Source organism: Oncorhynchus clarkii, chromosome 30 (assembly GCF_045791955.1).
Source record: "Oncorhynchus clarkii lewisi isolate Uvic-CL-2024 chromosome 30, UVic_Ocla_1.0, whole genome shotgun sequence".
Lineage (NCBI taxonomy): Eukaryota > Metazoa > Chordata > Actinopteri > Salmoniformes > Salmonidae > Oncorhynchus > Oncorhynchus clarkii.
Window position 1 is genome coordinate 25,934,595 of NC_092176.1, and position 576,716 is coordinate 26,511,310.

At 43.3% G+C, this 576,716-nt stretch overlaps 4 protein-coding genes and 1 pseudogene across 42 annotated transcripts; 3 read left to right on the forward strand and 2 right to left on the reverse strand.

Annotated features, from left to right (window-relative positions):
- Positions 1–4,797: 4,797 nt before the first annotated feature.
- Positions 4,798–36,722, reverse strand: LOC139389484 (transport and Golgi organization 2 homolog). Of its 5 annotated transcripts, none has more exons than XM_071136313.1 (9): positions 36,576–36,722; positions 35,589–35,719; positions 30,492–30,580; positions 23,621–23,740; positions 20,767–20,884; positions 10,505–10,572; positions 10,137–10,284; positions 6,647–6,751; positions 4,798–6,031 (listed from the first exon to the last, which is right to left on the reverse strand). In XM_071136313.1, exons 2-9 carry the CDS (start codon positions 35,642–35,644, stop codon positions 5,911–5,913), a joined length of 825 nt encoding a protein of 274 aa, XP_070992414.1. In that variant the 5' UTR covers positions 35,645–35,719; positions 36,576–36,722; the 3' UTR covers positions 4,798–5,910. The 5 variants fall into 5 exon arrangements, with proteins under 5 accessions (XP_070992414.1, XP_070992412.1, XP_070992413.1 ...); XM_071136311.1 differs by having other exon boundaries at positions 10,137–10,287; XM_071136312.1 differs by lacking the exon at positions 36,576–36,722 and adding an exon at positions 35,856–35,933 and having other exon boundaries at positions 10,137–10,287.
- A 2,055-nt stretch (positions 36,723–38,777) lies between these two features.
- Positions 38,778–362,323, forward strand: LOC139389480 (ARVCF delta catenin family member b). Of its 34 annotated transcripts, XM_071136304.1 has the most exons (23): positions 38,787–39,398; positions 115,679–115,760; positions 164,146–164,255; positions 176,400–176,669; positions 255,274–255,432; positions 255,838–255,858; positions 257,553–257,711; positions 260,400–261,073; positions 279,339–279,841; positions 296,812–296,995; positions 305,215–305,332; positions 305,560–305,731; positions 309,642–309,659; positions 310,347–310,418; positions 348,999–349,126; positions 353,444–353,594; positions 354,576–354,768; positions 357,627–357,738; positions 357,836–357,923; positions 358,630–358,683; positions 359,252–359,346; positions 360,533–360,645; positions 362,120–362,251. In XM_071136304.1, exons 4-22 carry the CDS (start codon positions 176,445–176,447, stop codon positions 360,632–360,634), a joined length of 3,228 nt encoding a protein of 1,075 aa, XP_070992405.1. In that variant the 5' UTR covers positions 38,787–39,398; positions 115,679–115,760; positions 164,146–164,255; positions 176,400–176,444; the 3' UTR covers positions 360,635–360,645; positions 362,120–362,251. The 34 variants fall into 34 exon arrangements, with proteins under 34 accessions (XP_070992378.1, XP_070992389.1, XP_070992396.1 ...); XM_071136282.1 differs by lacking the exon at positions 257,553–257,711 and having other exon boundaries at positions 357,836–357,986; positions 362,120–362,323; XM_071136273.1 differs by lacking the exon at positions 255,838–255,858 and having other exon boundaries at positions 257,553–257,741; positions 362,120–362,323.
- Positions 362,324–373,870: 11,547 nt separating this feature from the next.
- Positions 373,871–378,404, forward strand: LOC139389596 (thioredoxin reductase 2, mitochondrial-like). Its single transcript, XM_071136436.1, has 6 exons — positions 373,871–374,214; positions 374,709–374,757; positions 374,930–375,132; positions 375,613–375,691; positions 376,960–377,021; positions 377,519–378,404. Exons 1-4 carry the CDS (start codon positions 374,110–374,112, stop codon positions 375,634–375,636), a joined length of 381 nt encoding a protein of 126 aa, XP_070992537.1. The 5' UTR covers positions 373,871–374,109; the 3' UTR covers positions 375,637–375,691; positions 376,960–377,021; positions 377,519–378,404.
- LOC139389518 (thioredoxin reductase 2, mitochondrial-like) lies at positions 375,834–404,282 on the forward strand (annotated as a pseudogene).
- A 49,827-nt stretch (positions 404,283–454,109) lies between these two features.
- LOC139389602 (T-box transcription factor TBX1-like) lies at positions 454,110–465,529 on the reverse strand. Of its 2 annotated transcripts, none has more exons than XM_071136446.1 (8): positions 464,985–465,529; positions 463,203–463,593; positions 458,995–459,096; positions 458,597–458,768; positions 457,948–458,103; positions 456,514–456,581; positions 456,113–456,213; positions 454,110–455,780 (listed from the first exon to the last, which is right to left on the reverse strand). In XM_071136446.1, the coding sequence occupies exons 1-8, from the start codon at positions 465,160–465,162 to the stop codon at positions 455,395–455,397; spliced, it is 1,554 nt and encodes a 517-aa protein (XP_070992547.1). In that variant the 5' UTR covers positions 465,163–465,529; the 3' UTR covers positions 454,110–455,394. The 2 variants fall into 2 exon arrangements, with proteins under 2 accessions (XP_070992547.1, XP_070992548.1); XM_071136447.1 differs by having other exon boundaries at positions 455,180–455,780; positions 463,203–463,542; positions 464,985–465,378.
- Between the last annotated feature and the right edge of the window lie 111,187 nt (positions 465,530–576,716).

Consider the following 576,716-nt stretch of genomic DNA (forward strand, 5'->3'; position numbering starts at 1 on the left):
TGTCTCAAATTTTGAGGGATTATGTAATTGGCATGCTGACTGCAGGAATTTCCACCAGAGCTGTTGCCAGATAATTGAATGTTCTACCATAAACCGCCTCCAACTTTGTTTAGAGAATTTGGCAGTACGTCCAACCGGCCTCACAACCGGAGAACACGAGTATGGCATCTTGTGGGCAAGTGGTTTGCTGATCTCAACATTGTGAACAGAGTGCCCCATGGTAGCGGTGGGGTTATGGTATGGCATAAGCTACAACTACATTTTACCGATGTCAATTTGAATGCACAAAAATACCGTGATGAGATCCTGAGGCCCATTGCAAGGATCTTTTTTTAAGGTACAGTTCCTTCAGAAAGTATTCAGAACCATTGACTTTTTCCACATTTTGTTAGGTTACAGCCTTATTCTAAAATGGATTACATTGCTTTTACACACATTACCCCACAATGGCAGAGCAAAAACAGGTTCTTAGAAATGTTTGCTAATCTTTTAATAATACAAATGAAATATCATTTTTACATAAGTATTCAGACCCTTTACTCTTTATTGAAGCACCTTTGGCAGCGATTACAGCCTCGATTCTTCTTGGGTATGACGCTACAAGGTTGGCACACCTGATTTGGGGAGTTTCTCCCATTATTTTCTGCAGATCCTCTCAAGCTATGTCAGGTTGGATGGGGAGCGTTGCTGCACAGCTATTTTAAGCTTCTATCTCAAGGCCATCAGACCTTGTTAAACAGCCATCACTAGCACATTAGAGGCTGCTGCCTATAGGCATAGACTCGAAATCACTGGCCACTTAAAGGAAAGGAACACTAGTCACTTTAATAATGTTTACATATCTGGCATTACTAATCTCATATGTATATACTGTATTCTATACTATTCTATGGTATCTTAGTCACTTAGTTTTTACATATCTGGCATTACTCATCTCATGTATATACTATATTCTATTCTACGGTATCTTAGTCACTTAATATTTACATACAGTATCTGGCTTGTTTCATCTCATATGTGTATACCGTTTTCTCTACTATTCTACGGTATCTACGGTATCTCATTATTTTAATCTTGCATAACTCATCTCATATGAAAATACTGTATTCTATACTATTCTACTCCATCTTAGTCCATTCCGCTCCAACATCGTTTGTCCATATGTACAGTTGAATCGGAAGTTTACATACACCTTAGCCAAACACATTCAAACTCAGTTTTTCACAATTCCTGACAATTCATCCTAGACAAATTCCCTGTCTTAGGTCAGTTAGGATCACCACTTTATTTTAAGAATGAGAAATGTCAGAATAATAGTAGAGAGAATGATTTATTTCAGCTTTTATTTCTTTCATCACATTCCCAGTGGGTCAGAAGTTTACATACACTCAATTAGTATTTGGTAGCATTGCCGTTAAATGTTTTAACTTGGGTCAAACGTTTCGGGTAGCCTTCCACAAGCTTCCCACAATTAGTTGGGTGAATTTTGGCCCATTCCTCCTGACAGAGCTGGTTTAACGGAGTCAGGTTTGTAGGCCTCCTTGCTCGCACAAGCCTTTTCAGTTCTGCCCACAATTTTTCTATAGGATTGTGATCAGGGCTTTGTGATGGCCACTCCAATGCCTTGACTTTGTTGTCCTTAAGCCATTTTGCCATGACTTTGGAAGTATGCTTGGGGTCATTGTCCCTTTGGAAGACCCATTTGCGACCAAGCTTTAACTTCCTGACTGATGTCTTGAGATGTTGCTTCAATATATCCACATAATTTTTCTACCTCATGATGCCATCTATTTTGTGAAGTGCATCAGTCCCTCCTGCAGCAAAGCACCCCACAACATGATGCCGCCACCCCGTGCTTCACGGTCGGGATGGTGTTCTTCGGCTTGCAAGCCTCCCCCTTTTTCCTCCAAACATAACGATGGTCATTATGGCCAAACAGTTCTATTTCTGTTTCATCAGACCAGAGGACATTTCTCCAAAAAGTACCATCTTTGTCACATGTGCGGCTGCAAACCGTTGTCTGGCTTTTTTATGGCGGATTTTATGGCGGATTTTTATGGCGGATTTTATTCACATTTAAACGTGTTAACTCTCGCAAGGCTGCCGGCCCAGACGGCATCCCTAGCCGCATCCTCAGAGCATGCGCAGACCAGCTGGCTGGTGTGTTTACGGACATATTCAATCAATCCCAATCCTAGTCTGCTGTTCCCACATGCTTCAAGAGGGCCACCATTGTTCCTGTTCCCAAGAAAGCTAAGGTAACTGAGCTAAACGACTTTCGCCCCGTAGCACTCACTTCCGTCATCATGAAGTGCTTTGAGAGACTAGTCAAGGATACCTATGTAAGAATGTTGCTCATCTACTACAGCTCAGCATTTAACACAATAGTACCCTCCAAACTCGTCCTGGACTTTCTGACGGGCCGCCCCCAGGTGGTGAGGGTAGGAAACAACATCTCTACCCCGCTGATCCTCAACACTGGGGCCCCACAATGGTGCATTCTCAGCCCTCTCCTGTACTCCCTGTTCACCCATAACTGCTTGGCCATGCTCGTCTCCAACTCAATCATCAAGTTTGCAGACAACACTACAGTGGTAGGCTTGATTACCAACAACGACAAGATGGCCTACAGGGAAGAGGTGTGGGTCCTCAGAGTGTGGTGTCAGGAAAACAACCTCACACTCAACATCAATAAAACAAAGGAGATGATTGTGGACTTCAGGAAAAAGCAGTGGGAGCTCCCCCCATCCGCATTGACGGGACAGTAGTAGAGAAGGTGGAAAGTTTTAAGTTCCTCGGCATACACATCACGGGCAAACTGAAATGGTCACCCACACAAACAGCGGGGTGAAGAAGGCGCAGCAGCTTCTCTTCAACCTCAGGAGGCTGAAGAAATTTGACTTGTCACCAAAAACACTCACAAACTTTTACGGATGCACAATCGAGAGCATCCTGTCGGGCTGTATCACCGCCTGGTACGGCAACTGCTCCGCCCACAACTGCAAGGCTCTACAGAGGGTAGTGAGGTCTGCACAACGCATCAACGGGGGCAAACTATCTGCCCTACAAGACACCAACACCACCCGATGTCACAGGAAGGCCAAAAAGATAATCAAGGACAACAACCATCCGAGCCACTGCCTGTTCACCCCGCTATCATACAGAAGGTGAGGTCAGTACAGGTGCATCAAAGCGGGGACCAAGAAACTGAAAAACAGCTTCTATCTCAAGGCGATCAGACAGTTAAACAGCCATCACTAAGATTGAGAGGCTGCTGCCAACATACTGACTCAAATCTCTAGCCACTTTAATAATAAAAAATTGAATGTAATAAACATTTCACTAATCACTTCAAACAATGCCACTTTATATAATGTTTACATACCCTACATTACTCATCTCATATGTATATACGGTACACTATACCATCTACTGCATCTTGCATATGCCGTTTGGCCATCGGTCTTCCATATATTTATATGTACATATTCTTATTCATTCCTTACTTGTTGTGAAATTGTTAGATTACTTGTTAGATATTACTGCATGGTCGGAACTAGAAGCACAAGCATTTCGCTACACTAGCATTAACATCTGTTAACCATGTGTAAGTGACCAATAACATTTGATTTGATTTGATACTACTTCACTGTCAGAGCTAGAAGCAAAAGCATTTCGCTACACCTGCAATAACATCTGATAATCACGTGTATGTGACCAATAAAATTAGATTTAATTTGATTCAGGTCTCTCCAGACATGTTAGATCGAGTTCAAGTCCGGGCTCTGGCTGGGCCACTCAAGGACATTCAGAGACTTGTTCGGGAATGTCACTCCTGTGTTGTCTTTGCTGTTGTCCTGTTGGAAGGTGAACCTTCGCCCCAGTCTAAGGTTCTGAGCCATCTGGAGCAGGTTTTCTTCAAGGATCTCTCTGTACTTTGCTCCGTTCATCTTTGCCTCAATCTAGACTAGTCCTTCAGTCCCTGCCGCTGAAAAACATCCCCACAGCATGATGCTGCCACCACCATGCTTCACCGTAGGGATGGTGCCTGGATTTCCTCTGGAGGTGATGCTTGGCATTCAGGCCAAAGAGTTCAATCTTGGTTTCATCAGACCAGAGAATCTTGCTTCTCATGGTCTGAGAGTCTCTGGGTGCCTTTTGGCAAACTCCAAGCGGGCTGTTGTGTGCCTTTTACTGAGGAGTGGCTTCTGTCTGGCCACTCTACCATAAATGCCTGATTGGTTGAGTGCTGCAGAAATGGTTGTCTTTCTGGAAAGTTCTCCCATCTCCACAGAGTAACTCTAGAGCTCTGTCAGAGTGACCATTGGGTTCTTGGTCACCTCCCTGACCAAGGCCCTTCACCCCCGATTGCTTAGTTTGGTCGGGTGGCCAGCTCTAATTAGAGTTTTGGTGGTTCCAAACTTCTTCCATTTAAGAATGATGGAGGCCACTGTGTTCTTGGGGACCTTCAATGCTGCAGACATTTTTTGGTACCCTTTCCTAGATCTGTGCCTTGGCACAATCCTGTCTCGGAGCTCTATGGACAATTCCTTCGACCTCATGACAGCCAACCCCGGGCTAATTGTGTGCCACCCTATGGGACTCCCAATCACAGCCGGATGTGATGCAGCCTGGATTTGAACCAGGGACTGCAGTGACACCTTTTGCACTGAGGTACAGTGCCTTTGACCGCTGCGCCTGACAAGCTTTAATAAGCTTGTGATTGTCTACTAAAACTGGCTGATTAGATATTCTTGAAAGAATACTATACATTTGCAATATAGACTGAGTTTATAATACAGATGAAAAAGTACTTTATTCACAAATGATATCAAGACAACAGTGACATGGTAAACAGGGGTTTCCATACTTCTATGGATACCTGAGGTCAGTTACAAAAAACCACTGGGATCCTCGATGGTACACATCAACACACAAAACTTGAAACGGTCATTACAATTTGTGAGAGTAACGGACTGTTATACATAGAGAAAAAGTGGGTAAGAACCATAGAACACTGAAGGTGTGAGTGACAAAATGAATCCTTTCAGTTATTTCACAGCAAGGCAATCTGTTCTCCTATGCAGTATGTGGAACAAGGCAGAAAATATAAAAAGAAAAACACTGCTTACCATTTTGAAAAAACATTTCAAGTCCTTTCCTCTGTGTTTTACTTGTAACTAGCAAACCTGGGGCACAAAGTCAAAATCCAGTGCAATGATAATTATTATAGTACAAGGCAGGCTGTCGTAATATGCCTTCATAATTATGTCACAGGAAAGTTATAACACCTGAGATGAACATTTAGGAAATCAAACCTGTCATTATTTTTACAGCTTTTTACACAGATAGGTGATGGCTGCTGCTGCTTCTATGAGTGTTACCATTTTACACTCTTGAGATGCAAACCAACTCACCTAGAAGATGGCAGTCTGAGGCACGAAGCCAGAAATTACTTTTCAACCTTTTAGTTCTCGTCTTTCTCAGCAATCGAGTGCTGAGTAAATAGATGCAATGTGAAATGTAAAAAATTTATTTTAGTTTGTTAAATTACATTTGTTCTTTGGCAATAAAACCACTTTTTAAGCACACAATTCAAAATATTTTAATGACAATAGCAAGTTCTTTGATATAATTTAAGATTAAATAACACCCATAATATATGATTTGATAAATTCCCAGATTCATATGTCTAAGCCAAGCTTAAATATATTTCCCAAAGGCAATTACTTGACAAATGCAAATCAAACTCTTTCCAAACAAGTGCCATAATTTCAAGCTCTCCCACCACCATTTTAAATGGAAAAAGGAAAATGTTCATTCCACTACGGTGTAGCCAGAACTTGCTGTGGGAGGATGGATAGGAGGAGGGATGCAGAAAGGCACAGTGTAATTCCCACAAAGCCATCTTCAGTCCTTGAGTTTGAACTGGAAAGAGCTTGTGCTCCATTGGCTGATGTCACAGTTGAGCATGGTGCGCTCTGTGAAGGTCACGTTCCCTGATGAGTCTATGAGGATAATGGTATTGGTCCTGAAAAAGGCAGAAATACACAAAACATCAGATAAATAGGGGGGTGAAACGAGATTAGGGGCGTATGCATGTTAAATACGGGGGAAATGCGTATTGTGATGCTGGGGAAGAGCTCCCTAATCACCTTTCATTATCACACTAGACTGGGGGCCAGGGGCATGCTGGTTATAGATTAGATTATATGCACTAGGAGCTTATGATATATGGTACGTAATTATTATGCAGTAACAGAGCTAAACGGACTGAAACAGAAAGGTACTAACTGGATTTGTCCAATAAGAAAATAATTTGTTGCAAAACGTCTGCCGTTTGCTGGGGTGCACACTAATGAAGACGACCATGGATTTGTCAAATAAGAACCAATTGTTTTCATTTTCCTCGGTGCCCTATGAGTATGTCCCTGCTTTTAAACCCCACAAGCACAGCCCTCACCTATGATGGCAGGCACAGCATGACAAATGGGAGAGCCAATTGGTGGGACTGGGAGCACAGAATTAAATAAGAACACTAGGTTGGACATTGGCGAGGTTTATCACAAAAGACACTCCGGTATTATATTGTATCTCTAGGAGTCTGGCCTAGTTAATTGGTGTCATGGACTGGGAGGACTCTGACCTTGTGCCATAATGCGGGGATCGAACACACACGGAGGACAGGACCCGCAGCATGGGGCTGCTGTAACCTTCACCCTGGCTCTCCTGAGCCGGGTCAGGAGTGTTCCTAAAGAATTAAAACAGAAACCATTCTCACTCAATCCTCCTCAGACTGTCAGAGATTTGGAACAGAAAGGGGCGTACCTTCAGAAAAGACACGGTTCTCAACTTCTCCCTCAAACCTCATGACTTAAGAGTTTTGGATTGGAACCAATTGGAAAAAAGTAACTTAGCCCAACTTCAGTGTTACCAGGTGCATGGAGAAAAACAGAACAGAACGTTTCTACTGAACTGAAAGTTTCAAAAACTACTTATATAATAGGACATACATTTCAGCACTACATAATGCACATTGTGGAACTGATAAACCTATAAGAGAGTAAGGTAGGCATAGTCTGTGGAGAGCAAAAGTTAACTGATTAAAAGTTTTGCAATTAATTCAACATAAAAGCGCAAGATTCCAACAACAGCAGTATACTATTTTCCTAATTACACATTCATGTAATGTGTGCAGGACTACAGTGGGGCAAAAAAGTATTTAGTCAGCCACCAATTGTGCAAGTTCTCCCACTTAAAAGATGAGAGAGGCCTGTAAATGTCATCATAGGTACACTTCAACTATGACAGACAAAATGAGAAAAAAAATCAAAATTACCAGCAACAGTATATGAAAACCTTGTGAAGACTTACAGAAAACGTTTGACCTCTGTCATTGCCAACAAAGGGTATATAAAAAAGTATTTTCCACCATAATTTGCAAATTAATTCATAAAAAATCCTACAATGTGATTTTCTCGATTTTATTTTCTCATTTTGTCTGTCATAGTTGAAATGTACCTATGATGAAAATTACAGGCCTCTCATCTTTTTAAGTGGGAGAACTTGCACAATTGGTGGCTGACTAAATACTTTTTTGCCCCACTGTATATGTTCTCTTAGTCAAGTAGTGTCCACGTTTGATCCCCATGTAGCCATGTTGAATGTCCACCTGTGGTACTTGCAAACCAACAATGAGTAAGCGTATTTATAGCCTTAATAAATATGCAGAAGTGTTACCCTCAGACACATTTACATGTCCTTGTAAGTTACTCCCAAATATCTTACGAGTGACAGTGAGTATGTACAGTACCAGTCAAAGGTTTGGACACACATACTCATTCAAGGGTTTTTCTTTATTTTTACATTGTAGAATAATAGTGAAGACATCAAAACTATGACATAACACATATTGAATCATGTAGTAACCCCCAAAAAAGTGTTAAACAAATCTAAATATATTTTATATTTGTGATTCTTCAAAGTAGCCACACTTTGCCTTGATGACAGCTTTGCACACTCTTGGCATTCTCTCAACCAGCTTCACCTGGAATGCTTTTCCAACAGTCTTGAAGGAGTTGCCACATATGCTGAGCACTTGTTGGCTGCTTTTCCTTCACTCTGCGGTCCAACTCACCCCAAACCATCTTAATTGGGTTGAGGTCGGGGGATGGTGGAGACCAGGTCATCTGATAATGCACTTCATTACTCTCCTTCTTGGTCAAAAAGCCCTTACACAGCCTGGAGGAGTGCTTGGGTCATTGTCCTGTTGAAAAACAAATGATAGTCCCACTAAGCACAAACCAGATGGGATGGAGTATCGCTGCAAAATGCTGTGGTAGCCAAGCTGGTTGAGTGTGCCTTGAGTTCTAAATAAATCACAGACAGTGTCACCAGCAAAGCACCCCCACACCATCACACCTCCTCCTCCATGCTTTACGGTGGGAAACACACATGCAGAGGTCATCTGTTCACCTTCTCTGCGTCTCACAAAGACACGGCGGTTGGAACCAAAAATCTCACATTTGGACTCATCAGACCAAACGACAGATTTCCACCGGTCTAATGTCCATTGCTTGTGTTTCTTGGCCCAAGTCAAGTCTCTTCTTATTAGTGTCTTTTAGTAGTGGTTTCTTTGCAGCAATTTGACCATGATGGCCTGATTCACTCAGTCTCCTCTGAACAGTTGATGTTGAGATGTGTCTGTTACTTGAACTCTATGAAGCATTTATTTGGGGTGAAATCTGAGGCTGGTAACTCTAATGAACTTATCCTCTGCAGAAGAGGGAACTCTGTCTTCCTTTCCTGTGGTGGTCCTCTCGAGTGCCAGTTTCATCAGCGCTTGATGGTTTTTGCGACTGCACTTAAATAAACTTTGAAAGTTTAAAGGTTTCAAAATATCTTAAAGTAATGGACTGTTTCTCTTTGCTTATTTGAAGCAATTATTGCAATAATATGGACTTGGTCTTTTACCAAATAGGGCTATCTTCTGTATTTTTATTTATTTTTTAATTTTACCCCTTTTTCGTGGTATCCAATTGTTTAGTAGCTACTATCTTGTCCCATCGCTACAACTCCCGTACGGGCTCGGGAGAGACGAAGGTTGAAAGTCATGCGTCCTCCGATACACAACCCAACCAAGCCGCACTGCTTCTTAACACAGCGCCATCCAACCCGGAAGCCAGCCGCGCCAATGTGTCGGAGGAAACACCGTGCACCTGGCAACCTTGGTTAGCGCGCTCTGTGCCCGGCCCGCCACAGGAGTCGTTGGTGCGCGATGAGACAAGGATTTCCCTACCGGCCAAACCCTCCCTAACCCGGACGACGCTAGGCCAATTGTGCGTCGCCCCACGGACCTCCCGGTCGCGGCTGGTTATGACAGAGCCTGGGCGCGAACCCAGAGTCTCTGGTAGTACAGCGCCCTTAACCACTGCGCAACCCGGAGGCATCTTCTGTATTTTTTAATTTTTAATTTAATGTTTATTTATCTAAGCAAGTCAGTTAAGAACAAATTCTTATTTACAATGACGGCCTACCCCGGCCAAACCCTAACAACGCTGGTCCAATTGTGATACAGCCTGGAATCAAACCAGGGTCTGTAGTGACGCCTCTAGCACTGAGATACAGTGCCTTAGGCTGTTGCACTACTCAGGAGCCCAAGGTACCACCCCTACCTTGTCACAGCACAACTGATAGGCTCAAATGCAGTAAGAAGGAAAGAAAATCCACAAATGAACGTTTAACAAGACACATCTGCGCAAAGCTGTCATCAAGGCAGCTACTTTGAAGAATCTCAAATATATTTTGATTTGTTGAACACTTTTTTGGTTACGACATGACTCCAAATGTGTAATTTCATAGTTTTGATGTCCACTATTATTCTACAATGTAGAAAACAGTAAAAATAAAGAAAAACCCTTGAATGAGTAGGTGTCCAAACTCTTGACTGGTACTGTAGGTATATGCTTTAATGTAGATTATGCCATGTCACATTGACTGCTTCAAAATGTAAACTGAACTGCACATTGTGCAGGTGTGTGTCTTCATGTGTAGTGTTTTGAGTGTGCATGTATTGATGAAGAATTTACTGTGTTACATTAACTGTATTATTGATAGCGAGTGTCTGGTAAACTCACAGCTCCTCGTTGTTGAGGACGTTGAGCAGGTCCTGGACCAGAACCTCACAGGGCAAGGGTTGGTTCACTACACTGGTGAACAGTCTCTTCCCATGCTGCAGCTTCCTCCATGGGGTCTCCAACAGGGAGTTACTCAAACCATAGATTCCTGCTGGAGCAGACGTTGCATTGCTAGAGAACAGAGATTCCTACAAAACGTGCATGTTATCCCCCAAAACATGCACTCACATACAGAGGCATAGGCTCATAGTCAAAATCCTGCATGCTTGTATGGTGCAATGATATAATAATGTATAATTATACACACACGCACGCACGCACACGCATACATTAATGCAAAAGCAATTCCACATGAAAGAAATGCAGACCTGGATTTAGATGGATGGGTTCGGTGTTGCCTCTGTTTCCATAGTAACACATAGTGTCTTCTTTGGCCCTGCATTGGACACCATGAGAGGAAATTACACATGCAAGTTGGTGACCGATTAAAGTTCCGTTTAATTGTGAGGGTCATCCTTTATACAATTTGCTATTATTTCCTGCTCAGCTTTGCTTAGCAGCGATTAATGGAGCCACTGCATTTGTAAAGGAATTTGAAATGTCAAATAAAAACTAGACAATGGTAAATTGTAGCAATAGATGGCAATCAGATGAGCTGATTTAAAAAAATACAAAAATAAATTAAACAGTAGGCCGTTGCAAATCGTCCTCCAGTCTAACTAGACCTTGAGTCTGTTTACGTCTCTCCTGCCCTAGCTGAAAAAGAGATCCTACTTCTATTTGGAACGCCTCTCCGACATGAAAGTCTTTTCAACTGCAGTACAGGAAAATGAATGAATCACAACCAAAACAAGTGTTGAAAGTGAATTCATTGCCTTGTCAGTTGTTTTTGACAGCCATCAGTAGCATCATGAGTCAAATGTGTAGACTGGTGCAACACTACATCAATATTTAACCTCCAGACTAGAACAAATCCAGATACCTCCTATGGCTCTGATCTGTGGAGTCAGTGGCCAGGGTCAAAAGTTAAATACATCAAAGTCTTAACTGTTTCCTGTTTCCATCCCCGAGTTGCGCTTCTTCTAAAGAGCTTGTTACGGATACAGGTATCCTGTGTCTGTGTGTATCCTGTGTGTGTTTCTTTTCTCTCCTTCTCCCCTCACAGGTGAAAATCATTACTCCCCAATCAGTCAACAATCAACCCATCAATCAGAAGACACACCTCCTCCTGTTTCCTACCCTATCACAGTTCCTTCCCCATGGTTTAAAAACCCCATCATTTGTTTGTTCGGGAGCTCAATCTCTTTGTAATGCCATGTTGGTAGATAGCTGTTCTTTGTAGATTTCAGGAGAGCTCAATCTTTGTAATGCCATGTTGGTAGATAGCTGTTCTATATAGATTTCAGTAGCTCAATCTTTGTAAATGCCATGTTTGTAGATCTCGGTTCTTCACTCGCTCTCTGTGTATTAATTAACCTCTCTTTTGTTTGAGCACCTCCATAGCACTTTGTCATCACCTGTGAGTATTGTTTTGGGTATGGTGTTTGCTGGTGGGAAAAGGGGGAAACCAAGACAAGTCGCCCATGGGCATACACTACCCGTAGGTAAACTTTGTTAACACACACTAGTTAGAACTGGGTGGACCACCCACTGTATTTTTGGTTAGTTAGTTAGCTGTTGTTGAAATAGGCTAGTCTAGCTTAGGGGTGTTTTTGCATATTTGTTTCTTTCCTTGGGTCCAGCTCAGCCCTTTTTCCTGCTCCCCCCCATTACCGTGTGTTTATAAATAAACCCTGAGTTTGACGGTATTATTTCGGTTGTCGTGGTTATTTCGTTCACACGTACTTTGTCACAATTATAATTTACATGAGTTATGTTACGGGTCTCACTACCATCCCCCCCTAGACTGTTGGGCCAAAAGGGATTCGTAACAGAGCTATATACGAGAGAAGATCACTCTCCCGGCATGAGATTGAGACTTGTTTGATAATAACATCTATAAATAGCCACGGACAGAGGGACTGACAAAATCAAATGTCTGACATGAGGGGTTCCGCTGTCTGCTAAATGCTTATCCCTTCCAATTAATTAGAAGGTAATTTGCCTGTCCGAGCTTGTAAATTTGTTTATGCCGCAATAAGCAATTAAGCTGGGAAAAGAGTAGACCTTGCTCCTTTGCAAAGGGTATCTGTTTGTGTTACCATTTCTCATCTGGTGTAAATGTCCTAGGGCAGAGGCATTTTAAAAAGGCCAGTAAGTCAGTGTGCTAGTAAAACGGCTTGTGGGAAAATGATTAAAGCCATTTTAACATTACACCATCTTCAAATCAAACGATAAAGTCTAGCTGATGAAAGCCAAACCAGAATGATATAAAAACTTTTGGCAATGTAACTGCTGGTAACTACAGTAATGACAGAAACCATTTTGTTACATATTATCGTTTTGTAGCTTCCTTCCATGGGTACAATATTTGCAACTTCACTGCCTGTTGACGACTCGGTTTTGATACTCTTCTTCACAAATAACCCCTCTCTTGATATGTATATAAAACTGCAAACCTACAGAGAGGTGGCCAAATGGTGCTTTGGGCTGGGGAGAGAAGGAGATATTTGTGAAGATTACTCTCAGTCCCAACCCAGACAAACACTCACATACTGTTTGGACACATTGAGGTCGAAGCTCAATAGTCTCACCCAAAAGCACAATGGAAAGAAGCATTTCTGATATTCTTGCCAGAGTGTGTGGATATTAAAACCTCATCATTTCTGCTGCATGGAGATTTGAGTTGAGGAAACCATGGGAAGTGGCAGCTAGCACTGGGCAGCGTGAACAAACCAACGGGGAGAGAAAGTTCTCTGTGAAGCTTTAGAAACAGCACTTTGAAGATCTAGCAGGTCAGAATGATAATCCCCATGCAGGATAGTATATGTATTTAAATGGAATGCAGTCCATTATTCTGAAGTGTTTAAGTAATGCCTTATTTTGCTCCTTGCTGCTGTGCCGAGCTTGCTGATGTTTTTGACATTGGTTGAATGGGCATTTATAACCATCAGTGGGGTCGGGGGTGGGAGGTATCTAGGCAAGTCCAAGGTTAAACTATTTCTCTGATGCAGTTTTATGCATTTCATGATGCAAGTTGAGCCACAGGGCTAAACAGCTGACTGTTTGGCCAGCAGCTCTACTCCCAACAGAAAGACAGCAGCTCTAATCCCAACAGCAAGACCACTCATAGCAACATCTGATCTGACCGTCACGTCCTAGTTACTCCGTGAACAGCCATACCTAGTTCCTTTGTGAACAAAGAAAAGCCAGTCAACTTCAGCTGTGTTAAGGAAAGAACCGGGGTCTTTAAAACTTAATGGAATCTCCCAGGTCAACTCAAATTGCCTGTTTATAATCAGAATACCATTACAACATCTTGTTAAATTAGACAAAGTAGCTGAAAGGTGAAGGGATGCAGAGCAGATGCTTTTTGAACACCGCCGATTTCCAAACATGGTCCCAAACATTTCAGAGCCAAAATGAACTATTACTTATTTTAAGGCATCTGGTTTAACACATGGGCACTGAAAAGCCATTCCATGCTCTAGATGCAGAGCTCAGCTAAGTAACTCATTTGTTTTTGCTTTAGCTGAGGATAGGATACTGCCTTTGGGTGAGACTAAGAGAATATGTATTACTGTTACTAAATTAAATGGACCATACACCACGGCAACCATCCGAGAAATGCTGCTGATCTACTAATCTGATCTACTGCTGTTTTCCTTCTTAAAGGAAAAACAAAAAACATGCCAAAAACTACACCAGTTTCAGACCACACTAACAACCCAATTTCTAAAAAGTGTTGGAGAATGTATACTTTAAACGTATGCTGAATTTGGTTGGGTATTAGGCAGGCTCAGGAACGCTGGAATTGCATTGTGGGATGTCATGAGATGACAGTTAATAGTCTGACGGAGTCTTTCCTCCTGAATAAAGGGATAATCTTCTACCACCACAGTCTTGAATGAATAAATATGACGGCTGCTTGGCTGTCAGTGCTATAAAAACAAAGAGTCGCACACTCCATAAATATAACCTTCCAGTATTGGGCATCAATGTGCCTTCTTCAGGGTCAGTGCTAACAACATTAAATTGAGGGCATTTGAGGAAAAAAAGTTGAGAGATGATACACTTGAAATATACATATTTAGTTCCAACAAGGCTCAGTCAGAGAGGAAACAAATGCATGCAAAGTCATCAACTGAATTGAAAGAATGCAAACCCATCGACGGAGCTATGGATTATTAATCAAGGCAATATTGGTTTTTACAAGCAACATAATTAAGGGAAGGCGTAATATAAATCATGCCAATACAGATTTAAAGTTGAGATATTAACATTTTTATTCAGTTGGGTGATAAATATACAAGTATATGCCTTTCCTATTAGTGCATCCCCATGACGATGAGTATAAACATCATACAACAGGAAGAAATAAAGATGATGTTTAAAATGGCCGCCACACATCTTGTCCCACATCGCCATTCACCCCCAAATCATAAATCGTCACGTCATTGGTTAAGGATGGATTAGAAATTCACTGATTGTAATACAGGGCCTCCTCTGTGTGCAAAAGACAAGACGCAACTATCGTTTCAGGAAAAGAGCAGCCACAGACAGACAGTATTTCCTATGGGTTGTCTCTAACCAACACACATCACTGCTGTTTCACTGTGCAGAGTGAATAGCTCTAATAGCTCTATAATGAGCCTTTATTAAAAAGGTCTACAAACAAATACATGACAGTCACAGCAGCTGCCATCCCTTGTCAGTTTTATTATGGCGTTGCGTACCGTGGTGTCCCATCTGTCAGCATCCATACATCTAGTTGTGAGTCTACAGGAGGCTCCATAGGCCCAGGCAGACAGAGGGATGGAGTGATTCAGACCCAGAGCATACATCATCAAATAAACACATATTTCTTGTTGCTCTCTCTCAGCTGACATCTCATCTCATGTGTGTGTGTGTGTGTAAGTGTGTGTACATTTATAGTGGCAGTGATGTCTCCTTTCGTTAAGTCTCTTACCACAAGGGAAGCAGCCAAACATGGACAAAGTGCCTTTGGAAAAAGTCAAGGGGTCTGAATACTTTCCACATTGTTACATTACAACCTTATTCTAAAATGGATTCAATAAAAAAAATTCTCAGGAATCTACACACAAATACGTCATAATGACAGGTTTTAGCAAATTTATTAAAAATTAACAGAAAAACCTTATATACTTAAGTATTCAGACCCTTTGCTATGAGACTTGAAATTGAGCTCAGGTGCATCCTGTTTCCATTGATCATCCTTGAGATGTTTCTACAACTTGACTGGATTCCACCTGTGGTAAATTTAATTGATTGGACATGACTTGAATAGGCACACACCTGTCTATATAAGGTCCCAAAGTTGACAGTGCATGTCAGAGCAAAAACCAAGCCATGAGGTAAAAGGAATTGTCCGAAGAGATCCGAGACAGGATTGTGTCAAGGCACAGATCTGGGGAAGGGTACCAAAAAATGTCTGCAGCATTAAAGCTCCCCAAGAACACAGTGGCCTTCATCATTTTTAAATGGAAGAAGTTTGGAACCACCAAGAGACTCTTCCTGGAATTGGCCACCCAGCCAAACTGAGCAATCAGGGGAGAAGGGCCTTGGTCAGGGAGATGACCAAGAACCCAATGGTCCCTCTGACAGAGCTCTAGAGTTCCTCTGTGGAGATAGGAGAAACCTTCCAGAAGGACAACCATCTCTGCAGCACTCCACCAATCAGGCCTTAGTGGTAGAGTGACCAGAGAGAAGCCACTCCTACGTAAAAGGCACATGACCACCATCTTGGAGTTTGCCAATAGCACCTAAAGACCCTCAGACCATGCAAAACAAGATTCTCTGGTCTGATGAAACCAAGATTGAACTCTTTGGCCTGAATGCCAAGCATCACGCCTGGAGGAAACCAGGCACCATCCCTACGGTGAAGCATGGTGGTGGCAGCACAGGACAATGACCCTAAGGACACAGCCAAGACAACACAGGAGTGGCTTCGGGACAAGCCTCTGAATGTCCTTGAGTGGCCCAGCCAGAGCCCAGACTTGAAAACCGATCTAACATCTCTGGAGAGACTTGAAAATAGCTGCAATGCTCCCCATTCACCTGAGAATGGGAGAAACACCCCAAATACAGGTGTGCCAAATACCCAAGAAGACTCGAGGCTGTAATCACTGCCAAAGGTGTTTCAAAAAAGTACTGAGTAAAGGGTCTGAATAATTGAATCCTACAGACGAAGAACCATTTATGTGACATAAAAATAAGAGATATACATGAAAAATCATTATTGGACACCCTTTTTCTATAGTGAACCGGTTTCACAAGCTTTCGATGCGCTAATTAACAATCGTTTTAAATTTAAAGATAGGCTCTCGTGGAATAACCATTTATGTGCACCACTCAGAATGGACGGACAAGCGCACAACCTTTCTGTTGCTGATGAAAATCGAAGAAATGTGGGAAAGAACCGTATATCAAACAATCAAGCTAGCTAGCTATAGAGTACAGTAACTAACATGTATGTTCTGGGTTGTCTAATTTGTTACTATAGAGAAAACATATTAGCTAAAGTTCGTTGGCATAGCTAGTTACTTTTTCTCCATCCAGCGGATGAATCGACATGGCTACAGTAGCTAGCTAGTTACACTGTATCCTGCAGGGAAGAGCGTGTTCCACAACGTGCAGAAAGGATTGTGGAAAATTGACTGATGAGCGCAAGCATGGTGCAATACAAACTCATTCTGTGTATAGGTTGGGAGTGTGTGAAAGATGGAGGTCCTGATCAAGCAATATCCTGAATGTGCTACAGTATATTAAATTCTGAATTCATCAGTCAATTTGTATTGCAGCATGAGGTGAAACGGAGACGTAAACCTGAGGATACAAAGGAGAACAAACGATGGAAACAAACCTTCAAATGCCATGTACAGCAAGCAGGCCAGAGATTGAATGTGTGCAAGGTCACTTTCATGACTGTGTTCCAGCTAACCAACAGCTGTCTTCAGGCAAGTGAAAATATGAATTAATGTCTATATGAATATCAATTACAAACATATTGTATTCTCTGTACTAGTTTTTAATAACCTGCTAATTGAAATGTAATTGTTTTGGTCAGGTTATTCAGGAAAAGTTAGCTGAGGCAGGTGAGGTTGCAGGGTCTCCAGATCAGGCTACTGAGGCTAGGTCTCCTTTAGAAGATGGAAGAGGGAAGCATAGCAATAGGTAACATCCCATCAACATGCAACATGTTGTTCTAACAATAAAATATCCTAATGCTTGACTGTGAAAGTTGTTTATTGATGTCAGGAACTTAAAATGTTTCTGTTCTAATTTCAGTTGAGGATCCTTGGAATCTTTACACCAGACAGAGCCACAGTCTATTTGAGGGATGGAAATCGTGGCTGATCTCCAAACCAAAACAAGGAGCTACACCTCAACCTCCCTATTTTGCAAGCCACTACCCTAGAGCATATGAGAGTCCTCTGCCCATCAAAAAAAAACAAGTACCAAGATCTGATGACCTGCTTGCCAGCTGCTGCACGCTCTTTTTATGAATCACTGCAGAGTGAATAATTTGTTGTTAAACCAAGCTACATAATTAACCGTTTTTTCTGTGAGTTTATGATCCCCTGAACCTGTATAGTATGTTGAATCTGAATACATTTCAGAAGACATGTTACCCATATTGTAGGAAATTAAATGTATAGTTTGTGTTTTCTATGTGAATCAATTTGTGTATGATTTGAACCAGCACAATATATTGAATTAATTTAATTTTAAGATGTTGTTCCTAGTGTGGAAAATGTTATGTACAATGTGTTCTGTTGATAATTATTTTGTGTGTGGTCATTTGAACCTTTTTTAATCTGAATGAATGAAAAACAAATAAGTCGTCACATACAGTATGTGAGTATTCATTTGATCTTGATTCCCTTTTTTTATTCATTACAATATACACTGTCTCTCTGTCACCACATTTAGCATTAACTCTAAGCAGTTAATACTTATTTACTGCAGTCACCTCAGTACAGAAGGACATGTCTTGCCTTTAGCATGGGTTTAACGCAATTCAAAACTTAATCATAGTGTTAAACACAAAGAGAATGGTTTTCTGAACATTTTGTAATATTGACCTTCGGGACCTGCATTATGGACCTGCATATTGGCACATCACATTGATCCATATTTGATATTTACAAGTTGTGCTTGCTTTGATTGAATTAATTTAATTGTATTCTATTTTGGTAGTTCTATGGTATGTTCACATTGAGGGCTTCATTTTAAATGAGACTAAGATTTCATGACTAAACTTTTAAGAAAAGTCATCAGTGCTAAAGTTGATAGACCACCTTTAAATTAACCTCCATACAAATCAATTAACTACATATTGCATTTAAGTTATTTACATGAAGGGCATCTGTACTTGAAAGTACTTAAAACATCATATCAGGTGTTAAAAAAGGACATCTTACAAGAGTCATGCAAAATGTCACATATACTGTTCTTCCACAAACTGAAATCATCACTGGAGATAAACTGTTCTTCCACAAACTGAGATCATCACTGGAGATAAACTGTTCTTCCACAAACTGATCATCACTGGAGATATACTGTTCTTCCACAAACTGAAATCATCACTGGAGATATACTGTTCTTCCACAAACTGAAATCATCACTGGAGATAAACTGTTCTTCCACAAACTGAAATCATCACTGGAGATAAACTGTTCTTCCACAAACTGAAATCATCACTGGAGATATACTGTTCTTCCACAAACTGAAATCATCACTGGAGATATACTGTTCTTCCACAAACTGAAATCATCACTGGAGATAAACTGTTCTTCCACAAACTGAGATCATCACTGGAGATATACTGTTCTTCCACAAACTGAAATCATCACTGGAGATAAACTGTTCTTCCACAAACTGAAATCATCACTGGAGATATACTGTTCTTCCACAAACTGAAATCATCACTGGAGATAAACTGTTCTTCCACAAACTGAAATCATCACTGGAGTTATACTGTTCTTCCACAAACTGAAATCATCACTGGAGATGTACTGTTCTTCCACATTCTAAAAATTAAAACGGCAATAAAAAAAGTATTTTTTTAAATAACAAAAAAATATAAATTGTTGTTGGAAGATATGGGTATGGTGAATTATTTGTCAACCATAAAACACCTAATGTGGTACACACAATTAATAATATAAAAATAACTGATTATCTTAAAATGGAAAAATTGTCACATATATGGTTCTTCGTCTGTAGGATTCAATTATGTAAATGTGTTATTTCAGTTATTTTGGGTTGAACTTTTTTTTGCTTTGTTATTATGGGGTATTGTGTGTCGATTGATGAGGGGGAAAAAAACAATTGAATACATTTAGAATAAGGCTGTAATCTAACAAAATGGAGAAAGTCAAGGGGTCTGAATACTTCCCGAAAGCACCGTAACTCCTGGTCTTAATGAGGTAATTTGCATTCCTGAATAGCTTTGCTGTTACAACACCACAAAACACGACCTGCTGAGATCTACCTGCTATAATAAGCGCAATGCATTTAGAGAATGGAGAGAAGCTTTCGATGGAGAGAAAATAAAAATATCTGAAAACAACAGAGGAGGGGGATTAAAGGGGAGAGTTGCTCTCATTCCTTGCCGTTCCTGCCCTAGGCCATGTGAGCAGGATATATGACGCAGGACCCCTTGTCTACAGGGAGAACTCTGCATCACCCAGCAGGAAGTGGGAAAAGTTGTTCCTAATCCCCCTGACCTCCAAAATGAGACCTAGAACCCTGTTGCCATGCCAATGGCATGACTATAAATCCCGTTTCATGACAGCTGTCTTAGTTTCAGCAGGTTCCAGTTAGGTTTTTCTCTAGTCTACGACGCAAGTCCATCAAATTAAACCACGCCTGTCTGCTGCAGAGAGTGAGAGAAAACAGAAAGGGAGGGGACAAAGTTAGCTACTTTTAACATTGTCTGGGTTCCCTTTTTCAAAAAATCTCAGAGCTTTTGACTCACAAGTCAGGCTGGTAAAGAAAAAAATGAACATGTGTTCTCTCAGAATTCTAATGATGGTCCCTTCAGCTCAAGGTTTCTTCTGTGTGTGAAGATAGGGAGACTGATAAAACGTTGTGTGTATGTGTGAGAGAGAGAGTGTGAGAGAGTGGGTGGCTATAGCTTATGCCTTTTATTCAGAGAGAACACATGTACAGAGACTTATTATACCCAGTGTCAAATCCACTCCTAGCCCTAGACACGTCATGGAGGTTTGGAAAGGAATAGACAGGTATAAGCAGTTTAGAAATAGCTACACGTTAACGTCTGACAGGCTAGGTGGAAAATCCTCTGAGAACTATGTGCCTTGGGCTAGAGGTCGAATTGCATGTCTTGGCTATACCTTAGGAAATGAAATAATAGAGACAGCATTGTCAATCAGTCCTATAAGGAAGTGGGCATTGATTGGTATGGCCAAACCTCATCGGAAATATTAATCAACCCATCCCATGTTCTCTAGTTTTGATCAGTCTGCACAAACCCTTGACTCACTTGAACTCAGCTGTGAGGAGGTTGAAGCCGTTGTAGAGATGTCTCTCAGATGACACCCTCTTCAGGTAGGAATAGCTGTCCTGGCTATGATCCGTCAGGAAGTTAGACACCAAGAACCCTTCAACACAAAGAATCAACATTATTCTTACTTTTCACACATTCAGAGAGGTTGCAGACCAGTCAGGCAAGCCCAATATCCTTCCTGTTTGGCCCTGTCCGGGGGTGTCCTCGGATGGGGCCACAGTGTCTCCTGACCCCTCCTGTCTCAGCCTCCAGTATTTATGCTGCAGTAGTTTATGTGTCGGGGGGCTAGGGTCAGTTTGTTATATCTGGAGTACTTCTCCTGTCCTATTCGGTGTCCTGTGTGAATCTAAGTGTGCGTTCTCTAATTCTCTCCTTCTCTCTCTCGGAGGACCTGAGCCCTAGGACCATGCCCCAGGACTACCTGACATGATGACTCCTTGCTGTCCCCAGTCCACCTGGCCGTGCTGCTGCTCCAGTTTCAACTGTTCTGCCTTATTATTATTCGACCATGCTGGTCATTTATGAACATTTGAACATCTTGGCCATGTTCTGTTATAATCTCCACCCGGCACAGCCAGAAGAGGACTGGCCATCCCACATATGCTCTCTCTAATTCTCTCTTTCTTTCTCTCTCTCGGAGGACCTGAGCCCTAGGACCATGCCCCAGGAATACCTGACATGATGACTCCTTGCTGTCCCCAGTCCACCTGGCTGTGCTGCTGCTCCAGTTTCAACTGTTCTACCTTTTTATTATTATTCGACCATGCTGGTCATTTATGAACATTTGAACATCTTGACCATGTTCTGTTATAATCTCCACCCGGCACAGCCAGAAGAATACTGGCCACCCCACATAGCCTGGTTCCTCTCTAGGTTTCTTCCTAGGTTTTGGCCTTTCTAGGGAGTTTTTCCTAGCCACCGTGCTTCTTCACCTGCATTGCTTGCTGTTTGGGGTTTTAGGCTGGGTTTCTGTACAGCACTGAGATATCAGCTGATGTACGAAGGGCTATATAAATAAATTTGATTTGATTCAATACCACTACACATAGCAAGAGCAGACTTATCAGTAGGCTGCCTAGTTGGTTTTGTAGCAACACACAGATTTAGTCATACCATCCAAATGAATCTACACAACACTGGTTATTAAGCAAAATGTGATGCAGTTACAAGGAGGACATTCGAGGTAAAATATGTAACATAGGTCTTGGACTGGTTTACATCGGAGATCTGTTTCCATGTTATTTAGCACTGTGGTGCGGTCAGCCTAACGCATCACCAGGGGCATGCTGCCTGTTCTCTATGACATCTACAGCGCTCGGTGTTAAAGGAAGTCCAAGAAGATCATTAAGGACCACAGTCACCCGAGCCATCGACTTTACTCGGCTACTGTCTATTTACGGAGTTGGTACAGGTGCATCAGTGCCAAGACCGAGAGACAAAAAAACTGCTTCTATTACCAGGCCATCACAGTTTTATTAGTGTCTTAACCCTTTTCTCCCCAATTTTGTGGTATCCAATTGGTAGTTACAGTCTTGTCTCATCGCTGCAACTCCAGTACGGACTCGGGAGAGGTGAAGGTTGAGAGCCGTGCGTCCTCCGAAACACAACCCAACTAAGCCACAGCTTCTTGACACAATGACCACTTAACTCAGAAGCCAGCTGCAACAATGTGTCGGAGGAAACACTGTGCACCTGGCGACCGTGTCAGCGTGCACTGCGCCCGGGCGCCACAGGAGTCGCCGGTGAGCGATGGGATAAGGACATCCCTGCTGGCCAAACCCTCCCCTAAGCTGGACGACACTGGGCCAATTGTGCGCTGCCCCATGGGTTTCCCGGTCGCGGCCGGCTGCGACAGGGGCTGGACTCGTACCAAGATCTCTAGTGGCATTGCGGCTAGCCATCACTAGCCGTCTATTAGGTGATGCACACTCACTCACACACCTCATAGTCACAATCCAATGCTGCAGTCCCACGTCACAGAGACATTGAACCACTGGACACTTCCTGTATCACACTGAGTATTTAAATACTGTATTCCCAACATAGCTCATTATAATATCTCTGCTACTGTATCTGTAATTACATAGTTACACTGTTTATACACACCGCAAATGTAATATATACTGGATTCTTGACATAGCTCACTCCGATTATATCTACTGCTGTACATATCTTTTAGAATATCTTGTGTAAATTCTTCTGGTGTAGATACTTATAGATTGCATTTGGATTACTGATACAGTGCTATTTGGGCTGTTAATTGGAGTCGCCCGGACGTTCTTGTTTTTAACTGTACTTCAAAAAAATATATATATTATTTGTGTACTTGTTTAACATTTTACTACATTGTTAGGAGCTAGTAACATAAGCATTTCACTGCACCCACTACAACATCTGCTAAACGGTGTACTCAACCAATAAACGTTTATTTGATTTGTTGTAAGGACAGGCTGCTACCGAAGAGGGGGGAACTGCACTACATCGGTTAAGTGTCAGGAAAACACCTGACATGTGGCCTTAAAGAAAATAAACAAATTAGAAAGCTGCTATTACACAGAGAGGTGTTTCTATCAGGGGGCTGAGCATCTGCAGTGAGGACAGCTGGCTACTGGAGAACACACTGACACTACTTTTCACTTATTGTGGTGCTAATGCTAGTGAATGAATCTTTAAAAAAGGCAGTTGACCATACCAGTTTCACGTTAGCGTCGGCTTTCTAGGAACAAAGCCTTTATTAGGAATGAAATATTAAAACACGACTGTCTGTTAAAGATGCATGCACATATCCAACTGTTCAGAGGATATTATTTTCTTCCTGATTGGTCCTCGCCTCTTCCTTGTGCGTCTGGATTGGGCCTTCCCTCCAGGTAATTGGTCAGTGCGGCCAGCTTGCCCCTCTTGTTGATCCCCAGCCATGACCCGCCTTCCTTCCCCTCCTCCAGGTCTAGCCCTGACAACACACATCACACTCCACATCATCACATACTGTAACTCCCACATTAACCTTCTTCACATTTTAACACCTCCGTGACTGAAAATAGAACAGGTGTAACTGACTAGTGAGATTGAATGCTACAGTGCATTCGGAAAGTATTCAGACTTTTCCCACATTTTGTTATGTTATAGCCTTATTCTAAAATGGATAACCATTTTTTCCCCCCTCACCAATCTCACACACATTATCCCATAATCACCCATTATCCCATTATCCCATCTCACACACATTATCCCATAATGACAAAGCAAAAACTGTTTTTTTGAAATATCACATTTACAGAAGTATTCACACCTTTTACTCAGTACTTTGTTGAAGCACCTTTGGCAGCAGATACAGCCTTGAGTGTTCTTGGGTATGACGCTACAAGCTTGGCACACGTGTATTTGGGGAGTTTCTCACATTCTTCTCTGCAGATCCTCTCAAGCTCTATCAGGTTGAATGGGGAGCAACGCTGCACAGCTATTTTCAGCTCTCTCCAGAGATGTTCGATCGTATTCAAGTCCGGGCCCTGGATGGGCCACTCAAGGACATTCAGTGACTTGTCCTGGAGCCACTCCTGCGTTATCTTGGCTGTGTTCTTAGGGTTGTTGTCCTGTTGGAAGGTAAACCTTCGCCCCAGTCTGAGGTCCTGAGCAGGTTTTCATCAAGGAGCTCTGTACTTTGCTCCGTTCATCTTTCCTTGATCCCAACTAGTCTTCCAGTCCCTGCCACTGAAAAACATCCCCACAACATGATGCTGCCACCACCATACTTCACCGTAGGGATGGTGCCTGGTTTCCTGCAGACGTGACACTTGGCATTCAGACCAAAGGGTTCAATCTTGGTCTCATCAGACCAGAGAATCTTGGTTTATAAAAAATTAAATCAATGTTTTTGCTTTGTCATTATGTAATATTGTGTGTAAGTTTAATCAATTTTAGCATAAGGCAGTAACTTAACAAAATTTAGAAAAAGGGATGGGGTCTGAATACTTTCTGAATGCACTGTGAATCAATAATGGCGATCACGTACTGCTGACAATAATGCTGCAACACTCAAATTAAGCGATTATAGTTTGCTTATAAATCATGTATTAAATCTAGAAAAAGAAAATCAAGGAAAATTTTTTCACCCTCCTCCAAGCCATCACTGATTGCTTAGTTTGACTTCTCTCCGAGTTACAAAAAAATAAATATCAGAAATAGGGAGCGCCAAAAAAAACAACATTCAAACCAGAGGTGATTTTGTACTTAAATGAATTTAAAATCAAGTTAAGGCTGAGGAGTGAGTTTCTGATAAGCAGACAGAAAGAAAGACAGACAGAGGCCTCTGCCTTGCATTCATTATCATTGGAGCCTGGCTGATCATTAGAATGTAGAGCACGGAACTCTGAAAACGCTGAATAGATTACTCATACATTCTATTTGTCTGGACGTGGATTGAGGCGATACCCTTACACAGGGAATAAGTAAATCAGTACAGCGTTAAGAGAAATATGGATTGTCTTACTACAGCCGGTGTGATTTGCTAGACTCTTGCCGTTTTGACCTTGTATTGCACTGTACAAGAACTTGAATAAACTTAGAGAGAGGCAAAGAGCCATACGACACAGGCTGTTAATCTTGACCTAAAATGTCACTTACGACTACAAATCACTTCTCTCACACTGAGATGTGTGTTTCTATGAGAGAGAAGGTAACTAAGGGAAGCATGTGCAGAGGCAGGATGATACACTATACATACAAAAGTATGTGGACAACCATTAAAATGTGTGGATTCGGCTATTTCAGCCACACCCATTGCTGACAGGTGTATAAAACCGAGCACACAACCATGCAATCTCCATAGACAAACATTGGCAAACAATGAACTTACTGAAGAGCTCAGTGACTTTCAACGTGGCACCATCATAAGATGATACCTTTCCAACAACTCAGTTCTGCCCTGCTAGAGCTGGCCCTGTCAAATGTAAGTGCTGTTATTGTGAAATTGAAATGTCTAGGAGCAACAACGGCTCAGCCACAAAGTGGTAGGCCACACAAGCTCGCAGAACGGGACCACCGAGTGCTGAAGTGTGTAAAAATAGTCTGTCCTCGGTTACAATACTCTCCGAGTTCAAAACTGCCTCTGGAAGCAACGTCAGCACAATAACTGTTTATTGAGAGCTTCATGAAATGAGTTTCCATGGCCGAGCAGCCACACACAAGCCTAAGATCACCATGTGCCATGTCAAGCATCGGCTGGAAAGGTGTAAAGCTCGTTGGACTCTGGAAACTCGTTCTCTGGAGTGATGAATCACTTTTCTCCATCTGGCAATCTGACGGACAAATCTGGTTTTAGAAGATGCTAGGAAAACATTACCTGCCCCAAAGCATAGTGACAACTGTAAAGTTTGGTGGAGAAGGAATAATGGTCTGGGGTTGTTTTTCATGGTTTGGGCTAGCCCCCTTAGTTCTAGTGAAGGGAAATCTTAGCACTTCATCATACAATGACATACTAGACGATTCTGTGCTTCCAACTTTGTGGGGAAGGCCCTTTCCTGTTTCAGCATGACAATGCCCCTCTGCACAAAGCGAGGTCCATAGAGAAATGGTTTGTCGAGATCGGTGTGGAAGAACTTGACTGGCCTGCAAAGAGCCCTGATCTCAACCCCATCGAACACCTTTGGGATGAATTGGAACGCCGACTGCGAGGCCTAATTGCCCAACATCAGTGCCCGACCTCACTAATGCTTGTGGCTGAATGGAAGCAAGTCCCCGCAGCAATGTTCCAACATCTAGTGGAAAGCCGACACAGAAGAGTGGAGGCTGTTATAGAAGCAAAGGGGACCAACTCCATATTAATGCCCATGATTTCGGAATTAGACGTTTGACGAGCAGGTGTCCACATTACACTACACATGTAGTGTAAGTCTACACTTCCACATGATCAATATGGGTCCACTGAGACAGCCAGGGAACAGAGGAGAGGTTCTCAGCTATAGAGAAACCCAGCCTTGGCCTGACGCCCCTGGGGATGGGTTGAGAGGGAGCTGGAGTAATCCCAGACTTTACTCATCCCAACTGCCCACTGCACCGAGGCTAAGAAACACTGTCACCACCGATAAATCTGAAATCTGAAAGAGCTGCAAAATCTGGATCCCTACTAATCAGCTGTGTAAGACAATCTGGAACCTCTCCATCTGAAATTATCCACCAAAATGTTGCAACCCCTATTACTAGCCTGTTCAACCTCTCTTCCGTATCATCTGATATCCACAAAGATAGCTGCCGGGGTCATCCCCCTCTTCAAAGGGGGAGACACTCTAGACCCAAACTGTTATAGACCTATATCCATCCTGCTCTGCCTTACTAAAATCTTTGAAAGCCAAGTTAAACAGATCACTGACCATTTTCAATCCCACCGTACCTTCTCCACTTTGCAATCTGGTTTCCGAGCTGGTCATGGGTGCACCTCAGACACACTCAAGGTCCTAAATGATATCATAACCGCCATCGATAAAAGACAGAACTGTGCAGCCATCTTCTTCCACCTGGCCAAGGCTTTCGACCCGGTCAATCACCACAATCTTATCGGCTGACTCAATAGCCTTGGTTTCTCCAATGACTGCCTCGCCTGGTTCACCAACTACTTCTCAGATAGAGTTCAGTGTGTCAAATCGGAGGGCCTGTTGTCCGGACCTCTGGCAGTCTCTATGGGGGTGCCACAGAGTTCAATTCTCGGGCCGACTCTTTTCTCTGTACATCAATGATGTCACACTTGCTGCTGGTGATTCTCTGATCCACCTCTACGCAGACGACACCATTCGGTATACATCTGGCATCTATACATCTTACACAGATTGTTGCACGCAGCCACCCGCCCAACTAGCATCACTACTCTGGACGGTTCTGACTTAGAATATGTGGACAACTATAAATACCTAAGTGTCTGGTTAGACTGTAAACTCTCCTTCCAGACTCAAATTAAGCATCTCCAATCCAAAATTAAATCTAGAATCGGATTCCTATTTTGCAAACAAAGCTTCCTTCACCCATGCTGCCAAACATACCCTCGTAAAACTGACTATCCTACCGATCATTGACTTCGGCGAAGTCATTTACAAAATAGCCTCCAACACTCTACTCAGCAAATTGGATGTAGTCTATCACAGTGCCATCCATTTTGTCACCAAAGCCCCATATACTACCCACCACTGCGACCTGTATGCTCTCGTTGGCTGGCCCTCACTACATATTCCTTGCCAAACCCACTGGCTCCAGGTCATCTACAAGTCTTTGCTAGGTAAAGCTCCGCCTTATCTCAGCTCACTGGTCATCATAGCAACACCCACCCGTAGCACGCGCTCTAGCAGGTATATTTCACTGGTCATCCCCAAAGCCAACACTTCCTTTGGCCACCTTTCCTTACAGTTCTCTGCTGCCAATGACTGGAATGAATTGCAAAAATCACTGAAGCTGGAGTCTTATATCTTCCTCTCTAACTTTAAGCATCAGCTGTCAGAGCAGCTTACCGATCAGTGTACCTGTACACAGCAAATCTGTAAATAGCACACCCAACTACCTCATCCCCATTTTGTTATTTATCCTCTTGCTCTTTTGCACCCCAGTATCTCTACTTGCACATCATCATCTGCACATCTATCACTCCAGTGTTAATGCTAAATTGTAATCATTTCGCTCTATGGCCTATTTATTGCCTTACCTCCCTACTCTTCTACATTTGCACAAACTGTACATAGATTTTTATACTACTGCCTTCCCTCCACACCAGATCATAGCCCTACCGCCATCCCTCCACACCAGATCATAGCCCTACCGCCATCCCTCCACACCAGATCATAGCCCTACCTCCATCCCTCCACACCAGATCATAGCCCTACCGCCTTCCCTCCACACCAGATCATAGCCCTACCGCCATCCCTCCACACCAGATCATAGCACTACCGCCATCCCTCCACACCAGATCATAGCACTACCGCCATCCCTCCACACCAGATCATAGCCCTACCGCCATCCCTCCACACCAGATCATAGCCCTACCGCCATCCCTCCACACCAGATCATAGCCCTACCTCCATCCCTCCACACCAGATCATAGCCCTACCGCCTTCCCTCCACACCAGATCATAGCCCTACCGCCATCCCTCCACACCAGATCATAGCACTACCGCCATCCCTCCACACCAGATCATAGCACTACCGCCATCCCTCCACACCAGATCATAGCCCTACCGCCATCCCTCCACACCAGATCATAGCCCTACCGCCATCCCTCCACACCAGATCATAGCCCTACCGCCTTCCCTCCACACCAGATCATAGCCCTACCGCCTTCCCTCCACACCAGATCATAGCCCTACCGCCTTCCCTCCACACCAGATCATAGCCCTACCGCCATCCCTCCACACCAGATCATAGCCCTACCGCCGTCTCTCCACACCAGATCATAGCCCTACCGCCTTCCCTCCACACCAGATCATAGCCCTACCGCCTTCCCTCCACACCAGATCGATCATAGCCCTACCGCCATCCCTCCACACCAGATCGATCATAGCCCTACTGCCATCCCTCCACACCAGATCGATCATAGCCCTACCGCCATCCTTCCACACCAGATCATAGCCCTACCGCCATCCCTCCACACCAGATCATAGCCCTACCGCCGTCCCTCCACACCAGATCATAGCCCTACCGCCGTCCCTCCACACCAGATCATAGCCCTACCGCCTTCCCTACACACCAGATCATAGCCCTACCGCCATCCCTCCACACCAGATCGATCATAGCCCTACCGCCGTCCCTCCACACCAGATCAAATTACTACCGCCGTCCATCCACACCAGATCAAATTACTACCGCCGTCCATCCACACCAGATCAGAACCCTACCACCATCCCTCCACACTTGATCAGAGCACTATCGATGTCCCTCCACACCAGATCAGAGCACTACCGCCGTCCCTCCACACCAGACCAGAGCCCTACCACCGTCCCTCCACATCAGAGCCCTAACGCCATCCCCCCACACCAGATCAGAGCACTACCACCGTCTCTCCACAACAGATCAGTGCACTACTGCCGTCCCTCCACACCAGATCAGAGCCCTACCACCGTCCCATTTTGAGGACTCAATCCCAAGCCAACATAAAACCTGACCCTTAGGCCCTAATTTCCAAACCAATCCTATACCCTAATCCCTCGCAAACCTCAATTACTCTGCCACGCTAGATTTCTAGAGGAATAAACTCATAGCCTGTTATGACAAATTAAATATTTCACTCAGAAATGTGAAAATACTAGTCTGTTGAGAGGAAATGAAAATAATCACTCAAACAGAAGAAGCAATGCCCATGCTCCATGACAGGACCCTCATTCTAATTATACTTCTTAGTCTTCCACCCTGTTTGTTTATTTAAACAGTTTTAACTCAAGGAGATGTATTTGTTTTCCCAGTCAATTTGCCATAGTAGGGCTATGATCTTAATAAAGAATGGAATGATTCATTGGGACATTCAGTGCATTAAATTCCTCTCAGAATTGGTTTGTTGACATGGGATCCAGTATCTGGCTCATGAAGTCATTCCAGCTGAGCTGAAATGGGTTGTGGTGAAATAAAGGTTCTCAGAGAGAGAGAAAAAAAAGGGTAAACAGAGGGGTCCTCTCCAGAACGATTTCTGTCACCAATGTTTTTCTGTCACGGCAACATCAAGTGCAAATACTTACCGCTGAGGATTTCGCTGTTGCTCACCCAAAAGTCTGCAGCTTTGGTTGGCCTGTTGTAAAACTCATCTCTGTTTGCAGCCAAAATTAGCCTGAGGTGAAAAGAGAAAGAAATAGAGTTACGAGGGAGACCATGGTAGACCACTTAAGGTAATGTTCTTTAACACAATAACCTTGTGGTGTTATCCATCTTGATATATTGATATTCTCCAGGTCTCATGTCCTTAATCGAAGAGACTGAGCCCTGGGACTGTGTGTCTGTGGCCCTAATGGCACCCATATTTCCTATATAGTGCACTACTTTTGACCAGGGCCCATATAAAAGTGATGCATTATGAAGGGAATAGGGTTCCATTTGGGAAGCAGCCTGTGTGCTCTTTTGCCAGGCTGCATTCTGCACACGAGTGAATAAGTGTGAGAGAGAAATGCCATGCCGTGCTGCGTAGCAGACCTAACTGAGCTCCTGACTGAGGTTGCATGTTTCCTGATTGTCTGGGTGTGCACTATTCCCCCCCTTAGGACACAGTAAAGTTCCGCACCCGAGTTCCCCATCAGCTGCAGCAGCAGAAGAAAGCTGCTGTGCTGTCACTATCCAACACCATGGATGCGTCCCAAATGGAACCTTATTCCCTACATAGTGCACTACTTTAGACCAGGGCACATAAGACTATGGTCAGAAGTAGTGCACAACATAGGGAATATAGTGTCATTTGGGATGCTGCCCATACCTCTCCATGTACCTCGATTACCTTACCGCAATAACATTACAACCCCTGCTGACTTTCTCCACCCACCTTGGACTGCTGCAGTGTACATGGATCACTAAGAGATGGGATTTTCCAGGCCCCACACCACTGCAAACGTCACATCAAATCCATATTGCATCAGCGACAAAAAGTCTCTACCTTCAGAGGTCTAAAAGGACCATGTCAGCAAGAGGCTGAGGCTACGGCCAGCGGGCTGAGGCTACGGCCAGCGGGAGATGCTGTATTAGATTGATCCAGTGCAGTGGATGGCTGGATACGGAATAAGGGCTTGAACACACCAATAGCCTTTGCCTGCCAAGGGTACTTGCGAACCAAGTGAAAACATGTAGAATTGCACAAAAATGTCAGCAGTCAACAGTGCACTGAACAATCGGTAGACGAACGGGAGATCCATATTCGGTGTGCTGTGTGTGACCCTTAAAAGTATCCGGCAGTAGAGACTAGGTCCAGAGACTGGACCAACAGTAGCTCATTAAGAGCATGAATTGGCGTATAGCCTTGAATTGATTCCCGATGCCAGTGACATCTGGTGTATTAATCCCCTGGCTATGCTGCAGTCTCCCTGTTTCTGTTGAGGTGGTGGAGCCTGCCAGCAAGCCTTCAACCAGAGCATCTCCAATAGAGAGAAAGATACGAAAGATTGGGGGGGGGGGGTCACACAGCACACATAGGAGAAAGGAATATAAACAATCCAAAACGTGAAATTAAATAACCTAGTGCAGTCTAGTGCTTTAAGTGAAACCTAGGCCTATGTTGAGCTAGCACCACTACAACTTACTGCCATTTTCAGTAGTTATCCAATTACAAATGGGACTTAATTTGCCACTCACCACACTAACAGACTTAATCACTGTTGTTGCTAATGCTGCATTTGACATTCATTTCTGGTGACTTTTTACTACCACTGCACAACTGTCACTTATTTAGCAAGGCAACAGTGCATGACTTAGTGACTTCACATTACTGTTCAGCTATTGTCCCATGAATCACCCGCTAGCCTTGTACGCACGCACACACACACACACACATACACACACGATGGTGAGGTTTTTCCCTCCCCTTTTTGCTGCCCTATATTAGTGTGCTGAGGCAGCAGAAGCTGCCATAGATGTGGATTTGGGCGAGAAGTGGAATTGCACAGTGGGACCTGTGGGTCCTTTGTGAGTGATTTGAGTTTGTACGCACTCTTGAACTAAAGGGTAACTACACACAACAACAAAAATCTAAATTACTTAGATTTTTCCCAGACCTCAAAAGTGGTCTTCTTATGTGGTTTAAGCATAGTTGTGAACAACAAAATTGGATGTTCTATTAAAAAGTGTGAATAAGAGCGAAAACATTTTGACAAAAAAAATTCCATGCTGTGATATTGTTTTGGTTTACAGTAGTGACACTAAACCTGGTATCAAAGTAAACATTCTGTAGTTTATAGAAGTAGCTTATATTGAATGTTGCTGGGCTGTTAAAAACTGTAGGCCATTTCTACCCACACTAACTTCTTGTGCTGGCTCTACGAGACATGTGGGCTCAATTTGTATATACAAAATGTGTGGGCCTATAATATAACATATAGTTGTAACCGTATCTAACCTGAGATAGGCCTAACAGCAATATCCAGTCAGGTATTGCACAAACAGTCAAGTAAAATGGTCAACCTAGAATATTCCATGTAGTCTACAATTTATAATTGCATCCTCTGTTCAAAATTCTGCTGGTACACACTGTTCCCAGATAATGATATGCACTATTGTATTATTGACTGTATGTTTGTTTTTTCCATGTGTAACTCTGTGTTGTTGTTTGTGTCACACTGCTTTGCTTTATCTTGGCCAGGTCACAGTTGTAAATGAGAACTTGTTCTCAACTGGCCTACCTGGTTAAATAAAGTTGAAATAAAAAATAAATAAAACATTTGGTGCATCGCCATTACTCATCATCGCTCATTATCAATTAGACACACAGAACACGCATGTTTGTTTTTTCACACACGTCCCTTTTCGAAGCCAACTACCTGAGACGTATTGGTTGTCATGCCGGTGTCACAGGTCAAATGATGAGGATTAAATAGTTTCACTGAGAGGCATTTATTCGTGGTGCACAGTTACAGAAGAGAGATTAGGCCACTGAACTATGATGACCTCCGCAATAATTGTATCTTGCCAGCGGTTACCAATCCCATTAACCTTGTTCAGAGGCAGGTGGATTTCTTAAAGAACAAATAAAGCAAATTGACCTAATTGTGTCAACCTCTGTACATCAAAGACTCATGATGCAAAAGCTGGTTGCAGTGACACTTGTTCCCCAAGAGTCGATGACACTGGCCCAGAAACAAAGCAAACACTAATGATTTTACACAGGAGAGAGAGCAGAGCATCCATGCTTTATTGGAGACTGTGGGAATCACTAGGAGAGAAACAAGACAATTAACAGGGCCCAGCTATGCGGAGAGTGTGCCATTTTAGAGAATTCTATAATTTGTCACTTATTCCTTACAAAATAAATACTATGTTTGAGACAAGGTCACTGGGAAGGCTAATATTTTGACAAGATACATTCCATTCATGCTGTATTGCAAAGGAAAGTACTAATAATTTGATGGTGAGGCATAATGGGAATTCAGAACACAACATTGTTGGCAGGCAGGGATGTTGGCGGAATTGGGTGTATGGTGAAAAACCACTTACACAAGAGATTTACTTAACATTCTTGTAGTTATTTTGCCATTCCGCTCACTGATAATGTAGGCCTACATGCATTAAATTCAACCACGGTGAGGATGCTAGCTAGGCCTACAGGTTACACATATCCCATGGGTCCAGAGTGAGTCATTGCCCACACACATCCACTGATCGCCTTAGGCTAGTGTAATCTCCCAGAGGCAAAGGCAGAGATAGATCCTGGCCAGGTAGAGAGAGAGTTCCACAGAGCCCAGGGGATTATTACAAGCAGGGCTTTAAATTGCATTGACTGCTCCTCTACCACTGGCGTCTGCCCACAAAGGACCTTCACTGAGAGAAACCAGCAGTGACTGTAGGAAAGGTTAGTGGATGGTACATGGTGTTTCACTGTGCTTTGTTTGGGAGGCTTTGAATTAGCCTGGAACCAAACTGAAATGTTCAGTTTCATTGAAATCGGGAAGTGAAACAGAGCAATTCAGTTTGAATGCTGCCTAGCTTTCCATACTTACAGTGAGAGACAGCACCACAGGTTACCTCAGGTTCTTATCACTGCTTTGGGTGCTTAATTAGATTAGAGTTGCTACACTTCAGCACTAGCCTAACGCATCGTTGAAGGACAAAGGGAATTTTTTATTCACAATTATACTGAACAAAAAATGTAAAACGCAACAAGTTAGAGTTCATATGAGGAAATCAGTCAATTGAAACAAATTAATTGTGCCCTAATGTTTGGAATTCACATGACTGGGAATTTCGATATGCATCTGTTGGTCACAGATAACAAAAACCTTTTATTTATTTTTTATTAAAAATATATATATATATGGGTCTCATCACGGTATTTCTGTGCATTTAAATTCCCATCAATAAAATGTAATTGTGTTCGTTGTCCATAGCTTATGCCTGCCCATACCATAACCCCACCATGGGGCACTCTGTTGACATCAGCAAACCGTTCGCCCACACAATGCCATTCATGTGATCTGCGGTTTTGAGGCCGATTGTACTGCCAAATTCTCTTGAACAACGTTGGAGGTGACTTATGGTAGAGAAATTAACATTCAATTATCTGGCAACAGCTCTGTTGGACATTCCTGCAGACAGCATACCAATTGCACTCTCCCTCAAAACTTGAGAAATCTGTGGCATTGTGTTGTGTGACAAAACTGCACATTTTAGAGTGGTCTTTTATTGTCCCCAGCACAAGGTGCACATGTGTAATAATTATGCTGTTTTATCAGCTTCTTGATATGCCACACTTGTCAGGTGGATGGATTATCTTGGCAAAGGAGAAATGCTCACTAACAGGAATGTAAACACGTTTGTGCACCAAATTTTGGGGAAATAAGCTTTTTGGGTGTAAGAAAATTTTCTGGGAACTTTTATTTTAGTTCATGAAACATGGGACCAACACTTTACATGTTAAGTTTATATTTTTGTTCAGTATGTATCAGAAGATGAGAAGAATGTCCCCTGCGTCAAACGCAATGACGCTTTGATTCCTTTAAGATTCAGATTTGCTCAACATCTGGAAGTGTGCATCTTTTTAAACCATCATCTGAATATAGGCCTCCAGTTGACATAAAATGAGAGCTGTCCAGGCTAGTCTATATGAAAAGTGTGGTAAAGGTACACAGAGGGAGGAGAGGCCTTACCTGTAGGCATTTTTGGATGCAGGTCGAGGGTCAAACTTGAAGAAGATGATACACATGGGGGTGTTAGTGGTTGGGGATGCTCTCTCACACTGGGAACAGTAACTTTCAATGCTTGGACATGTTGGCAAGGGCTAGAATAAATGATAGTCAAGTGAGTAAAGGACTATAGCACACTATAGCATGGCCTAGGTTCAATTTACAAAGGAGACAAACCACATAAATCCTACAGGACTGTACAGGTAGCCACAGCTGTACCAAGCCCCTTACCTTATCCAAGTGGTAGCCTAATCCTGATTGAAATACCTATTCAATACAGGACAGCAATACTGTTGACAAACCCTCGTGTGCCCTCACACCTTACTGTATGTAGCCTGATAGAGAAGTGATTAGGTTAGGCCAAATGATTAGGGGAAAAAAATGTGAGCCATCAGCTGATTCTTAAATGACATTACAAAAGAGGTCAGTACCTGGTGACCACATAACTAAAGTGTGCAGGCGTTTGTTCCAAACCAGCACTACAACAACACACCTGGTTCAACTAATAAAGGGTATTTTTTATGAAGTGACAGAGAGGAGCAGAGCAGACAGCTTGTTGGTGAGTTCTCCTTTCTAGTTTCTAGCCCCCTTTAACAACTACCAGCAAACAACATTCGTTACAATTATTAGAGATCTAACGTTAGTTAGCTAGCTATAGCAATGGTGAACAAAAATACGATTTATGATAACCAGGACAACAAAATGCATATTATAGCCAGCTAGCTAGCTTTATAGTCAGCAACTTTGAACGAGCATAGATTGCAGTTACTTAGCAAACTATTACGTTAGCTAGCTAACCTTAGCTAGATGTCACACGAACAACGACAAAACAGGCAAGTGACAACACTTTGCTACCGGTCTGTTTTGTGACACATTACAAAATAAGTAAGAATATTTTATCATTCCTCTGCCTGGTTACCTAGCTAGCGTTACATTGGGAAAAGTACTCACTATTCCACTTGCTGCTTAAGATCCATTCATTCGGTTGACTAACATTACAACAAAACAAAACAAACCCTTCGTCGTAGTGTGTGCATTTGATTTATCTTGCGGGCAGGCTAGACCGTGACTTTCAGGTCAATTTCATTACACGAATGTGAACTGCGCTCACTCCGTTGATGGTTCCAGAATATCCCAGGCGTAAATCGCGTGCACCCTAACAAAACATAGGCGTAATCGTAACCGTCTAGCAACATACACTATGATTGGCCGATACAAACCCTGAGTGAAGGTTATGGATATTTTTCAGATTTCTCCTTTCACTGTTAGCTACGTTTGACAGTTTATGTAAATGTAATCATTTAAGTTAGTTGATAGAGCATTTCAATGAGTTGCTCTATGTATGTTTTGGTAATGCAAGCGTGACTGGTTAGGAACGAAAGTTTTGGTCACTGTTTCCTGTGGAACCAAAAGTAGTGCGAAACATGTAAAAGGTATAAAACCGCCCCTTCTTAAACCCTATCAGCGTTTGAGAGCGTTGTCTGGAAGATGATGGCTGGTCTGTGCTGCTTTGGGGACAAGCGGTTTGAGAATGCATTTTTGGCGCATGGTTGATTGACTAAGGCTACCGAGAAGATCCCATGTGTTTGGAGAGCCTTTAGGGAACCAAGCAGTTCATTGAAACTTGTGATGGGAAGCCAAGGCTTTCTGACGCGTATGGGGCGTTCACCAAATTGTGTCGAAAAACGGTTAAATTAGTTGGAGCTTTTAACAATGCACATTAGTGACATCTGCTGGTCAGCAATGAAAAGCAGAATTGATGTTATGATACAGTATAATTTTTTCCATAATATTCATCAAATCTTCTTAGATTTTCTGCACAAACTGTCAAACCGTCTTAGGATGACACATTTACAAGTCAGTTAATCAAATTTCTGCCCTGCTAGAGCTGCCCCCAACTAAGTGCTATTATTGTGAAGTGGAAACGTCTAGAAGCAACAACGACTCAGCTGCGAAGTGGTAGGCCACACAAGTTCACAGAGCGGTACTGCCAAGTGGTTGAAGCATGTAGTGTGTATTTTTGTTGTCTGTACACGGTTGCGACACTCACCGAGTTCCAAACTGGAAGCAACGTCAGCACAAGAACTGTTCATCGGAAGCTTCACGAAATGGCCGTGGCCGAGCAACTGCACACAAGCCTAAGATCACCATAAGCAATTCCAAGCGTCAGCTGGGGTATTGTAAAGCTCGCCACCATTGGACCCCTGTTTTTCATGGTTCGGGCTAGGCCCCTTAATTCCAGTGAAGGGAACTCTTAATGCTACAGCATACAATGACATTCTAGATGATTCCGTGCTTCCAACTTTGTTGCAACAGTTTGGGAAAGGCCCTTTCCTGTTTGAGCATGACAATGCACCTGTGCATAAAGTCAGGTCTATACAGAAATGGTTTGTCAAGATTGTTGTGGACGAACTTGAATGGCCTGCACAGAGCCCTGACCTCAACCCCATCAAACACATTTGGGATGAATTGGAACGCAAACTGTGAGCCAGGCCTAATCGCCCAACATCCGTGCCTGACCTCACTAATGCTCTTGTGGCTGTATGGAAGCAAGTCCCTGCAGCAATGTTCCAACATCTAGTGGAAAGCCTTCCCAGAAGAGTGGAGGCTGTTATAGCAGCAAAGGGGGGACCAACTCCCTATTAATGCCCATGATTTTTGGAATGAGATGTTCAACAAGCAGGTGTCCACATACGTTTGGTCACGTAGTGTATTTGAGAGTGGACTTTTATTGTCACCAGCACGAGGTGCACCTGTGTAATGACTGCTGTTAAATTAGCTTCTTGATATCAGGTGGCTGGATTTCCTTGGCAAATGACAAATGCTCATCAACAGGGATGTAAAAAATATGTGCACGGAATTTGAAAAGCCTATTGAAAATGTGTTTTATTTCAGCTCATGAAACATGGGACCAACACTTCACATGTTGCGTTTATATTTAAGGATAACATTACAAATGATATATTCGATCATGTGCAGGTGAGTTCATTTGTTTCAAAGTAGATTGCAAATTGTACGTCGTATGCAAAGATTGACAGCTTTTAATCCAATCAAGTAAGAGATATTATGTCTCTGCTTTAATTGAAAGTAGGTTCACCCAATCAAAATAAATATTTCCTCGAACGCTCCGCGATAGGGGTGGGTCTCTGACAGTTTTGTTGCACTAGCGTTGTTTGTGTACGAGAGGAGTTTGAAACCGTCAGTTGGGGCCACAGATTTGGGTCAGTGACAGGCTTTTTATTTATTTTTTTACAAACATTTGCTGTCAATGTGTATTTGACGCTATTGAAGAATTTGCGACCTCACGGTGATTTTTGTTTTGTTTTTGGAGATGGGACAGACTTAGACTATAAATAGCCTAGTTAAAAATAACTTTCTTTGATTTTACATTGAATGAATCATGGACTTTTTAAAGTAAGGAATAATTTCAACACAGATTACATTTGATTTGTCCCCTCTTAACCCTCCATATAAATGAGCAAATAAAACATTGGCTAAGCCAATCACGGACTACACTGCTATTCTCCGGCACTGTTCGAGAATAACAGTAGCGCTGTCGTTTGCAACAAAAACATTGAAAAGAGGAGAAATCATTATTCGGGTTTGGTCACGTTTTTGAGGTGCAATTCATAAACTAAGAAGAATAGGCTAGGAGTGTGAGGCGATTTATTTAACCAGCGCAAGGAACCATCTGGTGATTGCATCGCCAAGTTTACACTCCTGCGTGCGCGTACGTACTATCCCTAAACTCCAGTGGGAAGGGTGGAGTAGAAGGTAAGAAATGTGCTATAATGTTCCTGGTTATATATATAAAACGTCGAAATTTGATTCAAGATTATCGTTTTCATTTTAGCAGCCGAACAAACATAATCTATTATTCCTACGTAGTCGTACACGATACAATGCTTTGCGATTGTCATGGAGATTGAAGGATGTGTGAGCCAGTGGGGGACTGCTGTGGGGATTTTACGCGGAGTTGTTGTTCATTTATGGAACTCAATTATAGACTGGTAAAAATAATATTTTAATTAAACGAAATTGCATTCGATGAAATAATCATTCCAGCCTATTATCAATTGTAGATTGCGTATCTCATGCCATGTTATGCGTAACGACATATATCAATTGCAATAGAGTCGCCACATAGATTGTAGAATATGATTGGATTGTTTTTGTCCTCTTACATTATAGTTCTGTTTCATAATATGAAAATTCCAAACCCATGTCGTGTGTTTGCTGAATATATACAACAATGGATATGTCGTGCACTGCCTCCTGATTCTGCAGATCTAAGAGCACACAAATGGTCATCGATTGTGTCAAAGGGAACTGCCTCTGTCTGCACGGGGCACCTACAATAGGCTACCTACCTGCAGCATCTTTGCCATACTTCAAAAATAATTATGATCTTTAAATGTAAACCCCAGGCAATGCAGAATACAGTTAAATATTCTGTATAGTAACAAATGTGGTGAATACATTAGAATGTGTTTATTTCCAAGATGTAAAAAATGACTGTAAAGATGTTCTTTTTGACAGGTCACGCCACAGCAATCATTTTCCTCTGTTTTTCCCTGATGCTGAGTGAATGACATGGTTGTCTAGATGTGCTATAGCTTTTGTTTTGCCTTCCGGATTCTCACCTTGTAATATACCCAGTTTGGAAAAGGGGGCATTTGCGAGTTGCTGCTGGAATGATTTGGATGACGGGTACCTTCCGTCTTATGTGGTTTTCCTCTTGAAGCCTGAACACCCTTTATGTGTTGGGGCGGCAGGTAGGTTAGAACGTTGGGCCAGTAACCGAAAGGTTGTTGACTCGAATCCCTTAGCTGACAAGGTAAAACTCTGTTGTTCTACCCCTGAACAAGGCAGTTAACCCACTTGCCGTCATAGTTAAGAACAAATTATTTTTTACAAACTTAGCCTAGTTAAATAAAATACAAATTATGTTCCTACTCTGATAGGCCCAATATAATGAAATTTGTACGTATCGCCATAGGGTCATTTTGATGTGTTAAATTTAGTTGACTTTGTTAAAAATAAGATTGAATGACTTTGTGACTGCCAGGTAGTGACCACTCTGCAGAGCTGAGTCATCCCAATAAATGCCAACCTGCGAAAATAGATTTGGTTGGATGGGATTGACATGTATGAATGAATATAAATAGCTGTTGCAGTCAGTCACAAGGTCATGCGCTGGAGAGCTGCTGCCACAGCTTCTGCCTAGTTGGCAGTTTTTATTCTACGTTAAAATGTAGGAAATCTTCATTTAGATTGATATATGTGCAATAGTACTACTCAGACTGCATGGAAGTAACTTATTTTCTGTTTGTATTTGTCTGTTTGTATTTGTGTGTTGCAAGTTCTTCACATTGAAAGTACTATGCTTGACTTGGACTGAAGTAGGTGGCGTTACTCATTTTCTGTGCTGGTACTGTTTTCTATTTAGGTGCAGGAGCTTCACAATACTTTTTAGCTAATATTCTATAAGAGGTGCAGTAGAACATTTTAAGGTGCGGGTACTCTAAATCAAGCACCTAAAGTACAGGAATCATATGCAACCAACCATGGATGTTATTGGTTCAAGTGTTTTCCTTTTTGAGTGCCGCCTATTTATTTTATAGATAAGCATGTGCTACACTAATCATTTATCTGAAAGGCCACTGTGGCCCTCAGGCCCCATCAGCTAATTGATTAATGTGTTTGTTTGCCATACTTCTAGATTTGAGTGACAATATTATGCAGTGATTTCAGTGCCAACAGAGATTTTAATTCCATAATTTTGAATTTGAAAATGAGGTGACAACCTGTTTTCGCTTTGTGTAGATTGATGAGGAAGCCAAATAATTTGATCCATTTTAGAATAAGTCTGTAAAGGAACACAATTGGGAAAAAGTCAAGGGGTCTGAATAAAAGTTTGGACACCTACTCAATCCAGGGTTTTTCTTAATTTTATACTATTTTCTACATTGTAGAATAGTGACGATTTCAAAACTATGAAATAACACATGTAGTAATCAAAATATCTTATTTGAGATTCTTCAAAGTAGCCACCCTCTGCCTTAATGACAGCTTTGCACACTTTGCATTCTCTCAACCAGCTTCATGAGGCAGCCACCTGGAATGCATTTCAATTAACAGGTGTGCCATGTTAATTTGTGGAATTTCTTTCCTTAATATTTTCAGCCAGTCAGTTGTGTTGTGACAAGGTATGGGTGGTATACAGAAGATGGTCTTAGCTTTCAGGAATGGGGTAATATCTTATAGCCAAAATGGTACAAACGCTAGAGCCAAATTCATAGGAAGAAAATACATTCAACAACCCACATTGGCTTCAAAAAATGCCAGAAGCTTTGTTTTACCACAGAGAGCATCTGTTCTCCTCAACCTTTACCTTTCCTGGCTGGCAAAGTACCAGGATGTTGTCTCTGGTTTTGGAACTGAATTTGATAAGTCAATCTGAATGCATCTGAGAAGTTATAATATATTAAACTTTGATAAGCTTGACATTATAGTTTGTAAACTTGATACACAGAAAAATGTAATATCTACCATATTGAAACTCAATATATAAATATAGAATTTGAATATTCAATTACATTTTAAATTGCATTTTAAAACTGAATATTCATTCAATTCAGTTCCAAATCATGAAATACAAGTTTAATGTATGCATTCAATTATTCAATTTGTGCATTACAAATTAAAAATATTACATTCAAATTCAATATCCTAATACAAATTCTAAATTATGGAAGTCAAATACAATTTATGTTGGCACCGAAAATGCTCCATATGATATCCTAGGGCCTTGGCCACAATGGTTCCTACGTCTGCTAGATCTGACAACACAATGCCTAGGCCCTGTCCAGGAATCTGTCAGTATTCAACTGAGTAGAAAACACAGAACTGACTGCTGCCATTTTCGACCCAAAGATTTTTCATCCCACATATCAATCAATCAAATGTATTTACAAAGCCCTTCTTACATCAGCTGATGCAAGTTCGAATCCCCGAGCTGACAAGGTACAAATCTGTCGTTCTGCCCCTGAACAGGCAGTTAACCCACTGTTCCTAGGCCGTCATTGAAAATAAGAATTTGTTCTTAACTGACTTGCCTAGTAAAATAAAGGTAAAAAAAACCACAAAGTACTGTACAGAAACCCAGTCTAAACCCCCAAACAGCAAGCAATGCAGGTGTAGAAGCACGGTGGCTAGGAAAAACTCTCTAGAAATGCTGGAACCTAGGAAGAAATCTAGAGAGGAACCAGGCTATGAGGCTACATAGATCTACCATAGGACAATTATATTTCACTTTGACAAGGTGATTTTGTGAATATGTACTCCATTATTGCAGCCGTCCATTGTAACTTCCCTGACTCCCTGAATATAGCTTATTTGGATTTCTTTAGGCTTTATGCTGTTCAGTGGGAACAAACATTTGACTTCGAGTCTTTTGGTGTTTTATTTATTGTCATCACTGCATTGTTGGGAAAGAGTTCTCAAGTAAGAATTTTACTGTACTTTTTTACACCTATTGTATCCTGTGCACATGGCGAATAAACTTTGAAACTAGCATTATTATTGTAGTTGTTGTTATACACTATATGGAAGCTAGGTTAAAGTACAGCAGTGAATGTTGAGTGGGAAATGAGTTCTGAGAAAAGCAGTGTTCAGTATTATGCATGTTAGACTAGATAATGCAACCAGCATGACAGAGACCGTGGCCGACAACAGACAGACACGTAATCGTTCATCAGTGATGTAGTTTTAATGGAACGTGTCAAGGTAGATGTGGATAGGAATGAACATAATATATAAGAAATAGTTATTTTTCTCTACAACATGTCGCAGATGCATTTCACTTGACACAATTGATTGGTTGGAACTACAGCTTCAGTTTTTGGACTTGCATCAAGATTGACCTGTAAGCAACCGGTTTTGAAAAATTGCTCAAATGTATAGGATTTTCCAAAATCAAAGTATCACTTGTGTGTGAAATTTACACAAACTTCTATGGTGTTCACATGCTTTCTTTGTCTCCTCTAGGCAGTCTACAGACTTGGCCTTGACCATTCATTCTAGTTTATTTCATCTTCTAGAACAATGAACTGTGGAATGTTAATCAGTCAGGACCTGATTTCACATGTTAATTAAGTGTATGAAGAATGTCAGGCTTTCTCTTTCCTTCAATTGAGGTTGTAGAATTGATTAGAGTGGACTAACAGAGAGACTGAACCATAAGTGCCAACTCCAACCAGTATGTGCTCTTTGAAAAAGAGATTGGCCCTTGTTCAAATTAGTGGATTATGATTTGTTTTATGCAAGATTTGTGTTCAATTTGTGGTCTCTCAATTTATTTAGCCTAAGTTGTACTTGTACAGCGTTATATTCTATGATTGTGGATGCTGTGGTGAATAGCTTATATGAATCCTACTCTGACATGTATGTGTGTTCAAGTATGCAGCAAATGTAGACTAGTCGCGTTAACTCTGCATCATAATTTTGTATGCTTCTGTGGTTATTGCTTAATGTTAAGTGCAGTATTGTAATACATGTCATGCCAAACAGAGACTATGTTTGAGAGGATTCATTGTGGATATTTTTATTAGCTATTAGAATCAGTGAAATGGAAACGATTTGTGCAGTACAATGGAATGCCTCCTGCAACAAGACTAGTGAGTATGTTTTAGCACTTGATGTTATAAGGGGACTGCCCCTCAAGACATTCATCTGTAAAACATGATTAGAAGAAAAGTCACCTAATGCTATGACAGTGGGAGAACAAGTCTAATCTAGCAGCTCATCTACTCTGATGATAATATTGCACAGATCAGTCAAGCTGATACCTTCCAGAGAAATCATGTTGACATTAAATTCCCTCAACTTGCATGAACATTTTCATCAATAAATAAACTAACATCACACTTGGCTGTCTCAGTAGTTTGATGGATTGATCATAGTATCTTATTGGGGAGATTAAACTGTATTAGTCAGTGCACTCAGTACTGTGTGCTACACTGACTTCCTGTGTAGTGAGAGAGGCAGGCCAGGTCAAGAGTGAATGACTCTTTATGGTTCTGGCTGACACCTGCTGGGCTGGGGGACAGAGCTGTGTTTCTTCCCTCTGTGCTGCTTGCTTGGTTTGCTCCTTCCATCCACCCCTGGCGCTGGCCATCGCCTCTCCTCTCCCTCCTGCCAAGGGAAATAACTCTCTAGGTCTTTGTCTGTCTGGCCAGCCCCAACACAGTCCCAGGAATTAAGAAAATTAAGAAGACTATGTATTTTGAAAGATGAGATGTTTGTATTTTTGTTTATCTGGTCAGTTAAGAACAAATTCTTATTAACTATGCCGGCCTACACCGGCCAATTGTGCGCTATGGGACTCCCAATCACAGCTGGTTGTGATACAGCCTGCATTCAAACCAGAGTGTCTGTAGTGACACCTAGCACTGAGATGCAGTGCCTTAGACCGCTGAGCCACTTGGGAGTCCGAATGACAGATTTTGAGGACAATAATAAATACCGCTGTGATGTAATACAAGAAAGCCAAACACCTGTGAGTCAAAATATGCACTTCATATTTCCATATCATAAAACTCATGTCATATACAGTGTCAATGTTTATGATCACTATGTTTGATGTACAGTTACACAATGACATGGCGTTATACCCTGGTTTGTCTTGGACAGAATGAGCATATGTTTGTTGTATTATGAAGGAAATGTGCCGCGGACCACGTCTGAATGCACTCATGACTGAATACACTCATTACGATCTACTTCTCTGAATTGCCTTGTGAAAGCCTAACACTGTAAGATTGTATTTTATAACTTAGCTAGTCATGTTAGCAATAGAACAGCCTTTGAAATTACGCCCACCTGACCCAGATTGCAATTTATAATAGACCGTATTTGAATTTCTTAAACAACAACAGTTATTGTGTAAAGGCTGGGATGCAGGGTTGTGTTCCAAACAAAACAACTACAAGTGTGCTTGCTCTAGTTCCTCAACGCCACAGCTAGGAGATCTAAGAAAGCACCTTATTATTTAAGACTTATATGAGTCATAAAAGTGCATTGACAATTACTTAGGAACTGTGTACACTTTGGAGAGGTATGTGTGGCCACTTGGAAACACCAGTTACACCTAGCACTCAAACCTTTGTCATGTTTTTGTCTTCTGCTGAACCTACCCTAAATTATCATGTCACTGAATGTATCTAGAGTATTTTCAGATTTTGTTGTCAACAAATGCAGCGAAAAGTACAATGAATGTAAAATGCACATCAAATCAACAGCATAATGTTTGGATTCAGTCTTTTCAGGGAAACTGTTGTCCTCACCTTTTAGTCTAATAATTTTCCCATAATCTCTAAACTGTTCCCTTTTAATTTCTACCATCGTTATGCTTTTCATATTTCATCTGTAAGAAACATGTCAATTTAGCCCTATCCATTTTGGCCATTTCCCATGAGTGTAAGGGGTTAAGGTTTTATTAATTGTTAGCTGTCTGGGGTTAAATAGCAGCATACCACCCTGCATCCCACTGCCGGCTTGCTTCTGAAGCTATGAAGCTAAGCAGTGTTGGTCCTGGTCAGTCCCTTGTTGGGAGACCAGATGCTGCTGGAAGTGGTGTTGGAGGGCCAGTAGGAGGTACCCTTTCCTCTGGTCTAAAAACAATCTCTATTCTCCAGGGCAGTGATTGTGTAGGGTGCTGTCTTTTGAATGGGATGTTAAACGGGTGTCCTTGACCCTGGTCACTAAGGATCCCATTTTCAGCCTCATATTTGGGAAAATCGATGCTGTTTGTGAAAATGTCATTTTGTATTTTATTTGACAAATTCCCTCTAGTTAATAAACACAAAGAGAACAAACATCAATATGTCTAGTATTGGGATTTTAAACTAACAAAAAGTAACTTCAGTCTAAAGCAGCCTTGTTAATTTGATCTGGTGTTATTCTTGTATTTCCGTATCCTTGTGATATTGATGGCATGTCCTCAAAAGCTTTCAATCATGTCTTTGCAGTCAGACCCAAGATTACCTCTGGGCCAGAAATTGGTTTTAAACCAGATTTCACAGCATAATTTTATTCTGTGCAGGGACCTGGGTGGTAATGCGTTATCAGAATTCCAGTGGGCCTATTACACTGTGACATGTTGACTGGCTGTTAATCCACCTCCCTTGTCCACCCTACCCCATAGTGCAACCCATGGACACTGCATAAACATAGAGCAATTGTACCGAAATCCCTCTGTGCAACAAGAGAATGTCAATTCCCTGGCTGATCCCCACCCCCTCCCCAATCTGAGGATGATAATGTCTCTCACCAGGAAAGATCAGCAGTGTTATGTAGTGCAGCCTGTCACTGTGCCTTCCCACCTTTACCTGGGGACTTAGGCTAAAATGAACTCTGCAGCTGTCAACTTCAGGCAGCGGCCTGGATTGATATTAAACACATCCCCTATGACCTGCTAGTCAGTGGATTGAAATTGCAGCAGCACACCTTTAGCACAGTCAACCTCTCCGTGCCCATGGTTGTATTCATTAGGGCTCATTGTTGCAACATACAATTAAAATGGATGTAGTCCCTCCATGTATATTACATTTTCTTCCATTTGGTGCTTGATGATTTTGACACAGGAAAGGGAAGTGTTTCCTGTTGTGTTTATGTTGCCGCCTGACCTGAGACAATGACCAAACCGCTAGAGGTTCCTCCCCTCCTCCTCCTGGCCCCTGCTGTATGGAGGATTAACCCTGCTGGGACCTGTCCTGCCTTGATTATGTTCAGGGATAAGAGCTGCTTAATTTTAATCCCTACCGTGCCATCCTGGGTTGCTAAACAGTGGAGCGGTGTGTGTCTGTACGTCCGCCCAGACACCACACTGCACCACAGATGAATTAGGAATGACTCTGTTCTCCTCCCCAGTCCCAACCTGCATGAGATCAGGGAGGTTGCCATGGACAGGTAAAGAGCTAACTAGACTGCCACAACAGTGCCATACAGGGAACCATAGCATTGATGTTGATTTAAATATGAAGTGACAAATGTACCTTTTGTGAAGTAATGAATATAGCAGCTATCCATTAGATTGCATTTTTGTTTATTTTAATGATGTTGATTTGGCTGTGGCCTTCCTTGCTTTTACGCTTGCATCTCCTATTTGGCAGTTTCACTGGAGCTTGAAAGTGTGAAATTAGGTAGGGAAATCATTAAATGGTTCGAGGAGAAAATAACCTTTTCATTTGTTTGTTTGTTTGTTTGGGTGACATCATAAAGAAGTATAAATGAGAGGGGGCCTTCAGAAGTCTGTTTTAATGCTCTGCTCTACCATCTACATCTTCTCTGTGCATGTAGAAAGAGGGGTTGTGGGAAAGGTCTGTCCTAATGAACCCTACTGTTCTGTCTGAGAGTGTTGGCCTGCTGGCCCCGGCCTCTGGAGAGTAGGACCTTGATCTCTGCTTTACCCTGAAGGACATCAACTAGTAAAGACACTCCAAGAGATGCTTCCAAAATAAAATAGGAAAACCGCTGAGCCAAGCTGATCAAACTGGTCAAGCTGGACTACTGAAAGTGGTCTTGCTGGTCTAGAAAGTCTAGCTCTTAGTTTTTTTTGTTGTCATATTGTTGACTTGTCAGCCCCTTCATCTGAAGCCTATACCTCTCTGACTTCCTTTATTCCACTTTTCTAATCATTCTATGATGGCTTTTCTCACACAATGGACTGATGCTATTACCAGGAGAGAAATTCGTTTTGAAAGGGGCTTTTCATTAGCATACACAGGAAGGAAGCTCATGACTATATTGTGGAGCGAGCGCCTCTCTCTCTCTGTCTCTGTCTCTCTCAATCACAGGGGCTGCGCTGCCAGAATGACTGGGGATTAGTGGGAGCTTAGACTGTTTTGAATTTCAGAAACCTAGCACTCCAAAAATGAGTTGGAGAACAATGAGGTTCAGAGACCAAGAACCTGTAAACTCCATCCTCCATTGTGCAGAAATAAGATGACACCTTTTATTTTGGGCAAATGGAAGATGTTCACCCCATGTTTATCCCCTGAAACCTGTAAAATGGCTATTTGAAGAAGAGACACACAGTGATTCAGTTTAGCTTCTCATGGTCAGAAATGGTAGCTTATTGTGAAACTCATTCATCAGTGTGGTTTCCCATAATTCATATAGAAATTCAGCTTATAGATCTGCAACAGTTCCGAATGGGGGATAGCGAGAGAGATCCAGTGTATGGAACTATAGATGATGTGGAGCAGTGACTGGTGTCATAGTCTCTCCTACGCATGTACTGCTGCTGCGTGTGAATGTGTCCCAAATGGCACCATATTCCCTTTTATAGTGCACTACTTTTAACCAGTGCCCATAGTGGAATAGTGCACTATTAAAGGAATTGGGTGCCATTTGGGACGCAAGATGTGTGTCCGTGTCCTCAGTACCTCTGCTCTTCTGTGTCCGTTCAGTAAAGTGACAGCTGATTAATGTGGCAGTCGGGCAGCATCTCCTCATAAAGGAGCCATAGCATGAAGGCAGGAATAAAAAAATCTTCCTCTACTTAAGTGCTGGCAGGAAATATAAAGGGATACTGTCAGGACATGAATGTGGCAGAACAGAGGAGATGCCAGCAGAGGCAACAATCAGGGCTTTATGTGTGGGAGGGAGGGTTTGGTGGAGGGTACTAAGGAGGCTCGTATTGGGGAGGGTTTCGATCAAGTGTTGGACTGAGGGGCCTCGACCAGCTGTGACTGAATGATGGTGAGCGCAAGCTGCCTTTTGCTGTCTGGACCGCCTGTGTTACCAGCCTGTGTAACGGAGTTAAGAACCTACCATAAGTTCACTCCACAGCTAGCTTGAAATGTCGCTGATGGAGCTAGCTCAAACGGTTGGTACATTGTCATGGGTGGCAGTCACGTGTTTTAGAAAAACACAGGTCCTGGGTTTGAGCCTCTGTGTGAATCAGGAGGAAGCGGTACTCACTAAGCAAGCAGCGTGACCCCCGTTCCACCTGTCGTGGAATACTTCTCCAGGAGAAAGGGGAGAAATTACCGGAGAATGGCACATTATGTTGTCCAGTGTAAAAAGAAGGGTGGTTTTCATTGTCTGTGGCTAGATTTTAGACACCGTTAGGTTATTCAAATCTAATTTTATTTGTCACATGCGCCGAATACAACGGGTATACAACAGGTACCTTACAGTGAAATGCTTACCAGCCCTTAACCAACAATGCAGTTTTAAGAAAAATAAGAGTAAAAAATAGATAAGTAAAAAAGAACAAATAATTAAAGAGCAGCAGTAAAATAACAGTAGCGAGGCTATATACAGGGGCTACTGGTACAGAGTCAATGTGCGGGAACACTGGTTAGTCGAGGTAATTGAGGTATGTACGTGGTGGGGGGGGAATGTAAATAGTCTGGGTAGCCATTTGATTAGCTGTTCAGGAGTCTTATGACTTGGGGGTTGAAGCTGTTTAGAAGCCTCTTGGACCTAGACTTGGTGCTCCGGTACAGCTTGCCGTGCGGTAGCAGAGAGAACAGTCTAAGACTAGGGTGGCTGAAGTCTTCGACAATTTTTAGTGCCTTCCTCTGACACCGTCTGGTATGGAGGTCCTGGATGGCAGGAAGCTTGGCCCCAGGGATGTACTGGGCCGTATGCCCAACCTTTTGAGGTTCTTAGGACCCATGCTAAATCTTTTCAGTCTCCTGAGGGGGAATAGGCTTTGTTGTGCCTTCTTCACGACTGTCTTGGGGTGTTTGGACCATGTTAGGTTGTTGCTCCACTACAGCTCCATCGATAAGATTGGGTGTGTGCTAGGTCCTCCTTTTCCTATAGTCCACAATCATCTCCTTTGTCTTGATCAAGTTGAGGGTGAGGTTGTTGTCCTGGCACCACACAGCCAGGTCTCTGACCTCCTTATTATATGCATAGAAGTAATTTAGCTCGTCTGGTAGGCTCGTGTCACTGGGCAGCTTGCGGCCGTGCTTCCCTTTTGTAGTCTGTAATTGTTATTGGGGATATGTCCTCTCTTTCAATGGATTTGCTCTTCATTTGTCTCCTCTTGTCTCCCTTCTCTTTCATTCTCTCTCTTACAATATATTTTTGACAGCACCTCTCCTCTTTCTAAATATCTAATTGAACTGTGTATTATAGAGAACAATATGAATATGTACAGTATATATGAATAGTGTGTAAGAACTATTTTTTTTTGTCTTATGGTGTCTTGATAATATGACTCTTTATGTAATGTAATATGTTATGTTGTTTTCTAGAACTGTTCTGTACTCTGTGAATTATTTAATTGTTTGTGTGGACACCAGAATGAGTTGCTGCTGCATGTGCAACAGCTAATGGGGATCCTAATGGACTAAACTGAACTCCATTTTTTTTGTCTCTTGCTTTTTTTGTTAAGTTACTGTTGAATGTGTTTTGGCGTCTGGCACTCCACTGGAAATCTGTTTTTCTCCATGCCTCCCTATGCTATGGTTGTGATGAAATGCATTGTGGTTACTACAGAGCTATGCAGCATAGAGGGCAGTGCTGCAGTGTCTATGAGCGTCTTTGCCTCAACCATGAAACCGGATATGCTGCACCAGCGCACACACACACACCACCCTGTATAAAAGTAGACCAGCTAAATTAGGCTGTTGGACAATTGGAGCTTAGTCAGCACTGGAATTTACATGTATTAATTAGCCTAAATTGAATGGATGATCATTCTGAAACTAAAAACCCCGACATAAGCCTTTTTTTGGGCCCTACTTTTTCTCAAATTGAATTAAGGCAGTACAATTCAATGCTCACATCCTCACAATTGTTGTGACCTGGCCTCATATCTTTTTCAATTAGTTAGCCTTTGAGGGACTATCTGATAGCTTTTTCAAACATACAATACCCCTTACTGCTCTTTACTGTTTCCAGAATACACACTGTAAATGAAGAGGGATTCGCAGGCAGGCTTTAGCAAGGCTCGTTTTTACATGCTCCCATTTCTGCTGAGGGCAGCGGTTGGGTTAGCAGTAGCACTGCCTCTGGTCTTCAGTAAACAAACTAGAGGCAGGCAGGCCCATGTCAGCAGAGCAGAGCTGCCTGCAACAGCAGTAGAGCAAAAGACTAGAGCAGCCCTGTAACCATGGGACCCCAGCTAGCTACATCGATCTGTAGCAGTGTGCATATATCTATCTGCCACATTCCATTCCTCCACTCCTCTATGTAAATGAGCCATTCCAGTCTCACAGATTAAGCTGTTCTCTCCCCAAAGAAAGAGACAGCCTCCCCAGTTTTAATCAGAACTGATTGTGGTGCAAGCCTGAGTGGGAAAGGAGGCTTTGGTTTGGGGGGGTAGGGGAGGAGGGGAGGGGTGTAGCCATGAAAACCCCCCCCTATGCTCAGTGTAAGCCAGCCGCGCAAACCCAGCAGGACCTCTCCGCCACTGCGGGCCCTGGGGAGGGGAGGGGGAGATGTGGGAGAGAGAGCGAGAAGGGGAAAGGCAGACAGGCATGCAGCGCTGTGCTGGTGTCATAGTGGCTAGGATTGATTTCATCATTCAGAGCATGTGAGTGGGGGGTGGCTCTCCTGGGAAAGGGGCTCCGCTTGATGAGGGAAGAGGCGGGGTGGCAGTAACATCCAAGACCTTCTTGGTGCATCTCTGCTCCGATACACAGTAACAGCCATGGAATCTGGCCATGACAGATATGTACTGTATGGTATTGACAAGATCCGTTCATTCATATGGAGTTCACACAGAGTGCTAGTCTGAGGACATTTAGTCGTTTTTGTGTAGCATTAGTTTTCCCAGACAGACGTTGTTTAATAGCATCATCTGCTTGCTAATTCTCCTTTACCACCATGGCCATGGTCCCATTTCTCTCACTGAGTCACCAACAAACAGATGGTGTCACCACAAATGGAGTATAATACGCTGAATAAATCGAGAAGGAATGTTGTGCCGCTGCCTCAGAGTAGGAATGTGCAAACGCACATTCACACAAATTCACCAAATGTCCCCAAAGAAAGAGTTTAGCTGAAAGGGATTAAATAGTAAGTGACAGATCCCTCAGTTCGTAGCAGCATAGCCCATTACATCTTCCCCCTCCTCTTCTTTTCTCTCCCTTTTCTGGGTGTCAGCCAGCCTCAGAGCTTTTACCATTGCGACCCATGACATTCTGCTGAATAATGTAATGGGGTTCTTTTAAAGGATGGTGTGTGTGTGGGGGGGGGGGGGGGGGGGGACGGTGGAGGATCTGCATTTCCACATGCCCTGGCTCTCAGCATTTCCTCCTCCCACAGAGAACAGCAGCACACCCTGGTCTCTCAACTAGCCATGGAATGTCTGACTGGGCTGGCCCCACCGTGGCATCCAGACCAAGCCTGTCTGTGGGAGGAGTGCCAGTCTGTTTGTGCTATTATGCCAACTACTTGTCATTCATTGTCCTGTTATATTTGGCTTAATACTGACAGCACTGGAGATGGCCCTGAAAGCACAAACAGATCTGAGACCAGGCTAATCCAGGTCCTCTATATCGATAAAGGGCTGAGCTGCACATCACTCCAGGGTTGGGTTTATTAGGCAACAAATTAATTTTAAAAGACTGAAACCAATGAGAAATACTTATTTTCATTTTCCATTTCAAAATGGTTTGCTATGGTGCTCTGTACTGAACACAACTCTGCTTGTCTCATCGCGGAAAGAAAAAAAAAGTCAAGACTAAGTTAGTCTTGTCTCATCGCTTGTTTCATTGCTGCAACTCCTGTACAGACTCGAGAGGTGAAGACTGAGAGCCGTTCGTCCTCCGAAACACAACCCAGCCAAACTGCACTGCTTCTTGACACAGTTCAAACTTAGCCTTCCACCAATGTGTTGGAGGAAACACTGTACACCTGGCAACCACGAGACGAGACGGCCTACAGGGAGGAGGTGAGGGCCCTCGGAGTGTGGTGTCAGGAAAATAACCTCACACTCAACGTCAACAAAACTAAGGAGATGATTGTGGACTTCGGGAAACAGCAGAGGGAGCACCCCCCTATCCACATCGATGGAACAATAGTGGAGAGGGTAGTAAGTTTTAAGTTCCTCGGCATACACATCACAGACAAACTGAATTGGTCCACTCACACAGACAGCATCGTGAAGAAGGCGCAGCAGCGCCTCTTCAACCTCAGGAGGCTGAAGAAATTCGGCTTGTCACCAAAAGCACTCACAAACTTCTACAGATGCACAATCGAGAGCATCCTGGCGGGCTGTATCACCGCCTGGTACGGCAACTGCTCCGCCCACAACCGTAAGGCTCTCCAGAGGGTAGTGAGGTCTGCACAACGCATCACCGGGGGCAAACTACCTGCCCTCCAGGACACCTACACCACCCGATGTTACAGGAAGGCCATAAAGATCATCAAGGACAACAACCACCCGAGCCACTGCCTGTTCACCCCGCTATCATCCAGAAGGCGAGGTCAGTACAGGTGCATCAAAGCTGGGACCGAGAGACTGAAAAACAGCTTCTATCTCAAGGCCATCAGACTGTTAAACAGCCATCACTAACATTGAGTGGCTGCTGCCAACACACTGACTCAACTCCAGCCACTTTAATAATGGGAATTGATGGGAAATGATGTAAAATATATCACTAGCCACTTTAAACAATGCTACCTAATATAATGTTTACATACCCTACATTATTCATCTCATATGTATACGTATATACTGTACTCTGTCATCTACTGCATCCTTGTGTAGTGCATGTATCACTAGCCACTTTAACTGTGCCGCTTTGTTTACATACTCATCTCGTGTATATACTGTACTCGATACCATCTACTGTATCTTGCCTATGCTGCTCTGTACCATCACTCATCCATATATCTTTATGTACATATGCTTTATCCCCTTACACTGTATAAGACAGTAGTTTTGGAAGTGTTAGTTAGTTTACTTGTTGGTTATTACTGCATTGTCGGAACTAGAAGCACAAGCATTTCGCTACACTCGCATTAACATCTGCTAACCATGTGTATGTGACAAATAAAATTTGATTTGATTTTAACCATATCAGCGTGCACTGTGCCCGGGCGCCACAGGAGTTGCTAGTGTGCGATGGAACAAGGACATCCCTGCAGGCCAAACCCTCCCCTAACCTGGACGACACCGTGCGACACTAACCTGTGCACCGCCCCATGGGTCTCCCGGTCGCAGCCAGGTGCGACAGAGCCTGGATTTGAACCAGAACCTCTAGTGGCACAGCTAGCACTGTGATGCAGTGCCTTAGACCACCGTGCCACTCGGGCCGGCCCTCTTTTTCTTTATCTCAGACCTGATGAACAGAACACTACACACTACCCTCAGTACACCAGGAGCATCTGCTATTCAAGGGCATTGGATGCGAAGGCAGTTGTCTCTGCTTTATAGCGTGGTGTATTTGTTTGATAGGACTTTTAATTGCTTTTCATGTTGGCAAGCGATCTGAGATGTGATATTATTTTTCTGTTGTGGTTTGAGATAAAATGCTTATTTTTACTGGCTGCGCGTCCGTCTGAAAGATGCTGTTTTCTGTTCCCCTGTAGATGCCATATTCATTTCAGATATCATTTCCAAAATTGGTAGATAATATAAACGGAGTATGACCTAGTCTGTGGCAGGCCTGGATTTCTCAGCACTTGCTAACTTAATGATCAGATATTGGAAATATTTCAAGAAGTTGTTGATTAATAGCAGTGTGATACAGAGCCAAACTTAATTCAAATTGTTATACTGAGTATTATATACTGATGATGTATTCTGCAAAGGTAGTGGGTGCCTATGTACAGAATGTGGAAGATGGAAGATCAGAGATATTTAGAAAGCACTCCGTGGTGTACAGCAAACGTCCATTTTCTTTTAAAGCTGCACCCTTCTTATTTGAAGTATCTTTCAAAAGATAAACTCCCAAAATAATGAATAATATGTTTGACTTTTGTCCACTAGCTATCAATTAGTCCTCTCTATCTTGGAATGATAATCTTAACTGAAATCTCAATTGCTGACCTTTTTAAAAACCTTGCTAAATCTGAGAGCGTGAAATAAAGGGAAAATCTTGATTTTCATTATAGTACTTGTTCGACCTTGGGGATTGCATTAATTCAAGCTCCCCAGCCATTCTGTAATAATCCTTGCCCATATGCTGCCATCTTGCCAGCCTTGTATGCAACATACTTTTCTATCTACAGCTATTAAACTCTCCTGTGCGTGCTGTTTAATATGCAAAGTGGATCAGAAAATAATTAAAATCCTCGACGTGATACAGCCCTAATTACCTCAATCTAACAGTGGTGACAGGACAGACTAGCAACATATCTCTCTACTGTGGAATATTATTGCTAGATATTACTGCACTGTTGGAGCTTAAAGTATAAGCATTTCGCTGCACCTGCGATAACCTGCAAATCTGTGTATGTGTCCAATAAACTTTGATTTGAATACGATTTCAATAAGTAAGAATGATCAGATGGAATTGGTTGCAAATCATCACTTGTATTTACTGCTAGTGTTCATTGTGGGTCGACTCTTAATCTGTTGTTTTCTCTCTTTCGCTTTTTTTTCCCCTTGCGGCCCAGAAGTGAAGAAAACAACATCCAATTGCATCATTTGATGCAGATTCCAAATGGCGTATCTTCCCCCTGTATCTCTTTCATTCAACGACTCCCATTGGGCTCTTAGTCATTGTGCATTCAGCTGTTAAGAGCACCATATAAATATTCTGAATCTGAGCGGCTCTCTTGCATACAGCGCAAAGTACAGCTAAATAAAAAAAACGATCTCCCTCTTGATTGTGTTGTTTGCTAGAAAAGGCTGTTAGATGGAGGGGCTGGTGATGGTTGTCAGGTGCCAGCCTGCCAGGCAGGCAGAGACTAGGTCTACTACATGTTGTACACGATGCAGTGCTTCTACCAAGGGAGCCTTTTTTGCTGCATTAGGAAGAAAGGACAGACCCAGATCTGCAGAACAGTCAGGCCCATCCCATGTTCCATTAAGAGGCGATGAAAGACACCAGCACCACACCTCCCTACGCCCCCATCCCTCCATCCTAATCTGTTCTCTGGGTCTTAAACCCCTCCATCTCCAACAGCTGCTGAAGACAGGGAGGTATAGAGAGATTCAAATAGCCTCTACACCCCCAAGGAATCCCACATGCCTACATCCCTCCTTCCCCCTGGTCCTCCTAGTGTTTCATTGATCTGCCGTGTCCTCCAGCTAACCCAGTTGAGTTGTGTACCAGTGGGCGACTAGGGGGTTTCTATAGTATACTATACACTTCTATATTTAGTGTTGGGAAAGCTGCTCTGAATATATAGTTTACCAAGCTACCAATTTACTTCACACTGGAAGAAGTTAAGTTACACTAAAGCTACCCTTTGGGATTTTGGCCTTTTTATGTCTCTGTGTCCAGTATGAAGGAAGTTGGAGGTAGTTTTGTGAGTCAATGCTATCTAGTGTTTGCACATTGACTGGAAGTCTGTGGGTATCTGAGCAGATTGTCCATTCAGACAGGCCCAGTGGCGATTTTAGCATGTACAGTGCCTTGCGAAAGTATTCGGCCCCCTTGAACTTTGCGACCTTTTACCACATTTCAGGCTTCAAACATAAAGATATAAAACTGTATTTTTTCGTGAAGAATCAACAACAAGTGGGACACAATCATGAAGTGGAACGACATTTATTGGATATTTCAAACCTTTTTAACAAATCAAAAACTGAAAAATTGGGCGTGCAAAATTATTCAGCCCCTTTACTTTCAGTGCAGCAAACTCTCTCCAGAAGTTCAGTGAGGATCTCTGAATGATCCAATGTTGACCTAAATGACTAATGATGATAAATACAATCCACCTGTGTGTAATCAAGTCTCTGTATAAATGCACCTGCACTGTGATAGTCTCAGAGGTCCGTTAAAAGCGCAGAGAGCATCATGAAGAACAAGGAACACACCAGGCAGGTCCGAGATACTGTTGTGAAGAAGTGTAAAGCCGGATTTGGATACAAAAAGATTTCCCAAGCTTTAAACATCCCAAGGAGCACTGTGCAAGCGATAATATTGAAATGGAAGGAGTATCAGACCACTGCAAATCTACCAAGACCTGGCCGTCCCTCTAAACTTTCAGCTCATACAAGGAGAAGACTGATCAGAGATGCAGCAAAGAGGCCCATGATCACTCTGGATGAACTGCAGATATCTACAGCCGAGGTGGGAGACTCTGTCCATAGGACAACAATCAGTTGTATATTGCACAAATCTGGCCTTTATGGAAGAGTGGCAAGAAGAAAGCCATTTCTTAAAGATATCCATAAAAAGTGTTGTTTAAAGTTTGCCACAAGCCACCTGGGAGACACACCAAACATGTGGAAGAAGGTGCTCTGGTCAGATGAAACCAAAATTTAACTTTTTGTCAACAATGCAAAACGTTATGTTTGGCGTAAAAGCAACACAGCTGAACACACCATCCCCACTGTCAAACATGGTGGTGGCAGCATCATGGTTTGGGCCTGCTTTTCTTCAGCAGGGACAGGGAAGATGGTTAAACTTGATGGGGAGATGGATGGAGCCAAATACAGGACCATTCTGGAAGAAAACCTGATGGAGTCTGCAAAAGACCTGAGACTGGGACAGAGATGTGTCTTCCAACAAGACAATGATCCAAAACATAAAGCAAAATCTACAATGGAATGGTTCAAAAATAAACATATCCAGGTGTTAGAATGGCCAAGTCAAAGTCCAGACCTGAATCCAATCGAGAATCTGTGGAAAGAACTGAAAACTGCTGTTCACAAATGCTCTCCATCCAACCTCACTGAGCTCGAGCTGTTTTGCAAGGAGGAATGAGAAAAAAATTCAGTCTCTCGATGTGCAAAACTGATAGAGACATACCCCAAGCGACTTACAGCTGTAATCGCAGCAAAAGGTGGCGCTACAAAGTATTAACTTAAGGGGGCTGAATAATTTTGCACGCCCAATTTTTCAGTTTTTGATTTGTTAAAAAAGTTTGAAATATCCAATAAATGTCGTTCCACTTCATGATTGTGTCCCACTTGTTGTTGATTCTTCACAAAAAAATACAGTTTTATATCTTTATGTTTGAAGCCTGAAATGTGGCAAAAGGTCGCAAAGTTCAAGGGGGCCGAATACTTTCGCAAGGCACTGTATATCTTGGTGGAGCAAAAACAAAGAAAGTGGGGTGCATGCCAGCAAAGCCACAACACAACACTAAACAATATATTAATTGCACTATAATGGTGACAAGCAGTGCCCATAAACTGTTAGAGCCTACATCAAGCTGTCCCAACAGCAGTCCCAACATCTTACCACTGCTACACCTGGCTATCAGCGGTGCCTTGTCTGGCAGCGAAACAGTTCATTCAGCCTCATTTACTGCCTTTTAAAAAAACATAGCTGATATGGCTGACTTGCTTAAACAAATGTGGTTTCTAATGACAGGGGCGGCAGGGTAGCCTAGTGGTTAGAGCGTTGGACTAGTAACCGGAAGGTTGCGAGTTCAAACCCCCGAGCTGACAAGGTACAAATCTGTCGTTCTGCCCCTGAACAGGCAGTTAACCCACTGTTCCCAGGCCGTCATTGAAAATAAGAATTTGTTCTTAACTGACTTGCCTGGTTAAATAAAGGTAAAATAAAAAAATAAATAAATAAACAATTGAGATGTACAACTTATGGCATAAGGGGACGACAAGCAGATAGGAGTCAATCTCCCTGTACACCAAGTCAGAACCGTAGGATAAATAAAGGGGGCATATAAGCAGACAATGAACGCTCTTACAATATTCAAGGATTTCATTTCTCTAAAACAGGTTATAGGCTACATGTTTACCACCAAGTCAGAACAGTAGGCGACACAACATACACTTAGTATCACTTTCTTAGCTACAGTATACATATCTCCCTTGCATATAACATCATTTATGCAGCAGCATACAATACATTTTTGGACTCACCTTGTGCTGTGCTCACTTGAACAGGAAGGTGGTGTGGTGGTCCTTCGTGGGCAAGTTTTGTCATCAAAGTCTGGCATTCTTTGGATTTATGGTGCTTTCAAAACAACTGGGAACTCTGGAAAAAAAACAAGATCGAATCATGATGACATCATTGATCTTCAGTTCATAGCTCTAGAAAGAGGCCGGATTTACAATTCCGAGTTGGATGATCATTCAAAATTTATTTTCGCAGTCAGAGCTCGTTTATTCCCAACTTCCCAGTTGTCTTGAACTCACTGAAGTCAAGTTTTCGCAGTTCTGAATGAACAGTTGTTTTGTGCGCGCACAAATCATGTTTCATTGACAGCATGGCCAATATTCAGTGTTTATAACTTTAAACTTCGAAAAGAGCCCCTTAATCCCAGATTTGGGACCACACATCCACTTCACTGAATTGCAGGCTAGTGATTGCTTTGCAATGCTTGCAGTTAGCCACTGTCACTGATTCCTTCCAAACCACTCATTGTTGAATTTGCAATTTCCAACTTGTTGTGTAATATTTATGTCCAATGGCCGATGAGCACCGATACGTTTTATCTATAATTTCTCTTCATATGACAAGGATTAAAACGGATTTGCCAGTAGATTGTCGACTTGATTCATGATGATCACTGCTAGCTAAGATTTTGAAAGTCTGATGTTGACATGATCAGTCCAATCAAAGCTGCTGTACATATAACGTGATTTAATGTCATTTTATCTGTGGCCTTTGACCTTGAGCCTTCTTGGATGGGCACTTCTAATGTATCTCTATGGCAGCACCCAAGGGGCTAGAGTTTTCTAGCTCTACCCTTAGACTTCGCGGTGACGTAGTGTCCCCATGAGTGACAGAATACTGAGCCAATGGCTTGCCCCACCACAGAAAGCACTAGCTGGGCTGAAACACCTGCATTTTGTAGCTGCCTTATTCAAGAAAACAAAAAAAAGAGACCATGTCTTTATGTGGCTATATCAACTCAATGATATATATTTTTTTACATAGTTTGCAAACTGATATGTGACACGTATTAATGCCAAAATAACATGCAAAACAGGTAAGCCCCCCAATTTTTTTAATTTGATTTAGTATTAAAAAACAGTTTTTGTTCTGCTCCACCTGCCCTGAATGACGGGTCGCCACTGGACAGGCCAGATACTGTGGCTTTCCTTAGCTGCCAACTCTAATGGTGTTGTATTAGGGAGTGTCTGTGCTTCTAGTTCTGTTTAAGAGGTTGCGGGTAGAGGAGAATCAACTTTTTTCAAAGAGCTTGAAAGACTTCATTTCCTTTGATTGGATAGCAGCAGAGTAGTGCTTAGCGTTGCAAACTATGCTGTTTTTTTTCATATAAAATATCTGCATTGGCTTAATAGTACTTTTATGATATGCAGATATGTATTTCAACCCACCCACACAAGTATATAACTAAAGTGCAGCTTTGGATGGATCTGCTAGACTGGACATAGCCAAATTTGAACCAGTGTGAAATCTGAGTCAGTCGTGGTTGTGAGATGGGTCCTACCTGGGTTAGTGCTATCCGGAATCCTTGAGATGTCCCTACCATAACCACTACCCTTACCCTAACCTTGACCATAACCTAACCTCAACCCTTACCTTTTTACATGTCAACTCCAATGGGATAGGGATGTCCCAAGGATTCCGGATAGCGAGGACCGTTCGACCTGATGGCCAGAATCGGGGGAAAGCCTGCTAATTCTCATTAGGCCTGTGTAATTTATGGCCTGGACACTGCCACACACCTAAATTGAATGAGGGTGGATGTCCCGTGCTTGACCTTGTATTACAAGGGAAACGCAGGGACCTGTTTAAGGGATAGCTCTCTCACTTAGCTCTCTCTCTAGTGCACTCTCTCTTAGCTCTCTATCTCTTAGCTCTCTCTCTAGCTCTCTATCTCTTAGCTCTCTCTCTAGTGCTCTCTCTCTAGTGCTCTCTCACTTAGCTCTCTCTCTCTTAGCTCTCTCACTTAGCTCTCTCTCTAGTGCTCTCTCACTTAGCTCTCTCTCTAGTGCTCTCTCACTTAGCTCTCTCTCGCTTAGCTCTCTCACTTAGCTCTCTCTCTAGTGCTCTCTCACTTAGCTCTCTCTAGTGCTCTCTCACTTAGCTCTCTCTAGTGCTCTCTCACTTAGCTCTCTCTAGTGCTCTCTCACTTAGCTCTCTCTAGTGCTCTCTCACTTAGCTCTCTCTAGTGCTCTCTCACTTAGCTCTCTCTCTAGTGCTCTCTCTCTAGTGCTCTCTCACTTAGCTCTCTCTCTAGTGCTCTCTCACTTAGCTCTCTCTCTCTTAGCTCTCTCACTTAGCTCTCTCTCTAGTGCTCTCTCATTTAGCTCTCTCTCTAGTGCTCTCTCTCTCTCTCGCATCTCTCTCTCGCATCTCTTGGCATACCCTGTCTCTGTCACTTACCTCAGAACCCACAGGCCCACACCCTCCTGCATGTGTAATGCAAACGGCCACTATAGACAAATGCAAATGAATACACCGCACAAAGCACTGTGGAGACAACCCCTGAAGGCCATATCATATTTACACTAATACATTTCGGCATATTGATCATCATATCCTCTGGTAACAGCCTATTTTATTCCTCCCATGGTTGGCAGGTTGTGTATTACATTTGACTTTCCATTGATCCCTTGCTTAGATCTGTTTATGTTCCTCAGAACTGTTTAAGTCAAACCTATTGAAAATGTCATAGTCTGCGCATGGAGAGAGGGCCAGTTGTAAGGCTGCCTTATATTGGCACATCATGGTAATTGAAGCGGAAGAGAGAGAACACTCTGGGCTGCTAGCTGCAGTTAGGGCTGAGAGAGAAGAGAACACTCAGGGCTGCTAGCTGCTGTTATGGCTGAGAGAGAAGAGAACACTCAGGGCTGCTAGCTGCTGTTAGTGCTGAGAGAGAAGAGAACACCCAGGGCTGCTAGCTGCCGTTAGGGCTGAGAGAGAAGAGAACACTCAGGGCTGCGAGCTGCCGTTAGGGCTGAGAGAGAAGAGAACACCCAGGGCTGCTAGCTGCAGTTAGGGCTGAGAGAGAAGAAAACACCCAGGGCTGCTAGCTGCCGTTAGGGCTGAGAGAGAAGAGAACACTCAGGGCTGCGAGCTGCCGTTAGGGCTGAGAGAGAAGAGAACACCCAGGGCTGCTAGCTGCCGTTAGGGCTGAGAGAGAAGAGAACACTCTGGGCTGCTAGCTGCAGTTAGGGCTGAGAGAGAAAAAAACACTCTGGGCTGCTAGATGCAGTTAGGGCTGAGAGAGAAGAAAACACCCAGGGCTGCTAGCTGCCGTTAGGGCTGAGAGAGAAGAGAACACTCAGGGCTGCTAGCTGCAGTTAGGGCTGAGAGAGAAGAGAACACTCTGGGCTGCTAGCTGCAGTTAGGGCTGAGAGAGAAGAGAACACTCTGGGCTGCTAGCTGCAGTTAGGGCTGAGAGAGAAGAGAACACTCAGGGCTGCTAGCTGCCGTTAGGGCTGAGAGAGAAGAGAACACTCAGGGCTGCTAGCTGCAGTTAGGGCTGAGAGAGAAGAGAACACTCTGGGCTGCTAGCTGCAGTTAGGGCTGAGAGAGAAGAGAACACTCTGGGCTGCTAGCTGCAGTTAGGGCTGAGAGAGAAGAGAACACTCTGGGCAGCTAGCTGCAGTTAGGGCTGGCACAATTACCATATAACCCTGTAACCGACGGTTATGGATGAAGACCGTCATGAAAATAATATAACCGTCATAACTGTTTAAATATATATACGGCCTCCCTAGTGGTCTAAGGCAGTGCTAGCTGTGCCACTAGAGATTCTTGGTTCGAGTCCAGGCTCTGTCGCAGCCGGGAGACCCATGGGGCGGCACACAATTGGCCCAGTGTCGTCAGGTTAGGAGAGGTTTTTCCGGCAGGGATGTCCTTGGACCATTGCGCGCTAGCGACTCCTGTGGCGTCCGGGCGTAGTGCACGCTGACACGGTCGCCAGGTGTACGGTGTTTCCTCTGACACATTGGTGTGCCTGGCTTCTGGGTTAAGTGGGCATTGTGTCAAGAAGCAGTGGGACTTGGTTGGGTCATGTTTCTGAGAACTCTCGACCTTCACCTCGACCGTCATGTTTCTGAGGACTCTCGACCTTCACCTCTCCCGAGTCCGTACGGGAGTTGCAGTGATGAGACTAATTGGATAACATGAAATTGTGGAGAAAACGAGGTAAAATATATATATATTTCTACTCTGTAATGTATTGGATGTGCCCCAAACATAATACTTTGTGTCAGAACAAAAAAACAAACAAAAAACAAACAAAAAGTGAATTGCTTTGCCATGTTTTTTGCAGTATTACTTTAGTGCCTCAATGCAAACAGGATGCATGTTTTGTAATATTTGTATTCTGTACAGGCTTCCTTCTTTTCACTCTGTCATTTAGGTTTTAGTATTGGAGTGTAACTACAATGTTGTTGATCCATCCTCAGTTTTCTCCTATCACAGCCGTTAAACTCTGTAACTGTTTTAAAGTCATCATTGGCCTCATGCTGAAATCTGTGAGCGGTTTTCCTCCTATCCGGCAACTGAGTTAGGAAGAACGTGTATTGATACACCACCCAAAGTGTAATTAATAACTTCACCGTGTTCAAAGGGATATTCAATGTCTGCTTTAAAAATATTTGACCCATCTACCAATAGGTGCCCTTCTTTGCGAGTCATTTGAAAACCTCTCTGGCCTTTGTGATTGAGTGTTTAAAATTCACTGCTCTACCTAACAGATAATTGTATGTGTGGGATACAGAGATGAGGTGGTCATTCAAAAATCATGTTGAACACTTATTGCTCACAGAGTGAGTCCATGCAACTTATGTGACTTGTTAAGCAAATCTTTACTCCTGAACTTATGTAGGTTAGACAGAACAAAGAGGATGAATTCTTATTGACTCAAAACATTTCAGATTTTCTTTTTTATTAATTTGACATTTTGGGGTATTGTGTGTATGCCAGTGACAAAAAATGCAGTCTGTAACACAACAAAATATGGAACAAGTCAAGGGGTACTGTATATAATATTTTTATTAAATATAATATTTCAGCTGGGAAGTTGAATGCTTCCAAAGTTTTCAATATAAAAGGCCACTCAACATGGTCAAAAGCCTTTTCGGCATCAACAGCCATTATTGATAAATGTACATATTGTTTTTTAGCATATTGTATTATACTGAAACATGTTCTTGTATTTGTTTGATTAATATGTATCAAGTCTGGTAATACATTTGTCGTTCTGTTGCTTATGAATTCTGTTATTATTTTGTCGTAATTTAGTACATTTATGGGTCTGAAATCTGCAGGAGACCTTCCAGATTTTCCTGGTTTTAATATAACTGAAATAACTGTTTGATACATGGAACTAGGAAGCACTGAATTGAGTGACGTGTGTAGTCATTTGAGTAAATAGGGACGCTACTTTGTCCCAGAATATCAAGTCAAATTCAATGGGAAAGCTGTCCAGCCCTGGTGCTTTTCTCTGCATGAATGTTTTAAGTGTCTGATATTTATTTTTGCTTGATTTCCATTTGTATTTTTACATTTTATTAATCTACTGATAGTTGATTCAGGGTTATTTAGTCCAAGAAGGCTGAAGGATCAGTCCAACTGTTAATTCATTCTGATTTTAATAGAAGATTTAAAAATTTATATTAATAGCGTTGTTGTTTCTAATTAAAGCATGCGTATCCTTTTAAAATTATAACTGGTTTGGTGTTTACCTGTTTTATTTTCCATTTGCATACACTGCTCAAAAAATAAAGGGAACACTAAAATAACACATCCTAGATCTGAATGAATGAAATATTCTTATTAAATTAAAAATACTTTACATAGTTGAATGTGCTGACAACAAAATCACACAAATTATCAATGGAAATCAAATTTAGCCCCCCGTGAGTCTGGATTTGGAGTCGCACTCAAAATTAAAGTGGAAAACCACACTACAAGTCAAAATGAGGCTCAGTAGTGTGTGGCTTCCACGTGCCTGTATGACCTCCCTACAACGCCTGGGCATGCTCCTGATGAGGTGGCGGATGGTCTCCTGAAGGATCTCCTCCCAGACCTGGACTAAAGCATCCGCCAACTCCTGGACAGTCTGTGGTGCAACGTGGCGTTGGTGGATGGAGCGAGACATGATGTCCCAGATGTGCTCAATTGGATTCAGGTCTGGGGAACGGGCGGGCCAGTCCATAGCATCAATGCCTTCCTCTTGCAGGAACTGCTGACACACTCCAGCCACATGAGGTATAGCATTGTCTTGCATTAGGAGGAACCCAGGGCCACCCGCACCAGCATATGGTCTCACAAGGGGTCTGAGGATCTCATCTCGGTACCTAATGGCAGTCAGGCTACCTCTGGCGAGCACATGGGGGGCTGTGCGGCCCCCCAAAGAAATGCCACCCCACACCATGACTGACCCACCGCCAAACCGGTCATGCTGGAGGATGTTGCAGGCAGCAGAACGTTCTCCACGGCGTCTCCAGACTCTGTCACGTCTGTCACGTGCTCAGTGTGAACCTGCTTTCATCTGTGAAGAGCACAGGGCGCCAGTGGCGAATTTGCAAATGCCAAACGTCCTGCACGGTGTTGGGCTGTAAGCACAACCCCCACCTGTGGACGTTGGGCCCTCATACCACCCTCATGGAGTCTGTTTCTGACCATTTGAGCAGACACATGCACATTTTGTGGCCTGCTGGTCATGTTGCAGGGCTCTGGCAGTGCTCCTCCTGCTCCTCTTTGCACAAAGGCAGAGGTAGCGGTCCTGCTGCTGGGTTGTTGCCCTCCTACGGCCTCCTCCACGTCTCCTGATGTACTGGCCTGTCTCCTGGTAGCGCCTCCATACTCTGGACACTACGCTGACAGACACAGCAAACCTTCTTGCCACATCTCGCATTGATGTGCCATCCTGGATGAGCTGCACTACCTGAGCCACTTGTGTGGGTTGTAGACTCCGTCTCATGCTACCACTAGAGTGAAAGCACCGCCAGCATTCAAAAGTGACCAAAACATCAGCCAGGAAGCATAGGAACTGAGAAGTGGTCTGTGGTCACCACCTGCAAAACCACTCCTTTATTTGGGGTGTCTTGCTAATTGCCTATAATTTCCACGTGTTGTCTATTCCATTTGCACAACAGCATGTGAAATGTATTGTCAATCAGTTTTGCTTCCTAAGTGGACAGTTTGATTTCACAGAAGTGTGATTGACTTGGAGTTACATTGTGTTGTTTAAGTGTTCCCTTTATTTTTTTGAGCAGTGTAGTATGCTTCATTTGAGTTTAACCTGTAATGTTTAACCTTGCAAAAATGTTTAAAAACATGTTTCCACTTTGTCATTATGGGTTATAATGTGTAGATGGGTGAGAAGAAAACCATGTTGAATTCAGGCAGTAACACAACAAATTGTAGAATAAGTCAAGGGGTATGAATGCTTTCTGAAGGCACTGTATATATTTTTATATCTGTGTGTGTGGTAAGAACAGCTGGCTGAAGACGGGACAGCCGGACATTCGTGCGGTTGAGTCCTTTCTTGCTGTAACAGACTAGAATACCATGGACTCTACAACTTGATGAAACTGTGTTGCTCCTTGCTGAAACAAGCAAGGTGTTGTAGCAAATTAGTCTTCGGTTGCCTAGGCATGCAGTCAGGACCGGAGGAGAGGAGAAAATGGGGGTGTTTATTTAAAAAATAAAATGCTGTTCCGATGGTTATTACGGCGACCGGAGTCATTTGGCTGGCCAATAACCGTCATCCAAAATTCCATTCCATGACCATAACCTTGGCATCTTTTAGAGGGAGAGAGAGAGAGTTGGATGGATGATGGATTATTCTCTGTCAGCATCAGCTAAACTAACGTCAGTTCCACACAAGTGGTTTGTTTGCAATATTTGGGATGGTCTTTCTACATGTCCATCTCAATAGCTTTTATATTATACCAATTGAAATAGTCTCATTATGGTCTTAAGCCAGGGTGGTATCACAGGCTTCCGTGAGGCTTTACAGTGTCTGTACAGTATCAAACGAGAGAGTGGCCGTTGTCTGTGACATACCACACCTCTTCTGAATGCAGGATGGATTAAGAGTCACATGACTATCTGAGGCCGTGCTGGGTGTTTCAATCTCTTTACCGCCCCTGAGAATATTCATATAGGCAGAACATGTGGGGTTTTACCCATGCAATGTTACCTGCCTGCCAATGTCACTATACACTATCAGTCAGGTAGAGACGGGTATAGAGCACCTGGTGAGGTGTGTGTGTGTCTATTGACCTGTAGCCTATGTGACACTGTGTTTTGTTGTCTCTCTCTGACGTAGTAGAGTTGGCCTACTCTGAGGTATCTAAAAGTCTCCGTCTCCTCCCTATCTCTATTGTACTAATATAAATAATAGGGTGCCATTTGGGACTCAGCCAAGGTTACAGAGTCAAGCTGATGTTGTGATACTTTCATTTTATCCATGCCCCACCTGTTTAATCTGTCCCTGCTGTGTCCCCCTAACAAACAACCCCTCTGTTCAGCTGTGCCTCAAATGGCACCCTATACGGAGCTGTTTGGGACGCAGACTTCCATCCCCTTGCCTGTTGCCTTAGCCCTATTTCTCAGCCTCTCAGCCTTCATTACACTGAGTGCAAAAATAGATTAGTGCTTATTAGGGGGCAGTAAGCTTGTTCCATCTGCTCCTCTCTAAGGGACTCATTAAATGGCTCTCTCTGGCCAACACACTATACAAACTACCTGTTATTATCAAATCACATTTTATTTGTCACATGTGCTGAATACAACAGGTGTAGACCTTACAGTGAAATGCTTACTTACTAAACCTTAACCAACAGTGCAGTTTTAAGAAAAATACCTAAGAAAATAAGAAATAAAAGTAACAAATAATTAAAGAGCAGCAGTAAAATAACAATAGCGAGGCTAAATACAGGGGGTACCGGTACAGAGTCAATGTGCAGGGGCACCGGTTAGTCGAGGTAATATGTACACATACACTGCCGGTCAAAAGCTTTAGAACACCTACTCATTCAAGGGTTTTTCTTCATTTGTACTATTTTCTACATTGTAGAACGATAGTGAAGACATCAAAACGATGAAATAACACATGGAATCATGTAGTAACCAAAAATGTGTTATATAAATCAAAATGTATTTTAGATTTGAGGTTCTTCAAATAGCCATCCTTTGCCTTGATGACAGATGGCAGATGTGTTGTTACCTACCCATACCGCCTGGGGGCGGCCCGCCAGGAAGTCCAGGATCCAGTTGCAGAGGGAGGTGTTTAGTACCAGGGTCCTTAGCTTAGTGATGAGCTTTGATGGCACTATGGTGTTGAACGCTGAGCTGTAGTCGATGAATAGCATTCTCACATAGGTGTTCCTTTTGTCCAGGTGTGAAAGGGCAGTGTGGAGTGCAATAGAGATTGCATCATCTGTGGGGGCAGTATGCAAATTGGAGTGGGTCTAGGGTTTCTGGGATAATGGTGTTGATGTGAGCCATGACCAGCCTTTCAAAGCAGTTCATGGCTACAGACGTGAGTGCTACGGGTCGGTAGTAATTTAGTCAGGTTACCTTAGTGTTCTTGGGCACAGAGACTATGGTGATCTGTTTGAAACACGTTGGTATTATAGACTCAGACAGGGAGAGGGTGAAGATGTCAGTGAAGACACTTGACAGTTGGTCAGCGAGTCCTGGTAATCCGTCTGGCCCTGCGTCCTTGTGAACCTGTTTAAAGGTCTTACTCACATCGGCTCCGGAAAGAGTGATCACACAGTCGTCTGGAACAGCTAATGCTCTCATGCATGTTTCATTGTTGCATTACAGACCTACCTTTTTTAGTTTTATTCCACTTTATAGGAAAATGGCAGGTTACCATTACTTTCTAGCTCGGTCATTCTGAATAGACACCAAGTATACAAAACATTAAGAACACCTGTTCTTTCCATGATATAGACTGGCCAGGTGAATGGAGGTGAAGGCTATGATCCCTTATTGATGTCACTTGTTAAATCCACTTCAATCAGTGTAGTTGAAGTAGAGGAGACAGGTTACAGGATTGTTAAGCCTTGAGATAATTGTGACATGGATTGTGTTGTGTGCCTTTGAACGGGGTATGGTAGTAGGTGCCAGTCGTACTGGTTTGTGTCAAGAACTGCAACGCTACTGGGTTTTTCACGCTCAACAGTTTCCCGTGTGTATCAAGAATGGTTCACCACCCAAAGGACATCCAGTCCACTTGACACAACTGTGGGAAGCATTGGCGTCAACATGGGCCAGCATCACTGTGGGACGCTTTCAACACCTTGTAGAGTCTATGCCCCAACGAATTGAGGCTGTTCTGAGGGCAAAGGAGGGGGGAGGGGTGGTTTGCAACTCAATATTTGGAAGTTGTTCCTAATTTGTTGTATACTCAGTGTATATGGACCATTTGCATTTTGGTGACCAAATGGCAAAACGTGCAACATAAGTTTTTAACTATTGAAATTAGACACCAGGTGAATACAGCTATCCTGGGTGGTAGTGATGTCATGAGGTCATTATGGGAGTAGATGGCGTGAAATTCATTATGTGGATCCGTTTTTTTGTAGTTTGCTCTTATAACAGCCCCCTTATGGACAGTAACAATCCTGGCTGCTGCTTGGTGTTTTGCTCTATATCAGGTTGATAGTAATATAATCAGTCACCCTTATCTGTCTGAGAATTCTCTCTCCTTGTACGCAACACACTACTATTATAGATCCAGTCCAGCCATGTTTTTCAGAGGGTCGGATGGCCTATGCATACATTTTACAAACCGCTTTATAAATCTCTCTATACAAGCCAGCCTGATATAAAGTCTGCTCACTGCTCATGGGCAATCCTCATTTATAGTTTGGATGTGTCCAAATGGCACCATAATTCTTTTGGGTCTTGGTCAAAATCAGTGCACTAAAAAGGGAGCGGTTTAGGACACTTTATTTAGATTCCTTTAAAGGCTCTCTCTCGTGACATAAGGACATTTAAAAGGGCAGCCAATTAGCTATGTATCACAGGCCATTTCCTATGTGAGCCAGAGGAGCTTCTGAGGAAGGATGTTATTGGACTCTGTGATTGAGGTCACTTGGTCCCAATGAAGAGGATGATCTTTGTGTAGTACCATTCACTGTTTATTACTGAGAGTCAGTGGGACTAGCCTATGTGGATTCTGGAAGCAAGGCGGACATGGTAACACTTTCAAGTAGACACACACACATAATCACTTAAGTTAATTTATAATGACTTATGGTACATGTATGGTGCATTATAACAGATAAATAACAAATAACATCTGTATAATATATCACTATGATGCATGGAAAGATCACAAAGTGGATAGGCTGCCTGCTACAGTCAGTGAGACAGGGAAACACTGTGTAATGGTTTTACTTTGAGCATGTCATTTTCCCCCTCTGTTAAAGAAAAAGGGAAATTATCCCAGCAAATTGAGAGAAATGCAGAGAAGTGCAGAGAGAGAATTTTACAGTGACAGAGCTCAGAAATTACGATACGACAGTATTTGAACGCAAGCGTGTCATTTTTACTTTGACTTAATTTGATTTACATTCCTTTGGAAGTCCCAATTTTCCCAAGTAGCCACAGAACTGGAAGTGGAACCACCATGGGGGAGAGATGGACTGTTGGGTCCCGGACCATCCCACTCTCCCACTCACATGACAGAGTCAATCTGGAATCAGGGGAATACTGTGGGTTTTCACCCACTGTAGCAGGGGACAAAATGTTGGACAGACTATATAATAGTAATAGATTTTCCCTCAATTTCATGTTTGGCATACTTGTGTTTTAGGCCACAAAAGGTGTGTGCATATACATGTACAGTGATGCCTTCAGAAAGTATTCACACCCCTTGACTTTTTCCACATTTTGTTGTGTTACAAAGTGGGATTAAAATGGATTTAAATATTTATTTTTTTGTCAGCGATCTGCATGAAATTCTCAAATGAGTCTTTCTGGGTAAGTCTAAGAGCTTTGCACACCTGGATTGTACAATATTTGCCCATTATTCTTTAAAACATTATTCAAGCTCTGTCAAATTGGTTGTGGATCATTGCTAGACAGCCATTTCCAAGTCTTGTCATAGCTCTACAAGCAGATTTAAGTCAAAACTGTAACTATGCCACTCAGGAACATTCAATGTTGTCTTGGTAAGCAACTCCAGTGTATTTGTGTTTTAGGTAATTGTCCTGCGAAAGGGTGAATTTGTCTCCCAGTGTCTGGTGGAAAGCAGACTGATTCCTCTAGGATTTTGTCTGTGCTTAACTCTATTCTGTTAGCTCTAAGTCCTTGCCAATGACAAGCATTGCATTCACCATCATACTTGAAATATGAAGAGTAGATGTTTTTTAAAATATATTTAAATGTTGTACTAACCCATCCACCAGCCCCTCTCTTCGGAGGACACATTGTTTTTATTTTATAGCTCTTCTGCTACATACAGTGCCTTGCGAAAGTATTCGGCCCCCTTGAACTTTGCGACCTTTTGCCACATTTCAGGCTTCAAACATAAAGATATAAAACTGTATTTTTTTGTGAAGAATCAACAACAAGTGGGACACAATCATGAAGTGGAACAACATTTATTGGATATTTCAAACTTTTTTAACAAATCAAAAACTGAAAAATTGGGCGTGCAAAATTATTCAGCCCCCTTAAGTTAATACTTTGTAGCGCCACCTTTTGCTGCGATTACAGCTGTAAGTCGCTTGGGGTATGTCTCTATCAGTTTTGCACATCGAGAGACTGACATTTTTTCCCATTCCTCCTTGCAAAACAGCTCGAGCTCAGTGAGGTTGGATGGAGAGCATTTGTGAACAGCAGTTTTCAGTTATTTCCACAGATTCTCGATTGGATTCAGGTCTGGACTTTGACTTGGCCATTCTAACACCTGGATATGTTTATTTTTGAACCATTCCATTGTAGATTTTGCTTTATGTTTTGGATCATTGTCTTGTTGGAAGACAAATCTCCGTCCCAGTCTCAGGTCTTTTGCAGACTCCATCAGGTTTTCTTCCAGAATGGTCCTGTATTTGGCTCCATCCATCTTCCCATCAATTTTAACCATCTTCCCTGTCCCTGCTGAAGAAAAGCAGGCCCAAACCATGATGCTGCCACCACCATGTTTGACAGTGGGGATAGGGTGTTCATGGTGATGAACTGTGTTGCTTTTACGCCAAACATAACGTTTTGCATTGTTGGTTTCATCTGACCAGAGCACCTTCTTCCACATGTTTGGTGTGTCTCCCAGGTGGCTTATGGCAAACTTTAAACTACACTTTTTATGGATATCTTTAAGAAATGGCTTTCTTCTTGCCACTCTTCCATAAAGGCCAGATTTGTGCAATATACGACTGATTGTTGTCCTATGGACAGAGTCTCCCACCTCAGCTGTAGATCTCTGCAGTTCATCCAGAGTGATCATGGGCCTCTTGGCTGCATCTCTGATCAGTCTTCTCCTTGTATGAGCTGAAAGTTTAGAAGGACGGCCAGGTCTTGGTAGATTTGCAGTGGTCTGATACTCCTTCCATTTCAATATTATCGCTTGCACAGTGCTCCTTGGGATGTTTAAAGCTTGGGAAATCTTTTTGTATCCAAATCCGGCTTTAAACTTCTTCACAACAGTATCTCGGACCTGCCTGGTGTGTTCCTTGTTCTTCATGATGCTCTCTGCGCTTTTAACGGACCTCTGAGACTATCACAGTGCAGGTGCATTTATACGGAGACTTGATTACACACAGGTGGATTGTATTTATCATCATTAGTCATTTAGGTCAACATTGGATCATTCCATTTTTCAGTTTTTGATTTGTTAAAAAAGTTTGAAATATCCAATAAATGTCGTTCCACTTCATGATTGTGTCCCACTTGTTGTTGATTCTTCACAAAAAAATACAGTTTTATATCTTTATGTTTGAAGCTTGAAATGTGGCAAAAGGTCGCAAAGTTCAAGGGGGCCGAATACTTTCGCAAGGCACTGTATGTGCAGATGAGGATGTGCAAGTAGAAATACCGGTGTGCAAAAGAGCAGAAAAACAATATGGGGATGAGATAGGTAGTTGGTTGGATGGGCTATTTACAGATGGGCTGTGTACAGCTGCAGCGGTCGGTAAGCTGCTCTGACAGCTGACGCTTAAAGTTAGTGAGGGAGATATGTCTCCAACTTCAGTCGTTTTTTTCAATTCGTTCCAGTCATTTGCAGCAGAGAACAGGAAGGAAAGGCGGCCAAAGTAAGTGTTGGCTTTGGGGATGACCAGTGAAATATACCTGCTAGAGCCGAGTGCTACGGGTGGGTGTTGCTATGGTGACCAGTGAGCTGAGATAAGGCAGGACGAATATGTAGCGAGGACCAGCCAACGAGAGCATACAAGTCGCAGTGGTGGGTAGTATATGGGGCTTTGGTGACAAAACGGATGGCACTGTGATAGACTGCATCCAATTTGCTGAGTAGAGTGTTGGAGGCTATTTTGTAAATGACATCGCCGAAGTCAAGGATCGGTAGGATAGTCAGTTTTACGAGGGTATGTTTGGCAGCATGAGTGAAGGAGGCTTTGTTGCGTAATAGGAAGCCGATTCTAGATTTAATTTTGGATTGGAGATGCTTAATGTGTTTGCCCCATATATATATATATATATATATATATATACATACATACATACATACATACATACATACATACATACATACATACATACATACATACATACATACATACATACATACATACATACATACATACATACATACATACATACATACATACATACATACATACATACATACATACATACATACATACATACATACATACATACATACATACATACATACATACATACATACATACATACATACATACATACATACATACAGTGGGGCAAAAAAGTATTTAGTCAGCCACCAATTGTGCATGTTCTCCCACTTAAAAAGATGAGAGAGGCCTGTAATTTTCATCATAGGTACACTTCAACTATGACAGACAAATCCAGAAAATCACATTGTAGGATTTTTAATTAATTCATTTGCAAATTATGGTGGAAAATAAGTATTTGGTCACCTATAAACAAGCAAGATTTCTGGCTCTCACAGACCTGTAACTTCTTCTTTAAGAGGCTCCTCTGTCCTCCACTCGTTACCTGTATTAATGGCACCTGTCCACAACCTCAAACAGTCACACTCCAAACTCCACTATGGCCAAGACCAAAGAGCTGTCAAAGGACACCAGAAACAAAATTGAAGACCTGCACCAGGCTGGGAAGACTGAATCTGCAATAGGTAAGCAGCTTGGTTTGAAGAAATCAACTGTGGGAGCAATTATTAGGAAATGGAAGACATACAAGACCACTGATAATCTCCCTCGATCTGGGGCTCCACGCAAGTTCTCACCCCGTGGGGTCAAAATGATCACAAGAACGGTGAGCAAAAATCCCAGAACCACACGGTGGGACCTAGTGAATGACCTGCAGAGAGCTGGGACCAAAGTAACAAAGCCTACCATCAGTAACACACTACGCCGCCAGGGACTCAATCCTGCAGTGCCAGACATGTCCCCCTGCTTAAGCCAGTACATGTCCAGGCCCATCTGAAGTGTGCTAGAGAGCATTTGGAAGATCCAGAAGAAGATTGGGAGAATGTCATATGGTCAGATGAAACCAAAACATAACTTTTTGGTAAAAACTCACCTCGTCGTGTTTGGAGGACAAAGAATGCTGAGTTGCATCCAAAGAACACCATACCTACTGTGAAGCATGGGGGTGGAAACATCATGCTTTGGGGCTGTTTTTCTGCAAAGGGACCAGGATGACTGATCCGTGTAAAGGAAAGAATGAATGGTGCCGTGTACCGTGAGATTTTGAGTGAAAACCTCCTTCCATCAGCAAGGGCATTGAAGAGGAAACGTGGCTGGGTCTTCAAGCATGACAATGATCCCAAACACACCTCCCGGGCAACGAAGGAGTGGCTTCGTAAGAAGCATTTCAAGGTCCTGGAGTGGCCTAGCCAATCTCCAGATCTCAACCCCATAGAAAATCTTTGGAGGGAGTTGAAAGTCTGTATTGCCCAGCAACAGCCCCAAAACATCACTGTTCTAGTGGAGATCTGCATGGAGGAATGGGTCAAAATACCAGCAACAGTGTGTGAAAACCTTGTGAAGACTTACAGAAAACGTTTGACCTCTGTCATTGCCAAAAAAAGGGTATATAACAAAGTATTGAGAAACTTTTGTTATTGACCAAATACTTATTTTCCACCACAATTTGCAAATAAATTCATTAAAAATCCTACAATGGCATTTTCTGGATTTTTTTCCTAATTTTGTCTGTCACATTTGAAGTGTACCTATGATGAAAATTACAGGCCTCTCATCTTTTTAAGTGGGAGAACTTGCACAATTGGTGGCTGACTAAATACTTTTTTGCCCCACTGTGTATATATATAGCATTCTGTTGGTGGCAAGAATTTGGTATAATAATTTAAATTGAAAAGCTCTTGTCAAGTGTTTTTTTTTTGTTTTGTTTTTTCAGTTCATATACCATGGAATCAAACATTTATTTTGTAACCTGTATGCCGCATCTGTCTAATTTTGGTCCTCAAATGAATCTGGTATATTTTTCTATTTATGCCAATCCTATTCAGCTCATTTCTATCTTTAATATATGGCAGACAAACAAGTTCCCTACTTTCTTCCTCTTGGCTCCTTCATTTTTGTGGTAATGCTCCAATCAGTTGGTTGTAACTTTGGATTGAGCAGACAATCCCATATATTTCCGATAGCTGCATATGTGACACAACTCCACTGTTTCTATTCATAATATAATTAATAAATATAATACTTTTTTAAAAATTCCATAAAGATTTTTTTTAATTTTATCAATCAGTATATTTGAGTTTAACTATGATATTTGTTCCAATATTTAAAAATATATATTTTCTGGAGGATAAAATTGAAATTGTAACCACCTTTGTATGGCTAGTTTAAGAAAGGGGCATACTTTAAACAAGTAGTCGGAAATGAGAAGTTGTAATCTGTATGAAGGCAAAAAGGCAATTTTTGAACAAAGGATGAACCTTTCTTAATAATCTATCTAATATTTAATCATTTTAGCCCCCCAAACTCATTCATTATATAAATAGGCACATTTAATGCTGTCTGGCTTAGCATTCCAAATAAAGTGCTTTTTTTTGCTCATATGATTAAAAAAATGAGTCATCTGGAGTATGCAGCGCTATTAGTAAGTAAGTAAACTGTGATAGGACAAAAGAGTTAATCAATGTTATTTTTTTTCCATGGATACACAAGTATTTACTTCTCCATGGTTTCAGAATCTTATCTATTTTTGCACATTTTCTATTGAAATTGGTTGTGGTGGCGCAGTGGTTAAGGGCGCTGTACTGCAGCGCCAGCTGAGCCACCAGAGGACTCTGGGTTCGCGCCCAGGCTCTGTCGTAACCGGCCGCGACCGGGAGGTCTGTGGGGCGACGCAAAATTGGCCTAGCGTCGTCCGGGATAGGGAGGGTTTGGCCGGTAGGGAAATCCTTGTCTCATCGCGCACCAGCGACTCCTGTGGCGGTCCGGGCGTAGTGCGCGCTAACCAATACACATTGGTGCGGCTGGCTTCCGGGTTGGATGGCACTGTGTTAAGAAGCAGTGCGGCTTGGTTGGGTTGTGTATCGGAGGACGCATGATTCTCAACCTTCGTCTCTCCCGAGCCCGTACGGGAGTTGTAGCGATGAGACAAGATAGTAGCTACTAAAACAATTGGATACCACGAAATTGGGGAGAAAAAGGGGTCAAATTAAAAAAATAAATTGGTTGTGGTAAGTTAATTTATATTTTTGGAGATATGAATACCAAGTATGTCTACTTCACCATCCACCCATTGTATTGATAAACTACAAGGTAGTGTAAACATGGTCTTTTAACACTTGTCACACTTTTTACACTTGTCATAATTAGGTTTCAGTCCAGGGAGGCTAGAAAGGTGATCTTCAATGAGACTTGCCGACTTGAGAAAAAGCTTTTGTCATCGGCATACATTGACACTTTTCCTTTGAACCCCTGGATTTCTAACCCCTTGATGTTCTTGTTGCATCTAATTTTAATAGCTAGCATTTCAATGGCCATAATAAATAGATATGGAGACAACGGACACCCTTGTTTTACTCTTAAAAGCTCAATACTTTCTGAGAAGTAACCATTATTTACCATTTTACACCTGGGGTTGCTGTACTTTAACCCATTGTATAAGAGATTCACCGAAGTTAAAGTAATCCAGGCATTTACATATAAATTCTAGTCATACTTTATCAAACGCCTTTTCGAAATTTGCTATGAAGACCAAACCTGGTATATTTTATGTTACATATCTCCAGTATGTTGTCCATGTAAAATACTGTCTGATCAGGATGAACAACATCTAGTAAAACCTTTTTTATTCTATGTGCCATGCATTTTGTCAAGACTTTCACATCACAACATTGAAGTTTAAGAGGCCTCCAGTTTTTTTAATGTGATGTGTTGGATTTTCCCCAAACATAATGCTTTGTATACAGGACAAAACTTCAATATCCTTGCCAAATGTTTTGCAGTATTACTTAAGTGCCTTTATTGCAAACAGGATGCATGTTTTGGAATATTTGTATTCTGTACAGGTTTCCTTCTTTTCACTCTTGTCATTTATGTTAGTATTATGGATTAACTACAGTGTTGTTTATCCATCCTCAGTTATCTCCTATCACAGCCCTTAAACTCTGGAACTGTTTTAAAATCACAAAATCACCCTGGCAACTTAGTTCAGAATGGTACCTGTATCTTTGTAGTGACTTGGTGTAACTGCACCATACTCAAATTATTTTTTTTACCCATCTACCAATCGGTGTCCTTCTTTGCGAACTTGGTTCTTTGATCTTTGTGCTTGAAATTCCTTGCTCGACTGAGGGACCTTACAAATTGTATGCGTGGGTACAGAGATGGGGTAGTCATTTCAAAAGCATGTTAAACAGTATTATGGCACACAGAGTGAGTCCATGCAACTTATTATGTCACATGTGTACTCCTGGACTTATTTAGGCTTGCCATAACAAAAGGATTGAATACTCAGCTTTACATTTTTCATTCATTTGTAAACATAATTCTACTTTGACATTATGTGGTATTGTGTGTAGATAATTTACACAACATCTCATTTTAATTTATTTTAAATTCAGGCTGTAACAGAAAATAATCACCCACAACCAAAATGGGGAAAACAGGCTACCTAAGTATGATTCTCAATCAGAGACAACGATCGACAGCTGCCTCTGAGAACCATACCAGACCAAACACAGAAATACAACAAAGAAAAAAGAACAGACTACCCACCCCAACTCACGCCCTGACCAAACTAACACAAAGACATAATAAAGGAACTAAGGTCAGAACTTGACAAAACCAGACTGAATCCTTTTCTTGTTTTTATTTTATTCATGGATAGCCAGGGGCACGCTCCAACACTCAGACTTAATTTACGAACGAATTATGTGTTTAATGAGTCCTCCAGATAAGAGGCTGTAGGGATGACCAGGGATGTTCTTTTGATAGGTATGTGAATTAGACCATTTTATTGTCCTGCTAAGCATTCAAAATGTAATGAGTAGTTTTGGGTGTCAGGGAAAATGTAAGTACATAATTTTCTTTAAGAATGTAGTGAAGTAAAAGTAGAAGTTGTCAAAAATATAAATAGTAAAGTACAGATACCCCAAAAACGACTTTTTAAATGTATTTTTTTTAAACTTTAGACCACTGTTTTTTATATCAATACTAGTGTAGAGCACTGGCTGATAACCAGGCCTGGGATATAGGCTATTATAGAGAGAAAAAGTAGACCTATTTTTGCTTCAAGTGGGTTACTCTACTCTCCAACCACTGTGGGTGTGAACCCAAATCCCTGTAGTGTAGAGAAGTTGTGGTCAGTGCTTGAAGTGGGCTGAAATCATTTTGTGTGCTGGTACTCTTCATATTTAGGTGCCTGTAGTAGGTACACATCATATTTTTAAGGCTGTGGTTATTAAGCAGCACTGAGGGATTGGACCTTTCACAATGCTTTTTGACAGCTACCACATGCATTGTAATGAAATCGGGGCGGGCTGTTAGGGAGCGCGTAGCACTCTTCAGATCCACACAAGGATGAGCGTCTCTCTGCCTCCGTGCATCAGCCACCTGAGTCATTCAGCAGTTTAATGCTCCGTATCTCCAAGCTGACTTTTTGACCTCGGTGGTCTAGCCTCCCTTTCCTGCATTGTTTTTTTTTTTTCTCCCCAATTTCATGGTATCCAATTGTCTCATCGCTGCAACTCCAGTACGGACTCTCCCGGTCACAGCCGGCTGCGACAGAGCCTGGACTCAAACCCAGAATCTCTAGTGGCACAGCTAGCACTGCGATGCAGTGCCTTAGACCAGTGCTGCGCTTTTGAAATAACACCAGATAGGTTTATTTTTTCATGATGTGCTCCTGTTCAGTCAGACATTTATTTTTTATTTTACATAAGAGTCTTTATGTAGTTATTTAACAACATGGGCAATTTGCTTTATTTTTTCACAATTTATGTTGTCATTTTTGTTCTTCCTCTTAGTGTGTTGGGGCTGTACTTATATAATGTCATCTGTGATGCGTTTGAAGGGAGAATAGGGGAGAAAGGATAGAATAGCCTAGAGGACATCTCTCCTTTCCCTGCCTGCGCTGGGATGGTTTAACTTGGGCTGCCTGGCTCACAGGGTATTCTCACGCAGTGAAAGGCTACATAGAAATCAATACTAGTGATGGCATCAAATTCCAGCTTGTTATTTAACAGAAAGCTCCCTATAAAACAATGATCCATAATCCGCCTCTTCCCCCAGAGCTCTTAATGACGTAATCAGATTGATTAAGTTAAATCTAGAATCGGCTTCCTATTTCGCAACAAAGCTTCCTTCACTCATGCTGCCAAACATACCCTCGTAAAACTGACCATCCTACCAATCCTTGACTTTGGCGATGTCATCTATAAAATAGCCTCCAACACAAACTCGATCTAGTCTATCACAGTGTCATCCGTTTTGTCACCAAAGCCCCATATACTACCCACCACTGCGACCTGTACGCTCTCGTTGGCTGGCCCTCGCTTCATACTCGTCGCCAAACCCACTGGCTACAGGTTATCTACAAGTCTCTGCTAGGTAAAGCCCCGCCCTCTCAGCTCGCTGGTCACCATAGCAGCACCCTCTCGTAGCACACGCTCCAGCAGGTATATCTCACTGGTCACCCCCAAAGCCAATTCCTCTTTTGGTTGCTTTTCCTTCCAGTTCTCTGCTGCCACTGACTGGATCCATAACGAACTGCAAAAAGCACTGAAGCTGGAGATTCCCATCTCCCTCACTAGCTTTAAGAACCAGCTGTCAGAGCAGCTCACAGATCACTGCACCTATTCATAGCCCATCTGTATACAGCCCATCTATCTTCCTCATCCCCATACTGTATTTATTTATTTTGCTCCTTTTGCACCACAGTATCTCTACTTGCACATCCATATTTTGCACATCTACCATTCCAGTGTTTAATTGCCATATTGTAATTACTTCGCCACCATGGCCTATTTATTGCCTTAACTCCCTTATTTGACCTTATTTGCACTCACTGTATATAGACTTATCTTTTTTTCCTACTGTATTATTGACTGTGTTTTGTTCCTTCCATGTGTAACTCTGTGTTGTTGTATGTGTCGAACTGCTATGCTTTACCTTGGCCAGGTCGCAGTTGCAAATGAGAACTTGTTCTCAACTAGATTACCTGGTTAAATAAAGGTGAAATAAAAAATGTAAAACAAATAATAATAACAAATTGAGCAGATTGATAGTTCTATTGGATGGAAGGTTATTTTTGTCCTCTTGTGGTACGGGAGATGTGGATCTCTGGACCTGTGAAGGATCGGCAGTTTGACATACCAGAAAAAAGCACAGTGGATCTGTTTTTTTTTCTTTATTTTCCCCCTCTATTGTCTCCCTCTCCCTCTCTTCTCTCCCACCTCCCTTACTCAACCTTTTGCACCTACCTCTTTCCCTCCCTCTCTTCTCTCCCCACCTCCCTCGCTCAACCTTTTGCACCTACCTCTTTCCCTCCCTCTCTTCTCTCCCCACCTCCCTTACTCAACCTTTTGCACCTACCTCTTTCCCTCCCTCTCCTCTCCCCACCTCCCTTGCTCAACCTTTTGCACCTACCTTGTCTCTTCCTCCCTCTTCCGTCCCTTGCCTAGATTGTTGCCATATACAAAATCAACTTAAGAAGAGCTTAAAAAGCACAATTGTTGCACGAATGTACCTAACCATTAACATCAATGCCTTTCGTAAAATCAAGACACAGGAGTATATGTTTTTAAACCTGCATATTTAGTTAAAAGATATTCATGTTAGCATGCAATATTAACTAGGCAAATTGTGTCACTTCTCTTGCGTTCATTGCGCGCAGATTCAGGGTATATGCAATAGTTTGGGCCGCCTGGCTCGTTGCAAACTAATTCGCCAGAATTTTACATAATTATGACATAACATTGAAGGTTGTACAATGTAACAGCAATATTTAGACTTAGGGATGCGGTTCCGTATTTCACTGAAAGAATAAACGTTTTGTTTTCTAAATGATCGTTTACGGATTTGACTATATGACCTAAGCCTCGTATTTCTGTGTGTTATTATATTATAATTAAGTCTATGAGCAGGCTCGTAAGCATTCATTCAAACAGCACTTTCCTGCGTTTGCAAGCAGCACTACGCAATGCTTCAAGCATTGCACTGTTTATGACTTCATGCCTATCAACTCCCGAAATTAGGCTGGCAATACTAAAGTACCTATTAGAACATCCAATAGTCAAAGGTATATGAAATACAAATGGTATAGAGAGAAATAGTCCTATAATAACTACAACCTAAAACGTCTTACCTGGGAATATTGAAGACTCATGTTAAAAGGAACCACCAGCTTTTATAGAAACGAAAAGGTTGCAAGTTCAAATCCCCAAGCTGACAAGGTACAAATCTGTCGTTCTGCCCCTGAGCAGGCAGATAACCCACTGTTCCTAGGCCGTCATTGAAAATAAGAATTTGTTCTTAACTGACTTGCCTAGTTAAATAAAGTAAAATAAAAATAAAATATGTTCTCATGTTCTGAGCAAGGAACTTCAACGTTAGCTTTCTTACATGGCACATATTGCACTTTTACTTTCTTCTCCAGCACTTTGTTTTTGCATTATTTTAGCCAAATTGAACATGTTTCATTATTTATTTGAGACTAAATTGATTTTATTGATGTAATATATTAAGTTAAAATAAAAGTGTTCATTGTTCCTTCAGTATTGTTGTAATTGTCATTATTACAAATATATATATATATATATATATATATTTTTTAAAAAAGCCTATAACGATTAATCGGTTAATTGTAACAATCGTCCGATTAATCGTTATAGGCTTTTTTTGGTCCTCCAATAATCGTATTGGCGTTGAAAAAAAATCATAATCGGTCGACCTTTACTATATATATGTGGTTGGTATTTGATATTTGTCTTATCCTCTAAATGCTAATATTACCAAGATGACTCCTGCCATTTGAGCTGAATTTGCTGATCATGGGGCTTGAACTCTTCTCCAACCTCCTCATTGAATTTCCAAACATCTCTCTCAAACATCTCTGAACAACAGTTAATACAAATTATATTTGGCTCTCCTAAGTCCCCTACGTCTGGCCTCCAAGAGCGAGACCCTCTCCCTCTTGGAGGCCAGGCCAAGTGGACAAGTGTAAGGGACTTAGGAGAGCCAGAGATACTTTGGATTAACTGTTGGAGCTGGAGTGGAGGCATTTTCATTGTGCTTCACGGTGAAATTTGTAGTTCGATGTGAATCTCTTAAGATCAAATCAAATCAAATTTATTTATATAGCCCTTCGTACATCAGCTGATATCTCAAAGTGCTGTACAGAAACCCAGCCTAAAACCCCAGACAGCAAGCAATGCAGGTGTAGAAGCACGGTGGCTAGGAAAAACTCCCTAGAAAGGCCAAAACCTAGGAAGAAACCTAGAGAGGAACCAGGCTATGTGGGGTGGCCAGTCCTCTTCTGGCTGTGCCGGGTGGAGATTATAACAAAACATGGTCAAGATGTTTAAATGTTCATAAATGACCAGCATGGTCGAATAATAATAAGGCAGAACAGTTGAAACTGGAGCAGCAGCACGGTCAGGTGGACTGGGGACAGCAAGGAGTCATCATGTCAGGTATTCCTGGGGCATGGTCCTAGGGCTCAGGTCCTCCGAGAGAGAGAAAGAGAGAAGGAGAGAATTAGAGAACACACACCTAGATTCACACAGGACACCGAATAGGACAGGAGAAGTACTCCAGATATAACAAACTGACCCTAGCCCCCCGACACATAAACTACTACTGCAGCATAAATACTGGAGGCTGAGACAGTTGAGGATGTACCCTCCAGTCCCTCCTCTTCCTCTATGATGTGGAAAGTTTACTACCCTACCCCCTCCATCCTCAACTTCCTCTCTCCTTCTGACATGAGGGAGACAGTCGTCACGGTAACAGGATATTGATGGGGTGGGGGGGTTGTTGTGTTGCTAGCGGTGACAGACAGGGGGAACATGCAGGCCTGACACCACCTCTGTCAGGTTACCTGAAGAGGCATAATGGGAACAGCGTATTGGCAGGGCCCTATTGTTTAACTCCCAAAGGGAATCATGCTGTTAGAATTTCCTTTCCCACGTACTGTGATTTTAGCATGTAAATCTGGTGGGGCAAACTCAACCAATTTATTTAGATGCATGCCAGCAAAGACACTACATAACACTAAACAATACATTAATTGCACTATAACAGTGACAAACGGTGCCTACAAACTGTAAGTGTTAGGACAGCTTTATGTCGGCCCTATCAGCGGAGCTTTCCTTCAGCACCATGGAGTAAATCCTGACTTCTGCGACACCTGGCTATGAGCGGAGCCTCATCTGGCAACCAAACAGTTTATTCAGCCTCTTTAAAAACCATTGATGATATGGCTGACTTGCTTAAATATTGTTTCTTCAGACTGCTTGTGGATTTGTGTAACTCGATAAGAACCGCATTCTCCTTCAATAATAACGAACGCCGACATGAGTTTAGCCTTTTGAACCATAGACAAATATTATTACATTTATGTTCAGTAAATTCATCATGTTTGTTCTTATCATTAACACTTAGCGCTAAGTATAAGAAAGTGCAAGCAAACGAGCTGTGACGAGGTAGGCATTCGTTACTTTAAGTCACCACAGAGAAAGAAGGCGAGAGAGATGCAGTTAGCCTACCATTTGAAGTATTTTATTAGGCCTATGTGGTCTAAAGAGGAAGGAAAATACAATCATGAGAATCCACTTTTATAGACAATATACCGACGCACAAACAGCGAAATGTGCAAACAAAACAACCCTCACAATATCAACTGGAATTACAGGGTCTATTACAGATATTTTTGTTGGAAAAATTATATTTGAATGGGAAGAGACTGTAACTGGCTAACATGGTTATATACCCAACAGTATTATATTTCTCTTCATGGAGAAAAGCACATGAGCTAATTATGATACACAAAGTAAGAAAAACAATGAAATGCATCATTCCAACATTGCCTAAAATTATTAATAATATACTAATGAGAGACCCGTATAAGAAATATATAAATTGAGATGTATGTATAAACTATGGCATAAGGGAACGATGAACACATAAGAGGCAAGCCAAAATTCTGATGAAGACGTTAATGAGAGCAAGCTAAGACTGACGTAGTCGATATGCCTATTTGTTCAGCACTTTTGAAATAGACAGCGACAGAATTCAGAATATGGGTCGTTATTACAGTATTCTCCCTTTACACCAAGTCAGAACTGTAGGATAAGTAACGGGAGCATATAAGCAGACAATGAAAGCTCTTACAATATTTGATGATGACATTTTTCTAAAACAGGCTATAGGCTACATATGTGCACCACAATGTCAGAACCGTAGACTAAGGGACACAATTCTTAGGGTGAGACACATGGGCTACTAACAGCTTACAACACAACATACACACAATCACGGTGCAACTAGAGAAGATTACCAATGCCTACGCTCTATGCTTTAGCTGGCTGCCCCTCCACCACAGAAAGCACTGAGCTTTTTGGAGCTGCCTTACTCAAGAAAGAGACTGTTTGTATGCGGCTTTATTAACATAGGGTTATTCATTTTTACATTGTTTGCAAACTGATATATAATACCAATTAATGCCAAAATAACATGCAAAACAGCCAATTTCTTTATTACTTAATTGTTTTTGCTAAAAATGTGGGGCTCACCAACCCTAAATAAACGGATCGGCAGTGATTATTATGAGATCTTAATTATTCCCTTTGCATGGTTTATAAACATGATTTCTCTTGCATGATCTCAAGCTTGTTTTTCAGGAGGCAAGCTGTCTTGCGGTAATTCCTCACAACCGTATGTCATGACAGATTTGAAAGAAGTATTTGTACTATTTGATGAGAGAGGCCGGGTATAGCTACGCAGCCCCTCCATCCAGATTCTCCATCCATTCCTCTTCCATGTATAATGATCAGAGCAGGAAATAAGGGGGAATTCCTGAGCTGGAGGAGAGCACTGAGCAGCCTATTTCGTGTCCAAAATGGCACCCTATTCCTTATAGACGGGTTAGATGACAACGTCACGAAAATGCTGCACACGCATCGATGTTTGCATAGCCATTGAAGAGGAGTGGGACAGCATTCCACAGGCCACAATCAACAGCCTGATCAACTCTATGCAAAGGAGATACAGTGCATTTGGAAAGTATTCAGACCTATTCCCTTTTACCACATTTTGGTACGGTACAGCCTTATTCTAAAATGGATTAAATTGGTTTTATTCGGCCCCCAAAGGTTTCTGAGCAAAAAATAAATAAATAAACATTACAATATTGTTGGACACAAAAGACTGGACAAATACCAGGAAATTAGCTCCAAGTTATTTTAATTTAAGAAATCTGTTCCCAGGTATTCCCACACATAATAGAGAGACACAAGATGATATATAAATGTAAGCCAGGTTTGAAATGATTGTTTTATTTAAACATATCTGTTTGGGCTTCTTGCAGTAAATTTTCAGTCTACAAATGATTTGTAATTATGTTCCGGCCCCCGACCATCCGCTTAAGAAAAAATCATCCGGCGGCTGAATCTAGTTGATGATCCCTGGTCTAGAATGTCGTTGTATGCTGAAGCATTAAGATTTCCCTTCACTGGAACTGAGAGGCCTAGCCTGAACCATAAAAAAAACAGCCCCAGAACATTATTCCTTCCTCAACACTTGGTATTGCACATGATGATCTTAGGTTTGTGTGCGGCTGCTCGGCCATGGAAACCCATTTCATGAATTCTCCCGACAAACAGTTCTTGTCCTGACGTTGCTTCCAGAGGCAGTTTGGAACTCGGTAGTGTGTGTTGCAACTGAAGACAGATGATTTTTACGTGCTTCAGTACTCGTCGGTCCCATTCTGTGAGCTTGTGTGGCCTACCACTTTGTGGAGCCAGAGATATGCCCATCCATGTGTGGCCTACCACTAAGTATAATGTGCATTACTTTTAACCCAAGACATATGGGACCTGGTCAAAAGTAGTGCACTATATAGGGAAAAGGGTGACATTTAAGACACAGCCTGTAACTCAATCATCCAGTACCTGGCCTGCCTGCCTGTCAGTCCAATAATCTCCTCTGTCATCTGTCCCAAACACCTGTTCCTGTGTGCAGCATCCCGATAAAGCGAGGCCTGTGTCCCACCCCTCGTGCCCGCTGCACACTGGAAACGACAGGGGTCTGACAAATTAACTTATCCCTCAGGATCTCATTCAGACGGCAGTATGAACCGCTAATCAGAACTCACTCCATGGTCACAGCACGGTCCTCTGGAGGATCCCAGGCAGCAAGCAGACCGGGCAGGCAGGGCAGACCAGGCAGGCAGGCATACTACTGTGGAGGGGAGTGTTGTGTCTTTGGCTATGCCGGATTAAGTGATATGACATGCTATTCTATAAAATCCTTTCTCTGTAATTAATATTACCTGATTGAGCTAATCATGTAAAGGTAATTAACTAGAAAGTCGTGGCACCACAAAATAATATTTATAGAGCTGTTATCTTCTGAATAAACTCTGAAAGACCTAGTAATATTTTACATCAATAGCAGTCAATATTTATCGTCACCTTATTTCAGTCTCATCTGAAAGTTGGAAATTCACGAACCCTGGCTAACAAGTTGAATCAGCAATACAAAATTGGGTTTAATTATTTATTTACTAAATACCTAACTAATCACACAGAATTACATATACACAGAATTAATCATACCTTGATTACAAATTATGTCATAAAGGAAAATGTCCCTAGAGGACAGAACAGATATGACAGCTGGTTACACAAAGAAAAGGGTTTGAGTGAAAGAGCGGGAAGACTGAAGAACAAAAGGAGAAGCGATGTCTCTATCGGGCTGTAGGGCGCTACTTTATTGTAAATACAGAATCTTATGCATTCTAAATTACCGCCCATTTGGAAAATGCAATAAATATTTACTCTGAGCTGCGCTTCAATAGGTTGGTGGTAGATGGAAGGCCGTGTTGCCCAACAGAGTCCTTTGTCCTTTGTAGAGTGTCTCTGGTGGTGAAGTAGTTGTTGTGTGGTAGACGTGATACTCTGTCCATCCTTTCCTAGCCCACGTTTACAGCGGCCGCTGCTAACTCAACGGCTAGGAGGTAACACTTCCGTAGCGAATAAGAGTTCAAACTTCATACCATTCGCAACCAAAGCTCACGCCGAGGTTGGCTTCGTTCTGTAGTTATTATCTGAACCCTTCTTACATCGGATCGTCATCCTAATGTACCCGGAACAGATGGTTACATTTTAGTCAAGGGCTTATATAGTGGAGGGAGAAGGGTGTGTTTTCATAGTTTATAACCCATGTCTCTTCACAGGGGCAGGCCACTGATTGAGCAGAGCCCTAACCTTATGAAAACCCAAATCTCTCATTTGGAAGCTAAAATTACATTTAATCTTTTCACAAATAGTGTTGTATTTAAACATTTGAATTGCACAACAATTCCATGTGAATCTGATAACTATAATGTGTAGACATTCCCAGATACAGTTTAGGTCGTCCTGTCATCAGTCATAATGTCTCAGATGACAACCGAACTGACATCATATTCATTAAGTACCAACGCATATTTTCAACTGGTTCTATTACCGAAATATGGTTCCTTTCCCTCCACTTGTTTGATATTCCCAGACTCTCTATGTTTAACAAAGTATTTTCAAGAGTCCCTCAGTAGAGTCAAGAGAGGGGGAAGGGAGAAAGGTATATATGGGTGGGGGGGTCATAAACCTTACCCACAGACCAACGTCATGATAGGAGGAAAACATGAGAACAGATGTTGGGGAAACTAATGCCATGGTTACGTTACAGAAATATGCAGTGAACTAGGATTTCTAGAACCCTAGTTATATAATGAGTTGGTGTCTATTTAGTTAAGCTTTTAGTTTTTGTGTCTGTTATGGGTTGGCCTCACATAAGATACTTTATGCAATTCTGGCATTCCCATTCAGAATAACTAACTAAGTCTAAACCGCTGTTATTTTGTAAAGTGTGACATTTGTACCGACGTTAGGATCTGGAAGTCGTACACCAAGGCCCACTGGAAAACGATTACTTTGTCTGTGAAATGTGAAAGGGACTTGGTGTATGATTCTGGCTAGTCAGAGAGGTTTGCTTACTCTTTATTTTAATAGGGAGACAGTGGGAGACTGGGAGAAAGTCAGCATGTAAGGAATTCAGGTCCAAAGAATGCACATTGGCTCATGGTCTGAAAGGGAGCCTTAATTCGGCCAGGCGGCCAGGAAATGGCTCGATCTTTAATCTCCACCAACCAAACCACCCATTTTATCCCTGCATGTTGTTTCACCCAGTCTTTATTCCTATGTATACATACTTTAGTTATTGAATTTGGAAAAGAGCATAGCGTATTTAGAGGAAACCAAACACAGTCAGATGTATGTTTGGCCTGAAGTAATGTAGCATAGATCATTATGCTGTAGCGCAGGATACATGGCTTTAATGTGGTTTGTACATTTGTTTTAAGATACGGCCTAAGGCATGTTTAAGGCATGTTTACATTTCTTTTGAGGGCGATTTATAAAATAGCCATGTTGATTCTGCTGTGGTCACGATGCATGTTACTGATCTCTTGTTTTCCACTGCTTTTGTAGCTCTGTTCATTATTCTGAGGAAAATGATCCACTACATTTGCAGTGTTTTATCAGGCTCTTTTATAGTATGTTTGGTTGTGCATCAATGAGAACAGTAGGCATACAGTACTTGCACTGAGACATGGCTGTAGACTCTTAACGTTAGATGCCATGAGAGTCTACAGCCATATCTCAGGGCAAGTAACATATCAGAAATGTGGTTATGACCACTCCTACTACCAGAAATATAGTTATATTATGCCCACTCCTACTACCAGAAATGTACTACTATACTATACTCCTATACTATAAGTGGATATGCGCTAGCTCAACAAGCTTTAGCTGTAAAATATCTGCAAAGATGAATACACCCAAAGATAGACAGACTATAACGCATTGCTCTCATACAGTGTGAAGCTGTGGTGCCTTGTACATGCTGACAGTCGTTATTGGCAGAGCTGAGTACTCTTGTTGTCATGAATGATTCTTTGACCCAGAGACTCTGATCAGGGCTTGACAGGCTAACACTGTGGTCTTCAGACTGGCAAGGAGAAATGTAACCCATAATACTAAATGTACTGTGTTGGGCTGGACTGCGCTAAACTTGACTGGACAACTACACCCAGCGATTAGCAAAGAATCATCAGTGTTTCAAAATACAAAATAGCCTACAGAATTGTATTTTATTTATTTAACTAGCCAAGTCAGTTAAGAACAAATTGTTATTTACAATATGGCCTACCAAAAGACAAAAGGTATCCTGTTTGGATGGGGGCTGGGATTAAAAATATAAATAAATTAAATAAAAATATAGTACAAAACACACATCACGACAAAAGAGACTACAGCACTACAGTTGAAGTCAAAAGTTTACATACATCTCAGCTAAATACTTTTAAACTCAGTTTTTCACAATTCAAGACCCATTTGCAACCAAGCTTTAACTTTAACTCAAGACTGATGTCTTGAGATGTTGCTTCAATATATCCACATAATTTTCCTCCCTCATGATGCCATCTATTTTGTGAAGTGCACCAGTCACTCCTGCAGCAAAGCACCCTCACAACATGATGCTGCTACCCCCGTGCTTCACGGTTGGGATGATGCTCTTCGGTTTGCAAGCCTCCCCCTTTTCCTCCAAACATAACGATGGTCATTATGGCCAAACAGTTATATTTTTGTTTCATCAGACCAGAGGACATTTCTCCAAAAAGTACCATCTTTGTCCCCAAGTGCAGTTGCAAACCGTAGTCTAGATTTTTATGGCGGTTTTGGAGCAGTGGCTTCTTCCTTGCTAAGCAGCCTTTCAGGTTATGTCGATATAGGACTCGTTTTACTGTGGATATAGATACTTTTGTACCTGTTTCCTCCAGCATCTTCACAAGGTCCTTTGCTTTAGTTCTGGGATTGATTTGCACTTTTCGCACCAAAGTATGTTCATCTCCAGGAGACAGAACGCATCTCCTTCCTGAGCGGTATGACGGCTGCATGGTGTTTATACTTGCATACTATTGTTTGTACAGATGAACGTGGTACCTTCAGGTGTTTGGAAATTGCTCCCATGGATGAACCAGACTTGTGGAGGTCTACAATATTTTTTTCTGAGGTCTTGGCTGATTTCTTTTGATTTTCCCATGATATCAAGCGAAGAGGCACTGAGTCAAATGATGTCAATTAGCCTATCAGAAGCTTCTAAAGCCATGACATCATTTTCTGGGATTTTCCAAGCTGTTTGAAGGCACATTGTGATACAGTGAATTATAAATAATCTGTCTGTAAACAATTGTTGGAAAAATGACTTGTGTCATGCACAAAGTAGATGTCCTAACCGACTTGCCAAAATGTTAGTTTGTTAACAATACATTTGTGGAGTCATTTGATGTCTGGCGGACCACTCATAATAACTGGATTTAATTGTGACATTGGGTTGTGTGACTCAGCTGCAGTTCTAGCTGCATTACAGCTGGGTTTTTGGCTCTGCGGTTCCTCTTAGCTGTGTGTGTGTGTGTGTGTGTGTGTGTGTGTGTGTGAGTGTGAGTGAGAGCTTGGTTGTTGTAGCACCCATACTCAGACTCCATGCTACAGTGATTGTAATGCCTGGACAGACATTCACTTGTTGAGAGCTGCTCATTTCATTGATCTTTTCCTCCATGGATGAGGTGTTCAGGACAAGTTGGTGGGGGGCTGGAGGGATCCTCATTCCAGATACCTGATTCCCAGACCTCTAATGGAGGGATTTATTCAGTCTTCATGAGACAAGGGGAATTTGCTCCATCTCTGCTTAGCTCGAAATGCAAAATAGTGCTAATTTACATTTGCTTCCTATTTCGTCTATTTCTCCTGAAAGTAGAGGAAGCCTGTCTAGCGATGCTTATGTCCACACAGCTTGTGGTAATTATGTATTGACCACTGACAGAAATATTCATATTCAACTGTAATTATTGTTCTGTATTGTCTTGCAGGGTTTCATATTCACTGCTGGGAAATTCCTCTCTAATGCTATTTATTTTCCATCTATCCGTTCACTAATACTTGTCTTCCATTTCTTTGAATTGCTTTGTGTTAAACAAACAACGTTTTACATAAACAATGTAATTTCTGTTTGTGGATGGGTAGAGGTTGAAATGTAGGCCAATTGTTTTTTAACATGGCTCTTGGGAGAAACACTGGCATGATGGTTTATATGATTAGGAAGGGAAACATGGTTTAAATGAATGTGTGGATTCCTATCTCAGCGTTCCTCTAGAGCACCGTTATTCATCCTCTCCGGGGGATTCATATATAGCTGACAAAAGGCCAGCCACTCGCTCAGGAAACCGTGTTGTACTGAGAGTGAAATATGAACTGCAGTGTCCTCCAGTCTTTAAATTGCTCAGTGTACACACACACACACACAACTATTTGTTTAGCCCACTGCACAAATCTATTACAATTTCTTTATTTCGTTCTCTCTTGCTTCTTTTTTATTGGTTTAGGTCCACAGCATGTGGGTTTGAGAGCTGAGAATGCAGAAGTATACACTGAAGCCTCTCTGTCTCTCTCTGTCTCTGTCTCTCTGTCTCTGTCTGTCTCTCTCTGTCTCTGTCTCTCTCTGTCTCTGTCTCTCTCTGTCTCTGTCTCTCACTGTCTCTGTCTCTCGCTGTCTCTCTCTCTGTCTCTCTCTCTCTCGCTGTCTCTCTCTCTGTCTCTCTCTCTGTCTCTCTCTCTGTCTCTCTCTCGCTGTCTCTCTCTCTGTCTCTCTCTCTCTCTCTGTCTCTCTCTGTCTCTCTGTCTTGCTGTCTCTCTCTGTCTCTCTCTCTGTGTCTCTCTCTGTGTCTCTCTCTCTCTGTCTCTCTCTCTGTCTCTCTCTCGCTGTCTCTCTCTGTCTCTCGCTGTCTCTCTCTCTCTGTCTCGCTGTCTCTCTGTCTCTCGCTGTCTCTCTGTCTTGCTGTCTCTCTCTGTCTCTCTCTCTGTGTCTCTCTCTGTGTCTCTCTCTCTCTGTCTCTGTGTGTGTGTTGAGCTTGGCACGAGAAGCAATGGATTTTGACAGCAATGGTATCTGGACTACCCTGCAGGGGGATGAGCTTTCTATAAGGGGGAAAAATAAGTTAATGAATTCCAAAAACCCAGCCTTTCATCCCCTCACTGTATAGTGTGAAATTCAGCATAAAAAATGACTGACTCTCCTTTCGTGCTGCAAGACTGAGCAGTTTTTGATGACTGGTCAAGAATGAGGTTTTGCACCATTAGCCAGATAAGCTGGCTAATTAGGGCTGCGCACACACCTGAGCCTAACAACATCCCCCCTCTTGTCCTGCAAGCCTCGATGTCATAGAGAAAAATCCACCTTGCTTTTATGTTGGATTTATTTACACCCATAGAGGGCAGCTGTGCTCTCCCCTCAACTCTGCATCTGTCTGTCTAATGGAGACCAGCAGAGGCAGAACAGACATGTCACCAACAGGGACGGCATATGTTGTCCACTATGGCCTGACATGATAGCAGTCCCAAAGCACATCTCATCTCCTCTGCTCTTTGTAACATCATTCCTGCAGCCATGTGTGAAGAGGCATGGGCGTCCCTAATGATGTTTAGCATCTGTTGCTGATGGAGACCATGGAGGAACCTGTATTGATGTGCATCTCTCTCTCTTCCCCTCTTTCTCTCTCTCTCTTCCCCTCTCTCACACACTTGCTCGCTCTCTCTGACACAGACCACAGCCTCCTAATGGCCTGAGTGGATAAAAGCAGCACTGTACGTGAGGCTGGGCTAACAATGTGGGAAGAGAGACATGTCATTGATTACTTTCCACAATTCCATTTCAGACAGGCTCCTAATTAATCCTAACTCAGTAAATAGCTTCTGGCATTCAGGCTTTCAATGCCGTCTTGGCCCGGCCATCAGATAAACAGTGGCTGATATCGACATTTGAGCGTCTGTCTCTGTGAACGCTGTGGCTTCAGATGGGCTCTCATTTGAAAAACTATTTTGTCTGTGCTTGAGAGCGGGTGGGAGAATTGAGCATTAGAGAGAGAGTTTGTGTGTGAGAGAGAGCGAGAGAGAGCTGGCATCAGATGAATCAGGCTGGGAGCTGACAGCAGGCAGAACACTGACACTCACCAGCCCATAATAAACAAAACACTATTACATTAACACCCAAGGTCCGCAATTAACTGGCCCCAGCATAGGCAGAGGGCTAGCCGTTGCACTGTATACCACGCAGTAAGTCCGCGCTCTCTCTCTCTCGCTCTCTTCAATTCAAATGGGCTATATTGGCATGGGGAAACATATGTTTACATTGCCAAAGCAAGTGAAATAGATAATTTAAATAAAAAATGTACAGTAAACTTTACACTTACAAGTTTCAGAAGAATAGAGACATTTCAAACGTTATATTAATGTACAGTGTCTTAACAATGTGTAAATTGTTGAAGTACGAAAGGGAAAATTAATAAACATAAATATGTTGTATTTACAATGGTGTTTGTGGTTCACTGGTTGCCCTTTTCTAGTGGTGACAGGTCACAAATCTTGCTGTTGTGATGGCACACTGTGGTATTTCACGTAATAGATATGGGAGTTTATCAAATTCAAATTCTTTGCAGGTTTGTGTAATCTAGGGAAATATTTCTCTATGGTCATACATTCGGCAGGAGGTTAAAAAGTGCAGCTCAGTTTGTGGGCAGTGGGCACATTGCCTGTCTATCTCTTTCCTCTCTCTCTCCTTTATCTTGCTCTCTCCTTCCTCTCGCTCTCTCTCTCCTTCCTCTCACTCTTTCTCCTTCCTCTCACTCTTTCTCCTTCCTCTCACTCTCTCTCTCCTTCCTCTCACTCTCTCTCTCCTTCCTCTCTCTCTCTCTCTCCTCTCCCTCCTCTTTCTCTCCAGCTTTTTAATTCCTCACCTGATAACATTATAATTATCTGTTGCCTCTGAAAATGATTGAGTTTGTCAGCACCCATTACATTTATACTGTATCATAAATGAAGTTGTACAGTTCAAAATTCTATCTTTTTTCCCTGGAATAAAAGGAGGCTAAACTTTCCACTGGCTATGGTACAGTGCTTTCAGAAAGTATTCATACCCCCTGACTTCTTCCATATTTGTAATTGTGTAACAGCCTGAATTCAAAATTCTACACACAATATCCCATAATAACAAAGTGAAAACATGTTTTTAGAATTTTTTGCAAATGTACACACCCCTGAGTCAATCCATGTTAGAATCACATTTGGCAGTAATTACAGTTGTGAGTCTCTAAGAGCTTTGCATACCTAAATATTTGCATATTATTTTTTTGTAATTCTTCAAGCTCTGTCAAGTTGTTGATCATTGCTAGACAGCCATTTTCAAGTATTGCTATAGATTTTCAAGACAATTTAAGTCAAAACCACCTCGGGAACATTCACATTTTTTAAATTCTGTACAGGCTTCCTTCTTTTCACTCTGTCATTTAGGTTTTAGTATTGTGGAGTAACTACAATGTCGTTGATCCATCCTCAGTTTTCTCCTATCACAGCCATTAAACTCTGTAACTGTTTTAAAGTCACCATTGGCCTCATGATGAAATCCCTGAATGGTTTCCTTCCTCTCGGGCAACTGAGTTAGGAAGGACGCCTGTATCTTTGTATTGACTGGCTGTATTGATACACTACAATGTCCAAAGTGTAATTAATAATTCACCATGCTCAAAGAGATATGCAATGTCTGCTTTTGAAACTTTTTTTTACCAATATACCAGTAGGTGCCCTTCTTTGTGAGGCATTGGAAAACCTCCCTGGACTTGGTGTTTGAATCTGTGTTTGAACTTTACTGCACAACTGAGGGATCTTACAGATAATTGTATGTGTGGGGTACAGACATGAGCTAGTCATTCCAAAATCATGTTAAACACTGTTATTGCACACAGAGTGAGTCCATGCAACTTATTATGTGACTTGTTAATCAAATCTTTACTCCTGAACTTATTTAGGTTAGACAGAACAAAGGGATTGAATTGTTATTGACTCAAGACATTTCAGCTTTAGTAAATAATTCCAAAAACATAATTCCACTTTGACATTATGGGGTATTGTGTGTAGGCCAGTGACACAACATCTCAATGTAATCAATTTTAAATTCAGGCTGTAACACAACAACATGTGGAAAATGTAAGATAATATAGACACTAGGGAGTGAGACCATGTTCCGTGGACGCTTTGATAAAACGCATCTCCAAAGCATATCACCATGATGGCAAAGAGTCTGCACATGAAGATGTAGAGGAATGATTAACCCTACACCAAGATGGCGTAGCAGTCGAATGTCTGTTTTGCCATGTCTTGTCCCGTCCCATGTATATATTGTTTTCTTTGTATATATTTTGTATATATTTTTTTATATATTTTTTTTATCTCAATTACCACCGATAAATCTACGATAATCGATAATTTCAATAAGCATTTTTCTACGGCTGGCCATGCATTCCACCTGGCTACCCCTACCCCGGCCAACATCTCAGCACCCCCTGCAGCAACTTGCCCAAGCCCTCCCCACTTCTCCTTCACCCAAATCCAGAGAGCTGATATTCTGAAAGAGCTGCAAAATCTGGATCCCTACGAATCAGCTGGGCTAGACTATTTGGACCCTCTCTTTCTGAAATTATCCGCCGCAATTGTTGCAACCCCTATTACTAGCCTATTCAACCTCTCTTTCGTATCGTCTGAGATCCCCAAAGATTGGAAAGCTGCCTCGGTCATCCCCCTCTTCAAAGGAGGAGACACTCTAGACCCAAACTGTTATAGACCTATATCCATCCTGCCCTGCCTTTCTAAAATCTTTGAAAGCCAAATTAACAAACAGATCACCGACCATTTCGAATCCCACTGTACCTTCTCCACAATGCAATCTGGTTTCCGAGCTGGTCATGGGTGCACCTCAGCCACGCTCAAGGTACTAAACGATATCATAACCACCATCAATAAAAGACAGAACTGTGCAGCCGTCTTCATCGACCTGGCCAATGCTTTTAACTATGTCAATCACCGCATTCTTATCGCCTGACTCAATAGCCTTGGTTTCTCAAATGACTGCCTCGCCTGGTTCACCAACTACTTTGCAGACATAGTTCAGTGTGTCAAATCGGAGGGCCTGTTGTCCGGACCTCTGGCAGTCTCTATTGGGGTGCCACAGGGTTCAATTCTCGGGCCGACTCTTTTCTTTGTATATATCAATGATGTTGCTCTTGCTGCTGGTGATTCCCTGATCCACCTCTACACAGATGACACCATTCTGTATACAACTGGCCCTTCTTTGGACACTGTGCTAACAAACCTCCAAATGAGCTTCAACGCCATACAACACTCCTTCCGTGGCCTCCAACTGCTTTTAAATGTTAGTAAAAGTAAGTGCATGCTCTTCAACCGATTGTTGCCTGCACCCACCCGCCCGACTAGCATCACTACTCCGGATGGTTCTGACTTAGAATATGTAGACAACTACAAATACCTAGGTGTCTGGTTAGACTGTAAACTCTCCTTCCAGACTCAAATTAAGAATCTCCAATCCAAAATTAAATCTAGAATCGGCTTCCTATTTCGCAACAAAGCCTCCTTCACTCATGCTGCCAAACATAGCCTCGTAAAACTGACTATCCTACCGATCATTGACTTGGGCGATGTCATTTAGAAAATAGCCTCCAACACTCTACTCGGCAAATTGGATGTAGTCTACTCACAGTGACATCCGTTATGTCGCCAAAGCCCCATATACTACCCACCCCTGCGACCTGTATGCTCTCGTTGGCCTGCCCTCACTACATATTCGTTGCCAAACCCACTGGCTCCAGGTCATCTACAAGTCTTTGCTAGGTAAAGCCCTACCTTATCTCAGCTCACTGGTCAGCATAGCACCGCCAATCCGTAGCACTCGCTCTAGCAGGTATATTTCACTGGTCATCCCCAAAGCCAACACTTCCTTTGACCACCTTTCCTTCCAGTTTTCTGCTGCCATTGACTGGAACGAATTGCAAAAATCACTGAAGCTGGAGTCTTATATCTTCCCCTCTAACTTAAAGCATCAGCTGTCAGAGCAGCTTACCAATCTGTAAATAGCACCCAACTACCTCATCCCCATTTAGTTATTTATCCTCTTGCTCTTTTGCACCCCAGTATCTCTACTTGCACATCATCATCTGCACATCTATCACTCCAGTGTTAATGCTAAATTGTAATTATTTCGCCTCTATGGCCTATTTATTGTCTTACCTCTCTACTATTCTACATTTGCACACACTACATAGATTTTTGTATTGTGTTATTGACTGTATGTTTGTTTATGTGTAACTGTGTTGTTGTTTGTGTTGCACTGCTTTGCTTAATCTTGGCCAGGTCGCAGTTGTGTATGAGAACCTGTTCTCAACTGGCCTACCTGGTTAAAAAAAGGTGAAATAAAAAATGTAAAAACTTAGCTTGTCTGGGTTGGCCATCTATCATCACCAGGGTCACTTCTCTGACTTCTGGCTCGTAGATTTGGCTGTGCTTCACGGACTGCTTTATTCATGTTTACATGCTTGACAAAGGATACTTGTCAATCACAGACAGTGCTACTGTATAGCCATCTATCCATCCATAATACATTGTGGATGCCTCAGGGTAAGGGGAGAAGGAGCAGTGGTGGAGAACACACTCAATTCTCATACTTGAGTGAAAAGTAAAGATATTTTAATAAAAAATTACTCAAGTAAAACTGAAAGTCACCCAGTAAAATACTACTTGAGTAAAAGTCTTAAAGTATTTGGTTTTAAATATACTTAAGTATCAAAAGTAAAAGTATAAACCATTTCAAATTCCTTATATTCAGCAAACCAGACGGTGGATAGCCAGGGGCACACTCCAACACTCAGACATATTTTACAATCGAGGCATTTGTGATTCGTGAGTCTGCCAGATCAGCGACAGTAGGGATGACCAGGGATGTTCTCTTGGATGACCAGGGATGTTCTCTTGGACCATTTTCCTGTCCAAATGTAACAAGTTCTTTTAGATGTCAGGGGAAAAGTACATTATTTTCTTTACACAGAACCCAAACCGGCTGCACCATCGTGCGCCATCGTGCATAAATTAATTTTGTCCCCCTACACCAAACGCGATCACGACACACAGGTTAAATATCAAAACAAACTCTGAACCAATTACATAATTTTGGGAACAGGTTGAACAGCATTAAACATTTATGGAAATTTAGCTAGTTAGCTTGCACTTGCTAACTAATTTGTCCTATAAACATTGAGTTGTTATTTTACCTGAAATGAACAAGGTCCTCTACTCCAACAATTAATCCACACATAAAACGGTCATCCGAATCATTTTTAGCCATCTCTCCTCCTTCCAGGCTTTTTCATCTTTGAACTTATATGTTGATTGGCATCTAAACTTTCATAGTATTACTACACCGACCGGCAACACAGTTCGTCTTTCAATCACCTTTGTGGGTATAACCAATGAGGAGATGGCACGTGTGTACCTGCTTCTATAAACCAATGAAGAGATGGGAGAGGCAGGACTAGCAGCGCAATCTGCGTCAGAAATAGAAAGCCCTTGGCAACGCAGTGCAATAATTGAATAACATAGATTTCTACATTTTATTTTGCAGCGCACGCACGCAGCCTATTAGGAATTTAGTGAAAGTAAAAGTTGGCAAAATTATAAATAGTAACGTACCGATACCCCAAAAAATTACTTAAGTATTAGAGGTCGACAGATTATGATTTTTCAATAACAATACCGATTATTGGAAGACCAAAATAAGCAGAGACCGATTAATCGGCCGATTTTTTTTTTTATATATATATATATATATATATATATATATATATATATATATGTATATATATATATATATATATGTATATGTGGTATATATATGTGGTGTGTGTGTGTGTGTGTGTGTGTGTGTGTGTGTGTATGTATGTATGTATATATATATATATATATATATTAAAAAAATCGGCCGATTAATCGGTCTCAAAATTGAACAAGTTTAAATATTTATTTGAGACTAAATAGATTTTATTGATGTATTATATTAAGTTCAAATAAGTGTTCATTCAGTATTGTTGTAATTGCCATTATTACAAATATATATATATATATATATATATATATAGAAATATATATATATATATATAGAAATATATTTCTATATATATTTCTATATATATATATATATATATATATATATATATATATATATATATATATATATATATATTTGTAATAATGGCAATTGCAACAATACAGAATGAACACTTATTTGAACTTAATATAATACATCAATAAAATCTATTTAGTCTCAAATAAATATTTAAACTTGTTCAATTTCGGTTTAAATAATGCAAAAACAAGGTGTTGGAGAAGAAAGTAAAAGTGCAATATTTGACATGTAAAAAAGCTAACGTTAAAATTCCTTGCTCAGAAACTGAGAACATATGAAAGCTGGTGGTTCCTTTTAACATGAGTCTTCAATATTCCCAGGTAAGAAGTTTTAGGTTGTAGTTATTATAGGAATTATAGGACTATTTCTCTCTATACCATTTGTATTTCATATACCTTTGACTATTGGATGTTCTTATAGGCACTACAGTATTGCCAGCCTAATTTCGGGAGTTGATAGGCTTGAAGTCATAAACAGTGCAATGCTTGAAGCATTGCGTAGTGCTACTGGCAAATGCAGGAAAGTGCTGTTTGAATGAATGCATACGAGCCTACTGCCTACCACTGCTCAGTCAGACTGCTATATCAAATCATAGACTTAATTATAATATAATAACACACAGAAATACGAGCCGTAGGTCATTAATATGGTCAAATCCGGAAACTATCATTTAGAAAACAAAACGTTTATTCTTTCAGTGAAATACGGAACCGTTCCGTATTTTATCTAACGGGTGGCATCTAAATATTGCTGTTACATTGCACAACCTTCAATGCTACGTCATAATTATGTACAATTCTGGCAAATTAATTACTGTCTTTGTTAGGAAGAAATAGTCTTCACAGTTCGCAACGAGCCAAGCAGCCCAAACTGCTGCATATACCCTGACTCTGCTTGCACAGAACAGAAGAAAAGTGACACAATTTCCCTAGTTAAAAGAAATTCATGTTAGCAGGCAATATTAACTAAATATGCAGGTTTAAAAATATATACTTGTGTATTGATTTTAAGAAAAGCATTGATGTTTATGGTTAGGTACACATTGGTGCAACGACAGTGCTTTTTCGCGAATGCGCTTGTTAAATCACCCATTTGGCGAAGTAGGCTGTGATTCAATGATAAATTAACAGGCACCGCATCAATTATATTCAACGCACGACAAGCTAGATAAACTAGTAATATCATCAACCATGTGTAGTTAACTAGTGATTATGTTAAGATGGATTGTTTTTATAAGATAAGTTTAATGCTAGCTAGCACCTTTCCTTGGCTCATTGCTGCACTCGAGTAACAGATAGCCAGCCTGCCATGCAGTCTCCTCATGAAATGCAATGTACTCGGCCATAATCGGTGTCCCAAAATGCAGATTACCGATTGTTATGAAAACGAGAAATCGACCCTAATTAATCGGCCATTCCGATGAATCTGTCGACCTCTAATTATTACTTTACACCACTGAGAAGGAGTAACAATTAAGACTATCATGGATCTGCTATTCCTACTCATAACACAGCACAATTCTACTACCATGACTGACTTCCTGATCTGGAGTGTAATGTATTGCATCTTTGATCATACAGCGCTTTTAACTGGACATTTTGAAATGAGCACACTCCCCCATAATGAGGACTTGATATAGGCATCCTTCCATTGGCTTTGACTATAACGAGTTTGACTGAGGCAAAATAACTAAGGAGACTAGGGGGTGATGCGCTCTGACAGCTTTACAGACAGACACACTTGCTGAAAACTCCCAAATGAGAGAAGACCGGGAGATGTGGAAGTCCATTACCGACAACTCTAACTTCCCCCTCTCTCTGGAAATCACACTTCTGCCGCCTGACTGACGGCGAAACATTAGATTTCAATTTCATGTGGATCTGTGGTTGATACAAAAGGCATACTGAAAGTGACTCGAGCCATATTTATTCCAGGGCAATGGCAGATATTGTGACTTCCCAGTCATAACAGAGAGATGTCTGTCTGTGTAGTGAAGCACAATGAACAGTTATGTCCCTTCTCATTTAGCTTACTACCACACCGCCTTTTGCATCACTCACACTCTGTGTGCATGTAGGCATACTGTAACTTAACACGGCGAGGCTCTCTGTTGGCGTGTGAAAATGGCTGTACGCATTCTTAATGTGCTTTAATTCACAAGACATCACCTTACCTGTACACTTCATAACAGTTATACACCATAGAGTGTAGTACGCTTAAAGACAAAAATACAACATTCACGTTGAGCTGGTTCCCTATCTTTCTCTTCCGTTCCTTTCTTTCATCCCTCTTCTTCCTCTCACTGTCTTGGCATTGTGTTCTTCAACCCAGAACTATCCATTATATCCAACACACTGTGCCAATCACTCTCAAGGCTGAATAAGGCTCCATATTAGCATATCCTTTAGTGAGCACTGCACTCCCTGTCAGTCTGTTCACCCTACTTCAGCACTTCACAAAGATATGATTCTGCCTTTATAGGATTGTTTACCCTGATATAATAGTCTCAGCTATGTGGATCTCCCATTCTGAATGAGGCCATTTGAATGTCATTGCAATGCCTGTGTTTGACCACACTGTGATGTGTCTGTCTGTATCTGCATGGGGGTTCTGTTACTGGATGGGCTCCAGCACTAACAGCCTGTAAATGAGAGTTTAAATGGATGTCAGAGGGCTGATGAGACAGACTGGGGGGGAAAGAGGGAGGGAGGGGGAGTCAAGAGGAGAGGGAGTCAAGAAGAGGGAGTGAGGGGGAGTCAAGAGGAGGGAGGGAGAGCGAGTCGAGAGGAGGGAGAGCGAGTCGAGGAGGGAGGGAGAGCGAGTCGAGAGGAGGGAGGGAGAGCGAGTCGAGAGGAGGGAGGGAGGGAGGGAGGGGCAGTCGAGTAGGGAGGGAGGAGTCGAGAGGAGAGGGGTTAAGAGGAAAGGAGGGAGGGGATGAGGGAGGGATCAAGAGGAGATGAGAGGAGGGAGGGGTCAAGAAGTGGAGACGGGGAGGGGGGAGTCAAGAGGAGAGGAGGGAGGGGAAGGTGAGAGGAGGAACATAAAGGAGAGAGGAGGGACGTGAGAGGAGGGACGTGAGGGGAGAGGAGGGACGTGAGGGGAGAGGAGGGACGTGAGGCGAGAGGAGGGACGTGAGGCGAGAGGAGGGACGTGAGGCAAGAGGAGGGACGTGAGGCGAGAGGAGGGAAGAGGAGGGACGTGAGGCGAGAGGGAGGGAAGAGGAGGGACGTGAGGGAAGAGGAGGGACGTGAGGCGAGAGGAGGGACGTGAGGCGAGAGGAGGGACGTGAGGCGAGAGGAGGGACGTGAGGCGAGAGGAGGGACGTGAGGCGAGAGGAGGGACGTGAGGCGAGAGGGGGGAGGGAGGGAGGGGTCAAGAAGAGCGGGAGGGAGGAGTCAGGAGGACAAGAGAGGAGGGAGGGGAGGGAGGGGGGTCGAGAGGAGGGAGGGGGGTCGAGGGGAGGGAGGGGGGTCGAGGGGAGGGAGGGGGGTCGAGAGGAGGGAGGGGGGTCGAGAGGAGGGAGGGGGGTCGAGAGGAGGGAGGGGGGTCGGGAGGAGGGAGGGGGGTCAAGAGGAGGGAGAGGAGGGAGGGGGGTCAAGAGGAGAGAAGGGAGGGAGGGGTGGTGTTCAAGAGGAGACGGAGGAAAGGGGAGAGGAGGGGCGCGAGGGGAGAGGAGGGGCACGAGGGGAGAGGAGGGGCGCGAGGGGAGAGGAGGGGCGCGGAGGGATGTGAGGGGCGAGGAGAGATGTGAGGGGAGAGGAGGGGCAGGGAGGGATGTGAGGGGCGAGGAGGGATGTGAGGAAGGATGTGAGGGGAGAGGGGAAGGGGCTATGCCTGTTGTCTGAAAAAACCTCTTTGGCACAACTCTGGGAGAATACACAGGATTCATTGTTTGTGTGTCTCTGCTCTAGGAATCAGTGAGTAGGGTTTGGTGTGTGTATTCTTGTGCACGCTCTGGGAAGAAGTGTGTGGGTGAGTTGTGACTGGTTAATCTATTAGCCATTAGAAGAGACTGCTTAACACTTTTGTATTGACTGGAAGTGTCTATGGTCGTGTTTCAACAGGTATCAGAATTGTTTTTCTCATTGTAGGTGTGACATACTGAGCTCAGTAGCTGGTAGAAAACAGCCTGAGTGCAATGGATACCCCTCTCATTCTGCATAGAATAAATTCACAATCATGTTGACTTGCTATGCTTCTCCTCAGGCTTCTCCCGTACCAGATGATTCAATCTTCAATTCTGTCCGGTCACAGAACAGTACATCTGTGTATAATGTATTTCATATCTTGTAAATTATGGATCTATAAGTCCTTATGAATGGACAGTCGATCAAAACTGGAAGTGTTTGAATGTAGACAGACAAGTTTTCATTATAAAAGCATTTCAAAGCCATTGCATCCTATTCAACTACAAAGCTTGATTACCAAATCGGAGAAATGTCAAAAACGTCCAGGTATGTTTCAATTATGAATGGTCTTGCATGTTTGTGTCAGATTGACAGTTTGAAATACAGTTGGGGACTGAGGAGATATTCAAATGCTGAACAATCAAGAGAGGGAGAGTGACTCAGTGCCAGTGCAGTTCCCCTGAGTGTTTTCTTGTTGATTTCTCCTCATTAAAACTCAGTAAGACCTTCCTATCCCCTTAGCATTACACTCAGTACACCGCTCTGACCTCACTTGAACCATGTGCTTCTTAACCTTTATGTAAATATGCTTTTTAGCGAAAGCAGGCTTAATGTGAGCGTTTTATCAGTGTATCACCTGAGGCTCTGTCTGGACTGGCACATTTCTCAGTCAGCACTATACTTACTGCATGACTACTGGGTGACATCATGGCAGTTCCTGTACACTGTCGCTCCCTGTTCCCTATTCCTGTTCCCCTTTGAATTACCTCACCCTTCACTCTCAGTTAATCTCTCCGAGTTCACTGTGCCATGTGGAGGAGCCCAGTGCTGAGGAGAGACATGGGAAAGTTCAGTCACCTTTAGTTCTCTGAAGTCCAACAGTAGTAGTGGCCATGTGGACAGGACTAGAGCAGTTGTCCAAGCAGACATCCAATGGAATGACCATTAACACTGCTTGTCCTGTCACTCAGATTTAAGATTGTCTGAATGTCACAACACAACCCTTACTCCAGTGTCCATCTGGTCCTCTCCTTTACTCTCCTCACCCTCCACCCTCCCCCTTCCCCCTTAACTGACATAATATCTGGCTCAACACCCCTCCTCCATCACAGCAGGTGACTAAACATGTTGCACACATGCAGTATGTTTGAGGCCAAGCCTGTTATGTCTCGCTAACTGCTAGTGAGACTTGGCTGTCTGGGTTATGTCTGCCATACAGTAGTGCTGCTGGGTCTGGGTTATGTCTGCCATACGGTAGTGCTGCTGGGTCTGGGTTATGTCTACCATACGGTAGTGCTGCTGGGTCTGGGTTATGTCTGCCATACGGTAGTGCTGCTGGGTCTGGGTTATGTCTGCCATACGGTAGTGCTGCTGGGTCTGGGTTATGTCTGCCATACGGTAGTGCTGCTGGGTCAGGGTTATGTCTGCCATACAGCCATACTGGAGCTGGGGCCCAGGCTGTGCCACTCTGACCCTTCAAAATGTCTGTGTGGGGCTGTCATTTAGGAGTGCAAGCCAGGGATGGGACTGGGGGAACAAATAGCTTTTTAATTGAGTATAGCCCCAACAAATGCGACCCACACCCCTTCAAATTTGCCATGGCTGCTTTTGTCTTGCCCAGTCCACTCCCATCTCTATTTAATGACCCTGCATTCTGTCTGTCTGAGTGTGTAAAGTGACTGCTTTTACTTGCAATAGAAAAATAATAATTTCACTCATCAAGAAAGGCTTGGCGAACATAAGACATAGGGAACAAAAAGAGAAATGTGTGTGCGTGTTTGCTTGTTGTTCTACACTGGTTAACAGGACTACTATTGAGATTTCCTTCTAACTCATGTGGCCAAAACTGACATAAAGGACCACCAAGTATTTGAAGAGTAGGTTGTTCCTTTGTGTCGAGAAGAGGCAGTGGTTTCAGGGTAGTGAAACCTGAACCTCCCCTGGTCAAGAGTAATGCACTAGGGAATAGGGTGCTATTTGGGATGTTGCCGCTGCCTCGTGGAAACACCCTGTCCCACCATTTTGATTTAGTTTGTTTTTATTTAATCTTTTACAGATGAGCCCAGTAAGTACAAAAATATACACATCAATACAATACAAAACAGAGATGCGAAAGCACAACAAACACCGTAAAAACATCCTCAGTTAACAGTCTGAATTACCCTGGAGCAGTGTTCTCCGATTTGACCCGTGGGTGATTTTATTTGCCCCTCCCCCCAGTTTTCTTTGAAAAAAAACTAATTAAATAACATTTGTGTGGACTTTTCATTGTTGGACATAAGACTGTAAAAAACAGCAGAAAATCAGCTCCAAGTGATTTTAATTTTAAAAATCAGTTTGCAGGTATTCCTACGCATAGTAGAGAGACATGACGGGATCGTATACACGTGTAAAAAAGGTTTGAAATTATTATGTTTTAGTCAACCATTATATCTGTTTGGGATTCTTGCGGTTAATATGCAGTCTACAAATGATTTGTAATTATGTTCTGGCCTCTCGGCCATCCGCTCAAGAAAACATCGGCCCGCGGCTGAATCTAGTTGATGATCCCTACCCTATAGGCACCAAGTAATAAAATGAGCCATTATGGCATCACTTTTCTACATTCAAACACAGGTCATATATATGCCCTGTTCTGTGTTATTACACCATCATTCACCCTCCTATATTCCTTTCATCTATTTTAGGGATATTGTTTTAATACAAATAGCTGATGTTTTTACTAAAGCTAACAGACACCACTGTGCCTTTTCTAATGAGTCAGTCTGATTTGGAGCCCTTTTCTAAGGTGCCAGTCTTCTTCTCTAACTTATCCCCTAGGACCTTTTTAAAAGGAAACTTTTACTCTGTTTGCTTGTTCTGTATGTGAATATCCGTGTTCTGAATATCCCCCACTGTAAAATGACAGCTAAAAGGCTGTTGCATAAAGGATCCTGCAGTGTGTGTGTTTGTGTGTGTGTGTGCGGCATCAGTGAATGACCACCACTACCACTGCTGCCAGTTCACCTTTACAGGCCTCCCAGGAATGGTAAATGTCATCACATTTTAAACAAGGCTTTTTGCTTTTTCGCAGCAAATTACTTTCTGTATATGCACTTTTTACTGCAGCTCCCATTTCATTCATTACTATTTCATTTGACATCAGGGGAGCTATAAAACCAGCAAGTAAATGATTTGGCATAGCCAGATAAAAATAGTCCTTGTTTCCCTCTCTTTGCCATTCATTGGGAGCATTATCTTATCAGCAGACGACAGTAGGATTAAGGCCTGGTGGCAGATGTGCTATCGGAGTGAGAAACTGCCTGGTGTTGTTGGAGAGACGAAAGCGAGGGAGGTGAAGACAGAGAGAGACGAGAGAGAGAGAGAGAGAGACGAAAGACAGAGAGAGGGGAAAGACGGGGAGAGAGAGAGAGAGAGAGAGGGGAGGAAAGACAGAGAGAGGGGAGGAAAGACAGAGAGAGGGGAGGAAAGACGGGGAGAGGGGAGGAAAGACGGGGAGAGGGGAGGAAAGACGGGGAGAGGGGAGGAAAGACGGGGAGAGGGGAGGAAAGACGGGGAGAGGGGAGGAAAGACGGAGAGAGAGAGGGGAGGAAAGACGGAGAGAGAGAGAGGGGAAAGACGGGGAGAGAGAGGGGAGAGAGAGAGGGGAAAGACGGGGAGAGAGAGAGGGGAAAGACGGGGCGAGAGAGAGTGGAAAGACGGGGAGAGGGAAAGGGGAAAGACGGGGAGAGGGAAAGGGGAAAGACTGAGGGAGAGGGAGAGAGAGGGAGAGGGAAAGACAGGGAGAGGGAAAGGGGAAAGACTGAGGGAGAGGGAAAGACAGGGAGAGGGAAAGGGGAAAGACTGAGGGAGAGGGAAAGACAGGGAGAGGGAAAGGGGAAAGACTGGGGGAGAGGGAAAGACAGGGAGAGGGAAAGGGGAGAGGGGAGGAAAGACGGGGAGAGGGGAGGAAAGACGGAGAGAGAGAGAGGGGAAAGACGGGGAGAGAGAGAGGGGAAAGACGGGGAGAGAGCGAGGGAAAAGACGGGGAGAGAGAGGGGGGAAAGACGGGGAGGGAGAGAGGGGAAAGACGGGGAGAGGGAAAGGGGAAAGACTGAGGGAGAGGGAGAGAGCGGGAGAGGGAAAGACAGGGAGAGGGAAAGGGGAAAGACTGAGGGAGAGGGAAAGACAGGGAGAGGGAAATGGGAAAGACTGAGGGAGAGTGAAAGACAGGGAGAGGGAAAGGGGAAAGACTGGGGGAGAGGGAAAGACAGGGAGAGGGAAAGGGGAGAGGGGAGGAAAGACGGGAAGAGGGGAGGAAAGACGGGGAGAGGGGAGGAAAGACGGGGAGAGAGAGAGGGGAAAGACGGGGAGAGAGAGAGGGGAAAGACGGGGAGAGAGAGAGGGGAAAGACGGGGAGAGAGAGAGGGGAAAGACGGGGAGAGAGAGAGGGGAAAGACGGGGAGAGAGAGAGGGGAAAGACGGGGAGAGAGAGAGGGGAAAGACGGGGAGAGAGAAAGGGGAAAGACTGGGAGAGAGAGAGTGGAAAGACGGGGGTAGAGAGAGAGGGGAAAGACGGGGAGAGAGAGAGGGGAAAGACGGGGAGAGGGAAAGACAGGGAGAGGGAAAGGGGAAAGACTGAGGGAGAGGGAAAGACAGGGAGAGGGAAAGGGGAAAGACAGAGAGAGAGGGGGGGAAGACAGAGAGAGAGGGGGGGAAAGACAGAGAGATAGAGAGGGGGGAAAGACAGAGATAGAGAGGGGGGAAGACAGAGAGAGAGGGGGAAAGAGAGAGAGAGGGGGGAAAGAGAGAGAGAGGGGGAGAGAGAGAGGGGGGGAAGACAGAGACAGAGAGGGGGAAAGACAGAGAGAGAGTGGGGGAGAGAGAGAGAGAGGGGAAAGACGGGGAAAGACGGAGAGAGAGGGGAAAGAGAGAGAGAGGGGAGAGAGAGAGAGAGAGAGAGAGAGAGAGAGGGAAAGACGGGGGGAGAGAGAGAGAGAGAGAGAGAGAGAGAGGGGAAAGACTGGGAGAGAGAAAGGGGAAAGACGGGGAGAGGGGAAAGACGGGGAGAGAGAAGAGAGAGAGAGAGAGAGAGAGGGGAAAGACGGGGAGAGAGAGAGAGGGGAAAGACGGAGAGAGAGAGGGGAAAGACGGGGAGAGAGAGGGGAAAGACGGGGAGAGAGGGGAAAGACGGGGAAAGACGGAGAGAGAGGGGAAAGACGGGGAAAGACAGAGAGAGAGGGGAAAGACGGAGAGAGAGGGGAAAGACGGAGAGAGAGGGGAAAGACGGGGAAAGACGGAGAGAGAGGGGAAAGACGGGGAAAGACAGAGAGAGAGGGGAAAGACGGAGAGAGAGGGGAAAGACGGGGAAAGACGGAGAGAGAGGGGAAAGACGGGGAAAGACAGAGAGGGGGGGAAAGACAGAGACAGAGAGAGAGGGGGGGAGAGAGAGAGAGAGGGGGGGACAGACAGATAGAGAGAGGGGAAAGAGAGAGAGAGGGGAAAGAGAGAGAGAGAGGGGAAAGAGAGAGAGAGAGGGGAAAGAGAGAGAGGGGAAAGAGAGAGAGGGGAAAGAGAGAGAGGGGAAAGACGGGAGAGAGAAAGGGGAAAGACAGGGAAAGACAGAGAGAGAGGGGAAAGAGAGAGAGGGTAAAGAGAGAGAGGGGAAAGACGGAGAGAGAGAGGGGAAAGACGGAGAGAGAGAGGGGAAAGACGGAGAGAGAGAGGGGAAAGACGGAGAGAGAGAGGGGAAAGACTGAGAGAGAGAGGGGAAAGACTGAGAGAGAGAGGGGAAAGACTGAGAGAGAGAGGGGAAAGACTGAGAGAGAGAGGGGAAAGACTGAGAGAGGGGAAAGACTGAGAGAGAGAGGGGAAAGACTGAGAGAGAGAGGGGAAAGACTGAGAGAGAGAGGGGAAAGACTGAGAGAGAGAGGGGAAAGACTGAGAGAGAGAGGGGAAAGACTGAGAGAGAGAGGGGAAAGACGGAGAGAGAGAGGGGAAAGACTGAGAGAGAGAGGGGAAAGACTGAGAGAGAGAGGGGAAAGACGGAGAGAGAGAGGGGAAAGACGGAGAGAGAGAGGGGAAAGACGGAGAGAGAGAGGGGAAAGACGGAGAGAGAGAGGGGAAAGACGGGGGAGAGGGAAAGGGGAAAGACAGAGAGGGAGGGGAAAGATGGAGAGAGAGAGGGTAAAGAGAGAGAGGGGAAAGACGGAGAGAGAGGGGAAAGACAGAGAGAGGGAAAGGGGAAAGACTGAGGGAGAGGGAAAGACAGGGAGATGGAAAGGGGAAAGACAGGGAGAGGGAAAGGGGAAAGACAGAGAGGGAGAGGGAAAGACAGAGAGGGAGAGGGAAAGACAGAGAGGGAGAGGGAAAGACGGAGAGGGAAAGACATGGAGAGGGAAAGGGGAAAGACTGAGGGAGAGGGAAAGACAGGGAGAGGGAAAGGGGAAAGACAGAGGGAAAGGGGAAAGACTGAGGGGGAGGGAAAGGGGAAAGACTGAGGGGGAGGGAAAGGGGAAAGATGAGGGGGAGGGAAGACAGAAAGAGGGAAAGGGGAAAGACAGAGCGGGAGAGGGAAAGACAGAGAGGGAAAGGGATAACACAGAGAGAGGGAGAGGGGAAAGTCTGAGGGAGAGGGAGAGGGGAAAGTCTGAGGGAGAGGGAGAGGGGAAAGACGGGGAGAGAGAGGGGAAAGACTGGGAGAGAGAGAGGGGAAAGACTGGGAGAGAGAGAGGGGAAAGATGGGGAGAGAAAGGGAAAGACGGGGAGAGAAAGGGAAAGACGGAGAGAGAGGGGAAAGACGGAGAGAGAGGGGAAAGACGGAGAGAGAGGGGAAAGACGGAGAGAGAGGGGAAAGACGGAGAGAGAGGGGAAATACGGGGAGAGAGGGGAAATACGGGGAGAGAGAGCGGAAAGACGGAGAGAGAGAGGGGAAAGACGGAGAGAGAGAGGGGAAAGACGGTGAGAGAGAGAGGGGAAAGACGGTGAGAGAGAGAGAGGGGAAAGACGGCGGGAGAGAGAGGGGAAAGACGGCGGGAGAGAGAGGGGAAAGACGGCGGGAGAGAGAGGGGAAAGACGGAGAGAGAGGTGAAATACGGGGGGAGAGAGCGGAAAGACGGAGAGAGAGAGGGGAAAGACGGAGAGAGAGAGGGGAAAGACGGTGAGAGAGAGATGGGAAAGACGGTGAGAGAGAGAGGGGAAAGACGGTGAGAGAGAGAGGGGAAAGACGGTGAGAGAGAGAGAGGGGAAAGACGGTGAGAGAGAGAGAGGGGAAAGACGGCGAGAGAGAGAGGGGAAAGACGGGGAGAGAGAGGGGAAAGACGGGGAGAGAGGGGGGAAAGACGGGGAGAGAGAGGGGAAAGACGAAGAGAGAGATGGGGGAAAGACGAAGAGAGATGGGGAAAGAGAGAGGGGGAAAGAGACAGAGGGGAAAGACAGAGAGAGGGGAAAGACAGAGAGGGGAAAGACAGAGAGAGAGAGAGGGGGAAAGACAGAGAGAGAGGGGGGAAAGACAGAGAGAGAGAGGGGAAAGACAGAGAGAGAGAGGGGAAAGACAGAGAGAGAGAGGGGAAAGAGAGGGAGAGAGGGGAAAGACAGAGAGAGAGAGGGGAAAGACAGAGGGAGAGAGGGGAAAGACAGAGAGAGAGAGGGGAAAGACAGAGAGAGAGAGGGGAAAGACAGAGAGAGAGGGGAAAGACAGAGAGAGAGGGGGAAAAACAGAGAGAGAGAGGGGAAAGACAGAGAGAGAGAGGGGAAAGACAGAGAGAGAGAGGGGAAAGAGAGAGAGAGAGGGTAAAGACAGAGAGAGAGGGGGGAAAGACAGAGAGAGAGGGGGGAAAGACAGAGAGAGGGAAAGGGGAAAGACAGAGAGAGGGAAAGGGGAAAGACAGAGAGAGGGAAAGGGGAAAGACAGAGAGAGGGAAAGGGGAAAGACAGAGAGAGGGAAAGGGGAAAGACAGAGAGAGGGAAAGGGGAAAGACGAGAGAGAGGGAAAGGGGAAAGACAGAGAGGGAAAGGGGAAAGACAGAGAGAGGGAAAGGGGAAAGACAGAGAGCGGGAGAGGGAAAGACAGAGAGGGAGAGGGAAAGACGGAGAGGGAAAGACAGGGAGAGGGAAAGGGGAAAGACTGAGGGAGAGGGAAAGACAGGGAGAGGGAAAGGGGAAAGACAGAGGGAAAGGGGAAAGACAGAGGGAAAGGGGAAAGACTGAGGGAGAGGGAAAGGGGAAAGACTGAGGGGGAGGGAAAGGGGAAAGACTGAGGGGGAGGGAAAGACAGAAAGAGGGAAAGGGGAAAGACAGAGAGCGGGAGAGGGAAAGACAGAGAGGGAAAGGGATAACACAGAGAGCGGGAGAGGGAAAGACAGAGAGAGGGAGAGGGGAAAGTCTGAGGGAGAGGGAGAGGGGAAAGACGGGGAGAGAGAGAGGGGAAAGACGGGGAGAGAAAGTGAAAGACGGGGAGAGAAAGGGAAAGACGGGGAGAGAAAGGGAAAGACGGAGAGAGAGGGGAAAGACGGAGAGAGAGGGGAAAGACGGAGAGAGAGGGGGGAAAGACGGAGAGAGAGGGGGGAAAGACGGTGAGAGAGAGAGAGGGGAAAGACGGTGAGAGAGAGAGAGGGGAAAGACGGCGAGAGAGAGAGGGGAAAGACGGGGAGAGAGAGGGGAAAGACGGGGAGAGGGGGGAAAGACGGGGAGAGATGGGGGAAAGACGGGGAGAGATGGGGAAAGACAGAGAGGGGAAAGGCGGGGAAAGACAGAGAGAGGGGAAAGACGGGGAGAGAGAGGGGAAAGACGGGGAGAGGGGGGAAAGACGGGGAGAGATGGGGGAAAGACGAAGAGAGATGGGGAAAGACAGAGAGGGGAAAGGCGGGGAAAGACAGAGAGAGGGGAAAGACAGAGAGAGGGGAAAGACAGAGAGAGAGAGTGGAAAGACAGAGAGAGGGGAAAGACAGAGAGAGAGGGGAAAGACAGAGAGAGAGGGGGGAAAAACAGAGAGAGAGGGGGGAAAGACACAGAGAGAGAGGGGAAAGACAGAGAGAGAGGGGAAAGACAGAGAGAGAGAGGGGAAAGACAGAGGGAGAGAGGGGAAAGACAGAGAGAGAGGGGGAAAGACAGAGAGAGGGGGGGAAAGACAGAGAGAGAGAGGGGAAAGACAGAGAGAGGGAAAGGGGAAAGACAGAGAGAGAGAGGGAAAGGGGAAAGACAGAGAGAGAGAGGGAAAGGGGAAAGACAGAGAGGGAAAGGGGAAAGACAGAGAGAGGGAAAGGGGAAAGACAGAGAGAGGGAAAGGGGAAAGACAGAGTGAGGGAAAGGGGAAAGACAGAGAGCGGGAGAGGGAAAGACAGAGAGGGAAAGGGGAAACACAGAGAGCGGGAGAGGGAAAGACTGAGAGAGGGGGAAAGACGGAGAGAGAGTGGGGAAAGACGGAGAGAGAGAGTGGGGAAAGACGGAGAGAGAGAGTGGGGAAAGACGGAGAGAGAGAGTGGGGAAAGACGGAGAGAGAGAGAGGGGAAAGACGGGGAGAGAGAGAGGGGAAAGACGGGGAGAGAGAGATGGGAAAGACGGGGAGAGCGAGAGAGGGGAAAGACGGGAAGAGAGAGGGAAAGAAGGAGAGAGAGGGGAAAGACAGAGAGAGAGGGGAAAGACGGGGAGAGAGAGGGGCAAGACGGAGAGAGAGGGGCAAGACAGAGAGAGAGATGGGGGAAAGAGAGAGGGGGAAAGAGAGAGAGAGGGGGAAAGACAGAGAGAGGGGGAAAGACGGAGAGAGGGGAAAGACGGAGAGGGGAAAGACGGAGAGGGGAAAGACGGAGAGAGGGGAAAGACGGAGAGAGGGGAAAGACGGAGAGAGGGGAAAGACAGGGAGAGAGGGGAAAGACAGAGAGAGAGGGGCAAGACAGAGAGAGAGATGGGGAAAGAGAGAGGGGGAAAGAGACAGAGGGGAAAGACAGAGAGAGGGGAAAGACAGAGAGGGGAAAGACAGAGAGAGAGAGGGGGGAAAGACAGAGAGAGAGGTGGGAAAGACAGAGAGAGAGAGGGGAAAGACAGAGAGTGGGAAAGGGGAAAGACAGAGACACTAAGGGTGATAATAGAAAAGAGAGGGGGAGATGGCGGGTGTTCAGCTGGAGGTCCTGTCCTCTCACAGTCAGCATCGTTCTGTTCTCTTCCTCTAAACATAGCAGGACAGCAGATCCAACAGTGTTTCCTGTCATATACAATATAGTCTCCATGCACCACTAGCCTCGCTCACAGCCCTAATAGTGCTCTTTTATTGTCCTGCTCAGACTGTGACTCACCACACCACCAGTGTGTGTGTGTGTGTGGAGCCGTGGCTAAGAGGAAGCCCATAGAGAGGGTAAAGGTCACCAGTCTAGTCTCAGATCTACTGGGACTAAGTCTTGGTTGACATTTCACTGTATTGAATGAGATGTCTTTTTTAAAGGTCCGTCTCTTTTAAGGCTAGAGCGTCATTGTCTCTTAGGTGTATGTCTATTACCTACAAGTATATAAAATCCCATATCTTTGATATAAATATCCTCTTTGGTGACTAAGATGGGCCAAAGGTCAACTGGGTTGTTGGAATGAATTAGGCCAGTGTGAAAAGACATGGGAGAACTGCTTTACTGGGTTTAGCAGTCAACCGATCAAACCATGTTTTAGAATCATTTATCTTGGCAAATAATGACCTACTTTAAGTTTCAAGTTTTAATGTCACGTGCACATGTACAGTGAAATGCCTTTCTTGCAAGCTCTAAACCCAACAATGCAGTAATCAAAGAGAAGTTGGGTCAGAGCTTGCAAAGCTCCAGAACGGCACAATGTGTTATTTTGACCATACTATTATATTTCTAGTATGGAAGGTACATTCATTTAGCCAATTTACTGGACCTATCATATCTGATGAAGCGAGCAGCCTAAAAAACATATCTTGTTTTGTCTTGCAGGTGTAGCAGCACAGTTGCAGTGGCCCTCTGATAAATGTCCACCTGCGCTGAAGTTTTTATGGGTCTTTCTCTTCAGCCAAAGGTGAGTCCATCCCCATTTACTAAGTGCCCTGAATTAGGCCTAACCAGTAGATTTATATCACAGGCTGTAGTGTCTGGTCTGATTGCACAGCTGTTCTATGGATGCATCTAAACATGGTACCCTATCCCTGGATAGTGCACTACTTTTGACAGCCCTGATCAAAAGTAGTGCACTACATAGGGAATAGGGCGCTATTTGAGATGCTGCCCATGTCTTAGGGTTTAGCGTGCCCTCTCATTCCCTTTCCAATTATATCTGATGGAAAAACAGACGGGTCTTCTTATACTCTACTGATCTATTAATATAGCGAAGTGAAAGTGTTATAAAAAGTACAGTGTCAATATGATATCCTGATTTAATGAATGTTGTTTTCTTAACATGGATTAACATATAGGATAGATCAGAGTGGAACGGCTTGGAAATGGAACAGCATTTAAAACGCAACAACAATAAATATTTCCCTCACAGAATTAGATTAGCTAAAGTGAATCACCGGTGGGCCAAGATGCATGGGTCTGTGTTAGAGCATACTCTGAAAATCAATAGATATCAAAAATCAATCCACTCGGAACGGTAATTTACAATGATTAAAACATTTCAACCTTACATTCTGAAATATAATAGGGTTGATCAAGCTCCCCTGAATAGCCTTCAACATTTTCAAGCCTGGGTTTAAGTGTGCCTATTCACTAATGAATGCAATGTGGAACAAGCCTTTTCACTTTATCAGGCACCAATGAGCCTGTGCTAATCTGTTAAACAATCATGAGTAAATTCTGTAAAACCATCTAATGTAGGCCGAGGCTAATAACAATCATCACTGACCCAGTAGCAATCAGGACACATCCTTTATCTGCATGTGATGTCCCTGGTCTTTATTATTGTCTGTGACAGTTTGACTTTAGTTGTTGTTGTGGGATTCCTTCTATTTCTCAATGGTGATGTCTCTGGTCTGAATGTAAGTAGAACAGTTCTGTTGCCACCTGACTAACATGTTGCAGCCTTGATGTTGGTTGCCTAGGAGCTCTGCACTAAGCTTGAACCTATTTATTGCAGGGTGCAATACTTTAGCCTATTTCTCGCTCTCGCTCTTCCACAGTCGAGTCTCTTTAGCCGTTGATTTACCGGTACACTGAGTCTAGATGTTGTCAAGTAATTAAAGTGAATCTTGAGTCTGGCTGCTCAAAGTGGTCAGTTGTGGCTTTTTGGCATGGGAGAGGCTATAAGGACACTGCTGACCTCCAAAACAACTAACCAAAATCTTACACTGACCCGTACCTTAACTCTAACCATAACCTAATTTTAACCAAGTCTGAAATGAAATATCGGCTTGCAGGTCAGGATTATAGGCTTTTTCAGCTGGCATGGACTGAATGGCAAAAGTGTATGAATGGTAACCAGAGCTGACTTTGTTTATTCTGACGTATATTTTTGTCAAGTTAGAGATGGAATAGCTGACTGTCCTGGCTGGATCGTTTACACCATACTGATGGAGGGAGGTAGTCCATCACTAGAACAGAATGTCGTATCTCTCCCAGGAGTTATGGCCTAGCACTGGATGAGCATATCAGCATCGGAGCTCGGGGCTTGCTTGGTGCCGGAGGAGAGAGATGTAAAGACTGTTCTGCTCTGCAAGAGATTTTAAAAGTGCTCCTCTCTCCACCTTCACAAATGACAAGATGGCCAGACTCTGACATCTTGTTAATGAGAGTATTGGTCCTCGATCCGAGATACAGACTGTGTCCCAAATGACATCCTGTTCCCTATCAGAGTACCTCTACTATATTATAGTGCACTACTTTTGATGGCCCTCATCAAAAGTAGTGCAATAAATGGGAATAGGGTGCTATTTGCGATGCATCCCATGTCTTAGGGTTTAGCGTGCCCTCATATTACTTTTCCAATTATATCAGATGGAAAAACAGACTGGTTTTCTTATACTCTACTGATCTAAAAATATAGCGAAGTGGAACGAGGAACAATTGGTTCAGTCTGATTTCCACCAGACACTGGGAGACGAATTCACCTTTCAGCAGAACAATTACGGAAAACACAAGGCCAAATATACACTTGGAGTTGCTTACCAAGACCACATGGAATGTGAATGTGGCCTAGTTACAGTTTTGACCTAAATCAGCTTGAAACTCTATGGCAGACTTAAATTCTGTCTAGCAATGATCAACAACTAACTTGACAGAGCTTGAAGAATAAAAAATATATATTGGGCAAATATTGTACAATCCAGAAATCTCTTAGAGACTTACCCAGAAAGACTCACAGCTGTAATCGCTGCCAACGGGGATTTTAACATATATTGATTCAGGGGGTTGAATACTTATCTAATCAAGATACAGTGCCTTGCAGAAGTATTCACCCCCCTTGGAATTGTTCCTATTTTGTTGCATTACAACCTGTAATTTACATTTTTATTTGGATTTCATGTAATGGACATACACAAAATAGTCCAAATTTGTGAAGTGAAATTTAAGTGTCACATGATCTGTCACATGATCTCAGTAGATATACACCTGTTCTGAAAGGCCCCTGAGTCTGCAACACCACTAAGCAAGGAGCACCACCAAGCAAGCAGCACCATGAAGACCAAGGAGCTCTCAAAACAGGTCAGGGACAACGATGTGGAGAGGTACAGATCAGGGTTAGATTATAAAAAAAATCAAAAACTTTTAACATCCCACGGAGCACCATTAAATCCATTATAAAAAAATTGAAAGAATGTGGCAAGAGGGTCGCCTACCAAAACTCACGGACCAGGCAAGGAGGGCATTAATCAGAGGCAACAAAAAGACCAAAGAGAACCCTGAAGGAGCTGCAAAGCTCCACGGTGGAGATTGGAGTATCTGTCCATAGGACCACTAAGCCGTACACTCCACAGAGTTGGGCTTTACGGAAGAGTGGCCAGAAAAAAATCCATTGCTTAAAGAAAGATAAAAGCAAACTTGTTTGGTGTTCGTCAAAAGGCATGTGGGAGACTCCCCAAACAAATGGAAGAAGGTACTCTTGTTAGATGAGACTAAAATTAAGCTTTTTGACCATCAAGGAAAATGCTGTTTGGCGCAAATCCAACACCTCTCATCACCCCGAAATAACCATCCCTGGAGCAGTTTTGCCTTGAAGAATGGGCAAAAATCCCAGTGGCTAGATGTGCCAAGCTTATAGAGACATACCCCAAGAGACTTGCAGCTGTAATTGCTGAAAAAGGTGTCTCTACAAAGTATTGACTTAGGGGGTGAATAGTTATGCACGCTCAAGTTAAAAAAAAAATTGTATTATTTCTTGTTTGTTTCACAAAAAAATATAAGTGGCATCTTTAAAGTGGTAAGCATGTTGTGTAAATCAAATGATACAAACCCCCCAAAAATCCATTTTAATTCCAGGTTGTAAGGCAACAAAATGTGAAAAATTCCAAGGGGGGTGAATACTTTCTCAAGCCACTGTATGTGACCGACCGTCTTGATTCGGTCTTATATAGCAAAATTTGAAATTGTGTTGTTTACATTGGATAAAAGTAGTGACTCAGAGGCCTCCCGGGTGGCGCAGTGGTTAAGGGCGCTGTACTGCAGCGCCAGCTGTGCCATCAGAGTCCTGGGTTCGCGCCCAGGCTCTGTCGTAACCGGCCGCGACCGGGAAGTCCGTGGGGCGACGCACAATTGGCCTAGCGTCGCCCGGGTTAGGGAGGGCTTGGTCGGTAGGGGTGTCCTTGTCTCATCGCGCACCAGCGACTCCTGTGGCGGGCTGGGGGTAAAATTCAAAAAAAAAAAAAAAAAAAAGTAGTGACTCAGGGCTAGAAAATGGTATATCATACACTACATTTGCGGAACAATGGGAAAGTAATTTTTCTTTGAAGATTGATAAACTTGTAACCTCACTTTTGAGAAAATGTCCCTTTTTAATGTTTTGGTACACCTACTGGAGAGCTCTTCTTTGTCTACACCCATTCAGTATCATTCACAACCTCTAAAGCCTTAGCCCCACCCATCTCTTAATTCACATGTGAGGCCATGTACTAAGCAAACAAAGATTTCAGGACTTTAGGCTGGTTTATACTACGGGTGTGTTGGTAAATTTTATCTGGAGTGCCAGAGTGTGCTCAGAGTGCGTTCTGGGTGTTCGTAAACTCAGAGCGTTGTCAGATTGTCCATTCGTAAATTATGAGAGTTTCGCTCGCGGAGCATTCACAACGCACACTGGACGAGGAATAGGTTTGATCTGAGCATTCTGACCTAACAGCAGTCAAACACCCAAGTTAACTGGCTAATGTTGGCTAACTTGCTAGCTACTTCCAGACACAAATGAGAGAACACCTCACTCTGACCATTTTACTATCCCTAGCAGATCTGGTCAGGCTGTTTTTATGTTATCCAGAGCGTTGGTGACTGCAACTGTGCTGCTTGCAGCAATTTAATTGTGCTTTTTTGCCAACGTTTACTGACACGGGCCATATTCAACAGGTGTTGAGAGTTCAGAAATGTGTCAGTTATTCTGCGCTCTGGCACACTCAGACGAGAGCCAGAGCAAATTTACCAGCTACGTCTATTGTCAGTTGTCACAGTGACCTCATGAACATTCTATGAAATGGTTACTTGCATAGTGGAGTCTTTTGTTAGACATGTAGCTAGCTAAACAATTAACCATAATCCCAACTCATAACGTTACTACCCTGCATGAATCTGCAGGTAGCTAACCAACCAGGTTCAACGTTAGCAAGCTAACATTAGGCTATAACTATCAATGCAAATGGCTCTGAGATACAAATAATTTAACTACACGGATCATACACGTAATGTGAGCTAGCGAGCCAGCCAGCTAACGTTAGCTAGCTAGCTAACAGTACACTTTAACTTGAAATGAAAATTACTTTCTGACAAAATTTGAAATGTGTAATATCTGAAAATGTAGCTAGCTAGACTATCTTACCTGTATACGTGGATGGACGCTTCTCTCTCTGTCATGGATGTCATAGTTGCCCGTAGTTTGAAGATGTAATCCGGAGACAGGTGTTTTATACAACAGTCCTCTGTGTGTTCTCTTTTTGACTCTGCCTGCATACAGTGCCTTGCAAAAGTATTCATCCCCCTTGGATTTTTTCCTATTTTGTTGCATTACAACCTGTAATTTTAATGTATTTTTTGGGCAATTTCATGTAATGGACATACACAAAATAGTCCAAATTGGTGAAGTGAAATGAAAAAAACTGCTTGTTTCAAAAAATGATTTAACCTCTAGCGTCGAGCAATCCCGTATCCGGGAGCGTAATCATAGCCTCAAGCTCAATACCATAATGCAACGTTTCCTATTCATGAAAATCGCAAATGAAATGAAATAAATATATTGAAACACAAGCTTAGCCTTTTGTTAACAACACTGTCATCTCAGATTTTCAAAATATGCTTTAACCAAAGCTACACAAGCATTTGTGTAAGAGTATTGATAGCCTAGCATAGCATTAAGCCTAGCATTCAGCAGGCAACGTTTTCACAAAAACAAGAAAAGCATTCAAATAAAATAATTTACCTTTGAAGAACTTCGGATGTTTTCTATGACGAGGCTCTCAGTTAGATAGCAAATGTAAATTTTTTCCAAAAATATTATTTGTGTAAGAGAAATAGCTCTGTTTTGTTCATCACGTTTGGCTAAGAAAAAAAAAACGAAAATGCAGTCACTTACAACGCCAAACTTTTTTCCAAATTAGCTCCATAATATCAACAGAAACATGGCAAACGTTGTTTAGAATCAATCCTCAAGGTGTTTTTCACAATTCTATTCGATGAAAAATCATTCCTGGCAGTCGGTTTCTCATCAGAGGCAAATGGAAAAATACTGCAGCTGGAGATTACGCAATAATTGCGACGGAGGACACCAAGCGACCACCTGGTAAAAGTAGTCTCTTATGGTCAATCGTCCAATGATATGCCTACAAATACGTCACAATGCTGCAGACACCTTGAAGAAAACGTGGAAAAGGTAAGCTGACTCCTAGCTCCTCCACAGGAGGACTGAGTTTTGAATTAGAGTATGATAGCTAAGGAGATGGAGAGAATTCTGCATTTTGATTTCAAATACAGTGGCTTGCGAAATTATTCACCCCCTTCACATTTAAGGAGTCATTGCCATGAGGCGGTTTCAAAAAATGCGGCACTTCCTGATTGTATTTTTATCTGGGTTTTTTCTGTAACATCAGTTCTGTGGCACTCACAGACAATATCTTTGCAGTTTTGGAAACGTCAGAGTGTTTTCTTTCCAAAGCTGTCAATTATATGCATAGTCGAGCATCTTTTCGTGACAAAATATCTTGTTTAAAACGGGAACGTTTTTCATCCAAAAATTAAAAGAGCGCCCCCTATATCGAAGAAGTTAAAATAAAACAAGGAAACGTGGTGCGTGCATATGTATTCACCCCCTTTGCTATGAAGCCCCTAAATAAGATCTGGTGCAACCAATTACCTTCAGAAGTCACATAATTAGTTAAATAAAGTCCACCTGTGTGCAATCTAAGTGTCACATTATCTGTCACATGATCTCAGTAGATGTACACATGTTCTGAAAGGCCCCAGTCTGCAACACCACTAAGCAATGGGTTTGGTGTTCGCCAAAAGGCATGTGGGAGACTCCCCAAACATATGGAAGAAGGTATGGTCAGATGAGACAAAAATTTAGCTTTTTGACCATCAAGGAAAACACTATGTCTTGGGCAAACCCAACACCTCTCATCACCTAGAGAATGCCATCTCCACAGTGAAGCATGGTGGTGGCATCATCATGCTGTGGGATGTTTTTTATCGGCAGGGACTGGGAAACTGGTCGGAATTGAAGGAATGATGCATGGTAATAAATACAGGGACATTCTTGAGGGAAACCTGTTTCATTCTTCAAGAGATTTGAGACTGGGACGGAGGTTCACCTTCCAGCAGGACAATGACCTTAAGCATACTGCTAAAGCAACACTCGAGTGTTTTAAGAGGAAACAGTTAAATGTCTTGGAATGGCTTAGTCAAAGCCCAGACCTCAATCCAATTGAAAATCTGTGGTATGACTTAAATATTGCTGTACACCAGCAGAACCCATCCAAATTGAAGGAGCTGGAGCAGTTTTGCCTTGAAGAATGGGCAAAAATCCCAGTGGCTAGATGTACCAAGCTTATAGAGACATACCCCAAGAAACTTGCAGCTGTAATTGCTGAAAAGGGTGGCTCAAGTTTTCTGTTTTTTTTGTCTTTTCTTGTTTTTTTCACAATAAGAAATATATTGCATCTTCAAAGTGGTAGGCATGTTGTGTAAATCAAATGATACAACCCCCCCAAAAATCTATTTTGATTCCAGGTTGTAAGGCAACTAAATAGGAAAAATGTGAAGGGGGTGAATAATTTCGCAAGCCACTGTATTTGAAATCAAAATGCAGAATTCTCTCCATCTCCTTAGCTATCACACTCTAATTCAAAACTCAGTCCTCCAGAAAGTTGAGAGCAACACTTATGCAGTTCTACTAGGTGATATATTTTTTTTATGTGTTAGAAAGGATTACCTACACATACTGACCAGCTCATGTTATAGACAGAAGCGTGCTACATGGCAGACCAATCAGAACTCCAGCCCACTCGTTATCCCAGCCAATCATGGCTAGTGGGTGGATTGCTCTTTTTGTCTGCGGCTTAACCAACTACGCTCGTAATATAAATGAATTATGCTTGAATGTATTCTTTATTATTGTCTGTGACAGTTTGACTTTAGTTGTTGTTGTGGGATTCCTTCTATTTCTCAATGGTGATGTCTCTGGTCTGAATGTAAGTAGAACAGTTCTGTTGCCACCTGACTAACATGTTGCAGCCTTGATGTTGGTTGCCTAGGAGCTCTGCACTAAGCTTGAACGTATTTATTGCAGGGTGCAATACTTTAGCCTTTTTCTCGCTATCGCTCTTCCACAGTCGAGTCTCTTTAGCCGTTGATTTACCGGTACACTGAGTCTAGATGTTGTCAAGTAATTAAAGTGAATCTTGAGTCTGGCTGCTCAAAGTGGTCAGTTGTGGCTTTTTGGCATGGGAGAGGCTATAAGGACACTGCTGACCTCCAAAACAATTAACCAAAATCTAAAACTGACTCTTTTTTAAATTTGTAACCTTTATTTAAGTAGGCAAGTCAGCTAAGAACAAATTATTATTTACAATGACAGCCTTACCTTAACCCTAACTATTTTAACCAAGTCTGAAATGAAATATCGGCTTGCAGGTCAGGATTATAGGCTTTTTCAGCTGGCATGGACTGAATGGCAAAAGTGTATGAATGGTAACCAGAGAGGACACAGCTGACTTTGTTTATTCTGACGTATATTTTTGTCAAGTTAGAGATGGAATAGCTGACTGTCCTGGCTGGATCGTTTACACCATACTGATGGAGGGAGGTAGTCCATCACTAGAACAGAATGTCGTATCTCTCCCAGGAGTTATGGCCTAGCACTGGATGAGCATATCAGCATCGGGGCTCGGGGCTTGCTTGGTGCCGGAGGAGAGAGATGTAAAGACTGTTCTGCTCTGCAAGAGATTTTAAAAGTGCTCCTCTCTCCACCTTCACAAATGACAAGATGGCCAGACTCTGACATCTTGTTAGTGAGAGTATTGGTCCTCGATCCGAGATACAGACTGTGTCCCAAATGACATCCTGTTCCCTATCAGAGTACCTCTACTATATTATAGTGCACTACTTTTGATGGCCCTCATCAAAAGTAGTGCACTACATATTCTGTGTGCCATTTGAGACACATACTGTAAACCCACCTGCAGTTTGTAACTAGTTTCCTCTCTGCTTCTCTATTCACATCAAGCTGCTACGTAGGTGGAGTTTTTATACTGAATAAAAATAGAAATGCAATATTTTCAAAGGTTCTACTGAGTTACAGTTCATATAAGGAAATCAGTCAGTTGAAATAAACGAATTAGAATTAATCAATGGATTTCACATGACTGGGCAGGGGCGCAGCCATGGGTGGGACTGGGAGGGCATAGGCCCACCCACTGGGGAGCCAGGCCCAGCCAATCATAATGAGTTTTTCCCCCACAAAAGGCCTTTATTAGACACTCATCAGCATTCCCCCTTCTTGGCAAAGGAAAAATGCTCACTAACAGGGATGTAAAATGAATTTGTGCACAACATTTGAGATACGTTTTGTGTGTGTGGAACATTTCTGGGATCTTTTATTTCAGCTCATGAAACATGGGCCCAACACTTTAAATGTTGCTTTTAAATTTTTGTTCAGTATATAATTAATCCCTTCCTCCTCCTGCCACCGTACAGTGCAGTGCGACCTCTGCCCATCTGAGTTCACTCCAAACACAAACATTGTTATTCTGCCATTTGAGCTGTGAATTATCAAGCCTGCGCTGCCACTGACCCCTCACAATGGATTATTTTTCCAGGCTGCTGGGAGGTGTGAACAGCCATTTGTGGTGAGGTATTTTTCAACAGATTGACATTTAAGCAGGGTCAAGGCATAGCCGCTTTGTCAAGTCAATGGTTCCTGGAGAAACACTGCACTGTCTGCACTGCAACTCAACCTGGAGCACTGGGTGACCTTTCTATACACAATACACTTGTTACCTAGCGCTGCATTTTATTTATGGAAGCAGCTGTTAGTCATTGTGAGAGACCTTGTTAAGAGGGGTTCTTTCTTCATATTGTATGTGGCTCCAGGCAGATATGCATAATGTAATCTTACAGGCAGATTTTCTTTCCCTTTATGAATATCCAATATATGCGGGTGACCCTTTTAAGTAGTGCTATGCTCGCTGTTTAAAATACATAAATCTGCCACAGCTCACAGATACTTTTAAATCTCAACCTGAAGATAAGCTTAGGATTTGAGAGTTTGTAATTGGCCCTATGCTAATGATTAAGGGAGTTTTAACTGGTGTAGATAAGGGGTTAGATTTGACGGTCTGCAGTGCATTAGACCTTTAACTTCTAGGCCTATTTTTATTTTATTTAACCTTTATTTAATGAGATGGTTAAGGAACAGTGGGTTAACTGCCTTGTTCAGGGGCAGAATCACAGATTTTTACCTTGTCCGCTCGGGGATTACGATCAAGCCACCCTTCGGTTACTGGCCCAATGCTCTAACCACAAGGCTACATGCCGCCTAACCTTTATGAATAAATTTGAGGTTAGCATATCTCAACTACAGTATGTGCTCACAACCAACTTTGAAAAAAACAATCCAACTTTGTTCAGCGGTCAAATAAACATTTAAAATAAACTTTTGCTAATTTTGGCAGCTGCCATTAAAATGTTTAGAGTACAGTTGATAATGAGGCAGTACCTGCCAGGCAGACATCCAGGCATTGGGATGGAAAGCTCAGCTCTCTCAAGGTCACAGGCCTATAGCCTCAGGTCCTCTCTGCCACCTACAAGTCTCTATTCTGTTCATTTTTGTTTTCATTAAAAGAAAATGAGACCTCTGGCCCACAGCCCAGTGAACCGCAACTGCTTGTTGCAAAAATAATTAAGAATTTATTCTAAATTAATCTCTTTTAAACGTGTAGATATGAAGGCACCCACATTTATTTGGGTGTCATCGTTTGCAGGCTGTTTCCCATAAAACATTAGGGGGTGATTAATGGGGACAATTTCATGAGAGAATTATTGTTACCCCTCTTGGAGTCTCTGAATGATTTATTGTCATGCAGTCCCCAGGATTCAAGGAACTCTTCTAGTATTGTTTATAACTCATTTTGATTTACACGCAATCCGAAATACATGGAGGTTGTTGTTTATCATTTGTGACTTGGAGACCATCTTAGTGGACCTCGGAATAACACTTGAATAAGTTAATGGACAGCGAGTGAGAGGAACTTCTTTATGACTCCCCTTGGCACCCTATTGGAAGCCAGTCATTCAACTATCAAAAGATTGCAAATATCGGTAACACTTTTTAAAATTAATGAGTAAGCATTAATATTAAACTATTTCTAAACTATTAATAAATAAGTATATCATCATGGACAGCGAGTGAGATTAATTTTTCCGTCTTCACTTGGCACCCTGTTTGGAGACCTGTGCCTTTATTGTGGTTGATGACTAGGTCTATCAACGTAGTTACCAAAGTGTTTGTGTGTGAATCCGGATGCTTTCACTTCCACTTAGTTGAGCCAGACACCTGTAACATGTAATTTCCCACAACAACCTACAGAGAGAGATGCTCTTCGAGAGTGAAAATAGATAAGAGACATCTGCAGCATTACCAGTGTGGAAGATTGCCTGTTCCTTAGTGAAGACACAAAGTAGACTGAATATAGAGCCAGACTAGAGCAGGTATTATGGCATGGAGCCAACTGATTTAAATGTGAGTTGACTTCTCTGCCACGCATGCCCTCCATTCCGTCACCCTTCTCCTGTTTAATTAATTATAGATAAATGGTTTGGAAAGCACATTAGGCCTATAGCAGTAGCAGTAGCAGCAGTAGCCAAGTAAAACTAAACTCCACAATGTACTTCACATTAACAGAATTGAGCGGTGACTAGTGTGGGCTGACTCGAGCTTGTGGAATAACATAAAATGGCGTTCTTATCATTTTCAGCACCCAAAGAATAGCATGCAATTACACGGGACAATGTCAGCCCACACTAGTCGCTGCTCAACTCTGTTGATGTGAAGTACATCGTGGAGTTTAGTTTTACTAGGCTACTGTAGCAGCTGAGTTGTGGTTAGTTCCTCAGCTCTCTCCTTTCCCAGCTCATAAACTGTGAAGTCATTAAGTCTCTGCTGCATCAAAGTCAAGGGCGCTGTGTATTTGCTGTGCACTAAACTTGCCACTTTAAATGCCTTCACTCTGTATCACTGGCAGAGCACTGCATTGTAAAGGAGGTATTGAGAGTTTGTAGAGTTCAGTGTCTACCGCCTCATTTCCCCACCTAGTGCATGTGGATTAAGGTATTTGGGGCCATATATTGATCATTGTTGGATAAAGTTGTATGCTGTTTATCTTATAGTTATGTGTGTATTGTGTGTGTATATAAAGGCTATATCTTCCTGGTCTTAATGGTTGTGTCCTTCTAGTGGTTTATGTGGCTGTATTGCGCTGTTACATTATGGACAGTATTCTGTATTGTCCTGCCCCTTGTGGTAGTGTAGAGTGTCTGATTTGTATTGTCCTGCCCCTTGTGGTGGTGTAGTGTCTGTATTGTATTGTCCTGCCCCTTGTGGTGGTGTAGAGTGTCTGTATTGTATTGTCCTGCCCCTTGTGGTGGTGTAGAGTGTCTGTATTGTATTGTCCTGCCCCTTGTGGTGGTGTAGTGTCTGTATTGTATTGTCCTGCCCCTTGTGGTGGTGTAGAGTGTCTGTATTGTATTTTCCTGTCCCTTGTGGTGGTGTAGAGTGTCTGTATTGTATTGTCCTGCCCCTTGTGGTGGTGTAGTGTCTGTATTGTATTGCACTGCCCTTGTGGTGGTGTAGGGTGTCTGTATTGTATTGCACTGCCTTTCTGGTTGGGTAGAGTGTCTGTATTGTATTGTCCTGTCCCTTCTGGTGGTGTAGTGTCTGTATTGTATTGTCCTGTCCCTTCTGGTGGTGTAGTGTCTGTATTGTATTGTCCTGTCCCTTGTGGTGGTGTAGAGTGTCTGTATTGATATTGTCCTGCCCCTTGTGGTGGTGTAGAGTGTCTGTATTGTATTGTCCTGTCCCTTGTGGTGTTGTAGTGTTTGTATTGTATTGTCCTGCCCCTTGTGGTGGTGTAGAGTGTCTGTATTGTCCTGTCCCTTGTGGTGGTGTAGTGTCCGTATTGGTACTGTCCTGTCCCTTGTGGTGGTGTAGAGTGTCTGTGTTGTATTGTCCTGTCCCTTGTGGTTGTGTAGAGTGTCTGTATTGTATTGCACTGCCCTTGTGGTGGTGTAGAGTGTCTGTATTGTATTGTCCTGCCCCTTGTGGTGGTGTAGAGTGTCTGTATTGTATTGCACTGCCCTTGTGGTGGTGTAGAGTGTCTGTATTGTATTGCACTGCCCTTGTGGTGGTGTAGAGTGCCTGTATTGGTATTGTCCTGTCCCTTCTGGTGGTGTAGAGTGTCTGTATTGTCCTGTCCCTTGTGGTGGTGTAGAGTGTCTGTATTGTATTGCACTGCCCTTGTGGTGGTGTAGAGTGTCTGTATTGTATTGCACTGCCCTTGTGGTGGTGTAGAGTGCCTGTATTGGTATTGTCCTGTCCCTTCTGGTGGTGTAGAGTGTCTGTATTGTATTGTCCTCTCCCTTGTGGTTGTGTAGAGTGTCTGTATTGGTACTGTCCTGCCCCTTGTGGTGGTGTAGAGTGTCTGTATTGTATTGTCCTGCCCCTTGTGGTGGTGTAGAGTGCCTGTATTGTATTGTCCTGCCCCTTGTGGTGATGTAGAGTGTTTGTATTGTATTGCACTGCCCTTGTGGTGGTGTAGAGTGTCTGTATTGTATTGTCCTGCCCCTTGTGGTGGTGTAGAGTGTCCTTATTGTATTGTCCTGACTCTTGTGGTGGTGTAGAGTGTCTGTATTGTATTGCACTGCCCTTGTGGTGGTGTAGAGTGTCTGTATTGTATTGTCCTGCCCCTTGTGGTGGTGTAGAGTGTCTGTATTGTATTGCCCTGCCCCTTGTGGTGGTGTAGAGTGTCTGTATTGTATTGTCCTGCCCCTTGTGGTGGTGTAGAGTGTCTGTATTGTATTGTCCTGCCCCTTGTGGTGGTGTAGAGTGTCCTTATTGTATTGTCCTGACTCTTGTGGTGGTGTAGAGTGTCTGTATTGTATTGCCCTGCCCCTTGTGGTGGTGTAGAGTGTCTGTATTGTATTGCCCTGCCCCTTGTGGTGGTGTAGAGTGTCTGTATTGTATTGCCCTGCCCCTTGTGGTGGTGTAGAGTGTCTGTATTGTATTGCACTGCCCCTTGTGGTGGTGTAGAGTGTCTGTATTGTATTGCACTGCCCTTGCGGTCGTGACTTTGGCTGTATTTTTGACTGCTGGTAGGTAGCCTTTAAGTCCATTATGTATCTTGTATTGTAATGATGCTGTGGTGGGGATTGGGATGTAGTATTACATTTTGGGATTCGTGGTGGTGCTGTGAGGGGAGTGTGTGAGCAGCTTGGGGCCTTAGTGTGACTAATCTTGGGGTCTCCTGTGCTATGCGGTCTGTGTGGCTGCATGACTGTTCTTCATGCATCACGCCTCACGCCTCGCTCGCTGATGGGACCACACGCCCAGCGCAGCACAGAGCATCAAGCCCAGCCACTATCATCTAATACTCCCCTAAAGTCATACTGAAGATTTTTCTGGAAATTATAATTATACTGAACAAAAATATAAAGGCAACATGTAAAGTGTTGGTTCCATGTTTCATTAAGCTGAAATAAAAGAGCCCAGAAAAGTTCCATACACACAAAAGTATTTCTCTCAAAATCGCACAAATTTCTCCTATGCCAAGATAATCCATCCACATGACATGTGTGGCATTTAAATAAGCTGATTAAACAGCATGATCTTTACACAGGTGCACCTTGTGCTGCTCTCTAGTAGGGTGGGGGCTGAGGAGTATTTCTGTCTCTAATAAAGGCCTTTTGTGAGGAAAAGTTCATTCTAATTGGCTTGGCCTGGCTCCCCAGTGGGTGGGCCTATGCCCTCCCAGTCCCACCCATGGCTGCGCCCCTGCCTAGTCATGTGAAATCCATAATATTAGGGCCTAATTTATTTATTTCAATTCACAGATTTTCTTATATGAAATGTAACTCAGTAAAATCTTTGAAATTGTTGCATTTATATTTTTTGTGGCTGACTAAAAAGTATTTAGTCAGCCACAAATTGTGCAAATTCTCCCACTTAAAAAGATGAGAGGCCTGTAATTTTCATCATAGGTACACGTCTACTATGACAGACAAAATGAGACAAAAAATCCAGAAAATCACATTGTAGGATTTTTAATGAATTTATTTGCAAATTATGGTGGAAAATAAGTATTTGGTCAATAACAAAAGTTAATCTCAATACTTTGATATATACCCTTTGTTGGCAGTGACAGAGGTCAAACGTTTTCTGTAAGTCTTCACAAGGTTTTCACACACTGTTGCTGGTATTTTGGCCCATTCCTCCATGCAGATATCCTCTAGAGCAGTGATGTTTTGGGGCTGTTGCTGGGCAACACGGACTTTCAACTCCCTCCAAAGATTTTCTATGGGGTTGAGATCTGGAGACTGGCTAGGCCACTCCAGGACCTTGAAATGTTTCTTACTCCTTCATTGCCCGGGCGGTGTGTTTGGGATCATTGTCATGCTGAAAGACCCAGCCACGTTTCATCTTCAATGCCCTTGCTGATGGAAGGAGGTTTTCACTCAAAATCTCACGATACATGGCCCCATTCATTCTTCCCTTTACACGGATCAGTCGTCCTGGTCCCTTTGCAGAAAAACAGCCCCAAAACATGATGTTTCCACCCCCATGCTTCACAGTAGGTATGGTGTTCTTTGGATGCAACTCAGCATTCTTTGTCCTCCAAACACGACGAGTTGAGTTTTTACCAAAAAGTTATATTTTGGTTTCATCTGACCATATGACATTCTCCCAATCTTCTTCTGGATCATCCAAATGCTCTCTAGCAAACTTCAGACGGGCCTGGACATGTACTAGCTTAAGCAGGGGGACACATCTGGCACTGCAGGATTTGAGTCTCTGGCGGTGTAGTGTGTTACTGATGGTAGGCTTTGTTACTTTGTTATGAGCCATCCTCCCCTCACCAGCCTCTTGTGAGGCTTACTCTATGTTTTCTCTATTATGATGATGCGGCGGTTGTATTTGCACAACTTGAAGTTCCATTTGAATGTTCATATTCAAGTTCCTGTATTGAGGAGAGTCTACAGTAGGCCAGCGGTCACCAACCTTTTCCGAGTCAAGATCACTTTGAGTCAAAATGCAAGCAGATATCTACGTGACTTAAACATTTTAAGTATATACACATTAACCAATTAAAAACGGTTCTGTAGCAATGAGGTTTTGGGCAGTGGGCTATACAGTGAGGGGAAAAAGTATTTGATCCCCTGCTGATTTTGTACGTTTGCCCACGGACAAAGAAATTATCCGTCTATAATTTTAATGGTAGGTTTATTTGAACAGTGAGAGACAGAATAACAACAGAAAAAATCCAGAAAAACACATGTCAAAAATGTTATAAATTGATTTGCATCAGAAAGATTTCTGGCTCCCAGGTGTCTTTTAAACAGGTAATGAGCTGAGATTAGGAGCATACTCTTAAAGGGAGTGTATAAAAGACTGTATAAAAGACACCTGTCCACAGAAGCAATCAATCAGATTCCAAACTCTCCACCATGGCCAAGACCAAAGAGCTCTCCTAGAAAGTCTTTCACTAGTCATGTTTTTGAAATCTCACAGTATCAACTTTTCTGTGCATTTGAGACTTCTTTTTACAGTCTATGGTTGAGGAAACTGTGCAGACACGGTGATCTGAGCTATCTGATTGGCCAGCGGTATGTCTATAGGTGCACTTGATTTGCTCTCTGGGCCTGCCGAGTAGGTGGAGTTCTTCCTTCAGACACATGAAATGGTTCAAAATGGGAACACTTTGTCTTCCCGGTGCTAGGGCTGCTGAATCAAGTGCACCTACCACCAACAGTCCGTGATCGACCTGTTGGTGACCACTGGTCTTGGGTAATCTTTAGTCTTACTTACTACTAAGAGTCTTTTAATACAGAGATCCCCACTAGCCTGCTGTCTATCTATGGACATCTGTTTACGACTTCTCTAAAAAGTCTAATTTGTTCCCTAGACTTATTTAAGGTCCTGTGAGACACATATATTTGTATGGATATGTATTGGATAGAATTTTAACCAATTCTATTTTTAATTCTTTTTTTTAATGATTCTAATCATTACAGACCCCTTACACCTAATCACTACTAATAATGCATATCTTGAAAATGCAGAACAAAGACTAAACTTCATTAGTGTGAAAGGAGAAAAATTGAGGATTTATTATCTAGTGTATGTAGTAAACAATACGCTTTGTTCTCCATAAACAGCATTGCAAATATTCTAGTCGCCTCCTCAAATTGTGTCCCGATAGGATTTCGCTCCTACATGTTTTATGTTGCTATTGGTATGCTAATTAATTGGTTGTGTGTGGATGGGGAAAAATAAGATTTTTTATTTACAATCAAACTGATTAAGAGTATTTTCACACAAGCAATTTTGAATTACTACTAATTAAGCTTGTGGTGCATTCAAATAATAATATGTTTGTTGTTGGCTGTGGGTGTTCTGCCCTTCCCTTTCTGATTTGGAATGTTCATTCTAGTCGATTTTCTCAAGATACCAACCAAGTTGCACGGAAAGTTTGCAAAAAAGTGAGAAAGTCATTTGTCAGCCACGCCCTCTATGTCCCAGCTGCCGGGACATGAGCTATTTCAACATTTACCACTCTATTTGTGTATTTCTCACCCCAAATAAAAAGAGGTAACAACTGAAGTCAGGCCAGTAGAAATGTTTAAGTGGCTTAATGCTTCACAAAAGTTTGATTCATGGTTGTATTTTCCTCTTGTTTAGAACCAAAGCATTGTGTTGTAACTGAAGCAGAACAGTGCATTCTCTCATGTGTATTTAACACTGACGTTTGATTTTGTAAATAAATTAAAAAAATATGCCCCCCGCAAAAAAGATATGTCCTGCTCCTTCCCTGACTTTTCCTAAATGTTTGTATTTTACACTACTCATTTGTCACAAACAGAAGGAGAAAAAAAGTCACACATATTGCTAACTTACCCGCCAAGACAATGTGCTGTAGGACGTTGTTACCCAGCCAGGCTCTCTCCTCACTGAATGAAAGACAAATGGACGATAATTGTGCACCTTACTTCACAATCGAATTGAAATTAGCCTAACTGAATGATAAGCAGGGTGAATAGGTTGATTTAATTTAGAAAGACAAAAGTGTAATGTTGAGTTTGTGTTATGCCTATTTACCAACAGCAAATAATTTGACCTCGGGCCTTGCAGGTTCATACTATTCTCTTGTACGTTTTACTTTGTAAAAAGAAGCTGCTATGGGACTGTTTTAATTACTATAACTCTATTACTAATCAAATGTACTGTCAGGGAAACAAAAACATGCTACATGTTGAAATAGGCCTTTAGAATAATGCAAAACATATCCTTGACTGCATCCAAGTTGATGAGCGGGAAACAAACGATGCCAGTCAGCCGGCACGCCCGGCCCCTCGACAGTACACCTGATCTATACCGAAACTCATTTTACACATAATACGTGTGGTTCTAGCTTGTATGGCTCCCTGGGCGAACCACCACCCCCCAACCATTCTGCACTAACTGTCATTTTTATTCAGACATGTGGAACAACACAAATAAATAATCATAACATTTAAAACTATATCAATATAAAAATATATACAAAATAAATATAAAAAATAAGTAACAAAGACTAATAGAAACAAATTTGTCTTGATTTGGCACTCAAGTATCAACACATTACCCATCTCCCAACACTGTCAACCAAGAGTCAAGACGAAACCAATTCACCTTGGTGGTGTGCAGAATTTTTTAAATGTATTCTTAATGATTTCGCACAAATCAGGAAAAAAATGCAACAATATGTCTGTGAAACTACAGTTGAAGTCAGAAGTTTACATACACCTTAGCCAAATACATTTAAACTCAGTTCTTCACAATTCCTGACATTTAATCCTAGTACAAATTCCCTGTCTTAGGTCAGTTAGGATCACCATTTTATTTTAAGAATGTGTTATCCTATAAACAATAATTTGATGAGTGACAATATTAGGCCTATCACTTGTCAAATTGTTTCTATTACATTTACCGTTTTTCAATAGCTTTCATATTTCAAGAGGTTCAGCTCTATTTCCAATTCAACCTTTTTCCAAGAATATCTGTGCTGTACATGCGTTCAGCACATGACCACTCTCACGGCAGCATTGCTCTGGCTACTAAGCAAAAACTGGTAACAAAATAAACTTAAAATAGGCTATTTATTTTTGCAATTCATACATTACAATCGTTTCGGAATATAGCAAATAATTTCAACTGCGCACCTGGCTGGTTATATTATTATTATATTTTTTGTTTCACTTTGTCAAAAGAAGCTGTAACCAGACTTTATTAATTACTATAACTCTATTACTAATCAAATCTACAAACAAAGTTGATTCAATGGATTACACTGTAATGTTTTTAGGCTATAGGCCGACTTTGTAGCATTATACAAAACATATCCTTGAGTCTCTCTGAACAAATAATTTAGATTTTTTTTATACTGTATATTTCCACTAATATTTCTTCATGCAGTTAATCCTTGACACACTATTTATCAAGTGTTGGTTCTTATGTTTGCCTACATTGAGGGTTGACATGCATCTAATGCATATCCTAAGGTATGCCCAGCAACGTACTCTAGCGGTACTTATAGGCGGAAAGGTGGTTCTAGTGTTAAGGAGAACTCTGCCCTTTTCATCTCATAACAACGCCCTTGATTTACTATGTGTGTGCGTGTGCCCTCGTGTGTGTGTGTGTGCACGTGCATGCGTATGTGACTGTGTCTCAGTACATGTGTGTCTGTATGTGCTCGAGAAAGAGAGAGTCCTTTTCCCAGAAGGGTTGGAAAGTGTACAGGAATGTTAATTGGTATGACTGTTAGAGCTGTGACTATAAACGGTCCATGTCGCCCAGCTCTAATGACTGTGCTGCTTTGGAGATAAGACTAGGCAGAGGTTTCAAGCATGCATAAGGGGCTTTTATAAATAGATTGAAGATCAGGATGACCCATTGTTTCCATACCAGTAAAGGAGGACTCCATGACCATCCACAGCCTCTCCACAGTCACACCAAACCAGACCAGTGTCATCGGTGTCGCGTCCCACTGCTCGAATCACAATCCCGGTCTCCTCTATTCCTAACAAATGGATATATTATTTCTCTTCAAATTAAAATATTACTTCTCTTCAAATGGAGATATTACTTCTCTTGAAATGGAGAGACTACTTCTCTTGAAATGGAGATATTACTTCTCTTGAAATGGAGAGACTACTTCTCTTGAAATGGAGAGACTACTTCTCTTGAAATGGAGAGACTACTTCTCTTGAAATGGAGAGACTACTTCTCTTGAAATGGAGAGACTACTTCTCTTGAAATGGAGAGACTACTTCTCTTGAAATGGAGAGACTACTTCTCTTCAAATGGAGATATTACTTCTCTTGAAATGGAGAGACTACTTCTCTTGAAATGGAGAGACTACTTCTCTTGAAATGGAGAGATTATTTTTTTCAAATGGAGATAATACTTCTCTTCAAATGACAATATTGTATAGAGCAAGTGGATTCAACTTTGTTATAAAGGCTTAAAGGCCCAGTGCAGTCAAAACAAGATTTTCTTTAGTTTTTTATATATTATCACACTATGAGGCACTAATGCTGCCTCAGGAAGGTTCTAGAAGTCAAAACTCATTGCAGTTGCGCATCCGGATCTACAGTGCTGATCTGCTCCTATATGTATTATTTTAAAAAAAAGATTTTCTGTTAATAGTTCACTAAAGTTTATTGTGACGTACTGGCCACCCGCTCATCTTCTTTCTCACACTATGAGGTTGGAATAATACTGTGAAATTGTGAAAATGCCCTTTTAAGTGTAAGAACTGTTTGGAAAGATCGCCTGAAATTCCAGCCAGTTTTGGTGGGTTTTGGCGTGCCTGGTGACTTCCCCATGCAATTAATTAGGTAATAGACCAATAAGAAAGTGTTCCAAACCTCTCTGCCAATAGCAGCAAATTTTCAGTTTTCCCCTCCCCACTCAGATCATGCACAGACAGCCCTGCTCTTTGCAAAAAAAACTATTTTGTTGCTTTTTGAACATTTTAATTTAAAACAATCATAGTATGGTACGTAAGGGCTCCTGAGTGGTGCAGCGGTCTAAGGCACTGCATCTCAGTGCTAGAGGTGTCACTACAGACCCTGGTTCAGTTCTAGGCTGTATCACAACCGTCCGTGATTGGGAGTCCCATAGGGTGGCGCAGAATTGGCTCAGCGTCGTCTGGGTTAGGGTTTGACCAGGGTAGGTCGTCATTGTAAATGAGAATTTGTTCTTAACTGACTTGCCTAGTTAAATACAGGTTGAATAAAATAAATGAATTGATTAGTTGTTACCAAGAAATTATCTGATATTGAGTTAAAAACGGCTGCATTGGACCTTTTAAGAAGGAATGTTTTTTTGGAAATTATACAAATGAAGCACCAGGGCCATGCCGCCCTCGGCGAGACCAAAAAATGCACCCCGCAAAACTAGAATAGTCCCAGTAAGCAAAATGATGTGGAAAAGTCATGTAAATACATATTTTCCAGACGTTGAAGTTTAGGTTCTGAATGAAAGGTGAAAATAAATATTTTCCGTACGTAGAAATCAGGTTCATTTTTGGTTCTGAATGAAAGTTGAAAAGATGTCATTTATAGACGTCTATGTTTGGGCCAAATCAAGGCTGGTCCAGACCAAACAAAATCTGAACCAAACATAGACGTCTATGATTGGTTCAGATTTTGTCCGGGTCGGACCAAAAAGCAATGTCCGTGGATGTGGAAATCTAGGACGGTCTAGACTATACCAAACAAAGAATTCCAGAGGGCATCGGTGTCGGTCTGTGCTTACTGAGGTTTACCCTACAAAGATGCCTGACATTTAATGAATGCCCATCTATGTGGTAAGCTTACCGTTTGTAAAACACCAACAAAACGACAGGACCAAAAAACGGCGTCCAAAAGACATCAGCTCGTGCTTACTGGGGTGTAGCCTACTATGTCGGCCACAATGGAATCTTATGAATGCCCATCCATGTAGTAGGCCCACCATTTGTAAAACAGGCCGTTGCAACGATTTTATTAGTCCTGATTCCTGTGACTTATCAGTTTGGCTATTTAAGCGCTGAATATCAGCTACCCAACTTCGTCAGGAGTTATTGTGAGCCTATTTGCAATGTGTTTACACAGCGGGAAATGCAGAAGTTGTTTTGTTAACATGTCAGTGCTTTTGTTATTTGATTGGTTGCCATTTAGGTTAGGCTAATTGATCTGAGAATCGTACATGATGTAAAACGTGTCTATTTATTAAATTGTCATACATTTTATCTCTAGCCTGTAGGCTACAGAATAGGCCACATACTCTACCATATCCATGATGTGCTACATGATTTATGTTAGATAATTTTTTTTGACAAAACGTTGGTGGAGTGCCGCAGCGATGCGTCTCTCCAACAGCACTCTGTGGAGACCCACTGGGAATGTGTGTTTATCACAGTGCGGCATAAGCCACTGGTTGAGAGAATGCCAAGAGTGTGCAAAGCTGTCATCAAGGCAAAGGGTGGCTATTTGAAGAATCTCAAATATGAAATATATTTTGATTTGTTTAACACTTTTTTGGTTACTACATGATTCCATATGTGTTTGTTCATAGTTTTGATGTCTTCATTATTATTCTACAATGTAGAAAATAGTAAAAAATAAAGAAAAAACCTTGAATGAGTAGCTGTTCTAAAACTCTAAGACCGGTACTGTACACTTATCCATTTCTCCTGCAAACGTAACAATTTTGTTCATTATCTATTTCCCTTGCTTTGGCAATGTAAACACGTCTTTTCCATGCCAATAAAAGCCATTGAATTTAATTGAATTGAGAGAGAGTGACACACAAACACAAACAGACCTCACAGAGCTGTCTCATAACCAAATTATGACAAAGCAAAAAGAGAACTATTTGACACACTGGAAAGAATCGACCAAAAAACTGGAATGGACTGAAATTGGAATGCCATTTGACCTTAAACAGAGAGTACACAGTGGCAGAATACCTGACCACTGTGCTGACCCCAAATGAAGAAAATCATAGATTTTTTACAGACCAATGGAGGCTTCTGAGGGGAGGACGTTTCATAATAATGGATGGAATGCAGTCAATGGAATAGTATCAAACACGTGTTTTCCACTTCCTAACCTCCTGCCAAATGTATGACCGCATTGGAGAGACACATTTCCCACAGACCACATTGACCGACAAAGAATTTGAAAACAAATCAGACATTGATAAATTCCCTTATCTGTTACGCAAAATACCGTAGAGGGCAATCACAGCAGCAAGATCTGTGGCCCGTTGCCATGAGAAAAGGGAAAACAGTGAAGAATAAAGAACCTATATTTATCTGTTTATTTATTTTCCTTTTCATACTTCAACTATTTGCACATTGTTACAACACTGTACATAGCCAATAGTATAACATTTGAAATGTCTGTATTCTTAAAAAAAAATTGTGAGTGTAATGTTTACTGTTAATTTTTGATCGTTTTTTCCCCATTTATTTTATCTATTTCACTTGCTTTGGCAATGTTAACATATATTCCCATGCCAATAAAGCTCTTTGAATTGAATTTAATTGAGAGAGAGAGAGAGAGAATTATGCCTCTCTGCGGCGTGCGTCAATAAGCTTTCCCAGACTAGTTTTGGCAAACGGCTTCAGTTGTCATTGTGGAGAGAGAGAGTGTCAGTTCTGTCTGAGGTGTATGGTGGGGTAGTATTGATTTCTGACTACCAGGAAGGCCTGGGATTGTATATACTGCCTTTGTCCCAAATGGCGCCCTATTCAGTCCTTTTGCCTTATGGGCCCTTGTCAAAAGTAGTGCACTATGTAGGGAATATGATTCCATTTAGTACACAGCCACTGTAAGCACCAGGCGAGAAGGGAAGCAGTGGTTTGTTGAGAATGCCAACCGAGAGCAACTCCCAGCAATGAATGGTAGTGGTGTGTAATGTTCAATCTCCTCCATTTCTCTCTTTGTTCTCTGCTGCCAACTGTAACCCGGCAAGCTCTTATACTGTAAACTGTAATTGGTAATACAGTAGTTGACCTGAGATCAGATTTCAACAGGTCACACTGAACTAGTAGTGTTGTTTTTATCAATGCTCTCTACAGAGAGATGTGTTATTAAAGCAGATGGGAAACCAACAGTCTAGGAAATCAAAGAGCACGTTAACATATTACAATTTATTGTAATCTAACAGTGCACAGATTGTTCTGCTTTTCTGCCTTTGCTTTTCTCCATCAACTAACAAGCAGATGACGCAGGTGTGAAGGCCTGTTCAGCACAATGCAATGGGAAAAGAGGAAAAGGATGAAAATATGACCTCACTTCATCAATTAATGTAGTTCATACATTTCATTTCAGATTTTAAGGTCTACACCCACTCAGATCAGACAAACTCAGGGTTTCCAGTCAAGTCTGACCTGGTTGGCTCTTCAGTGGATGACATTCCCCCCCCCCCCCCCCCACTGAGTCACTACGGGTCCCCCAGTGGGCCGACAGGGCCACAGAGAAATCACCCATCGAGGAGAGAGGGGTCCCCGAGCTCTCTGGCTCACAGGTCCATTAATCATTGTCATCTCATTCTACAAAGTGCCTGAGGTGGTGGACTGGTAGACTGCAACCCACTCCTAAAAACACCTCATACTATGTGCCCCATGTCTCAGTCTGTGTCTGTGACATACCAGAACTAATTTCTACTCCTGGAGTTGAGTGCATCAACCTCCAATTGGCCCCTCTCCACCCCTCCACCCCACGACCCTTCCTTGGGCTCAATCTAATTGACATGCCACCTATATCTGCATATAGCTGTATAATGTATAATGTTTCCTGAGTATGGAGGCCTACAGAAGATGTGTAGTGTGAAGAGGGCAGCTTTCCAGCCAGCCAGCTGATTTTGAAGGAGCGGCAGACAGCCCAGACAGAGCTAGATGTTGTTGGGAGGTGATGGAATGGAACTGATCTGCTCCCCCCACTCTAAATGAAATGGCTGGGTCCATCGGCGAATGAAAAGCTCTGTCTCTGCTTGGGAGTGAAGACAGACGAGAGAGGACAGATGAGAGAAGACAGACGAGAGAGGAAGACGGACGCGAGAGGACCGATGTGAGAAAACAGACAGGAGACGAGAGAAGAAGCTTGCAGTCCTCTGCTGCAAGGTTGACCTGTCCCTCTGTTCCCTCCTCTCCCCATTTCCAGAGCCCTTTTCTATTCTCACACTCCACCCTGACTACCCTGGACACACACACACACACACACACACACACACACACACACACACACACACACACACACACCACACAAGACCTCAGGTTGTCTCGGAATAAATGAATAAAAAACACTCCACAAAGTTGTGGAAGTGTTACTGTTACTTCCTCCCTTCATCCAGGGTACGGTGGTACGTAGGGAGGGGATCAATACTTTTCCATTAACCTGTCTCCTCCCTGTGAAGTAATGGGCAGGGGCCCAGCCTGTGGTGGGTGGTGTACTGTGCTGTCGCACGCCACTGACTGCTACTGACAGTGATGGGGAGTCTTTGTGACCAGAGTGCATGAAGGAAAGGCCTCTCTGTCTGTAGACACTGGAGCCAATGGTGTCCCTCTCACGTACACCTCTCTGTATATGCTGGAGCCAATGGTGTCCCTCTTACGTACACCTCACTGTATATGCTGGAGCCAATGGTGTCTCTCTCAGATACACCTCTCTGTATATACTGGAGCCAATGGTGTCTCTCTCAGATACACCTTATGCAGTCATTCACTGAATAGCAGCTATATGGTGTGGAGTGACCTTGTTGTACCAATATATACTTCTATAGTATAGCCTTCTCTCTCTGTCCATAGTGTAACAAATGAATAATGTGTTCCATAGTGTAACAAATTAATCATGTGTCCATGGTGTAACAAACTAATCATGTGTTCCATAGTGTAACAAACTAATCATGTGTTCCATAGTGTAACAAACTAATCATGTGTTCCATAGTGTAACAAACTAATCATGTGCTCCATAGTGTAACAAACTAATCATGTGTTCCATAGTGTAACAAACTAATCATGTGTTCCATAGTGCAACAAATGAATCATGTGTTCCATAGTGCAACAAATGATTAATGTGTTCCATAGTGCAACAAATGAATCATGTGTTCCATAGTGCAACAAATGATTCATGTGTTCCATAGTTGTAACAAATGAATCATGTGTTCCATAGTGCAACAAATGATTCATGTGTTCCATAGTGCAACAAATGAATGATGTGTTACAAATGAATGATGTGTTCCATAGTGCAACAAATGATTCATGTGTTCCATAGTTGTAACAAATGAATAATGTGTTCCATAGCGTAACAAATGAATATTGTGTTCCATAGCGTAACAAATGAATAATGTGTTCCATAGCGTAACAAATGAATAATGTGTTCCATAGTGCAACAAGTTAATGAAGTGTTCCATAGTGTAACAAAGTAATAATGTGTAACAAATGAATGATGTGTTCCATAGTGCAACAAATTAATAATGTGTTCCATAGTGTAACAAATGAATGACGTGTAACAAATGAATGAATGTATTCCATAGTGCAACAAATGAATGTGTTCCATAGTGTAACAAATGAATGACGTGTAACAAATGAATGATTAGTTCCGTAGTGTTACAAATGAATTATGTGTTCCATAGTGTTACAAATGAATGATGTGTTCCATAGTGTTACAAATTAATGATGTGTTCCATAGTGCAACAAATGAATAATGTGTAACAAATTAATGATGTGTTCCATAGTGTAACAAATGAATGCGTTCCATAGTGTAACAAATGAATAATGTGTTCCATAGTGTAACAAATTAATGTTTAGTTCCGTAGTGTTACAAATGAATGATGTGTTCCATAGTGTTACAAATGAATGATGTGTTCCAAAGTGTAACAAATGAATGATGTGTTCCGTAGTGTTACAAATGAATCATGTGTTCCGTAGTGTTACAAATGAATCATGTGTTCCATAGTGTTACAAATGAATGACGTGTAACAAATTAATGATGTGTAACAAATTAATGATGTGTTCCATAGTGTAACAAATGAATGACGTGTAACAAATGAATGATGTGTTCCATAGTGCAACAAATGAATCATGTGTTCCATAGTGTAACAAATTAATGAGGTGTAACAAATGAATGATGTGTTCCATAGTGTTACAAATGAATGACGTGTAACAAATGAATGATGTGTAACAAATTAATGATGTGTTCCATAGTGCAACAAATTAATGACGTGTAACAAATGAATGATGTGTAACAAATTAATGATGTGTTCCATAGTGTAACAAATGAATGACGTGTAACAAATGAATGATGTGTTCCATAGTGCAACAAATGAATCATGTGTAACAAATGATTGATGTGTAACAAAGTAATTGTGTTCCATAGTGTAACAAATGAATGATGTGAAACAAATGAATCATGTGTTCCATAGTGTAACAAATGAATCATGTGTTCCATAGTGTAACAAATGAATCATGTGTTCCATAGTGTAACAAACGAATCATGTGTCCATGGTGTAACAAATTAATCATGTGTTCCATAGCGTAACAAATTAATCATGTGTTCCATAGTGTAACAAACTAATCATGTGTTCCATAGTGTAACAAATCGATTTTGCCAGCATTATACCACCCTGCATCCCACTGCTGGCTTGCCACTGAAGCTAAGCAGGTTTGGTCCTGGATGGGAGACCAGATGCTGCTGAAAGTGGTGTTGGATGGCCAGTAGGAGGTACTTTTTCCACTGGTTTAAAAACAGAAGATTGTAATGCCCCAGTGCAGTGATTGGGGACATTGCCCTGTGCAGGGTGCCGTCTTCTGGATGGGAAGTTAGACTCTCTGTGGTCACTAAAGATCCCATGGCACTTATACTAAGAGTAGGGGTGTTAACCCCGGTGTCCTGGCTAAATTCCCAATCTGGCCTTCATACCATCATGGCCACCTAATCATCCCCAGCTTCCAATTGGCTCATTCATCCCCCCCCCCCCCCTCCCCTGTAACTGTTCCCCAGGTCATTGCTGTAAATGAGAACGTGTTCTCAGCCAATTTACCTGCTAAAATAAGGGTAAAATAAAAAATTATGTCTTCCATAGTGTAACAAATGAATCATGTGGGCTTGTACTGTACAGTACAAAGTGGCCTTGGTGTTAGTTTCAAATGCAAACTAGGGCTATTGTGTTGTCTAACTACTAAACAGGCATGAAACAAATATCTCTTTGATGCTCAAGGTTGTTCCCAAGCATTCATTTGTCCGTGCTTACTCTAGATACGTTGTCTGCTGTACTTTAGAATTATAACTACTAGTGATGGGGGGAGGGAAATTGATACAGTTGCATATCGCTATATTATTTTTGAACGATATTATATAAATATTTTTTTATATATTTTATATAATTATTTCTGTAGTTAGCGTTAGCTAGCGCTAGTCATCCTATGTGTTTGCAGCACTTTTATTTCCATGACTGATCAAAACTGGTTTCCTCATGGCTCTCTCTTGTCTCTCTACCGCAGACATATAGTGAGAAATATCTTTGTAACATCAAATTGAAATAGAATTGCAATACATAGAATGGTGAGAATCACAATACATATTGAATAGGCACCTAAGTATCGTGATGATATCTTATTATGAGGTCCCTGGTCATTTCCAGCCCTAATGATTACCTGTGTTTTCCCCAATGGCTGTAGTCTAGTTAGTGATGCCAAACAAGTCCACTGGTATTGTCTTAGACAATTTTAAAGTGATTGCAGTGTGTTGGACTGGCAATAGTACTTCTAAGTTCAGTGATGCTGTTTGACTTGTCTACCTATGGAGCCTAGCTAGCTACGTATCTCTGAGGCCCCAGACTCACTAGGAGTGGGAGAGAAGGTCTATTTCATCAGACATGCAGGACCATGAAAACAAATTGTACGATGCCAAGATGAAAGCAGCTTTCTGTGAAATGAATACCGTAGGTAACAGTCGGTTCTAGACTTGTACTAGTATAAGATCAAATAATGGCAAATGGTGATAAGGTCATGGCAGCAAGAATGGTTGTGATATGGATAAGCTGTGTGTACATGGCAGTGGAACACACATTTTACACAGTATGGGTGAATTAAATGTTGATTTCTGGCCACAGACTAGAGTAAGTAGGTATATTATATACGGCCAGTAAGATCTGATGAATTGCATATTTAGGACTATCCTGCACTGTAATGCAGGTGATGCAGTTGACAAAAGAAAGAGTCCTCGAGACTTGCCTTGTGTGGAGAGCTGGTGGCAAGGAGAGGAGGTTGGCGTGTGTTATGAGAACAAGGAGGGAACAAGAGGAGAGCCCCAGGGAGAAGCACAGTGGGAGGACACCGCAGGAGCTCGCTGAGAGAAATTAAGCCCATATTAAAAATCTGAGCAGTAATATTCATACTGCCGTATCCTTGGTGCCACTAAGGATGCACCAAAAACAAAGACGCCCCTCTGAACACACCGCAGACAAAAATGTAATCAACGTGACTGGGATGGGAGTTGTAAATGATGTGATGTAGCCCTCGACCCCACTTGACTGGAAGCCACAAATGGCTAATCCTCCCAAAGCAGACGGAAATGTAACCCTACAGCAGTAGTTGTCGCTGTCCCAAATTCTAGAGTTCACCATGATGTCCCAATATTCAGGCTGGGTGACATGTTTGTTTTTAGGCTGTGTAAAGTACTTACAATTTCACAGTTAATATCAGTTAGATGTTGTATTGTGGCAGGAAGTAAAGGGTAGACTTTTTCTGTTGTGAATGTAAACAACCCTCTGTGATCTAAAAACGATCACGTGTCTTAACACAATCCCCTTCACAGCTATGATACAGTGCTATTTGGGTTTTTGTCTACTGGGTCTTAACCAGCTGAAGCACCTTTCACCAGTGGTAATATGGCTGTGGATATTGGAGCAGGAGAATGCACCAGCTGGTACATGAGCTGTACATCATTTAGAAATTAGATCGCTATGTCTTGTCCCTAGTTTGTCTTTAATAATTTTTCCATTACATTCCCCAAATGCTATTCTGCTCCCATTACTGTCTAGACTGGGTTTGATCTGATGCTATTGACTTTATGCCAGGAATCATTTGGCTCATTTACCTTACAAAACAATGCCATTCCAGAAATTACCGTCCTTGCCTTTTTGGTTTCACGTGAGTTTTTATTATTGAATATCATATGAATGAAGCAAGTTGTCAATTTAGCCTTAAAATCATCTAACATTTTTGAGGTCCGTCTTGTAACGAGGGGACTGTTCTCTGGTTGATAAGATAGTCTTTCAAAGGATAGGGTTTTCTCTACAGCAGGCCCATTTTTCTCTCTCTATCTCTCACTCTCTCTCTCTATCTCTCTCCCTCTCTCTCTCTCTCTCACTAGGATTGTTTTTGCAGCAACGTGCACTGCAGCAGAAGACCCTCCCCCTTTCTGATCAATACTGGGCTGTGTGTGTGTGTGTGTGTGTGTGTGTGTGTGTGTGTGTGTGTGTGTGTGTGTGTGTGTGTGTGTGTGTGTGTGTGTGTGTGTGTGTGTGTGTGTGTGTGTGTGTGTATTGGGGAAACATGGCAGGGAATAGCTCTCTGAAAATCCCCTACTGTGGATATGAATCTCTCCTCCAGTGAACAGACTATAAACTGCATTAGTCAGGGCATAGCATCAAGCATGGCGAATCAGTGAATCTTTTTTACAAATCTTTAGTCACCCCTGCATCATCCTTCATTGCTCTTGTTATCTGAGCTCTGTTTTGGGTTTTAGACACACCTATCGGAGTGTTTTCACAGGTGATCAGCTCCTCTTGCTGGTGCACCTGCATTCCTCAATGTCATTGAGACAGATTGTTCCAAACAAGCGTGGGTGATGATTTCAGTTGATGGATGGTGTGCTGGGGCTGGCTGGGTGAATCACATTGTTTCCTGCTCTGGCTCTCTTTCCTCTCTTCCTCCATCTCCAGCTACCTTAACGTAGTTACTCAGACACCATAACAAGTGAGTCTCCAGTGGAGGGAAGGATGGAGAGTGGGGACCATATCAGTCCTCTTGATCACTATGCTTTTTGTGTGTGTGTGTGTGTGTGTGTGTGTGTGTGTGTGTGTGTGTGTGTGTGTGTGTGTGTGTGTGTGTGTGTGTGTGTGTGTGTGTGTGTGTGTTAAAACCAGTGAGAGAGAGAGAAAATGTATGTGCAGGTGTGTGTATCCGTGGTGGCCTCTCCTTGAGGAGGACAGTACCACTTTATCCTGTCAGGGTCTGACCTCACAGGGCGTTGTGTTTTGAGCCGACGAATGCATGTCGTCCATAGAGATCCTGTTATAGGATGTCTATGATGTAGTCTGGCTGTGTGTGTGTGTCCTCTGTGTGAGTCTTCTGTGTGTGTGTCCTCTGTGTGTGTGTGTGTCCTCTGTGTGTGTGTGTGTGTGTGTCTTCTGTGTGTGTGTGTGTGTGTGTGTGTGTATCCCCTGCGTGTGTGTCCTCTGTGTGTGCATGCGTTTAAGTGTGTGTGCGAGTGCGTAAGTGAGCATGTGTTTGGTATTCCCCATGCTGTCCCTGATAAGTCTCTCATCTCTGTCATGGGACTCCACTGACAAGGCTAAGTTATTAATTGGTGTTCCTGAGCAGGCTGCCTGCTCCACCCCACACGCCCGAGCCAAGGGATCGCTGTTAAATCTCCAAGATAGTTCTGAGAATTTCTCCCATCTTTAAATAGCTTAAGAAGTAATTATCATGAAAGATAAGAAGGAGAAATGTGCTCAGTGTTTTATAGACTCACAGAAGATCACAGTCTTTGCTGTAACATTGTATTTCCTGTTTTCAGCTGAGTGTACCCTGGTACATTCTTGCTGTTTTTGACGTTGTTCATCAGTGGCACCTTGTCTTTGTCAGCCCGTGTTAAAACTCTCAGATGGGAGTTTGTTGTTGTGGTGTTGCAACTGAAGTTCCAGGTTTGTTCTGTCAATGTCACAGGGAGGGAGAGTGGTATTTAGAAATCACACACGTCTGCCAAATGGAGATGGCCTCCCTCTCTCCCTCCCTGTGACTCTGATGGTCTCCTCTTCTCCTTTTTTCGGGGCCTGTGGTTTATCAGCTGTGATGTACTTGTCATGTACTGCCTGTTGCGCAATCTCCTGCTTTCCATCAAACTGTGAAACGCCAATCAGAGGACAACAGCATGGGACTACCGCCAACGTTCTGGTACAAAGGCCCTGGGGGTGTTTGCAGCTTCATTACTGTGGTGTTACAGTATTTATTCTTCAATGTAGGTCTATGGTGTCGTTGTATCTCCAGAATAGCTTTTGGAATACCAAATAGTATTATAGACTATTTGAATGAAATCATACACTGAGTGTACGAAACATTAGAACAACCTGCTCTTTCCATGACAGCCTGACCAGATAAATCCAGGTGAAAGCTATGATCCCTTATTGATGTCACTTGTTAAATCCACTTTAATCAGTGTAGATGAAGGGGAGAAAGGTTTTAAGCTTTGAGACAGTTGAGACATGGATTGTGTATGTGTGCCATTCAGAGGGTGAATGGGCAAGACCAAAGATTGAACTGCCTTTGAACAGGGTATGGTAGTAGGAGCCAGGCGCACTGGTTGGTGTCAGGAACTGCAACGCTGCTGGGTTTTCCACACAAGTTTCCCATGTGTATCAAGAATGGTCCACCACCAAAAGGACATCCAGCTAACTTGACACAACTGTGGGAAGCATTGGAGTCAACATAGGCCAGCATCCCCGTGGAACGCTTTCAACACCTTGTAGAGTCCATGCCCTGATGAATTGAGACTCTTCTGAGGTCAAAAGGGGGTGCAACTTAATATTAGGAAGGTGCTCTTAGTGTTTTATACACTCAGTGTATATTGTAGTTGGCATGAAACAGTGAATGATTCTATTGGGAAACAAGGTTTTGATTGTTGCGCTGTCCAGGCTAAGTCCCAAAGCCCTGACAGTGGCTGTAACTTGTACCTATAAAACTTTGGCCATTACTGAGATGCATTGGCAGCCTCAAGCTGGCCCGGACTGTGGGTTCTACTCAATCAAATCTGTAACAGGGAGTTCCTGGGGTAATGTACAGAACAACAACCTTCCCACACCACAAGACAGAATGCTTGAATTGATTTTCAGTTGCAGGCAATTTTTCATAGGAATCAGACATTCATGCATGGCCTCCAAATAGGTGTTTTGTTTTGCTCCCAATAGTTTTGGGATTAGTGATTCTGAAAGCATAAAGCCCTGAGTCTGTTCAGTAAAGGAGAGACATGACAGAATCAGACTGACTCATCAGTCAGTTAGCAGAACTGTCTGTCTGCTTCGCCTCTCCCTATCCAGAGAAGAAGCACAGCGTCTGGAAGAAAAATAATATCCATGAAACATTCATGAGAATCCTGTTACCTCCTCTACATCTTCTCCCTCAACCCTCCGTCCTTCTGCCTTCCTCCTGGTTTTCACTCTGAATGCCCACCTCAATCGGTTTCTGTCAAATTAAGGCATGTGATGGAAACTCCAAGGGCCCAGCGTCTTGGAGTAGGAGTGATGATCTAGGATTAGTTTAGCCTTTTAGATCATAATAAATAAGACAGAAGCTGATCCTAGATCACTACACATACTCAGACGCTTGGTGAATACAGGCCCAGGAGAAAGAATAACACTGACTAAAACTGTATAGGATGAGGTGGTGGTTGGAGTTGTCAACAAAGCAGCATGATATAAATATTATTCCAAGTTTTCAAACTACTGGTAGTTTCTTGGGGAAATAAACACTACTTCACCAAAAGAATGTGGACACTTGCTTCTCGAACACCTTGTTCCAAAATCATGGGCATTAATATGGAGTTGGTCCTCCGTTTGCACCTGTAACACTAGATGTTGGAACATTGTTGCGGGGACTTGCTTACATTTAGCCACGAGCATTAGTGAGGTCGGGCACTAATGTTGGGCAATTAGGCCTGGCTCACAGTCGGCGTTACAATTCATCCCAATGGTATTCGAAGGGATTGAGGTCAGGGTTCTGTGCAGGCCAGTCAAGTTCTTCCACACCGATCTCAATTTCTGTATGGACCTCGCTTTGTGCACGGACACATTGTCATGCTGAAACAGGAAAGGGCCTTCCCCAAACTGTTTCCACAAAGTTGGAAGCATAGCATTGTCTAGAATGTCATTGTATGCTGTAGCGTGTGGCCTAGCCCGAACCTTTAAAAACAGACCCAGGCCATTATTCCTCCTCCACCAAATTTTACAGTTGGCACTGTGCATTTGGGCAGGTAGCGTTCTCCTGGCATCCGCCAAACCCAAATACGTTTGTCGGACTGCCAGATGGTGAAGCGTGATTTGTCACTCCAGAGATGTGGCTGAAATAACCGAATCCACTAATTTGAAGGGATTGTCCATATGCTTTTGTATATATATATATATTGTATTAAGTAATCTGTGCATTTGAATAAAAGCATAAGTACACCTATTTCACTTTTGCATGTCAAAAACCAGATGAACACAGGCGGCCACTACTTCGGACAGATTAGATTATGATATTTAGAATGAGCAGCCAGTTCACGAATCGAACGAGTGCACCAGGGAGAATGCAACAAACATGCATTAAGTGAAAACATTATCTAACTGTCACGACTTCTACCGAAGTCGATGCCTCTCTTTGTTCGGGCGGTGCTCGGCGGTCGACGTCGCCTGTCTTCTAGCCATCGCCGATCCATTTTTCATTTTCCTCTTGTCTTGTTTTCCCACACACCTGGTTCTCATTTCCCTCATTATGTGTTGTGTATTTAACCCTTTGTTCCCCCCATGTCTTTGTGTGGTATTGTTTATTCTGTTTCATGTTGTGCGCACGTTAGTCTGTTGTGCTGGGTTATGTTAACCCGTATTGTTATTTCGTGTTCACGGCACGTGTGCTTTTGGTTCGCCTAAATAAAAGGCTCCGTTTACTACCCAATATCTGTTCTCCTGCACCTGACTCCCTTACAGCCATTTACGCATACCTGACACTAACATAATGTCACAAAGCATGATGCGCTAACCAGTTAACTTTTCATTCTGAAATAACTTCATATTTCCGAGATGGTCAGATATTAGTTTAAATACACTTGAGAGTTGGGAGCTAACTAGCTGGCAAGCTACCAGCTACATGCAGCTATAGATAGCTAGCTGCTTAACAGAGGTAGATAACTGGTTAATTTGACCCAAAAATCGACTTAACTATTTTTCAATGTTTCAAAAAAAGAACTGGGACATTTTCAGCTTCCAGGAATTGTGTACAGATCCCTGCAACATGGGGTCGTGCATTATCATGCTGAAACATGAGGTGATGTCAGCGGATGAATGGCACGACAGTGGACCTCAGCATCTCGTCACGGTATCTCCTTGCATTCAAATTGCCAACAAAAAAAAGCAATTGTCTTTGTTGTCGATCTTATGCCTGCCCATACCATAACCCCACCAGCACTCTATTCAGAACGTTGACACCAGCAAACCGCTTGCCATACAAGGCCATGTCTGCCATCTGCCCAGTACAGTTGAAACCAGGAATAATCCTTGAAAAGCATCGAAGGTGAGTAGATACCCACTGAAGTCGGTTACGATGCCGAACTGCAGTCAGGTCAAGAACCTGTTGAGGTCGACAAGCACGCAGATGAGCTTCCCTGAGATGGTTTCTGCAGACAGTTTGGGCAGAAATTCTTCGGTTGTGCCAACCCACAGTTTCATCAGCTGTCCGGGTCCTGTAGGTGCAGAAGCCTGATGTGGAGGTCCTGGGCTGGCGGGGTTACACGTGGTTTGCGGTTGGGATGGTGCCAAATTCTCTAAAACAACGTTGGAGGCTGCTTATGGTAGCGAAATTAACATTACATTCTCTGGCAACAGCTCTGGTGGACATTCCTGCAGTCAGCATGCTAATTACACGCTCCCTCAAAATTGTGGCATTGTGTTGTGTGACAACTGCACACTACAGTTCCACTAATAAGTTTGGACACACCTACTCATTCCATGGTTTTTCTTTATTTTTACTATTTTCTACATTGTAGAATAATAGTGAAGACATCAAAACTATGAAACAACACATATGGATATCATGTAGTAAAAAAGTATATGTTATATAAATATTGTAGATTCTTCAAAGATGCAAACCCTTTGCCTCCATCATTCTTAAATGGAAGAAGTTTGGAACCATCAAGACTCTTCCTAGAGCTGGCCACCGGCCAACTGAGCAATTGGGGGAGAAGGGCCTTGGTCAGGGAGGTGACCAAGAACCCAATCGTCACTCTGAATAAGCTCCAGATTTCCTCTGTGGAGATGGTTGTCCTTCTGGAAGGTTCTCCCATCTCTAAAGCACTCCACCAACCACTTTATGGTAGAGTGGCCAGACGGAAGCCACTCCTCAGTAAAAGGCACATGACAGCCCACTTGGAGTTTGTCAAAAGGCACCTACAGAACTCTCAGACCATGAGAAACAAGATTCTATGGTCTGATGAAACCAAGATTGTTCTCTTTGGCCTGACTGCCAAGCGTCATATCTGGCAGGATTACAATGGATTAAAACTGCACACTACAGTACAAAAAACCTGTAACCGTAATCCGTAATTGTACCAGCAAAAATAATGTAATCAGATTACCGATACTTTTGAAAATGTAAATAATTACTTGTGGGATTATTTCAAATTTAGAAGGAATGTTTGCATACATTTTTTTCTTCCATGAAACAATTGCCTGTTTTCTTAATTACTTTCCATATTAACATCAGTCGTTAACCAAAAAAGTGATACTTTGATCTTTCCGCCGGTGCACCACACATGGTCACAAAAGAGAATGGTATTGTGCGCCAACGCAGTGCATTTTTTTGGATGGCATTTCAAAGAACAATTTGTGTTCAAAGAAGAAAAGGGAATGAAACAGTTCAATGCAAACTATGTTTGCCCACGGTAAAGCTGCTGTCGACATCCAGAGCCTCGACTTTGAACCTGAAGAAACACTTGCTTAGCTTGCTTAGCTAGCTAGTCTCTAGAGACAGACAGGTTGTCTTCACAATGTTACAAATATTCCGGCATAGGTCTAAGATTTCAGAGCTAGCTAGCCTGTTTAGTTTGCTAATTTGCTTGCCAACTCTCCTACACTATGCAGTATGCTGCTCTCTTAAGGTTGCTCTGTCGGTTGCTAACTAATGTAGTGAGCAAGTTATCGTAGCAAATATGCTATTGTGCTAATTTGTTAACAATTTTACTAATGAAATCTATTTGAACTAAGATAAATAGTTGTTGATAGTTGGGTGAGATTCACTGGGCTACATAGCCTTGCTAGCTAGCTAAATCAAAAGAAGAAAAAAACGTTTTGAAAGCTAGTTGCACTCTGTAACCCAACATAACAAGATGCTCCCTGTCAGGGTTGTTGCTAACTTAATTAGCTAGCTATGGTTTTAGAGTAACATGCTACCCAAATCAATAATGCCACACTGCAGTTTTCCTGTTGTTCAATTGTTTTTCAACCCAAATAAATGCCTACATTATTCAATGTGTGGTTCAAACATCCTGCAGTAAATTATAATAATATTTTTTTGCTTATGTGTTTTACGGGTGAAGTTATCCAATATTAACTGAAAGTAATCCAATTTTGTTGCTGAGTTTAGGTAATCCAAAAGTTACATTACTGATGACAATTTTAGACAGGTAACTAGTATCTGTAACGGATTACATTTAAAAAGTAACCTACCCAACCTTGAATTGTCTGGAGGAAACCTGGCACCATCCCTACGGTGAAGCATGATGGTGGCAGAATCATGCTGTGAGGATGTTTTTCAGTGGCGGGACTGGGAGACTAGTCAGGATCGAGGGAAAGATGAACGGAGCAAAGTACAGAGAGATGCTTGATGAAAACCTGCTCCAGAGTGCTCAGGACCTCAGACTGGGGTGAAGGTTCACCTTCCAACAGGACAAAGACCCTAAGCACACAGCCAAGACAACACAGGAGTGGCTTCGGGAAAAAGTAAAGGGGTCTGAATACTTTCCAAATGCGCTGCATACATACAGTGCATACGGAAAGTATTCTGACCCCTTGACCTTTTCCACATTTTGTTACAGCTTATTCTAAAATAGATTAAATTGTTTTTTCCCCCTCATCAATCTACATACAATACCTCATAATGAAAAGGCAAAAACAGGTTTTTAGAAATATATAATAGCAAATTTATAAAAAATACCACATTTTCAGACCCATTACTCAGTACTTTGTTGACGTCACTTTGGCAACGATTACAGCCTCGAGTCTGCTTGGTTATGACGCTACAAGCTTGGCACGCCTGTATTTGGGGAGTTTCTCCCATTCTTCTCTGCAGATTGTCTCAAGCTCTGTCAGGTTGGATGGGGAGCGTCGCTGCACAGCTATTTTCATGTCTCTCCAGAGATGTTCGATTGGGTTCAAGTCTTGGCTCAGGCTGGGCCACTCAAGGACATTCAGAGACTTGTCCCAAAGCCACTCCTGCGTTGTCTTGGCTGTGTGCTTAGGGTCATTGTCTTGTTGGAGGGTGCCAGGTTTCCTCCAGATGTGACGCTTAACATTTAGGCCAAAGAGTTCAATCTTGGTTTCATCAGACCAGAGAATCTTGTTTCTCATGGTCCGAGAGTCATTTAGGGGCCTTTTTAATCAACTCCAAGCAGGCTGTTATGTGCCTTTTACTGAGGAGTGGCTTCTGTCTGGCAACTTTACCATAAAGCCCCGATTGGTGGAGTGCTGCATAGATTGTTGTCCTTCTGGAAGGTTCTCCCATCTCCACAGAGGAACTCTAGAGCTCTGTCAGTGACCATCGGGCTATTGGTTACCTCCCTGACCAAGGTCCTTCTCCCCCTATTGCTCAGCTCCAGGACGAGTCTTGGTGGTTCCAAACTTCATCCATTTAAGAATGATGGAGGCTACTGTGTTCTTGGGGACCTTCAATGCTGCAGACATTTTTGTGTACCTTTACCCAGATTTGTACCTTGACACAATCCTGTCTCGAAGCTCTACGGACAATTCCTTCGACCTCATGGCTTGGTTTTAGCTCCGACATGGACTGGCAACTGTGGGACCGTTATATAGACAGGTGCCTTTCCAAATCATGTCCAATCAATTGAAATCATTACAGATGGACTCCAATCAAGTTCTAGAAACATCTCAAGGATGATCACTGGAAACAGCATACACTTGAGCTCAATCTTTGAGTCTCATAGCAAAGGGTCTGAATACTTATGTAAATAAGGTATTTCTGTTTTTTATTTTTAATAAATTTGCAACAAATTCTATGGGGTATTGTGTGTAGATGGATGTGGGAAAAAATATATAATTTAATTGATTTTAGAATAAGGCTGTAACGTAACAAAATGTGGAAAAAGTCAAGTGGTCTGAATACACTGTACATACTTATTTTTTTATGGTTGGTTAGCCACTGAATGGAGGACCTATATATGCCTTGAATAAAATAAATACAAGCGATGTGTCAGTTTTAATGAGCTGTGATATAAAGTCAGACAGCATGTATTTTCAGGCTGTATTTTACCAGGTCATGCTTTTTAGAACCTACTGTGCAGCATGGGGTCATTTTAGCTTCGTCCCAAATGACACACTATTTCCTATATACTGTAGTGCATTGGCTCCAGCTATCTGAGAACAATGTCAAATGGATTCTATTAAAGCCTCCATTTCTTTTTGAACTTCTATTTGAATGAGGAATTCCATTATTTCTCCGTGCTCCTGAATTACTCTGACAGAATGAAAACTCCGAACTCAAATAATTGAACGTGAGACTACCTGGATTTATGTCTGGAAATCTCATGATGAGGACTTTATTTTTTTCTATAGAGGGATTGAAAGGAAACCTGCCAGTGCAATGACATGTGACTAGAAGAACGAATCACATAGGCCTACAGTGTGTGGTTAAAAATACATACAGTCAGGGCTGTGAAAAGCACCATGGTTTCCTACGAGCCGTCATCTTGCTTTGTGCTCCGGTAACCAGTGGTTTGCAGAAAATGGCTGTTGATGCCAGTGGAGCTACGTCTCCTCTCCTTTCCGTGGCCAGATCAGGAAATGGTGACTTACCCAGCATTCTATAAATAGATCCTTTCTTAGCGTGAAAGTGGTAGCCAATTACATTGGGCTGAGTTCCTTTTAGTTTGCTGCTGTATGCCCTGGCCCTGGGGTGAAATTCAATCGCTCAACTCCTGTTAAAGGGTTCAATGGTGATTAGTAATTGCTTTCTCAGTAGGCTAGAAAATATTTTATTTTTAAGATGAGAAGGAGAAAGGTGGAGACACACGGGTGTCACACCCTTATCTCTGTTTGAGATGACTCCTCCCCCTTCCCCCGAGGCTAATTAAACAATGACAGGATATGCCATTGTCTGTGTCGTGGTCGCCATAACGACCTTCACCACGCACACACTCTCTGCACATGCAGTAAAATGCCCTATAGCTTTTAGCTTCACTTTCAGGCTCCAGTTCCCTTGACCTCACTTGTTTGTTTCAGTGATTAACTCTGATTAGACTTAAGATTCTCAACAATTAATCTGTTGTTTTCCTCCCTCAGACAGAGCTCATATCTGCTCGCCAATGCTAACAATATGTCCTTCTTAATTAGACTGTAATTGGCGCAAAGCATGTTTAGTGTCGTGTAATGAACTGTAAAACCCATCTCTGAAAACCAACCCTAGACTGAACCCCCCTCATCACCTTTAATGTAATGTTATGACAGCGTGCCAGTACCAGTCCTCTTGGCATCTCTGCACCACCAGGAATAGACCTAGGTTGCATCCCAAATGGCACCCTATTGCCTATTCTTTATATAATGTACTATTTTTGACCAGGGCTGGACAAAAGTAGTGCACTATATAAGGGATAGGGTAGTGTTTGGGACACAGACCTGTAAACGATAATGTCCTCCCAGCAGCGCTTGATCTCCTGGCTGCCGTTGACACATCTCTCTATTTCTCATTCTCACCTGAGATAAAGTCCTGTTTCCCTCCCTCCGTTGTCTTTCTGGATGGATTCAGATGAGAGCAGAGCAGAGCCCTGAACAAGCCTTCCTGGGCTGCAGTACTAGGTGTCACATAATTGAAGAGTACAAGGTTTAGGTTTCCCTGTCATGCACAAATCCCAGTGGGGATCTTTTATTCAAACTGTCAGCGTGTTAAAACTCCCCCTTGCTAAGTTTCTCCATCAGGGAGACTCATCATCCATCTGTTCTAGAAGATAACGAGGAGCTGGGATGAATTCACAACCGGCCTGCTGTGGTCGGACAAGCACGCACGCAGACGGACAGACGGACGCACTCAAATTGTATTTGTCACATGCTTGGTCTTGTTTAGCAGCCTTATGGCTTGGGGCCGGAAGCTGTTCAGGGTCCTTTCGGTTGCAGACTTGGTGCACCGGTACCGCTTGCCGCGCAGTAGCAGAGAGAACAGTTTATGAATTGGGTGGCTGGAGTTTGACAATTTTTTAGCCTTCTCCTGACACCGCTTAGTGTATAGGTCCTGGATGGTAGGGAGCTTTGCCCCAGTGATGTACTGGGCCGTACTCACTACCCTCTGTAGGGCCTTGCGGTGCCTTGCAGTTGCCGTACCAAGTGGTGATGCAGCCAGTCAAGATGCTCATTGGTGCAGCTGTTGAACCTTTTGAGGATCTGAGGGCCCATGCCCCATCTTTTCATCCTCCTGAGGGGGAAGAGGCGGTGTTGTGCCCTCTTTCTCAACTGTGTAGGTGTGTGTGGACTATGTTAATTTCTTAATGATGTGGACACTGAGGCACTTGAAACTCTTGACCTGCTCCACTACAGCCCCATCGATGTGGATGGGGGCGTGCTCGCCCCTCCGTTTCCTGTAGTCCACTATCAGCTCCTTTGTCTAGCTGACATTGAGGGAGAGGTTGTTGTCCTGGCACCAAACTGACGTGTCTCTGACCTCCTCCCTATAGGCTGCCTCATAGCCGTCGGTGATCAGTCCTACCACCGTCATGTCATCAGCAATCTATGATGATGGTGTTGGAGTCATACATTGTTGTGGTTGGAACAGGGAATACAGGAGGGGACTAAGCACACACCCCTGGGGGGCCTACACACACACACACACCACACACACACACACACACACACACACACACACACACACACACACACACACACACACACACACACATTGCAGTCAGTCAGTCTTCCACCATTGCTGTCTAATCAGTGTTTGATCAGACTACCTATGCTGTCTTTGAAGTGTGTGTAATGATGAATGCTGTTCTGAAGACACTGACCTCTTTCCTGGTTTTATACTGTGACTGTTCCGGTCCGTTTCAGGGATAAGTTTCAACCTTTTTTCCTATTTCTGTACAAAATGTGCTCGTCCTCAAAGGAGAACCAAATCCAGAAGCTGGCTGGAGGCAATATTTGGTTCTGGGTTACCGATATTATCCCCAATAGGATGATATCATAAAATCAAGTAATATAACCAAAAGTGGGCCAAGTGTTTGTCCCTTATGGCATTATTGTATAGCTTTTAAGATTTTTCTTCTGAACTATATTTCTTTACAGTGGCACTACCTTTAGAACTAGAGCCTCCAGTGTTCTTGTAGAACTAATTCACCCTAGAACTAGAGCATCCAGGGTTCTTGTAGAACTCATTCACCCTAGAACTAGAGCCTCCAGTGTTCTTGTAGAACTCATTCATCCTAGAACTAGAGCCTCCGTTAACATCTAGAACTCTTTCACCTTAGAAATAGAGCCTCAAGTGTTATCATAATTCTCCCCTGATTAATTCTGTGTGCATGAACCTCTGAGGAGTATTGTGTCAGAGAGGCGAGTTGTGCTGTGGTGTAATCAAGCAGCAATCTCAGACAGAGTGGCTTGGAGTGGAAACATTGATTTATCTCTTTCTGCTACTGGATTGGTGGAAACAACAGGGTGGTAAACTTGCCTCAATGAGACAAGGAAGGAAGGAAGGAAGGATACATCTCTACTTCTGATGTAGCCTCTTCTGTCCTCTAACACTCTGGGCCAAAGATCCCTGTCATGTCAACTTCCTCTTCCTTGCCACAATCCTTCAGAGTTTTGAGAGCTCTGCCTCTTTGTTTTGGTAGGAAATATTTTCTCCGGCGGGGCTTTTTCAATTAGTCTCTCAGTCTCTGTCCACCTCATAGACTAAGTTCTGATGGGCCTGCCTGGCTGCAAGGACGTTTTACCTCTCTCTCTCTAATAATAGCTCTTGGATGAATGCTCGGCATCCTCAAATTGGGGGAATCAGAATGTCATTTTTTTCCGAACCTGACCCAAATCTGACTCATTGACACAGAGGAACATGGGCGGCAGGTAGTCTAGCGGTTAAAAGCGTTGGGCCACAAACCGAAAAGTCGCTGGTTCGAATCCCCGAGCTGACTAGGTGAAAAATATGTAAATGTGCCCTTGAGCAAGACACTTAACCCTAATTGCTCTTTGGATGAGATTGTCTGCTAAATGACTAAAATATAAATATGAAGTGAGCTCATTCAGGGTCCACAAAACCTGTGATGAGGCTTCCTATTCCACTTGGTACAGTACAGGATAATATTAGATGTGGTTCAATTTGCTTGTCAGCATGCTATTCACGCTGGTATGTTTACTCAGCCCACTGTAGAAACATGTTCACTGTTGTATTTAAATAAACATTTAGATGTGTGTGTTTACATAGTTGCCATTTTATTGACATAGATTCTATTTTATATGATGTTTAGGAGGCCTGGTGGTGCAGAGAAGTGGGGTTTCCTTCTCTATTCCTCTAATTGAGCCACTCTTCTCTGAACAGAGGGCTCTGCATCACTGCCTACCTGGTGACTGACACACACACACACACAAACACACACACACACACACACACACACACACACACACACACACACACACACACACACACACACACACAAACACACACACCACTACCTCTCTCCACTCATCCATCACTCTGATACCAGGGAGATGGGGAAGAGGAGGAGGATCAAGCTTGGCCACTCTTACCTGCCAGCTCCCCTCCCAGATAACACTGCATTGCAGAGAAGCGGCTAGATAATAAGCCATCCTCAGACAGGGGATGCATCCCAAATTGCACCCTATTCCATTTATAGTGCAATACTATTGACTAGAGCCACATGGGCCCTGGTCGAAAGGAAGGAATATGGTGCCATTTGTGATGCACACCATTTCAGTCAGCCTGGGCCACATCCCATTCATTATTAATCAGAGAATTACACTGGGGCCTCCTCCAAATGGTGTGGGGTGATGGGACAAGTTGTGATAGAATATGCAAGGCTCTGCATAATGTAGGACTGAAATGGATTGAAAGGCAGTAGTCAGTACAGTATCAGGCACTAATATACATGAGATTTCTTCAGCTAGCTGCAATGCCAGGATGGAGATGTTCGGGGTGACAGAGAAGTCATGGTAGTGGTGTGTCATAAATGGACAGATTCTTGTGTGGCAAAAGGTGTGTTACGTCATTGTGTTAAAAAGACTTGAAAGTCAAGGACAGACAGGGACATTACGTAAAAGAATTGCAGACATGTTAAAATGTTAAATTCACATAATGTTCCAAAGACGTCGGCAGTGGGTTTAGTGCTAACAGGATAGACTGTGAGAAGTATTGATTCTAAATGTAAGGTTCTGTATTTATTTTCTTAGTCAACCTTGTGTTCTGTTTCGTTGTGTTCTTCAACAAAGCCTTGTCTTTCATTTCTGTTCATTGATTTCACCTGTGTTAGTTACATTCCTGGTCTCATCAGCTCCTTATTTAGTTCAGTTCTTTCTGTTTGTGCCTTTGTGAGGTATTGTTAGTTTTGACTCTACTAAGCCTTTTCCTAGCTTGTTTGTGAGAACCAGTTATAGCCTTCAGTCCTAGTTTTGATTCACCTGCCTGTTTGCCTACCTGTGTATGACCATTGCCTGCCTGTGACCACGATTCCTGCCTTCTGCGAAGGCGAAATGAACACCTGCCTCGCTCTGCGTGTGAATCTACACCTTTTTATCCATGAGTATTCATTACAACAAGGGATCTGTATAACATCTGAATCACTTATCTTTGTCTGCGGTTGAGTGGTGAGCAGTGTGATAACTAATGTAACCTGGGCTGGGACTGGAGAGGGTTGAGTGGTGAGCAGTGTGATAACTAATGTAACCTGGGCTGTGACTGGAGAGGGTTGAGTGGTGAGCAGTGTGATAACTAATGTAACCTGGGCTGTGACTGGAGAGGGTTGAGTGGTGAGCAGTGTGATAACTAATGTAACCTGGGCTGTGACTGGAGAGGGTTGAGTGGTGAGCAGTGTGATAACTAATGTAACCTGGGCTGGGACTGGAGAGGGTTGAGTGGTGAGGAGTGTGAGTGGTTGAGTGATGAGCAGTGTGATAACTAATGTAACCTGGGCTGTTGCTGGAGAGGGTTGAGTGATGAGCAGTGTGATAACTAATGTAACCTAGGCTGTGACTGGAGAGGGTTGAGTGGTGAGCAGTGTGATAACTAATGTAACCTGGGCTGTGACTGGAGAGGGTTGAGTGGTGAGCAGTGTGATAACTAATGTAACCTGGGCTGTGACTGGAGAGGGTTGAGTGGTGAGCAGTGTGATAACTAATGTAACCTGGGCTGTGACTGGAGAGGGTTGAGTGGTGAGGAGTGTGATAACTAATGTAACCTGGGCTGTGACTGGAGAGGGTTGAGTGGTGAGGAGTGTGAGTGGTTGAGTGGTGAGCAGTGTGATAACTAATGTAACCTGGGCTGTTGCTGGAGAGGGTTGAGTGGTGAGGAGTATGATAACTAATGTAACCTGGGCTGTGACTGGAGAGGGTTGAGTGGTGAGGAGTGTGAGTGGTTGAGTGGTGAGCAGTGTGATAACTAATGTAACCTGGGCTGTGACTGGAGAGGGTTGAGTGGTGAGCAGTGTGATAACTAATGTAACCTGGGCTGTGACTGGAGAGGGTTGAGTGGTGAGGAGTGTGATAACTAATGTAACCTGGGCTGTGACTGGAGAGGGTTGAGTGGTGAGGAGTGTGAGTGGTTGAGTGGTGAGCAGTGTGATAACTAATGTAACCTGGGCTGTGACTGGAGAGGGTTGAGTGGTGAGCAGTGTGATAACTAATGTAACCTGGGCTGTTGCTGGAGAGGGTTGAGTGGTGAGCAGTGTGATAACTAATGTAACCTGGGCTGTGACTGGAGAGGGTTGAGTGGTGAGCAGTGTGATAACTAATGTAACCTGGGCTGTGACTGGAGAGGGTTGAGTGGTGAGGAGTGTGAGTGGTTGAGTGGTGAGCAGTGTGATAACTAATGTAACCTGGGCTGTTGCTGGAGAGGTTTGAGTGGTGAGCAGTGTGATAACTAATGTAACCTGGGCTGTGACTGGAGAGGGTTGAGTGGTGAGCAGTGTGATAACTAATGTAACCTGGGCTGGGACTGGAGAGAGTTGAGTGGTGAGCAGTGTGAGTGGTTGAGTGGTGAGGAGTGTGAGTGGTTGAGTGGTGAGCAGTGTGAGTGGTTGAGTGGTGAGCAGTGTGAGTGGTTGAGTGGTGAGCAGTGTGATAACTAATGTAACCTGGGCTGGGACTGGAGAGGGTTGAGTGGTGAGGAGTGTGAGTGGTTGAGTGGTGAGAAGTGTGAATGGTTGAGTGGTGAGCAGTGTGAGAGGTTGAGTGGTGAGCAGTGTGAGTGCTTGAGTGGTGAGGAGTGTGAGTGGTGAGGAGTGTGAGTGGTTGAGTGGTGAGGAGTGTGAGTGGTTGAGTGGTGAGCAGTGTGAGTGGTTGAGTGGTGAGCAGTGTGAGTGGTTGAGTGGTGAGCAGTGTGAGTGGTTGAGTGGTGAGCAGTGTGAGTGGTTGAGTGGTCAGGAGTGTGAGTGGTTGAGTGGTGAGCAGTGTGAGTGGTTGAGTGGTGAGCAGTGTGAGTGGTTGAGTGGTGAGCAGTGTGAGTGGTTGAGTGGTGAGCAGTGTGAGTGGTTGAGTGGTGAGAAGTGTGAGTGGTTGAGTGGTGAGCACTTAGCTCACCTTTTGTAGTTTGTCCCAGAAATCCAAGGTGCTCAAAGCGTATCTGTCTTTCGAACCCAGGATTCCCTGGAGAGGCAGGGATATTCTCATCCCAAACCCAACGAGAAATGAAAGGATGGGGGCAGAAAGTCGACTTAGATGTATTTTTTCTGGATTTACCCCAGGTCCCCTCCGATCATAACTTTACCTGCCTGATAGTGTTGGTGGAGCTTATTTGGCCTGGAGTCTAAAAAGCTGATTTTGTAAAATGCTGATTGTTAGAATTGAAATAGAATGTAGCTGTACTGAAGATGTCATGGGTTCAGTCACAGTGGAAACCTCTCTTGCTAACAGCATCAGGGACCAGGTTAGGTTAGGGAGGTAAGGGAGCAGCTGGACTGTCTATCCAACCCTAGCCTAAGGTGTACTCTTCAGGAGCCTTGTATGTTATTTTCCGAGGTAGTCTGGCTCTGGTATCCAAAACAGCCAAATGCTCCATTTCTAAACATTAATCGATTTTCAATTGCAATACGGTTCTAGAAACCTAAAGCCCTTTACTTTCATATCACATCAAAAATAATTTCACAAATGCAAAATACACACTTAACCTGCTTTATCACAGTTACAGGTACACTGTTTTAACCTGCTTTATCACAGTTACAGGTACACTGTTTTAACCTGCTTTATCACAGTTCCAGGTACACTGTTTTAACCTGCTTTATCACAGTTCCAGGTACACTGTTTTAACCTGCTTTATCACAGTTGCAGCTGACAGTATTTTTCAGTGACAACACGTTTCTGGCAGCCATCTTCCGTTACACACAGGTGTTTGGAGCACCCTAGATAGCTAATTAGCACAGGTGGTCACCTCTGTCTTGCGTAAACAAGCGCTGTAAAGTGGAGATATGGCCGTGTGGGAACAATAACCCTAACAAGGTGTGTATCAATTGAACCTTTAACCGCTGATATGTAAGAGAAGGTTCTCATGTTTCCAAAACCTTTTCTGCAATTAGCGCATGTTAATGTTCAGATTGAGCATCGGGGCTCTTAACAAAACTACCCCACACGGACGACGCCTTCGTCCTATGACTCTTATGTGTAATGTAATGGAATTGAGTCATGATCAAGAGCTAATTGAACCCATGCTGGCTGCACCACTGCAGAGGGAAAGTGCTAAGGGATGTCAGGACTTGTCTGATTTCATCACTGCTGAAGCCTTCAAAGACTCTCTCTGCCCAGCAGCAGCAGTGCCCTCCCGTCCTGTCAGGTTATTATATCCACTGCCAGAAAAGACTCCCTAATCTTTCAGACCGGTCGTGACCATTTACCGTACAAATGAGGTTGTGTGGGGGGAGCAGTGTAGAGTGACAGACTGAGGTGTGTGTGTGTATGTGCATGCTCGTGTGTGAACCAGTAGTGGTTGTACGATGTTAAGGCAATATTTTAATGGTGTACTGTTGGTATGGTTGATTATTTAGTTCCCCATGTCCTTGTTTACTCTTCACTGCAGCTGCTGTATGAGGCAGATCTTCCAGCGTGGATCATAGCAACTTGTCAACTTTAACAGAGCTGCCCCAGGTCCACTCCCCAGCCATCTGACAGACCCAACACACATCTAAGGTAGCTACCGCAGCTCCCCCCTCTCTCTCTCTCTCTCTGTGTCTTTTTCTCTCTCTCTCTCTCTCTGTGTCTTTTTCTCTCTCTCTCTCTGTGTGTCTTTTTTTCTCTCTCTCTCTGTCTGTCTGTCTCTCTCTCTCTCTCTCTCTCTCTCTCTCCCCCTTTATCCTTGCCTTTAGTTATTTTCAATTCAATACATCCTTGAGTCTATTACCTAACAGAGGCTCTGAGGAATACTGTGTACCTTTGCTTCTGTATTTGATATGACTACATTTAGTTGTTGCTGCTTCTTGTGATGTTTTCATATCTCTGTAAAGATAATTAAAAGCCTTTCCTTGAGGGGACGTGCTACATTTTCAATAATTCACTGGGTTGTATCTGTAAATGACCTGCCCAAGAACACCTGTCCACTGAAAGGTGTTTTTTTCATCTTCTGTTCCTCACACTGCTTGTGTTTGAAAACAGAGGAGGCCCCATTTGTTCCGGCCCACTTTCGAAAGACCTATTCAACTGTGTGTAATTGAGTGTTTGAAGTAGGTAGTGTGGTTTTAGGTTCTTTAAGTGACAGTAATTGCAATGTGGATATCTAGCACTTCTTTGAAAGATGTGCTCCTTTTTCATCATTCTTTGACAAAGGGATTTTTTCCTCTTTCATCTTTGCCTGTAATTACTGGCATCACGTGTATTCTCTCTAATTGAATATAATGTAACACATATACAAAATCAACTTATTTGATGCCACACTGTAACATCCTGCCTAATATGATAGCTCACTGACAATACTGTGCCGAGGGCAAATCAAATCAAGCTTTATTTCTACAGCACATTTCAGACATGGAATGCAACGCAATGTGCTTCACAGGAAAAACTCTGGAATATTTACTACATAACAAACATAAGAGGTAAAAAGAATTACAAAAAAAACTGAACAACTAAAAACCACCCTAAGGAAATTATTCATACTATATAGGACTGTACTGGTAGGAGGTTTTCCTTTATACACACAAGAGCTAACTGTACCTCCTCCATATGTGGAGAGACTAGAGGAACACGGAGTGCACACTTTCTATGGAAGTATGAGCAAAGAGACATATTTGGGTTGGTACAGTGAGGGAAAAAAGTATTTGATCCTCTGCTGATTTTGTACGTTTGCCCACTGACTGTCAGAGATATGTGTATAGGTGGCAGGGAAGTCAGGCGCAGGAGAGTCAAACGGAGTGTAAAATGGAGTCATTTAATAAATGTCCAAGTAACATGCTTCATAACACTAATAAGAAAAATGAATATAAACAAATATGGGTACGAAGACCCGTCGCGCACCTATACAAAAAACACTACACTGACAATAAACAATCTCTGACAAAGACATGAGGGAAAACAGAGGGTTAAATACACAACAGGTAATGAATGGGATTGAAAACAGGTGTGTGGGAAGACAAGACAAAACCAATGGAAAATGAAAAATGGATCAATGATGGCTAGAAGACCGGTGACGTCGAACGCCGAGTACCGCCCGAACAAGGAGAGGCAACGACTTCGGTAGAAGTCGTGACACTGACAAAGAAATGATCAGTCTATCATTTTAATGGTGGGTTTATTTGAACAGTGAGAGACAGAATAACAACAGAAAAACACATGTCAAAAATGTTATAAATTGATTTGCATTTTAATGAGGGAAATAAGTATTTGACCCCTCTGCAAAACATGACTTAGTACTTGGTGTCAAAACCCTTGTTGGCAATCACAGAGGTCAGATGTTTCTTGTAGTTGGCCACCAGGTTTGCACACATCTCAGGAGGGATTTTGTCCCACTCCTCTTTGCAGATCTTCTCCAAGTCATTAAGGTTTCGAGGCTGACGTTTGGCAACTCGAACCTTCAACTCCCTCCACAGATTTTCTATGGGATTAAGGTCTGGAGACTGGCTAGGCCACTTCAGGACCTTAATGTGCTTCTTCTTGAGCCACTCCTTTGTGGCCCTGGCCGTGTGTTTTGGGTCATTGTCATACTGGAATACCCATTCACGAGCCATTTTCAATGCCCTGGCTGAGGGAAGGAGGTTCTCACCCAAGATTTGACGGTACATGGCCCCGTCGTTCGACCCTTTGATGTGGTGAAGTTGTCCTGTCCCCTTAGCAGAAAAACACCCCCAAAGCGTAAGGTTTCCACCTCCATGTTTGACGGTGGGGATGGCGTTCTTGGGGTCATAGGCAGCATTCCTCCTCCTCCAAACACGGCGAGTTGAGTTGATGCTAAAGAGCTCCATTTTGGTCTCATCTGACCACAACACTTTCACCCAGTTGTCCTCTGAATCATTCAGACGGGCATGTATATGTGCTTTCTTGAGCAGGGGGATCTTGTGGGCGCTGCAGGATTTCAGTCCTTCAAGGCGTAGTGTGTTACCAATTGTTTTCTTGGTGACTATGGTCCCAGCTGCCTTGAGATCATTGACAAGATCCTCCTGTGTAGTTCTGGGCTGATTCCTTATGATCATTGCAACTCGACGAGGTGAGATCTTGCATGGAGCCCCAGGCAGAGGGAGATTGACAGTTATTTTGTTTCTTCCATTTGCGAATAATCGCACCAACTGTTGTCACCTTCTCACCAAGCTGATTGGCAATGGTCTTGTTGCCCATTCCAGCCTTGTGTAGGTCTACAATCTTGTCCCTGACATCCTTGGAGAGCTCTTTGGTCTTGGCCGTAGTGGAGACTTTGGAATCTGATTGATTGCTTCTGTGGACAGGTGTCTTTTATACAGGTAACAAACTGAGATTAGGAGCACAGTCTTAAAGGGAGTGTGCTCCTAATCTCAGCTCGTTACCTGTTTAAAAGACACCTGGGAGCCAGAAATCTTTCTGATGGAGAGGGGGTCAAATACTTATTTCCCTCATTAAAATGCAAATCAATTTATAACATTTTTGACATGTGTTTTTTGGGATTTTCTTGTTGTTATTCTGTCTCTCACTGTTAAAATAAACCTACCATTAAAATTATAGACTGATAATTTCTTTGTCAGTGGGCAAACGTACAAAATCAACAGGGGATCAAATACTTTTTTCCCTCACTGTAAGTCTAAATGTCCATGTGTGACTGCCTGGTACTGAGTTTCCACACAGAGAAGAGCTTCAAAGAAAAGGGTAGAAGAAAATTGGTGGTAAACAAGGGCTTATTCTCTTCTTCATTTTTGAAACTAATCAGCAATGGTTCTCCACGCTCCTCTCTAAGCCTTGCTTATCCTACAGTGGATTAACATTCACTTTAATGTTCGATAGAGGACAGTGAGGATACTGAGGATGGGGTGGGTGACGGTGTGGTTTTGGTTCGATGAAAGAGTAAATCTTCAAAGATGAGCGAGATTACCTGTTCTTTTGTTACCTAGCTATTTAAAACAAGCTGGCAGGCTTGTGTTAGTACCATCACACCTTTGATGCCTTTTAGAATATTAGGTATGTATTAGAAGTGACAATGTGTTCCTGGTAGCTGCTGCTGCTGCTTTATTGCCAGAGCCAATACCTATTCATGTCTAACGCTCTCCTAGCCCTCCTTCATTCTCACTCTGACAGAAAGTTGTGCAACGCAATACTAATAATGAAGCACTCTTCTCTCTCCTCCATCTTCTTTTTCTCTTGAGATGTTTTCCCGTGGACGATGATAATTAAAGACTTCTTCTTTAGTCTGAAATGAAAACATTACCATCCATCCCTGTTATTTTGTCTTCTCATGCTTTCTCAGTTTTCCTTCAGACAAAATGTTGAAGAACTCAACACTCAAGTCATAATGTAAAATTGTCATGTTTGGTATCAAACCACCATGCCATTAAAATGAGTAACGTTTTCTTCTTCATGTTTGGGAATAATTCCAGCAATTTTCGAGCCATTCAACGTACTAAAACACTGTAAGACTCCAAAGTGTTCCTGAAGCCTAAACTGAATTTCTGACATTTTGATTAATCACTACTAGACTGTCAGTCATTCCCACGTAAAGGCTTTGACATTTTGAACAGTCTGAAGAAATATCAGTAAGGTTACGTCCCAAATGGCACCCTATTCCCTGTATAGTGCCCTGCTTTTACCAGAGCCCTATGGGCCCTGGTCAAAAGTAGTGCACTTCAAAGGGAAGAGGGTTCCATTTGGAATGTAGACTAAAGGCCTGGAAATCACTGCTTGTTTAAATCTGAGCGATGCCTCCTTAATGTCTCCAATTTGGCGTCTAATTGTTCAAATGTATTATCCATCAGAGAGCTCAGGTGGGCTGAGGGGCATGCTGGCCCCCAACACACACACACACACACACACACAAACATACACAGGAGCAGGTGTTTTTAAGTAGCTCTTTGTGCCATTGAGACCTCCCTTATCATAAGGGCATCATATGGTTTTAGACAAGGAATTATGCTGCAATTATGGGCACTAGAAGGGAAGAATTGGCAGTCAGAGCTAAAAGTACATAGGTTAGAAATGTCCCTAATCAGGTGAGTGTCTCTGGATGGGGACCGGGCACTGATGGTCTCACTCAATTACCCTCGTCGCCCTCCCCCCATTACCCATACACCCCCCTACACCGATTCCCCTACACCCCCTTCCCACTCAGCCCATCCCACGTCTAGGTTTGGGGGTGCCTTTATAATGTAATAAAAGCCAGGCTCTCTCTTTGTTCCTGGTTGAGTGGGGCTTAATTAATTTGCACTGGAAACGTCTTAATGTAGCATTCAAAGCTCTTTTGGAGGAGGCTAATGAAGCAAACCAATACTAATCCAACCTTGGTTTATGACACTTCAGGAGGTTGGGCTGAGGCTCACAAATCAGTAGCAGGAATTAGCTTAACATGTTCGTCCTATACTCTCAAGGGGGTGTTAGGGAGGATGTGGGTGGCTATAGGTGCATTTGAATGCCCAACGCTGAACACTAAACAGTGAAGGGACTCATAATGATGTATGCTGAATTGACAAGAGCCCTTGTATTGCCTTTACATTTCAGAGTTGTATAGGTCGTGATCAATAAAACGGCACAATACAGTGCAGAGCATTGGATTTGGCTGCTTTGGGGCAGGAAGACCCCCAGCTCAGCCAAAACCATTGACAACTACATACTGTTTTCAAGGGATTGTTAAATACATTTTATAACAATTTGGTTTTAATATCGTCACCTCTTGAAGAGCGTAGTCAGAACTGCACATTTCAGATTATTCCACATTTAGCTCTATCATCAGCTATACAGCATGTAACTGCATACTTTTCATGATCAGTTAACATTAATTGATCTTGTATTTTCAGATACGTGAGGGTATCCTATCCATTTGTCATGTAGCTAGCTAAGCATGTGTCATTTAGCTTGCTTCACCAGAGATTTGGCTTTTGGAAAGAGCTTGACATCGGCAAGTCCTTGTCCAGGTAAAGTTGTCAGTTGGTAAAGCTGTTCACTCATGACTGCACGGCCAGGCACGACAGCAGTGGTAGGCCTGATCACCGACAACGATGAGACAGCCTATAGGGAGGAGGTCAGAGACCTGACCGTGTGGTACAAGGATATAACAACCTCTCCCTCAACGTGATCAAGACAAAAGAGATAATTGTGGACTACAGGAAAAGGAGGACTGAGCACGCCCCCATTCTAATCGACGGGGCTGTAAGGGAGTAGGTTGAGAGCTTCAAGTTCATTGGTGTCCACATCACCATCAAACTATCATGGTCCAAATACACCAAGACAGTTGTGAAGAGGGCACGACAAAGCCTATTCCCCCTCAGGAGACTGAAAAGATTTGTCATGGGTCCTCAGATCCTCAAAAAGTTCTACAGCTGCATCATCGAGAGCAAGAGTTGGTTGCATCATGCATCATGGCCTGGTATGGCAACTGCTCGGCCTCCGACCGCAAGGCACTACAGAGGGTAGTGCGTACAGCCCAGTACATCGCTGGGGCCAAGCTTCCTGCCATTCAGGACCTCTATACAAGGCAGTGTCAGAGGAAGGCCCTAAAAATTGTCAAGCGGTACCAGAGTGCCAAGTCTAGGTCCAAAAGTCTTCTGAACAGCTTCTAATGGCTACCCAGAATATTTGCATTTTAATTTTACGCTGTTGCTACTCTCTGTTTATTATGTATTCATAGTCACTTTAACTCTACCTACTGTACCTGTGCTCTCTGTTTGTCTGTTGCCAGTTCGTCTTGTTTGTTCGAGTCAACCAGCGGTTTGTGTCTCAGCTCCTGCTTTTTCCAGGCAAATCAAACGCTCTGCACCTTATTGTGATGTTTTATTGATAACGACCTACACCTATTCCAAAAGTAAAATGAGGAGATGTCTTATATTGTGTGGTCACAGTCACAATGGTTCCAAAAGACCTGACCAATGTGGTGGTAATGATTTATAGCTGAGTTTTCCTGTGGAGGGGCAGGGGGATCTTTGAAGTGAGGCAGCAACTGACTAGCTGCTGCCTCTCATGTCCCCTCAGAACTACCACCATGCTGGAATTGTGGCCATGTGGCGTGAGAATACATTTATTACCCAGCTATTTTTAGCACCGTGCAGGCCCAAGGGTTTGTGCTGAAACACATTTATACTTGAGTAAAAGCCACACACCAGAATAACTGGGAATCAGGAGTCAGCCTCAGAGCATTCTGTATTCGCTCTGTGGTAGAATAAAATATACACTGAATTTAATATTTTTTTTACACCTCTAGAGCAGTCAAATTTACCACATCTTTTTGTGGAATTAGGTTAATGACATTTAAATGTTTAATTTAGCTTTTAATATTATGAAAATGATTTAACCCGTCTCTCCAATAATATCGTCACCACAAAATGCTTGGCCTCCCAGTGTGTTTTGAGGGCTATTCTACCATGTACTTTAGTGTAGTAAACTGGGGTGGTGGTTATTGGTGGATTGGGTTGAACATGGGTAGACCTTTGTGTGCTCTCCTCACCCGCTTCCCTCAGCCCCAGACTATTAGCAAACATTTTCTGTGGAAACTCTTAGAGGGTCTTCACACTTACTAGACTTTTTGCAAAATACCCTCGGCTACACATGTAATATGCAATGTAAACTTGTCACGTCTCAACCGACAGCGCACGACACTCACCCGACAGTTTCCCCCTTCTAAGCAAGGCAGTGTAAACACAAATGTCTTGTTGACTCACGGTACACATTTTTCTTCTGTTTTTTCCTTTTTACCTGACATTGTAGTAACAGCCTGTTATATTCGGAAATTGTAGTAACAGCCTGTTATATTCGGAAATTGTAGTAACAGCCTGTTACATTCGGAAATTGTAGTAACAGCCTGTTATATTCGGAAATTGTAGTAACAGCCTGTTACAGTGCCTTGCGAAAGTATTCGGCCCCCTTGAACTTTGCAACCTTTTGCCACATTTCAGGCTTCAAACATAAAGATATAAAACTGTATTTTTTTGTGAAGAATCAACAACAAGTGGGACACAATCATGAAGTGGAACGACATTTATTGGATATTTCAAACTTTTTTAACAAATCAAAAACTGAAAAATTGGGCGTGCAAAATTATTCAGCCCCTTTACTTACAGTGCAGCAAACTCTCTCCAGAAGTTCAGTGAGGATCTCTGAATGATACAATGTTGACCTAAATGACTAATGATGATAAATACAATCCACCTGTGTGTAATCAAGTCTCCATATAAATGCACCTGCACTGTGATAGTCTCAGAGGTCCGTCAAAAGCGCAGAGAACATCATGAAGAACAAGGAACACACCAGGCAGGTCCGAGATACTGTTGTGAAGAAGTTTAAAGCCGGATTTGGATACAAAAAGATTTCCCAAGCTTTAAACATCCCAAGGAGCACTGTGCAAGCGATAATATTGAAATGGAAGGGGTATCAGACCACAAATCTACCAAGACCTGGCCGTCCCTCTAAACTTTCAGCTCATACAAGGAGAAGACTGATCAGAGATGCAGCCAAGAGGCCCATGATCACTCTGGATGAACTGCAGAGATCTACAGCTGAGATGGGAGACTCTGTCCATAGGACAACAATCAGTTGTATATTGCACAAATCTGGCCTTTATGGAAGAGTGGCAAGAAGAAAGCCATTTCTTAAAGATATCCATAAAAAGTGTTGTTTAAAGTTTGCCACAAGCCACCTGGGAGACACACCAAACATGTGGAAGAAGGTGCTCTGGTCAGATGAAACCAAAATTGAACTTTTTGGCAACAATGCAAAACGTTATGTTTGGCGTAAAAGCAACACAGCTGAACACACCATCCCCACTGTCAAACATGGTGGTGGCAGCATCATGGTTTGGGCCTGCTTTTCTTCAGCAGGGACAGGGAAGATGGTTAAAATTGATGGGAAGATGGATGGATCCAAATACAGGACCATTCTGGAAGAAAACCTGATGGAGTCTGCAAAAGACCTGAGACTGGGACGGAGATTTGTCTTCCAACAAGACAATGATCCGAAACATAAAGCAAAATCTACAATGGAATGGTTCAAAAATAAACATATCCAGGTGTTAGAATGGCCAAGTCAATGTCCAGACCTGAATCCAATCGAGAATCTGTGGAAAGAACTGAAAACTGCTGTTCACAAATGCTCTCCATCCAACCTCACTGAGCTCGAGCTGTTTTGCAAGGAGGAATGGGAAATAATTTCAGTCTCTCGATGTGCAAAACTGATAGAGACATACCCCAAGCGACTTACAGCTGTAATCGCAGCAAAAGGTGGCGCTACAAAGTATTAACTTAAGGGGGCTGAATAATTTTGCACGCATTTTTCAAATTTTTCAGTTTTTGATTTGTTAAAAGTTTGAAATATCCAATAAATGTCGTTCCACTTCGTGATTGTGTCCCACTTGTTGTTGATTCTTCACAAAAAAATACAGTTTTATATCTTTATGTTTGAAGCCTGAAATGTGGCAAAAGGTCGCAAAGTTCAAGGGGGCCGAATACTTTCGCAAGGCACTGTATATTCGGAAATTGTCGCCCTTTGCAAGTGCTGCGGCTACTGTCTCTGTTTGCTTGGAACGTAATCCACGGAGACTCTATGCCACAAAATTAGTGATAAACTTTACAAAACCGAGTCTCAATTCATGAAATTTGTGACTTGAATCCACACCTCTGACAAATTGTAAATATTACCAACAGAGTGAATGTGAAAATGGTAGGAACAGTGAGTTAACTGCCTTGTTCAGAGGCAGAACGACAGCTTTTTACCTTGTCAGCTCGGGATTTGATCTTGCAACTTTTGAGTTACTAGTCCAACGCTCTAACCACTAGGCTACCTGCCGCCCCGTATTTCATGTATATGTTTTTTATATATTGATAAATGAAAGAAGTGTTATTGAACTCAAAATACAACTCATATATCAGAGAAAACGGTAAAGCCTCGTACGACACCAGCTTTTGTTTTGTACCACCTGCAGTTAAAACATTCCTGTTATAAAGGAGGTCTGGAATGGTCAAAATGGCACAAATATTTCAAAAAACTTCAATTAATGATTTCTCTTTTATGCTTTAAGATACAAATGTCAAATATTTGTCAATAATCCTTCCTCCAAAAGACACTTCTATATGGATAAAATCTTGTGAAAATCCTAAATCATGGGCTTGTTTTAATAGTTTCGTGAAGAATCACCCTATTATAGTATTATCATAGACCACGACAAAATCAAATAAAATAAAATGTATTTATATAGCCCTTCGTACATCAGCTGATATCTCAAAGTGCTGTACAGAAACCCCGCCTACAACCCCAAACAGCAAGCAATGCAGGTGTAGAAGCACGGTGGCTAGGAAAAACTCCCTAGAAAGGCCAAAACCTAGGAAGAAACCTAGAGAGGAACCAGGCTATGTGGGGTGGCCAGTCCTCTTCTGGCTGTGCCGGGTGGGATTATAACAGAACATGGCCAAGATGTTCAAATGTTCATAAATGACCAGCATGGTCAAATAATAATAATCACAGGCAGAACAGTTGAAACTGGAGCAGCAGCACGGCCAGGTGGACTGGGGACAGCAAGGAGTCATCATGTCAGGTAGTCCTGAGGCATGGTCCTAGGGCTCAGGTCCTCCGAGAGAGAGAAAGAAAGAGAGAATTAGAGAGGGCATACTTAAATTCACACAGGACACGGATAGGACAGGAGAAGTACTCCAGATATAACAAACTGACCCGACACATAAACTACTGCAGCATAAATACTGGAGGCTGAGACAGGAGGGGTCAGGAGACACTGTGGCCCCATCCAATGATATCCCCGGACAGGGCCAAACAGGAAGGATATAACCCCACCCACTTTGCCAAAGCACAGCCCCCACACCACTAGAGGGATATCTTCAACCACCAACTTACCATCCTGAGACAAGTATAGCCCACAAAGATCTCCGCCACGGCACAACCCAAGGGGGGGGGGGGGCGCCAACACACTGTTTTGATGATGAAAGCTGTGGAAAAAATATCCAGTAACCCCCCCCCCCTTTGACAGAACTCTTTGAATAGGAATACAGCTTAATACAGCTAGGCTGTGTGTTTGTAGCCATAGCCTCTCATGGCTGTCTGTGTGGAGAGGGAAAACAAACATGAGAAAGGCCTCTCAACCACCAGTACTACCACACCCCTCATCCCAACTCACCACTCCCTGACCCGTCACCAGCATGGAGCTCAACCTCAAATGACGTGGGCTCCTCCACACTGCTTTGCTATGACAGTGTTGTCAGACCAATCTCCATTTTGGATAAATAAATGATGAGCCAGAAACAAACATCAAAGGGGGATTGTGTTCTTCAAAGGGAATGTGGGTCTCTATCTACCTCTCTCTCTCTCTCTCTCTCTGTCTCTCTCGCTGTCTTGCTCTATCTCTCGCTCTGTCTCGCTCTCTGTCTTGTGCTCTCTCTCTGTCTCGCTCTTTCTGTCTCTGTCTGTTTCTCTGTCTCTCTCCTTCTGTCTCTCCGTCTCCGTACCTCTCCCTCTCTCCCTCTGTCTCTCTCCCTCTGTCTCTCCGTCTCCGTATCTCTCCCTCTCCCTCTCTCCCTCTGTCTCTCCGTCTCCGTATCTCTCCCTCTCTCTCTCTCCCTCTGTCTCTCCGTCTCCGTATCTCTCCCTCTCTCTCTCTCCCTCTGTCTCTCCGTCTCCGTATCTCTCCCTCTGTGTCTCTCTCTGTGTCTCTCTCTCTTTCTCTCTCTGTCTGTCTTTCTCTGTTTCTCTACCTCTCGTTCTGGTTACAGACATACATACTCACAAACTGCAGTCCAACCTGCTCAGGATTCTAATCAACACATCTGCATCTCTTGCCAGGCTAACTCTCTCTTTATCTCTTTGTGTGGTTTCAGATGTAACAGTGTCTGTGTTGTTGACTGTGTGGTATGTTTTTGTTGTCCCTCAGTGATCGCTCTTTTTCCCCACTTGATTTTCCGGGCCTTGAAATCAATGCTGTCATTTCTGGTTTAACCCCTGTCTGATCTCATCTTTTATTACCTTCTCTCCTTTTCAAGCTTTTTGTCCTTCCAGCCATCAGGCTCTTCCACTCATTTTACTATTGGTAGAGAGTGGGACTCCTGTTATCTAACTCCTCTGTCTACTAATCTACTAGGTGTGTATTCATAACACCCTGTGTGTATGACTGTAGTTACTTACAATTGTTATTGTGTGATCAACCCCCTTGATGTCATTCCACCATCCGTTATGGATACAAGTGTTTGAAAGTGACGTAGGCTACACACCATTTTGCATCTGCTTCCTGAAGCTCATGATGGGACATCTTGGTTATGTATGCCCGTGGTAATGTACTGTGGATCTCGGTGTGTATGTGCATGTACTGCAAATCAGCATTTGCATTGATAGCAACAGGTGACATGGCGTTTTTGGAGGAAACTCACCTCATCCTGAACCACCACCAAATGTCTATGTAAAAGAGTGTGAGAAACTGTTGTTGGGGTGTAATTGTGTGCAAGGCTCATCCATGTGGAACCTTGTACGTGGAACATATCCTGCTCATATTTCCTGTAGCTGAGGTCTCACGTATTGTTTTCAGTGTTTTTTCCTTCTTCCAATGGGAATCTTCATGTTTAGTAGAATTCAGTTATCAAGCCAGAGTGTCTGTAATGACCTGGTGTCCCTTCCCTCTCTCCACTCCCCCCCCCCCCCCCCCCCCCCCCCCCCCCCCCCCCCTGTTCTCTGACCACTGCCCTACCGAAGCTCAGCTCAGTCCAACCCAACCCCTTTGACTCATACCATTGGGCCATGGAGGATTATGACGTGCGCTCGGCCGCCAGTATCCTGGCCTCGGTGAAAGAGCAGGAGGCACGCTTCGAGCGTCTGACCCGGGCCCTGGAGGAGGAGCGACGCAACGTCTCCCTGCAGCTGGAGCGTTCCAATGTACCCCCCGACAGGTTGGGAGGGACTGGGCCTAGCGCTAACCTGCCACCCAACAGCCAACCCCTGGCCTGGCAGCAGGTGGTGATGCAGGTAAATCAAGCCAGCACGCCCCAATTTCCCACCTGCCTGTCCACCTACCTGCCTGCTTGATCTGACTATCCAGTCCCCCTCCATTTGTGTATTTGACTCATTGCAACATCTCTTTGTCATCATCTCTCATTCTCCTGGGCGTCTGGTGGCTGATCCAACCCCTGTATTATTTCTGATCTGTTGTGCTGCTTGGATGGGGATGTAAACATTACAATGTGGTGGGGTGTGGTGACGCATCCTCTTTAAAGGGGGAGGGTGATATTCCACTCTTTTTATCTCCTCTCACCTACAAACCACCCAATTCAAGCCCGTTTCCTTCCACCCAGTGTTTTTTGATAACGTCAAGTTAGTTTACCATGGCCCGGTGCCCTGGGTGAGCAGAGTTTACGCATTTTAAAACATTCCATTGGACCTTAAGTGAAATCTCCACCCACTTGGGGCATCAGGCCTTGCAGAACTTTACCATTGCCTTATGGGCTTACTGCTAATTGGATTGTGTCTGTTCAGCCAGCTCTGCCCATGACTAAAGGACATTTGGGTCCTGGTTGGTGGCTGGGAGTGGAGCTGTAGTGACTTCTCTGGCTGAGGTTGAAGGACATTTGGGTCCTGGTTGGGGCCTTGGAGTGGAGCTGTAGTGACTTCCCTGGCTGAGGTTGAAGGACATATGGGTCCTGGTTGGGGCCTTGGAGTGGAGCTGTAGTGACTTCCCTGGCTGGGGTTGAAGGACATTTGCGTCCTGGTTGGGGCCTTGGAGTGGAGCTGTAGTGACTTCCCTGGCTGGGGTTGAAGGACATTTGGGTCCTGGTTGGGGCCTTGGAGTGGAGCTGTAGTGACTTCCCTGGCTGGGGTACAAGAAACTTTTGGCTCTTGTTTGGGCATTGCCTGGGAGTGCTTAGAGCTGTTGACTTCTCTGGCTGGGGATGTGTTGAAGGAGATGTGAAGTGAGGCAGACATGATCCGCTGAAATGGCAGTGGTCACCGTCCATTGATTTACAGTACAGAGCAAACTCCTGACTCTTGCGGGTGGGCATTTCCCTGCATGCACTGCTTTTATATTGTTTAACCCAAAATGCTTTTCTTTTTCACAGATTGTGCCAATGTTCATTTCTGTGGCTCGTTGCCTGTTTAGCCACAAAAATGTATAATTTAGTGGCAGTATGTGGCTTCCCAGCTGAGTAAGCCGGCCTTTTCTCCCCCTTGCCTCAGGCTTTGATGAACCAAGTCCCTGACTTGTTGATGCCCTCTCATACTCGTAAATTGTGAATGATTTACCGAGAGCTGCTTAACACGACAGCCAGTGAATTAGCCTGCTCTTTTACAGGAGGATCACTGCGTGGTTATCACTCACAGCTGGCTCACTGTTGTGGCTCCAAGGTGAACGGCAGTGGCCCGTCACCCGTCACCCTGCATCGGGGGGTCAATTGGGCGGAACGGCCCGAAACACACAGGCCACACGCAACGTGGCTGGCTGCACTGTGGAAGGAGCCTACTATTACATAATGAGATTGTTTATGATACAGTACCAGTCAAAAGTTTGGAGACACCTACTCATTCAAGGGTTTTTCTTTATTTTTACTCAGTGCCTCCAGAAAGTATTCATACCCCTTGACTTATTCTACATTTTGTTGTGTTACAGCCTGAATTCAAAATGGATTAAATAGCTTTTTTTCTCTCACCCATCTACAGACAATACCCCATAATGACAAAGTGAAAATATGTTTTTGCAAATTTATTGAAAATCAAATACAGCAATATCTCATTTACATAAGTATTCTCACCCCTGAGTTAATACATGTTTAGAATCACCTTTTGCAGCGATTACAGCTGTGAGTCTTTCTGGGTAAGTATCTAAGAGCTTTGCACATCTGGATTTTACAATATTTGCCCGTTATTCTTTTCATAATTCTTCAAACTAGGCAACCATTTTGACATCTTGCCATAGATTTTCAAGCAGCTTTAAGTCAAAACTGTAATTCAGCCACTCAGGAACATTCACGGTCGTCTTGGTAAGCAACTCCAGTGTAGATTTGGTCTTGCGTTTTAGTTAATTGTCCTGCTGAATGGGGAATTCATCTCCCAGTGTCTGCAGGAAAGCAGACTGATCCCGGTTTTCTCTAGGATTTTGCCTGTGCTTAGCTCCATTCCATTTGTTTTATCATGAAAAACTCCACAGTGCTTAACAATTACAAGCATACCCATAACATGATGCAGCCACCACTATGCTTTAAAATATGGAGAGTGGTACTAAGTAATGTGTTGTATTGGATTGTCCCCAAACATAACACTTTGTATTCAGAACAAAAAGTGAATTGCAGTATTCCTTTAGTGCCTTACTGCAAACAGGATGCATGATTTGGAATATTTGTATGCTCTGTAGGCTTCCTTCTTTTCACTCTGTCATTTAGGTTTTAGTATTGTGGAGTAACTACAATGTTGTTGATCCATCCCCAGTTTTCTCCTATCACAGCCATTAAACTGTGGGGTACAGATGAGGTAGTCATTCAAAAGTTATGTTAAACACTATTATTATCCATGCAACTTACTATGTGACAGTCTGTCACGTGTGCTCCCTTTCCGGCCTCTAGGTCACCAGGCTGCTTGTTAAGGCGCACACCTGTCACCATCGTTATGCGCATTAGCCCAATATGACACTCACCTGGACTCCATCACCTCCTTGATTACCTGTCCTATATATGTCACTCCCCTTGGTTCCTTCCCCAGGCGTCATTGTTTCTGTTTCAGTTTAATGTCTGTGCGTTGTTCATGTTTCTTGTTTTGTATTATGTTGTGTTTTTTCATTAAAACACTCACTCCCTGAACTTGCTTCCTGACCTTCAGCGCACAACGTTACACAGTTTCAATCCTGAACTTATTCAGGTTTGCCATAACAAAGGGTTTGAATACTTATTGAAAAAAACATAATTCAACTTTGACATTATGGGGTATTGTGTGTTTGCCAGTGACAAAAAATATAAATTTAATCAATTTTGAATTCAGGCTGTAACACAACAAAATGTGGAAGAAGTCCAGGTGTGTGAATACGTTCTGAAGGCACTGTACAGTGGGGCAAAAAAGTATTTAGTTGAAGTGTACCTATGATGAAAATTACAGGCCTCTCTCATCTTTTTAAGTGGGAGAACTTGCACAATTGGTGGCTGACTAAATACTTTTTTGCCCCACTCTATATGAGGGATGAGGATGGAGGAACGCACCCGGATCTCTGTTGTATGAAGGATGAAGAAGGCATCCGACTCTCTGTTGTATGAAGAATGAGGAAGGCATCCAACTCTCATTTATATGAAGGATGAGGAAGGCATCCGACTCTCTGTTGTATGAAGGATGAAGAAGGCATCTGGCTCTGTTATATGAAGGATGAGGAAGGCATTTGACTCTCTGTTATATGAAGGATGAGGAAAGCATCCGACTCTCTGTTGTATGAAGAATGAGGAAGGCATCCAACTCTCATTTATATGAAGGATGAGGAAGGCATCCGACTCTCTGTTGTATGAAGGATGAAGAAGGCATCTGGCTCTGTTATATGAAGGATGAGGAAGGCATTTGACTCTCTGTTATATGAAGGATGAGGAAAGCATCTGACTCTCTGTTGTATGAAGGATGAGGAAGGCATCCGACTCTCTGTTATATGAAGGATGAGGAAGGCATCCGACTCTCCTATCCTCTCCTCTCGCAGCCACACGCATGCACATCTCGTACTCTCTCGTCCATGCATGATGGATTATAATGGGCTGAGGATCAGCGGCTCGTAGCTCGGGGGCTCCCAGTCGCCAGCGCAGGGGCAGCCCTCGATGGGCCCTTCTGTTATTAAAAGTTGGGGTCAGCGAGGAGAGGCAGCCAGAGACTGATTAATGGAATCGCAAGTAAATACTTAATGAAAGTGATTAGCTGTTGATTTAGAAAGAACTCTCTTCAACTCCAGAGACTCTATTGCTGGCAGCAGACGCTGTTTCCTGTTCTGCCTTGTTGTCTTGGCTCTCAGGTTTAGTTGTTTCAATGCAAGCCTTTGACAGTGTTCCAAAATCGATCACCAAAATGGTTCATACAATGATGCACTTTTCCCCCTGTTGTTTTGTGTACTAAGAGAGAGCGAGAGAGAGAACCTTGAGTCAACAATGTCCACAGTTGGTTACTGGACTCCACAGAGTAGACAGGGAGGTTTGTGCTGGCTGTCTGATTGGTTGGAGTAAGGTGGAGGAGACCCGTCCTGATCCTGCTGTTGACTGGTGTATTTGAGCATTTTCCAAAGAGCTCCCCTCTCTAATTAATGGATGCTCTGTGGAGGGGAACATCAGCATGGTGGTCAAAACAAGAGAAACAATAAATAATTCACTGCTTTGGAAAAAGCTAGCATCAACATCCCTGATAAGCCGACTGGGTTTAGCTGTTCTCACTACCAACAGAGGGTAATGGAGAATGCACAATAGTATTTTTAATACAGATTGTTTGAACTGTGTTGTCATGGACAAGTGTATGTTTGGTGAATTGTTAATGAAGATGTTCATGTTATCGTCACATGCTGTCACTGTGCACATCAGTAAGGACATGGTTTTTGGAAACACCAGTCTGCTTTTTTCCCAAGACTGTATACTGTATTTCAGATGGGCTTTTTCCCCCTCACTCATTGTGATCAAACACTTACTAAAGTGCTACTAGGGGATTTTTGAACCTTTTTACATTGATGTCTTCTGAAGAATGTCAAGACAATGCAGTCAGACACTGTATATTGTGTTCCTTGATGGAATCATCAACAGGAAACCACTGACACAAAGCATGTCTTTCAATCCTCATTCACTCACATCAAGTGACCAGTGACACACTTAAACCAAGACTGGGCTCCAAACGATACCCTATTCCCTATATAGTGCACTGCTTAAAAAAATGTATCTATATACAGTGGGGCAAAAAAGTATTTAGTCAGTCACCAATTGTGCAAGTTCTCCCACTTAAAAAGATGAGAGATGCCTGTAATGTTCATCATAGGTACACTTCAACTATGACAGACAAAATGAGAAGAAAAGAAATCCAGAAAATCATATTGTAGGATTTTTAATGAATTTATTTGCAAATTATGGTGGAAAATAAGTATTTTGTCAATAACAAAAGTTTATCTCAATACTTTGTTATATACCCTTTGTTGGCAATGACAGAGGTCAAAAGTTTTCTGTAAGTCTTCACAAGGTTTTCACACACTGTTGCTGGTACCCTTCCTGTTTGGCCCTGTCCGGGGGTGTCCTCGGATGGGGCCACAGTGTCTCCTGACCCCTCCTGTCTCAGCCACCAGTATTTATGCTGCAGTAATTTATGTGTCGGGAGGCTAGGGTCAGTTTGTTATATCTGGAGTACTTCTCCTGTCCTATTCGGTGTCCTGTGTGAATTTAAGTGTGCTCTCTCTCATTCTCTCTTTCTTTCTCTCTCTCGGAGGACCTGAGCCCTAGCCATGTTCTGTTATAATCTCCACCCGGCACAGCCAGAAGAGGACTGGCCACCCCACAAAGCCTGGTTCCTCTCTAGGTTTCTTCCTAGGTTTTGGCCTTTCTAGGGAGTTTTTCCTAGCCACCGTGCTTCTACACCTGCATTGCTTACTGTTTTGGGTTTTAGGCTGGGTTTCTGTACAGCACTTTGAGATATCAGCTGATGTACGAAGGGATATATAAATACATTTGATTTGATTTGGTATTTTGGCCCATTCCTCCATGCAGATCTCCTCTAGAGCAGTGATGTTTTGGGGCTGTTGCTGGGCAACACAGACTTTCAACCCCATCCAAAGATTTTCTATAGGGTTGAGATCTGGAGACTGGCTAGGCCACTCCAGGACCTTGAAATGCTTCTTACGAAGCCTCTCCTTCGTTGCCCGGGTGGTGTGTTTGGGATCATTGTCATGCTGAAAGACCCAGCCACATTTAATCTTCAATGCCCTTGGTGATGGAAGGAGGTTTTCACTCAAAAGCTCACAATACATGGCCCCATTCATTCTTTCCTTTACACGGATCAGTCGTCCTGGTCCCTTTGCAGAAAAACAGCCCCAAAGCATGATGATTCCACCCCCATGCTTCACACTAGGTATGGTGTTCTTTAGAAGCAACTCAGCATTCTTTGTCCTCCAAACACGACGAGTTGTTGAGATTTTATAATTGCTCCCCCAGTTGATTTCTTCAAACCAAGCTGCTTACCTATTGCAGATTCAGTCTTCCCAGCCTGGTGCAGGTCTACAATTTTGTTTCTGGTGTCCTTTGACAGCTCTTTGGTCTTGGCCATAGTGGAGTTTGGAGTGTGACTGTTTGAGGTTGTGGACAGGTGTCTTATACTGATAACAAGTTCAAACAGGTGCCATTAATACAGGTAACGAGTGGAGGACAGAGGAGCCTCTTAAAGAAGATGTTACAGGTCTGTGAGAGCCAGACATCTTGCTTGTTTGTAGGTGACCAAATACTTATTTTCCACCATAATTTGCAAATAAATTCATTAAAAATCCTACAATGTGATTTTCTGGATTTTTTTTCTCATTTTGTCTGTCATAGTTGAAGTGTACTTATGATGAAAATGTCAGTTTTTAAGTGGCTGACAAAAAAAAAATATTCATTTTACCCCCTTTTTCTCCCCAATTTTATGGTATCTAATTGTTGTTAGTAATTACTATCTTGTCTCATCGCTACAACTCCCGTATGGGCTCGGGAGAGACGAAGGTCGAAAGCCATGCGTCCTCCGAAACACAACCAAGCCGCACTGCTTCTTAACACAGCGCGCATCCAACCCGGAAGCCAGCCGCAGCAATGTGTCGGAGGAAACACCGTGCACCTGGCTACCATGGTTAGCGCGCACTGCGCCCGGCCCGCCACAGGAGTCGCTGGTGCACGATGAGACAAGGATAAGACAAGGATGAGACAAGGATATCCCTACAAGCCAAACCCTCCCGGACAACGCTAGGCCTATTGTGTGTCGCCCCACGGACCTCACGGTCGCGGCCGGCTGCGACAGAGCCTGGGCGCGAACCCAGAGTCTCTGGTGGCACAGCTAGTGCTGCGCTGCAGTGCCGTAGACCACTGTGCCACCCGGGAGGCAGTACACTACTTTTGACCAGAGCCTCACGGTCGCGGCCGGCTGCGACAGAGCCTGGGCGCGAACACAGAGTCTCTGGTGGCACAGCTAGCGCTGCGATGCAGTGCCGTAGACCACTGTGCCACCCGGGAGGCAGTACACTACTTTTGACCAGAGCCTTATGGTAGTGCACATTGTAGGGAATAGGGTTCCATTTGTGTCCCATCCCAGGTCTGTTTTCTTACTGAGGAGTGAAAGGTCAAGTGGTGAATGGTGGTGGCACTCTATAGAGACTTGTTCTGGTTAGTATTCAGACAGTATAGCCAGTGAGCTAGAGATGGGATGGGGTACACTACCAACTACCCCTGTCCTGTGCAAATGTTGTGAGGTTCCTTTAGAGGAACGGTGCATCCTTTGATTTCAGTGCTGTCTGTGGGTGAGATGTATGGACCTCAGCCTGGCCCCGGGATGGCACTACACCACACTGCTTTCCACACACACACACACACACACACAGGCACGCACGCACACACAGACACACACGCTCGCACCCTCACACCCTCATTGGCCCTGCAACGCCACAATTGACACAAAGGCACAGTGCTATAGCGACGGCAGGCATGCTGGCAGATATATCCCTCACTGGCCTCTCGTAAATCACCTGCAGCCTAACAATGAGCCTCAGTCCACCACTCCTCCTCCTCCTCCCTTCTTCCCCTCCACCCCTCTCTCCCTCTGTTCTCCTCTGTTCTCCTCTGTGTCATTAGGAAAATTTGAGCTTCCCGTAAATGTGTAATCACCTCTCTGTGAAAAGGCGGCGTTGTGGATTTTTTTCTTGCCCGCACTTTGTGTCCAAAATGAACCCTATTCCCTATATAGTGCACTACTTTTGACTGGAGACATATAGGCCCTGGTCAAAGGTAGTGCACTATAAAGGGAATAGGGTGCCATTTGGAAAGCATACACTTGTTCTGTATGTGGCCCCCCTTCCTCTCGGGCTCTTTTCTCTTTCTCTAGCTAGTCTACATAGCTAGACTATATTGTACGGATCTCTGTGTGTAGAAGGACATTCTAATTCCATTGGTTAGAGCAGTGGTTCCCAAACTTTTTATAGTCCCGTACCCCTTCAAACATTCAACCTCCAGCTCCGTAACCCCTCTAGCACCAGGCTCAGCACACTCTCAAATGTTGTTTTTTGCCATCAGTGTAAGCCTGCTACAAACACTCACTATACGATACATTTATTAAACATAGGTGTGAGTTTTTGTCACAACCTGGCTCGTGGGACGAGCTCTTATAGGACCAGGGCACAAATAATAATATAATAATAATCAATATTTTGCTCTTTATTTAGCCATCTTACATATAAAACCTTATTTGTTCATAAAAAAAATTTAATAACTCACCACAGGTTAATGAGAAGGGTGTGCTTGAAAGGATGCATATAACTGCAATGTTGGGTTGTATTGGAGAGAGTCTCAGTCTTAAATCGTTTTCCACACACAGTATGTGCCTGTGTTTAGTTTTCATGCTAGTGAGGGCCGAGAATCCACTCTCACATAGGTACGTGGTTGAAACGGGCATCAGTGTCTTAACAGCGTGATTTGCCAAGGCAAGAAACTCTGAGCGCAGCCCTATCCAGAAATCTAGCAGTGGCTTCTCATTCAATTCAATTTTCACAGAACCACTTGTTGCAATTTGGATGAGGCTCTCTTGTTCAGAAATCGGTAAGTGGACTGGAGGCAGGGCATGAAAGGGATAACGAATCTAGTTGTTTTGTCGTCTGTTTCGGGAAAGTACCTGCGTAATTGCGCACCCAGTTCACTCAGCTGCTTCTCTATATCACATTTGACATTGTCAGTAAGCTTGAGTTCATTTGTACACAATGTCCTTGTTAATGCAGACCGAAATGAGCTCCAACTTCTTAATCAGAGCCTCAGTTTTGTCCCGGTTTCCAGTGGTTTGAAGAAGAGGATGTCTTCCTTAATTGACCCCCCATAAACGTAACGGACGTATACCAGAAGCTGTGCCAGGCCCGCCATCTCTGTTGACTCATCCAGCTGTAACGCATATAATTCACCCCCTTGTACGTGATGCGGTAATTGTTTCAAAACATCTCCTGCCATGTCACTGATTCTTCGTGAAACAGTGTTGTTTGATGAAGTCATTGTCTGTATAGTGTTTTGGGCCTTTTCCCCCAATAATGTCAGGAAGAATTAAGTCCACCACAATAGTATGGGGCTTGCCTGTCCTAGCCATTCGGTAGCTCACCATATAAGACACTTTTAGACCCTCAAACGGATTAAGGAAAGAAATTCCACAAATTAACTTTTAAGGCGGAACACCTGTTAATTGAAATGCATTCCAGGTGACTACCTCATGAAGCTGGTTGAGAAAATGCCAAGAGTGTTCAAAGCTGTCATCAAGGCAACGGGTGGCTATTTGAAGAAGCTCAAATATAAAATATATTTTGATTTGTTTAACACTTTTTTGGTTACTCCATAATTCCATATGTGTTTGTTCATAGTTTTGATGTCTTCACTATTATTCTACAATGTAGAAAATAGTAAAAGTAAAGAAAAACCTTGAATGAGTAGGTGTTCTAAAACTTTTGACCGGTAGTGTACAATGGTGTTTGTTCTTCATTGGTTGCACTTGTGGCAACAGGTCACAAATCTGGTTGCTGTGATGGCACACTGGTATTTCACCCAGTAGATATCGGAGTTTATCAACATTGGGTTTGTTTTCAAATTATTTGTGGATCTGTGTAATCTGAGGGAAATATCTGTCTCTAATATGGTCATACATTTGGCAGGAGGTTAGGAAGTGCAGCTCAGTTTCCACCTCATTTTGTGGGCAGTGTGCACTTAGCCTGTCTTCTCTTGAGAGCCTCTCTCTAGGTGATGGCTTTGTTATGGAAGGTTTGGGAATCGGTTCCTTTTAGGTGGTTGTAGAATTTAACGGCTCTTTTCTAGATTTTGATAATTAGCGGGTATCGGCCTAATTCTGCTCTACATGCATAATTTGGTGTTTTACGTTGTACACGGAGGATGTTTTTGCAGAATTCTGCATGCAGAGTCTTAATTTAGTGTTTGTCCCATTTTGTGAATTCTTGGATGGTGAGCGGACCCCAGACCTCACAACCATGAAGTGCAATGGGTTCTATAACTGATTCAAGTAATTTTAGTAATTGGTATGTCAAATTTTATGTTCCCTTTGATGGCATAGAAGGCACTTCTTGCCTTGTCTCTCAGATCGTTCACAGCTTTGTGGAAGTTACCTGTGGCGCTGATGTTTAGGCCGAGGTATGTATAGTTTTTTATGTGCTCCAGTGTCTAGATGGAATTTGTATTTGTGGTCCTGGCAACTGGACCTTTTTTGGAACACCATTATTTTGCTCTTACTGAGATTTACTGTCAGGACTGTAGGCTGTAGTGCTGTAGGCCCTCCTTGGTTGGTGACAGAAGCACCAGATCATCAGCAAATAGTAGACATTTGACTTCAGATTCTAGTAGGGTAGGCCGGGTTCTGCAGACTGCTCTAATGCCCTTGCCAATTTGTTGATATATATGTTGAAGAGAGTGGGGCTTAAGCTGCATCTCTGTCTCACCCCACGGCCCTTTGGAAAGAAATGTGTGTTTTTTGCCCATTTTAACCGCAAACTTGTTGTTTATGTTCATGGATTTTGTAATGTCGTATGTTTCAATTTGCATAGCAGACCCTCATGCCAAATTGAGTCAAAGTCTTTTTTGAAATCAATAAAGCATGAGAAGACTTTGCCTTTTTTTGGTTTGATTGTTTGTCAATTAGGTTGTGCAGGGTGAATATGTGGTCTGTCGTACGATAATTTGGTAAAAAGCCAATTTGACATTTGCTCAGTACATTGTTTTCACTGAGGAAATGTACAAGTCTGCTGTTAATGATAATGCAGAGGATTTTCCCAAGGTTGCTGTTGACGCATATCCCACTCTCTCTCCTTTACTAGAGCCAGTGCCACTCCAGGAATGTGACCTTCTGCCTCACAGACTAGTTGCGTATTTAACCAAACATGGCCGGACCTTGACCCCCCTCCCCTGATTGGAAGTCTAAATTGAAAACAGTTAGAATGCTTCATGTGCTTTGTATTTTAGAGGTTTTTGGCTGTTCAAAGCCTTGATTTAATTATGCTAATACGTTTCAGGTACTGGTGCGACATTTTTACTACATGAGTTACAAGCATGTAAATGGCACAGCAAACCAGTACCAGAAGTTTTATTCTGACAATATTTTGGGTTCAAGAAGTACACATTTAAGACATGTTGGTGTCTGCCTTGCTTTAAACCTTGAGATTATCCTTTACACCAGTACACATTTGTCAGACAAGCACACCTGATTCAACTTGTCAACATATCACCAGGCCCTGAATGAGTTGTATCATGTATGTTTGCCCAGGACTACAACAAACATGTTCTGTTGGGGGTACTCAAGGACTGAAGTTGGGAACCACTGCTCTTCACTTTATGAACGCTTAGTCTACCAATATGGTCGTGGCTTGGCCAGAGGTGCAGTGAGGGACCCCGGCTCTGCCATCTGCCAACCTGCCAGCAGCACAGAGACTGGCAGTGAGTGGATTCACAGTGACAGCAGCTTATGTGTACCAGGCGCTCTGTAGGTATACCTGTCACATCAGTCATGTAGCCCTGTCATGGTAACCCCATTGCATGCACCATTTCTACCCATCCAGAAGGTCTGGGACTGGGGCTGGTGTGGGTCTGGGTGACAGAGAGCAAGTTATGCACTGCTTTTGGCCAGCAGCAGACCCAGGGCCTCTTGACTTTGCACATGAAGTCATTACAGCAGGGCAGAGTGGCAGAAGTGAGGTCTGGAATGCGGACTGTCTCACACTCTATGTGTCTGAGTGCAGCTTTGGAAATGATTATTGCCAGAGGAGGAATGTGTCAGAGAATAAGAGCTACTACTGTTGTCTTTCTCTCCCAGTGCCTCATTTAACCAGACCTGGGCAGTCTGGGGGCTCCAACACCGACACACACAATCATAGAAAGAAAGGGAGGAGAGAGGGGGGAGGAGTGAGAAACGGTTTGTGAAATTGAGTAGGGAAAAGGGATTTGTTGGGAGGTGTTGATTGCTTTGGCATGTTCAGGGGAATGGTGGACGTTTTACGCTAGTTTGTGTATTTTCTAAAATATTTTTTACATTTTGGTACATAATGCTTCCGCCATCGTTTCCTACAGTGCGTTCGGAAAGTATTCAGCCCCCTTGACTTTTTCTATATTTTGTTAAGTTACAGCCTTTTCCCCCTCATCAATCTATACAATACCCCATAATGACAAATCAAAAACAGGTTTTTAGACATTTTTATTTTTTAAACATTTACATAAATAGTCAGACCCTTTACTCAGTACTTTGTTGAAGTACCTTTGGCAGTGATTTAAGCTTGGCACACCTGTATTTGGGGAGTTTCTCTCATTCTTCTCTGCAGATCCTCTCAATCTCAACGGGACATTAAGAACTGTAATATACTCTGCTTCTCAGAGTCATGGCTGAACAAGGACATAGATAATATACCTCTAGCTGGTTTTTCTATGCATCGGCAGGACAGAACGGCAGAGTCCGGTCGGGGGGTGGTGTGTCTCTTTTATTAACAACAGCTGGTGTGAGCGATCTCTAATATTAAGGAAGTCTTGAGGTTCCGCTCGCCTGAGTTAGAATACCTCATGATAAGCAGACCATACTATTTACCTAGGCCATATTCAGCTGTCTATTTACCACCACAAACAGATGCTAGCAGTAAGACTGCACTCAACGAGCTGGATACGGCCATCAGCAAACAAGACCATGCTCATTGAGGCGTGCTCCTAGTGGCCGGTGATTTTAATGCAAGAAAACTGAAATCTGTTTTTACCTCATCTTTACCAGCATCTAACCTGTGCAACTAGAGGGGGAAAAAAACTCTAGATCGCCTTAAGTCCACACACAAAGACGGTATACAAAGCTCTGCCCCTGCTTACAAGCAAACACTCAATATGGAAGTGGTCCGATGGAGTGGATGCTAAACTACTGTTATGCTAGCACAGACTGGAATACGTTCCGGGATTCATCCCATGGCATTGAGGAGTTTACCACATCAGTCACTGGCTTCATTAATAAGTTAATTGATAACGTTGTCCCCACAGTGACTTTATGTACATATCCCAACTAGAAGCCAAGGATTACAGGCAACATCTGCACTGACCTAAAGGCTAGAGCTGCCACATTCAAGTAGCAGGACACTAATCCGGATGCCAGGACAACAACCTCTCCCTCAGTGTGGGCAAGACAAAGGAGGTTATCGTGATGACAGGAAATGGAGTGCCGACCACGCCCCCATTAACATTGACAGGGCTGTAGTGGAGCGGGTTGAGAACTTCAAGTTCCTCTGCGTCCACATCACTAAGGACCTTTCATGGTCCAAACACACCAACATAGTTGTGAAGAGGGTACGACAATGCCTGCTTCCCCTCAGGAGGCTGAAAATATTTGGCATTGGCCCTCAGATCCTCAAAAGGTTTTACAGCTGCACCATTGATAACATCTTGACTGGCTGCATCATTGCTTGGTATGGCAACTGCTCTGCATCCGACTGCAAGGCGCTACAGAGGGTAGTGCGTACGGCCCAGTATATCACTGGGGTTGAAATCCCATCACTGGGGCCGAGCTTCCTGCAATTTAGGACCTCTATTCCAGGCGGTGTCACAGGAAGACCCTAAAATTTGTCAAAGACTCCAGACACCCAAGTCATAGACTGTTCTCTCTGCTATCACATGGCAAGCGGTACAGGAATGCAAAGTCTGGAACCAAAAGGCACCTCAACAGTTTTTACCCCCAAGTCATAAGAATGCTCAACAGTTAATCAAATGGCTACCTGGACTGTTTACATTGACCCCCATTATGATTTATTTATCGTAATTGTCCCTTGCACTGGGTCATTGCAAACTCACTAGACAAACACTCACACATACTACACTGACACTCCAACACACACACACAGTCTTGTCTAACTAACCTTGTGGGGACACACAATTCAGTCCCATTCAAAATCCTATTTTCCCTAACCCATAACACTAAACCTAACCCTTACCCATAACCCGAAAGCCTAAACTTAATCCTAAACCTAACCCTAGTTCCTAATCCTAAAACGAACTCTCGCTCCTAACCCTAAACCTAATTCTAACCTTAACCCTAAATCCCCTAGAAATATCATTTGACCTTGTGGGGACTAACAAAATGCCCCCAATTGGTCCCCACAAGTATAGTTAAACATATCCACATATGCTCACACACACAAAATACACACAGACATGCATATTGACGCCACACACACACGCATGGTAGCAACACATCATAACACAGCATGGCAGTAACACAACATGACAACAACATGGTAGCAACACAACATGAAAACACAGCATGGCAGTAACACATCATAACACGGCATGGCAGTAACACAACATGACAACAACATGGTAGCAACACAACATGAAAACACAGCATGGCAGTAACACATCAAAACACAGCATGGCAGTAACACAACATGACAACAACATGGTAGCAACACAACATGGAAACAACATGGTAGCAACACAACATGGAAACACAGCATGGCAGTAACACATCATAACACAGCATGGCAGTAACACATCATAACACAGCATGGCAGTAACACATCATAACACAGCATGGCAGTAACACATCATAACACAGCATGGCAGTAACACATCATAACACAGCATGGTAGCAACACATAACACATCATGGCAGTAACACATCATAACACAGCATGGCAGTAACACAACATGACAACAACATGGTAGCAACACAACATGAAAACACATCATGGCAGTAACACATCATAACACAGCATGGCAGTAACACAACATGACAACAACATGGTAGCAACACAACATGAAAACACAGCATGGCAGTAACACATCATAACACAGCATGGCAGTAACACAACATGACAACAACATGGTAGCAACACAACATGAAAACACAGCATGGCAGTAACACATCATAACACAGCATGGCAGTAACACATCATAACACAGCATGGTAGCAACACATAACACAGCATGGCAGTAACACATCATAACACAGCATGGCAGTAACACATAACACAGCATGGCAGTAACACATCATAACACAGCATGGTAGCAACACATAACACAGCATGGCAGTAACACATCATAACACAGCATGGCAGTAACACATCATAACACAGCATGGTAGTAACACATCATAACACAGCATGGCAGTAACACATCATAACACAGCATGGCAGTAACACATCATAACACAGCATGGTAGTAACACATCATAACACAGCATGGTAGCAACACATAACACAGCATGACAGTAACACATCATAACACAGCATGGCAGTAACACATCATAACACAGCATGGCAGTAACACATCATAACACAGCATGGCAGTAACACAACATGACAACAACATGATAGCAACACAACATGACAACAACATGGTAGCAACACAACATGACAACACAGCATGGCAGTAACACATCATAACACAGCATGGCAGTAACACATAACACAGCATGGCAGCAACACAACATGACAACAACATGGTAGCAACACAACATGACAACAACATGGTAGCAACACAACATGACAACACCGCATGGCAGTAACACATCATAACACAGCATGGTAGAAACACATCATGAAAACACAGCATGGCAGTAACACATCATAACATAGCATGGCAGTAACACATCATAACACAGCATGGTAGCAACACAACATGAAAACACAACATGATAGCAACACAACATGGCAGCATCACAACATGGTAGCAGCAGAAAACAGGGTACCAACATCGTTGGGCACATACAACAGCACAAAGGGCAAGAAGGAAGAGACAACAATACATCATGCAAAGCAGCCACAACTGTCAGTAAGAGTGTCCATGATTGAGTCTTTGAATGAAGAGATTGAGATAAACTGTCCAGTTTGAGTGTTTGTTGCAGCTCATTCCAGTCGCTAGCTGCAGCGAACTGAAAAGACGAGAGACCCAGGGATGTGTTTCTTTGGGGACCTTCAACAGAATGTGACTGGCAGAATGGGTGTTGTATGTGGAGGATGAGGGCTGCAGTAGATATCTCAGATAGGGGGGAGTGAGGCCTAAGAGGCTTTTATAAATAAGCAACAACCAGTGGGTCTTGCCACGGGTATACAGAGATGACCAGTTTACAGAGAAGTATAGAGTGCAGTGATGTGTCCTATAGGAGCATTGGTGGCAAATCTGATAGCCAAATGGTAAAGAACATCTAGCCGCTCGAGAGCACCCTCGCCTGCCGATCTATAAATTACGTCTCCAACTCTGCATTGTTGGGAAAAGGCTCTTAGGTAAGCATTACACTGTATAGTCCACAGCTGTTGTATTTGGCACATGTGACCAATAACATTTGATTAAATTTAATTTCTGTAAGTGCCAAAATTATTTTATTCAAGTATTGAGGTGTTTAATTGATGACTTTTAAGGAGGAGTAGCATTCTGAGATGGTATAGGCATGCTACGCCACTTGCCCTTTTCTTAGCCTTCCAATCACTGGCAGGCTTGTATGTTATTATTTCACTGAATAGGGAGAGAAAATTCCCTTTGTTGCACAAATGGAAAGACAACATTATAATCCTCCATATTGCTGAGTTGACATTTTGTTGGAAATAATTGCATACTGTTGAAAGTCATAAGATTCCGCTTTTGCAGGCTCTGCTACTGTTCCAACCTCAATGATAGACCTGCATACATTTACCAGGAGATGGTGTCTCGAAGCTTGTCAACTGATTTAGCTAGTTCCTCTCTCTCTCTTTCGCTCTTTCTCGTTGTCTCGCTGTCTCTCTTTCTGTCACCCTCTCCCTCTCACCACTCTTCTCTTCTCTCTCTCCCGCTCCTCCTCCTCCTTTTCTCACATCTTGAAGAGGGAAGCAGAAAACATGATTTTACCAGATGCAGCTTCATCTGAGGTGTCTGTCAGTGCGAGGCATGTTGCAGTACATTAACCTTTTCTCCATCTGTTCCGAGCCAAATACAAGCAGACAGGCAGACAGGCAAGAAAATGACTAATTGGGTTTGATTACCTGCAATGGATTATTTACAAGTTGTTTTTAACACGCTGCTCGGTGTTGCAGAAAGCCTAGCACCGTGTCATGGGTTATATGAGAGTATTATAAAGGCCATGTTGTCGGTAAATAATTAAGTGTGTAATTTGAAGATCATAAAATGCCGGGGTGCAGACTGCAGTTTTATGTAAAATAGTCTCTCTTGGAGACTAACTCAAGTAGTTGTTTTCCACAGAGAAGTGAACTAATATAATACTATGCACAGCTAGGGAATGCAAACCTCAGCCATTTCCCTTTCTTCTGAGGATTTGGGCCTTTCTTGTGTTAGGTCCTTTTTCCAAAGTGTAGTCAAGCCTTCACAAAGTTGTGTCCTATAAAGAAAGGTCGCCTTGCTTGAGATCCTGTCTGAGTCTTGGCCAAGTACATTTACATGATTAGATTAACATTCTTCCTCACTGTGGGTCACAGTATTATAGCAGTTTTCCCCCCTCATATCAAGTGAAGGAAAGGGGACAAAGCGTTGGTGAGAAAGAGAGGCATAGAGGGGAAGGATGAAGAGGGAGAGAGAGTGTGTAAAAACTTGCAGTGTACGTTGCCCTCCCCTCTTTTAGGGAAGCTTCAATTCAAAGAGCTTTATTGATATGGGAAATATGTTTACATTGCCAAAGCAAGTGAAATAAACTATCAGAAATAAACAGTAAACATTACACTTCAAATGTTATATTATGGCTATGTACAGTGTTACAATGTGCAAAAGGGAAATTAAATCAACATAAATATGGGATGTATTTATAATGGTGTTTATGCTTCATTGGTTGCCCTTTTCTTGTGGCAACGGGTCACAAATCTTGTTGCTGTGATGGCACACTGTGGTATTTCACCTAATCGATATGGGAGTTTGTCAAAATTGGGTTTGTTTTCTAATTCTTTCTAGGTCTATGTAATCTGAGTGAAATATGTGTCTCCAATATGGTCATACATTTGGCAGGAGGTTAGGAAGTGCAGCTCAGTTTCCACCTCATTTTGTGGGCAGTGTGCACATAGCCTGTCTTCTCTTGAGAGCCAGGTCTGCCTACGGCAGTGGCAGTCGGTGTCTTTTAAGATTAGGGAGGATTTTACTTTTTTTTTGAGCATTGCCTTATTTCTATTACAGCATATTGGATGACTGTCATTCATATTTCATTCACCCAGTTCAATGTAACATCAATATGTTTAGGCTACTACATGATACTATAATTAAGGAATAAGACTCCTCGGAGGTTTGTGATATATGGCCAATATACCACGGCTAAGAGCTGTGTCCTAGCACTCCGCGTTGCGTCGTGCCTAAGAACAGCCCTTAGCTGTGATATATTGGCCATATATCACAAACCCCCGAGGAGCCTTATTGCTATTATAAACTGGTTACCAACGTAATTAGAGCAGTAAAGATAAATATTTTGTCATACCCATGGTATACAGTCTGATATACCACAGCTTTCAGCCAATCAGCATTCAGGGATTAAACCACCCAGTTTATAATTTTCCCTATACCCATCATGAAGTTGCTACAACCTAGCCTACGAATGAAAGTTTACAACGTAGATGCACAGGTTGAGAGAAAAATGTGAGTAATCAAGGTGACATACAGTCACACATTCAATACTGCCTTGCAAACTCTTGCCTGCTTCTAGCTGATCTAGGGTGTAATCATTAGTCCAAATAGTTTTTTTACCGTTTGCTTCCGTTTAAAAAATGCTCTTCAACAGAATTTGTGGAATGAATACGCCCATGATCACCCGCAAACACAGTTCACTTTCGTAGCAGCCACATACTGTACGAACAGCATGATGACTTTACTTGTTGTATAATTACTTCTCGCATCTACGCACTCCCCTCCTCTCACCTCTTCGCTTCGCTTGTGGACTTTAGTGCACAACACAACAGATGTCTGTGACCAGACGAAAAAACCTTTCCAAGCCAAACCTCCATAACATAGCCGATAACCGCTACACACAGCCTACATCGTTGTTACAATATTAGCTAACGTTATCGTCAACATAGCTACTAGAGCTAATGTTACAATTATGCAGTACAGTGTACAGCTACCAGTTTAGCAGTTACACCGGTGGGCCCCGATGGCAATAAATTAGTAAAAACCAAAAGCTTACCCTGACTTACCCTGACGGAAGAGTTACACGGTTGGATAGTCATAGCCAGCTGGGTAACATAGCATCCCTCTTTGTTTGATCCGGTTGTTGAAGTAGGCTAAACTAGCTAGCTGCATTCATTAGCAAAGTAAGTGAAAGTGAAAAAAAATACAATGAAATATAGCTCTCTCTCTTGCTTCTTAATTTTTGAAGAAATTAATTTGTTCAAAACTGTTCAACTGTTGTCGTTCTCTCTCTTTATGTCATCTACTCACTGCGTTTTATGCAGTGCCAGCTAGCTGTAGCTTATGCTTTCAGTACTATATTAATTCTCTGATCCTTTGATGGACAACATATCCTCTGGAAGTTGTCATAATTACTGTGTAAGTCTGTGGATGGGGGTGAGAACCATGAGCCTCCAAGGTTTTTTATTTAAGTCAAGTGTACCAAGAGGAGGACGGAAGCTAGCTGTCCTCCGGCTACACCATGGTGCTAACCCAGAGAGTGCTGTTGAGGCTACTGTTGACCTTCATTGTGAAACAGTGTGTTTTAATCAATTATTTGGTGATGTGAATATATTTAGTTTAGTTTTATCTGAAAAGTTTGGTATAGTTTTTATCTATTCACTGAGGAGTATGGTCCTCCCCTTCTTCCTCTGAGGAGCATCCACTGGCCTATGGTGGCCTTTCTCAATAGCAAGGCTATGCTCACTGAGTCTGTACATAGTCAAAGCGTTCCTTAATTTTGGGTCAGTCATAATGGTCAGGTATTCTGCCACTATGCACTCTCTGTTTAGGGCCAAATAGCATTCCAATTTGAGTTTTTTTGTTAATATGTTCCAAGTTGTCAAGTAATTCTCTTTTTGTTTTCTCACAATTTTGTTGGGTCTAATTGTGTTGCTCTCTTTGGGCTCTGTGGGGTCTGTTTGTGAACAGAGCCCCTGGACCAGCTTGCTGAGAGGACTCTTCTCGAGCTTCATCTCCCTGTAGATGATGTCTTTGTTATGGAAGGTTTGGGAATTGCTTCCTTTTAGGTGGTTGTAGAATTGAATGGCTATTTTCTGGATTTTGATAATTAGCGGTATCGTTCTAATTCTGCTCTGCATGCATTATTTAGTGTTTTACATTGTACACAGAGGATGTTTTTGCAAAATTCTGCATGCAGAGGCTCAATTTGGTGTTCTATTTTGTGAATTCGTGGTTGGTAAGAGGACCCCAGACCTCACAACCATAAAGGGCAAAGGGTTCTATAACTGATTCAAGTATTTTTTTGCCAGATCCTAGTTAGGATGTCGAATTTTATGTTCCTTTTGATGGCGTAGAAGGCTCTCAGATTGTTCACAGCTTTGTGGAAGTTCAGGCCGAGTTAGGTACATTTTTTGTGCTCTAGGGCAACGGTGTCTAGATTAACTTTTTATTTGAGGTCCTGGCAACTGGACATTTTTTGGAACTCTCTCTCTCCCCCTTCCTTTGGTATGTTGGTGGGATGGGGTGCGGCCAGAGCTGGGCTCCCTGTACGTGTATGCTTCAGCTGCATCTGTCTGTCAGCCCCCCCTCCCCTGTTAGGGACTTCCTTTGCATAGATGCTGCATGAGGAGGAGAGAGGGAGGGAGAGGGTTGAAGCTGCTATACACTCACAACACAGGGCAACTGCTGCCTGTCTGGGAACTATTCACACACACACCCCTCCTCCTTCCCTCTTTTCTCTTAAATTCAGGGTTTTGTTCCCCTCTCCGGGTAACTTTTGTTGAGAGAGAGAGTGTTTGTGTGTGCTGTTTTGTTTTGCTCCCCTCCTTCACTGGATTCGTACTACCGTCTTTGGTTTGTCCATACGGCTGTAGTCTACTGTCCTGAACATTTCGGTATCTCCACTGAGCAGAAGAGAGAGCAGGCATTTTTGCTCCCTCTCTGAGAGGACTTAAAGTGTGTGAGAGAGCGAGAGAGGGAGAGCTCAAGCGACAGTGTGGGGAAAGGATGGCTGCCTGCCTCTGAGCTGCCTCTGCGCTTACGAAAATAAGGAACTAGAGACAAAAGGGGGAAAAAATTACTTTTCAGAAAGAAGGAAATTGTGTTCCTTTTTTGGAGGAGGTTAAACAAAGGGATTTGAACAATGCCTGCTGAAGTGAAACAGGTTAGTATTGTGATTACCCGATTATCCCGGCTCTTTCCCTCAATCTTCAGTCTCTCTTTTTCCTCCTCCTCCATCTATTTCTCTCTACTTCTCCTGTGTTTCCTTTTTGTATATGCTCATTGTGCTTGATGGTAGAGGGTTAATGATGTTTCATGTTTGCTATGCTTTTCTTGTTGTCCTGGGAGGTCAAATTATACATCAGTGTTTTTGTCAGTTTCCCGCAAAATATCTTGAGTAACTGGAAATATATCCTATTTTTTGCATTCTTGTCCTTCAGGAGGAGTGTGGTGTATGCGTGTGTTTACTAGTCTCTATTGCAGGGGTAGGCAATTACATTCAGCCGCAGGCCGATTTTTGTCAGGGCGAATGGTCAGGGGGCCGGAACATAGTTAAAATAATTTGCACACAGCAAACTGACCACAACTAAGCCTAAAAAGAGACTATTTGAAAATAACAATAATGTCATACCTTGATTACATTGAGACACAATCTTTATTCGTGAGAATACTTAGGAAAAGATTTTGTAAAGTAAGAATTTTGGTGGAGGAATTCCTGGTGATTAGTGACAAAAAGTGTAGGGCTCTTTACTTGCTAGTCCTATATAATTAACTATTTATTTACATTATTTGTAGCCTGTAGTGTACTCTGATAAGAGCATACAGATATCTATAGATGGAATTACTGTCTTGTAAGCGTTCATGGGTATGATAAATGGGTAGTCTATCCACGTTGCCACAGACTGGAAGTCTGTCAGTAACATTCTGATTTCCAGATAATACACATGTCGAGTTCTGTTGATGACCCCAACAGTAGCCCTATATAACATATTGGATCCCATTTAGGGTGACCAGTGGAAGTGATGTGCTGAAAGTTTCTCTGTAACGATTGGTTGTAAGAGTCAGGAAGACCACAATACTGGATTTATAACCTCCCTGTAAGGGCCAATCGAAGCTGTGGTTGCTGGAGGATAACTATTTCAAACTTTTGTTTTTCTCAGGAGCACAGTTAGTCTACCAGAGGAATGTGCTTTTGTTTGTGTGATTTTTACTGTCTTTGTTGTGTGTGTATGTGTGTGTGTGTGTGTGTGTGTGTGTGTGTGTGTGTGTGTGTGTGGTACTGGAAGTGTCTTTCTGCAAAGCATCCTACACTGTGAGAATGCTCTCTTCCTTGCCGAACTTGGCACTGCTCGTATATATATATATATATATATATATATAAAAGGTATATATTAGGATTCAGAGACAACAATCTGGCTTTGAATAAAGTAAACTGCTCATTCTCAGCCCTTCCTCCTCTTCCCTGTCCCCTCTGCAGTATATTGGGATGGATGGGGTGGAGGTTGGACTTAGAAAAGCCTGGCATGTCAACTATTGTTGTTGCTCTGATAATCTGTTTACGGCTGCCCTGAGGATGGATGCTACTTGAAAACTGGTAACAGCTTGGAGCCAAAATAACATCTTTGTATTTTCACCCTTAACTCTCTCTTACTATACTGTGTGTGTGTACGTGTGTGTATTTCCAGTAATCTTACGAGGCCTTACTGCTCAGTGATACCTGAGAGTGTCACCAGCATGTGACCTCTCTAGGGTGCGTTCCCAAAATGTAGTGTGGATGTGCGGAATGCTGCCTGTCCCTGACCTCTGTTGCCGTTGGAGATGCCTTTCATGCTTTAGGGTGCGCTGGCATCGAGACCCGCTTCTGCCGACCTTTTCAACTAGGCGGGAAGTTCCTCAGTGAGAGAACACCTGCTGTGGGGGTGGTTGTCCCTGTCACACCCACACCTTCCCCAGGCCCTAAATGGATTGCCCAGGGGTCAGTGTTGTTGTTGGAGTCTTTCTGTTGTTTTTGTTGTCGTCTTTGAGCGATGTCTGCCTTTTTAAGGGCAAAGGGTTGAAAGGTTTCTGTTACCCCATCTAACCTCCACACCCATCCCTTGGCTTCAGCTGGGATGTACCGAGTGGGGATCTGATATCTCAGGCTATTTCTATACCTCGAGGACATAAAGCACAGATCTGCGGTGGTCTGGTCAGGCTACACATGCTGCAGATCAGAGGGTAGACACAGATCAGAGGCCAGGCAGGGGGAGTAGAGAGTAGAGTACTATATTGCACAGATGTTCCTGTGCCCTGAACCCATCATAAAGCAGCAGCAGTAGGGCAGCTTATGTTCAATGAATCCTAACCCAATGAAGATTACTCCCTCAGCCCTCAATTCTTGCCGACGCCTCGGTCGGTCTGTTAAAGTTAAATTTAAACTTGCCTTATTTTCGATGATCTGCAGACCAACGGGGTGGCTCCCTATTTGCTTATTCAGAATAGCCTGACGCTAGTACAGGTAGACCGCTCACCCTCGTGAAAAAGGGATCATGGGAGATTTCACCGTGAAGAAAAAGGGAAAAGGAAAATATTCCAAAACGCAGATGGTAATCATCTTCCTCTGAAGTCTACAGGTGCAGAATCTGACTGCGTCCCACATTGGGCCCTGGTCAAAAGTAGTGCACTATTGAGGAAATAGGATGCTATTTGGGACACAGTCTCAGACTTTTCCTTTCAACGGCTGAGTAAGGAGAAACCACCTGAATTCAGCCAGAGACTTAGTGTCTGGTGTTAAGTGTGGGCCACTGTCAGTCTGACAGCTTATGGGGGTTTCACATGTATTATTAACTAAGGCTTCCATGCCTCCTCAGACGCTGTTTGATTCCTGGGTGAAATTAACTCATCTAACTCCCACACTCTCTTTCAGGGGAAGGCGATGCATACACCAACCAACCATCCCTGTATTTATTTCCATACCTCATCTCTGTCTGTCTGCTTAGGCTGCCTTTGTGCCTCTGTGGTGGAAGGCAGTGCTTTGAAGAAATGTAGTGTATGAGGAGCGGCATTGTTTGGGACAATCGTACACTAAAATGTCAGTGACCCGAAAGGACAGACGGTGAGTGGCTGGTGGAGATCGGAGATGGTGCTGAAAGGCCATTGCCTGGGGATGTTGTTTGGTCATGAGTGCTGTTCTAATGGGCAGGGGGAGGTAGGGAGGGAGGTGAGGAAGGAACAGGGGGAGGTAGGGAGGTTGGGAGGGAGGTGAGGAAGGAACAGGGGGAGGTAGGGAGGTTGGGAGGGAGGTGAGGGAACAGGGGGGGTAGGGAGGTTGGGAGGGAGGTGAGAAGAGGAGAGAACAGGGGGAGGTAGGGAGGTTTTTAGAGGGAGGTGAGGAGGGAACAGGAGGAGGCAGGGAGGTTTTTAGAGGGAGGTGAGTAAGGAACAGGAGGAGGCAGGGAGGTTTTTAGAGGGAGGTGAGGAGGGAACAGGGGGAGGGAGGGAGGGAGGTTTTTAGAGGGAGGTGAGGAGGGAGCAGGAGGAGGGAGGGAGGTTTTTAGAGGGAGGTGAGGAGGGAACAGGGGAAGGCTTGTGAGGAGGGAATGGGGAGGCTTGTGAGGAGGGAATGGGGAGGAGGGAACAGGGGAAGGCTTGTGAGGAGGGAATGGGGAGGCTTGTGAGGAGGGAATGGGGAGGAGGGAACGGGGAGGCTTGAAGGTGCTGGTGACTCCAGTCCAGATCCTTGGCCGAAAATGGATCCAGCGTTGGGCACACCTCCCATACTACCCATGTTTCCCATTCCGCTCCCACGCGTACTCTTAAAACATGATCCATGTGACATGCCGATGTTTGACATGAAACTTCTCCGCATCCTCTCCAACTCACCCAGCTTACTTTCTCTACTGGGGTTGAGTGGGTGCCAGGCCTGGGTAACCGGAGCTGGGGGTATGGGAATACCCTCCCCTCGCTCGGTGGTATAGGCATATAGAATGAACATCCTGCTGGCCTGGCCATCAGGTATCTGGGGTGTCCTGTGATGTTGCAGGGGGGTTCAGGGGGACATGCCGCGCGCTCCTCTCACCATACCCAGGGGGCCGCCACAGAGAGGCCACGGCTGCTCTCTCATAACCCATTTGGCAGGCTGACAAGGTGACTGATATAGCCTATTCTAGCCAGGCCTGGCCTACTCTCCGTCTCACTCACTCACTCACTCACTCACTCACTCACTCTCCCTCAATTCCCCGGCCACATACAAAAACATATCGCCTCTCTTTGGTTGCGTCTCAAATGGTACCTTATTCCCTACATAGTGCACTACTTTAGACCAGAGTCCTATTGGCCCTGGTCAAAAGTAGTGCATTATATAGTGAATAGGGTACCATTTGGATTGCAGGCTTTTACTGCCTGCCTCTCCCTTCCTGCATCCATCTCCCGCGGCGGCTGCCTAGCTGTCATCATTGGCTGATGGAATTAGAAAGGTGAGCTAGAACACAGGCCTGGAGATGGATGCTTTCGTATCTGTCTCTGTGTTAGGGGAATAAACGGTGTCGAGGAGAAAGACGTGGTGCAATAATGAGATGGTTGCTCTGTGTGTGTGTCTGTGTGTGTGCGTGTGCACACATAAATTCATGTAAAACCCTGCTGCAGACATGCTGCATACAATGTGTTTTGTGGGTTACTGCAACCTCCAATGTCTTGTCAATGGGTGCTGGTGGTGGATAGTATTGTTCCTTTCTCTCTTTGGCTGTAACAGAAATCTTTAAAATGAGGCCGCGCAGAGACTGAGTCAGCTTACACACACACACACACACACACACACACACACACACACAGACCCATTACTGGAGGCAGGTGACGGAGGAGCAGCCATTGTCCCCTGCAGTGCTTATTTACTTAGTGCGTGCCTGCTCTGGGGATAGGGCTTGCCCCGTTTCCGTGGGAATGAGAGTAGTTAGTTCCTCCTCTACTTGCCTCAACACCATAAACACTTCAGGCAGATAAGAATAAACAATCCCAGAGCAGGCAGAGAGAGAGGCCCCATCATAGTCTACCTCTGTCCTGGGAGGTTGACCAGAGCAGGCAGAGAGAGAGGCCCCATCATAGTCTACCTCTGTCCTGGGAGGTTGACCAGAGGATCCCATCAGCTTTCTATAGGCTAGGCCTACTATATTTATTTCTCAACTTTCCTAATATTAAGCACATTGCTTCTCTTTACAACAGGAGTATAGCCTACCTGACTGGCATGAAAATGAACCACGGGAAAAGCGACAGGTGTATGATAATGGCCCATTCTAAATCAAAGTTAGTATTAAGTAAAGACAATTGAGAATAGCCTGATGAGTAAGAATAGTATCACTTGTGAATGAGGCCCAGTGTGTGCAGTCTAAGGCAAGAAACATTACTTTTTTTGCGACTTTTTCCTAATCATGGTTGCATGTATCATGTAGCGTAGCCCATAGGCCTAGATGTTTTGATGAGGTTTGTATCAAAACTAAAGTGACCAATAACTCTGAACGTAACCTATAGGTCTAGGACCCCTGGAACACGGTTAGAGAGCACAGAGCCTATAGGTCTAGGACCCCTGGAACACGGTTAGAGAGCACATAGCCTAAATGTCTAGGACCCCTGGAACACGGTTAGAGAGCACAGAGCCTATAGGTCTAGGACCCCTGGAACACGGTTAGAGAGCACAGAGCCTATAGGTCTAGGACCCCTGGAACACGGTTAGAGAGCACAGAGCCTGCCGAGCCTATAGGTCTAGGAACCCTGGAACACGGTTAGAGAGCACAGAGCCTATAGGTCTAGGAACCCTGGAACACGGTTAGAGAGCACAGAGCCTATAGGTCTAGGACCCTTGGAACACGGTTAGAGAGCACATAGCCTATAGGTCTAGAACCCTTGGAACACGGTTAGAGAGCACATAGCCTATAGGTCTAGGACCCCTGGAACACGGTTAGAGAGCACATAGCCTTTAGGTCTAGGACCCCTGGAACACGGTTAGAGAGCACAGTGCCTATAGGTCTAGGACCACTGGAACACGGTTAGAGAGCACATAGCCTGCCGAGCCTATAGGTCTAGGGCCCCTGGAACACGGTTAGAGAGCACAGAGCCTATAGGTCTAGGAACCCTGGAACACGGTTAGAGAGCACATAGCCTGCCGAGCCTATAGGTCTAGGGCCCCTGGAACACGGTTAGAGAGCACAGAGCCTATAGGTCTAGGAACCCTGGAACACGGTTAGAGAGCACATAGCCTATAGGTCTAGGACCCTTGGAACACGGTTAGAGAGCACAGAGCCTATAGGTCTAGACCCCTGGAACACGGTTAGAGAGCACATAGCCTATAGGTCTAGGACCCCTGGAACACGGTTAGAGAGCACAGTGCCTATAGGTCTAGGACCCCTGGAACACGGTTAGAGAGCACAGAGCCTATAGGTCTAGGACCCCTGGAACACGGTTAGAGAGCACAGAGCCTATAGGTCTAGGACCCCTGGAACACGGTTAGAGAGCACATAGCCTATAGGTCTAGAACCCCTGGAACTCGGTTAGAGAGCACATAGCCTGCAGAGCCTAATGAAACATGTCTTTCATAATGAAACACGTGCTTCTACACCTGCATTGCTTGCTGTTTGGGGTTTAGGCTGGGTTTCTGTACAGCACTTTCAGATATCAGCTGATGTAAGCTGTATAAATAAATGAGATATCAGCTGATGTAAGCTATAAACTATATAAATAAATGTGATTTTATTCTTATAAACTCAGTCATTGCACAATCGTGTGTGAAAACCGAGCTTTGACTGGACACTTTTCAAAAGAGAATATCAGCTGTCTCGGGCTGCTATATTTATTGCTAAAATTAAGCAAATTAATCTGCTTTACTGGCATATTACAATGTTACTGTGGAAAGCGCTTCCTCCATTCGCTATTCGAGTGCAGGGTATGGATGACATTCGCTATTCGAGTGCAGGGTATGGATGACATTCGCTATTCGAGGGCAGGGTATGGATGACATTTGCTATTCGAGTGCAGGGTATGGATGACATTCGCTATTCGAGTGCAGGGTATGGATGACATTCACTATTCGAGTGCAGGGTATGGATGACATTCGCTATTCGAGTGCAGGGTATGGATTACATTCGCTATTCGAGTGCAGGGTATGGATGTCATTCGCTATTCGAGTGCAGGGTATGGATGACATTCGTATTCGAGTGCAGGGTATGGATGACATTCGCTATTTGAGTGCAGGGTATGGATGACATTCGCTATTCGAGTGCAGGGTATGGATGACATTTGCTATTCGAGGGCAGGGTATGGATGACATTCGCTATTCGAGTGCAGGGTATGGATGACATTTTTTGTGGGCGATTGTAAATACAATTCCACTCATATATTAGTAGGCTAAATCGAAAGACCAGATTAAATTGTGAATAGTCTGATGGGTGAGAATATTATCAAGTGCTTGTCAAATTGTGAATGAGAGACTGATGAAGTGTGAGCAGCCTGTAAAGAAACAGAGCTCATGCCTTTCATGCTACTTTTTTCAAATCATCATTAGAGTCGCATCATGCAGCCTTAGAATGTATTAAACATCTAAACATTTAGCCTAACGTTTGTATCGCAACAAAAGTTGCATAAGTAACTCTAAATTGATCATATACAAGGACCAGTTTCAAATGATTACTTTGTTAACCGCTCAACAAAAAATATTCCCTTGGAAATCGTTTGGGAGAAATATATTTTCTATTTTATTCAGCTATGCTCAATTGTATTCGTCTTACTATAAAATAATGCCAAAGAAATTATAAGCAAATGTTGTCTGCAAAATGAACTAGTGTAGCCCACAGCTATATGGCATAGCCAGATTAAGGCCTAACAGGATGACTCAAGAATATGCTATTCTGTTCTTCTGAAATACATTTTTTCATGTCATAATGTTTCTGTAGGCCTGCCTACAATAAATAATGGCTGTATTGTGATGGTGTAGGCTATATTAAATTGATTTATCAGACATTTTAAAATGTAGATGTTCCAAAGGTCTGCATCAGTGGCTTGTAGGCTCTGCGTGGAAGGCTGAAGATACTAAATGTGTTTTGTTAATTAATGGTCAATTACTGTGAGACCAGCAGTTATTTCCATGACAGTTACCAGCTGACAACATGTAATGACCACCACAGCTCTATGCAGAGGCAGCCTATTATAGGATTAGCAAGGAATTGAACGATTGACTTGATGTGTGTTATTTGTCCTAAGGAGCACATTAGCGTTGCCATTGGCCACAGCGATCGATTCAGAGCTTAAGTAGAAGTTAATTTCACCCCTGTTCTGTTCTTCCCTCTGGATGCACTCTGCATGACTAGCCTACTACTTCGTCTACCACCGGATCTGTTAACTGTATGGCCCTTTCAACAGAACTGGAGCTTTTTTGACAGTTATGTATCGGTTCTATAGAACCCCCCCTTACCTCCTTACCCTCCCTCCTGCAGCTGGGGACCTTTGAGAAGGGCTCCGAGGGGGAGGTCAAAGTCCTCATATGGCTCCCTTCAACCAGAAACATGAGGACAAATGCTTAACCTTCTCCCCTCCGGCACCAACAACCACATAGTACCGGTCAAAACATACAGCATGGTCCGGTTTAGACTAGTTCAGAAGTACAGAATTTTGGATCATCTATACCATGCACTTGACAGTGAGTAGTGGGGCGAGGACGGACCATCCATCCATCCTCCATCATCAGGCCATCTGGCTGCTGTCTTCTGGGATGAACACTTTCCTCTGACAGCTCTTTAGCAGGGCTCTATGAGCCTGGCCTTGCACTCCAGATTAGCACAGATCCATGTAGGTGAGTACAGCATCACATAAGAGAGGGCTCTCTTCTCATTTCTCTCACTGTATAAGTAAGTAGTGTTTGGAATGAGAACAATAACATAATATAATCTATACCATTTAGCAGATGCTTTTATCCAAAGCTACTTAGTCATGCGTGCACACATTTTATGTATGGTTGGTCCCAGGAATCTAACCCACTATCCTGGAGTTCAAGCACCATGCTCTACCAACTGAGCTACAAAGAACCACAATAACAATAACAACATTCCTAGCCTGGGCTATTACTCAGTCCCAGTCACTAGCCTGAAAGGGTTTTGTAACGTCCGTCTCTGGCAACAACAGTCAAACTGTCTTGACTGACTCAGTCAATCCTATAGCCTGTTGGTTTGGTAACGTTGGTCTTTGGCCTCCCGTTATGCTGGAAACTGGTTGTTTTTTTGTCATTGCAGATGGAACAGAGAGATAGTTGAGACATGTTGATTGGGTCCAGTGGTTAATTAGAATGCTGTTGGAAACCTCCCTCCCCTTCAGGGCCAGACAAAGAAGCCTGTTACTGGTGGCAGAGGTCCAGAGAGAGGGAGGGAGAGAGGGAGGGAGAGGGAGAGGGAGGGAGAGGGAGAGGGAGGGGGAGAGGGAGGGAGAGGGAGAGGGGGGGGAGGGAGAGGGAGAGGGAGGGGGGGAGGGAGAGGGAGGGGGGGAGGGAGGGAGAGGGAGGGAGAGAGGGAGGGAGAGAGGGAGGGAGAGGGAGGGAGAGGGAGAGGGAGGGGGAGAGGGAGAGGGAGGGGGAGAGGGAGAGGGAGGGGGAGAGGGAGGGGGAGAGGGAGAGGGGGAGGGGGAGGGAGAGGGGGAGGGGGAGGGAGAGGGAGGGAGAGGAGGGAGAGGGAGAGGGAGGGGGGGAGGGAGAGGGAGGGAGAGAGGGAGAGGGAGGGAGATGGAGGGAGAGAGGGAGAGAGGGGGAGAGGGAGGGGGAGAGGGAGGGGGAGAGGGAGAGGGGGAGGGAGAGAGAGAAAGAGAGAGAGAGAGACAGAATTATTGAAGATTTATGATAAAAACATCCTAAAGATTGATTCGAGAGAGAAAACAAGGCAGAGTAACCTGATGGGTCAGTGTGTCCCCAGGCCCCCTCTTCCCTCCCAGCCAGCCACCTCTACCTCTGTCTGCACAAACATATGCTAATGATTGGCAAGAGTTCAGCTTCAGTCAGCCAGGAAAAACTACCTTAGGGAAATAAACATACGGAACCCCTGCATAGACGATGGTTCCTATAGTTCTAACAATAGAGGCATCCAGATTCAGGGCCAGCTGTCATATGTCATTAAGTGAGATGGCACAGCATCGTTATTCATCTGCCCATCTTCTCTTGATATTGGCACGGTCCGTCCCCAGATGACCCCGATGGAACAATGGAGCGATGCGCCAGTCGCACATACCTCATGGGCTCTATTGAGTTGCCTAATGAAGCCAAACTTGCATGCTTTGCTCCATAATGGCTGCCGTGGATGGTTCATGGTTCAGCTAATGTCGCCACCACCTCTTCAGTTCAGCCCCCTTACCCTCCATATTTAATTTGAATCTGTCATGGGCTGTGAAGTGGAGCATGGTGGGTGCCGTTAGTAGGGGTGCTGTCTGTGTGCCAGCCATGTCTGTCTGCTGAAGTGGAGGGATAGACAGAACAGGTGCCAGGGAGAGGTGGAGGTGGCCCCAGCTTGGGTTGGTAGAGAGACTGTGGGAGATGTCGGCCCACTCTTTCATGCAGTGTAGTGGCTGGCTGGCTGGCTGGTAATATGGTTGTTGGGGGACTCAGCCAGGATTCTGTTATGTGTGTCAGTAAGAGCCAAAGTCTTAATGAATCATGGTATGGTTCCGTATTCCACAAAGTAGCTTGATTACTTTAATGTCTCCCAACTGCAATGTTATTGTCTGCACCCAGGCTCAGTCTGTACCCCTTTACTGAGTGGAAGAAAATGTCTATTTGAAGAATGATGCTCCCATTTTATCTGTGCTGAAACAACATCCCTGTGTTGACAAATCACAGCATATATTTTTGTAGCTGCAACTTTGGCTGCCACCGTCACTACAGTCTGAGCCTGTATTTATTTCTCTGGCTGGTGCTGCTCTGGGTTGCCATGGGTTACCAACTGACGTCCTGAGAGGATAGGGAGGCCCTCGGTCCTTTTGACACATTGGCGGGTCAGGGGACGGACAAAAGCTGATTTTCCCTCAAAATGTGGACGTGTAGATGAGATTGCACGCAATATACCCAGCTAAGGTTCTCAAAGTTAAGCAAACAAAGCCTGTTGACACAGACCTCCTTTAGTTTCCCAGATTCTTTCCATCATACTTCAATACAGTTAAGAGATGCTTTAATCCAATAAGACTCCCTCTTCATCCCAGCGAGCCTGTCCCCTCCCTGTCCCTGGGCATCTGGTGACCAGGGGGGATTGTTCCTGTCTGTGAGCTGTGTGGGTGTGTGTGCGCACTCCTCCACTACTGGCTGTGGCCTTAAGGGCCTGCAGGGAGTGTTTGGGGTCACCAAGCAGCCAGCTAACATTCTAGAATTCAGTGTTCTAGAGCTCATTCCTCGGTCTGAACTCCAAGCATTCAAACTCCCCCATCACCTCTCCCTCTGTCACTCCTTTCTTCTTCTCTCTATCAAGTCTCCCTTTCTTTGTCACGCCTTTTCTCTCTCTATCATCTCTCGTCTGCAGCCCCTCACACGCCACATCTCTGAAAGGTCATTGGGAGCTAATTGAGGCTGGTGGTCTCTGGGCCTGGAGTAGGAGGATAGGACACATTTGAATGCCCCTTTGTACATCGTATTAGTGTCATTAACCGTCCAGCCAGGAGTCACAGGAGACTGAAGAAGAGGGATCTCTCTTCTGTCTCTCTCTTTCCTGTTCTCACATCACTCCTGTTAAAGCCTAACAGACTGATAATGGCCTTCCTAGCACTAATGAGGGGCATAGGATACACAGAGTCCTGGCTGGTCTACTCTATAATGACAAGAAGATGTTTTCTCATCACATCTCTGTCTAGAGACATTAAAGAGAGACTTTAATGTCATGTGTGCTCATGTATTCATTTCCCATTCTTTAAATGGGAAATATTGAGCTACTGTGTAGTATGTGCATCTGTGTCTCTCTGTGTGTATATCTATGTCTCTCTGTGTGTGTCTCTATGTGTCTCTGTGTGTTTATCTGTGTCTCTATGTCTCTGTATGTGTGTCTCTCTATGTGTGTCTCTATGTGTGTCTTTATGTGTGTGTCTATGTGTGTGTCTATGTGTGTGTCTCTATGTGTGTGTCTCTATGTGTGTGACTCTCTGTGTGTGTCTCTCTGTGTGTGTCTCTATGTGTGTGACTCTGTGTGTGTCTCTATGTGTGTGACTCTGTGTGTGTATCTCTGTGTGTGTCTCTATGTGTGTCTCTGTGTGTGTCTCTGTGTGTGTCTCTATGTGACTCTCTGTGTGTGTGTCTCTGTGTGTGTCTCTATGTGACTCTCTGTGTGTGTCTCTCTGTGTGTGTCTCTATGTGTGTCTCTATGTGACTCTCTGTGTGTGTCTCTCTGTGTGTGTCTCTCTGTGTGTGTCTCTCTGTGTGTGTCTCTGTGTGTGTGTATCTATGTGTGTCTCTGTGTGTGTCTCTGTGTGTGTCTCTATGTGACTCTCTGTGTGTGTGTGTCTCTGTGTGTGTCTCTATGTTACTCTCTGTGTGTGTCTCTCTGTGTGTGTCTCTATGTGTGTCTCTATGTGACTCTCTGTGTGTGTCTCTGTGTGTGTGTCTCTGTGTGTCTCTATGTGTGTCTCTGTGTGTGTGTCTCTGTGTCTCTATGTGACTCTCTGTGTGTGTCTCTGTGTGTGTCTCTATGGGTGTATCTCTGTGTGTCTCTCTGTGTGTCTCTGTGTGTGTCTCTATGTGTGTGTCTCTGTGTGTGTGTGTCTCTATGTCTCTGTGTGTGTGTCTCTATGTATCTCTGTGTGTGTCTCTATGTCTCTCTGTGTGTGTATCTGTGTGTCTATGTATGTATGTCTCTCTGTGTGTGTCTCTGTGTGTCTATGTATGTGTGTCTCTCTGTGTGTGTCTCTGTCTCTGTGTGTGTGTCTCTATGTGTGTGTCTCTATGTCTCTGTGTGTGTGTGTCTCTATGTCTCTGTGTGTGTGTGTCTCTATGTCTATCTGTGTGTGTCTCTATGTCTCTCTGTGTGTGTCTCTATGTCTCTGTGTGTGTGTGTCTCTGTGTCTCTATGTGTGTGTCTCTGTGTGTCTATGTATGTGTGTCTCTCTGTGTGTGTCTCTATGTCTCTGTGTGTGTGTCTATGTCTCTCTGTGTGTGTCTCTATGTTTCTCTGTGTGTGTCTCTGTGTGTCTATGTATGTATGTCTCTCTGTGTGTGTCTCTGTGTGTCTATGTATATGTGTCTCTCTGTGTGTGTCTCTATGTCTCTGTGTGTGTGTCTATATGTCTCTCTGTGTGTGTCTTTATGTCTCTATGTGTGTGTCTCTGTGTGTGTCTCTATGTCTCTGTGTGTGTGTCTATATGTCTCTCTGTGTGTGTCTCTATGTCTCTATGTGTGTGTCTCTGTGTGTTTATGTATGTGTGTCTCTCTGTGTGTGTCTCTATGTCTCTCTGTGTGTGTCTCTATGTCTCTGTGTGTGTGTCTATATGTCTCTCTGTGTGTGTGTCTATATGTCTCTCTGTGTGTGTCTCTATGTCTCTGTGTGTGTGTCTATATGTCTCTCTGTGTGTGTCTCTATGTGTCTATGTATGTGTATGTTTTTGTTTCTCGTCTGTCACATTTTGTTGTGGACAGTTATTCCCAGACTGTTTTACTCTATCAATGTCCCAAGCACTCTTCACAATAAATCCAAAGTAGAACCACTAGCCAAATGTATTTAGGGTTATTTACACTACTTCTCAAAAGTAGTCAGGAGAATTCCAGAGAAAAGACAGACCAATTTAGAAGGAAAGCTTTCAAAGAAAAGCTATAGTCCGCCCACCATATTGTGGTGTGGAAATGACCTTAATCACAGTGTGCCTATATGTCTGTGGTCAGAACAAGGTACTGGACACCCGTGAGAATGTGCACAGTACCATGGGCACTCGCTCATACAAACACACACATGGACCAGGGCTCCCCAAGCTGCAGTCTGAAATTATAGCTGGGCCTTCGGTGCAATCACAAGCATACAGGCTGCAGGCTCAGAGCCCAGAGCCACACAGCATAGCAGCTCTCTTTCTCTGTGGCTAACATGGCCCCTGTCTTCTTAGGACACACCAGTAAACCTAATTAGCAATGCTACTTCTTCTATTCTCGATTCCACAGCCCCTTTGCCTAGAGTTTGTATTGAGAGGCACTGTACTTGTTGTGAGTGCGCTCACCCCAAGTGTTTTGGAAGGTAACGGATGGAGGGTGTTTAAGGACGGGGTAACCTGCCAATGTGTGTGTGGAGCACATCACAGGGTTTGTCCCAAAGTCAACTTGGGTGTACTGTGTTCAGGTTTGCCTCCTCAGCTTAGAGGGGAGGTGTGGAGATGGAGGGTACTGCAGATGATGCCTCTTCTTTCTTCTGCCCTACAGTACTACGACAGACATCTTCAGGGATAAGCCTGAGAGATGGGATGTAGACAGCCGTGTATTCTAATGTTTCATACAATATGTTAGGTGTGTATAGTATGGAGTGTGTGCATTGTGTAATTTGTGTGCTTGTATGGAACATATGAAATGTGTGTGTGTGTGTGTGTGTGTCGGTACCTGAGTGTGGGTATCTACTAGTGTGTATTAGTGACATCTAGAAGTGGGCGAAGGAGTATGTGTGTTGTAGGGCAGGCTAAGCATGCTGTGTTAGCGGCAGCACTGCAGTACAGAGACAGCTTGTTGTAGATCTGAAGAGGGTCACCTAGCTACAGCTACAGTATAGACTAGCTAGCTCCCATTCTCTCCCTGAGTGGAGAAGCTGCTGTTCCACAGCCTGGGAGGATCCTCCAGAGCAGGGCTTTACCATCAGGATACCTGGCTGGCTGCACACCGACCTGGATAGCCCTACCCTCACCTCCCATGGCATGACACGGTGAGTCTCATGGGTTGGATTTGATATGGCTTATATTGTGACTTTTGATTTCATTCGATATATGGATTTTTGCTTGTGTATCTTCTCTTGCTCTTTACCTTGGAATATGTGTTCCATTACGAAGCAGAGAAGTAAAATGCAATTGGGAAAACAGCTAGGTAGTACATGCAGATCAATCATTTTGTAGTTTTCTTCTTGATCAAGCATATCATAATTTATGATGAAATTGACTTATGAAATGTCTTTGTAGAATGATGGTCTTGTCTGAATGCACAGAGATCACTCACTCATCTCATATCTGGACGGAAAATACACTTTTTTATTGCACGTTTGTTCCATCAAAGAGCTGTGTCTATCTAATGGACAGGCATCCAATGGTTGACTTTCTGGCTGCAATGATATCTTCTGTAGTTGAAATGAGCAGGACAGCCTTGATGATGCAACAATCCTCTGCCTTGTCTCCGAGAGCTTCTGTGGTTCTCTGACAGGAGGTTGCTGTGCTGTGAACGAACACATCTCTCTCATGCCTTTTTCAACTCTGTGAGATCAAACCCTGTTTCTGGGCGTTTTCTGTGTGTGTGTGTCCCGCCTCAGCCTGGCTCTCTGATAGCGGCAGGATGATGCGATACGACAGGCTATGACAACGTAATCCTGGTTTGATACAGGGGAGGTAGTTTTTTGGCCGTTGCTGCCGGATTGTCGTCAACATATATATATTTTTGTAATGGTGTTTCTCACTCCGAGGAGGATAGCTCAGCGTGTTGTAACTGATACCAGTCGTCTATGCTAGAGCTTAGAGCGCAAATAGACCTAAGGTCATGTTTCATGAATGTGGTCACAGCTTTATTTTTAACTCAGAACTGGATAGTGCTCATTCTTCAGGTTCAATTCAGCAACAATATGTTCTTCTGATAAAATAATCCAGGCCTGTCATGCAAGTCTATAGAGAGAATGGGAAACTTGAACAGCGTTTACGTTTGTAGTCTCATACATGAGTCATGTATGATCGGTGTGACGTGCTCCTTCTCTTTACTCAGTCGAATGTCTGGAGGTTTCTGTTGGATGGTTGTGGTAGGAGGATGCCAATGAAAAAGGATTGTAACCCCCTCCAACCAGTGGTAGCTAGTCTCCTCACTCTGTTACAGCACACTGGAATAGGATCCCCCAGTCCTCTATTGCTGTGTGTTTTCATGCTTTAGAACAGGTACTATAAACCTGCTAGCAGTGTGCAGGCAGCAGCCTCTCAGTAATGTGAGAGATGTAAGGACTTTGCAGCCATATGGGGCTTGGAATTTCACTGAAGTGTTCCCTAATCTCCACAGCATGGGAGGAATTTGTAGGCCTTGTTTGTTCGATAGAAGATGGCAGCAAGTGGGTCTTGTTTGGCACACAGTGTTTGCTGCAGATCAGTCGGACGCTGACTGGGAGAATTTGGAGGGGGGAGGACGACTGGAATAGTTTGGAGGAAGATGGCGCTGCAGTGAATAGCAGACGTTTTATGGGCTATTTTGTGTGTTTTTTAAGCTGATTTTAACTTTTTAATAAATCATTTCCTATGACTAAAAACAGCTTCTAGACATCAGAACAGCGATCCGTAATCTCGATTTGGCCGAAGGTTTTTACTTCAACGAGTCGGCAACTATCGACGTTCTGTTTACTCCGGACCAGGCTATAATCCCCGGGGTTAGAAGGAGGAAGCGGCGGCAAAAGCGAGGCAGGCGAGCCGGCATCCTGACGTGACTACGTTGGAGAGCAAATAGACTGCCATTGCCTTCTGTTCTACTGGCAAACTTGATCAGCTCTGTTCAAGACTATCCTATCAACGGGACCGGAAAAACGAATAGAACTAATATAATATCCTACATTTATCAGAGTCGTGGATAAACGAGGACATGGATATACACTGCTCAAAAAAATAAAGGGAACACTTAAGCAACACAATGTAACTCCAAGTCAATCACACTTCTGTGAAATCAAACTGTCCACTTAGGAAGCAACACTGATTGACAATACATTTCACATGCTGTTGTGCAAATGGAATAGACAACAGGTGGAAATTATAGGCAATTAGCAAGACACCCCCAATAAAGGAGTGGTTGTACAGACCACTTCTCAGTTCCTATGCTTCCTGGCTGATGTTTTGGTCACTTTTGAATGCTGACAGTGCTTTCACTCTAGTGGTAGCATGAGACGGAGTCTACAACCCACACAAGTGGCTCAGATAGTGCAGCTCATCCAGGATGGCACATCAATGCAAGCTGTGGCAAGAAGGTTTGCTGTGTCTGTCAGCGTAGTGTCCAGAGCATGGAGGCGCTACCAGGAGACAGGCCAGTACATCAGGAGACGTAGAGGAGGCCGTAGGAGGGCAACAACCCAGCAGCAGGACCGCTGCCTCCGCCTTTGTGCAAGGAGGAGCAGGAGGAGCACTGCCAGAGCCCTGCAAAATGACCTCCAGCAGACTCCAAGAGGGTGGTATGAGGGCCCAACGTCCACAGGTGGGGGTTGTGCTTACAGCCCAACACCGCACAGGACGTTTGGCATTTGCCAGAGAACACCAAGATTGGCAAATTCGCCACTGGCGCCCTGTGCTCTTCACAGATGAAAGCACGTTCACACTGAGTACGTGACAGAGTCTGGAGACGCCGTGGAGAACGTTCTGCTGCCTGCAACATCCTCCAGCATGACCGGTTTGACGGTGGGTCAGTCATGGTGTGGGGTGGCATTTCTTTGGGGGGCCGCACAGCCCTCCATGTGCTCGCCAGAGGTAGCCTGACTGCCAATAGGTACCGAGATGAGATCCTCAGACCCCTTGTGAGACCATATGCTGGTGCGGTTGGCCCTGGGTTCCTCCTAATGCAAGACAACCTCATGTGGCTGGAGTGTGTCAGCAGTTCCTGCAAGAGGAAGGCATTGATGCTATGGACTGGCCCGTCCGTTCCCCAGACCTGAATCCAATTGAGCACATCTGGGACATCATGTCTCGCTCCATCCACCAATGCCACGTTGCACCACAGACTGTTCAGGAGTTGGCGGATGCTTTAGTCCAGGTCTGGGAGGAGATCCCACAGGAGACCATCCGCCACCTCATCAGGAGCATGCCCAGGCGTTGTAGGGAGGTCATACAGGCACGTGGAGGCCACACACACTACTGAGCCTCATTTTGACTTGTTTTAAGAACATTACATCAAAGTTGGATCAGCCTGTAGTGTGGTTTTCCACATCCAGACGTCCATGGGTTGATAAATTTGATTTCCATTGATAATTTTTGTGTGATTTTGTTGTCAGCACATTCAACTATGTAAAGAAAAAAGTATTTAAGAAGAATATTTCTTTCATTCAGATCTAGGATGTGTTATTTTAGTGTTCCCTTTATTTTTTGAGCAGTGTATATACAGTACCTTCAGAAAGTATTCACACTTCTTGACTTTTTCTAAATTTTGTTGTCTTACAAGAAAGTGGGATTAAAATGATTTTAATTGTCATTTTTTTGTCAACGATCTACACAAAATATTCTAAAGTCAAATTGGAAGAACAATTTTAACTGTAAAAAATTCATTAAAAACATAACCCTAATATATCTTGATTAGATAATTATAAAACCCCCTGAGTCAATAAATGTTAGAATCACCTTTGGCAGCGATTACAGGTGTGTCTCTTGCCAAGTGCTCAGTTTGGTCGGACAGCCATCTTTAGGCAGAGTCTGGTTAGTTCCATTTTTGTGCTTTTGGAAACTTCCAATACTCTAGAAATTGTTTTATACCCTTCCCCAGATATATGCCTCATCACAATTCTATCTCAGGGATCTACAGACAGTTCCTTGGACGTCATGCTATAGTTTCTACCCTGACATCCACTGTCAACTGTGAGACCTTCAGGTGCGTTTCTTTCTAAATCATGTCGAAACAATTTAATTTGCAGACTCCAATCAAGTTGTAGTGACATCTCAAGGATAATCAAATAAAATTGATTGCACCTGAGTGTCACGACTTCCGCCGAAGTTGGTCCCTCTACTTGTTCGGGTGGCGTTCGGCTGTCGACGTCACCGGTTTTCTAGCCGCCACCGATCCACTTTTCAGTTTCCATTTGTTTTGTCTTCATTGTACACACCTGGTTTCCATTCCCATAATTATATGTTCCTTATTTTAACCCTCTGTTTCCCCCATGGTTTTGTGCATGTTTGTTCGTTGTAAATTGGTCTGTATTTGTGAGCTTGATTATTTTCCTTCTTGGAATATTTGTTGTTTTGAGTAAAGTTACATGAATTACTCATCTCTGTGTCCTGCGCCTCACCTGCTACACCTAGACGCCTTACACTGAGCTCAATTTGAAGTGTCATAGCAAAGGAGTGTGAATACGTTGATACCTGCTCGTCGAACATCTCATGCCAAAATCATGGGCATTAATATGGAGTTGGTCCCCCTTTGCTGCTACAACAGCCTCCACTTTTCTGGGAAGGCTTTCCACTAGATGTTGGAACATTGCTTCCATTGAGCCACAACAGCATTATTGAGGTCGGGCACTGATGTTGGGTGATTAGGCTCACAGTTGGCATTCCAATTCATCCCAACGCCCAGTTGGCGTTCCAATTCATCCAATTCATTCCAATTCATCCCAATTCATCCCAAATTCATCCCATCGATTGGGTTGAGGTCAGGGCTCTGTGCAGGCCAGTCAAGTTCCTTCAAACTAATCGACTGACCATTTCTGTATGTACCTCGCCTTGTGCATGGGGGCATTGACATGCTGAAACAGGAAAGGGCCTTCCTCAAACTGTTGCCACAAAGTTGCAAGCACAGAATCGTCTAGAATGTCATTGTATGCTGTGGTGTTAAGATTTCACTTCACTAGAACTAAGGGGCCTAGACCAAACCATGAAAAACAGCCCCAGACCATTATTCCTCCTCCACCAAACTTTACAGTTGTCACTATGCATTCGGGCAGGTAGCTTTCTCCTGGCATCCGCCAAACCCAGATACGTCCGTCGGACTGCCAGATGGTGAAGCATGATTCATCACGTCAGAGAACACATTTCCTCTGCTTCAGAGTCCAATGGCGGCAAGCTTTACACCACTCCAGCCGACGCTTGGCATTGCGCATGGTGATCTTAGGCTGCTCGGCCATGGAAATTTGACGAACTGACTTGTTGGAAAGGTGGCATCCTATGACGCTGCCACTTTGAAAGTCACTGAGCTCTTCAGTATAGGCCATTCTACTCCCAATGTCTATGGAGATTGCATGGCTGTGTGCTCAATTTTGTACACCTGTCAGCAACGGGTATGGCTGAAATAGCCGAATCAACTCATTTGAAGGGGTGTTCACATACCTTTGGCCATGTAGTGTATGTAAAGGAGATATTTCTGTATTTCATTTTCAAGACATTTGCAAACATTTTTTCACTTTGTCATTATCGGGTATTGTGAAATATTCTTGAACATTCTTGAAGTATTTGCTATGCTAGACCTAAGGGTTAATAATGTTTTCTCTATATAAACACAGCAAAAAAAGCAACGTCCCTTTTTCAGCACCCTGTCTTTCAAAGATAATTCATAAATATCCAAATAATTTCACAGAACTTCAGTGTAAAGGGTTTAAACACTGTTTCCCATGCTCAATGAACCATAAACAATTAATGAACATGCACCTGTGAAACGGTCGTTAAGACACTAACAGCTTACAGACCATAGGCATATAAGGTCACAGTTATGAAAACTTAGGAAACTAAAGAGGTCTTTCTACTGTCTCTGAAAAACACCAAAAGAAAGATGCCCAGGGTCCCTGCCTATCTGCGTGAACGTGCCTTAGGCATGCTGCAAGGAGGCATGAGGACTGCCAGGGCAATAAATTGCAATGTCCGTGCTGTGAGACGCCTAAGACAGCGTTACAGGGAGACAGGACGGACAGCTGATCGTCCTCGCAGTGACAGACCACGTGTAACAACACCTGCACAGGATCAGTACATCCGAACATCACACCTGCGGGACAGGTACAGGATGGCAACAACAATTGCCTTAGTTACACCAGGAACACACAATCCCTCCATCAGTGCTCAGACTGTCCACAATAGGCTGAGAGAGGCTGGGATGAGGGCTTGTAGGCCTGTTGTAAAGGCTGTTCCTCACCAGACATCACCGGCAACAACGTCGACTATGGGTACAAACCCACCGTCGCTGGACCAGACAAGTCTGGCAAAAAGTGCTCTTCACTGATGAGTTGCGGTTTTGTCTCACCAGGCGTGATAGTCGGATTCACGTTTATCGTCGAAGGAATGAGCGTTACACCGAGACCTGTACTCTGGAGCCGGATCGATTTGGAGTTGGAAAGTTTTTCATTGTCTTGGGGCGGTATGTCACAGCATCATCGGACTGAGCTTGTTGTCATTGCATGCAATCTCAACGCTGTGCGTTACAGGGAAGACATCCTACTCCTTCATGTGGTACCCTTCCTGCAGGCTCATCCTGACATGACCCTCCAGCATGACAATGCCACCAGCCATACTGCTTGTTCTGTACGTGATATCCTGCAAGACAGGAATGTCAGTGTTCTGCCATGTTCAGCGAAGAGATGTCAGGGAACTTGCAAGGGCCTTGGTGGAAGAGTGGGGTAACACCTCACAGCAATAACTGCAGCTGGTGGCCACACCAGATACTGACTGTTACTTTTAATTTGACCCCCCCCCTTTGTTCAGGGACACATTATTCCATTTTTGTTAGTCACATGTCTATGGAACTTGTTCAGTTTATGTCTCAGTTGTTGAATCTTATGTTCATACAAATATTTACACATTTTAAGTTTGCTGAAAATAAACTCAGTTTTTGCTGAGTTTATCAATCTTGTTTTATATTGTTACATGGCATAGCTAGGTCTAAATAGTAAATGCGGGGTCATTGACCCATTATCTTTTTTTCTCCAGGATGGCGTAGAGATTGGGAGTCTTGGGATTTGGCTGCAATCATGCTACATTATTCTTGGATCATAGGCGACTGTGAGACATTCTCCATTTTAGAACATTCCAGTGGCTTTGAAGACCACTTGCATAACCATCCATTTTCTTCTCGTTTTAAATGCAACCGTCATGGTCTCTAAAATAGATATATTTTCATAAGTTGGAGATATTGCCTGGCTCGTTCCTGAGGCTAGTGGACTAATGGTCTCCGTCCCTTGGACTCCACTCCTGTTTTTGTCTCCTAAATTGAGCCCTTCACTGAGGCCCCAGTGGGTTAGACAACAATAGGCTTTATATGAAATATTCCCCATGACTTGCTGGGCCATTCCACTCCCAAGGAGTCGATCTGTCAAGAGTAGTTTAGTGGTAAGATAAAAATCTGCAACGATCGAGAGAAAAAACAACAACAACACTAACCCCAATGATTCCAGGAAATACAAAAACAAGATTGAGTGTTCTCCTGGTATTTACTAGTGCTCATTTTGTTATTTGGATGGTGTCTGGCCGGCATAGCTGTCATCCCAGCTAACCAGTTGCTGGCACGCAATGTTGATGCTCTTGTCCTTCTTTTTTCCAGTCAGACTTTCAGCTTAATGAAATATAGAGAGTATAACTGAAACATGTAACTGAAACAACTGATGGCTCTATGATAGCATTTCTATGTCAGAGGGGTATGGCTTGATTAGCACTAGGTCTGTGCAGTCAGTCAATGTGGGTGTGTGGGTGTGTGGGTGGTTGGTGGTGTTCAGGTGATTGGGACTGGGTCTGGTTGGTTGTTGGTGGGGGGTTGCTGGTGTTCATGTGATTGGGACTGGGCCTGGTGGGTGGTTGGTGGTGTTCAGGTGTTTGGGACTGGGTTTGGTGGGTGGGTGGTGGGGGGTTTCTGGTATTCAGGTGATTGGGACTGGGTCTGGTGGGTGGTTGCTGGGGAGTTGCTGGTGTTTGGGACTGGGTCTGGTGGGTGGTTGGTGGGGGGTTGCTGGTGTTCAGGTGATTGGGACTAGGCCTGGTGGGTGGTTCGTGGTGTTCAGGTGTTTGGGACTGGGTCTGGTGGGTGGGTGGTGGGGGGTTTCTGGTGATTGGGACTGGGTCTGGTGGGTGGGTGGTGGGGGGTTTCTGGTGATTGGGACTGGGTCTGGTGGGTGGTTGGTGGTGTTCAGGTGTTTGGGACTGGGTCTGGTGGGTGGTATTCAGGTGATTGGGACTAGGCCTGGTGGGTGGTTGGTGGTGTTCAGGTGTTTGGGACTGGGTCTGGTGGGTGGGAGGTGGGGGGTTTCTGGTGTTCAGGTGATTGGGACTGGGTCTGGTGGGTGGGTGGTGGTGTTCAGGTGTTTGGGACTGGGTCTGGTGGGTGGGAGGTGGGGGGTTTCTGGTGTTCAGGTGATTGGGACTGGGTCTGGTGGGTGGGTGGTGGTGTTCAGATGTTTGGGACTGGGTCTGGTGGGTGGGTGGTGGGGGGTTTCTGGTGATTGGGACTGGGTCTGGTGGGTGGTTGGTGGTGTTTAGGTGTTTGGGACTGGGTCTGGTGGGTGGTATTCAGGTGGTTGGGACTAGGCCTGGTGGGTGGTTGGTGGTGTTCAGGTGTTTGGGACTGGGTCTGGTGGGTGGGAGGTGGGGGGTTTCTGGTGTTCAGGTGATTGGGACTGGGTCTGGTGGGTGGGTGGTGGTGTTCAGATGTTTGGGACTGGGTCTGGTGGGTGGGTGGTGGTGTTCAGGTGATTGGGACTGGGTCTGGTGGGTGGTGATGTTCAGATGTTTGGGACTGGGTCTGGTGTACTATTCTGGTGGTTAGGGCCGGGTCTGGTGGGTAGGTGGTGTGGGTAGTTGGTTTGGTGTTCAGGTGATTGGTGCCTGTGGGTGAAGAGATGCTCCGAGTAATTGCAGTAAAATCTAGGGAGGGGTGTGTCTCAGAGGGGAGGGGGCATGTGGATAGATTCCTGAAGTTGGCTCTTACCCTGCTGTGGATGCCCTCAGAACAGCCTCAATTCATCTGGGCATGGACTCTACAAGGCCTATGTTGACTCCAGTTGCGTCAAGTTGGCTGGATGTTATATCAATAAGGGATCATAGCTTTCACCTGGTCAGTCTATGTCATGGAAAGTTCATAATATTTGTACACTGTGTTTTTTTTTTAACTAGGCAAGTCATTTAAGAACAAATTCTTATTTACAATGACGGCCCTAGGAACAGTGGGTTAACTACCATGTTCAGGGGCAGAATGATAGATTTTTACCTTGTCAGCTCGGGGACTAGCAACCTTTCGGTTGCTGGCCCAACGCTCTAACCACTAGGCTACCTGCCGTCCCAGTGTCTAGGGAATAGGGTGCCATTTCAGTCACATGCGTGGTCTACCATGATTACAGAGCAGGGGCAGTCACTGGGCCTCCATAATCATATCAGATGGTTTGCCAGTGCAGCCGGGGATTGGCAAGATGGCCGCCACATGGCACTTCTGAGGAACGGTCGGTTGTTCTGCCTCTCCAAAGAGGATTCAGGGAGGTTTTTAGAGGACTCAACTACATATGCTCCTTATGGCTGATGGGGGAGTTTGGGGGGATATCCTATTTCTCCTCTGTCTACTAGCACCCAGTGAATAACCCTAACCCAGTGAATAACCCTAACCCAGGGAATAACCCTAACCCAGTGAATGACCTTAACCCCAAATCAAATCAAATCAAATGTATTTGTCACATACACATGGTTAGCAGATGTTAATGCGAGTGTAGTGAAATGCTTGTGCTTCTAGTTCCGACAATGCAGTAATAACCAACGAGTAATCTAACCTAACAATTCCAAAACTACTACCTTAACAAGTGTAAAGGGATAAGAATATGTACATAAAGATATATAAATGAGTGATGGTACAGAACGGCATAGGCAAGATGCAGTAGATGGTATTGAGTACCCTATATATACATATGAGATGAGTAATGTAGGGTATGTAAACAAAGTGGCATAGTTTAAAGTGGCTAGTGATACATGTATTACATAAAGATGCAGTAGATGATAGAGTACAGTATATACATAGAGATGAATAATGTAGGGTATGTAAACATAATGTAAACATTATATTAAGTAGCATTGTTTAAAGTGGCTAGTGATATATTTTACATCAATTTCCATCAATTCCCATTATTAAAGTGGCTGGAGTTGAGTCAGTTTGATGGCAGCAGCCACTCAATGTTAGTGGTGGCTGTTTAACAGTCTGATGGCCTTAAGATAGAAGCTGTTTTTCATTCTCTCGGTCAAAGCTTTGATGCACCTGTACTGACCTCGCCTTCTGGATGATAGCGGGGTGAACAGGCAGTAGCTCGGGTGGTTGTTGTCCTTGATGATCTTTATGGCCTTCCTGTGGCATCGGGTGGTGTAGGTGTCCTGGAGGGCAGGTAGTTTGCCCCCGGTGATGCGTTGTGCAGACCTCACTACCCTCTGGAGAGCCTTACGGTTGTGGGCGGAGCAGTTGCCGTACCAGGCGGTGATACAGCCCGACAGGATGCTCTCGATTGTGCATCTGTAGAAGTTTGTGAGTGTTTTTGGTGACAAGCCGAATTTCTTCAGCCTCCTGAGGTTGAAGAGGCGCTGCTGCGCCTTCTTCACGATGCTGTCTGTGTGGGTGGACCAATTCAGTTTGTCTGTGATGTGTATGCCGAGGAACTTAAAATGTACTACCCTCTCCACTACTGTCCCATCGATGTGGATAGGGGGGTGCTCCCTCTGCTGTTTCCTGAAGTCCACAATCATCTCCTTAGTTTTGTTGACGTTGAGTGTGAGGTTATTTTCCTGACACCACACTCCGAGGGCCCTCACCTCCTCCCTGTAGGCCGTCTCGTCGTTGTTGGTAATCAAGCCTGCCACTGTAGTGTCGTCCGCAAACTTGATGATTGAGTTGGAGGCGTGCGTGGCCACGCAGTCATGGGTGAACAGGGAGTACAGGAGAGGGCTCAGAACGCACCCTTGTGGGGACCCAGTGTTGAGGATCAGCGGGGTGGAGATGTTGTTACCTAACCTCACCGCCTGGGGGCGGCCCGTCAGGAAGTCCAGTACCCAGTTGCACAGGGCGGGGTCGAGACCCAGGGTCTCGAGCTTGATGACGAGTTTGGAGGGTACTATGGTGTTAAATGCTGAGCTGTAGTCGATGAACAGCATTCTCACATAGGTATTAATCTTGTCCAGATGGGTTAGGGCAGTGTGCAGTGTGGTTGAGATTGCATAGTCTGTGGACCTATTTGGGCGGTAAGCAAATTGGAGTGGGTCTAGGGTGTCAGGTAGGGTGGAGGTGATATGGTCCTTGACTAGTCTCTCAAAGCACTTCATGATGACGGAAGTGAGTGCTATGGGGCGGTAGTCGTTTAGCTCAGTTACCTTAGCTTTCTTGGGAACAATGGTGGCCCTCTTGAAGCATGTGGGAACAGCAGACTGGGATAAGGCTTGATTGAATATGTGTAAACACACCAGCCAGCTGGTCTGCGCATGCTCTGAGGACGCGGCTGGGGATGCCGTCTGGGCCTGCAGCCTTGCGAGGGTTGACACGTTTAAATGTTTTACTCACGTCGGCTGCAGTGAAGGAGAGTCCGCATGTTTTGGTAGCGGGCCGTGTCAGTGGCACTGTATTGTCTTCAAAGTGGGCAAAAAAGTTATTTAGTCTGCCTGGGAGCAAGACATCCTGGTCCGTGACGGGGCTGGTTTTCTTTTTGTAATCCGTGATTGACTGTAGACCCTGCCACATACCTCTTGTGTCTGAGCCGTTGAATTGCGACTCTACTTTAGTGAATAACCATAACACTAACCCAGTGAATAACCTTAACACTAACCCAGTGAATAACCCTAACCCAGTGAATAACCTTAACCCTAACCCAGTGAATAACCCTAACCCAGTGAGTAACCCTAACCCAGTGAGTAACCCTAACCCAGTGAATAACCCTAACCCAGTGAATAACCCTAACCCAGTGAATAACCCTAACCCAGTGAGTAACCCTAACCCAGTGAATAACACTAACCCAGTGAATAACCCTAACCCAGTGAATAACCTTAACCCTAACCCAGTGAATAACCCTAACCCAGTGAGTAACCCTAACCCAGTGAGTAACCCTAACCCAGTGAATAACCCTAACCCAGTGAATAACCCTAACCCAGTGAATAACACTCACCCAGTGAATAACCTTAACCCAGTGAATAACACTAACCCAGTGAATAACCCTAACCCAGTGAATAACCTTAACCCTAACCCAGTGAATAACACTAACCCAGTGAATAACCTTAACCCTAACCCAGTGAATAACCCTAACCCAGTGAATAACCTTAACCCTAACCCAGGGAATAACCCTAACCCAGTGAATAACGACAGATTTGTACCTTGTCAGCTCGGGGATTTGAACTTGCAAGTAACTTTCGGTTACTAGTCCAACACTCTAACCACTAGGCTACCCTGCCGCCCCGGGTAGCCTAGTGTCAAGTGTCAAATGACTGAGGCCATTGAGATTCCTCATTTTCTTGCTGCTCTGCGGGGAACTAGCAGAGTCAGACCGGACCTCTTTATTTATGTCGTTCACATTCCTGCTGCGGTATAAAGGAAGAGGCTACAAGGCTACAATAGGACAGGATGTGTGAGTGTACAACAAGTATTTTCTGTTCTTTGTGTAGTGTGTACAGTAGCTTTTTCCCTCCGTTACATCACTGTGCTTTTCTTACTTCTGCCTTTCTGTGAGAAAAGCTGACTGGGTGCTTTTGGGGGAAATGTCTCTGCTTCTCTCTAGGCCTGTAAAGCGTTCTGTTTCCAAGAAGCCCTTTCTCTTCCGCCTCAATTGTGTGAGTTCTCATATCAGAGCCAACCCTCCAGCACTTGTTATCATGGTAGATGGTGTTATGGTTGGGAAAGCAGTCTGTTTCTCAGGAGAAAGGAGATGGTTGGCATTACAGTAGCGTGTGTGTGTACTAGAGAGTGGGAGTGTGGTCCAGGTCTGATTTGCACACATTGGATTAGTGGTGTTAATTTTGAGCCAAGCTGGCCCCAGTTGAGCGTGATATCTGTGTGCGTATCCTGATCCAGGAGCATTGTAGAGGGGAGGGAGGGGAAGTTATTTTGGGCTCCCCTCTAGTACTGCAGAGCTCATTGCAGAGAGAGGGTGAGAGAAGGAGAACACTGCACACCCCCACCTCTGCCAAATCTCCCCAGAGCAGAGCCAGTCTGGCTGCAGTGCTTGCTCTGCTCCCACACCCTCCACTCTATTTTAAGGCTGGCGATAGTGTACTGCTCCCCCTCAATGGACCCCTGTATCTCCCTGTGTGGCCCAGAGCATGTGTCTCGGCCCCAACGGACGTTTGCACACAAAGAGCTACTCCAGTCTGCCCTGGCAGCTCGTCTAAAGGTGATACTACTGATAACCTCCGTAGATAAGGCAAACACTGAACTCCATTGACTCTTGAAAGTGATCATGTAAGCTTCACACAGACAAGGTCACCAGTTAGGCTACATTTTCTTCAGTTGGTTTCTGTACAGTTGAAAGTGGAGCTGGGCTGTGTATTGTATCCCAAGGGGTTGTGTATTGTAGTCCTTTACACATTTCCCTGACTTCCTGTCTGAATGTAGATTACCAGGCCACTGAAGCCAAGCCCAGGGTGGGGCCTAGGCTGCATTCCAGAGTCAGACACCGGGAAAGCAGAATAGCTCCTCAGCGTTTCCTTCCCATCTAGATACAGGGTTGCATCCCAAATGACACCCTATTTCCTACATAGTGCACTACTTTTGACCAGGGCCCGCACCAAATAGGAAATATGGTGCCATTTGGGAAGCACCCACACAGTAACAGCCCAGATTCTCATTCTCATTTTTCATAATCAAATCGAACTTTATTTGTCACATGCGGTGACTACCTTATCATGAAATGCTTACTTACAAGCCCTTAACCAACAGTGCAGTTCAAGAAAGAGTTAAGAAAATATTTACCAAATAAACTAAAGTAGAAAATAATCAAAAATAACACAATAAAATAACAATAACAAGTCTATATACAGTCTATATACAGGGGGTACCGGTACAGAGTCAATGTGCGGGGGTACAGGTTAGTCGAGGTAATTTGTACATGGACTGTAGGTAGGGGTGAAGTGACTATGCATAGATAATAAACAGCGAGTAGCAGCAGTGAAAAAAAAATGGGGGGGTGTCAATGTAAATAGTCCATTTGATTAATTGTTCATGAGTCTTATTGAAGCTGTTAAGGATCCTTTTGGTCCTAGATTTGGCGCTCTAGTACTGCTTGCCGTGCGGTAGCAGAAAAACAGAATTATTTTTGGTCTTTCCTCTGACACCACCTAGTATATAGGTCCTGGATGGCAAGAAGCTTGGCCCCAGAGATGTACTGGGCTGTACGCACCACCCTCTGTAGGGCCTTACGGTCAGATCCCGAGCAGTTGTAATACCAGGTGGTGATGCAACCTATCAGGATGCTCTTGATGGTGCAGCTGTAGAACATTTTGAGGGGGACCCATGCCAAATCTGGGGACCCATGCCAAATCTGGGGACCCATGCCAAATCTGGGGACCCATGCCAAATCTGGGGACCCATGCCAAATCAAGGGACCCATGCCAAATCCTAATAATGCTGTACAAGCACATTTGCAACACTTTACACACTATAGTACGCTGAGGGAAATGTCTGCCCATAAAGGCACCATTGACATTAATATCTATGGTTGTTTGTTATACTGTAACTCCTGTGTCTATTATATTTAGGATCACCTATCTCATGTTGGGCATACCCTAACAGTACACAGTTCAGATAAGGTGTAGCTGTTCACTAGCTGGGAAGCAGATGTTCAAGGTAGAAAGTACCCATGTTTGGGCCAATTGGATAGTCGTAAGGTTGAGATGAGATTATACTGATTTGGCAGCTGCTTAACGGCGGCAGTCGGTGGCCGTGACAGCCGTTAGTAAGGCCGCCTGTTCCTGGAATTCTGGGTAATTAGCCTCGGCGCACACCGGACGTCTCTGTCTGACGGAGACAACAATAAGCCCTTTAGTGTTTCTCTCTGTCTCTGCTGCCTCGCGGGCGCTAATCACAGAGCTGAGAGCCTGTTTGCATCCTAAATGGTAAGTGCACTACACTTGACCAGGGCCCATTTGGGATGCACATGGAGACTTGTTGGACAGAAAGCAGGCTGCTCTACTACAGAGGTGTATACATTAGGGCACAAAGTAGCAAAAAGTAGTAAAACGTTTTGCAATGGAAAACGAACACGAGCATTTCACATTGGATCCGTTCAGGTAATCTACACATAATCATCATTTGGCGAACTTGCTACTGCCCCTCTCTCTCTCTAGTGCTCCGAGCCTGAGGAGGTAAGCCCTAATGGTTAAAGCAGAGGTACAGTATGAGACTACTATAAAGTGGTGCACTATATAGTAAAAAAGGCACCATTTCAGACACAGCCATAGTATCTGAGACAGAATGGAGAGAGAGACAGAATGGAGCTGGCTGCCTGGTGATGGTCGGTCAGGCCAGTGTGTTAATAAGCTGACTGGAGCCTGGCAGTTATTATTCCTCCTAGCTTGTTGTTGTTATTTTAGGTCAAGTTCCTCTATTGGGGCCTGATGATTCTACATGCCGAAAGGACGAAAGGGTCCGGACAGGGTCAGAGCGATAGCTGAGACGGTGGGAGGCGGAGATGGTTCTAGGGGGGCGGCGGAGGAGGAGTAGAGGAGGGCTCGTCTCCAGATGCAAAGGCCTGCTGCTGGACCGTTGTTGGAGTAGGGAGCTGAAATCTGTGAAATGGAGCGGTCCTAGCTATAGCACAGGGGCTTAACCACTCAGACTCATAGAGAAAAGATAATCCATACTTCATCTGCATAAATGCTGCCTACCACACTCTCCTCCCTCCCCTCCCCACCGCTTCCCTCACCCAGCCAAACCCCAGCCACCTGCAGAGCTACACAACAGACTCGGAGCATGAATAGTGGATGACTTTGAAAATAACATTTTGAGAACTGCATATCCACACCCAGTGGAAAATCTCTTTCATACCCAATGCCCGGGGACCTGGGAGCTCATCTGAGCTGGGGAATAGTCAAAGGCAACCCATATTCATAGCCAGGCAGCTAGGCAGGCAGCTAGGCAGGCACCTCTTTAATCTGGCCCCAGCCAAGTGGATTTACTCTGCATTCATGATATATGCTCACAGCTCGCTTGAGCACATCATATTAAATCATTGTTTTTGATATTTTGAATTTATCTTACAAATGTATGTTTTTAATAAAAATCAGGTTTGTATAAGCCAGGGCTTCAAAGCTGGCATTTATTTTTTAAATGGGGGGGGGGGGGGGTTATTTAGTTCTACATGCAGGAAATCTGATCTGGGTTGTTTAAATATTCATGATGAGCTTTCAGTTTGGAGTGTGATCTTTAAGGACTCTCACACACACACACACACACACACAGAGACCCCTACTGTTGTATTTGTATATCAATGACTAAACTCAGTGTTCAAAGAAGCTAGTAGACCTTCCCTCTCTTTATTAGCCTTTTAGTGAGAGAACCCCTTTGTTGAGTGTCATTAATCTGTAAGTAAAACAATTTAAACAGTAATTACACAATCCTGTCAGAAGAGATCCTATACCAACCCAGCTCCAGTCACGCACAGCTCTACTACTTAGTTATCTCTCACAGTGTAAAGGAATGATACTGCACTAGGCAAACCGCAAATTCCACTATTGTGCCCAATCCTTATTGTGGCTAGCTTCACAACACATAACCCGGTACGGTCGAGCCTCACTAGCCAGATGAAGCTAGATGGCTGCTTATAACGTTAGTTTTGGGCAATAGGGTTAAGTTGCTGACTAGCTACTTATTTTCATGAACTGAAGTTCAATTTCAATAGCTGAACAAGCCCTCTCCTGTACTCCCTGTTCACCTACGACTGCGTGGCCATGCACACCTCCAACTCAATCATTAAGTTTGCAGACGACACTACAGTGGTAGGTTTGATTACCAACAACGACGAGATGGCCTACAGGGAGGAGGCGAGGGTCCTCGGAGTGTGGTGTCAGGAAAATAACCTCACACTCAACGTCAACAAAACTAAGGAGATGATCGTGGACCATAAAGATCATCAAGGACAACAACCACCCGAGCCACTGCCTGTTCAATCCGCTATCATCCAGAAGGCAAGGTCAGTACAGGTGCATCAAAGCAGGGACCGAGAGACTGAAAAACAGCTTCTATCTCAAGACCACTAGACTGTTAAACAGCCACCACTAACATTGAGTGGCTGCTGCCAACATACTGACTCAACTCCAGCCACTTTAATATTGGAAAAATGTATGTAAAAAATGTATGACTAGCCACTTTAAACAATGCCACTTAATATAATGTTTACATACCCTACATTACTCTTCTCATATGTACAGTGCCTTGCGAAAGTAATCGGCCCCCTTGAACTTTGCGACCTTTTGCCACATTTCAGGCTTCAAACATAAAGATATAAAACTGTATTTTTTTGTGAAGAATCAACAACAAGTGGGACACAATCATGAAGTGGAACGACATTTATTGGATATTTCAAACTTTTTTAACAAATCAAAAACTGAAAAATTGGGCGTGCAAAATTATTCAGCCCCTTTACTTTCAGTGCAGAAAACTCTCTCCAGAAGTTCAGTGAGGATCTCTGAATGATCCAATGTTGACCTAAATGACTAATGATGATAAATACAATCCACCTGTGTGTAATCAAGTCTCCATATAAATGCACCTGCACTGTGATAGTCTCAGAGGTCCGTCAAAAGCGCAGAGAGCATCATGAAGAACAAGGAACACACCAGGCAGGTCCGAGATACTGTTGTGAAGAAGTTTAAAGCCGGATTTGGATACAAAAAGATTTCCCAAGCTTTAAACATCCCAAGGAGCACTGTGCAAGCGATAATATTGAAATGGAAGGAGTATCAGACCACTGCAAATCTACCAAGACCTGGCCGTCCCTCTAAACTTTCAGCTCATACAAGGAGAAGACTGATCAGAGATGCAGCCAAGAGGCCCATGATCACTCTGGATGAACTGCAGAGATCTACAGCTGAGGTGGGAGACTCTGTCCATAGGACAACAATCAGTCGTATATTGCACAAATCTGGCCTTTATGGAAGAGTGGCAAGAAGAAAGCCATTTCTTAAAGATATCCATAAAAAGTGTTGTTTAAAGTTTGCCACAAGCCACCTGGGAGACACACCAAACATGTGGAAGAAGGTGCTCTGGTCAGATGAAACCAAAATTGAACTTTTTGGCAACAATGCAAAACGTTATGTTTGGCGTAAAAGCAACACAGCTCATCACCCTGAACACACCATCCCCACTGTCAAACATGGTGGTGGCAGCATCATGGTTTGGGCCTGCTTTTCTTCAGCAGGGACAGGGAAGATGGTTAAAATTGATGGGAAGATGGATGGAGCCAAATACAAGACCATTCTGGAAGAAAAGCTGATGGAGTCTGCAAAAGACCTGAGACTGGGACGGAGATTTGTCTTCCAACAAGACAATGATCCAAAACATAAAGCAAAATCTACAATGGAAGGGTTGAAAAATAAACATATCCAGGTGTTAGAATGGCCAAGTCAAAGTCCAGACCTGAATCCAATCGAGAATCTGTGGAAAGAACTGAAAAGTGCTGTTCACAAATGCTCTCCATCCAACCTCACTGAGCTCGAGCTGTTTTGCAAGGAGGAATGGGAAAAAATTTCAGTCTCTCGATGTGCAAAACTGATAGAGACATACCCCAAGCGACTTACAGCTGTAATCGCAGCAAAAGGTGGCGCTACAAAGTATAAGTGAACAAAGTGAATAATTTTGCACGCCCAATTTTTCAGTTTTTGATTTGTTAAAAAAGTTTGAAATATCCAATAAATGTCGTTCCACTTCATGATTGTGTCCCACTTGTTGTTGATTCTTCACAAAAAAATACAGTTTTATATCTTTATGTTTGAAGCCTGAAATGTGGCAAAAGGTCGCAAAGTTCAAGGGGGCCGATTACTTTCGCAAGGCACTGTACCTTTTGTTGGCAATGACAGAGGTCAAACGTTTTCTGTAAGTCTTCACAAGGTTTTCACACACTGTTGCTGGTATTTTGGCCCATTCCTCCATGCAGATCTCCTCTAGAGCAGTGATGTTTTGGGGCTGTTGCTGGGCAACACGGACTTTCAACTCCCTCCAAAGATTTTCTATGGGGTTGAGATCTGGAAACTGGCTCGGCCACTCCAGGACCTTGAAATGCTTCTTACGAAGCCACTCCTTCGTTGCCGGGACGGTGTGTTTGGGATCATTGTCATGCTGAAAGACCCAGCCATGTTTCATCTTCAATGCCCTTGCTGATGGAAGGAGGTTTTCATTCAAAATCTCAGGATACATGGCCCCATTCATTCTTTCCTTTACACGGATCAGTCGTCCTGGTCCCTTTGCAGAAAAACAGCCCCAGAGCATGTTTCCACCCCCATGCTTCACAGTAGGTATGGTGTTCTTTGGATGCAACTCAGCATTCTTTGTCCTCCAAACACGACGAGTTGAGTTTTTACCAAAAAGTTATATTTTGGTTTCATCTGACCATATGACATTCTCCCAATCTTCTTCTGGATCATCCAAATGCTCTCTAGCAAACTTCAGACGGGCCTGGACATGTACTGGCTTAAGCAGGGGGACACGTCTGTTACTGCAGGATTTGAGTCCCCGGCGGCGTAGTGTGTTACTGATGGTAGGCTTTGTTACTTTGGTCCCAGCTCTCTGCAGGTCATTCACTAGGTCCCCCCGTGTGGTTCAGGGATTTTTGCTCACCGTTCTTGTGATCATTTTGACCCCACGGGGTGAGATCTTGCGTGGAGCCCCAGATCGAGGGAGATTATCAGTGGTCTTGTATGTCTTCCATTTCCTAATAATTGCTCCCACAGTTGATTTCTTCAAACCAAGCTGCTTACCTATTGCAGATTCAGTCTTCCCAGCCTGGTGCAGGTCTACAATTTTGTTTCTGGTGTCCTTTGACAGCTCTTTGGTCTTGGCCATAGTGGAGTTTGGAGTGTGACTGTTTGAGGTTGTGGACAGGTGTCTTTTATACTGATAACAAGTTCAAACAGGTGCCATTAATACAGGTAACGAGTGGAGGACAGAGGAGCCTCTTAAAGAAGAAGTTACAGGTCTGTGAGAGCCAGAAATCTTGCTTGTTTGTAGGTGACCAAATACTTATTTTTCACAATAATTTGCAAATAAATTCATTAAAAATCCTACAATGTGATTTTCTGGATTTTTTCCCCTCATTTTATCTGTCATAGTTGAAGTGTACCTATGATGAAAATTACAGGCCTCTCTCATCTTTTTAAGTGGGACAACTTGCACAATTGGTGGCTGACTAAATACTTTTTTGCCCCACTGTAAGTGTATGTAAATTTCCGACTTCAACTGTACATGTATACTGAGTTGAAGGTTGGCTATCTGACGGAGAGCCCTGGGCCTAGCTTGGTTATAATTCTTGACGCCAAACAACTATATATATACTATATGTGTATGGTGGGGGCTGGGGCTAGGTCTGTCTGTGTGTGTGCTTGATTGTACGGCTGGGTCTTTACGGGGGCTGTTTACACCTAAGCCGTAAAAAGTTGACCAGCGGCCGGCTGCGTCAGTCTGAGATCATATTTGAAAAGCAGCGGCCGTTATCTTGATGTATTGCGTGTCCATTGTGTTATGCCTTGTCTGTGATTGACTGGAGAAATATGGTCGCGTTATGCTGACATCTCTGCGCTTTGTAAAGGAGCATGTCTCTCTGGGGACATTAGATACAGTATCTGTGGAAATAGGGTGGAGGGGGGGTGGCTGTTTTGAGCTCTCCACTGTATCTGCCTGCAAGTATAATGTTTTCATCTCACACAGGGGGTTAGGGGGAGGAGGGGGACCTGTTATGAGATCTCCACTGTATCTGGCTGACTGTCTGTTTCCATCTCACACAGGGGATTGGGGGAATAGGGCTCCTTTCCTCTTTTCCTACCCTCTTGTCTGTAAATTCTATGTATTGAGATATCCCGCTGCAGCCGGACAATGAGCGGAATGCGGGCTTGGCCTCGTAGCATTACTAGCTACCTGGAAGTAGAACATATGTCCCTCTCCATCCCTTCAGAGCTCACACAGACCTCTCTTTCCCCCTCGCTACAGGCCGAAAGTTACGGCATCATCACACCCACAACCCCCCGCCATCCTCCATCTATTCCCTTCTACCGCTAATCTCTGTCTCCAGAGGAGGGTGAATTCCTCCTGTGTCTCTCCACCCAGTCACACCCCGTAGCCAATCAAACAATCCCATCACGAGCAGAAGGCCTGGGCCTGTTGTTTTACTGCTGCTGCCTCCTGTCAGACCACGGCTAGAGTTGGACTTCTTATCTTTCTCCTCTTTTTTACATCTTCTTTCCTCTCCACTCCCCCCATCTCCTCTCTTCTCCTCTCCAATATGTTCTGTGAAATCTGCAGCTTTATAGAAATTATTTATCCTTATGTTGGTTAGCCTGTCTGTGTTTGAGAGAATATGCAGTGAGAACTGTCAATGCTGATTGCATTCCAGAACCAAGTCATGAAGTGTGAGGAATGCTTGTGAAGGGTGACCGTTTTTTCTCAGCCAATGAATGAACATCAGCCCTGCAGACATTAAGGTCATATCAGACGTTGCTATGTGTTGGGTTGAGTTTAGTTTAGTAGTTAGTTATCTAGTTCCATCACAGTGGGGGAAAGTGACTGTGATCTCCTGTTGTGAGGCCACCAGACAGACCTCAGTGTTCCAGATAGGTTTTTAAATAGACTCAACACTTGTTGAAAGTCGGAGGTGGCCCCTGTATCTAGCGGCTAGCCCATCAACACGTCCAGTCAACCAAGTTTTAGCCAGACTCACTCTGTCAGGTCTTTAGCACAAAAGAACAAAAGCATTGGCGAGGATGTGGATGGCAGTGGTGGAGGGGCTTCTGGGAAGCGGTAAGAAAAGGTTTAAAAAAGGGGGGTGGGGTTGGGGAAGGAGAGAGGAGTGATGCAGGGCAGGCCTGTGAAACGAGGAGACCATGCGTGAGATGAGAGGGGAACGGGGGGGAAGAGAGAATGAGAGATTTGGCTCAGGATCACTCACCAGAGGAGGACAGATTAAAGTCCCATCAAGACCGGATGCATCGTCAAGGGCTTTGGTCTTCTCCCCTGTAGTGGCGGGCGTGTGTGTGTGTGTTTGTGTGTGTGTGTGTGTGTGTGTGTGTGTGTGTGTGTTACCTCATGCCATGTGTGTGTATCTCTGAATGTGTATGATAACTCATGTCCCAGTCACTCTACGGGACTGAGTGTGTTTGTCTCCACTCCCAGTTTAGTCAAATCAAATCAAGGTTTGTTTGTCCCTTACACATATTTTCAGGTGTTATAGCAGGCGCAGTGAAATGCTTGTATTACTAGCGCCAACAGTACAGTAGAATGTCTTGTGTAACTAGCTCCAACAGTGTAGTAGAATGTCTTGTGTTACTAGCTCCAACAGTATAGTAGAATGTCTTGTGTTACTAGCTCCAACAGTGTAGTAGAATGTCTTGTGTCACTAGCTCCAACAGGATAGTAGAATGTCTTGTGTTACTAGCTCCAACAGTACAGTAGAATGTCTTGTGTTACTAGCTCCAACAGTGAATTAGAATGTATTGTGTTACAAGCTCCAACAGTGCGGTAGAATGTCTTGTGTTACAAGCTCCAACAGTACAGTAGAATGTCTTGTGTTACAAGCTCCGACAGTGCGGTAGAATGTCTTGTGTTACAAGCTCCGGCAGTGCGGTAGAATGTCTTGTGTTACAAGCTCCAACAGTACAGTAGAATGTATTGTGTTACAAGCTCTAACAGTGCAGTAGAATGTCTTGTGTTACTAGCTCCAACAGTGCGGTAGAATGTCTTGTGTTACTAGCTCCAACAGTGCGGTAGAATGTCTTGTGTTACTAGCTCCAACAGTTTTGTGAAATGCTTGCTGTACTAGCTCCAACAGTGAATTAGAATGTATTGTGTTACAAGCTCCAACAGTGCAGTAGAATGTCTTGTGTTACAAGCTCCAACAGTGCGGTAGAATGTCTTGTGTTACTAGCTCCAACAGTGCGGTAGAATGTCTTGTGTAACTAGCTCCAACAGTTTAGTAGAATGTCTTGTGTTACTAGCTCCAACAGTGCAGTAGAATGTCTTGTGTTACAAGCTCCAACAGTGCGGTAGAATGTCTTGTGTTACTAGCTCCAACAGTGCAGTAGAATGTCTTGTGTTACTAGCTCCTCCAGTTTAGTAGAATGTCTTGTGTTACAAGCTCCAACAGTACAGTAGAATGTCTTGTGTTACTAGCTCCTCCAGTTTAGTAGAATGTCTTGTGTTACTAGCTCCAACAGTGAATTAGAATGTCTTGTGTTACTAGCTCCAACAGTTTAGTAGAATGTCTTGTGTTACTAGCTTCAACAGTTTAGTAGAATGTCTTGTGTTACAAGCTCTAACAGTGCAGTAGAATGTCTTGTGTTACAAGCTCCAACAGTGCAGTACAATGTCTTGTGTTACTAGCTCCAACAGTTTAGTAGAATGTCTTGTGTTACTAGCTCCAACAGTTTAGTAGAATGTATTGTGTTACTAGCTCCAACAGTTTAGTAGAATGTCTTGTGTTACTAGCTCCAACAGTTTAGTAGAATGTCTTGTGTTACTAGCTCCAACAGTTTAGTAGAATGTCTTGTGTTACTAGCTCCAACAGTGAATTAGAATGTCTTGTGTTACTAGCTCCAACAGTAGTGGCGGGCGTGTGTGTGTGTGTTTGTGTGTGTGTGTGTGTGTGTGTGTGTGTGTGTTACCTCATGCCATGTGTGTGTATCTCTGAATGTGTATGATAACTCATGTCCCAGTCACTCTACGGGACTGAGTGTGTTTGTCTCCACTCCCAGTTTAGTCAAATCAAATCAAGGTTTGTTTGTCCCTTACACATATTTTCAGGTGTTATAGCAGGCGCAGTGAAATGCTTGTATTACTAGCGCCAACAGTACAGTAGAATGTCTTGTGTAACTAGCTCCAACAGTGTAGTAGAATGTCTTGTGTTACTAGCTCCAACAGTATAGTAGAATGTCTTGTGTTACTAGCTCCAACAGTGTAGTAGAATGTCTTGTGTCACTAGCTCCAACAGGATAGTAGAATGTCTTGTGTTACTAGCTCCAACAGTACAGTAGAATGTCTTGTGTTACTAGCTCCAACAGTGAATTAGAATGTATTGTGTTACAAGCTCCAACAGTGCGGTAGAATGTCTTGTGTTACAAGCTCCAACAGTACAGTAGAATGTCTTGTGTTACAAGCTCCAACAGTGCGGTAGAATGTCTTGTGTTACAAGCTCCAACAGTACAGTAGAATGTATTGTGTTACAAGCTCTAACAGTGCAGTAGAATGTCTTGTGTTACTAGCTCCAACAGTGCGGTAGAATGTCTTGTGTTACTAGCTCCAACAGTGCGGTAGAATGTCTTGTGTTACTAGCTCCAACAGTTTTGTGAAATGCTTGCTGTACTAGCTCCAACAGTGAATTAGAATGTATTGTGTTACAAGCTCCAACAGTGCAGTAGAATGTCTTGTGTTACAAGCTCCAACAGTGCGGTAGAATGTCTTGTGTTACTAGCTCCAACAGTGCGGTAGAATGTCTTGTGTAACTAGCTCCAACAGTTTAGTAGAATGTCTTGTGTTACTAGCTCCAACAGTGCAGTAGAATGTCTTGTGTTACAAGCTCCAACAGTGCGGTAGAATGTCTTGTGTTACTAGCTCCAACAGTGCAGTAGAATGTCTTGTGTTACTAGCTCCTCCAGTTTAGTAGAATGTCTTGTGTTACAAGCTCCAACAGTACAGTAGAATGTCTTGTGTTACTAGCTCCTCCAGTTTAGTAGAATGTCTTGTGTTACTAGCTCCAACAGTGAATTAGAATGTCTTGTGTTACTAGCTCCAACAGTTTAGTAGAATGTCTTGTGTTACTAGCTCCAACAGTTTAGTAGAATGTCTTGTGTTACAAGCTCTAACAGTGCAGTAGAATGTCTTGTGTTACAAGCTCCAACAGTGCGGTAGAATGTCTTGTGTTACTAGCTCCTCCAGTTTAATAGAATGTCTTGTGTTACTAGCTCCAACAGTGAATTAGAATGTCTTGTGTTACTAGCTCCAACAGTTTAGTAGAATGTCTTGTGTTACTAGCTCCAACAGTTTAGTAGAATGTCTTGTGTTACAGGCTCTAACAGTGCAGTAGAATGTATTGTGTTACAAGCTCTAACAGTGCAGTAGAATGTCTTGTGTTACTAGCTCCAACAGTATAGTAGAATGTCTTGTGTTACTAGCTCCAACAGTGCAGTACAATGTCTTGTGTTACTAGCTCCAACAGTTTAGTAGAATGTCTTGTGTTACTAGCTCCAACAGTTTAGTAGAATGTATTGTGTTACTAGCTCCAACAGTTTAGTAGAATGTCTTGTGTTACTAGCTCCAACAGTTTAGTAGAATGTCTTGTGTTACTAGCTCCAACAGTTTAGTAGAATGTCTTGTGTTACTAGCTCCAACAGTGAATTAGAATGTCTTGTGTTACTAGCTCCAACAGTTTAGTAGAATGTCTTGTGTTACTAGCTCCAACAGTGAATTAGAATGTCTTGTGTTACAAGCTCTAACAGTGCAGTAGAATGTCTTGTGTTACTAGCTCCAACAGTATAGTATAATGTCTTGTGTTACTAGCTCCAACAGTGCAGTAGAATGTCTTGTGTAACTAGCTCCAACAGTACAGTAGAATGTCTTGTGTTACTAGCTCCAACAGTGCAGTAGAATGTCTTGTGTTACAAGCTCTAACAGTGCAGTAGAATGTCTTGTGTTACTAGCTCCAGCAGTATAGTAGAATGTCTTGTGTTACTAGCTCCAACAGTGCAGTAGAATGTCTTGTGTTACTAGCTCCAACAGTTTAGTAGAATGTCTTGTGTTACTAGCTCCAACAGTTTAGTAGAATGTCTTGTGTTACTAGCTCCAACAGTTTAGTATAATGTCTTGTGTTACTAGCTCCAACAGTGAATTAGAGTGTCTTGTGTTACAAGCTCCAACAGTACAGTAGAATGTCTTGTGTTACTAGCTCCAACAGTGCGGTAGAATGTCTTGTGTAACTAGCTCCAACAGTATGGTATAACGTCTTGTATTACTAGATCCAAAAGTGCAGTAGAATGTCTTGTGTTACAAGCTAAAACAGGTCAGTAGAATGTCTTGTGTTACTAGATCCAAAAGTGCAGTAGAATGTCTTGTGTTACTAGATTCAAAAGTGCAGTAGAATGTCTTGTGTTACTAGCTCCAACAGTGCAGTAGAATGTCTTGTGTTACAAGCTCCAACAGTGCAGTAGAATGTCTTGTGTTACAAGCTCCAACAGTACAGTAGAATGTCTTGTGTTACAAGCTCCAACAGTGCGGTAGAATGTCTTGTGTTACAAGCTCCAACAGTACAGTAGAATGTCTTGAGTTACAAGCTCCAACAGTGCGGTAGAATGTATTGTGTTACAAGCTCCAACAGTGCGGTAGAATGTCTTGTGTTACAAGCTCCAACAGTACAGTAGAATGTCTTGTGTTACTAGCTCCAACAGTTTAGTATAATGTCTTTTGTTACTAGCTCCAACAGTGAATTAGAATGTCTTGTGTTACTAGCTCCAACAGTGCAGTAGAATGTCTTGTGTTACAAGCTCTAACAGTGCAGTAGAATGTCTTGTGTTACTAGCTCCAGCAGTATAGTAGAATGTCTTGTGTTACTAGCTCCAACAGTGCAGTAGAATGTCTTGTGTTACTAGCTCCAACAGTTTAGTAGAATGTCTTGTGTTACTAGCTCCAACAGTTTAGTAGAATGTCTTGTGTTACTAGCTCCAACAGTGAATTAGAATGTATTGTGTTACTAGCTCCAACAGTTTAGTAGAATGTCTTGTGTTACTAGCTCCAACAGTGAATTAGAATGTCTTGTGTTACAAGCTCTAACAGTGCAGTAGAATGTCTTGTGTTACTAGCTCCAACAGTATAGTATAATGTCTTGTGTTACTAGCTCCAACAGTGCAGTAGAATGTCTTGTGTAACTAGCTCCAACAGTACAGTAGAATGTCTTGTGTTACTAGCTCCAACAGTGCAGTAGAATGTCTTGTGTTACAAGCTCCAACAGTACAGTAGAATGTCTTGTGTTACAAGCTCCAACAGTGCGTTAGAATGTCTTGTGTTACAAGCTCCAACAGTGCGGTAGAATGTCTTGTGTTACTAGCTCCAACAGTGTAGTAGATTATCTTGTGTTACAAGCTCCATCAGTGTAGTAGAATGTCTTGTGTTACTAGCTCCAACAGTGTAGTAGATTATCTTGTGTTACAAGCTCCAACAGTGTAGTAGATTATCTTGTGTTACAAGCTCCAACAGTGCAATATAATATCTTGTGTTACTAGCTCCAACAGTGCAGTGCAGTAGAATATCTTGTGTTACTAGCTCCAACAGTCCAGTAGAATGTATTGTGTTTCTAGCTCCAACAGTACAGTAGAATGTCTTGTGTTACAAGCTCCAACAGTGCGGTAGAATGTATTGTGTTACAAGCTCCAACAGTGCGGTAGAATGTCTTGTGTTACAAGCTCCAACAGTACAGTAGAATGTCTTGTGTTACAAGCTCCAACAGTGCGTTAGAATGTCTTGTGTTACAAGCTCCAACAGTGCGGTAGAATGTCTTGTGTTACTAGCTCCAACAGTGTAGTAGATTATCTTGTGTTACAAGCTCCATCAGTGTAGTAGAATGTCTTGTGTTACTAGCTCCAACAGTGTAGTAGATTATCTTGTGTTACAAGCTCCAACAGTGCAGTAGAATATCTTGTGTTACTAGCTCCAACAGTGCAGTGCAGTAGAATATCTTGTGTTACTAGCTCCAACAGTCCAGTAGAATGTGTTGTGTTTCTAGCTCCAACAGTACAGTAGAATGGCTTGTGTTACAAGCTCCAACAGTGCGGTAGAATGTCCTGTGTTACAAGCTCCAACAGTGCGGTAGAATGTCTTGTGTTACAAGCTCCAACAGTACAGTAGAATGTCTTGTGTTACAAGCTCCAACAGTGCGTTAGAATGTCTTGTGTTACAAGCTCCAACAGTGCAGTAGAATGTCTTGTGTTACAAGCTCCAACAGTACAGTAGAATGTCTTGTGTTACAAGCTCCAACTGTGCGGTAGAATGTCTTGTGTTACAAGCTCCAACAGTACAGTAGAATGTCTTGTGTTACAAGCTCCAACAGTGCGGTAGAATGTATTGTGTTACAAGCTCCAACAGTGCGGTAGAATGTCTTGTGTTACAAGCTCCAACAGTACAGTAGAATGTCTTGTGTTACAAGCTCCAACAGTGCGTTAGAATGTCTTGTGTTACAAGCTCCAACAGTGCGGTAGAATGTCTTGTGTTACTAGCTCCAACAGTGTAGTAGATTATCTTGTGTTACAAGCTCCATCAGTGTAGTAGAATGTCTTGTGTTACTAGCTCCAACAGTGTAGTAGATTATCTTGTGTTACAAGCTCCAACAGTGTAGTAGATTATCTTGTGTTACAAGCTCCAACAGTGCAGTAGAATATCTTGTGTTACTAGCTCCAACAGTGCAGTGCAGTAGAATATCTTGTGTTACTAGCTCCAACAGTCTAGTAGAATGTATTGTGTTTCTAGCTCCAACAGTACAGTAGAATGTCTTGTGTTACAAGCTCCAACAGTGCGGTAGAATGTCCTGTGTTACAAGCTCCAACAGTGCGGTAGAATGTCTTGTGTTACAAGCTCCAACAGTACAGTAGAATGTCTTGTGTTACAAGCTCCAACAGTGCGGTAGAATGTCTTGTGTTACAAGCTCCAACAGTGCGGTAGAATGTCTTGTGTTACTAGCTCCAACAGTGTAGTAGATTATCTTGTGTTACAAACTCCAACAGTGTAGTAGAATGTATTGTGTTTCTAGCTCCAACAGTACAGTAGAATGTCTTGTGTTACAAGCTCCAACAGTGCGGTAGAATGTCCTGCGTTACAAACTCCAACAGTGTAGTAGATTATCTTGTGTTACAAGCTCCAACAGTGCAGTAGAATATCTTGTGTTACTAGCTCCAACAGTGCAGTGCAGTAGAATATCTTGTGTTACTAGCTCCAACAGTCCAGTAGAATGTATTGTGTTACAAGCTCCAACAGTACAGTAGAATGTCTTGTGTTACAAGCTCCAACTGTGCGGTAGAATGTCTTGTGTTACAAGCTCCAACAGTACAGTAGAATGTCTTGTGTTACAAGCTCCAACAGTGCGGTAGAATGTATTGTGTTACAAGCTCCAACAGTGCGGTAGAATGTCTTGTGTTACAAGCTCCAACAGTACAGTAGAATGTCTTGTGTTACAAGCTCCAACAGTGCGTTAGAATGTCTTGTGTTACAAGCTCCAACAGTGCGGTAGAATGTCTTGTGTTACTAGCTCCAACAGTGTAGTAGATTATCTTGTGTTACAAGCTCCATCAGTATAGTAGAATGTCTTGTGTTACTAGCTCCAACAGTGTAGTAGATTATCTTGTGTTACAAGCTCCAACAGTGTAGTAGATTATCTTGTGTTACAAGCTCCAACAGTGCAGTAGAATATCTTGTGTTACTAGCTCCAACAGTGCAGTGCAGTAGAATATCTTGTGTTACTAGCTCCAACAGTCCAGTAGAATGTATTGTGTTTCTAGCTCCAACAGTACAGTAGAATGTCTTGTGTTACAAGCTCCAACAGTGCGGTAGAATGTCCTGTGTTACAAGCTCCAACAGTGCGGTAGAATGTCTTGTGTTACAAGCTCCAACAGTACAGTAGAATGTCTTGTGTTACAAGCTCCAACAGTGCGGTAGAATGTCTTGTGTTACAAGCTCCAACAGTGCGGTAGAATGTCTTGTGTTACTAGCTCCAACAGTGTAGTAGATTATCTTGTGTTACAAACTCCAACAGTGTAGTAGAATGTATTGTGTTTCTAGCTCCAACAGTACAGTAGAATGTCTTGTGTTACAAGCTCCAACAGTGCGGTAGAATGTCCTGTGTTACAAACTCCAACAGTGTAGTAGATTATCTTGTGTTACAAGCTCCAACAGTGCAGTAGAATATCTTGTGTTACTAGCTCCAACAGTGCAGTGCAGTAGAATATCTTGTGTTACTAGCTCCAACAGTCCAGTAGAATGTATTGTGTTTCTAGCTCCAACAGTTTAGTAGAATGTCTTGTGTTACTAGCTCCAACAGTGAATTAGAATGTCTTGTGTTACAAGCTCTAACAGTGCAGTAGAATGTCTTGTGTTACTAGCTCCAACAGTATAGTATAATGTCTTGTGTTACTAGCTCCAACAGTGCAGTAGAATGTCTTGTGTAACTAGCTCCAACAGTACAGTAGAATGTCTTGTGTTACTAGCTCCAACAGTGCAGTAGAATGTCTTGTGTTACAAGCTCTAACAGTGCAGTAGAATGTCTTGTGTTACTAGCTCCAGCAGTATAGTAGAATGTCTTGTGTTACTAGCTCCAACAGTGCAGTAGAATGTCTTGTGTTACTAGCTCCAACAGTTTAGTAGAATGTCTTGTGTTACTAGCTCCAACAGTTTAGTAGAATGTCTTGTGTTACTAGCTCCAACAGTTTAGTATAATGTCTTGTGTTACTAGCTCCAACAGTGAATTAGAATGTCTTGTGTTACAAGCTCCAACAGTACAGTAGAATGTCTTGTGTTACTAGCTCCAACAGTGCGGTAGAATGTCTTGTGTAACTAGCTCCAACAGTATGGTATAACGTCTTGTATTACTAGATCCAAAAGTGCAGTAGAATGTCTTGTGTTACAAGCTAAAACAGGTCAGTAGAATGTCTTGTGTTACTAGCTCCAACAGTGCAGTAGAATGTCTTGTGTTACTAGATCCAAAAGTGCAGTAGAATGTCTTGTGTTACTAGATCCAAAAGTGCAGTAGAATGTCTTGTGTTACTAGATCCAAAAGTGCAGTAGAATGTCTTGTGTTACAAGCTCCAACAGTGCAGTAGAATATCTTGTGTTACAAGCTCCAACAGTACAGTAGAATGTCTTGTGTTACAAGCTCCAACAGTGCGGTAGAATGTCTTGTGTTACAAGCTCCAACAGTACAGTAGAATGTCTTGTGTTACAAGCTCCAACAGTGCGGTAGAATGTATTGTGTTACAAGCTCCAACAGTGCGGTAGAATGTCTTGTGTTACAAGCTCCAACAGTACAGTAGAATGTCTTGTGTTACAAGCTCCAACAGTGCGGTAGAATGTCTTGTGTTACTAGCTCCAACAGTGTAGTAGATTATCTTGTGTTACAAGCTCCATCAGTGTAGTAGAATGTCTTGTATTACTAGCTCCAACAGTGTAGTAGATTATCTTGTGTTACAAGCTCCAACAGTGCAGTAGAATATCTTGTGTTACTAGCTCCAACAGTGCAGTGCAGTAGAATATCTTGTGTTACTAGCTCCAACAGTCCAGTAGAATGTATTGTGTTTCTAGCTCCAACAGTACAGTAGAATGTCTTGTGTTACAAGCTCCAACAGTGCGGTAGAATGTCCTGTGTTACAAGCTCCAACAGTGCGGTAGAATGTCTTGTGTTACAAGCTCCAACAGTACAGTAGAATGTCTTGTGTTACAAGCTCCAACAGTGCGGTAGAATGTCTTGTGTTACAAGCTCCAACAGTGCGGTAGAATGTCTTGTGTTACAAGCTCTAACAGTGCAGTAGAATGTATTGTGTTACAAGCTCCAACAGTACAGTAGAATGTCTTGTGTTACAAGCTCCAACAGTACAGTAGAATGTCTTGTGTTACAAGCTCCAACAGTACAGTAGAATGTCTTGTGTTACTAGCTCTAACAGTGCAGTAGAATGTATTGTGTTACTAGCTCCAACAGTACAGTAGAATGTCTTGTGTTACTAGCTCCAACAGTGCAGTAGAATGTCTTGTGTTACTAGCTCCAACAGTACAGTAGAATGTCTTGTGTTACAAGCTCCAACAGTGTAGTAGATTATCTTGTGTTACAAACTCCAACAGTGTAGTAGAATGTCTTGTGTTACTAGCTCCAACAGTGTAGTAGATTATCTTGTGTTACTAGCTCCAACAGTCCAGTAGAATGTATTGTGTTTCTAGCTCCAACAGTACAGTAGAATGTCTTGTGTTACTAGCTCCAACAGTCCAGTAGAATGTATTGTGTTTCTAGCTCCAAACGTGCAGTAGAATGTATTGTGTTACTAGCTCCAATAGTGCAGTAGAATACACAAATAATCAAAAATCTAATCAAGAAATCAAGAATTGACAGAACAAGTCCAATTTCCAATCCAGAGTAGATATATTAGTTAGCTTGTGTCAGAATCCAGATATACAAATGTAGTGTGTAGAGACAGTATATCATTTGGAAGGAAAAGTGTATGTACATTAGTAGGTATATTAGGATGAGCTATGTTGAGAAAATGTTATATACATTCACAGTTAGTAACAACAGTACATAAACAGAATTTGAGGTCACCAGTTCAGCAGCGGACCCCTCCTTCACCCCCAGTCCAGCCAACACAGATAAGGTCTCCTATCCCGTTCGTCTGTTTGATCCTTCACTTTCTATAATTTCAGTCAATTACGACCCAGCCGGGCTGCCCCTGCCCTTTCTGTAACTGAGCCGGGGCCTGTTTGCCTGGCTGGGAGGACTTGGCTCTGGAGCCATGCTGTGAAGGCCAGCAGAGCCAGTCTGTTCCCTCTCTCCCCTCAGCCCAGGGAGAGTGGGCTGTGTTGGGCCGCTGCCACACGTTGTCAGCCTGCCTCTCTGACTTCCCTTCCTCCTCCTGTTGACTTCCCCTTCTGCTGCCTACTCTCCAGACCTCCAGGCCATTCCACAAACAGCCCTTGTTATGGCTGGCTTTTTCCATCACATTACTCAGTTTTTTACTGTTTTGTAACGGGCCACTGTCGGGGTAGTGTAATATAATGCATCCGTTCCCTCTAAAACCCTTGTCAGGTGACCCTGTTCGAGACTGGTGGAGGGGTGCCGAGAGGGCAGCCGGTAGAACAGAAGGGCTGATGGGAAATTGGACGACCCAAGGTTACCCAAGCGGTCTTTGCTGGGGGATTAATTGTGTAAGAGCCATGTAATGATTGCTGGCACAGATCCTGACTGAAATCCTGTTACCCACACTGCACTGGGGCAGGGAGGGAGACCTAGGACCTGTGGAGGCAAGGCAACACTCATCACAGGCACCCTGAGTCTGCCAGGAATCAAATGAGTTCTGTATTTAGTGGAAGTACAGTAGCTACTCCAATACTAACCACAGGGCCTCTCATTCTTTCATTAGCTACTTGCAAACGTTTGAATACTTACTACTTCATAATGAGCTGTTACTGCCAGAAATTATTTTCAGATTGTTTGGTTCTGAACAGAACCACTATTTTTCTTGCTCTGTTCCAATGTTCCGACCAGCATAATAAAGTTTGAAACCGATTCGAACACAATAAAAAGTACAGTTTTACATCGTTAATTTCTGTTCCTTTTTTAACCTGTGAAATAAATCCACATAGTTTTTACATTTATCTCATTAAATGAATACAAGCTTCCTATGGAGCAATCCAGAGACGTTAAAGGAAGAAATTCCTCCATAATCTCTGGGGAAGCTAATTGTGTTCATGCTTGATAGGTGGGGAGAGAGCGTGTCAGAGGGGTGGATATGGAGGAGGCTTGGCTTGACGCGCTGGGCATCATGATCATGATGTGCATTATAATGTGTTTGGGATATTGATAGTAGACCTATTATTACTTCACCATATTACAGAATTATATACTAACTTGAGACCTGTGGAGGAGTGGCTAATATGGAGGAGTTTTGATTGTCCGATCATTGGCTCAACCCCCTGGGCCAGAGATCGCTAACAAGCTCTTGTGGAGTGGCACCAGAACTCAAAACACACGCTACCTTTTTGTTGTTAATAAATACAATGTGAAACGTGGGAACTAATAGTATCCTTAACTAGTCTAGAAAAAGCTGTTAGGCAGACACTGGAAGAAGTGACAGAGTGAGTGCTTCACATAGGCGTTTATTATGAGACTGAAAAGAATGCTTGGAACATAAAATATCATTATTAACCGTTTCTCATGCTTTTAAAAGAATGGTTCTCTTCCGGAACACTAGAGAGCAATTTTGTTATTGTTTGTGTTTCTGTTCCTCAATTATTTAGTTATTTTCCGGGTTTCTGTTCTGTTTCTTGAACTGGTTTCAACACCTGGTTACTGTACAGTAGATGTATTGGAGTAAGACTGGAGGAATCCATCTTTGTCTTTTACCTTGGATATTTAGAACAGGGAAGTGTTATACTGAACAGCGGTTTATACAGAAGAACAACTGGAGACTTTTCTCATGGGTGATGCATTTTGTTTCCCAGTGTTTCTCAGTTCTCTTTCTCTTGCAACCCCCAATGCAAGGATTCTGCATGAGTCTTAACACTTCATACATCATTCAGGAGTGAAGATTGACACTGAAGTGCAGAGTTTCAATCCTAGCTACTTGGATCATTGTTCCACTTTTAGTTTCATACTGCAGCATGAAACAGAGGCAGCCCTCCCTTAGCTCCTCAACTATCTCCTAGCAGGGACAGTCCTTATGGCCTATTGAGTTGTGTGATGGATGACTCTGGGATTGATGGAGATAGATAGAGATCGTGGCTGCTGTTAATTGACTGTATCTCTTCATCTCCCTCCTTTGTCCAGGCTCACCTCCTCTCTCCTCTCCTGTTTCATCCAGAACAACACAGACATGTAGACCCTGAGATGGGAGAACTATTGTCTCTATAAGATCTAATTCAGTGAAATATACTGTATACTATCACATTCCAGATCTGTTTTGTTTCTCATTGCTGTTGAATGTACAAAAAGTTAGATTCATTCATTCAGACATTCATAGTCGTATGATGTAGTGTTATGACTCCTCTGTGTTGTTTGACCTTGTGTGTCACTGTGATGCATCCATACATAGTGCACTACTTTTGACCAGAGCCCAATTTGTCCTGGTCAGAAGTAGTGCACTACATAGGGAATAAGGTGCCATTCGGGACCCAGAACATTGTGTGCGTGTTGCAGACTGACTGACTAGCATTCTGTGTGGTAGTGACTCAGACCTGCTAGTTTTCACAGTCCTGTATTAGTTGAGCACAGAGCACAGGGCCGTCTACTAGGAACCTGTGAAGTCTTTAACCCTGACTGTGGGCCTAACCCACACATACGCACACACACACTTAGGGAAAGGTGTTAGGAGGGAGAACACACTACACAGAGAGGAATGCAACAGAAAAACACTGACTAACCTTCATTTCCCGTACCTGGAACCCCACTAAAGCTTTTAATCTAGCACAGGCTGAGAGTGGAAACACTCACACAGGTACACCTAGCTACACGTGCACGCACACGTACCCACACACACCTGGTGTCAGGAGATGTCCTGTGTTGAAGTGTCTCCTACTCTTAGAGATCTCTCTGCCCCATACTGTCAGTCTGATCCCGTCAGACTAGGATGAATAAAGTGTAGGTTTGACTAATCCTCCACCTGCCGCGAGGCCAAATCCCTATCTGTCTGACGCTTCAGTCTCTCCTTTCCTTTCTCTCTCCAAGGTGGTTTAACACCACCAGAGCCTTTCTCAGAAGTTTCTTTCTTTATGGCATCTGCTGACCTAACTATCATTTGGGAATTTGCGGTTGGCACCAAAACTACTTTGTGTTCCTCCCAAGGTCTTCGTGTCAAGGTCTTGTATTTGATTCAGGCAAACTAGACCTTGTGATAAATATGTAGGCTCATGAGGGCTCTTATTGCCTTCGACCTCTGATCTTGTTCCATATCAAATAAAATGTAATTGTCACATGCTTTGTAAACAACAGGTGTGGACTAACAGTGAAATACTTACTTATGGGCCCTTCTCAACAATGCAGAGAACAAAAATGATAATAACACATGGAATACATACATAATGAGTAATGACAACTTGACTATATACAGGGAGTACCAGCACCGAGTCAATGTGCAGGGGTACGAGGTCATTGAGGTAGATATGCACATATAAGTAGGGGTAAAGTGACTAGAATAGATAGATAATGAACAGTAGCAGCAGCAGCAGCGTGAATTTCACAATTTTCCTGTTCTGCTCAGTCAAAAGAGTTTGGTGCAAAGTGTGGTCACTGCAGATAGTCCGGGTAGCTATTCGGTTAACTATTGAGCAGTCTTATGGCTTGGGGGAAGTGGTAGAAAAATTACCCAATTGTCATACTTGAGTAAAAGTATAGCTAACTTAATATAAGGTTACTCAAGTAAAAGTCAAAGTCACCCAGTAAAATACTACTTGAGTAAAAGTTTGAAAGTATTTGGTTTAAATATACTTAAGTATCAAAAGTAAATGTAATTGCTAAAATATACTTGTCAAGAGTACAAGTATAAATAATTTTGAATTTCTTATATTAAGCAAAGCAGACGGCACTATTTTCTTGTTTTAAAAATGTACAGATAACCAGGAGCACACTCCAACACACATTATTTACAAAAGATGCATTTGTGTTTAGTGAGTCCGCCAGACCATAGGCTGTAGGGATGACCACGTGTTCTCTTGATAAGTGTGTGAATTTCACAATTTTCCTGTTCTGCTCAGTACTTTAGGTTGTCAGGGAAAATGTATGGAGTGAAAAGTACAATATTTTCTTTAGGAATGTAGTGATGTAAAAGTTGTCAAAAATATAAATTGTAAAGTAAAGATACCCCAAAAAACTACTTAAGTAGTACTTAAAATTATTTTTAATGAAGTACTTTACACCACTGCTTGGGGTTAGAAGCTGTTCAGGGTCCTGTTGGTTCCAGACTTGTCGTACAGTAGCAGAGAGAACAGTCTATGACTTGGGTGGCTGGAGAATTTGACAATTTTTAGGGCCTCATGTGTAATCTGATGATTTTCAAGTAGACCTTAATATACTGTTTTATTACAAATCTGTATGGGCTTCCGTTCATATGAGGCGCCAGTACTCATTGTGGCACCAGTACATATCACTTGGAGGTGTATGTGTGAGTGTGTATCTGCATATGCGTGCGTGTTCATCCCAATGTTTTAATTATCTGTCTCTGAAAGGTCACCTTTAGATGACAGACTTCCTCCCTTGCCTCCTCCCCATCTCTCCCCCACTCAGATCTGCCTCCCTTCCAGTCCTCTCTCTCTCTCTTTCTCTCTCTCTCTCCTCTCTCTGTCTCTCTCTTTCTCTCTCTCTCTCCTCTCTCTGCCTCTGTCTCTTTCTCTCTCTCTCTCTTTCTCTGTCTTTCTCTCTCTCTTTCTCTCTCTTTCTCCCCAGACAGCTTTTAATCATTTATTTAAGGCCAAGTTCGCTCGCCCCATTCACCTCCATTTTCTTTTTTAACTCGAGATGATAGAGAAAGAGATGGGGGGAGCAAGGGGAAAGGGAGATGGCGGGGAGAGAGAGAGAGGAAGGAAAGAGAGGACGGAGGGAGGGAGAGCGATAGACTTTAGTGGAGTCTGACACAACATTACATTGGGATCAAGCAACCGGTTAATCAGCTGGCGGGCCTCAGACGAGCTCTGCTCTAGCCGCAGCTCGCTTGTCAATCTTTCATTACATAGTCCTGTTTTGATGGCCTTTTCTGGGGTTCAAGGTTGGGCTGTTTAAAGACATCCAGGGAGAGCTGTCCTGTCCGCTGAGTAGCTACCAAGAGTGAGAGTTTACTGTACGTACACGGATGCACACACACACACACAATAATGGAGAGCTGACACACTTCTCTGAGGTAACACACAATTTACACCCACTATTTGACTCTACTGCTGTGACGCCGAGAGGAGAAACTGTGTTTGACTTTGTCCCTGGGTGTATTGATGACCAGAAGGGCCAAGTGCCAGTAGTTACCCCACCTGCACACATACAAACACCGAACAGCCCAGCCCGTGGGATTAGAGGATTACGGAGGAAAAGACTCCCAACATGAAAGTGGATTCTTCTAACTGATCAGCAAGACAGACGGCCAGCAGATCAATCAGGTCTCTGTGAGGCAGAGGGTTATTGCAGCCCCGGCTAGCACGGCCGCTCTGCACAGGCAACAGCTAGCTAACACTGCTTGGCTAATCAATGAAGAACTGCCCACTTGTTAGCACCTTCAAAGATAGACAGAAAACAAACCGTCCCTCTGGCATCATCAACTTCTTGCTTGTCTCACCCAGCCCTCCCTCCACTCTGATCTGCTAAACGCGCCAAAACACGCCACACCACAACTCATCTCTCACTCTTAGTCTCTCGCACCACAACACGCCACACCACAACTCATCTCTCACTTTTAGTCTCTCGCACCTCTCTGATTCAGAGGGGTTGGGTTGAATGCGGAAGACACATTTCAGTTGAATACATTCAGTTGGACAACTGACTAGGTATCTCCCTTTGCCCTTTGCCCTTTCCCCTTTTTTCTCTCTCTCTCTGTACTCCACCCTCTCCCTCTCTCCTTAGCTTAGTGGCACTGCCCAGCATTCACTGTACATCTCTCTCCCGCTCCTTTCTTTACCTTGTTTTGGATTTCAATGATTGCCTGAAAATGGCTTCCTTGCTGTTTTCTACATTACGAGGGTGTACAGGAATTAGTTGAAGTTAGTTTTCTTTAAATATGGAACTAGGGTATTTGTATTTATTAAGGATTCCCACTCTTTATGGGGTCCAAACAAGATTAAGGCAATTACGTCACCCAAACCACTGTATACATTATATATACAAAGGTATGTGGACACCCATTAAAATTAGTGAATTTGGCTATTTCAGGCACACCCATTGCCATGCAATCTCCATAGACAAAAACTGGCTGTAGAATGGCCTTTCAGTGACTTTCAGCGTGGCACCGTCATAGGATGCCACCTTTCCAACAAGTCAGTTTGTCAAATTTCTGCCATGCTAGAGCTGCCCCGGTCAACTGTAAGAGCTGTTATTGTGACAGCGGCTTCGCAACAGCGGCTCAGCCGCGAAGTGATAGGCCTCACAAGCTCACAGTACGGGACCGCTGAAGTAAAATAAATTGTCTGTCCTCAGTTGCTACACTCACTCCCGAGTTCCAAACTGCCTCTGAAAGCAACGTCAGCACAATAACTGTTCATTGGGAGCTTCATGAAATGGGTTTCCGTGCCCGATCAGCCGCACACAAGCCTAAAATCACCATGCATTGAAAGCGTCAGCTGGAGTGGTGTAATCATTGGACTTTGAGCAGTGGAAACGTGTTCTCTGGAGTAATGAATCATGCTTCACCATCTGGCAGCCCTACGGACGAACCTGGGTTTGGCGGATGCCAGGAGAACGCTTCCTGCCCCAATGCAGAGAGCCAACTGTAAAGTTTGGAGGAATAATGGTCTTGGGCTGTTTTTCATGGTTCAGGCTAGGCCCCATAGTTCCAGTGAAGGGAAATCTTAACGCTACAGCATACAATGACATTCTAGACGATTCTGTGCTTCCAACTTTGTTGCAACAGTTTGGGAAAGGCCCTTTCCTGTTTAAGCATGTCAATGCCCCCGTGGACAAAGTGAGGTCCATACAGAAATGGTTTGTCGAAATGGTTTAAACGCCCAACATCAGTGCCCGACCTCACTAATGCTCTTGTGGCTGAATGGAAGCCAGTCACTTCAGCAATGTTCCAGCATCTAGTGGAAAGCCTTCCCAGAAGAGTGGAGGCTGTTATAGCAGCAAAGGGGGGACCAAATCCTTATTAATGCCCATGGTTTTGGAATGAGATGTTTGACGGTCAGGTGTCTACATACTTTTGCTCATGTAGTGTATCTACAGTCGTGGCCAAAAGTTTTGAGAATGACACAAATATTACATTTCACAAAGTCTGCTGCCACAGTTTGTATGATGGCAATTTCCATATACTCCATAATGTTATGAAGAGTGATCAGATGAATTGCAATTCATTGCAAAGTCCCTCTTTGCCATGCAAATGAACTAAAGCCCCCAAAACATTTCCACTGCATTTCAGCCCAGCCACAAAAGGACCAGCTGACATCATGTCAATGATTTTCTCGTTAACACAGGTGTGAGTGTTGACGAGGACAAGGCTGGAGATCACTCTGTCATGCTGACTGAGTTCGAATAACAGACTGGAAGCTTCAAAAGGAGGGTGGTGGTTGGAATCATTGTTCTTCAACCATGGTTACCTGCAAGGAAACACGTCGTCATAATTGCTTTGCACAAAAAGGGCTTCATCAGGCAAGGATATTGCTGCCAGTAAGATTACACCTAAATCAACCATTTATCAGATCATCAAGAACTTCAAGGAGCGCGGTTCAATTGTTGTGAAGAAGGCTTCAGGGCGCCCAAGAAAGTCCAGCAAGCGCCAGGACCGTCTCCTAAAGTTGATTCAGCTGCGGGATCGGGGCACAACCAGTACAGAGCTTGCTCAGGAATGGCAGCAGGCAGGTATAAGTGCATCTGCACACACAGTGAGGCAAAGACTTTGGAGGATGGCCTGGTGTCAAGAAGGGCAGCAAGGAAGCCACTTCTCTCCAGGAAAAACATCAGGGATAGACTGATATTCTGCAAAGTGTACAGGGATTGGACTGCTGAGGACTGGGGTAATGTAATTTTCTCTGATGAATTCCCTTTCTGATTGTTTGGGGCATCATGAAAAAAGCTTGTCCGGAGAAGACAAGGTGAACACTACTATCAGAAATGTGTCATGCCAACAGTAAAGCCCATTCATCTGTGGGGTTGCTCCTCAGCCAAGGGAGTGGGCTCACTCACAATTTTGCCTAAGAACACAGACATGAATAAAGAATGGTACCAACTTCTCCCAACCATCCAGGAACAGTTTGGTGACGAACAATGCCTTTTCCAGCATGATGGAGCACCTTGCCATAATGCAAAAGTGATAAATAAGTGGCTCGGGGAACAAAACATCAATATTTTGGGTCCATGGCCAGGAAACTCCCCAGACCTTAATCCCATTGAGCACTTGTTGTCAATCCTCAAGAGGCGGGTGGACAAACAAAACCCCACAAATTCTGACAAACTCCAAGCATTGATTATGCAAGAATGGGCTGCCATCAGTCAGGATGTGGCCCAGAAGTTAATTGACAGCATGCCAGGGTGGATTGCAGAGGTCTTGAAAAAGAAGGGTCAACATTGCAAATATTGACTCTTTGCATCAACTTCATGTAATTGTCAATAAAAGCCTTTGGCACTTATGAAATGCTTGTAATTATACTTCAGTATTCCATAGTAACATCTGAATATCTGAAAACACTGAAGCAGCAAACTTTGTGGAAATTCATATTTGTGTCATTCTCAAAACTTTTGGCCACGACTGTACAATACAACATTTGTAATACCACAAAACAAAAATATATTTTGTGTGTGTTGAGAGTGTGTGTGTCTCCACAGTCTTCACAAGTTGTTCCATAAGTTGTAGTTGTATCTGTTTTTTAACCTGATTTTACTGCTTGCTTGAGTTACCTGTGGTGGAATAGAGTTCCATGTAGTACTGTGTGTTTCCTACAGTGCACACACACAAACACACACACACACACACACAGATGGTTAGGTAAAGCACCATATTCAGCCCACAAACACACTATTCATGAATAAATGGCTGACTGAAATATGAATAAAATACAATATGCCTGATAGCCATCTAGGCTTTAGTATCCTTGAGAGAGCCTCTGCCTTAACTACCTCTGTGTTATGGCCACTTCCGACCAAATAGATCACTCTGCCACATCATATTCTGATAGTTAGATTTTTTATTTAACACTTATTTTACCAGGTAAGTTGACTGAGAACAAACACATTCTCATTTACAGCAAAGACCTGGGAAATAGTTACAGGGGATGAATGAGCCAATTGTGAACTGGGGATGATTAGGTGGCATGACGGTATGAGGGCCAGACTAGGAATTTAGCCAGGATACCAGGGTTAACACCCCTACGATAAGTGCCATGAGATCTTTAGTGACCACAGAGAGTCAGAACACCCGTTTAACGTCCCAGCCAAAAGACAGCACCCTACAGAGGGTAATGTCCCTAATCACTGCCCTGGGGAATTGAGAGATTTTTTTAAACCAGAGGAAAGAATGCCTCCTACTGGCCCTCCAACACCACTTCTAGGAGCATCTGGTCTCCCATCCAGGGACTGACCAGGACCAACCCTGCTTAGCTTCAGAAGCAAGCCAGTGGGATGCAGGGTGGTATGCAGGGTGGTATGATGATGAGAATATATTGTAACTGCGTATGGAGTGCAGCCTCAGACCTTGTAGGGTGTGTGTGTAAGTTCAGCTGCAGACCACATACAGTAGGGTGTACCCCTGGTGACGGGGTTACATATCCAGTCTCAGCCCTTCTCATCTATCTGTCCCTCTATGTGTACCTCCCAACCTCATTTCAGACTGTGCTGTCAAATAATAAAGCATGCGTAAGGTGGTCAGCACACCAATCTCCTTAAATAAAAGGTTTTGGTGTCCTCTCCTCCGATCCTTAACCATCTCTCCTTGTCTCTCTCTAGGAGCAGAGCCCCAGTAACCAGACGTCTCTGGCCATGATGCAGGAGCCCCAGGAGATGGTGGAGGAGACGGTCACCATCGAGGAGGACCCTGGCACGCCCACCTCCCATGTGTCCGTTGTCACCTCCGACGACGGCACCACACGACGCACAGAAACCAAGGTACTGGGGGAAGCCAAGTTGACACACAGATCACATTAGGTAGTAGGTAACCATGCGCTGAATGAGAAGGAACTCAAGGCTCACACACTAGATTTCAACTTTAATGTGACAAATTGTTTGGGGTGGGTGCAACCCTGTGAAATATATGTAGCAGGTTTCTGCAGTAAAACAGCATGATGGCTGTTTTATGATAACTCTGTTATCATAAAAGTTAAGGTCTGTAAGGCCAAAAGTTAAGATCTGTAAGGCCCGTAATCCTTTAGCGAGATGTGTTTTCTATCCTTTTCCCTAACCCAGATGTTGTCTTATTTCTTGGTGCTCATTCTGTATCAGCTCCTACAGTATTTTGTGTTGCAGGTTCTTTTTTCTTGATTGTCCTCTTGTGTTTTGTTGTTTCTATATAAGGATATGTCAACTAACCTGAAGGTGAGTTGGAACCCCCCCCCCCCCCATCACTTTACTATCAACTCACGTCACCATTTTGTGTATGCCCATGTCAGCCACTCCCTCAACCCTGTCACACAGTCTGTCACTCTTACAGCATCACAGCCACCCCAACGCTGCACAGCTCCAGTACTCCTACCGTTACTGGCCTTCCTAAACACAGCTCACAGCTTTCCCCCTTCAGTCAGCCCTGCTCCACGCTATGCACACTACCTCTCCAGACAGTGTCTCAGTGCAGTGTGGTTACGTCCCGAATGGTACCCTGTTCCCTATATAGTTCACTATAGCCCAGAGCTCTGGACAAAAGTAGTGCACTATATGAGGAGTTGGGTGCCATTTGGGACGCAGCTTGGGACTTGCCCCACATCTCCAGTGAAGCAGAGATGTGTTCTGTTCTGACAGTCTGGTTCCCAAGGGAGGGACCCTACGGAGGGACCAAGGGTAGAGCTGCTGGCACATTAGAGACACTACAGAGTTTGTAATTAAACAGACCAGCTAATCGCTCTGTTTCACTGTGTGTGTGTTGCTATCCTATTTACTGTAGGGGATTGGACACACTCACTCACGCACACACAGCTAATAAAACATAGTCAAGGGCTAGGGCTTGGGGAACGAGAGTCACTGTTTTTAAGGACACTTAATTCCACAGGGACGAGACAGAGGATGCTTTTTGGAAGTTATTTTGAAGGGAAGAAACAGATTCATCTGGATGTAAGCCTTGGAAGAGACTGTTTTGACTGCTTTATAATTGTGGCAAATGTATTGGCAAGGCAGCTTGTGATGGAAGTCTGCACACGTGATGTATCCAGACTCATCTTCACATCTCTCTCATCTTTTCAATTGATGTATTATTGGCTTCCTTTCAACAGGATGCTGAAGCTAGCTACACACTGCATTTCCTTGAATGCCTTCTGAGTATCCCCTCCAAGCACAGCAAGATGAAACACTAGGATTTCACATCACTCTGCTTTTGGAAATGCATGTTTTTTTATGATAAACACATTTGCACACAAGGCAAGCAGCAGTATAGGCAGCAGTATCAGTAGCCAGCCACCACACCTAAACAAACAGACCATAACAAGGCCTGTGAATTGAGTGACGTTTAAAGGCTAACTAAAGCCTAACTTTCTACCCGCTCCAGCTGTAAAGGAGTGAGTCAGTGTGCTGGCTGGTATGTGGAACTAGCTAACTGGTGAGAAGGGAAGGAGCTTCACCACACACACACACACACACACACACACACACACACAAACAAAGGAAAGTGGCTCCACCACGTCCATCCTCCATCTCCCTCCCAACACACTGTGCTTTTCTTTGGACATTCTCCAGCTGCACTCTGGCTGAATGGTGAATGTTGGGTGAAACGCTACCACTGTTCTTTAAAATAGATAAATAAAACAATCAAAAGCAGTGGCATTCCACCCTGTCCTGTGGATGGGAGTTAATGAGGGTTAAGGCAGGCCATATAAACAAATTAAACACAACAGGGAGAAAGGTGTGAAGGGAAAGAACCAAAGCCACTCTGATACAAATTGCCAAAACAATTTGATATGCGATTTTACCCTGTCGTTTTTTGGTGATCTTTTATTCCTATGTTATTGAATCATGTATTTTCAAACAACTGTGATACCCAGTACTACTGATTGACCACCTCGGCCCTCAACACTTTCCCATAGGTGACCAAGGTGATCAAAACCATCACCCGCCGCAGGTACCTGCCAGTGACCGTCACAGAGACCCTGGTGGTGCCAGGAGGTTCCATCACCCCGCAGTCCAAACCCAGCACCCCGGTGCCCACCCCTTCTCCCACCCCCTCCCCATCAGAGACAGACCCAGTAAAGAAAACAAAGGCACCCAAACGTCTGGTTTGTGGCTTGAAGTGAACCCCCAACCCCTCCCACTTGCACCTCCCTGACCCTAAACCTCCCTAAATGCTTACACTAACCCCCAGCTGGTGTGTCAGTTTGAGCTCTGTCTGTCTATAGAAGTTGAATGTGGCAGAGATTGTGAAAGTGTTACAGCACTATAAAGACTGAAAGTGATGCCTGCCCTCCCTTTCTCCTCCCCTTTTAACAGCCTAACAGTTGGTAAACATATGCCCCAGTTTGACTGCAGGCACCTTTCATTACGGCAAGGTAGCACGCTGCCTTCGCCACATGGCCTCAACACACACCAGCATTTAGAGATTCTCTTTTAGCCTGTTTACAGTGATCTAGTTGGGCGCTCTCTGAAGCACCATCCCCAGTCCCAGTAGTGCTTGTTTAGCGTGTTGTGATCTTCCAACAGATCAGAGTTCTGTTTGAAACCTGTCTTGCGTTTTTTCGTGCTGTACCAGCGAAGGCTCTTTAGAAGTCATGTTATTACAAACATGAAGTATATGTCTAGGCTTCTCTCCCTGGCTAAGTTGAAACAAGGCCTTGTTCAAGATGGAAGGAGTTTGGGCCACTGCAGATTTTCAGCTTGTGGTGGATTAGGACCATAACCAGGATTGAAGAACACTGCTGGATAGTTCAGAGTAGTGATCCTCAACCCCAGATCTTAGAGATCATTTCGACACTTCAGCACAGTGTAGCAGGCATGAGGTCATTTTAAGTGAAGAGACCTAGTCCCACCCAGGTCTGTACTCAATTACCATCACCACCTCCATTGAAATGAATGGCAATAAAAGTCCCCTAATCGACCAGCTCAGAAGAGAAGCCAGCCTGTCATTTCAAGGCCAGTGGTGGCCTTGTGCTCAAGCTGTTTCATTAAGTTAAGAACCAGAAAAAGGCTTTATTTTTAACATGAAAGGGATGATTATGTGTGAGTTACATGCAAAGCGAAGGGGGAGCGGCTATGCCAGTGTAGTGTGAAGTAACAAAAGAAGGGTGAGCTTTAGATGTTATGGATGCACCGAAATGATTCACGAAGAAGAAATTAAACTTGACATGACTTAAAGTCGACAGTTTTCTGCCCGTTAGAATTTAAAATAGCTCACAGTTCGAGAAACGGACAGTGTGTGGACAAACTAAAGTCTTTGTGAAAATGGGATGAAGATTACATTTTTAATGAGTGTGAATGTTTAGCATTTATCATTCACATTTTGTTCCCTGCTTCCTCTTTTGAGGAGATATGTTTAATACTTTATTGAGGTTCCTTGTTATTATTTCATGCCGTTGATAAAATTCTGTATATAAATATGACTATAAACCTGGTATATTATAATTACGAGTTCAGCAAAGTGGTTGGATCACAAAATGTAACCAATCAGAAACCAGTCTCTTTCTGTGTTCATGTGAAAAAGCTCATTTCAGTGAAGTACTTGTCTGCCAGTTGAGTGGGAATGAACCATCTCTGTGCATCTTGTCAGGCACAACACAAATTGTATCAGAGTCAGACATAGGGCCCCCTCCAATGACGATTCATTTTCATCAACCTCATTAATTTTGAAGATTAATTTATAGCCGCGGACAAAATAGCCAATTATCGGCACTGCAGAATTCACTGGGCAGCAAATTGGTTTCTGTATCGGTGCTGAACCTTAGGAGGAGGTGAGATGCTGCTAGCCCTCCCTGACTGCCAGACAGTTTCAGCACTCCCAGACAAGTAGGAGTGTGATTTGTTAAGGACAAGGTGTATAGACATATATATATATATATATATATATATATATATATATACAGTTTACTATAAGACCGTCACAGTTACCAGTTATGATTCTTAATTCGTCCCAAACTGCACCTTATTCCCTTGGTAGTGTACTACCAAAGCCCTATGGGCTCTTGTCAAAAGTAGTGTACTGTATAGGGACAGGGTGCCATTTGGGCTGCAGATTCTGACCATGCACCTTAAGTGGAAGTCAAGGTTCTGCGCTCTGCATCCAAGGCTGTTGTCCTACTACTGCACTGAACAGATGCTCTTGGAACTATTATTGGAACGTGTCGCAGAAACTCAACCTTACTTCCAACACAACCTAGCCTCAAGTTTTTCTAAATAGAAATGAATTAAAGGCAATGGTACGACCTTTTCTTGTCACTGAGTTTCCCAATGCATGACTTTGACCTGTTGTTGACAATGCTTGTGGTCTGATCAGTGTGATACTAACAACTTCAGAGGTCACTCATCTCATTCCTCAGCCTCTCTCTCACTGTGTGGCATCGGCATCCCACTTTCCAGTCCGTGTGATTCAACAGGCTACATCGGTGTGCTGTGTCCACGCTGTGTCTCAGTCCTAACCACCTGTCTCTCACTGTGGGTAACCTCGTCCCCAGGCTCAGTTGTTGCCCTATAGAGAGAGCCGTCTGGGGATGAGATTAATCTGTGGTCTCTCTGTCTGGTGGGAAACCTCAACATAGTGTTCAGTACAGTCCTGTCCAGTTGATCAGAATGCTTCAACATTGTTCTCATCAACTGTTGCTCATGGTGTGGCCCATACACACCACACAGACTTCCAGGATTGGGTAGTAATGGATGAACTACTAATGTGATGGGGATTAGGTAATCAGTTGTTATCTCTGTCTTTGTGACCTCGTCTCCTCCTCTAGGTGACTAAGATGGTGAAGACGGTGACCACGCGGACGGTTCGCCAGGTGCCCCTGGGCCCCGACGGCCTGCCCCTGCCTGAGGGCTCGTCCCCGCTGGGCAGCTACACAGACTCCATCGACCGGCGGTACCTGAAGAATGGCGAGCGCTACATCACCACGCCGCAGGCCACCTCCACACTCACACGCTCCTACAACAACTACAACGACTCCTACAGCGACGCACTCCCCCCCGACGCTGGTGGGAGTCAGTACGGTGGGCGCCACTACGGCCTCCATGACGGCTACGGCATTGGAGACGCAACGGACAACTACGGCAGCCTGTCCCGCGGAGTCAACTTCCGGCCACCCCGCTACCCCTACGCTATGGCTAACAGCTATCGGCCAGAGAACAGCTACGGGACCCTACCCATCCGGAAGGATGACTACGGTCACGTGGCCCAGCCCCAGGTCCCCATGGGCAGCAGCAGTGTGGACCTGAACCGGTCGCAGCCAGAACGCTTCCAACCAGAGCCCTACGGACTGGAGGACGACCGCCGCAGCCTGGGCCCCGAGGAGGAGGAGCCCTATGACCTGGAGCCTGACTACTCCACTGCTAGCCGGCGCCAAGGCACGCTGCCAGGCACCAACCGCGGCAGAATCATGAGAGAGCCGCTCCGCGACGGGCCACGCATCAGGTGAGAACGAGAGACGTGACAGAATGCTGTCTGTTTTTAGTTGTCTGAAAATGTATAGATGACCTTTGTTCTGTGAGTGGAAGATAGGATTGGACTGGTTTTGTTTTGGTTTAGGGTGTCTGTAAAGACCTTGAAAACAGGTCTTCATTGTTACTTAAATGTTGAGTAAAGCTTTAACCATTTATAAGATATTAATAAATTGTGTGTTCACCATCTGTTAATCATTACTCCCACATTTACCATTTACTTATTATTAGTTTTCTTTTTGCAGTCCCTGATCTAAAGTGAGCGCTATTTATACATTATAGATACTTTCTAAATGTTTTGAGTGATCAGTGTAATTTCTCACAAAAAGATGGGCATGCTATTGGTAGACTTTCCAGCAGTACCTGGTCGAAGAATAATCACACAACACAGGATGTTTAAGGAAATATAAATGTGTGAATAAATACCTACTAACATTTATAAATGTGGGTGTAATGATTAATAAATGGTGAACACACAATATATAAATTCCTTATAAATGGTTTATTAGGTACCCTTAAAATAAAGTGTGTCATGACTGTCCACGGGAATCCAAATAGGTCAGATCAGGTTTGCAACGAATAACTTCAATCAGACCCAAGAGGGGGAAAGAAAAACCAGTGGGGGTTAACAACTCATGCCCTGTTGTAAATCAAGAAGATTCAGGTCTGCGCTCTCAAGATTCACCAAAGGAATGTACTTACTTTCAACAGACTTTTTCCCGCTAAAACTCTAACATGTTCAAAAGCGAATACTGGAACAATAACACAGAACGTGGGGAATAGTCAGAGGCGATCTATAGAACACTAATGTCATTTTTTTTTTATGTCAATAAAAAATGTATAAAGGAAATACTGTAACTTGGAAAGTATACCCACTACATATGCACTACATATACTATGCGTTGTGCATCTAATATGAACAATTATGAAAGTGTTTTTGTTAAGACTTTGCACATTGAGTAGTTACCACCCGGAGTGAGGTCAGGGAGCATGCCAGCCTGCCGGAACCTCCCCGTTTGAGCAAACTGTATAAATTATGGGTTAAGAAAAAACACATTCGACCAGAAAGACGTGAAGCTGCAGCTCCACATTTAAAGTAGTTTGAAATTTGAATCTCAACACGAGGTGGAGATGATAAACTCCCCTCCCGGACAATCACTGGTACAGCTGGTTAGCTGTCCTAAGTAAAGTATCTTTGAAAGCTAATTTAAGTAGGACCATTCTGTTACTCTGCTAAAACCATTGTATAATGCTACTCTCATTAACGAACTGGGGAACCATCGACACGGCTGGCTAGCCTATCTTCAAAGAAGCATCTTCAAGAGCGAATGTAAGGAAAATCAACTCTGTAGTTCTGTTCAGGACTACACTACATGTCACCGGATACCGGATATCTACAAAGAAGAACAACAGTAGAAGATTTGTCGGAACCATTTTGGACGATCAGAGCCTTACAAGCATGCCGCGAAAAGGCCCAACCCCCTTTCCAAGGCGGCCCTGTTCACCGAGAGATCCACCGTGATCCCAGGCATTTCACATAAAGACATTCAAGATTTCTTACTCAAAGCGGGCGGCGGTTTGTGTGCAAAGTAACAATTAAACATAGTTAGTTAATTAGATAAATAACAGTCTTCAGATTAATGTTAAAGTCATGTCTCGACAAGTGTTACCAGGTGAAGTATATGTAGCCAGGATTAAGACTCGAGCAGGGGGGCGAGTAGCATTTTAGCTGTGAGAGTTGTTGATTGAGTGTAGCTAGCCATGTGTGTCGTCCTCGCTGCAGAAGACACAGGTTCTTTCCTCTGTAGGTGACGCACTAGGAGGATTAGTTCTATGCATGGCTACAGTACAGGCATAGTCTGATACATGACAAGAATAGTTTGCTCAAGATTAGGCAAATTAAGAATACATGTCTTGTTCTTCCAGCATCTGTGAGAAACAACTGTGTGTGTGTACATTTAAAAACATATGTATTTTCTCATATGTACTTTCTCATTGACTCATTGACCTACAGAGAAGGTCTGAAGGGAAGAGAGCTTTTGATTTCCATTTTCATGCAAATGGATGTTGAACGTGTGTTTCTGTCAGAAAGAGACTGATAGAAAGAGGGAGAGAAAGAGAGCGAGAGAGAGAGAGAGAGGCAGTTAGACAGAGAGAGAGAGGCAGTTAGACAGAGAAAGAGAGAGAGAGAGAGGCAGTCAGACAGAGAGAGAGAGAGGCAGTCAGACAGAGAGAGAGGCAGTCAGACAGAGAAAGAGAGAGAGAGAGAGAGAGAGAGAGAGGCAGGCAGTCAGACAGAGAAAGAGAGAGAGAGGCAGTTAGAGAGAGAAAGAGAGACAGAGAAAGAGAGAGGCAGTCAGACAGAGAAAGAGAGAGGCAGTGAGAGAGAGAGAGAGAGAGAGAGAGAGAGAGAGAGAGAGCAGTCAGACAGAGGCAGAAAGAGAGAGGCAGTCAGACAGTGAAAGAGAGAGAGAGGGGCAGTCAGACAAAGAGAGAAAGAGAGCGAGAGGCAGTCAGACAAAGAGAGAAAGAGAGAGAGAGAGAGAGAGAGGCAGTCAGACAAAGAGAGAGAGAGGCAGTTAGAGAGAGAGAGGCAGTCAGACAGACAGAGAAAGAGAGAGGAGAGAGGCAGTCAGACAGAAAGAGAGAGAGAGGCAGTCAGACAGACAGACAGAGAGAGAGTCAGACAGACAGAGAAAGAGAGAGAGAGGCAGTCAGACAGATAAAGAGAGAGAGGGGCAGTCAGACAGACAGACAGACAGACAGACAGACAGACAGACAGAGAAAGAGAGAGAGAGTCAGACAGACAGAGAAAGAGAGAGAGAGAGAGTCAGACAGACAGAGAAAGAGAGAGAGAGGCAGTCAGACAGACAGAGAAAGAAAGAGAGAGAGAGAGAAAGGCAGTCAGACAAAGAGAGAGAGAGGCAGTCAGACAGACAGACAGAGAAAGAGAGAGAGTGGCAGTCAGACAGAGAAAGAGAGAGAGAGGAGAATCATAAAACACGGGACGAGATGTTAAAAACTGTCCATTGTGCCAATAGATGGAATGCACTCGCATGAGATTTGCCGTGATGTTGACAGAGTGGCATGGGAGGTTTATTTCTTAGACTCTGTTAAGATGTCAATTTTGGGACACATCCTCAGTAGTGTGCCTTCGAATCAGTGGGTGTTTCGGCCTTTAATCACTAAACACTCTCATCAAAGGTGGCCAGCTAAAGGGTGATCAAGCCTTAGCTTGTGTCCCATGCCCAATTAAGATGTCCCACGGGACTATGCAAGGCAGGGGCGTCCTCTTCCCTGAGCCAGTCCGACAGCTGACCGCATACCTCATATGCCCTCCTCAAGTTGGAGGGATCTGAATTGGGTTCTCAGGTGGGGGTGGGGGGTCATGAAGTTATAGCCCAGCAAGGGTCCTTCCGTTTAATCCAGATCCACTGGCTGCCTCTTTCAGCTGCTTGAGAAACTGCTCTGACGGTCTGCCGCAGAGCCTGTCCATGGATTCCAAGTTCTTTCAGCAACCTGATGGTGGAAGAAGCCACGAATCCTCTGCATCCCACTTCAACTGGCCAGACTTTTGCATTCCAGCCACGCTGAGTTGCGTCTGCTGCCAACTCTGTGTAACGCAGTTTCTTACGCTCGTAGGCCTCTTCAACAGAGTTTTCCCACGGGACTGTGAGCTCTATGATGTACACAGCCTTTCGTGAAGGGGACCAGAGTACCATGTCTGGCCTAAGGTTGGTAGTAGCAATCTCAGGTGGAAAAATTAGTTGCTGGCCAATATCGACAAGCATCTTCCAGTCCCGGGCCATGGCTAGGTGTCCAGTTTCTGGCTTTGTAGGAGGATACTTGGGCCTTTTCTGTCCCTCCCGGATGAATGTTGTTGTTTTGACAGGATTGCTTGTTTTTGGAGGTAATGAATTGGTTGCACTCCTCTTGGTCTCAAGTGCTGCAGCCAGGCTCTTGAGGACCTGATTGTGCCTCCAGGTGTAACGGCCTTGTGAGAGGCTGGTCTTGCAACCTGTCATTATATGCCTGAGAGTCGCTGGAGCTGGGCAGAGGGGGCAGGTCGAGTCCTCGCCATACCATTGATGTAGATTTTTTGGTGATGGAAGCACATCATAAACAGCTCTTATGATGAAGCTGATGTTGCTTGCCTCCATTTGCCAAAGCTCACTCCAGTTGATCTTTCTCCTCTCCAGGCCTTCCCACCGCGACCTTGTTTAGCAAGAGAGACAGCCTTTGCACTTCTTGCAGTCTCCTCCTGTCTGCGCACCTCCTTGACCACCAGCTTCCTGCGTTCAGATGTTGTTGCCTTATGGAACGTTGGTTTGCTTTCTGCCAGGCCAAAGCCTCCTCTTCCATGCTGGATATTCCCCACAATGTCTTGGTGTCTCAGGGCTGATGTTGCTTGCTGCACAGCCTTGGATGATGTCCATTTCCGTCCAGTTTGTAGGGGAGGTGCAGCCTTGCTAATGGTCTGGTCTTTAGAGTCCTTCAATGTCATCTGAAGTCTTACTTTAGAGCACTTGTACTCCTCCGTTAGACTTGTAAGAGGTAGTTCAAGGACCCCTTTGCCATAGAGGCCGATGTTACTCAAGCATCGTGGGACACCCAGCCATTTCTTCACGTATGAGGTAATGGTTCGCTCCATCTTCTCCACTGTTGTTATTGGGACCTCATAGACGGTGAGTGGCCACATTACCCGGGGGAGAAGTCCAAACTGTAGGCACCAAAGCTTGAGCCTCCCAGGCAGTAGGGTCTTGTTGATGTTCTCAAGACCGTCGGCGATGTCCTGCCTTACTTGCTGCACTTGATCTTTATCAGACACCGTTGGTATCGGGTCATCTCCAATGCAGAACCTCACATCTTTAAGCTGTCCCTTGACTATGGAAATGCTTCGAGATTTGCTTGGCTTGATTTTCATCCGGGCCCACTTGATGTTATCCTGCAGTTTTGCAAGTAGCCGCCTGGTGCATGCTGCAGTGGTGGTCAGTGTAGTCATGTCATGTCCATGTATGCTCGGATAGGTGGGAGACGGAGCCCCTCCTTAGTTCTCTCACCGCCGACCACCCATCTCGATGCCATGATGATGACTTCCATGGCCATAGTGAAGGCCAGAGGAGAAATTGTACAGCCTGCCATTATGCCTACTTCCAAGCGCTGCCATGTTGTTGTGAAGTCAGGTGTTGTGAAACACAATTGCAGGTCTTGGAAATAGGCCTTTACCAGTGTAGTGATGGGTTCTGGTACGTGGAAAAAGTTGAAGGATTCCCAGAGGAGTTCATGGGGAACTGAGCCAAAGGCATTGGCCAGGTCGAGGAAGTCAGACAGAGAAAGAGAGAGAGAGGCAGTCAGACAGAGAAAGAGAGAGAGGCAGTCAGACAGAGAAAGAGAGTGGGATGGAGGGAGAGACAGAGACACAGTTAGAGAGGGAGAGAGGGAAACAGATATTGTTAGACACAGAAAGAGAGACCCTGAGAGAGAGACCATAGAAAAAGGGAATCATATTACATTTTTATTGGTCGCTTACACATATTTTGCAGATATTATTTTTTGCGTGTAGCGAAATGCTTGCATGGAGATGGAGGTAGAGAGAGAGAGTGTTAAATACAGGCTCCAGTGTTGTCCATCTTCTTCCTTGAGCCTCCTCACTGGACTGTCATTAACAGGTCTGTAACCTCCGGCTCCATCTGCCAGAAAACAGACAGTTAGCCTCTGAGACCCCAAAATGGACCCTTGTCTCCTAATAACACCACCGTATCTCCCTTTGTGATTGTGCAGTCCTCCAGGCCACACCAATGTCTACTTTTCCTGTACTCTGTAGCACAAGAAAGAAACTTCAAGCATGCTTGACTTAGGACAGGCACAGGACGAGGAGCAGTGTGTGTTTTAAAGACCTTTTCTTTTTTATCGATGATCTGTGAAAGATGGATTTATTAATTTCTATTGGAAGAGAAATTAAATGTGGGCCTTGAGCCAGTTTTAAGGGAATTGAACTGAGGAGGTTTGTGAGGGAGGAAGATAGGAATCCTATGTGTGTGTGTGTGCGTGCGTGCGTGCTGTTTCTGTGATGTAGATGTTCAAAGGTGATGTAGAGTAGCAGTGTAGCAGCCTCTGACAGTGTCGGGCTGAGTGTCTGGGACATTCCTAATCACACACACAGGCAGCATGGTGATGTGTTGTATTTATGCCTAGGACAGGGAAGTACAAATTGAAGGTGCTTCCCTTTAATCAGAGATTCCGTCTGCATGGAATGCTCACACACACACACACACACACACACACACACACACACACACAGACACAGACACAGACACAGACACAGAAATTGATTCACTCCACTATTGGCTTGAGGAGAAGCGGTTGCTGTGACAGGCAATTACTAATACATACAAGCACACACCTGATTAGGCACTTGACAGGTAGCTAGCTCTCTGATTAATTTCACGAGGCAATACCCTCGTCATTTCTTTGGGAAAAACATAACATGCCATCTTTCCCTGTCTTTCCAACACACACCATCACTGATATCACCTGCTGTGTCACCTATCAAACAAACAGTAACACATCTGTAATACAGTCTCTCTCTCTCTCTGTCTGACTGCCCCTCTCTCTCTGTCTGACTGCCCCTCTCTCTCTTTCTCTCTCTCTCTCTCTCTCTCTCTCTCTCTCTCTCTCTCTCACACACTCATTAGTATGTCTCCGAGAACATAATACAATATCGATGTTGCTGTAATGAATGTGTGAATTAAAGCACTTTAATTACAGCTTATCTTCTAGTCGCTTTGGGAACCGTCAATTAAAAGGAAAATAAAAATTAAGATGTTTAGCGCAAAAATGGTTTCCTGCGCTATCGTCGACCATACATTAGATCAACATGGTGGAGTTCTAGTCATCTATTACAGGGTAGGAGGGACGAACTGGGCCGCCCAAACTTGTAGTCTTTAGTTAGGTGTGTGTGTGTGTGTCCAAATTGAATTCTACAGTATGTGGGTGTTCTGTCCCCCCTCTCACTTGGTGTGTGTGTGTGGGTGTGTTTCCACCCACTCTCTCTTTCTTTCATCCTTTGTGTGTACATGTGTGCTTCTATATGTGTGTGTGTGTGTGTGTGTGTATATGTGTGTATATATATATATATATATATATATATATATATATATATATATATATATATATATATATATATATATATATATATATTTGTGTGTATATATTTGTGTGTGTGTATATGTGTGTGTGTGGTTGTCAGCATGATTAATAGCTGCTTTTGAACTCTGCCAGACAATGGCGATGTCTGGAGCCAATCTCAAATCGCTCATCTCTCCCTGGTGTGACCGGGGCCATGCTGCAACTGCCTGCCCACCTCCCCCTGCCATGGGGCCTCCAGGGGCTTCTGGGTCCCTCCTCCCCATCTACCTTAATGGAGAGGGGACATGTCACATGAGCGAGAGAGAGACCAGTACTCCGCTGAGAGCCTGCCAAGACTAGAAGTGCATAGCTTTTAGCATGAGACAGATATCTTTCTTCTGTCTTATTAGAAGTTTGTCACAAGAAGTTGCCCAATGATGGGGAAACTAAGTTCTGAACAGTGTTTTTCTTCTTCCCCACACGTCATTGAAGTAAGAAACAAACAGATAATGAGAGCATCAGCAGTTAGAATACAACAGGAGCATGTTTCTGATGTTTTGTAGCCATGCCTCTTGTGAATCAGAAATCACTTATTGCTCACATTCATAACTGAACATGACCAATCTGTTGTGTGTATACTGGATAGTCACTGAGCTCATAATCATGTGGAAATGTTCCTCCAAACAGAGATGGACACATTATGTCTCCACTGCTAATCCTTTGAGGTTTGTCTCCTTAGGGATTGGAGAGGGTCAGAGACCACAGGAATAGAGATTTGATCTACATAATTGACAGAAGATGACAGGGAAAGAATAAGACGGATGTCCCTGAAGCCTTTTTCACTGTGCTGGCTGTCACTCCTACACACTCTCTCTCCTTTCTCTCTCTATCGCACTCACTCACTTTAGCAGCTCCATTAACATGAGTGTGAGCTGCTTCTGTAATCATCCTGTGAGCATTATGCCTGACGGCGGTGCCGGCGGTAGCTGTAGCTTTGAGGCGGCAAGGGCCTTTCACATCCTGTGATTAAACCCCACCTATATCAACACAATGGTGCCAATTTAAATGCAAATGCTGACATTCCCATCACTCAGCCCGCACCCCGTTTACCAACCCCGGCATCAGGTGTATCTAAATTAGTTCCAGTTCAACCCCAACTGTACACTGATTCTCAGTGTGTGTAAGAGTGTGACGGTTGATGTATGCGCATGTATCTGATAGCAATGAAGACATCATTTGGTAATGCCCTCTATAACTCTCTGTTTCTGAGGTTTATTCACAGCAGTGTTGATTTGGCTCGTCATCTTCTATTTCTGTTAGCATTTGAATCCCCCAACTGTATTTCTGAATGTGTGGTTAGACCAGACAGGATGTTCACAAAGGAATGCTTGGTACTGTATAACCTCTACTCACTCACAGCCTTTTTCCATCTATCATGCAGCTATGGTTAGCCTGTTTCAACTAGACTGAATGCTTCTCTCAATGGTGAGCACAGGGCTCAGACTGGTTTATCCAGGCTAGCTGAGAGGCTCTCCAGACCAAAACCTCAGTGTAGCAGGCAGGCCTGTTCCAGCCTAGCCTTAATGACTGGGGCTTAATCAGAGCAGAGCTCCTAGCTCTCTAGCTCCTAGCTCTAGGGCTGACGGCAGAGCTTGAGGTTTGTGGTGCTTCACGTTCCAGTCCATCCTCAACCCTCCTGGTTCCTGGAATGGTTCCACTGTACATTCCTTAGACTGGAAGGAACCATTCTGGGAGAAAAAGGAGGTGGTGAAGGTAGACTGGACTATACCATTCCATTGAGATGTCCTCAACCAACACCCTTCAAGGAAGTAGCAGTAAGGTCATTTTTGAAGCTGAAGAAGGAGGCAACTGTTTCAGAAGCTGTCTGATCAAGGCTACCCTTGCAATTAGGCCATGATAACTAAACCTAACCTCGTACCACAAGACCAAAACCACACTAATGCCTTAGAAACATAGACTTTTCTTGGCATTTGGTGTCTTTCAGCTTAGTCTGCTTGTGGCTCACATTTCAATGCAGCTGCTTGTCTCTCCAGACCCTGGTCTTGTGTTTAGCTGCTTGTCTCTCCAGACCCTGGTCTTGTGTTTAGCTGCTTGTCTCTCCAGACCCTGGTCTTGTGTTTAGCTGCTTGTCTCTCCAGACCCTGGTCTTGTGTTTAGCTGCTTGTCTCTCCAGACCCTGGTCTTGAGTTTAGCTGCTTGTCTCTCCAGACCCTGGTCTTGTGTTTAGCTGCTTGACTCTCCAGACCCTGGTCTTGTTTTTAGCTGATTGTCTCTCCAGACCCTGGCCTTGTGTTTAGCTGCTTGTCTCTCCAGACCCTGGTCTTGTGTTTAGCTGTTTAGCTGCTTGTCTCTCCAGACCCTGGTCTTGTGTTTAGCTGCTTGTCTCTCCAGACCCTGGTCTTGTGTTTAGCTGCTTGACTCTCCAGACCCTGGTCTTGTGTTTAGCTGCTTGTCTCTCCAGACCCTGGCCTTGTGTTTAGCTGCTTGTCTCTCCAGACCCTGGTCTTGTGTTTAGCTGCTTGTCTCTCCAGACCCTGGCCTTGTGTTTAGCTGCTTGTCTCTCCAGACCCTGGTCTTGTGTTTAGCTGCTTGTCTCTCCAGACCCTGGTCTTGTGTTTAGGTGCTTGTCTCTCCAGACCCTGGCCTTGTGTTTAGCTGCTTGTCTCTCCAGACCCTGGTCTTGTGTTTAGCTGTTTAGCTGCTTGTCTCTCCAGACCCTGGTCTTGTGTTTAGCTGCTTGTCTCTCCAGACCCTGGCCTTGTGTTTAGCTGCTTGACTCTCCAGACCCTGGTCTTGTGTTTAGCTGCTTGTCTCTCCAGACCCTGGTCTTGAGTTTAGCTGCTTGTCTCTCCAGACCCTGGTCTTGTGTTTAGCTGCTTGACTCTCCAGACCCTGGTCTTGTTTTTAGCTGCTTGTCTCTCCAGACCCTGGCCTTGTGTTTAGCTGCTTGTCTCTCCAGACCCTGGTCTTGTGTTTAGCTGTTTAGCTGCTTGTCTCTCCAGACCCTGGTCTTGTGTTTAGCTGCTTGTCTCTCCAGACCCTGGCCTTGTGTTTAGCTGCTTGACTCTCCAGACCCTGGTCTTGTGTTTAGCTGCTTGTCTCTCCAGACCCTGGCCTTGTGTTTAGCTGCTTGTCTCTCCAGACCCTGGTCTTGTGTTTAGCTGCTTGTCTCTCCAGACCCTGGCCTTGTGTTTAGCTGCTTGTCTCTCCAGACCCTGGTCTTGTGTTTAGCTGCTTGTCTCTCCAGACCCTGGTCTTGTGTTTAGGTGCTTGTCTCTCCAGACCCTGGCCTTGTGTTTAGCTGCTTGTCTCTCCAGACCCTGGTCTTGTGTTTAGCTGTTTAGCTGCTTGTCTCTCCAGACCCTGGTCTTGTGTTTAGCTGCTTGTCTCTCCAGACCCTGGCCTTGTGTTTAGCTGCTTGACTCTCCAGACCCTGGTCTTGTGTTTAGCTGCTTGTCTCTCCAGACCCTGGCCTTGTGTTTAGCTGCTTGTCTCTCCAGACCCTGGTCTTGTGTTTAGCTGCTTGTCTCTCCAGACCCTGGCCTTGTGTTTAGCTGCTTGTCTCTCCAGACCCTGGCCTTGTGTTTAGCTGCTTGTCTCTCCAGACCCTGGCCTTGTGTTTAGCTGCTTGTCTCTCCAGACCCTGGTCTTGTGTTTAGCTGCTTGTCTCTCCAGACCCTGGTCTTGTGTTTAGCTGCTTGTCTCTCCAGACCCTGGCCTTGTGTTTAGCTGCTTGTCTCTCCAGACCCTGGTCTTGTGTTTAGCTGCTTGTCTCTCCAGACCCTGGCCTTGTGTTTAGCTGCTTGTCTCTCCAGACCCTGGTCTTGTGTTTAGCTGCTTGTCTCTCCAGACCCTGGCCTTGTGTTTAGCTGCTTGTCTCTCCAGACCCTGGTCTTGTGTTTAGCTGCTTGTCTCTCCAGACCCTGGTCTTGTGTTTAGCTGCTTGTCTCTCCAGACCCTGGTCTTGTGTTTAGCTGCTTGTCTCTCCAAGACCCTGGTCTTGTGTTTAGCTGCTTGTCTCTCCAGACCCTGGTCTTGTGTTTAGCTGCTTGTCTCTCCAGACCCTGGTCTTGTGTTTAGCTGCTTGTCTCTCCAGACCCTGGTCTTGTGTTTAGCTGCTTGTCTCTCCAGACCCTGGTCTTGTGTTTAGCTGCTTGTCTCTCCAGACCCTGGTCTTGTGTTTAGCTGCTTGTCTCTCCAGACCCTGGTCTTGTGTTTAGCTGCTTGTCTCTCCAGACCCTGGTCTTGTGTTTAGCTGCTTGTCTCTCCAGACCCTGGTCTTGTGTTTAGCTGCTTGTCTCTCCAGACCCTGGTCTTGTGTTTAGCTGCTTGTCTCTCCAGACCATGGTCTTGTGTTTAGCTGCTTGTCTCTCCAGACCCTGGCCTTGTGTTTAGCTGCTTGTCTCTCCAGAACCTGGTATTGTGTTTAGCTGCTTGTCTCTCCAGACCCTGGCCTTGTGTTTAGCTGCTTGTCTCTCCAGACCCTGGTCTTGTCTTCCCTGTGGTGTTGGTTTACTTTATCTTTAATATCAGCTCAATCCCGGCCTACTGAATATATAAGGATTTAAGGATTTAGTGTCTAGTTACATTGCTGCTTGGGTAGGAGCTTTTTCTCCCAGTTCATCATGTATTGATTTCACTGGTGGTAAAATGTAAAACGTGTTGCCATAAAAGCTGATATGCTACCGAGGGGCTCATTTAAACCCACAAAGTAATGTGCCCCAGACACAGCAATACCATGATGAGATTCTCCCCTCGCAACGTGCACTAGGGCAGCCGGGAGAAATTTAAAGGATATAATTAACATAAAAATCATTAAAATTCAAGTAAATGCTGGAGCTAGCTCCATAACCACCAGCACTCAGTTAGGGCTGTCGCCCCTTTTTGTTGCACCGTACATCATAGATGACTGGCCAGTTATGGAAGTATGATAAACAAGCCTCTCTGGGTGGTGGGGTGGAGGGGAGGCTACAGTGGGTGGCGCATAGTGTGCAACACTAATTAGATTCCCCTGTCCCATTTCCTGTCTCTGGCTCTCCTGTTTTCCTGATGAAAAGACGTCAGAGTGGAGAGGAGAGAACAGAGCTAGCGGAATTAAACTTAGTATCATAGTATCGTTCCTACCCCAAACACAGGGAACCCCCTTGGGATAGTTCCATTATGGTGACTTTGTGTGACGATGGTTATTTTCCTCGGTCTGTTACTATCTTACCCTTAAGTGTGTGGAACAAGTAAAATCATTAAGATGTATCTTTTGTTTCTCAAAACACCATGAATACCTATGGATAACAAAGAAAGTCATGTTAACCCCCTCAGTATCTAGATATACCTGGCTACAGCAGTATTTCCCAGCCCTGGTCCTCCAGTACCCCCAACAGTACACATACTTAAAACATGTGTACTGTTGGTGGTACTGGAGCACCAGGATTACAATAAACATGTGTACTGTTGGGGATACTGGAGCACCAGGGTAACAATAAACACGTGTACTGTTGGGGATACTGGAGCACCAGGGGTTACAATAAACATGTGTACTGTTGGGGACACTGAAGCACCAGGGTTACAATAAACATGTGTACTGTTGGTGGTACTGGAGCACCAGGGTTACAATAAACATGTGTACTGTTGGTGGTACTGGAGCACCAGGGTTACAATAAACATGTGTACTGTTGGGGATACTGGAGCACCAGGGTTACAATAAACATGTGTACTGTTGGTGGTACTGGAGCACCAGGGTTACAATAAACATGTGTACTGTTGGTGATACTGGAGCACCAGGGTTACAATAAACATGTGTACTGTTGGGGATACTGGAGCACCAGGATTACAATAAACATGTGTACTGTTGGGGATACTGGAGCACCAGGGTTACAATAAACAGGTGTACTGTTGGGGATACTGGAGCACCAGGGTTACAATAAACATGTGTACTGTTGGGGATACTGGAGCACCAGGATTACAATAAACATGTGTACTGTTGGGGATACTGGAGCACCAGGGTAACAATAAACATGTGTACTGTTGGTGGTACTGGAGCACCAGGGTTACAATAAACATGTGTACTGTTGGGGATACTGGAGCACCAGGGTTACAATAAACATGTGTACTGTTGGGGATAATGGAGCACCAGGGTTACAATAAACATGTGTACTGTTGGGGATACTGGAGCACCAGGGTTACAATAAACAGGTGTACTGTTGGGGATACTGGAGCACCAGGGTTACAATAAACATGTGTACTGTTGGGGATACTGGAGCACCAGGGTTACAATAAACATGTGTACTGTTGGTGGTACTGGAGCACCAGGGTTACAATAAACATGTGTACTGTTGGGGATACTGGAGCACCAGGGTTACAATAAACATGTGTACTGTTGGGGATACTGGAGCACCAGGGTTACAATAAACATGTGTACTGTTGGTGGTACTGGAGCACCAGGGTTACAATAAACAGGTGTACTGTTGGTGGTACTGGAGCACCAGGGTTACAATAAACATGTGTACTGTTGGTGGTACTGGAGCACCAGGGTTACAATAAACATGTGTACTGTTGGTGGTACTGGAGCACCAGGGTTACAATAAACAGGTGTACTGTTGGTGGTACTGGAGCACCAGGGTTGGGAAACATGGCTACAGTATTCTTCAGAACCCTAATGATCTGTCAGTTGTGAGATTGCCTCCTCCTCCACCACTCTGAGATGGAAATGAAGAGTTCCACTTTTTTCCCCCTTCAATGAGTCCTCCTTGAGAATTGATGAGCAGAGAGCATTGTGTTGATCACAGACCAACGAGGGCTAGGGAGGAAGGTTACTGGAGGGGCCTGGAGACAGGGGAGAGACTGGAGGGGATCGTGTGGAATAGGGGGGCTCTCATCTGGGACGTGTAGGCCTACCTCGGGACCCACTTCACTACAGGAGAGCTAACTGCTTAGCACCATCATACTGTATATATAAATGGAATACATCTCCCTTAATGGCTCTGGCACTAAGCTAACCTGGGCCCAGTCCCAGGGAGGCAGCCAGGACAGGCAGGGCATTAGCATAGTCTTTGGTGAGGCAGTGTTGGGTCAGAAACCTCCCTGTGGGTATGGTTGGGTTCTCTCTCTACTGCTGCCTCTCCTCTCCTGGCCACAGGGAGTGTGCAGCTAAACACTGTATGCTGGAAACGCTCAGTTTGTTGTTTTTTACAAAAAAAGATAAATAAATACTGAACTTGTTTTTACATGGATTCCGTGACACGGTTAGCTTCTAACAGCTTGGACTGTTATTTCTTGTCTCGGAATCCCGCTTAACAGACAGGTTGAAGCCTGCTTGACAGAGCCGCTAACCAGCTGCTAGCTAAGCTGCTAGAAATCAAGCTAACGAATTTAGTCCCAGATGAGTTTTGCAATGGAGCCCTTTTTGTCTGGAGAAGTAAATTAATGGTTCCAGCTCTGTAGGAGCTGTATCTACTACTCTTTGTTTCGGGGCAAACTGGATCACTCTGAGTTCCAATACACTATAATCATGATTTGAAAAAAGTTGCATTAAAGGCATGAGCTCTGCTTTGTTTTTTTTGCGCAGGCTGTACACACTTCATCAGTCTCTCATTCACAATTTGACAAGCACTTCATAATGCCGTGAATTTCCTGGCGGCATCACCATTCTGGGGCTGTAATGCCCCCTAAAAAAATCCATGCCTTTTGCGGCCAGTGGCCATTGTGCCCTTGGGCTGAAAATAATCATTATAATTCCCTTCGCCTGGCTGCATGCTCCAAAGCGCCTCTAACTCACATGGCTCTCCGTCACGCGGGTCTTTCTCACAGGCTAGAAGTGAAGACAGACACATCGGGGATGCAACTGTGCGCGTCCTTATCCAATTCCAAGCTGCATATTGTAGATATTGGAAAAACTTTCCATATTTACTTTTCATCAGCTAACAAGATGATTAAGCCAAACGAACAACAAAAGAACTAGCCTATGTCAATCTACCATCCCCGATAGTACAAAGTTGACCTATTCTGTGTGAGAAATAAATATTCCAAACATAGTCTGGGACAGTTGTGGGATGCGATAGATCCCAAATGTATACAACCATTAGCATAAAAAAAAAAATTTTAAGCAATGAGGCTGACAGATCAGAACATTTAGCTTAAAATGTTGATAAACTATTAGGCTATTTCTTCACATTATAAGCACAGCAATACGCACACGGGCAGTAAGCTATAAGCGCAAATGTTCCATTAGCGGGAAAACACCATTCTCAAAGTGCATTTCTATGGCGAAACTTATCTTCTCCAAACTTGAAACGTGCTGCGAATGTATGCCAGTTAGACTCTACACCCCTTGTAAAGCAGATTAATGTGCTTCATTTTAACCTCTCTGATCTCCCCATCCCGGATCCGGTATCAGGAATACAGACTCAAGCTCATTACCATAACGCAACGTTAACTATTCATGAAAATCGCAAATGAAATGAAATAAATATGCCATCTCTCAAGCTTAGCCTTTTGTAAACAACACTGTCATCTCAGATTTTCAAAATATGCTTCTCAACCATAGGAAAACAATAATTTGTGTAAAAGTAGCTAGCTAGCGTAGCATTTAGCGTTAGCATTAGCGTTAGCATCCAGCACGCAACATTTCAACAAAAACATAAAAGCCTTCAAATAAAATCATTTACCTTTGAAGAACTTCTGATGTTTTCAATGAGGATACTCTCAGTTAGATAGCAGATGCTCAGTTTTTCCAAAAAGATTCTTTGTGTATTAGAAATAGCTCCGTTTTATACATCACATTTGGCTACCAAAAAAAAACGAAAATTCAGTCCTCAAAACGCGAACTTTTTTCCAAATTAACTCCATAATATCGACTGAAAACATGGCAAACGTTGTTTAGAATCAATCCTCAAGGTGTTTTTCACATATCTCTTCATTGATATATCGTTCTTGGAAGCATGGTTTCTCCCCTCAATCAAATGGAAAAGTACAAGCAGCTGGCAATTGCGCACCGAATTCCACGCAGGACACCAGGCGGACACTTGGAAAATGTAGTCTCTTATGGTCAATCTTCCAATGATATGCCTACAAATACGTCACAATGCTGCTAAGACCTTGGGGGAACGACAGAAAGTGTAGGCTCATTCCTTGCGCAATCACAGCCATATAAGGAGACAATGGAAAACAGAGCTTCAGAAATTCTGCTAATTTCCTGGTTGACGCATCATCTTGGTTTCGCCTGTAGAATGAGTTCTGGGGCACTTACAGACAATATCTTTGCAGATTCTGAAACTTCAGAGTGTTTTCTTTCAAAAACTGTCAAGAATATGCATAGTCGAGCATCTTTTCGTGACAAAATATCGCGCTTAAAACGGGAACGTTTTTTATCCAAAAATGAAATAGCGCCCCTAGAGATCCAAAAGGTTTTTAAGAAGTTATTTGGCCACTTTAGTTGTGATACAAACTTTAAGACTGGACCTAGCAAGTAGCGCAGCGGCTGTGTCACAACAGGTCGTGACTGGAAGTACCATAGGGAGGCGCACAATTGTCCCTGTGTTGTCCAGGTTAGGGGAGGGTTTGGCCGCGGGGGGCTTTACTTGGCTCATCGTGCTCTAGCAACTCCTTGTGGCGGACCGGGCGCCTGCAGGCTGACTTTGGTCATCAGTTGAACAGTGTTTCCTCCGACACATTGGTTCGGCTGGCTTCCAGGTTAAACGGGCGGATGTTAAGAAGCTCTGTTTGGCGGGTCATGTTTCAGTCCTGGGAAAAAAAATACATGTCATCTATGTACTTAAATAGTGATTGGAGGAAGCTTTTCCCGTGGTTCATTTTCATGCCAGTCAGGTAAGCTATACTCCTGTTGTAAAGAGAAGCAATGTGCTTAATATTAGGAAAGTTGATAAATAAATATAGTAGGCCTAGCCTATAGGAAGCTGATGGGATCCTCCTCTTTTTAATAGAGGCCTCAATTGCACAGCATAAAGAAATGTTGCGCTACTTGAGCTCATGGGCTCTCATTAAGAGATTGATTAGATTTTCGATTACATTCGCATTGATGTCAGAGTGATTAGAGGGACAGATAGTTAGCAAGTTTGGTATGCTACTAATGACCATCAGCAGCATCAGAGCTTAGAGAAGCCTAATTAATGTGACTAAACGGTCACATGGAATTTGACTGCCATCATGACTCGTGACCGCCGGTGTAGTGGTAATGTGATCATCGTAACAACCCTAGCTGAGACTGATTCTTACTAATCTGCTAGAGAACCAGTTCAGATTCAAGTGTAACTTTTGTGTGACTGAAGCCTTTAGTGAGTGGTCTAATGCTTTAATATTTAATCATTTCTGCTCTCCAAATTCGTATTTATTATATAAATAGCCCCATTTAATTTTGTCTGACTTGCTGTTTCAAATTAAATTCTTTATTTCTGAATGTCTGTTTTTCTTTCACTCGCTCCCTCTTTCTTTTTCTCTCTCTCCCTCTTTCAATCGCCTTTCCTCTTCTCCCTGGCTCTTTCTGTCTCTACTATCACTATTTTTCTCTCTCTCCCTCTCCTCCTCCTCGCCCAACACTAACACCAGCTCCCCCATCATTATTAAAAAAGGTAAAAGAGAACATCGCTCTGAGCCGACAGAGACGGTTAATATGGAAGTGGCCCCTGTTTCGCTTATCGATGGGAGCGGCCCTCTGACAGAGCTGTTAATAACAGACCAGCCTGGTTTGTCCCCCATCTCCGTCTTTGTCCTCTTTTCTCCTCTCTCGCTCCTGTCTTTTCACTGCTCCTTCACCCCTGTGTCTATCTCCTTTTCCCCTCCATCAGTCAATCACTCTCACCTCACTTTGCCTTTCTCAACTCTTATCCCCCCTTCTCTTTCTCCTGAAATCCCTCTATTATACAAATCCCAATAAATGCTCTCTCTATCTGTTTTAGTAGTAGTAGAAGTAGTATTGATGGTGTTAACCTTGCAGTCGTAGACTAAATCGTATCCCAATGTCCTGAAAATGTACTGAAAACATACAACTACAACTCCTCACAGAGAGATATGAAATGCTCTGAACTATGTTACATGATCTTTCCTCAAACGTACCCCCCTTTTCCCTCTCTTCATTATAGGGGTTACGAGGATCCCATCGAGGCGGAGATGATTGACGAGCGACACCCCTACATCCATGGCATGTACCCGGCCCCCCTGGCCCAGCCCGAGAGGGGGAGCATGGCCAGCCTGGACCGCCTGGCTGGCCGCCGCTCGCCCTCCATCGACAGCATCCGCAAGGACCCGCGTTGGCGTGACCCCGATCTGCAAGAGGTCATAGCCATGCTGGGCCACCCCATCGACCCGGTCAAGTCTAACGCCGCCGCGTATCTGCAGCACCTGTGCTACGAAAACGACAAGATCAAGAAAGATGTGCGCCAGCTGAAGGGGATCCCGGTGCTGGCAAGCCTGCTGGACCATCCCAAGGCTGAGGTCCACCGCAAGGCCTGCGGAGCCCTGAGAAACATCTCCTACGGCAAGGACCACGACAACAAGGTGGCCATCAAGAACTGTGACGGTATCCCCGCCCTTGTCCGCCTGCTGAGGAAGACCAACGACATGGAGGTCCGCGAGCTCATCACAGGTGAGTTACAGAGACCATAGTGCCTACTGTACATCAAGAATCAACAGAGGTAAGTTACTGTAGACCGATACTATGTACCTACTACAGTATTATACAGTAGGGATGTGACAAGTGGAAAAATGTTTTTAACGTGTAGACTGCCATTTTTTGATTGTTTAAACATTAGTATTTTTTATGATTTCACAATTGAAACCTAACCTTAACCACACTGCCAACCTTATGCCTAAAATTAAGACCAAAAAGATGAAACAAATTTGAGTTTGTGGCTGTGGTAACTAGTGGAAACCCTACCAGACAGCGTTCACCTTACTGCTGTCCTCCACCCACTCAGCAACGATGGTATTAATGCCATTTTAGGTTCTCTGTTGTGTGCCTCTCTTCCGTGTTCTCAGTTGTCAGTACGTCCTTAATGCCCCACTTCTCATCAATGTGATGGCACGTTGCAGTGATGCATGACAGCGTGTTCATAGTCGTCCATAATCATCCTGTTGTTAAAGAGCCACTGAACATGCTGTTTGGCACATTTGTTTTTCTGTTGCTCATTAGAAGAAACTAAAATTCAGTCTTGGAGTTGTGTTTCCTAACCGATTCAGCGTTTGGTTAATGATGTTTGTCCCCCATGAGACACTGTAGACGCAGAAGCCTATTTAATTTTCTCAAAAACCCCAGAATTAATCTGAGATAGGTAAATCGTTTTGACGTTTTTGCTGAGGATGTTTTAGTTGTGCAATTTTACATCTAACTAAGGTGTTTGGTGCAGTATTTCTCAAGTTCAAAAATGCTTGACATATTGTCTTATGTAAACAAAGTCAGAGCTGATTGGCAGGTCTGTCTAATTGTCTGTGCTATTGGATAGAGAGCAATCACAGCAGCTGTTCACCCCAAGTTAGAGGGCAAATGGACATCTTCAAATCAAAACCCAACCTTCATTTACCTGTTGTGATGCACGGAGGTTCTAAATTCTGTTTTAGATCAGACTGACTTTATGACAAATGTTCCTATTTATTTACACTTTGTAGTTTCTGACTCCTATCGATGCCACAAAGGCCATTTTCAGAGTTTGAACTTTGTCCTTACAGAGCAATCATTGTACAATTTCTCCATCAGGGCCTTCACGGTTTTTCGACATGGCGTCTTGTAGTCTGGTTCTAGATATACCATTAGGGTATTGAAGCCGACATCCTCTTCCATTGACAATGGCTGCATTTCAACTGCAATCATTTCTGCAATCAGGTGCTGTGATTTTCTCACTCCGACCTTGCTGCCAACAATGGGGTGTGTGTCACAGTGCGTCTTTCAGCATTGCACCTGTACTGCCACTGTAGCTCAATTCAACCTCACAAGTTTGTATTTGATCACCTTCTCATTTAACTTCTCAAAGTAATGCCATGCAGGACTTCCCTGTCTCACTCTGCCATTTTCCCAACTTTTAACGATGATGACAGGCAGAGCGCTTTACATTCTTGGCAAATAATTTGAAAGATGCATATCTCCTCCTACTTACAGCATTGTAGCGTTAGGTATTTGTTTAATTTAAATGTTTCCTTTATGATGATGATCGGAACCTGTTAATGGTAGTTTTGTAATAACTGCACTGTGATGTACATTTTTTAAATGGTTTTAACGATCCCAATTCTGTTGAAACGTCACACCCGTATTATACAACACTGGTGAGTTCTACAGACCAACACTAGCTACAGTTCTGCAGCTGTAAATAGGTCAACACTAGCTACAGCTCCACAGCTGTAAATAGGTCAAAACTAGCTCCAGCTCCTCGGCTGTAAATAGGCCAACACTAGCTACAGTTCCGCAGCTGTAAATAGGTCAACACTAGCTACAGTTCCGCAGCTGTAAATAGGTCAACACTAGCTACAGCTCCACAGCTGTAAATAGGTCAAAACTAGCTCCAGCTCCTCGGCTGTAAATAGGCCAACACTAGCTACAGTTCCGCAGCTGTAAATAGGTCAACACTAGCTACAGTTCCGCAGCTGTAAATAGGTCAACGCTAGCTACAGCTCCACAGCTGTAAATAGGTCAACACTAGCTACAGCTCCACAGCTGTAAATATGTCAAAACTAGCTCCAGCTCCTCGGCTGTAAATAGGCCAACACTAGCTACAGCTCCTCGGCTGTAAATAGCCCAACACTAGCTACAGCTTCTCAGCTGTAAATAGGTCAACACTAGCTACAGCTCCTCGGCTGTAAATAAGTCAACACTAGCTACAGCTCCTCAGCTGTAAATAAGTCAACACTAGCTACAGCTCCTCAGCTGCAAATAAGTCAACACTAGCTACAGCTCCTCAGCTGTAAATAAGTCAACACTAGCTACATTTGAATGACAAATTAATTGCTTGGGTGTATTCTCTGTTAGGGCATTATGATGTTGTGGGCTGAGGCATTATTGAAGCATGTCCTGCATTCTCTATCTAAGAGACAGAGAGAGAGAGAACTAAGAGAGTGTTGTTGGTAACATGGACTAAACCAGGCTAGTGTTATAGGAATTACGGTTGGGTGGTATCCAGATTTCCATACCGTCATACCGTTTCGGTACCATACCGGGGTATATGGTAAAACCGAATGTGCACACAAGGGACGCTATTGCGAAGATGGAAAAAAGGCAACAGGGATCTTGATCCAGGAGGGAATTCAATGTCTCTGCTGTAACCAAGAGGCTTGATCTTGACATCTAACCACTTAGCTAGCAAATCAAATGCATAGCTGGAGCTCTGAGCTGGATATAACTTATTTTTCTCATCTTAGATTTCTTATAGTTATAATTAGCACCCTCATAGCAAGCACCCTCGCAGCTCCACTATATTGAAAATCATACCGTCGGTATTTCGAAAAACACCCCTGTATATGGTTTAAACAGTATATGGCTCAAGCTCAATAGGAATATGCTGTGTTAAACATTCGCCATGACTTGTTAAATGTCACTGAATGAGGTGTGTCTCTCTCCGGCCACATCACACCACTAATCTCAACAGGATTGGTTTGACCTGACACGCATTCAGCAGGAATGTGGGGAATGGGATCTGAGAGAGGCTTTTTTTGCTTTGGACATGTGAAACTGAGAGGGCAAATAGCAGTTTAGACGTCAGGAGGCAACCTTTAGGAGTGGACGATTTGAACAACACAGTTTTCCCATGGGACTAGCTCAATAATGCTTTGGTAACACTTTGTATGAAGTATATACAGTGCCTTCAGAAAGTTTTCATACCCTTTGACTTTTTCCACATTTTGTTGTGTTAGAGCCTGAATTTAAAATGGATTCAATTGCGATTTTTGGTCACTGGAATACACACAATACCCCATCATGTCAAAGTGGAATTATGTTTTTGAAATGATTACAAATTAATAAAAAATGAAATGCTGAAATGTCTTGAGTCAATAAGTATTCAACCCCTTGGTTATGGCAAACCTAAATAAGTCCATGAGTAAAAATCTGCTTAACATGTCACATAATAAGTTGCATGGACTGTGCAATAATAATGTTTAACATGATTTTTTGAATGACTACCTCTGTTCCTCCACACATACAATTATGTGTTAGGTCCCTCAGTCGAGCTGTCACGCCCTGACCTTAGATATCTCTGTTTTTGTATATATTTTGGTTAGGTCAGGGTGTGACTAGAGTGGGTACTCTAGTTTTTGTATGTCTAGGGTTTTTGTATGTCTAGGGGTTTTTGTATGTCTTTGTTGGCCCGATAAACAGAGACAGATGTTTATCGTTGTCTTTGATTGGGGATCATATTTAGGTAGACATTTTCCTCATTTGTGTTGTGGGATCTTGTCTAAAATGTAGTTGCCTGAGTGCACAACAGTAGCTTCACGTTTCGTTTGGTTGTTGTTTTTGTTCAGTGAGTTTTGGTTTATTAAAATTATGTGGAACTCTACTCACGCTGCGCCTTGGTCTCATAATTACGACGGTTTCCATCCCACGAGCAGTGAATTTCAAACACAGATTCAACCACAAAGACCAGGAAGGTTTTCCAATGCCTCACAAAGAAGGGCAACTATTGGTAGATGGGTAAAAAAAGCAGACATTGAATATCCATTTGAGCATGGTGAAGTTATTCATTACACTTTGGATGGTGTATCAATACACCCAGTCACTACATAGATACAGGCGTCCTTTCTAACTCAGTTGCCGGAGAGGAAGGAAACCGCTCAGGGGTTTCACCATGAGGCCAATGGTGACTTTAAAACAGTTACAGAGTTTAATGGCTGTGATAGGAGAAAACTTAGGATGGATCAACAACATTGTAGTTACTCCACAATACTAACCTAATTGACAGAGTGAAAAGAAGGAAGCTAGTACAGAATAAAAAATATTCCAGAATCCTAGAGGACAACCTGGTTCAGTCTGCTTTCCACCAGACACTGGGAGATGAATTCACCTTTCAGCTAGACAATAACCTAAAACACAAATCTATGCTGGAGTTGCTTACCAAGAGAGTGAATGTTCATGAGTGGTCTAGTTACAGTTTTGATTTAAAATTACTTGAAAATCTATGGCAAGAACTGAAAAGGGTTGTCAAGCAATGATCAACAACCAATTTAACAGCGCTTGAAGAATTTTTTAAATAATAATTGACAAAACAGGTGTGGAAATCTCATAAACTTACCCAGAAATACTCCCTGCCAAAGGTGCTTCTACAAAGTATTGACTCGGTGGTGAACATTTATGTAAATTAGATATTTCTGTATATCATTTTCAATTCATTTGCAAACATTTCTAAAAACATGTTTGCACTTTGTCATTATGGTATTGTGTGTAGATGGGCGAGAGAAAAAAAATATTGAATCAATTTTGAATTCAGGCTGTAACACAACAAAATGTGGTATACGTCAGGGGTATGAGTACTTTCTGAAGGCACTGCACATATGTGTATCATGTACCATGTGCTCTGTAATGCATTATAAAACGCTTATAATGAATTATGTGTTGTGACTAACTATAAGTGGTAATAACATCTTATGGTGCTTTCACAGAAAATGGCAGGATGGAAGGACTGTCTGTGAAGAACAGATGTTGTTTCACTTGTTTTTTCTTGTTGAATATGGAGGAGAAGATGTGTACAGAACATGAAGGTGTAGTGGAATATCTCTATGTAGTCTACTGTATGTATGGTCACTCTGACTGAGAAGTCTGTGTGGGAAGAGGGATGGCTGTGCCCAGATAAACATAACCTCCCACCGCAAGACAGGGGAACAGAGGAAAACCCCTCCCCTATATCTCCCTGTCTTTCTCTTTATCTCTCCACCTCTCTCTCTATTGGTCTATTCTCTTCTCTCTCTTTCTCCCCTGCTCTCTCCTTCTCTTTCCCCTCTCATTCCCTCTTTCCTTCCTTCTCTGTGTCTCTCTCTCTCTCTCTCTCGCTTGCTCTTTCTTTCTCATTTTCTTTCTCTCGCTCTTTCACTCTCTCTCTCTCCTCCCTCTTTCTTTCCATCCCAGGCCTGACCATATGCTTTAGTTGCTAGAGCGAGGCCTCTATGAAAACAGCACCGTCACAATGTGTGATCAGTTTACAGCGTGCCCCATACTGGGCATGTTTTTCTACAATTAAATATAATTGGAGCTTTAAAAATAGACCGTTTTTTATGGTCATCCACATGCTTTTTTTAACGGATTTGTGCTGTCCCCAAAACCAAGGCCAGTTCTGTTCAGGCAGGGAAGGGTTGACGTGGAACTAACCAAACGGTAGTGCTTCCCTTTTCTCTTTTGCCTCCTGAATATAGGCCTGCGCCCTCTAGCAAACACATAACTGAAAAGGTAGATGATCGTGGAGTGCATTTGTCTCATATATTTTCCATTCATAGACAGTAGTGAACAGAGATTTGTGGGCAAACAACTACTAAACAGGTGTTCATTCCTTGTTCTCTACTGTAATCCAACATTCATAGAGCTGCTGAGCACCCTCCCTCTCTCCCAGAAGCTGAGTAGTGGATGTGCTGTGTGTGTGTGTGTGTGTGCATACCTGCGTGCGAGCTCATGCATGCATGCATGTTTGTGTGCATGTATATTTGTATGCGTGTGTGTTTATGTGGCTTGACTCACAGGCTGCTGGCCTGGTGTTGGTGCATCAGTAGTACCTCTCCAGAATGCAGAGAAAGGGGTGTTGTGTTGTAATGTGATCCAGACAGAATAAGCAGCAGGGGAGTGTTTATGGAATAGGTAGCAGGTGAGTGTATAGGTAATAAGCAGCAGGGGAGTGTATATGGAATAGGTAGCAGGGGAGTGTATAGGGAATAGGTAGCAGGGGAGTGTATAGGGAATAAGCAGCAGGGGAGTGTATAGGGAATAAGCAGCAGGGGAGTGTATAGGGAATAAGCAGCAGGGGAGTGTATAGGGAATAAGCAGCAGGGGAGTGTATAGGGAATAGGTAGCAGGGGAGTGTATAGGGAATAGGTAGCAGGGGAGTGTATAGGGAATAGGTAGCAGGGGAGTGTATATGGAATAAGCAGCAGGGGAGTGTATAGGGAATAGGTAGCAGGGGAGTGTATAGGGAATAAGCAGCAGGGGAGTATTAAGGGAATAAGCAGCAGGGGAGTGTATCGGGAATAAGCAGCAGGGGAGTATTAAGGGAATAAGCAGCAGGGGAGTGTATCGGGAATAAGCAGCAGGGGAGTGTATAGGGAATAAGTAGCAGGGGAGTGTATAGGGAATAGGTAGCAGGGGAGTGTATAGGGAATAAGCAGCAGGGGAGTGTATAGGGAATAAGCAGCAGGGGAGTGTATAGGGAATAAGCAGCAGGGGAGTGTATAGGGAATAAGCAGCAGGGGAGTGTATAGGGAATAAGCAGCAGGGGAGTGTATAGGGAATAAGTAGCAGGGGAGTGTATAGGGAATAGGTAGCAGGGGAGTGTATAGGGAATAAGCAGCAGGGGATTGTATAGGGAATAAGCAGCAGGTGAGTGTATAGGGAATAAGCAGCAGGGGAGTGTATAGGGAATAGGTAGCAGGGGAGTGTATAGGGAATAGGTAGCAGGGGAGTGTATAGGGAATAAGCAGCAGGGGAGTGTATAGGGAATAGGTAGCAGGGGAGTGTATAGGGAATAGGTAGCAGGGGAGTGTATAGGGAATAAGCAGCAGGGGAGTGTATAGGGAATAAGCAGAAGGGGAGTGTATAGGGAATAGGTAGTAGGGGAGTGTATAGGGAATAAGCAGCAGGGGAGTATATAGGGAATAGGTAGCAGGGGAGTGTATAGGGAATAGGTAGCAGGGGAGTGTATAGGGAATAGGCAGAAGGGGAGTGTATAGGGAATAGGTAGCAGGGGAGTGTATAGGGAATAGGTAGCAGGGGAGTGTATAGGGAATAAGCAGCAGGGGAGCGTATAGGGAATAGGTAGCAGGGGAGTGTATAGGGAATAGGTAGCAGGCGAGTGTATAGGGAATAAGCAGCAGGGGAGTGTATAGGGAATAAGCAGAAGGGGAGTGTATAGGGAATAGGTAGCAGGGGAGTGTATAGGGAATAGGTAGCAGGGGAGTGTATAGGGAATAAGCAGCAGGGGAGTGTATAGGGAATAGGTAGCAGGGGAGTGTATAGGGAATAGGTAGCAGGGGAGTGTATAGGGAATAAGCAGCAGGGGAGTGTATAGGGAATAAGCAGAAGGGGAGTGTATAGGGAATAGGTAGTAGGGGAGTGTATAGGGAATAAGCAGCAGGGGAGTATATAGGGAATAGGTAGCAGGGGAGTGTATAGGGAATAGGTAGCAGGGGAGTGTATAGGGAATAGGCAGAAGGGGAGTGTATAGGGAATAGGTAGCAGGGGAGTGTATAGGGAATAGGTAGCAGGGGAGTGTATAGGGAATAAGCAGCAGGGGAGCGTATAGGGAATAGGTAGCAGGGGAGTGTATAGGGAATAGGTAGCAGGCGAGTGTATAGGGAATAAGCAGCAGGGGAGTGTATAGGGAATAAGCAGAAGGGGAGTGTATAGGGAATAGGTAGCAGGGGAGTGTATAGGGAATAAGCAGCAGGGGAGTGTATAGGGAATAAGCAGAAGTGGAGTGTATAGGGAATAAGCAGCAGGGGAGTGTATAGGGAATAGGTAGCAGGGGAGTGTATAGGGAATAGGTAGCAGGGGAGTGTATAGGGAATAGGTAGCAGGGGAGTGTATAGGGACTAGGTAGCAGGGGAGTGTATAGGGAATAGGTAGCAGGGGAGTGTATAGGGAATAGGTAGCAGGGACGTGTATAGGGAATAGGTAGCAGGGGCGTGTATAGGGAATAGGTAGCAGGGGAGTGTATAGGGACTAGGTAGCAGGGGAGTGTATAGGGACTAGGTAGCAGGGGAGTGTGTAGGGAATAGGTAGCAGGGGAGTGTATAGGGAATAGGTAGCAGGGGAGTGTATAGGGACTAGGTAGCAGGGGAGTGTATAGGGAATAGGTAGCAGGGGAGTGTATAGCGACTAGGTAGCAGGGGCGTGAGGGCCAGCATTCAGAATGCCACATGAAAGGACCAACCACTGAATGCTGTATAAATGATTCATTTAGCTGCAGTTCTTAATGGAAACACAGAACCCCCCCCACCCCCCACTCCCCACACACACACCACCACCCAATTCCAGACAGGATTTATTTTATACGAGCCCTCTGTGTGATAGGATGGGGAGAGGAGAGAGTGAGGGCACAGGCAGAGACTTGGAGTGGCACTTGAGTTGATTCGTGGCCCAGGAAAGGGTTCAGCTCTTTTTAAAATTGGTGAGGAAAGAGTGGTGTGTGTGTGTGTGTGTGTGTGTGTGTGTGTGTGTGTGTGTGTGTGTGTGTGTGTGTGTGTGTGTGTGTGTGTGTGTGTGTGTGTGTGTGTGGGTCCCTGCAGGATGGCCCTGGGCTGCTTACACAGTGTGTGGTCTGGCGCGGATACACAAACACACACACTGCTGTGGATTGGTGCTGCTTGTGGGCTGGCCACCCTGCTGAGATCTAGGTAGGGGCCAGCTGTTCCATATGGGTCTGTTCCTACTGAACTCTCTAGACACTCATTCACACATTCTCTCTGGACACATCCACGCTCATACACACATTCTCTTTGGACACATCCACACTCATACACACATTCTCACTGGACACATACACACTCATACACACATTCTCACTGGACACATCCACACTCATACACACATTCTCTCTGGACACATCCACACTCATACACACATTCTCTCTAGACACATCCACACTCATACACACATTCTCTCTGGACACAGCCACAGACACACTCAAACACACATTCTCTCTGGACACATCCACAGACACACTCATACACACATTCTCTCTGGACACATCCACACTCATACACACATTCTCTCTGGACACAGCCATAGACACACTCATACACACATTCTCTCTGGACACAGCCACAGACACACTCATACACACATTCTCTATGGACACAGCCACAGACACACTCATACACACATTCTCTCTGGACACAGCCATAGACACACTCATACACACATTCTCTCTGGACACATCCACAGACACACTCATACACACATTCTCTCTGGACACATCCACACTCATACACACATTATCTCTGGACACAGCCACAGACACACTCATACACACATTCTCTCTGGACACAGCCACAGACACACTCATACACACATTCTCTCTGGACACAGCCACAGACACACTCATACACCAGAGTTTCCGTTTAGAAAATGTGGCACCGGACAACATGACAGGGAAGATTTTTATTTACTGGCCATTTCAGAAATGTAGCAGATCCATTTGCATTGGGTGTGTACACCATTAGGGCATAGGTGTCAAACTCATTCCAGGAAGGTCTGAGTGTCTGTGGGTTTTTGTTCCACCCTTGTACTTGATTGATGAATTTAGGTCACTGATTAGTAAGGAACTCCCCTCACCTGGTTGTCTAGGTCTTAATTGAAAGGAAAAAACAAAAACCCGCAGACACATGGTGTAACGATCGTCTTCGGGAGAAAGAGAAGAGGACCAAAGCGCAGCGTGGTAAGTATTCATCATTTTAATTAAAGAAAGCACTGAACACTGAATCAATACAAAAATAACAAAATGAACGAACGAAACGAAACAGTCCTGTCTGGCAACACAAAGACAGAAAATAAACACCCACAAAACCCAGGTGGAAAAAAGCTACCTAAGTATGATTCTCAATCAGAGACAACTAACGACACCTGCCTCTGATTGAGAACCATACTAGGCTGAACACAAAAACCAACATAGAAAAACAAACAGACTGCCCACCCCAACTCACGCCCTGACCATACTAAAACAAAGACAAAACAAAGGAACTAAGGTCAGAACGTGACACATGGCCCTCTGTGGAATGAGGGTGTCCACCCACGGTGCTCATAATGGTGGCGCAGTGGTTAAGGGCGCTGTACTGCAGCCAAGGTTGCCAGGTGTTTCCTCCGACACATTGGTGCGGCTGGCTTCCGGGTTGGATGCGCACTGTGTTAAGAAGCAGTGTGGCTTGGTGGGGTTGTGTATCGGAGGACGCATGACTTTCGAACTCCGTCTCTCCCGAGCCCGTACGGGAGTTGTAGCGATGAGACAAGATAGTAGCTACTGAAACAATTGGATACCACGAAATTGGGGAGAAAAAGGGGTAAAAAAATATATAAAAAATAGATTATGGTAATTCATCTTAACATACCATGCAACTCCTGTAATGAAGCAGCCAATGAAACGTGATTTTCATAGATTTGCCAAAATGCAGTTTGTGGGAAAAAACACACCTGATGTGAGTGGTATATGACAGAAAAGAAAATCTCCATTTGAAACTTAGAAAGAGGGTGAATCTAAAGATGCAACAACTAGGATGGGTTGCTGATATTACTAGGATTGTACTTTTGACTTCTGGACAACAAAAGAAAGTTGATATGAAAACCAACAGAACGGAAGAGAAATGGCATGGAAGTCGGTGTGCGGTGTGCATGCCAAAAGGCCTAGCTGATTATTGAGTTGGGCTGTCAGTGAAAAGCATGTCAAATTTGTATAAAAATAAGGTGTCTTGAGTATAATTAAAAATGCTGAGACAAGGGGTGTGTGGCCAAGATTTGTTCCATTGTGTGAATCGTTTGCCCTTTGGTTGTTTATATCAATTCCCCATTACATATGTCTCCAGTAGTAAATGTACCGTTAATCCCCATAATTTGGTTACATTAATTTATGTTAATGCATTGTATTACTAATTAGGCCTACAGTCATTTACCGTTCTCATTCTCTGAGTGGAAACTTGTTTGCAGAGTCACAACCTGCTACACTTGTGAGAAATACGTTTTGGTGCTCCATGTGAGCAATGAGCATGTGTCTGGTTCCTCTGCCTTGTTAATGTTGAGGGAGCGTGTGCACCTGAGCATAGAAATAGTCTAACTGGCCTGCAGCGCACATTTAGGAGAGTGCCCATTTGGGAATGTCTGATTTCTGATTGACTTAACTCACCACGTCCACCACTAATAAGCTGAGCTTCTCAATCATTCTTTCTTCACCTCACATAGTAAGTCAACAGTCTTTTTTTGAACATCCATTGTGAATTATGGCCTAGTAGTTCCTCACAGCAGGCCTATTTAAAAAAATATTTCCAACAATCTCCCCCTCAATAATCACCAAGCCTCGGTGTGAAAGATAAAAATATCATCATCTGATAATCCCACATATCCAGTGGAAACGTCATAAAATACATGAACACTTTCCCCTTGTGTAAAAACAGCTGTCTGTGGAAACATCTTAAAATACCTGAACACTTTCCCCTTGTGTAAAAACAGCTGTCTGTGGAAACATCATAAAATACCTGAACACTTTCCCCTTGTGTAAAAACAGCTGTCTGTGGAAACATCATAAAATACCTGAACACTTTCCCCTTGTGTAAAAACAGCTGTCTGTGGAAACATCATAAAATACCTGAACACTTTCCCCTTGTGTAAAAACAGCTGTCTGTGGAAACATCATAAAATACCTGAACACTTTCCCCTTGTGTAAAAACAGCTGTCTGTGGAAACATCTTAAAATACCTGAACACTTTCCCCTTGTGTAAAAACAGCTGTCTGTGGAAACATCTTAAAATACCTGAACACTTTCCCCTTGTGTAAAAACAGCTGTCTGTGGAAACGTCATAAAATACCTGAACACTTTCCCCTTGTGTAAAAACAGCTGTCTGTGGAAACATCATAAAATACCTGAACACTTTCCCCTTGTGTAAAAACAGCTGTCTGTGGAAACATCATAAAATACCTGAACACTTTCCCCTTGTGTAAAAACAGCTGTCTGTGGAAACATCATAAAATACCTGAACACTTTCCCCTTGTGTAAAAACAGCTGTCTGTGGAAACATCTTAAAATACCTGAACACTTTCCCCTTGTGTAAAAACAGCTGTCTGTGGAAACATCATAAAATACCTGAACACTTTCCCCTTGTGTAAAAACAGCTGTCTGTGGAAACATCATAAAATACCTGAACACTTTCCCCTTGTGTAAAAACAGCTGTCTGTGGAAACATCATAAAATACCTGAACACTTTCCCCTTGTGTAAAAACAGCTGTCTGTGGAAACATCATAAAATACCTGAACACTTTCCCCTTGTGTAAAAACAGCTGTCTGTGGAAACATCATAAAATACCTGAACACTTTCCCCTTGTGTAAAAACAGCTGTCTGTGGAAACATCATAAAATACCTGAACACTTTCCCCTTGTGTAAAAACAGCTGTCTGTGGAAACATCATAAAATACCTGAACACTTTCCCCTTGTGTAAAAACAGCTGTCTGTGGAAACAGGGCCCAGAATAGGCTAGGTGATACAATATTGCACTTAACTAGCATAGCTCAAATCAAGACAGATAAAAAGCCAATGGTGACAGATAGTCTTACTGGGGTCTGACACATAAAGAAAAATGCAAAATACTTTACAATTGACATGAATTTAAAAACATTAACATGTAGTGTGTGTGCATCTATCAGTTACACACCAAGTAGGTCACATGTCAGTACATACACACAACAAGTAGGTCACATGTCAGTACATACACACAACCAGTAGGTCACATGTCAGTACATACACACAACCAGTAGGTCACATGTCAGTACATACACACAACCAGTAGGTCACATGTCAGTACATACACACAACCAGTAGGTCACATGTCAGTATATACACACAACAAGTAGGTCACATGTCAGTACATACACACAACAAGTAGGTCACTTGGGGGAGAGGTGTTGTGCCTTGAGGTGTTGCTTTATTTATGTGACAGCAGTAGGAGAGTTACAGCCTAGCCCACAGTATGGCTAATATGTATGTGCCTTCCTTCTCCCTCTCTTTCCCTCTCCCTTTCTCTCTCTCTCCCTCTTTCCCTACTCTGTCTCCCTCCCTCCCTCTCCCAGGCTATAATCTGTGATTAATGGCAGGGTGGAGGATGGTGTGTAATGGGCAGCTCTAAGTGAATGGGCCTGTTAGAGCAGCACGGCTGCAGCAGCCAGCGCCCAAGAAATGGGATTAGCCGCCCAGGGTCCTGGGATGGAGACTGGGAGGGAAGCAAACTTAATAAAGGGGGTCCAGCCCTGGTCCACCTCACATCTCCCAGCTCCCCCTGGCCCTCTCCCTGGCCTGGCCTGCCTCTGATTGGCTTTCAGTCCCATCCCTTACCTTGGGATTTGATTAGCGAGAGGGAGGGAGGAGTGTCCATCCACGAGGCAGCAGGTTCTTGGGGACTGGGGAGATGGGGAAAGAAAGTATGATGTGAAAGAACCGGCAGACTTTAGAAATGGCACTGTGTTGGAGGTAATCTGGCCCAGATGAAGTGAGAGAGGGAGCGAGAGAGAGATCCCTACAAACCCTGCTCGCTGCATGACCACTGTCTGTGAAGCATGGAGACTGTCTGTCACTCCCCCAGTCAGCGTTCAGTCATGTATAGACTAACTGTACTGTGACTGTGAGCTATGGCCACTATTTGTGATTTATTAAAGCTACGCCACAAAGAAATGCATTCTCCTCTGCTCACTGTAGGAAGTGAAGGATGTCACTGTCACAAACAGTATTTTATCCTTTAATGGTTGGTTCTGAAGGGCTTGGAATGACAGCCATATCAGCAGGCTGGTCAATGTAATATACAGTAATAATGGGCTGTCATTGGACTGTGGACCCAGGCAGTGTCACAAATATCACCCTATTCCCTATATAGTGCAGTACTTTTGCACAATATAGAGAATAGGGTAGTGCACCTAATGGGGAATAGGGTTCCATTTGGGACGCTGCCTCACTTCGAATTTATTTTGTCAGTGGATGGTTCCGGAAATTAAAGGAGAAAGAAAACCCTGTACCACAGCAGATTATAGGTCCCAGTCTTCTTGGTAAATCTCATATTTCTCAAGACACAGGTTTAATTTGTTTTCCCATTTTTCTGGGATTTGTAAATGTTTACTTCACTTAAGCTTCTCCTAGCATAGCTGCAAAACAAATGCCAAAGTGCATAAAATATACTGAACGGAAATATAAACGCAACGTTTAAAGTGTTGGTCCCATGTTTCATGAGCTGAAATAAAAGATCCCAGAAATGTTCCATATGCACAAAAAGCTTATTTCACTCAAATTACACCAGAGATGTTTTACTCCAGAGCTGTTGCCAGATAATTTAATGTTCATTTCTCTACCTTAAGCCACCTCCAATGTCATTTTAGAGAATTTGGAATTTGCGGCCTCACAGCCGCAGACCACTTGTAACCAAGCCCAGGACCTCCACATCCAACCTCCACATCCGGGGGGGGCTCATTCTGATTGGCTGGGCCTGGCTCCCCAGTGGGTGGGCCTATGCCCTCCCAGGTCCACCCATGGCTGTGCCCCTGCCCAGATGTGAAATAGATTAGGGCCTAATGAAAATATTTCAACTGATTAATTTCCTTACATAAACTGTAACTGAGTAAAATCTTTGAAATTGTTGCATGTTGCGTTTATATTTTTGTTCAGTAAATATTGCCCACAGTATGTCTCTCTCTCTATCTCTCTCTTTTAATTTCATGTAAATAAATGTACAGTAGCAGTTGATTGCATTGTGCCTAATGTTGATGAATGTACTTCCAAAGATTGTGGATTGTTCCAGTAAGGGCTGTAGACTATCGTTGGCTGCTGTTGGCTGCTGTAGACTATCGTTGGCTGCTGTTGGCTGCTGTAGACTATCGTTGGCTGCTGTTGGCTGCTGTAAGCTGCTGTTGGCTGCTGTTGGCTGCTGTAGACTATCGTTGGCTGCTGTTGGCTGCTGTAGACTATCGTTGGCTGCCGTTGGCTGCTGTTGGCTGCTGTTGGCTGCTGTAGACTATCGTTGGCTGCTGTTGGCTGCTGTTGGCTGCTGTAGACTATCGTTGGCTGCTGTTTGCTGCTGTAGACTATTGTTGGCTGCTGTTGGCTTCTGTAGACTATCGTTGGCTGCCGTTGGCTGCTGTTGGCTGCTGTAGACTATCGTTGTCTGCTGTTGGCTGCTGTTGGCTGCTGTAGACTATCGTTGGCTGCTGTTGGCTGCTGTTGGCTGCTGTAGACTATTGTTGGCTGCTGTTGGCTTCTGTAGACTATCGTTGGCTGCCGTTGGCTGCTGTTGGCTGCTGTAGACTATCGTTGTCTGCTGTTGGCTGCTGTTGGCTGCTGTAGACTATCGTTGGCTGCTGTTGGCTGCTGTTGGCTGCTGTAGACTATCGTTGGCTGCTGTTAGCTACTTGTTGACCACCTGCTTGCTGTCACTAATTATCCATGGATACTATAGTTGTTTAAACACTATGCCTGCTAACGTTGACTTCCAGTGGTGGAGGGCTGTTAACTATCATTGGCTACTTTTGGTGTGTTTACCGCTGGTTGTCAGAGCCAATGGGGTGATGCTAATGGGCCAGTGTTGGAGGTAATCAACCCAGCAGCCTCCCAGGCAGCCCAGTCTCCTGTTGTTCATGCATGAGTGCCACAGTAACACGCCACTGACTTTTTTGAGAAAGTCAAATGAACCTCTAGCAATACGACATGGGCTGTTCCCTTAGCGACACAGAGTTCAGTTCTACCTATCAGGCAAGCTATGGTCCATGTTACCAGAGTGCCTCATGGCCTTGCAGTGTTTAGGTAATGGAGTATGGAGGCCATTTTCAGTTGTAAGTACTTTACAGATGTACTTATTGTTGTTGGAGGGAGGTAGTGGTATTCTCAAACCACAAGTTAACCCCTCGAGAGGGACAAAGGTATTTTTAGATGTTATAGTGTGCAGTAAGCATGATCTGACAGCGGAAATATTGACCGTGTGGAAACTGTGTTGCTTGTGTGTGTATAGAAGATTTAGCTAAACGGTATAGCTTCTCGCTGTTATTGTTGTCTGAGTAAGAAATAATCCCAGTGCCGAGGGAACCCATACTTTCTGACCCCAGAATTAACCATTTTCTTACTATTCCTCCCCCACTAGGCCTTGTCCAGGGGATGAGGGAGGAGGGGAACTTCAGTGAAGATAGTCAAAATAAAGACCCTGTGTGTGTAGGGGACTGTATGTGAACTTTGAAGTCATTCTATAATATTTTGTTTTCCACAAACCGAAAGGTCTTGCCCCGATACATCCTTTTGTTATGAAATCCCTACTGATGTTCTCTTTATTGCAATTGTTGCCAGGCTCCATGCCTGCTGTATTTATAAACCTCTCCTCATCGTGTGTGTGTTTCCTCCCCTCCCTCCCTCTCTCTGAGATTACAGAAAACGCAGGCACAATGATTGAATTATAATCAGTGTGAGACACAGCAGTCTATCTCCTCACTGTGTGAGCGAAAACAGGACTTTCACTGTGTTTTGTATGTTACTAGTAACTTGTTTCATTTTGCATGAATGGTTGTTCACTCAGATGTGAAAGTTATCAAAGAATGACAGTTTTTCCTTTCTCCATTTCTCTTTCCTCCACATCCTCTCCCTCCATCCTCTCCTTTCCTCTCTCCCTCTCCCTCTCCAAATCGCCCCCTCCCTCCCCCCTCCTCCACTCCACAGGGACCCTGTGGAACCTGTCTTCCTTTGAGCCTCTGAAGATGGTGATTATAAACCACGGACTGCAGACTTTGACCAACGAGGTCATCATCCCCCACTCAGGCTGGGAGCATGAGCCCAACGAGGACTCCAAACCTCGTGACGCAGAGTGGACCACCGTCTTCAAGAACACATCAGGATGTCTGAGGTAATAGCTTGCTTGAGGCCTACTACACACACACTCTCCTCTTAAAGGTACTTCCACCATAGTGAAGCAGATGAAAGACGGTTAAAGTAACACATCAGCAGGCCCATGGTACAATGCATATGGACTAGCCAGGCCACCACTCTCATTCCAGCACTTCACCTGAAGAGGCTATTCTCTGAATAAGAGAGGGAGTTAAAAGACATTTTCCACCAGTGAATCTGATAATGAACAGATACAAATCGATGTTCTCCTATGCTGCTGTGGCCATTAGCAGTGCTATTAACAGACCCCTGTACAGACAGCCTCAGGTTCCTTAGAGGCCATCCTAGCAACCTGTTGCTTGATTAGGACTTCCAGGGCCACAAGGGCTTATCGCCATGGTTACCTCTCCCATAATGACATTAGCCATTTTAAATCCACGTCCCTTTCTACCTGAGATAAAAGGTTGTGAGGGGTTGGAAGGGGTTGGGTTGGGTCAATTTGGACCGGAATAAATTAGTGTGCAGGTTTATAAGAATTCTCACAGGTTGGTGAGAAAGTCCTGTTTTCCTCCTCAATTTATTCAAGGCTAGATGACATAATGCACAGCATCTAGTAGATAGCAACATTCTCCTCAATGTATTCCTGCTGTGGATTATTGTGTCCATAAACCTTTTCTCAATCGGAACACATTATCAAACTGTTAGAGTTAATCAGGAGACAAAAGTTAGCTAGTCCAGTCTCTAGCTACTGTCACTCAAGACTACTGAAGTGTTAAAACAGGAAGCCAGTGTTTGAGCCTGTGTGAGCCCCCCCCCCCAGACAGGAGATAACAAACAGTGAGTCTGGTCTGGTTGTCTGAGTTAAGCCAATAGTCCTTCAGGAGATAAGGTGGGATTGTTTGTCTAGAGCTGCGTTCTATCCCCACCAGTAAACTAGCCACGGCTGCTGTGTCCAACCTCAACTGGCTCCCGCTGAGGAAGTCTCCAATATGTTGTAACACATGGGACTCCAGGAATTATGCTTGTGGATGGCCTCTCTAGTGCTATGGGGTCCTTTAGTGTTTCTAATAAAGATTTAGAAGCTACAAATTCTTTATATTGGCTATGACTTCTCTACCAGTGTCCATTTTGCCAAGTGGACTTTAAAAAACTTCAGACAACTCACTAGTATTTTTTCCCTCTTTCTCTCATCTCCTGTCGTGACTTGGGCCTTGTATTTTGGCAGTGTGCCACCCTAGTGAAGCACCAAAAGATATCCTCTGTACCAGCTATACTGTATGTTGCCCCAGCCCCATCATGGCCAACCCACAGTCCCTAATCCACTGCAGCTCAGCTCAGCTCAGCAGTCAGTGCAGTCTGTTGGTCAGGATCCAAGTCAACGCTTTCTTCCAACCCCCTGCTGTTTTGATCAAATGTAACCCATTCCAGATTAACCCATTCTTCTGTTTCGGTTCTCTCTCTCTCTCTCTCTCTCTCTCTCTCTCTCTCTCTCTCTCTCTCTCTCTCTCTCTCTCTCTCTTTCTCTACATCTCTCTCTCTCTCTACCTCTCTCTCTACCCCTCTCTCTCTCTCTCTCTACCTCTCTCTCTCTCTACCTCTCTCTACCTGCTGTCGAGTACATCTCCATGGCAACTGTAACCAATGACACTCTCTGTTGCCTAGTAAGCTGGCCAGAGGCAGAAGCAAATTTGTGTGGAGATTTGCTGATGTATGGGATATTGTGTGTACTCATGCCTTGACAGAACTGCACATTTGCTGCTTAGGTCACTATAACCTCTATATGCTTTTAAGCATATTATTTCCTTTTGTGAGGAAGTCTCTTTTGATAAAAGCTTCTGCTAAATGGCCTATAGAGTGGGAATCATAAGTATTCACCCCACTTGGATTTTTTCTCATTTTAGTTGTGGTACAAAGTGGGATTGAAGTAGATTTAATTGTGATTGTTTGTTATTGATCTACACAAAATACGTCATAATGTAAACGTGAAAATACAATTCTACACATTTTTACAAATGTACTAAAATATGGTCATAAGTATTCACCTCCTTTGTTTAAGAAAGCCTAAATTAGTTCAGGAATAAAAGTTTGCTTTAACAAATCACATAATAAGTTACCAGGACTTACTCTGTGTGAAATAATAGGGGTTGACATGATTTTTGAACGACTACCTCTTCATCTGTCCCCTATAAATACAACATCTATTCAAGTATTGAATTTCAATCTCAGATTCAACTACAAAGACCAGGGAACTTTTCGAAAGCCTCAAAAAGGAGGGCAGTGATTGGTAGATCGGTGACAATAACAAATCAGACATTGAATGTCTCTTTAAGGATGGTCAGGTTAATAATTGTGCTGTGGAGGATGTATTCAACCACACAGACACATTGAAGATACAGTCATCCTTCTTAACTGATCTGCAAGGACAGGAAGGAAACTGCTTAGGGATGTCATCATGAGGCCATTGGTAAACAATCCAGTGGCTATGATGGGAGAAAACTGAGGATGGATCAACAACGTTGTAGTGACTCCACAATAATGACCTAAATGACAGAGCAAAAAGAGGAATACAAATATACAGAATAAAAATATTCCGAAACTTACATCCTGTATGCAACTCGGTACTAAAGTAATACTTCAAAAAAACACAGCAAAGGAATACACTTTTTGGCCTAAAAGCAAAGCCTTATGTTTGGGGCAAATCCAACTACACATCACTGAGTAAATACCTCCTTATTTTCAAACATGGTGGTGGCTGCATCATGGTATAGGTATACTTGACATTAGGCAAAGACTGGGGAGTTTTTCAGGATAAAAAGTGATGGAGTTAAGCACATGTAAAACCCTAAAGGAAAATCTGCTTCACCTTTACACCAGACACTGGGAGAGGAATTAACCTTTCAGCAGGAAAACAATAACCTACAACACAAGGCCAAATCTACATTGGAGCTGCTTATCAAGGAGATAGTGAATGTTCCTGAGTGGCCAAGTTACAGTTTTGACTTAAATCTGCTTGAAAATCTATGGCAATAATTGAACATATCTGATTTTTTAAATATTGCACAATTCAAGTGTTACAAAGCTCTTAGAGACTTACCCAGAAAGACTCACAGCTGTAATCACTGCCAAATGTGATTATAACATGTAGTGGGGGAGAATACTTATTTAATCAAGGTGTTTTATTTTGTATTAATCTTAAAAAATATATACTTTTTCTTCCACCTTGACATTAGAGTATTTTGTGTAGATCATTGAAAAAAATGTAATTTGAATCTCTCTCTGAAACACAATAAAACGTGAAGAAATCCAAGGGGGGTGAATACTATATTTATATATATATATATTATGACCTTGTGATGAGGGACATGGTGGTGCCCGAGATCAGGACATTTCATCAGTCTCCACCAGGTAGGCTGTCTCTCTCTGACCCACTCCCAGAGGACAGTCTATTGGGTCAGAGGATAGCATATTGTCCCTTTATGGCCAGTCTATTGTCCCTTTATGGCCACATGTCACCATGACAAACCCCTGGGACCGGGCAGTTTATATACGGGCCACACAATGGACACACAGAATGGACCCTCAGACACACACACTCTCTCACACACCCTCACACACATTCTCTCTCACACACACCCTCACACATACAGATTGACATTGAAACACACACACATGCACAAATTGACACCCACAATAGATGTACTTTCTAGAAAAAGCAACAATAAAATGCCTGCCAATAAAAAACGCATATCCCGCTTTGTATGTCGGCCCAAACATACACCTACTGTAAGCGCACACAAACAACTCTTCCTTCAAATCAATCCCTGTTGGATGCAACTTGGTGGTCGTTATGGGTGGAAGTGATTTATCTGGGCCAAAACGGATGTTTTATGACTTGGGAATAGAGGCCCAGATGGTCTGCGCTGTTTGCTTCTCTACCATAGATTAGTTTTAATTAGGCCAAAGTGTGTAATAGCCCAGGCTCTACCTGAGATAAATGGAGTCTGCCCCAGAGACTGATTGTGTGTGTGTGTGTGTGTGTGTCACTCTGGCAGGGCACAAGGCTTTGACTGCCCCCCTCAACCCCTCCACAGTGGTGGCAGGCATCCTCCTCCAGGACTTGCTGGGTGGTTGGTAATGTGATTATATGGCACAGAAAGGAAACATTCTTAAATGAAGTCCCCAGCGAGCCTGGCAGCTCCTGCTATCTATCCACAACTAAACTCTCTGAAAAGGCCTATACAGAGCCTCGTTGCAGGTTGTATTCACTCAAACTACACTGAACAAAAATATAAACCAACATGTAAAGTGTTCATCCCATGTTTAATGAGCTGAAATAAAAGATCCCAGAAATGTTTCATATGCACAAAAAAACATATTTCTCTCAAACTTTGTGCACAAATTTGTTTACGGCCCTGTTAGTAAGCATTTCTCCTTTGCCAAGATAATCCATCCACCTGACAGGTGTGGCATATGAAGAAGCTGATTAAACAAGACAATCATTACATATGTGCGCATTGTGCTGTGGACAATAAAAGTTGTCTCTAAAATGTGCAGTTTTGTCACACAACACAATGTCACAGATGTCTCAAATTTTGAGGAAGCGTTCATTGGCATACTGACTGCAGGAATGTTCACCAGAACTGTTGCCAGAGAATTTAATATTCATTTCTCTAACACATGCCGCCTCCAAAGTCGTTTTAGAGAAATTTGCAGTACATCCATCCAGCCTCAAAACCAATGTCCACTTGTATGGCGTCGTGTGGGCGAGTGGTTTGCTGACGTCAACGAGTGTGCCATGGTGGTGGTGGGGTGATGGTATGGGCAGGCATAATCTATGGACAACTAACACAACAGCATTTTATTGATGGCAATTTGAATGCATAGAGATACTGTGACAAGATCCTGAGGCCCATTGTCAAGCCATTCATCTGCCGCCATCACCTCATGTTTCAGCATGATAATGCATGGCCCCATGTCGCAAGAATTTGTAGACAATTCCTGGAAGCTGAAAATGTCCCAGTTCTTCCATGGGCTGCATACTTGCCAGACATGTCACCCATTGAGCGCGTTTGGGATGCTCTCGATCGACGTGTACGGCGGCGTTCCAGTTCCCGACAATTTCCAGAAACTTCAGACAGCCATTGAAGAGGAATTAAGATGACGCCGACAGAGATGGCCGCTTCGCTTCGAGTCCTTAGTAAACTATGCAGTATATTGTTTTTTTACATTGTTAGCCCAGAAAATCTTAAGCGTTATTACATACAGCTGGGAAGAACTATTGGATATAAGAGCGACGTCAACTTACTAACTTTACGACCAGGAATACGAGGAATACGACTTTCCCGAAGCGGATCCTTTGTTCGGACCACGACCCAGGACAGTGGATCTAATCCTAGAAGCCGACCCAAAACAACGTTGCCGCAGAAGAGGCAGACGGAGCGGCCTCCTGGTCAGGCTCCGTAGGCGTACACTGCCCACCACTTCTGAGTATACTACTCGCCAATGTCCAGTCTCTTGACAACAAGGTAGACGAAATTAGAGCAAGGGTTGCCTTCCAGAGAGACATCAGAGATTGTGACATTCTCTGTTTCACTGAAACATTACTCTCTCGGGATACGTTGTCGGAGTCGGTTTAGCAAACCAGGGTTCTTCATGCGTCGCGCCGATAGAGATAAAAACCTCTCTGGGAAGAAGAAGGGCGGGGGTGTATGCTTCATGATTAATGACTCATGGTGTAATCCCAACAACATACAGGAACTCAAGTCCTTTTTCTTAGCGGACCTAGAATTCTTTACAATCAAATGCCGGCCATATTATCTCCCAAGAGAATTCTTGTCAGTTATCATCACGGCTGTGTATAAACCCCCTCAAGCAGACACCACGACAGCCCTGAAGGAACTTCACTGAACTCTATGTAAACTGGAAACCATATATCCTGAGGCTGCATTTAATGTAGCTGTGGATTTAAAAAAAGCAAATTTGAGAACAAGTCTACCTAAATTCTATCAGTATCTTTATTGCAGCTTTGCGCAGGCAATACACTCGATCACTGCTACTCTAACTTCTGTGATGCATACAAGGCCCTCCCTCGCCCTCCCTTCGGCAAATCTGACCACGACTCCATCTTGCTCCTACTGTCTTATAGACAGAAACTCAAACAGGATGTACCTGTGACTAAAACCATTCAACGCTGGTCTGACCAATCGGAATCCACGCTTCAAGATTGTTTTGATCACGCAGACTGGGAAATGTTCAGAGCAGCCTCAGCGAATAACATCGATCTATACGCTGATTTGTTAAGTGAGTTTATAAGGAAGTGCATTGGAGATGTTGTACCCACTGTGACTATTAAAACCTACCCTAACCAGAAACCGTGGCTGGATGGCGGCATTCGCGCAAAACTGAAAGTGCGAACCACCGCATTTAACCATGGAAAGAGGACTGGGAATATGGCAGAATATAAACAGTGTAGTTATTCTCTCTGCAAGGCAATCAAACAAGCGAAATGTCGGTATAAGGACAAAGTGGAGTCACAATTCAACGGCTCAGACACAAGACGTATGTGGCAGGGTCTACAGGAAAAAAAAATCAAACCAGCCACGTTACGAACACTGACATCTAGCTTCCAGACAAACTAAACACCTTCTTTGCCCGCTTTGAGGATAATACAGTGCCACCGTCGCAGCCTACTAACAAGGACTGCGCCCCCCTCTCTCCTTCTCCGTGGCTGAGGTATGTAAGACATTTAAACATGTTAACCCTCGCAAGACTGCTGGCACAGACGGCATCCCTAGCCACATCCTCAGAGCATGCACAGACCAGCTGGCTGGTGTGTATAACGACATATTCAATCGCTCCCTATCCCGGTCTGCTAATGGCCACCATTGTTCCTGTACCCAAGAAGGCAACGATAACTGAACTAAATGACTACCGCCACGTAGCACTCACTTCTGACATCATGAAGTTCTTTGAGAGATTAGTCAAGGATCATATCACCTCCACCTTACCTGCCACCCTAGTCCCACTTCAGTTTGCATACCGCCCCAACAGGTCCACAGACGATGCAATCGCCATCACACTGCACACTGCCCTATCCCATCTGGACAATAGGAATACCTATGTAAGAATGCTGTTCATTGACTACAGCTCAGCATTCAACACCATAGTACCCTCCAAGCTCATCATTAAGCATGAGGCCCTGGGTCTCAACCCCGCCCTGTGCAATTGGGTACTGCACTTTCTGACGAGCCGCTTCCAGGTGGTGAAGGTAGGAAACATCTCCACTTCGCTGACCCTCAACACTCGGGCCCCACAAGGGTGGGTGCTCAGCCCCCCCCTGTACTCCCTGTTCACCCATGACTGCGTGAACAGGGAGTATTGTCCACCATAATTTGCAAATAAATTCATAAAAAATCCTACAATGTGATTTTCTGTATTTTTTTCCTCATTTTGTCTGTTATAGTTGAAGTGTACCTATGATGAAAATTACAGGCCTCTCTCATCTTTTTACATGGGAGAACTTGCACAATTGGTGGCTGACTAAATACTTTTTTGCCCCACTGTATATGTACATATTCTCATTCACCCCTTTAGATTTGTGTGTATTAGGTAGTTGTTGGATAATTGTTAGATTACTTGTTAGATATTACTGCACTGTCGGAACTAGAAGCACAAGCATTTCGTAACACTCGCATTAATATCTGATAACGATGTGTATGTGACCAATACAATTGGATTTGATTTGATTTGGATTGGGACAACATTCCACAGGCCACAATCAACAACCTGATCAACCCTATGCGAAGGAGATGTGTTGTGCTGCATGAGTCAAATGGTGGTGACACCAGATACTGACTGGTTTTCTGTTCCATGCCTCTACCCTTTTTTTAAAGGTATCTGTGACCAACAGATGCAAATCTGTATTCCCAGTCATGTGAAATCCATAGATGATGGCCTAATTTATTTATTTTAATGGACTGATTTTATTATATGAACTGTAATTCAGTAAAATATTTGTTGTTGCATGTTGTGTTTATATTTTTGTTCAATTTACATTAGTCTGATTTGGAATGAAGAATCCGCAAGTTCCATTTGCAAGTCTACCTAGCTGTTTATATTCTTGATGCTTTTTAATTAAATGCTTTTGGTCTTTAAAACATGTGGTTGTGTTTTCTGTTTCTCTGACCTGTGTATCTCTGTCTCTTTAACCTCCCTGTCTCTCTGCCTTCTCTACCCCAGGAATGTGAGTTCGGACGGGGCCGAGGCAAGGCGCAGACTAAGGGAGTGTGAGGGGCTTGTGGATGCTCTGCTGCACGCCTTGCAGTCAGCTGTGGGCAAGAAAGACATGGACAACAAGGTGAGCCTCCAAACCGACCGATATTACTGTATCTGCATTGCCAATATGTAATCTGTTCATTGGAGACATTTAATACTGTGGATGCGGATCTCTTAACTGCTGAGTTTTGCTGTTCTCTATCTAATTTCCTAGAAAATAACCAGTCCCTTTCATATCATATTGTTTGATCAATCTGTATATGTTTGAATTGACATTGTCCCTACCTCTACCTCTATCCCGTCCACCAGTCTGTGGAGAACTGTGTGTGTATCATGAGGAACCTGTCTTACCACGTTCACAAAGAGATCCCAGGGGCCGAGAAGTTCACAGACCCGTCCGTTCTTCAGGCCCCGGGCTCTGCGGGCCCTCAGAGGAAGAAGAAGGATGACGCAGGCTGCTTTGGAGGGAAGAAGGCCAAAGGTAAGAGGACAAAACAGAGGGAGACTGACGAGACATAGGCCCAGTCCCAAGACATAGGTCCAGTCCCAAGACATAGGCCCAGTCACAAAATGTAGGCCCAGTCCCAAGACATAGGCCCAGTCACAAAATGTAGGCCCAGTCCCAAAACGTAGGCCCAGCTTTAAAATGTAGGCCCAGTCCAAAAACGTAGACCCAGTCCCAAAACAAGTCTCTTCCATGGACCGCCAGTGATGACTGATCTGTAGGAAGCACCTATTAACAACAATACAGAAATTCTCACTTTTCTCCTTATCTGGCATTCAGTTACAATGGAATCTAAACCTGTATGCTATTTGCAAAATGGGCCATGTCAGTTTGTATAGTTAACTGTATGTACCCAAGCCTATCACACAGTTCTTCAGCTCTTTAGAGCTCTATTTACCTAATTTAGCCCAGAGCTGTTTCTCCCTAGACAGTTACAGTATTTAGTATAGGCTACCTCTGGTCCTAAACAGATACAGTATGTCATTCGTATATTTGCCACCTCTCAATCACTGGCTGACTAATGGCTGAACAACAAGCAGAGCTCCCTCTCCCACAACAAATAATGATGGAAATTAATCACTTAGCCAATGATGTGAGACCCAATTTCATTGACCTTTCACCCCTCAGGGTCCAGAGGGGGACGCCAATGATTTAGAGGCCAAGAAAGCACTGGAGCATGTGTCTAAAAGTGTGTGTGTGTTTACAGATTAATATCATAGATGACAATCTCAAGCGAATTAGCCAGTGGGATTCTATTGTACATAGCAGTTAATGAGGTGTGTTTAGCCTTCGCAGGCCCTGGAGATGTACTTTGAAGGAGAGATAGCCTACATTAAAAAAGCTAAAAACGGCCCTATAAAACCAGCATGAGTGCTGGAAGGGGAGTTGGATCTTTCAGGAGAGCTGTTTAGACAACAGTCTTTCACAGCAATTAGTTACATGATAAACGCTCTAAATTACCCCCCCCGAATTCTGACACTTGCCGTTAGAGCCATTACCATAAATTGACGCTTCAGGCCAACTTATTTAGTGAATGCTAATGGTTGCTTTTTGCATTTCTCTTTTTATTCTTGATTCCTATATTCCTGTGCTGTTATGTGTGGCTGGCTTAGTGCCTTATGTGGCAGTGACTGACCCTCTCTCTCCTCGTTTGTGGAACTACAGTGTAGTGATACACACACGCACATTGGTTTTACTATCCAAGTGGGGACCAAAAAATGTAGTCCCATCCAAAATCCTATTTTTCCTAACCTTAACCCCAAACACCTAACCCTAACTCCTAATCCTAACCCTAACCGTAACCCTAACCCCTAAACCTAAAATACAATTTTTCCTTTTTGGTACTGGCGAAATGTCCCCAAATGTTCCTTGTTTTACTATTCTTCTGAGGACTTTTGGAACACAAATGGATAGTAAAGTTAGAGCCGAGCACACTGACACCACAGCCTCTTTGAACACTGTCCCAAAAGAATACCTGTGGAGTGCTAATGGGATTTACTCTCCGCTTGTCTACTTTTAACCTATATACTTGTTTCTTATATTCCCCCACTCTCTCTCTTGCTCTCTTTCTTTCCCTCTGCCTCTTAGTGCTGAGCGATTAAAACCAGCTAAATGTAATGGAAAATGTAATCTACGTAATCCCCAAATGTAATTATTTGTCATGAGAGGGCCATAAACAATGAGAAGTAATGCGTCTTACTCCAAAAAATGAAAAAATCTCACCTTTCTGGTAATTTCTGGATTTTGTCAGACAGCTCTACAGCTAGCCTAGCTAAATAAGATGACTAAAGACAGAACAGTATGGGGAGTACAGAGATGACGTTGTCTGGTTGTTTGGCTGCTACTGCTTAAACACAGATGAGATGATGACTTTAAGGAATTATAAATAATAAAATAATAAAATAAAAACTAAGTAATATACACAACTGAAATATGATATTATTTCATAGTAATTTCAAATTTTTCTATTGATGGTCCCAATGTGGACCTGACAGAGAAGGGAATATTTTCTATGTTTTGGCAATTGAATGTTCAATATTTTTGGCTGTGGAACTTCCATTAAAAAGCTCAAAAATAAGTGTAATGTCATTATTTCATAACTTATATATGCACCCATCCCGTTAGCGGGATCATATTCGTCAACCACCGCTGAATTGCAGAGCGCCAAATTAAATCACAAAAAATATTTAATTTTCATGAAATCACAAGTGCAATATAGAAAAACACAGCTTAGCTTGTTGTTAACAGCTGGCTTGTCAGATTTCAATAAAGCTTTTTGGCGAAAGCATACCAAGCGTTTATGTAAGAACATCTCTTTCAGTAGGCAAAATATTACAAACGGCTAGCAGCCAAGTAGATTGGTCACGAAAGTCAGAAAAACAATAAATTAAATCGCTTACCTTTGATGATCTTCAGAAGTTTGCACTCACGAGACTCCCAGTTACACAATAAATGTTCCTTTGGTTCCATAAAGATTATTTTTATATCCAAAATACCTCCATTTGGTTGGTGCGTTATGTTCAGGAATCAACAGGCTCGAGCATTCATGACATCGCAGACGAAAATTCAACAAGTTATTTATCCGTTATTTTACCAGGTAAGTTAACTGAGAACACATTCCCATTTGCAGCAACGACCTGGGGAATAGTTACAGGGGAGAGGAGGGGGATGAATGAGCCAATTGTAAACTGGGGATTATTAGGTGACCGTGATGGTTTGATGGACAGATTGGGAATTCAGCCAGGACACCGGGGTTAACACCCCTACTCTTACAATAAGTGCCATGGGATCTTTAATGACCTCAGAGAGTCAGGACACCCGTTTAACGTCCCATCCGAAAGACAGCACCCTACACAGGGCAGTGTACCCAATCACTGTAAGTGACTGGCCCTCCAACACCACTTCCAGCAGCATCTGGTCTCCCATCCAGGGACTGACCAGGACCAACCCTGCTTAGCTTCAGAAGCAAGCCAGTGGTATGCAGGGTGGTATGCTGCTGGCTAATAGTATCCGTAATGTTCGTAGAAACATGTCAAACATTTTTTATAATCAATCCTCAGGTTGTTTTTGCAGTATATAATCGATAATATATCAACCGGGAATGTAGCTTCTTCAGAGAGAGAGAGAGAAAATGGATGCTCCAAGCTGTTGCGCATACAAAACGCTGCTGGCACCCAGCCATACAATGACGCGATGTGATCTTTTTCGCTCATTTTTCAAAATAAAAGCTTGAAACTATGTCTAAAGACTGTTCACACCATGGGGAAGCCATAGGGAAAGGAATCTGGTTTATATCCCTTTAAATGGAGCGAAGGCAGGCTATGGAACATGGAGCTTTCAAAATAGAAGCCATTTCCTGGATAGATTTTCCTTGGGTTTTCGCCTGCAATATCAGTTATGTTATACTCACAGACAATATTCTGACAGTTTTGGAAACTTTAGAGTGTTGTTCTATCCTAATCGGACAATTATATGCATATTCTAGATTCTGGGCCTGAGAAATAGGCAGTTTAATATGGGTACGTTTTTCATCCAAACATCAAAATACTGCCCCCTACACACAAGAGGTTAAAATAATAATTGAAACCGAAATCGTAAACTGTGGTAGTTTTGTAATACTCTAACCGAAACTGAACCATTAATCGCTCAGCACTACTGCCTCTATTTCTCCTTTCCCTCCCTTGATTTCTTTCAAACATACACCCCTCCCCCCTCTCTCTCTCTCTCTCTCTCTCTCTCTCTCTCTCTCAAATTTACAGCCCCAAGTTGACTGAAGTGTTTACTTGTTATTGTCACCTCTAATCCTCACAACCTATTTTATCATTTACTCTTCTCTTCTCCCTGCTTGTGTTTTTGGCATTGCTGCTGCTTCCTTGGCTAACTATAGAGGAATGGTTTAATCAAGGTGAGTGTCCTCATGTCTTGACTCAGCACACCCTCTCATCCCTCCCCTTATAGCTACTGTAGAATTGTAGTTTGGATCTCCTCCAAAAGGTTTGAAGGACTTCACGTGTTCCCCTCTTTATTTGCTGCACCCTTACTGTAGGTCTACCTCTTTCATCATGCCCCCCAACATCATGGTGTTAGTAATCCAAACCTAGCCTAATCTCGGGGGTAGAGGTAGGGGAGAGCCAGGTAAGACGGGTAAGTCTGGGTAGTGAAAAATAACCTGGGCTCTAGTTTTTAGTCCCAGCTTTAGACTGCAGTGCAGTTTCCCCTCAGCCTGCTGGTAAGTTCTGTTTGAAATGTTAAAGGTTGAGTCTCACATAGTGACATAGGCATGTCCCCTCCCTGTTGAGGAAATGGATGGAGAGAGGTTCATTAGCTGGCCCTTCTGTAGTCACCTGGATCCATTACCCTCCCTGCATTATTAAAGGGGATTTCCACCTGCCATCTCTGGGAAGGGCTGCTACTAGACTTGTGTGTGCAGTGATGCATGTTTCTGTGTGCATGTGTCTGTGCATGCATGCGTGTGTGTTCATCTGCGCGTGTGTGTGTGTGGTCCTGCATTGTCTCTAGGACATTGTCAGTGAACTCTGTCAGGTTGTCTCTGAATGTGGCATTTACATATGTTCTCTCTGGCTCTATCCAGCCAGAAAAAACGGCGAGAATGACAAAAACTACGATACGCTGGATCTACCCAAGCGCACAGAACCCACAAAAGGTAGGCTTGTTCTGTCAATGAGGTTTACTTAGTACAACTTCAACCTGTTGATCATTTTCTTGTCACTGAAAGGGAGAACATCCCAAATCCATGACTGCCATTGACTTTCTGTCAAATGTTATTTCAAGAGAAATGACCAAATTAGCCTTGTTTTGACAAAAATGCTACCAAGAAATAAATTGGCTTATCATGGATGGTTTGGTCTGACTGGAAGGATGTCAAGTGTTGCACTTGCTTACTTACACATACTAGAGTGGCGTAGGGTGCCATTTAATTTTTGTTACTTCTTAAATTGCCACCTTGACAGATGACTGCTGCTGATTTGATGTCATTAGCTGGGTTGATATGATAACAACGCCTTTGCTAGCAGAGATCCCAGGCCTTTTGTGAAGCACTCCCAAGCATTTGAGCTGCTTTACATGAGAGTTGAATAGCAGCCAATGTTTCATGTTCTGTAGCCTATGAGTTTCAGGGACACATAGTTACAATGGTGTAAGCAAGTGGGTCACCTTGGCCTGTGAGGTAAAGCAGCTGTGTAGGAAGTGAGTCTCAACAGCCTCTCCAAGTGTCTCTACTCGAACCTGTCGAACCTGGCTAGGATTAACCTAGCCCACTATAGATACAGAACCTGAGAGGACCAACAGACAGGGGACTGTTGCAGTACTCCCCTCCCTTTAGCTGAGCTAGCACAAGAAAGAAAAAAAAAGATTAATCTTCCCAAGTCTTTATATGTCTATAGGCCTACTTTAAGAATAAACTGATACTGATACTGCACTATAGGCTGCACTCACTGGAAGTGCTAGGCATGCTAGGCTAGCTGCAACACAGGCTGCACTCACTGGAAGTGTTAGGCTTGCTATGCTAGCTGCAACACAGGCTGCACTCACTGGAAGTGCTAGGCATGCTAGGCTAGCTGCAACACAGGCTGCACTCACTGGAAGTGTTAGGCTTGCTAGGCTAGCTGCAACACAGGCTGCACTCACTGGAAGTGCTAGGCATGCTAGGCTAGCTGCAACACAGGCTGCGCTCACTGGAAGCGCTAGGCACACTAGGCTAGCTGCAACACTGGCTGCACTCACTAGAAAGTAGCAATGGGCTGGCTGCAATTTGATCAAGTTTCAATGGCACACAATCAGAAATAATCCCCCCTCTTGTCTTGCTTCACTGATACAATGTCTTATCAAAATTGTTTACTTATAACATGAGTCCCTACATGTACTACTTATTTCTAATACACTTGAGGAATGTTATGCCACGATGAAACGGTTTGCTGTACTGCTGTACTGGTCTACCATCTGGAGCTTTTGATACAATAAATATAGGTTGTTTACTGTTGTACTGTTCCTTCTACTGATTTAATGAGTACTTGTCTTGTGTCTCTGTGCAGAAACGTTTCCATCTTCGCCCTTTTCTCCTCGCCTTTCTAAAGAATAAACACCTCAACCAGTTGCTACAGTCAAACAACATTGGCATGCAGCCACCACAACAAATCCCTTTCTGCTCTGCCTTTGTGGGTGTTTGCTTGGGTGTGTTTGTGTGTGTGTGTGCACTCACCTGTGTGTTTCTGTCTGCATATAGCAGTTGAGAGAGATATGTGTGTATGTTGTGGGCTGAGGTATTCACACATCAGTGCCTTCATCATGTCTAATGGCAACCTTTGGTCAATACCACTTCCTGTGTGGCTACAATTAGCCACATTAGCAGGCTAAAGTGGGCCTCTTGTTAAATTAGATTACAATAAATTGCGGTGCTTTACGGAGGTAAGCCGATTCTGCCTCCTTTTTATCACTCTAAAATCAAGTGAGCAGAAGAGCTGTGAGGAGGATAATTAGCATGTTCCATAGGTTGCAGTCACTGGACGCGCTAGGCACCCTAGGCTAGCTGCAACACAAGCTGGACTCACTGGAAGTGCTAGGCATGCTAGGCTAGCTGCACTACAGGCTGCACTCACTGGAAGTGCTAGGCATGCTAGGCTAGCTGCAACACAGGCTGCACTCACTGGAAGTGTTAGGCTTGCTAGGCTAGCTGCAACACAGGCTGCACTCACTGGAAGTGTTAGGCTTGCTAGGCTAGCTGCAACACAGGCTGCGCTCACTGGAAGTGTTAGGCTTGCTAGGCTAGCTGCAACACAGGCTGCACTCACTGGAAGTGCTAGGCACACTAGGCTAGCTGCAACACTGGCTGCGCTCACTGGAAGCGCTAGGCACACTAGGCTAGCTGCAACACTGGCTGCACTCACTAGAAAGTAGCAATGGGCTGGCTGCAATTTGATCAAGTTTCAATGGCACACAATCAGAAATAATCCCCCCTCTTGTCTTGCTTCACTACTGTGATTTCATCTAGGGATATAGTGTTGAGATGATGCGTGTTTGGGAGAGCAGTTGCTATATTTCATGCATGAGGATGAAAACATGATTTTTATTGGTGTTTACCTGTACTACATATACATTATGTAAATGTAGTGTGAAGTAAACGGATTAACATGATGACACAGGTAAAGCTACGGTGGCACTAAGTATGTCAAACTTGGATTATTGCTCAACTGGATTCATCATTTTATAGTAGCTACAGTAGTAGGATGGCAGCTGTAGTCTACCCATGATAATTGAAATAGGATATTACACTCACCTACACTGTTTATTTGTCTATGATAATCCTGTGTACTGTGGATGTACTTTCACTTACAGTGTAAATTCAGTGTATTTCCCCCTTGTTTATTTTAGAGAATGTGGGGATAGGACAACTCTGAAATAACAGGGACAGATTTGTGGGAGATTTCATGTTTATTTCAACCCTGATTTGTTGTCAACATCACTTACCAACATGCAGGAGTCTATAATTACGGTAATACCCAGCGTGAGATATAGGTCTCCAGCAGTGTATTGAAACACAAACTCACTCACACATACACAAACACTAGTAGTGATTGGTCTGCACCCGGACGAGGTCGTGGAGGAAGACGTTATGGACATGAATAATTTCAGGGACATAATTTTGAATTCACTATGAGTTTGTTATTCTGTGTATAACTAATTGTCCCTGCCTGATTGCACTATAAAGAGGTGCTGTTGATAGAACATAGATCATTAAAGGACTTCCAAAGTTCCTGTTATTGCATTATTCATGGTCCCTGAGAGGAGAACAGAGGCACTGGAACAAAGTAATTAAGAACTCTGAAAGAAGAAAGCATTTCATTAGGGAGAGAGAGAGTGTGTCAGCCAGCAAGATGATGGAACACTCACCCCAACGTTAATTGAAACGGCACAACGTTAAACCTTTTGCTTTGAGGAAAGGTCATGTACGGTGTGGGAGTGTGGGAGTGTGCGCGTGCGTGCGTGTCAGAGAGCAGAGGGAAATTGCTTCAAAAGAAAACAGTTTTCTTTTGGTTTGTTTCTTCAGTACCGGATGTGTGGGGAGAGAGAGAGGCAGCAGAGTGGAATGATGCGGTTTTGAAAAAGCAGAAACAGTCTTGAGTCAAGTATTCAACCCCTTTGTTTTGGCAAGCCTAAATAAGTTCAGGAGTAAAAAAAATCAACTCACATAATAAATTGCATACAATAATAGTGTTTAACATAATTTTTTAATTACTTCCTCATCTCTGTACTCTACACATAGAATTACCTGTAAATTCCTGTGAATTTCAACCTCATATTCAACCACAAAGACCAGGGAGGTTTTTGTAATGCCTTGCAAAAAATGGCACCTGTCGGTAAATGCATTTTTTAAAATGTTTAAGCAGACATTGAATATCCCTTTGAGCATGGTGAAGCGATTAATTACACTTTGAAATTGTATTTGTATTTGTATTTATCAGGGATCCCCATTAGATGCCAAGGCAGCAGCTACTCTTCTTGGGGTCCAAACACACCAAAGCACCCACATTACATATAAAACAAAATGTTCAATACTACCATACAACAATATCACAATGTGTGCGTATCTATGTGTCTGCACCTTTGTGTAGTTAATGGTGTATCAATACACCCAGTCACTACAAAGATACACTTCTTCCGAAATACAATTATTTTAGTTTTTGAATTATTTAGCACTAACTTATTTCTTGCCGCCCATTCTGAAACTAGCTGCAGCTTTTTGTTAAGTGCTGTAGTCATTTCAGTCGCTGTGGTAGCTGACGTGTATAGTGTTGAGTCTTCCGAATACATAGACACAGGCTTTGTGGCAAGTCGTTAGTAAAGATTGAAAAAAGTAAGGGACCTAGACAGCTGCCCTGGGGAATTCCTGATTCTACCTGGATTTTGTTGAAGACTCTTCTATTAAAGAAAACCCTCTGTGTTCTGTTAGACAGGTAACTCTTTATCCACAATATATAAGGGGATGTAAAGCCATAACACATCCATTTTTCCAGCAACAGACTATGATCGATAATGTCAAAAGCTGCACTGAAGTCTAACAAAGCCCCCACAATCTTTTTTTCATCAATTTCTCTCAGCCAATCATCATTCATTTGTGTAAGTGGTGTGCTTGTTGAATGTCTTTCCCTATAAGCGTGCTAAAAGTCTGTTGTCAATTTGTTTACTGTAAAATAGCATTGTATCTGGTTAAACACCATTTTTTCCAAAAGTTTACTAAGGGTTGGCTGATTGCCTGATTGGTCGGCAATTTGAGACCATAAAGGGAGCTTTACTATTCTTATTTTATTTTTAAAAAATGTCACCTTTATTTAACCAGGTAGGCCAGTTGAGAAGAAGTTTTCATTTACAACTGCGACCTGGCTGTCACGTTCTGACCTTAGTTCTTTTATTATTCTTCCACCATCGACGACCGTTACAGAATCACCCACCACCAAAGGACCAAGCAGCATGGTAACGGGCAGTAGCAGCAGCAGCAGCGATCTCAGGACTCCTGGACATGGGAGGAGATCCTGGACGGCTGGGGAATATCACCGCTCCAAGGCAGAGCTGGAGGCAGCGAAAGCTGAGAGGCAGCCCCAAATATTTATTGGGAAGGGGGACACAGGGAGCTTGGCTAAGTCATGTAGGAGACCTGAGCCAACTCCCCGTGCTTACCGTGGAGAGAGAGGGACCGGGCAGGCACTGTGTTATGCCGTGAGGCACACGGTGTCCCCGGTGAGCAGGCATAGCCCGGTGCGATACATAGCAGCTCCTCGTATCGGCCGGGCTAGAGTGGGCATCGAGCCAGGTGCCATGAAGCCGGCTCAGCGCATCTGGTCTCCAGTGCGTCTCCTCGGGCCGGGGTACAGGGCACCAGCCTTACGCATGGCGTCCCCAGTTCGCCAGCACAGCCCAGTGCGGGCTAATCCACCTCGCCGCACTGGCTTGGCTACGGGGAGCATTCAACCAGGTAAGGTTGGGCAGGCTCGGTGCTCGAGACCTGCAGTGTGCCTCCACGGTCCGGTCTATCCGGTGCCTCCTGTGTCAGCCCCCCGCACCAGGCTGTCTCTGTCTCCTCCCTGCAGGTGCTCCTGCCTGTCCTGAGCTGCCAGAGTCTCCCGTCTGTCCTGAGCTGCCAGAGTCTCCCGTCTGTCCTGAGCTGCCAGAGTCTCCCGTCTGTCCTGAGCTGCCAGAGTCTCCCGTCTGTCCTGAGCTGCCAGAGTCTCCCGTCTGTCCTGAGCTGCCAGAGTCTCCCGTCTGTCCTGAGCTGCCAGAGTCTCCCGTCTGTCCTGAGCTGCCAGAGTCTCCCGTCTGTCCTGAGCTGCCAGAGTCTCCCGTCTGTCCTGAGCTGCCAGAGTCTCCCGTCTGTCCTGAGCTGCCAGAGTCTCCCGTCTGTCCTGAGCTGCCAGAGTCTCCCGTCTGTCCTGAGCTGCCAGAGTCTCCCGTCTGTCCTGAGCTGCCAGAGTCTCCCGTCTGTCCTGGGCTGCCGGAGTCGCCCGTCTGTCCTGAGCTGCCGGAGTAGCCCGTCAGCCAGGGGCTGCCGGAGTCACCAGTCAGCCAGGAGCTGCCGGAGTCTCCCGCCTGTCCGGTGCTGCCGGAATCTCCCGTCCGTCCGGTGCTGCCGGAATCTCCCGTCCATTCGGGACCCGTGGCTTGGGTCCCCAGTCCGAGGTCGGCGGCCAGGGTCGCCGTGTTAAAGAGGCCACGGAGGCGGGTAAAGAGGCGGAGAAGGACTATGGTGGAGTGGGACCCAAGTACCGCGCCAGAGCTGCCACCGCGGACAGACACCCACCCAGACCCTCCCCTATAGGTTTAGGTTTTGAGGCCCGAGTCCGCACCTTTGGGGGTGGGTACTGTCACGTTCTGACCTTAGTTCTTTTATTATGTCTTTGTTTTAGTATGGTCAGGGCTTGAGTTGGGTGGGTTGTCTATGTTCCTTTTTCTATGTTTTGGGATTTCTGTGTTTGGCCTGGTATGGTTCTCAATCAGAGGCAACTGTTTATCGTTGTCCCTGATTGAGAACCATATTTAGGTATCCTGTTTTCACTTTTGAGTTGTGGGTGATTATTTTGTTATTTCCGTGTTCATTCTAATAAATATGGACACATACCACGCTGCACCTTGGTCCTCACCTTCTTCCACCATCGACGACCGTTACACTGGCATAGATAAAGCAAAGCAGTGCGACACTAACAACAACACAGAGTTACACATGGAACAAACAAACATACAGTCAATAATACAATAGAAAAAGTCTATATACAGTGTGTCAAAATGGCGTAATGAGGTAAGGCAATAAATAGGCCATAGTTGCGAAGTAATTACAATTTAGCAAATTAACACTGGAGTGATAGATGTGCAGATGATGATGTGCAAGTATAAATACTGGTGTGCAAAAGAGCAAAAAAGTAAATAAAACAATATGGGGATGATCTAGGTAGTTGGATGGGTTATTTACAGATGGGCTGTGTACAGCTGCAGCGATCGGTAAGCTGCACAGATAGCTGATGCTTAAAGTTAGTGAGGGAGATATAAGTCTGCAACTTCAGCGATTTTTGCAATTCGTTCCAGTTATTGGCAGCAGAGAACTGGAAGGAAAGGCGGCCAAAGGAGGTGTTGGTTTTGGGGATGACCAGTGAGATGTACCTGCTGGAGCGCATGCTACGGGTGGGTGTTGTTATGGTGACTGAGATAAGATGCAGCTTTACCTAGCAAAGACTTATAGATTACCTGGAGCCAGTGGGTCTGGCAACGAATATGTAGCGAGGGCAAACTGACGAGAGCATACAGGTCGCAGTGGTGGGTGGTATATGGGGCTTTGGTGACAAAACGGATGGCACTGTGATAGACTGCATCCGGTTTCCTGAGTAGAGTGTTGGAGGCTATTTTGTAAATGACATCGCCGAAGTCGAGGATCGGTAGGATAGACAGTTTTACGAGGGTATGTTTGGCAGCGTGAGTGAAGGAGGCTTTGTTGTGAAATAGGAAGCCGATTCTAGATTACAATTTGGATTGGAGATGTTTAATATAAGTCTGGAAGGAGAGTTTACAGTCCAGCCAGACACCTAGGTATTTGTAGTTGTCCATATATTCTAAGTCAGAACCGTCCAGAGTAGTGATAATAGTCGAGCGGGCGGGTGCAGGCAGCGATCGGTTGAAGAGCATGCATTTAGTTTTACTAGCGTTTAAGAGAAGTTGGATGCCGTGGAAGGAGTGTTGTTAACACAGTGTCCAAAGAAGGGCGAGATGTATACAGAATGGTGTTGTCTGCGTAGAGGTGGATCAAGGAATAACCCGCAGCAAGAGCGAAATCGTTGATATATACAGAGAAAAGAGTCGGCCCGAGAATTGAACCCTGTGGTACCCCCATAGAGTCTGCCAGAGGTCCGGACAACAGGCCCTCCGATTTGACACACTGAACTCTATCTGAGAAGTAGTTGGTGAACCAGGCGAGGCAGTCATTTGAGAAACCAAGGCTGTTGAGTCTGCCAATAATAATGCAGTGATTGACAGAGTCGAAAGCCTTGGTCAGGTCGCTGAAGACGGCTGCACAGTACTGTCTTTTATTGATGGCGGTTAGGATATCGTTTATTACCTTGAGCGTGGCTGAGGTGCACCCGGGACCAGCTCGGAAACTGGATTGCACAGCGGAGAAGGTATGCTGGGATTCGAAATGGTCAGTGATCTGTTTGTTAACTTGGCTTTCAAAGACTTTAGAAAGGCAGGGCAGGATGGATATACAGTGCCTTGCGAAAGTATTCGGCCCCCTTGAACTTTGCGACCTTTTGCCACATTTCAGGCTTCAAACATAAAGATATAAAACTGTATTTTTTGTGAAGAATCAACAACAAGTGGGACACAATCATGAAGTGGAACGACATTTATTGGATATTTCAAACTTTTTTAACAAATCAAAAACTGAAAAATTGGGCGTGCAAAATTATTCAGCCCCCTTAAGTTAATACTTTGTAGCGCCACCTTTTTCTGCGATTACAGCTGTAAGTCGCTTGGGGTATGTCTCTATCAGTTTTGCACATCGAGAGACTGAATTTTTTTCCCATTGCTCCTTGCAAAACAGCTCGAGCTCAGTGAGGTTGGATGGAGAGCATTTGTGAACAGCAGTTTTCAGTTCTTTCCACAGATTCTCGATTGGATTCAGGTCTGGACTTTGACTTGGCCATTCTAACACCTGGATATGTTTATTTTTGAACCATTCCATTGTAGATTTTGCTTTATGTTTTGGATCATTGTCTTGTTGGAAGACAAATCTCCGTCCCAGTCTCAGGTCTTTTGCAGACTCCATCAGGTTTTCTTCCAGAATGGTCCTGTATTTGGCTCCATCCATCTTCCCATCAATTTTAACCATCTTCCCTGTCCCTGCTGAAGAAAAGCAGGCCCAAACCATGATGCTGCCACCACCATGTTTGACAGTGGGGATGGTGTGTTCAGCTGTGTTGCTTTTACGCCAAACATAACGTCTTGCATTGTTGCCAAAAAGTTCCATTTTGGTTTCATCTGACCAGAGCACCTTCTTCCACATGTTTGGTGTGTCTCCCAGGTGGCTTGTGGCAAACTTTAAACAACACTTTTTATGGATATCTTTAAGAAATGGCTTTCTTCTTGCCACTCTTCCATAAAGGCCAGATTTGTGCAATATACGACTGATTGTTGTCCTATGGACAGAGTCTCCCACCTCAGCTGTAGATCTCTGCAGTTCATCCAGAGTGATCATGGGCCTCTTGGCTGCATCTCTGATCAGTCTTCTCCTTGTATGAGCTGAAAGTTTAGAGGGACGGCCAGGTCTTGGTAGATTTGCAGTGGTCTGATACTCCTTCCATTTCAATATTATCGCTTGCACAGTGCTCCTTGGGATGTTTAAAGCTTGGGAAATCTTTTTGTATCCAAATCCGTCTTTAAACTTCTTCACAACAGTATCTCGGACCTGCCTGGTGTGTTCCTTGTTCTTCATGATGCTCTCTGCGCTTTTGACGGACCTCTGAGACTATCACAGTGCAGGTGCATTTATACGGAGACTTGATTACACACAGGTGGATTGTATTTATCATCATTAGTCATTTAGGTCAACATTGGATCATTCAGAGATCCTCACTGAACTTCTGGAGAGAGTTTGCTGCACTGAAAGTAAAGGGGCTGAATAATTTTGCACGCCCAATTTTTCAGTTTTTGATTTGTTAAAAAAGTTTGAAATATCCAATAAATGTCGTTCCACTTCATGATTGTGTCCCACTTGTTGTTGATTCTTCAAAAAAAAATACAGTTTTATATCTTTATGTTTGAAGCCTGAAATATGGCAAAAGGTCGCAAAGTTCAAGGGGGCCGAATACTTTCGCAAGGCACTGTAGGTCTGTAACTATTTGAAGAGGGGGATGACTTTGAAGAGGGGGATGACCGCTGCAGGGGGATGACCGCTATACTTTGAAGAGGGAGATGACCGCTGCAGCTTTCCAATATTTAGGAATCTCAGACAATACGAAAGAGAGGTTGAACAGACTGGTAATAGGGGTTGCAACAATGGTGGCAGATAATTGTAGGAAGAGAGGGTCCAGATTGTCTAGCCCAGCTGATTTGTATGGGTCCAGGTTTTGCAGCTCTTTCAGAACATCTGCTATCTGGATTTGGGTGAAGGAGAAGCTGGGGATGGTTGGGCAAGTAGCTGCAGGGCAAGTAGCTGCAGGGGATGTGGAGCAGTTGGCCCGGGGTTGGGGTAGCCAAGAGGAAAGCATGGCCAGCCGTAGAGAATTGCTTACTGAAATTCTCGATTGTAATTTATCGGTGCTGCCAGTTTTTCCTAGCCTCAGTGCAGTGGGCAGCTGGGAGGAGGTGCTCTTTTTCTCCATGGACTTTAGTGTCCCAAAACCTTTTGGAGTTAGAGCTATAGGATGCACATTTCTGTTTGAAAAAGCTAGCCTTTGCTTTCCTAACTGACTGCGTGTATTGGTTCCTGACTTCCCAGAAAAGTTGCATATCGCTGGGTCTATTCGATGCTAGTGCTGTCCGCCACAGGATGTTTTTGTGCTGGTCGAGGGCAGTCAGGTCTGGAGTGAACCAAGGGCTATATCTGTTCTTAGTTCTACATTTTTTGAAAGGGGCATGCTTCTTTAAGATGGTTAGGAAATTACTTTTAAAGAACGACCAGGCATCCTCTACTGACGGGATGAAGTCAATATCCTTCGGGGAATAGGGGAATAACTTTTGATTCCCTCTAGGCTTCTAGTAGGCTTAAATGGAAGATATGGCAAATAGGAGTGGCAATATAGTCTGCTATTATCCATTCAAGTTGTCAGACCCCGGTGGCTTGTCATTGTTGATAGACAACAATACTTTTTTCACCTCTTCCACACTTACTTTTTACGGAATTCCAAATGACAATGCTCGTCTTTCATAATTTGGTCAGATATACTTGGATGTGTAGTGTCAGTGTTTGTTGCTGGCATGTAATGCCTAAATTTGCTAGTCTTGCCAATGAAAAAATATTAGTTGGCAATATCAGTGGGTTTTGTGATGAATGAGCCATCTGATTCAATGAATTATGGTGCTCCAAAGTTTTTTAACTATAATTTTTTAAGTCATGTGTCTTTGTTTCATAGTGTAGTTTATTCTTCTTTTTATTCAGCTTAGTCACATGATGTCTCAATTTGCAGTATGTTTGCCAGTTGTTTGTACAGGCAGACCTATTTGCCATTCCTTTTGCCTCAGCCCTCTCAACCATACCATTTTTTAATTCCTCATCATTCCACTGGGATGATTTAACAGTTTTTACAGTTATTTTCTTAATGGGTACATGCTTATTAGTAACTGGGATAAGCAATTTCATAAATGTGTGTAACGGCTTTCCTCCTGGGAAGGAGAGGCGGACCAAAATGCAGCGTGGTTATAGTTCATGTTTTTAATATAGGAAAACTCAACATGAACATAATACAAAACAATAAACGTGGCAAAACCGAAACAGCCCTATCTGGTGCAACAAACACAAAGACAGGGAACAACCACCCACAAATCCCAACACAAAACAGGCTACCTAAATATGGTTCCCAATCAGAGACAATGACTAACACCTGCCTCTGATTGAGAACCATATCAGTCCCAAACACAGAAACAGACAAACTAGACATCCAACATAGAATGCCCACTCAGATCACACCCTGACCAAACAAAACATAGAAACATACAAAGCAAACTATGGTCAGGGTGTGACAGTACCCCCCCCCCCCCCCCCAAAGGTGGGGACTCCGGCCGCAAAACCTTAACCTATAGGGGAGGGTCTGGGTGGGCGTCTGTCCGCGGTAGCGGCTCTGGCGCGGGATGTGGACCCCACTTCAGTCTTTCTCCACCTCATTGTCCGCCTCCGTGGCATCCTAAACCCGGCGACCCTCCCCGGCCGACCTCGGACTGGGGACCCTAGAAATGGGTCCCGAATGGACGGGAGATTCCGGCAGCGCCGGGGTGAAGGAGGACTCCGGCAGCGCCGGACAGGCGGGAGACTCCGGCAGCGCCGGACAGGCGGGAGACTCCGGCAGCGCCGGACAGGCGGGAGACGCCGGCAGCGCCGGACAGGCGGGAGACTCCGGCAGCGCCGGACAGGCGGGAGACGCCGGCAGCGCCGGACAGGCGGGAGACGCCGGCAGCGCCGGACAGGCGGGAGACGCCGGCAGCGCCGGACAGGCGGGAGACGCCGGCAGCGCCGGACAGGCGGGAGACGCCGGCAGCGCCGGACAGGCGGGAACACCTGTAGGGAGGAGACAGAGAGAGAGCCTGGTGCGTGGGGCTGCCACAGGACCCACCTTGGTTGGTGGGTGTTTCTGTAAGGGATTTCCTCCTCTTCTTCCGAAGAGGAGAGGCGAGAAGGATCGGAGGACCAATATGCGGCGTGGTAAGTGTCCATGGTTCTTTTTAATAAGAAATACTTAACATGAACACGACTGAATTCAAAAACAATAAACGTGCAACGAACGAAACCCAAAACAGTTCCGTGTGGTGAAAAACACAGACACGGAAACAAACACCCGCAAACAAACAGTGAAACCCAGGGTACCTAAGTATGATTCTCAATCAGAGACAACTAATGACACCTGCCTCTGATTGAGAACCATACTAGGCCGAAACATAGAAATCCCCAAATCATAGAAAAACAAACATAGACTGCCCACCCCAACTCACCCCCTGACCATACTAAATAATGACAAAACAAAGGAAATAAAGGTCAGAACGTGACAATGTGTCAATTGCAGCGTCTGGTTGCTCGTAATTACACACCACGGACCAACAAATATTGTTTACATCAACATCGTAGGATTCACAACAAAACATATTGAATGACTTCTTATGCCCTATATTATCCCCAGCCTTTGGAACTTTGGTTTTTCTAGATATGGCTACTACATTGTGATTTCTACATCCTATGGATTTGGATACTGCTTTCAAACAAATTTCTGCAGCATTAGTAAAGATGTGATCAATACATTTTGATGATTTGATTGAACCGGGTTACAGGCACTAGTTACAGTTTGAAGCTTTCTCTTGAGTGGGCAGCTTGATGAAAGCCAGTTAATATTTAAATCACCCAGAAAATATGCCTCTCTATTGATATCACATACATTATCAAGCATTTCAAACCAGAATGGGCTTTAGGTGAGGCATAGGAGCCAGAAGCCATATTACTTCAACAGTATTTAACATGAGATCGTCTCTATGCTTTACAGGAATGTGGTTCTGAATATAAACAGCCACACCTCCCCCTTTGGCATTTCTGTATTTTCTGTAGATCTTATAACCATGTATTGCTACCACTGTATCATCAAAGGTATTGTCTAAGTGAGTTTCAGAGATTGTCAGAATATGAATGGCATCTGTTACTAGCAAATTATTGATTTCTTGAACCTTGTTTCTTAAGTTACATATGTTAACATGGGCTATTTTTAACACTTCTGGGATGCTTGATTGTTTTTCTTGCTTTATTGGGAAGCTTAGCAGAGGTAGGTAGACATGCTCTGGTTATTTATGTTAGTGCAGGGTGAGCTGCACGCAGTGGAATTCCTTCTAAGACACACCACCTCAGTGCTAACAGTATAACTCTGGTTCATAGGCACATGATTACTGCATACAATAGCTGTAGGGTCAGCAGAGGCATTCAGGGCAGTTAAAGGGACATACATTAGGTTACTTACATTGTGTCTTCCAACACCCCTGGGATAATGTACATTTGCTGAAGCATTATGACAACTCAGCGACACAATGTTAGGGATTAAATTAGCTGGACTTGGGCCATTGATAAGTCATTGTCTCAACACAGCCTTATAATGCTGTGAAAAGATCCAGAAACCCAAATGATTTTGGTGGATCCCATCCTCCTTATAATACAAGCCTTGTTTCCAGAAGGTATCAAAATTGGCAATAAATGTTACACCCACAGAGCTGCAATAGTCTCGTAGCCAGTTATGGAGGGCTACAAGTCTGCTGAACAATTCCATGCCATGATTTAGGGAGGGTAGAGGGCCAGAAAATATGGGGTGTTTGTTGGTGTCAAGTAGTGACCCAGTCAGGTCTTTAAAATCCATCTTCAACTGTTCTGAGCTGCCCTTCATAATGTTTGGGGGAAATCCAACACATCACTGAGCACCGCTATTCATATTTTTAAGCATGGTGGTGGCTGCATCATGTTATGGGTATGCTTGTCATCAACAAAGACTACGGATTGTTTCAGGATAAAAATTAATGGAATAGAGCTAAGCAAAAGGTGAAATTCTAGAGGAGAACACTAGAAATGTTCCTAAAAACATGTTTTCACTTTGTCATGTTATATGGTGTATGGTGTATTTTGTGTATGTAGATGGATAGGGAAAACTATATTTAATCTATTTTGAATTCAGGCTGTAACACAACAAAATGTGAAATATCTTAAGGGGTATGAATTCTTTCTGATGGCACTGTGTGTGTATATTTATATATATATATAAAACTTGTTTTTCAACCACTCCACAAATAGTTTTGGCAAGTCGGTTAGGACATTGTGCATGACTTTGTGCATGACACAAGTAATTTTTCTAACAATTGTTTACAGACAGATTATTTCACTTATAATTTACTGTATCACAATTCCAGTGGGTCAGAAGTTTACGTACATTAAGTTGACGGTGCCTTTAAACAACTTGGACAATTCCAGAAAATGATGTTATGGCTTTAGAAGCTTCTGTTAGGCTAATTGACATCATTTGAGTCAATTGGAGGGGTACCTGTGGATGTATTTCAAGGCCTACCTTCAAACTCAATGCCTCTTTGCTTGACTTCATGGGAAAATCAAAAGAAATCAGCCACAAGTCTGGTTCATCCTTGGGAGCAATTTCCAAATGCCTGAAGGTACCACGTTTATCTGTAAAGACAATATTAAGCAAGTATAAACACCATGGGACCACACAGCCATCATACCGCTCAGGAAGGAGGTGTGTTCTGTCTCCAAGAGATGAACGTACTTTGGTGCGAAAAGTGCAAATCAATCCCAGAACAACAGCAAAGGACCTTGTGAAGATGCTGGAGGAAACAGTTACAAAAGTATTTATATCCATAGTAAAACGAGTCCTATATCAACAGGACTTGAAAGGCCGCTCAGCAAGGAAGAATTCACTGCTCCAAAACCACCATAAAAAAGCCAGACTACAGTTTGTAACTGCACTTGGGGACAAAGATATTACGTTTTGGAGAAATGTCATCTGGTCTGATGAAACAAAATAGAACTGTTTGGCCATAATCACCATCATTATGTTTGGAGGAAAAAGGGGGATGCTTGCAAGCCGAAGAACACCATCCCAACCGTGAAGCACGGGGGTGGCAGCATCATGTTGTGGGGATGCTTTGTTGCAGGAGAGACTGGTGCACTTCACAAAATAGATGGCATCATGAGGTAGGAAAATTATGTGGATATATTGAAGCAGCATCTCAAGACATCAGTCAGGAAGTGAAAGTTTAGTCTCAAAATGGGTCTTCCAAATGGACAATGACCCCAAGCAGACTTCTAAAGTTGTGGCAAAATGGCTTAAGGACAACAAAGTCAAGGCATTGGAGTGGCCATCACAAAGCCCTGACCTCAATCCTATAGAAAATGTATGGGCAGAACTGAAAAGGCGTGTGTGAGCAAGGAGGCCTACAATCCTGACTCAGTTACACCTGCTCTGTCAGGAGGAATGGGCCAAAACTCACCCAACTTATTGTGGGAAGCTTGTGGAAGGCTACCCAAAACGTTTGACCCAAGTTAAACAATTTAAAGGCCACCCTTCCAAATACTAATTGAGTGTATGTAGGGGCGGGACTGAGACAGGTAATAGCGGACAAAACATAGTTATGTATAGCACCTCAAGTTAAAAACGTAATATTCAATATCGGCAAGTTAGACTAAATATTAGCACTACACAATCTGGTGGGTGATCATCTTCAATCTGGATAATAACACAAAACAAATCTTAAGACTAGAGAAAAGCAACACCCAAACATGACAGAGAGTTAGACAGGGGAACCGATTTCAAAACGGAAACGTGACTCTTCTATAGACACAGACAATTTAATATTTTCACCACCGGGAATGTTAAAGGTCGAAAGCGATCTGTTAAAATCAATAAATGACAAACTGGGTGTACTTGAATTAGTCAGTAAGGATATAAAAGAGTTGAAACAAACAAGCTAAACGTGACAGTCAATAAGATTGAAACCGAAGTGAATGAAGTTAAAAAGGAGAACACCGTTCTGAGAGAAGCCTTACTTGACATACAGACTAGATCCATGACAGAGAATCTGGTACTTAAAGGTATCCAAGAGAAAGAAGGAGAAGTTCCTGAATCTGAAGTTAGAGAGTTCCTCCTTACAGCGCTGCAGATTCCACGCAAAGCTTTTGACAAAATCCAACTCGAGCGTGTACATCACTTCGGACAGAGAGCAGAGGTATGAACTCCCAATCGTTGCCAAATTTGCTTCATTTATGGATACAATAATGGTTAAAAGCCTGGGTAAAAGTTACAAATAATGGAGTCACGCATGATTCACCGAATGATATTTTGAAAGAGGAAGTAAAGTACTTTAAGAATATGTTTTTGTTTCAGTCTCCTCCATCTCCACTAACTGAAACTAATTGTATGAATTTGTTTCCTAATAATAATGTAAAATTAACATTTGTACAGAAAGACTCATGTGAAGGCCAAATTACAGAAGGGGAACTTCTTAATGCAATTAAAGCCTATAAGTCTGGGAAAACTCCAGGGCTGGATGGCATACCAGTGGAAGTATACAAAACCTTTTTTGGTATACTCAGAGGACCATTAGCATGTTTTAACCACTCCTATATACAGTGGGGAGAACAAGTATTTGATACACTGTTTTTGATAGATTTTGCAGGTTTTCCTACTTACAAAGCATGTAGAGGTCTGTAATCTTTATCATAGGTACACTTCAACTGTGAGAGACGGAATCTAAAACAAAAATCCAGAAAATCACAATGTATGATTTTTAAGTAATTAATTTGCATTTGAGCAGGGGGACCTTGCTCCTATACACATTTTACAGACACCATCTATTTCATAATAGCTATATTTTGTTTTTTTTAGGTCTTGCTTCGGGTATACAAATCTCAAATGAAAGAAATTACCTCACTCCAATACATTTTTATAGAAAGTTAGCAAAAATAGATAAGATCTTGCTACCATGGAAAGGAAAATACCTGTCTATTTGTGGGAAAATAACCCTGATTAACTCTTTAGTCTTATCACAGTTTACCTATTTGCTCATGGTTTTGCCTACACCTACTGACCTGCTTTTTAAATTATATGAACAAAAAATATTACATTTGATTTGGAATGGCAAGCCAGACAAAACTTAAAGGGCTTATTTATATAACGAATATGAATTCGGAGGGCAGAAATTATTAAATATTAAAACATTAGACCTCTCACTAAAGGCATCAGTCATACAAAATATATACTTAAATCCAAACTGGTTTTCTAGTAAATTGGTAGGAATGTTTCATCCAATGTTCAAGAATGGCCTTTTCCCCTTTTTTCAGATACAGAATACCTGCTCACTTTCGGTTGTTTGACAAGGAAATAATCTCCAAAATATATTTATTTTTTAAACAAGCCTTAGAAAGTTGGTTGCAATTTCAGTTTAATCCACCTGAAAAAACAGAACAAATACCACAACAAATATTGTGGTTAAACTCAAATATAGTAATTGATAAACAAAAAGGGGGGAAAAAAAGGTATAATTATAGTGAATGATATCATAAATAGGACTGGTGGAGTTGTCACACATGCAGCTAACACGGACATATAGAAATGTCTGCTCTACCCAAAATTACAACCAATTAATTAAAGCATTACCACAAAAATGGAAGAGGCAAGTAGAAGGGGAAAAAAGTAAGGAACTTGTATGTCGGCCCTGTATTAAAGAACACAAATGGTTAAAGAAAAGTGTGATAAATAAAAACATGTGCCAATTTAATTTAAGGACCAAAGAACTGACAGCTGTGCCATATAAATTGCAAAATAGTTGTGAAGAGATTTTTGATGTACCCATTCCATGGAACATGGTTTAGGAATTGATACGCAAATCAACGCCGGATTCAAAACTTCAAATTTGTAGATTTAAATTACTATACAACATTCTTGCAACCAATAGAATGTTATACAATCTTCCCAGCTCTGCAGATTTTGCTGAGAGGAGGCAGTCAGTAAAGCAGTTATTTTGGTATTGTCCATATGTAGCTCGTTTTTGGTCACAGGTCCAGGAATGGCTGAAGAGTTGCAACATTTGCCGAGAACTAACGCTGCAGATAGCAATACTGGGTGATTTGAAAAGCCATAGTCATTCAATCAATAATATAATAATTATTTTAGCAAAACAAATATTTTTAATTTACAATCTGTAGAAGCTATGAGAATAGAAAGGTTCAGTACTTTTATCAAGCATCACAGCACAGTTGAAAAATATATAGCAAATATAAATCCAAAATGGATGGTGTTAAGAGATAGATGGGAGGGGTTAAATGGAGCTGAAGGGTGGGACTAATAACAGGATAACCAATGTAAAGCGTGCGGGGTCTGTAAAATGTAAATAGGTTCAGAAATGTTGTGAAATAACACAGTTACAAATAGAAATCAAACTGGGTGGACATCAGAAATAGAGAAAGGCCCCCCAAAAAATATATAGCTATTATGAAATAGATTGTGTCTGTAAAATGTGAATAGGATGTGTAGGCTGAATGTTTAAGCCTAGGTGTTGTTGTTCATTAGTTTCCTCCAATCGGGGGAAGGGTGGTAGGGTTTGGGAAATAATAAAGGTATACAGTGCCTTGCGAAAGTATTCGGCCCCCTTGAACTTTGCGACCTTTTGCCACATTTCAGGCTTCAAACATAAAGATATAAAACTGTATTTTTTTGTGAAGAATCAACAACAAGTGGGACACAATCATGAAGTGGAACGACATTTATTGGATATTTCAAAAAAATTTAACAAATCAAAAACGGAAAAATTGGGCGTGCAAAATTATTCAGCCCCCTTAAGTTAATACTTTGTAGCGCCACCTTTTGCTGCGATTACAGCTGTAAGTCGCTTGGGGTATGTTTCTATCAGTTTTGCACATCGAGAGACTGAATTTTTTTCCCATTCCTCCTTGCAAAACAGCTCGAGCTCAGTGAGGTTGGATGGAGAGCATTTGTGAACAGCAGTTTTCAGTTCTTTCCACAGATTCTTGATTGGATTCAGGTCTGGAGGATGGGGGATTGGAAATGATGCAGACAATTACATTGATGGAAGCAACAATCTAAGCAGGTCCACCCCTTTTTTTAAAATAGAGTGTATGTAAAGTTCTTACCCACTGGGAATGTGATGAAAGAAATAAAAGCTGAAATAAATTATTCTCTCTACTATTATTCTGACATTTCACATTCTTAAAATAAAGTGGTTGAAACGGTTGTCTGTGGTGGAAGAAGGTGAGGACCAATGCGCAGCGTGGTAAGTGTTCATATTCTTTAATAGAACTCAGAACACTAAAATACAAAACCAACGAAATGAAACCGAAACAGTTCTGTCTGGTACAGATAGGAAACAGAAAATAATCACCCACAGCTCAAGGGTGAAAACAGGCTGCCTAGGTATGGTTCTCAATCAGGGACAACGATTGACAGCTGCCTCTGATTGAGAACCATACCAGGCCAAACACAGAAATCCCAAATCATAGAAAAAAGAACTTCGACAACCCACCCAACTCACGCCCTGACCATACTAAAACAAAGACATAACAAAAGAACTAAGGTCAGAATGAGACCGTGGTGATCCTAACTGACCTAAGACAGGGAATTTTTACTACGATTAAATGTGTGGAATTGTGGAAAAACTGAGTTTAAATGTATTTGGCCAAGGTGTATGTAAACGTCCAACTTCAACTGTACATATATATATATATATATATACACAGTGGCGTGCGAAAGTATTCACCCCCCTTGGCATTTTTCCTATTTTGTTGCCTTTACAACCTGGAATTAAAATAGATTTTGGGGGGATTTGTATCATTTGATTTACGCAACATGCCTACTACTTTGAAGATGCAAAATATTTTTTATTGTGAAACAACCAATAAATAAGACAAAAAAACTGAAACCTTGAGCATGCATAACTTTGCCCACATAACCCCAACACAAAGTCAATACTTTGTAGAGCCACCTTTTGCAGCAATTACAGCTGCAAGTCTTTTGGGGTATTTCTATCAGCTTGACACATCTAGCCACTGGGATTTTTGCCCATTCTTCAAGGCAAAACTGCTCCAGCCGTTTCAAGTTGAATGGGTTTCGCTGGTGTACAGCAATCTTTAAGTCATACCACAGATGCTCAATTGGCCCTTCCAAGACATTTAAATGTTTCCCCTTAAACCACTCAAATGTTGGTTTAGCAGAATGCTTTGGGTCATTGTCTTGCTGGAAGGTGAACCTCGTCCCAGTCTCAAATCTCTGGAAGACTGGAACAGATTTCCCTCAAGTATTTCCCTGTATTTAGCGCCATCATCATTCCTTCAATTCTGACCAGTTTCCAAGTCCCTGCCGATGAAAAACATCCCCACAGCAGGATCCTGCCACTACCATGCTTCACTGTAGGGGTGTTGTTCTTGGGGTAATGAGAGGTGTTTGGGTTTGCGCCAGACATAGCATTTTCCTTGATAGCCAAAAAGCTCAATTTTAGTCTCATCTGACCAGAGTACCTTCTTCCATATATTATAGTCTCCCACATGCCTTTTGGCGAACACCAAACGTCCCGAAGCCACTCCTGCTTTGTCTTGGCTGTGTCTGAGGTCTTGAGCACTCTGGAGCAGGTTTTCATCAAGGTTTTCTATGGACTTTACTCCGTTCATCTTTCCCTTGACCCTGACTAGTCTCCCATTCCCTGCCGCTGAAAAACATCCCCACTGTAGGATGCTGCCACCACCATGCTTCACTGTAGGGATGCTGCCAGGTTTGCTCCAGACGTGACGTTTGGCATTCAGGCCAAAGACTTCAATCTTGGTTTCATCAGACCAGAGAATGTTGTTTCTCATGGTCTGAGAGTCTTGAGGTGCCTTTTGACAAACTCCAAGCTGTCATGTGCCTTGTACTGAGGAGTGGCATCCATCTGGCCACTCTACCATAAAGGCCTGATTGGTGGAGTGCTGCTGAGATGGTTGTCCTTCTGGAAGGATCTCCCATCTCCACAGAGGAACTCTGGAGCTCTGTCAGAGTGACCATCGGGTTCTTGGTCACTTCCCTGACCAAGGCTCTTCTCCCTCGATTGCTCAGTTTGGCCGGGCGGCCAGCTCTTGGAAGAGACTTGGTGGTTTCAAAACGTATCAAAATGTAGAAAAAGTCAATGGGTCTGAATACTTTCCGAATGCATTGTACATGGGCTACATATAGTAAGATAGAGGGGAGCTGTTTCGCTCACTCGGATGCTTTCTCCAGTGAGATAGTTTCTGCAACTTGCGAATTGAAGGAAAGTTGGCAGGTGCATAGTGCATTGTTCAGATGCTAGATTTTTTTGGGATGACCGTGCAAAAGTAACCTACTTTTTAAAGTGATTTGTTTGACAGTCAGACTGGCCTATGCCTAGAGGGCCTCCAAATCACTAAGTCCGCCCTTGTGCAAGAGAGAGAGGGGAAGCCATAGCATTTCATGGTATGACTCCATAATGCTTTAACGGCTTGATTTACAAGTGCAGCATTTCATTTAAAGGGTTTTAAAATGTCAACAACAACAAGAGTGTTACTATTGTGACATGCTTCTTCACTTTTTCTCCCTATAGTGTCCCGGTTGAGTTATCTATAGTTGTCTAATGAAATTTGACTGTTAGTTCAGAGGCACAGCGTAGACTGTGGATCAGAACTGAATGGAGAATCAGGCTTTAGAGTCATTGTTTGTCTCTCAACTTTACTCATCACAGGTACATTTATCACATTAGCAAGCAGAACCCGAAGTCTGGGAAAGGTTCTGGAGGAGCAGATGCAAAGTAACTGAATGACGGTTTCTGCTGTTTGTTCTGTCATTCTGTTAGCGTCATTCTGTTACCAAATTTTGCATCTGCACTGTTCTTCAAGTTAGTGTTTTTGTAAGAATGTCTGTGGAAATTGCTAAAAGTAGTTGTATGGTTTGTTTAACTTTGCAATCATTGGTTTTTCTTTAATGTACAGTTTAGAGGGAGTAATCTTAGTCTTACCATCATCCTGTTACTGTGGAATTGCCCTCCTGTGGATTCAATGTCAGAGAAGAAGTGTTCTTTTCACCCTGACACAGAAACTTTCCTGAACTCCCTAATCCCTAACAGAAAGTTAACACCTTCTATGTTCCCTTTTTTTACTCCCCAAACTCATCCGTTTTATTTTGTGTAATAAATAGAGATGTGAGTCAGAGCGACATTATTCCAAAACGGGAGGGAAAGTTAGGGCGCATCGACAGCCGCCCCAAGTGAAAGTAGGAAGTCAGTAAATAAGGGCCAGTGCCAAACACCTCCTGTGACCTCACACATGCGCACACACACACCTCAAACTCACAGCAAACATCAGATAAAACATGTATGTCTGACTTTGCCTAGCTGCCAGGAAACACTAGGAGCAGTCCCTCATTCACTGTCATTAGATGGGCCTGCCATGTGAATGTACATTCATGCCACGTAGAATAGAATAACAACATACACTTCTTGACTGTGTACACGTAATAACCCTATAGCCTTCCATAACATCATGCCTAGTGAGATCACTAGCCCAGTCTCTATTCTGGAATGGAATTGTATGCATGGAATGTGATGACTGACTGTTTTGGCTTTGAGTAACCATTCCAGGCCCCATATTCAGTCACAAAGTAGGCTATAGAATTCTCCATGGACATAAATAATCCAATGGAGAAATAAATCCTCTGAACTCAGAAACAATGCAGCACTTAATGCGAAGTGTGTATGTTTGTGTTGTGTGTGTGTGTGTTTCTGTGTGTAGGGGAGCTTAAAGGCCAGCTTTCGAGCCTCTCACCATGCTCTCTTAACTTAAGTGTGCCATTACTGGCAGCTCCCCGGCTATGAGGGAATGAGATTATAAATAAGTTATTCTCTCCGAGGCCAGCTGTTGGGATGCCACCCATCGTGATCCTTGGTCATAACAGAGCATGGCGCTGCCAGCCTGTCAACCGTTGCATGCCAATCACACTCTGCTGGGCTCTGTATCTCATCTCCTACCGCCGCCTCTGAAACAAAAACATCACGGAATGGGCCTACAACCGGCATGGCGTAATCATTTAAATTGTCAACGCCTCGGCTCTCAGCGGACGCCACTGCTCTTGTGAATTCCCCCGCAAGCCATATCATTCAAACAGTTGATGATGAACAGAAATAATGAACATGAAAGGAAAGAATGAAACCAAAAAAAGGGAAGAAAGCCATGTTATTTCAGACCGACAACGTGGGTCAATGCGAATGCACTGAGGGTTCAGATAACCCTAAGGTCTGGGAGGTCCCATGTTGAAATGCTGTTGTTTTGGCTTTGTTAAAATTAACTTGGTGTGCACTAGCTAGCTAGTGTTTGTCAGGTGTGTGTGTGCATATACAGTATGTGTGTGTGTGTCGGTGTGCAGGGTGGGCGCTGTGGAAGTGTGTTAAACCTGATAGCAGATAGCCATCTTTGATTGCACTAGTCTTCCTGTGGTCTGCAATCCTCATGACCACTTCCTCTCTCCCTGCGAGATCCGTAATGAAATGTTTCTCATTTTCTACCAGAGCCGCCTTGTCTCTCTCTAAACAGTGTTTTCAGCTCTGCAGGATTGAGCTGGAGAAAGGAATGGGTGGCGGAATCCCACAATATCTTCACGACTCTCCGGATGATTTAATGTCCCGGCCTACCCTCTAAACCAGAATTGCTGAAGCGATAATTACAGAGGAGAATTAGAAGCAGGAGCGAAGAATGCAAGGAGCTTTATCCCACCAATGGGAGCCTTTGTTTGGCCCCTTTTGAGCCAAAACGGGATGTTTCTGCAAGAGATGCTTTAATCTTATTACAACCAGAGTAATGGCAGAGACACGACATAGCTGTCAGAGGCACTATGGAGGTTTGCACACTGAAGCCCCCCTAGGAATTAAATGTGACATGTTTTAGTAAAAAAAGTATTAAAATTAAATTTGAGTCCTAAAACGTTGTAAACGGGAGCCATGTTGTAAACAGGAGGGAAGTGTCACAAGGCCATGCAAAGTTTCCACTGGCTGTTGGCCAACTAAATACACTCCCTGGGTTTATGCTGAAAGAGTGAAGTCATGTTTGAACTTCTGCTCAACTAAGTACATTCCCAGGGTTTACGTTGAGAAGGTCAAGTCCTGTTTGTACTGCAAATCCATCTATTCATACAAGGTGACAAACCATAGGCCATTACCATAGTGTGTGATATTCACTAGAACAGTCTTCTACAATCTACAGGAAATATATTTTTTCTATACTCTCTCACTAATGTGTTTAGACTATCAGGGATTGAGAGGCAGTCAACCTCCATCCCTATTTCCCCTTTACTGTTTCTCTTTTCATTCTACCCTCAGAGAGCGAGTGCAAAACACACACACACACACACACACACACACACACACACACACACACACACACACACACACACACACACACACACACACACACACACCCCTGTGGTGCGGAGGACAAGGTGTTGTGCCTTTGACCATGAAGGTGGTATTAGGTGTCCATTATTGTGTGCTGTTCATCATGCCGCTCCACAGACACGGAAGATTGCTTGTCCAAATGGAGCCCATAGATTCACAAGGCTGAGGCTGATGGAATATTGTGTGTTTGTGTGTGTGTGCGTGGCTACTATGTTCGCATATGTGTGCAGAGAAAGACTGGGATCTTTCTCTGCACAAATATTCATCATGACACAGTGTATGGTGTGAAGCCTGAAACAGACACAGGCGGGGGAAATCCCTCCATCATCAAATACAGTCACTGTCCTCATCACACACCGATCCCCATCTCTCCCAGCTCCAATCATATCGCCAAGCCTGCATCTGTCCTTGTCCTAGCTACAGAATTCGTGTCAGCCTTTTTCTCCAATCCCGAGTCAGAGCCTCAGTGCCAGCCCCAGTCACATGTCCACATTTGTCCCTGCCCACCTCTGCCTTACATCACGGCCCAGGTACTGACCAAGACAGAATCACACTGGATTAACTGCACCATAATCTATATTGGTCATTATCAAGATTTCTTCTCCCCCAAACATGATACATTTATTTGTCAGCTTAGTCTCCTTGCTCTCATCTGTCTATGATGATACCATTAGCAAGACAGGTGTCTAGTCTCTTAATAGGCTTTGATCTAAAATACACTAGCTCACTTTACAGTCGAGCAGTTGCAATTTCTCTTCTTTGTCTACCTCTGCGCTCTCCCCCTCTCTCTCTCTTTTTCATTGTGTCATCCTCTTCCTTTCTTGAATCCCAATGTAAAAAGAAGCCTCTTGTTTCTCAAATCCTTGTCAGATGCAGTCGCCACGTGTTCGGAATGCCAATTCTCTCGTCCTATTTAACCAAAAGTCTGCATTGCTGACCAGCTGTCTAGTAAGTTTCAATTCATGCGTAGCAGCTTTATAACATCTTTACTTCCTGCTCTGCCTTCCAGGCTTTGTGAAGCGACACAAGACAGCTAATATCAAGCATTTCTCTACACTCGCATTAACATCTGCTAACCATGTGTATGTAACAAATACATTTGATTTGATTATTTTATCTCAGTTCTCTGTGGATGCCTTTCCCTCCATGTCTTTCCTTTGGTATTGGGTGTTCTGCTGGCGTTTCTAACATTTGTGTCTATCTGAGTACGTGATGAGCCTTGGCAAACAGTCGGCACCAGCCATCCAGCCCTCAAGGTGATGCTGCAGAACACCAACCCTCTCGTCTCAGAAACATAACACTGTCTGGGAGACAGGCGTGTTGTTATTAAAAACAACACAAGATACTATCCTTCTCAAAAACCTGGACATTAATTCTAAATCTGCAGTGCCATTTCTATCTGAAGTGTATCACTTACTGAGGAATTATTGCAGGCATTATTCGAGGACTTTGACACACGTTTGACACCCCTCTCTTTCGTTTCTGTTTTAGCTTGTCAATCTCTCAGCTTTCACAAAATAAATACACAGCTTTCCCATCATCCAGATGTCAGTGTGATCCTGTTGCTGTGGCTTCTAAGGAACAGATTTGTTAGTAATGGAGGACATGGTTGCCGTGGCAACCTCAGACCCATGCTATTTCTGTTCCAGTGGATACTCTACTCCTCTCTGTATCCTCTGCCCATTGTTCCCTCTAAGCTGCGGGTGTGAAGCTCCACCGGGACTGCCACGCAGAAGAAATATCAGGGTGCGCAGAGAAGCACGAGATTGAACTTCACTTAGCATTCTAGAGTTTTCCCCATTAGTTAACAATATCAACTTTTACTACTTTTGTTTTGAGATCAAAGGAAGATCTACATAGCGATATGTGCACATTTGTACGTTTGTTCATATCTTTGCTAGTTAATGAGTTATTATCCCAGTTATAGCTAATTTGTAGTTCGCATTGGGGGAGTGATTTGCTTCCTACAAGAGCACAAAACATGAGCGTTTTCTTTTTACATTTTTAAGATAAATAGTCAATAAGCAGAGGGTGGCATAATTTGTCTGATTCTCTGTAATAATGGTATGGGAATAACAATGCATTTTATTTTGTCAAGTTGTATCTTGCATCACACAACATAACATTTTCAGGATAACATTTTCATTCTCATGGAATGTAGGCCTACATTAAACACCACACATTGACTGCTACTGTAGGCTGAACGATAGAACAGTTATTCCCATGTTAAAATGCAGTGGCCACTCCTTAGCCAGTCCTTTTGCCCCATCTCATTCAACCAAAATATTTTGTATGATCTCTTATACACGATTTTAGAACTTTGTCTTTCCTGGATACAGCCACTATATTGTGATCACTGCATCCAACGGGTACGGATACAGCTTTAGAACAAAGTTCTACAGTTTTAGTAAAATTGTGATCGATACATGTGGATGATCTTGTTCCTGTAGTGTTTGTAAATACCCTGGTAGGTTGATTAATAACCTGAACCAGATTACAGGCACTGGTTACAGTAATAAGCTTGCTCTTGAGTGGACAGCTTAATGAAAACAAGTAAATATCCAGGTCCCCGAGAAAGTAGACCTCTCTGTTTACATCACATGCACTATCAAGCATTCCACACATATTATTTAGATACTGACTGTTAGCACTTTGTGGCCTATAGCAACACCCCAGAAGAAAAGGCTTTAGATGTGCGAAGTGAACCTGCAACCACAACACTTCAATAACACTTGACATAAGATCTTCTCTAAGCATTACAGGGATATGGCTCTGAATAAATACAGCAACACCTCCCCCATAAGCATTTCTGTCTCTTCTATAGATGTTATATCCTTGTGTTGCCACTGCTGTATCATCAAAGGAATTATCTAAGCAAGTCTCAGAAATGGCTAATATAAATCAAATCAAATCTAAGTTTATTTGTCACGTGCACCGAATTCAACAGGTTTACTTACAGTGAAATGCTTACTTGCTTACAGGCTCTAACCAATAGTGCAAAAAAGGTATTAGGTGAACAATAGGTAGGTAAAGAAATGAAACAACAGTAAAAACAGGCTATATACAGTAGCGAGGCTATAAAAGTAGCGAGGCTACATACAGACACCGGTTAGTCAGGCTGATTGAGGTAGTATGTACATGCAGATATGGTTAAAGTGACTATGCGTATATGATGAACAGAGAGTAGCAGTAGCATAAAAGAGGGGTTGGCGGGTGGTGGGTGGTGGGACACAATGCAGATAGCCCGGTTAGCCAATGTGCGGGAGCACTAGTTGGTCGGCCCAATTGAGGTAGTATGTACATGAATGTATAGTTAAAGTGACTATGCATATATGAAAAACAGATTGAAAGTAGCAGCAGCGTAAAAAGAGGGGTTGGGGGGATGGGTTGAATTTTATTTGATGTTAGTAAGTTATTATTTTCATGAACCTTATTTCTAAGGGTATATATATTAATTTGGGCTATTTTCAGCCCTTTCCTGGGTAGCTTATCAAAGATGATGTCATATGGAAAAGAGAAAACAAAGCAAGAGAAAAAAATATATATTCAGCAGTTCATTAACACCTAGCGTTGTCCGGGTTAGGGAGGGTTTGGCCGGTAGGGATATCCTTGTCTCATCGCGCACCAGCGACTCCTGTGGCGGGCCGGGCGCAGTGCACGCTAACCAAGGTAGCCAGGTGCACGGTGTTTCCTCCGACACATTGCTGCGGCTGGCTTCCGGGTTGGATGCGCAACTGTGTTAAGAAGCAGTGCGGCTTGGTTGGGTTGTGTTTCAGAGGATGCATGGCTTTCGACCTTCGTCTCTCCTGAGCCCATACGGGAGTTGTAGGGATGAGACAAGATAGTAATTACTAACAATTGGATACCACGAAATTGGGGAGAAAAGGGGGTAAAAAAAGGTACAAGTATCATTAATTTCAATTCCTTATATTAAGCTGACCAGACAGCACAATTTTCTTAATTTACGGATAGCCAGGGGCACACTGCAACACTTAGACATAATTTACAAATGAAGAATTTGTGTTTAGTGAGTCCACCAGATCAGAGGGAGCAGGGATGACCAGGGATGTTCTCTGTTTAGTGAGTCCTCCAGATCATAGGGAGGAGGGATGACCAGGGATGTTCTCTGTTTAGTGAGTCCACCAGATCAGAAGCAGGAGGGATGACCAGGGATGTTCTCTGTTTAGTGAGTCCTCCAGATCATAGGGAGGAGGGATGACCAGGGATGTTCTCTGTTTAGTGAGTCCTCCAGATCATAGGGAGGAGGGATGACCAGGGATGTTCTCTGTTTAGTGAGTCCACCAGATCAGAAGCAGGAGGGATGACCAGGGATGTTCTCTGTTTAGTGAGTCCTCCAGATCATAGGGAGGAGGGATGACCAGGGATGTTCTCTGTTTAGTGAGTCCTCCAGATCATAGGGAGGAGGAATGACCAGGGATGTTCTCTGTTTAGTGAGTCCTCCAGATCATAGGGAGGAGGGATGACCAGGGATGTTCTCTGCTTAGTGAGTCCTCCAGATCATAGGGAGGAGGGATGACCAGGGATGTTCTCTTGATACGTGCTTGAATTGGACCATTTTCCGTTCAAAATGTAACCAGGACTTTTGGTGTCAGGGAAAATGTATGGAGTAAATTGTATATTATTTTCTTCAGGAATGTAGTGAAGTAAAAGTAGTCCAAAATATAAATAATAAAGTAAAGTACAGATACCCCCAAAAACTACTTAAGTACTTTACACCACTGTTAAAATGTTATGTATGGGATGCATTTTCTTCATTGTTTTTGATGGTAGGCCACTCTGGTAGGCCTACATTATGATCAAATAGCCACAGTGGCCTACTTGACCACTGTTAAAACTAACTTAAAGTGGGTATAGCCTCAGGGTTCACAGTAAAAGCGAGCCGGAAGAATTTTCACAGTTCAAGTTTGCGCTCAACAGACCAGAAATTTGCTCAGTGATGAACTTTTTTTTGGAGGGAACATTACCTCTGCCCTCCACCACACGCCTCTTACTCCTTCTGCCTCTCCTACACACCTCCCATCCCTCCTCCGCTTTGTTATCCTCCTCCTTTTCACTCTCTCCTACACACCTCCCATCCCTCCTCCGCTTTATCCTCCTCCTTTTCACTCTCTCCTACACACCTCCCATCCCTCCTCCGCTTTATCCTCCTCCTTTTCACTCTCTCCTACACACCTCCCATCCCTCCTCCGCTTTGTTATCCTCCTCCTTTTCACTCTCTCCTACACACCTCCCATCCCTCCTCCGCTTTATCCTCCTCCTTTTCACTCTCTCCTACACACCTCCCATCCCTCCTCCGCTTTGTTATCCTCCTCCTTTTCACTCTCTCCTACACACCTCCCATCCCTCCTCTGCTTCCTCCTCTTTCTCCTATACATCTCCCTCCCTCGCTTCATCCATCTCTATCTTCCATATCCTCTTCCATCTCTCCCTCTCCCGTTTTCTGTTTGCGACTACATTTTGTGAGCAGCTCAGCTTACCCCCCCTCCCCCCAGCCCCATAAGCCCCCCACTCCCCTCCCTTCCCCCCAACCCAATCTCCAGGATTTGAGCTCTGAGCTCCCCTGTGGCATACAATCTGACACTAAACCTCTATAGGAGCACAGCCAGCCAGCCAGCCAGCCAGCCAACCATCCAGTCAACCAACCAACTAACCAGCCAGTCAACTAACCAGTCAGTCCGCCAACCAGCCAGCCAGCTAGTCCACCAGCCAATCAGCAAGGTCACCAGCCAGCCAGGTCACCAGCCAGCCAGTCATAAAAAACTGTGGTATGGTCTGCATTCTGGGGCCCTTATAGGGAGAAAGATAAAGACAGAGGGAGGAAATGAAGTGCTGAGCCTCCGACCACATGGGCATTGGGATCTGAGCCTTATCTGCAGCCTCCATAACAACATCCAGTTCCCTGCAGGTCCAGATATGCATCTAAATGTGTGTCTGGCCAGGCCAGGCTGCATGCTGACGTATGTAGAGTGGCTAGCGGCTTTCTCTATCAAACCTCCCCTGAGGTCACACATATCAGTCTAATGGCCAGTGTCTGTCTCTCTCTGAGCCCTGGAGAGGATGTAGGTACTCTAAGCTAACTGGCCACTGTGTGGATGGGCTGAAGGTAGGCTCAGAGAAACAGATGAACCCATCCCTATGACGGGTGGTCAGTAGGAGCTCCTCCTGGAGAGAGACGTTGATATTATGTCAGGTCAAGGGCCATAGCTGAAGGATATTATTGTCTTGCGTGACCAAGGTTTCATATAAACAGACATCCTCCTCAACCCATGGCCCAGAAGCCATTAGGAACTATTAGATTTAGGAACATTGGAAACAAAGCCAGAGCACATTGCATTCTAACTGTGATCCAGAAAGGTTGTCGCTGGAAGGCACATCCTCTGGTTAACCACAGACAGCAACCTTTATAACTTGTTGTTGGGTAGCGGTGAAGAACTACTGAGTTATTATTTTCTGTTCAGCTGGAGGATGGTGAAAACAGAAACATGTCCTGTGGATTTGGAAAAGGAAAGGTTTGAAGTGTGTGACAAGCAAACAATGTGGCCCGTTGAGGCGCCCGGCGTCGAGGCATCCATGGGAGACCGGTGACAGACAGTCTCTCTGCTAACGGTAGCTCCGGTCTGGAAGACCTGGAAGACGCCTAATCCTGGGGTGCCACAGCAGGACCTAATTATCCCTTTTGCACAGGAGAAAGGATGTCTGGTGTCTTCTCCTAAAATGGCAGCACCGGATCTGTGATCCAGGATACACATTGAGCCAAGCCAGCCAAACTCTTTCAAGTATCTGTCAGCCTTTTGACAGTGTCTTCCCATTGATGCCCTACCAACACCCAGTGGTGGAATGACAATGATGGAGAGAGACAGGATGAGAGGAACTAGGTACCGGTAGTTTGTTTATGCACCTCTACCCACCACCTCTTCCCTCTCTTTCTGCTCTCTGGGGTATCTTTATGCCCTTAGAGCAGGGGTGACAAACTCATTTTGACCCACGGGCTGCATTCATTCTTCAACGAGGTCCGGGATGCCGCACTGAAAATTGGCTATATTTCCTCACCGTCAAAATGATTAGTGAGCTGGACACAGTCAAGAAACTGTGGAAATGTAGGTCCATTATTATTTCTACACAGTTTTGATTTTGTATAAAAACACAAAATATCTTCTTCTTTTTTCATTACTCAAACCACCTGCGGGCCGGATTGGTATGTTGCGTGCCTTAGAGGATGAGTACTGTAGTTAGCTGTCCATAAAATCGGCTGACCGCCAGTTACCCTCTGGACCCTTTAATGTCACCTTCCAACAAAATGCCACCAACTGTTGTTGTTTGGATATGCTAATGTTTGGTGCCCTTGGTTTGCCAAGCCAATACCCAAAGAGACGCCAATACACAGAGAGAAAGAAAGAGGATAAGCGTTATTCAAAGGCTTGACTTTTGCTCCCTACCTCTCTAGTGAGATGGCTGTTGTTAAAAGTGGCCTTAGCGGCCTGGCTGTGCTTTGTTTGAATTGGTACCAAGGCCAGGGAAAATAAAAATAGAGATGGAGAGAAGGAGAGAGTGAAAGATGTGGAAAGAGCGATGGAAAGAGAGAGCGGTTAAAGAACTGACTCGTATGAACCGACTGAACTGAAAACAGGCATTTATCCAACATTCCAAGCCTTCCATTTTGTTGTTGTTGTTTTCAATTACACTTCCTGATATTTTCTGACAGGTTTGCGGGTCACCTGGGGTCAGCTATTGTCTTTCAAAGCGGCCCTAACAACGTGATGTGATAGCTGCTCTCTCCGTGGCTTTCCCTGTGAAAGCATTCATTATCTATGACACAGACAGCGATATGAAAACCTTAACCATACTTTCTGAGCCACATTGGTCTCATGGGGTTAAACGTGTGCATATGTTTCAGAGCTGGAATGGGGATCCAATGACTTCTGATTTCCCCTGTTCAAACAGTATTATTTATTTAGCTAGTGTTTCATAGACAGAGTGTGAGACCCTCTGCTCCCTCTCTCCCGTTCTCTTAATGACACTGTTAACACCCCATTGACCTGCTGTAAGAACAGTGAAGTGATATAGCAAGCTGTTATTGATTGAAGTGTGTTTTCATGGAGACTACAGATGTTCCTCACTCGATCTGATGGGGTTTTGAGTGGTAATCCTATGGATATGAAGGGAGTAGAGTATTCACTGAGTGTACAAAATTAGGAACACCCTTCTAATATTGAGTTGCAACCCCCTTTGCCCTCAGAACAGCATCAATTTGTTCGGGGCATAGACTCTACAGGGTGTCGAAAGTATTCCACAGGGATGCTGTGCCATGTTGACTCCAATGGTTCCCACAGTTGGGTCAATGGTGTCCTTTGGGTGGTGGACCATTCTTGATACACACAGAAAACTGTTGAGTGTGAAAACCCAGCAGCGTTGCAGTTATTGACACACTCAAACCGCTGTGCCTGGCACCTACTAACATACCCTGTTCAAAGGCACTTACATCTTTTGTCTTGCTCATTCACCCTCAATGGAACACATACTCAATCCATGTCTCAATTGTCTCAAGGCTTTAAAGACCTTCTTTAACCTGTCTTCTACCCTTCATCTACACTGATTGAAGTGGATTTAACAAGTGACATCAACAAGGGATCACTTGGTCAGTATATGGTCAGTCTATGTCATGGAAAGTGCAGGTGTCCTTAATATTTTGTACACTCATTGTATATGATAGAAGCGGGAGGCTTTGGGAGAGGCTCGCCTCGGATTGGGGTTACAATAAGCTCCCCACTTAGTTTTGACTGATGAACAGTGATTTTTTTGACAGAAGAGGGCTAATGTGAGGTGTGTTTGTGTCTGTCTGTGTGTGTTTGTGTCTGTCTGTGTGTGTGTGTGTGTCTGTGTGTGTGTCAGTTAATCTATTATCATTTTACTCTTGTCAAGCCGCAACACCTTCACTTTAATTACAGCCCATAGTGAAGCCACTTGAACCCTAATACTCTAATGGTGAACTGATGAGCCACTCAGGGCCATATGCATCACTCACTCACCTCAACTTTATTTTGTTGTAACCTACTTTGCCTCACACTGAATGCAGCATAAGCCTTCTCTCCTCTCTTCTCTACTCTGTAAGCCTCTAATTGAGCCGCCAGCGTTTGAGAGTTTGTCACCTCTGCGTTTCTGCTTTGGAAAATAACCTGGTGCTCCACCCCTATCAGCTCAATTAGAAGTGAGGTCGGGCCTAAGCGTGTTCCTCAGCTTGCTGGTTTCGATGTCCCGCTCTTTAGGATGTGACTGCAAGGGAGGGAGGCCACAGCAACACACCACTCTTCTGACTGATGTCTACTGGAGAAACATGTAGGCATGGGATTGTACAGGGAATGTACTTTCTAGCCTTGCACCCAGGGGATGGATAATTCTAGCTGTGTGTGTGTGTGTTGGGTGTAGATGGGAGGGGTGTGTGTTGTGTGTTGGGTATAGATGGGAGGGGGGTGTGTGTGTGTTGGGTGTAGATGGGAGGGGGGGTTTGTGTGTTGGGGGTAGATAGTAGGGGTGTGTGGGTGTTGGGTGCAGATAGGAGGGGTGTGTCTGTGTGTGTGTTGGGTGTAGATAGGAGGGGTGTGTGTGTGTTGGGTGTAGATAGGAGGGGTGTGTGTGTGTGTTGGGTGTAGATAGCAGGGGTGTGTGTGTGTTGGGTGTTGGGTGTAGATAGGAGGGGTGTGTTGGGTGTTGGGTGTAGATAGGAGGGGTCTGTGTATGTGTGTTGGGTGTAGATAGGAGGGGTGTGTTGGGTGTAGATAGCAGGGGTGTGTGTGTGTTGGGTGTAGATAGGAGGGGTGTGTGTGTTGGGTGTAGATAGGAGGGGTGTGTGTGTGTGTGTGTTGGGTGTAGATAGGAGGGGTGTGTGTGTTGGGTGTAGATAGGAGGGGTGTGTGTGTGTGTGTGTTGGGTGTAGATAGGAGGGGTGTGTGTGTTGGGTGTAGATAGGAGGGGTGTGTGGGTGTAGATGAGAGAGAGAGAGAGAGAGAGTATTACAGATGTGTTACTGTTTGTACATAAGTCAAAATAAAAATACATTTAAAAAACATGCATGTGGTACAATGTGTGAGTGTAGCTCAAAGCTCCAGCACCATAGGGACATAGAGGTCACGCCACAGCGACAGTTAATTATTCAACATTCATTATAATTCCCTGCTAACAACCTGCCTGGCAGGCAGCTAGCAGGCGATGCTTGCCTGATGACTCAAACTGAATTCTTCCGCTGCTCTATGTTTGCTGCATACGTTTGTGGTGACATCAAAATGATAGTTGTTGTACAAAACAAAGTCATCACCGATTGGATCATCTCAACCAATCAGAGTATCAAAGCCAATGACAAATTTTCAAAATGACGCTTTACACACGTGTGTTCTGGCTTTGGCCCAACCCATCGGTTTCTGGGACCAATCAGACTGTCTAGAATGGATTTACTCAGATCTAGACTCATTGTGCTGTGCTGTGGCATAGCGTTTAGCAGGAGCAAGGAGCTTGGGTAGCCAGGCAAAGGCAACGCTAACTAATGACTGGAAAGTGGTTAATACACTGTACATGTCATGACCATACTATGCTAGTACAGCACCACCCTATAGCCTACTAGCTAGTCTGACATGAAGGTGATCCATGAAGATGCACTGCAAGCCATATAAAAACGCCTCATAAAGATATTAGCATCTCTATGGTGCTAAACCAACCCCTATGATGTGCACTGCCATTTGACTGCAAACCATAGAAATTAACCTTACAGAGATAATATGTCTAATGTGGACATGGGCTCAGAGCTCTGGAACAGTTCTTCATTCACTGGACATGTGCAGATCTTAGAGAGAGCTCTAGGAATTAGTTTAAAGGCCACATGAATGTCCCTCCCTTTTCATTTGCCTCTGAGGGGACAGTACTTGGCCACTTTATCTGAGCCCTTGGCAACTTCCTAACTCTCGGACTGGAAGAGACGAGTCCAAGACCGTGGATTTACAAGAGAGTGGGGAACAGGGAAATGTAGGATTGCAGATTTACAGGTTCTTGCTTATTAAAATGTTGTCCTGGATTTAAAAGTGAACTTGGCACTGGGAGTTTCTGCCTCTGCTGTGAAGCCTCTGAGTCTGATAAATGGCCTTGACTTTGCTGAGTCTGCATTGACTTACTGAATATGCCTGAAATAAGCCAAGTTGTATGGGGAGACGTATTGCTACAGCACTGCGCTGTCTGTGTCTGTTCCACTGTTCTGCTCCCGAGCTGTGGTATGCTGTTTAAGCCCCAGACAAAGGCAATTCAGTTGTTTTGAATCACACATTAGCTGGCCTCTCTTTGATTACTCACACACTGTGACCTCACTCCCTCTGACTCACAGAGCTCCTTATGAAACCTGAATCCCTAACACAAACAAGCATCTTTCTTTATGACTGGCAACCTCCTCTCCATGCACCACAATTGGTTTACATGGATGTGGAGGGATATTGTGGAAGGATTAGGACAGGATCATGGACAGGAAACAGCTCTGTGGAGTGGCTGGATCTGGCAACCCCAGGATGAAGGGACCAAAGTCAGCCATTCCCACATCCATAATTTACTCTTTCTCCAAAATGATGGGTGTGAGCCCCAGATTTAGACGTGAAAATGGTTATTCGAGGTGAAAATGGTTATTCAAGGTTTGTGCATTTCCTGAAGACAGTTAGAGGTCTGCTCACGCCCAGAGCTGGATGTAGTCTAGTCTAGATCTGGCAGAAATAGACAGCTCTGCTCCCTCTCGTCTCCTCCTCTCCAGGGCTTCAGAGTCGTTTGTCTCACTCTAGACTTTCTTCTTTTCTTCTCTCCCTCATTAAGGCGATGGTAAAAGGCCCTTCCAGATATCCAAGTCTGTTTCTTGGCCTCATCCATTGAAGCGAGCAGTACTTTTTTACCTCTTTGTATTACTAAGAATTTCACTGTTCTCTTCATTTCCAACAAAGAATGTATAGAAATCCTCTCCCACCACAGTGTATCAATCATTTACAGTTAATATATGTGGTTTGAAATATACCTCTGGAAATGAACACCTCGGATAACATGGAATGAACCAATGGTTATTTTCTTTCATTTAAGCTCAGTGGAAGTGAATAATTGAGGTGTGTGTGTGTGTGTGTGTGTGTGTGTGTGTGTGTGTGTGTGTGTGTGTGTGTGTGTGTGTGTGTGTGCGCACGTACAGTGTGTTCTGACTGATACTATTATTCAGAGAACAGTGAAGAAAGGAGAGTCTGTTCTGATCCACCACTTTAGACTTTAAAGTGCAGAAGGTTTTTGAGAATATATGAATACAGATGCATTGTAATGATGATGAAATACTTGGTTTTGAGTCCATAGAGCCAAGCCAAGTTGTCTTCCATAGCGAGGGGCTGTTAGTGTGGATGTACTACAGTTTGAGAAGTGCTCCTCCCCTGGGATGTCAAACAGCCTGCGCTGACCTTGGTAGTGGAAAGGAGAGTGGGGTTCGATACTTTCTCTACCTCTCACTGCGCAGCCCGATCCATCTGATAGCTGATAATGTAATTACACAGTTTACCACACAGCTCAAGCCAACCATTGACTGACTGCTACAATGTGTTAAATGGACAGAGAGAAACTTTGCTTTCAGATACTTGATCTTGTTGTATATGTAAAATCAATATCTACTTACATCATGATTCATTCACAAGGCTAATATATATATATATATATGAATATATATGAATCTAGTGTGAGTGATGTATTGTTGTGAGATCGGATCTGAAACTTGGTCTGTGGCAACAGATTATTTATTTGGGTGTAATTTAGTCAAAATTAGAAAAAGACCAGGTTATGTGTTGCAGTATTCACATAATTACAACCAATGGCATATGCTCTCTACAGTTTTCTATAGTTTAAGTCTTCTTAAACTGTGTAAACACAGTCCTAAACTATAATCTGAGGTCAAAGGGACCCGACCATGTCAAAAAGCTCCACGTTACCTTGCCTCAACAACATTGGAGGGGACTCACTCCCTCTACCTTCAGTAGAAGCAGGGCACCATTTTATGACTGAGGTCACTGATCACATTAGCAGAGATTTGTACTTTGATAAAAGCTACATAGTGGCCATTAGGCTATTGGCTCTGTTACTGCTGATGGCTGCTTCATCTGTGACTGAGCTTTTAATACTTTTTGGCCACACTTATACCATACTAACTATCAGTGGTATTAGTAAATACTGTGTTGTACCAGCAGTACTAATACTGTTTTAAAGAATTGCAAAACAATCTATGTAACTTTTATTTAACTAGACAAGTCAGTTAAGAAAAAAATATTATTTACAATGATGGCCTACCCTGGCCAAACCCGTAAAATGTTGTGCACCGCCCTATGGGACTCCCAATCACGGCCAGATGTGATACAGCCTGGAATCGAACCAGGGCATGTAGTGATGCCTCTTGCACTGAGATGCAGTGCCTTAGACCACTGTGCCACTCGGGAGCCATTGGTTATTCCATTGTAGTTATGGAATAATGACTATGTCATTTAAAGGGTTGTCACATGGTTTCTACCAAGCGATAACAATAACTTGGGTAGACTATGCACAGTTGTTTGTTATGTTTATCACGTACTGTTAATGAGATTTACCAGAGTGTGAAAGGGAGAATAATAATTGACAGACACCTAATAGTCTTGCCTGACATAATTATGTGGGAAGATAGCCGACTTCTATTAGTCTTATTATGTGAGCAGTTTCACAGACTGATTGCCTGTCTCTGTATCCGAGCTACATGTCTCTGTTTCTTTTAATTGTGTTCAATAATCTGTCTCTCTGTTGGCTCTCTGTCTCCCTCTGTATCTATCCTAAAAGTGTCTCTTTATCTAACTTCTGCCTCTCCCTCTCTCCCCTTATCTGTCTCTTTCTGTCTACGTATCTAACTTTCATGTCTCTTTCTCTCTCTTTTTCTCTCCATATTTAACTTCTCTGTCTCCGTATCTAACTTCCATGTCCCCCCCCCCCCTCTCTCTCTCTGGCTCTCTGTCTCTCTGTCTCTGTCTCTCTGTCGTTGTAGGTTTTGAGCTGCTGTACCAACCGGAAGTGGTGAGGCTGTACCTGTCTCTGCTAACTGAGAGTCAGAACTACAACACTCTGGAGGCTGCCGCAGGGGCCCTGCAGAACCTCAGCGCCGGACAGTGGACCGTGAGTCTCACACACATAAACACACACAAACTGTGATTATGAGTAATAAGGTCTCTGAACCTCAATAGGCTGGACAAGTCATTTATCCCAAATGGAGCTCTGCACTGTCAGTACAAAAACACTTCCATTTGGTTATAGTAGTGAGTAATCAGAGTGTGATGTTTTTTCCAGCATTTACACAGTCATTACCATCACTAGTGTAAAGTACAGAGGCCTATCATGTTATTCCCTTCAGGAATTATGCTCTTAGTCAGTACTGGCCTATGTTAGGCCTAGAGAGCTTTGTCATTTTAGCTCTATCGTGATTCATTTTTTAACACCTATGTGTCATGCTGTAAACATATCCGTTGCCACGGCATTAATCATCACCAGGCTCCAGCACCATGCTCACACCTTCCTGTTCCTCTCAGCTCAGCTCGTTCACAGAGCTCTCCATCCACAGCGGTGGCAAAACACAACAGACAGGATGTTAGATTGATTTGAAAACATCCAACTTGTATCTCTTGCTGTTAAAATTTGAAACGCTTACACATAACCTGTGATAACATGTACAACATGTGTACCCTACAGTACATGTATACCATTTGTAAACCATGTCACAATTTTCATTTGTACTGTTTTCTATCACTGCACTGGTGATTTTTAATAATTAGGTACAGTGCCTTCAGAAAGTATTCATACCATATTGACTTTTTACACATTTTGTTGTGTTATAGCCTCAATTTAAAATAGATTAAATATAGATTTCACTGGCCTACACACAATACCCGATAATGTCAAAGTGGAATTATGTTTTTGCAAATGTTACTAAGGAATAAAAAATAAAAAGCTGAAATGTCTTGAGTTAATAAGTATTCAACCCTTTTGTTATGGTAAGCCTAAATACGTTCAGTAGTAAAAATTACCTTAACAAGTCACATAATAAGTTGTGTGGACTCTGTGTGCAATAATAGTGTTTAACATGATTTCTGAATGACTACCTCATCTCTGTACCCCCACACATGCAATTATCTGTAAGGCCCCTCAGTCGAGCAGTGAATTTCAAACACAGATTCAACCACAAAGACCACAGAGGTTTTCCAATGCCTTGCAAAGAAGGGCACCAATTGGTAGATGGGTTACTACAAAGATGCAGGTGTCCTTCCTAACTCAGTTGCCAGAGAGGAAGGAAACTGTTCAGGGATTTCACCATTAGGCCAATGGTGACTTTTAAACAGTTACAGAGTTTCATGGCTGTGATAGGAGAAAACTGAGGATGGATCAACAACATTGTAGTTACTCTACAAAACATTAAATGACAGAGTGAAAAGAAGGAAGCCTGTACAGAATAAAAAATATTCCAAAACATGCATCCTGTTTGCAATAAGGCACTAAAGTAATACTGCAAAACATGTGGCAAAGAAGTTAGCAAATCCAACACAACACCTCACTGAGTACCACTCTTCATATTTCCAACCATGTTGGGGACTGCATCATGTTATGGGTATGCTTGTCATCGGCAAGGACTATGGAGGATTTTGGGAGATCAAAAGAAACGGAATAGAGCTAAGCACTGGCAAAATCCTAGAGGAAAACCTGTTTCAGTCTGCTTTTCCACTGGGAGACAAATTCACCTTTCAGCAGGACAATAACCTAAAACACAAGGTCAAATATACACTGGAGTTGCTTACCAAAACTACATTGGGTGTTCCTGAGTGGCCTAGTTACAGTTGACTTAAATTGGCTTGAAAATCTATGGAAACTTGAAAATGGCTGTTTAGCAATGATCAACAACCAACTTTACAGAGCTTGAAGAATTTTAAAAAGAATAATGTGCAAATATTGTACAATCCAGGTGTGCAAAGCTCTTAGAGACTTACCCAGAAAGACACACAGCTGTAATCGCTACCAAAGGTGATTCTAACATGTATTGACTCAGGGGTGTGAATACTGTTATCTATACTGAACAAAAATATAAACTCAACATGCAACAATTTCTAAGATTTTACTGAGTTACAGTTTATAGAAGGAAATTAGGGCCTCATTAATTTATTTCAATAGACTAATCTATGGATTTCACATGACTGGGAATACAGATATGCATCTGTTGGTCACAGATACATTTAGAAAACAGGTAAACCAGTCAGTATCTGGTGTGACCACCATTTGCATCATGAACATGACACATCTCCTTCACATAGAGTTGATCAGGCTGTTGTTTGTGGCCTGTGGAATGTTGTCCCACTCTTCAATGGCTGTGAGAAGTTGCCAGATATTGGCGGGACTGGAACACACTGTTGTACATGTCAATCCAGAGCATCCCAAACATGCTTAATGGGTGATATGTCTGGTGAATATGCAGGCCATGGAAGAACTGGGACATTTTCAGTTTCCAGGAATTGTGTACAGATCCGTGCGACATGGGGCCATGCATTTTCATGCTGAAACATGAGATGATTGCGGTGGATGAATGGCACAACAATGGGACTCAGGATCTCGTCACGATATCTCTGCATTCAAATTGCCATTGATAAAATGCAATCGTGCTCATTGTCCGTAGCTTTTGCCTGCTCATACCATAACCCCACCACCACCATGGGGCACTCTGTTCACAACGTTGACATCAGCAAACCGCAAACACGTCGCCAAACACATGGTCTGCGATTGTGAGGCCGGTTGGACATACTGCCAAATTCTCTAAAACGATGTTGGAAGCGGCTTATGGTAGAAATATTTTCATTTAAATTCTCTGGTAACAGCTCTGGTGGATATTCCTGCAGTCAGCATGCCAATTGCACACTCCCTCAAAACTTGATACATCTGTGGCATTGTGTTGCATATTTTGGAGTGGCCTCTTATTGTCCCCATCACAAGGTGCATCTGTGTAACACAACAAAATGTGGAATAAGTCAAGGGATATGAATGTTTTCTGAAGGCACTGTATATAAAGAGAGAGAATCGCTCCCTCCCTCACAAAAAAATACAGCCTCTATCTCAAGGCAATCAGACTGCTAAACAGCAATCACTAACTCAGAGAGGCTGCTGCCTACATTGAGACCCAATCAATGGCCACTTTAATAAATGGATCACTAGTCACTTTAAACAATGCCATTTTAAATAATGGCACTTTAATAATGTTTACATATCTTACATTACTCATATCATATGTATATACTGTATTTTATACCATCTATTGCACCTTGCCTATGCCGCTCAGCCATCATCCATATATTCATATGTACATATTCTCATTCACCCCTTTAGATTTGTGTGTATTAGGTAGTTGTTGGGAAATTGTTAGATTACTTGTTAGATATTACTGCACTGTCGGAACTAGAAGCACAAGCATTTCGCTACACTCACATTAACATCTGCTAACCATGTGTATGTGACCAATAAAATGTTCTTTTCTTTTCTTTATGTAGTTTGAGCAGATCAAATCACATATTATTGGTCACATACACATATTTAGCAGATGTTATTGTGGGTGTAGCAAATGCTTGTCTTCCTAGCTCTTAACAGTGCAGTAGTATCACAACAATACACACAAAGCTAAAAGTACAATAATGTATTAATATTAGGACGAGCAATGTTGGAGTGGCATTGACTAAATTACAGTGTAATATTATACAGTATATACATATGAAATGAGTAAAGAAGTATGTAAACATTATTAAAGTAACTAGTGTTCCATTATTAAAGTGGCCAGTGATTCCATGTCTGTGTATAGAGAGGGTGATCAGAATGCCTGTCCACACTGGGGCTTGGGGCTGATGCTAACACATCAAACCTCTGCTTAAAGGAGATGGACATAACGTGTTCCCATTCCCAATGAGGATATCTTATCCCCTTCTCCTTGCTGCTCCCTTGCTGTTTAACTACTATGGTACGGTCAGTTTTAGGTTTACTACTGCCACCCAGTGGCCGGGTTCTGGTGTTGCACCAGTTTAATTACATCTCAGGGGGTAACCGTGTTCAGCAAAGGAGCTCTTTCATGTCAAACTTATTGTTTTGTGTTTCAGAAAAAAAAGAGAGGAGCATTCGTTGATGTTTAATCAGTGACAAATTCCATCACATGACAGTCTGTAGCCCTGCTGTGTAATTTTCTTGAACAGTCCAATCTAGATAGCCACTGTTGGCTGTGCTCATGTACAATAATTGAGTGTGGGGTGGGGTGGGGTGGGGTGTGTGTGTGTGTCTGTGTGTGTGTGTGTGTGCGTGCGTGCGTATGTGCGTGCGTGTGTGTGTACATGCGTATGTATGTATTGGCTGGTAGTTTTCTCTCTTCACAGACATTTTATCCTTATCATCCATGTTCCCTCTTCTCTCTGTCCCCAGTGGTCCAACTACATCCGTGCCACAGTGAGGAAGGAGAAGGGTCTTCCCATCCTGGTGGAGCTGCTGCGTTCTGACTCTGACAAGGTGGTCCGAGCCGTGGCCATCGCCCTGCGCAACCTCTCCATCGACCGCCGCAACAAAGACCTGATCGGTACGACCATTGACCGTATGCTGTAAAGAGAGGCTGTGTATTAACTGTGGGCTTGACCACACACTGTTAACACATGGCCTCTTTTTACAGCGTACAAGTACAACAATGGGGTAAAACACTTTGGAATGCTGTGAGATCAGATAGCTGTTACTAACCACGTTTCCATTCTCAGTTTTAATGCAAGTAAAGTCATATAATATTTTTTTAAATCACGACACCTGTGATGGAAACAGGAAGTTTCTGTACAATTTGTGTGTTCGACATGGTAGGATCTTTTTGTGTTGGTAAAATAAATTATTCTTGAAATGGTGGTGGAAATGCCTTTATTTACAAATATTGATATAATAACCAAAGTACATTTGGAGTCCCGCAGCGATATGATGTGTGATCAGAAAGCATGCAGTTTATTAGGTGACAGATTAAATTAAGGATGATGAACTTTACAGGGTTGTGAAAGTGCACGAGCTTGATCCTGCTTTCCAATAAATATCGATAATGCTGGTGACATGATGATTGATGCTTGACTGCCGTTTAAATACTATCAGTAGATAGCGATGGAAACACATTTTTATTCGGTACATGAAAACTTAAGCGAAAAAATAAATTTTGTGTGCACTGTCATCACCACTGACTTTTATCCACAATAATTCCATTTTTTCCGCAAGAAGCACACCACTGGTGGGAAAATGTTTTCTTTATGCAGATTTTTGAATATTTGCATGAAAATCTGTTGCCAATTGGATTGAAACCCAGCTACTGAACAATATGATTGTTGAACCTGTGTATGTCTTTTGCTGAATGATTGCAGATTTGCCAAAGTTTTAATTAGTTGATATCAAACATTTTGTACAATGCTATTATGAATCAAAACACTATGTAGCGCAACAAGATGTAATAAAACCCCCTTTCCTGAATGTTTACACACCTTTTACCTCTATTACCATTTGACGGTGACACTGCTCTCTGATCTCTGCCCTGTAGGGAGCTATGCCATGAGGGACCTGGTGAGTAACCTGCCCAGCGGTCAGCAGCGGCCAGCCAAGAACCTGGAGGAAGACACGGTGGTGGCCATCCTCAACACCATCCACGAGATCGTGACGGACAGCTCTGAGAACGCACGCTCCCTCATCCAGGCCCAGGCCATCGAGAAACTGGTGGCCATCAACAAGACAAGGTATGACCTTTGGCTAGCACAGCTGGCTACAGTGCAGTATAGCAACAGTACAGCACTGTACAGTACAAGGCAGCATATTAGTTCAGCATAGTATAGCACAGCACAATGCTAACGTCTGGCCGCTCATAGGTTCTAGTGTTTCGAATAGATTTGTTTGTCTTTCTTAGAATTTAATGATTGATTGATCTATCTAATCAATGACTCAATCAACAGTAGTTCAGTTCCATAGTAACTATACTATACACATGTGTAGTATGCACATACATACAGTATGTAGGCCTACATGTACATGGTCTCCCTCCCCATGAGAGCAGGTCTCTTACTGCCTCTAATCACCTACCCATTTTAATTGTTTTGACCTTGAGTTCAATTAATAACACAGTGACACATTTATATTCATGATATACACTGCTCAAAAAAATTAAGGGAACACTAAAATAACACATCCTAGATCTGAATGAATGAAATATTCTTATTAAATACTTTTTTCTTTACATAGTTGAATGTGCTGACAACAAAATCACACAAAAATGATCAATGGAAATCAAATTTATCAACCCATGGAGGTCTGGATTTGGAGTGACATTCAAAATTAAAGTGGAAAACCACACTACAGGCTGATCCAACTTTGATGTAATGTCCTTAAAACAAGTCAAAATGAGGCTCAGTAGTGTGTGTGGCCTCCACATGCCTGTATGACCTCCCTACAACGCCTGGACATGCTCCTGATGAGGTGGCGGATGGTCTCCTGAGGGATCTCCTCCCAGACCTGGACTAAAGCATCCGCCAACTCCTGGACAGTCTGTGGTGCAACGTGGCGTTGGTGGATGGAGCGAGACATGATGTCCCAGATGTGCTCAATTGGATTCAGGTCTGGGGAACGGGCGGGCCAGTCCATAGCATCAATGCCTTCCTCTTGCAGGAACTGCTGACACACTCCAGCCACATGAGGTCTAGCATTGTCTTGCATTAGGAGGAACCCAGGGCCAACCGCATCAGCATATGGTCTCACAAGGGGTCTGAGGATCTCATCTCAGTACCTAATGGCAGTCAGGCTACCTCTGGCGAGCACGGAGGGCTGTGCGGCCCCCCAAAGAAATGCCACCCCACACCATGACTGACCCACCGCCAAACCGGTCATGCTGGAGGATGTTGCAGGCAGCAGAACGTTCTCCACGGCGTCTCCAGACTCTGTCACGTCTGTCACATGTGCTCAGTGTGAACCTGCTTTCATCTGTGAAGAGCACAGGGCGCCAGTGGCGAATTTGCCAATCTTGGTGTTCTCTGGCAAATGCCAAACGTCCTGCACGGTGTTGGGCTGTAAGCACAACCCCCACCTGTGGACGTCGGGCCCTCATACTACCACCCTCATGGAGTCTGTTTCTGACCGTTTGAGCAGACACATGCACATTTGTGGCCTGCTGGAGGTCATTTAGCAGGGCTCTGCCAGTGCTCCTCCTGCTCCTCCTTGCACAAAGGTGGAGGTAGCGGTCCTGCTGCTGGGTTGTTGCCCTCCTACGGCCTCCTCCACGTCTCCTGATGTACTGGCCTGTCTCCTGGTAGCGCCTCCATGCTCTGGACACTACGCTGACAGACACAGCAAACCTTCTTGCCACAGCTCGCATTGATATGCCATCCTGGATGAGCTGCACGACCTGAGCCACTTGTGTGGGTTGTAGACTCCGTCTCATGCTACCACTAGAGTGAAAGCACCGCCAGCATTCAAAAGTGTACCAAAACATCAGCCAGGAAGCATAGGAACTGAGAAGTGGTCTGTGGTCACCACCTGCAGAACCACTCCTTTATTGGGGGTGTCTTGCTAATTGCCTATAAATTCCACCTGTTGTCTATTCCATTTGCACAACAGCATGTGAAATTTATTGTCAATCAGTGTTGCTTCCTAAGTGGACAGTTTGATTTCACAGAAGTGTGATTGACTTGGAGTTACATTGTGTTGTTTAAGTGTTCCCTTTATTTTTTTGAGCAGTGTATATTCTGTGGTCTCTCAAGGACCAGGAGTGTCTGGCCTTATAAAATGTAACGACCCTGTCTTTTCATGTCCTCTCTGGCTTGGGAATTAATAATAGAAGGTAATATAAGCTGGATTCCTTGTCACAGTATTTCGATCTGTAGAACACTACTTAGATTGAATAGATAAGCCCTTACCGTGCAGTGTCTGGTTTCCAGGAAACAAACTATAGTGCACTTCACCTGAATAGTAAGTACTATGAATAGGAATCAGGAGCTGTTTTAATGATTTCCCAGTTTCTACTATATTTCACTTTCCTCATATCCCATTGAATTATCTGATCTACTTGATCAAGTCAGCGAGCAGTGATAGCCAGAGAGAAGTTGTTTGGATAGCTGTCTCCTTCTACAACCTATTGATAATTTAAGATTAGTTTCCAGTTGGGATTTGATACCCATACTTTATTTAATACCAAATAAATGTGTTTTCTCTCCACCCGTGAGAATTACTTTGAAGTAATGGAGAACCATCCCATGTAATTAACAGAAGGGCTAAGGAGTAGCTAATGAATTGAATGAAAATAAATGTGTGCGGCCATTGGAGTATGAATTAAAAGCAAGCACCTGGGGCAACCAGTGGGAATAGATGGCTTTGAATGTGAGATTGATTGCATTTGGCCCCAGCCTCCACTAGCTGCTGGCAGCGGTTGGGCCCAATGTTCTGGGCCTGTATTCACAAAGAGTCTCAAAGTAGGAGTGCTAATCTATGATCAGTTTTGCCTTTTCAATTATAATGAATGGACATGGGGACCTGATCCTAGATCAGCACTCCTAATCTGAGATGCTTTGTGAATACCGACCCTGATTCTCTTCCTGTCTACCTTCCTCAGCCAATCACCACGTGAGGACAAAGCCGCCTCCCACGTGCTGCAGACGGTGTGGAGCTACAAGGACCTGAGGAACGCCCTGACCAAGGAAGGATGGAACAAGAGCCACTTCCAGGTAATAGGCTGTGTAGTAGAACACATGCACACACATGCACACACACACACACACACACAATTAGTACAGTCATATGTCTCTACTCTCCCCCCCTCAGCCTACAGCGACCGGCGCCCCTAAAGCAGCCAAGAATGGCAAGCCAGGCTATGACGACACCACTCTGCCCCTGATGGAGAAGAACCAAGGTCAGTCTGTGATGGCAGGCGAGACTGGGGATCCTCCGGGCCTGGCCTACTGTGGTGAACTGAGTGAGGAAACCATAGATATTAATAACTGCTCTATATCTATGGAGCAAACTGTGCTGCTGTTACTGTGTGTCTGTTTCTATCAGAAGCCATGATTAGAACAAGTGTTTAGGGGGATGGTTCTATCTATCTGCGCTTTGCTTTGTCTGTCTCACTCATATCCATTTACCTACTGTTGGAGGGCTGTGCTTGAAACCTTTCGTGCTGCAGTGTTTGGTGATCTTTATGTGTAAGTCGGTTCTTTTTGGGATGGTGTGGTTGGGAGAATGATGCATCATGGGTAGATTTATCTAATCCAATAGTGTGTTCTTGAACGCAAATCCAAGCATGTATATTAGGATATATGCATAGAGGGAGGTACGGAAGCAGCCTAAAACACGAACATCTCATTGACAGAGGAGTCGAGAGCATGACAGTACTTCTCTTGTCATCTTGTTTCTGGTCATGTGACTTTTTTTGCAACCATGCATACACATAAAGTGTAGTTGTCATTCACACCCATTTTCAGCCTGCCTGCATTACTGCTAAAGTGTACCAGCAAACAGTGACCGAGAACCATTGGCCTGAAAGCAGCATTGGCTCGTGATTAAAACAAATTGTGTGTGTGGTGCTCATGATAAAAAAATGGCATATAAATGCTTTTCAGGCACCAAGAAAAATGGAAGTGGTGATATGATACCTATGGACGAGCTTGGTCCAGGTAAGACCGAGTTTGCATGACCTCAATCGCCGACGAGGAACAATAGTAGTCTCAGATGGAATGTTCTTGTCTGTAGGAACTACTCACAGTTCTAGAACCCTAACAACACCATTGCCAACATGGACATTTAAAAAAAAAAGTTTGTAGGACAAACTTTGGCAATATTGGGAATGAGCAAATATATTGTTGTTATGCTCTAACAGTGTACAATGTAGTGCAGTAGTGTTTTACTTATGATGCTGTATGCAAGACCCCTCTCTTAACAAGATGTTGGTATAAGGATGGCCATTAATTCAGTAGTACAGACACAGGAGCAACAGGAGGTGTGGGCAATTCTCTAATGACTGTGTTCAAAACCTGGCAAACTTTAATGTTCTGCTCAGTGCTCCTCTTTTCAATGAAAATGTAAACACAATTGTCTTGTTTCGTCTCTTACTAACGAGTTCTTCCTCCACATCAGATATGCACAGCTCCACTCCTGGAAGGCTGCATGCAGCTTATACATCTGTAGTTTCCATCCATGTATTTAACAGTGCTATATTTCTGTGATCCTCTCTCTCCTCATTAGATGGCTACTCCACCATCGACCAGAGAGACAAAGACTGCAAGTACAAGAGTAGTGGAGACGGGTCAGTGGACCTGTCAGAACGCGAGCCATTAAAGGTACGTCTGGTCTAGACCGACCCATAACAGCTCACACCGCACAGTTACAGCTATGCTGTAGGTGACTAAGGGATCAGGCTATTAAAACACACAAGTCATGATACTCCGTTTCTGTTAAGGTAGCCTGAATCCATCTCTTCCAGTGCCCTTGCCCATTTGTCAATGCCATGCCCTTTTGATTTCTTGAAGAGGAATCTGGATTTTCATGTTCTGCAGCAGCAGTTAATGTTGTTGTCTGTCGAGCCTGGTGCCACTCATCTGGCAGTCCAATTTACTGACAGCTAAGCAGCAGATAATTGAGTGTAAGCTTTGTGATTGTGAAAGTAATTAATCTGGGACTGATTAAAAGAGTCCTGCCCCTCCATCTCCACTTCTCCTCATAGATCGAGAACCAAGGCCTGGTTCACACACTCACTCACACACACAGGCCTGCATCGTAAGTGGCTCAGTATCCATCGCTAGAGAAAACTCAGAGTAAATGAGAGGGAGAGAGAGAGATTGAGGATGAGTTATTCACTGTTGAACCAGGGTGACTTTCATTCCAGTCCTGTGTTTCCCATCACAGGATTATATTCTCACGCTCTGATCGGTCTGTGTGGCGTAAGGACTGAAGGTGGTTTGATAGGTCAAGCATACGAACACAGTTAGAAGTCCTCTTGGTTAATGAAGAGTTACTATGAGTTCAGAATCAGACATCATGATAGTATCAAGAGGTAGAATTGGAAAATAGGTGTTTTGCTGACCTTCTCTGCTTACCATGTGTAGAATGGCAGCTATGCAGACACGTTGCAGCTTGAAGACACAAATGCTTGTCAAGATACAGTATGCTGCAAAACCTCCAGAAGCAAATTAGCCATCAGACAGGACTGGAGATGGCAGATATCTCCTCTCATGTTTATAGCCCCCATCCCTCTCATGTTTTGAATTTACTTCAGCACAGCAACAACTTTCTAGACCTCCAGATGCCTGAAACCAAAATGCAACTCTGCTGTTTGAACTGCTCTCTCCCACTCTGTTTTTGTTTGTTTGCATGTGTCGGTTGGTTTGTTGTTTTTAATCACTTTTTCGGACTCAAAAAACATCTTCCTTTATGCTAAGGAACTAACCCTGGCTTTCCACTCCTCTCTATGGATGATATTTATCGACCTCTTTGTTTTTCTGTTAACCCCTTGTCCCGTTGCTGCAGAATGACACAAATAGGAAACACTATGTCAGGAGTAACAGGCCTGCAGTCAAACTGGTGGATGCTTGTGACGTTAAACCCCAGCCTGTTGACTCCTGGGTCTAAATGCATGCATGGTAGGTCTTACAAATGTTAGTTTTCCACTTTCTGGATTGTTAGTCTCCTTTCTTTGTTAGCTCCACCACCACCACCACCACACTGTTTCTGTTTTAACCCTCACACACGCCACTTCTGTTTGTTTTTTATCTGTGCTTGGACCTGCTTGACCCAGAGTAGTTGGCTTATGACACCAAACTTGAGAAAAGCTGGATGAAATTTCATAATTTTCACAGTTGTGGAGCACCTGCCTGATTCAAACCCATCTGTTGCAAAACAGACAGACTCCCTTGACTATTCCAGATGAAATTATGTTTGTTCTAAATTATGAAAGGTATTAAATCTAGACTTTAGATGGAATACACACACACACACAAACACAATTCCTCCCAGTGTAGCTGTAATGAAAAGCTGTGGGAAGAACATGGTGTATCCTCTCCCTATCAGCAGTAATCAACACACCATTCCCTGGGACAAAGAGCTCCTCCAGATAAATAATGGATGCCTGGATGAACACACACATCAGCTCCTCCTTCTCGGTTATGTCTACAGTCTGTGGTAGGCTAGGATAGGCTAGCTGCTCTGGGTTAGCATCACGAGAGCTCACTATTGGGGATCCTCTCATCACTTGCTCATCTCTTTGCTCCTGTTCCGTCACTAATAACTGAGTGTATCTGCTCTGGGTGAGAAGCTGTGGTAGGTGGCTGATCATCAACAGCTCTATGGAGGCGAAGGGCTATCTTTCTTCCTTGCTGTACGTCTCTTTATTCTCTCATTGCTTCCCCATAACTCTTATTGTCTTAGGTAAGGGATCAACCATACTGCTTTGATAGACTCCTCATGTGGTGCTCTGAAACGCAAACTGAAATATGACAATGATCATCCGTACAGAATGAAGTGCTGAAAACAATTGAGTTTATATAATAACTGTGAAAACAGGTTGTGATCACCACATTATGATCTAGTCAAGTCAAAGCTAACAAAATAACAGATATATTATAACAAAGACATGCTTAGAATGGACAGAGTAATGGACATTGAGTCAATCAGGTAAGATAGAGTAATCATACGAAAGGCCTGCTTCATTTGTGTGTTAATCAAGCTGGCTTTATGCAGTAGCTGCCATTCAAACCTATCAAAGCATTCCTCTCGCTGTCTGTTACATTGGATTTGACATCTGTCAAGCATGTATGAATATAGTGATTTTTGTATTGTGATTTTGATTATGCAATTCCGTTTGGTCATTGTGCCCTCTGACTTACTTTAAAAGCTTGATTATTCAACTGCTTTAAACACCATGCCTGCGTCCAAAGGCACCCTATTCACTTTGAAGTGCACTATTATTGACCAGTGCCCATTTGGCTCCAGTAAAAATAAGCACACTATATAGGGAATAGGGTGCCTTTTGGTACACAAGCCTGCTCTCTTATAGGTTTTCAGCTCTTGACATAACCACCTGTGTCCCCCCTCCCTCCCTGTTCTCCTGTGTTCTAGGCTTAAATAACGACAGCGTAACACCTAAACTAGAGGATCTCCCATGTCATCACTGCCATAACACATGGAACTCATTTTGATGTTGACTCGTCAGCAGATAGACTTTGTAAAAGAAAGAAAAAAGAAACAATCATCCAACAACCAATGTTTCATGCTTTTGAATCAGCAAATGAAATGATATATAAAAAAAGAAAGAAAAGAAAATCTAAAAACGACTACTTGTCATATCTACATTCCCCACTGGATGGACAGGTGTAGGGTACCCTAACAGCAAGGACTCTGACTGGAGCAGCACTGCATGGTGTCAGGATGTAGGTGTAGGGTACCCTAACAGCAAGGACTCTGACTGGAGCAGCACTGCATGGTGTCAGGATGGAAGAGGGGAAGCATTTATTGTCATAGAGATACAAGTATTCTAGAGCTCTATCTCTATGGCAATGTACTGGTGGTGGGGGAGAGAAGGTGATGAGAAGGTGATGTTTGTTGGGAGGAAAGGAAGTGTGTTGGAAAGGAAAGGAGACAGTTTGCTTCTAATAGTATTTTTTTCTATGTTACAATTTAGCCTTTTGTTTAGGTTTTGTTTTTGTTGGTTTGTCTTTTGTCGAGGCACAGTAAATTGTTTTTGTTTAATATAATTTTTATTTTTTTTATTTTGCTGGTCTTTGTTTTTGTTTGGGTTTTCCGGATTGAAGAAGTGTGGACTGGTGTGGTAGATGAAGGTTGGGTTGGTTTGAAGGACTTGATGCTTGAAGGGCACTTAAAGGAACTGTATACCTGCAAGTGTTGATTGGACTTAAGGAAGTGAAATGACGTGCATTTGGTTGGGTTACTTATAGCTGTTGAGCGAAACAAAATTAAAATATATTTTCAGTATCGACACAGACTAGAGATATGTGTTTGCCGACGATATATGAATTGCTTGGTTGGTTGCAGTTTGTCATTGATATGTATTAAAGTTGAAGAGGATATAAGACATTTTGTTTATAAATGGATTGTGTTAATGAAGGAATGGAAAGTACATGCTCCTGGTGTCAAAGGGTAGAATCTAAAAGCATTTGATATTTTTGTTGGTTTATAAATGTATATTAGGGTCAAAGAAAAACTAAAAGAGAACAGAGAAAACAATAGACACGTCTTAGTTGTGTACTCATAATAGGTTGTTTGGGAAGCACATTCATTGGATAAAATATCATGTTTGTAAACAGAAATAACCACATCATTTAAGTGTCAGATCTGTAGTCATGCTGATCACATATTTATATTTTGTACTGTCAAGAGAAAACAAAACAAAACAAGAAGAGCTGTTATTCAGCTTTCTTTTTAAAGGCGAGTTGAACTGATGACCTGGTCTCCAAATCTTTCAAGGAGATTAATAGAGGGAGGGAGGGAGGGAGGGAGGGAGGGAGGGAGGGAGGGAGGGAGGGAGGGAGGGAGGGAGGGATGGTTCAGCAGGGATCACTCAAGAGATAAGACTGAGAGAAAAGAAGGATGGATGGATGGCTGGATACAGCAGCAGGGATAGACAGAAGATGTTAAACAGAAGTGTTACAATTCCCTTCACATTTCACACTGCAATTTATATGAAGTCGCTGAGAACCTGAAAACATGCTTTGATTTCACTAATGCATCTTTAAAGAACTATTTGAAACAAGCATGAAAAAAATGTACAAATGTTTATATTATATTATTTTTAAGTGCCAGTTTTTGTGGTGTAATTGGATATTAGTCATTTATATCCGGAGAGGAGAGCAGTTTTCCTGTGGTTCAAGGCAGAATTTGCATCACGTATGAAGTATACAACATCTGTTTGATTATTATATTTTTTGTGCCCTCTTCTAGGGGCAGTTTAAATGTAGTAGTGCAGATGATTACATCATTGTCTTTTAAAAAGAGACGAGAAGAAAGGCTGAACTACACATGTGGTTAAAGGTTTACTAGTGGTTTTGTGATTGTTTTATCTCCATCTCCAAGTGGACTCTCCACTATGAACCTATTCTGGGACTGGTGAGGGGACCCTCCACTATTGGACAGCTTAACTCATGCATCAGCTATAGGCAAATGGCATGTGCCTGCGTTGAATGCCGAATTTCTTTGTGATGTGACTTTATAAAGCTTGCATATTTTACACAGTGTTTACAAAGACTTATGTGATAAAATAAAAATGTAAAGTACATGTATTAATAAACATTTGATTTCAGAGAAAAGCATTGTAATAATAGCCCCACGTTAACGTCCTCCATGTCCACATACGTCCTCAAAACTGTGTGCTTTTCATTGGATTGTTAATCTTTGACTGTCTATTCCTGACTGCATTTTTTAGTACACAACCAGAGGACCTGGTGTTGTATTTATATACATATGAAATGAGTCCATGGGCTTGTTTGTGGACTGTGCTAACTGTGCTGTGAAAGAAATGCAAGAAAATGGGGTAGAAATTGAATCAATTGAGCAAGACCTACCTGTGTAGATATCACTGATTCAAACTCTTCAAAATAAAGTAACTGTACTGCTCAGTAGCAAATGTGTTTGTAACTATCATGTGCCTTAACATTTTCCATGGTACATAAAGATATCATTGTGTTTTATATAACTCTTTATCCCTCCGCCGTTCCTTCTTCCTCCTCATCCACTTATACCTCTCCTTTTCTCTTCTGTCAGCCTCCCTCCCTACAGTATATCTCTCCCCTTCCCCTTCATTTTACACACTCACACATTCACCCACTCTGTCCTCAGTGTAGACTAGACTGTTGGTGGGTTTTTGCTTTGTATTACATTGTATTATAAACTTTTAAAAGATAGAGACATAAAACATGGTTTGAGTTCATAGAAGAGTACATTAATGCTTTCGTAGCTATCCGAGCGATGCCACAGTGACAGAATGTATTATGTTGATTTTACTAATACCCAGAGGCAAGTGTTACGCTTGTTCAAATAACATAAAAAGTACTGATTTGTAGAGTATCAATTTGGTGTGTTTTCAATAAACCATGCCTGGAAAGAACATGTTGCCTGTGAATTTTGTGTTGATATTCCATTCCAAGAAGACCAAGGATCTATACAGCTTCATGAATTTTTACCTCAAGCCAAAATCCATTCCCAATAAATAATATATTGTAGAAGTTGTCACTAATGTCACATTGTCATATGGTTAAAAGAGACTCATGCTACTGTCGTGTCTTTGGCATCATTAAACTGAAGACTGTTATTTTATCAAATCAAATCAGTAATTATTATTATGTGATTAAACTAATCATGTAACTGTAATTAACTAGGAAGTCGGGGCACCAAGGAAAATATTCAGATTACAAAGTTATAATTTTCCTAATATAACTCTCAAATATTTTAACATCTGATCCATTAGTCTTCTAATTAATTAATTATTCTTTACCTCACGTTAGTCCCATTCCAAACGTCATAAATTGTTGGTTATCTGCACGAACCCAGTCTTCACTATGAATCATCCATACATCAATTGTCTGAATCATTTATTTATTAACTAACTAAATAATCACAGAATTGCTCAAACAAACAAACAAAGTAGATATGGTTACAAGGAAATGATAGGGGATGTGCCCTAGTGGGCTTAACCGGTATAGCGGCGTGGTAGACAAAGGGACTGAGAAGAGCGCGAAAGACAAAATACACTACACAATTGATAATTATAACCGTTGAAATGCTACACCTTTGCACATGAACGCTCACTCATTCTGGAATAATTGCAATAAATATATATATTTACGCTCAGTGTGTCATCGTGATCTCTGTTGGAATCGTCCTTTCTGTTGGAAGTTCATCCGCTGTCCCATGATGCCAGATCAATGTCTGTGCTCATGGGGCGGGCCTATTACTTAGTCAATCTCCAAAGGGAGTTTCCTTCATTAAACAGTTTAAAAATCACATTACATAATTTCACAAATAGTTTAATCTTTGCTCATTCATTTTATACAACAATTAGATGCAAGCCTCACAACTGAGACTCTTGTATAAACAGAGTTATGGTAATGTGGCTGTATTGTCTCTCATGAGTTTCACAAACATTAAACGAAATGAGCCGGTCGTAGCTGGATTCTCCCCCGACCGTGTGCACATTCTCCAAAACATGGACATTGTTCAGTTCTCAAGTTCTATGATGGAGAAGAGGTTCATTTGTTCTCCTGTGAAACCTTCTCTCTCTACACTCTGGCCATGATGAGAGAGACTCCTCTAGGAATGTATTACCTGTGATAACAGAGCCTGGGTGTAGGGGGAAGAGAGAGAGGTGGTGAGAGAGAGAGAGCGGGATATTGCAGAGAAACCCCCATCAAAGAAATTGGTCAGTTGAGAGCTCCAAAGATGAACAGAGGACCAACGTTACAGTAAAGAAAGGAGGGGACAAACGACCGATGACGAACTTGTCAGTCAGTTCCAGGACAGGCTCTTAAGGTTCAGGCACCACCTTTTCAACATCAGATGGCAGTATGCAGCGTACAGGGAGCTGAGGGAAGAGTCTCAAGCACAATGAGTGTTTGATCCATGTTTACTTCAGCGAGAATTACTCCTGCAAATACTCCATGGAAGTCCAGTCGTTTAATTTCGGAGATTCGCATCAGCAGGCGACCCTCCACCCTTGAGTATTTTTTGCAGGAGCACAGCCTTCACCCGTTGCCTTCTGCTCCACCTTCCCATCAAGAAGGCATGACCCGCCAGCAACCTGGGCACACCTTGATCCAGTTTTGGCGATGGTTAAGGAGAGGGACCCAGAAGTTAAACGGCTGCACTTCTTCAGCAACGGGCCAGCAAGCCAGTATAAACAGAAGGGAAACTTCTTCCTCTTTTCGATTGAACCATTCAAGCGAGACTTCCACGACATAAGCTGGAATATATTCGAGGCCAGTCATGGCAAAAGGGCTCCAGATGGTGTTGGCGGGATCCTGAAGAGATCAGCCGACAGCCTGGTGAGCCTAGAAGAAGACATTCCAGATGCTGAGGCACTGTTCAACAAGATGAAGTGTCTTGAATCACCAGTATAGCTCTTCTTTGTCAGCGAGAATGGTGTCAACACAAACGTGCAGGAAATGCTTGAGGTAGGTGTGTGCACGTACACACACACACAGAGAACTGCTTTTTTGCATGTCAATTTTCAAACTGTGAGAAGGAGATCTTGTCTAGTGGCTGTGTGACTAGTGGAGTGTTTTCAAAGTTTTTCTAATCTCAGTATATTGTCTGATCTCTTCTCAGGTAACCCATCTAACTGCAGTAAAAAGGCACAATGAAGATGCATCGAGTGATAAGTGTGTTGCCAGGTCACTTCAAGTACAGAGACATAACATGTCTCTGCCAAAGAGATGCGTGGGACATGGACTGTCCCTGCTTTGAGTTAAAAGAAGCAACTCTAGAAGCTGATGAGGCTCCAAGATCTGTGTGCACCATTGAAAGCATGTGGCGGCCAGGTACGCTAACAACCAGGTAGTGTGCCTGATCCCAGAGCCACAGGCACTTAATAAAATGTCTGTACAAATGAAAAAGTCCACTTGGAGGTACATGGAGTGGAGAAAAGGTGAGAGGGGTGGAGTGGGAAGGGTTTTGGAAGGGATTGAGGTGAAGGAGAGGCGAGAGGGAAGAAGGGGGAGGCACTTTTTAAAGGTTCATGTGTCCTTATACAGTACCAGTCAAAAGTTTGTTAACACCTACTCATTCCAGGGTTTTTCTTTATTTTTACTATTTTCTACATTGTAAAATAGTGAATACATCTAAGCTATGAAATAACACATATGGAATCATGTAGTAACCAAAAAAAGTGTTAAATAAATCAAAATATATTTTATATTTGAGATTCTTCAAAGTAGCCACCCTTTGCCTTTATGACAGTTTGCACACTCTTGGCATTCTCTCAACCAGCTTCATGAGGTAGTCACCTGGAACACATTTCAATTAACAGGTGTGCCATGTGAAAAGTTAATTTGTGGAATTTCTTTCCTTCTTAATGCTTTGAGCCAATCAGTTGTGTTGTGACAAGGTAGGGAGTATACAGAAGATAGCCCTATTTGGTAAAAGACCAAGTCCATATTATAGCAAGAACAGCTCAAATAAGAAAATATAAACGACAGTCCATCATTACTTTAAGACATGAAGGTCAGTCAATCCGGAAAATTTCAAGAACTTTGAACGTTTCTTCAAGTGCAGTAGCAAAAACCATCAAGTGCTTATGATGAAACTGGCTCTCATGAGGACCACCACAGGAAAGGAAGACTCAGAGTTACCTCCGCAGCAGAGGATAAGTTCATTAGAATTACCAGCCTCAGAAATTACAGCCCAAATAAATGCTTCACCGAGTTCAAGTAACAGACACATCTCAACATCAACTGTTCAGAGTAGACCGTGTGAATCAAATCAAATTTTATTTGTCACATACACATGGTTAGCAGATGTTAATGTGAGTGTAGCGAAATGCTTGTGCTTCTAGTTCCGACCATGCAGTAATATCTAACAAGTAATCTAACAACTTTACAACAAATACCTTATACACACAAGTGTAAAGGAATGAATAAGAATATGTACATAAATATACATGGATGAGCGATGACCGAACGACATAGGCAAGATGCAGTAGATGGTATAGAGTACAGTATATACATATGAGATGAGTAATGTAGGGTATGTAAACATTATATAAAGTGGCATTGTTTAAAGTGGCTAGTGATATATTTATTACATCCAATTTTTAATTATTAAAGTGGCTAGAGATGAGTCAGTATGTTGGCAGCAGCCACTCAATGTTAGCGATGGCTGTTTAACAGTCTGATGGCCTTGAGATAGAAGCTGTTTTTCAGTCTCTTGGTCCCAGCTTTGATGCACCTGTACTGACCTTGCCTTCTGGATGATAGCGGGGTGAACAGGCAGTGGCTCGGGTGGTTGCTGTCCTTGATTACCTTTTTGGCCTTCCTGTGACATCGAGTGGTGTAGGTGTCCTGGAGGGCAGTTAGGTTCCCCTGGTGATGCGTTGTGCAGACCTCACTACCCTCTGGAGAGCCTTACGGTTGTGAGCGGAGCAGTTGCTGTACCAGGCGGTGATACAGCCCGACAGGATGCTCTCGATTGTGCATCTGTAAAAGTTTGTGTGTTTTTGGTGACAAGCCAAATTTCTTCAGCCTCCTGAGGTTGAAGATGCGCTGCTGCGCCTTCTTCACCAGGCTGTCTATGTGATTGGACCATTTCAGTTTGTCCGTGATGTGTATGTCGAGGAACTTAAAACTTTCCACCTTCTCCACTACTGTCCTGTCGATGTAGATAGAGGGATGCTCCCTCTGCTATTTCCTGAAGTCCACGATCATCTCCTTTGTTTTGTTGACGTTGAGTGTGAGGTTATTTTCCTGACACCACACTCCGAGGACCCTCACCTCCTCCCTGTAGGCCGTCTCGTTGTTGTTGGTAATCAAGCCTACCACTGTAGTGTCGTCTGCAAACTTGATGATTGAGTTGGAGGTGTGCATGGCCACACAGTCATGGGTGAACAGGGAGTATAGGAGAGGGCTGAGAACGCACCCTTGTGGGGCCCCAGTGTTGAGGATCAGCGGGGTGGAGATGTTGTTTCCTACTCTATCCACCTGGGGGTGACGCGTCAGGAAGTCCATGACAGAGTTACACAGGGCGGGGTCGAGACCCAGGGTCTTGAGCTTAATGACGAGTTTGGAGGGTACTATGGTGTTAAATGCTGAGCTGTAATCGATGAACAGCATTCTACATAGGTATTCCTCTTGGCCAGATGGGTTAGGGCAGTGGGATGGTGATTGCGTCGTCTGTGGACCTATTGGGGCGGTAAGCAAATTGGAGTGGGTCTAGCGTGTCAGGTAGGGTGGAGGTGATATGGTCCTTGACTAGTCTCTCAAAGCACTTCATGATGACGGAAGTGAGTTATACGGGGCGATAGTCATTTAGCTCAGTTACCTTAGCTTTCTTGGGAACAGAAACGATGGTGGCCCTCTTGAAGCATGTGGGAACTGCAGGCTGGGATAAGGATTGATTGAATATGTCCGTAAACACACCAGCCAGCTGGTCTGCGCATGCTCTGAGGATGCGGCTAGGGATGCCGCCTGGGCCGGCAGCCTTGCGAGGGTTAACATGTTTAAATGTTTTACTCATGTTGGCTGCAGTGAAGGAGAGTCCACAGGTTTTGGTAGCGGGCCGTGTTGGTGGCAAAGAAGTTGTTTAGTTTGTCTGGGAGCAAGACATCGTGGTCCCGACAGGGCTGGTTTTCTTTTTGTAGTCCGTGATTGACTATAGACCCTGCCACATACCTACTGTGTCTGAGCCGTTGAATTACGATTCTACTTTGTCTCTATACTGACGCTTAGGTTGTTTGATTGCCTTGCGGCGGGAATAGCTACACTGTTTGTATTCGGTCATGTTTCCCGGTCGACCTTGCCCTGATTTAAAGCCGTGGTGCTTTCCGTTTTGCGCGAATGCTGCCATAAATCCACGGTTTCTGCTTGGGGAAGGTTTTAATAGTCACTGTGGGTACAACATCACCGATGCACTTGCTAATAAACTCGCTCACCGAATCAGCGTATTCATCAATGTTGGTGTCCGACGCTATGCGGAACATATCCCAGTCCACGTGATCGAAGCAATCTAGAAGCTTAGGATCTGATTGGACGGACCAGCTTTGAACAGACCTGAGCACGGGTGTTTCCTGTTTTAGTTTCTGTCTATAGGGTGGGAGCAACAAAATTGAGTCGTGGTCAGATTTTCCGACAGGAGGGCGGGGGAGGGCTTTGTATGCGTTGCGGAAGTTAGAATAACAATGATCCAGGGTTTTGCCCGCCTGGGTCGCGCATTCGATATGCTACAATATGCTACAAGAAATGCAGCCTCAGGATATGTGGTTTCTAGTTTACATAGAGTCCAATTAAGTTATTTCAGGGCCGTCGATGTGTCTGCTTGGAGGGGATATATACGACTGTGATTATAATCGAAGAGAATTCTCTTGGTAGATAATGCGGTCAGCATTTGATTGTAAGGAATTCTAGGTCAGGTGAACAAAAGGACTTGAGTTCCTGTATGTTGTTATGATCACACCACGACTCGTTAATCATAAGGCATACACCCCCGCCCTTCTTCTTACCAGAGAGATGTTTGTTTCTGTCGGCGCGATGCGTGAAGAAATCAGATGGCTGTACCGACTCTTATAATGTATCCCGAATGAGCCATGTTTTCGTGAAACAAAAAACGTTACAATCTCTGATGTCTTTCTGGAAGGCAACCCTTGTTCGGATTTCGTCTGCCTTGTTGTCAAGAGACTGGACATTGGTGAGTAGTGTACTTGTGAGCGGTGCCCGATGTGCCCGTCTACGGAGCCTGACCAGAAGACCGCTCCATCTGCCCCTTCTGCAGTGCCGTTGATTTGGGTCACCGGCTGGGATCCGATCCATTGTCCTGGGTGGTGGACCAAACAGAGGATCCGCTTCGGGAAAGTCGTATTCCTGGTTGTAATGTTGGTGAGTTGACGTTGACCTTATATCCAATAGTTCCTCCCGGCTGTATGTAATAAAACTTAAGATTTCCTGGGGTGACAGTGTAAGAAATAATACATAAAAAAACTAAATACTGCATAGTTTCCTAGGAATGCGAAGAGAGGCGACCATCTCTGTTGGCGCCGACACAAATAAAGAATCAGGCCTTCATGGACGAATTGCTGCAAATAAACCACTACTAAAGGGCACCAATAAGAAGAATAGACTTGCGTGGGTCAAGAAACATGAGCAATGGACATTAGAATGGTGTAAATCTGCCCTTTGGTCGGATGAGTCCAAATCTGAGATTTTTGGTTCTAACCGCAGTGTCTTTATGAGACGCAAAGTAGGTGAAACAATGATCTCCGCATGTGTAGTTCCCACATGAAGCATGGAGGGGGTGTGGGGGTGCTTTGCTGGTTTCACTGTCTGAGATGTATATTTAGAATTCAAGGCAACATTAAGCTGGTGACACTGTCAGTGATTTATTTAGAATTCAAGGCACACTTAACCAGCATGACTACCACAGAATTCTGCAGTGATACACCATCCCATCTGGTTTGGGCTATCATTTGTTTTTCAACGGGACAATGATCCAACACACCTCCAGGCTGTGTAAGGGCTATTTTACCAATAAGGAGAGTGATGGAGTGCTGCATCAGATGACCTGGCCTCCACAATCATCGGACCTCAACCCAATTGAGATGGTTTAGGATGAGTTGGACCGCAGAGTGAAGGAAAAGCAGCCAACAAGTGTTCAGCATATGTGGGAACTCCTTCAAGACTGTTGGAAAAGCATTCCTCGTGAAGCTGGTTGAGAGAATACCAAAAGTGTGCAAAGCTGTCTTCAAGGCAAAGGGGGGCTCCTTTGAAGAATCTAAAAACTATATTACATATATTGATTTGTTTAACACTTTATTTTGGTTACTACAGGATTCCATATGTGTTATTTCATAGTTTTGATGTCTTCACTATTATTCTACAATAAAGAAAAAAAACTTGAATGAGTATGTGTGTCCAAACCTTTGACTGGTACTGTATATATAGTTGCTAATTGCACTACAATTGCTAATTATAATTGTATATACATTGCAATACAATGACATATCACATTTATGTAAATAGGCCTAGTCATTGTATTGTAATTAGAAACAAACATGCATCTATATATACTATGTATATGGTATCCACCCTGTTATGTGCATATGCCTAACAGAGTGTACATTTGGAGGCTAAATTAGCTATAGTGATCTAGATTGAGCTAGCATGACATCAAGATCCTGTGAGTGATCAAGATCCAGCTAGGATAATGGTGAACACTTTAAGTGAATTTTTACTTTTCTGCCTAACATATTTTTTAATTATTACATTTCATAACAGGGTAGCCTAGTGGTTAGAGTGTTGGACTAGTAACCGGAAGGTTGCAAGTTCAAACCCCCGAGCTGACAAGGTACAAATCTGTTGTTCTGCCCCTGAACATGCAGTTAACCCACTGTTCCTAGGCCGTCATTGAAAATAAGAAGTTGTTCTTAACTGACTTGCCTAGTTAAATAAAGGTAAAATAAAAATAAATAAAACATGTTCCCCTAATGTAGCCTAACAGGGTGGACATTTAAGAGTGAAATATACTAACATCATGAAACAGTTACTTAGTTACTAGAATAAATAGTTACTTAGCTGTGCACTGTTTTCCTGCCAAAATAATGATTGACACTTCCTGAACATGATGTCATTGTGGGAAGGGACTGTTTTTAAAAGTGGTATTATTACACACTAACAGGGTGGAAAGTGGAATCAGAGACACACAGAAAAATTATATATTTTTAAAGTGTTGATGACAGATATTTTAAGTAGGACTATAAAATCATGAATAAACATTTTGAATATTTAATGGCTCATATTTATCGTAGAAGTTGATGAATAGCACCTGCCTACATCCACAAAAAACAAAATGCATAAAATTCCCTTTCAGATCCATATCTTTGTGTTTTATGTTAAAGAACACCTAACTTTATATTTTAAGCCTTTTGGAAATCACATTTTACACAATAATTGGTGTTATTTCCTCGGACAAGAAAATGCACCACATAACAGGACGGACCTGGTTCACATGGGCCAGTGGTAGGCAAAGCTGATGGTTGAAAACCGTAGGGAGAAGTCAGAATGGCGCCTGGAGTTTGAGAACTATGTTTGGCCTAGGAGGACAAAAACACATATATCAAGTGTTTTTTACAATATTTTATTTGCAACACTACAACGACATTTATATTTTGACGACGTAGTTTCAGTGAATGTGCTTCCAATGTAAAATGAGGCAGGCAGACTTACAGACACCTATGAAGGGCCTTTAGTAATAACAACATGGCAGCATTCTCTAGAGGCAGACGCCGGTGGAAACGTACCAACTGCATTCATTTATTATTTTTTTTTAATGAGAAACTTGACAGACATGGAGTTTGTTGCCATATTGCTAGCTAGTGACAAAAGGACAGATTATGAGAAATGGATTTCGAATTAATCTCTCAAACAGCGTTTTCTTTTTCTATAGTGGTAACCAATGCCCTGCAAGCTAGCTGTCAGTTTGCCCAGTACCTCGGAATAGTTGAGGTACTTGGCAAGCTGTCCGTGTCAAATATTCCAAATAATGAGTGTCTTTGGTAGAATAACATGCTCTTTTCGAATGCCCTTCATTATGCACTTGTCAGCTTGGTTTCTAGATAAGTAACCTCGTGTACATTCTAAGTAACGTATGTGTTTATGGTGTCAGCATTGACCAATAGAGATCGAATGTCAAGGAATTTGGTTTGTTACAGGGAAATTTGACTGATCTCTTCGTTATTGGAGGTGGGTCTGGCTTGTTCCAAAGATCCCATGATTAAATCATTAGTATTACAAGACGACGTTATTAACTAGTAGGGACTTCACTGTTTGTTCTTGAGGATAGTATACAATCATATGCACCCCAGATGGTTTGTTACCAGGAGGTCTGGCTCTGTGTAAAGGTTTTTATATAGGATAATGTCTAATCTAATGTGTTAATGCAGCGTTACTGACCATGAAGATTGACCAAAACATTCTGTCCTTTGTTTTCATCGGCTCAGGTAGGACAGACCATTGCTGTGTTAGATTATGTGGAGCCTTCAGTTAAAGGTAAGAGAAATGTACTCATACTCATGCTGACTGTACATTCCACCAGAAACAGCTTGACTTGAACTGTTGACTTGTAGCATTGCACCTTGCTTGTCTCGGAGTAAACAAACTATGTTGTGAACAATCTGCATTAATATGGAAGTTTAAAAAATATATCATGCTACCCTTCCAGGTACTAAGTGGGGCATTGGTGGCACGTGTGTGACTATGGGCTGCATTCCCAAGAAGCTCATGCACCAGGCTGCTTTGCTGGGCACAGCTGTGAAAGATGCCCAGAAGTATGGCTGGCAAATCCCCAGGCCCATCTCCCACGACTGGTACATCTCAATAATTGGGGAAAAGATCAGAATTGGGATACCTGTGAAAACACATGCGGTATGTCATAGATTCTGTTGTATAACTTAAACAGGGATTTTACACATGCATACCTGCAGTTTTCAGTAATTTTGTTATGACAACTGCCTCCTTAAGTTTCCGACTTGAGATATTCCCTCTTAGGCCTAGTAGACCTGTTGGTACACAGAGGTTACAGCGCTATGATGAATTGTCCATGATTGCATGCAGTGCTCTGACTGAATGGCTGCAGGGCTAACAGGTGTTGCTCTGCCTCTATGTGCCCACACTCTCACAGCAGATGTTCACATTGTGCAACCGAATCTCATATTTAATAGACGCAGTTTCATAGAAAATGGCTTCACATCTCTCCTCCCAAACTTTGTCTTCACTCTCATATGTAATTGTTTTAGCTAGAAAACTGCTTTAACAGTGTAGCTGTGCAGTACTTAACATTTTTCAGATAAACCCAAGTTCTCCTGTGGTGTTTGCATGGTGTCACCATGTTGTTTTCTTTGACAGGAATGTGAAGTATCTGAACATTAAAGGAAGTCTGGTGGATGAGCACACAGTCAAAGGGTTAACCAGGACAGGAAAATAGGTAATACCACACTACTAGTCAGAAGTTTGGACACACCTACTCATTCAAGGGTTTTTCTTTATTTTTACTTTTTTCTACATTGTAAAATAGTGAAGACATCAAAGCTATGAAATAACACATATGGAATCATGTAGTAACCTTGATGACAGCTTTGCACACTTGGCATTCTCTCAACCAGCTCAAACCAGAAGGCGTATCACTGCAGAATGCTGTGGTAGCCATGCTGGTGACGTGTGCCTTGAATTCTAAATACATCTGTGTCACCAGCAAAGCACCATCACACCTTCTCCATGCTTCACATGGGAACCACACCTGCAGCGATCATCCGTTCACCTACTCTGCGTCTCACAAAGACACGGCAGTTGGAACCAATAATCTCATTTGGACTCATCAGATCAAAGGACAGATTTCCAACTGTCCAACTGCTCGCGTTTGTTGGCCAAAGCAAGTCTATTCTTCTTATTGGTGTCCTTTAGTAGTGGTTTCTTTGCAGCAATTCGACCATGAAGGCCTGATTCACACAGTCTCCTCTGAACAGTTGATGTTGAGATGTGTCTGTTACTTGAACTCTGTGAAGCATTTATTTGGGCTGCAATTTCTGAGGCTGGTAACTCTAATGAACTTATCCTCTGCAGCATAGCTAACTCTTGTTCTTCCTTTCCTGTGGTGGTCCTCATGAGAGACAGTTTCATCATAGCACTTAATGGTTTTTGTGACTGCTCTTGAAGAAACTTTGTCTTTTACCAAATAGGGCTATCTTCTGTATACCACCCCTACCTTGTCACAACACAACTGATTGGCTCAAAGCATTAAGAAGGAAAGAAATTCCACTATTTAACTTTTTAACATGGCACATCTGTTAATTGAAATTAATTCCAGGTGACTACCTCATGAAGCTGGTTGAGAGAATGCCAAGAGTGTGCAAACTGTCATAAAGGCAAAGGGTGGCTATTTTGAAGAATCTCAAATATAAAATATATTTTGATTTATTTAACACTTTTTTGGGTTACTACATGATTCCATATGTGTTATTTCATAGCTTAGATGTCTTCACTATTATTCTACAATATACAAATGGAGAAAAACCCTTGAATGAGTAGGTGTGTCCAAACATTTGACTGGTACTGTATTTCAAACTGGGAGTTAATGACAAAAAATGTAAAAGTTCACTATATTATTATTTTTAATTAAGGAACATAATTTCAACACTGCGGTATTCGTATTTTCCTATTGAAGTCATTATAATTTCTCTCCCCCTTGTCTGGCAGATGACACTGACTGCCAAGGGCATTGTGATTGCAGCTGGAGGGCGGCAAAGTACCCCACACATGTAAGTATTAACCTTTACCTCTCTTTCTACTCCCTCACCTCTAACTCCTCTCTCTCTCTGTACCCCCCTTCTCCCTCTGTATGTGTCCTTGCCCAGTAGACAGGGGGAGATATGTCTCCTTCATTGATCTTCCCAGCTGCTGATAACACCACAGTGGATCTGGAGCTTTTGATGGGATGGTGGTGGACAAAACATGGCTCTCTCTGGGTAAAGGAGGGAGGCTGTCTGGGTCTGCGTCTCAAATGGCACCCTACCTGTTCCCTATTCAATACATAGGGAATAGGGTATCATTTGGGATACACTCTGGGACTGCGGCCTCTCATAGGCCTCCCTCCCTGTGGTGTATCACAGGCTGTGACTTACTGTCTGTTGATAACAGACTAACAAAGAACAAAGCCAACCTTCCCCTCCTAATCGTTTGCCAGAAGCTGTATTGACAATAAGAATCAAACAGTGTTTGTTGTGTTTACCTGTTGTTTCTACTTCCTGTGTTGTAGATCCACGGAGCAATCCAGCACGGCATCACTAGTGATGTTATCTTCTGGCTGAAAGAGTCCCCTGCCAAGACGTGAATGGTACATGTGGTGAAACACAGACACACAAACCATACAATGCTGTGCCATGTACACAGACAACTCTGTCATAATGATCCATCCAGGACACAGCGTATTCTACTATAGGACGTTTTAAATGTTCCTGTCACTCACTCCTCCTGACTCAGATTAGCTGTGCGTGTGTGTGTTCAGCAAAGGTCGGGACACACACACACACACACATCTCCAATCCAGCCATATAAATCCTGTCATCGCCTGTCTAATTGGTCTCTCCACACCATTTCCACTTGGCACAAAATGGAGGTTGAGTGTAATGTTTGTTAGTGTGGATGTAATTTAACCGTACATGGTGCCAACAGTGAAGAGTTATCTTAGTCACCTACTCATTGATAATCCTTGCTATTATAAATATAATCTACAATAGATTTCCGTCATAATTTTTCTATCGCAACAACCTATTTGTTACCCCTCTCCAGTTTAGTCAGGAAAATTGTATTTTTCTTGTCAAACTAGGCTGCTGTTCTAACATTCTACCACTAGAGGGCAATATTAACTCATCTTCACAACAAGCCAGACGGTGGTGGTCTCTGTATGTATGTTTTCCCTGCACTGTCCTTCCCTCTTTCAGCATGTCTCCTAAGCAATTTTCACAAATATTTGCTCACAGCTTTTTATGTAGCTTTCAAGTGAGTGGCCCCAGAAAGAGCGCTTCAATTCAGGAAACCCTTTATGTGACTGGGACTGTTTGGTGTACAACCCGGCTTGTGGGAAGTGACAAAGAGCTCTTATAGGACCAGGGCACAAATAATAATAAATAATTTTGCTCTTTATTTAGCCATCTTGCATATAACTTTATTTGTTCATCGGAAATTGTGACCACGGGTTAATGAGAAGGGTGTGCTTGAAAGGATGCATATAACTGCAATGTTGGGTTGTATTGGAGAGAGTCTGTCTTAAATCGTTTTCCACACACAGTATGTGCCTGTGTTTAGTCTTCATGCTAGTGAGGGCCGAGAATCCACTCTCACATAGGTACGTGGTTGCAAAGGGCTTCAGTGTATTAACAGCGCGATTTGCTAAGGCAGGATACTCTGAGCGCAGCCCAACCCAGAAATCTGGCAGTGGCTTCTGATTTAAATACAATTTTCACAGAACCGTTTGTTGCAATTTGATGACACACTTTTTCAGATATCGGTAAATGGACTGGATGCAGGGCATGAAAGGATAACGAATGCAGTTGTTTGTGTCATCCGTTTCGGGAAAGAAATTGCGCACCAAACTCACTCAGGTGCTTCGCTGTATCACATTTGACATTGTCCGTAAGCTTGAGTTCATTTGCACACAAATGAATGGAAAGACCTGTTCCAACTTCTTAATCATAGCCTCAATTCTGTCTCGCACATTGAAAATAGTTGCAGAGTCCCTGTATTCCTAGATTCAGATCATTCAGGCGAGAAAAACATCACGAGATAGGCTAGTCATGTGAGAAACTCGTCATCATGCAAACAGTCAGACAAGAGAGAATGATGGTCAGTAAAGGAAACTTTAAGCTTGTCTCTCAATAAAAAAATGTGTCAATACTTTGTCCCTTGATAACCAGCGCACTTCTGTATGTTGTAAAAATGTTACATGGTCGCTGCCCATATCATTGCATAGTGCAGAAAATACACAAGAGTTTAGGGGCCTTGCTTTAACAAAGTTAACCATTTTCACTGTAGTGTCCGAAACGTCTCTCAAGCTGTCAGGCATTCCCTTGGGTGCACTGCAGGATCCACCGAGAGGCTCTTGCTGCCAAATACTTATTTTCCACCATCATTTGCAAATAAATTCATAAAAAATCCTACAATGTGATTTTCTGGATTTTTTTTTCTCATTTTGTCTGTCATAGTTGAAGTGTACCTATGATGAAAATTACAGGCCTCTCATCTTTTTAAGTGGGCGAACTTGGTGGCTGACAATACTTTTTTGCCCCACTGTAAGTGAACTCCAAATCAATGTAGTTCTCATCATATTTGTGCCTCTTCGATGGTCCAACGTTCCGGTCTGTTCTGTGCTTTCCCAGGTCAGGGGGAAGTAGCTCTTCGGCTGTATTAGATTCACAACTGTCAGTGTCCATGCTAGCTGGACTAACAACACATGTAGAATTACTGATGGTAGCATTGGATGTGCTCATGGAAGCAGAACAACTTGTGTCGTCGACAGGTGCAGGTGTAGTACTGCTGGTAGTAGCAGTACGATCTGTAGAGCTGGTATGTGTCTCATTGGACGCGGGCCTTAGTTTCTTTTAACCCTTTTGTCAATTTTCGCTCAAACAGAATTTGTAGCAGCTACATACTACAGCTACATTAGTAGAATTCCCGTGAGAGAGTAACAATTAATATGATTGGATGTTCATTATTTGACTAGGCTACCTGTATTTGACATTGTGTTGTTATTTTGCTGAACACTAGATGGTTTAATTTTATTACCGGCAGTGAAACAAGGCTACTCAGGCGAGCAAAAAACACCACCCAAATGTATTGCCCCGTTGGAAAATATAAATGGACTTTATATTATTTAATTTGTTTTGAGAGTGTTTGAAAATGTGAAGCCAAGGGGAAAAAAATAAATATATATTTTTAATGTGAATCACAATTTTATTTGGCGCACCCCCGATGGCATTGCGCGTATCTCAGTTTGGGAATACCTGCTCTAGAGAATAGCTGAGGAAATGAGCCTGGGATGAAAAGATGCAACATCAAAAGGAGACAGTGAGACAATTGTAACACACAATCTTTTCTCTCTGTAGTCACATCCGTGTTAGGGAGTTGAGTCCTCATCCTATATCTTTCTATTTGAATTCAGATAAAGTCCGCTGCCTGTAGAGCTCTCCCCTCTAAGGAACACTTGTGAAAGAGCACTGTTATTGTGGCGAACATAGGAGACACCGAAGGAGAACAGATTGACTTATCTCTTGTCTGGACTGCTGAAGGTTGGCCCAAGGTTGTGAGAGAGCGAGCTTGTGGCAAATTCTTAACTGTCACAGTCAGACATACTCCAACAGTTATTGAAGTGGCTTTGGATCAGGATGTAGCCTATGGAAGCCCTGAGTTTGATTGTGTTATCTTTGTTGTTTGAAAGGCTGCTCCTAGTACTTCCCGTCCTCCAGGGGAGTGGGCAACATTTACTGGGCAGATATCAGTACAGTAAAGTATGTCTTTCCCACTGGAATTTATCCCTCTGTAGTTTTTAGTTACACAATCCCCCGTCTTTCACATCTGGATGCAGTGTTTTTGAGACCCACTTGTGAGTTTGTGCCTCCACCAATGCTTTCAGACACCACCATCCGGATGAGGGATAACAGAACGATCCCAGAGTCTCTCTGAAATACAATATAACCAAGCAGCCAGGGAAAGGAGATGAGAGTGTGGAATCAGCCTAAAGCTCCTGGCCTAATCCCTCCCTAAGCCACCTGACAATGTGCACTAAGTGCAGCTGTGCATTAGGTGGACAGGAGGATCGGGGTACTGACGCTCTTAGCAGTTAGCGCTAGCATGAGTGTGGGGTATGGCTGGGCTTGTGTGTGTGTGCTCCAGGCCCCCTCACCTGCCAGGGCCTGGGCCAGTGTGGAGAGCCATGGATAGGTAGAGGATGGGAAAGCAAGAGAGGCCCTGGCCTCCATGCGGGTGATGGGCGTCACTCAGCGGAGTGATGTGGACTGAGCCATGAACACGGCACACCCCATCCGCAGGGATTAGCCTGAACGCTAGTAGTGAGTGGAGCTCAGGGCTGGATTAGAGGTGTGATTGGCCCACACACGCACATAGAGACTAGCCCTACCAACTCCGCCACCCCTTTTTGAGTAATAGAACCCCCGAAGTTCGAATAGTACTTTCATCACTTTTAAATTCCTCAGATTCAGACTAAACATTTGTGTCCAGTTTCCCTGTTTTGTTTGGCGCAGTAGTATTCAAGATCATTTGAAGGAAAATGTATGAAGTGCATCGTATAGAAAAACACATATACCTGTCCTATATAACTTCCAAGAGATATATTTGAAATGAAAACAGCTAAGATTAATGGTTTTTGTTTTTCAGACTTGTGGTTGGTGCCGGCTGTATCCTTTTGACTGCCGATGCGCTTGGTCATGTGTCACTGGTTACACTGTATATTGTCAGAGTGAGTTGGCCCTAATGTTGAAGGCAAAAGGTGGAGAATTGCAGTTCAACTGATGACCCCTTCTTCCTAGAGTGGGATCACCTGTCTATCAATGCCTCTTATGCTCAGGTTCTCAGTTGTCTATCTCTAGTTAAAGTAGATGTGACAAGGTTCCTCTGAGAGCATTTGTGTAGTGTTCTGTTTTCCTGAACATGGTGCTATGAAGATGTGGCCATGGAGTGTGCTGGCTTCCTGACAGGCATTGGCCTGGACACCACATTCATGATGTGCAGCATCCCCCTCAGGGGGTTCGATCAGGTACTGCACTTATCACAATTTTAAAAATTTCAAAATTGATTTGACACTAATTTAATTAATTTCTTATTTCTCTATACTGTATTGTGTTTATACTGTAACTCAAATGTTTTGTAGCTTTTAAATATATTTCAGAGATCGTAGAATCTCTCACTACTCATTTACAAATTGATATATATTTTTTTGTTTTATTTTATTTAACCTTTTATTTAACTAGGCAAGTCAGTTAACAACAAATTCTTATTTACAATGCCGGCCAAATCCGGGCGACGCTGGGTCAATTGTGCGCCTCCCTATTGGCCTCCCAATCTCGGCCGGTTGTGATACAGCCTGGAATCGAACTAGGGGCTGTAGTGACGCCTCTAGCACTGAGATGCGGTACCTTAGACCGCTGCGCCACTCAGGATTCATTGTGTACTGGTGATATTGGGACTTTTCTTGTACAAGTTAAGTTTGGAATAATAGTTTTCCCAAGTTAAGTGCTGGAAAGGTGACTGACCTGTCAAAAACCTGAATTTCTCCCCTTGTCTTGTGTGTGCTGCAGCAAATGGCAGGGCTGGTGACTGACTACATGGAGGCCTATAGCACCAAGTTCTCCCGGAGGAGTGTCCCCAAGAGACTGGACAAGCTGTCCTCTGGGGCGCTGCAGGTGACTTGGACAGACAAACATACAGTACCAACAGGACACCTTTGACTCTGTGCTGTGGGCCGTAGGTGAGTGTGTCGGGAAAGGAAGAGAATTGTCCCACAAATTACTACAGTAATACCCTAATGTTTGGAATAAATCACTACTATTTTAGTAGTAGCTGCAATCACGTGTGTTGAGTATGCCACATAACATACAATAAGCTTTGCAAAGACGTATTGGTTAAATCACTAGTCCCCCTTCCGTTTCCAGACATTTGTTTTATTGTCATCTACAAAAGAGTGCAGTGTCAGCAGACGGTGTATCAAGCCTAAAAACAAGGTAATAAAGGGTGAATGATGGAGTCACCAGGGGAAGTGTTAATCACCCAGCCGAGTGCTGGGTCCGGGTCCTGGGCCTGGCTGGGGCGGGGGCAGGATGCAACCAGGCACGGGTCACTGCATTCCCTCCTTTGTTCTCTCGCTCTGCTCTGGGCTTTCCTGCCCGTCGTACCAGCCCTGCGGAAACCAGCTTGCCACGCCACCCAACTCTACCTCCTGCAGCATTTGTCACTGCACGGCTGGCCCTGTCTGTCTGCGGCTCTGTACCCACACCAGACCTCTTTCCCTAGTCCTTTTCTCTCTTTATCACACCATGTAATTTCTCTCATTCCGCCAACCAACACAATGGAGGGAACTTCTGCCCGGCAGACGTTTATTTGTGTTGAGATGGTCCCAAAGATGACGCGTTTCCGAAAGCCTGACTACACCCCTCCGCAGTGTGTGACTGTACAGTACCAGCCAGGACAGGCCAGGGCATCTCTCTCTGCCTGTGCATGTGACAGGGAGCATGTGACATGTGGACCAGGATGTGGGTGATCTTTTTGGGAGAGATTACGTTTTTCCCACCCTGGCAGGTTGCAGCTCTCAGAGAGAGGTGGAGGTCAAGGCACAGTGTCCAGTCTGTCGACTGCAGTCAAAATACCAAGACCTTGAGACTCACTGGGATTGGGAAATTGGCAGCAATAATAATATTTGTTATAGAGTTATATTTTGGTGGATGGACATCTTCCTCTGCACTCTCACCCAGTAGGGGGTAAAGCATGACCCAGTAGGGGTAAAGGATGACCCACTGTGTCTACTCTGGGTAGATTACCCACTGTGTCTACGATTAGAGCTATTGGGCCATTAACCAAAAGGTCGCGAGTTTTAATCCTGAGTCGACAAGGTGAAAAATGTTTCCATGTGCACTTGAGCAAGGCACTTAACCCAAATTGCTCCAGGGTTGCTGACGGCAATGGCAGACCATGGCCTTAACCCTAACTGCTCTAGGGTTGCCGACTGTAATGGCAGACCATGGCCTTAACCCTAACTGCTCTAGGGTTGCCAACTGTAATGGCAGACCATGGCCTTAACCCTAACTGCTCTAGGGTTGCCGACTGTAATGGCAGACCATGGCCTTAACCCTAACTGCTCTAGGGTTGCCGACTGTAATGGCAGACCATGGCCTTAACCCTAACTGCTCTAGGGTTGCCGACTGTAATGGCAGACCATGGCCTTAACCCTAACTGCTCTAGGGTTGCCGACTGTAATGGCAGACCATGGCCTTAACCCTAACTGCTCTAGGGTTGCCGACTGTAATGGCAGACCATGGCCTTAACCCTAACTGCTCTAGGGTTGCCAACTGTAATGGCAGACCATGGCCTTAACCCTAACTGCTCTAGGGTTGCCGACTGTAATGGCAGACCATGGCCTTAACCCTAACTGCTCTAGGGTTGCCGACTGTAATGGCAGACCATGGCCTTAACCCTAACTGCTCTAGGGTTGCCGACTGTAATGGCAGACCATGGCCTTAACCCTAACTGCTCTAGGGTTGCCGACTGTAATGGCAGACCATGGCCTTAACCCTAACTGCTCTAGGGTTTCCGACTGTAATGGCAGACCATGGCCTTAACCCTAACTGCTCTAGGGTTGCCGACTGTAATGGCAGACCATGGCCTTAACCCTAACTGCTCTAGGGTTGCCGACTGTAATGGCAGACCATGGCCTTAACCCTAACTGCTCTAGGGTTGCCGACTGTAATGGCAGACCATGGCCTTAACCCTAACTGCTCTAGGGTTGCCGACTGTAATGGCAGACCATGGCCTTAACCCTAACTGCTCTAGGGTTGCCGACTGTAATGGCAGACCATGGCCTTAACCCTAACTGCTCTAGGGTTTCCGACTGTAATGGCAGACCATGGCCTTAACCCTAACTGCTCTAGGGTTGCCGACTGTAATGGCAGACCATGGCCTTAACCCTAACTGCTCTAGGGTTGCCGACTGTAATGGCAGACCATGGCCTTAACCCTAACTGCTCTAGGGTTGCCGACTGTAATGGCAGACCATGGCCGGGCTCCCTTTCTCCGAGGGCGTCCCAGGAAGAGTTGGGATATGCAAAAAACACATTTCCAATAGGAGAAACATAAGCACCCACCCAAATTATGTAATCAAATCAAGCTTTATTTATACAGCACATTTCAGACATGGAATGCAACGCAGTGTGCTTCATAGAAATAAAAGCTGAAATATTTTCTGCACAACAAACATGAGATAAAAAAAACAAAAGAATAACACAAACTGAACAACTAACTATGGAAAAGCAAAGCTAAACAGATGTTTTAAGATCTTTGTTTAAATATGTTCACAGTTTCAGCCCCCCTCAGGTTTTCTGGAAGGCTATTCCAGAGGCTTGGGTTATAATGATTAAAGGCTGCCTCTTGGTCCTAGGCTTTGGGATAGTGAAAAAGACACGTGCTACAGGACCTGAGGGACCTATTGGGTACATGTATTGGGGTGCACATATGTGGATTGATTTAAAAACCAATAGAAAAGTCTTTAAATTAATTCTAAAACTAACAGGCAGCCAGTGGAGAGACCTTAAAACCGGTGTAATGTCTGGTCTTGGTCAGTATGAATGCTGCAGCATTCTGTATGTTTTGCAGTTGACCAATGGCTTTCTTGGGAAGACCAGACAGGAGAGCATTACAGTAGTCAAGCCTGCTTGTAATAAAGCATGGGTAGTCTCTCTGTATGAGCCTGAGAGAGATGCCTGCACCTTGGTAGTGTTGTTTTATCTTTATTGCCCGTCATTTAAAATGTGCAGCCTAGATTTTCTCTGTGCTTTGGCTCCAACAATGAGTACCTCAGTCTTGTCTTGATTTAGCTGGAGGAAGTTGTGAGCCATCCAAGTATTTAAATCACTGATATAGTCTAATAATTGATCAGTGAAGCTAAAATTCTCTGACATGTAAAGCTGTGTATCATCTGCATAGCAGTGAACATCAATGCTCTGCTTTCTGATAACTTTGCCAGAGGGTAACATACATTGCTCCAAAAAATAAAGGGAACACTAAAATAACACATCCTAGATCTGAATTAAATATTCTTATTAAATACTTTTTTCTTTACATAGTTGAATGTGCTGACAACAAAATCACACATTATCAATGGAAATCAAATTGATCAACCCATGGAGGTCTGGATTTGGAGTCACACTCAAAATTAAAGTGGAAAACCACACTACAGGCTGATCCAACTTTGATGTAATGTCCTTAAAACAAGTCAAAATGAGGCTCAGTAGTGTGTGTGGCCTCCACGTGCCTGTATGACCCCCCTACAACGTTTTCGTGCCCACCACAGCACAGAGACAGCCTTAGTTAAAGTGGTAAATTATCTTAGAGCCAACACAGATACAGTGCCTTGCGAAAGTATTCGGCCCCCTTAAACTTTGCGACCTTTTGCCACATTTCAGGCTTCAAACATGAAGATATAAAACTGTATTTTTTTGTGAAGAATCAACAACAAGTGGGACACAATCATGAAGTGGAAAGACATTTATTGAATATTTCAAACTTTTTTAACAAATCAAAAACTGAAAAATTGGGCGTGCAAAATTATTCAGCCCCTTTACTTTCAGTGCAGCAAACTCTCTCCAGAAGTTCAGTGAGGATCTTTGAATGATCCAATGTTGACCTAAATGACTAATGATGATAAATACAATCCACCTGTGTGTAATCAAGTCTCCGTATAAATGCACCTGCACTGTGATAGTCTCAGAGGTCTGTTAAAAGCGCAGAGAGCATCATGAAGAACAAGGAACACACCAGGCAGGTCCGAGATACTGTTGTGAAGAAGTTTAAAGCCGGATTTGGATACAAAAAGATTTCCCAAGCTTTAAACATCCCAAGGAGCACTGTGCAAGCGATAATATTGAAATGGAAGGAGTATCAGACCACTGCAAATCTACCAAGACCTGGCCGTCCCTCTAAACTTTCAGCTCATACAAGGAGAAGACTGATCAGAGATGCAGCCAAGAGGCCCATGATCACTCTGGATGAACTGCAGAGATCTACAGCTGAGGTGGGAGACTCTGTCCATAGGACAACAATCAGTCGTATATTGCACAAATCTGGCCTTTATGGAAGAGTGGCAAGAAAGCCATTTCTTAAAGATATCCATAAAAAGTGTCGGTTAAAGTTTGCCACAAGCCACCTGGGAGACACACCAAACATGTGGAAGAAGGTGCTCTGGTCAGATTAAACCAAAATTAAACTTTTTGACAACAATGCAAAACGTTATGTTTGGCGTAAAAGCAACACACCATCCCCACTGTCAAACATGGTGGTGGCAGCATCATGGTTTGGGCCTGCTTTTCTTCAGCAGGGACAGGGAAGATGGTTAAAATTGATGGGAAGATGGATGGAGCCAAATACAGGACCATTCTGGAAGAACCTGATGGAGTCTGCAAAAGACCTGAGACTGGGACGGAGATTTGTCTTCCAACAAGACAATGATCCAAAACATAAAGCAAAATCTACAATGGAATGGTTCAAAAATAAACATATCCAGGTGTTAGAATGGCCAAGTCAAAGTCCAGACCTGAATCCAATCGAGAATCTGTGGAAAGAACTGAAAACTGCTGTTCAAATGCTCTCCATCCAACCTCACTGAGCTCGAGCTGTTTTGCAAGGAGGAATGGGAAAAAATGTCAGTCTCTCGATGTGCAAAACTGATAGAGACATACCCCAAGCGACTTACAGCTGTAATCGCAGCAAAAGGTGGCGCTACAAAGTATTAACTTAAGGGGGCTGAATAATTTTGCACGCCCAATTTTTCAGTTTTTGATTTGTTAAAAAAGTTTGAAATATCCAATAAATGTTGTTCCACTTCATGATTGTGTCCCACTTGTTGTTGATTCTTCACAAAAAAATACAGTTTTATATCTTTATGTTTGAAGCCTGAAATGTGGCAAAAGGTCGCAAAGTTCAAGGGGGCCGAATACTTTCGCAAGGCACTGTACCAAACAGCTCTCTGTCCTTGTACTCTTAGATTTAAGTGCTGCATTATTGACCATGATTTCCTTATGGACAGACTGAAGAGGTGGGTTGGCTATTAAAGTTATCAACTAAATCATAAGAAGAAGACAGAATAGGTGGTGGAGTATTGTTCATACCCCCATTAAAATCTGTAGCAACTTCAGAGGTAAGATGGTGTTTCTTAATAATTGCGTTCAGTATTACCCTGTGCTATGGGCAACAAGGTAGTAAAAAATACACAGTGGTGATCAGATAAAGTAACAACAATAGAAGATATGTCAATAGGAAGACACTTGGTAATAACCAGGTCCAGGGTATAGCCACGGTTATGGGTGCACCCAGTAACATGTTGGATAAAGTTCATAGAGCTCAAAAGATTCATACATTCAATGGCCTTTGAGTCAGTCTCTTTGTCAACATGAATATAACAATTATTATTATTGGTTCTAAGAGGAATATAACTTTTTTTTTTAAACGTCTGATTACAACCTTACATTACTACCTTACAGTGTAGGCTACAGTCTGTGGGCTTTACCCTGGTGTTCTCATGCTGGTCAGTGAGTACATCCTCTCGTTTGAAGTGTGGCTGTCTGACTGTGGGAGTTATGAGTGGGCCTCTCTCCACTTCCCCAATGTGCCCTTTACGCTACAGGTCAGACTGGGTCTGTGCCCTCCTCAGTGGAGCTATAAAAGACTGTGGGTATGTCATGATTCTCCACCCTTTTCTCAGTGAGCACTTGCATTCTTCCCGTCATGGATTTAACAATGGTGGAAACTAGTGATGCACCAATGACATTTTTAGCCGATATCCGATATTTTCCTTGCCAAAAAAACGATACCGATAACTGATATTTAAAAAGTTTGCGGCCTTAAGCATTCTAGTACAGTTAACACACAAAAACATGGACGCAGCGGTTTAAGCCACTGCATTTCAGTGCAAGAGGCGTCACTACAGTCCCTGGTTCGAATCCAGGCTGAATCACATCCGGCTGTGATTGGGAGTCCCATAGGGCAGCGCACAATTGGCCCCGCGTTGTTAACTGACTTGCCTAGTTAAATAAAGGTTACACACACACACCACACTGACCAAAAAGTTATTTTGTTGGCTTTACGTGTGTCCCCATTACCAGTAAAACCTAATCAAAAACCTATTTCTTTCACTTACTTGCAGTTTCGTTGTTCTTTTGTTCAGTCGTTTCATTCTCAACCATGATTCTCATACTATGGAACGCCGTTTGGGTCTTTGCATGTCAAATTAGCTTGTTGACCAATCAAGACCTGAATATGACTGCACATCACAATAATTTAACGCGTTCATAAAAATGTTTACGTAGTTATTACACATTAATTACACGATCACTCGTATTTCACAACTATTCATCGATACGCATGCTATGGTGCTGGTAAAGTTGTCTCGCGCACCTACAGTGCTTGTCAGAAAAGAAAGCTAGCTAGCTCATGAAATCACACTGGATGTATTCTACTTTAGAATTGCAATGGGGGCATACTTATTTCACTGTACAGCTTTACCAATGGATTGTGGATCAATGACATGGGGTATCAGTTTACTCAGTGACACCCAGACATCATTAGTGTCGTAGCTCTTGTTGCGTGACTCTGAAACAACTGTGAATTGAGCCACTATTGTCAACCTATGTGTATTGAACACTATTCCAGAGAAAAAACAATATTGTGTGGATGTTTTGGAGTCTGATAACTCCGAGGAGGACGTTGGGAAAATATATTGTGGTATTTAGTAGACTGGTACCCCATTTTCATTGACCACCAATCCGTAGGTAAAGCTGTACAGTGCAATATGAATGTCAATACACACAATAGGCTGACTGGGGAGGTGATTTCACAGTCACAGCCTCGCCATAAGAGCTACAGCGCTAATATTTGCCTAAACTCTACAATCGTGTTCTGTGGGTGTCACCGAGTAGACTGATACCCAATTGTATTGCTTTACATTCCAACCTTGTTTAACATTATCTAGTCTAAATATGGCATGATTCCACCAATTGTAACCTCCTGCATCATTGTCAGAGGTACTTTTATTTTGAAGGCAAACCACAAAGTCCACTATTGTGCCTAATCCTTATTGTGCCTAGCATCACAACACATCCCGGTCTGGTCGAGCCTCACTAGCCAGCTGAAGCTAGCTGGCTGCTTATAAAGTTAGCTTTGGGCAACAGGGTTAAGCAGCTGGCTAGCTTATTTATTTTCATGAACTGAAGTTTACCTAGCTAATACTTACTCACAAGGATTCCTAAATTATTGCTAAGATTAATGAAAATGACTGCGGTTTCTACTGGTAATTATTTTCAGGCTGGTTGTATTGGTGCTAGCTAGGTACCAAGTTAAAGCTAGCTAGCTACCCCGGAAGTTGCGGTCGAACAAATTATGCTTTATTACCTACGCTGTATTGTAAACCCATCGTTCGTGGCCGGAGTTTGCAGACTTTTTTGTACAGCTTTGACAGTGCTACTGACAGTAGTGGTGGCACTTGCACTTGCAAATTCAGAACACACAACATTCTATAATAGAACTGTGTTAGCTTATTTAACACGTCAAATAGTGTTTGACATGTATCTTCTTTTACATGCAAAGACCCAAATGGCGTTCCATAGCATGTCGTGAAGCTAATAACAGTGATGCTAATACTGTGTAACTCCGGTAGGGCAACGTGTACCGGTGCTCGACCATATGGCGCAAGCCAACATCACCCACGATAGAGAACTGTTGATTGTCATGGGCAACGAATTCCATTATCTTGGTGTTAATGGTTTTCGCCTTTGAATTGTCTCGCAGAAATGTTGATTGCTCGATTCACACAGCAGACTTTGTGGGCTTGGTTAGGAATGCTGTGTTGCACGTGTAGTGCTAAGTCTTACGTGGCTTCATTACAACATGTACCATAGGTATGCACATCAGCTTTGACATCGGTTTTGCATATCGCCGTTAAACTAGACATCTGGCCGATACCGATGTTGGCATTTTTTAGCTAATATCGTCCGTTTCTGATATGTTCACCAATATATCGTGCATCCCTAGTGGAGACTCCCTTTAACCAATGATTACACTTGCATTGATTCATGCTTTTAAATCAACTGATGGGAAGTGTGCAAGTGCAAACTTTAGGGAAAGGGTGGAGAATCAGGACTCAGACAGTGAGCTTCTGAGGGAGGGATTCGTGGCTGTTGGTGGGACTGCCTGTTCCAGTCCTCTAGCTAGTCCTCTAGCTATAGTTAGGCTACATCCTTCTCCATGAACAGCTTCCACAGCCTGACCTTCATCAGGGCTGCACCTAGGCCAATTGGCCAATAGCACAGATGCGGAAACAGCCTATTTCCTCTAGGTGTACCATGTTACTTTTCTCTCCTACGTATGTCTGTTGTCCCCAACACCTTTTCTTTCTCAAATTTTGAGGGACACAGAAAGAGGTTGAAGACCTGTGTGAGGGTGTCAGGGGTTGGTATATGCCTCCATGGGAACTGAAGTGCCAAGATGTGAAGCCTCGGAGTCTCCCCACACTCTGACAAACAGAAAAGTATATCTGAGGCAAAGTACAGAATCTCATTCAATCATATCTCTTATTCTCATTTTAGGCCTTTGAACATAATGCCTTCTCAGAAACCCCTTTTTCTAGACAAAATAATATATTTCCCAAAAAGTCATTCTTTCTGACTTCCTTCTCTTGATTGATTTGCTAAACCACCATGTACAGTAGTTGGTCTCATTTCAAGTCGTGCCAGAAAGCTTGTGGCTAATTAGCTGGTTGGTCTTGAGATTTCCTCTGTGTGCCACAATAGTCTTTGTTCAGTGTGGTCCTATCAGGCCTGCCTGTCATTGGCTCTCATTGCCCATTATGTGTGGCTCCACACTCACTGAAGGCTCTTATCAGGAGAACCTCTGTTGTTCTGTCTCACCACACAATGGATCAGTGGCGCTCCAACAGTCTCCAATCATAGACAGAGAAACCTAGAAACGCAGGAAATGCCAGACTAGAGTGGCTCTTGTAGTCTAGTCTATACATAGAGAGAGCAGAGTGGACACTAGTCTAGGATAGCCCACCTGACTCCAGTCTCTGTGGTGGTTGGTAGAACTGGGCTGTGATTTGGTAGAACTGTGCTGTGATAGCAAAGTGGGGCTAGACCTCCTAAGAACAACCTTTTTTTTGTAAATACAACTTGCTATAGTGTCTAACTATGCACTGTCTATTAGCCAGGTATGCATGCAGTGTACAATCCCCTGGTATACATTTATATTTGTTTAATACTTTGAGAAAGGCAGCCATGACAGGGAGAGATCCCTGTGTTAGACCTACTCTGTGTAGTTGAACACTGGTGACTGCATGGTCCTGCTTGACTAGCCTAGTGCAGCTCTTCCAGGAAAACAGCTACTATGAGCCTTACTGCCTGGGGGCGGTTGTCCGATAGCATCTATGTGGGTACCTCTGGACACTACCGGGGAGGAGTTGGGGAAGTTATTTTGTTACCCAGGCAGGGAATGAGAAGGTGAGGCAGTGAGGGGGAAGTGGAGGGAGGTAGAGAGAGCCTCGACCGGGGCCCAGCCTGGTGGCAGGGGTGCTTGGTGCTCCCCGTCACCATAGAGACGGACGGCAAGATGGGCGAGCATCGACAGCATCAGTCAACTGTCCTGCAGGAAATGGGAGAAATGACACCCAGGGATCCTCCCTATCCCCCGCCTGCTCATTATGCACTCCCCGCCAAAAGACAAGCCACTCTCCCCCTCTCCTAGCTGTTCATGTGTTTTCTTTTCTAATTCCTGGATAAGATCTCTCTCTCTGTTGGATGAAGAGTAGCAGGACCTGCCTTAAATGTAAACTCACTAGCGTGCCAACTGAATGGTATGTGTTATGAACACTGAGCAGTCAGAGTTTTTCTAAGAATCCAAGATTCTTGTACCCTCCCCTCTTTATCAATGTGTAATGTAATATTAAGTGTCTGACTGTGTTTTCCTCTGCTTGACCATAGGCAGAGCTCCTGAAACCAAATCTCTCAACCTGGAGAAAGTTGGCGTCAAGCTCAGCAAGGAGTCTGGGAAAATAATTGTGGCTGCCGACGAATCCATATCCGTGCCGAACATCTACGCTTTTGTTGATATCGGTGAGGTAGGTGTTGATCACGTCCGTCATCCTAACAGTATACTCACCCAGCCTTACAATGCCAACATGAACCTCTTCCGGAATGTATGGACATCTGAAATAAAACCTACAGTTGCCCAAATAAGCCTACCAAGGTGACACTGTAGGAAAGAAACCTACGGTGTACAAGAAGTTGAAGTGGTACTGTAGTTCACTTTTCAATCCCAAATGAATGCGCTAGATGGGCACCATATCATTTTAGATGTTGCTTGTTTTTAAATTTGAGATTTAGTCATGAAGCTGGATCTAAACAACAGATTTTTGTGCATCTGTAACTTTATTCATTATTCACGATTCATTCAAGATTATCCACATTAATGTAGAAGTGATTAGAAATATATTCCTAAAATAAGTGACTCAACAATGACACAATACATTATTTACCATTAATTTCTATTGGGCACAAAATAATCTGAAACACAACCAAAACAAACAGAAAACGCATCCAACAAGTTTGTAGAGTCACAACCTTGATGTAATCTTTGTGTGCTTGGAGTATGGAACCATGTTTCACTGTCCCAATACTTTTGGCGCTCACTGCAGCTGGATCTACACAACAGAGATCTCCTTTCTAACTACTGTACTGCTGTATCACAATACTCTGTCTACTTGTATTAAATGTCAGTCCTGTCTTTTCATTTGGCCAGCTATGGGTTTCCTAACTAAAACAGGCCTCTCCAGACTGTTAGTTTGACACAGAGAGTCACTTTTAGTCCTGATGCCTGTCATCTTTTCACATACTGGGAGAATTTTTAAAAGGGGGTGGATTGATATTAATTCGATATGTCCAAACGGAGCACCTTTTTGTGTTGATGTTGAAGAGCACTTGGCACTGCCAAGAAACGCATATCTATGACGCAGATCGGGATGGTGTGTAAACACAGGTACTCAAATATCACCACACACATTCAGACAAACTCACGAACACACACGCTCACCTCCAGTGCCAGAGGAGCTGTCTTGGACAACAGGATGTGCAACAGTGGTGGTAATCAAACAGGTTGCTGATGACTTAAGTTATGCTTTCAGAGAGGATTCACCCTGCAGCTTTCTGTGTTGTTAGAGTATTTCAGTGTTTTTCTAGAGGACATTTATCTGGCGTAAATCCAGACCCACAGTTTGCAATTCAAATAGCATCCTATTCCCTATATAGTGCACTACTTTTGACCAGAGCCCTATGGGAATAGAGTGCCATTTGGGACACATCCACAGCGGCAGGTAGCCTAGTGGTTAGAGCGTTGGACTAGTAAACATTTTTAATCGACCATCATTGAGAATAAGAATTTGTTCTTAACTGACTTGGCTGGTTAAATAAATAAAATGTTCTAATCCTTGTCAGTACATTACAGTTCAGTGAGAAGCAGCATGTTTTTAACAATCAGTTAGGTGGAGTGGGGAAGATTCTTGAGCGAATACAAAAGCTATGATTGCTTAGCACATTGAAAAACAATTTAGAAACCTTTAGTCAATGCCATTGTAATGATTGTGTGTTCAAGACTGTACTCTTTTATTCTGAATGCAATTCTGCAAGTTAACAAAACTCCACTTAAAACTTGCGCTATGAATCTGCACTTACCCTGCCTATTCTTACCCTGCCCTGCCTATTCTTACCCTGCTCTGCCTATTCTTACCCTGCTCTGCCTATTCTTACCCTGCTCTGCCTATTCTTACCCTGCTCTGCCTATTCTTACCCTGCTCTGCCTATTCTTACCCTGCTCTGCCTATTCTTACCCTGCTCTGCCTATTCTTACCCTGCTCTGCCTATTCTTACCCTGCTCTGCCTATTCTTGCTCTGCTCTGCCTATTCTTGCTCTGCCTATTCTTGCTCTGCCTATTCTTGCCCTGCCTATTCTTGCCCTGCCTATTCTTGCCCTGCCTATTCTTGCCCCGCCTATTCTTGCCCCGCCTATTCTTGCCCCGCCTATTCTTGCCCCGCCTATTCTTGCCCCGCCTATTCTTGCCCCGCCTATTCTTGCCCCGCCTATTCTTGCCCCGCCTATTTGCTTGTAAATATCCATTGCTATTTATTTTTCATTTATATGTGTTATGTTTTATGAAAAATGAATTGCCTCTGAGGACATTGTTTTCTGAGGCTGCACACCACACACATGCCATAGACACAAACCACACACACACGTACAGTACACACACCATACACACACACACAGTATACACATGCATGCACATACATGCACACACACCATAAACACACACATGCACACACACCATAGACACACAGTACACACACCATACACATACACACAGACAGTACACCTGATCTGTACCTCTCCACAACTTTTTCCCTGGCCTGTTTGGAGAGCTCCTTGGTCTTCATGGTGCCCCTTGCTTGGTGTTGTTGCAGACTCTGGGGCCTTTCAGAACAGGTGTGTGTATATATACTGAGATCATGTGACTGATCATGTGACACTTAGATTGCACACAGGTGGACTTAGTTAACTAATTATGTGACTTCTGAAGGTAATTGGTTGCACCAGATCTTATTTAGGGGCTTCATAGCAAAGGGGGTGAATACATATGCACACACCAATTTTTCTTTTCACTTTACCAATTTGGACTGTTTTGTGTATGTGCATTTCATGAAATCCAACTAAAAATCTATTTAAATTACAGGTTGTAATGCAACAAAATAGGAAAAACACCAAGGGGAATGAATACTTTTGCAATGCACTGTACAGTACACGCCATAGACACACACATACAGTACACAGCATTTTTCCTTTTTCCCCAAACCCTAAACCTTAACTTTAATTGTAACCTTCACCTTAAACCCGAAGTCTAAAATAGCCCTTTTCCTTGTGGGGACCGGCAAAATGTCCCGAATTGTTTGAATGTTCCTTATTTTATTATCCTTGTGAGGACTTCTGGTCCCCACAAGAATAGTAAAATCTAAAACACACACACATCCCATAGGCGCACACACACTACTCCCATGCTTTCCCCCATCTCTCCACAGCTTGTCTGTATGAGACCTTTTGAAGCGTTTGTTTTCAGTTTCTGTGGAGTGTGATTTTAATGCCTAGTTGTTTTCCCTGGATTATGCAGCCTGGTCTGACTCATGGTTTAAATGGTGCACACTGCACGTCTGCACCCTTTTCCAAATGTTAATTCCAAAACTATTCATAATGACAGACATAATGCTTAAATGCCAATTGTTTGGGTTCTTCGTCTCTTTTTCCTTTTTTTTTGTGGTCTTTTGTAGCTTTGTTTTGTGACCACTTTATTGTGCTTATTGTTGATGTTGGAAGATACAGTAGGCGACGTGACAGGCCTGCAATATGGCTCTGCCTATCTATCCTGCTATAATTTTGTTTGTTGTATTTAGGGTTGCAAATGGTTGGAAACTTTTCGGAAATTTTCCATGGTAAGTTAAGCCCTGGAATTTGGGGGAATTTTGCTTCAATTCATCAGAAAAGTTAGCTTATTTTTACCTTTTTTATTTAACTAGGCAAGTCAGTTAAGAACAAATTCTTATTTTCAATGACGGCCTAGGAACAGTGGGTTAACTGCCTGTTCAGGGGCAGAACAACAGATTTGTACTAGGTTACTAGTCCAACGCTCTAACCACTAGGCTACTAGTGAACCTTTTTTTTGTTTTGGATACACATAAGGCAATTCTAGGTATTGTGGCATATTTTGGTTAAACTATCCCCAATTCAATGGAATTGCAACCCTCTGCATGCACAGTGCATTCTTCCATCACATGTGCAGTGCACTCTTCCATCACATGTACAGCTGATTTTCAAGATCTTAAACACTATTGAGATGCTATTGAGCCCACACTACTACACTGTCTGAGCCAAGGACTACATGCTTTCTGGTAAGTTTTGATTACAATACTGGGTGGGGTGAATCTATTTTTATATGACATACATGATTGATACATACACATTCAAAGTGTGTTTAAATCATTTCAAACTTAACCATTTCTGCTAGTTAGTTTTTACTACCAGGTGTGTTCTAGCTTGCTTGAACCTGTTAACTGCGGAGTGTTAATTCACCTGTTTCCATACATGTTTAATTTTAAAACATGTATCTTACAAAGGAGTTGTTTAATCTAACTGCTTAACTATTTATCTGTACATGGAATTGTATTTATGAATTTTTTTAACTATTTTTAAAATTTTCTTTACAGGAAAATGCCACGGGCACTATCAGATGTGTGGAGACATTTCGCTGCAGCTAATGTAGAAGGAAGATCTGTGTACATTTGCAAATACTGTGCCAAATCATATGTGAAGAATGCAGCAAAGATGCAGGATAATCTGGCCAAGTGCATAAAGTTCCCTCAGTGCTCACAAGCAACCTCTGACAAAAGTCCCTCTACTTCTATTCAAGGTGAATATTATGAATCCGACACCTTATCGATAGCAACAGCTCATGGTCCTCCTAGAATCAACGTTTTTTTGGAGGAACGTAGTCAGATAAATGCTGATGAGTGTCTTGCTCGAGCTGTGAATGCAACTGGTTCACCTCTGATGCTCACAGGCAATATGTATTGGAAGAGATTTCTGAATGTTCTTCGCCCAGCATACACCCCTCCAACCTGACATGCTTTATCTTGTAATTTGCTTGATGAAGAGTTCAACAGAGCTCAAGTGAAGGTAAAGCAAATCATAGAGAAAGCAGACTGTGTTGCAATCATCTCTGATGGGTGGTTGAATGTTCGTGGGCAAGGAATAATTAACTACATAATCTCCACCCCTCAACCAGTATTCTACAAGAGCACAGACACACCGGTCCCTACATTGCAGATGAGCTGAAGGCAGTCGTCAATGACCTTGGACCACAGAAGGTATTTGCACTGGTGACAGACCATGCTGCGAACATGAAGGCTGCTTGGTCTAAAGTGGAGGAGTCCTACCCTCACATTACACCCATTGGCTGTGCTGCTCATGCATTGAATCTGCTCCTCAAGGACATCATGGCACTGAAAAAAATGGATACACTCTACAAGAGAGCCAGGAAATGGTTAGGTATATGAGGGGTCATCAAGTTATAGCAGCAATCTACCTCACCAAGCAAAATGAGAAGAATAAGAGCACCACACTGAAGCTGCCCAGCAACACCCGTTAGGGTGGTGTTGTCATCATGTTTTACAGTCTCCTGGAGGGGAAGGAGTCTCTCCAAGCAATAGCCATATCAGTGTGCCGATACGGACAGCCCCATTAAGAGGTTCATCCAGAATGATTTATTTTGGGAGAGAGTGGTAAGCAGCCTGAAACTCCTGAAACCTATAGCAGTAGCCATTGCACAGATTGAGGGAGACAATGCCATCCTGTCTGATGTTCAGACTCTGCTTGCAGATGTAAGAGAAGAAATCCGTACTCCCCTGCCCACTTCACTGTTGCTCCAAGCAGAGGAAACTGCAGATCTGAAATGCATCAAAAAGCGTGAAGACTTCTGCCTGAAGCCCATACACGCCACAGCGTACATGTTGGACCCCAAGTATGCTGGCAAGAGCATCCTGTCTGGTGCAGAGATCAACAAGGCCTATGGTGTCATCACTACCGTGTCTTGCCACCTTGGCCTGGATGAGGGCAAGGTTCTTGGCAGTCTGGCAAAGTACACTTCCAAGCAAGGGCTTTGGGATGGCAATGCAATATGGCAGTCGTGCCAACATATCTCATCAGTCACCTGGTGGAAGGGACTTTGCGGATTTGAGTCTCTTTCCCCTGTTGACTCCCTCATCCTCCAAATCCCACCAACATCAGCCGCCTCAGAGCGCAACTGGTCCTTGTTTGGGAACACACAAACCAAAGTACGCAACAGGCTGACCAATGCAAGGGTTGACATTGGTGGCCGTCCGGGCCAATTTGAGGCTTTTTGAGGCTGACAACGAGCCATCCTCAACAAGGTTGGAAAGTGACTGTGAAGATGAGGCCTCAGTCTGATGTTCAAGAGGTGGACATTGAGGAGGTCCAGGGAGAAGACATGGAAGCCTGAGAGGCAGGCAGTCTAGAAACTAAAGCTTTGGTTATCATTTTACAGATGTATGTTGAAAATGTTTTTGGGAGATGTGATGGATCATTGGGGATCATTCAATATCCCCATTTGTTGTTCAGTGAAATCATCCCATGTGAAGAGTCAGCTCATTTAAAGTTCAATTTGTAACTCATTTTATTTTTTTCTATTGGAAGGATTTCATAATTTGCAATTGTCTACTTATGATAAGGTGAAAGGTTTATGTTTGTCTCCATATGATATAGTAAATATATCCAATACAAAAAACATTTACATTTTAAATGGTATTAATATTTATTTGCATATTTCCGTTAATTCCCATATATTCCCATTAATTCCCACGGAAAGTTTCCACCTCTGAATATTCCCACAAATGTGCAACCCTAGTTGTATCTCTGTCAGTGTCTGTCTGTCAGGCTGCCACCCCACTGGAGCACTGCTCTGTGGGGCTGTCTATCCTCATGGGGCGTGATGTAACAAGACTTTGTGTGCTCTCTGATCGATTGTGTCTGTAGGTTGCCACCACAGTGTTCACCCCTCTGGAGTATGGCTGTGTGGGTCTCTCAGAGGAGGAGGCTGAGAGCAGACATCCATCCATCCAGGACTCCATCGAGGTATAGTAAACCTAATTCTAAACCACTAACATGGTTGCTGGTATTCTATCTTGGCCCATGTTTTGGGTTTTAAGAAGATTTGAGAAAAGGATGGTTTGTTGGGGAAGCTTTCAGTTCTTACAGGATTGTGAATGCAGGTGTTCCTCTGTTTACTACTTTATACATGTATGCAAAGTCGTATGTGTTTCGCTCTGTGTGTGTGCAGTGTGCCAGCTGCTAACACCTGCACCTAGAGAGCCCCAGCTTGATGTAGAGTGATGCGTAGCTCCTGTGTGTGATTGACAGGTGAGCAGAGGGCCTGATTGAGGTGTGTATCAGGTGCTGACAGGCACTGTGTGATCTAAAGCACTGCAGCAGGAGAGGTGCACCATGGGTCCTGACAGCTGCCTGTGTGCATGACCTGGCCTGCGACTTGTGTCGGCATGCACACTGGCTCAATATAAAACACAGCATGAAACCAGGATCTCAAATGTACCTTTTTTTAAACAAGCGAAGAGTTGTGAAAGCATAGTATTGTAATACCATGTTCTAGTGAACGATCTATGATGTAGGGCCTACCTCCTAACACAAGCAAGTATTGTAAAATTATTTTATGGACACAAACTCTAGTTTTACTTCGGTACTTCAATTTTTGACAGTAATTATGTTGTAACGTAACAAGTGATGGCTTAATACCATAAATTAATGATACTAGACTGTGTATCGTTGGTGGACTAATGGACATGATTCTCTCTGTGTCCAGGTGTACCATGCCTTCTACAAGCTTCTGGAGTTTACTGTGGCTGAGAGATGCCAGCATGTGTTACATTAAGGTCAGGACAGCTCTGAGTAGCGTTGCAAAATTCCTCTAACTTTCCCAAAATGTCCAGGGATTCCAAATTACCTGCTTATTCCCTCCTGTTTATAGGAATTTTCCACCAGGATTCTTGGAGATCTGGAAAATCTGTGAATTTTGGGGAAGTTATGTGAATGTTGATACCTTACCTTAGATCATCCATCTGGCACATAATGGGTAGTCTATAGTGTAGTTTAATAGCCTTATTTTTCCTCTGGACTGTAGCCTGGAGGTTTGGTGTAACGTTGTTTCTTTCCCTGCCTCAGGTGGTGTGTGAGCGGGATGGAGGCCAGAGGATTCTGCTAGATGGACTTAGATAGGCACTCAGAATAGATGATAGTGTTCTGTTGTGGCAAGTTTTTAAGAAACTGCTAAAGTGCTTTTTAAAACATATTGGGTCTAATGTAAATGACTTAAACTAACATATGTTGGATCTGTAGATTAATGATTAAGTTAATAATAAATCTACACAAAATGAATGGACATTAGATGTCATGTAAGTTGTAGACAGTAAACAAATGTGACTATATAGGTGACAAGGTGAGCCTTATCATTACAGCAGCAGAGGGATACTAATAAGAGAAACTTAAAGATGGGAGAATGTGTGTTGCTCTCCGGACAGCTATATGAATGAGATGTCTGTCTGTCCAGGTGTGGAGCCACCCTCACTCACCTGACAGAGACCGTAGTGATCCACCCCACCTGTGCCGATGAGCTAACCAAAGTGAACGTCAGCAAGCGCTCAGGGCTGGACGCCACGGTTACCGGCTGCTGAAGTTAAGCACCCCCTTCTCTCAACACACTTGAGCACACGGGAAGGAACCTCTTCATAGAGACAGGGAAAAAGTGACAGTGCTCTCCTAAATTCTACATAACTGTCCATGTAATCCTATAGCTGCTCTCTCGATCAGCCTAAAATGTCTCTCAGTTCTACGGCGTTTCAGGGACAGTATTCATAGTCTCAGACAGAGTAGGACTGCTGATCTAGGATGAGTTTTTCCTTCTAGGTACTATTGAATAAGATTATATAGACAGGGTGGGACCTGATTCAAGATCAGCACTCCTACTATGAGAGTCTTTATGAATACTAAGGCCCAGTTTCTCGTGCCTGATTGTGTCGTATCATTGCAGGGTCCTCCAGGTCATGGCTGTAATGCTATATGCAGGGAAAGCCAGATTTGTGTCAGGTTTGACTTGTGGCCTCATTAACCAGGCAATGGTTATCCAATTTAGCCCCATAATGTAAGTACTCTCCTCTACTCTCTCTCTGAAAGCCATAAGGAGTTCTAGATCCAGGTTAGTGAAACGTCCAGCCACAAGCATCGTCCTTTAAATAAACAGGCTCATAAATCAGGATTAGGGCCCATTCCAGTTTGTTGAAACAGGACTGTATAAGAGAGAGAAAGCTGTGCAACTAATGTTTCTGAAATATATTCTGCAAATATTGTTGTTTCTCCGCCTGTGCTTCCTGTCCATTAGTCTTGAGTGATACATGCGTTGCCTGGGCGACACTGATTGATGTTCTCATGGCCGTCGCCGCTGTGACACCACCCCGTTTCCCATGGACACACACAAACAGTCGGCAGGCCGACTGTCAGTCAGAGAGGTGTTGCGCTGGGCCCAGCCGGGGCCTGGCCAGTGCTGCTGCCCCTCTCCAGCACTCTGCCCCTCTCCCCTCCCCTCTCCCCACTCAACTCCAATGCACAAAGGAATACAGTGGGACTGCAATAACAGCCTCTGTCAGTCTGTGTGTGGGGATACCTTGGCCAGCAGTCTCTGGCAACCCATCCCTCCCTCTATGGGAGTGATGGAGACTGAGGGAACTGCCTGGGCCGGGCCACAGTAGTGGAGGTACCTAACACTACCTAATGGTGGCGGAATTGCCCTTTTTTCTTCCTTGCCGGTCAAGAAATGATAGGTTAGTGAAGTCTGTGTATGAAGAATAAGCCCTCATGCATTCAAGGTCCACATTTTAATCCTCTAATCCATATTTAAGATATCTGTAATTGAATAAATGTGGAGGCCGTGGAGACTTTTGTAGTGCCAACTGATAACATTGTGTATTTACACAGTTCAGCTCAGTCATCACCCTACCCTCTGAGAAGGCCATTTTGTTTATTTCTCTTAAATGACATTATACTGTTTTTTTAATAGTCACATACATTCTGTCGTACTATTCAAGTCTTCAAACAATGTCAAGTACGTCTTTTTACATGAGTCCACTCTTCACCCAATCACCCTTTCCTTAAAGCTTTAAGCACCAGCTGTCAGAGCAGCTCACAGATCACTGCACCTGTACATAGCCCATCTGTAAACAGCCCATCTATCTACCTACCTCATCCCCATACTGTATTTATTTATCTTGCTCCTTTGCACCCCAGTACCTCTACTTGCACATTCATCTTCTGCACATCTACCATTCCAGTGTTTAATTGCTATATTGTAATTACTTTGCCACCATGGCCTATTTATTGCCTTAACTCCCTTATCTTACCTAATTTGCACTCGCTGTATATAGACTTTTATTTCTTTGTTCTAATGTATTATTGACTGTATGTTTTGTTTATTCCATGTGTAACTCTGTGTTGTTGTATGTGTCGAATTGCTACGCTTTATCTTGGCCAGGTCGCAGTTGCAAATGAGAACTTGTTCTCAACTAGCCTACCTGGTTAAATAAAGATGAAATAAATAAATAACCACTGGAAGCATAGAACTATGCAGTACTGGACAAGTCATGCAGTTGAATTGAGTGGAGCAGAGTAGGGAGTGGTGGAGGTGAGGGGTCTAAGAGGAGGGAACTGGGCTGGTTTATTTATGTTTGAAGTCTAATCTGCCTGGCCTGATTAATGATCCTGACGAGGGGAGTGACAGCGCACAGCACGGGCTATGGAGGGAGAGATGGGGAGAGATGGAGGAGAGAAGGGCGCAGCAGCCCTACCAGGTTTATATAGACCTGGGGTTGAGAGCGAAGGATGCAGCCAGGACATGGGGCGAGGTAGAGGAGGTTATGGAGAAGGTGTAGAAGGAGGGGGTATTCCTGTGTGCTCTGTTCAGGGACGGGGTGCTGACTGAAGGACCCTGAACCCCCGCTCGGCAGCAACAGCTTGACTCTATCACCCACAGAACAGCACAAAGTTAGCCCACATGCTCTTAGCTGCAAGGCTGGGGACATGCAAAACACTGACTAACTGTTGTATTTTCCATGGATAGATAAATAAGTTAATGTCTCTGCACTCGGTCTAGAGACTAGGCTGCCTCTGAGCCCAAGGCTACATACAGATAATAATGTATTGTCTGTTTACGTTATTTTCTTATTTCTGACTACTGCTTTTTCTGTGCAAACGCACTATTTTTTTTAAAGTCAATCATATTTGTGGCTGAATTGTTTGGAATGTCTTTATTCGTTGTTGTTGATATACAGACAGTGCCTTGGGTCTTGAATTGGACAACCGCGTCAGCCTTGCAGAACGTAATGCTAAGTTGCTCACTGGGGTCAGGGTTAAACTTTCAGGTCGCCAGCTAATGATGACTTGCACTAAAACCCACAACTGGGGAGGGCATGTCTGATGACACCTGGCGACCAACTTTAGTTACTGTAAATAGAGTAGCCTAATTTACAATGAAGCTCAGTACTGCATTATTTATGTGTAAAGGAAGGAATAAAATATGAGATTGCACTGATGACTCCCATTAAAATAATGATGTCCTCTGTGTGTGCATGGGTGCCTTTGTCTATGCCTGCGTCCGCGTGTGTGAGTGCGTGTATTTTGTCTGGGAGTTGGTCTCACTGGTTGTTAGGTCAGTTCCTTGTCGGAGGCTGTGCAGTGAGTAGCACGTAGGGGTGGTCACACTGACCTCTCCCCAGCTCTGCTGACAGGCTCCTCTGCTATGCAGCCCTGTCACTCAACCCTCTGCATCAACAATGGCACAAATTCCTCTGTTTGTTTGGTTAAGGACAGGGCTCTCACAAACCCAGAAACTCCTTAGGATCCCCAAACAGCTTCACCCCTGAACTGAGGCCCGTGTCAATCTGGAATCTGCCCTCAGACCACTAGCGATTAAAGTTAATTGAGTGGCTCAAGAATAGTGATATTGAACCCATTTTGCAACAGCAAAAGGATTTGTGTTTTTATTTCCCTCAAAAATGGAGCAAACAGATTAAATCTAGCTTGGAAACACACTTAGCATAACATGTCAAGGTGCCGCTCAGGGGTGTTTTCTGTCTTAATCTCGCCCATTAAAAGTTTACACTCTTGACTGTGAGTCAACATTCACTGGGCCATTGTGACTTTAGTCCCTGAGCCCTTACAGCCAGCACAGGGAGAGCAGACACACGCAAAGGGTACAGAGCCCCATGGCCGGGGAGGCAGACATATCTGCCTTGTGTAAACATTCACGCAAATGCTGGAAACAGAAAAGGCTAAACCAGACAAGGATTATCCCACATAAATTAATTGGGGCTGATTATGTCCGAGCTGTAGTGCTGCCAGTGTCTCCCTCAGCTGTCTGACAGTCTAAAATGCCTGGAGGGCTCAGTGATGGAGAGTGGTACCAGGAAGACTTAGAGAAGAAGTAGAAGGAGCCTCTAGTACTCATGGGTAGTCAAGCTGAGCAACTCAAACTGGTCTGTAGCATTCTGCACTGTGCGGTCTGGTCTCCCAAGTTTGAGACCATTTCGCTTTAAGACTCCTAGAAGGAATTGTGGTAAGCTTAACGGTGACTGAAACAACAACTTGAACATGGGTGATGAACAATGACTTGTATGGGTATAAGCACTTGCAATGTAACGAATGTCTATTCCGGTAGCGTTACACAGGGAAGCTATTTGGTAGTCATAAAAATGTTATATATATACATACATACATACATACAAACAGTGGGGGAAAAAGTATTTAGTCAGCCACCAATTGTGCAAGTTCTCCCACTTAAAAAGATGAGAGAGGCCTGTAATTTTCATCATAGGTACACTTCAACTATGACAGACAAAATTATTTTTAAAAATCCAGAAAATCACATTGTAGGATTTTTAATGAATTTATTTGCAAATTATGGTGGAAAATAAGTATTTGGTCACCTACAAACAAGCAAGATTTCTGGCTCTCACAGACCTGTAACTTCTTCTTTAAGAGGCTCCTCTGTCCTCCACTCGTTACCTGTATTAATTGCACCTGTTTGAACTTGTTATCAGTATAAAAAACACCTGTCCATAACCTCAAACAGTCACACTCCAAACTCCGCTATGGCCAAGACCAAAGAGGACACCAGAAACAAAATTGTAGACCTGCACCAGGCTGGGAAGACTGAATCTGCAATAGGTAAGCAGTGTCTCCTGACCCCTCCTGTCTCAGTAGTTTGCTGCTGCAGTAGTTTGTGTCGGGGGGCTAGGGTCAGTTTGTTATATCTGGAGTACTTCTCCTGTCCTATTCGGTGTCCTGTGTGAATCTAAGTGTGCGTTCTCTAATTCTCTCCTCTCTTTCTTTCTCTCTCTCGGAGGACCTGAGCCCTAGGACCATGCCCCAGGACTACCTGACATGATGACTCCTTGCTGTCCCCAGTCCACCTGACCGTGCTGCTGCTCCAGTTTCAACTGTTCTGCCTTATTATTATTCGACCATGCTGGTCATTTATGATCATTTGAACATCTTGGCCTTGTTCTGTTATAATCTCCACCCACAGCCAGAAGAGGACTGGCCACCCCACATAGCCTGGTTCCTCTCTAGGTTTCTTCCTAGGTTTTGGCCTTTCTAGGGAGTTTTTCCTAGCCACCGTGCTTCTACACCTGCATTGCTTGCTGTTTGGGGTTTTAGGCTGGGTTTCTGTACAGCACTTTGAGATATCAGCTGATGTACGAAGGGCTATATAAATTGATTTGATTTGATACAAGACCACTGATAATCTCCCTCGATCTGGTGCTCCATGCAAGATCTCACCCCGTGGGGTCAAAATGATCACAAGAACGGTGAGCAAAAATCCCTGAACCACACGGGGGGACCTAGTGAATGACCTGCAGAGAGCTGGGACCAAAGTAAGAAAGCCTACCATCAGTAACACACTACGCCGCCAGGGACTCAAATCCTGCAGTGCCAGACGTGTCCCCCTACTTAAGCCAGTACATGTCCAGGCCCGTCTGAAGTTTGCTAGAGAGCATTTGGATGATCCAGAAGAAGATTGGGAGAATGTCATATGGTCAGATGAAACCAAAATATAACTTTTTGGTAAAAACTCAACTCATCGTGTTTGGAGGACAAAGAATGCCGAGTTGCATCCAAAGAACACCATACCTACTGTGAAGCATGGGGGTGGAAACATCATGCTTTGGGGCTGTTTTTCTGCAAAGGGACCAGGACGACTGATCCGTGTAAAGGAAAGAATGAATGGGGCCATGTATCGTAAGATTTTGAGTGAAACCCTCCTTCCATCAGCAAGGGCATTGAAGATGAAACGTGGCTGGGTCTTTCAGCATGACAATGATCCCAAACACACCGCCCGGGCAACGAAGGAGTGGCTTCGTAAGAAGCATTTCAAGGTCCTGGAGTGGCCTAGCCAGTCTCCAGATCTCAACCCCATAGAAAATCTTTGGAGGGAGTTGAAAGTCCGTGTTGCCCAGCAACAGCCCCAAAACATCACTGCTCTAGAGGAGATCTGCATGGAGGAATGGGCCAAAATACCAGCAACAGTTTGTGAAAACCTTGTGAAGACTTACAGAAAACATTTGACCTCTGTCATTGCCAACAAAGGGTATATAACAAAGTATTGAGATAAACTTTTGTTATTGACCAAATACTTATTTTCCACCATAATTTGCAAATAAATTCATTAAAAATCCTACAATGTGATTTTCTGGATTTTTTTTCTCATGTCTGTCATAGTTGAAGTGTACCTATGATGAAAATTACAGCCCTCTCATCTTTTTAAGTGGGAGAACTTGCACAGTTGGTGGCTGACTAAATACTTTTTTGCCCCACTGTATATACTGTACCAGTCAAAAGTTTGAACACACCTACTCATTCAAGGGTTCTTCTTTATTGTTACTATTTGTTACATTGTTGAATAATAGTGAAGACATCAAAACTATGAAATAACACATGGAATCATGTAGTAACTAAAAAACTGTTAACAAATCAAAATATTTTATATTTGAGATTCTTCAAAGTAGCCACCCTTTGCCTTGATGACAGCTTGGCACACGCCTGACATTCTCAACCAGCTTCATGAGGTAGTCACCTGGAATGCATTTTAATTAACAGGTTTGTCTTAAGTTAATTTGTGGAATTTCTTTCCATAATGCGTTTCAGCCAATCAGTTGTGTTGTGACAAGGTAAGGTTGCTATACAGAAGATGGGAGAGTTTCCTTTGCTGCGGAGGATAAGTTCATTGGCGTTACCAGCTTCAGAAATTGCAGCCCAAATAAATGCTTCACAGTTCAAGTAACAGACATATCTCGACATCAATTGTTCAGAGGAGACTGCGTGAATCAGGCCTTCATGGTTGAATTGCTGCAAAGAAACTACTACTAAAGGACACCAATAAGAAGAAGAGACTTGCTTGGGCCAAGAAACATAAGCAATGGACATTAGACCGGTGGAGATCTGTCCTTTGGCCTGATGAGTCCAATTTTGAGATTTTTGGTTTCAACCGGTGTGTCTTTGTGAGACGCAGGGTAGATGAATGGATGATCTCTGCATATGTGGTTCCCACCGTGAAGCATGGAGGAGGAGGTGTGGGGGTGCTTTGCTGGTGACACTGGGATTTATTTAGAATTCAAGGCACACTTAACCAGCATGGTTACCACAGCATTCTGCAGCGATACGCCATCCCATCTGGTTTGTGCTTAGTGGGACTATCATTTGTTTTTTAACATGACAATGACCCAAAATAACCCTTCAAGCTATGTAAGGGCTATTTGACCAAGGATTGTGATGGAGTGCTGCATCAGATGACCTGGCCTCCACAATCATCTGACCTCAACCCAATTGAGATGGTTTGGAATGAGTTGGACCGCAGAGTGAAGGAAAAGTAGCCAACAAGTGCTCAGCATATGTGGAAACTCCTTCAAGACTGTTGGAAAAGCATTCCAGGGGAAGCTATTTGAGAGAATGCCAAGAGTGTGCAAAGCTGTCATCAAGGCAAAGGCTATCTAAAATATATTTTGATATTTTTAATACTTTTTTGGTTACTACATGATTCCATTAGTTATTTCATAGTTTTGATGTCTTCACTATTATTCTACAGTGTAGAAAATAGTACAAATAAATAAATAACCCTTGCATGAGTAGTTGTGTCCAAACTTTTGACTGGTACTGTGTATATATCCTGATGGCGGTGATCTCTGTAGGTTCTTCAAGGCCAAGGTTATCAACGGCTGACAGTTTTTAATAAAGTTTGTGACTTAGTCAGCAGTTTCACCACTCCATGACTTGAATCTCAACGCTGTCTGTCTCAACCATTCACAACAACTGACCCGCTGTATTCCTACATTGAGTTACAGTAGGGGGGATTTGCACCCTTTTTGGCAACTGTTATAGTTCTCAATAGAAGGTTAATCCACAAGTCACCCCTCTTTCACCCAGAACCACAGACACCTGTTACAGCCAGATAAAGACATGACTTATAACTGACTCTGAGGTGGAGGGGAAACTGAGTTTGACAGAACACAGTGGAGTCCTGTCCTGATGGTAGTTCTGCTCTGCTCCTCAGTAGAGGTGAAGGGCTGTGAAATGGGCTTATCAACCTCAGATAAGGACAGATACACTCTGGAATGGAACTTTATTCATTACACATGGCTTCTAAAATACATTATCTCCTGAGGGGATGTCTGACAGAGAGAGATGTTTCTTTGTCTAAACTGGTTAACCCCACCGGCCAGCCACCACAATCCTTCATAGGCCACCAACGCCTCTGACCATTTGTAATAATAAGGGCATATGACATAGCATTTTTTGCGGTTTTGACTTCAATAAAATAGAGTAATTATAATCACCTACCAACTATTAAATAATCTAGTCAGGACTGGCCACACAGGAAGCTTCTTTATTACTTTGCCTTGATGAAGTGTGTTAATGAGTTATCTGTGGATTTCCCATGACAAAGGGACATTGTCGATAGTATAGGTAGGCTGTGTGTTTGCGCCAAACCCACAGATCAGCAGGATTGGCCTATTACTTCAGCGGGTCTGCTCTGCTTCCTAACAAATAAACACCTGCACTGGTGTTTGGGGTTAAACAAGGCACGAGCCTAGCACACAATATTGTGAGAGACAGACACTTGCATGCAAATAATTATTTGATATGTTCTAAAGTATTCTATCCCATATTTTTCCCATACTTTTGTAGGTGTGCTCTGTTTACTAAAATATAGCAATGACTAATTAAAATTGTATAATTAATCATTTGAAATGCTATAACACTGTATGGTTATTTTTGTGTATATTCCAAAATATTCATAGACATATGTCAGCATTCATAGATACCTTAAAATCCCAAGTAAGCATCCGGTTTATTATAAGCTCGTTTTAAGCTCCCCACTCAGTGAGGGAAAAGGGAAAGCAGCAGCAGTGTAAACGTCCATATTACAATTTCCTTCCAAATCTATCTCTTCTGCTTGTGTTTGCCCTGGGGCCCTTGTGTTATCAGTCTGACACAGCCATAAATCAAGAACTTATCTCCTCCCGCCATGACACTATTCCCCACTTTACAGCCAAAACATTAGCTGGAGAGTTAGCTTGGAGGAGGGGAGGGGGTGATAGTTTGACTGGCAGAACCAACAGATTGCATTTTCTCTCCTCTGACTGTCCTGTCGCTCCTGTCCATAGACCGAAAGAGACAGAGCTTCAGAGATCGTTATGCAAAGCTGACAGATTGCATGCTGGGATAACCCCGGGGTGCCTGTCGATGGCGGTCCTGATTTATGCCCTCTTTCCTGTTTAGCCAGCTCAAGCTGTCTGGCTGTCTGTCTGTGTGTGGCGAGACCGCCTGCCGGCATATTAAAACTGCACACACACAATGCCATGCACTGGTTGGTTTCTGTTCTGGTGTTCCCCAGTAGTCTTTTATCTCTGGCATTTTGTTTGTCGCAATGATCTGATGAGATGTGTGTGTGTGTGTGTGTGTGTGTGCACGCGTCTGTAACAGTCCCTATAAATAAAGCTGTTGTGAATACCTCGGTACTCCCAAAAATACTGTTTTAGTAATGTAACCCTTTGGCCCTGTGTCATACACTATTACAATTGAGCCCAGTGCCAGAGTATAGGCAGGGTGATCATTATGTGGAGGACTGTACTATTGGCACAGCATCCTGTTGTGTTGAGCTTTCTCTCCTTGAGCGTTGGCCCTGCCACTGCAACTGAATGGGATGGGAAAGTCAAGAGGACGTGGACGCGAACTTGAAGGTAATCATCCTTTCCCTGCTGTGGCTGACTTACAGTAAGAGACCATGAGAACCAGCCAGGGCTGCACCATCCGCATCAGCAGAGGGAGTTTCACAAAGCCCTGTGATAACAACATTAACTTCAGACATCGTGTGCTCCCCCTCTCAACGAGTTCAGGGGAGGATTGCTTAGGGGTGGTGGTGCTTATTGTGACAGTGTATCTGCTATGTTCTGTTATCCTCCCCCAGGGCAGGCTGAGCAGGCCTGGGTCTTCATTAAAAGCGTGTTAGGTTGCCTCCCCCACGGCCCGGCCTCACCCGTCTCACCTCACCCTCCCTGGCCTGCGATCTCTCCGCTCACACCCTGAGCCCACCTCACCTCAGCACTGATGCCCAAAAAAAACAGCAGGACCTGGGAGGACCCATGGATCACCACCTCCCATACACACGTCATATTTCTCTCTCTCACACGCTAGATTTTCTTAAGAAACAAAACTATTGACAATGCTTCAATTTGGCCAATTAACTCCCACTCGTTTTGGTGTTACAACTACCACTGTCACTCATACAGAGGTGTATGCAGGGTATGATAACCTAAGTCATCCTTAAACATTATTAGTCATTGGAATCACCAGGTCGTTGAATGCTAAACTTCAAACATTAGTCTCACAATATAAATTGTGGGAAGACTATGGACAGTCGCACATTGGCCAAATTCTGTTAAAGACTGTCCCTGCCCTGCCCTAGTTCTCAAGATGGTTTGTTTGACTTGACTACATGATGAACAATAACCTCAAATGTACATTAGTTATTATTCCTCTGTGAGTGCAATGAAAGGTAGTGGCTTATAGTGGCAAGTCTTTAAGGAAGTAGACTGTAGATCAGTGGAGGCTAGTGGGAGGAGCTATAGGAGGACGGGCTCATTGTAATGACTGGAAAAGAGTTATTGGAACGGTATCAAACATGGAAACAACTTTTCACTCTATTCCATCTATTCAATTCCAGCCTTTACAATGAGCCTGTCCTCCTATAGCTCCTCCCACCAGCCTCCACTGCTCTATATACATGTGGTCCAATATCTTAACACACCACAGCACCCTGCATTATCCTAATATCTCTACTCCTATTCTTTAGGTATTTCCATCACTGACAACATGATACACCTAACAAAAAGGTGACTTCTCAAGGTTTAGCTGGATATAAAGATTAACTAATTGAGATTATCAGGCATTCCCTGGTAGTTGTAATGGACAGCTTATGCTGTGGTGGTTGTTGAAAAGCCTTGCCAGTTCCCACAGCCATGCAGACGTAGCCCTGGCTGGCTGCAGTTCTGTGAGAATCTGCTCCACTGTCAGTAAGGGATCAGGACTGTCATTAAAGGCTCTGAACCAGAGGAAAGACTGCATGGTGCAGCATGGCAGAGACAGAGATGGAGACACTGTGCACTGCTGCTGGACCACTAAGGGGTTTTGCATTGAGCTGCATATTCCAAATCAAAATACTGTGGTATAGCTCAATTGTCTTGTGCTTGGGTCAGACAGTGTTATTTGAGGGGTTTTCTCCCTCTTCGGGACATTGCTCTCCCCTCTGTTTTGAGACGAGAATGAGGCAGTTAGACAAAAAGAAAATGTACGCTTTGTTTTTAAATGTAGTTTGGACGGCACAATAAATGTTTATTTATTTATATTTAAACCCTTTTATATGCATGTCTCTGCTGTAGGTTTCCATTACTGTATGGTACGTCTCCATGAACTTAAGCTGCAGTCTAGTTTGTTTTTGCACTGGATGGTCGGTGTATCTCCTCTGTGATGAAAGAGAAGACTATGCTGAGTGAGTGTCAGGAAATGGTAGACTGATTCTATTTCTATCTACGGTTTGGCTGCACCATCAGGACCAACCAACAACAGGACCCGACCAGTCTGGCCAACCTAAAGCCTTTCTAATTTGGTGATGAGCTGTAAGATGACCTGCTTGCCCGTGCGGCGAATCGAGGGAGGCAGAGAGAGTGAGTCCAGGGATTTCCTTACCCTTCTCTCTTGGTTGGATGCATAATAATGATCATAGTACTCCCCTTCTTGGAGGCCAGGGCACTGGCACCCAGGTGCACTGGGCTGGCCTTGTCATCCCCACGGGGTAAACCGAGACACTGCCACCAATAATTGATGATGAGCAGGGCATGGCATGGCATTTGACCAGGCCAGTCAGCAGACATGTTCCTGTGGCCTCCACTGAAGGGTCACGATCCTGCCACCTCCATTAGCTGTAATTGGTTTAACTGGATACATCCCCCATTTACCCTCTCTCCTCCTCTTCTTGCTCCCTTCCATCAACCATCTACATGTCCCTCCATCTCATTAGCTATAGGTAGATGAAGTGGTTCTTATTCTTCCACTTCATTTTTTTCTTCTTTTCAGTTGTAGTTGATGTGAAATTATAATACATGATAGTGGGTGGAGAATCCATATTTTCAATCTGCATAAGGACAACATATTTTACGCTGTGCTTGTATAGATCATGTGAGTTCTTCATGACAAATTATTCTGTGGTCCCTAACAGTATTTTTGACCGAACACCTGTGAGCTTGAATTCTTTATTGTTCGGAGTGCAGGGGAATGGCTCAATGTAACCATCACCCAGCCTTAATCCATGGCCCCTGAAGAGGTTTAAAACACTCTGGTTTCATCTAATCTTCTTGCTCAGATCCAGCCGAGCTTGAAACCTCCTCTTTTCCATGATTGGAATGGACAAATAAAGGTCTCTCCCAGCACACTCATGAAAGGACACTGTGTGCTCTATAGATTAGGGGCTTGTGTTTTTTTCTCTTTTTACAATTAGACTGAAAAGGATGAAAAAAATAAAGAGTCTCCTGTTTGCTCAGTATTATACCTGGCCAAAGGTTTTTCAGGTTTTACCCGTCTCTTTTTAAACCTCAGCTTTTAGCAGCATTCACAAATTATTGTAAATACGTGCTCTCCAGAAACAACATATTTACTCAATCTTTGAAGGGACTCTATGTCTAAAACATTTTTGGCGCAAGTCAAATCCAGGTCTCAGATTGAACATTTTCAGAGAATAATTTGATTGCACTATCTTCATTCATCAATAACCTCCTTACATGTTGATTGGCTTTTTAGGAGGCTTCTTATTTTCAAATGCTTTGACTGAATCTGATAGATTGAATGAATGGGCAATTTTGATAGTCCTTATGGTATTCATATACACATGCTGTATGAATTAGGTTAGGTTGTACCATTAATTAATTGAAAACACAGCACACATATCTGAAATCATATATTATGACGTATATTATATTCTGCTATTGTCTATTATAATCTAATGCAGTTTTGATATTGTATTTACGGTAGGCTAATATTTTGAAATTAGAATGATTTTATTTACAGTACTAGCGGAAAAAGTAACTCCGTGAGCACCGTAGAGTTGGTTGCCAACCGCCATAAAAGAAACCACAGAAGAAGTCGTCACTCAGTGGGCTCGGTTCCAGTAAGTCAGTCCATTAACTGCTATAAATTCATGCACTAGTAAGAATGACTCTTGAAAACAAGGGTTCTTCAATTTCAAAGGTGGTTAGTTTTTCTTTCCCCTGATTTGCAAAGGTACATTTGTGACATGTGCTTCTATCACAATTTTCAAAATTGCAATTACATGCACACTGACAATCATGTATCGTTTTTGCTATTGTTAGTATATATCATCACTATTATCTGAACTCATTGGAGAGCTACTGCTTATAGCTAGCTAGCTTGTGCACTTAACTAGCCTGTGTTAGCTGGCCTAACGTCAGCTAGCTAGTTGTTTTTGCATTTTACAATGTTAATTTCTATAACGTTGACAATACAGACCATTGTAGTGTCTTAGCTCGTGGGAAAACCTGACTGGGTTTACGAATGGATCTTGTGTAGCTAAAGGAAAGCTACCTAACTTTGTTTACAGCTCTAGCTATATATCTAGATTCCTGCTTCCTGTTCAAAACATACTAGTAGCAGACTATCACATGGTTTGTGGTACACACAATAAGTGTAAGTAAGAATACTTGTGATACAAGAGTGCAAATGAGCACAGTGATTAAATTTGACTAAATTGAGAGCAAAAAAATGTGATTAATGTCTAGCTTGATTTCTTGGAGAGGGCACATGAGGGGGTTAGCCAGAGGAGTGCAGCAGTGCTGTAGGCTGGTGATGAATAGCTACCAATCCTCTTGTGACCCTATATCCTGAAGTGTTCAGGTAAAACACCTAAAGGAGGAAATTAGGTGATAATACAAACAGATAAAGAGGAAGGTACCTGTTGGCCTTAGTCAGGATCCTCCTAAATCAGAACAACGCAGTGACAAAGTGCTCCGTCAGTGCCTGCCTGCCTAAATGAGGCTTGGATGGCATTAAAATCCCTTATCTACCATGGCCCCGTTCAGCATTCACGCCATTGACAGGAACAATGCCTCCTCTTCCCCCCACTGACTCTGTGAGTGACAGTGGGTGTGGGTGCACTTGTCTGACTTCATCTTCTATCTAGGCTAGCTGGGCTGGGGTGTTATGCTATTCCACCCCAGATACCCCCACTACCAGCCGCTCAGTCACACTAAAGGGTGTGTGTCCCTGCCACTTCCTATGATGTTTATTTAACTGAAATTTTATAATGGACCTGGGTCTCTATTCAGCATGTTGGTTTCCTCTGGAGAATTTTAAGTTAGTGGCGGGGATTGTGGGAGGGTCTTGGAAGAAAGGCTCACTAATGCTTAAAGAGTCAGTGAAATGGAAATGCCCATGGAGAGAATAGGGGGAAACACAAGATAAGACTGTTATGATAAAGAACATAATGACTAATAGCTGAGGTATGATCTCACTGAAGGAGGGATTTCTTACTTGCCATGGAACCGTCCATAGTGCGTTTAGCCAAGTATGTCAAAGCTGTAGTAAAATGTATTGTTGTTGCTTAAAATGTGCTGTACAAGCAGCCTATCCAGAATGCAAGTGTGTGAATGATCTGCAAAGTGCTTGTCATTGTCATAATTTATATCAAATCTCATATTTGTTGATGATTGTAATCAGATCATGGGACTCTGGCCCTGTCTTCTCTGCGTAATGGGTTTTTGTGAGACAGGGTATAGTTTCCATAACAACCTCCCTGTGATCTGTGTGTCACTCTCATATTTATGAATGGCAGAATATGACAGGAGGCTACCCAGGTGGTTAGCTGCATCTCAGCTCGCTACCAACTCCAAAGAGCCAGGGAAGGAATGTGCTCTGAAGCTCCATATCACAACGACACGGCTCCCAATCCAATCCCCCTTTTCATAAGCATGGAGCGCCGCGAAGCAGGGGGCCGCAGATAGTGGCTACGTTTGATCTGAAGGTCGCCAGCCCCTTGCCGGTGTTGAGAGAGACCTGGCTGGAGGAGCTGGCTCTTATTTAATAACATGAAGGGGAAGCGGACTCTCTCTCTCATAATTAGGCCTAATTACCCCGCAGGTGTTGACAGAGGGGCAGAGAAGACACAAACTGCCTTTATCCACAGACTTAGAGTCAGATTACTATAGCTGTCTTATCTGTTACAGGGCCAGTAGGAGCCTCAAGCTTCTCCTGGCCTCGGTGCCTGGCTCCACTGGGGCAGGCAGGCAGCTCTGGTCCGGAGGAGCTCCGGTATATTATTCAGTCAATCTGATTTATTATTCCCTTCCACCCCATCCCACAGATTTAATTAACCGTTTTGTAATTTCCTAGATGTTTCTAATATGGTCTTTTTTTATATAAGAGCTCTGTAATTGTGGGATCCAGCAGCAGGTAGGCTATCAGAAACATTCCTGACCACCGGTTTAATGGTTATCTGTTGTTATTGATCATTTTTGAAATGTAGGGGTATTTCGTTTTATTACAGAGTTCCAAGAAGTATTTTTTACTCAGTGATGGTACTTATAGCATGTAGCATAGTAAAGCGTCGCTGTCTGATGATTTTTTTTTGCCAACTTAAATGTATTGAAGCAGTAATTCCGCTCAATGTACTCTGCACATTTCATGACTTTAGGACTAAACACATCAGCTTGGTGAGACAGTCACACACAGGGACAGCCCTTACTTAGTAGGGGAGTAGCGCTTTGTCTGCTTGGTTGCCTTTCCAGGTTAACGTGAAACAATTGAAGAGCCTCTGAATGGATTTGAGTGACACCTTGTCACAGGACTGTTTATTTGTCTACTGTTGCTGCCTCCCACAGACTCCCACATGTTTGTATTGTTTTTTTGGGGGTGACTTGCTAACAACCCTCTGCCCCAGCAGCTCCATTGATGGGGCAGTCACAGGCAGTGGCTCTGGAAATGCTGACATCACTAAACAGATGATGTGGACTGAGGAAGTAGTGGCTGGGTAGGGATGCAGGCTGGGCAGGCACCCTACTCAGTGATTAAGTGACATTACTCCACTCCCAACTGCACCGGTTTCCTTGTCAATCGCTCAATCACACCCCCATGCACGGCCTGTGTGCTTGATTGACATGCAGGCAGTTGGTCACAGGAGGAATGTTCTATGGCCCAGGCAGTCAGTTTTTGCACAACGAATGCACAGTGCAGTTCCAGACTGGTGGAGCCTCAGCCCAGCTCAGAGACAGCTGCAGGAGTACAATAAGGGTACCTTAATCCACCTGTTATCAGGGTGAGCCTCCCTGTCACATACAGAAACAGCTCAGCTCTGAGCTCTAGCTATGGAATGTAACCTGGGCTTCCCACCTATTCACATTGACAACAACCTCCGGTCTGGCTTACCTAATGGATCTTCACAAACTATTGCTGCCATTTTTCCTTCCCCAATGTAGCACAGTGCTTCATTTTATTAGGTTCTTTATGGTAGAGCCATTGATTGGCCTAATAATATGCATATGATGTAAGATAACCCAGGTTTCTGGTAGCCCAAATCAATGACCGATTCCAGCTTCAGGGACCCTGTTTCTCTGCATGAGCGGAGCCTAGCTGTGGGATACTAGTGGTGGCTCCCTTCTCTGCTTGAGTGGACTCAGTATAATAGTTAGTGTGATAGTGGTGACTGCCTGGCTGAAGCTGTGGTAATGGGATAGTGGTCTGGGCCTGGGGATGACTGTGGTCTTTGTGAGGGGTTAAAGTGAAACCGTGACTGTGGTGCCCTCTTCTTAATTAGGGAGGCTGTCCAGAGGTCCGTCTCTCCGCTTCACAGATTAACATGGACAATTTAACCACTAACCTTCTGAAATGAGCTTCTTCAAAAAACCTGTTTCAGCGTGTGCCGATGTGGAGGGCAAGGGTTAGCCTATAAGAGTAGGGGCTGGGAGGCGGGGCTGGGATGGTGATTATAAATTAAGATGTCTTAAGGAGTAATATAGAGGTCTATTCGTTTAAACAAAATAGGCAAATTCTCATGTTTCCTATTTGTTCTTGGCTCTGGTTTGTTTTATGAAGCCATCACAGAGAATTAGTCATTCTAGTCGTCAACATATCGGTGTGATTTAACATTGACACATAATTTCCTCTGCAATTTTGTGGTTGGGTGGATTTCCCAAGCAGCCCTACCTACAATAAACATAAAAGCCTATGTGCTTCTGCTGCCTTTGGAGATGTGCCTGTTGATCAAAACTTGACTGAAAAGGCTGAATCTCTCTGTGTTTACAGTAATTAAGCTGTCATATGGTGTGATTTATGACGTATTTATAAAGAGCAGCTCTTATCGTGTAGGCTAGGCCTAGAAGGACTGGAGGAAGAGAGATCTCTTCCACTTCTTCACCTAATGCCCGCAGGCCTTTTTTGTAGTTACATTATAGTGAATAGATAGACTTTCTGTCTATTAGGCCTAGATGTTCTCAAATGATTACCATAAAAGAACATACAGTTGAAGTGGGAAGTTTACATACACTTAGGTTGGAGTCATTCAAACTCGTTTTTCAACCACTCCACACATTTTTTGTTAACAAACTATAGTTTTGGCAAGTCTATTAGGACATCTGCTTTGTGCATGACACAAGTTATTTTTCCAACAATTGTTTATAGACAGATTATTTCACTTATAATTCACTCTGTCACAATTCCCGTGGGTCAGAAGTTTATATTCACTAAGCTGACTGTGCCTTTAAAATTCCAGAAAATAATGTCATGGCTTTAGAAGCTTCTGATAGGCTAATTGACATCATTTGAGTCAATTGAAGGTGTACCTGTGGATGTATTTCAAGGCCTACTTTCAAACTCAGTGCCTCTTTGCTTGACATCATGGGAAAATCAAAAGAAATCATCCAAGACTTCAGAAAAATGGACAATGACCCCAAGCATACTTCCAAAGTTGTGGCAAAATGGCTTCAGGACAACAAAGTCAAAGTATTGGAATGGCTATCACAAAGCCCTAACCTCAATCCCATAGAAAATGTGTGGGCAGAACTGAAAAAGCGTGTGCGAGCAAGGAGGCCTAGAAACCTGACTCAGTTACACCAGCTCTGTCAGGAGGAATGGGCCAAAATTCACTAAACTTATTGTGGGAAGCGTGTGGAAGGCTACCCAAAACGTTTGACCCAAGTTAAACAAGGCAATACACTCAATTAGTATTTGGTAGCATGTAAACTTCTGACCCACTGGGAATGTGATGAAATAAACATTCTCTCTACTATTATTCTGACATTTCACATTCTTAAAATAAAGTGGTGATCCTAACTGACCTAAGACATTTTTACTAGGATTAAATATCAGGAATTGTGAAAAACTTAAATAAAATGTATTTGAATAAAGTGTATGTAAACTTCCGACTTAAACTGTATATAGAAGATAGAAGCTCTATATGGTAAAAGACCAAGTCCATATTCTGGCAAGAACAGCTCAAATAAACAAAGAGAAATTACATTCCATCATTACTTTAAGACATGAAGGTCAGTCAATCTGGTAAATTTCAAGAACTTTGAAAGTGCAGTCGCAAAAACCATCAAGCGCTATGATGAAACTGACTCTCATGAGGACCGCCAAAGGAAAGGAAGACCCAGAGTTACCTCCGCAGCAAAGGATAAGTTCATTAGAGTTACCAGCCTCAGAAATTGCAGCCCAAATAAATGCTTCAGAGTTCAAGTAACAGACACATCTCAACATCAACTGGCGTAGGAGACTGCGTGAATTAGGCCTTCATGGTCGAATTGCTGCAAAGAAACCACTACTTAAGGACACCAATAAGAAGAGACTTGTTTGGGCCAAGAAACGCAAGTAATGGACATTAGACCGGTGGAAATCTCTCCTTTGGTCTGATCAGTCCAGATGATCACCGCATGGGTGGTTCCCACCGTGATGCATGGAGGAGGAGGTGTGATGGTGTTATGGTGCTTTGCTGGTGACACTGATTTATTTATAATTCAAGGCACACTTAACCGGCATGGCTACCACATCATTCTGCAGCGATACACCATCTGGTTTGTGCTTAGTGGGACTATAATTTGTTTTTCAACAGGACAATGACCCAACACACCTCCAGGCTGTGTAAGGGCATTTTGACCAAGAAGGAGGGTGATGGAGTGCGATGAGTTGGACCACAGAGTGAAGGAAAAGTAGCCAACCTGTGCCCAGCATATGTGGTAATTCCTTCAAGACTGTTGGAAAAGCCTTTTTCATGAAGCTGCTTGAGAAAATGCCAAGAGTGTGCAAAGCTGTGAACCTGCATATGCAGGGCGAAAATAAACATCCAGCCAGGACGGGTTGTGTCAGCTCTACTCTCCAGACCTCCAGTGCGCCTCCACAGTCCAGTACGTCCTGTGCCTGCTTCCCGCACTTGCCCTGAGGTGCGTGTCACCAGCCCAGTACCACCAGTGCCGGCACCACGCACCGGGCCTCCAGTGCACCTCCAGAGTCCATTACATCCTGTTCCTCCTCCCCGCACTCGCCCTGAGGTGCGTGTCACCAGTCCGGTACCACCAGTGCCGGCACCACGCACCGGGCCTCCAGTGCACCTCCAGAGTCCATTACATCCTGTTCCTCCTCCCCGCACTCGCCCTGAGGTGCGTGTCACCAGTCCGGTACCACCAGTGCCGGCACCACGCACCAGGCCTCCAGTGCGCCTCCAGGGTCCAGTACACCCTGTTCCTGCTCCTCGCACTCGCCCTGAGGTGCGTGTCCCAGCCCGGTAACACCAGTGCCGGCACCATTCACCAGGCCTACAGTGCGCCTCGAGCATCCGGCGACAGTACCCAGTCCCGAGCTTCCGGCGACAGTTTACAGACCGGAACCTTCAACGACAGGCCACAGTCCAGAACCTCCGACAACGGGCCACAGTCCGGAACCTCCGACGACGACAGGCCACAGTCCGGAACCTCCAGTGACGATCCCCAGCCCGGGGTCTCCAGCGACGGTTCTCAGCCCGGGATCTCCAGTTATGATCCACGCAGCAAAGGTTCCCAGCCCGGGGCCTCCGGCGATGATCCACAGTCCAGAGCCTCAGGTGATGAGCCACGGGTCATTGCTACAAAGGCGGAGGGATCAGTTTAAAGAAGGGGGGCGGCATCCAGAACCAGAGCCGCCACCGAAGTTCGATGCCCACCCAGACCCTCCCATATAGGTTTAGGTTTGCGGCCGGGGCTTTGGGAGGGTGGGGGGGTACTGTCACGCCCTGACCTTAGTTATCTTTGTTTTCTTTATTATTTTGGTTAGGTCAGGGTGTGACGAGGGTGGTTTGTTTAGTTTTTGTATTGTCTAGGGGTTTTTGTAAGTCTAGGTGTTTATATGTCTATGGTAGAATGTACGCTTACCACGCTGCGCCTTGGTGTCTCCTCTATACGACGAATGTGACACTCTCCTGTTCTATTGGTTTTCATATGACCTTTCTTTCGTTGTCCAGAAGCCAGAGACAAAATCCTAGTAATTTTAGCAACCCATCCTATTTGTTTGATCTCTGTCACATATGGAACCACTATCAGGTGTTTTCCCGCAAATTGCATTTTGGCAAATGTTTGAAAAATACGTGTTATTGGCTGCTTCATTACATGAGTTGCATGTTCTGTTATGCATTACCATAACCTAACCTAATGTGATTTTTGTCATTCTGAGCACCGTGGGTGGACACCCTAATGGGTTATGTACCCAATGCATATGGGCTCGGTAAATTTCTCAAATGGCCGGTAAATTAAAATCTTCCCGTTCACCCTGGAGCAAAGCATAGTTCTGACATATTAAGCATCAAAGTTTTCAGATTCCAGATCTCAGAAATGTTTTGTAGTGAGTTCTTATTTTCATAACACATTAAGGGATACTTTGGGATTATGGCCCTGTATCCATTTACCCAGAGTCAGAATTTGTGGAAATAATCTATGTCGATTATGAAGGATGTTAGAGGTAGTTTCCCGAGCCACTGCTAACAAGAGTTAGCAACATCCTTCAAACCGCACTCAGAGAAATAACATGGTATCCATGAGTTTATCTGAATCATGGTGAAGTATCCTGAGGTATCCCTTTAACGGTACCTGATGTTCAGAGTATAAAAAAACCATTTGTAAATCGCTATCTGACACTTCCGAATACATAAATGATACAATAACATTATTTTACCAGGATAGTCAGAACACATAATAAAATACATTAAGACAATTTTATTTGTCACATGCGCCGAATACAACTAGTGTATACTTTACCGTGAAATGCTTGCTTACGAGCCCTTCCCATTGAAAAAATAGTAACAATACACAAGAATGGAGTTATGTTCAGTGAGTACCAGATCAATGTGCAGAGGTATGAGGTACACTATATATACAAAAGTATGTTGACACCGCTTCTAATTAGTGGATTTGACTATTTCAGCCACACTCGTTGCTGGCAGGTGTATAAAATCGAGCACACCGCCATGCAATCTCCATAGACAAACACTGGCAGTAGAATGGCCTTAGTAGAATGGCCAAAGTTATACAGTATTAGTAAAAAGTTGATCAATACATGAGGGTGATCTTGTTCCTTTAGTGTTTGTAAATACCCTGGTAGGTTGATTTAATAACCTGAAAAATATTAGAGACACTGGTTAGAGTGAGAAGCTTCCTCTTGAGTGGACAGCTTGATGAAAACCAGTCAATATTCAGGTCCCCAAGAAAGTAGACCTCTCTGTTTGTATCACATACACTATCAAGCATTTCACACACATTATTTAGATACTGACGGTTAACACTTGGTGGCCTATAGCAACACCCCAAAATAATAGGCTTTAGATGAGGCAGGGGAACCTGCAACCACAACACTTCAATAACACTTGACATAAGGTCTTCTCTGAGCATTTACAAGGATAGTGCTCTGAATATATATACAGCAACTCCTCCCCCATAAGCATGATGTTTCCACCCCCATGCTTCACAGTAGGTATGGTGTTCTTTGGATGCAACTCAGCATTCTTTGTCCTCTGACAGCTCTTTGGTCTTGGCCATAGTGGAGTTTGGAGTGTGACTGTTTGAGGTTGTGGACAGGTATCTTTTATACTGATAACAAGTTCAAACAGGTGCCATTAATACAGGTAATGAGTGGAGGACAGAGGAGCCTCTTAAAGAAGAAGTTACAGGTCTGTGAGAGCCAGAAATCTTGCTTGTTTGTAGGTGACCAAATACTTATTTTCCACCATAATTTGCAAATAAATTCATTAAAAATCCTACAATGTGATATTTTTTTTCTCATTTTGTCTGTCATAGTTGAAGTGTACCTATGATGAAAATTACAGGCCTTTCTCATCTTTTTAAGTGGGAGAACTTGCACAATTGGTGGCTGACTAAATACTTTTTTGCCCCACTGTAGTTCAGTTACCATTTATTGGCTATTTAGCAGTCTGGCTATTTAGCAGTCATTGGCTTGTGGGTAGAAACTGTCTCGGTGCCTGTTGGTCCGACACCGTAGCTTGGGTGGCTGGAGGTCCTGGATCTCTATATTAGTTTATCAGACTAATTACTCTCATCACTGAACAATGATGTGACAACATCATTTACTTTAAGATTTCTGACAGTGTTGTTTTTTTGTTTGCGTGCCATTATTGCTGGCTAGACTAGCCTAGACCATATTTAGTGGGAGATGGCAAAGACGTGTTCTGAATGATCCGTCTGTATTTGTTCAAATGGGTTGATGCAGATATAACTTTCTAGTTACAAATGTATTTAACTTAGATTTTTTTAAAGTAAATTTTAACTTCGTTATTGATAACCAGAATAACAAGTTGAATGGTGTGTTGGGTAGTTCCGGCCAAAGGCTTAGTCCATGTGTGGAACCTGACCACCAGGAGAGCTGACAGGGTTCTAGAAGGTCAATCTGGAGCCTCTGTCATCTTGCTCAACACTCTTCACTCCAGAGACACCCTCACCAGGCAACAAACTAACTACCTCTCTGACAATACCAGCCTTCAGGTCTTTTCACTATGTGGACATTGTTGTAAACGCACGCATAACGAACTTCATTCGCCATTGACCATCAGACTAGTTGCAGTCACGCTCGTTACGCACAGCAGTGTTTTGGAAAGTAGTATTTTGGAAGCAGTATTTTGGAAAGTGTTTTTTCAACGATTTTATTGAAGACATCATGGCGAATAAATCAGGAAAAGCGAAGTCCGAATCTAAGTATACAGATTTGCACCAGATTATAGAAGAGATTGATCGAGAAAGTGAGACAGATTTGTTGTTTGAAGAATCTTTGAGTAAACACAGTTATGATTCAAACATTGAGGAGATGTTTCTGCAAGGACAGGACGTAATTCTGGACTGGTAAGTGCTAATGCCATTGTTTGAAATATACATTTGTTTTTGCAAAAATATTGTTTTATTTATTTTATTTTTTGCAATTTGCAATGAAATGTGTGATGAAATGTGTAAATTACACATTGGCTATACATAGTGTGTGTGTTGTTTGTTTGTTTGGGTGTGTGTGTGTGTGTTTTTGTTTGTTTGGGTGTGTGTGTATATATACATATATATATTCCATGTCAGATATATATATTTTCCATTTTTTTTTCAAATAGAATGGAGTAGAACAGCAAACACACACATGGACACTGCGCCTGCTACTCCTCTCCATTTCCATATGAAATAGCCATTGGGTGCTGTTGGGGGGAGGGCAGGCCCACAACAATGGCTGGAGTTGAATGGAACAGCACTTGACCTTAGTGACTGTTCCCTCTGCTCTATACAATACATATCTGTTTATTTTATGTGATGATAAAAGGCTCATACAATACAAATGTTTTTTTTTAATGTTTTCTTTCACAGTGATAGCGACTCTGACTGGGAGCCCCCGGTGCCAAGGTGCCCATCCCCCACTGAAGCGGGTTCATCCAGCTGGACTCCTGCTGTCTCCGGCTCCACACCTACCCCCGCCCGGCCATCTAGAGGTGTGAAGACAGTAACAAAGAAGCGGAGGAAGGGAAGTGTGGAACCTGCTGGCAGAGAGGTAGAGGGGCAATGGCACTCTGTGCTGAAGGAGGATGTGGAGCCATGTCCTCCAATATTCAGACCAAAAAGGCCACCAGGACCTCAGCTCGACATGACATCGAAATACAGCCCCATGCAACTTTTTCAACTGTTTTTCACCCCGGCAGTTGTTGATTCCCTGGTGTGTAATACTAACAAGTATGGGGCTAGGAAGCAAGCAGGAAAGAAAGAAAAAAAGAAAGGCATTGAAGCCCATTTCCATGTCAGACCTTTTCTGCTAGCTTTCACTGGTAATTTACATGGGGCTGGTGAAGTTAAAAACCCTAAAGGATTACTGGAAAACATCCCCACTCTCTCAACTGCCCCCCCCCCCACTGTCATGTCCTCTACAAGGTTTCTAAATATCTCACAGGCGCTTCACATCAGTGACCCAGAAGTTGATGAGTAGAATGACAGGAGGAGAGGCACCGCAAAGTTTGACAGGCTCTGCAAAGTCAAACCTCTCTACCCCAGCATGGTTGAGGCCTGCAAGATCCATTTTCAGCCCGCCCAGAACTTGTCCATAGATGAGAGGATGGTAGCCTCAAAGGCCAGAATTTGCCTAAAACAATACATGCGTAACAAACCAACTAAGTGGGGTTACAAGCTGTTTGTTTTGGCTGATTCTGTGTGTGCGTACACATGCAATTTTTTTGTCTATGAGGGGAAGAACACTTGTGCGACTGGTAAAGGACTTAGCTATGACTCTGTAATGCAGTTATTGGATTTTCAACTGCTGGGGAAGGGCTACAAACTCTTTGTGGACAACTTTTACACAAGCCCTACCCTGTTTGCAGACCTGAGGAAGCTGGAGGTGTGGGCTTGTGGCACCATTAGGACCAACAGAGTGGGCTTTCCGAAGACCAAGATAAATGACATGCCTAAGCGGGCTGAGTGGGGTACCATGCGATGGATCCGTGAAGATGGCCTGCTGTTTGTGAAGTGGATGAACACCAGAGAGGTGGTGATGTGCTCCACTATCCACAAGTCCTTCAGTGGCGATCACGTCGTCAGGCGTGTGAAGGACGCTACTGGGGCATGGACCACCAAAAATGTCCCCATTCCTGCAACCATCAAGGACTACAACAAGAGCATGGGAGGTGTAGACCTATCAGACGCACTGTTAGGGTACTACAATGTTCTCCATACAACAAATAAATGGTACAAGACATTGCTGTGGTGAATTCCTTCATCCTGCAGAAGGAAATGGCGAAAAGCTGTGGACAGACCCCCATCTTACAGCTAGCCTTCAGGGAGCTGCTCATCTGGGAGCTTGCTGGCTATAGCAAAAAGTCCACTGCATCACATTCTGCCCCCTCTACCTCTTCCCGCTCTACCTCTGCCCCCTCTACCTCTGCCCCCTCTACTCCTGCCTCCAATGGTGTTCATATGCCAAAGTTCATTACTGCAGGCATGACTGTGCCTCAGGGTCAAAAGGGCACAGCATGGAGGCGTCGTTGTGTTCTGTGTCGCATAATGTCCCCCATCACCTGCACCACTTGTTCAGTTTGCCTCTGCTTTACAGCAGAAAGAGACTGCTATGGGACATGGCACAGGCAGCAAAATATTGTGTAGAGGACTTCCAAAGGGTCTACCCATGTTTTTTATTTATTTTTAAATTCTAATATTTTTTAAAACATTTTTATAAAAACAATTGTGTTAGAATTGATTTTTGATATATTGTTTATAGTTATTTGCACTGTTGTATATAGTTATAGATCATTTCACCAATTCGGCCACTTGGGTACATTTGGGCAACTTGTGTGGGACACCTGGGTGACTTCATGCTAAATGTCATGTAGCTCACCCATTCCTGAAGTTATCAGTCTGAAACTTTGCAGACCTACAGTTGTTATTCATCAAAATTATCTCCAGCATCCTATCTGACTGTGTGGCTATTCTAGTACATGTGAAAGATGATGCTACAACAATAAAAAGAAATAATAAAATGTATGCTCTTTCTTTCTCTTTTCTTCCACCAGATTTACTGTGTTAAATTCTCCTACATTCAATTAACATTTCCACAAACTTCAGAATGTTTCCATTCAAATGATACCAAGAATATGCATATCCTTGTTTCTGGGGCTGAGCTACAGGCAGTTAGATTTGTCTTCAGGCGGAAATTGAGAACAAGGGATGCAGCATAACAAGTTAACCATACCACGTGGTTAAACTCTTAGACTATCGATCTCACAGAATAAGAGCTACTCTTCGATACTGATTACTAGTCTGCAGCTAGAAATGATTTACCCGTGAATGCGAGGACAGACAACCGCCAAAACATGTATTTTATAACAACGTTGCTGAATGTTACTTTGAACTATCCATTCTAACCACGGCAGAGAGAGAGAGAGAGGGCGGACAAACTCTCCAACAGAGATCACGACGACACACTGAGCGTAAATATATATATTGATTGCAATTATTCCAAAATGAGTGAGTGTTCATGTGCAAAGGATTAGCATTTCAATGGTTATAATTATCAACTTGTAGTGTCTTTTATCTTTCGCGCCCTTCTCAGTCCCTTTGTCTACCAAGCCGCCATGCCGGTTAAGCCCATTAGGGTACATCCCCTATCATTTCCTTGTAACCATATCTACTGTTTGTTTGTTTATGCTTTTCTGTAATTATTTAGTTAGTAAATAAATTATTTAAGACAATTGATGTATGGATGACTCATAGTGAAGACTGGGTTCGTGCAGATAACCAACAATTTACGCTGTTTGGAATGAGACTAACGTGAGGTAAAGAATAATTCATTAATTAGAAGACTAATGGATCAGATATTAAAATATCTGAAAGTTATATTAGAAAAATTATAACTTTGTAATCTGAATATTTTCCTTGGTGCCCCGACTTCCTAGTTAATTACATTTACATGATTAAGTTAGTTTAATCACATAATAATAATTACAGAGAATTTATTTGATACAAATAAGTCTTCAGTTTAATGATGCCAAAGACGACAGATGGGAGTGGGAGAGGGGGGGGAGGGGGTGAGAAATGGAGGGGATGAGAAATGGAGGGGATGGAGAGAGGTGAGGGAGTGGTGAGAGAGGGTGGGAGAGGGAGGGGAGGAGGTGAACGGGAGGAAAGGAGGTGAGAGAGGGAGGGGAGTGGGTGGGAGGGAGGGAGGGGAGGAGATGAGAGAGGGAGGGAGGGGCGAGAGGGAGAGGAAGGGGAGGGGGTAAGAGAGGGAGGGAGGGGGTAAGAGAGGGAGGGAAGGAGATGAGAGGGAGGGAGGGGATAAGAGAGGGAGGGAGGAGGCGAGAGAGGGAGGGGAGTGGGTGGGAGGGGGTAAGAGAGGGAGGGGAGGAGGCATGAGAGGGAGGGGAGTGGGTGGGTGGGAGGGAGGGGTGAGTGAGGGGAGGAGGCGAGATGGAGGGAGGGGAGGAGGCGAGAGAGGGAGGAGGGAGGGGAGTGGGTGGGAGGGGGTGAGGGAGGAGGGAGGGAGGGGAGGAGGCGAGAGAGGGAGGGGAGTGGGTGGGTGGGTGGGAGGGAGGGGTAAGAGAGGGAGGGGAGGAGATGAGGGAGGGGAGTGGGTGGGAGAGAGAGGGAGGGGAGGAGGTGGGAGAGAGAGGGATGGGAGGAGGCGAGAGAGGGAGGGGAGGAGATGAGAGAGGGAGGGGGGGGGGGGATAAGAGAGGGAGATGATGTCCTGGATATTTGCTGTTTGTTCATGAGTTACAGTGCAACTTTTGATAATACACCTGTCAACACATACCAATTTAGGTTCGTGGAAGTGCTGTATTGTGTCACTTTCCTCTCCTCATGACCTGTCTGATAGAAACTTGTGAGTAGGCATGGTTTAGAGTGCATCAGCCAATGACAGACAAATTATTACACATTTCCCATGCCTCCACACACACAGCCACAAAGCATGGTGTAGATCCGAGCCAGAGGGGGATTGAAAGGAAGGAGCAGCACCATCAATTTAGGAGGCAGGTGTGTTTAATGTTTACCCCTCGCTGCCAGCGGATTGCTGCCATTGAAAAAGCATTAATTAATAGAGTGTGTGTTTAATTTATGGGCATAAGTGTGTGTGTGTGTGTGTGCCACACAAGAACACTCCACCTGAGGCACAGCGAGAGAGGCTGCTCCTTAAAGCCCTCTTTGTCTGGCTATTAGCTCAGGGGTAAACATGGCACAGATGTGGCACCCCGAATAAAATACAGATTGCTTCCTTAAACAGATGTTTGTTCTGATTGGCTGGTTAGATGGGATGTGTAATCTGATTGGTCCTTTAAAACAGGATATTTAATCTGATTGGTCTGTTAAACAGGATGTTTATTCTCAGCCTTAATGAGGATGTATCTCTCTCTCTCTCTGGATCAGTCAGAGAGACTGAGTAGTGTGGCCATAGGGAAGTCAGACAGAGAGAGACTGTGAGTAGCTGTAGCTAATAGGGTCTCTCTCTCTCTCACTCGCCCTTTCCCTCATGATATCTAATGTTCTCTCTCACTCTCTCCCTCACACTCTCTTCCTTTTCTCTCCCTCCCTCTTTCTCTCTCTCTGTCTCTCTCCCTCTCTCTCTAATGAGCTTTCATTAGACTGTGTGTATTTTATCAGAGTCAATGCCAGTGTGTCTAGGTCAGGAAAACGACACTTGCGTCAGGAGGTCAGGTCTTATTAGGATTTATTATAGACTGTAGTACAGCTCTGTCTGCCTGATGGATCAGAGCCTAGTAGTAGTTGAAAGTAGTAAGACGTAAGCCCATAAAGTGTAAAGCTGTTATGTCCTCCCATTGTGTTTTACTACATACGTTTTCTTGTAGTTTCCTGTTGTGCACTGAAACGAGGGATTCAAGTTTGAACTTGATTAATGAAAATAAAAGACACAAAAAAAATGACTGGCACCCGGCCTAAAGTTTGCCTTACCTCTGTTCTTCACTGTTGGTTGCAAGAACGATGGCCAGCTGTAGCTTATTTTTTTCTATTTTTTTATTTAACTTTTATTTAACTAGGCAAGTCAGTTAAGAACAAGTTCTTATTTACAATCATGGACTACCCCGGCCAAACCCAGACGATGCTTCGCCGATTGTGCGCCGCCCAAAGGGACTCCCAATCACGGCCGGATGTGATACAGCCTGGAATCAAACCAGGGACTGTAGTGACGCCTCTTGCACTCAGATGCAGTGCCTTAGACCACTGCGCCACTAGGGAGCCTATGATTGGGCGTTGTGTGTGTGACGAGTCTAGGGTGGAGTAGGCATTTATTGCCTAGGTGGGATAGTTAGTTATTTAGTTTTAATCTAATAACCGTTAAAACATTTAGAAATCAGCTTTTCAGTGTTTGACTGTCCCTCTTCCTACAGGTAAAGATAATTGACCTGCCCAGTCAGCTCCCCCATGCCACAAGCCAAGCTGGGAAGGGATATGTGTATCAAGCTATGGCAGGTAACTGGTAGCGAATACACTGTCCTATTCTCCCAGTAGCAAGTCACCGTGTGCATCCCAAAAGGCACACTATCCCCCATATAGTGCTTTACTTTTGACCAGAGCTCTATTGACCCTGGTCAAAAGTAGTGCACTATAAAGGGAATAGGGTGCCATTTGGGACACAATCTAGCTTCCAGCAACCTGTATCTACAGCAAGCTAACAGTACTATCCTCACCTCACTGCATGGCACTGTAATGTTCAGTCTGTTCACTTATGGCCATAAAATTAAAAAGTATTTTCCCTTCCCTTCCTCTCTTTCTTCCTCCTAAATGTATCTATTTTTACTGGTTATAAACAGATTGTTCCAGAGCCCTCGACAAGACACATACATAAAAGATATGTCAACAAATAATTGAGAAGACTCCTCTTGGCGCGATGATTTATTTATGATTTAGCTATACGTTGTCCCGGGCCATTTTTCCAGCGCCTTTTTCGATTCAGGACGTTGAGTCCCAACACTGTAATTACAATGTGTAGAAGGGCTGGGGTTCAACAGAGATATATCAGCCACCCAACCAGCCCTCGCTCTACCCGCCAGCCAGCTGTGCATCACATCTAAAGATCCCTCGCCCTCCTCCTCTGTTTTGTAAATACTGTCAAAAGTTTTATTCCCCCCCCTATTAAAGAGACCTGTAATTATTTTCACAGTTAATTCAGATTTTTTGCTTTGCGGTATTTATGATTTTCTGCTTATGCAAGACGTTTAATGAATTGCTGCTGGTTGTTGACGACAGTTGGTGGTTTGGGTCTGCATGAGGAGTTTAGTGTCAACATGAATCTATGTGTGTGTGTACGTGTGCATGCGTGTATGTTGACCCTGGGCGGTATGGGGTGGATCACCAGACATCAATGCTAATTGTCCCTCTGTTGCCTAATACTGTTTGTTTTCTTTGGTTTCGTAGAGTCGGGTCCTTTTACTCTATCCTTTCATCTTATGTTGGAAGCCAATCCCGTTTCAGGGTTGACTGCCAGAAAACAAAACTATTCATTCTGACACTATTAATTCTGACAAGCACAAGACCCAGGTGATATTAAATAATTCCAGTTTGATCATCTCATCACCAGGCAAGGAATCGTCTTGGAACTGTCACAGAGCTACTCGGAAACTTGCTGCAATGTGTAGATAGTGGAGATAGACGTTAAAGCTTACCCACCAAAGGGAGATGCAGAGGTGGGTTTTAATAAATGTAGGTGTGTGTTAGTATGTGTGCATGCGAGAGAAACTGTATGTGTGTTTGTCTTCGTGGGTGAAGGGGATGATGTGTTAACCAAGTGTTGTGGACTACAGTAGGCTCAGCCACCTCACACATTCTGTCAATCAATCACAAGACTGTCGCCTCGTTATACACATGATCCTTGCTGGTGCAGCCTGCTGTTTCCTCAACCTTTCACACACACCGGGGAGGAAGACACTGAGTCTTCTCTTCTCTTTTTCCCTCTCTCTCACCTTTTCTCTCTCTCCCTCCCTCTCTCTCCATCTCTCTCCTCTCCTCCCTATATCTTGTAACTGAGAGTGAGAGTAGGGATCCTCCATCATACTGACTGAGAACTGAGAACAGATTTATTGCCGGCTTTTAAACGCTCACCGCTGGAAGTTTGGAAAAGGTTAAATGTCATATTAAGTAGCACTTTCTTTTGGTTTAGGCTTCCCCTATTTTAGGTTTTCTCTCTGCGTTTCTTCCCCCTCTCCCCTCCCCAGCCTTCTCTAATGTAAGCATTCAGAACAAGGTCTGGAAGGTAAACAAGCTCAATCTGCAATCTGATTTGCTATGAGGCCGTCAAGTGGTAGAGATGCAGAAGGAGAAAGTGTCTCCATATGTTGTCCGGAGCAGAGAGGAGGGGAGATGTGAGATGTGGGCTCGGGGAGGGATGCCGGTAGACGGTGATGTATGATGTGCAAGGCTTTTAACATGAACAGAGGCTGCGGGCCAGAAGGAAATGTTCCTATACAGTTATCCATCACTCTCAGCTCATCGCCCCAGAGCCATGATGTCATGGCACTCTGCAGAGGGACTGGATGGATGGACGGGAATCGGGATGGGATTGATTCCGTATGTGCTGATGCGGTGTGGTGCCCACCTTTCCTTATCCCTGATCAGTCACTTCACTGTGCCTCTCCCTCTCTCTCCTTCTCCCTCTCTCTCCTCCCTCTCTCTCCTTCTCTCTTTCTTGCTTTCACCCGCTCTCCCTCTCTCTCTCTAAATTCAATTTAATTCAAAGGGCTTTATTGGCATGGGAAACATATGTTAACATTGTCAAAGCAAATGAAATAGATAATAAACAAAAGTGAAATAAACAATCAGAAATAAACAGTTAACATTACACTCACAAAAGTTGCAAAGGAATAAAGACATGTCAAATGTCATATTATGGCTATATACAGTAATAATGTTGATGATGTTGTAATGTAGATAATGTTGTAATGATGTAGAAATAGGTAAAGTACAAAAGGGAAAATAAATACTAATAAACATCAGTTGTTTTTACAATGGTGTTTGCTCTTCACTAGTTGCCCTTTTCTTGTGGCAACAGATCAGAAATCTTGCTGCTGTGATGGCACGCTGTGGTATTTCACCCAATAGATATGGGAGTTTATCAAAATTTGATTTGTTTTCAAATTCTTTGTGGGTCTGTAATCTGAGGGAATTATGTGTCTCTATTATGGTCTCTCTCTCGCTTTCCCCCTCCCTCCCTCCCACCACTGGGTTCGGACATACTGTAGTATGGGCCATGAGTCCTGGGACTGATTGTATGGTGTGCTTATACACATGCCATACAGTAGATCGGTAGAGCATGTGTGACCTGCATCTGTTATTAGAAGAACACATTCAAAATCCCAAGACCTCTTTTTCTGGTCAAGTCTGACCCTCTACTCAGTGAGGCAAAGCTTAAGAGTGCTGAAAGAGGCCAAGCTAGGTCTGTACAGAAGACTAAGAGGTAACAATGGCCGCATCACAAATTGCACCCAATGTATAGTGCACTGACCTGGTCAAAAGTAGTGCACTATAGCACTATATAGGGAATAGGGTGCCATTTGGGACACAGCCTAGGAGATGGGGTTGAATGGGGAATAACAGTCCCACTTTTCTTCTCACTCTCTCTGGCTACACTGTTCAGTGTTCATCTATCTTGCCAGCTGTGCTTTATATTGATGAATCTTTTTTTCAAGCATCAGTCCTACTTCAGCAGAGAGCCCTCTTTTAGAGGGGCAACAGAGGATATAATGAATTAGGTGTCTACCCAGGGTTCCCCGACCTTCGCCCTGTGACATCATCAATCAAGGAGCTCCTACACTTAACGTGAAGTGCAAGGGCTGAGGGGCAGCAGGAGGTAATGCTTAGCAACGGACACAGCCCAGCTAGCAGGCAGGAAAAACGCTGATTTTCACTTGTTTTTATTTGTTTTCATAAATCTCATAATATCGTTCATTAGTGATGTGTTTATAAGGCATACACGGATCTGTCTATAATTCGTTTAAGGCTTGAAAAGGGAAATATTCCGTTAAGTGAGAAGAGGACTTGGGGAGAAGGGAAAAAGTGTCTTCGGCTCTCTGCACCCCTTACACATATGAAAAAGTGTCTTCGGCTCTCTGCACCCCTTACACATATGAAAAAGTGTCTTCGGCTCTCTGCACCCCTTACACATATGAAAAAGTGTCTTCGGCTCTCTGCACCCCTTACACATATGAAAAAGTGTCTTCGGCTCTCTGCACCCCTTACACATATGAAAAAGTGTCTTCGGCTCTCTGCACCCCTTACACATATGAAAAAGTGTCTTCGGCTCTCTGCACCCCTTACACATATGAAAAAGTGTCTTCGGCTCTCTGCACCCCTTACACATATGAAAAAGTGTCTTCGGCTCTCTGCACCCCTTACACATATGAAAAAGTGTCTTCGGCTCTCTGCACCCCTTACACATATGAAAAAGTGTCTTCGGCTCTCTGCACCCCTTACACATATGAAAAAGTGTCTTCGGCTCTCTGCACCCCTTACACATATGAAAAAGTGTCTTCGGCTCTCTGCACCCCTTACACATATGAAAAAGTGTCTTCGGCTCTCTGCACCCCTTACACATATGAAAAAGTGTCTTCGGCTCTCTGCACCCCTTACACATATGAAAAAGTGTCTCTCCTTCTTCAGCCTGGCCTCTATGCAGGGCACACTATCGCTCGGGGCCTGATGGTATGCTCTGCCTCTAGATGTGTTCAAAGAAGAGCACAAACAATACAAGAAGCAGCATAGATGCTATTTGAAGACTCTGTTATGGTTATGGAGATACCCTCCCTCTAAACTTGTTGGGTTGCGATACCTGCCAGCATTCTATTTTTCTTTCCACTTGACTACATAATGATAGGTTGTTGTATCCCTGATTTGCATACATCAGGTGGAGGTGCATAAAGGGGTAGAGCTTGCAGACTGAGGGAGCTGTGCCTTTACTTGCCGAGAAAGATGAATGGTGGGCCTGTGGGAAGGGTAGGAGAGGAGGGGAGGGGAGGATAGAAGGAGAGCAGGGTCGAGGAGCTCTCCTCCTCCCCTGTAAATCTTCTAATATGGAGCCCTCTGCTTTTATCAGCTCACCTTTATGTTTTCATCCACTCAACTGATTTAGGAGTACACCATATTCCTCCGTATAACACCTCTCCTCTTCCCTGTCTCAGGTAATACCGGGGATCCTTCTCAGGCAGCCAGTAAAGGCATAGTAAAAGGATCATGGGGGTGGACTCTTATCTGGGTGTGCACTAGTATACTGTATTATATATACTGACTATACAATACATTCGGAACTTGACAGACTGATCAGGTGAATCCAGCTGAAAGTTATGATCCCTTGTTGATGTCACTTGAATCCTCAAATCCACTTCAATCAGTGTAGATGAGACAATTGAGACATGGATTGTGTATATGTGCCATTCAGAGAGTGAATATTTAAGTGCCTTTGAACAGGCACCCCGGTTTGAGTGTATCAAGAACTGCAACGCTGCTGGGCTTTTCACGCTCAACAGTTTCCCGTGTGTATCGAGAATGGTCCAGCACCCAAAGGACATCCAGCTAACTTGAAACAACTGTGGGAAGCATTGGAGTCAACATGGGCCAGCATCCCTGTGGAACGCTTTCAACACATTGTAGAGTCCATGCCCTGACGAATTGAGGGTGTTCTGAGGGCAAAGGGGGCTGCAACTAAATATTAGGAAGGTGTTCCTAATGTTTTGTGCACTCAGTGTATAGAGAATGTCTGTGAAATCAAATCAAATGTTATTTGTCACATTCTTCGTAAACAACAGGTGTAGACTAACAGTGAAATGCTGACTTACAGGCCTTTCCCAACAATGCAGAGAGAAAGAAAATGAAATAATAACATGAGAAATAATAACATGAGAAATAAATACACTATTAGTAACGATAACTTGGCTATAAACACGAGGTACCAGTACCAAGTCGATGTGCAGGGGTACAAGGTAATTGCGGTAGACATGTCATTTCTCTTCATAAAGTATTCATTCCCCTTGACTTATTCCACATGTTGTGTTACAGCCTGAATTCAAAATGGATTAAATAAATAAAAAATCTCACCTATCTACACACAATACCCCATAATGACAAAGTGTCGGTCTTGGTAAGTAACTCCAGTGTGTATTTGGCCTTGTGTTTTAGGTTATTGTCCTGCTGAAAGATGAATATGTCTCCCAGTGTCTGTTGGAAAGCAGACAGAACCAGGTTTTCCTCTAGGATTTTGACTGTGCTTTATTCCGTTTCTTTTTATCCTAAAATAATTTCAGATGACAAGCGTACCCGTAGCATGATACAGACACCAAGATGCTTGAAAATATTAAGAGTGGTAGTGATGTGTTGTGTTGGATTTTCCCCAAACATAACGCTTTCTATTCAGGACATAAAGTTAATTTCTTTGAGACATTGTTTGCTGTTTTACTTTAGTGCCTTGTTGCAAACAGGATGCATGTTTTAGAATATTTTTATTCTGTACAGGTTTCCTTCTTTTCACTCTGTCATTTAGGTTAGTATTGTGGAATAACTACAATGTTGTTGATCCATCTTCAGTTTTCTCCTATCACAGCCATTAAACTGTTTTAAATTGGCCTCATGGTGAAATCCCCGAGCAGTTTCCTTCCTCTCCGGCAACTTAGTAAGGAGTTCGGAAGGATGCCTGTATCTTTGTGGTGACTGGGTGTAATTAATAACTTCACCATGCTCAAATGGAAATTCAATGTCTGCTTTTTCATTTTTTGACCCATCTATCAACCAGTGCCTTTCTTTGCAGGGCATTGGAAAACCTCTCTGGTCTTTGTGGTTTAATCTCTTTTTGAAATCCACTGCTCGACTGGGGGACCTTACAGATAAATAATTGTATTTGTGGAGTACAGAGATGAGGTAGTCATTACATTTCTGTCCTCCTGAACTTATTTAGGCTTGCCATAACAAAGAGGTTGAATACTTATTGACTCAAGACATTTCAGCTTTTCATTTTTAATTCATTTTCATAGAAAAAATATTCACTGAAAAAAATATACTTTTCTGGGTTATGGTTTATATAAGGAAATCAGTCAATTGAAAGATAACTTTTTAAAAAAGTAGGGGCTTGGATCAGAAAACCAGTCAGTATCTGGTGTGACCACCATTTGCCTCATGCAGCACGACACATCTCCTTCGCATAGAGTTGATCGAAGGCTGTTGATTGTGGCCTGTGGAATCTTGTTCCACTCCACTTCAATGGCTGTACGAAGATGTTGGCGGGAACTACAACATACTGTCATGAACGTCGATCCAGAGCATCCCAAACATGCTCAATGGGTGACATGTCTGGTAAGTATGCAGGCCATGAACTGGGACATTTTCAACATCAAGGAATTGTTTACAGATCCTTGCGACATGGGGCAGTGCATTATCGTGCTGAAACATGAGGTGATGGCGGTGGATTAATGGTACGACAATGGGCCTCAGGATGTCGCCCCCATGGGGCACTCTGTTCACAACATTGACATCAACAAACCGCTCGCCCATACGACGCCATCACTCTGTCTGCCATCTGCCCGGTACAGTTGAACCAGGATTCATCCGTGAAAAGCACACTTCTCCAGTGTGCCAGTGGCCATCGAAGGTGAGCATATGCCCACTGAAGTCAGTTAAGACACCGAACTGCAGTCAGGTCAAGACCCTGGTGAGGGTCTATATGCAGCAGCAGGTCTGATCCTACAGGGAGGGATACAGATGAGGAGTAAAGTGACGAGCACTGTAATAATCTGTCCGCCAGGCCAGTGGGAGAGTAATGGTCCCACAGTGTCAGTGTGCTCTCATACAGATAACCCCTGCGCTTTCTGCACAGCCCTGTGGCTTCTGTAGTAACTTATCTCTCCCTCTCTCTTCCTATTCCCTTTTTCTCCCCCCTCCTTCTCATCTTACTCTTTCTCATATGCGATTTGTCTATTGCTCCTTCTCTTTCTTTCTCTCTCTCTCTCTCTCTCTCTCTCTCTCTCTCTCTCTCTCTCTCTCTGTCTCTCCCTTTCTCTCCCCCCTCTCTCTCCCTTCCTGTCTCTCTCTTGCCTTTCTCCTCACCCCCCCCCCCCCCCCTCCCGCTACCTGGCACTGTGGGACGTATCACAGAGGTCCGTGCTGAGCAATGCAGCTGTCCACCATGAGCCCGTCATGTGTCTGGACTTTGACCCCGCCAGGCAGAGTGCTGTCTCTGGCTCCTCAGAGGAGGGCCTCTCCTCCTGGACGCTTGACGGACAGCACAGACTCCAGGTCAGTGAGGGTGAGCACTCTCCACAGGTTCTCCGCAAATGCTCTTCTCTCTCCCAGACCTGGGTTCAAATAATATTTAAAATCTTTCAAAGACTTTGAGTGTTTTCTCTACCCTGCCTGGAGTTCCAGGTGGGCGGGTTATGCCCTTTTGAGACTTTTCTGTTGGTTACATCACAGCAGGTAAGCTCAATCAATCACATATACAGTATTTCAAATGAGTTTAAATAGTATTTGAACCCAGGTAGGTCTGCTCTCCCCAGGCCCTCCCTGGCTCTCTTCTCTCAGTGGGAAAACATACTATCCAGAGGATGCGTCTCTGCAGGGCTCTGGGTCATAAATCAGCATTGCAGGGCCAGTCTCTGTGCTTGGGTGTCACTGCCACGCACATACAAGCACGCACATACAAGCACGCATACGCACCTTTCTCACATTCATACTCTCTCATACACTCTTTCTCACACACACAAACACACAGACACACGTGTTCTCAGTCCTCAGACCAGAACCGTCCTAATGCTGTAGTCTAGCTGCTTTAGTGACGCTGAAAAAATTAACATCTCATCACTCTTCTGCCATATATTATCTTACGTAACAACCGAGTGCATCTGAGCCGCAACGCCTCATTTGACGCTATGTTTTCTGTTGATTTCATGAGCGAAAGAAACTGCCCAATATTTGACGTCTACTCCATGAATCAGTGTAGAGAGGAACCTGGGACTTGATATACTACACTCCTGTACTGTGGAGGGGTGTTATTCTTTCCAGGCCTTTTTTTACAAATGAATGCTTGAATTAGAAATATTTGCAAACACTCCGTTTTTTTTTGCTGCAAACGCGTCTACAATAACACTAGAAAGGGTTTGATTCAATATACTGAAAATATGAGCTCTGGTTATTCGGTTTATTTTGTAGAAGCGCAAAATATTGATTTAATAAGTCATTCTGAAGAATATTTTAAAAAGCGAGCTGGGGGTAAGGATCCAACCATGGTTTTTAAATGATCCTGAAGTGCAGTGCAGTGTGACACCCAGACAGCCATCTCCACTTCTTCCCACAAAAGTATTTTTGTGTGGACGGCAGTATAGCGAGGCCAAGGGCTGGGGTATCTGCCTTCCGGGTGACTGCTCTGCTTGTTGCTCTGTCTTGCCTGATGAACGACCCGCGAGAGGTAATAAAAATATCAAAAACTTGGAGGACGTTAACCAAACAGAAAACACATATGCAATGAAGTTCACAGTGGGAGGCTACATTAAAGGAGCAGTCGTTCACAGTGGGAGGCTACAATAAAGGAACAGTCATTCACAGTGGGAGGCTACAATAAAGGAACTGTCATTCACAGTGGGAGGCTACAGTAAAGGAGCAGTCGTTCACAGTGGGAGGCTACAATAAAGGAGCAGTCGTTCACAGTGGGAGGCTACAATAAAGGAGCAGTCGTTCACAGTGGGAGGCTACAATAAAGGAACAGTCGTTCACAGTGGGAGGCTACAATAAAGGAACAGTCGTTCACAGTGGGAGGCTACAATAAAGGAACTGTCATTCACAGTGGGAGGCTACAGTAAAGGAGCAGTCGTTCACAGTGGGAGGCTACAATAAAGGAGCAGTCGTTCACAGTGGGAGGCTACAATAAAGGAGCAGTCGTTCACAGTGGGAGGCTACAATAAAGGAACAGTCGTTCACAGTGGGAGGCTACAATAAAGGAACAGTCGTTCACAGTGGGAGGCTACAATAAAGGAACAGTCGTTCACAGTGGGAGGCTACAATAAAGGAACAGTCGTTCACAGTGGGAGGCTACAATAAAGGAGCAGTCGTTCACAGTGGGAGGCTACAATAAAGGAGCAGTCGTTCACAGTGGGAGGCTACATTAAAGGAATAGTCGTTCACAGTGGGAGGCTACAATAAAGGAGCAGTCGTTCACAGTGGGAGGCTACAATAAAGGAGCAGTCGTTCACAGTGGGAGGCTACAATAAAGGAGCAGTCGTTCACAGTGGGAGGCTACAATAAAGACTGAGGGGCTGTAAGCACCATAGGACCCCAGTCCACAAATCATCCCAAACCACCCAGTGCAGTGGAATTACCCCCACACCACCCATTGCAGTGGAATCACTCCACACCTCTTAATGCTGTGGAATCACCCTATACCACCCAATGCAGTTGAATCACCTCCACACCACCCAGCGCAGTGGAATGACCACCACACAACCCAGTGCAGTGGAATCATCCCCACACCACGTAGTGCAGTGGAATCACCCGAACACCACCCAGAGCAGTGGAACCACCCCCACACCACTCAGAACAGTGGAATCACATCGACACCACCCAGTGGAGTGGAATCACCCCCACACAAACAGGGCAGAGGAATCACCCCCACACAAACAGGGCAGTGGAATCACCCCCACTCCACCCATGGCAGTGGGACAGGCCGAGCTGGGGGAGGGAAGGAGTTGACTCTGAGGTGGAGGGGAAACTGAGTTTGACAGAACACAGTGGAGTCCTGTCCTGATATTAGTTCTGCTCAGCTCTTCAGTAGAGGTGAAGGGCTGTGAAATGGGCTTATCAACCTCAGATAAGGACAAAACTTAATTTATTACACATGGCTTCTAGAGGGCCATTATCTTCGGCTGAGCTGAGCTTTGGTAACCTTAATATCTATGACTTAGGAATGAACAATCTTTGAACTTTTTTGTAAGTTGCATATTTGTGAGGATATTGGTACGTGTGTGTTTTGAACAAGTGTCATAGATATGGATTTTGGAGTGAGCCAGAGGTTGTGGCTCACTACTGACAGACACGGAGAGACGGGTTCCTCCAGTCAGATATAGATAGACAGATGGAGAGGCAGAGAGAAGTGGACAGAGAGAGACAGACACAACACAAACACACATACATACACATTACACACACTCATCATTTGCTGCTGCTACTCTGTTCTTCATTTTACTCTTACTATCCTGATGCCTAGTGACTTTACCCTGCCTTCGTGTACATATATACCTCAAATACCTTATACCTCTCAAATACCTCTGCACATTGATCGAGTACTGGTACTGACAGTATATCAAATCAAATTGTATTTGTCACATACGCCAAATACATCTGGTGTAGACCTTACAGTGAAATGTTTACTTACAAGCCCTTAACCAACAATGCCGTTTTAAGAAAGAAAAAAATATATAGGACAAATAATTAAGGAGCAACAATTAAATAACAGTAGCGAGGCTATATTCAGGGGGTTCCGGTACAGAGTCCATGTGCGGGGGCACCGGCTAGTCGAGGTAATTTAGGTCATATGTAGGTGTAGGTAGAGGTAAAGTGATTATGCAATGGATAATAAACAGAGAATAGCAGCAGCTTAAAAATGGGTTGTGGGGTGGGGACAATGCAACTAATCTGGGTAGCCATTTGATTAACTGTTCAAGAGCGTTATGGCTTGGGGGTGGAAGCTGATATAAGAAGCCTTTTTGACCTAGACATGGCGCTCTGGTACCACTTGGGGTACCAGAGAGAACAGTCTATGACTAGGGTGGCTGGAGGTCCTTGGCAATTTTTTGGGCCTTCCTCTGACACCGCCTGGTATAGAGGTCCTGGATGGAAGGAAGCTTGGCCCCAGTGGCATTCCAGGCAGGCTAAAGCAAAATAGTATTTGAACCCAGGTCTGCTCCTGTGTACCAGGAATACTAGTGAGGCCTACATCTATCAGCTGACAGGGAGCATAGGTCAGACCCATGCCTAATATGCAATGGGGGTGATGGACTTACAGTGAGGGAAAAAAAGTATTTGATCCCCTGCTGATTTTGTACTTTTGCCCACTGACAAAGAAATGATCAGTCTATAATTTTAATGGTAGGTTTATTTGAACAGTGAGAGAAAGAATAACAACAAAAAATCCAGAAAAAAGCATGTAAATAATGTTACAAATTGATTTGCATTTTAATGAGGGAAATAAGTATTTGACCCTGTTGTGTCTTTGGCTATGCCGGATTAAGTGATATGACATGCTATTCTATGAAATAATTTCCCCGTAATTAATATTACCTGATTGAGCTAATAATGTAAATGTAATTAACTAGAGAGTCGGGACACCACATAATGATATTTATAGAGCTGTTGTCTTCCGAATAAACTCTTAAAGACCTAGTAATATTTTACATCAATAGCAGTCAATATTAATCGTCACCTTAATTCAGTCTCATCTGAAAGTTGTAAATTCTTGGTTATCTGCACAAACACTGGCTAACAAGTTGAATCAGCAATACAAAATTGTGTTTAATTATTTATTTACTAAATACCTAACTAATCACACAGAATTACACATACACATTATTAAATCATACCTTGATTACAAATTACATCATAAAGGAAAACGTCCCTAGCGGGCTGAACAGATATGACAACTTGTTACACAAAAGAAAAGGGCTAGGTTTGAGTGAAAGAGCGGGAAGACTGAGGAACAAAGGGCGAAGCTGTGCTATCGTAAATACAGAATCTTATGCCTTCTAAATTACCGCCCATTTGGAAAAGGAAAATGCAATTAATTTTTACTCTGAAGTGCGCTTCGGTAGGTTGGTGGTAGATGGAAGACCGTTTTGCCCAACCGAGTCCTTTGTCCTTTGAAGAATGTCTCTGGTAAATTGAAACGTTGTAGTAACGTCGTTGTGTGGTAGACGGGATACTCTGTCGGTTCCTTCCTAACCTGCATTTGCAGCTGCTGTTGCTAACTCAACGGCTGTAGTGAATAAGAGTTCAAAGTTCATACCATTTTCAACCAACGCTCACGCTGATGTTGGCTTCGTTCTGTAGTTATTATCTTAACCATTCTGACATCGGACCGTCGTCCTCACATCCTTGGAACAGAAGGTTATATTGTCGTCAAGGCTTTATATAGGAAGGGAGAGGATGGCGTGTTTGAAAAGTTTTATAGCCCATGTCCCTTCACAGGGGCTGGCCACTGATTGAACAGAGCCCTAACCTTATGGAAACCCAAATCTCACATTTTAGAAGCTAAAATCACATTTCATCCCATCACGAATAATTTCATATTCAAACATTTAAATTGAACAACAATTCCATGTGAATCCGATAACTCTGATGTGTAGACTTTCCACTGTAGAGTTTATGTCATCTTATCATTGATGAGAATGTCTCAGATGACAACCGAACTGACATCATATTCATTAAGTACCACCGCATATTTTCAATTGGTCAGATTACCAGAATATAGTTAATTTCCCTCCACCTTCTGATGTTCCCAGAATCTCTATGTTAACCAAGGGGTTTTGCAAATGTAACATCAGTAGGGTAGAGAGAGGAAAAAGGGGGGAAGAGGTATTTATGACTGTCATAAACCTACCCCCAGGCCAATATCATGACAACCCCCTCTCAATCAGAAAGATTTCTGGCTCCCAGGTGTCTTTTATACAGCTAGCTGAGATTAGGAGCACACTCTTAAAGGGAGTGCTCCTAATCTCAGTTTGTTACCTGTATAAAAGCCACCTGTCCACAGAAGCAATCAATCAATCAGATTCCAAACTCTCCACCATGGCCAAGACCAAAGAGCTTTCCAAGGATGTCAGGGACAAGATTGTAGACCAACGCAAGGCTGGAATGGGCTACAAGACCATTGCCAAGCAGCTTGGTGAGAAGGTGACAACAGTTGGTGTGTTTATTCGCAAATGGAAGAAACACAAATTAACTGTCAATCTCCCTCGGCCTGGGGCTCCATGCAAGATCTCACCTCGTGGAGTTGCAATGATCGTGAGACCGGTGAGGAATCAGCCCAGATCTAAATGAGAGGATCTTGTCAATGATCTCAAGGCAAGTTGGACCATAGTCACCAAGAAAACAATTGGTAACACACTACATCGTGAAGGACTGAAATCCTGCAGCGCCTGCAAGGTCCCCCTGCTCAAGAAATCACATATACAGTGGGGAGAACAAGTATTTGAAACACTGCCGATTTTGCAGGTTTTCCTACTTACAAAGCATGTAGAGGTCTGTAATTTTTTTTATCGTAGGTACACTTCAGCTGTGAGAGACGGAATCTAAAACAAAAATCCAGAAAATCACATTGTATGATTTTTAAGTAATTAATTTGCATTTTATTGCATGACATAAGTATTTGACACATCAGAAAAGCAGAACTTAATATTTGGTACAGAAACCTTTGTTTGCAATTACAGAGATCATACGTTTCCTGTAGTTCTTGACCAGGTTTGCACACACTGCAGCAGGGATTTTGGCCCACTCCTCCATGCAGACCTTCTCCAGATCCTTCAGGTTTAGATTCCGTCTCTCACAGTTGAAGTGTACCTATGATATAAATTACAGACCTCTACATGCTTTGTAAGTGGGAAAACCTGCAACATCGGCAGTGTATCAAATACTTGTTCTCCCCACTGTACATGCCCATCTGAAGTTTTCCAATGAACATCTGAATGATTCAGAGGACAACTGGGTGAAAGTGTTGTGGTCAGATGAGACCAAAATGGAGCTCTTTGGCATCAACTCAACTTGCTGTGTTTGGAGGAGGAGGAATGCTGTCTATGACCCCAAGAACACCATCCCCACCGTCAAACATGGAGGTGGAAACATTATGCTTTGGAGGTGTTTTTCTGCTAAGGAGACAGGACAACTTCACAGCATCAAAGGGACGATGGATGGGGCCATGTACCGTCAAATCTTGGGTGAGAACCTCCTTCCCTCAGCCAGGGCATTGAAAATGGGTCGTGGATGGGTATTCCAGTATGACAATGACCCAAAACACACGGCCAAGGCAACAAAGGAGTGGCTCAAGAAGATGCACATTAAGGTCCTGGAGTGGCCTAGACAGTCTCCAGACCTTAATCCCATAGAAAATCTGTGGAGGGAGTTGAAGGTTCGAGTTGCCAAATGTCAGCCTCGAAATCTTAATGACTTGGAGAAGATCTGCAAAGAGGAGTGGGACAAAATCCCTCCTGAGATGTGTGCAAACCTGGTGGCCAACTACAAGAAACGTCTGACCTCTGTGATTGCCAACAAGGGTTTTGCCACCAAGTACTAAGTCATGTTTTGCAGAGGGGTCAAATACTTATTTCCCTCATTAAAATGCAAAAATATAACATTTTTGACATGCGTTTTCTGGATTTTTTTGTTGTTATTCTGTCTCTCACTGTTCAAATAAACCTACCATTAAAATGATAGATGGATCATTTCTTTGTCAGTGGGCAAACGTACAAAATCAAATACTTTTTTCCCTCACTGTATGGACGGATGACTTGAATCCCTTCTCTCACATTTCATCTGAGGAATGGCCAAACCGTCCAGTGTCAAAAAATATTCTGTTTCGTGTTTTTTTTTAAGGTTTTGAAGGGGCAGGTACATTTGTAGCTCTTACCCGTCTGTCTGTCACGTCCATCTCTTCGCCTGTCTCTGAGACGTGGCCCCTGACACCCTGATAGCCCAGCCAGGTGACAACAGGCTGTAATCTCCTTCACCGACCAACACCCACAGTGTGATTTAGACCTGGGTGGGGTGTCAGAAAAAAAACTTCCCCACACGGAACGGTGTGATGATGGGACGTTTCAATAGATTAACGTGAAACTCAGAGCTCCATGCCAAGAGCTGGTCCTCCTGAGAGAGCTGCGCAGAGGAGCACAGCAGACACACCTTTTGAATGACTGTCTCATCTGTCTGCATTGCCAAGAACAGGATCTCGACGTGTGAGTTATTATAGGACCAGACCCTTTAACCCAGAGAAAGGAAAGGCTGTTGGGACAGCTCAGGTGTAGAAAAGAACAAAGCCAAGCAGGAGGTTGCCCAGTCGTGACTGACTGCTGGGATCAGTGGTATTTAGACAGCAGGCCAGGTGTGTGTGTACGCAAGCCAGGAAGGAATGCTCAAACAGAAAAATGAGGCCAAAAGATTGATTTTCATGATGATGACAATTTTATAGTATAGGGAGGAGAGGAGAGGAGAGGAGGAGGAGAGTAGGGGGTGTAAGGATGGAGGCCCTATTCGAATCCCAGGATTGAGCTAATGGAGTTTATTTCTGACAGAGCTCGGGCTAATGACACTGCTAGAAGATCACTACTCTCACTGGAGGAAGTGCCTGATGTAGGACCAAGGGAGGAAGAGAGGGGTGAGGGAGGAATATGTGAGAGGCAGAGCCATCTAGACTAGAAAAGGTTATGCTAGAGGACAGCCCTACAGCCATTTTCTCTGCAGCATTTCTCAGATTGGAGAAAGTATAGGGGAAATAATTAGGATTACAACCTAACAGCGGATGGACACTTACTTACTTTTTGGACCAGCCATTTAGGACTACTACTTACAACTGACCCCTTAATATAATAAATACGTTTTCCTGACACAAACTATGGGAAGCAAAACAAACAAAAATAGACAGTTTAACCTATCATTATCAGGCCTGTAATAACAACCAGATGGAGAGGAGTTCAGGCATACCAAATTCTTGAGGTAATAATGGGCTTCCATGATCCATCTATCACCCCTCACCCAACCTCACTTTGTTGGATGGTTGGCTTTGTACATGGAGTAGTAAGTCTAGTCAGGCTATACCGTTTTTCACACCGTTGACACCATGACAATAAGTTAGTTAGTATTAGCGTGATCTAAAGTCTAGTGAGAACTTGGATTAATCCTACAAGTTATCAAAGGTTATTTTTATATTTTGTATGCATGCTCTTTGGTTGTGTTTTGATCAATGACATTCCGCTTCTGTAGTCTTTCCCCGTTGCATTCCACTCTATCCACTGGAGTTGGGACTGGGAGTACCTGGCTTATATCTTCCACATGCTGCACTGAACGCCTCTTGATTTTCCCGTACGGAACAGGAGCACGCAGATAAATTCTTGGCCGTCTCGTCCAGCACGAGGCCATTAGTCTCCGAGGACACAGCTTATGAAGTCAATTTTACGCTGTCCAGTTTGATTCCTTCTTCCAGGGCCAGATGTGGACGTCCCATCCAAACACACCAGTGTTACGCTGTGTAGTCGAAGAACTAGGAAGAGCACGTACGTTCCCCCTCTTGGAATGTCAGAGGCAGTAGGCACATAGATAGTGATCTAAGTGCCATCCGTTATAATGTGTCACAATGTTGCCCCTTTACAGAGATTCATTCAGTAAATGGAGCGGAGAGTAATCTGGAGCAGGCAGCCATTACAACTGTGTATTTCTCAGTCTCTTCTGCTGTTGACCAGACCTTTCAATGCACATGCAATTCAACCAGAGGTTCTTAAAGAAACACCATTCATGTTATTTAGAGACTGTAAATTCCTGACCCATTACCTTTAGCAGCCAGCCTACGATGTAATACCCACATTGGAGTACATTGCTGTGCTTTCCTTGTGTTGACCTGTGTGTGTGTGTGTGTGTGTGTGTGTGTGTGTGTGTGTGTGTGTGTGTGTGTGTGTGTGCGTGTGCGTCCGCGTGCGTGCGTGCGTGCGTGCGTGAATAAGACTTTGAGAGTGTATGGTTTATGAATAATTCTTATGGCCGCTCTTCCTTGCCTGCTCTTTTTGTGGCCTTTGCTGTTCAACCCGTAGCCCTGGTGAATCCTGGGATCTCCCAGCTGTGTATCTGGGGGGACAGTAAGATTGCGGCGTCGGCCGTCTGGGACCTCCGTGTCCAGGCGTTTGGCTGGATGAATCTCCGGCCTCTGGCTGTGCTCCAGCACCACCCAGACATGGTGCTCAGCTTGGCCCTTCTCAGACCACCAGGACTTCAAGGACCAAGGCATCAGCACCTGGTCAATAATAAACCAGAGCTCAGATTCAGACATTGGGTGAACCACTGGGCTCTGTGTATTCTGTGGGAACCCCAACTTTGTGACTGACTCTATGTACTGTTTGTCTCATACTACACGCTTAGAAAAAAGGGTTCCAAAGGGGTTATTTTGAGTTCCATGTAGAACCCTCTGTGGAAAGGGTTCTACATGGAACCCAAAAAGTTTCTACATGGAACCAAAAGTGTTCTACCTGGAACTGAAACGGGTTATTCAAATGGTTATCTTATGGGGACAGCCGAATAACCCTTTTTTTCTCTGAGTGTGTGGAGGGAGTCCTCTAAACATGCCAACTGTTTTACAGTTAAGACTCCTTATACTCTCCCCAGTCTGTATCTGAAATAATAATAATTTCATAATTTGGTGGGTGCTTATATTTGTCCTATTTCACACTTGTCCACTTATGTATTAATACCAATGTGTGAATTGGAAATGTTTTTTTTTTGCATATGCCAACTCTCCCTGAGACACCAAAGTGCTGTACATACTACAGGTGGATTGTGTCGATTACTGGGCAGGATCTTCTGGCTCGGAGTGTGAAGACATTTCCGATCATGGCCTTACCTTCCTGGAAATACCACCTCTAGAGATACCACCTCTAGAGATGTCCCCTCTCCAATAGTTTATTTCTACATAGCCAAGATGAATCAGGTCAGGATGAAGTCTTTGTGCTTCCAAACAAAAGCTGTAAATAACTCAAGATGGCGGGTTAGTTCTTCTGCTTTACAATTCATTGAGACTCAACTTGAGGAATTTTAACACCTTATTTTGTCCAATCCAATTGTTTTATTGTGTTTGCTAACCTGGTTTTGCTAGAGCGGACTTGAATTTGAAGGTATAAATCGCACATGAATTGCTGTGTAATCCAGTGTTGTGGTTCTAGCAGTCAAACAGGGTTAACCACAGGACTGGGACAGAGTAGACAAAGCTGTTTGTTAAGTAGAGCCACTGAACAAGTGGCCCTCAACAATAGGGACCTGTCGGGATATGGACTAAAGTTAGAGGTTAGACTTTTATTTTCAGTTTGGTCTTAAATGTCTATCTGTTTCTCTTCTTTGTAAATGTAGTATGTTGCCTATCTATAGGGGAAATTATTGGTGTGTCAAATACATACATTTTTTTTCTAAATATTTGAAAGTAAATGCTATGCTTTTTTCTGTTGTATTTCCTGGTAGGCCTAATAAATATATTTTTTTCTGTACATCCACAAAGCATTATGTATCACTGCACCGTAGAATCTAAACTAGTCCTCCTTGGTCAGGGTAATTGAGAAGCCGCCATACTTGTTGTCAAACGACCAGAGAAAACAGAGAAGTCTTGTTTTTTTACCGGGTTTAAATGGTGTCTAATAATATCCCAGTGAGTCAATGAGCAGCATGGGATCTCACGTGTTACATGGCCGTGCTGCAGACAACGCTAGGACTTCAAATAGACGTTCACACAGACGCTCTGCTTCATAAAGCCCCCTCTCCTGGGATGACCTAGACAGGAGTAGCTCGTCAGACTACAGGAAAAGGTCAGAGAAATCAAAGGCTCCAGACATTCATAATAGCAGCGAGCTATTCCTCTTTTCCAAGTAAGAGGGAAGAGCAACTCGTTCATTACATGAAACTAACTCCCCTGTGGCGTGCTCAGTCCTTGTCGTCCCTCCACTCTGCTCTGACTTCTCTCTCCGTACCTTTGTCTGTGACCTCTACCGCGACTTCTCTCTCCATACCTTTGTCTGTGACCTCTGCCGCGACTTCTTCAATCTCTAATAGCTTCCTACTTCTCCTCTAGACTTTGAACAAACAACAGAAGTGGCATGGGGCGGCTTCCGTCCATTCTCTGATAAATCAAATGCTGCTTCATTGCTGCAGATGTGTGCTGAATGGAGGAGCGACCTACAAGCTAAGGGAGGGAGGAGGGGGCCGTCGTAAATCACCTCATAATAGATTATTTAGGAAGTCAATAAATGGAGAGAGGAGAGGACCCCACAACAGGGCCGACGGCCGGACGCACAATAACACCGTAGAAATGATTTGCACTGACTACCCACACATCCAACCCTTACACTCAAACTTACTTGTACACACACACATACACACACACACACACACACACACTCAGAACTCGTACACACACGGTCAATGCTGCTGTTCTATTATATACTATTGATTCCACTGCCCACTTTATATTTGTAAATCCAGTCCATTATTACGATGCATACTACCTATTCTATCACTTCTTCTACTTGTTATTTTTGACTGAACTATTTTCATTGATATTATCGATTCATGTTCTGCATTGTTGAGGGAGCTAGCACCTTTTATACCTGCTGTAAACTGTGTATGTGACATACATTTAGTTTTTATTTTTATTTTTATTTATTGACCTGTGCCTCACTTATCACTTAGCTGTGTCCATCATGGCCTTAGAGGGCAAGGGTCAGCGGGTCATTGTGACCGGATATTTTCTCTGCTCAGTCAAGAGTCTTGAGCTTAGTTTAGGCCTCTGCTATTACAGCACGGGGCTGAATAGACCTTGGCGGATTAATGGTGGGTTGCATTACTGGGTGTTGATGATGACGGGAGATCAACTGATCTTGAATGTTTATAAAATAGAAAATGAATAGGACTATGATTGTAAGAAAATAGTCATTCTCTGCTTGAGAGTAGGTAAAATGCTACTCTTTGTGGGCCAAGCTGTTTTTATTTCTTGTATGCACACTAATATGAATGTATCACAGATCTCGCTCTCTAGTGATGATGGGGTTTTATATTCACCATAAAATGTCCATCAGTGATGGCAAATGGAACATAAACTGTAGTACCTTCGCTTGCTGAAAAGCTTTGAGAAAATAAATGACTCCAGTAGGTAAACGATTCCAGTAGGTCTACCTTGGCTTATTTTCAATATCTGTCCCCAGATATGCCAAGCTACCTGGGTATGGCAGGAGAAATGTACACAAAGGTAGAACAAACTGAGCAACGCTCTGATGGGCCTGATGCAGATGTATGTCAAACCATGCCTCTGGTTGCATTATCATTCATTATCCCGAGTCTCCTCATACCTCAATCTGTGTGCATAGCTAGGCTATACAGAAATACCACAGAATTTCACTCTTATCAAGTTGTATTTGTCTGTCTGATTGGGGTTAGGCTATTTTCCACATACCCACTCATGATATTAGATAGTGGGGAAACACTGGAAATCGTGTTTACTTGAGCTGAATGTGCAGAAAAATAATGAACATCTATTGCCCTAATTTTAGAAATGTAACATAATAAAAGACAAGCATCAACCATGATGATAACCACTGTGACAAACTTGTATGCATTTTCTTTTTTTTCAAACTAGTTTTAGTTTCTGCTACATTTTGGTATATTTTTCTGTAAAAGAACTGCAAATCATAAACTCAACCCCTAAAACATGAACATTATTGGTGGGCTGCTGTTTTCCATGCAGTATTTAATTACACTTGTTCTACTGTTTGGTTCCTCTGGCAGGCTTACTTTCTGTTGGGTAGTGGCATATTTACAGTGGGGCATGAATATAGGCTACGCGTAAATTAAATGGATATCAATAGAGTGCATTATCAACGATAATATGTATTAGGAGTTGTGCTAATTTCGACCAGAAATGTACTCGCGTAAAATCGTGCATTTGTTGTGCCACGCACAATCTGTCATGCCTGAAGGTCATTTCGGATTTAGTCAGAACTCTCATCTCACGCATATTTTTTTTTTTGAATTGCCTGATATAGCCTACTGCGATCACCGGTCACATAAATATTCATATTGTTGTGAGATTCCTTTGTTGTGTGAAAGAAGCGGTAATTATCCGTCAGTTGGATGACCATGACCCCTGTTCTGTCCTCACCTGGCGGCCCCCAGCGAACACACAGTCGGTGAGTGGCGCAGGTTCGGCGACCACTGGCCCCACATCAAGGCGAAGCGCTGCGAGGATAAACACAGCTGGGTCGACCTAACGGAAGAGTCCTGGGTCTCAGTGTCCTCGGCTTCCTGATGGGCCACTTGTCATTACGCCCAGCCGGGGTTCAGCTCACGCGAAGAGAGACTCAATTCTCCTGACTGCTACGTCCTGTCCAGGTCACACAGGAACAAACCAGGAATATGGGGGTGTAGGGGAATGTGTACTTATGTGTTTTTCAAAAGCAAAAAAACGTTAATGTGTATAATACATATAATAATGTCATTATTGATGGTATTATTGGTCAGATGTTGTAACATTTGTTTCTATATTGAATAACAGTCGGCCTAGGTAAACTTTTCGTGACTTTCTTTGCTTTCAAATTTCTCCATAATCGAACTTTTATCGTTGAATTCATGTAGATCTTTCAATGTAAATGTTATAATTATGTATAGGCCTACTTTACATTATTAGTTATCTAAGAATGTTTTCAAATTATATTATTTTGTAGAAATGTAATGTTAGACATAAAAACTTCGAATCGAAAGTAGCTTATTGTTTTTCCAATGCTCATTTGATAATCAGTTTATCCATGTGTTGAAATGTAGGCTACATCTTAATTTTAAAAGGATGGAAATATGTCGTCCTAGTTCTTCTAACCTATACGGTAAAATGATATCGTCAGTCTTTGGGAAAAAACAATTATTCGCCTCAAAGGAGAGCAGTTCCTAGGAGAAACACATATTCCATGTATTCCTGAATGCCATATGTTCATGCCTCTGTTTTTGGTGTTAGTAGCCTACCCTAAACAGAAATTATACGATCAATTGGTCGCCGGTAAAATGAGTGGAAACATTATTTAACCTTTGATACCTTCACAAGTCATTACAGGCAGGGGTCAACCTCAACCTGCACGCGGGCGTCCTTTTCCTCTACCTTGGGACCCTTCCGCAGCTGCATGCGTTTGAAGAGAAAAATGCAAAGGCCTAATTTAAATGAATAATGACGTTTCCTATTGTATCATGGCATTCTCGACTCCCAGATCCCCAAACAACATGATGTTTTAGCAGGAATTATCCTTGACGTCGAGGCATCCCTCTTAGGACTTCAAATATAGACAGCTCTGCACGGAATGACAATTTCTGTTTTCAGATGTTTACCCTTTTTAGCTAAAAATATCTCACGACTGTCGCATTTAATGTGAGGAGTTATATCCTTTGAGGGGAAATGGTTTTAGTGTTTTCTTCTTGTCTGTGTGGAAGAGATGGGGGGGTCTTTTTCTGGGAAGTCAAGCGGTTGGTTGTATGACCATGGTTATTATAAAGCCGTTCCTGCTCTTGATATTGTAGATGCTTGTAAGGTCATATTTTTGTGGGTGCTTATATTTGTCATATTGGCTATTTCACACATGTACAACACGTTTGTATGCATGTGTGAATTGGAAATGTTTTTTTTTTGCATACCCTGACTACCTGAAACACCCTCATAGAGTGGGATCACAGCCAGGGTCTGCCATTATCAACGGCGATCCTGGAGCAATTAGGGTTAAAGGCAGGATGCCCTGCGTTGGCCGGGAATCGAACCTGGGTCAATAATAAGTTTGAATCCTTAGGGCAGTATTTTGTCTTCTCATAATTTATTTGTTGCAATGGCACAAATTGACTTATATCTTTGTTTAAACCAATTGACAAATATGTCAGCAAAACTATTTTGTTTTATAGCCTACACATTTTTTACAAATATTATTTTGATAATAAAAATATAAAATGTAAAAAATACTAATAGGTTGCTGAAAAACCCCCACCAACAAATAGCATATACACAGGAAAAATAGTTAGATTTTGTTTCAGAAAAATAAATAAGGTTTGATTTAATAGAATGGGATGGATAGAATGTATTGATTGAGTATCAGATGTTGTTGCTATTGGCAGATTATTTACTAGGTTGCTCAATAGCATGCCCAGTTGTAAGGTGGGAAAAAAATCTGTTCATGCTATTCAGTTATTTGCCTACACACACACAATTAATGAGTTTGGCCTTTCCATGTGTGTGTTTACTTTTTTAAGTATGATCCTAGACATCTGCCAAATTACTGTGCAACTATGTGTGTGTTTAGCATGATTCCTCTATGCAACACACCATTTCATAATTCTGTAGTTCCAGGTGAGGATGCTGACATTTGAACTGTAGCATATCAGTGCACAACCTAATGTTTAGACAGGTTCCTAGTCCTCTTTCTCACATATACACTGACTTAACACTATCAACCAATTGGGTAAATGCGGCTTGAGAAAACAGAACAATGCAATCAATGAGGCAAGGTCTTTCCTGGCCCTATGATGGCACACAGGGATTTGAATGGAGAACTGGGAGAAAGATGCTTTATGAATTAAAAGTAAAGAATTTCATATTTATTTTACAGTTACAGAACAGTCATTCCGCTTCTTTATTGACTTTGAATTGTTGCAAGTCAGTGCCATGGTACGTACAATCTTCTCAGGGCGGCATCTCAAGATGGTTCAAAAATATTTTTTTCTTCTAAAAAAAATTAGGTGTTTCAACACCTATCCAATGAGCTCAACATGCAAATGTCTGGTCTATCTATGGAAGCTTGATTGACTATATAACATATGGCTTTTCTGAAAGCAAAAATGACAAAAAGTGCATCCAACACAAAAAAAAGAATCAATTCCAGTCCGAATATAATGTATCATCCATGTTTTAAGAGAAGGCCCTGGTAAGCTGTTTCATCTGTAAACTGGCTCACTGTCTGCGCCGCTCTACCACGCAGGCAAAAAGGTGCCCTCATGTAGAGCTATTGCTGTCAAAGTTCAGAGGTCAAGACAGACCCCTGCTCGGTCTCAGAGGGCCAGTCTGTACTTCCTGCCAAGATACGTTTCCCTTAAATAAATACGGTAGTTTTTGTCTCTCTGAGGGAATGGGGTATCCAGCAACCGGGTGTGCCGCACAACCTCCCAACCTTCTAACCTCCTTGACGTTGCATCAGCCATGAAGACAGAGTTGTGTTGTTGTCCCTTCACTCCTGCGTGTTTCCTTTTCCACAGCACTAGTAGCCGAAGCCCAGGTGTGTGGGCCGTGGCTGCCGGCTACAGCTATACAGTCATTATCTGGGACCGTAGTCATAGTTAGCGGGGGCACTAGTTGTGGAGTACATGTTAGCTGTGGCTGGGTTCATGTGGTGGTGGTACGTGTGTCCTCTGATGCCGGGTAAGGGGTAGGGTGACGGCCGGGTCTTAGCCCCCAGGTAGTGTTCGTAGGATGTGGGGTACTTGTAGGGGTGGTGGTGCAAGGTGTCTTGGGCCAGTGGGTGGCCGTCCGGGATGCGCAGGTCGTGGGGAGGGCTTGGCCGGCCACTGGTGAGGGGGACGGCATGGAGGCCTCCTTGGACGGGGAGGGCAGGGCTGAGGACACGTGACATCAGCTGGTGGGCGGGGTCAGCGTGTATCGGCGTGCCATTGGGGTCCCGGTCGTAGTCCCGCCTATTGTCCTCTAAAGTCAACAACAAACAAAAGCAGACAGTCAGAGATAGGCTGACTGTAATGTAGGCCCATTAGCCAATCATTAGCATAACAAAGGATTTTTTATAGTTGTGCAATCTACATTGTGAAAGGTACATTTACTGTAGGTGATCTCGGTTCAATATTTTATATGGATATTAACTTATGAAAGATAACATTTACTTGTATTTCAGTTATAGCATTGCTAAATTGAGATTAAATGTGTACTTTGTTCTAAAAGATAACAATTCCTGGATTCAATAACTCTCTCAGTGAAAGTAATGAACTATATTCCTCATCTGAGACAAAGGGAGGGCTACAGACCTTTCTCTGAGCCGTTCTGAAGTGGGGGAGAAGACATTGGATTCCTTGTTCTGGCAAAGGCACTCATAATTGGCAGAGAGCCTGGCCTGTGATTCCTGGGCCTGGAGCAGAGAGAATGGATTTAGTTACACTGACTGTACCTACTCTTTTAATGTGTGTCAGAAATACCAATATCTTAACTATGTAATAAGGTAGAGAAGGCAGATAACAGAGCCACAAGACATAACATGAGTAAATTACATTTACATATGTTTGTGTCACATTTGCTGTAAATAGGCCATTACATATTTCTTATTCACTGGTTCCATTCAGACAATTTGATGCACTTTTGTAAAAATGTATCCAGTTCATTGTCATTGATGAATGGAGTAAATTGAGTTTCAAAGTGTGTGTTCTCTCACCAGTCCTCTGGATCACAGTCCCTGAAGCCTTTTGCGAAAGGATTACTGGCGATTTTTAGCTGCGTTATCTACAAGGAAAAGGACAAAGTCAAGTAAACATTCATGTCAAAGTGGAAAGTCCAATAGAACAACACATCATTACGTGACATATACACGATTGTTCCAGGCTTTTGGGTTTAGGCTATGATTAAACACGTGAACGTGTAATATTCATGAAATACATAGTATCCTAGGCCTCATATACTCGACACGAAAAAATAGAGTGGAACGTATCTCTGACTATGGCGAGATAGATCTACTAACTAGTGAGGCTCAAAGCATTTACCGTTACGTTGACTTAAAGAACAACACTATTGCGACCCCTTTCTCTTTTTATCGAAACGTAGCTAATGCCAATATATTATAACCAACATGAAGGTAGGCATTTATCAACAAACAAATGGAAAACGTAGTTTTGATAATTGCCTACAGTTTAACAAGTTTTGTGACCTTGACACTGAAATGAAATGCCAGCTGAACATGTCATTTTTAATAATTGATGAGACCAATAGTTTTGCACATCCGTGAATGAAGTTATGTGGTCATGAATATCCGGAATGAGTTGATCAACAAACTTAAAGCCCCTCGGTGCGCGTTGGAGACCCGTTAGAGACCGAGAGGTCAAACAGATAACACAGAGCAGGAAAGACAGAGGAAAAAAAGAGAGTAACTGGACAGCTGTGCAGGGGCATCAGTGCACCTTTCAGGCGCAAAAATATCATGTAAACGAATTATGTTCAGCTATTTGATACAAGAAAAACATTTGTTTAAAGTACACGGGATCAAAGCAAGAATCAGTTGCTCCATAAAAGGAATGATGCAACGTCAAATAGCTCTTTTTACATTTCTTAAATTTGGTTTACATTTAAAGATGGTTCGTTTAATCCTTAATGTGTTTCACATAAATTTAGATTTTTGGGGGAAAGTTTTTGTATGTATCCTAATTTTGTCATAGTGCATTATAGTCGGGTTTACTAGCAGTAGGCCTACATGGTGTTCATTTGTGCCCTGTTGGAAATATGTAATAGTCCAATCATGCACACATGAATTAAAACATCTAGTATTCGTTTGTCAATCGAATTATTTTTCATGCAAATTATTAGGCTATTACTTACTAGGCTAATACTACGAGTTTTACTTCATTATTATAAATAGAGGCAAACAGGCTGGGTCCACGTATATCGTGCTGTTTAATGCCTTCCGTTTTATAGTTTGCCTTATTCAGTTATACTTTTTAAATAGCACCATGGTGCAAAAACACTGCATAAAGTTCGTGAGTTTGTGAAAACACAAAAACACACTACAACAAGCATCTATTATCATGCTGTGATTTTATCATATAGGCCTAATGTGTGTTATTATATCTGCATAGCATGTAAAGTGAGATATCCTTACCCTGTGGTTCTGATACGCTGTGACCGCCGTGAACCTTGTTTCCTCAAAAACAAAGGTCTTATAATTCTCCTCCGCATACTTCTCACTGTCTTTGCGTGGGTCCACGTAGACGACGTGGAATCTCGGCTGGTATCTGTGCATTGAGTTCAGAATGATCTGCAGCGGGAGCGGGGAAAATGTTAGGCCTAATGGAATAAAACTGACTTATAAAATTAACTCAAAAGCTCAATGGACATTTGTCGATTGCGATGTCTCTAAAAAAAAAGTTTTTCACAATCCCCTGATGGCTAATCAACGCAGGGGTTAGTTAATAAGCACAATTCTCTTGAAAGGCAACACATTTTACGCACTAACCATTTTACGCACGATGAAATTGATCAAATTATTATAATTTTGATTAGAATTATGTAAAAATCTATCAGATCTATTCATCAGGAATGAGTAACCTGGAAAAAACTATAGGTGTAGGGAAATAAATTTGAAAAAAGTAACTCTGTCCGTGGAAACATTTTGGCACACAAGACAAACGAATGTGCAGGTGCTTTATAAATATAAATATTATACTCTCTTTCAAGTCATTTGAAAGCAATGGCAAGCAGTGCAAATACATACTTTTTTTGTAAACTAAGGTCTTCGTTACAATACTTACATGTCCATTGTCATCCAGTAAATTGTTAGTCAGTTTTAGTTTATCGAATGAGACTATCTGCTTCATCCACTGTGCGCCCTTGGCGGGAGAGTCCGGGTGGTAGTGAACTCTCCCGGGAGTAGCAGGGTCAGCTTTACCCGCCACCAGCCAGGAGGAGCTGTGAAAAGCATACCTAAGTCAGGAAGAAAGGAGCAACATTTTATTTGAGGTTTCATAGACCTACATTCTGTTTTTCAATTGAATTCCTTGTCTCGGGCCTATACTTTGAGTTGGATACATGCTCATTGGAACATATGCCATAGCCTATACATTCACTGCAGCGAAAGTAGACTGGCACAAAATATTTTCCAAGAAAAGTATAGATTTGTATCTTGTTCATTTGGTTAAATAAAATGTACCTGTATCGTTTGTCGTCGACTGGTAGGAAATCCATTAGCAGCATGTAGTCTGCCATAGGATCCATTCCAAATATTTTCACTTGAAATGTTGGAAACATTCGCCTGACAGAAGAAAACACATGATACGTTTACATCGGTTTTCTTTGACTTGGCTCTATCATTGTCTATGGGTTCATCTGCAAATGTTTGTCACTGGGGTTTACTTGCGTGGGATTTGGGAGATTGTGGCAAATCCCCGTCAGAAAATAAATTATATGCTGTGATATACTTCGCGATATTATTTTAGATGACACCATTTATCCTTTTTTCCTTTATCAACAGTCGAAAACATTATCTCACCCGCAGCCACAACAATAGTATTGTTATAGGGTATGCATTTTGCATTAGGCCTATATGTTGTTGCTGTAGGTCTCATGTTATAACGCCTTCCAAGGAAGAAGGAGGCCCAGGATTTTCGTTTTTTTGTATGAAGTGATTCAATGCATGAATAAACAATGTTAGAGTATGGTTACATTTTTGCAAATTATGCTGAGCTTTATTTAACACTGTACAGTGGTTTGCGAAAGTATTCACCCCTTTCACATCATAATTTGACTTGCACAGCATGCCTACCACTTTGAAGATGCAACATATTATTCATTGCGACACAAACAAGAAATTAGACAAAAAAAAAACAGAAAACTTGAGCATGCATAACTATTCACCCCCCCACCCCCAAAGCCAATACTTTGTAGAGCCACCTTTTGCAGCAATTACAGCTGCAAGTTTCTTGGGGTATGTCTCTATAAGATAGGCACATCTAGCCACTGGGATTTTTGCCCATTCTTCAAAGAAAAACTGCTCCAGCTCCTTCAAGTTGGATGGGTTCCACTGGTGTACAGCAATCTTTAAGTCATACCACAGATTCTCAATTGGATTGAGGTCTGGGCTTTGACTAAGCCATTCCAAGACATTTAACTGTTTCCCCTTCTACCACTCAAGTGTTGCTTTAGCAGTATGCTTAAGGTCATTGTCCTGCTGGAAGGTGAACCTCCATCCCAGTCTCAAATCTCTGGAACACTGAAACAGGTTTCCCTCAAGAATTTCCCTGTATTTATCGCCATGCATCATTCCTTCAATTCCGACCAGTTTTCCAGTCCCTTCTGATGAAAAACATCCCCAGAGCATGATGCTATCACCACCATGCTTCACTGTGGGGATGGTGTTCTCGGGGTGATGAGAGGTGTTGGGTTTGCCCCAGACACTGTGTTTTCCTTGATGGCCAAAAAGCTACATTTCTGTCTCATCTGACCAGAGTACCTTCTTCCATATGTCTGGGGAGTCTCCCACATGTCTTTTGGCAAACACCAAACCTGTTTGCTTATTTTTTTCTTTAAGCAATGGATTTTTTCTAGACACTCTTCCGTAAAACCCTGCTCTGTGGAATGTGCGGTTTAGTGGTCCTATGGACAGATACTCCAATCTCCGCTGTGGAGCTTACCAGCTCCTTCAGGGTTATCTTTGGTGTCTTTGTTGCCTCTCTGATTAACGCCCTTCTTGACTGATCTGTGAGTTTTGGTGGGCGGCCCTTTCTTTATTTTATTTTTTATTTTACCTTTATTTAAGTAGGCAAGTCAGTTAAGAACAAATTCTTATTTTCAATGACGGCCTAGGAACAGTGGGTTAACTGCCTGTTCAGGGGCAGAACGACAGATTTGTACCTTGTCAGCTCGGGGGTTTGAACTTGCAACCTTCCGGTTACTAGTTCAACGCTCTAACCACTAGTTGTTGTGGTGCCATATTCTTTCCATTTTTTAATAATGGATTCAATGGTGCTCCGTGGGACATTTCTGATATTTTTTATAATCCAACCCTGATCTGTACCTCTCCACAACTTTGTCCCTGACCTGTTTTGAGAGCTCCTTGGTCTTCATGGTGCCGCTTGCATGGTGGTGCCCCTTGCTTGGTGGTGTTGTAGACTCTGGGGCCTTTCAGAACAGGTGTGTATATATATATATACAGTGAGATCATGTGACATATCATGTGATCATACTTAACTAATTATGTGACTACTGAAGGTAATTGGTTGCACCAGATCTTATTTAGGGGCTTCATAGCAAAGGGGTTGAATACATTGAATACGCACCACTTTTCTGTTTTTTTAGTTCCACTTCACCAATTTGGACTATTTTGTGTATGTCCGTTACATGAAATCCCCCCCAAAATCCATTTAAATTACAGGTTGTAATGCAACAAAATAGGAAAAACGCCAAGGGGGGTGAATACTTTTGCAAGTCACTTGCATTTCTCTTCTGCCCTTTGATGAATTCTAATCACACACACACGTTGTTGCATCAAGGGACAATTATTTTCCTTCACCCTATCTTTCATAAATTGGCATACTCTCTCTTTCTCTCTCCCCTCATGCACACACTTGCAGACGGGGTGGGGTGTCTCATATACCTTAAAACGTTTTTATTGTATGTGAAGTAATCCGCCAAACCAGTGAAAGTGATCCTAAAATCCTTGCTCAATTAACGTCAGTGTCTATTCAATGCTGCAGTTGTGGATAGGTGAGGCTAAAGTAGCTTTTAAAGTGCTCTCCCTCAGATCCTGTGTTGCTCAGTGTCTCTGGAATGATAGATGTTGTTCTGCTGTCACCCTACAACACAGAGCAGGTCAACTGAGCATTCGTAAATGCCATCTCTTATGGACCTCAAATCCTAAAATAAATATTGAATAATAAACGCAGTAATTCATAGTATGGCAAGTGGGCCTAAATTGTCCAGTAACAATTGCCTACAACATTGCATAAATAATGCCTATGGTCATATAGCGTTTTTTATATCATGTTTTTTGACTGCTATTCATATTTATGCTATCAAATGCTATCAAATATTGTATTGCTCCGTTGCCTACGAGACAGCATGTAAATATCAAGGTTATATTATGAGAGAAAGAAATAGGCATAGGCCTGTAATTTTACTAATACCTGGATTGTTTACAGTAGCAAGTTATTTTAATGCAAAACTTTATAGCTTTTGAAAAGCGCAAAATGTTGCATTTTGATAGGGTATTAAAAGGAAAGGGGTACATAACCGTAACAATCGAATAAATAGCTATAACTCAAAAGTTGGATATTCGTCAAAATCTTCACGATTGATGTATTGTAACAGGCCAGGTTACTCATTCCTGTCGATTTGGAAATATTTGTTTGTTTTCGCTGCATAACATTTAGAAGTTGTTCATTTGCAGGTTTAGAAGAAGTAACTGCTAAATGCTCACTTTTGTTCATTAAACTGGTAGCATAGCTAGCATACAGAAATCGGTGGTGGTAGTCAGTCGTTTTAACTGTAATACAGTTTATTGGTGATGATGGGGTTGGCATCCATACAAGCATTACTACCTCGAGTTCCATTGACATCTTTACCGCATCTATGCCATTGCCCGAAAAATGAGAATTCTGGAACGTTCTTTATAGCTCTCTATCTGTTTTAACAATCTCATGTATTGTCCCCTACATGCCTTAGTTATGGTGTTATTACTCTGTATAAGATAGGAAAGCACAAGTTTAACCTTTGTGAGGTGGGCCTTTATGTCAAGGAAAGCATGACTCACACAGGGGAAACAGAAGGGCCATACAATTATCCCCTAAAAACGCATGCGTAACTTGTATCAACGCCCTTTCGAATATCGTAATTTTATTCAGTCAGAAATAATAAGCTTTCTCTGCCCACACGTGTAGGCCGTTTTAAATGTTTGCGGTGAAATAGCCTACCCTTCATTGTATCCACTACTCCAAATTAAATACAAATGCTTAATTTCAGAGAATGTTTAACATAAAAACTGCAGGCACAATATTTGATTCGGTTACAGTCTGACTAGAAATGATAATAGGCCTAGTTTTTGAGTAAATATTTTATCTAAATATTACAGTAAAATGAGCTAAGATATGTTTTCAATAGGTCGATAAGCTTGTATATTGCTGCGTAATTTCTATTGCAACATCACACCAACATCAATTTGTAGTTGAGTAAATACACACCAACTTTAAATATCTTCTCCCAACGTATCTCATGATTTAGGCCTACTTTGCGTGTGTAAGCTCTCATGGCATACATTAGAAATAGGAAACTAAATATTTGTTCATAACATGAGCTTATATCTGGAAGCCCAATACAGCCTAACCCAGTGAAGCCTGCATGTCTCATGGTGTAACTTCCACTCACCTTCCAGCCTTAGTAACGATCATCTCCGTTCCCAGATGATTAAATTCATCCCATAAAGCTTTCATCTCCAACTGAACGTTAATGTTGGCCACCTTAGGGTTCTTTTTCACCAGAGACTTGCTGTTTGGTGTGGAACTGGGGGACGACGAGGAACAGTTGGAAGACCCGGTGTCGCTCTGCTGGGCCTGTGCGGGGTTCGACCCCGAGTAGTTGTAGCTGTGTTGAGCGGCCGGGCATGGCTCAAAGTGGGTGTCATGTTGGCTGTAGGGGTCCCCGGGGGACGGAGAGAGATGGTAACTCCCCGGTGCGTTGAGGCTGCTTAGGCTGCTGGTCGTGAAGGCTGCAACATCGCAAAAATGGGACAGCTGCGTCAGCCACGGACTGGATATTGCTGAAATCATTCCAAAAGCTGGATTTTACTATATGCTTTGCACACTGAAAGCAGTTGTAGTCTTGAGTTATTTTTTTCAAAGTCAAACAGCCTTTATAGATTTTCGAATAGTTTTAAAATAGTTTCCGTTTCGTGCGTCTATTAGTATTTTCTGCGTCTATTAATCCTCGCTGTTGCATCCAATGCTGTAATAAACTACAGCCTAAATCCTAAAATGCCAGTTGCCTTTAGTGAATTCGCTCGCAACGTTTCTCTCAAAAAGTTAAATAGCGAGGGAAAAAAAACATTTGGAACTTTTATTTTGCTGCGTCCCTAATTATAATTCCCAATACTGACCAAAAATGTTTTTGTAGAACTATAACCCTGTGCATACAAGTAAATTGTTTTTTCGAGGGATTGTGTTCAAAAGTATTCCAGGCGGCCTCCGCTCTGCTGCGCTACTGCAGTATGCTAGACTGCAATCCAGACTTCTCTCTTATCTCTCTACAGGGCCTCCCCTTCACGATAAAACCGGTTCTTATTTCTATTTAGATAAGGAACTGCAGGTAATGTGCCTTTCCTCGCCTTGGGACGAGACTGATTGACAGTGAAGTGCGCCCCTTTTAATGGGCTTTCCGGCACCCATTTACTTTTGGATAAGGGTATCGCCCACATCGTCCTCCTGTAACAATAGACGGGCTAGCTGGCACAGTGAAGGGACAACTTTTTTACGAGGTAAACAAACACGTATATGCATGAACAAACAAACGCAACATTATTTTGGGGATAATGTATCTTGAATTATTATTATATGCCAAATGGAACTGGGATAAGGGACCCAATTCCACTGTGTTGGACATAGGCCTATTGTCAACTGTTTTTACCATTAATACGCGCTGGTGACCCATGAACCCCCGCCCCTAAATTCTCATTCCTTATTTTCAAAATGTGTTCTAGTTCTCTTCTCTGATGGTAGTAGCTTGTGTAAGAACTGAAATCACTATTTTGACAAGCTTCTGCAGTTCTGTAAAGATATCATTCGCCTATGAACACAGTTTTTTTCCCCCCGAAGTTATGATTAGTTTAAGTTATGAATAACTTCCTATTGTCATATGCATCATATTTTTTCGCGGAATATTCCTATAGTATATACTGGATGTGACTTTTCGGGAATATTTGTATATGAACTTACCTTTACATTGTAGCCTAGTCTAGCATCAACATTGTTTTATTGATAGAGTTACACTAACTCAAACATCTGGATGCTCAATTTTAGTATATTGCCGGAACAAGATCACATCTGTATGCAACATCAACATAAACAACAACAACAACAACAACATGAGATGAGCAACAAACAAACTTGAAGCAAGCAAATATTTACAAGGTTATTGTCAAGACCGCGCTCGTACCTTCCATTTCTCTGGTGACAGTGCTGTAGTGCATTTTAAACGAAGTGTAACAGTTTTGCTTGTCCAGGCCAGTGCGGTGTTTGTCAAATCTTGCGTTTCCTGCTTGCTCCGCAGCTGAAATCAGAGAGGCTATACTGAAAGCATTTGCTTTTGGAGAGAGGGGACCGCTGTCGTCCATAGGCGAGAAATCAGGTCGAGAAATCCGTCTCTCCTCTGCTTCCTTTACGCCCTATTCCAGAAAACAGAAGGCTAGACACAATGCGCAGGAACATACGCTGCAATAGTTTTAAATTTCTCCTCTAACATTCGTTGATATTCAGTGACCTTTTGGCGAAGTAGTTTAGGTAACTCCGCTGTTTTTAAGGCAAAGTATTTCCACTGAATCTTTTTGAACAACAACATTTATAACTTTTCCATTGCACGAATTCAATTGATATGCCCAAACACGTCCACTTGATTCAAAACCTCGTTCATCCGCAGAGAGCTCTTCCCTTCTCCCCCATTCCGCGGCTGGGTGATGTCATAAGAGTTCGCTCGTCTGCCTTGAGGAGAAGCTACCGCAGAGAATGTCAAAAGTGAGAGCTCCACGCCTCCCTTGCAGGGCTCGAAAAAAAAGTGTGCACGCTTTGACTGGATGTTTTATTTGAATAAGATCTGGTCAATCATGTGCCAAATTTGAATACACTTTGGGAAAAAAGTATAACGTCATTGCGGATGTCCGGTTTGAAAGTGCTGCAATTATACAGTAAATTATATTACTGGGTCTTTTGATAGCGCGCGTAATTTCCAAATACCTTGGGCATGGGGCCGTTGTTGTCCTGAGCTTCTTGGTCAAATGAACTAGGCATTGTTGTTGCGTCTATTCTTATGGAGTTTGGATTAATGTATTAATTTATGGTTATTTTGTTCCCATAATTTCCCAATTGTATGTATTGCCTAATTGGTGCAATGGCTGCACCACCCAATACAATATGACCTCACTTAATACCTGAATACTATTGATCTCACGATCAGACATTAGTTAGACATTTGTTTAACTCATATGGAATATAGCGTTTTATTTTTCGTAAACTAAATTATTGTCTAGCCTATTTTTTGCCTGCCAATTGTAATCTCAACGCGTACAGCTATATTCCATCGTATGATAGTTAGTTTGTGGTTGGCTGGACATATTGGGTCTTGTAGTCAGTAAACAAAGTTCAGCGCAAGTGTTGCAGAATAAAGACTGGGGCTACTGCCCTGTGAGCCTGCTATAATGCAAGGAGAGCTGCCTCGTGCGCTTTGCTAGACACTTGACCTTTATCTTGCGTTTACAGTATCTCTTATCAGTTTACCAAGCTTCATAATTAATTAATAGTAACAAAAGTTTTGTTTGGTTGAGTTACTGGATAGCAACCGGGATTGAGTCTAATTTACACTTGGGCTATTGAATAATGCTCTGCTGCAGCGGGCTAATGGGATAATTTAGTGAGCTGCACAGCTGTTGTCTTTGCAGATTAGACCTATTTGTTTTGGATGTTTTCTTAATGCAATCAAACATAAATAAACTACTGTGGTAATCTGTTGTTTTTAAGTGTAGAATTGTACATAATTATTTGGATCATTAATATAATTTAGCCTTTATCTTTAGCCAACAGAATTAACTCATGCAATAACCTTGAAAAGGAACACATTTATTTGACCTTAGCCAGCAATCCCTGATTATTTATCTTTCTTTAATTACTACAGCATCTAAGCAAAGGCCAAATACACGTAAGTCGTATGTTGTTATACAGTAGCATCTTAAAATGCTAAACCAAGTGAGATAGACAAATAGGTCCACATCATTTCTTGATAGGATATAAATCAAGGACATGTATTATCACTTTATTGCCATGTCGTCTATCGGCCTCAGTGTTCACTGTGCTGTTTTGATATTTCATGAAAATGCAAGACTAACATTGTTTTATTATCTTGAAGATTAAGTAATCCACCTAAAGAAAATGGCCATGTATTTCGTTATTTTTTATCAGATGATGCCATTGATACCAGCTCACTTCATCATTGCCATGTCGGAAGCGTCCTTTCTTTGTAAATACTCAGGTGATAACAGACAAAATACAGAACCTGATCAAATAGGAAGACTCTTTAGGAATTCGCTTGAAGGCCTTGGCGCACATGCGGGAGGCGACAGAAAACACGTATTCAACAAGCTTTGCACGAATGAGCTATGAATTAGCAGACACATAACATTTCCTAAATAATGAGAGTAATGGTTTATACTCTCATGAAGTAATGTTTTAAAAAAAATATATATATATACAGTATGTTCATTACTTAATGAATGGACAGCCTAAACATATTATGTTTCCTATTGCGTTTCCTGACATGAGTGTTTTATCTTCACCTATAAATACAATTATACATTTTAGACTAGCCTATAGCTAGGTATACGTTCACGTTGCAAATAAGATAAAATAGCAGTAGCTCAAATAATTGGTGGACATAGGCTATTGCCATATTGGCCATATTCGTAGTAATTTTAACGGCAATATTTCCTGACCATTTGAAGCCCATATCTGACATTTATTTAAAGCGTGGTTAGTTTGGTGGGACACTCCGCAGCGCTGGTAAAGTTACCTGTTATCACTCTCGCTGGCTCCTCACCATGTTCAGTTGCCAAACGTTCTTGGACGTTTCAGATATAAATCCCATGAATAGAGCCGACGTGATTCCTTATTCTACAACAGAGGCATATTTGTTATGCAAAGCATATTCCAAACTGAACGTTCCAAAACGTTGCGTCCTGCTGAACGCGCCCGAGGTGTGTCTGTTGCAACTTTGCATAGTTTACCGTGGTAGGTCTACCTCTGAAGTTTTTAAGGTTCGTTTGCGCGCACTGAGAATCATCCGATCATAGTTACTAGTTTTAATGGTGCCTTTAACCTAGTTTATGCTTTGTCTCGGTTAATGTGTCTAAACATTTAGTAAGCCTTTGTTTGTTAATTTGTGAATGTATTCAAAAGTGGTCATCTTAATAGATGGCCCTGGTTAGTTAGTTTGCATGATTTAGACTGTTAAAATCGTGTTCTCAGCATCCATCGTCAAAAGATACAGATATATACATCAACAATTGTATGTCTTAGGCTACAGGGGCGGGATAGATCAGTTCGCCTGCAAATGATGGAAAACACAATGACTGTTTTTATATTTATTTGTATCTTTTATATTTCAGTTAGGCCTATTTAAATGGACCATAGCAGACAATATTTATCTGTTGTTATTCCGATGTAGTCTATACGCGTTAAGGAGGCCCACTCAAACATTAGCCCAGCAATAATGATGTGGAGGCCTAATTTAGAGTTATTGCCCGATTTAAGGTCAATTGTGTTTATTTTACGCAGTAGCTTAATGTAATTTATTTCGTCCTGCTGTATCTTAGTTAGCCGACTCGTCGATAAATACTCGATAGGTTATTCCCTTATTTGGATGTTGACGCATCCGAAGAGGCCTCGGTGGATCTTGTCCAAATCCGGGACATCATCTCCATCAGTGACGCAGATATTCCGTCTAGATAAGGAGCAGCGAGCGGGGACAGCAGTGCCATTGACCTCCAAATGCAGGAAACCGGGGACAAAGGAAGTGATGTTGAGCCAACGTATTTTACTCATCTCACTGTTTGTAGTTCTCTTGGTTTTTATGTTGTTTCAAGAAGGAATGCCATAGGCCTATTATTGTTCACACGTTTCATATGTAGTCAAGAGTGTAACTATTAACATTTGAAATGCAATTTTGTGATCAATGTTTGATATTCAACATCTTTCATTGTCCTCCGTTTGCGATTGCCCCTTTAGACCTGTGCTTTTGAATATACAGTACCTTAATCCATAGATTACACGTTTTCATTCCTTCGTCTTCTACTTTCTGCCCGACCAATGGCATGTTTTAAACCTAACCCATCAAGCTAGCGATATAGGTAGTGATGTCATTTTCTTATTTTTAAAGAAACGTTTTCGCGTTAGTCTTATACTTCCATAAAGCGGAACACACATTCATTAAGTAGCCTAGGTTAAATGGCCCGAAAACGTCGTGCATAATTCAATGTTTTAGGAGGTAAAGCATGCATCAAGTTTACAGGCGCAATATTTGTAATTATTATTTTTTAAATGTAACCTTTATTTAACTAGGCAAGTCAGAAGAACAAATTCTTATGTACAGTGATGGCCTACGGGGGTCAGTGGGTTAACTGCCTTGTTCAGGGGCAGAACGACAGATGTTTACTTTGTCATGTCGGGGTTTCGATCCAGCAAACTTTCGGTTACTGTGCCAACGCTCTAACCACTAGGCTACCTACCTGTGGCACCAGTGGACACTGGTGGTTTGTTTAACCTTTTATTATTTTATTTTTATCGTGCTCAATCATGTTTTATTAGGAATAATATGCACCTATGCACTTTTTTGAGCACGTGATATTGTGTACTATATAGGCTTTTGAATGATTTGTGTTTTGCATATAGGGCTATATTTCTTTTGAACAGTTCGATTTGGAATATAGCGTACCCTTTTTTTAGACACTTGAAAGATTTATTTTCACTGGGTTACATGTATTTATTTGATCCAGTTCTCCGAACAGATAGCCTATTTGTTGTTCATGAAGTGAATAAACCAGTGTCACACCATGGACGAAAAATCCTTTCAACATGTATTTATCTCTAGTCTTCCTACCTCATCACTTGCTACTATACTTCTCCCATGTACCTTATGTAACATGGTCTAGTGTCCTTTTGTGTATCTTCATAAGATAGGCTATAACTTATGTTGTCTCCAGTAATATGTGTCTACCACTGCGCGTTATGCGTGGCTTGCGCAATGAAATGTGTATAGCAAGCAATATTTCGTTTATCATTTCCTTTTACCCCTAGGAGGGATGTATAAGTCTCTGCAAAAAACAACATTTGTAGCCTGCTGTTGGGTTTTACGTTATTTGTATTAGATGTTAAACAATATACGAGTAGGCCTATAGCCTATAATATTATAATATACATTACAAGTATATTATTGTTGTTGTTTAGAAGTGATTATTATAGCCTGTCTATTCATTCTTATTGCTGTTTGTTGACTTCGTTGTGCATTTTGTTTTTTGGTGAGTCGTGTGTGGTCCGCTACTCTGTGCTAAATATTCTTCTGTTGTGGTAACATGATAAATCGCAAAAACAAGAGCTCCAGCCCATGCCTCATTAAATAACTTGGGACACAGTATCTGTTTAGGCATGCTCTCTGTTATCTTTGTGTGTTATCAAACGTCTAGGTGCGAAGTGGATTTGGCTTAGACACTTCGGCATGCTTGCCTCAGTACAATCATACTCTATTGCATTTTTGGCCTAACTGGTCCGTGTCTGTAAAAAAATAATTTACAAAATCTCTAACACACCCACGCGTAAGCCTTTTAGTGGTTGCTTTTTAGGATCGTGTTCTATAGAAATAAATTAATAATTTCATCATTTCTGACCGTAATACAGCTTCAACGACTTTCTAACAGATATTTTCAATTTCTAGAAAACCCCCAAAGGTTCGATGTTAATTAGAACCTCAAATAAATTAACAAACGATACATTTTAGTGGTGTCCAAGGGTCATAAAACAACAATTTTAACATTCATATAGCGTGACTGAAAGTGTTGGGACAGACCAGCACGCTTCATATATAAAATTCTATCCTATGTAAATATTGGTCTAAATCCTTGAATAAGACAGGGAGGAAGTCAGCTAGTTGACCGCTGACAGTTGACTTGCTGAATAGCTGCTGTCCAGTCTCTCCACGGACTTTTGGAAGTAATAAACAGCCAATAGTGCACATATAACAAGTCTTATAAAATGTCATTTAGACCATTTCACGTGAAGAAATTATTGGCCGCCTCATTGATTAGCTTCCTAAGTGGCTGACTGTCTGCATTCGATTATATCCGCATGAGAGTATTTAATTTAGAGTTTTATTAACCAGCCATCAAAACATTTAATTGGATAATGTTTAAGTTTTTTCAGTGATGAATATAGGCTAATAGCCTGTATTATTACAGTTATTTGATTTTCATTTACGTTAGTTCATAACTATTTATTCAGGTTTCGATTCAGATACATCACATTAATAAATAACTAGCGGTCTAAACTGAGATTATATCGAATAATTAAAAATGACATGCATCATTAATAATATATTTTGTAATGTGCCGTTTCTTTTGTGCATGTGGGGAGCTATGAATCATTTTCTATCACGATAATTATATTGATACAACAAATTAATGTTGTCACATTGGATACCAAATTATAGTAAGCCCCATGCACCCTCTTATCAGAAAAATATTCATTTTACAAATGAACACGAATTCGATAAGGCAACATAATTAACTAAATGTATAGAATAGATAGGCTAACCCCTGAATACCTAGGTTAACGTGCAGAAACAACGAGGCATAAAGAACTAGAGCCATCAGGTGTTTTTAAATCTAGGCCTACATATGGCGATGAACTTTCCAGCCTGAGACCACCCGATGACCAGCCACACAGGTGTTTGCTTCAGTGTAGACTCGTTAGGGATAATCGGGTTGAAAGGCACTTTGACTGCAGTGCACTTTAACTTGCAGTATTTTCAATTCCTTGCAAGATGCAATTTATAGCCTACTTATGATCATAACTTTTCCATTGGGTGAAGACAATATCGCATAGGCTATTTGTGATTGGTAAATTGTTGGACTTTTTGTGAGATTTAGATGACAATTGCATGTGACCGAATATGCGACCAAAGCTGAAGACATAAAATTAATAGCTTTTGGAAAATTTACAGTAAAACACGTTTCCTTTTTGGCTTGAAAATCTACCTTTCCTGTTCAACCCTTTTTATTTTTGGTCATCTTTGAACACGGATATGGGCATAAAAACACAATGGACACGAACACAATGAACAGATCTCTGACCATCATCCCCCAGTGTCCATACCAGGGAAAATTCCAACACTGCAAAAACCTCGATTTTCTCACGCAAACAAATCACAGCAGGATTTGGAACCAGTGATTGTTCATTTGTGGAGAGCGATCTGATTTATTATTTAGTAGCCTATATTGCTATTTACGTGGTAAGCTAATATTCATTCTAACTTTTGCAAATTGAGTTTGACTGTTCATATTTATTTTGATCACTTATAGGTTTGGTCAAATCACTTAATAGGTTTGACCAGTAGGTTGGAAAGAGAACGAGGTGCTTTGCACGTTTAGAACTGAGAATTGCCCAGAGGCCTTGATGAAAGAACCAAAGGATGCCAGTACATATTGCTAAAAACATCATATGGTGCACCTGAGAGGAAATTGAACTAAAGAATATATACGGCTTTACCTGGGAATTGACCAAAAGTAAGGCCTATGTTCTTGAATGTTGGGCATCATTTGTGCAGTTCATACAGGATATGTATAAAATACACACACATTGTCATATTAAGAGCTAATAATACATTGACAGAGCAACTGAACAGCTGAATCCCTGTCCGTACTCTCTCTCTCTGTCTGGACTAAAGTCTGGGTTATTGTGCAGGATGATGTGCTTGTGTAGAAACTGAGAATTTCAATCACAGCATTTCTCCTCTTTTTCAATCCCATGATATTTTGTTTTATTTTTAGAGGGTAATGTGAAATCTTCATAAAGTAATAATATAATAACATGCATTCACAATAAACATTTGAAAATAGTACTACAAGATGAACTGTCTGGTATGATGACTGAAAGCTAATGATGTATCCTGGTATCCTGTCTTAGTGTGTTAAACCAACCTGAAGATATTAAGCTATCAAGACCCCGGGTATAAGCACCACAGTATAATTTAAAGTACACCAAGTTAGACCAAATCACTTCCTCTACCTGGCTATGTAAAAACAGTCAGTGGGAAAGCCATATTTACTCCCTCTCCCCTCCCCCCCTCTCTCTCTCTCTCTCTCCCCCCCCCCTCTCTCCCTACCCCCCCCCCCCCTCTCTCCCTCTCTCTCTCTCTCTCTCTCTCTCTCTCTCTCTCTCTCTCGTTTTCTCTCTGTGAAGATTTGTGCCACCACTGTGTTTGTTTATTGGGAGGGAAGGTCTTCTCCACATGTCTTTACAGAGTTAACAAATATAGGCCTGACAGCTGCCAACTGTACCCTTCAACACGTTTGAGCAGCCTGGCCAGCCAGTGTTCTCATCAGTCCCTATGCACCTCACCTTAGCCCTGATTCAGCCCTGCAGCCCTACCTGCCAACACTGAGGCACAGAGACTAGATTGGGGCAGAGACCGACTGAGTGGCAGCCATTAGCCCACATTGAAGATTTTAACAAATGTAATCCCCAAATCACAGTCTCCCCAAAACCACTACAGTCGTTCAGAGTGTGTCTGAGCACTAATGTGGAGACGTGGCAGTGCTTTCTACTGTGTCCCACTGGAATGGTGTGTTATGTCTGTGTTATTAAGTGGTTATTGCAATGAATAGTCTTGTTTGAATGAAGATACGCCTATCATGTTTATCATGTCGATGTATGTTTGTAGATTGTCTTGTAGTTTTCATAGAAAAGGTAATACTGAGTTCAATCTTTATGAATGTTATCATGGGGTTCATTAAGCAGATTTCGCAGATAGAGAAAGAAAGAGAGTGAGAGAGAGAGCAAAACAGTCTGGAATGTCTGAAGGAGCAGAGAGCAGATCAGATCCCTTTTCAAAATCACTTCTTCTCTTTCCCTCTTTTAGCTTTTGAAAAGTATCCTTTTCCTATCTGTGACGTCATCACCTCACCTCTCCCCGCCTCCGATTGGCCTGCCCGTAAATAGTTTGCATTCCTGGCATAAAGAACCGATGGTATGGACCTGAGGTCTCAGTGATCACCCAAATTAATGAAGGCCTTTCTTCCTCCTGACCTGAGCAGGATCTGGGTTCTTTGTATCTCTAATATGTCTTAACGAGATACTTCAGGTATCTGCTAGCATGCTAGATTATGCTCTTTATAAATCTGCCACTGTCTGTTTTCTTCTTCTCAGTTAGGCCCATGAGCTTAAAAGGCTTTTATTTTTACCTTGTCAGCTCGGGGATTCGATCTAGCAACCTTTCAGTTACTGGCCCAACTCTCTAACCACTAGGCTACCGGCCACCCCTGGTGTCATGTCCAACTCAGTGTGGTTGTTAAATCCTGTACTGTTAAGTTCCTGAATGCAGCTGAGTGACGACTTCCTTTTCATTCGGTCCAGTCTCTAAATGCACCTTTCAGGAGCTGGAACCCAACCATCACCTCCTTTTTCTTTTCCTCCTCTCCACCGCCCCACCGCCCCACTGCCCCACTACCCGGTCCCATAGGTTGTCCAGAGGAAAAGGCCTACCTTGGGGAGGGTAACACGATGACTACTGATTTTAAAGTGCCGTTTTGTTCTGTGACGGTGGGATGAGATCCCCGCGCACCCCACACAGAGCCCAGACAGTGAAACTGGGGATCAGAAGGGTAGAGATTGGAATGCTAACCCCCCTATAACACACAGGCCATCGCCTGTACTGGAAACGCATAGTGGAGGAGACAGGAAAATTACATAAAATTAGCTACAATATGGCTTTTTGTGGCTTTTTGTTTAGGCATAGCCGTCTGGGAGGCGAGAGAGAGGGGAAAGGGGAAATATTATTGCTGCTTCCTGTGCTCCTCTTCCACCACACCACTGCCTTCCCCAGATGAAGAGCAGGAAGTCACATGGGCCCTACACACAATGTGGAGAATGGGGGCCAATCCAATTCCAAAGCCCCAGGAATTCCCTTCCATAACTCTGCCCAGGGTCACCTGACAACGGACATGTTTTAATAATAATTTGGTGTGTGCTTATATTTGTCCTATTTCATACATGTACAAGTGTGTATTATTGAAAATGTGTTTTTTGCATATCCCAACCCGAAACACCCTTGGAGAGTGGGGTCACAGCCAGGATCTGCCATTATTAACAGTGACCCTGGAGCAATTAGGGTTAAATGCTTTGCTCAAGGGAACAACAACAGATTCTTCACCTTGTTGGCTCCGGGATTCAAATTAGCAACCTTTTGATTAGTGGTCCAATACGCTAACCACTAGGCTACCTGTCATCCTGCAATTTCTCCCCGGCCTCTTCCCCTTCACCACTGCCTGCATTGAGAGAGTCTCCACAGCACAGTATACTGTACCTGTGCTATGGACTCAGCTCCATGGTAAATAAGAGGGGATATTTGATGTTATGTAGCCTGCTCAGATCTGTTGCTGCCTTAGACCCAGTCTCGGATGGTGATCCAGGTCACAGATCCTACTGTGTGCAGCCTGTCACTTTGCGGCTCAGGGAATCCATTGAAACCTCAGCTCGTTGGGCTCAACCAATGGGAAAGCAGCGTGGGCCGCCTGATACTGATTACAGTGATTCATCATCTCAGGCCATCCCCACCACCACATGTTGTTTTGATCTCTTTCTCGCCAGCGTGGTGACAGTGAGAGATGAGGGACCATGTGGCCAGGCCCAGGCCGGTCGGCACACAGCCATGGAAACCTGCCTGTCTGCACCACCACTAGCAGCCCAGGGCTGGGCCCAAGCTCAGGGACTATCTTATTCATTATGATTTAAAAAGTCAAACGGATCCTAGCTAAACACTCCTACTCTGAAACATTTAGTGTACTGTATATGGGCCCAGAGCTCCATACCTAGTCCAGTGCCAGGGACCCCACCTCAGAGCTCCAGTCCCAGCCTTAGCCCTATATCTCAGTGGGGTGTGGGTGTCTTAGGCCAACTGGCTAATTGCAGACCCAGTGCAGTGTAACATTAGGTGATGGGAGGATTATGGCATGTTGCCTTGTGTTCACTTGGGGGCTAAACTGACACTCTCTCACCCCTGACCGGACAGTTATAGAAACCTCTCTAGTTGGCCGGGGTCTGGGGGTCTGGTCCAGATAATGGGGGGACTACGTGGCCTTGGTTGCATCCCAAATGGTAACCTATTTCCTTCATAGTGCACTACCTCTGACCTGAGTCCTATGGGCCCTTGTCAAAAGTAGTGTACTATACAGGGAGTAGGATGCCATTTGGGATGCAACCCTGGTCAGGCAGGCAGGCAGAGGCAGACCACATGACTGCATGGCTCCTAACTCAGGAGCAGGACTGTTGTGTTCGTGATGTCAAACACTTCCTCCATTTGCATCCATTAGCCTGTTGTCGTGGCAGCGAGGAACATTTGCACCCAGAAACAAAACAAAGGATCCAGATTACATGTCCTGTTTTTAATGAAAGAGTTCCCTCGGCTCAGCTGTTAGATTTACAAACACAAAAATACTCTGTTCATAAAATGATCAATTTGTTGTTACTTTTGTGTGTAAAATGAATAAAGATTAAAACGTAATTAACTGAGTTGTTAAACAGTATTCTAATATTTAATGAATACGCATGAATTGATATATTTCAAGAACATACGAATATTATATATTGTCTATTGCTTGTTTTCATCACTTTCATATATATATATGAAAGTGAATATATGTCAATATATATCAAAACAAAATCTATAATGTCTATCATTTATCAATAATATCTATTTAGCGTAATTGTCCTTCATTAGACTTATTTGAACAGAAATGTGATCCAGCACTAATGTTATGTACATTTCTTTGGTTATTTTCAATCACATTAATACATTTCAACTATCCATATCTTCTTCTAATGATGCATTCATTCATAATTTGAGGGATAATGTTATGTATTCATTTGTCAACTTTTGTGAGATACATTTTTTGAAAACGTGAACTACAAACAATTACTAATATTTGAAATGTTGGTTAAAACTGGATGACAAATATAATTATTTTTGACCTGTCCCAAAATGAATGGAGATGATTATTAAAGCTCTGCTATTACGACATGTGTGTTTGTATGTTTGAAAGTAATTTAGAACCCATTTAAATTGATCAAAATATACTTTCAGATACAGTATAAGTAACCTACTGCATACAGTATATGATGAGAATTAATATCGTTACTCTGTCTGCTCTTTGTAGGTCTTCATACAGTATGTTACTGTCTACTGTCTATGGTCTTCACACAGTATGTTATTGTCTACTGTCTATGGTCTTCATACAGTATGTTACTGTCTACTGCCTATGGTCTTCACACAGTATGTTACTGTCTACTGTCTATGGTCTTCATACAGTATGTTACTGTCTACTGTCTATGGTCTTCATACAGTATGTTACTGTCTACTGCCTATGGTCTTCATACAGTATGTTACTGTCTACTGTCTATGGTTTTCATACAGTATGTTACTGTCTACTGTCTATGGTCTTCACACAGTATGTTACTGTCTACTGTCTATGGTCTTCACACAGTATGTTACTGTCTACTGTCTATGGTCTTCATACAGTATGTTACTGTCTACTGTCTATGGTCTTCATACAGTATGTTACTGTCTACTGTCTATGGTCTTCACACAGTATGTTACTGTCTACTGTCTACAGTCTTCATACAGAATGTTACTGTCTACTGTCTACAGTCTTCATACAGTATGTTAGTGTCTACAGGCCTTCATACAGTATGTTACTGTCTACAGGCCTGCATACAGTATGTTACTGTCTACAGGCCTTCATACAGTATGCTACTGTCTACAGGCTTTCATACAGTATGTTAGTGTCTACAGAACTTCATACAGTATGTTACTGTCTACAGGCCTTCATACAGTATGTTACTGTCTACTGTCTACAGGCCTTCATACAAGTATGTTTCTGTCTACAGGCCTTCATACAGTATGTTACTGTCTACAGGCCTTCATACAGTATGTTACTGTCTACAGGCCTTCATACAGTATGTTACTGTCTACTGTCTACAGTCTTCATACAAAATGTTACTGTCTACTGTCTACAGTCTTCATACAGAATGTTACTGTCTACTGTCTACAGTCTTCATACAGTATGTTAGTGTCTACAGGCCTTCATACAGTATGTTACTGTCTACAGGCCTTCATACAGTATGTTAGTGTCTACAGGCCTTCATACAGAATGTTACTGTCTAAAGTCTTCATACAAGTATGTTTCTGTCTACAGGCCTTCATACAGTATGTTAGTGTCTACAGGCCTTCATACAGAATGTTACTGTCTACAGGCCTTCATACAGTATGTTACTGTCTACTGTCTACAGTCTTCATACAGAATGTTACTGTCTACTGTCTACAGTCTTCATACAGAATGTTACTGTCTACTGTCTACAGTCTTCATACAGTATGTTAGTGTCTACAGTCTTCATACAGTATGTTACTGTCTACAGTCTTCATACAGTATGTTAGTGTCTACAGGCCTTCATACAAGTATGTTTCTGTCTACAGGCCTTCATACAGTATGTTACTGTCTACAGGCCTTCATACAGAATGTTACTGTCTACAGGCCTTCATACAGAATGTTACTGTCTACAGGCCTTCATACAGTATGTTACTGTCTACAGGCCTTCATACAGTATGTTACTGTCTACTGTCTACAGGCCTTCATACAGTATGTTAGTGTCTACAGGCCTTCATACAGTATGTTACTGTCTACAGGCCTTCATACAGTATGTTTATGTCTACTGTCTACAGGCCTTCATACAGTATGTTTATGTCTACTGTCTACAGGCCTTTATACAGTATGTTACTGTCTACAGGCCTTCATACAGTATGCTACTGTCTACAGGCCTTCATACAGTATGTTACTGTCTACTGTCTACAGGCTTCATACAGTATGTTTTTGTCTACAGTCTACAGGCTTCATACAGTATGTTACTGTCTACTGTCTACAGGCTTCATACAGTATATTATTGTCTACAGTCTACAGGCTTTCATACAGTATGTTTCTGTCTACAGGCCTTCATACAGTATGTTACTGTCTACAGGCCTTCATACAGTATGTTAGTGTCTACAGGCCTTCATACAGTATGTTACTGTCTACAGGCCTTCATACAGTATGTTACTGTCTACAGGCCTTCATACAGTATGTTACTGTCTACAGGCCTTCATACAGTATGTTAGTGTCTACATGCCTTCATACAGTATGTTAGTGTCTACAGGCCTTCATACAGTATGTTACTGTCTACAGGCCTTCATACAGTATGTTAGTGTCTACAGGCCTTCATACAGTATGTTACTGTCTACAGGCCTTTATACATTATGTTACTGTCTACAGGCCTTCATACAGTATGTTACTGTCTACAGGCCTTCATACAGTATGTTACTGTCTACAGGCCTTCATACAGTATGTTAGTGTCTACATGCCTTCATACAGTATGTTAGTGTCTACAGGCCTTCATACAGTATGTTACTGTCTACAGGCCTTCATACAGTATGTTAGTGTCTACAGGCCTTCATACAGTATGTTACTGTCTACAGGCCTTCATACATTATGTTACTGTCTACAGGCTTTCATACAGTATTTTAGTGTCTACAGGCCTTCATACAGTATGTTACTGTCTACAGGCCTTCATACAGTATGCTACTGTCTACAGATCTTCATACAGTATGTTACTGTCTACAGTCTACAGGCTTCATACAGTATGTTACTGTCTACTGTCTACAGATCTTCATACAGTATATTATTGTCTACAGTCTACAGGCTTTCATACAGTATGTTTCTGTCTACAGGCCTTCATACAGTATGTTACTGTCTACAGGCCTTCATACAGTATGTTACTGTCTACAGGCCTTCATACAGTATGTTACTGTCTACTGTCTACAGGCCTTCATACAGTATGTTACTGTTTACTGTCTACAGGCTTCATACAGTATGTTTTTGTCTACAGTCTACAGGCTTCATACAGTATGTTACTGTCTACTGTCTACAGGCTTCATACAGTATGTTTTTGTCTACAGTCTACAGGCTTCATACAGTATGTTACTGTCTACAGTCTACAGGCTTTCATACAGTATGTTTCTGTCTACAGGCCTTCATACAGTATGTTACTGTCTACAGGCCTTCATACAGTATGTTACTGTCTACAGGTCTTCATACAGTATGTTTCTGTCTACAGGTCTTCATACAGTATGTTACTGTCTACAGGCCTTCATACAGTATGTTACTGTCTACTGTCTACAGGCTTTCATACAGTATGTTACTGTCTACAGTCTACAGGCTTTCATACAGTATGTTTCTGTCTACAGGCCTTCATACAGTATGTTACTGTCTACAGGCCTTCATACAGTATGTTACTGTCTACAGGTCTTCATACAGTATGTTACTGTCTACAGGCCTTCATACAGTATGTTACTGTCTACAGGCCTTCATACAGTATGTTACTGTCTACAGGTCTTCATACAGTATGTTACTGTCTACAGGCCTTCATACAGTATGTTACTGTCTACTGTCTACAGGCTTTCATACAGTATGTTACTGTCTACTGTCTACAGGCTTCATACAGTATGTTTTTGTCTACAGTCTACAGGATTCATACAGTATGTTACTGTCTACTGTCTACAGGCTTCATAAAGTATATTATTGTCTACAGTCTACAGGCTTTCATACAGTATGTTTCTGTCTACAGGCCTTCATTCAGTATGTTACTGTCTACAGGCCTTCATACAGTATGTTACTGTCTACAGGCCTTCATACAGTATGTTACTGTCTACATGCCTTCATTCAGTATGTTACTGTTTACAGTCTACAGGCTTTCATACAGTATATTATTGTCTACAGTCTACAGGCTTTCATACAGTATGTTACTGTCTACAGGCCTTCATACAGTATGTTACTGTCTACAGGCCTTCATTCAGTATGTTACTGTCTACAGGCCTTCATACAGAATGTTACTGTCTACAGGCCTTCATACAGAATGTTACTGTCTACAGGCCTTCATACAGTATGTTACTGTCTACAGGCCTTCATACAGTATGTTACTGTCTACAGACCTTCATACAGTATGTTACTGTCTACAGGCCTTCATACAGTATGTTACTCTCTACAGACCTTCATACAGTATGTTACTGTCTACTTTCTACAGGTACACAGTGTTACTGTCTACAGGCCTTCATACAGTATGTTACTGTCTACAGGCTTTCATACAGTATGTTACTGTCTACAGGCCTTCATATAGTATGTTACTGTCTACAGGCTTTCATACAGTATGTTACTGTCTACAGGCCTTCATACAGTATGTTACTGTCTACAGACCTTAATACAGTATGTTTCTGTCTACTTTCTACAGGTACACTGTGTTACTGTCTACAGGCCTTAATACAGTATGTTTCTGTCTACAGACCTTAATTCAGTATGTTTCTGTCTACTTTCTACAGGTACACTGTGTTACTGTCTACAGACCTTAATACAGTATGTTACTGTCTACAGACCTTAATACAGTATGTTTCTGTCTACTTTCTACAGGTACACTGTGTTACTGTCTACAGGCCTTAATACAGTATGTTTCTGTCTACTTTCTACAGGTACACTGTGTTACTGTCTACAGGCCTTAATACAGTATGTTTCTGTCTACTTTCTACAGGTACACTGTGTTACTGTCTACAGGCCTTAATACAGTATGTTTCTGTCTACTTTCTACAGGTACACTGTGTTACTGTCTACAGGCCTTAATACAGTATGTTTCTGTCTACAGGCCTTCATACAGTATGTTTCTGTCTACTTTCTACAGGTACACTGTGTTACTGTCTACAGGCCTTCATACAGTATGTTTCTGTCTACAGGCCTTAATACAGTATGTTTCTGTCTACTTTCTACAGGTACACTGTGTTACTGTCTACAGGCCTTATTACAGTATGTTACTGTCTACAGGTCTTCATACAGTATGTTTCTGTCTACAGGTCTTCATACAGTATGTTACTGTCTACAGGCCTTCATACAGTATGTTACTGTCTACTGTCTACAGGCTTTCATACAGTATGTTACTGTCTACAGTCTACAGGCTTTCATACAGTATGTTTCTGTCTACAGGCCTTCATACAGTATGTTACTGTCTACAGGCCTTCATACAGTATGTTACTGTCTACAGGTCTTCATACAGTATGTTACTGTCTACAGGTCTTCATACAGTATGTTACTGTCTACAGGCCTTCATACAGTATGCTACTGTCTACAGGCCTTCATACAGTATGTTACTGTCTACTGTCTACAGGCTTCATACAGTATGTTTTTGTCTACAGTCTACAGGCTTCATACAGTATGTTACTGTCTACTGTCTACAGGCTTCATACAGTATATTATTGTCTACAGTCTACAGGCTTTCATACAGTATGTTTATGTCTACAGGCCTTCATACAGTATGTTACTGTCTACAGGCCTTCATACAGTATGTTAGTGTCTACAGGCCTTCATACAGTATGTTACTGTCTACAGGCCTTCATACAGTATGTTACTGTCTACAGGCCTTCATACAGTATGTTACTGTCTACAGGCCTTCATACAGTATGTTAGTGTCTACATGCCTTCATACAGTATGTTAGTGTCTACAGGCCTTCATACAGTATGTTACTGTCTACAGGCCTTCATACAGTATGTTAGTGTCTACAGGCCTTCATACAGTATGTTACTGTCTACAGGCCTTCATACATTATGTTACTGTCTACAGGCCTTCATACAGTATGTTACTGTCTACAGGCCTTCATACAGTATGTTACTGTCTACAGGCCTTCATACAGTATGTTAGTGTCTACATGCCTTCATACAGTATGTTAGTGTCTACAGGCCTTCATACAGTATGTTACTGTCTACAGGCCTTCATACAGTATGTTAGTGTCTACAGGCCTTCATACAGTATGTTACTGTCTACAGGCCTTCATACATTATGTTACTGTCTACAGGCTTTCATACAGTATTTTAGTGTCTACAGGCCTTCATACAGTATGTTACTGTCTACAGGCCTTCATACAGTATGCTACTGTCTAAAGATCTTCATACAGTATGTTACTGTCTACAGTCTACAGGCTTCATACAGTATGTTACTGTCTACTGTCTACAGGCTTCATACAGTATATTATTGTCTACAGTCTACAGGCTTTCATACAGTATGTTTCTGTCTACAGGCCTTCATACAGTATGTTACTGTCTACAGGCCTTCATACAGTATGTTACTGTCTACAGGCCTTCATACAGTATGTTACTGTCTACTGTCTACAGGCCTTCATACAGTATGTTACTGTTTACTGTCTACAGGCTTCATACAGTATGTTTTTGTCTACAGTCTACAGGCTTCATACAGTATGTTACTGTCTACTGTCTACAGGCTTCATACAGTATGTTTTTGTCTACAGTCTACAGGCTTCATACAGTATGTTACTGTCTACAGTCTACAGGCTTTCATACAGTATGTTTCTGTCTACAGGCCTTCATACAGTATGTTACTGTCTACAGGCCTTCATACAGTATGTTACTGTCTACAGGTCTTCATACAGTATGTTTCTGTCTACAGGTCTTCATACAGTATGTTACTGTCTACAGGCCTTCATACAGTATGTTACTGTCTACTGTCTACAGGCCTTCATACAGTATGTAACTGTCTACAGTCTACAGGCTTTCATACAGTATGTTTCTGTCTACAGGCCTTCATACAGTATGTTACTGTCTACAGGCCTTCATACAGTATGTTACTGTCTACAGGTCTTCATACAGTATGTTACTGTCTACAGGCCTTCATACAGTATGTTACTGTCTACAGGCCTTCATACAGTATGTTACTGTCTACAGGTCTTCATACAGTATGTTACTGTCTACAGGCCTTCATACAGTATGTTACTGTCTACTGTCTACAGGCTTTCATACAGTATGTTACTGTCTACTGTCTACAGGCTTCATACAGTATGTTTTTGTCTACAGTCTACAGGATTCATACAGTATGTTACTGTCTACTGTCTACAGGCTTCATACAGTATATTATTGTCTACAGTCTACAGGCTTTCATACAGTATGTTTCTGTCTACAGGCCTTCATTCAGTATGTTACTGTCTACAGGCCTTCATACAGTATGTTACTGTCTACAGGCCTTCATACAGTATGTTACTGTCTACATGCCTTCATTCAGTATGTTACTGTTTACAGTCTACAGGCTTTCATACAGTATATTATTGTCTACAGTCTACAGGCTTTCATACAGTATGTTACTGTCTACAGGCCTTCATACAGTATGTTACTGTCTACAGGCCTTCATTCAGTATGTTACTGTCTACAGGCCTTCATACAGAATGTTACTGTCTACAGGCCTTCATACAGAATGTTACTGTCTACAGGCCTTCATACAGTATGTTACTGTCTACAGGCCTTCATACAGTATGTTACTGTCTACAGACCTTCATACAGTATGTTACTGTCTACAGGCCTTCATACAGTATGTTACTCTCTACAGACCTTCATACAGTATGTTACTGTCTACTATCTACAGGTACACAGTGTTACTGTCTACAGGCCTTCATACAGTATGTTACTGTCTACAGGCTTTCATACAGTATGTTACTGTCTACAGGCCTTCATATAGTATGTTACTGTCTACAGGCTTTCATACAGTATGTTACTGTCTACAGGCCTTCATACAGTATGTTACTGTCTACAGACCTTAATACAGTATGTTTCTGTCTACTTTCTACAGGTACACTGTGTTACTGTCTACAGGCCTTAATACAGTATGTTTCTGTCTACAGACCTTAATACAGTATGTTTCTGTCTACTTTCTACAGGTACACTGTGTTACTGTCTACAGACCTTAATACAGTATGTTACTGTCTACAGACCTTAATACAGTATGTTTCTGTCTACTTTCTACAGGTACACTGTGTTACTGTCTACAGGCCTTAATACAGTATGTTTCTGTCTACTTTCTACAGGTAAACTGTGTTACTGTCTACAGGCCTTAATACAGTATGTTTCTGTCTACTTTCTACAGGTACACTGTGTTACTGTCTACAGGCCTTAATACAGTATGTTTCTGTCTACTTTCTACAGGTACACTGTGTTACTGTCTACAGGCCTTAATACAGTATGTTTCTGTCTACAGGCCTTCATACAGTATGTTTCTGTCTACTTTCTACAGGTACACTGTGTTACTGTCTACAGGCCTTCATACAGTATGTTTCTGTCTACAGGCCTTAATACAGTATGTTTCTGTCTACTTTCTACAGGTACACTGTGTTACTGTCTACAGGCCTTAATACAGTATGTTACTGTCTACAGGTCTTCATACAGTATGTTTCTGTCTACAGGTCTTCATACAGTATGTTACTGTCTACAGTCCTTCATACAGTATGTTACTGTCTACTGTCTACAGGCTTTCATACAGTATGTTACTGTCTACAGTCTACAGGCTTTCATACAGTATGTTACTGTCTACAGGCCTTCATACAGTATGTTACTGTCTACAGACCTTAATACAGTATGTTTCTGTCTACTTTCTACAGGTACACTGTGTTACTGTCTACAGGCCTTAATACAGTATGTTTCTGTCTACAGACCTTAATACAGTATGTTTCTGTCTACTTTCTACAGGTACACTGTGTTACTGTCTACAGACCTTAATACAGTATGTTACTGTCTACAGACCTTAATACAGTATGTTTCTGTCTACTTTCTACAGGTACACTGTGTTACTGTCTACAGGCCTTAATACAGTATGTTTCTGTCTACTTTCTACAGGTACACTGTGTTACTGTCTACAGGCCTTAATACAGTATGTTTCTGTCTACTTTCTACAGGTACACTGTGTTACTGTCTACAGGCCTTAATACAGTATGTTTCTGTCTACTTTCTACAGGTACACTGTGTTACTGTCTACAGGCCTTAATACAGTATGTTTCTGTCTACAGGCCTTCATACAGTATGTTTCTGTCTACTTTCTACAGGTACACTGTGTTACTGTCTACAGGCCTTCATACAGTATGTTTCTGTCTACAGGCCTTAATACAGTATGTTTCTGTCTACTTTCTACAGGTACACTGTGTTACTGTCTACAGGCCTTAATACAGTATGTTACTGTCTACAGGTCTTCATACAGTATGTTTCTGTCTACAGGTCTTCATACAGTATGTTACTGTCTACAGGCCTTCATACAGTATGTTACTGTCTACTGTCTACAGGCTTTCATACAGTATGTTACTGTCTACAGTCTACAGGCTTTCATACAGTATGTTTCTGTCTACAGGCCTTCATACAGTATGTTACTGTCTACAGGCCTTCATACAGTATGTTACTGTCTACAGGTCTTCATACAGTATGTTACTGTCTACAGGTCTTCATACAGTATGTTACTGTCTACAGGCCTTCATACAGTATGTTACTGTCTACTGTCTACAGGCTTTCATACAGTATGTTACTGTCTACAGTCTACAGGCTTTCATACAGTATGTTTCTGTCTACAGGCCTTCATACAGTATGTTACTGTCTACAGGCCTTCATACAGTATGTTACTGTCTACAGGTCTTCATACAGTATGTTACTGTCTACAGGTCTTCATACAGTATGTTACTGTCTACAGGCCTTCATACAGTATGCTACTGTCTACAGGCCTTCATACAGTATGTTACTGTCTACTGTCTACAGGCTTCATACAGTATGTTTTTGTCTACAGTCTACAGGCTTCATACAGTATGTTACTGTCTACTGTCTACAGGCTTCATACAGTATATTATTGTCTACAGTCTACAGGCTTTCATACAGTATGTTTATGTCTACAGGCCTTCATACAGTATGTTACTGTCTACAGGCCTTCATACAGTATGTTAGTGTCTACAGGCCTTCATACAGTATGTTACTGTCTACAGGCCTTCATACAGTATGTTACTGTCTACAGGCCTTCATACAGTATGTTACTGTCTACAGGCCTTCATACAGTATGTTAGTGTCTACATGCCTTCATACAGTATGTTAGTGTCTACAGGCCTTCATACAGTATGTTACTGTCTACAGGCCTTCATACAGTATGTTAGTGTCTACAGGCCTTCATACAGTATGTTACTGTCTACAGGCCTTCATACATTATGTTACTGTCTACAGGCCTTCATACAGTATGTTACTGTCTACAGGCCTTCATACAGTATGTTACTGTCTACAGGCCTTCATACAGTATGTTAGTGTCTACATGCCTTCATACAGTATGTTAGTGTCTACAGGCCTTCATACAGTATGTTACTGTCTACAGGCCTTCATACAGTATGTTAGTGTCTACAGGCCTTCATACAGTATGTTACTGTCTACAGGCCTTCATACATTATGTTACTGTCTACAGGCTTTCATACAGTATTTTAGTGTCTACAGGCCTTCATACAGTATGTTACTGTCTACAGGCCTTCATACAGTATGCTACTGTCTAAAGATCTTCATACAGTATGTTACTGTCTACAGTCTACAGGCTTCATACAGTATGTTACTGTCTACTGTCTACAGGCTTCATACAGTATATTATTGTCTACAGTCTACAGTTTCATACAGTATGTTTCTGTCTACAGGCCTTCATACAGTATGTTACTGTCTACAGGCCTTCATACAGTATGTTACTGTCTACAGGCCTTCATACAGTATGTTACTGTCTACTGTCTACAGGCCTTCATACAGTATGTTACTGTCTACAGGCCTTCATACAGTATGCTACTGTCTAAAGATCTTCATACAGTATGTTACTGTCTACAGTCTACAGGCTTCATACAGTATGTTACTGTCTACTGTCTACAGGCTTCATACAGTATATTATTGTCTACAGTCTACAGGCTTTCATACAGTATGTTTCTGTCTACAGGCCTTCATACAGTATGTTACTGTCTACAGGCCTTCATACAGTATGTTACTGTCTACAGGCCTTCATACAGTATGTTACTGTCTACTGTCTACAGGCCTTCATACAGTATGTTACTGTTTACTGTCTACAGGCTTCATACAGTATGTTTTTGTCTACAGTCTACAGGCTTCATACAGTATGTTACTGTCTACTGTCTACAGGCTTCATACAGTATGTTTTTGTCTACAGTCTACAGGCTTCATACAGTATGTTACTGTCTACAGTCTACAGGCTTTCATACAGTATGTTTCTGTCTACAGGCCTTCATACAGTATGTTACTGTCTACAGGCCTTCATACAGTATGTTACTGTCTACAGGTCTTCATACAGTATGTTTCTGTCTACAGGTCTTCATACAGTATGTTACTGTCTACAGGCCTTCATACAGTATGTTACTGTCTACTGTCTACAGGCCTTCATACAGTATGTTACTGTCTACAGGTCTTCATACAGTATGTTTCTGTCTACAGGTCTTCATACAGTATGTTACTGTCTACAGGCCTTCATACAGTATGTTACTGTCTACTGTCTACAGGCCTTCATACAGTATGTAACTGTCTACAGTCTACAGGCTTTCATACAGTATGTTTCTGTCTACAGGCCTTCATACAGTATGTTACTGTCTACAGGCCTTCATACAGTATGTTACTGTCTACAGGCCTTCATACAGTATGTTACTGTCTACAGGTCTTCATACAGTATGTTACTGTCTACAGGCCTTCATACAGTATGTTACTGTCTACAGGCCTTCATACAGTATGTTACTGTCTACAGGTCTTCATACAGTATGTTACTGTCTACAGGCCTTCATACAGTATGTTACTGTCTACTGTCTACAGGCTTTCATACAGTATGTTACTGTCTACTGTCTACAGGCTTCATACAGTATGTTTTTGTCTACAGTCTACAGGATTCATACAGTATGTTACTGTCTACTGTCTACAGGCTTCATACAGTATATTATTGTCTACAGTCTACAGGCTTTCATACAGTATGTTTCTGTCTACAGGCCTTCATTCAGTATGTTACTGTCTACAGGCCTTCATACAGTATGTTACTGTCTACAGGCCTTCATACAGTATGTTACTGTCTACATGCCTTCATTCAGTATGTTACTGTTTACAGTCTACAGGCTTTCATACAGTATATTATTGTCTACAGTCTACAGGCTTTCATACAGTATGTTACTGTCTACAGGCCTTCATACAGTATGTTACTGTCTACAGGCCTTCATTCAGTATGTTACTGTCTACAGGCCTTCATACAGAATGTTACTGTCTACAGGCCTTCATACAGAATGTTACTGTCTACAGGCCTTCATACAGTATGTTACTGTCTACAGGCCTTCATACAGTATGTTACTGTCTACAGACCTTCATACAGTATGTTACTGTCTACAGGCCTTCATACAGTATGTTACTCTCTACAGACCTTCATACAGTATGTTACTGTCTACTATCTACAGGTACACAGTGTTACTGTCTACAGGCCTTCATACAGTATGTTACTGTCTACAGGCTTTCATACAGTATGTTACTGTCTACAGGCCTTCATATAGTATGTTACTGTCTACAGGCTTTCATACAGTATGTTACTGTCTACAGGCCTTCATACAGTATGTTACTGTCTACAGACCTTAATACAGTATGTTTCTCATACAGTATGTTACAGGCCTTAATACAGTATGTTTCTGTCTACAGACCTTCATACAGTATGTTACTGTCTACAGACCTTAATACAGTATGTTTCTGTCTACTTTCTACAGGTACACTGTGTTACTGTCTACAGGCCTTAATACAGGTACACTGTGTTACTGTCTACAGGCCTTAATACAGTATGTTTCTGTCTACTTTCTACAGGTACACTGTGTTACTGTCTACAGGCCTTAATACAGTATGTTTCTGTCTACTTTCTACAGGTACACTGTGTTACTGTCTACAGGCCTTAATACAGTATGTTTCTGTCTACAGGCCTTCATACAGTATGTTTCTGTCTACTTTCTACAGGTACACTGTGTTACTGTCTACAGGCCTTCATACAGTATGTTTCTGTCTACAGGCCTTAATACAGTATGTTTCTGTCTACTTTCTACAGGTACACTGTGTTACTGTCTACAGGCCTTAATACAGTATGTTACTGTCTACAGGTCTTCATACAGTATGTTTCTGTCTACAGGTCTTCATACAGTATGTTACTGTCTACAGGCCTTCATACAGTATGTTACTGTCTACTGTCTACAGGCTTTCATACAGTATGTTACTGTCTACAGTCTACAGGCTTTCATACAGTATGTTACTGTCTACAGGCCTTCATACAGTATGTTACTGTCTACAGACCTTAATACAGTATGTTTCTGTCTACTTTCTACAGGTACACTGTGTTACTGTCTACAGGCCTTAATACAGTATGTTTCTGTCTACAGACCTTAATACAGTATGTTTCTGTCTACTTTCTACAGGTACACTGTGTTACTGTCTACAGACCTTAATACAGTATGTTACTGTCTACAGACCTTAATACAGTATGTTTCTGTCTACTTTCTACAGGTACACTGTGTTACTGTCTACAGGCCTTAATACAGTATGTTTCTGTCTACTTTCTACAGGTACACTGTGTTACTGTCTACAGGCCTTAATACAGTATGTTTCTGTCTACTTTCTACAGGTACACTGTGTTACTGTCTACAGGCCTTAATACAGTATGTTTCTGTCTACTTTCTACAGGTACACTGTGTTACTGTCTACAGGCCTTAATACAGTATGTTTCTGTCTACAGGCCTTCATACAGTATGTTTCTGTCTACTTTCTACAGGTACACTGTGTTACTGTCTACAGGCCTTCATACAGTATGTTTCTGTCTACAGGCCTTAATACAGTATGTTTCTGTCTACTTTCTACAGGTACACTGTGTTACTGTCTACAGGCCTTAATACAGTATGTTACTGTCTACAGGTCTTCATACAGTATGTTTCTGTCTACAGGTCTTCATACAGTATGTTACTGTCTACAGGCCTTCATACAGTATGTTACTGTCTACTGTCTACAGGCTTTCATACAGTATGTTACTGTCTACAGTCTACAGGCTTTCATACAGTATGTTTCTGTCTACAGGCCTTCATACAGTATGTTACTGTCTACAGGCCTTCATACAGTATGTTACTGTCTACAGGTCTTCATACAGTATGTTACTGTCTACAGGTCTTCATACAGTATGTTACTGTCTACAGGCCTTCATACAGTATGTTACTGTCTACTGTCTACAGGCTTTCATACAGTATGTTACTGTCTACAGTCTACAGGCTTTCATACAGTATGTTTCTGTCTACAGGCCTTCATACAGTATGTTACTGTCTACAGGCCTTCATACAGTATGTTACTGTCTACAGGTCTTCATACAGTATGTTACTGTCTACAGGTCTTCATACAGTATGTTACTGTCTACAGGCCTTCATACAGTATGCTACTGTCTACAGGCCTTCATACAGTATGTTACTGTCTACTGTCTACAGGCTTCATACAGTATGTTTTTGTCTACAGTCTACAGGCTTCATACAGTATGTTACTGTCTACTGTCTACAGGCTTCATACAGTATATTATTGTCTACAGTCTACAGGCTTTCATACAGTATGTTTATGTCTACAGGCCTTCATACAGTATGTTACTGTCTACAGGCCTTCATACAGTATGTTAGTGTCTACAGGCCTTCATACAGTATGTTACTGTCTACAGGCCTTCATACAGTATGTTACTGTCTACAGGCCTTCATACAGTATGTTACTGTCTACAGGCCTTCATACAGTATGTTAGTGTCTACATGCCTTCATACAGTATGTTAGTGTCTACAGGCCTTCATACAGTATGTTACTGTCTACAGGCCTTCATACAGTATGTTAGTGTCTACAGGCCTTCATACAGTATGTTACTGTCTACAGGCCTTCATACATTATGTTACTGTCTACAGGCCTTCATACAGTATGTTACTGTCTACAGGCCTTCATACAGTATGTTACTGTCTACAGGCCTTCATACAGTATGTTAGTGTCTACATGCCTTCATACAGTATGTTAGTGTCTACAGGCCTTCATACAGTATGTTACTGTCTACAGGCCTTCATACAGTATGTTAGTGTCTACAGGCCTTCATACAGTATGTTACTGTCTACAGGCCTTCATACATTATGTTACTGTCTACAGGCTTTCATACAGTATTTTAGTGTCTACAGGCCTTCATACAGTATGTTACTGTCTACAGGCCTTCATACAGTATGCTACTGTCTAAAGATCTTCATACAGTATGTTACTGTCTACAGTCTACAGGCTTCATACAGTATGTTACTGTCTACTGTCTACAGGCTTCATACAGTATATTATTGTCTACAGTCTACAGGCTTTCATACAGTATGTTTCTGTCTACAGGCCTTCATACAGTATGTTACTGTCTACAGGCCTTCATACAGTATGTTACTGTCTACAGGCCTTCATACAGTATGTTACTGTCTACTGTCTACAGGCCTTCATACAGTATGTTACTGTTTACTGTCTACAGGCTTCATACAGTATGTTTTTGTCTACAGTCTACAGGCTTCATACAGTATGTTACTGTCTACTGTCTACAGGCTTCATACAGTATGTTTTTGTCTACAGTCTACAGGCTTCATACAGTATGTTACTGTCTACAGTCTACAGGCTTTCATACAGTATGTTTCTGTCTACAGGCCTTCATACAGTATGTTACTGTCTACAGGCCTTCATACAGTATGTTACTGTCTACAGGTCTTCATACAGTATGTTTCTGTCTACAGGTCTTCATACAGTATGTTACTGTCTACAGGCCTTCATACAGTATGTTACTGTCTACTGTCTACAGGCCTTCATACAGTATGTAACTGTCTACAGTCTACAGGCTTTCATACAGTATGTTTCTGTCTACAGGCCTTCATACAGTATGTTACTGTCTACAGGCCTTCATACAGTATGTTACTGTCTACAGGTCTTCATACAGTATGTTACTGTCTACAGGCCTTCATACAGTATGTTACTGTCTACAGGCCTTCATACAGTATGTTACTGTCTACAGGTCTTCATACAGTATGTTACTGTCTACAGGCCTTCATACAGTATGTTACTGTCTACTGTCTACAGGCTTTCATACAGTATGTTACTGTCTACTGTCTACAGGCTTCATACAGTATGTTTTTGTCTACAGTCTACAGGATTCATACAGTATGTTACTGTCTACTGTCTACAGGCTTCATACAGTATATTATTGTCTACAGTCTACAGGCTTTCATACAGTATGTTTCTGTCTACAGGCCTTCATTCAGTATGTTACTGTCTACAGGCCTTCATACAGTATGTTACTGTCTACAGGCCTTCATACAGTATGTTACTGTCTACATGCCTTCATTCAGTATGTTACTGTTTACAGTCTACAGGCTTTCATACAGTATATTATTGTCTACAGTCTACAGGCTTTCATACAGTATGTTACTGTCTACAGGCCTTCATACAGTATGTTACTGTCTACAGGCCTTCATTCAGTATGTTACTGTCTACAGGCCTTCATACAGAATGTTACTGTCTACAGGCCTTCATACAGAATGTTACTGTCTACAGGCCTTCATACAGTATGTTACTGTCTACAGGCCTTCATACAGTATGTTACTGTCTACAGACCTTCATACAGTATGTTACTGTCTACAGGCCTTCATACAGTATGTTACTCTCTACAGACCTTCATACAGTATGTTACTGTCTACTATCTACAGGTACACAGTGTTACTGTCTACAGGCCTTCATACAGTATGTTACTGTCTACAGGCTTTCATACAGTATGTTACTGTCTACAGGCCTTCATATAGTATGTTACTGTCTACAGGCTTTCATACAGTATGTTACTGTCTACAGGCCTTCATACAGTATGTTACTGTCTACAGACCTTAATACAGTATGTTTCTGTCTACTTTCTACAGGTACACTGTGTTACTGTCTACAGGCCTTAATACAGTATGTTTCTGTCTACAGACCTTAATACAGTATGTTTCTGTCTACTTTCTACAGGTACACTGTGTTACTGTCTACAGACCTTAATACAGTATGTTACTGTCTACAGACCTTAATACAGTATGTTTCTGTCTACTTTCTACAGGTACACTGTGTTACTGTCTACAGGCCTTAATACAGTATGTTTCTGTCTACTTTCTACAGGTACACTGTGTTACTGTCTACAGGCCTTAATACAGTATGTTTCTGTCTACTTTCTACAGGTACACTGTGTTACTGTCTACAGGCCTTAATACAGTATGTTTCTGTCTACTTTCTACAGGTACACTGTGTTACTGTCTACAGGCCTTAATACAGTATGTTTCTGTCTACAGGCCTTCATACAGTATGTTTCTGTCTACTTTCTACAGGTACACTGTGTTACTGTCTACAGGCCTTCATACAGTATGTTTCTGTCTACAGGCCTTAATACAGTATGTTTCTGTCTACTTTCTACAGGTACACTGTGTTACTGTCTACAGGCCTTAATACAGTATGTTACTGTCTACAGGTCTTCATACAGTATGTTTCTGTCTACAGGTCTTCATACAGTATGTTACTGTCTACAGGCCTTCATACAGTATGTTACTGTCTACTGTCTACAGGCTTTCATACAGTATGTTACTGTCTACAGTCTACAGGCTTTCATACAGTATGTTACTGTCTACAGGCCTTCATACAGTATGTTACTGTCTACAGACCTTAATACAGTATGTTTCTGTCTACTTTCTACAGGTACACTGTGTTACTGTCTACAGACCTTAATACAGTATGTTACTGTCTACAGACCTTAATACAGTATGTTTCTGTCTACTTTCTACAGGTACACTGTGTTACTGTCTACAGGCCTTAATACAGTATGTTTCTGTCTACTTTCTACAGGTACACTGTGTTACTGTCTACAGGCCTTAATACAGTATGTTTCTGTCTACTTTCTACAGGTACACTGTGTTACTGTCTACAGGCCTTAATACAGTATGTTTCTGTCTACTTTCTACAGGTACACTGTGTTACTGTCTACAGGCCTTAATACAGTATGTTTCTGTCTACAGGCCTTCATACAGTATGTTTCTGTCTACTTTCTACAGGTACACTGTGTTACTGTCTACAGGCCTTCATACAGTATGTTTCTGTCTACAGGCCTTAATACAGTATGTTTCTGTCTACTTTCTACAGGTACACTGTGTTACTGTCTACAGGCCTTAATACAGTATGTTACTGTCTACAGGTCTTCATACAGTATGTTTCTGTCTACAGGTCTTCATACAGTATGTTACTGTCTACAGGCCTTCATACAGTATGTTACTGTCTACTGTCTACAGGCTTTCATACAGTATGTTACTGTCTACAGTCTACAGGCTTTCATACAGTATGTTTCTGTCTACAGGCCTTCATACAGTATGTTACTGTCTACAGGCCTTCATACAGTATGTTACTGTCTACAGGTCTTCATACAGTATGTTACTGTCTACAGGTCTTCATACAGTATGTTACTGTCTACAGGCCTTCATACAGTATGTTACTGTCTACTGTCTACAGGCTTTCATACAGTATGTTACTGTCTACTGTCTACAGGTTTCATACAGTATGTTTTTGTCTACTGTCTACAGGATTCATACAGTATGTTACTGTCTACTGTCTACAGAATTTCATACAGTATGTTACTGTCTACAGTCTACAGGCTTTCATACAGTATGTTTCTGTCTACAGGCCTTCATTCAGTATGTTACTGTCTACAGGCCTTCATACAGTATGTTACTGTCTACAGGCCTTCATACAGTATATTAGTGTCTACAGGCCTTCATACAGTATGTTACTGTCTACAGGCCTTCATATAGTATGTTACTCTCTACAGACCTTCATACAGTATGTTACTGTCTACTTTCTACAGGTACACAGTGTTACTGTCTACAGGCCTTCATACAGTATGTTACTGTCTACAGGCTTTCATACAGTATGTTACTGTCTACAGGCCTTCATATAGTATGTTACTGTCTACAGGCTTTCATACAGTATGTTACTGTCTACAGACCTTAATACAGTATGTTTCTGTCTACTTTCTACAGGTACACTGTGTTACTGTCTACAGGCCTTAATACAGTATGTTTCTGTCTACTTTCTACAGGTACACTGTGTTACTGTCTACAGGCCTTAATACAGTATGTTTCTGTCTACTTTCTACAGGTACACTGTGTTACTGTCTACAGGCCTTAATACAGTATGTTTCTGTCTACTTTCTACAGGTACACTGTGTTACTGTCTACAGGCCTTAATACAGTATGTTTCTGTCTACAGGCCTTCATACAGTATGTTTCTGTCTACTTTCTACAGGTACACTGTGTTACTGTCTACAGGCCTTCATACAGTATGTTTCTGTCTACAGGCCTTAATACAGTATGTTTCTGTCTACTTTCTACAGGTACACTGTGTTACTGTCTACAGGCCTTCATACAGTATGTTTCTGTCTACAGACCTTAATACAGTATGTTTCTGTCTACTTTCTACAGGTACACTGTGTTACTGTCTACAGACCTTAATACAGTATGTTACTGTCTACAGACCTTAATACAGTATGTTTCTGTCTACTTTCTACAGGTACACTGTGTTACTGTCTACAGGCCTTCATACAGTATGTTTCTGTCTACAGACCTTAATACAGTATGTTTCTGTCTACAGATCTTAATACAGTATGTTTCTGTCTACTTTCTACAGGTACACAGTGTTACTGTCTACAGGCCTTAATACAGTATGTTTCTGTCTACAGACCTTCATACATTATGTTACTGTCTACAGGCCTTCATACAGTATGTTTCTGTCTACAGGCCTTAATACAGTATGTTACTGTCTGCAGGCCTTAATACAGTATGTTTCTGTCTACTTTCTACAGGTACACAGTGTTACTCTCTACAGGCCTTCATACAGTATGTTTCTGTCTACTTTCTACAGGTACACTGTGTTACTGTCTACAGGCCTTCATACAGTATGTTTCTGTCTACTTTCTACAGGTACACTGTGTTACTGTCTACAGGCCTTAATACAGTATGTTACTGTCTACTTTCTACAGGTACACTGTGTTACTGTCTACAGGCCTTAATACAGTATGTTTCTGTCTACTTTCTACAGGTACACTGTGTTACTGTCTACAGGCCTTAATACAGTATGTTTCTGTCTACTTTCTACAGGTACACTGTGTTACTGTCTACAGGCCTTCATACAGTATGTTTCTGTCTACAGACCTTAATACAGTATGTTTCTGTCTACTTTCTACAGGTACACAGTGTTACTGTCTACAGACCTTAATACAGTATGTTACTGTCTACAGACCTTAATACAGTATGTTACTGTCTACAGGTCTTAATACAGTATGTTTCTGTCTACTTTCTACAGGTACACTGTGTTACTGTCTACAGGCCTTAATACAGTATGTTTCTGTCTACTTTCTACAGGTACACTGTGTTACTGTCTACAGGCCTTCATACAGTATGTTTCTGTCTACAGACCTTAATACAGTATGTTTCTGTCTACTTTCTACAGGTACACATTGTTACTGTCTACAGACCTTAATACAGTATGTTACTGTCTACAGACCTTAATACAGTATGTTACTGTCTACAGGTCTTAATACAGTATGTTTCTGTCTACTTTCTACAGGTACACTGTGTTACTGTCTACAGGCCTTAATACAGTATGTTTCTGTCTACTTTCTACAGGTACACTGTGTTACTGTCTACAGGCCTTCATACAGTATGTTTCTGTCTACTTTCTACAGGTACACTGTGTTACTGTCTACAGGCCTTAATACAGTATGTTTCTGTCTACTTTCTACAGGTACACTGTGTTACTGTCTACAGGCCTTAATACAGTATGTTTCTGTCTACTGTCTACAGGTACACTGTGTTACTGTCTACAGACCTTAATACAGTATGTTTCTGTCTACTTTCTACAGGTACACTGTGTTACTGTCTACAGGCCTTAATACAGTATGTTTCTGTCTACAGACCTTAATACAGTATGTTACTGTCTACAGGCCTTCATACAGTATGTTTCTGTCTACTTTCTACAGGTACACTGTGTTTCTGTCTACAGATCTTAATACAGTATGTTTCTGTCTACTTTCTACAGGTACACAGTGTTACTGTCTACAGGCCTTCATACAGTATGTTTCTGTCTACAGACCTTAATACAGTATGTTTCTGTCTACTTTCTACAGGTACACAGTGTTACTGTCTACAGGCCTTAATACAGTATGTTTCTGTCTACAGGCCTTCATACAGTATGTTTCTGTCTACTTTCTACAGGTACACTGTGTTACTGTCTACAGGCCTTAATACAGTATGTTACTGTCTACAGGCCTTAATACAGTATGTTTCTGTCTACTTTCTACAGGTACACAGTGTTACTGTCTACAGATCTTAATACAGTATGTTTCTGTCTACATATCTTAATACAGTATGTTTCTGTCTACTTTCTACAGGTACACAGTGTTACTGTCTACAGGCCTTCATACAGTATGTTTCTGTCTACTTTCTACAGGTACACTGTGTTACTGTCTACAGGCCTTAATACAGTATGTTACTGTCTACAGGCCTTCATACAGTATGTTTCTGTCTACTTTCTACAGGTACACTGTGTTACTGTCTACAGGCCTTAATACAGTATGTTACTGTCTACAGGCCTTCATACAGTATGTTTCTGTCTACTTTCTACAGGTACACTGTGTTACTGTCTACAGGCCTTAATACAGTATGTTTCTGTCTACAGACCTTAATACAGTATGTCTACAGTGTGTTTACCTTGCAGTGAACATTGGCCATAGCAGTGGTCTGCCCTCCTCTTCTTTGCTCAGAGCCTTTAGTTACATTTTTGTACAGCCACCTAGCATTATCCTATACAGGAGGTTTCTCCTTTGAGATGGGACATTAGTGCTCTACTCTTAGAAAGCATTGTGTTTTTAAAAAATTGGTTTTCCTCAGACTACCTTTTAAAACAAGTGTTTATTCAATAATGTTACTTCCTTCACCTACATTTCAGGAGCCCACATCATTTGTTCATTATCACTCACACTGTGGAAAAGAAATGTGAAATCTGTGACTAATGAGCTGAGATACTCAGACAACAAAACATCCTTCTCGATCACACATTTCTAGCAAACTCCCATTTTGGTTACAGTAGAAAAGGCTAAACACTTGAATGAAAATTGGGGTCGGGGGAGTCTATGTTTGGGGCTGATTTCTCAGGTCATTAGTCTTCATTCGTACAGTGAGTTTTGAGAGGTTGCCCAGGTTGGCCCAGATTGAATGTAATGATATTTATGTCGTAGCACGTAGTCTTTCTCTTATAGCACTCTCATAGCTACAGAGACGTGATTACATATGATAGAACTAACAGTGACAGGTTTTAAAAACATTTATATTTGTTATTTTCCTTTTTCATGTAACATAGTTATATGAAAGGAAGCAACTGATATGGAGTTCCCTGTATGAGTAAACACCCACTGTTATTAGCACTGTAATCAATCCACTTTGGATCTCTCATTTAGTTGTAAGCAGTTTATATCTGCAAATGTTAAAGTTGTATATTTTGGTATATTTATGCAATAAGGCCCGAGGGGTGTGGTATATGGACAATATACCACAGTTAAGGGCTGTTTTTATGCACAACGCAACGAGGAGAGCTAGGACACAGCCCTTAGCCATGGTGTCAATTGGCCATATATCACAAACCCCCAAGGTGCCTTATTGCTATTATAAACTGGTTACCAAAGTAATTAGAGCAGTAAAAATAAATGTTTTGTCATACCTGTGGTATACGGTCTGATATACAACGGCTTTCAGCCAATCAGCATTCAGGGCTCGAGCCACCCAGTTTATATTAAACTTTTTGGAACATCCAATGAAAACGTCCCCACCATCCTCTGTTTAGACCAAGATTGGAAGAGTTTTGTTTCCTTGAAATTGGTCTCTTGATAGTATTAAGACTATTCTCCCGGTAGTATGAATTCTTTTCCATGCAGTGGTGGTGCAGTTTCCAGAAGCTATTTAGGGTCCTCCTCTCATGCATGATGTGCATATTATTTGTGATTTGATAACATGATTTCACCCATCTTCATATTTTTGATCCCTCCAATATCACATTTTCGGGCGAGTGACTTGCATTTTAGTTTTTACTTTCAATGCAATTTCCAAACTCGTGTTCGTTGGATAGCAGGGGAGTACTGGACAGATTGGATTCTGTCTGTCTATCTGTCTGTCTGTCTGTCTGTCTGTCTGTCTGTCTGTCTGTCTGTCTGTCTGTCTGTCTGTCTGTCTGTCTGTCTGTCTGTCTGTCTGCAGGAGGATTTGTAAAAAGCTGTAGCTCCCCTATGTGGCACGGGAGTGTAAGAGCACCTGGCACCTCATGATGGGTAGAGAAAGGGGAGAAAGGGGGGAGAGAAGGAGAAGAGGGGGAGATATTTGTAGGAGAAAATCCTTGCTGATTCACTTATTCCTGGCATTCACACAGTCAGTGTTTGGCCTTCAGGGTCCAAAGCCTGTATCTGTACTGAGTTACATCAGAACCAAACCAAACTGCATGAGCATAGAGGGAAACTCTGAGGGGGAGCTCCTCTCAGGAGCGATGAGTAATGCTTCACCCCAAATGGCACCCCATTCCCTACACAGTACAGCTTTTGGTCAAAAGTTGTACACTATGTAGGGAATAGGATGCCATTTGGAATGCACATACGTCTGTGTTGCTCAAGTTGCCCCCAGATACACAACTACTCACCTTGAGGTAGATCTTTCACACACACACACACACACACACACACACACACACACACACACACACACACACACACACACACACACACACACACACACACACACACACACACACACACACACACACACACACACACACACACACACACACACACACACACACACACAGATGTTTGCTTGGGGTTCTTTGGTTCAAGTTGGTGTTTATGGTGTGCTGTGGTGCCCTCAGCATCAAAGAGGAGTAGTGTTCCTAATGCTGTATCAGGTGTCTTCATCTACCAGATCACTAGCAGGCCTGGCTGTCTGAGTGCAGGCTTGAGATAGATGGTCACCTATCTGGGCATCAGTCCACTTCAGCTCGCCTCAAAATATTTACCTGACATGTCTCCCTGGGTGGCAGGCTATCTGAACACACACACACACACACACACACACACACACACACACACACACACACACACACACACACACACACACACACACACACACACACACACACACACACACACACACACACACACACACCTCACCCCCCCACACACGCACACCTTAAGAGGTATTCCTGCATCATGCACTATTGCCCATGGGCCTTTGAGGAAGCCACTCGCCTGTTTACTGATGCAAATTAGCCAGTAGCGAGCCTTCCAGAGGATCAACAAGTATGGAATGCACGGTGGGTGGTGGTCTCAGCTCCCCCACCTCTCCCCCATCACTCCCCCACTGACCAGCCCCTCGGCCCCCACTGCTGGAATGCTCTCAGTGGGTCTCACTCTGACAGGAGCATTGGGTCAGAGTATCAGGGTGTTAGGCCACGGGGGTCTGACACTGACACTGACACACTGTGCTCTCAGGGCTGTAGAGTGGAGGATAGTGGAGAGCAGTGGGCTGTGGAGTGGAGGGTAGTGGAGAGCAGTGGGATGTGGAGTGGAGGGTAGTGGAGAGAAGTGGGATGTGGAGTGGAGAGTAGTGGAGAGCAGTGGGATGTGGAGTGGAGGGTAGTGGAGAGCAGTGGGATGTAGAGTGGAGGGTAGTGGAGAGCAGTGGGATGTGGAGTGGAGGGTAGTGGAGAGCAGTGGGATGTGGAGTGGAGGGTAGGGTAGTGGAGAGCAGTGGGATGTAGAGTGGAGGGTAGTGGAGAGCAGTGGGATGTGGAGTGGAGGGTAGTGGAGAGCAGTGGGATGTAGAGTGGAGGGTAGTGGAGAGCAGTGGGATGCAGAGTGGAGGGTAGTGGAGAGCAGTGGGATGTAGAGTGGAGGGTAGTGGAGAGCAGTGGGATGTAGAGTGGAGGGTAGTGGAGAGCAGTGGGATGTAGAGTGGAGGGTAGTGGAGAGCAGTGGGATGTAGAGTGGAGGGTAGTGGAGAGCAGCGGGATGTGGAGTGGAGGGTAGTGGAGAGCAGTGGGATGTGGAGTGGAGGGTAGTGGAGAGCAGTGGGATGTAGAGTGGAGGGTAGTGGAGAGCAGTGGGATGTAGAGTGGAGGGTAGTGGAGAGCAGTGGGATGTAGAGTGGAGGGTAGTGGAGAGCAGTGGGATGTAGAGTGGAGGGTACTGGGCTTCCGAGGTGTTGAAGCTGTTGAAGCCTATAGCCTCAGTCTAAACTTTAGCCTGGCCTGGGAGGGCTGGAGGGGCCTGTGAACCAATGAAGCAGAGCGGACATTAGTCTATTCTGTAGGAACAAAATAATTAATATAAGGCTAGCAATAGCATAGTTTGGCAACCATTTTATGCTAATCTGGTCCTAAGTCTGAAATTGGATAATGCTATGCATTACAGTATTTGTGTATTACACTGTGTATTGTGTTTTTGACACAGTTGTCATGCTTTATATTTCCTGCTCACGAAGTAGAAAAAGTTAATTATTTTGATAGCGAACAACAAGTTGGGTTCTGCCCTCGACAAACGTGTAAATAAAGTTTTCCCAATGGGATTCCTGCTGCTGTTGTTTAAGCTTTGAATGGTGAGAACGGCCGACTCCATCTTTTCCCACTTACTGACCCAAGGACAAAGCTGTGTTGAGCTGTGGGTGTGTGAGGTACTTTTCTGTGTGTGTGTGCTCGCAGCTGTGATGGAAAAGCAGACTTGTGTTCAGCTGAAACAGTGGAGGGTCTGAAATGACTGATGTATGGACCCCAAACAGAGAAACCACCCCAAGACCTCTAATGAGTGTGTCTGTTGAAATGTTTCTTACTGAGGCAGCGACAGATACCAGGCTGCAAGCCTAGCAAATAGTTTTTGTGGGCAGAGCATTTGATCTCATGGGAATATACATATACACACACACACACACACACACACACACACACGGATCTGAAGGGCTGCTTTGAAGCAGGGTCATTATTGTGGATGGGGATTATCAGTTGTCGTCTGACTGCACCCCCAACCCCCCTATATATGTGCCTGGTACCCCCCTATATATGTGCCTGGTCATTATTGTGGATGGGGATTATCAGTTGTCGTCTGACTGCACCCCCAACCCCCCTATATATGTGCCTGGTATCAAATGTGTTCTCCCCAGAGAGACCCCAGGTGTGCAGGGTAAACAACCCTCAGGGAAATGGACATTTCAACTCACTGAGGCCTCCTCCTCTCCTCTGCCCAGGGAATTCCCGATCTTCCTCCTCAGCCTTTCTCAGTCCCAACTCCTTACATACATGTTTCACCAGCCCCTAAGCATGCCTCCCCAGCCCCAGCTTCTCCAACCTATAGTCCCAAATACACTTATGTCAGCCCTAACCTTGAAGGTAATCCTAACTCTAACCCTAGCCTCAACTTTAACCCTAGCCTCAACTCTAACCCTAGCCTCAATTCTAGCCTCCACTCGAACCCTAGCCTCAACTCTAACTCTAGTCTCAACTCTAGCCTCAACTCTAACCCTAAGCCTCAACTCTAGCCTCCACTCTAACCCTAGCCTCAACTCTAACCCTAGACTCAACTCTAGCCTCAACTCTAGTCTCAACTCTAACCCTAGCCTCAACTCTAGTCTCAAATCTAACCCTAGCCTCAACTCTAGCCTCAACTCTTGCCTCATCTCTAACCCAAGACTCAACAATAGCCTCAACTCTAACCCTAGCCTCAACTCTTGCCTCATCTCTAACCCAAGACTCAACAATAGCCTCAACTCTAACCCTAGACTCAACTCTAACCCTAACCCTAAACAACACCCAAACTGAACCCCTGCTTCTAACAACAATACACATTCCCCATATTGTACCTTCCTTACTGATGCTCATACTCATTGCCCAGACCCTACCCTACCCCAGCCCACCACAGGGGCCTCTGTCAGGGCTAAGGGACACTAATCACACCCCAGCCTGCCCAGGGCCTCAGAGGGGTGGGGCCAGACCAGACACTTCTGCTCAGCCCTCCCTCCCTCTCCATCAGCCACACCCTCCGATGTTTGGCAGCCTGCAGTGGTGTGGTGGTGAAACGGTCTAGCTTGAATCACAAAGACAATCTGTCAGTGCCTTGGCTGATGTGATTCAGCTGCAGCTGGTGCAGACTGCATGAGGGATTTGACTCAGACTCAGACATTCAGACCCATTCAGTCAGAGCCCTGTGAACTGAACAGTGTTATCAGTTAGCTGTATAGCTCCCCCTGCTGTTAGTGTCTCTGTGAGAGGGATACATGGATCTGGGATGTGCATTGTGTATCAGTACAGCCTGATGTAGAAGCATCGTGACGTAGGAGGAGATGGATAGTGGATCCAGCAATGACTGGGTGGTCCACTTGATTCATCCTGCCCATATCCTCTCTCCACTACAGCACATCCCCCTTGTCCCCCTCACACAGAGACAAACTGTAGATGCCCCCCCCCCCCTCCACACACACTGTTCCCCTGAAGCTCTTCTCTGCCCCTCTGCTCTATGATTAGCAGCCCATGACACCTGTGGGGTGTGGTGTATGTGTGTGAGCAGAGAGTTAGGGAGATGGGGGTGGAGGAGGTTACACTAGAGAGTTTGTAGTAGGGGCTGGGGAGCACTCCTGGCCTCCTGTGGAGGACCCTTCATCTTACTGTCTGCTTCAATGCCTCCCTCAGTGCTCCGAGGTGTATTTCCTGTTAATTGGCTTCCGACTTGTGTCTTGTGGCATTCCCCCCCCCCCCCCCCCACACACACACACATCCACCACCCCCACATCCACCACCCCCATGCCTCCAGGGCTTGGCCCTCTCGTTGCTGTGTAATATGCTTCCTTTCTTTAACTTTACACATTCCTGTGTGTAAGGCAGGCAGGCAGCAGAGTGATCTGCAAAGAGACAAAGACTTGCAAAGAGAAAGAGAAAGCGAGAGAGAGAGAGACAGAGAGAGAAGGAGAGTGAGAGAGAGAAATAAAGAAAAAAAGAAAGAAAGAAAGAAGGAAGGAAAGAAAGAAAGATAGAAAGAAGGAAAGAAAGAAGAAAAAAAAAGCAGCACTTGCCATTACATTTTTACATACACACAAAATATGTTGTTTTATCATTACGACTGCTCAGACATGCATTAAAGAGCAACAATCTGAAAAGTGTCCCTCCCCTCTTTTTTCTTTCCTTCTCTCCCTCTCCTCGTCTCCCTCTCCTCCTCTCTCAGTTTTGATTTATCCCCTGCTCTGTTTTCCCTGGCCCAAATGGCCCGGGAGTTTGCACTAGGCCAACTCAACCAGAACCGATGTCATTCAAATCCAGTTAAATAAATGGTCCTATAAATTCACTCCAATAATAAGCCTGGGTGCTGGAGGAATGTGTGGCGGGGAGGGATGCAGGGATTGAGGAAGAGAGGGACTGAAAGAGGGGAGAGCAAGTGTCAGACCCAGACAGCTAGGGCCTGTGCTGCAGTGTGAGAAAGGCAGGCTGCTGCTGTTTGCTTGTTAAAGAGGGGACATCTCTCTCTCTCTCTCTCACTGGGAGCTGGGGTGTGAGACTCCAGGCGAATGGGACCTCAGGGACACTTTAACTCAGCCCACCCAGAGACAGTCTGAGGCTAGGGCCAGCAATCAGGGCCCAGCCAGCCAGGGCTACTAATCTTCAGGACCCTGTGGGAACCACAGTGTCTTAATGAGGTGTCTGTCTGGAACGCTGTTCTATATAAGTAAAATGGATCAGGGAAATAGTGTTGGTCAATGGGATTAATAGTATATCGTTAATGTGTTTTCATAAGCAGATGATTATTCTCTTACCTCTTCTAACTTCTGTATGATATATTATATCCTTCCATAGCGTCAGTCCTCCTCAATGTCCTCGATTTCCCTATGTAGGCTAATAATCATAACCACAACTGTAGAGGTTACAACCAACTGTCTCTGGAAATAACATGCCGTTGTCGATTGTTGACATACATCACAACCTGCATCAAATGACCTTTAACTCCATAAACTAACCAATGAACCCTAAACTGTTCTACATTCCACATCCATAGGTGGATCTAAGCAGGGTTTTTGGGGGGCTCGTTGGATCGTTTGGTTGGTCTGTGTGTTTACCGTGAAGCTGATTTATCTGTGCTTCCGCAGTAGCCGGGTTGGCTTGCAGCGCATGAGAAAGCAAGCGCCCGCCAGGCCCCCACACCATCTCAGCCAGGCAGTTAGACTCTGTGGGAAACAGGAAAGGCCAATATTAGTCCTGCTACCATACAGGGATGCGCTAACACAACTCCGCGACAGAGTGACGGATCGCAACAAGGGCGTCATGTTGTGTAAGTGTCTCATTCACACCACAATTCAATAGCGAACATGAGAGAGGAGGTCCGCTAGAGCACATTAAAGCATCAAAGCCCCCACAATGCCTTCTGGGAAACAATGGCAGGTAGGGGCCACAGCCCCGCTATTGCGCACACTGTAAACGCTGCACTCTCCACGGGCTCCACGCTGCCTAAATGACATTACCTGGCACTATAAAACAAACACACACTGCCCTGCCACACTTTGAACTGAGGGGCTTTGTTTGGACTGGCAACCCCAGGGGGCCACAAGGCAGGAGTGGGTGGGAGAGGGTGTCCATGCAGGCCAGGAGCCCCCCAACCCCTCCTCCACTGAGTGACTGAGCTACTGTGTGATGCCAGTGATCCGCAACCCGCTTACTGCCTTGAATCGCTCCCACCCCCCTCGCCGCCCCTCTCCTCAGGAGAAAGAAAAATCCCCCAGAGCACCTTGAAATGGGTCTGGGACAGGGTGATCTGGGGTTGTTGCTGGTTAACTCCCTGCAGCCTATCAAGCCTGGTTAGAGGAGGCATTTGTCATGCAGCAGAGAGTGAGGGCGTGGAACAGGTCAGACCCAGCTCAGCCTGACCCATATATAACCACTCAGTGGACTAGAAAGTCTCTGTCTGTATATCTATTACATGTATCTAACATTGGAAAATAAACTGTGTGGAGGGCAAATGCTGACATAGTGGAAAAATGGGCTGACGATATGAAAGGCTGGGATAATTAATGGTTGCCACGGACAATGAAATAAAAAAGGAGAAAAATAGAGTGTATACTGTGTGTGTGGTGTATACTATATGTGTGTTTCTGTGTAGTGTGTGTGTGTTTGTGTGGTGTGTGTGTCTGTGTGTAGTGTGTGTGGTGTGTACTGTATGTGTCTGTGGGTAGTGTGAGTGTGTTTGTGTGGTCTGTGTGTCTGTGTGTAGTGTGTGTGTGGTGTGTACTGTATGTGTGTGTGTGTGTGGTGTGTATGTCTGTGTGTAGTGTGTGTGTGGTGTGTACTGTATGTGTGTTTGTGTGGTGTGTGTGTCTGTGTGTAGTGTGTGTGTGGTGTGTACTGTATGTGTGTCTGTGTGGTGTGTGTGTCTGTGTGTAGTGTGTGTAGTGTGTGTGTGGTGTGTACTGTATGTGTGTTTGTGTGGTGTGTGTGGTGTGTACTGTATGCGTGTTTGTGTGGTGTGTGTGTCTTTGTGCAGTGTTTGTGTGTGTGGTGTATGTGTATGTGTGTAGTGTGTGTGTGGTGTGTACTGTATGTGTGTTTGTGTTGTGTGTGTGTGTCTGTGTGTAGTGTGAGTGTGGTGTGTACTGTGTGTGTTTGTGTGGTGTATGTGTATGTGTGTAGTGTGTGTGTGGGGTGTGTACTGTATGTGTGTGTGTGTGGTGTGTGTGTCTGTGTGTAGTGTGTGTGTGGTGTATACTGTATGTGTGTGTGTATGGTGTGTGTGTCTGTGTGTAGTGTGTGTGTGCAGTGGTGTAGTGGAGCCTGGAGAAGTGGGTATACTCAGATTTTCAAATCAAATCAAATCAAATTTTATTTGTCACATACACATGGTTAGCAGATGTTAATGCGAGTGTAGCGAAATGCTTTTGCTTCTAGTTCCGACAATGCAGTAATAACAAGTAATCTAACTAACAATTCCAAAACTACTGTCTTGTACACAGTGTAAGGGGATAAAGAATATGTACATAAGGATATATGAATGAGTGATGGTACAGAGCAGCATAGGCAAGATACAGTAGATGGTATCGAGTACAGTATGTACAAATGAGATGAATATGTAAACAAAGTGGCATAGTTTAAAGTGGCTAGTGATACATGTATTACATAAGGATACAGTCAATGATATAGAGTACAGTATATACGTATGCATATGAGATGAATAATGTAGGGTAAGTAACATTATATAAGGTAGCATTGTTTAAAGTGGCTAGTGATATATTTACATCATTTCCCATCAATTCCCATTATTAAAGTGGCTGGAGTTGAGTCAGTGTCAGTGTGTTGGCAGCAGCCACTCAGTGTTAGTGGTGGCTGTTTAACAGTCTGATGGCCTTGAGATAGAAGCTGTTTTTCAGTCTCTCGGTCCCAGCTTTGATGCACCTGTACTGACCTCGCCTTCTGGATGATAGCGGGGTGAACAGGCAGTGGCTCGGGTGGTTGATGTCCTTGATGATCTTTATGGCCTTCCTGTGACATCGGGTGGTGTAGGTGTCCTGGAGGGCAGGTAGTTTGCCCCCGGTGATGCGTTGTGCAGACCTCACTACCCTCTGGAGAGCCTTACGGTTGAGGGCGGTGCAGTTGCCATACCAGGCGGTGATACAGCCCGCCAGGATGCTCTCGATTGTGCATCTGTAGAAGTTTGTGAGTGCTTTTGGTGACAAGCCAAATTTCTTCAGCCTCCTGAGGTTGAAGAGGCGCTGCTGCGCCTTCTTCACGATGCTGTCTGTGTGAGTGGACCAATTCAGTTTGTCTGTGATGTGTATGCCGAGGAACTTAAAACTTGCTACCCTCTCCACTACTGTTCCATCGATGTGGATAGGGGGGTGTTCCCTCTGCTGTTTCCTGAAGTCCACAATCATCACCTTAGTTTTGTTGACGTTGAGTGTGAGGTTATTTTCCAGACACCACACTCCGAGGGCCCTCACCTCCTCCCTGTAGGCCGTCTCGTCGTTGTTGGTAATCAAGCCTACCACTGTTGTGTCGTCCGCAAACTTGATGATTGAGTTGGAGGCGTGCGTGGCCACGCAGTCGTGGGTGAACAGGGAGTACAGGAGAGGGCTCAGAACGCACCCTTGTGGGGCCCCAGTGTTGAGGATCAGCGGGGAGGAGATGTTGTTGCCTACCCTCACCACCTGGGGGCGGCCCGTCAGGAAGTCCAGTACCCAGTTGCACAGGGCGGGGTCGAGACCCAGGGTCTCGAGCTTGATGACGAGCTTGGAGGGTACTATGGTGTTGAATGCCGAGCTGTAGTCGATGAACAGCATTCTCACATAGGTATTCCTCTTGTCCAGATGGGTTAGGGTAGTGTGCAGTGTGGTTGAGATTGCATCGTCTGTGGACCTATTTGGGCGGTAAGCAAATTGGAGTGGGTCTAGGGTGTCAGGTAGGGTGGAGGTGATATGGTCCTTGACTAGTCTCTCAAAGCACTTCATGATGACGGATGTGAGTGCTACGGGGCGGTAGTCGTTTAGCTCAGTTACCTTAGCTTTCTTGGGAACAGGAACAATGGTGGCCCTCTTGAAGCATGTGGGAACAGCAGACTGGTATAGGGATTGATTGAATATGTCCGTAAACACACCGGCCAGCTGGTCTGCGCATGCTCTGAGGGCGCGGCTGGGGATGCCGTCTGGGCCTGCAGCCTTGCGAGGGTTAACACGTTTAAATGTCTTACTCACCTCGGCTGCAGTGAAGGAGAGACCGCATGTTTTCGTTGCAGGCCGTGTCAGTGGTACTGTATTGTCCTCAAAGTGGGCAAAAAAGTTATTTAGTCTGCCTGGGAGCAAGACATCCTGGTCCGTGACTGGGCTGGATTTCTTCCTGTAGTCCGTGATTGACTGTAGACCCTACCACATGCCTCTTGTGTCTGAGCCGTTGAATTGAGATTCTACTTTGTCTCTGTACTGGCGCTTAGCTTGTTTGATAGCCTTGCGGAGGGAATAGCTGCACTGTTTGTATTCGGTCATGTTACCAGACACCTTGCCCTGATTAAAAGCAGTGGTTCGCGCTTTCAGTTTCACACGAATGCTGCCATCAATCCACGGTTTCTGGTTAGGGAATGTTTTAATCGTTGCTATGGGAACGACATCTTCAACGCACGTTCTAATGAACTCGCACACCGAATCAGCGTATTCGTCAATGTTGTTATCTGATGCATTACGAAACATCTCCCAGTCCACGTGATGGAAGCAGTCTTGGAGTGTGGAGTCAGCTTGGTCGGACCAGCGTTGGACAGACCTCAGCGTGGGAGCCTCTTGTTTTAGTTTCTGTCTGTAGGCAGGGATCAACAAAATGGAGTCGTGGTCAGCTTTTCCGAAAGGGGGGCGGGGCAGGGCCTTATATGCGTCGCGGAAGTTAGAGTAACAATGATCCAAGGTCTTTCCACCCCTGCTTGCGCAATCGATATGCTGATAAAATTTGGGGAGTCTTGTTTTCAGATTAGCCTTGTTAAAATCCCCAGCTACAATGAATGCAGCCTCCGGATAAATCGTTTCCAGTTTGCAGAGAGTTAAATAAAGTTCGTTCAGAGCCATCGATGTGTCTGCTTGGGGGGGATATATACGGCTGTGATTATAATCGAAGATAATTCTCTTGGTAGATAATGCGGTCTACATTTGATTGTGAGGAATTCTAAATCAGGTGAACAGAAGGATTTGAGTTCCTGTATGTTTATTTCATCACACCATGTCACGTTGGCCATGAGGCATAGGCCCCCGCCCCTCTTCTTACCAGAAAGATGTTTGTTTCTGTCAGCGCGATGCGTGGAGAAACCCGTTGGCTGCACCGCTTCGGATAGAGTCTCTCCAGTGAGCCACGTTTCCGTGAAGCAAAGAACGTTACAGTCTCTGATGTCCCTCTGGAATGCTACCCTTGCTCGGATTTCATCAACCTTGTTGTCAAGAGACTGGACATTGGCAAGAAGAATGCTAGGGAGTGGTGCACGGTGTGCCCGTCTCCGGAGTCTGACCAGAAGACCGCCTCGTTTCCCTCTCTTTCGGAGTCGTTTTTTTGGGTCGCTGCATAGGATCCACTCCGTTGTCCTGTTTGTAAGGCAGAACACAGGGTCCGCGTCGCGAAAAACATATTCTTGGTCGTACTGATGGTGAGTTGACGCTGATCTTATATTCAGTAGTTCTTCTCGACTGTATGTAATGAAACCTAAGATGACCTGGGGTACTAATGTAAGAAATAACACGTAAAAAAACAAAAAACTGCATAGTTTCCTAGGAACGCGAAGCGAGGCGGCCATCTCTGTCGGCGCCGGAAGTCAATGATTTTGGCAACATGTTCCAAACAGCCGCCCTGCAAAGGACCTTTTTTTCTTCAGGTTTTCGCTCTGTCACTGTTTTAAAAATGTTTTTACAGAAAATTGTATGTAGTAAGTCCACAACAGTGCTTAAAACACATGAGACCACTTTTGATGTCTGGGATTTTTTGTTGTTGAAATTTTGATTTTTAAGTGTTGTTACCCTTCAATTGATTTGTGCAGGCATCTAACACTGCTGTTCGGTTTGTCGTGTTTCTGTAGCCCATTAAGTTGAGTTTGCTAAACAAATGGCCACTGGATTGATGCAATAATCATGATATCATTCTACCAGGTTGGCATAGACTACTTTGTAGCTAGTTAACATTTAACTGAGAAGGTTTTAGGGAAAGCCTTTCTATCTACCAGAGCATTAGCATCACTATATTTTTCCTGTTCCTTAATTGTTTTAAACCTGGACGTTTTACTTAAGAAATAAGGTACAAGAGGCGGTTCTGTATCAATACACAGTATCACATACACATGGTTAGCAGATGTTAATGCGAGTGTAGCGAAATGCTTGTGCTTCTATTTCTGACAGTGCAGGAATCTCTAAAATAAATTATACATCTGATTTATTTATTGTCCTATCATGGGGAACTACATTTAAAAAATAAATTATACATCAAATGTATTTATTCATGGTACTGTATTGATGGAACGGTCCACAATCCTATACCCTAAACACCAACCTGAATGACCCAGATACTAAGGAGAAGCCCCTAACTGTTTTATGTGCATGCTGTAAGCGGTCTGTATGCAGCGAAAATGTGGTCAGAGAACTAGAGCAGCACCGCCCCCTCAAGATTCTGAGCCTGCCTGGCAGGGTTGGTCCTGCAAAGCCAAAGCCCCCTAAAGGGAGAGCATAATATACAAGGAAATTCGCAAAGCTGCTAATGAGAACCTTGTTGACCTTGTACCTAGCCGGTGGGGATTCTGGTGGGGTTATCTGCAGTAACCCATGGGCAGGGGGTCACACTCGGACATTCAGAGAGGGACCATGGTGGCACAAAATCAAAGGTCTGACTGCAAGGAGATGCTTGGGAATATGGTCACTACGGGAGACCATGTTGTGGGTGTTTCAGGCGAAGGGGTTATATCTGACTTCCATCATCTAGGACGTGACAATGGATAAACAGGATTTTCTAAATATATACACTACCATTCAAAAGTTTGGGGTCACTTAGAAATGTCCTTGTTTTTGAAAGAATTATTATTTTTTTGTCCATTAAAATAACATCATATTGATCAGAGATACAGTGTAGACGTTGTTAATGTTTTTTTTTTTTTTTTTTTTTTTTTTTTTCTACTGTATTATTGACTGTATGTTTTGTTTATTCCATGTGTAACTCTGTGTTGTTGTATGTGTCAAATTGCTATGCTTAATCTTGGCCAGGTCGCAGTTGCAAATGAGAACTTGTTCTCAACTAGCCTACCTGGTTAAAGAAAGGTGAAATAAATAAAATTAAATAAATTAAATAGATAAAATGTTGTAAATGACTATTGTAGCTGGAAACGGCATAATATTTACGGAATATCTACAGTTGAAGTCAGAAGTTTACATACACCTTAGCCAAATACATTTAAACTCAGTTTTTCACAATTCCTGACATTTAATCCAAGTAAATATTCCCTTTCTTAGTTCAGTTAGGATCACCACCTTATTTTAAGAATGTGAAATGTCAGAGTAATATTAGAGAGCAATGATTTATTTCAGCTTTTATTTCTTTCGTCACATTCCCAGTGGGTCAGAAGTTTACATACACTCAATTAGTATTTGGTAGCATTGCCTTTAAATTGTTTAACTTGGGTCAATTGTTTCAGGTAGCCTCCCACAAGCTTCCCACAATAAGTTGGGTGAATTTTGGCCCATTCCTCCTGACAGAGCTGGTGTAACTGAGTCAGGTTTGTAGGCCTCCTTGCTTGCACACTCTTTTTCAGTTCTGCCCACAAATTTTCTATAGGATTGAGGTCAGGGCTTTGTGATGGCCACTCCAATACCTTGACTTTGTTGTCCTTAAGTCATTTGCCACAACTTTGGAAGTCTGCTTGGGGTCATTGTCCATTTGGAAGACCCATTTGCGACCAAGCTTTAACTTCCTGACTGATGTATTGAGATGTTGCTTCAATATATCCACATAATTTTCCTTCTCATGATGCCATCTATTTTGTGAAGTGCACCAGTCCCTCCTGCAGCTAAACACCCCCACAACATGATGCTGCCACCCCCGTGCCTCACGGTTGGTATGGTGTTCTTTTGCTTGCAAGCCTCCAATTTTCCACCAAACATACCAATCGTCATTATGACCAAACAATTCTATTTTTGTTTCCTCAGACCAGAGGACATTTCTCCAAAAAGTACAATCTTTGTCCCCACGTGCAGTTGCAAACCGTAGTCTGGCTTTTTTATGGAGGTTTTGGAGTAGTGGCTTCTTCCTTGCTGAGCGGCCTTTCAGGTTATGTCGATATAGGACTCGTTTTACTGTGGATATAGATACTTTTGTACCTGTTTCCTCCAGCATCTTCACAAGGTCCTTTGCTGTTGTTCTGGGATTGATTTGCACTTTCCGCACCAAAGTATGTTCATCTCTAGGAGACAGAAAGCGTCTCCTTCCTGAGCGGTATGGCGGCTGCGTGGTCCCATGGTGTTTATACTTGCATACTAATGTTTTGTACAGATGAACGTGGTACGTTTGTAAATTTGTAATTTTGATTTTCCCATGATGTCAAGCAAAGAGGCACTGAGTTTGAAGGTAGGCCTTGAAATACATCCACAGGTACACCTCCAATTGACTTAAATGATGTCAATTAGCCTATCAGAAGCTTCTGAAGCCATGATATCATTTTCTGGAATTTTCCCAGCTGTTTAAAGGCACAGTCAACTTAGTGTATGTAACTTCTGACACATTGGAATTGTGATACAGTGAATTATAAGTGAAATAATCTGTCTGTAAACAATTGTTGGAAAAATTACTTGTGCCAGGCACAAAGTAGATGTCCTAACCGACTTGCCAAAACTATAGTTTGTTAACAAGAAATTTGTGGAGTGGTTGAAAAACGAGTTTTAATGACTCCAACCTAAGTGTATGTAAACTTCCCACTTCAACTGTAGGTATTATTTTTTGTCCAGATGGGATATGGCAGTGTGCAGTGTGATGGCGATTGCGTCATCTGTGGACCTGTCAGTGCAATATGCAAACTGAAGTGGGTCTAGGGTGGCCGGTAAGGTGGCGGTGATATGATCCTTGACTAGCCCTTCAAAGCACTTCATGATGACAGAAGTAAGATCTACGGGGCGGTAGTCATTTTGTTCCGTTATCTTTGCCTTCTTGGGTACAGGAACAATGGTGGCCGTCTTTAAGCTTGTGGGGACAGCAGACTGGGATAGGGATTGATTGAATATGTCCGTAAACACACCAGTCAGCTGGTCTGCGTGTGCTCTGAGGACACGGCTACGGATGCCGTCTGGGCCAGCAGACTTGCGAGGGTTAACAAGTTGAAATGTTTTACTCACATCAGCCAAGGAGAAGGAGAGGGGGGGGGGGGGGGGGGCAGTCTTTGTTAGCGAGGATATGTGGGAGTGTGAGTGCATGTATGTGTGTCTGCTGCTCTGCATATTTGTCTGCATATGCAGTATGTATCAATGTGTGCATATGTGTGTCTGCGTCTGCCCGAGTGTGTGTATGTATGGGGAGTGTAAGTGTACATACGTGTCTGGCTAACATTTATGGCTGCTCCATGTGTATCTATCATTCCCTCTGCGTTTACCAGCCACTTCAGTGTCTGTACACCCAGTGTAAACAACGTTTATCATGACATGCAAATTAGTGTCTTTACCTCCAGCCCCAACAAAGAGGACCGTTGAAGGCAGCTTGGGCATTTACAACCATGTTGAATTTTAGACTCCAGATTATAGGCTTATTCCAGACATTGTGTTGTGCTTTTCTGTCACTCACACTCAGCTGATGCTCCCTGTTAGACATATCTTGGGCATCCTGGATCCATCATTAAGGTTTTGACCAATATGCAGTCAAATAAAGGGCTGCAGCAGGAGCTAAAGAGATTTATCGCTCTCTCTCTTACTACCCCCCTATCTCTTTCTGTCCCACCCTTCTCTTCCCTCCCTTTTTCTCTCTCTCTCTCTCTTTCTCTCCCACCCTTCTCTTCCCTCCCTTTTTCTCGCTCTCTCTCCCTTACTACCCCCCCCCCCCCCCCCTCTCTCTCTGGAAGGTGGGAGGTGATGTGTGTCTGTGTATACTGCTGATAGTAGTAATTTCGGTGAGAGGCTGAGAGGCACCGCTGGGTACAGTACATCCGCCCCGGCCCGCCGCTTCATTTGTGGCTGTGAAATATGACAAGAGGCTCCCAGCAGGAGAGCAGAGATTTATGTGGTACTTATAAGCACTATCTCTCCAGGAGATCACACCCACAGACAGACCCAGCACAGCAAGTGAGCGAGAGGCCAAGTCCTCTATAGCAGAGATTTTCTAACTTTTCTTGCCCAGGACCCCCGTCCAGGCAAACTGCCGACCCAGGGATCCCCATCATATGTTAGCAAAAAAATATATAATCTTGTCTTACGATCAGGTGAATGAAAATGGCATGTAGAAGTAATAAACATTTTAAAATGAATATATTTTGTAGAAAGTTATATTATATGTATTTTGCCATGGCTAATGTTCCTCTGCTCAAACATTATATCAAAATCAAGTACTCTGAATGCCCATTATTTAACATTCTTTGATCATCCCTGACTGTCTAGCTTTTATTTGATTTTGAGTTCTCTAAGATGGTATTATTAAAAATATTGTTCAATATCTTTTCTGCATGCTTTCTGGTTTTGGTCATTCTAGTTGACACTGAAACCTAAGATGTTTTGATACAGAAAAAACCCTGTAATTAGCTCCAATGACTGTAATTTCCTCCATATTAAAGGGATAGTTTGAGATTTTGGCAATGAAGCCATTTATCTACCTCCCCAGAGTTGGATGAACAGGAATAGCTACCATGCTAACATTTCCTGTAGACTTCCAGTCTTTGCGCTAGTGTTAGTTAGCATTGGCGTGTGAAACTGCCTTTAATGTCCTTTATACTGGACGCAGAGACTTAAAAATGGTTTCCACGATGGTATTCTGTTTCAGCTAGCGATATTCCCCAAATATTTTTTGGCACATAAAAAAGTCCCACAAAATATATACAAAATATTCTGACCCCCTGCAGTACCTCCGTGGAAGCCTATGGGGACGCAGACACCAGGTTGAAAACCCCTGCTCTATAGAAGCCAAGCTAGCTACGCTAATTCCTCTCTCTGGTTCCGTCAGACTCCCGCTCTCTCAATGGGATCTCACATGAGATGCGCAGAACAGCTGGCAGGCATATTCACGGTAATTTTCAACCTCTCCTTGTCCAAGTCTCAAAGTAAATACATTCAATCCTGTTCTCAAAACTCTAAGGCTACCTGCCACAATGACTACCGACCTGTAGCACTCACATCTGTAATCATGAAGTGCTTTGAAAGGCTGGTTATGGCACACAGCAACTCCATCATCTCGGACCCCCTAGACCCAGTCCAATTTGCATACCGCCACAACAGATCCATAGACAATGCAATATCAAATGCACTCCACACTGCTCTCACCCAACTAGATGAGAGGAATACCTATGTGAGAATGCTGTTCATCGACTACAGCTCAGCATTCAACACCATAGACCCTCCCTGGGACTTAACACCTCCCTCTGCAACTGAATCCTGGACTTCCTGACAGGCCGACCCCAAGTGGTGAGGGTAGGCAACATTACCTCCGCCACACTGATCCTCAACTTGGGGGCATCACTGATCCTCAACTTGGGGGCACCACAGGGGTGTGTGCTTAGTCCCTTCCATATTCCCTGTTCACCCATGACTGCGTGGCCATGCACCACTGCATTTTAAGTACTTAAAATGGTCCACACACACACAAACAGTCGTGAAGACTTTTCAACCTCCCCCTCAGGAGGTTGAAAAGATTTGGCATTTGCCCTCAAATCCTTATTGAGAGCATCTTGACTGGCTGCACCACTGCATGGTATGGCAACTGAACCGTCCTCGATTGCATGGCACTACAGAGGGTAGTGTGGACAACCCAGCACATTACTGGGGCCGAGCTCCCTGCCATCCAGAACCTCTATATCAGGAAGGCAGAGCCAGAAAATTGTTAAAGACTCCAGCCACCCAGGCCATAGACTGTTCTCTTTGCTACCGCATGGCAAGCATTTCCGGAGCATCAAGTCTGACTCCAACAGGCTCCTGAACAGTTTCTGTCCCCAAACTATACTGTAAGACTGCTGAATGGCAAACAAAATAGCTACATGGACTATCTGCATCGACCCTTCTATTTTATTTGAGATTTGTGCACTGTCTCTATGCACACTCACATACTCACTCTATGCACATTCTACACACTCACTTACACACATACTCACACACTTAATTTTCTCACACACACATAACATGCACGCACATTCATACTGACTCTACACACACACACTCACATACAATAATCATACACGCTGCTGCTACTCTGTTTATTATTTATCCTGATGCCTAATAACCTTACCCCTATACATATCTAACCCTACCACTCCAGTATCCCTGCACATTGTAAATATGGTGTTGGCACTGACCCTGGAAATGACCCTATATATAGCGTACTTACTTTCTCGTGTTCTTCTTATATCTATTTGTTGTGTGTTTTTGTTGTACTTTTTACATGTATTTTTCATCGTACTACATTGTTGGGAAAGAGCACACAAGAAAGGCATTTCACTCTATTAGAGCACGTAACAATAAAACGTTGAAACTTGAGCACTAAAACTAAGTGGTGCTGTATTGAAGCATTCAGCGTGCCTCTTTCCCTCTTCCCCCACCCCCTAGTGTGGGGTTAAGACATGTTCCCTGCACTGTTTCAAGTACAGGAGGCTTTGGGTTTGACAAGAGCTACCTTCTATTAAGACATGTCCGTGACAAGGCAACAATACTGTCAGATCTGTGCTAATAAACGTCAGCGCTTTCACACAAAAGAGGTAAGACACTGACCTTACCTTCTCTGGGAGGGCTGGTGGTGTATATTGCAGGGTAGTGTGTGGTGTGTGTTCACCTGTGACAGTGCCAGTCGTTAAGGAGTGAGGAGAGATGAGCTCATGAGGGCTGGGCCAGGGAGGGACTGAGGAGCATGTTTAATACAGAGACTGAGACTGTGGCCTGTCTCCAATCCTGCCCTAATTCTGCCCTTTGACTGGAAAAGTCAAGAACGCTGCATGATGGGAGAGAGTGAGAAAAAAAGATAGTGTCAGAGAGGAGAGAGAGAAAGAAAGTTGAAAGAAGGGAAGAGAGACAATAAAATGGGGAGAAAGTGGCCCTTTGAAAAAGTATTGAATGAAAGACTCAAGACCTCTCCGCCTGGAAACGACAAGGGGGAATTAGGGAACATACAAACTGCAGGTGTGCCCCCCCCCACACACACACACTTACATCCAAGTACTCATACACAGAGACACACTCACATGTAGATTCATCTTCTTGGCGGCATGGGCAGCTGCAGCCGTTTCCCAGAAGCACATGTGATGTGAGGTGGGTTTAGCCATATCTCCATGGGTTTAGCAGTCTTTATGAGGGCAGATCCTCTGTGTGTGTTTCGCTGCCCGGGCACAGCTGACATGGCAATAAACACACCCTACCGCCACCATGTAGACACTGCCACATAGTAAGGGGATTATGGGAGTGAAAGTCTCATAGACACACAGTTACGTCAGACGTACATACGCACACACACATAGACGGGAACACACACAGATACACACACTTAAAATGACCACTACAAACTCTCTCTCTCTCTCCCGCTCTGTCTCTCTCTCTCTCTCTCTCTCCTGTAGCTGATTAATAGTTTTGTAGTGTGTTGTCAGTAGAGAATTCCACAGGAAACCGTTGTAATTATGAAAACTAGACGTTGGATTCATCTATTTACTTTCCCCAAAATTATCATTAGCGAGGTTCTGGTTATTCCATTTGTCTCTGACTGAGAGTTTGGCATGGGACACACATGCAGGCCCTGGGCCTATCCCACGATCCCTTAGCCTGCGTCTCAAACAGCACCGTTTTCCATATATAGTGCACTTGTTTTGACCAGAACCCTATGGGTCCTGTCGAAAGTAGTGCACCACATAGGGAACAGGGTGCAATTTGGGATGCATCCTAAGTGTGATGACTTCATTAGGACTTGATTTGTCTCTCTATAAACACGCTGGTCTCTGTGAGATATGAACTCATAATGACATAACCTGGCCTCATTTATCTCACATACTACAAGTGTTCTGAAGCTTACAGACCGAAACCCTCTGTGAGAAAAATAAACTTGCAGCAATGAAGGTCTAGTGATTGGAGTATAGCCTGCTGAAATGTAAAGCTACTAACCAGAACTAATATGATTTTTTTTTTTACACTTAGCTAGAAGTAAGGGAGTTTAACGTGTGCGGTTGACTTTTGGACCTATTGATTTACTGCGTCTGAGGGGAGTGTGTGAGTTTTGAGGGGTTGGACGTTAATCGGCTGATCAGTGAAAGTGTTGGTGCTGTAATGTGCTCTATTCCCAGTGTGTGGTGGGTCGGTGAGAGTTTGATATACACTCCTAGTTCTGTGTGTGTATGTGTGTGTGTGTGTGTGTGTGTGTGTGTGTGTGTGTGTGTGTGTGTGTGTGTGTGTGCGTGTGTGTGTGTGCGTGTGTGTGTGTGTCTGTACAGTGATTCATGAGTAGGCCTCTCTCACTGGCTGCAGTGTTTAGCACTCTGCCCTGGCCTGTCATCCACACTAGGCCTCACCATAAATTAGTGATAATTTGAAGTGACGTTAGTGAGCCTGTACGTTGTCACTGTGTGTGTGTGTGTGTGTGTGTGTGTGTGTGTGTGCGTGCGTCTATGCTTGTGTTTGTGTGTGTGTGATGCCTGCTTGGTTTAAAGAGAGTGATTTACGACAGACCTGAAGCACATAATTTCTTCAGCGTTTAGAGGATAGTTTGCTAATACCCTATGAGTCCTCCAGGTTTTCACTACGAAACGAGCGATCGTAAATCCGACAGTCACGCTAATGGTCCAGCTATCTTAAACTGTTGGATATATTTTTAAATACTGAGAGGTGCAGGTACTGTATAGAGGGATGTACAAATCCCAAACCAAACAATCACTCACTAATCTCACATAGGGTTTGTTACCTGGACCCAGATTAAGTCCTATTCTTGGACTAAAAAGCATGCTCAAATAAGAATCTACATCTGAAAGTTCGATGTAGTCAAGAATTGCGCTTAATCTGTGTCTGGGAAACCTGCCCCAGAGAGAGCTGGCGCAATACAGAGAGGAGTCTACTCCAGACAGTCATGTGGTTTTAATCATATCAACACCTAATGTCATTGTGTTACATATACAGTGCTATGAATATTGGGTTTTTATGCAAATATTCTTCCAAACAGTATTAAACTCTTGACACAATGAATAAAGTATATTTTCCTAGCTATGCTGCTGACATGCCTGGAGACATTAATCCATGCTTGATCATTTAGTAACTAACTTTACAGCATGTTCTCTTTGTGTTCTGAAATCAACTCCCTGTTTTCCCCCCAGTGAATGAATGGGATGGGTAAAAGAGAGAGCGCTTGCCTTGTCGGTGCTTGTTCAAACACGCAGAATTCAATAAAAGGAAGAGTAAATGAAAAACTGGTTTCCTGGATAAAATCCCACAGCGATGTTACAGAGTACCACCTACTGAGTCTGTGTCAGGCATGTCAACCACAACACCTGGGAGAAGTAGGAGGAATAATAGACTGTGTGGAGTGTATAAGCTCTGGGTAAGATAATACTTGCCTGATCCTAGAACTGTTTGTGCTGTCTCGCCAACTCCTAATGACATTAGGAAGACAGCGCAAACAGATCTGGGGCCAGGCTAAGGGAATACTGCTTGCCATTTAGACTGGTTGTCCTGCCTGCCCTGTTAGCTCTACAGAACTGGCTTTAGTATCTTACATCAGTCGCTTTCAAACAGTTCTCAGTCATGGGAAATGTATCCTGTGTGGCCCCAAAGGATGCTTGGAAGGATTAGGAGGGGGTCCTGATGTTCGCTGACTCTGAGCTCTGTATCTCTCAGGGGGGATGACTAGCAGGACCAAGCCCCTGCAGCTTCTCAAAGGCTGACCAGCAGAACCAAGCCCCTGCAGCTTCTCAAAGGCTGACCAGCAGAACCAAGCCCTGCAGCTTCTCAAAGGCTGACCAGCAGAACCAATCCCTGCAGCTTCTCAAATGCTGACCAGCAGAACCAAGCCCTGGCAGCTTCTCAAAGGCTGACCAGCAGAACCATACCCTGGCAGCTTCTCAAATACTGACCAGCAGAACCATACCCTGGCAGCTTCTCAAATGCTGACCAGCAGAACCAAGCCCTGGCAGCTTCTCAAATGCTGACCAGCAGAACCATACCCTGGCAGCTTCTCAAAGGCTGACCAGCAGAACCAAGCCCTGGCAGCTTCTCAAATGCTGACCAGCAGAACCATACCCTGGCAGCTTCTCAAAGGCTGACCAGCAGAACCAAGCCCTGGCAGCTTCTCAAAGGCTGACCAGCAGAACCAATCCCTGGCAGCTTCTCAAATGCTGACCAGCAGGACCAAGCCCCTGCAGCTTCTCAAAGGCCGACCAGCAGAACCAAGCCCTGGCAGCTTCTCAAAGGCTGACCAGGAGAACCAATCCCTGGCAGCTTCTCAAATGCTGACCAGCAGAACCAAGCCCTGCTGCTTCTCAAATGCTGACCAGCAGAACCAAGCCCATGGTAGCTTCTCAAATGCTGACCAGCAGAACCATGCCCTGGCAGCTTCTCAAATGCTGACCAGCAGTACCAAGCCCTGGCAGCTTCTCAAATGCTGACCAGCAGTACCATGCCCTGGCAGCTTCTCAAATACTGACCAGCAGTACCAAGCCCTGGCAGCTTCTCAAATACTGACCAGCAGAACCATGCCCTGGCTGCTTCTCAAATGCTGACCAGCAGAACCCTCCCCAACATTTATGCAAAAGCAATAATCATATTACAATCACATTCTTCTAAAGACAGTTAACAACTGTAGTTAATTACAAGGTATAAGAGCGAGGGGGAGAAGAAAGTGAGAGAAGGAAGAAGGGAGACAAAGAGAGAGACAGAGAGAGAGATTGAAAACACAAATCTTAGGTTACATCTCTCACACATACAGTATACACAACACCCTTTTTATAGGCAGTGGACCTCCCAGGCTAAAGCCTTCATTAATTTATATTTGTGTGGTGGGGAATTGGTTTAATTAAATACAATTGTCAGTGTTACAGCTATTCCAATATTACACAAATATGTACTGTAAAGTCAAGACGTCTGTCACGACTTCCACCGAAGGTGGCTCCTTTCCCTGTTCGGGCGGCGCTCGGAGGTCGTCGTCGCCGGCCTACTAGCTGCCACCAATCCCTTTTCTTTTTCGTTCTGTTTTGTCGGTCTTGTGTTCACCTGTGTCTAGTTTAGGCTAATCAGTGGGGTATTTAATCTCACCCTACCCGCTAGGTTTTGTGTGGGATTGTTTGTGTGTAGTTGCTTTCTGCACTGCATGTAGCTTTATGTTCGTTTTTGTATTTTGTTGTTTTTTCGGTGTCATTTAAAATAAAGAAAAATGTACGCCTACCACGCTGCACCTTGGTCCAATCCAACTTTAAACGATCGTGACAACGTCTGTATATTCCAATTGTGATTTTGGGCAGCTTAATGCTGTCTAAAAATCTAAAAATAAAGACAGTGCTCCAAAGTAACCAGCCACGAGAGGGGATTCTGATAGCCTAGAGAGGATGTAGAGGCTGCCTGAGCCCTAAAGCCCCTAGACACCTTCATAAAACCAAGTAAGATGTTTCCATTGACAACCGGATGTTATACTAATGATACATCCATGGTTTTACATTTGTTTTTATCCTGAAATCAAGCTGAGAGGTTAGTTACGTCATCTTGTTCAATGCTGTCGAGACAAACTGACAGGTTACGTAAACTGCCAATGCCCCATAACAGATTCCACTCAACAACAAGCCCCAGCAGAGACATGTACTGTATGTGCTGCACTGGAGCTGCTGCTGGATTTATGCCATTTATGCTGAAGTGGCATCCATTGTGTCCCCTCAGTTTTCTGGGCTGGTGCTGTGCTCGCTATACCTACCCTGTTGACTGCTCCCTGTGGGGTTTGGCTCTCTAGTGACTTCCTTTGTCCTGACTCCCGTGCCCTCCAAGCTGTCCAAACACACAGCACCTTAGAGAGGATTATGGGAATCTGCTGTATGGGAGGAGCACTCCCACCCTGTCTAATAGGAGAGGAGGAGGGAAGAAGTAGAGGAGGAGAGTGTTGAGGCGGCTCCCGCGCCTTTCAGACCCAGTGCCCTAAGACTGCTTTATTAAATTGACTATTGCCTTCATGGAGAGGGGTCAACAGGTGTCAGTCTCAGTACGGTAGGGTGGTAGACTTAGGATGTCCACTTTGACCCCAGCAGTAGACTGGACAGCTGTGGTGGCTGTAGAAAAACAGAGTTGAGGTGGGGCTGATGTAACGTCTCCCCATTAAATGTGAAATGAAATTAAACAGAATTACAGATTATTAATGTATTCCTATGTAAAAACAGAAATGTAATGTGTACATGTATAGATCCATACCATGATTGTAATTCCCTTATCCTACCTCATTTGCACTCACTGTATATAGACTTTTTGTTTTCTTTGTTCTACTGTATTATTGACTGTATGTTTGTTTTATTCCATGTGTAACACTGTATTGTTGTTTGTGTCGCACTACTTTGCTTTATCTTGGCCAGGTCGCAGTTGTAAATGAGAACTTGTTCTCAACTAGCCTACCTGCTAAATAAAGGTGAAATAAAAAACAAAATACAAATTATTTTTATTCCGCAGGGTTGAAATTCTGTTGATTGGTCAAAATGATACCTGTCACTTTAAGCATGGCGTCTTGTAAGTAGGTAGGGAAGAGAAAAATGGCTGCTGTGCGATAAATAATTAATTATTTAAATGTGTGTTTGAAAACTTTGAAACAAAATATTTCAGTTACTGTTGTAAAACCTGTTCCTTACGATTATCTGCCTGGAAATCACTGGACTATTCTCACAAAATCACTTGTTGATTGACTCTACTGTATTTCCTATGTAATTATAATTGATCTTACTTTTTCCTATGGGATTATAATTTATATTTTGTGGATGCACATCTGTTCAGGAAGGACAGGTGATTGTTAGTAGCAATGATTATTACTGTACCTTAATTATCTAGGCTTGATGAGTACTGATTTTTTAAATGAAAAACGTAGGCCTATTTTCCCAGGAACCTCCAAACCATACCAGATCTGGTGATGAGATCAGACCCCTCTCTCTGATCGTATCTGACACCAAGTCATTCTGTGTGATCCGTTGGGTCGACTCAGCCACCCTGGAGGTAGCAGCAGGGGAGTAGATGTGTTTAGGAGCCCCTGGGTAACAGCAAAGCCAATCACTGGCTTCTGGGTCTGTCGCTGACGGCTCCTGGTTTTCCGTTTGGTTTTCCCCCCTTTCCCCATTTCCATCTCCTACCCCCTCTCCTCACCCATCTCCATCACCCCCCCCCCCCTCACCTTTGCTCACTCTCCCTCCATCTCTCTTCCCATCTATTCCAGCTGCAGACAGGAGCAGGGAAACCTCCAGCCAGACAGCCAGGTCCACAGAGGGCCTTGCCAATCAGAACTCTGGGAGAATCTCAATTGGTTTTGCTCGACTCGTTGCGTACTCCTCTCTTCTGACCTCTCCTTGCCTGCTTTTGAAAAAGTTCCCTATGAGTTGAAGTGTGGAGAGCAATGGTGAAAACAAATGGGCTAGTATGAAATGAAACTCTCCTCCACTCCTCCAAAATAAATGTGTAAAGTGATAAAAACAAATGCAAGACATTTTTGGGAAAGAAGGATAAAAATAAGTGTTTTGTTTGAAATATGTACATGCTTTTCTCCGACAAGAAACCAACAGCTGTTTCAAAGGGGTGTGACTGGTTTAAAAAAAGTAGGTACTCAAGGAGGGGAGTAAACTCCTCTGTTCACCTACTAAAGAATTGACTCTCCTCGACCACTTATCGGCTTCTGGGTAAAGGAGAAGAGGAGTCGAGGATACGACACACTTTTGCCCAATTGAGAATTTTCCCCTGAAAGCAACAATGATGTTATCCTGGCAAGGCTAATGTCACACTCCACCCCAATGACATGATGTAACGAATTCACATGCACCGTATTAATGCAGTATATTGCGTTATATAGTATGCTTTGTATTATGTTAATCCATGCGTTATATTTCAAATCAAATCAAATCAAATCAAATCAAATTTTATTTGTCACATACACATGGTTAGCAGATGTTAATGCGAGTGTAGCGAAATGCTTTTGCTTATAGTTCCGACAATGCAGTAATAACAAGTAATCTAACTAACAATTCCAAAACTACTGTCTTGTACACAGTGTAAGGGGATAAAGAATATGTACATAAGGATATATGAATGAGTGATGGTACAGAGCAGCATAGGCAAGATACAGTAGATGGTATCGAGTACAGTATGTACAAATGAGATGAGTATGTAAACAAAGTGGCATAGTTTAAAGTGGCTAGTGATACATGTATTACATAAGGATACAGTCGATGATATAGAGTACAGTATATACGTATGCATATAAGATGAATAATGTAGGGTAAGTAACATTATATAAGGTAGCATTGTTTAAAGTGGCTAGTGATATATTTACATCATTTCCCATCAATTCCCATTATTAAAGTGGCTGGAGTTGAGTCAGTGTCAGTGTGTTGGCAGCAGCCACTCAGTGTTAGTGGTGGCTGTTTAACAGTCTGATGGCCTTGAGATAGAAGCTGTTTTTCAGTCTCTCGGTCCCAGCTTTGATGCACCTGTACTGACCTCGCCTTCTGGATGATAGCGGGGTGAACAGGCAGTGGCTCGGGTGGTTGATGTCCTTGATGATCTTTATGGCCTTCCTGTGACATCGGGTGGTGTAGGTGTCCTGGAGGGCAGGTAGTTTGCAGATGAGGTTAGATGAGGTTAGACATGGTGTATAAAACGTAATGATACTTGTATAATGTAATGAATATTGGAACATGTGTTGAATGAGCCTGCCATGCCCATAATCCATTTGACATATTTTTGTATCCAGCCAAGATCAGACCAGAAGTTGGTCTCTCTTCACACTCTCTTGAGAGAATCCCTAGTGTGTTCAGCGGCATGGCCATTTTATCATATGGCGGTGATGTCGCCGAACAAAGACGTTCTGCAGAGTTGTTCTGCGGCGCTGTTCTGCGGAGTTGTTCTGCGGAGTTGTTCAGCTGAGTTGTTCAGCGGAGTTGTTCAGCGGAGTTGTTCTGTGGAGTTGTTCAGCTGAGTTGTTCTGCGGCGCTGTTCTGCGGAGTTGTTCAGCGGAGTTGTTCTGCAGAGTTGTTCAGCGGAGTTGTTCTGTGGAGTTGTTCTGCGGAGTTGTTCTGCGGAGTTGTTCAGCGGAGTTGTTCTGTGGAGTTGTTCTGCGGAGTTGTTCTGCGGAGTTGTTTAGCAGAATTGTTCCCGCGGAGGTGTTTGAGGAAGGAACGAGAGAAAGTCTCCACACCACTCTCTCACTAGTTATCTTCTGATGATCTAATTTTGCTTTTTTATAGCTTTGTCAAGTATGTGTGTGTGTTTTCTATCCCAGTTCGCTTCTCTCCCTGTAGGTTTTTCAGACGCTCCCCACCCTGTGGCTGCAACCGTTGTAATATAGTGTATCCTGCACACACAACCTAGTTTCCTGGAACTGCAAAGCTGCGGTCAATAAGGCTGAGTTCATATTAGCCTATATTGCCCTTCAGTCCCTACTCTTTTTGGCTCTAACAGAGACATGGATTGCCCCAGAGAACACTACTATTCCAGCTGCTCTCTGATCATCCGACTGTGTGCTCTCATAGTCTGAGAGCATCTGGTCGTCTCGGGGGTGACACAGAGCTCCTAATTTGTCCTAAATTGAGATTTTCTCGTTTCCCCCTCTCTCACCTGTCTGTCTGTGGTCACTGTCACTTTTCGACTCAATCTAAACATTGTTGTCATCTATCACCCACCAGGAGCCCTCAGATAGTTCCTCAATGAGTTTGACACCTTGATAAGCTAATTTCCCGACGATGGCTCACCACTCATCGCACTGGAAGACTTTAACCTTCCAACGCCTGACTTCAATTAAATTCTTTACACCTCTTTCTTTCCACTTTCCTCGTTTGACCTCGCCCTTTCCCAGTCACCTCTCACTCGCAAGGCAAGCAGTACACTTTACCTCATATTCACGCTGTTCACCTACTAATCTCACTGCAGCCCCATCCATGTCTCAGATCATTACTTTGTTTAATTTTCTCTTCATCAACCTTATCCACTCAGTCCCTACCCAAATGGTCATGCGCCGCTGCAATCTTCGCTCTCTTTCTCTCACTAATCTCTCCTCTTCTATCCTATCCTCTCTCACTTCTGCTATATCCTTCTCCCTCCTGTCTCCTGATGGCCTCTTCGACCATACTCTCCTCCCTTTCCGCATCCTTTGACTCTCACTGTCCCGTTTCCTCATGGCCGGCTCGACCCTCACGCTCCGTTGGCTGAGTGATTTACTGCATGCTCACAGAACAGGCCTGCGGGCAGCTGAGCAAAACTGGAGGAAAACTAAACTCCTGAAGGACCTATCATCCTTCCACTCCCTCCTCTCTATCTGTATCCACTGCTAAAGCTGGTTTCCATCACTCTAAATTTCAAGCTTCTGCCTTCAACCCTCTTCTCCACTTTCTCCTCCCTCCTTAATCCTCCACCTCCTCCTTCTCCCTCCCTGCAGATGACTTTGTCCAGCGCAGCCTACTGAGCCCACTGGTCCCACTCACACAGAACTACCCTATGCCCCTCTGACTTCAAGATGGCTGGAGTTGCTTGCCTGCTCAAGAAACAAACACTCCCTAAGATGTCAAAAACTACAGACCGGTATCCCTTCTTTCGTTTCTTTCGTTCCTAAACAACTGAGCGTGCTGTCTCTGACCAACTCTCTTGTTATCTCTCTCAGAACAATCTTCCAGTCAGGCTTCAAGGCGGCTCACTTAACTGAATCGCTCTTTGTGTAATGGAGTCCTCTCCGCTCTGCCAAAGCTGACTCTCTCGCCTCTGTTCTCATCCTCCTAGATTTAACTGCTGCCTTCGACACTGTGAACCATCAAAGCCTCTTCTGCACCTTCTCAGGTTGGGCGTCTCAGGCTTTGCACAGTCCTGGATTACATACTACCTGGCAGGTCGCTCCTACCAGGTGGCGTGGAGAGAATCTGTGTCTGCACCACGTGCTTTCCCTTCTGGTGTCCCCCAGGGCTCGGATCTAGGCCCTCTCCTCTTTTCTCTTTACACAAAGTTACTCACATGGTCTCGTCTCATTGCTATGCAGATGACACTCATCTACTTTTTTTGCATCTCCCTTCTGACACCCAGGTTGTGACACACATCTCAGAGTGCCTGACAGACATTTCACCCGCTCCTCCGCACACTCCACTGGCTTCCAGTTGAAGCATGTATCATCTTCAAGATCCTAGTGCTTGCCTATGCAGCAGCAAGGGGAAGTGCCCCTCCTTATCTTCAAACTATGCTCAAACCCTTCATCCCAACCCGGTCACTCTGTTCCGCCACCTCTGGTCTCTTAGCCCTCCCACCCCTACGGGAGGGCACTCAGCCCAGTCAAAGCTCTTCTCTGTCCTGGCACCCCAATGATAGAACAAGATTTCCCCAAAAGTCAGGAGAGCGGTCCCTACCCATCTTCCAAAAATGTCTGAAACCCTACCTCTTTGAAGAGTATCGTAAATAACTCTCACAACGCTGATAAATAATTTGTTGAGGGAAAATGCACTTTAAGTGATTGTGATATGTTGTTGCCTCACCTAGCTATCTTAAGATGAATGAACTAATTGTACATTGCATCTGCTAAATGACAAAAATATGGTGCATTATTATTATTGCTAGCATTCTCAATGGTCCAAAGCATGTAAGTCCTGACTAGTCACTGTATGTTTTTAACTATTAAGAGCATGAGACATTTGTTTGCCCAGCATTAAAAGGTTGTAATGATCGGTGTGGCTCTGTTCTTCCAAAGGCTGTACTAACTTGAGAATGTTATAAGTAGCAGTGCGTTTGTGGTGTGAAATAGACAGATGACTCTAAATCTGACGATTAGTTGAGTAAACTCAGAGATGTCACTTCTGCCCAGAAGAGGATTGAAATCCTGCAGGTTCGTGCTGTGAATGTGTCATACCTGAATGCATTCTCTCACACAACAAAAGATTAGTGGTTCACTTCCTAGCAGTTCTTTACGCTTCCAATAATCCAACACATACTGTGGTTGATTCAGAGGGGTTGGGTTAAATGTGGAAGACACATTTTGGTTGAATGCATTCAGTTGTGCAACTGACTAGGTATCCCCTTTCCCTTTATGAGGAAGTACTTCTGAGACATAAACAATACTACAAGAGTTTTGGAAGAGTTCAGAGAATTGTTACCATATATCATACCAGATTCTCAGGATAAGTAGGCTAATGTGAGTTGGGACTGTACTGTAACTGTAGATGACATATGAACCCAGGTTAGAGGATCCTTGTTTTCATTGAGGTGGTGTAGTATTCTAAACCATCCAAAGACATAAGGCATTGAGTAAACTTCCATATCTGAAGTAATTACTGATCAATGGAATGTCTCATGGCAGATACTTCAATGCATGATTGGCTTATCACTATTCAGACACCTGCTTGAGTGATTATAGCAAACCCATAGAATCCCTGGCCAATTTGATTGCCGTTTGGTGAGGCTGTAAAGTTAACGACACTGGCAGAAAGTGTAACAGTGAGACTGTAATTTATCCCCCCCCCCCTCTCTCTCTCTGTTAGGTCCTACCTGGAGGTGTGGAGTAGCACGCATCGCTTGAGAAATCAGTCCTTGGCGGCCCTCCAAGCCTCTCATCAAACAAATAATTAATGTACTGCCCTCTGGCCCTTTTTTCCCCCTCTATGCAAGCAGTATGAAAGTAATGTAGACAAGATAGATTACATGTCTCCTTATAATGTTAGTGTCTTGCCAACTGGTGTAAAACTATGGGGGGGAAAAGTCCTGATAATAAAAAGCTAAACATCATCCCCCTATAGGAACACAAACTTGTCTGGTGTAATGCCAATTCGGACTGAATATTATTTTATAGCGATGACGAATTGCAGGTATCTCTTGTGGCTTTGTGTGACCTTTCAGGGTGGCTTGCCAACTGGCTCCACGCAAGCTATGTTTGACTGATGGCTACAACCGACCATGCACAATCCTCACTGACTGCCAGTCATCAGCATGTCCCAGAGATGACAGTGTCCCTCCAGTGAGCATGGACTTACTATGAGCATGTCCATGCCCACTCAGCCTATCCAGTGAGCATGTTCCACCCCCTTACCATCAGTTGCGGGTATTCATGGTTGCCAAGGGAAGACAAAATTGACCCCCCCCCCCCCCCACAAAAAAAATAATAAACACACAAAATGATTTATAGTTTGTCTCTCTGTGTTTCATAAATGTCCTGCAATGCACATCAGGCTGAATGTATCTCACCGAAGAAAGCATCTGAGCGAATGAAACAGCGCCCCTCTGTCTCAGTATGTGTAGCGTCTCTATCTGAAGCTATCTGGTCAGAAAGAGTTTGACATTGTTAACGCCCGTAGCAAGAAAGCCATCGAGCATTTGGCCTCCCTTGATTGTTTGGGATAAAATAATAGCTAAACTGAATGAGCCCAGCTGTGAAACATCAAGGGAAGCCAGTGTCAAGGGAAGCCAGTTTGGATTTGGCTTCAGACCAATCACATCACAAGCAAACGTTATTATTGACAGAAAAAAACTTTGTGTTGTGTTGTTGTCCTCCGGTGGCTAGCTAGCTAGCTAAAATCATCACATTCCTAAATTAGCCATGGATGGAGATAGGGATTTGGACTGGTTTTACTTAATTCTCCGTACTGGCCAATGATTATAACAGTGGTTCTGATCCAACCATAGTTCATACATTATGCCCCTGGGCTGAGAGGATGGAAGTTCAGCATGTAACTAGATGTTCAGCTTTAGCTGCCTCCAGCTCCTTTTTCGGACGGCGATATTTCCCAGCCTGTCTCCAGGGTCCCTTTCCGTCCAATATCTCCTCTGTAACGGGTGTCGTCGTCTGATGAGGAGGAATCGGACCAAAGTGTAGCGTGTTAAGTGTTCATGACTTTTATTTAACTGAACACTGAAACAAAAATAACAAAGTGAATAACAAAACCGAAACAGTCCTGTCAGGTGCAGAAAACACTAAACAGAAAACAACTACCCACAAAACATAGGTGGGGAAAAGCTACCTAAGTATGGTTCCCAATCAGAGACAACGATAGACAGCTGTCCCTGATTGAGAACCATACCCGGCCAAAACAAAGAAATACAAAACATAGAAAAAGGAACATAGAATGCCCACCCAAAACACACCCTGACCAAACCAAAATAGAGACATAAAAAGCTCTCTAAGGTCAGGGCATGACAATTCTACCTTGCCTTTCTAAGGTCTTTGAAAGCCAAGTTAACAGATTACCGACCATTTCGAATCCCACCGTACCTTCTCAGCCATGCAATCTGGTTTCAGAGCTAGTCATGGGTGCACCTCAGCCACGCTCAAGGTCCTAAATGATATCATAACCGCCATTGATTACAGACATTACTGTGCAGCCGTATTCATCATTGACTCTGTCAATCACAACATTCTTATTGGCAGACTCAACAGCCTTGGTTTCTCAAATTATTGCCTCGCTTGGTTCACCAACGACTTCTCCGATAGAGTTCAGTGTGTCAAATCGGAGGGCCTGTTGTCCGCACCTCTGGCAGTCTCTATGGGGGTGCCACAGGGTTCAATTCTCGGACCGACGCTCTTCTCTGTATACATCAATGATGTTGCTCTCGCTGCTGATGATTCTCTGATCCGTCTCTATGCAGACGACACGATTCTGTATACATCTGGCCCTTCTTTGGACACTGTGTTAAAAACTTGTTATGGCAAGGAGTCCCCTAAAGGGAACACCCCCTCCCATTCAGCTGAAAAGGTGGCGTGGGAAATTTTTAAAATATTCTTTAGAAATATTTAACTTTCACATATTAACAAGTCCAATACAGCAAATGAAAGATAAACATCTTGTTAATCTACCCATCGTGTCCGATTTTTCAAATGTTTTACAGCGAAAACACAACATATATTTATTTATGTTAGATCACCACCAAATTCAAAAACACACACAGAAATTTTTCACAGCCAAGGATAGAGTCACAAAAGCAGAAATATAGATAAAATGAATCACTAACCTTTGATTATCTCCATTATCTCCAGTTAGGGTCAACACTTTATTTTAAGAATGTGAAATGTCAGAATAATAGTAGAGAGAATGATTTATTTCATCGTTTATTTCTTTCATCACATTCCCAGTGGGTCAGAAGTTTACATACACTCAATTAGTATTTGGTAGCATTGCCTTCAAATTGTTTAACTTGGGTCAAACCTTTCGGGTAGCCTCCCACAAGCTTCCCACAATAAGTTGGGTGAATTTTGGCCCATTCCTCCTGACAGAGCTGGTGTAACTGAGTCAGGTTTGTATGTTTCTTTGCTCGCACATGCTTTTTCAGTTCTGCCCACACATTTTCTATAGGATGAGGTCAGGGCTTTGTGATGGCCACTCCAAAACCTTGACTTTGTTGTCCTTAAGCCATTTTGCCACAACTTTGGAAGTATGCTTGGGGTCATTGTCCATTTGGAAGACTCATTTGCGACCAAGCTTTAACTTCCTGACTGATGTCTTGAGATGTTGCTTCAATCTATCCACATCATTCTCCTTCCTCATGCTGCCATCTACTTTGTGAAGTGCACCAGTCACTCCTGCAGCAAAGCACCTCCACAACATGATGCTGCCACCCCCGTGCTTCACGGTTGGGATGGTGTTCTTTGGCTTGCAAGCCTCCCCTTTTCCCTCCAAACATAACAATGGTCATTATGACCAAACAGTTCTATTTTTGTTTCATCAGACCAGAGGACATTTTTCCAAGAAGTACAATCTTTGTCCCCATGTGCAGTTGCAAACCGTAGTCTGGCTTTTTTATGGTGGTTTTGGAGCAGTGGCTTCTTCCTTGCTGAGCGTCCTTTCAGGTTATATCGATATAGGACTTGTTTAACTGTGGATATAGATACTTTTGTACCATCTTCACAAGGACCTTTGCTGTTGTTCTGGGATTGATTTGCACTTTTGGCACCAAAGTATGTTCATCTCCAGGAGACAGAATCCGTCTCCTTCCTGAGCGGTATGACGGCTGCCCGGTCCCATGGTGTTTATATTTGCGTACTATTGTTTGTACAGATGAACGTGGTACCTTCAAACATTTGGAAATTGCTCCCAAGGATGAACCATACTTGTGGAGGTCTACACTTTTTTTCTGAAGTCTTGACTGATTTCTTTTGATTTTCCCATGATGTCAAGCAAAGAGGTACTGAGTTTGAAGGTAGGCCTTGAAGCACATCCACAGGTACACCTCCAAATGATTCAAATGTCAATTAGTCTATCAGAAGCTTCTGAAGCCATGACATCATTTTCTGGAATTGTCCAAGCTGCTTAAAGGCACAGTTAACTTAGTGTATGTAAACTTCTGACCCACTGGAATTGGACTTCCGGCGCCGACAGAGATGGCCGCCTCGCTTCGCGTTCTTAGGAAACTATGCAGTTTTTTGTTTTTTTACGTGTTATTTCTTACATCAGTACCCCAGGTCATCTTAGGTTTCATTACATACAGTCGAGAAGAACTACTGAATATAAGATCAGCGTCAACTCACCATCAGTACGACCAAGAATATGTTTTTCGCGACGCGGATCCTGTGTTCTGCCTTACAAACAGGACAACGGAGCGGATCCCATGCAGCGACCCAAAAAAACGACTCCGAAAAAGAGGGAAACGAGGCGGTCTTCTGGTCAGACTCCGGAGACGGGCACACCGTGCACCACTCCCTAGCATTCTTCTTGCCAATGTCCAGTCTCTTGACAACAAGGTTGATGAAATCCGAGCAAGGGTAGCATTCCAGAGGGACATCAGAGACTGTAACGTTCTTTGCTTCACGGAAACGTGGCTCACTGGAGAGACGCTATCCGAGGCGGTGCAGCCAACGGGTTTCTCCACGCATCGCGCAGACAGAAACAAACATCTTTCTGGTAAGAAGAGGGGCGGGGGCGTATGCCTTATGGCTAACGTGACATGGTGTGATGAAAGAAACATACAGGAACTCAAATCCCTCTGTTCACCTGATTTAGAATTCCTCACAATCAAATGTAGACCGCATTATCTACCAAGAGAATTCTCTTCGATTATAATCACAGCCGTATATATGCCCCCCCAAGCAGACACATCGATGGCTCTGAATGAACTTTATTTGACTCTTTGCAAACTGGAAACCATTTATCCGGAGGCTGCATTCATTGTAGCTGGGGATTTTAACAAGGCTAATCTGAAAACAAGACTCCCTAAATTTTATCAGCATATCGATTGCGCAACCAGGGGTGGAAAGACCTTGGATCATTGTTACTCTAACTTCCGCGGTGCATATAAGGCCCTGCCCCGCCCCCCTTTCGGAAAAGCTGACCACGACTCCATTTTGTTGATCCCTGCCTACAGACAGAAACTAAAACAAGAGGCTCCCACGCTGAGGTCTGTCCAACGCTGGTCCGACCAAGCTGACTCCACACTCCAAGACTGCTTCCATCACGTGGACTGGGACATGTTTCGTATTGCGTCAGACAACAACATTGACGAATACGCTGATTCGGTGTGCGAGTTCATTAGAACGTGCGTTGAAGATGTTGTTCCCATAGCAACGATTAAAACATTCCCTAACCAGAAACCGTGGATTGATGGCAGCATTCGCGTGAAACTGAAAGCGTGAACCACTGCTTTTAATCAGGGCTAGGTGTCTGGTAACATGACCGAATACAAACAGTGCAGCTATTCCCTCCGCAAGGCTATCAAACAAGCTAAGCGTCAGTACAGAGACAAAGTAGAATCTCAATTCAACGGCTCAGACACAAGAGGCATGTGGCAGGGTCTACAGTCAATCACGGATTACAGGAAGAAATCCAGCCCAGTCACGGACCAGGATGTCCTGCTCCCAGGCAGACTAAATAACTTTTTTGCCCGCTTTGAGGACAATACAGTGCCACTGAAACGGCCTGCAACGAAAACATGCGGTCTCTCCTTCACTGCAGCCGAGGTGAGTAAGACATTTAAACGTGTTAACCCTCGCAAGGCTGCAGGCCCAGACGGCATCCCCAGCCGCGCCCTCAGAGCATGCGCAGACCAGCTGGCCGGTGTGTTTACGGACATATTCAGTCAATCCCTATACCAGTCTGCTGTTCCCACATGCTTCAAGAGGGCCACCATTGTTCCTGTTCCCAAGAAAGCTAAGGTAACTGAGCTAAACGACTACCGCCCCGTAGCACTCACTTCCGTCATCATGAAGTGCTTTGAGAGACTAGTCAAGGACCATATCACCTCCACCCTACCTGACACCCTAGACCCACTCCAATTTGCTTACCGCCCAAATAGGTCCACAGACTATGCAATCTCAACCACACTGCACACTGCCCTAGCCCATCTGGACAAGAGGAATACCTATGTGAGAATGCTGTTTATTGACTACAGCTCGGCATTCAACACCATAGTACCATCCAAGCTCGTCATCAAGCTCGAGACCCTGGGTCTCGACCCCGCCCTGTGCAACTGGGTACTGGACTTCCTGACGGGCCGCCCCCAGGTGGTGAGGGTAGGCAACAACATCTCCTCCCCGCTGATCCTCAACACTGGGGCCCCACAAGGGTGCGTTCTGAGCCCTCTCCTGTACTCCCTGTTCACCCACGACTGCGTGGCCACGCACGCCTCCAACTCAATCATCAAGTTTGCGGACGACACAACAGTGGTAGGCTTGATTACCAACAACAACGAGACGGCCTACAGGGAGGAGGTGAGGGCCCTCGGAGTGTGGTGTCAGGAAAATAACCTCACACTCAACGTCAACAAAACTAAGGAGATGATTGTGGACTTCAGGAAACAGCAGAGGGAACACCCCCCTATCCACATCGATGGAACAGTAGTGGAGAGGGTAGCAAGTTTTAAGTTCCTCGGCATACACATCACAGACAAACTGAATTGGTCCACTCACACAGACAGCATTGTGAAGAAGGCGCAGCAGCGCCTCTTCAACCTCAGGAGGCTGAAGAAATTCGGCTTGTCACCAAAAGCACTCACAAACTTCTACAGATGCACAATCGAGAGCATCCTGGCGGGCTGTATCACCGCCTGGTACGGCAACTGCTCCGCCCTCAACCGTAATGCTCTCCAGAGGGTAGTGAGGTCTGCACAACGCATCACCGGGGGCAAACTACCTGCCCTCCAGGACACCTACACCACCCGATGTCACAGGAAGGCCATAAAGATCATCAAGGACATCAAGCACCCGAGCCACTGCCTGTTCACCCCGCTATCATCCAGAAGGCGAGGTCAGTACAGGTGCATCAAAGCTGGGACCGAGAGACTGAAAAACAGCTTCTCCTCAAGGCCATCCGACTGTTAAACAGCCACCACTAACATTGAGTGGCTGCTGCCAACACACTGACACTGACTCAACTCCAGCCACTTTAATAATGGGAATTGATGGGAAATGATGTAAATATATCACTAGCCACTTCAACTATGCCACTTTGTTTACATACTCATCTCATATGTATATACTGTACTCAATATCATCTACTGTATCTTGCCTATGCTGCTCTGTACCATCACTCATTCATATATCCTTATGTACATATTCTTTATCCCCTTACACTGTGTACAAGACAGTAGTTTTGGAATTGTTAGTTAGATTACTTGTTGGTTATTACTGCATTGTCGGAACTTGAAGCACAAGCATTTCGCTACACTCGCATTAACATCTGCTAACCATGTGTATGTGACAAATAAAATTAGATTTGATTTGATTTGATTTGAATTGTGATACAGTGATTTATAAGGGAAATAATCTGCCTATTGTCACGACTTCCACCGAGGTTGGTCCCTCTCATTGTTCGGGCGGTGTTCGGAGGTCAACATCACCGGTCTTTTAGCCATCGCCGATCCACCTTTCATTTTCCATTTGTTTTGTCTTGTTTTTCCGCACATCTGGTTTGCATTCCCTCATTACTCATCTTGCATATAACCCTCTGTTTACCCCCATGTCTGTGTGTGGAATTGTAATATGTAAATGTATGTGTACTCCAGGTGTCAGAACTCCCCAAGGAGATGTGGATGTGGAGTCAGGCACAGAAGAAACAAGTATCCGAAGGAAAAGGGCGTTTTATTAAACCAGCTCAAAAATAACAGGACACCGGACTACAGCAGTAGCCATGAAATCCCACTCAGACACAGTCCAGGGAAAAAACACCTGTTAAACATGAACTAGCGAAAACACAACCCAAACCAACTGACAGTCAAACGAAAACAATCCAGCACAAAAACCCAAAGGAAATGTCGAGATAAATATCCCCCCTAATTCACCAAAATGAAACCAAGTGAAACACAAAACAGACATAACCAAAAGAAAAGGATAAAGGATCGGTGGCAGCTAGTAGACCGGCGACAACGACCGCCGAGCGCCGCACCAACAGGGAGAGGTACCTTCGGTGGAAGTCGTGACACCAGGCTGGTTTGCGCCGGGTTATTGTAACCCGTGTGTGTTTAGTTTTCTGAGTACCATGTTTTTGTTCACCTCAATAAAGGGCTCAGTTTAATACCCATCTCTGCTCTACTGCGCCCGACTTCCCTGCAGCCAGTTATGCACTCCTTTACACCTATAAACAATTGTTGGAAAAATGACTTGTGCCATGCACAAAGTAGATGTCCTAACCGACTTGCCAAAACTATAGTTTGTTAATTAACAAGAAATTTGTGGAGTGGTTGAAAAACGAGTTTTAAGGATTCCAACCCAAGTGTATGTGAAATTCTGACTTCAACTGTATGTATATATATATATATATATATATATATATATATATATATATATATATATATATATATATACACACACTACTGTTTAAAAGTTTGAGGTAACTTAGAAATGTCCTTGTTTTTGAAAGAAAAGCAATTTTTTGGTCCATTAAAATAACATTAAATTGATCATAAATACAGTGTAGAGATTTTTTATGTTGTAAATGACAATTGTAGCTGGAAACAGCTTTTTTTTAATGGAATACCTACGTACGCGTACAGAGGCCCATTATCAGCAACCATCACTCCTGTGTTCCAATGACACGTTGTGTTAGCTAATCCAATTTTATCATCTTAAAAGGATAATTTATCATTAGAAAACCCTTTTGTGATTATGTTAGCACAGCTGAAATATGTTGTAAAGAAGCAATTAAACTGGCCTTCTTTAGACTAGTTCAGTATCTGGAGCATCAGCATTTGTTGGTTCGATTACAGGCTCAAAATGGCCAGAAACAAAGAACTTTCTTCTGAAACTCGTCAGTCTATTCTTGTTCTGAGAAATGAAGACTATTACATGTGATAAATTGTCAAGAAACTGAAGATCTCGTACAACGCTGTGTACTACTCCCTTTACAGAACAGCGCAAACTGGCTCTAACCAGAATAAAATGAAGATTGGTAGGCCCCGGTGCACAACTGAGCAAGAGGACAAGTACATTAGAGTGTCTCGTTTGAGAAACAGACGCCTCTCATGTCCTGAGGTTTGTTTTAATGGTATATTCCTCCGCTGTAGTGTATGTGGTAGTGAAAGGGTTTTCTGATCATCAATTTGCCTTTTAAAATTATAAACTTGGATTAGCTAACACAACGTGCCATTGGAACAAAGGAGTGATGGTTACTGATAATGGGCCTCTGTGACCCGTGTAGATATTCCATAAAAAAAATCTGCTGTTTCCAGCTACAATAGTAATTTACAACATTAACAATGTCTATACTGTAATTGCTTTTCTTTCAAAAACAAGGACATTTTTAAGTGACCCCAAACTTTTGAACGGTAGTGTATATTATTTTTCCTAATAAAATTTGTGAACTAGGCCTTTATTACTCCTGTACTAGCTGAGAAAAATACTCCTCAGCTCCCCCAACCCAAAACATCTTCCCGCGGCCATGTACTAAAGTGATAACACTTCTCATAATTTGACTTTAATGTCTCTGATTTGGAACAAACCACAGATCCCTTTATTTTACCCTGTTCTGACTTGCCATTCTAAATAATTTACAGAGCATGTGGATGTGTAATCAGACCTGGGTGAAAATAGTAGACCTGTTTTCTTCCTAATATTTTAGCTGCACTTGATTGAGCTTGCCTGATGCAATGGTACCAATGGAATAATCCCCCCCCCCCCCCCCCCCATTTTGACACACCTGGCAGGCTCAATCAAACACTCTCTAACTATTTGAAAGGAAACAAATACTATTTGAAGCCAGGTCTAATGTAACCATGTAGTCCACAGCAGGGCTCACTAGCATAGGGATCTCTTCGCACTGTTTTGTTTTTTGAGAAGCGCCTCACTAAGAATGACACTTGAGAGGTCTCGAAGCCAGCTGTGATTAATGGGTACAGCAGAGATGTTCAATCTGCTGCTCTTGCTAATTGCCTGTAGGGCTTCCTAGTTTCTTCTCGACGCTGCCATGGAGAGACCGCTGCATTTATCTTGATTTTGATAAAGCATATATTTACCTTCTTGCCTTATGTCTGCGTTATCTGTGTAGGACTACTCATACTGCTACAAGATAAATGCTGTCATTACATTTCAAATGGATTTTGATGTAATTCAATTGATGTCGCCAACTTAATTGAGTGTGCTGTACACTGGTGTGTTTTGGCATATCGTTTAGTTTGAGAGAATTAGTCACTGAGAGCTGGATTCATAGTGGTATGTTCCTTTTTAAACATTTGACCAAGAACACTGTATTAGTTCTGGTCTAGGCAGTTAGTTCCTCTGCAGGTAGAGAGAGATTTCAGAGAAACGCATGCTTAATTCTGCACAGGCAGACCTCTGTCTCCATCCCATTACAAATACCTCTTTCGCTACGCACTCTGAGAGTCTCTCGTCCCTGCCAGCGCCTGCTGTGAGGGGTGTGAGCTAAACCAACAACTGTCTGCATGATGAAAGGGTGAGCAGTGGGGGTCTCACAATGAACCCTGGGTCAACCAACTGCCAAGATGACTATATCCTCACTTCCCCTTTCACTACCACATACACTACAGAACAGTAATATATATTTCACTACTACATACACTACAGAACAGTAATATATATTTCACTACCACATACACTACAGAACAGTAATATATATTTCACTACCACATACACTACAGAACAGTAACATATTTCACTACCACATGAACTACAGTACAGTACAGTACAGTAATATACCTTTCACTACAACATACACTACAGAACAGTAATATATATTTCACTACCACATACACTACAGAACAGTAATATATATTTCACTACCACATACACTACAGAACAGTAATATATATTTCACTACCACATACACTACAGAACAGTAATATATATTTCACTACCACATACACTACAGAACAGTAATATATATTTCACTACCACATACACTACAGAACAGTAATATATATTTCACTACCACATACATTACAGTACAGTTGAGTACAGTAAAATGCCTTTCACTACCACATACACTACAGAACAGTAATATATATTTCACTACCACATACATTACAGTACAGTTGAGTACAGTAAAATGCCTTTTACTACCACATGCACTACAGTACAGTACAGTACGGTAATATACCTTTCACTACCACATAGAACAGTACAGTAATATACCTTTCACTACAACATACAGTACAGTAGAGGAATAAAAATGTCACTACCACATACACTACAGTACAGTACAGTAATATACCTTTCAATAACGCATACACTACAGTAATATACCTTTATTACCACATACGCCACAGTACAGTAATATACCTTTCACTACCACATACAGTACAATAGAGGAATATGCATTTCACAAACACATACACTACTGTACAGTACAGAAATATACCTTTCATTAACACATATACTACAGTAGAGCACAGTAATATACCTTTCATTATCACATACACTACAGTAGAGTACAGTAATAAACCTTTCACTACCACATAAACTACAGTACAGTACAATAATATACTTTTCACTACCACATACACCACAGTACAGTAGCATACCTTTCACGACCACATACACTACAGTACAGTAATGTACTTTCATTACCAAATACATTACAGTACAGTAATATACCTTAAATTACCAAATACACTACAGTACAGTAAAATACCTTTACTACCACATACACGACAGTACAGCAATATACCTTTCACTACCACATACACTACTGTATAGTACAGTAACATACCTTTCACTAAAACATACACCACAGTACAGGACATTAATATACCTTTCACTACCACATGCACTACAGTACAGTAATATACCTTTCACTAACACATATAGTATAGTACAGTACAGCAACATACATTTCACTACCACATACACTACAGTACAGTAATATGCCTTTCAATACCAGACTGTAATATACCTTTGACTACCACATACAGTTTAGTACAGTAATAATCATTTCACTACCACATACAGTACAGTACAGTAATACACCTTTCACTACCACACACACTACACTATAATAATATACCTTTCTCGACCACGTACACTATGGTAGAGGAATATACCTTTCACTACCACATACACTGCAGTACAGTACAGTACAGTAAAATACAGATCAATAACACATACACTACAGTACAGTAATATGCCTTTCACTACCACATACACTACAGCACAGTACAGAAATATACCTTTCACTAACGCATACACTACAGTAAGGTACAGTTATATAGCTTTCACTACTACATACAGTACAGTACAGTTCAGTGTCGTGTCTTTACTATCATTAACTGAAGACTTATAGTTTTTTATCAAAGATTCTCTGTAATTAGTTATTATGCGATTAGACTGATTAATCATGGAACCGTAATTACTAGGAAGTCGGGGCACCAAGGAAAAATATTCAGATTTGAAAGTTATCATTTCCTAAAATAGTCTCATTCCAAACGTCATAAATTGTTGGTTATCTGTACGAACCCAGTCTTCACTATGAGTCATCCATACATCAATTGTCTTAAATCATTTATTTATTACTAAGTAATTAAGTAATTCACAGAAATGCATAAACAAACAAACAAACAAGGTAAATATGGTTACATGATAGGAGAATGTGCCCTAGTGGGCTAAACCAGCATGGTGGCTTGTTAGACAAAAGGTGGAGTGGGGGTCGACTAAGAAGTCACTACAAAGTGATAATTATAACAATTGAAATGCTAATCCTTTGCACATGAACGCTCACTTATTCGGGAACAATTGCAATCAATATATCTTGATCGCTGGTGAAAAGTTAATTTCTTTTGTAGAATTGTCCGTCTCTCTCCCTCTCTCTCTCTCTCTGTCGTGGTTATAGTGGATAGTTCAGAGTGACATTCGTTATAGAATGGATGTTTCGGCGGTTGTCGTTCTTCACATTCAATGATACCGAATTCCTAGCTGCAGACTAGTAATTAATATCAAAGACTTGTTCTTATTCTGTTGGTAACGATAGTCTAAGAGTTTAACGACGTGGTATGGTTAAAAGATTCAGCAATGGTCTACAACCTTTGTACTCCCGTGATTGAGAGAAACATGGTCTGCAACCTTTAGCCATCTTGTAATTGCGGTAAGCTCGGTCTGCTGATCGAAAACCTGAGTGAGGGTTTTATTTGGAAGGGCCTGACCCTAACTGGGCTCAGGGGCGGTCCTCTGATTTAGTTCAAATCAAAAGGGAATTGCATCCTGTCTCAGCCTCCAGTATTTATGCTGCAGTAGTTTATGTGTCGGGGGGCTAGGGTCAGTTTGTTATATCTGGAGTACTTCTCCTGTCCTATTCGGTGTCCTGTGTGAATCTAAGTGTGCGTTCTCTAATTCTCTCCTTCTCTCTTTCTCTCTCTCGGAGGACCTGAGCCCTAAGACCATGCCCCAGGACTACCTGACATGATGACTCCTTGCTGTCCCCAGTCCACCTGGCCGTGCTGCTGCTCCAGTTTCAACTGTTCTGCCTTATTATTATTCGACCATGCAGGGCATTTATGAACATTTGAACATCTTGGCCATGTTCTGTTATAATCTCCACCCGGCACAGCCAGAAGAGGACTGGCCATCCCACATATGCTCTCTCTAATTCTCTCTTTCTTTCTCTCTCTCGGAGGACCTGAGCCCTAGGACCATGCCCCAGGAATACCTGACATGATGACTCCTTGCTGTCCCCAGTCCACCTGACTGTGCTGCTGCTCCAGTTTCAACTGTTCTGCCTTATTATTATTCGACCATGCTGGTCATTTATGAACATTTGAACATCTTGACCATGTTCTGTTATAATCTCCACCCGGCACAGCCAGAAGAGGACTGGCCACCCCACATAGCCTGGTTCCTCTCTAGGTTTCTTCCTAGGTTTTGGCCTTTCTAGGGAGTTTTTCCTAGCCCCCGTGCTTCTACACCTGCATTGCTTGCTGTTTGGGGTTTTAGGCTGGGTTTCTGTACAGCACTTTGAGATATCAGCTGATGTACGAAGGGCTATATAAATAAATTTGATTTGATTTGATTTGATATTTTTCTTCATTAAACAGTCCAAACTCATATTACACAATTATACAAACAGTATCATATTCACTCATTCATCTTATACAACAATTAGATGTAAACCTCATATCTGAGGCTATTATATAAACAGTGTTATGGTAATGTGGCCACACCGTCTCCCATGAGCTTCCCCAAGTTGTGACAAACGGACCAGTTCGTATATTCGGTTGTAGTCGTGACAACACTACAGTACAGCACAGTAACATACCTTTCACTACGACAAACACTACAGTACAGTAATATACCTTTAACTAACACATACACTACTGTACAGTAACATACCTTCCATTTCATTACCTTTCATTACCACATACATAACAGAACATTACAGTAATATACTTTTCACTACCACATGTACTACAGTAATTTACCTTTACTACCACATACACTACCGTACAGTACAGTAATATACCATTCACTATCACATACAGTACAGTACAGTAGTGTCACGGCCCCTCCTCTGCAGTGCAGGGGCGGTTTTCCTGCAGGCAGAGGAGGGTCGTTAGTGATTGGAGCCACCTGGGCTCAGGGTATTTAAACTGATTCACTAACCACTCTTGTCTCTCTCTCTCTGCTCCTCCAGGTATGATCCGGTTTTGTTTGTTCCTTTGTAGTTTTACGTAGTTTTCAGTCAGTCATATTCACACACACAGATTCACGCATCCCTGCACTTTACATACACCCTACATTATGATACTTTCACTCCTCACTACTTCATTCCTTTTTCTTTGTTTAAAGTTAATAGTTTTGGTTTATAATAAAGAACCTTTTTGATTGGCCTATACCTGTTGTTCGTGTCCCCTCATTTTTGCCACAGGCTATGAGTCGGCCTGTGACAGTAGTATACCTTTCACTAACACATACACTACAGCACAGTACAGTAATATACTTTTCACTACCGCCTACACTACATTACAGGACTGTAATATACATTACAATACCACATACACAACAGCCCAGTACAGTACTATGCCTTTCACTACAGCACAGTAATATACCTTTCACTACCACATACACTACAGTACAGTAATATACCTTTCACTACCACATACAGTACAGTAATATGCCTTTCACTACAACATACACTACAGTACAGTAATATACCTTTCACTACCACATACAGTACAGTAATATGCCTTTCACTACAACATACACTACAGTACAGTAATATACCTTTCACTACCACATACAGTACAGTAATATGCCTTTCACTACAACATACACTACAGTACAGTAATATACCTTTCACTACCACATACACTACTGTACAGTAATATACCTTTCACTACAACATACACTACAGTACAGTAATATACCTTTCACTACAACATACACTACAGTACAGTAATATACCTGTCACTACCACATACACAACAGTACAGGAATATACCTTTCACTACCACATACACTACAGTACAGTAATATACCTTTCACTACAACATACACTACAGTACAGTAATATACCTTTCACGACCACACACACTACAGGACAGTACAGTACAATACCTTTCTTTACCACATACACTACAGTACAATAATATACATTTGTGCTACCACCTACACTACAGTAATGTACAGTGCCATTGGAAAGTATTCAGACGCCTTGATTTTTGTTTTGTTACATTACAGCTTTTTTTCAAATTTATTAAATTGTTTTTTTCAGTCTTCAATCTGCACATAATGCCCCATAATGACAACGCAAAAGCAGGTTTTTAGAAATGTTTGCTAATTTATAAAATACATAAAAATTGTCACATTTAGATTACTATTCAGACCCTTTACTCAGTACTTTGTTGAAGTGGCTTTGGCAGCGAATAGAGCCTCGAGTCCTCTTGGGTATGATGCTACAAGCGTGCCACACCTCTATTTGGGAAGTTTCTCCCATTCTTCTCTGCAGATCCTCTCAAATTCTGTCAGGTTGGATTAGGAGTGTTGCTGCACAGCTATTTTCACGTCTCTCCAGTGTTCGATCGGTTTCAAGTACCGGGCTCTGGCTGGGCCACTCAAGGATATTCAGAGACTTTTCCCGAAGCCACTCCTGTGTTGTCTTGGTTGTGTGCTTAGGGTTGTTGTCCTGTTGGAAGTTGAGCCATTGCCTCAGTTTGAGGCCCTGAGCGCTCTAGAGCAGGTTTTCATCAAGGATCCTTCTGTACTTTGCTCTGTTCCTCTTTGTCTCGATCCTGACTACTCTCCCAGCTTCTGCTGCTGAAAAACATAATCACAGCACGATGCTGCCACCACCATTCTTCCCCATAGGGATGGTGCCAGGTTTCCTCCTGACGTGACGCTTGGCATTCAGAGAATCTTGTTTATCATGGTCTGAGAGTCTTTTAGGTGCCTTTTGGCAAACTCCAAGCGGGCTGTCATATGCCTTTTATTGAGGAGTGGCATCCGTCTAGCCACTCTACCATAAAAACCTGATTGGTGAAGTGCTGCAGAGAGGGTTATCCTTCTGGAAGGTTCTCCCATCTCCACAGAGGAACTCTAGAGCTCTGTCAGAGTGACCATCGGGTTCTTGGTCACCTCCCTGACCAAGGCCCTTCTCCCCCGATTGCTCAGTTTGGCCGGGCGGTCAGCTCTATGAAGAGTTTTGGTGGTTCCAAACTTCTTCCATTTAAACATGGAGGGCACTGTGTTCTTGGGGACCTTCAATGTTGCAGACATTTTTTGGTACCCTTTACAGATCGGTGTCTCAAAACAATTCTGTCTCAGAGCTCTATGGACAATTCCTTCACTCATGGCTTGTTTTTTTCTGTGACATGCACTGTCAACTGTGGGACCTTTTATAGACAGTTGTGTACCTTTCCAAATTATGTCCAATCAATTGAATTTACCACAGGTGGACTCCAATCATGTTGTAGAAACAGCTCAAGGATGATCAATGGAAAAACAATGCACCTGAGACTCATAGAAAAGGGTCTGAATACTTATGTAAATATACATTTACATTTAGTTTTTTTTTTCTTAAAATACACTACAGTACAGTAATATACCTTTCACTACCACATACACTACAGTACAGTAATATACCTTTCACTAAAACATACACTACAGTACAGTAATATACCTTTCACTACAACATACACTACAGTACAGTAATATACCTTTCACTACCACATACACTACTGTACAGTAATATACCTTTCACTACCACACACACTACAGTACAGTAATATACATTTCACTACCACACACACTACAGGACAGTACAGTCATATTCACCTTACAATGACTCCCAACTGGGATATCCTTATTGGGATTGTGGTTAGGGCATTCGTCTTTGGGTCAGGTGATCCAAGTTTGTGGCCCGCAGGAGACCTCATGCTCCTCCCTCAGTTTATTACACTGGTGTCAAAAGTGGGATAGTGCTTGTTGGCCGTTGAGACCACGTGTTTGTAGGTATTTGCTGTACTTATGTAGGCAGGCCTATTATTCACTTAGTGAGAGTTGTATTTACCAAGGTTCCACTCCAGGCATGTTTAAACTCCTATTCATAAAACTCTATACTCCCATGAACCAGCGAGTTCTGTGCTCCTCCCTCCTCCCAGATGTAAGACGTGTCCTTGACTCCTCTTTTAGTGTAAATCTTGTTTGTCTAGTTTTTGATTGACATTTTGAAAGAGGGTAGACGAATATGTACCCAAGCGTCTTCGCTGTCAGTTCCTCTGTGACACATTGCTGACCCAGAAACGCCACTGTCAACTGTGGAATAATGGGTGGGGTTTTTGGAGATGGAAGTGGTTTTGTCTCTTCAGCTTTGTAAGAGAGTAGCAAAAGCATTCTCACCCTTGTCAACTTCCACCGTAAACTTCAGCTCCAAGCACCTCTGTTGCAATATGAACACTCATTGTGACTGTAGGGATATATTTTAGACTGTTCTGCTGCCGTGGTGGAGAATCTGTTTTTTGACAGGTTTCCGTTTCAAGCTGGATGACTTCCTGAAGATAAGAAGTGTTTATGCAATGCTTCATTAGATAAATAAATCGTGAAAAAAATGGGAATCCAGTAAACGCATAGAGGGCTGAAGTGTCTGTCAGAGATGTTAAAGTGTCTCAGTTTGCCCCCTCTCAGAGATGTTTAAGTGTCTCAGTTTGCCCTCTCTCAGAGATGTTAAAGTGTCTCAGTTTGCCCTCTCTCAGAGATGTTAAAGTGTCTCAGTTTGCCCTCTTTCAGAGATGTTAAAGTGTCTCAGTTTGCCCTCTTTCAGAGATGTTAAAGTGTCTCAGTTTGCCCCCTCTCAGATATGTTAAAGTGTCTCAGTTTGCCCTCTTTCAGAGATGTTTAAGTGTCTCAGTTTGCTCCCTCTCAGAGATGTTTAAGTGTCTCAGTTTGCTCCCTCTCAGAGATGTTAAAGTGTCTCAGTTTGCCCTCTCTCAGAGATGTTAGTGTCTCAGTTTGCCCCCTCTCAGAGATGTTAAAGTGTCTCAGTTTGCCCTCTTTCAGAGATGTTAAAGTGTCTCAGTTTGCCCCCTCTCAGAGATGTTAAAGTGTCTCAGTTTTCCCCCTCTCAGAGATGTTAAAGTGTCTCAGTTTGCCCTCTTTCGGAGATGTTAAAGTGTCTCAGTTTGCCCCCCCTCAGAGATGTTAAAGTGTCTCAGTTTGCCCTCTTTCAGAGATGTTAAAGTGTCTCAGTTTGCCCTCTTTCAGAGATGTTAAAGTGTCTCAGTTTGCCCTCTTTCAGAGATGTTAAAGTGTCTCAGTTTGCCCCCTCTCAGAGATGTTAAAGTGTCTCAGTTTGCCCTCTCTCAGAGATGTTTAAGTGTCTCAGTTTGCTCCCTCTCGGAGATGTTAAAGTGTCTCAGTTTGCCCTCTCTCAGAGATGTTAAAGTGTCTCAGTTTGCCCTCTCTCAGAGATGTTAAAGTGTCTCAGTTTGCCCTCTCTCAGAGATGTTAAAGTGTCTCAGTTTGCCCCTTCTCAGAGATGTTAAAGCTAGCTGGAATCCACTGGAGTTGCATTGCAACTAGGTGGTCTTGACTTTATTCCTACAGGTACAGTGCCTTGCGAAAGTATTTGGCCCCCTTGAACTTTGCGACCTTTTGCCACATTTCAGGCTTCAAACATAAAGATATAAAACTGTATTTTTTTGTGAAGAATCAACAACAAGTGGGACACAATCATGAAGTGGAACGACATTTATTGGATATTTCAAACTTTTTTAACAAATCAAAAACTGAAAAATTGGGCGTGCAAAATTATTCAGCCCCTTTACTTTCAGTGCAGCAAACTCTCTCCAGAAGTTCAGTGAGGATCTCTGAATGATCCAATGTTGACCTAAATGACTAATGATGATAAATACAATCCACCTGTGTGTAGTGTCTCCGTATAAATGCACCTGCACTGTGATAGTCTCAGAGGTCAGTTAAAAGCGCAGAGAGCATCATGAAGAACAAGGAACACACCAGGCAGGTCCGAGATACTGTTGTGAAGAAGTTTAAAGCCGGATTTGGATACAAAAAGATTTCCCAAGATTTAAACATCCCAAGGAGCACTGTGCAAGCGATAATATTGAAATGGAAGGAGTATCAGACCACTGAAAATCTACCAAGACCTGGCCGTCCCTCTAAACTTTCAGCTCATACAAGGAGAAGACTGATCAGAGATGCAGCCAAGAGGCCCATGATCACTCTGGATGAACTGCAGAGATCTACAGCTGAGGTGGGAGACTCTGTCCATAGGACAACAATCAGTCGTATATTGCACAAATCTGGCCTTTATGGAAGAGTGGCAAGAAGAAAGCCATTTCTTAAAGATATCCATAAAAAGTGTCGTTTAAAGTTTGCCACAAGCCACCTGGGAGACACACCAAACATGTGGAAGAAGGTGCTCTGGTCAGATGAAACCAAAATTGAACTTTTTGGCAACAATGCAAAACGTTATGTTTGGCGTAAAAGCAACACAGCTCATCACCCTGAACACACCATCCCCGCTGTCAAACATGTTGGTGGCAGCATCATGGTTTGGGCCTGCTTTTCTTCAGCAGGGACAGGGAAGATGGTTAAAATTGATGGGAAGATGGATGGAGCCAAATACAGGACCATTCTGGAAGAAAACCTGATGGAGTCTGCAAAAGACCTGAGACTGGGACGGAGATTTGTCTTCCAACAAGACAATGATCCAAAACATAAAGCAAAATCTACAATGGAATGGTTCAAAAATAAACATATCCAGGTGTTAGAATGGCCAAGTCAAAGTCCAGACCTGAATCCAATCGAGAATCTGTGGAAAGAACTGAAAACTGCTTCACAAATGCTCTCCATCCAACCTCACTGAGCTCGAGCTGTTTTGCAAGGAGGAATGGGAAAACATTTCAGTCTCTCGATGTGCAAAACTGATAGAGACATACCCCAAGCGACTTACAGCTGTAATCGCAGCAAAAGGTGGCGCTACAAAGTATTAATTGAAGGGGGCTGAATAATTTTGCACGCCCAATTTTTCAGTTTTTGATTTGTTAAAAAAGTTTGAAATATCCAATAAATGTCGTTCCACTTCATGTTTGTGTCCCACTTGTTGTTGATTCTTCACAAAAAAATACAGTTTTATATCTTTATGTTTGAAGCCTGAAATGTGGCAAAAGGTCGCAAAGTTCAAGGGGGCCGAATACTTTCGCAAGGCACTGTATATAGTGTGCTACTTTTGACCACGGCCCTGTCACCCCTGTCGCCCCTGTCGGTCCTGGCCAAAAGTAGTGGACTATATATGGAATAGGGTGCCAGTTGAGACTAACTGTGGTGGTGAAATGAGACACATTGTTCTTGGGACTGGAAGTAAAAGTGTATTTTCCCCCTCTTGATGCTTGTAGCAGCTGTCTCAATGTGAAACACACAGTACACTTGATTTGTTAAGCAGGAAACATTAGGGGGAGAAAGTGTGTTTGTACAGGTATATGATTATTGTAGAAGTGTTGGTGTTGGGGGGAAGTACAGGGAAAGTCAAAACACTGAGCATGTGTCCAGCTGCTTCCTGGTAACATCCACCACTGACCACACCTGGGTTCAAATACTATTTGATATCATGTCAAAATACTTTAGCAGGGCTTGATTGACTGCCTGGCACAATGGAACCGCTAGAATAGTAGCAAAAGTGCACACCTTGCCCAACTGGCAGCCTAGGCAGGCTAGAGCAAACACTCCAAATATTCCAAATATTTGTTGTGTTTGAACCCTGGTCTTCCATTGACTGACTGTTCAAGAAGTGCTGTGGAGGTTCTATTTAGAGCTGTTAGTTTGTGGGGACAATGGGATTGGGTAATGAAATACTCTGTTGACAGAGGATGAGTCAGAGTGTGACCTTCTGTGAATACAAAGCTCACAGACAGTGCGTTCTGTCTTGTCACACACACACACACACACACACACACACACACACACACACACACACACACACACACACACACACACACACACACACACACACACACACACACACACACAAGGCACGCTATTGAAAAAACATACACATTTGAATATTCCGTTTTTTTTGGGTGAATGTCACTCAGAACTTTTCTCATCCCAAACGCTTAATCTCAGTAAAGGTTTGATTTGAGTATATTTCGGAGTAAAATGGAGGGAACCCGCTACTAGGGGAGAGCAGCTGAGTTAGGTCAGTGATTCCCAGATCATATTACACTCCACCACTCCAATACAGTAGTCATTTCCAGAGTGAGTTCGACCCCAAACAGCAGGAGACAAAGAAAACAGCCATGAATGACATTCCTCTGGCTGCTGTCACTCCATTGTCTGCAGTGCTTTGGCAAACATGGAAACACACCTAACAGGATGGCTTATTCCTCTATCATTGTGTTAAGTTTGGAAAATGTTAGATTTTCTTCATTTCAAGCTGAGAGGAAATATGTTGAGAAACAGTACGTGTAGCTGTGGGCTGTGTGGTGTGATGAGAAATCCCATTGGAGCAAAGTACTTTGCCAAATAAAATACATTACTGATAACTGACTGGAGTTCCCCTGAGTTCCCTGAGCTGTTCAGATGGGAGGATATGGGATTTTATAATATATCAGCAGAAAGCCATTGATATTATAATCCTCAAAGCTGAATAACAGAGATTGCATTAACTTTGAAATATCACACAGTGATATTTTCCAACATGGCACTTTTGGCTGAACACATTCTGCTTTCATGGCAAGAGGACTAGATACAGTTGTACCATTCAGAACATTTGATAGCATAAATCACCACTGAAGGTGAGTGACAGCTCCTCCTGCAAAGGCCTATAATTAATCAGAGCCTCTGACTATTTACCCAACCCCTGCTATGCTACTGACAGCATGATGGATTGTAGAAGTTGCTCAGGCTAACAGGGACGGTTTGTCAGTCTTAAAAGCTCTGGCATGGTGCTGTTATTTGGAATGCATAGAACTGTCCTGGCAATACAGCCGAGGCAATTAATGATAATCACCCAAAAATGGCAGTTTGTCATATGGTTGGTGAAGTATGAGCCTTAAATGTGGGGATCATTGCTGTCATTTGCGAGTAAAGGGTCAATTAATTTTAAGTACAGCAGTACAGCTTACAGGCCTACTTTGGTTTATACAGCTGCACCATCGAGAGCATCCATGCATATTATCCATGAATAGTCATTTTACCCCTACCAGCATGTACAAATGACCTTGACTAACCTGTACTCCTGCATACTGACTTGGTACCGGTACCTCCTGTTTATAGCCTCGTTATTGTTATTTTATTGTGTTACTTTTTATTTTATTTTTTACTTTCTTTATTTAGAAAATATTTTATATTTCTTGAACTGCATTGTTGGTTAAGGGCTTGTAAGTACTGTAAGCATTTCACGGTAATAACTGTTGTATTTGGCACATGTGACAAATAACATTTGATTTGATTTGAAACACGCAAGCTGTAAGGAATCAAAGCCTACACACACCGAATTGAGAAATCACCTCCACCCACCCCCACCCCCCTCTCCTTCTTGTTTTAAAGGTGAAAACAAGGAGGAGAATAAAAAAACAAAAACAATAAAAATATTTTTTGATACCGCAGTGTGTTTCCTGTTCACCTTTATTTACATTTCCTGTGATTTACTACCTCACACTAGAGGTGGGTATTCTGGGCTCAGGCTGGCAGAGAGAAAGAGGGAGGGACGGGCCAGATCCAAAGATCCACCTTGCATCCCAAATGGCACCCTATTCCCTATATAGTTCATTACATTTGGCCAGAGCCCTGGTTAAAAGTAGAGCAACGCATTGGGAATAGGAGGCCATTTGGGATGCAGCCCCAGAGAGCTGTGCTGTGGTCCCCTGCCAAAGCTAACAAGGACTGTGGTTCTGCTGAGCTATCACACCATCTATCTTTGACTCATGCTTCTAGAGAGCTGCCAGGCCAGTGGTAGACTGCCAGCTAGCCCAGCCTTTACCTGACAGATAATGGGTCGACCGACCGACATTCACAGGAATCCTCTTACCGGCAGACAACTCATGAATAGGAGGACTACTGAATGACTGCATATAGATAAATAAATCACAGGGAGGAACTGACTCAGAAGTGATAATGTGCTATAAGCCACATGTGAATAGATGTTTTTAGTGTTTATTTCCAGTGTTAGGATCACTTGACTGCACCCACAGCATGGTGATGTAGTCCTAATGTTGAATGTGAACTGATTGGCTAACAGAGTAATTAAGTGTTCTAGAGGACCAGTAGTAGAGAGGTTGGCTGAACAGCTCGCTGTGTTAATCATAAATAGATCCAGGTGGTTTGTTTTATTGTCCTCTCCTCCACCCCCTCCATTTTCCATTCAATATAACTGCCCACTCATGACCTGCAAAGCTGGCTGGGAGAGATGAACTTGGTTGTTCAGACACAAGCACTTATGTTCAGACAATTAGCATTAAGTGTAACTGACCGTTCATGTATAGGAACTTTTTCCACCATGCCTGTTCAGTCAGCCTCTACACGCCTGCTTAGCTGGTCCAACAGTATCGTCATTGCAATACTACCTACCGTACGTAATAAGTTAACCACCCCTCATCCAGATCCTCCAAACCACCCTCCTCTCCCTCCTCTCCCTCCCCGGAGAGTGATGATGCCCAACATGAAGGCTGTGGTCTGTGGACTCTGTATGACAGTACACGTGCTGCTGCTGCAAGGTCCTCTTTGTTCTCTTCTACTCCTCTCCAATCCTTCACACCATTGACTATCAATGGGTCAGCGGGTGATCTCACAGCGGGTGATCTCACTGTGAAACCACAGGGTTTATAAATGGACATGTGAGCCGAGGAGACTTCTCTGGGAGGACCAGGGTCGCCATGGGAACGTACGGTTGGGAGATAAACCACGTCTGAACATTCTGAGAATGATCAAGGATACTGGTGTAGATAATTAATTATTTCAATTTTTTCCACGACTGGAAAGAGCTAAGCCGCTGCTGACCAATATTCATAATAAATTCCTCATGCTTTGACAATATGTTGAGTGGACTTTCTGACTGCCTGGGCAGCACTCTAGGCCCCTTATTGCCCCATAGGTTTTACATTACACTGAAGATTGGATAAGTCCCACACACACTGTCTAATTTTCCCTCTCAAGCATTCTCTAGCTCACTGTGTTAAGATACATATAGTGCTTTCAGAAAGTATTCACACCCCTTTAGTGATTTCACATTTTGTTGTGTTACAGCATGTATTCAGGTACTTGTACTGTAGTGACGCCTCTTGCACTTAGAGGCAGTGCCTTAGACCGCTGCGCTACTCAGGAGCCCAACACTTTTGGCAGCAATTACAGCTGTGAGTCTTTCTAGGTAAGTCTCTAAGAGCTTTCCACACCTGGATTATGCAACATTTGCTCATTATTATTTTCAATAGATTTTCACGTACATTTAAGTTAAAACTGTAACTCAGCCACTCAGGAACATTCACTGTCTTCTTTGTAAGCAACTCCAGTGTAGATTTGGCCTTGTGTTAGGTTATTGTCCTGCTGAAAGGTGAATTCATTTCCCAGTGTCTGGTGGAAAGCAATTTCCAAGTTCAGTCTGCTTTGCCCCAAACATAACACTTTGATTTGCCCCAAACATAACACTTTTCATTCAGGACAAAAAGTGAATTGCTTAGAATATTTTTTCCAGTATTTTTTATTCTGTAGGGGCTTCTTTCTTTTCCCTCTGTCATTTAGGTTAGTATTGTGGAGTAATTATGATGTTGTTGATCCATACTCAGTTGTCTTCTATCACAGCCATTCAACTCTGTAACTGTTTTAAAGTCACCATTTGGCTAATGGTGAAATCCCTGAGCGGTTTGCTTCATCTCTGGCAACTGAGTTAGGAAGTACTCTTGTGTCTTTAGTGACTGGGTATAATGATACACCATCCAATGTGTAATTAATAACTTCACCATGCTCAAAAGGATATTCAATGTCTGTTTTTTTATTTAATTTTTTAAACCCATCTACCAATAGGGGCCCTTCTTCACAAGGCATTGGAAAACCTCTCTGGTCTTTGTGGTTGAATCTGTATTTGAAATTAGCTGCACAACTGAGGGAACTCATAGATAATTGTATGTGTGGGGTATAGAGATAAGGTAGTCATTCAAAAATCATGTTAAACACTATTATTGCACACGTAGTGAGTCCATGCAACTTATTATGTTACTTCTTAAGGATATTTTTAACTCCTGAACTTATTCAGGCTTGCCATAACAAAGTGGTTGAATACTCATTGACTCAAGACATTTCAGCTTATCATTTTTAATGAATTTGTAAAAATGTCTGAAAGCATAATTCCACTTTGACATTATGGGGTATTGTGTATAGGCCAGTGGCCCCAAAAAATCTAAATGTAATCCATTTTAAATTCAGGCTGTAGCATAAGTAAATGTGGAAAAGTCCAGGTGTGTGAATACTTCCTGAAGGCACTGTACCTACAAATCCAACCGATTATGAGATGAAATATGTGAAATTGCCATGGATATTATGTTTGTGGTTCAAGATGTAGATGCCCGTTGTCCTCCTCTGAGTTGAGAGGTTACCTTTGCTACACACTCACAATTAGAAATTATTTTGGCTACCCTAAATAAATAGCAATATCTTTGCTTTTCTGGATGGTATAAAAGCTATAAATAGACGTGATAAATATGGCAGGCCTATGTCATTCTCCTTGATGCAATCAACATTAGCGTGAGAGGGATTATTGGAACAGAGAGAGTTATGGGCAATAGAGAAAGCCTTGGATCAGTCGGAGTTTGGGGCGTTGGATTTTGGCACAGAGTGGATACTCAGGAAATCCCTTGCACAAGGACAGACGGCCCGGCCTTTTCTGAGAGACTCACAGGTGTCTCAACAGGTTGTGGCAGAGCTATACATCTGGCTCTGGGTTGTGGTGGTAGACAGACAGCGTTACGTATGGCACCTGGTATCTCTCCATAACAATATCACCAGCATGACTGTCACATCAAATCAAATCAAATCAAATATTAATTGTCACATGCTTTGTAAACAACAGGTGTAAAGTAGAATGCTTACTTATGGGCCCTTTCCAACAATGCAGAATACAATGCAGAATACAATGCAGAATATAATGCAGAATACAATGCAGAATATAATGCAGAATAATAATACAATAATAACAAAAGTAATAAAACATTTAAAAATAAATAACATGAGGAATAGATACACAATGAACGATGATAGCTTAGTTATATACATGGGATACCAGTACTGAGTGTAGGGGTACGAGGAAATTGAGGTAGATATGTACATACAGGTAGGGGTAAAGTGACTAGACAACAGGATAGATTATACAGTAGCAGCAGCATATTTTATGAGTGTGTGAGTGTGTGTGAATCTAGGGATGAATCTAGTTCATTATGGTCCCAATGTGCCCTGTATGTCCTGATTCTCTGTGACCTCTATAACTGAATTAAATCAACATGTTTCACTGGTGTCCATTGCTAGAATGTGTCATTTGTATCAATGTAGCTATTTAATTTATAATATTAATATTATATTATATTAATATTATATTAATATTAAATATTTGAATTGTTATTGACAATAGTCCCAAAGGCATTGAGAGGATTTGAGGCCATTGCTTTTAATCTTGAAAAAGCCCCTCTCATCCTAGCCTGGCCATTTGTGGTACTTTTACACACTCACTCCACAGATCCAGGTGGAGATTTCTGCTACAGATCCAGTGGTGCAAAAAGTACTTCATTGTCATACTTGAGTAAAATTAAAGATACCTTAATATAAAATGGCTAAAGTTAAAGTCACCCAGTAAAATACTACTTGAGTAAAAGTCTTAAAGTATTTGGTTTTAAATATACTGAAGTATCAAAAGTAAATATAATTGCAAAAATATACTTAAGTACCAAAAGTAATTTCAAATTCATCATATTAAACAAACCAGATGGCACCATTTTCTGTTTTTTATTTATTTATGGATAGCCAGGGGCACACTCCAACACTCAGACATAATTTACAATGTGTGTTTAGTGAGTCCGCCAGATCAGAGACAGTAGGGATGACCAAGGATGTTATCTTGATAAGTGCGTGAATTGGACCATTTTCCTGTCCTTCAAAATGTAACGAGTACTTTTGGGTACATGGAAAATGGAGTAAAAAGTAAGTACTATAGTGAAGTAAAAGTAAACGTTGTCCAACATGTAAATAGTAAAGTATAGATACCCAAAGAAACTTTTTAAATTGTACTTGTACTAAAGTATTTTTACTAAAGTACATTACACCACTGTACAGATCCTAGTACAGTCAGTGGCGTAGCTGTGGGAATATCCCTCAATGTCTTCAGTCTGCCTCTGTCTCAGTCCTCAGACTAGGCCCAGTCTGCCATGGGGGTCCTTGGTGTGGAGGGGCTATTCTCTGCCCCTGCCCCCCAGCTAGTATATTCGGCTAGGGCTCGGTGAGTGCTGCCCACTGTGTGTTGCTCATCAATGCCCTGATGACCTTGGCAGTGTCTGGCAGAGCTAAGAGGCTGCACCTGCCTCCCGGGTGGCGCAGTGGTTAAGGGCGCTGTACTGCAGCGCCAGCTCTGTCGTAACCGGCCGCGACCGGGAGGTCCGTGGGGCGACGCACAATTGGCCTAGCGTCGTCCGGGTTAGGGAGGGATTGGTCGGTAGGGATCTCCTTGTCTCATCGCGCACCAGCGACTCCTGTGGCGGGCCGGGCGCAGTGCGCGCTAGCCAAGGTGGCCAGGTGCACGGTGTAGCCTCCGAAACATTGGTGCGGCTGGCTTCCGGGTTGGATGCGCGCTGTGTTAAGAAGCAGTACGGCTGGTTGGGTTGTGTATCGGAGGACGCATGACATTCAGCCTTCGTCTCTCCCGAGCCCGTACGGGAGTTGTAGCAATGAGACAAGATAGTAGCTACTACAACAATTGGATACCACGAAATTGGGGAGAAAAAGGGGTAAAAAAAAAATAAAAAATAATAAAAATAATAATAATAATAAAACAAAGAGGCTGCACCTGCTGTCTGTTGGAGTGGAAAGACATGATACTAAAAGAGTCTATAGTGTCAGTGTGAACCATGAACTATGTTGTGTTCAGCCATTCTGTGTACTGTAGCTCAACTGCAGTTTAATTAGTTTTATTGTTTTAATCATTTCTGCTATGCTACAGTATGTTGGCATGCATTGTGTACATTGTTTGTCAATTCAAATAACCTTTCAATTTACATTTACGTAAGAGAAAAACCTGTTAAGAATACAAAGACACTCTTGTTTTAACACGTACATGATTTATGTCCTTGTCCTCAGGTACAGGAGGTTCCAGGGCCTGATTTGTAAATGAGCGTGCTGTCTGTCTGGTGCTATCTTACGAGCCTCCTTGTCATTAGCATGGAGGAGTAAGGTGGAAGAGTACAAATGATCTCTATCACACCTAACTAGCAGCTACTAGCTGTCTATCAACACCTGGCTGAGGAGAGGCAGGAAGTAGTGCAGCCTCCTGCAAAGGGTGGGGAGGGAGCATTCCTTCTCTCTCTCCTCTCTCTCTCTCTCTCTCGCTCTCACTCTACTGCTGTTGTTGTTATGCCAGTGTTTAACTTAGAGGTGAAAAAACTCTATGAATCATAATGGACAAACTACAGCAGCTGTGATTGTAGTGATGGAATGATGTTGTTGGTTTTGTCCATGCAAGGATCGGATGAGATGTTCTGACGTGTATTACAGCTGTAATGCCACTGTCAAGTGGCATGATACGGGGTTGTTTTCACCTTATGGTCTAAACATAGAAATATAAATATTGGAGTCCGAATCCCCATTCTAGTAAATGGGTTTGTGATAGGCGGACTGCCATTCAATTGATTATATTTCTATGTTTACACATTCACTTCCAGTCAGTTTTTACCTTTTTGTCACTGTGGCTTCCCAAGTAACCTAGCCCTAGCTAGTATACTGCAGCTGTGTGGCAGACTCTGTATATCTCAAACAGTGCATTTTGTTCGACCCCTATACAGTATCAGCCCACGGAGAGAAGCATGAGATTGAAATTCAATCAATTTTCCAGAGTTTCCCTGTTAACACTATCAACGTTTCCCATTACTGTGGAAATTGTGATCGAATCAACGTAATATTAGCCACGTTCAATACAGCAAAACAAACTATGCAAGAGATTTTGTTGTAGGCCGAATGTCACGCCCTGACCATAGAGAGCCCTATGATGTAGTAGGTCCGGGCGTGACTTGGGGGTGTTCTAGCTCAATATTTCTATGTTGGTGTTTTGTTGCCAATTAGAGGCAGCTGGTAATCGTTGCCTCTAATTGGGGATCATATTTAGGTAGCCATTTTTCCCACCTGTGTTTGTGGGATATTGTTTTGTGTTTATGCATGTGCACCACTACTTTCACGTTTCGTTGTTGGTTTATTGTTTTGAAGTTTCACCGAAATAAAGATGTGGAACTCTACACATGCTGCGCCTTGGTCCGTCTTTAATGACGAGCGTGACACCAAAGGCATCGGCGTAGGATTCTATTGCATTGACACTGCATGACAGCCCTTACACAGACCTTACAGACTGGTGCAGCATAACCAATCAGAGCTGCAGTAGGCCTATATGCAAACAGACCACTGCTGTATCTGGATCTGTGCAATTCACTTTGAACTGGACTGTTTACAGCATGAGAGGATGTGAGTAGATGCACTTGTTTTTAGATCCAAGCGAGAGCTGCATGCAGCCACCTGTGCACATTTTGTTCATATCCTTTGCTAGTTAGTGAGTTATTAGCCCAGCTATAGATATTTGTAGTCAGCAATAGGGGAGTGATTGCTTCTTACAACAGCACAAAACGTGTACATTTCTAGACATCTTTAAAAAGCAAGTCAGGTAAAGAGCTTTTTTTTTGTCTCAAAGGGGTCAATGTTCTATTTTGAAACCGGCTTGAATAAGAGGCAGATGGTGGCATAATTTGTCTAATTCTCTGTAATAATGACATGGGAATAATAATGCATTTTATTTTGTAAAGGGTTTCTTGCATCATATAACACAACATTTTCAGTCACTTCCTTGTCTGAAGTTCAAGTGGATAAACAGGTTAATGTCAAGCCCTGCATTTTTTTTTTTTTACAAAAGTCTAATGGAATGTAGGTATACATTAAACACCACACATTGGCTACAACTATAGGCTGAATGATAGAACAGCTATTTCCATGTTAAAATGGTATGGGAATAATTTTATACATTGTTTTTGATGGTAGGACACTCTTGTAGGCCTACATTATGATAAAATAGTAGCCTACTTGGACACTATTAACCTGTAACTTAAAGCAGGTACAGCCTGTGTTTACAGTAAACGTATGCTGGAAGTTGCACAGAATTTTCACAATGTTCAAGTTTGCGCTCAGCAGACCTGAAACTTGCTCAGTGCTGAAAAAAATGTGAGGGAACATTGTTTATAGGTCTCTCTTTTCTACCCGAGAGATGCACTTCAGGTTAGAAAAATAACTGCTTTCAGTTTCATTTGATTGATTGCTAAAAGGAGCTTCTGCTGTTTCAGTCAAAACAGTCCTAAATCAAACTTGTCACAAATCTCCATATTTAACAAGGCATCACAAACTAGGAGAGGGGAGAAACAAAAGTCTATTCTGAAGCATGGTTGCATACGCACCAGTTTTAAAAGTTTTGGTGAAGTAAAATTCTTTGATTAACTTCTAAGAATAATTATTGAGTTACCGGCTCCTTTGGGACAAAGTAGAGCTAGAAAAATACATCTTAGTGTGTTATCATCAGAACTTACATATTATCTTATCTCTTATCTTATATTTTATACATATATATTGTCATGTGTTGCTGCCTTGCTATGTTGTTGTCTTAGGTCTCTCTCTGTTTTGTCCTATATTTATTATTATTAAATGTTTTTATCCCAGCCCCCGTCCCCGCAGGAGGCCTTTTGGTAGGCCGTCAATCTAAATAAGAATTTGTTCTTAACTGACTTGCCTAGTTAAATAAATCAAAATAAAATACATATTTGTGCACTTTTATGATAATGTCTTCAAAACCAGTTTGAGATGCTTTAGAAAAATTGTTATGATTAAGAATACATCAAGTTAGAAAATCTAAATTGTATTTTTTTTATATAAGTTCATTTTGCCAATGTTTCCAAGATATCTTGCTATATCTGCTGGTGGTAATTTATCTTTGTTAGAAGTTATAAAAGTCAACACATTTGTAAGTTCACAGGAGTCGGGTCACAGTGGTTTTATGGTCCAGATGGGGTCCAGTCCCTGCTGTCCTTGATGTCCACAGAACCATTTCAAAACAATTCCACCCACATTCATATTATTTATTATGTATATTTTAAGTATTATACACCTGTATATATTGGTAAGCCATATCCCTGTATGTGCAAGTAGTCTCCTCTGTATGGGTTCCCTAAGGTTATGTCCAAAATGGCACCCTATTCCCTATATAGTGCACTACTTTTGACCAGAGAGCTATGGGCCATGGTCAAAACTAGTGCACTATATAGGGAACAGGGTGCCATTTGGGACATATAATAGGAGTGGACGGTTCCACCTGGACCCCATCCTGGCTGCTGTGCTGTGGTGTGGGGCTGTGGGGCTGCTGCAGTCTGGGTCTCTGGGACCTCGGACACCCTGTCCTGGCTGATGATGCTGATGAATCTGCCTGATCCTTGCCCTGTGGCCTCTACCAGATCCATCCTGCAGGGAAACAAGCGTGTCTCTCTCGCCGCGTCCCAAACGGCACTCTCTTCCCTATATAGTGCACTAATTATAACCAGATCCCAGTGGGGGTCCCTGCTAAAAAAAGTGGTATACTATAGGGAATAGGGCGCACTTTGGGAAACAGTCTCTGTCTGTGTATCCCAGACCAAACATATATATATATATAGAGCTAGCTAGCCCCGGCCCAAACTGCTATATGATCACTCTGAACCATTAATACCAATTTGCCTCTCTTTATGATTTTCACGTGATTTTGGCCTCCTCAAAGATCTCTTAGAATCTCCTCACCACAATAAAAGGACAATATTCCCTGGAAAACCACATGGCACTCTGTCTCTGATCTTTCTTAACATGATTTGTGAAACGTTTTTGACCACAAGACATCTACAGGGGAGGTATGTGATGTATGCTGTATGTATGGGGGAGATAAGTCTGATATCCCCCAACTACATTTAATGCTTCATTTATTGTGTCCTGAAACACAACCCTCAGGGACGTCTGTTGTAGGCTGTTATATGCCAATTTGCCACACAACGAGACAGGTATTTTTTCTCCCGTTCATAGAAGTTTACAAAATACATAAAGATTGTATTTGCACTCAACACATCAACAAATATGAATTCTGAAGGGCAGAATGTTGTCACACCCTGATCTGTTTCACCTGTCTTCGTGATTGTCTCTACCCCCTCCAGGTGTTGCCCATCTTCCCCATTATCCCCTGTTTTATCCCCTGTTTTTATACCTGTGTTTTCTGTCTGTGCTGGTTCGTTTTGTTTGTTCATCCTACCAGCGTTTTGTCTCAGCTCCTGTTTTTCCCCAGTCTCTCTTTTTCCCACCCTCCTGGTTTTGTCCCTTGCCTGTCCTGTCTCCGAGCACGCCTGCCTGACCACTCTGCCTGACCCTGACTCCCGTCCTGTACCTCTGGATTACCGACCTCTGTCTGACCTGAGCCTGCCTGATGTCTTGTACCTTTTCCGCACTTCTCTGGACTATTGACCCCTGCCTGCCTTGACCTGTCTATTTGCTTGCCCCTGTGGGATTATTAAACTATTGGTTATCCGATGTGGTCTGCATCTGGGTCTTACCTTCATATCTGATAAATTAAAGCATATCCAATCATCATATAGGGCTTGTCAACTCACAACAAAAAAATCACCCTTCTCAGTTGACCCCAATAATATTACATAATTATTGTCTGACTGGTGACATGCTTACTATATGATGTTTTCTGATAAATGTATTCAGTCTCTAATTTCCTGAGGTTAAGTGTTGACAATGTCAAATATTTGACTGAGTTACAGTTCATATAAGGAAATCAGTCAATTGAAAAATATTCATTAGGCCCTAATCTATGGATTTCACATGACTGGAAATACAGATATGCATCTGTTGATCTGATGAGTATGCAGGCCATGGAAGAAATGGGACATGTTCAGCTTCCAGGAATTGCATACAGATTCTTGCGACATGGGGCTGTACATTATCATGTTGAAACATGAGGTGATTATGGCTGATGAATGGCGCGACGATGGGCCTTAATCTTGTCACGGTGTCTGTGCATTCAAATTGACATCATTAAAATGCAATTGTGTTCGTTGTCCGTAGCTTATGCCTGCCCATACCATAACCCCACCGCCACCATGGGGCACTCTGTTCAGAACGATGACATCAGAAAACCGCTTGCCCACGCAACACCATACATGTGTTTCTCTGTTGTGAGGCCATTTGGGCATACTGCCAAATTCTCTAAAACAAAGTTGCAGGTGGTTTATGGTAGAGAAATTAACATTAAATTATCTGTTAACAGCTCTGATGGACAATCCTGCTGTCAGCATACCAATTGCACGCTGTGGCATTGTGTTGTGTGACAAATCAGCAATGTTTAGAGTGGCCTTTTATTGTCCCTAGCACAAGGTGCAGCTGTGTAATGATCATGCTGTTTAATAAGCTTCTTGATATGCCACACCTGTCAGGTGGATGGATTATTTTAGCAAAGGAGAAATGCTCACTAACAGAGATGTAAACAAATTAGTGCACAACATTTGAGAGAAATAAGCTTTTTGTGCGTATGGAACATTTCTGGGATCTTTTATTTCAACTCATGAAACATGGGACCAACACTTCACATGTTGCGTTTGTTTTGTTCAGTGTAGGTAATCTCTAGAACATGTAGTAGTAGTTGGTCTGGTTTTTCATCCGGTTACCATCTGTTTCATGATGAATTGTAATAGAGTCTAGTCAGGCCCATGCAGAGCAGCCACACCCTGCATAAGTTCCTAACCGTGTCGTGTCTCCAGAGCCAGGTTGTTCTATTGAACTGGAGCCTTTGACTTGTTTTGTGACTGATGGTTTGTCAGTAGAGTAAGCGGGATGGGAAGCCCTGATGCCAACGTGTCGTGTTTACTTTTCACTCAGCATATTAGATATCTTCACTTCACTGTGCCCTGATGCTGGTATCAGCTGTGCGTGAGTGCCTGCGTAAGGTGTTTGTGTGTGTCCTTGTCCAATTCTTCATTCCATCCCTCCACAGACACACCAGTGAGACCAGACTTTGATCGGTGTATCAGTCAGGAATTTCATTCCCCCCTTCTACCCTCCTTACACCGTTCCCTCCCTTTCCCCATCCCCCCGCAACACTATGTACATATTTTTCTTTCTGTCTGGCGTAGATAGAGATCAACCGAGGGCTATCTAAGATTGGGGACTTATCCCTGAATAGGAAGTCTAAATGCATAAACCAAAACAACAACACTGACAACAATCAATGGCTCTGTGCTGTATGTATGAAAGGGGAGATAGTGACCAGTGGATATAGGGCAGGTATTCCTGGATCAAGAGGCTAAGCATGGAACCCGGGGTGGGGCTGAGGATGGGACTGAGGCTATGGTACTGGGGCTATGGTACTGGGGCTATGGTCTTGGGGCTATGGTCTTGAAGCTATGGTCTTGGGGCTATGGGACTGGGGCTATGGGACTGGGGCTATGGTACTGGGGCTATGGGACTGGGGCTGTGGGACTGAGGCTGTGGGACTGAGGCTATGGGACTGAGGCTATGGGACTGAGGCTATGCGACTGAGGCTATGCGACTGAGGCTATGGGACAGAGGCCTATGGGACAGAGGCCTATGCGACTGAGGCTATGGGACAGAGACCTATGGGACTGAGCCTATAGGTCTGGGGCTCGGGATGGGTCTATGAATGAGGCTAGATATGGGACTGGGAATAAGCCAAGAGATGAGGCTGGGGCTACAGCTAGATATGGGGTTTTAGGGATGGCGATAAATAGCGCTGGAGTTAGAGATGGGTCTGGTGGAAAGGTATGGTGGCTAGGCCTGCTCTAATGACAGTGTGGTGGGCAGCTGGATCCTGTTTTCCAGTCTGATTGGGGAGCCAGCATAGCGGGGCCGAGGCATGGACAGCTCCTGCTCCGTCTGTGAGCCCTATGTTCATTAGAGGACCAGCACTGGAGCAATGTGGCTTCTTCTTAAGTATATCAAGTTAAAAAGGAGGGATTGGCCACAGTGGGATTTTCCTGATAGAACAGGGAGGAGGGGATAAGAGAACAGCATTGGTGAACTTCAATTGGAAACTACAACCGTGAGACACTTGAAAGTAATCTCTGATCACCCTGCTTTATTCCAGGCTGCGTTTATTCTCTCATTAATCTCTCTCTCATTCCACAAATCATGTTCAGGCATTTGTGTGTATTTTTTTCATCTATCTTTCTTTATTTTTTGTCTTTTATCTGGCCCGCTCATCTTGTGATTTTTGGAGACCTGGTTTCTGTGTCCTGTGTTTATCTCTGTTTTCCCCAGGCTGTGCTGCCTTGCTCCACTCCCCTCTGCCTGCCGCCCGCTGGCCTGGCCTGTTCCAGGCAGAATGCCAGTTGATCAGGTTTCAGTCTGCTTGTGTTTGCTGTCTGTGACTGGACTAGCAGAAACCAATAAACACTACACTTCCCCCTCCGTTAAGGAACCATTCTTGCCGTGCCAAAAGGCACGAGGCATTACTTTTGACCTATAGGGAATTGGCTCTTTCTTCCGCCTTCTCCTCTTCCAACAACGTTTGCCCCCTTTTTTATTCTTTATCTAAATTCCTTAAATACCTGCCGATATGCAGCGTGCAACCTAACAAATACAGCCAATTAGAAGCTGACCTGGGCTCTGACACTCCTGGGAGAGGATGATTGAGTTATTTAATGTATCACTGTAACTGAATCTGTTATCCATCATGTTGTGGAACCCGGGACTCCATTAATCTTCTGTTCTGGGGAGGGAGACCACAGGGTACTGTTGGCGTGGTCCGGCTAGCTGCCCTGTTTCCAAATGTTTGAACCTCTCTGCCATATCTGGATTGAATTGGTCGCCCCCCTTCTTCTGTTTCATGTGGTTTGTCGTTGCAGCGGGGCTCATGTGGTTTGTATTGTCCTACAGATGGTTGGAGCACCACCGTCTTCATTTATGAATAAGATACCTACTGGGTTTGCTGATCTTTTTTTATGAGACGTAAACCTTCGTTCGAGTCGAGTCCCAAGTCCCTTGTGTTTGAGTCCAAGTCAGATTCCTTTATGCTCAAGTCACGAGCAGGGGTTCAAGTAAGGCAGTACGGTCCGGTACGGCATCCTGGCAAAATAAATAGTGGGGGTATGCCATACCGGTAAAATGTGAGCCTATCACAATTAATACAACATGCCATTACTGCATGTCATCTGCATGAAAAATATGAGAAATTGACTGTAAACCGGGTGGTATACGCTCCAAATTGTGTTGTGGTTTGATGAGAACACTCACATTTTGTTAAGGCGGAGATAAGTGGCCGAGGCGGTTGTGGACAATGCGGAGATGAGTGGCTGACATCAATTCAGGCAAGTGTAGGCCTAATGACAATCACAGAATGTCATTACAATACACGTAGATGTTTTGTAACAAATGTCTCTTCCTTATCATCACATTTCATTGGTAAGATGTTATTGCGGGTGTAGCGAAATGCTTGTGTTTCTTGCTCCAACAATGCAGTAATATCTAACAATTCACTACAATATACACAATAGAAACAAACCTAAAAGTAAAACAATGGAATTAAGGAGTATATAAATATTAGGACGAAGAATGTCGGAGTGGCATATACTAAAATATTGTAGAATAGAATACAGTATATACATATAAGATAAGTAAAGCAAAAATATGTAAACATTATTAAAGTGACTAGCGTTACATTATTAAAGTGGCCAGTGATTTCAAGTCTATGTATATAAGGCAGCAGCTTCTAAGGTGCAGGGTTATGTAACGGGGTGAAGCCGAATAGTGATGGCTATTTAACAGTTTGATGGCCTTAAGATAGAAGCTGTTTTTCAGTCTCTCGGTCCCAACTGCACCTGTACTGACCTGATAGCGGGGTGAACAGGCAGTGGCTCGGGTGGTTGTTGTCCTTGATTATCTTTTTGGCCTTCCAGTGACATCGGGTGCTGTAGGTGTCCTGGGGGGAAGTAGTTTTCCCCCGGTGATGCTTTGGGTAGACCACAGCACTCTCTGGAGAGCCCTGCGGTTGCATGCGGTGCAGTTGCCTTAACAGGTGGTGATACAGCCTGACAGGATGCTCTCAATTGTGGATCTGTAAAAGTTTGTGAGGGTTTTAGGTGCCGAGGCAAATTTATTCAGCCTCCTAAGGTTGAAGAGGTGATGTTGCGTCTTCTTCAACCACACTGTGTGGATGGACCATTTGAGAATGTCAGTGATGTGTACGCCGGGGAACTTAAAGATTTCCACGCCCCTATCCACTCCGATGTGGATAGGGGCGTGCTCCCTCTGCTGTTTCTTGATGTCCACAATCAGCTCCTTTATTTTGTTGACATTGAGTTAGAGGTTATTATCCTCCCACTCACAGGGTCTCTTTATTGTTGGTAATGATTGAGTTGGAGGCGTGCGTGGCCATGTAGTCATGGGTGAACAGGGAGTACAGGAGGGGGCTGAGCACGCACCTTTGTAGGGCCCCTGTGTTGAGGATCAGCAAAGTGGAGGTGTTGTTTCCTACCTTCACCACCTGGGGGCGGCCCGTCGGGAAGTTGCAAAGGGCGGGGTTCAGACCCAGGGCCCCTAGTTTAATGATGAGCTTGGAGGGTACTATGGTGTTGAATGCTGAGCTATAGTCAACGAACAGCACTCTTACATACAGTTGAAGTCGGAAGTTTACATAGTCATTAAAACTTGTTTTTCAACCACTTCACAAATTTCTTGTTAACAAACTATAGTTTTGGCAAGTCGGTTAGGACATCTACTTTGTGCATGACACAAGTAACTTTTCCAACAATTGTTTACAGACAGATTATTTCACTTATAATTCACTGTATCACAATTCCAGTGGGTCAGAAGTTTACATACACTAAGTTGACTGTGCATTTAAACAGCTTGGAAAATTACAGAAAATTATGTCATGCTTTAGAAGCTCATGATGGGCTAATTTACATTATTTTAGTCAATTAGAGGTGTACCTGTGGATCTATTTCAAGGCCTACCTTCAAACTCAGTGCCTCTTTGCTTGACATCATTGGAAAATCAAAAGAAATCAGCCAAGACCTCAGAAAAAAATGGTAGACCTCCACAAGTCTGGTTCATCCTTGGGAGCAATTTACAAACGTGCCACGTTCATCTGTACAAACATTAGTATGCAAGTATAAACACCATGGGAACACGCAGCCGTCATACCGCTCAGGAAGGAGACGCGTTCTGTCTCCTAGAGATGAACGTACTTTGGTGCGAAAAGTGCAAATCAATCCCAGAACAACAGCAAAGGACCTTGTGAAGATGCTGGAGGAAACAGGTACAAAAGTATCTATATCCACAGTTCTATGTCGACATAATCGACACATGGGGACAAAGATCATACTTTTGGAGAAATGTCCTCTCGTCTGATGAAACGAAAATAGAACTGTTTGGCCAAAATGACCATTGTTATGTTTGGAGGGAAAAGGGGAAGGCTTACAAGCCGAAGAACACCATCCCAACCGTGAAGCACGAGGGTGGCAGCATCATGTTGTTTGGGTGCTTTGCTGTAGGAGGGACTGGTGCACTTCACAAAATAGATGGCATCATGAGGTAGAAAAATTATGTGGATATATTGAAGCAGCATCTCAAGACATCAGTAAGTAAATTGAAGTGGGTCTAGGGTGGCAGCTAAGGTAGAAGTGATATGATACTTGACTAGTCTCTCAAAGCACTTCATGATGACAGGAGTGAGTGCTACGGGACGATGGGCATTTAGTTCCGTTACATCTTGAAGCATGTGGGGACAGCAGACTGGGATAGGCAGAGATTGAAAATGTCCATAAACACTCCAGCCAGCTGGTCTGCGTATGCTCTGAGGACGCGGCTAGAGATGCCGTCTGGGCCGGCAGCCTTGCAAGGGTTAACACGCTTAAATGTCTTACTCACGTCGGCCACAGAGAAGGAGAGCCCACAGTAATTGGTAGCGGGCCGTGTTGGTGGCACTGTATTTTCCTCAAAGCTGGCAAGGAAAGTGTTTAGTTTGTCTGGAAGCAAGACGTCGGTGTCTGCGACGTGTTTGGTTTTCCCTCTGTAGTCCGTGATTGTCTGTAGACCCTGCCATGTACGTCACGTGTCTGAGCCGTTGAATTGTGACTCCACTTAGCCTGTTTTATTGACTTACGGAAGGAATAACTACACTGTTTGTATTCTGCCATATTCCCAGTCACCTTGTCATGCTTAACTGCGTTGGTTCAAACTTTCAGTTTTGCGCAAATGCTGCCATCTATCCATCTATCACTGTGGGTACAACATCTCCTATAGGCTACCGGAACATATCCCAGTCCACGTGATCAAAACAATCTTGAAGCGTGAATTCCGATTGATCAGACAAGCGTTGAATAGTCCTTAGCACGGGTACTTCCTTGTTTGAGTTTCTGGCTATAGGAAGGGAGGAGAAAAATGGAATTGTGACCGGATTTGCCAAAGAGAGGGCTGTGGAGGGTCTGCTAGGCATTTAGCACTGGTCTAATGTTTCTTAGAGCGAGTGCTACAGTCAATGTATTTATAGAGCTTCGGTAGAGTTTTCCTCAAATTTGCTTTGTTAAAATCTTCAGCTACAATAAATGCGGCATCAGGATATATGGTTTCCAATTTGCATGAAGACTAGTGAAGTTCTTTGAGGGCCGTTGAGGGGAATATACACGGCTGTGACTATAACTGAAGAGAATTCTCTTCGGAGGTAATAAAAAATAACTCTCCGGGAAGATTGTGAGGTTTTCTATGTCAGGTGAACAAAATGACTTGAATTTCTGTATGTTATCACAATAACACCATAAGTAGTTCATCCTGAAAAATACACCCCCACCTTTCTTCTTCCCGGAGAGTTATTTTTTCCTGTCTGCGCGATGTACTGAGAACCCAGCTGGATGTATGGACAAAGGTAGTATATCCTGAGAGAGCCATGTTTCCCGTGAAACAGAGTAAGTTACAGTCCCTGATATCTCTCTGGAAGGAGATTCCCACCCTGAGTTTATCAAGAGACATTAGCGAGTAATATACTCGAAGCTGTGGATGGTGTACTTGCCTCCTGAGTCGGACTAGAAGTCCACTCCGAATACCTCTTCTCCGCAGGCGGTGTTTGGATCAGCCTCTGGAACCAGTTCAATTGGCCTGGGGGGTTCGAACAAAGGATCCAATTCGGGAAAGTTGTATTCCCGGTCTTAATGCTGGTGAGTTACCACCACTCTGATAATATCCGGCTGTATGTAATAACACAAAATATTTCCTACAGAAATAAATAAAATCATTCAAAATAAGATACTACACCAGAAAGCATGATTTGGCCAGTGGATCATTAGCTTCTTTTAAAAACAAGCTGTGGATTGTTTTATATTGGATAGCCTACAGTCAGAAGGGCCCGTAATTTGGGCAGCACGCGCTGGAAATACCAAATAGATGATTGTTAAATTGCAACTGTCAGTGAAGAGCAGAGAGACCCAGCCTGGCACAGTGCACATTTTAAAAAGGCATTTGTGGAAAAACTGTTTGGAAAGCAAATGGCCATTGCTGTAAAGAGATGACAATGAAAAGACTCCAATCTGTCTTTCAGTTATCAAAATTCTTAATTTAATTGAGGGAACAGTAGCCTATTGGCACCAGCTGAGAACATCGTCCATATCCCTGGTGAGGTGCATATTGACCCTCTTTATAATTGGGCCAGTGCCACTTTTGTTTGTTTTTGGACAATAATTTCCTCCTCCAGGTTAAATGGTTGTCATATTGTATTTGTGTCTCCCCTTTTCATAGGCCGATTATATGGATCACACATTGTTTTTATTGATCTGTTTGTCAGTGTCAGCTACCTTGTAATTTTTGTAATGTAAAAAAAAACATGTGCTCGCACTTGAGTCTCCCGTACCATTAAGAAATTAAATCTACTTTCACCCCTGGTCACGAGTCTCTAAAAGCTGTGGTCCAACCATTTAAAAAATATATAAATTCTGTTACAATGTTGTACATTGTAAGGATAACTAGATAATACAGCTCTATAACATTTGCTGTTGTAGCTAGTATGTTAAATTATGCAAAGAGAGATTTTCTGACAACAAAGTCACTACTGGTCGAATCCGAGTCCCCACTGGGGACTGCATTTGTTACTGTCCTGAACTGAGGCATTTGTAAAAGTTTTAAGCTGCAACGATGAGAAAGGCTGAGAAAGGCGTGATCATAAGCAATATCTTTTCAAACAATACACCAGCATACCCCCATAAAGGCCTTTGTAGGAGATGTCAATGTTTTGAGAATATATGGACAGGAGACAAATTGTGTACATACACATGGGCACACACAGTGTGTTGTACACACACACACACACACACACACACACACACACACATATACACACACAGAGTGAGAACACTGAAATTCTCCTATTCCTGTTGGACGGCCTGCATTATTCTTCATAGGTCTGAGAACAAAAACGCTGTCAGAGGAAAACAGAGGTATATCCTGAACAGTCTGGCACACAGCCTCTCTTTCTGACAGAATGTAAACAATGTTTATCTTTCTCCTACGCATTTACTGACTGACATTCTCCTCCTCTAGACTTATGTCACTTTCTTCAAGGTGAATATATTAATACAATTTGAGAAGTATTTCTGATGACTTGTTCTTGACTGAAATAGAAGATAACTTGGAGAAAGACAATGGACATTGCACAGTAAAGCATTACACTAAAGGTACAAGATCAACAAAACACAACATGTAAAGCTACCCTAAGTCATCTGTCAACAAAGCTCTCTGCCGATTTTAAAGTAGGCCTAATCATTTTCTATAATGGCTTTTTAAACACAAATAATGACTCTAATTATAATAAGTACTTTTTTTGTATTCCTCAAACAAATAACTTTCATTAATGATTTATAATGAACTAACATATTGTCTCAGTAGCCTGAGCTGTAGTTACCAAAAAGTGTCTGAAGTTAATTCGACCCCAAACTATTTTACGCTCCCTCTTCTCCATAAAGAACCATAAATCACTTTCCTGTAAACAGTAGTGACATGGAGCCTCATGTGTATTTTGATATACATTTAGGAGACCTCAAGCACTGAAACACGAGCTCTCCTCTGTTTGGGAGACAACTGTAGAGACGTTATAATCACATCTGTTTTGGTGGAAGCTCATTCCTGTGTGTTTGTGTGTGTGCGTGTGTTTTTCCTTTTGGAGACGTAAGCAGTAAGCACGTTGTACACAGATGCCATTGTGCTAATTTGTTCTTATTGCTACAAATTAGGTTGTCGTGCTTAAGCATGATAATGCTACCAGTAACAATAATGCAGATACAGAGTCGCGCTCTGCGTCGGCAGCTGTGTCGCCACCATAGGGTAGTCCTGGATCTCTGTAATATAAGTCCTTATGCGGGATTTACAGGATTTCATTAAAATTGGATGCTTGCTGTTCCATTGTTAGTTTGCTGCTCCCGATATCTCTGTGTGGGTCTGTCTGTGTGAGCTGTGTCCTCCCTCCCAGCAGCTTTTCATCAGGTCATGGTCCTGCATTAGGCTCTCAACACCAGACGACAACTGGCAGCCTCAGCTCCTGAAACCCAGGAGAAGTGCTGAAAAACGCCCTTGATTATGTATGGCCCATTATTAATTGTGAGAGAGGGGACCACAGCGATGATTTTTCTGGGGCCTGGCGGCCTGCGTCCGATGTGCCTGACCTTGGTACTTCTCTTATCTCTCTAATCCCAAGCTCATCCCTTTCCTGTCCACACCGGCTCAATATTGTGGCTCTGGGACTGACCCAGTACATAGGAGGGCAAGGAGGGACCTAACAAGAAGTGAGTTAAACAGGCTGGGGATGAGATGGGGCACACACACATACACATGCAAGCACACACATACACACTCAGCAGTACCTTGATACTCCAATCCAGAGGGCCACTCTGGGGTCCAGGTGCAGGTTCTTAATGAACCAGGGAGTGAGGGTGGTGTTGTGTTCTCCCAAGCCCATGTGAAGTCTCACTCATCACCCCGCCCCTCTTTAACCCTGGATTAGTTTCCTCTTCCAGGTTTAGTGGCAGGATGCTGCCCTCAGCCTGGGCCTTTTCCCACTACCTGAACAGTGTGAGATAGCCTTTGTTTCCCTGGGGAAGGATATTACTGTAGCGCCTGCTGCATAGAGTTGACTTAGTAAAGCCAGCTTGGAGTTCTCACAACAGAAGTGGTTGTGCCCATCTGGCGTAGCAGACATGACTCTTTGTTCCTAGTCCTTATGAATCCATTCTGTTATGGTTGTGTTGAGATATGCTCTTATGCTGCAGCGCTATTGCATAAAGGTTTTGCAGTCTTATTATTTGGATGATATGTGTAAATAACACATGATCTCTACCCTGAAGTTAGTGATCGCCACTCATTGCATGACATTCATCCAGCATTGAGAACCCTCATTTCTTAACCAGCAGCATATCCTGTCCTTTAGAGGAACTGCAACGTTGTGTGACACTAATGCATGACAAATAGACAATGGAACAAACTGAACATATGGGTCCATTGTAAAGACCCTGTACTCATTGTACAAAGCATAATTTTAAAAAATTATAAAGGGAGGAAAGTGTAAATCTTAGCATCAGGGCCTCTCTGTTCAAATCATATCAGTGCTGATCTAGGATCAGGTCCCATATGTCCATATAATGTTATTAATTATGATCTAAAAAGCTGAACTGATCCTAGATCAGCACTCCAGTGAATATGGGCCCAAAGCAGCACTTATAAGTCTGGTTCCGGATAAGAGCATCTGTCTTGCTGCACCCACCCCAGGTACGTAATTTTCCTGGAAGCCTGTATGTTTGTTTTGGTAGGGAACATGACTGGTTAGATGACTGGGAAATGGAAGAGTACATGTCTCCCTGCTAATTATGATATGGCTTGGCCTTGTTTTCTTTTCAATACATCGGTTTACTTTAGATGGAGAGATAGAGGAGCGTGTGGGGTGAGAGAAACAAGTGCCTTCCTCAGGTGGAAGTGGTGAAAATGGGTTTGGAATGTCTTGTGAATGCACACGTATGCACACAAACACATGCCTTGTCTGGCCATTCATGCAGCCTGGGTTATCTGTCCTGTTTTTTTCATTGGCTTCCTCACACCTGCTGATGAAATATGTCCTCGCTGGAAACAAAACTCCTGTCACCACTTCAGCACGTCCTGGGCCTGCTCCTCAGAAGTGCCGAAAATATTTCTGCCCCCCCCTCTCTCTCTCTTTCTCTCAATTTAATTTAAGGGGGCTTTATTGGCACGGGAAACATATGTTTACATTGTCAAAGCAAGTGAAATAGATAATAAACAAAAGTGAAATAAACAATCAAAAATGAACAGTAAACATTACACTTACAAAAGTTCCAAAAGAATAAAGACATTTCAAATGTCATATTATGTATTTATACAGTATTGTAAGGATGTGCAAATAGTTAAATATAGATTGTATTTACAATGGTGTTTGTTCTTCACTGGCTGCCCTTTTCTTGTTGCAACAGGTCACAAATCTTGCTGATGTGATTTCGCACTGTGGTATTTCACCTAATAGATATGGGAGTTTACTAAAATTGGATTTGTTTTCAAATTCCTTGTAGGTCTGTGTAATCTGAGGGAAATGTATGTCTTTAATATGGTCATACATTTGCAGGAGGTTAGGAAGTGCAGCTCAGTTTTCCCCTCATTTTGTGGGCAGTGTGCACATAGCCTGTCTTCTCTTGAGCCTCTCTCTCTTTCTCTATTTCTTATACTCCCACCTCCACTTCCTTTAAAAAATTTGAAAAAAAGGTTAAAGATATAATCAAATCCCTAGATTGGCCCTTTGTTGTATTATTGTGTAATGAGAGTAGCAGGAGGTCAGTGGTGTGTTGTAGAGATCCTCTGGGCTGCCTGGCTGTGTCTTCTGAGAGGTGCATGGGCATGGCAGGGTGTTGATAACAGAGAGGCAGGGAAGTTACAATATGTGCTTATTGATTCATCACAATGCTACATTAAAGCCTGGTACGGCTCTGCTACGTATATATACAGTAACTTGTCTAAATTAAGCCCATTGTGAGTCTAATTTAAACATCACATTTGAATACGTTGAAGTTGGTAAGGATATGCAGTTTTGTGATTGTATTTGCTTTAGGGCCATTTACTTCAAAGGTTAACACAATATTAACTCCTATTAAATGGCTGACACAGATCTCTGTGTTCAGACAACATGTAGGCCACTATAGCTGCACAATTTGGCAATAGATGATAGAAGCAGTGAATAGTATCTCCTGAACTATCGTATAATATTCCTTGTGTAACCAGTTGGCAAGGATTGTTCTCTGAGTCTTGGCGAGGGTTTTTCTACGTGTGTGTGCATGTGTGTGTTCTGTGTTCTTCATTTTCCATATTCTTCATTCGTTCTTTGTGTTTGTGTAGCCTAGCGGTTTGAGTTTTGGGCCAGTAACCGCTAGGTCGCTGGTTCAGATAACTGAGTCGACAAGGTGAAAAATCGGTCTATGTGCCCTTGAGCAAGGCACTTAACCCTAATTTGCTGCAGGGGTATCGTATTACTATGGCTGACCCTGTAACACGATACGTGTCTATGTAGTTGCGTGTGTAGGCTTCTGAACACTAGTATTTCTTGTTAAAGGCTGCAGGGACTGCCAACCTACCTACAGCGGTGGCCTAACTAACTGACACCCCATGCAACCTGTGGGGCCTGACAAATGGAAAAACCTGATGATGAATGAAGCACAATTACTAAGGAGGGTAACAAATGTTCCTAATGATTTATACCCAGATCGGGTTGCTTTATTTTCGCCCGGCAACCATTTTTCCAGGAGGACAGTGGTGGAGCAACCCCTGCTCCAGGCTCCATACGATGATGCTCTCATACTCTGCTGCAGACATTGACT

Coding starts and splice junctions, on each gene's coding strand:
- LOC139389602 (XM_071136446.1), bottom strand. CDS start 465,162: ATGGACGACAGCGGTCCCCTCTCTCCAAAAGCAAATGCTTTCAGTATA. Junction 463,594..464,984: donor TGTCACCAGAGAAATGGAAG/GTACGAGCGCGG, acceptor GAATGATTTCAG/CAATATCCAGTCCGTGGCTG. Junction 455,781..456,112: donor TCAGAACGGCTCAGAGAAAG/GTCTGTAGCCCT, acceptor TGTTGACTTTAG/AGGACAATAGGCGGGACTAC.
- LOC139389480 (XM_071136271.1), top strand. CDS start 176,445: ATGGAGGATTATGACGTGCGCTCGGCCGCCAGTATCCTGGCCTCGGTG. Junction 310,419..348,998: donor GCGCACAGAACCCACAAAAG/GTAGGCTTGTTC, acceptor CTGTCGTTGTAG/GTTTTGAGCTGCTGTACCAA. Junction 353,595..354,575: donor CCGCAACAAAGACCTGATCG/GTACGACCATTG, acceptor TCTGCCCTGTAG/GGAGCTATGCCATGAGGGAC.
- LOC139389484 (XM_071136311.1), bottom strand. CDS start 35,644: ATGTGTATCATCTTCTTCAAGTTTGACCCTCGACCTGCATCCAAAAAT. Junction 30,581..35,588: donor GCATCCAAAAATGCCTACAG/GTAAGGCCTCTC, acceptor TTTTCACCTCAG/GCTAATTTTGGCTGCAAACA. Junction 6,032..6,646: donor TCCCCGCATTATGGCACAAG/GTCAGAGTCCTC, acceptor TGCCTTTTTCAG/GACCAATACCATTATCCTCA.
- LOC139389596 (XM_071136436.1), top strand. CDS start 374,110: ATGGATTTCGAATTAATCTCTCAAACAGCGTTTTCTTTTTCTATAGTG. Junction 374,758..374,929: donor TGTGGAGCCTTCAGTTAAAG/GTAAGAGAAATG, acceptor CTACCCTTCCAG/GTACTAAGTGGGGCATTGGT. Junction 375,133..375,612: donor TACCTGTGAAAACACATGCG/GTATGTCATAGA, acceptor TTTCTTTGACAG/GAATGTGAAGTATCTGAACA.